Source organism: Bos indicus, chromosome 9 (assembly GCF_029378745.1).
Source record: "Bos indicus isolate NIAB-ARS_2022 breed Sahiwal x Tharparkar chromosome 9, NIAB-ARS_B.indTharparkar_mat_pri_1.0, whole genome shotgun sequence".
NCBI lineage: Eukaryota > Metazoa > Chordata > Mammalia > Artiodactyla > Bovidae > Bos > Bos indicus.
In genome coordinates, this window is record NC_091768.1 from 93,861,018 (window position 1) to 94,391,186 (window position 530,169).

Sequence of the window (530,169 nt, forward strand, 5' to 3'; positions counted from 1 at the left end):
CAGATGAAGTTAATGTTTACATTTTTAGTATTGCTGTAGTTGGATTTATTTATACCATCTTATTTTGTGTTTTCTATTTACCATATTTTTTTACTATTTGATTTTTTCCCTCATTTCCTATTGAATTGATTGAGTTCGTTCCCTTTTCCCCCCTCCAGTGTTTTGGAAGATATATATTCTATTTCTTTCAGAGGTTACCCTTGAATTTTGAATATGCTGCACTTGACTTAAAGGGCAAAGTTAATCAATAGCTCTGATCTCTCTTCTCCTATATTATTGCTGTTTAGCTTATTAGTTTCACCTGTTTTTAAAAATCTCTCCAAATTAGCCATTATTATTAAGGTTGTAGGGTATACCATACATGTGCTGTACTCAGCTATGGCCGACTCTTTGTGACCCTGTCGACTGTAAACCCCCGGCTCCTTCTGTCCATAGGATTTTTCAGCAGGAATACTGGAGCAGGTTGCCACTTCCTTCTCTAGGGAATCTTCCCAACCCAGGAATGGAACCTGCCTTTTCCTGCATCTCCTGCACTGCAGGTGGATTCTTTACTGCTGAGCCATCAGGGAAGGCCCATCCCATACGTTGTACTTCTCTGGAATTCAGAATCAATTTGGAGAAAGAAGGGAGGGGAGAGGTAGGAGTAACAGATAGAAAATCAAGATACAATATTGGCTTTATTTCAGATAAAGCTGATGGGAGAAAGTGGTTTTAGATCAGTGGCCAGATGGGCTTGCTGATACTTTACTCCTGAAATAGATGGACTGAGCCCCTTATGGCGCAGTGCAACACCAGAAGGTTTCCCTAATAAGGCTGGTCGCTCACCACCTGGACACAGGCGGACTAGAGCTTTCTTTCAGTCGGGCAGGCAGTTCTGAAGGAGAGAGAACAGCAGGGGGGTGAGGCAAGCATCTTACTTGGATCTTCCTCCTCAAGCATCCAATCCCCCTGCCTTCCAAGAGACATGGTTAAGGCAGAAGAGAGAAGTTGAGAGTGTTCTTATATTATTCCTTATGGAGACTGGGGTGGAACTGTTCTCTTGTCTATGGGTGTGTAAGTGGGAAGTAATTGTTCTTGTCAGTAGTGTTTGCTGTAGTCCCCATTAAGGCCGATTTACCCTGAAGCTAGGGGTTGTGCTTCAGGGCCCTTAATGTGATAGCCCCTCTGGAGGCCCTGGTACCAGAAAGAAGCAGCAACTCCAAGAAATTTGGCGGAATGTAGTCCTGACAGCCTGGAGGTCATTCTTTCCTGGGGGGTGGTCTTGGAACTGCAGGAGATGGGGCAGGCGATGGGCACGTTTCCAGTGACAATCTACACTCGATGGGCCCTGTGAAGCGTCAGCATCTCCCCAAGGAGAAGAATCCAACTGAGACACTGCTCCACTCTCAGCTTGAGGGCCATGTGACTTGGCTTTGTGGTCACCTTGGCACACCCCACTGCTGAGAACTGCCCTGCCAAGGTAGCGGGTAGGAGAGATACTGGGCGTGGTGAAACCCAGCCAACTTTGGTCAGCCTGCTGTGACCTAGGATGAAAGGACTGGACTTAACTGATACTCCCCGACCACCAATAATGAGGCTAAAGTAAACTTTCCTAAACTATGACTGATGAAAAAAAAAAAAAAGAACACATTTTGACTATGTTAGAAGACTGGTTTATCTTTCTACTTTATATAAGTGATATTTAAAAGTAATTATCACAGTAAGAGGTGGGCAAAGAGTATGCAAGGCTTGGAGGCTCAGTGGTAAAGAATTCACCTGCCAATTCAGAAGACTTGGGTTTGATCCCTGGGTTGGGAAGATCCCCTGGAGAAGGAAATGGCACTCCACTCCAGTATTCTTGGCTGGAAAATCCGATGGACTGAGGAACCTGGGGGTCTCCAGTCCATAGGGTCACAAAGAGTTGAACACAACTGAGCAACTAAACAATAGAAGAGTATGTAGCCAAGAAACAGAAACCAATTTTCACTTCCATAAAGGAAATAAAATTATGATGAAAATAACTAAAGATTATATTACATTCCTGGATATTGTGAGGTTTTGTGGCATTTAGCGACAGTTTAGATTTTTATCTGTTGTGATTTATATTTTCATTCTAAGGTAATATAAACGTTTGCACCAAATTTTCTATTCATACTTTGAAATTCTTTTCTTAAAAAGCCCAGAAAATGTGGATTCACCCCTGTTTTTTCCAGTTTTCACTTTTTGTTTTCCTTTGGACTAAGCAACTTTTCAAGAGCCTGTTCTTAATTCAACCTCTTAATTCCAGATATTCACCTTGGGTAGACCCAAAGTCATGTCTCTTGTTTCTGTGTAAGGTTTATTATACTCTATTTCTGTGTAAGGTTTATACCCTATTTCTCCATGGGCTTCCCAGGTGGCGCTAGTGGAAAATGTAGGAGACATAAGAGATGCAGGTTTGATCCCTGGGTTGGGAAGATCCAGGACATGGAGGAAGGCATGGAAACCCACTCCAATATTCTTGCCTGGAGAATGCCATGGACAGAGAAGCCCGGCAGGCTACAGTCTATGGGTCACACAGACTCGGACACGACTGAAGGGAGTCAGCATGCATGCATGACCATGACCCCATTCTCTAAGTGCTGGTTTTATCAGGCTAGCCTTACAGCTCGAGCTACCAGAGGATTTCTATTTCTTCCTTCCTAGCTCAATTGTCTGCTTACTTAGAAACACAATTATCAGTAATTTATTTTATTGATTATAGTGGTGGTGCTTTAGTCACCAAGTCGTGTCTGACTCTTGAGACTCCGTCCATGGTATTTTCCAGGCAAGAATACTGGAGTGGGTTGCCATTTCCTTCTCCAGGGGATTTTCCCCACCCAGGGATCAAACCCACAGACCCATGTCTCCTGCCTTGCAGGCAGATTCTTTACTGCTGAGACATGAGGGAAGCCCTTTATTGATTATATTTTACTCCCCAAAGCTATGTGTTTATTTTGAGTGTGTCTGTATCTGTCCCTCATGTTGCTGAACCAGTAGTAACAAAAAAAAGTCTTGATTTACACCCAAATTTACATCATATTTAAATAAATAGTCCCCATTGAGTGGGATTACAGGTGCTTTGGATTTTCTATTAAAACTTTATTTTATTGTTCACACTTTATACAGTGACTATGAAACACATTAGTTGAAAATATTATTAAATTTTTTTTCAATTTTGAAAAGAAAGTTTAATGAAAACTAGATTAGGATATCATATTACCATATAGTTCAGAAATTATTTTACCCAACTGTCTGTGTGAATCAGGGAGAGAAATCAAACAAAGTTTTAAAATTGTTTTACACTTGACTTTAAAATGCATTACAATTGGTTACAAACGTCACCAGTTCAGACTAAATGAGGAAGATGAATCTAAGTTAGTCTAAAGTCTGAATATTTTTAATGTTTTTAAAATTTCTTCAAGTAAATGCAATAAATGGAACAAGAAATGGAGTCCATTAAGCAAGGTTCTATGTTCTACAATAAAAAATATTGTTTTATGTTTCTAAATAGATAAATATTCTGCACTCCCATTTCTACTCCTCAGTCCTTGTATTTACTAGTCGTTACCATTAAGTTCAAGCAAGCCTCCTTGAGACGGTTGGACAGATAACCTTAAAAACTATGCATTTATTTGTCTGGCTGTGTCAGGTCTTAGTTGCAGCGTGTGGGATCTTCAATCTTCATGGCAGCATTTGGGATTTTTAGTCGTGCTAATGCAGGACCTTCACTTGCAGTATGCAAACTCTTAGTTGTGGTGGGTGGGATCTAGTTCCCTGTTGTTCAATTACTCAGTTGTGTCCAACTCTTTGCAACCCCATGGACTGCAGCACACCAGGTTCCCTGTCCTTCACCATCTCCCAGAGCTTGCTCAAACTCATGTCCATTGAGTCAGTGATGCTGTCCAACCATCTCATCCTCTGTCGCCCCCTTCTCCTCCCACCTTCAATCTTTCTCAGCATTAGGGTCTTTTCAAATGAGTCAGTTCTTCCCATCCAGAGGCCAAAGTATTGGAGTTTCAGCTTCAGCATCAGTCCTTCCAATGAATATTCAGGACTGATTTCCTTTATGATGGACTGGTTTGATCTCCTTGCAGTCCAAGGGACTCTCAAGAGTCTTCTCCAACACCACAGTTCAAAAGCATCAATTCTTTGGTGCTCAGCTTTCTTTATGGTCCAACTCTCACATCCATACATGACTACTGGAAAAACCATAGCTTTGACCAGATGGACCTTTGTCAGCAAAGTAATGTCTCTGCTTTTTAATATGCTGTCTAGAACTGTGGTGTTAGATAAGACTCTTGAGAGTCCCTTGGACTGCAAGGAGATCCAACCAGTCCATTCTAAAGGAGATAAATCCTGGGTGTTCCTTGGAAGGAATGATGCTAAAGCTGAAACTCCAGTACTTTGGCCACCTCATGCAAAGAGTTGACTCATTGGAAAAGACTCTGATGCTGGGAGGGATTGGGGGCAGGAGGAGAAGGGGACAACAGAGGATGAGATGGCTGGATGGCATCACCGACTCGATGGATGTGAGTTTGAGTGAACTCCGGGAGCTGGTGATGAACAGGGAGGCCTGGCGTGCTGCGATTCATGGGGTCGCAAAGAATCGGACACGACTGAGCGACTGAACTGAACTGAACTGAGGTTTGTCATAGGTTTTCTTCCAAGGAGCAAGCGTCTTTTAATGTCATGGCTACAGTCACCATCTGCAGTAATTTTGGAGCTGAAGAAAATAAAATCTCTCACTGTTTCCACATCTATTTGCCATGAAGTGATGAGACCGGATGCCATGATCTTCATTTTTTTAATGTTGAGTTTTAAGCCAGATTTTTCACTCTCCTCTTTCACTTTCATTGAGGCTCTTTAGTTCCTCTTAGCTTTCTACCATAAGGGCGGTGTCATCTGCATATCTGAGGTTATTGATATTTCTCCCAGCAATCTTTATTCTGGCTTGTGCTTCATCCAACCCAGCATTTCACATGATGTACTCTGCATATAATTTAAATAAGCAGGGTGACAATATACAGCCTTGATATACTCCTTTCCCAGTTTTGAACCAGTCCATTGTTCTGTGTCCGGTTCTAACTGTTGCTTCTTGATCTGCATATAGGTTTCTCAGGAGGCAGGTAAGGTGGTCTGGTATTCCCATTTCTTGAAGCATTTTCCACACTTTGTTGTGATCCACACAGTCAAAGGCTTTAGCATAGTCAATGAAGCAGAAGTAGATGTTTTTCTGGAATTCTCTTGCTTTTTCTATGATCCAACAGATGTTGACAATTTGAGCTCTGGTTCCTCTGCCTTTTGTAAATTCACCTTGAACCTCTGGAACTTCTCCATTCGTGTATGTTTGAACCCTATTTTGGAGAATTTTGCTAGCATTATTTTGCTAGCATGTGAAATGAGTGCAATTGTGTGGTAGTTTGAACATTCTTTGGCATTGCCTTTCTTTAGGGTTGGAACAAAAACTGACCTTTTCCAGTCCTGTGGCCACTGCTGAGTTTTCCAAGTTTGCTGGCATTTGAGTTGCAGCACATTCACAGCATCATCTTTTAGGATTTGAAATAGCTCTTCTGGAGTTCCATCACCTCCACAAGCTTTGTTTGTAGTGATGCGTCCTAAGGCCCACTTGACTTCACACTCCAGGATGTCTGGCTCTAGGTGAGTGACCACACCATACTGCCCATTCCAAATTATTGGTGGTCCCAAGTTAGAAGAAGTAAGGAAAATGGTGCCTGTGTTACGGGTTAGGTGTGCATGAACTAGCCACAGGAGGCCAGAACAGCTTGGCAGGGTCCAACCCTGGAATATGACTCATATATTAAGTTGAACGGAAATGACAGAACCAAATTCAGCCCAGGAAACTGGGAGAGGTGCAGCAGTTCAGGCTTCTCCTAATTTCAGAGAGCATAGCCACTGGCCACAGGACTTCCCTAACTAGCTAAAACCAGCTGAAGATGCCTCCCGTTTAGAGTCACACTTATTTTGTGTCCATTCCCAGATTCTTCATTTACTGGTTTCATGAGGTTAAGTTATTTCAGTTCACCTTTTTTCATGATTCTTATCCCTATACCTGCGTTTCCCTGGTGGCTCAACTGGTAAAGAACCTGCCCTCTAATGCAGAAGATGCAAGAAACGTGGGTTTGATCCCTGGGTCAGGAAGATCACCTGGAGAAGGAAATGGCAACCCACTCCGGTAATTCTTGCCTGGAAAATTCCATGGACAGAGGAACCTAGTGGGCTACAGTCCATGGAGTTGCAAAAAGTCAGACATGACTGAGCACTCACTCAGGCACACACATCCCTATACCTGCCTCCTAGGATCTTCATGAAGATCAAATGAGACGATGCATGTGGAGACCTTGGCCCCACGCCCTGTCCCCATCCCACAGCAAACACTCATCATCATTGTACAGTTACTCTAGTAAGTAACTGTAAGCAGTAGGTAAGCAGTAGGCATCAGGGAGTGTTCAGTAAGGAGGGAGGTGATGTTTGGCAATCCAGGCAGTCAGGCAGCATCAGATACAGCTGTCAACAGATACCAAGGCCACAGCCATGAGCCAAGAGTGGACAGACCAGACTCCAGTGCCAAGGGAGGATGGGAAGTTAAACTGCAGTAGTGTAAGAGCAAGGCAGTACTCCCAGCTCAGGATAGAATAACAAGCAGGATTCAATGACTGGGACCCAAGCCCAGGAAACAAGACAAGGATGTGTAACCAGCAAACCTCGTGGAGAAAATGAAGACTGACCTCGGCTACAAGCCACAGCATAGCCCTGGGCCACCAGCAGTAAAGCAGAGTGGATGTCCAGTGTAAAACTTCTGGCCATAGCTTTTGAAATCTGCCATATGCCTCACCCCACTCCAGTTAATTCATGACTGGTCCTTGAGCCAGAAAGGGCTCTACCTGCTGGAGAAGATTAATGGATTTTTTTTCAGCTTTAGTTTGATTTATTTTTGAACATGTATGATTCAGAAGTGAAAGCTATACAGAAAGGTACACAAGGGAAGTCTCGCTTACAGTGTCCTCTCCACTCTCCTCTCCTCCACTTCCTACAGATAACCACCCACTACAGAGAGTTATCCTTTCTGTGTTTCTTTTTATAAATACAAACATATATGTGTACATATTCTTACCCCCCTTACCTCTTATACAAAAGGTAGCACGCTATATATACCTTCAGTTTTTTACTTAGCAAAACACCTTGTAGACTTCTCCACACTGGAAGATGGAAATCTTTGTTCTGTTTCATGGCTGCATAGAACTCCACCATATGGATACATCACAGTTTTAAATTATTTATTCATTTATTTGGCTGCCCCTGGTCTTAGTTGCTCCATGTGGGATCTTTGGTCTTCACTGTGACGTGTGAGATTGTTAGCGGCATGCCAATTCTTAGTTGCAGCCTGTGGGATCTAGTTCCCTGATCAGGGATTGAACCTGGTCCCCCCCACATTGAGAGCATGGAGTCTTTAGCCATTGGATCACCAGGGAAGTCCCACACCACAGTCATTTTGAACAAATTTCCTATTATTGCTGAGCACTTGGGTTGTTTCTCATCTTTTGCTATTAGAAACAACGGCACAAAGCATGATCCTGGCTACATAGTATTTTGTACTTCTAGAAGGTATCAGTAGGAGAGATGCTTAGAAGGGCAGTGGCTGGTCAGAGGTAAGCTCATTGAAAATTCTGCTCATTATTACCAAACATTTCAAAAGGAACTGTTCCATTTATATTAGCAGTATATGAGAGTTCCTGTTCCTCCACAGCCTCACCAACAATCAGGTCAAACTTTTCAATTATCACCAAGCTGGTGGGAAGGTTATAATTCTGGAGTCTAACGAAAGGTGTCGGAGAAGGCAATGGCACCCCACTCCAGTACCTTTGCCTGGAAAATCCCATGGATGGAGGAGCCTGGAGGGCTGCAGTCCATGGGGTTGCTAGAGTCGGACACGACTGAGCGACTTGACTTTCACTTTTCACTTTCATGCATTGGAGAAGGAAATGGCAACCCACTCCAGTGTTCTTGCCTGGAGAATCCCAGGGACGGGGAAGCCTAGTGGGCTGCCGTCTATGGGGTCGCACAGAGTCAGACACGACTGAAGCGACTTAGCAGCAGCAGCAGCAGCAGCAGCAGCAACGAAAGGTGAACTATACTTTCATAAAAGCCACAGTAAGTAATGTTTTATTATTTAGAGTGGTCCTTCTTTCCTTCTTTTCTTTCTTCCTTTAAATGCCATCAATCCAACTATTTTGTGGTTAGTTATGTGGGTTTAGTTATATATCCAAAAACCTAAGGCGTTCTGGCTATGGTGAATTAGACTGGCTTGTGTAGGTAAGAAAGATGAAGAATTGAAAGTTCTGACTGATGGCTGGGTTCTGGACTTCTCCTCCCCTGGGGCCATCTTGGCTCCTAGCCACCCTCTAGCCTCTGCACCAATACGTGCTGGGTCTCCTCCACACTGGGCTGACCTCCAGTGTCTGAGCAACATCTCCATGTTCATTCTGTAACCGCCGGTAGCCCTCTGGCTGCCGCCTTCCCTGTGGCACGTGGGATGCGGTGGGAAGAGTTTTGGAAGACATGCATGTTAGTACAATAATTAGCAGACTAAGAACAAAATCACCTTGAGAGTTGTCACACAGAGGCCCCAGCCAGGGTGACAAGTTTGTGGAAGAGCACATGTTATTTCCATTAAGTTTGATTTTCAATGAATGGGGTCTAGAAGGATACATCTTCTTCTACCTTATATTTTTCTCATTTGGACTCTAATCATCGAACATGGTTTTGAGTAAACTCCAGGAGCAGGTCTAAGGGTTTTTATGGACAAAGGGGAGGCTCTTGGTGCTCAGGACTGGAAGAACAGATGCCAGCAGGGAGTCCTGGGTGTGCTGGCATATCCACCTCTCCATCCTGGAGACGATGCTCCCACTTGTGCGAGGCCCCTGCTGCCGATCATGTGGCCACCTTCACTGGGGAATTTTCATATGGAGGCTGCCACAAGCCAGACTAACACTTTTTGAGACTGTGAAATAAATATATTTCCCCCAACTTTGAAATGTAAAAATTTTCAAAACAAAGAAATAAAATCAGATCCTGACAGATTAAAACAAGGCCGAGATGGCTCACATATCACACTAGCATCTTAAACTGGGATGAAAAAAAATTAGAAGTTAAACTAAAGTATCTGGAAAGTTTAGTCGCTCAGTCATGTCCAACTCTTTGTGACCCTAAGGACTGTAGCCTACCAGGCTCCTGTGTCCATGGGATTTTCCAGGCAAGAGTACTGGAGTGGGTTACATCAACTCAGCTATGACTAGCCTAGTTTTAGATCAATCACACTAATAATTTTATTCTTTGTAGTACAAAGAATATTTAGTATATGTACCTATTTATTTTAATTATCTTGGGACAATGGGCTTCCCTGGTGGCTCAGATAGTAAAGAATCTGCCTGCAGGAGACACAGGTTCAATCCCTGGGTCAGGAAGATCTCCTGGAGAAGGGAAAGGCAACCTACTCTAGAGCTCTCTGAAATTATAGTGAGAAAGATTTTGCAACAGAATATTTTAGTTATAGCACCTTAAAAAAAATCCTAATTCTATAAAGTGGCCAAAAAGTCATTTTTGCTAGTTAGAGGCTATACGTATTTGTTCCTCTTCACAGAAATCTTCTTTTCATGTTGTTCTAGGCATCTCTGATACTACCAGCTGAAAATTACTGAAACATCCATGATAGCTATTCTTCTGTCTTTGACTCTTGTTACATGGAGCGGAGAACTTTTTTTCATATTGTGCCAAGGCAAAATTCCCCATTTGTGAATTCCCCATTAGGGACCCCAAGGAGGTCGTGCTCTGGGACATTCTCCAGCTCCAGGAGAGAATGCTGATGCTCCGTCTTGCTGCAGGAGGGAGGCTGGCTCACTTTCCTGTGCCCGCACCAACCACCACGAAGTGCATTCAGATGAGCAATGATATGGTTCCACTGAGTGATCTTCTCAAATCACCACCTATATCCTGCCATGTGGAGGACTCTGCTTAATTTCCTTAGAATAACGTATTGATTACTAAGAATGCAGTCTCATGAGCAGGGACTCTTTGCCACCTCAGAAACTGTCAGAGGAGCTCAAGTATATCAGTCACACTGGTACCATGCTGGAGGTAGGGAGGGGATGTTGATGTTGACCTATGGCCACTTTGACAGGTTCAGAGGTCATTCATTCACTCAACAAACACTAATGGAGGACCAGGTCCTACATCAGGCCCTGGATATTGTAAAAATGTGGGGTGCCCTCCTGGAGCACTCAGTCTAGGGGTGGAGACATAAAAATTCACAATATAATAAAATAAGGGCCCAAACAGTGACGTCCACAGTTGGTCTCATAGCTCACAGGGTCTGTTCCTCTTGTTCTTCAGTCACTAAGTCATGTCTGACTCTTTTCGATGCCAGGGACTACAGCACTCCAGGCTTCTCTGTCCTTCACTATCTCCCGGAGTGTGCTCAAACTCATGTCCATTGATGATGCCATCCAACCATCTCATCCTCTGTCGCCCCCTTCTCCTCCTGCCCTCAGTCTTTCCCAGCATCAGGGTCTTTTCCAATAAGTCGGCTCTTCACATCAGGTGGCCAAAGTATTGGAGCTTCACCTTCAGCATCAGTCCTTCCAATGAACATTTAGGGCCGATTTCCTTTAGAATTGACTGGCTTGATCTCCTTGCTGTCCAAGGGACTCTCCCCCTAGGTATGCAGGAATTGTGATCAGAAGACTTCACAAAGGGAAGTCTTTTGAGCTGAACTTCAAAAGACCAAAGCTCTTGACCAAACAGTGGTAAAGAAAATAGAAAGCAGCAAATGTAGAGGCAGGGAGGTATGAGGGAGTCTGGCGGGGCAAGTAATCAAAAATGTAATTCACAAGGGACGACATCTCAGAGCAGGTGAGCAGTGAGCCAGACCCTGGAGGAAGTGGCTGGACATGCAGCAGAATGAAGTGCATGGAAGGAGGAACCAGCCAGCCTGTATCAGGGCAGAGAGGGCGCCATCTCGGCCAGGTTAAGGCTGTCCCCAGGGTCACCAGGGTGAGCTGCCTGGCTTCAGGGAAGCGGCCCTGAGAGAACAGGAGCAGGTATATCCTCGGGGTCGGGGGCTGGTGGCTCAGAGGAAAAGGTGGTGAAGGGAGAAGAGAAAGCACAGAAGCTTTGGGCTAGATGGCCTCAGGAAGTCAGAGGATGAGAAAAACAATTCAGAGACTTGAGAGTAGGCACCAGCTGGCTCATTTGTCTCCTTTTGCACATCAGGAAGTTGGAATCTCTACCAGTCTCTGTTTTATGCCCTTGAAACTGTCATTCCATCCATGCCCTCCAGGTGTTTCATCCCTACTTGTCACTTAGAAGAGCTTAGATAATCTGAATAGACCACCCCCAACTTTAACAAGCTTTTTAAAATGGACTTCCCTGGTGGCTCAGTGGTAAAGAACCCACCTGCCAATGCAGGAGATGCAGGTTTGATCCCTGGGTGGGGACGATGCCCTGGGGAAGGAAATGGCAACCCACTCCAGCTTTCTTGCTTGGGAAATGCCATGGACAGAGGAGCTTGGTGGGCTACAGTCCATGGGGTTGCAAAGAGTTGGAAATGACTGAGCAACTAAACAACAACAAACTTTAATAAAACAGGAGTAGAATGAAAATCACAGAACACTGTGCTTCAGGTTTCAATATATGTATTTCCAGAAGATTGAAACCAAGGAAAGCCAAGAAAAGGCAAGTGGATTTTCCTGGGAGAAATTAGAAATTGGAGATGAAACTTTCCCAGTGGCCAGGTAAGATTACAAATAATCTTACATAATCCCTGGAAGGGATTATGAAATAAAACAGAGGCCGGTGGACAACTGTCCAGGGGAATGTATCCATGGAAGGTCAGCACGAAAAGTTACTCTAAAGCGCAAACTTGAAACTAAAATTTTTATGACTTCCACGCATTATCTCACATTAGTAAGAGGGTCTAGCCCAGTGAAGGACAAATGTATCACAGGATACATTGCAACTTGCAACACTATCTTTTCAGATCCTGTGAGATTTCTAGTAACAGTGTGTCTAGCTATCTCTGGAAGTCTCTGTCTGTGGTTTTTCTCCCTCCCTCTCTGTTTTTTCTTCTCTCTTTGTGTGTTCTTCCAGTTTCTTTTTTTCTGTCTTCTTTTCCACAGGACCCACCGAGGAGGAGGCAGATTCTCAAGGCCATGCCCCTACCCATCCTTGCACTGCAGCCAGACCCAGTGACCCTGGACTGCAGGGCAGGGGTTCCCTGTGTCCTTCCCTCTGGCTTTAATGCCAGCATCCTTGTAGAGTGGAGCCGGGCCACTGTGCTTCATTATTGCCTCCAAAGCAAAGGTGTTCCACATCATCCACTCTCCTCTGTAGCCACAGAATCACGGAATGATCTTCGGCCTGGAAACACACCCCCATGCTGTCTCCCCCCGGCCTCCCTCTCCCCATCAGTGCCTACCTTGACCTTCCAAGGGTCAACGTAACACAGCCATGACAAATCCTGGGATTCCAGCCTTTAGGAAATGCTTGAGGCTCTGCAAGCCTGAGCTTTTCAGATGGAAAGCAAAACTTCTTCAATATTTAGATATGCTTTCCGCCCATTCACATGTTACGCTGTTTCTGAGGGTAACAGGATTTTCCAGGAAACAGAATTTGTCCCAGAATTCGGACACGACTGAAGCAACTTAGATGCTGACGAACAGGAGAAATGTTTGGCATTGAGTGGAGTGTAGCTGATTCATCTGAAATCACATGCCAGACACCCATTCTATTTAGAAATTAAAATACACATGCACACATACACACCCTACTGACCTATTTTGTGTGTGTGTATTCAGTCATCTCTGACTCTTTGCAACCCCATGGACTGTAGCCCGCCAGGCCCCTCTGTCCATGGGATTTGCCAGGCCAGAATACTGGAGTGGGTTGCCATTTCCTCCTCCAGGGGATCTTCCTGACCCACTTAACCTGTTTGCTTCCAGGCAATATGTTAAATGCTTTACATATAGTCTTTCATTTAATTCTTACCCCCCAAAGAATTGTAGTGTCTCACAAACATTCTGCTGCACAATAAGGTTAAGTAAATGGCAAAACAGGCACAGCCCATAACTGTGGAACTGGGACACGAATCCAGCTTCTCTCTGCGTTCAGGAACCCCTCGAGGTAACACTTTTCATGTGGTGGGAAGCAGTTTTCCTGCTTGCCTCCTAGGTTGCTGAGTTAATGAACATATAGAGCCTTAAAAATCTTTTTCAATAAGTCATCTTAAAAAGTGCCCCTAATCATCTTTGTTTTTTCTCGGAACTCCCCAGTTTGTCTATGTCATCCTCGTAATGATGTGCCCTGAAAAACCATAGTGGCCTGGTCTATTTTCATTTCTCAGCCTGTGCAGGATATAAAAAATAAACAGCATATGGTGAAAAGTTAATGAGATTAAAAAAAATAAGTTCACTTAAAATAATCCATGGGCTTTTCTACATGTGTTCTTGGTCTGGTTTCAAAAACCACAGGAGTTTTACTATGCTTTAGAAAAGGATGGATATTTGCATTGTTTCTTTTGGGGTCAGTGGGAAACCAGTCTTCTAGAATCAGCACTAATAATCATGTTGTTTGTAAATAAGTGCTAAACTAGTACAAACCAAGACTACTGTGATGTGCCACAGCGTTAAACACGCTCAAAGCAGCACTCCACACTGTCTCCAGTTACAGCATCACACGATGCTCCTTTAGTCAACAAGACCAGTGAAGTCTTACCTTCCCTCTGGCTTTACTACCAGTGTTCTTTCGTAGTGGAGAAGATGGGAAATCAGACAGATAGGTAGACCTGACCTTTTAAGAAAAACTTCCCACACCTTGAAGCAAATAAAAAAACAAAAAGGAAGTTAGGAATCCTGTCTTTATTTTAAAAGTATAACCATATGAAAATTTATGGCTGCCTGAGCTACCTCAGTTCTCAGTACTGAAAAACAAGTAATTTGAGAATGCATGTAAATAATTTTATGTGCACATTTGTCAGCCACAAGGTTCTCTCAACAATTAAGTGTAGAGCCCACTGTGGGTCCAGGATTGTTCTGTGGAGGATGGAAGAGATTGAAGACAGGGACTTAATGGAATTGGTGATCCCACTAGAGAGATGTAAGGCCCTTAAACACTTCCCTTGTGCCAGGCACTGTGCTCAGAGCTTTGCAGGAATTATTTAGTCTAATCCTCAGAAGCCCAGAGAAGCAGGTACTATTATTTTCCACAGGAGGAAATCAAGGCTTGAGAGGTTAACTAAACTCTCAAAGGGTTGTTTGAGAATTATATAAGACACCATAACGCACTATATCAGTCAAGTGTAGATTTTGTTTTCTACTAAAAAGAAAAAATCCAAACAAAACAAAGCAAAAAAAAAAAAAAAAAATTAGTAGCTTAAACAGAAGTTTACTTCTCTCTCTCATAAACCAAGTTTGGAGGTAGAAAGGAACCAAGCCAGCACCACAGCTGTCCTTAAAGACATGGGCATACCTACCTCCAAGCGGTCTGGGAAATGTGTAGATGGTTTTTTACAGAAACGTGGGTTTCTCGGACCAAAGGTGAGAACAGATGTTAAATTAGGCAACCTGCATGTCTGTCACATGTATGCAAAGTGCTGGGCACCGGATAAACACAATAAATGCTAAGCAATAATCATTATGAAACTCAAAGCAGCCCAGAAGTGGCGTGGTTTATTAAGTACATCTATTTCTGCCTGAAGTTTTCCCTTTACTAGACTCACACCCTATCCTTAAATAGGGATGAGTGAGAAGAAGGGAGTATGTGCTGGGTGCTCCAAAGGCTGCCTTCTGGGAGCACTAACTCCCAGGGCTGGCCTCTCCTTTTTCTCCTCCAGACATGGGAGGTGGTTTGCCCCACGGTTTGCACCTGTGGAAAGGTAGCAGAAAGCCAGGTCATGACACAAAGCAAGGATGCTGCCCAGGCCTGGGTATGTTCCAGCCTGGGCTCCTCCTTTCTTCCCGTGCCCCCTTTCAGGGACTGCAGATGATAGCTCTGGCCTCTCGCAAATGCAGAAGGAGCAGGGCAGTCATACTGCATAACTCCAGGGGATAAGCAGCCACACTGGACACAGGTGTCCTTTATGTCAGTGATGATAAGCACAACAGTCCTTGGCGCTGTGCAAACAGGAGGCTCTGGGAAGGGGGCAAACTGTAACTTATGGGTTGAGTGTCAACTCATTTGGTTTATTTGTTTCAAAGAGTTTCCCATGGATCATCTCAACTTTACAAATTCCTAAGTAAGAGCGACAGCTCTGACAGCATAAAACATCTACAGTGTATGGATCTGATGAGTTTTTCACAGCTTCTTAAAACTTCTAAGCTGTTTTTAGGCCTAAGATTCTATTATGGACAGAGTTGGCTTATCAGAGCAGTTGGATGGTTAGGATAGATGGATAGGGTGAAGTGGACAGGATGGTAGGGATAAAAGCTGGAGTTTCCAGCTACTTCATCATTGGTATGGACCAGGAAGCGGGGGGTGGTGGGGAGATGATAAAAGGACGGAGACGTGGGAACTTTACCTTTCCATTTCCTTACCCCTGTACCTAATTGATTACCAAAGTCTATCAATATGTTATCTCCTTGCCCTCTCTGCCATGGAGGGCCGCTGCAAGCATGCAGGAGACTGTGCAAATTAGACACCCCATCCTCAAGCAGGACTCAATGGGTGGCAAGTAAGGCTCTGGCTGAAGACCCCACTCACATCCTCGGTTGGAAGCCCTTGGTCGGTGAAAAATCCACACATTCCTAAATTGTGGACTCTTCGGAATCACTTCACTTACCTCCATCCCCACGGTCCCTCCTGCCTCCTTCCACCTCCACCATCTCTTATCTCTCACATGGAGGATGCTCCCTCAAGACAGAGAACTGGGAGAGAAGCACAAAGGCTCTCAAATTTAGGCTTCGGCGTGGTCCCCAATTACGGTTATCCCTTTAGTCCTAGAGATACAATGACTAGACGGAAAGAAAAGATGCTGATCCTGCTATTTGTTTTTAGACTTGTGATCCATCAACAGACCACACAGCCTGTGGGGCTCTGTGAATTAATGAAAACTACGTCAATTTCAGAGGTAATTCTGTGGAAAGCACATTTGTATCGCCTCCTATTTTCTAGGCTGAGTATGTTTTTTAAAGTGTAACCATTAAAACAGACTCACTTTAGGATGCTCTTTTATTATTCCTGAGTGTCCTTGTGCACGGGGAGGCTCCGCACTTGAAGGAGGCGGGCTGGACGCCCAGGGCCCGCCCCCGGCCCACGCCCACTCTCTCCGGCCCCGCCTCTCTTCCCAGCAGCCCGAGGGCCGCGTGACCACCCGGACCCCGGGGTCAGCCCCCGGGGCGCGGAGGCCTGGCCCGAGTCCCATCGCGCGGCGCTCGGGGGACAAACGCGGGTGTAGCTGGGCTGCGGGTGGGTGCGGGGGCTGGCTCCGCGCCTCCTGCCGTCCGGGACGCCCTTTGCCTTCCTGCCTGGGTTATTTCTCCTCGCTCTTCGGGTTTCAGCCACGTTTCCTTCGGGAAGCCTTCCCTGGGGCCCCGGCTTGCGTCAGCGCCTTCGTTCACTTCCCTCGTAGAGCCCTGCGCCTTTTCCTTCCCAGCGCGTTGTCTCTGCGCAACTAGACACTTTTGCGTGGGGTCACTTGATTAGTGGCGAGCTAGTGGACAGTGCTGGAAGTTCCTTTTTTTAAAAAAAAATTCTCAGTGTGGTGGCCGCAGAGTCGAGCACAGGGCTGGTGTGGAGTAGGCAGGCCTCGGCAATTATCTGCTGAATGAATGGGCTTGAATCAAGAAGCCGCCTGCCCAGCTGTTCCTGTAGTTTATCCTTTGGGAGGGAAAACTTTACCCCACATCGTCCCTGAGAAAAGCAGGTCACCAGCACCACAGACAGAAGGACAGCCTGGGAGGAGACGTCTGAGGGTCAGACAGACGCCAGGGAGGCCACTGACTTAAGTCCTATAGTAACATGCTACAATGTGGAAATATCCTTTAAGTTAGGGAGAGAAAAAAAAATATTTATGCTTAACCACTTGGGCATTTCTAGAGGAATGCCCTGATAAACAAATTCCCCAGTGAAATTATGTCATTTGGTGTAAGAACAGCATATAACCAAATCCTTTGGCCCTTAGGAGAACAATCAAATGACTGTCAGTAATTTACCCTTCAGAGTGCCAAATGATTCTCTTAATGAATTAGGGACAAAATGAAGATAAGGAGAGTGAAATAAATGTCACAAATGTGTTACGTTAATGCACGAGTTATTTATTATTTGGAGTTTATTGTGCTTGATAGTTTTATTGTAGAAATTTATATGTTCTAAGAAGCAATAACAAAGATAACCAATAACAAAGATTCAGGCCTTCAGATAAGTTGCTAAAATCTTTCCAGAAAATTGAGATTAGCTCTCTAAATGATTTCCTTTATATTCTTGACTAATACAAAATGACCTTAAATATGTTTACTTTTTGACTATTTACTTATGGGAACTAGAGTGATGTTATCAATAAAGTGCTTTTATTTAAGCAGTAGGTTATCAGTGACAGAAGCCATACAGATGAATGTATGACATAATGTAATCATTGGAGAGAATATTAAAATACACTAGTAGGTGCTCAATAAGTGATTGTGACGATGGCAAAACGAGGACAATCCTGGGAATAAACTGAAGAAATGCCATTGAACACACATTTGTCTAAAAGTTATAGAACATTTCTAAACTAGGCTGTAATAAAAAAATTATTACACATTCAAAATGTGGACACTCCAGTATAAGATACATAGTACAGCGTTCCAAAATGTATTAAAGAAATAAATGTAATTTATTTCATTGCTGTTACTACGTTTCCAGGGACTTTGGAGAGGAACTGGAGTGGTCACTGGTGAACCCTGGAGAAGGAAATGGCAATTCTCCAGTATTCTTGCCTGGAGAATTCCATGGACAGAGGAGCTTGGCGGGCTGCAGTCTATGGGGTCACAGAGTTGGACACGACTGAGTGACTACAACACACACACACTCACACACTCACTCACTCTCTGGTGAACCTGACTTAGGGTTCTGGAAGTCTAGTTCCAGCATTGGTGGATTCCAGCATCACTTCAAACTAGACTGAGGATTAGGGCGAGGTGCCCAGCCGATGGCAGCCAACAAGGCAGAGCCGCAGGGAATGCTGTTAGGTGGGAAAGTCTGAACTCACGTCTTTTCTGGCCAGATCCTCCATGACGTTTCATGGCAGCTCTATGTATGTCTAATGAGTGTGTGTGTGTGTGTGTGTATGCTCTGTCATGTTCGACTCTTTGCGATCCCAGGGACTGTAGCTAGCTAGGTTCCTCTGTCCACGGAATTCTCCAGGTAAGCATACTGGAGTGGGTTGCCATTTTCTTCTCCAGGGGATCTTCCTGAGCCAGGGATTGAACCCATGTCTCCTGCACTGGCAGGTGGATTCTTTACCACTGCACCACCTGGGAGATGATTGGATAGCCTCGTGGACTCAATGAACATGAATTTGACCAAACCCTGTGAGAAAGTGGACAGAGGAGCCTGGCATGCTGCAGTCCATGAGGTCTCAGAGGCACACGACTTAGCGAATGAACAACAATAAGTATGTTTTAGGTAACAGTTTATCTCCCCTGTTGAGGACAGAAGGAAGCTAGTATTTTTCTTTTTATTCTCAGGGAATGTCACAAGCTAGATTCTAGACAAGTTTGTTGAAAAAAAAAAAGTGTAGTTTGTCCCTCTCCCCATCCAGTTTATTATCCCCTCTATAATATTCTTAGTAAACATAGTAGTGCTCTTGTTAGTCAAGAGTCCCCACATGTCTTTAAATTATTTCTTGCCTAGATTTTTGTTTTCAGATCCTAGTTGTTTTGCATCCTAAATTTAACAACTATTACATTTGCATAGTTGTTTCAAGTCAAATGCTGTATCCCGTATCTTGCATTTACTCCGTTATTCACTGCTAACATCTAAATCAGAGATGTGAAAAGGACAATTGTTTAGTGCTTTTTAAAGTCCCTCACCAAGATAAGTAGGGAAATCCCATTAGCTCCATTCATAGCATTTCTCATAAATCTAAAAGGAAAGCAAGTATCCAAAGCCTTATTCTTTAATAGTTCTTATTTGTAAAACTTTTGACAGGGCTTTAGTCTAAATTGGTTGCAAATTATGTAAAGAACACTGAGAAATATGATGGATAGTGAATCGTGATAGTTTCAGTTATTGAATAAATAACCAGAACAGTAAAAGGGGACTAATCTTAAAGCAAACAGTGTGATGAGGCAGAGAGAACAGAACTGTGGCATTCTTAAACTACCATCTGGCTCAATCCTTTTTAAGTGGGCAGGTTTGAAGAGCCTTTTATTCAGTGCCCTAAAACTTATTCAGAGGGAATCGTATTGGAGTATCAGGTTTTCATAACGTTAACCCCCACCCCCCCCAAACCCAACCCCATTTTTGTAACCAAAAAGTAATGTTTAACAAAGTGCTGGGTAATCCTCTGGCTAACCGTGAGGGTGTGGGGCATTTGGTGGGGGTCAGGTCAGCCGCAGGTAGGGGAATCCCACTCGGCAGCTTTTGGGCCTTCACCTCCTCAGCTCCTTCGTGGCTAGAGTAACTTATTAATGTCAATATGGTTTGAAATTTAGGCAAGAGGTGTAAAAATAAAGAATTCATTAGGAAAAATGAATGTGGTCATTTCCAGTACTTTATTTTCCATTTGAAAACTACTGTAGAGTCTCCATATAGGATAATCGAGGCAACTAACACAACAGAAACTATAATCTACAGCTCGAATCGTGCTTTTTGAAACTATTACATGACTTTGCTTTTGAGAAATGTGAACCTATTACATGACTTTCTAACAGACCTAACAATTGCAATTTTGTTTATTAAGTCCTGGATTTTTAAATGAAACTGTTAAGAGGCTTTTCTTTTGTTTTCTCAAGAAGGTGTGTTTGAGAAGCCTAGGTTGAATAAAGAGGAGCCCACTACTACTGTCAGGGACGCTTTTGAAAAGGTATTTTAGCATTCTCTGTGGTTTAAGAGACAAAACCAAGTCCTGCCGGCTTTGTGTCGTGCTTCTCCCACAGACTGCAGTGCCTTCTGTCTGCTTTAGGGTGTGGCATCTGCCATTGGGGAGGAGAAGCTGGCATGTGTCGCCTTTTATAGCAGACTGACTTCATTGTGCTGGGGGCCTCGATTTCATAGCCTCTTGGTTCCAATCTTCTAGTTCACTTGCTGAAGCAAAAGGAATTAAAAGAGATTTCGACCTATATACCTAGTTTTTTTTTCAAGTTTCACGATTTTTCTATATAGAAAAAAAGTGTTAAGAAAAGGGCCAGAGGTGAACTTGGTGACTCATTTTCCCTTTTTAGGATTAGTTGTGAAAATAAGCCACAAAATATGGCTACACTTGTAAAACTGATGTTGATATATTTTATCAGTTGGAAAAAATGTATTTTTATGACTATATGTGTACATTTAGTTGGACTATAAATGTCTAAAAGCATAAATATGTAATTGAGTTTAGAATATACGTATAAACACATACGCAAAACAGACATATATTTGTATTTGCATATGAAAACTTAAAAAATTCAACTTGTGTGGTATCATCATGTAATTAGTATGTATTTGACTATATAAAGGGAGAAAATCCAGGAGAAAATGAAAAGAGGCACACTGACAAAGATGTAGTATTCTCTTGGCAAAAACTGATGAATGATTTGGCATGAATTCACCTTACATTCCTCTTACTCACTTACACTTGATGATATAACTCCTGTTTTCCAGTTGTTTGCATAGATTTGCAATTTGTTGTTTCTACATTCTATATAGAATGACTCTTGGGTATGCACCTGATTCCCCTCCTCCACCATCAGTCTCCAGTTTTTCACATCTATCCTTTTCTAGTTAGTCAAGTAACATATTTACACTTGGTCAAGCAAACAAAAATAACCACTGCAGTTGAAATAAACTAAAATAGCCTTTATGGAAAGCTGAAGAATTAGATGATTTTAGAAAGCTACATTCTACCAAAATCATACATATCATTTCAGCTAGCAGGACTTCTTGAAAGCTCTGGTTTCAGATGCTTTCTCTCTGTGAAAACTGAGTCCACACTAGTACAACTGAGCTATTGTTTAGGTTAAGAAGTCCTGCTTTGGAAGATATTCAAGATGTTACTAGGTGACAGATTCACAATAATAAAAACATTTAAAACATCAAAAAGTGATAAAACAATGGATAGTATTTGAAGAAAAAGTGTGAAACGTTTTTGCTGCAGGATTAGATTTGATGGATTTACATCATCACTGATCTTATGTTTATGAAATATAACATATTTTAGTTTTGTTTCACGTTACTTAGAAATGAACTCATATCAAGAGGGTTAACTGTGCACATAACCTCTAAAATAGGATGAAAGGCGTCATACAGATTTATGAAGACATGAGATAAACCTTAGCTCTTGCTATTATGGCACCAATAGTTAAATTTCCACATGCAAGTTGTTGGGAGCATAACACATCACTCTACACATTTGAAGGCTTTCCTTCAGAGAGAAGACAGGCAAGTGCATTGTGAGAAAATGCTCCTTTGGGAATACTTTTGTGTTTTCATTAATAAAGCCTACGTGGGCTTCCCTGGTGGCTCAGATCGTAAAGAATGCAATGCAGGAGACCCCAGTTCGATCCCCGAGTTGGGAAGATCCCCTGGAGAAGGGAATGGCTACCTACTCCAGTGTCCTTGCCTGGAGAATCCCATAGACAGAGGAGCCTGGTGGGCTATAGTCCATGGGGTCGCAGAGTCTCAGACAGAACTGAGGGACGAAGCGTGCAGGCACACACACACTGTCTTAAAAAAAAGTTATATCGGCATTTCTTTGGGGCAGGTGCAGTCAGTAATAAGCATGTATTGAGTACCTGCTGTGTACAGGGCACAGAGCTCCTGGAATGAGGCTAACCTTCAGTTAAAACTCTTTGCTAATTTTGCAGTTTGAAGAAGTTGTGGGAATCACACTAATGGCCCGAAATCAAGGGAGAGAGGCTAACATGCTGAAAAATTACATAACTGTTGGGAGAGGCAGTGCTTTTGCACAGATTGCCCAAATATTTTCTTTATCCGTCCGCTCCTCGTAACCTTTGAGGCCAACAGACAACTTTGTTCCCCGGCCCTTCTCTCCCTCTTTTGTCTGCTCGTCAGACTCGTTTTCCACCTTTGTATCGTGTCTTTTAGACGTGAAAACAAACACGCGAACGCCCGGTTGGCAAGGCGACGGAGGCACGAGGGGACAGTGCAGCCTCCGGTCGCCCCACGCCCGCCGCGCTCCGGACGCCAGCGGCGCGGACCAACCCGAGCTCCCCAGCCCGGGGCCGCCGGTGCCCGCGAGGCTGCACCCGGGCCGGGTGGGCAGGAGGGCGCAGGGCCCGCGGGCCGCGGCGGCCCAGGGCTGAGTCCAGTCCGCGTTTTGCGAGTGCGCCCGAGCAGAGAGAAGTGGATAATAGTTGCTCGGGCTCGCCCGGCTCCCTCTCAAGCCATGCTGGGCCCGAGCGGCTCAAGTCAGTCGTGTATTTTTACCCATATCCGGGGTAGAGAGGAAAAAGAGAAAAAGTTTCATTTAAACCTGCACTAAAAACTTTCACCCTGAAATCACACAGCGGGAACAGGCCCAGACCGTAAGGCGTAGACTCCCGGTTCGGCTCCGGCGGGGCCCTTGGAGTGAGGGGAGTGGGGAGGGGGCTCGCTCGATTCCCGTCGGGGCGTGTGGATGCGCACAGGAGGGGCCGCGGACTAAAAAGTGGGTTTTATTGTCTCCCCCCGCGCGCCGCCCCCCCCCCCCCCCCCCGGCCTCGCCACGCCGCGGCGATCATGGCCGCGCGGGCAGCAGCAGCAGCGCGGGCGGGCAGCGGCGAGCGGCGGGCGCCCCCGGGGCCGCGGCCGGCGCCCGGGGCCCGGGACCTGGAGGCGGGGGCGCGCGGCGCGGCGGCACCGGGACCCATGCTGGGGGGCGGCGACGGCAGCGGCCTGAGTAATGTGCACCACCACCCCCTGCACCCCCGTCACGAACTGAACATGGCCCATAACGCGAGCGCCGCGGCCGCGGTCGCCGCCAGCACTAACAGCGCCAAGAGCGGCGGCTCCGAGGCGGAGGGTGGAAGCGCCACCGCGCTGTCCTCCTCCTCCTCCTCCTCCTCCGCCGCCGCGGCGGCTGCGGCGTCCTCCTCTTCCTCCTCGTCGGGCCCGGGCTCGGCCATGGAGACGGGGCTGCTCCCCAACCACAAACTGAAAACCGTTGGCGAAGCCCCCGCCGCAGCGCCCCACCAGCAGCAGCACCACCACCACCATCACCACCACCATGCCCACCACCTCCAACACCACCACCACCACCATGCCCACCACCTCCACCACCTCCACCACCACGCACTACAGCAGCAGCTAAACCAGTTCCAGCAGCAGCAGCAGCAGCAACCACAGCAGCAGCAGCAGCACCAACATCCCATTTCCAACAACAACAGCCTCGGCGGCGCGGGCGGCGGCACGCCTCAGCCCGGTGCCGACATGGAGCAGCCGCAACATGGAGGCGCCAAGGACGGTGCCGCTGCGGGCAGCCAGGCCGAGCCCCCGGGCCAGCCGCTGCTGAGCAAGCCGGGCGACGAGGACGACGCGCCGCCCAAAATGGGGGAGCCGGCAGGCGGCCGGTTCGAGCAGCCGGGCCTGGGCGCCCTGGGCGCGCAGCAGCAGCAGCAGCCGCCGCCGCCAGTCGCCGTGCCCGGGGGCGGCGGAGGCGGCGGCGGCGGCCCGGCGGCCGTCTCGGAGTTTAATAATTACTATGGCAGCGCTGCCCCAGCTAGCGGCGGCCCCGGCGGCCGCGCTGGGCCTTGCTTTGATCAACATGGCGGACAACAAAGCCCCGGGATGGGGCTGATGCACTCCGCCTCAGCTGCCGCCGGAGCCCCCAACAGCATGGACCCCCTGCAGAACTCCCACGAAGGGTACCCCAACAGCCAGTACAACCATTATCCGGGCTACAGCCGGCCCAGCGCGGGCGGCGGCGGCGGCGGCGGCGGTGGAGGAGGAGGAGGAGGAGGAGGAGGCAGCGGAGGAGGAGGAGGAGGAGGAGGAGGAGCAGGAGGAGCGGGAGCTGTGGCGGCGGCGGCCGCGGCGGCGGCGGCAGCAGCAGCAGCAGGAGGCGGCGGCGGCGGCTATGGGGGCTCGTCCTCGGGGTACGGGGTGCTGAGCTCCCCCCGGCAGCAGGGCGGCGGCATGATGATGGGCCCCGGGGGCGGCGGGGCCGCGAGCCTCAGCAAGGCGGCCGCCGGCGCGGCGGCGGCGGCAGCGGCGGCGGCGGCGACGGGGGGCTTCCAGCGCTTCGCCGGGCAGAACCAGCACCCGTCGGGGGCCACCCCGACCCTCAACCAGCTGCTCACCTCGCCCAGCCCCATGATGAGGAGCTACGGCGGCAGCTACCCGGACTACAGCAGCCCCAGCGCGCCGCCGCCGCCGCCGCCGCCGTCGCAGCCCCAGTCCCAGGCGGCAGCGGCGGCGGCGGGGGCGGCGGCGGGCGGCCAGCAGGCGGCCGCGGGCATGGGCTTGGGCAAGGACATGGGCGCCCAGTACGCCGCTGCCAGCCCGGCCTGGGCGGCCGCGCAACAAAGGAGCCACCCGGCGATGAGCCCCGGCACCCCCGGCCCGACCATGGGCAGATCCCAGGTAACCCCCGCGCCGGCCGGGCCTGCTTCCGCCGCGGCGGCCTCGCCGCGCGCCGCGAGCCCTGTAGTTTCTTTTCTTTCCGCGTTACTTTTTCTGCGTCTTCGGCCCTGGTGGGGGTTGGTGGTGGTGTGTGTGTGTGAGGCGGCGGTGGGGAGGTGGGGGAGCGAGGCGCCCAAAGCCATTTTAACTCGCGGCTGCCTCGCTCCGAGGCCCGGCGGCGCGCAGGGTCGGAGTGCGCGGCCCGGGGCCCCGGGGGGCGGAAAGGGGGTCCCCTCGCCGAGGCCCGGGACGGGCGCCGCGGTGGCCGGTCGCCGAGCGCCCGCCTCGACACCCCCGCCCTGGGCGCCGAGCCGCGCGGCCGGGACCGCGCCACCGGGAAGCCGTGTGGGCGCTGGGGACCGTTCGGGCAGCTTTATTTTATTTATTTATTTATTTTTACCACAGAAATAGGCGCTCCGGGCCGGTAGGGTCTGAGGAGGAATAACTGCCCCCCGCTTCTCGGGTAGCGCCCACCATGAGCTCGAACTGAGGAAAGAATGAGGAACTTTGTCCTACCTCAGGCCACACCGCGTTTTTCCCTCTTATAGCTCACAAGGTGAAGGCAGGAGAAGAAAAAAAAAAAAAAGGTTAGCTTTGTGGCAGCCGATCGTGTGTTTCGTAGTTGTGCCCAGGCATTCGGCGATATTCGACGCGGGCTTCGAGTTTTGAGCGTTTAGTAGCCAAAAAGAGTACCCACGTTTTACAACGATGGGGAGGAAAACGACCCTAAAATATATCGATTCATTCCCAAGAATAAGCCGGGGAAATCCATTATTTGGCTTGCAGGCTGCTTGAAAGGAGTCACCTTCAACGGACAGGCTGCGTTAAAGGAACACATTCCGGTTAAACTGAACTTATTTGGATCGTGGGTTAGGCGTACGTTTTTAGTCAGCGAACCCAGGGAGGGAGCAGACCAGAGAAAATGGATCTTTTTGGATCAGATTTATTTGGATTTTTAATTTCCGCCCCCCCCGCCCCCCCAAGTCCTTCAGCGTTATTAGGAAGAGTCCTGCACTCTTGCTGTTTCTCGCTCGGAGGCTGAGCCTAAAGACTGGCTTGATCTCCTTTGCAAGGTTTGGAATTTGAATTGTGGAGGTAAACTGGCTGTAATAGTCTCCAGACAGCTGCCTCTGAGTTGACATCTAATCTGCCATCTGATTGGCTCCCCTCTCACCATTGGGCATTTAGCACTGCTGATGTAAATAGAAGTGCTGAGCAGTACAGTCACAAAAATTCTTGCCACAAATAATAACTGAGCTCTATTACATGCAGATGTAAGGTGGAATATTATTTAAAGCTTAAATTATTATGAATCACAGTTACTAATAAGAGGATTAAATACCTAAAAACATTACACTGGTGTCCAGTATTGGGCACTTAGAAAATTCAGCTGTTTGACAGTCTCAGCATGGCCATTGCATATCTCATTCACTATAATTGTAGGGTGAGGATATGGCAATTGAAAAAGAATTAAACCAAAAATTTTACCAGTTTCTGGATTTGGAAAGCTTTTATAAAATTACCCTTTATGGATTAAACCATGAAAAAATTTGGAATTATGTCATCACAAGTAGTTTAATATAAAATTAAAACTTGTAACATTAAAAATGTCATGATTCTGATAGCCAGTGGTATATTTTAGTAATATTAGCTTTATAACAAGATTAAAACTATATTTCTGGTAAGTTGTGCTTTAACAATCCTGATCGTTTTTAGATGTTAGTGTATGAGGGGTTTCAGTTAGAATGGACATGATGTTTAAGAAAACATGAAATGGGGAAACTATAATAATTTTTGGAGACAGCAATTAGTTAAAAGGGAAGAAATGGACGTTGTGAAATTTAAAAAATTATTTTGTATTTGCTTCTGATTTGGAAGCAAATGCCTCAGGAATCTTTTTCCCCCCCTTGATTATTTTGCTAGGTTAGGTTATATGAGCCTTATTTGAACTGCTTACACAGTGTTTTAGGGAAACTGTATTACATGCAAATTGTGCTGGGTTTCTTCCAAATAGTTTTTCTTTCAGGGACATTAGAATTTTTTAAACTTTTTTAACGTTAAAATATGTTAAAAAGGAATAATGGTGGCTGTAATATCTGTTTTTATTTAGCTCATTTACTTTAGGAAGGTGCATTTTAATAATAACCGTATTTTAGATGAGAGACTTGTCAGAATGTGTGCATTACTGAATTTAACAGATAATCATGTGAATCCCAGGCTGAGGACGTTGGGAGTCCACTCCTTTCTAATCTTCAGTTAGTAGAGTTTTACTGTTAATGATAATACATTTTCCTATTCTTCATAGAAAACTTGGGATTCTGATTTTTTTGATTCGGATAGGTGAAAACATAGGAAAACTTTGTGTAAATAAACCCATGTAATTAATTTTGAAAAGATTTGCTTTGTCAGCTTCCTTTTAAAGGGACAGTTTAGAATTCACATCTCTGTAAACCAGTAACGAGGATGATAGAGGCAGATGCAGGTCGGTGTTACTTTCCGGTATTTTTTCGTAGTGGTACCAGTCATTTTAAGTGTTTTGTTTTCTTGGAATGAGAGTGAATCCTTTATGTCCTCAGTATGACCCTTAGGAATAGCTTTTTTGTTTTTAAGGGGGAAGAAAAATGCTGGGCGTGTGACCTAGATTCACTGATTTCTTGTAGGTACTATACCGTATAACATGTGGAATGTGTCTTTTTTTGGTATTTTTTCTTTTTGGAAGGCTGCTATTCTTTAGTATTTGTTATGATAGTTATACTAAGGACCAGTTGTTTGTCCAAAACATTAGATTACTATATAACTATAGGTCATGAAATACTATTAAATTTTCTCATGGCTTTTAACACGTTTAGTTTCATTTTTGATTTAGGAATGGTTTACATTGGGTGGCAATGTTTTTGTAATTGAGAACAAAACGTGTGTATATTGTAATGGGAGGGTCTTTTTTAAAAGTGAAATAAGGCATTTTACAATATACTTAGTGGGTTTTTGTGAGATAAAGTATTCAGATAAAGCAATCTCAAAAGGAATACTGAGGACTGCTCACATAACTAAGATTTTGTGATGTCCATATTTGTGCTGAATTTCATTAATCCTATTTTAACTTTAATTTTATAGAATATAATACAACATAATTTTTAAAAAGCCTTATTTACCATTAAAAGAAAACTGATTAGCTGATTTCAAAGCAGTAAGTTTTGTAAGTAACCAGACTTACAGGCTGGTTCCTGATTACCTTAAAATTTGAATAAGATACATTATAACACTCTCCCACTTTCCCCGCTCAGTGCAGTTATCCTATATGATATGTTAAATCTTGTAAAGAAATATTTGTGGACTAAATTGATACATTTGCTGAGCTATGACTGGCCAGCTGCCCCATCTTTAAGAGGAGGTGGAATTGGCAACTGTGGTTCATTTAAAAAACAAAGAAAATACAATGAAAAATGTCAACTGTTTTCTGTTTTTCTGGGTTATCTGAAATGAAATTGTGCATGGCTTAAAATTGTTTTCATTGGGGATCCTGATTTCTGTGTACTTTTGCAGTTTTTTTTTTTTTAAGGCAACTACTCTGTATGACAGCTGTCACTTAAATTTATGTTTATATTAACACAAAATCAATACATATATTCCAGGGAACAACATATTCTTACCTTGCATCTGTAATAAGAAACCCTAATCCCTCGTTTTTCTTTGGTTTTGTTTTTTTATCTATATTCAGGAGTGAATTTTTGGCAAAACTTTTTATACTCGTTCCATTTTTCCCATGTCATGTTGTATCAGAAGCATCTGAATTGTGTTGTGGATATGGAAATATTCCAAATCACACCTAGACACTTGTACTAATGAACTACCCTCTAACTACCATTTTCTTTCATTAAAACTGTAAGAATAACATCTTCACTCTGGCATAAAAGTATATATTAATTCTGGCTTGAGAACCGATTTAAAAAATGTAAGACAGTGTAGAGGAAGTCTCTTAATATACAACCCATTTGGTAGTTTTATTAGAAATAGACACATTTTAAAGAAAACAGATGTAACAGAGGGTGGTTGAATTTTCAGGTCTATATGAATGGACTTTATTACTTTATAATTTGGAGCTGGGTGTATTTGAAAAAAAAAAAAAAGAATTCTGATGTAATAGGAACTTACTTATTTCCCTAAGATAAATACCAGTGTGACAGGCAAACCAAAAAGATGATCATTTATTTAACCCTCTTCTCTTCTAGCAAGAAAGTAGTTTACATTAAAAAAAAATTTTTTTTGAGGGGGGGGCGGTGGTTTCTATAAAATTTTGCAACTTATTTTGAAGACTGACTTGGAGATGTAAATTTGGGGCAGGTTGGCATAGGAAACTATTAGCTTTTTGCCTCTCCCGGGTGGAGAGGTTTTTCTTCCTTCTCTGCAGGAGCTTGACACTGCTCACTTAATGGAGCTGTGTGCTTTGATCCATATTTGAGGAAAGGGAACTAGTATTTCACTTGTGTCACTTTCCTTTTGGGCTGTGTGTAGATATATAAATTGGAGTCTTAAATATTTGTGTTTGAAAGAACTGTTGTGTGTTTCTTAAAACAGCAGATTCATGGAGGCTCAGAATGAGTATTAATAAAACTCAAGTCCCATTAATTTTGGGGATAATATATAGATTTTCAAAATGGATATTACAAAAACTTAGGACATTTTACAATCCTCTTTTTACTTGAGGGCCATATTCCTGTCCATGGCCTTTTGGGAATTGGGTAGTTTTCATCACGTGCCTTTTTAGAGGGGTCTCCTTCATCAGGAGATCACTGTGGGTGTGTAAAGGAGAGCTGCGTTCTTGCTTTGTGTGCATGCTTGAGACCGAGGAGTCCCAAGTCCTGGTTTCCCGGGGTGTGGAGTGGGGGCAACCAGGCAAAACTGCTCATCCACCAGGGGCGTGTTTATGTAGGTGTAGATCTGTTACACAGTACTGCTTTTTCCAGTTTGAAGGCTGTTTATAAAAGACTTGAGCGGCCTTTTTTGGTTTAATTGAGTGGTTGAGTGAATTAATTTTGACCTAAAATGTTTTTTATATGGTGGTGACTTTTTCTCTTAGAAATTTGCCTAGAATGACTTAGGTATAATTACCTAAATATTATTAAGCATCCACTTATTTTGCCGTATGCCACTGGAATGAATGAAATTGTTGATGTAAGTATACTGTAGTTGTAACGATTCATGTTAATTGAGTGACGTGAAGTGAAAGTTGCTCAGTCTTATCAGACTCTTTGAGACCCCATGGACTATCCAGTCCATGTAATTCTCCTGGCCAGAATACTGGAGTGGGTAGCTTTTCCCTTCTCCAGGAGATCTTCCCAACCCAGGGATCGAACCCTGGTCTCCTGCATTGTAGGCAGATTCTTTACCAGCTGAGCCACCAGGGAAACCCCTAATTAAACTCACTAACTGAGTGAGTGAGTTTATCAAAGTAAAATATGTGTTTTCACAGGAGGTTTTCAACACATATGTTCTATTTTCAAAGTCTTTAACTCCAAGTAATTCTAAGAAAACTGTTTCCTTATATTTACTTAGTTGAATAGGATCCAGTAACCAGTTTTTTAAACCTACTTCTGGATAGATCAACGCCAAGGTAAAAAGGTCCATCCGTGTAGTCAAGGCCATGGCGTTCCCAGTGGTCACGTCCTGTTGTGAGCGCTGGATGGTGTGAAAGGTGGAGCGCCAAAGGATTGATGCCTTCAAACTGTGGTGTTGGAGAGGACTCCTGAGAGTCCCTTGGACAGCAAGGAGGTCAAATTAGTCAGTCTTAAGGGAAATCAACCCTGAATACTCGTTGAAAGGACTGATGCTGAAGCTAAAACTCCAGTGTTTTGGTCATCTGATATGAACAGCTGGTTCACTGGAAGAGTCCCTGATGCTAGGAAAGATTGAGGGCAGAAGGAGAAGGGGGCGTCAGAGGATGGGATGGCTGGATGGCATTACTGATGCAATGGACATGAACTTGGGCAAACTTCAGGAGATGTTGAGGGACAGGGAGGCATGTTGTGCTGCAGTCCATGGGGTTACAAAGAGTAGGACATGACTGGGCGACTGAACAACAACAACAAGGATATTAGAAGGCTGTGGAGTTCAGTAGGTGAACTAATGATGAAATTGATCTGTTTCTTGATTGATATTCATTGCTAGGAAAGAGACTAAAGCCGTAAAATCTTAAGCATGTCTCATCTATCCATAGAATCTCTTATTTTTGGTAGGATGGCAGCAAAATCTGGAGTAGATCTATCACAGCAAGGCAGTCCTTTTGAACTGAAGTATGGAGTAGGTTTGGCCTCTGTTACCTCCATTCTGTTAAGATGCACTTCCCTGTCTCCTTGGGCCTTGATAAAAGATGAAATTTGAGAATCAGAGTAGAAGTTATTCCTTATTAAGTGACTCTAGAAGGGAAGCTATATTTGATGAAATCCAGGAGAAAATTCTAGACCACTTTATTTTTCTAAATATGGGATGCTAAAAAAGCTATATATGTGTATTTTTTGGTTGTGGCAGAACGTACATTACATAAAATTTACCACTTTAGGGTACAGTTCAGTGGCATTAAGTACATTCACGTTGCTGTGCAACCATTGTTCCATCTATTTCCAGGATATTTTCATCCTCCCAAATAAAAATGAATAAATATTTTTCTTCCCTTTTTTGTCAAAATTTAAAATTGTTAGCTATTAACATGTAAATAAAATAAGCTTATTTTTATAACCATTAATCTTGCTACTTCATAGTTTATGAGTAAATCCTCCCTCCAAGGAACAGTAATGGTGTTTTTGGTTTGTTTTTAGTCCATTGCTTCTAATTCTAACTTTAGCGTAATTGTCCCTGTTTTTGTCAGTTTGGAGATGTGCATTGTGTAGGTTAGTTGTTTCATTGTCAGTTATGGTATTAAAAGCTGAAAAGCAACTTTTCGAAGCCTTTCTGTTTAAAGGTTTGAGGTACTTTGTTGGGAGAAATCTGGGACTTTGTTAGATAATAGGATATGGAAATGAACTGTTAGCATGATCATTTATTTCTCTTATCCCCTTATTTCTCTTCATTTTTTGCATTTTTAGCCTCTTTTTAAAATTACTGGTTTTACCTTTCTGTTATTAGTGGAGATCACTTATAATGATAATTTTTTAAAAAGTGTATTTTATGTTTTAAGGCATCTCACCCCCTAACCCAGAGCAAGCAAACCAAACCACGTGCGTGTTTTCAGTGTTCTGTGCCCCAGGTTTGTGCATCCCTCCTCATGGTTTTATCATCCTCTGCAAAACTGCAGAAAGTCTTTGTAGGTGGAAAAATTCCTAAATTAAGACGATTGGCCTTTTGATGAAATGTTCGAGGCAGCTGCAAAGGGATATTTCTTGGGCCCTGGTTAGTCTTTCTCATGAACAGGCTCTGTGTGTGTAAAATATTGGCATTGTGTTTCGGTTACTGTTGATGCTGATATGTGGTCACATCTTTATACGATCAGTGATGTACTTTAACCCCAGATTCTCCAGAGGGCACAGAGAAAATGAGCTGTGGTTTAAGAGCTCATACTGGCAGCAACAATTACTTCTCAAGGTGTAAACATTTAGCATTTGTGTATGCTGTGAGGTGTACAGCAGGTAAATACCTACTGTATACTATCAACTGGGAAATATTTATTTCACCCACTTTCTTAATCAGCCGTGTGCCAGCCGCAGGGGGTAGCCAGGCCGTGGGGCTCACTCCTGCTCCTGTGTGCAGCTTAGGCCAGAGACATCCTGCCAGAGCCTGCTTCCGCTGTGCCTGGCCTTGGTAGTTTTGGCATCTCGTTGACTTAGAACCGGCTCATTTAAACAGTGTGCAAAGAGCAACCATGTGGGTCAGCAGTCTGTTGGCCTGCCTTTTTTGGGCGTGGGAGTGGATTTTGGCAAAACAAATAATTGTAGATTGTTGTGATAGAGACGATGTGGGCTAGTGACTCTTCATGTCTACCAAATAGTTGTTGGCTTGGTGCCAGAGCAAAATAGCGATCCACTACAGAGAATAATAACTAGAAGAAGAAGAGGATCACTTTGAAATTTACATAGAGAGGTTCTTCTTTTTCTCAGTTTTCTACATTATATGGGCTCTTGGGGAAAAAGTTAAAACAGTCTGCTCAGATTTAGGAAGATACTTAGATGGCTAGAGTATTTTTGGTAACTGTTTAGATAATGTATGCTGGCTGAGGAGTAAATTCAGCTACTGCTTCTGGGTCCTGAAATAAACCTCAGAAAGCAAAGCATTGATGGTTAGTGGAGGATGTTTCAGAATTCTTAGTATCTCCTGTTTCTTTTTGTGATGAGCATCTCAGAAGTGAAACCGCTCATAATACTTCAGAGTCTAATTTTTGGAAATTGTTGGTAATTCTGAAATTTGTCTAGAATTTGTCTATAAAATTTCTGAAATTTTAAGAGCAGATTTTAAGATTCAGGGACCATATATTTATGCATGCGAGTAACTTACTGATCGTATTTTTTTTTTAAATAATAAATTCGCTTCACCCAGTGAATTATTAGTGACTTTGGAAACAGAAAGGGAAAACATGGCCACTGCTGAGCAAGTATCTTTCTTACGGGCCAATTTCTGAGGGAACTGATATGTTTGAATATTAGTTTGTTTCTTGTGATGATGAGGGTTTATGAGAATATAAATGTATCACAATCTGTCCCGACGTAAGGGAAGGGTCACGGGCTTGGAGTTGGTCAGACCTTGAATTCTTCTGGAGGCTTCAGTGCTCGTTTTCTCGGAGATCTGACAGGACTCAGTTTTCCTTCTCGCACTGTGGCCTGCTAGGCGGGGTGACCACCGAGAGCATAGCCATCGGTCCTGTAGCATCTTTAAGTGGCACCACTGGTCTACCGCGGCTGTAGAAAAGGGGGCCCGGGATCTTGTTCTCTGCCTAGCCCTGCTGCACTCAGGGTGCGGTTGAGGACAAGCCTCTGCCTCCATCAGTTAATGACCCCTAGTCCCTTCCAGCTATAAAACCCTGTGATGCTTTGAAATGTTTTTAAAAGAATATACTGCCTAATCAGTTATGCACCACTGAATATCTTATTAAACTACACTAGATCCCAGACATGTTCAGAGAATATCAACTGAGCCCAGTGCAAATATACAGATTTTGTGAATTCCAGAGTAATTCCCCTCACAAAATGTAGTTATGTGCTGATTGGACTCTTGTAAACGGTTACATGAAACTGCTTTTGGTTTGCTGGTAGAGCCCAGGGGAGACCGACGCCTTTAGACCACGCCACTGACCCCTTCGATATTCTTCCTATGTATTAGGAAATTCTGTTCTCTGGCCAAGAGTCACTTCTTTTTCTTCTGCCTCTTAGGCCTTTCCACTTTAATGGTCTGCAGAAAAGACTGTCTCTCTAGCGGAAGTACTTTTTTGCAAGGAACAAAGTTTCAAAAATTTAAAATTAGCTTCTCTGACGTTCTGAGTGCTAAGCCTTGGTCTCTCATTAGTTAAGTAACTTGCTTCTGTATCTGCTTCAGCTTCACTTCTGTATGGTTCAGATTTGGTCCTTAGCCAGATTATAATTTACATATCATGGAAGTTTAGGACTGCCCTCAAAGAGTCAAAACCGGAAACGTAAAATCTGAGAATGCCAAGGGACTGCCTCAAATATGCAGAGAAGAGCAATTTTTCTTTTTTATGCTGAGATTTTTAAAAGTGCCAGGGACAAAATTTAATTCTATTATGAACAAATACTTAACAAGCACCACTTAGTGCTTAAGATACAAAGAATAAATATAACATATGATCTGTAATTTTCCCTGGTGAATTATCAGAAACCCCTGGTGTCTTACAAAGTGGAAATTAAAATGAATGGCTACATTATTCTTCTGCAGTTCTCTGCAGAAAGACTATATCTGTCAGAGTGCATCATCTTATTTGAAGAGTAGATGATAATGTATCCAAACGGAAAATTTCCTGTTGAGTGTGTTATTATACATTTTGCTATTTGATGTGGAAGGTCAGAACACTTGGAGGTGGTTCTTAGGTGCTGTGACACTGATGAGAAAGTGATCTTAGTTTGGATGTTATTTTGGGTATCATGCAGTGATTTTTTTTCTGCTAAAGAAATGACTTTATAATATCAATACCGTGAAGGATTTAAAATTCAGTTCATTGACCTTCCCTGAACAGCCTTCAAAATGTTGGGGCTTTGGGACTATCGATTTATGTCAGCGTAGTGAGACCTGGAGCGCCAGGCTGCTGTTTTTGCAGGGCCTACTGGGTACTTGGCTGCGGGTTGGATCCTTTGAGAAGTCTTGGCCTTTAGCTAGTCCTGGTCTTTAGCAGAGACCAAAGGCAGGTAGGCATGCTACACAGTACAGTGTGCAGGTTTAGGTGGGGCGGGCTGAGCTGTTAGAGGGGTACCTCGCAGACCAGGTTGGCGTGGGTCTGAGCAGGAAAGCTCTGTTGTACAGCAGGTCTCGTAAGCTAAGATCCATTTGAGGATCAGAAGTTGACCACGTGAAGAGGTGTGGGGATGAAAGCAAGGGGCAGAACCAAAGGAGTGCAGGTTGGAGAACCTGAAGGCTGGGCATTTACTACCTGTGTGACCCTGAGCAAGTCACTTCACCTCTCTAAGGTTTGTAGCTTCTTCATTTCAAAGAGATGGGAAAGAATTCTTAGTCATGGAATTCTTGGGAGAAGTTGATTTGACGATATACTGGTATACTGCCTGGCAAGGGTAGGGATGCATGGTAAGGAACTGAAATGAGCTAAGTGTGATTCTGTATTAGTCAGTTTAACAGCCTATTGGTCTTTCCTCTCGGAACAAATAGGTTAATATTTGAAGCTTATTTCTAACCCAGGCAGTGTCAGTTTCTTATTGCCCTGTATGTCATTACCTTGCCAGGAGTTTAGGAAAGGTTATGAGGCAGTTGATCACATTTCTAAAATGTCTCCTGTAGTTTCCCCTGTATTTTGCAGTCATATGTTTCCTGGTAAGGAAAAAGAAATTCGGAAGGTTAGTAATTAGAACATTTAATTTGACCACCATCAACAAACCTTTAATGATGTTGGTGTAGGGACACTGTATTAGTTAAAAAGATATCCAGAGAATATGGGAAAATAGTTACACATCATGGTGTTCATTGTTTAGCATAGAGGAGTATTCTTAGATTGCTAAATGAACATCAGCAAGTAAAGTAAATAAAGATAGCTTGTGGGATATTTTTATTTTACTTACTATTCAGTTTGACTAGAAATATGGATTGAATTATACTGTTTATAGACTGGCCTCATAAGCAGTCTAAATTTTGAGTTGAAGGTAATTTGGTGGTAGGCAGACAATTTGCAAGTTGGTGAAATGGATCTTTTGCTTCCGATTAATTTTCTCTGGTTTTTAAACAAGTAGTTTAACTGTTGAAAAGTTAAAAAAAAAATCTTCGTCATGTTTGTAACAAGATTGTGGGGTGTGAAACCCTTCCCTTCCCCTACTCTGGGTGCCAACTCCCTTCCACTTCCTGAGGCTGGATAGACATAGCTCCGGGAGGCCATGCCAACCAGCCTGCCTGCTGGTGGGCAGAGGTGCACTTCGTGGACCGCTTGGCTGTTCCCCTTGGTTTCTTACCTGGTACCCAGTGTGTGTGGCAGGACTTTGTCCTTCTTCCTCGCCTGAGATATCTGTCAGACATGTGAGCATTTTAAAAGTGTTTCACTTGTATTCAACGATTCATTAGTGAAAATAGAACATAAAAAGCAATTTTGTGTTTTGTCTTTTACTGGGTATGAAAATCCTATAATTTTCCATGCTGCTCTATTATTAGTGAAGAGAGAGAGAAGAATGGAGGGAGAAGATGGATTTTATTTAAGACAGTTATATTCTGATAACTTGAAGGAATGTGCTTTCTCAGTGTAAATACCTTTTCTTGATGTTTAATGGTTCTTTGAAAAACTAATGCAAAAAAAAATTTTGTAATCAGCTATTTGAGCCAACTGGTCATCCAATGGGGTGAGTTTTACTGTCCATGTGTCTAGAAATTTCACATAAATGCATCTTGTGAAGCGGGAGATGTACTAGCCTGGCTTACCCGGTAAAGCTGAAATCTGGGTTTGATTTGCATGTGTGGTATTTTTTAGGGACTTCAAAGTTTCACACATGCAGTAAACGAAGTAGTGTGTACCACATCACATGATCAAAATATTTTTCCCCTTGCTGCTGCCAGAAGCTATCTATTGCTTTTCAACATTCTTACTTGTTGGGCATCATGCCAAGATGTTTAAGACAACCCCTTACGTGAGCTGTTCCATTCTTAACCTCTTTGACTGAAGTGCCATGACCTTCACATATGTAGATTAGCCATGTGCTCTGTGAATTGAAACTTGCTGCCTCAGGAAGAAAGGGTTTTTCTTTTTATTCCACTGGGAATGTGACAGCCATTCATCCCTGACCTGGGCAGAGGTAATGCAAGGAAATTGGATTCAAATGGAACGTGGACAGATAACACAGGGAGGCAGGCAGGCTTACCTCCTTGTCTAGCGTGAAACTGTCTGTGGTGTGGGTAATGTGCTGATGTGAAGGATCCAAAAAGCAATACATACACAGAGAGAGGGAAATAAACGTGGGAGTTTTGGAACAACGTCCTTTTAAAAAAGGAAATGGTCATTATGGGCATTTCTAATTAGTTTTAACTTGACTCTTTCTCTTCCAACCTAAATTTTTGAAACCTTTTTTTGAATTTTTGTGTATTCCTTAATACTAGTCGAGAATTAAATAATTTTAATTTTGTAGGCAAGCATGGGCTTAAATATATTTAATTTAGCTGAGTCTTTAAAGTAGAAGTCACTGGAATGTATCGCGCGTGTCTGGAGGAATCAGCATGTTGCTTTGCATTACAGAAGTTTGAAATGAATCAATAGTCGTAGATATAGCTTTAGAATCAATAGTCGTAGATATAGCTTTACTCACGTGAGAGTCCTTCCTCAGTTTTATGATGAATGCAAGTAACGAACAGTGAATTTGGGGATTTTTATTAGATAAACCTAGATTTAAAGAATGTTTACCTTTGCTCTGTTAGTAAGCATACTTGACATTAAAGTCAGATTCAGTGTCAATAATAGTCACGGCACTTGATTGGGTTGATGTGATAGGGTATTGAGAAGGAAAGCTCTTAGAAGAATCCTGCATCTGAAGTGATACTCCAGCAAGTTTCTTAGGAGAAGGAGGGGATGATGAGGGCACTGTGAAATGTATGAGTGCTTTTGTGTGACTTTTAGAGCCCAGCCTTTCCTGTGTACATTAGAGCCTGTGAAATGTTATGGGTCAGAGCATCTGTTATGGGCTCCGTGGGAGGCGTTGTTGATACCCAGCTCTCTGTGGGGTGCAGAATAGGACATCTGTGTGGGGAATACGCTTAATGGACACAGTAGACTAAGATGGAAGGAAAATTATCCTGTAACTTGAGGAAGTCTTGCTTCTTTTCCAAACGAGGACTAAACAAAAAAATTGGCAAAAGTGCCTGGTCGTGATCACGCAGGATATGGGGCCTTTCATGGATTTTTGTTAACATGGCAGACATCGGGAGGGATGGTCTGTGGATGATGGCAGGACTTGTGTCTGACCCACATCTTGATGTGCAGTTGGGAAGATGGAGCAGCACATGCGCCCACAGGATCAGGTTGATGCAAGGGTGGAGGTGAGGAGCAGCAGGGCAGCCACGTGACTGAGGTGTGGACCAGTGCAAGTGGCCTTCCTGGGGAGCGGCCTGCTGGGCTCCTGCGAAGCAGGAAAGATGGCGAGGTGCCAGTGAGTCCGCAGCCAAATCTTAAGTGATTTCTCCTTTTTTTTTTTTAAAAAAAAAAAAGGGTGGCCTGTGTAAGACTGTATCGTGGGGACATATGAAATCAGCCTCTCATTCCTGTCAGGCATGATTGGCAAAGCTCTTACAAACACTCTGCTTTCCACTCTTGGCCTCCCAAATAGAGACATGCAGATTCAGAGAAGGATTTTTAAAAGAGTTAAGTAATAGTGAGCTAATAAGGTCACTGCTGTGTTTGAACACCTCCTCTGTGTGCCAGGCAGGTTGCATAGAGTAATTGCAATCCTCCCAGTCTTCCTGTTTCATAGACAAGTAAACTAATAGAATTAAGAAGTTTCTTCATGGAGATGGAAATGGAAACCCTCTCTAGTATTCTTGCCTGGACAGGGGAGCCTGGCAGGCTACAGTCCATGGGATCGCAAGAGTCGGACGTGACTTAGCGACTGAAACACCATAGAAAGTCTACCCTCAATTTGGCAGCTAGTGACAACTGTCCTTAAGATTTCTTTTTTTCCCCCCCAATAGAAAAAGAAAACACTTGGAAAATGAAAATAATAAATTTTCTATTCAAACGTAAAAAAAAAAAAGTTTCTTCAATACCCCAGTTTTGTCTGATGCTAGAGCCTACATTCTCTCAAGTGAAGGAGAGGTTCTCAAACCTGGTTTTCGGTCATATTTTGCCCAGGGAGGTAGACAAGGTCCCCAGGCCCCTCTCCCAGGATTCACCGGCTCTTAGTCTGTGGAACGGCCTGTACACCCATGTTTTTGCCACCCACAGGTCATCAACAAGCTAGAGGTAAAGTTTAAACAGACGGCATCATCATTAAGATGTGTAGAATTTCCTTCTTAGAATTGAGGAGCTTTTAGTGATTTTTGGCCCCAGGGTCATACCAGACAAAGGAGAGGAAGGAGTCCGGTCCAAGGGCATGTGATGGCTATTGGATTTTTCTGATGGTGTCACTGAACATTAATTTACATCCGCCTGTTGGGGGAATCTCTGTCCCATGATCTGGGTCACTGCTTTAAGTTGAGTTTTCGAGGGAGGCTGTGAAATGGTCTGTTGACATTTAAAGCGGAGCACAGATTCTCTTCTGTCTGGGGTTGTTCACATGTGACTGTAACTGAAGGATGGGGCAGGGAGGCGATGGACCCGAGTAGAGAACAGTGTCTACTAATATGTGCTTAATAAATAGTTTTGGATAAGAGAATAGAGGAATGTACTGGACAGCATCTCAGGGTCCCTTGGTGTTAGGAGTCTAGAAATCTGTAAGTCTAAGAATGTTGAGGAGAGGACACGTGACAAACAGGGCCCAGGAGACTGGAGAAAAGGGACAGCAGAGGCAGCTGGAGGAGAGGATTCGAGAGGGAGAAAGTCATTAAAACGGAATGGCATTATGTGCCCAGAGTGAGCTCCTGTGGTGGGGGCAGTTATAAGACAAACTCCCAGATGAGCATATCTTAAATTCATTGGGGTGTTGATGTATAGTTAATAAATATAAGGCAGAAAAATCCTCTAATTCTTTGGTGAGGTTGTATCATGACACAGAGTCATGATTATTTCTGTTCTTGTTCTTGCCACGTAGCCATTGGAGCTGGAGTCATTGATGCTGGGAAGCTGTAAAGAGCACCCCATCACTGGACCCAGGCAGGTTCCTCGTTTCGGTTATGTACTCGGTCGAGGAACTTCTAGACTGGCCAGGATGTTGCGATGGGTCCTGAGGCCTTTTCAGCCTTTCTCTTGCTAGCTACATCTGATGGTAAGGTGCAGTACTGGGGAACTTCCCTTTCATGTCACCACGTGTTTCTCTCTTTTAAAATCTGTCAATAAAGCCAAATCTCACAGCTTTGGAAAAAAATCAGTTTGGCTCAGACCTTCTTTTAGACAACTGATGTACATTGAGTTTCACTTAACCAGTGGCTGCAGAGTGTTAACCCACTCCAGTGTTCTTGCCTGGAGAATCCCAGGGACGGGGGAGCCTGGTGGGCTGCCGTCTGTGGAGTCGCACAGAGTCGGACACGACTGAAGCAACTTAGCAGCAGCAGCAGAGTGTTTGAGAATTAGGAAAGATCACAGTCCTGGCTGTGCATGTCTGTTTCCTGGGTTTTCAGCTTGTGTTTTCCTCACCTCTCACTTGCTCCTAAACCTGAGGCTGAGAATATTTCCAAATGACGTACCTCCATAATGCTGTTTTTAGCTTAGAATTAACTGAAGGGCTTCTTGTCTCTTGTTTCCTATTTTCTAATGATATTTTATTTTGTTTTATCATTTATGGTAATATATCACTACTACAATATTCATGGATTTATAGTTTTTGAAGTTAACGCTGACTGTACCTAACCCATCTCAAGCAAATGAATTAACAGCCTATTTGTAGGCACGCACAGAAAGGGAAAACTAAAACAGAAAGAAAAGACCAAAACAAAACCCGTAACGTGCTTTTTTAACCATATGTCACAGGCGCATCCTTTTCTCTAAGACTGGACCTTTAATTTTGTTCGGTTCTTCACGCTTCTCAAGGGGTGGGCGCATCTGCATTTTCATCTTGCTCATTATGATGTGAGGTATCTTTTGCCCAGAAAGCGGACACCTGTCTGTCTGTCCTTATCCTTTCAGAGAATTTCTGTAGGAATGTATCATTCGTCTAGTTCTGGAGTTTTCAACATGCAGTCTTAACATTCTATAACAGCTGAGAAAGCCCTAAGAAAATAACTGTCAGAATGCTAGTGAACTTGACTCTGCCAGAGAAGAGTAAGGCCATTACCGCCTTGTTTTCAGGCACAGGCGATAGTTACTGGGTTCCCTGAGGTAACTTTCCTTTGGCCATGGTAAAAGGACAAAGCAGAGAAGCTAGTCATGCAGCGTGGGGAGCCGTGTGAAGCGAGCACCTGTGGAGGCTGACAGGTGAGCGGCCACGCGTCCTGCCAGGACACAGAGAGGAGACTGGCGGTGCTAGCTGGTCCCTTGGACCTTTTGAGGGACTCAGGGAGAAGCGGGTCAAACCTTACAGGCCTTGGTGTCTCTGAGAGTCTCAGACCCTAATCTGTAGGAGAGGCGGTGAGTCTGTGGGGTGGGGACATTGTGAGGGATACTCTCCAAACCCCGAAGACCCCGCGGAAAGAGTGGGCATCCAGGGCTGGAGCAGGCGGAAGCTTTGACACGAGTGGCAGCTACTGTGCTGCTTTAGGCGCTCGCTTGACTCATCAATAGATTGTTGTCATGGTTCAGTCGCTCAGTCGTGTGCTACTCTTTGTGACCCCATGGACTGCAGCACACCAGGCCTCCCTGTCCATCGCCAACTCCCAGAGCTTGCTCAAACTCATGTCCATCGAGTTGGTGATGCCATCCAGCCATCTCATCCTCTGTCATCTCTTTCTCCTCCTGCCCTCGCTCTTTCCCAGGCATCAGGATCTCTCTCTAGATACTGATACCCGTTGCACACCTGCATCCGCTGTGTGACAGATATGTTAGGTGCTAGCAATAAGCAGTGAATAAAACCGAAGCCCTGCTTCCATAGGGTCTGTCTTCCAGTGAAATGTAATCCCAGAGATAGCAGAACCACTCATCTACAGCAGGGTGGTAACTCTTTAGAGTAGGATGAAGAGCAGCCCAGGGGAGGGCAAAAGAATTGAGCATTTTCGTGGTAATGAGGCTATGTAAGAATATCTGTACATCAGTTTGTAAAGGAGCCATCGTGGTTGCCTCTATAGTCTCTTAAAAATGGCTCGGTACGCACCCCTGTGTCCCAGGACAGTGATCGCACAGCGTTTTTACCATCAGTGGATGAAGTGGCCTGGGCAGACCCAGTGCTGTCTTCAAGCTGGGAGGAAGAGGCGGTGCAAACCCAGCGTCTGGATCTGACTCCACAGGGAGAAATCACATGGTCTGGTAACTTTTTGAAGGTGTTCAGTTGCTTTTGAATCATCCTGTATATTTAGTAACAGGCTGTGGTTTTGGACATGTTGGGTTTGAGATGTGTTCCAAACAGCTAAATGGAGATGGTCGTAGGCAGAGAGAAAACAGGGATCTGGAGTAGAGGAGGGTGATAGGGCCTGGAATATAAATGCAGGTTCTCAGCGAGGGGTGTCAGCTGAGAGTGGGGTTCGTGAGTGCTGTCGGGAGCACAAGTGTAAGGAGAGGGTGGCTGAGGGACTTTGGGGGAGCACTAATGTTGAGTGAGAGGGAGGCAACCCCAGAGCTGTGCAGGGAGATGGAAGCGGTGGAGCAGGCTCCACAGGGGCCACGGAGGACAGAGGCTTCCCGGAGAGAGGCAGGCACAGCTGTGGCGAGCATCGCGGGATGGGTGGGGAAGAAAAGGAGCTGGCATCCAGGTCATTTTTTTTGTTGGTGACCTGTGGGAGAGCAGGCGGGAGGCCGAGGAGCAAATAGGAAAGGAGAAGGAGGCTTTGGGATGGCTGGAGGAGCAGTGGGGTTATTGTGTTTGTTTAAAAACAACAACAACCCGCCAAAACCTAACTTGAAAGCAGGTTGGAAATGTCACGTTGCTGTGCTGCCGTCTTTGTGCCCAGGCCAGTGCTGGGTGCTCCTCCCTAATGTCCCTTGCTCTTCTCCTCCTCCCGGGACACTGGGCACAGCTCCGCTGGGCATAGGAGGACTCACCCGCTTCCTGCGTCCCCAGTGCCCGCTGCAGCCCCGTTGGCAGGACTCGGTGTTTGCCTTTTGAGGGCTGCACGTTGTTGGGTGAGATCTTAATCCTTGAGAGCTCCTGAGACCCTTGGTAAGCTGGCTTGTGAACACGAGATGTAAGTCAGTTGGTCTGATGGAGCTGTCTTTAATGAGTGGAGAGACTTAAGACGCAGATGGTTTCATCGGGGAAGCTAGCTCTGGCTTCAGCGATAATCTTAGGCAAAGGCAGTGGTCAGTAGTGGTGTCTGTTGTTAAACGTTTTCTCATTATTCCCTCTGAAATCTTGGCATTTGAGATCTGGCGTTTCAGGATTGGCCACTAAAAATTCTGGAACAGTTTGCTCTGTGTGTATAAGTTTGTCTCTGATACTGAAATTGTTAATGAAAGACAGGTATGTGTCCTCTGCCGTATACTTACAGTGACACCATTCTTTAAATTATAGCTCACATACCCATCCCCTCTTCACTATTACAGACTATAGGTCAGAGTCCCTCCTGAGATAAAAACCTCAAAGGGAACCTCATTTGCTTTTCTGTATTACTGAAATATTAGGTATTGAGTAATTTGTAATATATACTTTGTTGAACAGTTACAAGATGTCAAGCACTGTGCTAAGAACCATATGTGAATTATCTATGAATTCAGTGCTATTGTGTCATACCCATTTTACAGATGAGTAAACAAAGGCACAGTCTAGAAATGGCACAGTCACAGCATGAACCCAGGCATCTGTCTGCTCTGCCTTCTCAGATCCTGTGCTGTCTGTATTTACACTCAGCAGTTATTAGCATGAGTAGATTTGGGTGAGTGGCCTGAATTTATATTGTGGAAGCCATCATTATAGTTGGCATTTTTCTTTCTTGCTTGTTGTAATCACATCATTTGATATTCTATGAGGATATTGAAAAGTTGATGAAGAAAGATAGCTCCTTTCCACAGATGGGTATCATTTGGTTAGAGAGAGAGAGAAAATAGAATCTTCCAAGAAGTCACACAGTGAGTAGGTGAAATGGGAGGTCTCGTGTTCTTCTTGGTGTCCTCGACCGAGACTTCCCCCTTGGCCTGTGGCACACATGTCTCCCCGTTAGGAAGCAGATTTGAACTAAAGTGTATTTCTTTTTTGATGAGAACATGAAGGGGATCTTTGTTGTTGTTCAGTCGCTCAGTCACATCTGACTCTTTGTGACCCCATGGACTGCAGCACACCAGGCTTCCCTGTCCATTACCAACTCCCGGAGCTCGCTCAAACTTACGTCCATTGAGTCGGTGATGCCATCTAGCCATCTCATCCTCTGTTGTCCCTTCTCCTTCTGCATTCAGTCTTTCCCAGCATCAGGGTCTTTTCTAATGAATCATCTCTTTGCATCAGGTGGCCAAAGTATTGAGTTTCAGCTTCAGCATCGGTCCTTCCTATGAACACTCAGGACTGATCTCCTTTAGAATGGACTGGTTGGATCTCCTTGCAGTCCAAGGGACTCTCAAGAGTCTTCTCCAGCACCACAGTGCAAAAACATCAATTCTTTTGGTGCTCAACCTTCTTTATGGTCTAACTCTCACATCCATACATGACCACTGGAAAAACCATAGCCTTGACTAGACGGACCTTTATACTTGTTTGAGTTTTCTTTACCATTCCCCTTTCCAAAAGAGAAAACTCAGCATCAGGGCACATAGCATGACTGAAGCATCTTTTTTCCAGCAGACAGCCTTTTTATCATTAAAAATACTCTCTAGAGCTGCTCTGTCCAGTTTGGTAGCCAGTAGCCGTATGTGGCTATTCAAATTCAAATTAAATAAAATAAAAAATTCAGTTCTGCAGTTGGACTAGTGACAGTTTAAATGCTTAAAAACACAAATATAGCATAGACTAGAACTTCGCCATTGTTGCAGAAAGTTTTATTGGACAGTGCTGCTCCAGAAACTGGTTGCCTCTCGTAGTTTTTTAAACACTTTAAACACATGATCGTGTGCACTGCTGTTAGTAAGTACAAAATGTAAGCCTCTTGAATTTTTGGATGGTTATAAATAGGATCCTGAATAATCATTTTTGAAACTGTCTTTGTTATCAGCAGTACAAATGTATTCTGATGATCCACAATTTAAGAAATAATGAAAAAAATCCAATGGAACAGTATAAGAAAGAATTTCTAAAAAAAAAAAAAAAAAAGAATTTCTTTGTCTGTTTTGGAGTGGTCTGCCCAGGTTTCTGCCAGGTTGCCTGAGGAAGAGAGGACGGGGAGGGCTTCTGTGTCGTCTACCGTGTTTAACAGGAAAGGTGTTGTTGCTGTTTGGACCCGAGCATGTGGGGGGCTTTTTAAAAAAACTTTTAATTTTATGTTGGAGTATAGCTGATTAACAATGGGATAGTTTCAGAAAGACAGCATTAGGGACTCAGCCATACATATACATGTCTCCATTCTCTCTGTGAGGGGCATTTTGATTTGATTTTGTTCTATATCCTCTGCAAATAAATGTAAGACTGGTTAGTATTTTTTTTGTCTTCTGCAGTGTTTGAAGGGAAGTACTTGATTTCTGTCTATGTCACAGTTTTGAACTTTAACCAGTGGCCGGGTAGTTGAAATAGGTTGTGCGTTTTGCTGCGGAAAAAAATCGAATTGCTTTCTCAAGGTTGACTGAAATGTTTTAACTCTTCATAGCAAATGAGGCGTGAAGCAAATTGTCAAAAGGATGGAGACAGAATTATCACAGTACCGAATGTTTAACTGGCTGTTGATGCTCCACCGAAGGTGTGAGCCGGGCAGATAAATGTGTAAATGGCACCTTTCTCCTTTTCTCCTATCTGATTTCTTGCAGCTTGTCTTCACTAGAGGACCTCAATCTGTGTCAGAAAAGTCATGGCCCTTCTCAGAGGGTTAGATTATAGTGTTGCTAGGAGGAATCGTTAAGAAGTCCTATAGGCTATGGATTAGAAGGAATAAACTTCCTGTTTGCAAACATTTTGCTTCACATCATCATGAGATGAAGCAAAAATAAATTTTTTGTGTCTCTGAAAGCTTGATGATGAGTGAAGTCTGTTGGTGGTTCTCGATGCCTGTGTACTCAATTCATTTGCTGTGCATTTAGTTTGAATAATAATACTTGTACTGAAAGATAGTGAACTGTTTAAATCATGGACCTCTTACTTTTAGAATATCAAAGGTTAATTTAGGGAATGGCTGGAAGTTTCCTTTAATAGGGGGCATTTCATATTTTTGGCTACTCCTCCTTCACTTTTCATTTTGAAGCTCCTCTTTAAGTTCTTAGAATTCATTAAGAGAGAGCAAATAGAAAGTTACAGCTCTCCTAGCCTCCTGGGGCTTTTAATTTCAAACATGGAACATGGAGCTTAGAATGGCTAAAGTAGATATTTCACACTGTGAAAGGAGAAGTATTAATAAAGAGAAAGAGTATGCATTGGTTTTGTTTTTCTGTGGCTAAGTATAAGTTATTTTTATATTTTAAGTATTTTTAGCATCTTATATGCAAGGGGATGTATGAGTATATGTGTACATATACATTTATGAGTATGTTGTCTTATGTGTATGTGTGTGTGTGTATACGTATTTACTATAACTTCAAGTACAAACAGTAGTGCAGACTATAACCTTGTCTCACTGATACAGCTGTTAGTGCTTTGCATCTTTCCCTCTGCTTGTTACTTTTTTGGGTGTATGTGAATGACCACTTTTTTCATCCTCTTTTCTACTTACTGCTGTCGTGATACATGTATGTAAGGGGTGTTATAAATTGGTTATACAGCATCCAAGCACCCATGTTTCCTTTTTATCAGACCGACTTCGGTATGTGGAGATGATGGAGTTATTTTGGCATGTGATTTTGTATATTTATTAAAAAGTCTTTCAATGAAGATAGATGCAAGAGCCAGCACTTTTATTTACGGAATGCAATCCACATTTAGAAGTTTATGTAATAGAAATGCATGTATAGTTCCTGTGAGTTTTCACATATAAAGAAGTAACAGGTCTTCAAAGATGGTAGCGGATGCTGCTTGCCTTTTTAAGAGGAAACGCAAATATTTTCCTTTCCCTTCCCTTTGATGACTTTCATCTTTGAGCTAACTAGCTGTCTGTCTGTCTGTGTGTCTGTCTGCTGTCATCTTCATCCCTCTGTGTGCATATCTGTCTCGTATAGACTTACGTTTGCTTTTGTTTTTGCATTTATTTACGACCTGCCTGCCTCCCACATCAAGTGCATTTTTCAGTTGCTTTCACAGCCTGCTCTTTCGTGTTTTCATTTTGTCTTTTTCTTTTTTTCCCCTTTTCCTTTTCTTAATCCAGTTCTTCCTGTCCCTCCTAAGCTGCTCACATTATAAGCTTCAAATTCCATATCCTGTCCTGAGTGGACATTCATGTAGTTTTTCCTATGTCTGTTGTTACTTTTTGCTGATGTGTATTAAAGACCTGAAGGCAAGTGTAGCATGAATGCTTGCCTTTCTCCTGCTTCTTGCTGGGCAGTAGGTTTAGCAGGGCAGGGAATGCATAGAATAGTCCAGCATATAAGGCATTCAGCTTGAGCTCTGCCACTTACTATGTGTAAAGAGGTGATCAAGTGCTGGGTTGTTTTGAAGATTAAATGAGGTAGTCCACATAAAGCATACAGAAAGTGTTTTTAAGTGCTGACTGCTACCTATTACCATTGCCATTATGGAGGAGGCAGCTCTACACTTGATGCAGGACTGGGTGTTGTTTTGACTGAATACTCTATGCTCTCAGGGCTCTTACCAGAAAACTTTTTTTTTTTTTTCCTATTCAGTGGCTACCTTTGCATAGAAAAAAAATTTTTTTTTCTATCCAAAGGCCACCTTTGGTTTTAATTTTTTTTTCTTTTCCCTACCTGGATGGAAGAAAAAAGTAGCAAAGAGTCCCATACATTTGCCATTTTGAAACCTTGTGATGTGATTGTTTTCCAGTTAGAAAGCTCATTCCTAATTGATATAATGGCTCTTTTGCCTCTATTGCAATCACTGAATTAGGTTCAATGCTGCACCTTAGAATCTTAATGTAAATCTCTGTGCCCTTATTAATAAAATGGAGCTTATGTGAAGTGCCATGAGGTCTTCCATAAAGGATAAACTCATGTACTACAACATATCTAAATAAACATGTAAAGCGTTAAAGAAATAGATTATGGCCTTCAGAAAGTGCTTTTAGTTCCTGAAGTTGCTGTGCCTTGGTATGCGCTCAGCTGAAGAACAGGTTCTGTCTGAGGCGTTCCTAATTTCACTAGAGCTGGCTTAGAGATGTTCTTCCCTCCATGCGTCCTTTCCTCTAGAAACACATTTCACAGAAAAATAGATTTCCCGAAGCTTTTTTGCATCACATTTTCAACCAAAGTTTAAGTGTGCGTTGCTTGATTTTGCTTGGTAATAATAACTTTGCAGATCACTTAATTTCCAGAGTGTTTCCATGACCTCGTTCTCACAGTCATCTTGTGAGGGCTGGTTAATGTCCCCGTTTTGTGTATGCGGAAGCTGGGGCACAGTGACTGGGTTAAGGACGCAACTTGGATCTCTACGAGATTTTGTGCCCCAGATCTGAGCTTTGGCACCGCACGCCATCTCTGTGGTGCGGATGCTATCTGTTCAAGTGACTGTCACACTTAGCATTTAGATCCGGTTGGGACAGACTTTTCCTATTAAGGGCCAGGTAGTAACCGTTTCCGGTTTTCTGGGTGTAGTCTTTGACTTCCTGCTGATGGTCCTCTAAAATTGTCACAGTCTGTGAATGAAGGCTGAGATTGTACGGACACAGCCATTTGAATTTCATGTAATTTTACATGTTGTAAAATATACTTCTTTTGATTCCCACCCCCCCCCCCCCCAACTGTTAAAAATGTAAAAAGCATTCTTAGCACATTGGTCGTGCAGAAACAGGTGGTGGACCAGACTTGGCCTGTGGGCTGTAGCTTGCCAACCTCCAGTGTAGATCATGATGTAGACAGGACACAGTTTTCCATTTCAGGTTCAAACCAGATCTTTCACCACCCCTCCCCACCCTGTTAGCCGCCTTTATTTACACAACTCTCTATTCTCTGGGATTTGGGCTCCAGTAGCAATGCTGAGCTGGCATGGAGCTGCAAGATTTTAAGTCCTTCAGATGAACCTGAGGTCCAGAGGGAGTGAAGGGATCACCCAAGCTTAGAAATCCCATTAGTGATAGAGCCTGTACTTATTAAACCAGGGTTCTTGATTCTCCGTACAATGAGTTGTTTGTTTTTTACTATGATTTAACTGTGTTTCTTCATGTTCTAAGTGCTCTGTCAATTCCTTAGTTTCTCCCGCAGTGTTTTGAGTTTTATTCTGAAGATTTTTTTTTAAATTATTCAAGTGTAGTACATGAAGACACTCTTCTATAAAAGATTCGGACACTGGCAACATGCACATTGGATGTTTAAATTTCTCTGTGCTGCTTCCACTTCTCAAAAGTATGCAGTCTTAAGTTAAATGTGTTTTTTAAATCTAGTTTTTTCTTTTAAAATACTGCATATGTACATACGCAGTTATATGAACATAAACATCTAGGTATCCGTCCGTCATACTGTACATATTTTGGGACTGGCCTTTTGCCCCATTGAAGCCTCTTTCAGACACATCACAGTGGTTTTATTTTTTTCCTCCGGGTAATTTTGTGTGTGTGGTGTGTGTAGAGGTTCTCTTTTTATTGTTTAAACAGTCACCAGGAAAAACAAAACACTGTCATTTCTACCGTGGGCCACTGAGCCATTTTGGAATGTCATTGTCTGCTGAGGCAGTTGGCCGAGAGGATTTGCCTGGAAGGACCACGAAGGGTCTTCAGGCACCAGCTCCGCTTTGCTTTCTTTCCTGACACCCTCCCTGCGCTCACTGTATGCTGCGTGACAGGCTCTTACAAGGAGCGTCTTACACAAACGCAGCCTTTTCATCGCTGTGCTGCCCCCGATGCTTTAACCCTACTGTAGTCCAAAGCTGAAGTGAGGGGAGACCTTTCAAAATAATTGAATTCAGTAATTGAAATTTCAAAAGTAATTGAGAGGAGATGAGAACATTTCCTATTTGGAAGGCATCTGCTCAGGTTTTTTTTTTTTCCGTAAGTTATTTTCCTTGTATCTAGTTAACTTCAGAAACAAGAGCAAGAAGAACATGGTGGAGCGGGTACCACGATTGGGATACTTCTAAGTTCTCATTCCTTTTCAGGTACATGCTAAATAGATAGTCCGGTCAGATGTAGACCATAACTTTGTAATTAAAATCTCTAGGAAGAAATAAGGAGCCGCCTTTGTGTTCTTGGCACGCTGTCCCGTGGTGCTCCTGTGAGTGTGGGCTCTGGCCAGAACTGATGTGACCCGGAGCAGCCCTGGTTGCTGAAGGATTTGTAATTCTCTGTCGCCCTGTACTGCAGATTGCCATGAAGTCATACGTTTTCCCCTTTCAGTCTTTCATACTTGATTTTTTTCAGTTTAGCTGAAATTTAAGATTTCAAGTACACTCAATCTCCACAGTTAATGAAAATTGAAAATAAAAAACAGCTGTGTTGTTTGTTAATAAGGATTTTATTCATTAGTTGCACAGATTATTTGTTGATCTGGTTTTAAAATATAACTGAATATCCTCTTGTTTTTACTTGATGAAAGAAAAGAAAAAATAAACATTTAGGCTTAACTGTTTAAATGTTTAACTGTTTTTAATAAACAGTTAAAATCTCTGTTTTAAAAAAACAGTGTGAAGGAGTTTTATTTCATTGGACTGTGGGGAGAATAAAGTTTGTACATAGAAGTTTGTTTTGTGTGACTCTCATTAAAGTTAATCAAAGTCACATGGCTGAGCAGATCTCTGAACGATTACTTGTTGGAGATTTTTATTCATTGTCTATCATTTACTCAGTTGATTTGCTGTTATTCTTTTAAAACAGCAGTAACCGAATGTAGGAAAGCATTGGCCGTCTTATTTTTGGGCTCCTGTGTGTTATCTGTTCTGTGCACCAGGCCGGTGCATAAAGGCTCATGTGTTTTGGCTCTGACTGCTGAATAGCGTCGTGTCGTGAAGGCCCTCCTGACTGTGGAGAAAATGGCACAGGACCCACGATGAGTCTTCCGGTCTTTGCTTCATAGGCTTCATGAAAGATGCGGTCGTTCTGTACACAGGAAATTATAATGGGGTATTAACATTTTATTAACCCAGAAACCTGTGTATAAATTCAGCTGCCTTTCTTTTTAAAAAGGAGTTTTACAGTTGTAAAATTTTAGCCCTATTTTAATTTTGAAATCTAGATTAAACATAATCCCTGGAGTGCTCTTTCACTGTTGCAGTATAATCTTTTCATATGATACCTGATTTAGTTGGAAACAAATTAGTAACTATGCATGCTTAAAGGAAGCAATTTAATAAACAGGATTTCAGAGAAACCTAATCAGAATTGTAAAATGATACTAGCAAATCAATTGCGTTATATGGAACGACTAGGTTAGATGTAGCTTTTAGATAAGTGTGGGCAAATCTGCGGCTTCTGTACCACCACTGTCAAGAGCATTTAAAAATTTGCCTTTTTTACTTAAAAAAGGAGAAAGAATAACTCCCCTTTCCCCTAAATTTATTGGTTCATTCAGAAATGGTTCAGAAATAACCATGTCAAGTCACTTGGTCTGAGGCCAACCAGACAATAAATCTGGCTACAGCTGTGACATGGTCTCTCAGATTAGCTTCCACATGCTGGACAAGGCTTGTTCTTGGGAGATGGGCAGGATGTGTTACGTGGTAAGGTAACAGGAAAAAGGTAAAGAGATACAGCCCTAAGTGTGAGGATTTAAGCAACCAACTGGGAAACCTCTGTGGCTGAAAGCCATGGAACAGGATTTAGAAATGAGGCAAAGACTGGCAGGTGACACAGGTTCTAACCTTTGGGTACCCTTCATATGAGGTACAGGCAGTGAGAAGTAGGCAGCTCCCATTTTAAAATCATTTACAAAAAAAAAAGTAAAATCACTTACATCCATTATCAGCACATATGTATATACTCTTAATGGTTTCCATTAGTTTTAACTACTTATTTTTAATTCACAGTTTTGTTCACATTTTCTTACACTAGTATCACTGCTTAGTACTTCTATTTTTTGAGTTAGACTTTACATTGACCTTTCAAGCATATTATAATTGACTTATTCAGTTTACAGGTATACATTGTGCTGGGGTCTGGGGTATAAAAATTTAATACCTGCTTGGCAAACTATTCTGTTTTGTAGAGGAGGAAATTGAAGCCTAGAGAAATTGAGTGACTTGTCTCATCTCAGGTCCCTTAGATGGTGAACGAGAATTTGATTCCTGCTCCAGTTGTATCTCGATTACAGTGTGGGGGTGTTTCCTTTTATCTTTGTAAACTGTCTGGCTGTTTAACCTGGCCTCTGCTGTTGAAGACACAAGTAAACAGAAAATTGCAACAAAAACGTCTAAATACTATAATAGAGGTTTCCTCAGAGTTCTCTTAGGTCATAGAAGACATGGTTTTTATTCTGTCTGATGCTTTCAAGATGAACTTGATGCGGAACGTGATCCTTGAGTCCAGGTTTGAAGGATGAGGAGGAGTTTGCCCAGAAATGGGAAGTGTAAAGAGCCCCCAGTAACTTCTGGGACTGTATGCTTTAGGGCTTCCTGCCAGTGAAAATGCTGAGGACTGACGCCAGAGCAGCAGCCATTTCTGCCTGGGAGGAGGTTAGGGGCAGTGGTCTGCTTGCACGTGGAAGTGATGGCGAGCCGTGTGGAGAGCATTCTTGTCACCAAGTTGTGGATTAGCTTTCATAACAACTTGCTACATAACAAATTGAATGTCTTAAAATAGCGCACATTTATCATCTGAGTTTCTGTGGTAGGGAGTCCAGGCACGTCTCCATGGTCCTCTGTTCAGGGTGTCAGAGGCTGTAGTCGAGGAAGCAGCTGGGCTGCATTCTCATCTGGAGGCTTGATTGGGGAAGGTGCCCTTGGACTGCTGGCAGAGCTCCTGTCCTCGTGGCTGTGGAATTCGTAGCAGCTTTCTTCTCAGAGAGGGTCTGTGCTGCTGGGGGTCTCTCACTTCTGGAGAGGCCTGGACCTTTTAAAGGACCCATCTGATCGTGTCAGGCCCATGAGGATATTCTCAGTTTTGATTAACTGAAAGTCAGCTATATTGGGAATTTTAGCTACCTCTGCAAAATCCCTTCACCTTTGTGGTAATCTCTGGGTTAGATGCAGGTCACAGGTGTTGCCTGTACTGCAGAGGAGGGCATAGCACAGGACTGTGGACCCTGGGGGTAGGGGGCAAGAATCCCATGGAGCCCTCTCAGAATTCAGGTTCTGTGCTGAAAGTAAAAGTAGCAGTGGTGTGTCTTAGTCTTCTGTAATAGACTAGTGTAGAGTGGCTTAAGCAACAGAAATTTATTTCTCATGGTTCTGGAGTTCTGACGTCTGAGATCCTGGCGCCAGCGAGACAGGTCCCATTCTGAGGCCTGGACTCTTGGCTTGCACACCTTGCCGTGTGCTCGCACGGCCTCTTGTGTGTGCCTGGGGAGAGAGAAAGAATGCCCTGGCCTTTCATCTTGTTACAAGGATGCCAGGTCTATCAGATTGGGACCTTCCCTTGTGTGTTCATTTTCACTGTTGTTCCCTGTTTACGGACCCCGTCTCCAAACACAGTTACACTTGAGATTAGAGCTTTAACATGGGACACAATTCAGGTTAGAAGAGTTTTCTTTTCACAGTTTTTTTTTGTATCAAGGAGCATTAATTGGAGTAGCTTGGAGGGGAAATCAGATGCCTGGTAGAGACTCCTTCCCTGGAGGACTCCAGTCAGACCCGGGAGATCCTGACTCCATTGTTCATATTGCAGGATAATCTTGGGCGAGCTGCCTAATCTGGGAGATGGCTTCCTTTACCCAAACACTGGTTTGTAGTATTGACTGCTTCACAGGGTTTTTTGTTAGGATTGGTCCTGTTGATTGTAAAGCACATTGCACAGTGCTCAGCTCACAGTAGGCTCTCATTAAGTAGTAGCTGTTATTATCATATTTGTGCCTTGATCTTTCTGTATATCTTTTTCATCTTTTATTATCCATGTTAAATGATAAATTTCCCATGAATCTTTCCATTTCTTGCAGCTGGAATTACTACTTCACCTGAACTCTCATAGGCCTTTATTTTCCTCTGTCCTGTGGTATTTACAAGTGTATTTCTACCTTGCATTGTTTATATATATCTCATTGCCTCTGTTATGATGTATGTTTTGTAAAGTCAAGGACCATCTTACACATCTACTTATCTTTTATGGCAACTTACACGTTAATGTCTGTTCAGTTTAAATAAACTTGAATGAATGGATATGGTCTCTAGCTTGTTGCCTCTTTTATCTAAATCCTTGTTAACCTTTTATAATTCACGCCTCTTTTGATAAACATAAATTTTGTCAAACCTCTTCCAGCGTTCAGATACATCCTATCAAAAGACCAAAGATAGCTAAATTTTTCCTGCACATCCTCACTAATTAAGATTCTTTTTTAAAATCAAACTCTACTTTTACATAGTATGGTACATATATAATACTTCCCTCTTTCCAAATGGAAAATTATAATCCTGAATATGTGTTTTCAACTGCATCCTCCTGCCAGTTTAATTCCTGTTTATGTAACATTTGTCCATTTTATCTTCTGAGTTCCCGCTCTAAGCCATTTCTGACGTACTGTAGAGCCCTGTCCTAGGTAGTAGTGGTGCCGGCATGAAACGTTTAGGTGAAGTCTCCACCCTCTGCACAGGCTTGAGAGAATTCGGTCCCGGTCTTCGTCCCGCCCCTTTTCAGTTCTTTTGTAATGAAAGGTATTGAAACGATAAAGGCTTCAATATGGGAACCCTGTTTTCCAAAACAGTTACATTGTGTGCAGCTTAAGGAGTGATCCTGCTGCTGCTGCTGCTAAGTCGCTTCAGTCGTGTCCGACCTCTGTGCGACCCCATAGACGGCAGCGCACCAGGCTCCCGCGTCCCTGGGATTCTCCAGGCAAGAACACTGGAGTGGGTTGCCATTTCTTTCTTCAATGCAAGAAAGTGAAAAGTGAAAGTGAAGTCGCTCAGTCGTGTCCGACTCTTAGCGACCCCATGGACTGCAGCCTACCAGGCTCCTCCATCCATGGGATTTTCCAGGCAAGAGTACTGGAGTGGGGTGCCGTTGCCTTCTCCGTTAACGAGTGATCCTAGGCATCCCTTCTGCTCTCATGATGCCTTTCCAAAGTTGAAGCACTTTTTGTAGATGTCGCCTAATCAAAACGGAGGGCACCCTTGTGAGCCAAGTAAAAACTGAAAACTCTTGCTCTTACTCTGGGAGTGAGTGTGACCCGGAGGTCAAGAAGGGGCCTGCCCTTCCCAGGCCCCGCCCCCTCCCCGTGCTGCGCTGGAAAGACTTTGCCTCACGTTCTCCAGCGGTGAACTTGTGCTCTTAGCAGGCTGTAGTGGGTACAGCGTGCCAATTAGCTCTCTTTACCAAGCTAGCAAACAAAACACGTTCGGTCACAAGATAATAGAGCAAATTTATGAGGTGATCTTCCTTTTAAAAGGAAATCTGTGGCTGTACAGAGGAATCAAAATTCACTGTATTGAAAGGAAAGTAAATTACCTCTGGTCTCCCGAGGAGGCCTCTTTTAAATTCAGAGTGACCCATTTAAAAGAGGCCTTCATTGTAATTGGATTGCATTGAATGGGGATTGTTTTAAATGAGTCCCCTTGTAAACTAGAGAAATAATTTTCAGCCTTTGAAAATGGCTGGGTGTTGTGGTCCATCGTGCTCTTACGGAATGTGGAGAATGTGGGCGATGCACCTGTGAGCTGGGAGGGTGCAGGATGTAGGGTACGTTCTTTCTGCAAAGGAAAATTAATGGTAAAGAAAAACAGAATCTTTGGCGGGTCTCATGCTCACAGGGGTCCATTTGAAAATATGGTGACAAAGGTAACTTGGTCTCACTTTTAATAATAGCTTAAAAATTCCCTCTTTTCTATCTTGTTCTATAGTCTTCCTATCCTTTTACAGAGAAAGTACTTTTTAGCCTAATTTTTGTTAATTTTTTGGACAGATTTATAGGTGAAGATCCATCAATTACTAGTAGACTACTAGATATTAAATAGTGAGCAATAAAGGAAATCTAAAAAGTGTGTATCTAACAATACTAGATTCTGTTCTCAAAAGACCGAATGAACATATGCTAATGTGTGTTTTTGCATATGTTTAAAATAGATATATTTTGGTATTAGTCATAAACTCCTAAAATTTCTGGTCATGCCTTTTTTATTAGAAAAGTGAGAAAGGCAGAGTCTGTGAAATTGAGATGGTTAGCAGTGGACAAGTAGTCTACCAGACTAATTTAGGGCTGCTCTTTATCAAGATATAAATATTTTATGACATAGATTAAGATTTAACTCTAGAGGGGAATCTGTGCTTTTTACATTCTAGTTACTATTTTAATATAGGAAAAAACCTTCATGCCCTGAACCCTAGATTTGTATGTTAATTTAGCAGAAGGGTATTGATATACAGTGTAATTAGCATAAAACACTTTCAACTTTTTCTAAGGCTGAACTGGGTAATGTAACTTCTTTGGTTTTCCTCTTTCCTCCCTTTCACCCCTCACCCATTTTTAAAATAGCAGTGCTCTTCATACTGTCAGAATTTCATGTTGTGACACCCTACTCAGAAGTATGACAGCAGGGTAATGACAGCAACTGCCTCCTGAGAATCAATCAGGCAATTAATTTTGTAAATGAAATGCTGATTATACAAAGCTTCACATGAGAGGCCCAGTGATTAAAATCAATTTAACAAATTGTTTCAGGTGGGACTTGATTAATAATTTTCCATAAATGCCAAAGATATATGACCAGCATACCTTGTTGTTACTCTTACTATAACAGCTGCATGTAAAAATATCTTGTTGCTCCGACTGCCCAACTGTGTATAAGTACCTGCAGGTAAGCCAAGCACTGTGTTGTCCTCACACTCTGCTGTGGAATGCGTGTGCGTGCACACACGCGTTCTCGCGCACACCCTTTTGTTGCTTGTCCACCTACACAGAGCTAGCTCACAATGAAAATGAAATGCATCATTGCATTTTTGTATCAGTTTATATTTTCCAAGTGTTTTACTTAAAAAAAAACAAAAAACAAAGCAAAACTGAAAACTTGCCCAGACAGCTTTGGGTCTGACCAAGTTAAATAGGTCTTTTTCTCTGTTGTAGAATGTTTTAGACTTTTCTCGTGCTGACATATATTATGTATCTCAAAGAGTGCTTTATAGACCTCTTCCCATCTTAATTACAGTAGCAGCTATAAACATAGTTTGGAAAGTGATGTCTTAAGAATGTTAGGAATGGTGACACTGTAGCCTGGAAATGAAAAATACCTCTGTTCGAAGCATTATAATTCGAGTCCAGGAGAAGTCTCACGTGGAATTGGAGCCGCAGTTGGATGTCTTTCTCACATTCATATATCAAACGTTTATTATGTGCCTATTAAAGCCAGACTCGGGCTCAGGTTTCATAGCTTTTATTACTTGTAATTCACACATCTAGGAAGGCAGTATAATATTATTTAGGAGAGGGTGGCTTGCAGAGGTAAGGGTCAAGGTGCACTTGAATTCTTTTATTTTAGTTTTTTATTAATGCAATAATAGCAATGATAATTTGCTCATTGTGTATGAGAAGTTGGGTCTATAAGGGGAATTAGGAGGAGGGAGATGCTGTTTAGAGAGTTGCAGTTGGTTAGCGTCTCTTCAATAAGAGAGTCTCCGTAGATGACGGAATCCTTTATAGTGTTACTTTTGAAAAAGAAACCTTTCTCTAGTTTACAGGTGGCCAGAAGTATGTGGGGTGCATGGGCCTTCTAGAAGGGGATGTTCCCAAGTGCATGGGCCCTGCAGTGTGCACCGGTACAGCTGGGCAGGTGTAGTGTGGGTGAAGACCTACTGGGCGGCAGGCATGTCACCCGTAGGCAACCCTGATTGTTTGCATGTTGAACTTTGAATTCTGTAGACCCCTGTAGAGCCTTTCTCTCTCCCTGTTGACCTTCAGGGCAGATAATTGGCAAGATTTCTGGAACAGAAAGGAGAAATAACCTCTAATGTCCACGTTCCTTCTGATCCTTTACCTTGACAGCCGAAAGTTCCGTCAAGGAGGCGGATGATGACTCTAGAGTTCCAGAATGCTAGTGCAGTAAGAGACCTGTTGTAAGAGTTCATTTCTCAGTCTCTCCCTTGCCACATGGGGCGCAGAGGAGTGAGATGGCCCAGGAGTAATCTAACGTTGTATCGGTAACCAGGCACGCCCTATGTGCCAGGCCGTGTTCTGAGTGTTCTGTGTCTGCCGTGTTGTGGAAGACTTACAACCATGCTGTGAAGTGGGTACTGTTACCATCCTTACGTTTTCAGAGGAGGAAGCTGGTGGTCAGAGAATTGAAGAGCAGGGTGTAGGCCAGGTGGCCTTAACTCCAGTCTGTCCTGGGCCTTGCTCCACTGTCTGGAAGCTTCTTCCGGGCCTCAGGCTGAATCCCTAGAGAGTTAGGCTCCTTCGGCATAGTGAGCATTTGAACTGATAATTAGTTGGTGGTCTTGAAACCCTTGGCTTCCTGCAGCTGAAGCCTTTGTCGGGGACAGTTTTGATATAGTCCTCTTTTTTGTTTATTCTAAGATTTAAAAATCCCAGACGTGTTTTCATTTGGGTCGTTGCTTTCCTTCTTTACACCTGAGAACTTGATGGTGGCGTGACTAGGCGAGCTGGTCTGCTTGGACCCTTTGTAGGGAAGAGGTGGGAGCAGGGTAACATGTGCAAGTGGTTATAAAACTACTTTCTGAAACTTACAAAAATGACACGGAAGAGCTCTGGGTTAAAAGATGGCGTGTGTCACGTCTTTCAGGGCTGGGCCGAGATCTTTTGAAAGCATCCTTAAGAAAGCCAAGGGGGCAGAGCCTCATTAAGTCTTGACTGGGGGCGATAACCTGCAGCCATGATTTGTAAGAAAGTGTCTCTGCCAGGGAAGGGGGATCCCCCACGTTTTTTGAGAGTGATTTGTGTGTGTGTGTATGTGTGGAATGGAAGCTTCCTAAGAATTTGTAGAAAGATATCCCTAAAAGTTTGTGTTCATCATGTGTTTTGCCAACTTGAGTACTTTAAATCAAAGCACAGCAACCTCCACCCCTTCCCAGTTAGTCCCACTTTATCACGCTCACTTCTCTTTTCTGTCTGTCCTGTGCTGTCTCCTCGTGTTTTGAAGGTTCCTTTGCCCTGTGGTCCTCCCACGCCGCAGTGCCCCCCAACCTGCCAGAGGCCCCTGATGTTGCACCCTCTTAGTTCTGAGCACCTGCAGACTTGCTTGAAGACCCCTTATGAGGGTTAGTGATTCTTTTGGTTTTCAGTTACTCCTGTCTTTACTTTTTGCCCCCCTTCCCTTTTTTAGCTTTTATTTTGAAGTAAGTCACATTTGTAGCAAAGTTACAAGACTAATACAGAGAAATCCCATATACCTTTTATTCATCAATTTTTAACATTTTACTATTGAGTTTATGTATGAGTCTACCCACCTATCTGTCTGTCTACAGCATATTTTCCCTGAATCATTTGCGAGTAGGCTGCATACATCTTGCCCCTTTAGTCCTTAGTATCTCCACGTCCTTAGTAGCATGTGTATTTCCTGGGAACAAGGTTTTTCTTTTATATACCTCAGTGCAGTCATCACTGTCAGGATGCTTAACCTGGAAGCAGTACTTTTACCTACAGTCCATGTTTTAATTTTGTCGTCCTAATAGCATCTGTATAGTAATCTTTCCTTTGTTGCAGTATCCCGTCTGGAACTTTTATGTTGCTTGTAGCTGCCTTGAAACTCTTTTTTCAGTCTATAAGATTTGGCTGTATATGAGTCATGTTAAGTTTTTTCTTTGAGTAGTCACATTACAATAAGAGTCAGTGTATGCTTTCACTGCACTGTGGCTCTGAGAAAGTAGATCTTAAATAAGGCCCTGTCTCTGAAGAGAGCATTTTACACGGAGTGAGGGGGGGGGGGGGGTGGGGGCTAGGTGGAGCTGTAGCTTGTGTATCAGCACAGCAGGCATTCTTTGTGCAGAGACAGGTAAGTCAGTTGCTAACATTCATCATATTTTAGTGGCATTTTCTTTAATGGCAGTTTAAAGTTGTTAATTTTAAAAAAGTAGATAAAATGCTTTGAAAGAGGCACGATGTCATCCATGGAGCTTGCTGGAGAAATCAGTAACTTTTCTGATTTGTCCTTAGGTACAGCTCTGATAGGTCTGGAATTGTTTATCCATGTAAACCACACAACAAGTATCTTTAGACTAATTGTCTTCTTGAGGGTGGTATTATGTTCCCTTGAAAGATGGGAAAACTAAGGCTTTGAGCACTGGAATAATTTACCCATCGTGTTTCACAGCTAGTCAAAAGCAGGAGAGGGATATGAGCTTAGCTCTACCTGAACAGTGCCAAACTTTATGTAGTTCCACTTTACTGGAAAGAGTAAATTGGATCCTGTTTTTCTTTTTTTTTTTCCTGTTTATTTTCAAACAGGATCCTGTTTGCCATTAAAATATGATGAATGTTAGCAAACTGATAATTTGTAGTGGCTGGCCGGCTCTTCCACAGGGTGAAAGATTCTGAGGCTTACTGGACGTTGGGGAAGTGAATGCTGGAGTTGATAAGCAGTGCCTGTCTTACGTATATCAGTAGAAGAGTGAAGGGTATCCATGCCTCCGATTGATAATCTAGAGTTATACCTCCATATAATAACGATGTTAATCTATCACTATTAAAAACCTGTCATATGCTGAAACCTGACTGTCTTATCTCTAATTCTCAAACAACTCTATAGTAAAGAGGTAATGTTCTTGGTGTAGCTGGGATAACTGAGATGAAGTTTAGTTAAGAGGTGAACTTTCTTTTTTTTTAGCATCACACAGCTTTAAAAATGGTAGGGTTTAGATTTGAGTTATTCTCACAAAAGCTTGCTTTCTTGATTTAAATCTGTGTTTATATGGGAAATATACCATATTATTTCCCTTTCTTAAATAAGAGCCTGCTACTCGGTTGTCAGTAGTAGTACAAGGATATGAACAATATTGTGTACTTTGAGATATAAATTTTAGAAGTTGTTAGCACCATGGTAATAGTTCTACAGTTGTTTTGGATGGTGAGAATAAGAAATCTGAGGAGAAATGGAATATATTTCCATTACTGTTTTGACATTCCTTTTAGATCTAATTTACTCTTGAAATAAAATATATACACACTTTGATTTGTTCATAAAATCATTGTTTGCTAAATGAAATTCAGAAGTGTAGTTGAGTCAGACAGTGATTTACTCACTGAATTGACTTACAAGTTGCTGAACTTGAGGGTATTAGGCAAATGATAGGTTTTGCCAATTTATAAAAATCAGGTAAAAACCAGGGAACCAAAACAGCCTTATTTTGTGGACATATATGCTGTTGTGCCAAGACGATAGCTACCAATGGGTTTAATATTTGTTGTCCTCACTTCCCTATTCCTTTTCCTGTGGGGCAGTCCAGTTGGGGACTTTTATTAGGGCTTCCCTGATAGCTCAGTTGGTAAAGAAACCGCCTGCAATGCAGGAGACCCCAGTTTGATTTCTGGGTCAGGAGGATTGGTTAGAGAAGGGATAGGCTACCCATTCCAGTATTCTTGGGCTTCCCTTGTGGCTCAGCTGGTAAAGAATCTGCCCACAATGTGGGAGATCTGGGTTCGATCCCTGGGTTGGGAAGATTCCCTTGTGAAGGGAACAGCTATCCACTCCAGTATTCTGGCTGGGAGAATTCCACGGACTGTATAGACCATGGGGTCTCAAAGAGTTGGATATGCATGATTGAGTGACTTTCACACATGAAGTCATCATAAAAATACTCTTGCAGACTTCGACGAGTTCCGTGAAGGAGAAGCACAGTGGTTTTGGAGAGGGCCATGTCCCAGTCTGGCGCTCAGGGAGGGTTCTCTGAGGGCAGGGCTATAGCACTGAGTCCTGCAGGAGAGCGGGGTTCCTTCTTCATGCAGGGAACTGCTCGGCTGAAGGCCCGGTGGTGGGCAAATTTGTGGTTTCGCTAGAGGCCCACAGAAGCCGGTGTGGTCGGAAGGGGCGATTTCCTGTTGGCCGCAGTGATGTGTCCAGATGACCAGACTCGGTGAGGGGGGTTGGCTGTGTTGGAAGGGAGGCGGGGAGTCGAGAGCATCCTGGATTCAACTGTGCATCTGGATGGGGATGTGTTTCACTGAGAGCAGAACAGAAGGCATCCTAGCTATCCAGGCAGGCATGTTGGATGGCAGTTGGATATAGAACTCTGAAGCTGAGAGAAATCAGCGAAGGGTGACACATTTGAGGGGCACAGACGTGGGGCGGCAGTGGAAGCTGTAGCTTATGTGCACTTGGGAAGAGTTTGCGATGGTGTGTCACTCTTGGCCTCTTGTCCCTGTTGACCGTCCGAGGCCTCAGGCTGCTAGAGCCCTTGGTGTTTAACTGGTGATGCGTGTTGAGGAGGTTGCTGCTTTCTCTGGTCAGCAGAAGTTCCTCATGCCAGGCATTGTACTGAGTGCTAGGTATGCAAAGATGAATAAGGCAGAATGTCCACCTTTGATTAACAATATGCTGCAGAGACAAGAAAATAAATAGACTGAATTACTGAGTGGTTTTTGCTCTGACTTCAATTTGTTAAGAGGAAAAGCAAAAAGATTTAGGAAATTCTCACTATGTGATAAATCATGTGGTACTTCATTTAATCAGTCCCCCAGCAACACCAGAGGTGAACACAACTGTACGGTATTAAGTGTGAGCTTGATTCTACGGAGCTAATAAGTGTATCTGTAGATTCACACCCAGGTTTGTCTGACTTAAGCCACCTCCCTTTCCCTTATACCTTTTTGTCTCATTCTAAGCGTTTTTCTAAACTTTGGACTGTATGGTACATTAAGAAAGATGGAGGAATTTGAAGTGGGCAAGAGGTTGTCACCCAAGGGCAGACAGGGACTTGTGCTTGCGTAACAAGTGTAGTGAATGAGTTGGTAGAGAGCTGTGGATGAATGGGAAGGATTTTCCTAAGGTTTCTGAAGAAGACCTTCTTCCAAGCATTGTGGTGCCTGGATTTATGTCAGTCTTTATGAATGGCACTAGCAGTTAGCCAGGCCTCTGTCCTCTCCTTTGAGAGTATACTCCTCTTCAGTATTTTTATCAGTGCCCTGGAGGAAGGCATGAATGAAATGGTGTGCTGATTTAATTGGTGGTTGACATCAAGATAGGAAATGCAGTTAATATGTTAGATGTCAGGCTAGAATAGTGACCAGATACATACCAAATGAAAATAGGCAGAGATAAAAACTTCTGCCACGAGGGTTAGCTAACCAACCGTGTAAGAGAAGAGGGGGAAGGGAGGGTTTAATCTCAACTGGATCAGGGGTGCGATGGGCCTGTCGACTGACAGGTCTGAGGCCAGGTTTGTACTCCTGTAGGATCTGGAAGGGAAGCAAGTTCCTTTCCATAATATGTTTCATGTTAAGGGGGTTCAGAATTGGCATATTTTGCTCAGAAAAGGGAAATAGATATAGCTATCTTCAAATATTCTTCAAAAGGATCAAAGTTAAAAAAAAAAAAGCAGTGGGTGTAAATTGTAAGGAATGGATTTTTATTATATAGAAGGAAGAAATTAATAACATTCATGGTTGCAGACACTTTTAGGGGATTCATACATTCATCATGTATGGATCAGTGGGGCTATTTTCAATTCTACGATTCTGTGTTTCACTGACAAATCTTTTATCAGGGTGCCTTAAGAGCTGTGATCAAATGATAATGTATGAAGTGCTTTGGAAATGCAGGGTAGATGTTGGTCATCATATGATGATGCCAGTCAGGACGGGCTTTCAATGGGTTTCTAGAGGATGTTATATGATCCTTTGACACCATATGCTAAATATGGGATGTATATACATCCTGGATGTATTTTTTTTTAAGTATTCTAAGAGTTAAGAACTGTTGCTGATAATTGTCACTTGTTATTGGTAGTTTATGGAAGTTGCTTTATGCATAGGTAACAACATATTACTATTTCGTTTCTAATCTTAATGATTCTGAAAAGTAAGAACCCAGTGATATTTTAGATTTGGGATACGTGCGTATGTGTACAGAATTGTTGCAGATACTGGTTAGTCCATCTTACTTTTTATTTTCGAGAACACTTATGTGGCCAGTCCTCATCCCCGGGAGTCATGAGGCACTGTGACCATCGTGAGTCACCTGTGCTGTTTGCTGAGTGTGTGTGCTCGGTCAGCTCAGACAGTGAAGAGTTTGCCTACAGTGCCAGTGACCCAGGTTGGATCCCTGGGTCGGGAAGATCCCCTGAAGAAGGGAATGGCTACCCACTCCAGTATTCTTGCCTGGAGAACTCCATGGACAGAGGAGCCTTGGTGGGCTACAGTCAACAGGGTTGCAGAGTCGGACACTACTAAGCACGTATGCTATATGCTGAGTGAGACGCAAAAGGGGCAGAGCACGGACATGGCCCTTTTAGTCTCCTTGGGGGTTAACTAACATAAGAAAAATGGGAAAAAAACCTCAAAACACAGTACATGAGTTAAATATCAATATAAGGCAGCCCAGAAGTCGGTTACAACCTGCATAGGAAAGATTCCAGCAGGCCCCAAAGATAGTGTTCCTGGGCGTGGTGCCGGGGCAGCTCTCTGGTCCTTGAACCCGGGCTTGTGTGAACTTGGGGTTAGACAGGCGAAGGGGAGAGTGGGAGCATCCTCCTGCTGCTTTGTGCTGAAAGTGAGCGTGGGGGTGCAGGGGTGGAGGAGGCCCAGTGTGGGACAGCTGTGTGCGCGTGGGGGTGCGGGGTGGAGGAGGCCCAGTGTGGGAGGCCCAGCTGTGTGCGCCTGGGGGTGCGGGGTGGAGGAGGCCCAGTGTGGGAGGCCCAGCTGTGTGAGCGTGGGGGTGTGGGGTGGAGGAGGCCCAGTGTGGGAGGCCCAGCTGTGTGCGTGTGGGGGTGCGGGGGTGGAGGAGGCCCAGTGTGGGACAGCTGTGTGCACGTGGGGGTGCGGGGTGGAGGAGGCCCAGTGTGGGAGGCCCAGCTGTGTGAGCATGGGGGTGCGGGGGTGGAGGAGGCCCAGTGTGGGACAGCTGTGTCCCTTCCACCCCACCCCACCCCCACAGCAGGCCACAGTAGTGTTTGCAGGATGCCTGGGAAAAAACAGAGGCATTTTATAGTTATATTTAGACATCATCACAGAAAAGTCAACATAGATTGCTTCATGATGTGACAGCCTCTACTTACAGGTCACGCTGGCCGGCCCTGATCGTTATCAGCTGAGTTTTCGCACAGCTGTAATTCATGCACATCACTCTTAAAACAGTTGACATTGTTTTATATGTACTTTTCCACGTCCCTGTCCATTCCACTATGCCAATATATTATGGCCTGTTCCTTTAGATACTTTTAGTCCCAATTCCATTTTCATTATAATCATGAGACAGGTATTCTTTCTTGCATTTGGTGAGTGAGAAAACTTAAGGACTGAGCACCAGATTTAGAGTTACACAGTGGTAAGTGGTGGATAAGGGTGTGGACCCTCTCTGTGCCCACAGCCCGTGCTTTCCCCCTTCAATATTGAGAGTCATGTAGCTGCAGACAAATGCAGATAAATAGCACCACTTCCCCATTTGAGAGCGTCATGGTTGGAACAAGATATATTTTCTAGAGCTTTGCTTTCAAGCTTCCTATCGCATTACCCTTCAGAAAGAGTTTACCACTGCTTTATACATAATAGTTCAAATAATCATTTACTCACGTTGGGTTTTATTATTTTCACCATTTCATATGTAATGGACTATTCACAATTTTTCTTTAGTTGATGGTAAGAACATTTTTCCAAATAATGATTCTAAAGGGGGACAGTTTTTCTTTCGCTGAGCTCTTGTTTAATCCTGATATATAGATGTGATTATAGATGAAGAATGGCACCCCACTCCAGTACTCTTGCCTGGAAAATCCTATGGATGGAGGAGCCTGGTAGGCTGCAGTCCATGGGGTCGCTAAGAGTTGGACACGACTGAGCGACTTCCCTTTCACTTTTCGCTTTCATGCATTGGAGAAGGAAATGGTAACCCACTCTAGTGTTCTTGCCTGGAGAATCCCAGGGACGGGGCAGCCTGGTGGGCCTCCGTCTATGGGATTGCACAGAGTCGGACACGACTGAAGCGACTTAGGACGATAGATGAAGAAGATACAGTTTTCTTTCTCTGGGTTTTTTGATGTCTTTCTTTAATTTGTAGTTTAAGGAATTTGGCTGAAAAAATTGTGAAATGTTATATTCATAAAGAATCTACTAATAAACTATCCCCTTAACTTGGTATTTAGGAGTGAACACTGTTCCCTGGTGGCTCAGACAGTAAAGCATCTGCCTACAATGCGGGAGACCCAGGTTCAATCCCTGGTTCGGGAAGATCCCCTGGAGAAGGAAATGGCAACCCACTCTGGTATTTTTGCTTCAGACATCCCATGGATGGAGGATCCTGTTAGGCTACAGTCCTTGGGGTTGCAAAGAGTTGGACACGACTGAGCGACTTAGCTTTCACTGTTAACATAGATATCTTTATTATAAATACTTGGGTGGGTAGGCATACTCTGAAAGAGTGATAATGAGGGAGTATCTAAGTATAAAAACTTCTCTAAAGGCTGCTGCTGCTGCTAAGTCGCTTCAGTTGTGTCTGACTCTGTGCGACCCCATAGACGGCAGCCCACCAGGCTCCCCCATCCCTGGGATTCTCCAGGCAAGAACACAGGAGTGGGTTGCCATTTCCTTCTCCAATGCATGAAAGTGAAAAGTGAAAGTGAAGTCACTCAGTAGTGTCTGACTCTTAGCGACCCCATGGACTACAGCCTACCAGGCTCCTCCGTCCATGGGATTTTCCAGGCAAGAGTACTGGAGTGGGGTGCCATTGCCTTCTCTGCTTTAAAGGCACTAAAATGTATATAGTGACTTGTTCTTTAACTTGTATAATCTTTAAAGGGTAGTTGGATTTCCAGACCAGCCTCTGAAAACCTATTTAACCTATAGTACAACCTACCTATGCTACCCAATATGTCCAAAATTGATATTTAAATATATATATTTAAAAGATATATATTTTACTCTTTCTTATTTAGTATTTCTGGGGATAGGAAACTTTCTGAGGCATTGGAGGATATAGGCAAGAGTGGCAGCTTCCCAGAAGATCTAGGAAAGGGTGTGTGTGTGTGAGAGAGAGAGAGAGAGAGAGAACTCATAGATACATAGCTACATATCTAAATACATACATATCTGAAAACTTGTTTGAATAAGGAGGAGTTAGTCAGGTAATAAAATTCATCAGAAGCTGAGTAACTAAACCAAGTAACTAAACTAGTTATTTTAAGACCTCTCTGAAAATGGGCTGTATACACTGTTACTTTAAAAGCACTTATTTCACAGAATTGAAGTCCACACTGCAGCAGTTGTGGAATGGTACCTAGAACAGAAAAATGTGCTTGGAATAACATATTTAGAGAAATAGTTGAGGACTGTTCTTTATGTGGGTGTCTCTGCTGCTGCTGCTAAGTTGCTTCAGTAGTGTCCGACTCTGTGCGGCCCCATAGATATCAGCCCACTAGGCTCCTCTGTCCCTGCGATTCTCTAGGCAAGAACACTGGAGTGGGCTGCCATTTCCTTCTCCAATGCAAGAAAGTGAAAAGTGAAAGTGAAATCACTCAGTTGTGCCCGACCCTTAGCAACCCCATGGACTGCAGCCTGCCAGGCTTCTCTGTCCATGGGATTTTCCAGGCAAGAGTACTGGAGCGAGTTGCCATTGCCTTCTCCAGTGGGTGTCTCTGCTGCTGCTGCTAAGTCACTTCAATCGTGTCGGACTCTGTGTGACCCCATAGACGGCAGCCCACTAGGCTCCTCTGTCCCTGGGATTCTCCAGGCAAGAATACTGGAGTGGGTTGCCATTTCCTTCTCCAATGCATGAAAGTGAAAAGTGAAAGTGAAGTCACTCAGTCATGCCCTTAGCGACCCCATGGACTGCAGCATACCAGGCTCCTCCGTCCATGGGATTTTCCAGGCAAGAGTACTGGAGTGGGTTGCCGTTGCCTTCTCCAGTGGGTGTCTCTAGTATAACATAAATTATATGTGAGAATTGAAAATGGTGATACTTTGAAATACTTCCATCAATAGAAGGATAGATAATGAGAATACAATGGTTTTGCATTAGATATGACTATGAGCAGTGAATTGTTTTTTTGGAAAAGCCTTCGATTTGATTTGGGTTTTGATTTCTTTAAGGAGAGAGTAGTACAAAGCAGAGGTTAAGATCCTGCAGTGGTACATACTCAGTGTTAAAAATAGCGAAAGTACTCAGCAGGATGAATTTAAATTGTGGATGAATATTTAATAATAGGCCATAAGGAGAGAAGGTTAAAATTAAATAATTTGCACTGTGTAAGTATCTGTTTTCATATCTGAAGTCTCACTGAAAGGCATCTGATGCATTTTGAGAGGTAGAGATAATCTGTGTATTTCATGCTTTCGATTTTCAGAAATCTCAGGGTTAAGCTAACATTTTGACATGGGTGCAAATTAACTGAATTTTAAGTAGGGCTGTGAGAGTTTATGGCACTGATGAGAAAGATATTACAAAACAATTTCAGTCGCTGATAAGATGAATTTGCTGCACTGTTATCTATAGCATTAAAATATACACATTCCAATCATTTTCCCATGTTAAATTTCTGCTTTAATTAAGCCTGTTTGGGTCGTGCACTGTTTAAAGTCAAGTGAGCAGACCTTTCCTATGCCCTGTCTAATTCAGATTGAATGTGAAGATAGGGCTGCCTTGGGCCCCATATTGGAAATTTAGCCTGAAATCTGATTTACTCAGCCTCTCTATGGGCCATTCATTCACTCTGCAGATTCTAGCATCCCCAGCTCAGCCTCGATTTTCACACTTCCACAGAAAGTTTTATTTTACCTTTTGAAAGTAAATGTGGAAAATCTTTACATTTTGTTGTTCTTAGGCATAAATTCTAACTTGAAGCATTCTGAGAAAACTTAATTCTTTCTTTTCAATTTTAGTTTCATTACATGAGGTCATCATATGTATATGTGTGTTGAATTGTGAAGTCAGCACCATTTGTGACATCAGTATATTGTTTGAGCAATTTCTATCGTTCTAAGTAAACATTTTTCTTGACTGGTGAAAGTAACACAGTTAAAATTCCATGAAATTGTGAGTTTTGAGCAAAATCATTTGGCCTACACATATTTTCATTCCGGTGAGATCAATTCCTGGCAAATTTCTATGAAGCTCTCAGGACGGAATCAGCTGTTTCTGTAGGAAGGCTTTGTTAAAACTGAGACCTACCTGGATGCTCCCCCTCACAATGCCTCTAGGATGTCCGCTGGGTTGCACTGTAATCTTTGTCCAGTGCGTTCTCCTTCAGTGACCTGGTCACCTCTCTCGGACAGCCGCCGACACATGTCCACTCTGCCTCCAGTGCCTTGCACCATGCACACGGTAGACCCTTAGTAAATGTGTAATGAGTGGATTACTCAAGGCACTGCAGTGAGCACCAGGGTACCTACCGCTAAGAAGGTAGGATGGCAGAGATCGTGGGCAGCCTTGTATGTGGGGTAGGAGCATAGGAGGAAGGAGTCTTGGTGGTTCGTGTAGCCTTGCATGCTTGGGGTGTAGGGTCTGCACTCCTGGCTCCCCCTCACCTGCTGTTTGCGCTCAGCTCCTGGTCTCTTGGCATTGCCCTCGTCTCTGCCATGAGCCTGCCCTTGCCCAGGGCAGCAGTTAACCGCCCGGTCATCAGTGGAGCGTCAGGTGCAGCCCACGCGTTAGGACTCATCTGTTGGCCACCTGGGCTGCAGTTGGCGTATGTCTCCACCTGCTCCCTTCTCCAAAGCACCACACTCTCCAATTCCATTTTCTGACCATTCCTCTGGCCTTGCTGTGGCCTCCTTTTCCCTTCTTCCTTAAGTGATGTCAGTCTCTCGAATTTTGTCTTCTACCCGTTGTTCTCTTTTTACATATTCTCTCGGGGTAGTTCCTTGGGTTTTACGTGCTTCATATTGCTGAAGACATCCAGGATTTATTGAGGTGTGCTGTGTGCCAGGTGTGACTTGTGTCCTGCAGGTGCAGTATGAGTGAGCAGAATGGAAATTGCTGCCCTCCAGGAGCACCTGTCCTCGTTCTCCCACTTCCCTACTTATGACTCGAGGGCAGACCTGACTCCCCAGGCTGGAACGCATCGTGGCACTTCTGATATTGTCACCTGGACTTCCTTTTGGAATTGCAGTTTTAACATGCGGAAGAGTGAAGGCTCCCACCCCCCAGGGAGGGTGGATCTGCTTCTACTCCGGCACGCTGCTGGCTCAACCGGTGTCTTACCACCTGTTAAGCCACCCTTGCCACCTGTCTTCTATCATTCCCAGGTCGAGTTGCTTCCATCCTGTTCCTTGAGTCTGAGCGTGCTTTCTCCCACCACTGCTAACGGCCCAGGACCTCGGCTCAGTGGCCTGCTGGGGCAGTCCAGCCTGGCTCCAGGCTGCTGCTGGGGCGCCGCCCTTCCGAAAGCAGATGTGACCGTGACTCGATGTTAAACGCACCCAGTGGTTCCCCCCAATGTGCAATCGGAAGCCTTTCAAGTGACGCGTGAGGCTCACCCACTTACTGGTGTCGGCCCGCTCCAGCTGCTGCTTTGCTTCGCTGGGGTCTAAGCTGCTTCTGTTTCCTTGCACGTGCCAGGCAGTTCATCACTTCATGGAGCCTGTGCTTGATGCCCGATGTTTCTCCTGCTTGGGGGTCCTCTGTGCCGTGGCCCTCCCCACCTTGAACATGGCTTCTTCCGTCAACCCTGCTAATCTTCGAACCTTCCTGAGAGACCCCGTGTCCTCCGTGTGGCCCACAGTTGGGCCTCAGAGTCTGGCCCACAGTTGGCATCAGCATGTGGTTCTGGAAGGAAGAAAATATCTGTGGGTCTTTGTAGCACCGCGGTGAGGGACTTCCCCCGCCACCACTTCACTCCTTTGAAGCACCCCAGGCATGAAAGCCCGGGCTGAGGCTCCAGTTCGGCCCTCCTGAATGGCCCTTGCTCTGAGGCCCATGGGCTGACTCACCAAGCCAAAAATAAAACTCAAAAGTCCAGTTTTGAACTGGTTATGTTTGGTAAGAGCCTTACTTGCATTGAGAAGGTGGCTTATGACTCACAGTCTGGGTGCTTATTCATGTCACTAGTGATCTTTGAAAAGTTTTGCCCCAGACATTCTGTGTTATCTGAAATCTATCCTTTCACTTTCTAATGAGCACTCAGACACATTAATGTTTGATCAGGACTTGCAGACTCAGGTCTAAAATAAGGTAATTGTTCTAAGAATACTTTGAAGTCAGGAAGGGTTCCTAACCACTCACTATACTTTGCTTTTGTTACTGGGAAGCTGAAAGAGCTGGGTGAGGTTAACTATCATGCCCGTTTCCTGTGTGCATGGTAGAATTTTAGATGAATGCAAAATCTTTCCATACATTGTTTGTTCCAGATCCCTTTTAATTATTAAAGCCTTGCTAAAAGTTAAAAAATTAAATGTCTTGTATCCACATAGTTTTTTTTTCTTAAATGCTTTTCTGGGTTTTGTCAGGTCATTGTTTTTCATATTTTCACAAGTAAGGAGAGTTGCATTTTTAATGTGTATGTTAGCATAATAGACATTTCTGTCTCTGCAATAATGAGGTAATAAGCCTATGTCTTCTTTTACTTCTTCACAGGGCAGCCCAATGGATCCCATGGTGATGAAGAGACCCCAGCTGTATGGCATGGGCAGTAACCCTCATTCTCAGCCACAGCAGAGCAGCCCTTACCCTGGAGGTTCCTATGGCCCCCCAGGCCCACAGCGGTATCCAATCGGCATTCAAGGTCGGCCCCCGGGGGCCATGGGAGGCATGCAGTACCCCCAGCAGCAGGTTTGTGCTAGTTTTTACTCCACTTCCTCCTGCACTTGCTCCTAGTGTTGTCTTTGTCTTTTCCTGTCTACTGAAGGTTAGTTTTGAGACAGTTGGGAAGCATTTCATGGATTTTCTGCTTTTTAAAAACTTTCATAGTTTCTTGAAATGATCACAGGTACAACTGTTTCCCATCTCTTTTAAAAGCAGGAAAAGTGAGCTTAGAACAAAGTGGACACAGTTCCTGTTCTATTTGAAAGATTGACCGTGTCGCCATTGTGCAGCAGATTATATAGATCGGAGCCCCGAAGTGAACTTGGCTTTCTAATATTTCTGATGGCAGACAGTGTCAGATTTTGAGCTGTGAATAAACTTCTTAAGGTGAAGTTTTAAGTCATTTAAAGGTTTTTTTTAATAAAGATGGCATCAGCTTAAGTTTTCTTCAGTCTGCCCAAAAGTTATTTTGCTTTTATTTCTTCTGTATCTTTGGAAACAGCTTTCTGTGTTTCTTGTAAGAGAATTTCATGTGTATCACTTCTCCTAGGTTTGATGAGTTTTGTGTTTTTACATAAAACAAGCAAAAAAGACTTTCTGCTCTTAAAAAAAATATTCTCCTTTTTCTGTAGGATCAAATAGTTGGAGTTACCTTAAATGACCATCTGCCTTCTGGCAGTAGTAAGCCCTCAGTCTCTTGGACCCTGGAGAATGTATTTTTGTAATGTTGGCCTGAGGAGATTCAGACTTGTTTCAGGTTTAGTTACTAGAAACACCAGAAAGGCTGATTTGTAAATTCCCACACCAGGCCTTTAATCCAACAGTATACCAGCCTGGTGCCCACCTGGGTGTTTTCCTGTTCCCAGATAGGTTATCCCAGAGTGCTACCAGCAGCCTGCTCCAGAGTCTCACAGTTGCTTTCTCTCAGGAAGTTTTTCTCTATGTTTGACGAAAAATCACTGGAAAAAACATAGAACTTTGGTTCTCTACAGTGGATGTATGCTGTATCATACTTTATATACTCCGTAGCTGTGTCTAAAGGTTCACGAATAAGTTTCAGAGACTGAAAATTGTCTTCCCTCTTTATCTTAGTTTGTCCTTCAGTGATACTTTTATTTTAAGGCGGTTGTAGGGGAAGATAGAAGCAGTTCAGCCTTTGAATCCCAGCTGTTGGTTCTTTAAGTGCTCTTCATTCTTGTTAGAAGTTCTCACCCCTTGTTTATTAAATATGGTGTGTGAGTCACTCAGTCGTGTCCGACTCTTTGCAACCTCATGGACTGTAGCCCACCAGGCTCCTCTGTCCATGGAGTTCTCCAGGCAAGAACACTGGAGTGGGTAGCCATTCCCTTCTCCAGGGGATCTTCCCGAACTAGGGATTGAACCCGGGTCTCCTGCACTGCAGGCAGATTCTTTACCGTCTGAGCCACCAGAGATTGGCCACTCAGAATTCTAGCAGTCGCATACTTAATTGTACTTGTGATTTTTTTTTTGAACATTACTCTTTTCTTCTAGTAATATTTTGCCACCTAGAGTAAAACTCTTTAGTTGAGACTGCTAATTATGAGGAGATAATTTGTAAATGATTGAAAAGTTAGGTGAGAGCTGTAATCCCCCCCCCCTTTTTTTTTAAGTTTTAAAGCTAATTTCCCCATAGATGAGGGGAAGAAGGCCCAGGCAGGCAACTGCTCAGGTCCTGATCATCAGTTGGTTTGGGGCTGACAGTTCTGTGTGGGACTCTGGCCACAGGGAGCGAGCAGGGGCAGTGGGGCAGTGGAGGCCGCCGCTCCCTCTCCCTGTACCTTCCTTTCTGCCACATTTCCCTGAAGGGAAATTTGGAGAATCATTTCCAAAGGAGCTCTTCACGGCAAGCTACTGGATGAACCTTTTCCTCTGAATGAGTTAGTCTTTTTTTTTTTTTTTTTTAGATTAATTAATTTATTTTAATTGGAGGATAATTACAGTATTACAATGGTTTTTGCTGTATATCAACATGAATCCGCCACAGGTATACATGTGTCCCCTCCATCCTGAACCCCCCTCCCTCCCCACCTTTCCCTCCAGGTTGTCACAGAGCACCAGCTTTGGGTGCACTGTGTCATACATCAAGCTCGCCCTGCTTCTTCTACACATGGTGATGGATATGTCTCAGCGGCACTCTCTCGAATCATCCCACCCTCTCCTCTCCCACTCAGTCCAAAAGTCTGTTCTTCATGTCTGTGTGTCCTTTGCTGCCCTGCATGTAGGCTCGTTGGTACCATCTTTCTAGATTCCATATATATGTATTAATATACGGTATTTGTCTTTCTCTTTCTTGAATGAGTTAAAGTCTTGTTAGAGGTTTAAGACATTGGCTTATTTTGCAATCCCAGAGTGGGAGTCTTAACATTCTTCACAAATGTGAAGAATGATTACCTGGGAATATTTTTTTTCATTGTTTCCTTCCCACATACATAAGGCTAAAAGTGGAGGATGTACACTTTTAAAAGTGGAGTTATGTAGAATAACCGCAGTTTTCTTCGCCTTTTTTTTTTTATTTACTCCCCATGGTTCGTATATGCTTTTGAAATCCAATAACTCTTGGATTTATTTGAAGGGACAAATTGCTAAAGATTACTCACCAATGTTTTAGCAAATTTTTAATTAAGATTTTAGATTAGATATTTTACTGCTAACCAAAAAAAAAAAAAAGCCTAATTCTGTTCAAGCACAACTCTTTCTGATAATGAAAGGAAAATAGGGTATCTGCTAAGAAACTGAATGCCCTGGCTATCAAACTTCCATATTTGGGAGTTTAATCATAATTGAAACTTGTAAATAATCTGTACTGCTCTTTTACTTTTTCATTTAATTATAGCCTTGAAATGACATATCTTGTTTTGAAATCTAAAAAGCTAAAAAGAACTGCTAATGCATGTTTGAGTGTGTGTAACATTTTAAAGGGGAATCATACAGCGTACTCCCAAGTTCATGTGATCATAGGTGTAGGCTAATTAATAGCTTTGGAAAGGAAAAAAAATGGTGCAGGTTTTGGTGAAGGTTATTAGAGCACATTTATTTTGTTAGCTTTAGTCTGTGTTTGGTAAGGAATATTCAGTGAGTTGCTTTATTTGCAAATTTTGGATAATTATAAATTTGGTCTGCAAACAAGGTCCTGGCACAGTGATTGGCTACTGGTCCTATCCTTCTTCTCTTAGGCTAAGGCAATTGGCCAAGGATTGTTGTGGTCATGACTGCTGGTGTTCTTCTGGGAAAAAGTTGGAAGATAATGATGACATTGAGTTTTTATTGAGTGGACATCACCACCTAGGCATGGCTTTACTTTGGACGACCTCCAAAGCTTTCTGTGCTTGGTTTGTGAACCTCTAATGAGCTGAATCCAGTTCATTTAATATTGCTCATATATTTCTGCAAAGGATTAAAATGCAGGAATTCAAGTTTGTAAATTGAGTTGCCCACTTACCAGCTGAGTGGTAAGTTGTCTTTGGCTCAGGGGTCACAGTTTTGATTCCTGGCTGGCATTCTATTCCTGTGATAGGAATTTTAAATGAGTATGTGTTTGAAAGAACCACAGTGCGTATATGAAATTTAACATGCTGAGTATCACTGCTTACTTTATCTCTGAGGGTCAGGGGGAACTGGCCACTGACTGTTGGATTTTAGTGACCTAGTGATTCTTGATTTGTATGGTGATAATTTTATTTTTGAAATATACTCATGACTGGGTCTTTGAAGCATGACCTGATAATAGTACATCATTTTGGTATTTATTAACTGGAACTAGACTTGTGGTCTTTCACTTGCTGATTCTCTCACATCATCAGGCAAATACATAGCTAAACAGATTAGTTTTGCACGGTGCCCTGGAAACTAGTCTACTTGGGTTTTTATTGAGCTGAGAGGGGAAATGAATTTTCTATGCCTCTGTGAAGAATGTTCTGCCTCTAGGCTCCTGGAATTCAAACCTGGGATGGTTAACAGAAGTACACTGGTTGATTTCATCTAATACAGAGCTACATAGAGGATATATAATCTGTGGGGCTGCTAGAATCTGCTTCTGTTTTTTTAACTTAGACACCAGTGTGTCTTTTGCGGGATCAGGGATGTGGGTAAGCAAATGTTGTATTTCCTTTTTCTTGTCCTTTGTGATTGTAAATGTGTACATAGGCCTATGCTGACTTGCTCTAAAAAAGATTTTTCATAGAAATGGCACCAAGAAGAAATAGCTTACAGAAGCAAAGTTATATTTATTTGTGTCAAGCAGAGTTCAATCATGTTGTCTGAGATTTTTCCTGAGTTATCAAGGGTTAATTGAATTGATATTTTAACTCTTTGTATCTTGTTGCAGATGTTTGTATAACCTGATACCTGTTGGATTATAAAACCAACCCTGGAATTATAAAACAGGGAAAGAGAAAGAGGGCAGAGTGGGGATTTTAAGTTCATGAGTGCTTTTGTAATGGGAAAACATGACTTTTTAGTTTTGAAACGCACATGTGTATTGTAAAGACCTTTACAACAGCAAGAATATGGACCATGGCAAAATTAAATAGAATTTGTTATTTTTGTTAAGGTGACCCATTTGCCCTTACCACTTTCAATCTAAATAACAACTGAATTTAAAACTGAGGTTGTTTTGAAAAAGACTTTAAAAATGAATAGATGTTTTAATTTGTGTCTTTATCTTCTACACCCTCTGGATATGTATTTTGCTATGTGTTTTTGGAGTGAAATATTTGTTTCAGAACATAAGCATTTTATTTGGTACCATCCTAACAGCCAAAACACTTCTTCCAGGGCAAATGTTTATTTTGGCAGCAGATGTTTCTAAAAGGAGACAAACATTACAATTGTTTGGCTAAAATAAATGTTTTCTTTGGGGTTATTAAGGAGCCAAGTGAGTTCTAGGATTCCCACCTATGTTACTTTGTATTGTCAGTTTATTCTGGGGAAAAAATTGCTTTTTAAAATATAGTTAAAATCAAAACATACCTTTAGCTGTATTTTTTAAAAATACAGTTTGATATAGTTTAAACAATGTTTTTGAAAAGTTAGGAAGAATGGAGTGATGAGGACTGGTAAAATTCTTAAAAATTCCAGTTTTTTGACATGAAATGTTCATTTATACTTAGGCTCTGAATCCTAAGCATGAATTCAGTGTGCTCATTCACTTCAGTCATGTCCGACTCTTTGCGACCCTGTGGACTCTAGTCAGGGCTTCATTTTGCTTTTCTCTCTAAACAGCGTAGACCTCCTATATAAGGAGCATAACAGGGTGTGATAGGGTGAGAAAGAAAGGCTTGACAGTGAAGTAAATGAAGGCTTAACACAATGGAGAGGAATGGGTGCCTGGTGTCTGTTTTACATTCAGAGTCTTAATTTTTTTTGATAGTTCATATTCACTCAGAGACACCTACCTGGACAAAATATACTGTAGTTTAGTCGCTGAGTCCTGTCCGACTCTTTGCGACCCCATGGACCATAGCCCGCCAGGCTCCTCTGTCCATGAGATTTCCCAGGCAAGAATACTAGAGTGTGTTGCCATTTCCTTCTCCAGGGGATCTTCTCTACCCAGAGATAGAACCTGTGTCTCCTGCACTGGCAGGTGGATTCTTTACTGCTGAGCCATCAGAGAATCCCCAAGTGATCCACAGATTAATGTAATTTCTATAAAAATCCCACAAGATGTTTTTAAAATATAGATAAGCACATGATAAAATGTATACAGAAAACCAAAGGAAAAATGGCCATGGGAAGCTAAATCATTTTTAGAACGTATAAAGAAGATAGAATTACATATATTAAACATGTATTTTATATGTGTAGCTATATACACATATAAACACACATTAATAAAAAAGGGTAAACTTTTGGGCTAGTAACATAGTGAATGCTTTGAGATTTCTTTTGCTCTCTTACAGCATTTTTATCTAAGAGACTTGGAGCAAAACTGTTTTGCTTGTACACCTGAAATGTTTGGAACTCTTTCAGTGGATTGCAGATTTATATAAATAATCGCCTTTTGTTGGCCACATTTTGTCTTGATTTCCTCAGTTGTTCTTCATCAGTGAATATGAAGGTATTTAAAGTTTACTAGCAAATACATTTACACCTCACATTTCTGCTTCCAAGGAGATAGCAGATGCTACTGTCTTTGATGCCAAAGTTCCCTGTAGATGGAGTTTTGTACCAAGAAAATATTTTTGAAAAGATCTGTAGGTATGGTAATTTTTATTTGTGCTTTAAAATTTAAATTTCTGGACTATATGGTTTTAGTTACTTCTTACATTGTAGTTAAATTTCAACATCTTCTAAAGCATTCAGTGTGACATTTTTAACAGAGGTGTGTAAAAGAGATCACATTTTGTTGTTTATTTGCTAAGTCGTGTCTGACTCTTTGCAACCCCATGAACTGCAGCATGCTTTGGTTAAATATAAAGTTTTAAATCTTTAGCTTTTTTCCTTAAAAATGAGGAAAGACACGGTTTTATGCTTGAAAGTTTAATGAGAAAATATGAAATGATTTCTTTTGTAGTTTGGAAAGCTACTTTTATAGTAGGAAGTTTATACTGATATATGTGTGTGTGTGTGTATTTTAAGCAGACGTTTACATTGTTCTAGAGATGCTAAAGGTTCTATAGGTGTATAGAGCCTATTCTCTGCTAGTAGCTTATACCATTTTGTCAGTTACATATGAATCTATTGTTTACATATATAGACTTTAAACCTAAAATATCTGCTAAGCTTCTCTATTATACTTCTAGTTTTAGTTGTAAATCTCAAGTATATGTTTTAGGTAGCATTATACTTACTTGAATATACTCTACATAAATTTGGTTTATTTGCTTTCATCAAAGAAACAAGTATGATATTTATGTGAAAATTTAAGCAGTTCAGTTAGCACTGACAGTTGATAGCAGTAAAATCAGCCAACCACATTTCTTCAGTGCTCCCTGAAAAACAAACAGCAGCAACAGAAACACCAGAAGATAAACTGAAAGTTAAACTGGGTGGCATAGCTTAGGCCATTGGTTCTCAGCCACTGTCCTACAGTGCAAGAATTATACACAACTGAGTGAGTGCACGTGTGCACATAGACACACACCCAACCCGCCCACCCCACCCCCCCAGTTTAAAACCTCTCAGGATGTATGCCCATATCAATTGCATCTGAATATAAGCGCTTCCTGCTTTCCTGGTTTTCTGAGCTCCACAGGTGACTCCCCCTGTGCAGCTGAGGTGAACAACCAGGTATCAGAGAGCAGCCCCAAAGCAGCTTCCTGGTGTGCAGCTGTACTCAATGGGTGCTCCTTCTCTAGTCCTCCTCCAGTGAGTCAGAGACTCACCACTGCTGAAAGGGTTAAAGAACCAGGAGTTGGGACAGTTGAGTCCTTGTCAATTAAATGCTCCATCTGTGTGCAATATTGGAAAAATCTGTATCTCACTCTGCTCATCTGCTAAGTGGTTCTGACTATAAGATCTCCCAGCTTGGATTTTCCTTTTAAAATAATCATAAGTTAATGTCTTTTTGTTTTGGATTTTGGAGTCTTGTCATTTCAAATAGTCTTCTGAAATTTATGGGTTGATGCTTGACAGGTTGTACTAATACAACTACTAAAGCAAATTCTTTAAAATTCTTTCTAAAGAAAGCTGTATCTTCTTCAAAGATTAACAAATTGTTGTAATCAGTACAATAAATTATTTTCTAACTATTTTTAAAATGAAAATTTTCTCAGTGAATGTCTTTCTTCTGAATACCTAATGTGTGTTAGATATGTAAATTTTTTTAATATGTAGAAAATCTTAAGATTGAGATACTTGCTTTACTTGGAACCACAAAAAGAAGCAAAGAGAGCCAGTAATTACTTACACATTTTACACATTATAACTTTCTAAGTAGTTCTGAAAATAGTATATGCTGAACAACGTTGGGATAAGATGTAGCAGTGAATTCTAAATAGAAATAATACGTGTTAAAAGGTTTGTTCTCTGCCATTCCTTTAACTCCTCTTTAACCTCCACGAAGAAGAGTTGGATGGCTTTGTTTTTTTTAAAGCAGGTTTTTTTCATAAGGGTAAAAGAAGTCTTTTATGCTCCGGGAAGAAAGTGAAATTCTTCCTGGTAAAAGAGTTGTTTATGGCAGTGTGATTATTTTTATATGCAGCACATTTATTAAGGCCATTTGCCCTTAGAGTTTTGAAACATCTGTAAAAGTTAAAACTGTAGTTGTGAATGGAACTAGAAAAAGACGTTAGTAGAGGGAGAGAAGAGAAGAAGGATTGGTGGGGCCATGGAGGGAAGAGGGGACTCAGAAAGAGCAGGAAGCTGCAGGAGTCTTGTTTCTCCCGGGGAGGCCGTGGACGCCTCACTAGCGCAGGGGACCTTGCTCGGTCCAGGTTTCTCTGACCTCAAGAGGAACTCTGCGTGAGCCAGGTGTTAGAAAGTTCCTGGACACTCTGGAGCTGGGATTTGAGTGTGGTTAGTGTGTACATATAACATGAACATCCTTTGCCTACTAATAAAGCCCCAAACTCAAACTCTATAACAGTAGCAGGTGTTAGCCAGCTTCCCATTTCCCAGATACTTTTTTTGTAGGGAAAAAAACAAAATCTAGAAAACAGATTGCTCCAAAGATTTAGCCAAATTGGTCTCCCTTTATTGGTATTAAATCATTAAAAGAATACTTAAAAAAAAAAAAAACAACAAAACTACCAAACACATCAGTAGAATTGGCTCTTCACGGTTAGTCAAAGGCACTGTCTTTGTTCTAAGAAACATCAAACATTCAGAACCTCAAAGTAAGATGAGTAGCAATAGCAAAAAAAAATTATTGGAATTAAAATGCAAAAAATCTATCATTGCTGAGGTAATTAAGATTTACTTAATGGCCCTGAGACTGAAAAAAACTCTAGTTCTGCCTGGATGGTTGTAGGAGCTAGTCCCAAGGAGGGCTGGGGAGATGTCTGCTGGGAAGGAAACGTCAATTTGAGATGCACCACAGAAGAGACAGCCAAGCAGAGAGAGTTCCCAGCACTAAAAGCAAAAAGTCCCTTTCTCCTGTATTTCATCACCATCATTGCTGCCAGAGAGAACTGAAGGAGAGGTAGGGGTCAGAACAACTTTTCGTCTGTGGGCTTCGGAATACTTTCATAAAACAGTCAGCCAGAAGGGAAACTTCCCTTTCCTGTCATTGCTCTGCTGCTTTGAAATTTCCAATAAGATTTGAGATATCCCAATAACCTGGGTATTTGCATCTTTGGGGGTTCTTCCCAGCATTCTGGGCTTCATAAAGAAACATGACTTCCCTTTTCTGCTTCCCACCTTATGTCCCTTGCCACTGGTCAGCATCTTGGAAATGAGAAGATCTCATTCCCTGGTAGGTGGCCAGATTTTGGTGGTTGGGGAGGGGAGGAAAGACAGAATTCCCTTCCACGGGCACTGGGCTGCCAGAGAGCTCCCTTGCTTGTGCGCTGTTGGCTCTGACTGAGCTCTCCCCCATTCCTCTTCCTTGCTGGCTTCAGAAATAAAGGGAGGAAGGAGGGGTAACTGGCCCCGTCTTCACAACATCAGGTGCATCTCAGCACAAAAGTCTGAGAATGGCAGGTAGAGGACGTTTTACTCACGCGTGCAGCAGGTCACAGAGTGATAAAGTGCCAAATGAGCAATGAAGCAGAGGGATCCAGGAGGCGTTCAGTTCTGACCACTGCTGCCCAGGGCTGCAGAAGTGGGGCAGCCGGCAGCATCTAAGTCACACCAGCTGTGGTCAGTCCATCTGGACGAGTTTAAGTCCTCTGGGGGCATCCTAGCTGCAAGGGAGGCTGTGGGTTTGAGTTCTGAATTCAAAACTTGAGGGCAGAGCTTTTGGTGGTGAAATCTTTGTAGAGAACACTTGACAGTTCCAAAGGTTCTCCTGTGTAAAAAAAATCCGCTCCCCCTCCTCCTACAGTCTTCCTGACTCAATAAATGGCAGCTTCGTGCTTCTGCTTTGCTTGCCCAGACCAAAACTTCACAGTCATCCTCTCTTCCTCAGCCTTTCAATCTGTTAAATAATCCCATTGCCCCTTCTTTTAAAATAGATCCAGGAACTGACTATTTCTCTCAGTCAAAACCTTAGGGCTACCATCCTGGCCAAGCCCCCATCTCCCATTGGGATTATCATAGTGGACTCCAGAATGTTCCATTTAGAGGGTACACTTGGCCTTGCCTTTGGACTCCCCTCTTCCTTCAGGGTGCCCGAGGCTGCACTCCTACCTGCCACCCCTCAAAACTGCAAACCCTGTCCTTCCACCATGTCTTTGTGTTGGTTCTTTCTTTGGCCAGGTCTTTTTTGTAAATCATGCTATTTCTAGCTTTCTGTTCAAAGCCATGTTAATTTGAGATGCCCTCTCCGACTTATTCCAGTGAAGTCACACATTTCTCCCATCAGGCTGCTCCTCTTCCTCTGTGGTGCTCATCATGCCCTCGGTGGTGGCTCACTGCACCAGGGTGCTCCTCCCCCTTGATGGTGCTCACTGCACCAGGTCGCTGCTCCCCCTCAGTGCTCCTCCCCCTCCGTGGTGCTCCTCCCTGTCTGTGGTCTCGCGGCAATGGGCCCTCCTCCCCCTCCATGGTGCTCACTGAGCCCGGGGTGCACCTACTCCTCTATGGTGCTCACCACGCCAGGGTGCTTCTCCCCCTCCGTGGTGCTCATCACGCCAGGGCACACCTCCCCCTCGGTGCTGCTCACCATGCTGGGGCACTCCTCCCATTCCATGGTGCTCCTCCCCCTTTGTGGCACTGTGGTGCTCACCATGCGGGGCTCTCCTCCCCCTCTACGGTGCTCACTGAGCTGGAGTGTGCCTTCTCCTCTGTGGTGCTCACCACGCCGGGGTGCTCCTCCACCTGCGTGGTACTCCTCACACTAGGGTGCTCCTGCTCCGCCATGGTGTTTCTCCGTTGCTGTGGTGCTCCTCCTCCTCGGTGGTGCTCACCACCCGAGCATGGCTGCTCTCGTTAGGACAGAATCTCCGGATCGCAGGAGCTGGTTTTTGCCTGGCTGTAGCCCTTGTCTTCCTCAGTGACTCAGTGATAAGAAAAGCCCTGCCTGCCAATGCAAGAGACATGGGTTCGATCCTGGGTCAGGACGAAGAAGGAAATGGCAACCCACTCCAGTATTCTTGCCTGGGGAATCCCACAGACAGAATTGATGCTTTTGAACTGTGGTGTTGGAGAAGACTCTTGAGAGTCCCTTGGACAGCAAGGAGATCCAACCAGTCCATCCGAAAGGAAATCAGTCCTGAGTGTTCATTGGAAGAACTGATGCTGAAGCTGAAACTCCAGTACTTTAGCCACCTGATGCGAAGAACTGACTCATTTGAAAAGACCCTGATGCTGGGAAAGATTGAGGGCAGGAGGAGAAGGGGACGACAGAGGATGAGGTGGTTGTATGGTATCACCGATTCAATGGACATGAGTTTGGGTAAACTCCAGGAGTTGGTGATGGACAGGGAGGCCTGGTGTGCTGCAGTCCACGGGGTCACAAAGAGCCAGACACGACTGAGCGACTATACAACAGCCAGCCCATCGTCTAGAGCAGTTCATGGCACTTCACAGACATTTTCAAACCCCTGGAGGGAAGAATTTGCAGAATTGTAGTAGCCTCTGGCCAGTGAAGTCCGTCGACCCCAGTGCCGAGAGGTGCAAGCAAGGTTAGCAGCTCATCTGCCACCTGAGCTCGGCCCGGGGCGGAGGGGGGCTGGGGCCCGGGGTGGCGCGCGCTCAGCGCCACCTCCCTGTTGTCTGCCTGAGCTCAGGGCTCAGGTCCTCTGCTGACCGGGTCGGAAGCCTGCTGCCAGCCTTGGAGCTGTCCTTTTAAACCCCGTTTTTAGACTTCAGAGGAGGTTCCAGAGGCTGGTTTCCTGCTCTTGCTTACTGCACTGTATGTAGTGCGGGGTTTGCCCTCCGCTGGCTGGTGCGCACCCCGTGGACTGGGGTGTAGGCAGCTGCTCTCTAACTGCGGGCGGGTGCCTCCCTTCTGGATTCCGGGGTGCTGAGTGTGCTGCTCCAACAAGGACAGGCGAGCAGAGATGGCAGCTCAGAGCCAGACTGCTGCAGGTGTGATGCGAGCTCAGCTCTTCCCCCTAGCCCTGCTCATCTGACAGGGTTTATTGAAGGATATACCGTCCCGTCCCCGCCCCATTTCCGCCCCCCCCCTGCCCCCCCTCCCCCCACCCAAATAGTTAGGATGCCGTTTATAGAAAACAGACGTTTTCCGGTAGGGATTTACTGCCCCGCCGGAGGGAAGAGAATTCCTTCCCAGTGGAGGCAGATCTCTGCCCTGGGTGGTGGAAGTACGGGGGTTGCGAAGTGGTGGGGGGAACATTTTACATCCACGCTTAGACGGGATTTGTGTAAAAGTCAGTGTTTATTCATGGAAAAAAAGCCTTAACTGTGACATTTTAGTTTTCCCTAAGTGGAACTGATAAAAGTTGAACTCACTATTCTTAGTAGACGTGCTTTAAAGGGCCAGAGCAGTTTTCTCAGAACCTCAGCCTTCAGAAAGGCTGTCTTGCCCACAGAGATTTGGAACTGCAGCCTGTACACCCACCCTGTACTGTGGCTTGTTCCGGGAAGCAGGAGGTGGGGGCTGCACATAGAATGCAAGTACACCTCGGAGTAAAGAAAGGTGATTTAGATGGAATTTAAAAAAAGTCATTGCCATGCGGTTTATTCTGGTTGAGGATGTATACCAGGTAAGAACATTTTCACTTTTAAGGAAGGTCAGGGTTCACTGGTCTCCCCCTGCCCCCAGTTAGCATCGTCATCTTCCTGGGCCCATTTTGCTATGGTCATCACGGGAGATGGTCACGGGGTGACAAATAACAATCGTGGTGCAGTTGTTATACTAAATACCTTTGCATTGTTGCTCATTCGCTCAGTCGTGTCTGACTCTCTGTGACCCCATGGACTGCAGCATGCCAGGCCAGGCTTCCCTGTCCTTCACCGTCTCCTGGAGCTTGCTCAAACTCATGTCCATTAACTTGGCTTAGTTCTTGGCCATGCTTCTATTTATCTCCATTTAAAAATTGCTATTAATAACAGTAGCTTGGGTTTCTCAGGTGGCACTAGTGGTAAAGAACCTGCCTGCTAATGCAGGTGAGGTAAGAGACGTGGGTTTGATCCCTGGGTTGGGAAGATCGCCTGGAGGAGGGCATGGCACCCCACTCTAGTATTGCTGCCTGGAGAATCCCACGGACAGAGGAGCCTGACAGGCTACAGTCCATAGGGTCACAAAAAGTCAGACACGATTGAAGCAACTTAGCATGCAACATTTGTTAGGGCTGGTTCTCTGTCAGGCACTAGTTTTCTTGCTTCACATACATTAACTCAGTCCTCATGATGGCCTTTCAAGGTAGGTGTTAGGATCTTTAGTTTATAGATGAGGAAACGGAGGTGAGAAAGAGGTTCATTCATCAGGTTCAAATTGAGGTGCCTATTGAGTGGCACAGCACGGACTTCAGATTCTTGGCTCTTGAACTCTGGGCCCATGCTGGCGCTACATTTTATGATACTGGTGAAACTGGAATGGTTCTCATCACTGAGACTAGGGTTCATTGGAGTACTTGAATAATAAGACATTATAGTTAAGGCAGCTTCATTCTGACATTGCATATTAGTTTCATGGAATGTCCTTTGTGAGTTTTATCAAGTTGGAAACTGAATGTTACCTCCCATGTCTATCACACTTAGAATTTTTTTTTTAATTGAGGTCAAATTCACATAACATAAAACTAACAGTTTTAAAGTATACCATTCAGTGACACTCAGTACATTCACACCATCACCTTTCTCTAGTTTCAAAACATCTTTGTCATTGCCATGAGACCCCCTGTACCCATTAAGTGTCACTTCCTAGTTTCTTCTCTTCCTCGGTCTCATCCATGTGACAACCACTAACTTGCTTTCTGTCTCTGTGGATTTACCTGTTCTGAATATTTCATATAAATGGAAGCATACAATATGGGTCCTTTTGTGTCTGAGTACTTTCAGGGACTGTCCCAGTGGTAGCATGTATTGGTGCTTCATTCCGTTTTTTGTCTGAATGTTACTCCACTATGTGGATAATACCACATTTTATTTATCCATTCATCTGTTGATGGACATTGGGTCATTTCTACTTTTTAGCTATCGTGTATAGTGCTATTATCAGCATTTGTATACAAGTATTTATTTGAATGCCTCTTTTCAGTTCTTTTGGGTATATACCCAGGAGAAGAATTTCTAAGCCATATGGTAATTGTGTGTTAAACTCTTTTAAGGAGCTGCCAGACTGTTTTCACAGCAGTTGTACCATTTTACATTAGAATCGCAGGATTTTAGCCCTGATCTGCTATTTACTGAGGCCAGAGCGTCTTACCAAACCCCCTCCATATATCACACAGTTCTTATCAAATCTATGAGGGATGTACTACTACTTACTTTGGCTGTGGGGAGACACGAGTGGTTAGGCAGCTTGCCTGAGGTCATACAAGCATTAATTGAGAATTCTGCTTTTCCTTTAGATAGATGACCTTAAAGACCACCTAGCCCAAGGTGTCTTTGTGTTCCACTAGTGTTAGGCAAGATCATTTTGGGTAGCATGTATATACAACATTCAGTAACACTGGATTGTATAGTAAGAATTCACCTGTCCGTTTTGTCTTTCTTTTGAACTGAGATGTGTTGAACACCGTTCCCAAACTTCATGGCCCCCCCCTTCCCTTTCTTCATTTTCTAAAGAATAGGCCTCAGTCTAAAAGCCTTGGGCAGGCATCAGCATCCAGTTAGAAAGTAATCAAAGTGTATTGTCTTTATAATACTTAGTTTTGTGATCTCCTGTTTATGATAAGTAATACTGGTTTTCTATTTATGGTAGTAAACACAAAGTTTTCTTTTAAAATAACTTAAATTAAAGTGGTGACTGAAAAAGCTCATGCTATACGTTGAGTGCACACACTCGAAGGTTAGCTCAGCGTACACACGTTGAATGTCTGCCTTGTGTCCTGTGCTGCACTAGGCACTGAGGAATGTATAGCTGACCATATTCAGGTCTTTGTTCCCGAGACGCTCTGCAGAGAGCTAAGTTGAGTTGCTTACTCACTGAGTAGTGCGTAGTGAGCGCAGGTACTGATGTTTAACCGCGGCACTATGGCAACAAGCAGAACACATTGGGGTATCACTGGGTGGGGACAGGAAGAGGGAAGTGGGCATAGTGTTGGACTATAGGTGTGAATACAGACTGATTCTAACAGGTCCCTGCATGTGTGCTCAGTCATGCCCGACCCTTTGCGACCCCATGGACTGCAGCCCACCAGGCTCCTCTGTCCATGGAATTGTCCAGGCGAGAATACTGGAGTGGGTTGCTATTTCCTTCTCCAGGGGATCCGACTCACGGATCGAACCCTAGTCTCCCATGTCTCCTGCATTGGCAGGCGATTCTTTACCACTGTGCCACCTGGGAAGCCCATAAGAGGTCCCCACTGGATTTTAAAAATTGGTCTTTTGGATTCAGATAAATACCATTATCTCATATACATGCCCATTAGTTTTTTTTTTTTTTTCTTTTTTTGAATTATTGAATTAAGGGACTATTATCAGGATCCTTAATGGTTTGTTCACTTATTGTCACCAGACATTTATTGGTAACTGTAGGGAAACTCAAGATGCTCAAGGAAAGCCATGTGTAGGTACTTAGACAAATGTGCGCTGAGTATGTGGAGTAGATTTGGGTAACATGCTCCAGGAATGCTAGAGCTGCGTGGGGGAGGGGAGGCAGCTTCCTGGAGTAGGTGCGTTGGACCTGAACATTGGAGTAGAAGTTCGCTGGGTCTGGAAGAGGAAAGCAGGGGTGCTTCTCAGTTCAGTTAGGCTTTAAATGATCTTTTCATGAAATTTACAGATTTTTTCCACATTTTAAGTTTAAGTACAAGCATAGATTCTAACTTTTATATTTTTTTCTCGTGCTCCCAAATTTTCCTTTCATCTTTGCACATCTTGGTGCCTTGATGGATCGGTTCAGAAAGTACCAGGGCTCCTGCATGCAGGCTGGCTGGATCTTGTTTGATTTTTAAGGGGAGAAGCTGTCTCTCCATTGTTAGGCTTCCAAAATGGAGAAGATTATTAAAATAAATGTCTCAAGAGGGGATGGAAACATAGAATTGTTTTAATAAGTAGACCTTTTAAAAATGGCCTTTGATTTCTATTGACCTTATTTTCTTATGCCTCAGATTATTATGCAAAACTGTGTCTGCATCATACAGTTACGCCTCTGTAGCAGTTTATACTCAAATAGTGAATATTCACCTGTGCAGTCTACATTGCTGATGAATTTTGCTTTTAGAATAGGAACCTGCCAAAAATCTCAAGTAATATTCAGATAACATAATCAGGACTCTGAACTTTAATTCTGGTGTGTTTAACTAGGTAAATGATGATATGGAAATATATAAAGAAGCTAAGTTTTGAATAAAAACTTAAATATTGTTTATTTTCCTCCTTAAATGAATTTACTAGTTGTTCGCCTCTGACCTCTGCTTTATAAATAGGAGTGTAAAAAACTGCATCTTTCATCAATTTTTCTGATTATTGTCAATTTTATCTGTTATTATTGGATACGACTGAGTGACTAACACATTGTCCTGATAACATATTAATAGATAGCATATCTTTTCGTGTTTTTTATTACCGTTTTTATTAGTATCCATTGCATTGTTTTTATATTAAATGGCCTTAAATGATATTAAAAATTAGTTACATGGAAATCCAGGGCAACATATGAATTAAATCAGATGATTTCTTTTCAAGGTAAAGATGGAAGGGATGACTTACCTTGTTTTAAGTTGATTACCTTATCCTTATAATTCTAATATGATTATGGAAGGTTGAAAATCCTAGTGAACCCTAGTGGCTCATCTGCCATTTGGAAACCCGAATGTGAACTTAGGTTTTGGCTGCTTTGCCAGATATGCATACTTCAAACGCTCCTACAGATAACATATGCTTGTTATATCCAGCAAATTATTTATAAAGATTATATTAAGAAGGAAATCAGTGTCAGTGTCAGTTTTTGTAAATTTTCCCTTGTTCCCATTGCAGTTTTACTTTAGTTTGGTCTGGTGCACGGACCATGGGGTCAGTCTGATTGGCTGGGCAATGAATGCAGCTGAGCTCAACAATCTCTTCTTAATGGATTATCATATTCATTCTGAAGGATCTTTCTTCTTTGTACTTAAAAAAATGCAGTGTGCTTTAAAAATTAGTCTCACAGATATTTAACATTGGTTGAACATCTGGCTACAAATGAGGAGTATTAAAGCGGGTCTGCAGTGTGCTTCCCCCTCAATAGGAAGGACTTGCCATCCAGGGGCTCACAGTCTAGTAGAGGAGACATCTAAATGAAAAGTTGCCTCAATATGTGTACACAGTTTAAAAAATAGTATTATAAGGCTTCTTGAGAAAAATACCAATCTCTCCTTGCCCATGAGTTTCATAACCTGGAGGCATCCATTTTTAACTCATAATGATTTATTCTGGTCCTTAAATCCATTTCTAAATGACATGATTATATTGGTATTTTTTCTTTTTTTCAAATTTAGACTGTATGTGTTAATTTTACTATGTAAAAGTTAACTCTTTTACACTGTCTTGCCTTAAAATTCCATTTCTGATACCATTAAGGCTAAATCAGCATTCATTGTTTACATTAATAAGACTCTATAAAATGACTATCTTTAGTTGGGACATGAACTATGAATATAATTCCTCACTATACAGTTGTTTGTTATCCTGGAGTTGATAATTGCCTCACTGTTTTATTTTTGAAAAGTATATTTATATATATCACCAAATGATCTTCATCCTCTGATAGAACTGAACAGGTCCTCTCAGTAAGGTAGACCCCATGAATTAATCAACTCTGTTCAATGTTTTTCATGTTCTTGGATGCCCACCCTCTTTTAAATAGCTGTTTTATATTTGGAGAAATGCCTTACATTGAAAAACTCAGCTTCTGCACTTCAGAACCCAAATTCATAGCCTCCCGTGCAGCTAGGATGCATTCACATGACTTAAAGTCTTTCAGTTAGACTGACCATGGCAGATTTTGATCTGGAATGAAGCATGTTGCATATTTCCAAATTTCTGTGGCTTTGGGAAGCAGTGGTTGTGTCCCCAGGCAGAATGGGAATCTGTGTGCCTCATTCTCCATTCTAAACTCCAGTACTCTCACATCTTGCTGCATATGTGTAGTAAAATTTCCCTTAACCATCATTCTTAGAATGTCTTTGGCCTGAATCTATGTCTTCGTGTATTTCCTCATTTTAGCGGCTTATATTCTCCAGTACCTGGAGGAGGGCAGGGCAGCCTGCTCCAGTATTCTTGCCTGGAGAATCCCCGTGGATTCTTCGGAGGAGCTTGGTGTGCTACAGTCCATGGGGTCACAAAGAATCGGACACAGCTGAGCGACCAAGTGCAAAGCACAGCATGTTCTCCAGTAACTCCTTAAGAAGGGTGCAGGAGAGGAAAGTTTCCCTGCATGTCAGAAAGATGTGTTTTCTGTCACTATACGTGACTGGTGGTTTGGTTGAGAATAGAACTCTAGGTTGGAAATAATTTTTCTTTGTAAATTATTGTTTGATCTCTAATTTTCTGTTGAGATATCTGTGCCTTATCCTTTTTATGTCACCTAATTTTTCCTCTCTGGTGACTTTAAAAGCTTTTTCTCTCTCTGATTCTAAAATCTTGATAAACCCTGGAGTTGAGATTTTTCTGTTCATTTTGCTGAACCAATCCAGTGTGAAACTCAATTCTGGGGAGTTTTGGGAGAAATTTGGGAAATTTCTTTGACAATTTCCTCATTTTGGTTTTCTATGCTCTGTCCTGGAACTGCTCTTAGTTGAATGTTAGAAATCCTGGATTTGTTTATTTATTATTTAATTCTTTATGTTTTAAACCTCCCCTTCTATCCTTTTTCATCTCTGTTTTTTTTGTTGTTGTTGTTGCTCTATTTCCTGGTAGATAGTTTGTTTTCTAGCCCTTCTGGTGTGTGTTTTTTTATTTCTGTTTTCATAGTTTCACTTTCCACAAACTTATTTTTGTCTTAACTGCCTTTTTAAAAATCCTGTCTTACTCTGTTTTTCCTGGATGCAGTAGTTTATCTCAGTGGAAATCATTTTAGGATCTCTGTTTCTGAAGATTTGCTCCGTAGTGTTCTTTGTCTGTTTCTTTGAGTCCTTACTGTCCTTACACTTTCCTGTCTTGCCTGTTGGAGGTTTTCTTGAGTCATCTGTTAACAGTTTGGTGCCATGGACAGAAAACTGAGAACTGATGGAGAGCTCTGTGTGCTCACACAGGCTTGTCCACTGTGAGGCCTTGTTGATGGGGAGGGGATCATCCCCTCAGATGTTGTCATCTGTATTCACCCCTCCCTGCAGTAACTCATCCATAGAGGAAGTCAAGGCATGTGGAGGCTGAATGTGTGTTTGTATGCGTGTTTTCCATTTAATCCTCTCTTTTCCAATGACTCCTCTCTACTGCCAACCCCTCCAGATGGTAATCCTCTTGACTTCTGACAGGACTGGGGTGGGGATTAGCAAAGGGGGCTCTGAAGACTCCTTGCAGATACTTCACCCAGCCCCCTGCCACCCTCTGATTCTGAGTCTTTGGGGTTCTGAGCTTTAATTAGTTTGCTTCTTATCCTCTCACCTAGAACAAATTAAAACTTTAATTATCACTTGTCTGTCTGCTTTACTCCTTTCCAGAAATTTTTTGACCTCTCTTATCTGCTGTCATCTCATCTTAGGTTTTCTTTGTCCTTGTGGGTTTATAGTTTAAAACAATTCCTTTGCTCTTATTTTAGTGGGGTTCTATGAAGGGAGTAGAGATAAGCAAGATTATTTAATCTGATGTGTTTACTGCAAATCTCTAGGAAGACATCTTTAATAAAGCAGTTTTCTTTCTTACAATCTGTTGTGAACTTAAGAGGTTTTCACAGTGTGCTGCCTGGTAATACAGTAGACTTCAGTGGCTCAGAGAGTCTGCAGACTGAGAGGAGACCTATGAATAAATGAATTGAACAGCACAACTGGGGTGTCCTCTGGTTGGCATGGCGCCTGGCCTGGGGAGACTGTGTGAGGCGGGGGTAGCCTTTGTTTAGATGAGCCAGGAAAAGCCTCCTGGAATTCAGGAAGTGCTGCTGGGGGGAAAAATGATCTCCCCAGCTGTGTTTAGGATGGAGTGAAGGGGAGGTCGGAAGTAGGAAGGCCAGTAAGTCTCTCCTACCAGCCAGCGTAGTGACCATACCCTGTCTGGATACAAGCTCCGAATGAAGAGGAACCAAGAGGAAGAGTCTACAAAAGGGGGGAAAAAAAGTTGGAGATCAATTGCATGTGAGAGCAGACATTTTAATGACACTTAGGTCAAAGATGATCTTAGTGTTTTCAGTTTTAAGGATATATTGAACGTGGATACATTCAGTAATAAAATTATTAATACCAGTCTGCAAGTAGGTAACATTCTTTGGTTGCCCTGTGCTTTTAAGATGGGGAAAAAAAGGGCAACTTAAGTATAATTTTGTAAAGCTTATATTTAGAAATAAACTCTTGACTGTAGTTCTGGGCCCATCCACATTCTGGGGGCTGTGAGCAGCACCCTCATCCCCACACGCACCCTGGGACCCTCCAGAGAAGCCCATCAGTGCAGCAGTTAAAGAGAAGTGGCGGCGCTTTCGGCTCCATCACCGCACCACTCTGTTTTCAAAATGGAGAGTAAGAATCATGACCAACTTCTGACAGCCTTCAGTTCTCAAAGAAAGGTGAGACGATTGAAAATCTTACTATTGCCGATGTTTCACATTTAATTGTTAACAATAAAGGATGAAACGAAGAGCACTTTCTGATTAATACATACTTATCCAGAAAATGACACTGACTGTAGTGGCGAGATCCCTGAGCCCTTGGGCATCCCGCTGTGATCTTGCTGCTCGGGAGTTCCGTCTGAGGGAACAACTTCATGGTATCTGTATGTGTGGCCCAGTGCCAAGACCAGTGTGGAACTGAGAGCAACAGCAGCAAACCGTTGGGGGAATTATAACAAAAGTCCAGTTGGTGGCCTTACGTGTCAGGAATAAAAAATAAAAAGAGTCCCGTTTATTTGGCCAGTGCCTGATGTTCACGTTGCCATTTATTTAACTGTACATAGTCTTTCAAGTGATTGTGCTTTTTCACAATGAAGTCTCTGCCCACTTTTATCAGCTTTCACAAATGTAATCTTTTTATGTCTCCATCACTATTAAAACACTGATTGGTAATAAGGATACTTGCGGGAAGTCTTCCATATCGACCAGCATCCGGGCTGGAGGTGGTTGTTATTCTTCTCTGAACGTTTTGGTGCCCTAGTGTTGGCCTCATCTTCAGGCCCCCTTGAGTTAAAAATACCTGGTGTGTGGTCCTGCCAGCTGGCCAGAGGCCAGGCTTTTTATAGCTTCGTCTGGCCTGGGAATGGAGCTTAGCTCCAAGGGGAGATGTTGAAGTGGCCCTGTGGGTAGGGTCTTCTGTGGCTTGGGGGGCCCTGCTGCCATCTTGTCTTAGATTTGTCATCCTAAATAAAAAAATACAAGAGTAATCCCCTCCCCCATATCTTCTGGTAAGATGTTTGTTAAACTAACCAAGGAGACAACTTGAAGTAAATTTTCCCATTATTTTTCAAGCCTGTTATACCATCTGCTAGAGAGAAACTTTGCTGTCTAAGTACATATACTTTTACTAATTAATTGAGCACCAGGTTCGTAGTGAAACATGTTTATTAAATGTCAACAACTTGGGGACATTTAGTCTTCATTTTTGGTCTTCTGTGTCCAGTGGCATTTTCCCTAAATTAAGTCCAGAATTTCCTTTCGACTATGCATGTTGCCTTTTATTCTGATTTGTTGCTTGGTTTCTTCTGAAGTTTTCATTTGTTTCTGTAATTCTTCCCCTTCCTCCCAGCAATACCTGGAAAGTCATTTTTATCTTCTTTTCTCCCTGCCATCTTTCCTGGGTCTATTTCACACACCAAAACCATGGGATTAAAATTAAAAAATGCCAGTCACGCTTTATTTAGTTTTGTTATTAAATTTGGTGGAGTGAGGTCTGATGATACAGAATTTTCATTAGAAATAATTTTCAAGCCATATACTTCAGTTAGTCATGACCTGTGACCCAGTGCTAAGATTTAAGTAACATTCTACTATTTAATATTTTAATTCGTAGAAGCTTCTGCATTTATATAGTTTAGAAGAGCCAAATTTAAACACCTCTTTGTGTAAACTCTTTGGGTCTTTGTATGTTCTTCTGTCCTGAAGAGCAGACAATCCATTAATTTTCTCCCTCCTCTCTTACCACTTGATGGAAAGGGAAAAAGAAGAAGAAAGACCAATATTTGTCTGGGTTTTAGGGAGGGGAGAAGCTTTTGTCTTGTTTTGTCTTTTTAAAGCTCTTAAGGAGCGTGATTGGTAAGCCGATTGTAACAGTTTATGTGGACCCGGAGGAAGGGAAACCGTGTCATTGGCCCTGACACTGACGATTGAAGGACAATTGTTCACTTTCTCCTACGGATTAAAAATGCATGAGAATACCTTTCTGACACTGAGTTTGCTGAAACATCACTGCTGTCTTTTTTTGTAATTCTCCTGTGGATGTTTTTGCACGAAGTGATGTCTGTCAGAGCTTGAAGTATCCTTGCAGAGCTGTCTTTGAACAGGTAGCTCTGGACAAGTTTTAGCACCTACATAGTTACTCGACACAGGGCTGCCTGTCACTGGGAGAGAATGTCTTGCTTACATGTCTCTGAGTTGACGGGCAAAGAACTGTGCCAGTTTATATACTACGTGTATATAATTGCCACCTTCTCATTTGAACCTTCACTTCTTTTTCTGAAAACAGAAAAGATGGGACACACTGGTGGAAAATCTTCAGAGTGTAGGAGTGATTATGATTAGATTGGAGAGCCCCCTTTTTTTCTGGTCAATATGAATTTAGGTGTTTTGATTATGACAGTTCTGGTGATTTTGAACTCCAGTGTTCTCATTCAGAACTGATTCTTCACAAGAAGCTGAATACATATTTTTCTTTTGGAAGAATTGTTTCTAAAGTACAGTGGCTTTTGTAAATTAATATTGTGAATTCTTAATTTTGTAGGATGGGAAATCCATAAAAGCAATCTTATTTTTCATGTCCTTTATATTCATAATTTCAGGAGGGTTAGTAGGTTTAATGAATTAAGACCATTTCCAAGTCTTGTTGCTGCACATGGTATTAGTTTTCAGTAAACGAGGTACATATAACTCCAAGTGGATATGCTTAATTTCCAGGGAAATGACGAACTTCAAGTTTGGGGTGAATGGGACACTAGTCCTATTTTCCTTTAATTTTCCTGATTATAAAGTACTACTTTTGTAAAATATTAAAACATTTTTTGAAATGCCTACTGCAGAAAATAAAAGACTAAAAATCCTCTGAAATTTCACTTCTTGGAGATAAGTCTGATATATGTAAAAGTTTTAAAATAGTAGAATATACATATTCTTCTACACCACTTGCTTGCCTTGCTTAATAGATCTTAGACATTTTCTACCTGTTTCCATTATCCATATGTAGATAATATTGCTCAGTATTCCTTAGAATAGGTATATGTTCATGTATTTAACCAAATTTATGAATGAGGAATTTGAGTTGATTTCAGTATTCAACTATGACGAATGATTTTGCAAAGAATGCTCTTACAGTTGTGTCCTTACGAGATTACTTTTTAAAGATAAATTCCTAGACAGTAAAATTGGAGGGTCAGAGAATTGAGGCTACTCTTCCTGTAATCGGAGGAAAACTATCAAAACCCAGGAATTCAACTTTGGCCTGTCATCTGCTTTTTAAAGAAGTACTCTTTGACTACATCATTAAGATTATGGGACTCTAGGTAAACTGCATTTTGAAGGGGGAAATCTCCCAGGATTAAGTTCTGTTTGGAAATGGGAATTTTTGTCACTTAACTTTCTCAGATTATCTTTGATCTGCAGTTGAACAGCCTTTCTTAATAGGAACTGAGTTCTAGAATATTTAAATTTTATAATAGATGATTAGTAAAATGATGGGCTTCCCTGATAGCTCAGTTAGTAAAGAATCCGCCTGCAATGTAAAAGACCCTGGTTCAGTTCCTGGGTTGGGAAGAAATAAAATGATAAATACCGTCTATTTGGTGTGAGCATTATTTCTTCCTGTTTTATGATCCACTCCGAATTCTGTAATACTAGGAAAACTTTTTTGAACTTATTCACTGCCTTTGAGTTCTTTTTGATTTTGTAGTCAAGTAATAGTGGAAATCTGTAAAGTGGATAATGTTTATTGGTCAGAAATTTATTGAACACTCTTCTCTGCGCAGTGCTCAATAAAGTGGGAGAAAGTTTCTGTCCTCATCCAGGTGGGGATTTGATTGGAGTTGCAAGATGTAAATGCCTTCAAGGATGGAAAATAACGTGAGGTAGAATGGGATAGATGGAAACACTATAGTATGCCGTTAGACTAAACGTATAGTCATTTTTAGTAATCACCACGTGGCTCCTCATTGTAATTATCAGAATTCCAGAGATAAATATTTAATGTACCAGAAGTTTAAGTGATTTTTTTTCTCTCTGAAAATTGAAGTTAGACCTAGTATTTCAGAATTCGTTCTGTGTGGAAAGAATTGTGTAAATTATCCCTTTAGGCACATGACAGATAAGTAGTTTTGCTTCAGTTGTTGCAACTGTTCTTTTTTTTTTTTGGCCCAAATGATGTGGGACTCTAGAGACATGTTTGAAAGGTACTGACTGACCGGGTTGAAGATGTTAAACTTGCTTATTATCCTTTCTTTGAAGCCATATTGAATTAAAAATCAAAAAGGACAATGGCTTTTTTTTTTCTGACAAGAGAGATGTTAGGTGTTTTCTGTAAAATGTCCAGATAATGTAAAAAATATAAAGATGTAAAAATTCCACTGTAGTCCTTCCACTCAGATATTCCTAACAAGGTGCTGTATGAATCTCTAGAACCTTGCATATATAATAAATATTTATTAACAGTATTGAGCACTATTTTATACACATTCTGTGCGGTCATATAGTTTATTACTGTGTTAGAATGGACAGGTTCTGGTATTTGAATTCTCGGAGAAGGCAATGGCACCCCACTCTAGTACTCTTGCTTGGAAAAGCCCATGGTTGGAGGAACCTGGTAGGCTGCAGTCCATGGGGTCGCTAAGAGTTGGACACAACTGAGCGACTTCACTTTCATTTTTCACTTTCATGCATTGGAGAAGGAAATGGCAACCCACTCCAGTGTTCTTGCCTGGAGAATCCCAGGGACAGGGGAGCCTGGTGGGCTGCTGTCTATGGGTTCGCACAGAGTTGGACACGACTGAAGTGACTTAGCATAGCATAGCATAGCATTACACATGGAAAGAATCGGTTACCTTGGGCTCTGTTTTTGCTAGAGTCTCCCACCTCCCACCCCCCCAGCAGTAGGGACTGTTCCCAAGTCTTTAGACCCCAGAAAGGGGGCACAGAACTTTTGAGTCTGAGGAGGAGACATCCCATACACCATGTAATTATTAAGGGTTCAGCTTATTGCTTCTTATTTTGCAGCTTCTGTTTTCTGATTTGATTTTAGTGCTCCCACATTTTAATATTATATGTAAGAAATAACAGTAAAGAGTCTATATTTTAAGGAGGAATATATTTTGGAAGGGATTTTTCTTCTTCCAACAGTAAATTAGACTCCTTCTGAGGCTCTGGATCTAGGTTATTGCAGGGTTTGCCTTCTCTAAGCTGGAACTGTCCAACTGTTAAGCTATTTCAGACCTGGCCTATCTTTCACTTTCAAGCTCCAGAGATAATTTATAGCTGCAGGGTGTCAGGAGTGGGTTTGAATTGGGCCTGCACAATGTAACATGGAATTTTGCAAAGATTGCTAAAATTACTACTTCAGCACTCAGATGACTAAGTACAGTAAACTTCTTACACAGTTAATTTATTTGAATATTTACTGATGGAGTGCTTCATATAGAATACTAAAATAATGAAAAACCACCAGCACGCATTCAGAGCTGATTTGGCTTAAAAAAAAAGTCTGGTTTGGAATATAGCTATTTAAATGCTCTTTAGAAAAATTGGCAATAAAGGGATTCCTCTGGTCTGGGATTAGCCTCTTATTGTTTAAGGGTATTAGAGATGTATTGTTATCTCTTAGTGTTAAGTTTGTCTAGAAAAGGGACATTTTCAGTTGTACATGTTATTTATTTATGTGTTTTTATTTATATATACTTGTTATTTATGTATTTCCTAATTGGAGAAAGTTATATTTCTGTTCTTTATCTCTGGAATAAGCATATAGCATCTTTGAATCAGAATATTTTGTTTGTTCAGTTTGTAGTAGCTTTCATAAATTTGTGTCTGTGTTTAACGCCTCTTTTAACGTAAAAAAATTGAGAGTGAGTTATTGGACTTCATTAATACAATGTTTTCATAAGAATTAGTCTCCTTAGACTATGACTGTTTTCCATCCAGAAGGATGTAATTTTTCCCTCTCAGAACCAAAAATTTTACCATTAGCAGATGTTTTCCCAAAACTGACCACAAGAAAACTTGTCAAGACTAACTCAGAGGATTATACAGAAGATTAAACTATGATTTAATTACAACAATTGACTCTCTGGCTCTATTAATAGCTAATGACTTATATTTTCCTGTGCCTGTGAGCTATGCTTTATTGTGTTATAGAGCTCTCAGATATAGTCATAGTGTTCCCAGAGACAAGATTCTTTCTTTTCACTTATGGTTTAGTTTTATACTTGATGTCTTTCCTTCCCATTTAATTGGGGGAGCAGAGGAAGTTTACGAAACAAATTTAGGTTTGAAAACCCAAACCTGCTTAGGCCTTCGTGAGCTTGTTGTAAAATGCAGGGGATCCTGTTACAATGCTGATAGGAGGGAGAGTGCCCAGAAAGTTTTAGTGTTACCTTGAGGAATGTACCATACACATCATTTGCACAGTAGGTAATCTATTTGACGGGTGGAATTACCAGGACCATGGTATAGAGTGGTAGTTTATAATCTTAGAGAGTTTAAGGACTGGATTAAGAATTAGAACTTCAGGATTCCAGGCTTAGCTCTATGCGTTAAGTCCTAATTAGCCCACTGGAATTATAGTCCTTAAATCAGGCTGTATTGTTCCGTGTTGTGAGACTATAGATAAAAGTCTGTGTGAAAGTGACTTGAAATACTTAGATATATTCTCTGAGACAGTTTTGTCATTTTAGAATTCAGAGTGTCTGAGAATGAGCTTTATTTCTGCCCTGGGCATGATAATGGACCCTAATGGTAGATCATTAAGATGGTCAGTTTGGGGCCCAAGCTTCCTTTCCAGGGAGGCTTTGCCTCCAGATCACCCTGTGGGTTGAGGCCGAGGTCGGGTATGGCTGGAGCCTGTTAGAAGTCTGCTTCTTTGTCTTTCCGTTTGGGCATTCTGTGGTGGAAAATGCCCAAGTTTCTTAACTCCTGTTTCTTCTGAGTTGCCAACACAGTTGTTCTTGTTTTATATCATGTCACTTTTGTGACACACATACTCACTGCTGTTTGCTTTTGAACTCTCAAGCTCACCCTTAACTTCCGGGAGATGTTTTTTGCATCTGTAAGTTAGGTGTGATAGTATAAATCTGCCTCCATAGTGTGATTTTATTAGGGTTAAATGAGATGATACTTGTAAAGAATTTACTGGTAGAACTCACTGGAAAACATGTGTTTGTGTGTATGTGAAAAACGTTATATTTTCAAAATCATGGTTCTTGAGTGACCTTTGAATTGTGACATTAACAAGTTTCTTTTATGAACCAAAGCTACCTTATGAGTAGTACCCTATCCTCCCTGTTTTCTTTCTTTTCCTTTTCTGTTTATTTGGCTAAGGATCAAACATAGTTGCCAAAGGGAGCTGAAATGAACTTGAAACAGCTGTTTTCTTTGGGTTTGAGTGATTATTGATTTTTATTTGGAGATTTTTCCATGGAATTCAGAAAATTAAGGATCCTCCCACCCATACCCAAGGCAGTTTAAGGATCTTTGAGTGGATGGAAGGCAGGGGTTAGGTGATGATGGAGTATCAGAGCGTGCTGAAGATTTGAGTGTCTGGTTCATTTGTCCAGGCTTATTAAACAGCCTCTTCAGACCCAGTGCATCTCAAAAGTGATCAAACTGTCTCAGGATTCGGAGCATCTAGACTGTTCTATTCCCTATACTGCTTTAGATCTTTCTGATCAAATGACTGAGGATGCACGCCCCCTCCTCCCCTGGATCTGGTAAATGGCTAATAGTTTCAGACTCTGGAAATGAGCTAATGCATTGCAGTCTGGTTATCGTGTTTGAGTGTGTTGGGCGTGGATGAAATATTGAAAGATTTGGGAAGGTTTTATTATGTTGAGTTCATTTCTTTTGTGAAAATGTTACAGCATATTAACTGCTATAATTACCATAAATAATTAAAGCAAAAACATGAGCATCAGACTAAATGAACAAAATGTGTTGGCTGGTAACATGGGCTTCTGTTTGTTTCATTACTTTGTCCTGTTAACTTCCAGTTAACCGCTAGGCAGTTTTTGTCCACTTGGGCCACTTTAATAAGGCTTTTGTGATAAACGGCTAGCTCAGGGCAGGAGTAAGTGGGGTGGATGCTTCTCATATGGGATGGAAGTGTGTGTTAAAGTTAAAATCCACTCTGTACTAACACTACTGGTGTCAGTTTAACACGAAGGGATGGCTGAATACAGGTCAGAAAGACTTGGAATACTGTCCAATTTTGGAAGAACAAGTTTGTAACAGTATCTAAGCTATTATTAAGAATTAGCAATGATTTTCAAAGGGTATGCATGATAATTTAAAAGCAAGTTAGTGAGCAAATTGCTCTTTGATTTTCCAAAGCTGGGGATTTAACCAGAATTGACACTGAGAGTGAACTTGAGCTATAAAAGCATTACTGTATACAAGTGGGTACAAGTTTACGTTCTGTAAAATATAGAGTATTTCTTTTGTGGAAGGTGTATGTTAAACTAGAGCATTTTGATTGCAACACACGAAGTATAGCAGACCTGTATGTTCACTCGGTGTGTTTCATATGCCCTGGTTTAACTGGTGTTTATTTCATAAATAAATAACCATTTGATCAAACTACAAGTTTACTTTTATGTTTAGCTTCTCTGTTTTGACAGAGTATCACATATTTTAAAGCAGTGTTTCTGATAAAACTTGTAAAATAATCTTTTATAATTATATTAAGATGAAATATTAATAATCAAGCCAAACAATAAGTTAGCCGTATGAAAACTGATTAAAGCAATGAAGCTTTAAGTTTACCAAAACAGTTCATTATTTTGAATGGAGTCCTAAATCTGGGGGTGTGTGTGTGTGTGTGTGTTGTGTTTGTATATTTATTGTTTAAAATACCACGGTTAGAGATGGGAATATAGAATCCTCTGATTTGTATTAGAGAAACTGAAATTAGCTCTAGAATATAGGAACTAGCTGATTGCTCTCTTATTCTTGGGATCTTTAGAGATGCTGCAGTACTCTTGTGAAAAAGAATTGTTGAAAATACCACTATGACAGTATAGACTATAGTGATTTTTCTGTTAACAAATTCATAAGGAAAGATTTTGATTATATAATCTACTGTTTTCATATACTGAAATTATAACTGTGTTCATGTAAACTGGAGGCCAATAGATTAACAATGGTTTGTGGAGTCATTCTGCACCTCAGTTTCTTTGTAGGGCTGTTATGAGGTTTAAACATGTTCCAGTTTAAACATATCGAGTTTTTAGAACAGTGTTCAGCATAGGATAAACATTCAGTATGCATTAATCTAATGTTAACTGAAATGAACTTATTGCAGATACCATATGGAAAGATGTGTGTGTGCTTAAATAAGTACATTCAATATAGTTGACCCTTGAATAGCATGGATATGAAATCCCAGGTCCATTTATATGCAGATTTTTTTTTACTAAACATGCATTAGAGTGCTACATGCTTCATAGTTGCTTGCATCCTTGGATGCAGAACTGTAGGGTCAGAGGCTGACTGTAAAGTTACACATGGATTTTTAGTGCCCTAACCTCGTGTTGTTTAAAGGTCACCTGAATGCACAGAACCATATGTACATGTGTATATGATGATCATGTAACTAACTTTTTAGAACACATTGAATAATGTTAATATAAACACTTAAAATCCCCCAGTGTGTGCCATATGCTGTATTTAGCACTTAACGTAACTCCTTCAACTTCATAGCAATCCTGTGAGGTATATACTGTCTCGTTTTATAGATGATGAAACTGAGGCCTGGAGAGATTAATAAGTAACTTTTCATAGTACCCATAGGAAAGAAGCTGGAATTCATTCCAGTCAGTGCTGCTCTAGACTCTTGCCCACTAAGCCATGCAGCTTCCTCAGCATCACACACCAGCTTTTGTTTGTAGACTAGATAATCATATGTGGCTCAGAAGGCAATGGCACCCCACTCCAGTACCCTTGCCTGGCAAATCCCATGGACGGAGGAGCCTGGTGGGCTGCAGTCCATGGGGTCGCTGAGAGTCCGACATGACTGAGCGACTTCACTTTCACTTTTCACTTTCATGCATTGGAGAAGGAAATGGCAACCCACTCCAGTGTTCTTGCCTGGAGAATCCCAGGGACGGGGGAGCCTGATGGGCTGCCGTCTATGGGGTCGCACAGAGTCGGACACGACTGAAGGGACTTAGCAGCAGCAGCCTCTAATAGCCATACATGTATGTGTGTTATATGAACACACATATATCATACCCCATGTGTGTGCACACACAAACACACGTGTACACATATATACACACATGTATACACACACTCAAACATGTATGGGTATAAGAGACTCTGGTATGCACACACATGTGTGTATTTGTACATTCATGTACATGCATGTACAGACAACACATGTACATATATGTATGCACACACATCATAGCCTGCTTGTTATATTGTATGTATATGTGTGTTTCTCTTTGTACGTGTATTGTCACACGTGTGAAAATAAATGTCAGCTTTAAAATGCTTTGGTCTAGTAAACCACATTGTTTAAAAATACATTGCTTTGCTTAAATGTAAAACGTATCAATCATTTTGTTGAAACTGTGGTATCAAATGAAAAGGGAAGACACTGCAGGGAAAAAACGAGAAAAATGATTGATGTGATATCTAAACTGAGCATTTGAGAAATTGACGGTGAGGCGCTCATGATACAAGTTTAGGGTGGGGCCTCTGACTTCACTAGTTTATTCTAAGGTTGTAATGGCTCAGAAAGGCCTGTGTTAAATTTATGGGTATCCTGCAGTGACAGCTGTGATTGAGGAAAACTTCTCTTTCCCGCCAAGGAAAAGAATCACAACAACTAAACATCAACTTAGTAAGATTTGTACAGTTTGTTAAGTGCTTTTAAACCAGGAATCTCACTTGAACTTCATTGTGGCTCTGTTAAATAGTATCTGGAGTATTACCATTCTCAGATGAGGAAATTGAAGTTTAGGATAAGTAACGTTCCCAGGATTATACAATTTTGAAGTGTCAAAAGGTGAACCTAGGTTTTCTGATAACAAAAGTGTGTTCTTTTCCTGCTACTTACATTGAGGAGACTGTCCGAACCCTATCCTCCCCACATAGAGGCAGTTTGTGGCCCCTTTGAAGCTGAAATGCCAGGCATAAGCCACTTGAAATTAAAGGACAGGTGGCCCAGTGGATGGAAGGAGAGGCCCTGGTGCGGCTGTGGCCTGGGTCCAGACTTCTGGCGTGGGGGTTCCGCCAAGCTCTCCTGCGCGCCAGCTCTGTGACTTGTTTGCATCCCTGGGCTCAGTGTGAGGGACGGCTTTTTTTTCCTGAAATTTCTAGTTGAAATGGAAATTGGAGGTGGACGTGGAAGTGAGAGAGGGGCTGAGGAGCCATGACCAAGGCGCTGGTCACCTGTTCCAAAAGTGCTTTCATTTTCATTTTTTACTTGGGTTTGAAGAGAAAACGAGGCAAATAGCTTTCTGTTCCTTTCTGTTCTTTATCAATACAGTAGTCAGTTTTCCATTTGAAATATAAATGAATCAGCAATGTCTAATTTATTCCTTCTCTGTTATCCTTTTAAACCTTTGGCCTTCAACCTGATGAGAGGATGTGCTGGAGAGCAGCACCTGTGTTGATGCCATTGGCATTGCCACCCACTGGCCACAAAGGGATCAGAGGTAGTATTCTTTGGTGACTTCAATAATATTTAGATTTTAGTTTTTCGGCTGTTTTTTCTTAAACATTCCAGTGTTTAACTGGCATTTTGTAGTGCAAATATGAAAAAGAAACTGCTGGAACTTTTATTTTTTATAATTTCTACACCATTGTTTTATATGGAACCATGTGTATGGCGGCTTTTCTATTTGTGTTAACCGGGACTAAAGTTTTTCTAGATTAAAAAACTGTAGGTTGCAAAACATGTGGTTTTTTTGCATGTGCAGTTATTTCTTTATCACAGAGTCGTCCTTCCAAGCCTGGTCTAAATGTGCTTGAAAAGTACCATCTGCTCCCTGCAGTTTGGAGAGGGCACAGAAAGACTAAGGTGGAAAGCTGTCACTTCTAATATTTTCATTCAAACTTTCTCACCCTTCCTCTAGCTATATAATCGCATGCAGCAGGAGTTGTTAGCCATGTGGTCTTATTCTAGTTTTTAAAGGGTAGGGGGCACCGGGAAAGACTGTTTTTTAACATGGTACTGACGCAAATTTGAGAATCTGGTAAACCATAAAAAGATTCAGAATTTAACCTCTCTGCTCAGTAAGTTAGTGACTAAGTCCATTGTATAAGTGAGATGAATATGAGTAAAAACATTTCTATTTATGAATACATTTTCTTAGGCAGATTTCGCTTTCTTAACAATTTTTAATGTTGTATTCTCAAATTTCATTTTATAAAGTTAGTATAGAATAAATTTAATGATTTAATAGTTCTTTATAATCTTGTTTAATGTTCAAAATTTATTATAGATAATATTGGAAGGATTTTAGATTGCTTGCATAATTTATTTTTTTTAATGTACCTCTTTTTAATCTTAAAAATTGATTGATTTTGGTTTTGATTGGAATGAACAGCCACAATAGCATTTGGAAGTGAAATAAGACGGAAGCCTGTTAGCGTAAACTGCCAATAATTTCTAATAGTCAGGAACAAGAAGACCATTAAAAAAAAAAGTGGGATTTATGCCAATAAAAAGATAGTAAGAGAAAATGATAGGATTACTGAAGTCCAGAGCTGTAAATTTTGTTCTTCCTGTAAGTTAATTATCTAACATCTATACCAAGATGAAGAAGATAGTTTTATCCTTTCATTTTCTTGGGAATTATTGTATGGGAAAAAAAGAATTTCAGTCTTCAGTTGGCTAAATGATAGTCTTAACTTCCATTTAATGGAGCCTTCAGTAACTCCCATAAAAGATATTTAGTTAAGATGTCAATAATTGATTTTTGAGGGACAGCATTCTATATTTCTCATAATGAGAACAGAGAACTTAAAACAGAAATCCTCTTTTCCCTGCTATTTTGTTTCTAGACTATGATAACTTGAGTGTCTTTAGGGAAAAAGCCTTTGGTTTATTTAAGCACCCCTTTTGTGCCACGGTATTTGCCTTTTGTGCAACCAGCATTGGGTAATTTCTCTAATATAACAAAAACTTGGTTTTATAAAAGAGATACATTCTAGGCCCTTAGAGAACAATTGAAGAGCCTTAGAGCAGGTCTGTCAACAACTTCATGTAGTGTGATAATTAGTATAATAGAGGTTTATAAAAAGAGCTGTGGGGATCACAGATGAGGGAGATATTGATTCTATGAAAGCTAGAGTATGAAGGCTTTACAGGAAAGGAAGGTAGTATTTGAACTAGACTTAGTGAGAACAGCAGGTGTGTGTGTGTGTGTGTGTTTCATATTTTTGACAGTGGAAATATTTTAAATCCTAAACTTGACTGGTATGTTGATGAAGAGTAATCTGATTCTTACAGGGCTAAAGTTGCTGGAGAATGTGTCAGGAAGTCTGGATTGGGAAAGTAGATTACAGAAAGGCTATGAATGTGAGTGGTCTTATATACTGCTCCAAGGCATTTGAGCGTTACCATATCTAAATAGGAGAGTTTTCTTTTTTTGGAGGAAGTTTTACCTGGGGAGTAAGTGTGAAGTCTGTGTCTAGAAAGATGATTGCTGGTGGTGTGGAGGGTAGACTGGACTGGGAACCTGGAAGAAGGGTCAATAACAAGGAAGTTACCCTACTTAGGCCTTGAGGGGTAGTGGCTGCCTGAGGTGTATTTAGTAGTTGAACTCATGGATCTTAGTAACTGAGTATCAGGTGAGGCAAGGGAAAGGTTTTAAGATAGTTCTGAAGTGTGTAACTTGGGCACCTGTGTAGATGTCAGTATAGAAATAAAGGAATCTAGGAGAAGGAGCGATCTGAGGGGAGGTATCGACTTTAGTTTTATACAAGGAGTCTGCAGGAAACTGGAGTTTTCTGTGGGCAGTTGGAAATACGGGTCTGGGGATTGTGAATGTTGAGGAAATCTGAGGTTCTATTTTTAAGTCAGTGTGTGGCTCAGTGCTTCTGAGCCCTGGCATCCTTTTAGAATCAAGTGGGGAATTTTAACAAGGGTCCACAGTGAATCCTTCCCCAGGGAGTTTGTTTTAATTGATCTAGAGTGGGTCCTAGACCCTGTGTAATTGATTTAGAGTGGGTCCCACCCACCTAGAGTGGGTCCTAGAATCTTGAGAATCTGTATTGTAGGTCCACTGTAGAAGCCATAGGAAAGGAGCTGCATTGCTGAAGGAAAAAAAGGAAAGGGGACTGGGGACAAACCAGGGGAACCGTAGCACTTAAGGGGTGAGTGGCTAAGAGGAGACAAAGTATAGCAAAGAAGACAGGGCGGCGAGAGGAGTATTAGGGTCGTGAAAGAGATGAGTGTCCCTTACAAAGGAGAACTGAGTGGCCAGCAATGCCCCATGCTGAGACGGAGTGGCTAGAGATTTTCTTCCCTGTGATTTTTAGGAAAACTAAATTGCAGTGGTTTGAGGAGTGAATGAAGAAGGGGGCAGTGAATGTAGACTGTTCTTTGAGTTGGCATGTGATTGCTGGCCTCCTGTGTGTCCACCTGGGTGCTGGACCCTGGCAGTGGGAAGTGGTGACTAAATTACTTTCCAACCTCGATGAGCCTGTAGTCTTGGAAGGTGGTGATTCTGATCAGATGATGAGGCAAGTTTTGTAAGATGAATAAGAGGCATTATAAAAAAAATGTAGGACTTGTGTCTCTGACAGAAAGAATAGCATACAGGTCGGGTGGGGAGTGCTGTGTGGCGCCAGCCAGTCTCGTTGTTACCGGGACCTCTGCTTAGCTGCTTGCCGGCCCTTGCTTTGGATGATACTGGAGGGGGTGCTAGTCATGGAGAACTCGTAATGTCAAGTTGGGGAGCTTTACTTGATCCTGTAAAGCAGTGTGGAGCCTTTCTAGTTTTAAGGAGTAGGGGGCGGGTGGCTCTTTGAAATTAGCATTTTAGGCAGGTCATTTTCTGTCTGCTGCTTGGTGGGGAAGAAAGATTTAAAGGGAAGAAACCTGGAGATAGAGAATGATCTGTTCTGAGTTTAGCCACACGAAAGACCACAATAAACGAAGGCCCCAGTTCGTGAGTATAGTGATGGTGAGGATAAAAAGGAAGAGGGTGGGACTGAGTATTTTTGTCTCCCCATAATTCATATCTTGAAATCACTGTGATGATTTTAAGAGGTGGCAGCTTTGGGAGGTAATTAGGTCACGAGGATAGAGCCCTCATGAATTGGGGTTAGTGCCCTTATAAAAAAGATCCCAGAATGAGGACACAGTGAGAAGACAACCATCTATGAATCAGGAAGTGGGCTCTCACCAGATATCAAATCTGCTGATGCCTTGTATTTCCCCGTCTCCAGAACTAAGAAATAACTTTCTGTTGTTTATAAGCTCCCTGGTTTATGGTATTGCTGTTATGGCTTGAAGAGACTAAGACAAAATCTATATGGAAGGTAAGCTAGAGATTGATTATGTTGTGGTATGAAGGTACAGGATGGGAGAGGAGGGTGTTAGATAATTCCAGGTTCCCTGGTTTGAGTGGAAGAGAAGATTTGGGGACCATTAACTCAGAGCCCGAATTCAGAAGGAGAGACAGGTTTTGAGGCGGAGGAGGAGTTTGATTTTGGATATGATGAGTTTGGGGTGATTGTGTTAGTTGTGTATAGTGATGGTAGTAGAGTGTTTTGTGTCTCTTTTTTCCTTTTAGAATCTTAAACATATTCACTCTGTTTTCATAAAGTTTCCTGTGAAATACAGAATGTGAAATACAGTATGTTTATTTTACAGATGGGAAAGTTGAAGCAATTAAAATATTAAGTGACTTACCAAAAATATAAAACAGGAAGTGGAACCTGGGTTTGTGAATATCCCCGTTCTGTGATTGAATTACATATTGTAATTACCAAAAATGCATTTTAAATTGTTGAATGAATAAGTGACTCATTTTGATCTCACGATTCTGCATTTTCCAAGCATGTTGGTTGGGCACTGAACTTCGACAATCCCTGAACTCTTCCACTGCACAACTGGATACATGGAGCTTGAAGAGGGGAGAAGAGATTCTGCGACCTCTTACTTCCTTTCTGCTCGAACATTCTGTGTTTCTAGACTTTCAGTGCCATCATCTTGAATTTTTCTTTGAAGTAACTAAAAAAATAATGTTCAACTCTAACAGATGATTTATTTTCTATCCTTTTTTTCTTCAAGTAGAGAATGGAAAAATTATGTCTGTAGAACACAGTCGGCTAGAAATTGCCTATGAGAACTAGTTCTATATTTTCTTAAAATTAATCTTCTCCCTCATAGCAAAACCTCATGTACTTAAAGTAATTGAATGGGCTGCAGGGTATACTGGGAATTGTAGTTTTCCACTGCTTTGTGTTCTGAAGATTAATAATCTTGGAGCCCTCTGAGGGAGATAAGGAGAGGACGCTCTCTGACAAATTGTTATCTTGTCTTTCAGAAGTGTGCTTTGAGCACTGAGTATACCCTCAACGCCTCCCCTGGGCTTTTTGCTTGATTCTAAGTGATGGTAATATAGAAAGGATGGCTTTTAAATTTGTTTGGTGTATGATACTGTACATCTTTTCCGCTTATGTCTTTATTCTTTTAGCCTAGTTTTTAAAAAGTTTTTATTCGTATCAAGGTTATAGATGTAAATGGTTTACAAAGTCAGTGGTTCTACAAGAGTGGCCATCAAAAACAGTAGTCACTTCTTCCCATCCCCCACTTGCCTTCCCCAGAGGCAGCCACTTTGAACTAGCTGATTTTTCCAGGATGCCTCCATGTTTTTGAATAATGTACTTGAATCGCTACTTTCAGTTTTAAGATTTATCTGTTGATTTCTTCTGGAAGATGACAATTTCATTCTCTTTTTCTTACCCTGTCCTCGCCACAAGCATGAATCCTTCATATCAGCTCATCCTCCCAATATAGCTGCGTTATGATTTTGATTTGATCACTGTTCTGTTTACGTTACTGAGACTGGGAAACTGTGCAGCAAACAGCCATGTAGTAGACTACTGTTACCCTTTTCTATACAGTTCTTTTTCTTGGAGTTAATAATTGATTTTTCTTGAATTATCTGCATATACTTATAACTCCATTTAAAATTTTTTATCAGTTATAACTGTCCATCTTTTGTTGTAAGATATTCAGGTCCAACAGGTACATTATCCATTTTATCTTCTAGAGATATCTCTGCTAGAGCCTCTACCTTACTCCAGTCTCTCAGGTCCCATCTGTATCTCATGTACACCTGTTATCCACGGTGTCCCTTTACTTTCATCTTGGAGTTTCCCTTCACCTCTCTGGATCTTTGGCTTCCTAGACCCTTCATGTTTCTTGTTCTGATGAAGCCCATCCTGTAGTAGCTTTCTCAAGAATGGTGCAGGGAAGTAAAATGTTAAGATCTTGAATTCTGAAAAATGTCTGTATTTTACCCTCATACATGACTTAAAGACAGCATATTAAAAACATATTAGACAACATGTTAAAAACATATTAAACACATTAAAAAGCAGAGACATAACTTTGCCAACAAAGGTCCGTCTAGTCAAAGCTAAGGTTTTTCCAATAGTCATGTGTGGATGTGAGAGTTGGACTATAAAGAAAGCTGAGTGCCGAAGAATTGATGCTTTTGAACTGTGGTGTTGGAGAAGACTCTTGAGAGTCCCTTGGACTGCAAGAAGATCCAACCAGTCCATCCTAAAGGAAATCAGTCCTGAATATTCATTGGAAGGACTGATGTTGATGCTGGAACTCCCAATACTTTGGCCACCTGATGAGAAGAACTGACTCATTTGAAAAGACCCTGATGCTGGGAAAGACTGATGGTAGGAGGAGAAGGGGACAACAGAGGATGAGATGGTTGGATGGCATCACCGACTTGATGGACAAGAGTTTGAGTAAGCTCTGGGAGTTGGTGATGGACAGGGAAGCCTGGCATGCTGCAGTCCATGGGGTTGCAAAGACTTGGACACGACTGAGCGACTGAACTGAACTGAACTGATGACTTAAAGATTGACTGGGAATAGAATTCTGGAACTCATTTTCCTTCAGAATTTGGAAACAGTTACTCACCTGTCACTTAGCTCCCTGTGCTGCTGTTCTGAAGTCTCAGGCCATTCTTCCTGCTTCCTGACCCTCGAGGTAACTCTCTCCTGCCTAGTGTCTGTGAGGCCTTTTCCCTTCCAGTGCCCTTCAGTTTCATCTGGGTCCCTTTTTATCCACGGCCCTTTGCACTCCTTCAGTCGTGGAAAATCGAATTAATTTCTTTGATCTCCATTGCCCTCATTTTTACTCTTCTCCCTTTCTATAACATTTTTCATCTGATATTGGACTTATTGGATTTGTTACTTTCTTATCTTTTCTACTATTTTCTGTGTCATTCTGTTTCCATTTCTGGAAGGGTTCTTCATTCCTTTAAGTTTGTAATTTCCAAGGCTCTGTCTAGTCTTCTCAAAATCCCTCCCTTCCTTTCTCCCCTTTTCCTCCACTTTCCTATTTTTTCCTGTCATTTAAAAAAATTCTTTGTTGTTTTAATAGAATCCTGTTCTTGTTTCAGGGTAAATTATTTTATTTCTTTGAAATATTAATGATTGTATTTTGTTTTATATCATTTCATTGTCTTCTGGCTTGTCTTTTTTTTTTCTTTGTTTTGGTCTCTATTTCATGTTGAAGACTTTCCTCAGCTGTCAGTTATCGTTGGTTGTCTGAGTGCCTTGGCTGACCATAGGTTCTACTGTGGGGTACCTGGGTGGGCTGTTGAAGAGAATTTGGGATACCCCTACTCCTGCCCCAGAACATAGTTAGATCTTTCCTATTGGGCTGGTCTGACTTACCAAGGGGAGAGTATCGTTTGGCAAGGTTGTATGAGGGTATCTCAACATTCAGTAGATATTCTTATAGTACTGCTCTCGCAATGGTCTGAAACTGCTCTTTCTCCTGTTCTGGGAGTTCTCTGGACTTCTAGGTTGAGAGGGGTGCTGTGCTTACTGGGAGAGGTCTTAGTCAACTTTTAACTCTTGGTCCTTGTTTTAGGCACAGGCTCACTAACCTTCTCCACCCCCATCCCCCAGCATACCGCCTCTTTGCTCTCAGAGATACCTGGTACCACCAATTTCTAAGTCTTGTGAAGATTCTACATTGTCAAACTGTGTTGGCTAAGTTAGTCACTATGTAGTTGTCCGTCTGTTTTTGCATTCACAATTTTGTTGCTGTTTTTGTTCCTATTATGAGTTTGTTTTATAAAAACAAATGAAAAGCAAACTACTGTCGGTTTTGTTTTTAGGAGAGGATGATAGTAGATGTGTGTTGAATCTGCCATGTGTACCCAGAATCTCTCTTTAGGTTATAAATATGTACATTTAATTTGTAGGTCTGACCCAAGTGTGCTACCTTATAAATATCTTGTAATTTATGTACATAACTGTGGGTTACAGGCTGTCCAATATATAAACAGAATTGTCACAGACATTAAAATGTAATTAACAGCTACAAGAACTGTCTACACTCTGTGATCTCTTTTGAGTGGTTTATACTATTTGCAAGTTAAATGCAGTCGATTTTGCAAGCATCATGGAAGTCATTTCATTTAAATGTGATTTCGTGCATTTTATTTTCTATGCAGACATCCAAAAATGACTTGTGACCATGGTCTTCTGTGTTGACGAATTCCCCCTTCAACATGGCTTGGCACAGCGTTCATTTGCTGTCGTGGTACTTGTTTCAGAAATATTTTCCTTTAAAAGCATATATGGACAGACTAAGCAGGGATGTGCGCACGTACAGATAATCCATCCTTGCACCGTTGGCGTGTCTTCCTTGCTTCGAGGTACAGTGGGCTCGCAGCCCGAGAAGGGGCGTGGCCCCGCCGGCTCGGCGTCTTGCACGTGCTCCCTGGCGCCTGACCGCAGCGCTGCCTGTAGCTCCCGGCGTAGATGGGGCTGGAGCCTCTCTTTCTGCGCCCTCCCGTGGCCAGCGTCCATCCTTGATGACCAGCAGAAGGTGTGCAGGTGATCCTTGAGGACCTACCATAGGGTGGCAGAGGAGGTTTCCTCGCTGGCTATTAAAATGCAGGTGTTCAGGCTGTCCGAGGTGCTGTCCTGCGAGGTCTTGGAGTGCGCGGTGCGCTGTCAGGGGCTGGGAGGCCGGTGCTGACCAGCCGGCCCGGCCTGGGGACCGCCTCACCCGGCTGCGTGTGGACCCGGCGTTGGGGCGTGGCCGCCGGGACCCTGGTGTCTCCCTCTCCTGCCCGCGTGGAGCGAGAGGCGGGAACTCGGCTCCCCGACGAAGGCCCGTCAGCCTTTGCAGTGGAAAATTGGATTCTGTGACCGAGTGTGCAGAAGAGTTACCAGACTCTGTCAGTATCAGAAATAACGTTTTCAGTCAGTTTGGTTCTGTGTGGAAAACGACTGAATATATGGTTGTGAAGGTTGAGAACACTGCTCTGGGGTACTGTTTAATTTTCCCATGGGCAGTCTCGGGCGTCTCAGGCCCGGCCTTGGAGTGAGAGCCAGAGGCTCCACTTGGAGGGGGACATTTCCTCTCAGAAGCCTCGTGGCTTCAAGCCCGGGGCCCCTACCTTCCCGACCTTGCTCTGGGCATTTCAGGCCGAGTACAAGCTCCTCTGTAGCGCACATGACCTTTGGGAAGAGGACAAAGGGGAAAACCCCAAATGTTTGTTTCAGAAATTACCGTCCGGCCTGCGTGCTCGCTTCCTCTGGGAGTGTGGCCGCCGAGGCTCCCGTGAGGCTCCGCTGCGGTGCCCTCGGTCCGGTCACGTCCCCGCGGCGGCGTGGGCATGACGGGCCTGTCAGTGCGCTGTCCCCGCGCGGGAGAAGCGGCTGTGTCCCAAGTCCCGGCCGTGAGTGAATACCTGATTTATCACTTTGGGTCCATTTTCCTCATGGACTTTATTTAATTTGTTGGGCTATTTGGGTAAATTGTAACGTTAAAAAAAAAAAGCATACTCAACCACTATCCTCCTCCTGTGGAGGAAATTGAGTTTCTTTAGTGTTTATCACTGATATAGCTGGGTGCTACTCTTGTATTCTTATAATGTTAGGATAAATATTAAGGTGCTAAACCTAATATGATGAAGAAATGACTTTAGAAAATGGAAATGCTGAAAAGCTTCAAGACAAAACAACATAATAAATATTCTCACACCAAACCTATTCGGAGCAGTAAATTGATGTCTCTTTTAGAAATAGAATTTAGAGACAACTTTTAATTTCGGTTATTAAATATGGTATTTTCTGTTTTATTGATGTGAAATTGAAAGATTCAGCAGAATAATAAAAGATGAGAGACTAGTGAAGACTAGCGATTTTTGAGATAGCAAATTTTACTTGAGGTATCTAATTTTAACTGGTTGAGGGAGAGACATGATAGTTTATAAAACTTCTGATTTAAACAGTAAATTTAGTCTTTTCTCTTTGAACGTATTAAATTATCCATTTACCAACTGAGATTTTCAATTTCATTTTAATCGATGTAGTATATATACCGTGTATATATATTTTTCAAGAAGGATTTAAAGACTTGGAAATTAATATTCAAATTGGTTTCAGAGTGACCACATTCTCAGGTATAATAATTTTAGCTTTTTTCCTGGAAGATAATTACCAAGACAAGACCAAAAGAATACCTTTTGTGTTTTATAGTCACCTTCTTTCTTTGGTACAGTTCACTCATCTTCCATTGCCTCAGCATCTGGCTATAAAAAGTGAATAATAATATTTATTTGAAATTTGTATATCCATTTTTGGGTGAAAAAAATCTCTATTATTAGAAGGTAAACATTGAGGAACACAACTGTCCTATAAATATTAATGAAATTTTATACTCAAAGTAATTTTAAGCTGTTACTCTGTACGAATTTGATTTATCTGAAAATAGGGAATTAAAGAAGGAAAGTGATGTATATTAACTAGTCTATCTAAGGGGTTGGGGCATATAAAGATCTAATTTTATGCTATTTTTCTTCACACTGATTTAGTAGACTTTCAGGCATGCAAGAGGAAGCCAGCCACCAAGAGTCAGATAATATGTAAAGAGACAGATTTGTCTAGAGTGAACTATAAAGTGGATTGCTTTATATCAATTTTTATGCGCCCACTGAGATTCTTTAAAAAAATTATACAAAAAAAAAAAAATAAATAAATAAAAAAATTATACAAAAGGTACATTCCTATGGGGGAAAATTGGTTCTGAGAACCACTAGTAAAATCATACTTAACTTTAGACATCTGTTGAAAATGCATATTTAAATATCTTTTCCAATATTCATTGCAACAAAATAGTGCAGTCGACAATTATAGATATTACTGATTTCCCTACACACCAGGGAGTGGGACTGCAGGAGGGCAGCCAGTCAGGTTGTTGTCTTTTTTTTCCAGTCATCCAGCCGGTCTGGTTGGGTCTGGACTCTGCTTCTCCTGTCACTCCTGCTTACCTTCTTCATTCCAGACAGTCCTAGCTCTGTAACGCCCTGGATTACAGTGTCTGAAGAAGCTGAAAAACTAGTGACTGAAATGCCTCCTCCTGGTCCTGGCTTGTAAGTGGAGATGGGCATCCTGCATTCTGATGGGTGATAATAGGAGAGGCTGGACAGAGCTCCCTGTTTCACTGGCAATTTCAGTCAGCCTCCTTTCTTTCTCCCAGCTACATGCATTTATTATGTGATAGCAAGTCCCTGTTCTGAGCCCCACTCCTGGCTTGTGTTAAGAGACAGGGCTCTGGCAGGGACTTCCCAGCTGGCATTCTGATGGCTGTTTATAGCTAGACCCTGCCTGACCCTGGATGCAGTGCATCCAGCTGGCGCCAGAGGCCAAGGACATCTGGAAATGTCCTAACTTCAGGGCTTAGGATATAACATGGACCATATATATTTGCTGTCCAACCAATTATCTAGGTTAAATTTTATTCATTGTCTTTTTATCTATGTGTTGTTTAAAGGGTTTATTGTGGTTTAGTGGCTCCGTGTTGAAGAGCTTGCTTTGAACCAAATCTTGTCAAAGACTGTGTGTGGTAACTTAGATGTTATGATGGCAAACTGGATTCTAGGTTTTGCTAGGAAAAGCAAATACGTTTTAAGCAGTACTGAAAATGGTAATGTATATCCTCATAAACTCGGAGAGGAGATACTAAGTATGTTACATTTGTACATTTTACATATGTTGAAATAGTTTAGAAAATTGTGTCACTTTGGACTCTAGACCCAAACAAAGTTAGAATATTTTACTAAACATTGCTTTCTTTCAACAATATTTAGGGATGATTCTGTTCAAAAATTCCCTAATAACATCTCACAAACAACCAGAATAATTCTGAACCTGTTTTATGTTTGTGTTCTTCATTCTTGTTTGTGATACCTAGGACCTTTGGATATCCTATCATGTTTGAAAGGATTTTAGTACTTAGTAAGTTAAAAAAATTTATTTATTTATTTATTTATTTTTGGTTCTTGTTCTTCATTGCTGCACTGGGCTTTCTCTAGTGGCAGCGAGCGGGGGCTACTCTTCGTTGCAGTGCATGGGCGTCTTATTGTGATGGCTGCGCTTATTGTGGAGCACAGATTCTTGGCCCAAGAACTTCAGTCATTGCAGCATGCAGACTCAGTAGTTGTGGCACACGGGCTTACTTGTTCTGTGCTGTGTGGAATCTTTTCAGACTAGGGATTGAACCCCTGTACCCTGCATTGGCAGGTGGATTCTTATCCATTGTACCTTCAGGGATTGGTGATGTTGAGCACTTTTTCATCTACATATTGGCCATTTGTATGTCTTCTTTGGAAAAACGTCAATTAGGTACTTTGCATTTTTAAAAAATTGGATTATTTGCTATTTTGCTTTTGAGTTGAATGAGACCTTTGCATCTTTTGTATAAACCCCTTATCAAATACATGGTTTGCAAATATTTTCTCTCATTCTGTCTTTCCAGTCTGTTTTCTTTGCTCTGCAGAAGTCCTTTAGTTTGATGTGACCCACTTATTTTCCATTTTGTTGGCTTTGCTTTTGGTGTCTTATCCAAGAAATCATTGTCAAAACCAGTGTTAGGGAGCTTCCCCCCTTTGTTTTCTTGTAGTTTTCGTGTGTTTGATGTAAGATACAGATCCACTTTGATTTTTTACACATGGATATCCAGTTTTCCCAATACCATTGCTGAAAAAGCTATCTTTTCTCCATTGAGTGTTCATGACATTATTGTCAGAAATTAATTGACTATGAACATGGTATTATTTCTGGGTTTTATATTCTGTTCCCCTGTTGTGTGCCTGTTTTTATGCCAATATCATGCTATCTTATTTACGATAACTTTGTATTATAGCTTGAAATCAGGAAGTATGATGCTACCAGCTTTGTTCTTCTTTCTCAAGTTTGGTTTGGCTGTTTGGGGGTGTTTTGTTGTTGCATATAAAGTTGAGGGTAGTTTTTTTCTATTTCTGTGGAAAATGCTATTGAAATTTTCTTTCTCTCTAACTCTGTCAGAAACCAGGGAGCATGACTTTTCTTGTTTTTTGTTCCTGTCACCTCATATAGTGCCTTACGAATAGGAGGTCTTTGGGGAAAGTGTGTTGAATAAATGGGACTGGGGCACAGATTTTGGTATTCATGTAAAACTAACTTGTAGGTTAATGATTAGTTAATTCTGGGTTAGGCCACTGGTATAATAGGTCAACTCATGATACTGATATATAAGTTCAAGGTACGTAGTTTCTTTTCTCTTAGGAAACATCCTTCTTGTGGAGAAGGCAACTAATGTGGGTCTATTTTTATTGCTTTAAACTTAAATTTAGACATGCATATTGTAGTGAACTTTGCTGTAAAGTTTAGACACTGGTTTTTGAAAGGGAGAAACAGTATCTCTCAGATTAGGTGAAAATATGAATTCATGTCATTGAAGATCTAGAATCATATACTTGAAATCTATAAACCATGTAATTTCGTAGAGTCTGTTTCTTCACAATTAGTTTGTAGATTACGGCTGTGATACACAATGCAAATTATTTAGTAGATGCAGTGGAGTCTTGGACACTGTTTCGATATCTTAAGCACTTTGAGAATTTTTCCTAATGTACATGTGTTTGCCTGATTGTATCCTGAAGGATAAGCCTGGTCATCCATCCTGTCATCTCTTTTTAGTCCCTCTCTTGATAGTCTCAGGCCCCACTTAGCTTCATCTATCTTCTTCTTGAGGCCATGACTTCTATCCCTAACCTGCACCCAGCTCCAGGCTTGCCTTTTCAGCTGCCTGCTAATGAGTTTATCAAGCCGTCTCAGAAATTGCTATTTCTCCATTGGTTTATTTATTTCTCTTAACAAAACCATGGTATCCTCAGTCCCCGGGGCAATGCCAGAGACATATTTGATTTTGCCCTGATTTCCTGTATTGGTTAACTATGTGATAAAAGAGGAGCCTTGGCCCTAGGTATGCTAGATTCCTAGTCTGGCTTGTTCACTTTTTTAGGTGTGTGATGTGGAAATCACTCATCTGGGTAGCCTTGATCTCCTCATCTGTAAAGTGAGGATGATGGTCTCTAGCTCATCAGGTTATTGAGAGAGTGAAGCAACATGGCCTAAGGTCTAGCATATAGGTCCAGCATATAGTATATAGTAGCCTCTTGAGAAACCTATGTACAGGTCAGGAAGCAACAGTTAGAACTGGACATGGAACAACAGACTGGTTCCAAATAGGAAAAGGAGTACGTCAAGGCTGTATATTGTCACCTTGCTTATTTAACTTATATGCAGAGTACATCATGAGATGTGCTGGGCTGGAAGAAGCACAAGCTGGAATCAAGATTGCCAGGAGAAATATCAATCACCTCAGGTATGCAGAAGACACCACCCTTATGGCAGAAAGTGAAGAGGAACTAAAAAGCCTCTTGATGAAAGTGAAAGAGGAGAGTGAAAAAGTTGGCTTAAAGCTCAACATTCAGAAAACGAAGATCATGTCATCTGGTCCCATCACTTCATGGGAAATAGATGGGGAAACAGTGGAAACAGTGTCAGACTTTATTTTTGGGGGCTCCAAAATCACTGTAGATGGTGATTGCAGCTTTGAAATTAAAAGACACTTACTCCTTGAAAGTTATGACCAACCTAGATAGCATATTGGAAAGCAGAGATATTACTTTGCCAACAAAGGTCCATCTAGTCAAGGCTGTGGTTTTTCCTGTTGTCATGTGTGGATGTGAGAGTTGGACTGTGAAGAAAGCTGAGTGCCGAAGAATTGATGCTTTTAAAGTGTGGTGTTGGAGAAGACTCTTGAGAGTCCCTTGGACTACAAGGAGATCCAACCAGTCCATTCTGAAGGAGATCAGCCCTGGGATTTCTTTGGAAGGAATGATGCTAAAGCTGAAACTCCAGTACTTTGGCCACCTCATGTGAAGAGTTGACTCATTGGAAAAGACTCTGATGCTGGGAGGGATTGGGGGCAGGAGGAGAAGGGGATGACAGAGGATGAGATGGCTGGATGGCATCACGGACTCAATGGACATGAGTTTGGGTGAACTCCTGGAGTTGGTGATGGACAGGGAGGCCTGGCGTGCTGTGATTCATGGGGTCGCAAAGAGTCAGACACGACTGAGCAACTGAACTGAACTGAACTGAGACCTTCAGATTGGAATTCCATCTAACACTCCTGTCAGTTGTTAGATTATCCTTTGAGAATTATTCTGTGGACATGAACTCTGTACTAGCCCATCCCCTCATGTCCTTCTGTCTTTGTCTTTCATTCTTCTTCTCACACAGACTCTGCCTTCTTAAATATGCCTCACGCTTTTTATTTTGCCACTAGTTTTTATATGGAAGTTTTGTTATCTTTACCTCTTTATCTCTGTCTACTGAGATGTGGCTGCTGCTGCTAAGTTGCTTCAGTAGTATCCAACTCTGTGCAACCCCATAGACGGCAGCCCACCGGGCTCCCCCGTCCCTGGGATTCTCCAGGCAAGAACACTGGAGTGGGTTGCCATTTCCTCCTCCAATGCATGAAAATGAAAAGTGAAAGTGAAGTCGCTCAGTCGTGTCTGCCTCTTAGCGACCCCATGGACTGCAGCCTACCAGGCTCCTCCGTCCATGGGATTTTCCAGGCAAGAGTACAGGAGTGGGTTGCCATTGCCTTTTCTGCTGAGATGTGGACCATACCTGTCAGTCAGTTCCTTTCTCCTTTGTGGAGCATGTCTTCGTTTCCAGAATGTGTCATAAGTGTGTTTCATCATGGTAGATGCATCTTGACATAGGATACTTTGAGTACTGGTCCTTTCTCCTTGGAATCTTTAAGAGCAGAAAGGAGCCATATCTTGACTTAATCGCTGTGGCATAAAGTAGAATAGCCTGCAAGTAGTTACCAATCAATTGAATAGTTGACATATGATATCTTATTAATAGCTGCTAAAATTTACCAAATAGTTTAAAAGACCGTCTTTAAATTGCCTCTTTGAATATATGGGTCTAGTGGTATCTAGATTAATATTTGAGACTGATAAGCATTTATTCATTGTTCTCCTTTTCCTTCTTTGCATTGACTTAAGTACCATTGCACTTCAGTATGTTATGTAGCAGAAAATCCATTATGTAGAAGGAAAAAATTCTTTAGTTTTTTAGGAAATGATTGTACTGCATGATCAGATTTCAGAACTTTAGAAATTATTAATTAAGTGCTATAAACTTTCTTCATATGTGTGGCCATCTTTCAGTCCTGTTGGTGACTTTATTCCCTAGGAAAGTATAGAACCATTTGCTATTTATTCAAAATTAATAACGTTTATAATTCTCAGTGATAAAAGCTGAGTCAAGTAATAGAGATACATGACCATTCAGACCTATATTCTGGATTAATGTTTTTGTTATTTCTATTTCATACTCTGCATTTTAGTGTGAGAATAATGAAAACCCTAAAATTACTATAGTTTTTCTACTGCCAAATTCTTCTCACAAAGTAGAGATGCCAGACTTTGTCCAAATTTAAATGATATCATGCTTTTGCCAGTAAGCTATTGTTTAGAATGAGTTCCTTAGGGAAAAAAGTCACAAAGAAAGCTGTACTTATTGAAAATGTTTTCTTTGTTTTCTTTTTCTTAATAGAAGGATGGCTTACTGCCACATTCTGTTGTTGTTTAATGTTATAGAGGTTTTACTGCAGCTCTGTTGGTGATTACAAGCATGCTACATTTTGGCTAACAAATATAGTAAATGTGATGAAAATCCCCTATGTTGTACGTTTCTCTGAATAACATGTTTATATAACATGCTAAATACTTCTGTTGAAAGAATTGCTTTCCTGAAAAGAGGTTGCAAATTCCTTTCTAGATTTTCAGTGTTTCTGAAGTGTATTATTGAATATTCCAAATTTTATGGATATTTAAAAATCATCCTTAAAAGTTTTTGTTTGCACACACTATCCTTTTTGAAGTCAGGGCTCTGCAGAGATTGAGAATTGTATCTCTGGATAATGTTATTTTCTTATTATATCTACAAGCCTCTGCTGCTGCTGCTACTGCTGCTAAGTCACTTCAGTCGTGTCCGACTCTGTACGACCCCATAGATGGCAGCCCACCAGGCCATGCCGTCCCTGGGATTCTCCAGGCAAGAACACTGAAGTGGGTTGCCATTTCCTTCTCCAATGCATGAAAGTGAAAAGTGAAAGTGAAGTCGCTCAGTTGTGTCCAACTCTTAGCGACCCCATGGACTGCAGTCTATTAGGCTCCTCCGTCCATGGGATTTTCCAGGCAAGAGTACTGGAGTGGGGTGTCATTGCCTTCTCCCACAGCCTCTACATGGAGTTATTTAAAGGTTTTTATATATATTTTTTGGAGTCAGTAGCACTGATGTGACCATGTAGACAGAGTACTTGCACAAACTAATATGTTTCTGTTTATGAAGTGGCACAATGGTGGTGGGCTGACCCTGCTAGCGTCAGCCCTTCTGTGGACCTCATGCTGAGTTCTGGCTTCCCTTGTGGTGTCTGGCCTGCCTCGTGTCCTCCAGACCCTGCCGCATCTAGATGTCTCCTGTAGCTTCTGCTGTTCCATGTTGGTCCAGTGACACTACCCTGGACTGTGGCCTGCTCAGTTTGAGACACTGGTTTCTGATTGCCAGCTGGCCATCTCCACCTGGATGTATTTCTCAAAACTCAGTTCTGAGTATCCCATTGAATTGTCTTTCCCCCATCCCATCATTTGTGCCGTAAAATCGTGGTGCAGCTCACTCATGTAAGTCATCCATCTGGAAGTCATGCTTGGTATTCCTCCCTTACAACCCACATCCAGCTGATCACTAATTCCTGCAAATTACTCAGACCTTTTCTTTTCTTTCTCTTCATGAGTTGAGTTCTTTGCCGTCACTGTGTGGGCAGTTGCTGTTGCCTCTCAGCAGTGTCCAATTGTCTTTCTCCTGCTTTCAAGTCATCCTCACTTTGAGGTCCATGGACCCCTGAATGTTCACAGATGGACTTCAGAAGCCTGTGGATTGTTTGGAGTAAAATATTAAGACTTTTATGTATGTGTGTAGTTGTATTTTTCTGGTCATTATAGCAAACTCCAAGAGATAGTGGACAGAGAATCCTGAAGTACTTGCAGATCATGGGGTCGAAAAGAGTCGGTCACGAGTTAGTGACTGAATAACAACAATATTCTCGATGTATCTATGAACCCAGATGGTTAAGAACCAATTTTTGTGTACTTCACACGTAATCTTCACAAGTCTTCACAGTTATCTTGCTATAATGTAAATCTGATCTATTGCTCTCCTACTTATAGTTCTTTAGTGAAGTCCTGTCTTATATAAAATATAAACTTGGTAGCCTGATGGCATAGGAGAAGGAAATGGCAACCCACTCCAGTAGTCTTGCCTGGAAACTCCCATGGACGGAGGAGCCTGGTAGGCTACAGTCCATGGGGTCTCGAACAGTCGGAAATGACTGAATGACTTCACTTTCACTTTTTACTTTCTTGCGTTGGAGAAGGAAATGGCAACCCACTCCAGTGTCCTTGCCTGGAGAATCCCAGGGATGGGGGAGCCTGGTGGGCTGCCGTCTATGGGGTCACAGAGAGTTGGACATGACCGAAGTGACTTAGCAGCAGCAGCAGCCTGATGGCATGGCCCTTATGAACTTTCCTACCTTATCTTCTCCCAGCCCTCTCCCTCCTTGTGTCTACACATCAGTCCACTAGAGTTTTGTAGTTTGACTATATACCATGCTTGTTTCCCACTATTCTTTCTGTTTGAAATTACCCGTTCTGTGTCCCCCTTCCCTGTTTGCTTACTTTCTCAGCAAGTGAAGTCTTCCTGGCTCACTGGCCCCCAACTACATTTAGGCAATTTCTATTTTAATTAAACTTCTTTCCCTATGTTAAAATTATTGATTTATATTGAATCATGTCTACTTCTTAACCTGTGATCTTCACATACATTAGAACCGCCTGCTTCTGAAATCTCATTACATGTTGAACTTCTCACATCACTGCATTTATTCTTGACTTTTGATTAGTTGCTTAAAATCTTATGAAAGACTTGGTTCTTTTCCTGCTTTTGACTTGATCAAGAGACTACCCATCATCATGTGTATCACGATGGCTGTGTATCATGTTAACATCTTCTCTTTTTCCTTTGCTGTGCTACACATTTTGAAGTTCTCCTTTAGTTTTGCTACTTATCTTTTCTCCCGTTTCAGAAATTGCTTCTGTCAGCCAGAATTCTTGGTTGTAAGCAATGAAACTCAGTTTGGCCTATTCCAACCAGAAAAGGAAATATTGGCAGGCTAGTGGGAATCCACAGAATAGCCAGGAAAGTGGAAAACTGGGCTCACAAGAAGGGAAGGCATATGGGTCCCTACCACACTGTGAGGATGATGACAAGCCTGGGTCATGAGGACAGACGGCATTCACAGTCACTCAGTAAGTGGCACCACAGCTTGTCCTCCACCATCACCCCTGTTGGTCGCTTGGTAACATGCATGTGTGATGTGCATGCACAGTCAGTTGCTCAGTTGTGTCCGACTCTTTGCAGTCCCATGGACTGTAGCCCACCAGGCTCCTCTGCCCATGGAATTTCCCAGGCAAGAATACTGGAGTGGGTTGCTATTTCCTCCTTTAGGAGATCTTTGTGACCCAGGGTTTGAACCCACATCTCCTGCAGGCCCTGCATTGGCAGGCAGATTCTTTACCACTACCTGGGAACAGTACAGCCCCCATCCCCTACTTCGGATGACAATCACAGATCCAAATTACAGATCCAGAAGTTTCAGCAGCCCTTTTCTTGGGTTCCGTTAATTTGTTAGAGTGGCTCACAGAAATCAGAGAAGCATTTCAGTTACTAGATTACTGGTTTGTTATAAAAGATGTAATTCAGCAACAGCCAGATGGAAGAGGTGAGTAGGTGAGCAGGAAGGGGTGGGGCACCCGCTGTCTTGAGTGCTCCATTCTCCCAGCACCTCTGCGTGTTCAGCCACCTGGGAGCTCTCTGAATCTGTCCTTTGCAGTATTATGGAGGCTTCATTACATAAGCATGATTGATTAAATCATTGGTCTTTGGTGACTGATGCAACTTCCTGCCACTGTCCCCCTCCTTAGGAATCAAGGGGTAGGACTGAAAGGCCTACCCTATAATCGCTTGGTTGGTTCTCTTGGCAGCCATTCCCCAGCCTTAGGTGATTTTTCAAAACCCTAACAAAAGACACCTCCTAGGCTCTCAATTAGCTTCCCAGATGGTGCAGTGGTAAAGAATCCATATGCCAGTGCGGGAGACATAGGAGACATAGGTTCCATCCCTGGGTCGGGAAGATCCCCTGGAGGAGGAAATGGCAACCCACTCTGGTATTCTTGCTTGGAAAACTCCATGGACAGAAGAACCTGCTGGACTATAACCCATAGGGTTGCAAAAGAATTGGGCATGACTTAACAACTGAGTACCCATGCAGGCTCTCAACACTTAAGAGGTTTCAAGGGTTTTTGGAGCTCAGTGCCACAAATGGGGACAAAGACCAAATATATACATATATACATTCTTACTTGAAATCATCACATCCTATCACAGTCAATGAGGAATTATTCAGATACTAGAAGTGTTCATAACCTGGGTAGCCAAATGGGTGGACAAGTGTCTGCCACACTGCTGTTCTGCCACTTGGACTAGACGCACTTCCGGAAGTTTTTACTGGTGGGATATGTGTTATTATCATGTGGTTGTTTACATAGTGGTTTAGGAAGCTTTCGTTTAGAAAGTTTTCATGTCAGCATGCCATTCAGTGAGGTGGAGGGAGTATTGTAATAATACTGTTTTATGAGGAACCTGGTGGGCAAAGAAGTAATGCAGTCTGACAAAGAACTTGTAGCTGTTCATGCAGAACTGAAGCTTGACCTTGTGCCTGCCACTCCAGAGTCCATGCAGCCTGTTTCCACTGCACCAGCCTACAAGTCCCAGAGCCCTGGTGCAGTGCTTGTCGGGGCTCAGGAAAGTGTCTTCACAGCATGTACATTCAACACGCAACCTCTTCCTAGGACAGTGATGTGCACGCACAAATCTGGTTCTGCCAAGGCCAATTTGGCACTAGTGTTCTTGTTCTGTCTACTTGTATTGTTCATTGTTGTAACATCTCTCTGGTTGACTGAAGCCATATGTCATTCAAATGGAACCTGGACTTTGGCATTGGCCTGGCAATCACTAGGCTGTGGAGTACAGCAATAACAATTAGGAAAACTATCTGTTCATTAAACCAGTGGAATTTACAAGCCCTTTTGTGACTGAGCTCCACACCTCTACCCTCTGGAAAATGAGAGTACAGTCGGTTAAGCCCGCGTACTTTTTTCCTTTCTGTGAATTGTTTCTTGTTTCACATTTGTTATTTGTTTCACATTTGTAGATTACTGTAGAAGCCAGGTAGATTAGCACTTTAAAGGATTATAACATTGGAAAATATGTTTTGGAAATAAATTACCTCAAAACAAGTAGTATGAGAAGTGTTTATGTTGATTTTTTTCCCCATATCATATTAAACACTTCTGCTTTTATTGAAGAACATTTCTTAAATTCTTAATTTGAAGAATATTAGATAATTTTTATGTAATAGGGACAGTGGGTTTGTATCTTACTATTTTTTATAAAGTATAGTGTCGCTTCTTGCTGTGAGTTAAGGTATAATCTTGATACATGCATATATACACAAGCTGGGGCAGAGGTATATGTGCTAAGCTTAGTATTCCTGTGTTTTAGACTAGGGATCTCTCACATCTTGTAGGGAAAACTGAGAGTAGACTCTTTCATAATGATGGAAGGAAAACAAAGCAAAGACAAACAGCAAAAATCTCAAACCCCCTCTGCATTGGTAGATGGCTGAGTGTTGCCACAGTGGAAGAACTCTTCCAAACGTGGGAAGGTTTTAGAAGTCTGTTCTTCTAGGAGCCCACATTCTCCCCTTGCCCTCCCTGGTGTATTTGAGGTGTGAGGTGGGGGCCAGGTGATGAGAGAGTGCCAGGTTACTGGTGCCAAAGGGCGAGGAGGGTGAGAGCATGAGTCTAGGAGTTAGAAGAAATATATTTTCAGGGGAGCAGGGCATCATAAAGTGAAGAATCACTCTGTCATTAGTTGGGAGAGTCAGAGGGGAAGACGGATATGACAAGAGGGAGAAAGGAGCGGGTAGAAATTGGACTCCTGATCATGAAGAAGAAGGAGGAACCTGTTATGTGATTGTGTGTCGTGTGACTGTGTTAGAGACAGAAGCCCACTCCAAAGCCTTAACAGGAAAGTTGATAAGTTGGTGTAGTGTTTAAGTTGTCAAACATAATGCTTCATATTGAATAATAAAATTTTATAAGTATTTAATAAATACGTTGTATAAAATTTGCATAAGAAAAATGCTTTTGGTGAGGTGAAGTTGCTCAGTCGTGTCCGACTCTTTGCGACCCCACGGACTGTAGCCTACTAGGCTCTTCCATCCATGGGATTTTCCAGGCAAGAGTACTGGAGTGGGTTGCCATTTCCTTCTCCAGAGGATCTTCCCGACCCAGGTCTCCCACATGGTAGGCAGACGCTTTACTGTCTGAGCTACCAGGGAAGTCTAATCCTTTTGCAGTAGAAATCAAATTTTTCTGGCACGACTCCATTGCCAGCAATGGGATTTATCAAAACTACAAACGCCAGCACGTTGAATATTTCAATACTGTACTCAATTGTTCATATTTTAGCTATGAAACAAATCAAATGTAAATGCTTAATATGTATACAAATCCACAGATTCTTCACAGAAGAAAACAATGGAAGACTGATTTTCTACATGTCACCTGTTCATTAGTTCTTCACTAATGTGTCTTGAGTTATTTCAAATATAATGTATACACCACTACTTATGTTTTTCAACATTTTCTATCTAGGTCCTAAAGGGTATAAACAAGGATGCATACAGTCAGGTTGTTTTTATAAACTTTTGAGGTTTCTTCTGTTATGCATCTTACAATAATGAATATAAGAATAATGAATATAAAAAGACAAAAGATGGCTTTTGGTAGGTGGTGTTAATTTTGTATAGGAAACATATTACTTTGACAGCAGTTTGTCTAGTTGTTTTCTCTAATGTAGAGAAAAAGGCCAAAGAGAAGAATTTGGAACCTTGGTAGAGAAAATGCTGTAGGCTTGATGGAAGTTAGAAGGGCTTTGAAATACAGGAGGTTGTGTATCTGTGCAGCTGCACTGTTGCCATGTGCTGCCCTGGGCCTGCTGGAATTTCTGCAGCTCTGCCAGTCTTGTCACTGGGCCCAAGCGAGCCACCTCGAACCCCTAGCTGCTCTGGTTCCTCCTCCCCTGCAACCCTCACCTTGGCCGAGAGGTCTGGAACAGCCTGTCTGTGGGCCCTCCTAACCTTAGCAAGCTGATTTTAGTCACTGAGTGCCAGGGTAATCCTCCAGTTGCTTATCTGGACCCAGATGAAGGTTTGATATGTGGTACTTGAAATTTTGGATATCAGATTTGAAATTCATGATATGCCAAAACAAACTGGAAGAAATTAGGTAATTTTTAGTAGTCTTATTTTTCAAATAAACAAATACATATGTATGTAGTATCACCTATACCATATTCATGGTCTTTCTCTCAGTGTGTTCACGGGTGATGTATTGTCTTCAATTTTGTATCAGTCACTTTTCAGGGCATCTGAGGAGTGCATGGGTTCCTGTATCTCAGTATTGACTCCTTTCATCACCCATTATTGAAATTTTAGTCTAAGTGGTACCAATTGGGGCATGCTTAGTGTTTGTTCATGTTGATTAAAGGGGAGCAGTTACAGAAATAATTTCTAAATGGTAGGTATTCTTTAAAAATTACTGCATGGTTTTGGAATGTAGTATTTGATTTCAGAGAGCAGAAAGTTTACCTCCTTACCAGTGGCTTATTTGGGTTACCATGAAAAAGATGTGTTCTTGGCCAGTATGTGAGGAAACATCCTGAAGGTGTGTGTGGTGAGGGGGAAAGCCTTAATGCACTGAAAATGTTCCCAAGGGCAAGTTGCAGTTGATACTTAAGAGTTAACTATAACTCATTATCTTGGGTGGTAACTTATGTTTATGTTTTAAAATGGAATGTACTCATTTATTACAGAGTCAACCATTCATACAGCCAGTGCTTTTTTTTGGGGGGGGGGGGTTGGTTGTTTGTTTAAGCATCTGCTGTGTACATAGTGTGGCCTGGGAATTAATCAGAATTCCTCTCTATCATTACCTCACACTGCACTGAACTGTTTATGCCTCATTCCCTTAATGTTTCCCTTCTTTGCCAACTGGGTTTCTGTTACTCAACAGAGAATCCTCTTTTTTCTCTTCTCTTGCCAATTGAGAGTCAAGTCCTCTGTCCAGGCCTGGGACCAATACTTCTGATCTGAACAGCATTTCCTAATGCTCTGGAACTTGTCTCCCCACCTCTTCCAATGAAAACTACCTGCTTCCTTTTCTGCTGTCCTTTTGTTATTGCTCAAAATCTTTTTTATTCTGAATTGTAAACATATGTTATTTTTCCCTTTTGTTTGTAAGCTGCTACATGCAGGGATTTTGTAATATTCGTATTTCTATCTTCTATAGCACCTCAGGTGATTCTTTGACACTTTATTATTGCTCAATAAAATGTTGAATCAATACATGTGATATAATGGAATGTATAGAAAAGTTGGAGATCCATTTGGGAAAACAAAGCAGAGGTACATGTACCAACTCTAAGGGTGCCTTGCTGTAGCTTTCTCTTTCGGTACTGCAGCCTGAATCAGGAGACCAGACAGCTATCACTGATTCTGTCACCAATTGACCATCTGCTCTTAGACCCTTCATGGAGAAGGCTCTCTGTGAAAGAAGAGTGACTGCCCTTTCACAGAGTTGAATGAATCAGCAGTGTGAAAGAAGTTCGGAAGCACTGTGTGTGTACATACGAAGTATTGATCCTGTCATGAATTTGGGGAGTGGTTAGCTGATAACCAACTAACTCTGACTCGATGGACATGAGTTTGCATAAGCTCTGGGAGTTGGTGATGGACAGGGAAGCCTGGCGTGCTGCTGTCCATGGGGTTGCAAAGAGTCGGACACGACTGAGTGACTGAGCTAAACTAGCTGATAACAGTGAACAGTTTTTACAATGACATCTTTCTGGTAGTTACTGTAGTAAATTGTTTTGGAGAAAAGAAGCTGATAAGCCTCATGCTATAATTTGTGGTATAGGGAATTTCACATGGAGGCCTCAGGGTAGAGAACAAAGTAAGGTTATGTATGATAAAAGAGCACAAGGAAAGTTCGAAGAGAGGGAGAGTTCCATAGCTTAATTTCTGTATTTTCTAAAGTTACAAACTCAGTGAATACAACTGTCTTCAGGTTCTTTTGCTTCCCAGTGTCAGTTGGTCAGGGTACATTTGTGAGACACTGTCAGGTTCCCTGTTCTTAGAACATTCTTGCCCACTGCCTTTCTACCTATAATGAGATAGTCTTTCTTGTGAGCATTTGCTTTTTTAATTACATGTTAATTGTCCTTATTCTTCTTGGAAATTTTAGGCAGTCATAGTTATAATTTTTTTCCCAAGTGTTTGCTCCAGAGAGATTATTTGTGCAAATATTCATACGAATCTGATGAAGAACTCACTGCTAGGGAGCGTCAGAACTGTCCCAGGGACACGGTGGTCAGGATTTCCACAGTGAAGGTCTTCTCTGCTTCCCCACCCCCAAATAGATATATTGCCTTGTCCTTATGAGGTTTTACTTTTCTTCTTTTGGGATCTGTGTGGAAATCAAAAGAAGTCATAGCTCGGACTTCTGTGGTGGTCCAGTGACTAAGCCTCTGTGCTCCCAGTGCAGGGGGCTCAGGTTCAACCCTTGATCAGGGAACTAGATCCCACATGCCGCAACTAAAAGATCCCGTGTGATGTACCTAAGACCCAGAGCAGCCAAGTAAAGTAAAGAAATAAATATTTTAAAAAAGAAGTCATAGCTCTTCTCTATACTCTTTATATTTAAAATTTTACTCCTGTCTCATTTTCCTTGCTTTGCCTCCTCTGGAATTCAGTTCATCCTGTACTTTTAATCTCATTTCTTCCTTCCAGCTGTAAGAGAGCTGTGTACCATCTCTGGCACTTGCCTCTTGCTCACCATTGCATGCTCTACTTCTCCCGAGTCTGCTCAGGACACTTACCTGCTCAGGCTTCCTGTCTCTTCTTCACCCATTCTTGCTGTGACTCCTAATTCCTTCTAGGAGTTGCTGTCTCCTTCTCTCTGAGCAGTAGACACTGCTGGTGGGTTGTTACCTTGCTCTGTTGCAGTTTGCCTTCTCTCTGCTGGTTATCTCCTGTTGAACTGTTCAGCCTGCTCAAATCAGCAGTAGTTGTGTTTCTCTGGCAGTGCATTGTGTATCAATGGCCCTGCAGGTCAGGGAAGAGGAACTTGAGGAACCAATATCCATGGACACTGATTTATTCTGATACACTATCGCTTGGAACAGCTTGCTCTGAGAGGCTCTGAAAAAATCATCCTTGAATGCAGTGTTTTTAAAAATTATTCATTGTGATCTATTAGTGTGGCAATGAATGTATATTAAGCAAGGTATATTAAGCTGCAGCCAGAAATTTTTTTAAGAGATTTGAATATGAAAAAAAATGAATGCATCACAGTGTAGTAAGGATGTCATGTGTGTTCAAGGTTGTGATCTAAAACATAATTCTTCTTTTGATTTGGAATCAAAACATTTGAAAGCCATTGGTCTGATAACCTTTAGTTATTTTTAGCTCCTTTGATTCCTCACCTCCTTTTCTAATGGAAATTTTTAAGTTTTTTTTTTTGTGTGTTTTTGTAGATGAGACAAAGTAGAATTAGAATATGGCCTATTCACAGGGCAGCTTGATGGAAAATCAAAAGCACAGTTAACTGATTTACCAGTTGCAGGGCAGGTCGCTTGCCTGCCACATGGATCCACGACAGGGTGTGGTTAGGGCAGCAGCCCATGTCCCGACAAAGCCCCCAAGGAGCCTGCAGTGAAGGCACCACCTGGAGGCTCTTCTGCAGGTTTCATTCAGGAGGATTAGGACTTTTTCAGCACCCACACCCTCACAGTGGGTTTGTCCTGGACATATGGGGTGATCAGAGTCCCACCAGAGTGGGGAGTGGAGGACAGTGGAAAGAGGTTTTAGGAGACATCAAATGACCAGATACTAGTGTTGTTACTTCTTTTCTCTGGCAGTAAGAAATAGCTATAGGTTTTAAGTGATTGTTAGTTATCGAATGTGATTAACATCTCTGGTTAGAAAATGACCGTTTTTCACTAATGCCTCATTCCTGGTCTTGATACTGGGGAGACTTCCTGACCTCAGTGTTTTCTTGCTACTCTGATGGCATTGCACTGGTCTTGTAAACAACATTCTTGAAAGCAAACTTAAATATGTCACATGTGAAGCCGTCTGGACCGGGGCTTTTGTTTGCTGGAAGATTTTTGATTACAGTTTCAATTTCCATGCTTGTGATGGGTCTGTTAAGATTTTCTATTTCTTCCTGGTCCAATTTTGGAAAGTTGTACTTTTCTAAGAATTTGTCCATTTCTTCCACGTTGTCCATTTTATTGGCATATAATTGTTGATAGTAGTCTCTTATGATCCTTTGTATTTCTGTGTTGTGTGTTGTGATCTCTCCATTTTCGTTTCTAATTTTGTTGATTTGATTTTTCTCCCTTTGTTTCTTGATGAGTCTGGCTAATGATTTGTCAATTTTATTTATCCTTTCAAAGAACCAGCTTTTGGTTTTGTTGATTTTTGCTATGGTCTCTTTTGTTTCTTTTGCATTTATTTCTGCTCTAATTTTTAAGATTTCTTTCCTTCTACTAACCCTGGGGTTCTTCATTTCTTCCTTTTCTAGTTGCTTTAGGTGTAGAGTTAGGTTATTTATTTGACTTTTTTCTTGTTTCTTGAGGTATGCCTGTATTGCTATGAACTTTCCCCTTAGGACTGCTTTTACCGTGTCCCACAGGTTTTGGGTTGTTGTGTTTTCATTTTCATTCGTTTCTATGCAAATTTTGATTTCTTTTTTGATTTCTTCTGTGATTTGTTGGTTATTCAGCAGTGTGTTGTTCAGCCTCCATATGTTGGAATTTTTAATAGTTTTTCTCCTGTAATTGAGATCTAATCTTACTGCATTGTGGTCAGAAAAAATGCTTGGAATGATTTCTATTTTTTTGAATTTACCAAGGCTAGCTTATGGCCCAGGATGTGATCTATCCTGGAGAAGGTTCTATGTGCGCTTGAGAAAAAGGTGAAATTCATTGTTTTGGGATGAAATGTCCTATAGATATCAATTAGGTCTAACTGGTCTATTGTATCGTTTAAAGTTTGTGTTTCCTTGTTAATTTTCTGTTTAGTTGATCTATCCATAGGTGTAAGTGGGGTATTAAAGTCTCCCACTATTATTGTGTTATTATTAATTTCTCCTTTCATACTTGTTAGCATTTGTCTTACGTACTGTGGTGCTCCCGTGTTGGGTGCATATATATTTATAATTGTTATATCTTCTTCTTGGATTGATCCTTTGATCATTATGTAGTGACCTTCTTTGTCTCTTTTCACAGCCTTTGTTTTAAAGTCTATTTTATCTGATATAAGTATTGCTACTCCTGCTTTCTTTTGGTCCCTATTTGCATGGAAAATCTTTTTCCAGCCCTTCACTTTCAGTCTGTATGTGTCCCCTGTTTTGAGGTGCTCAAACTCTTCCAGAAAATTGCAGAGGAAGGTAAACTTCCAAACTCATTCTATGAGGCCACCATCACCCTAATACCAAAACCTGACAAAGATGCCACAAAAAAAGAAAACTACAGGCCAATATCACTGATGAACATAGATGCAAAAATCCTTAACAAAATTCTAGCAATCAGAATCCAGCAACACATTAAAAAGATCATACACCATGATCAAGTGGGCTTTACCCCAGGGATGCAAGGATTCTTCAATATCCGCAAATCAATCAATGTAATACACCACATTAACAAATTGAAAAATAAAAACCATATGATTATCTCAATAGATGCAGAGAAAGCCTTTGACAAAATTCAACATCCATTTATGATAAAAACTCTCCAGAAAGCAGGAATAGAAGGAACATACCTCAACATAATAAAAGCTATATATGACAAACCCACAGCAAACATTATCCTCAATGGTGAAAAATTGAAAGCATTTCCTCTAAAGTCAGGAACAAGACAAGGGTGCCCACTTTCACCATTACTATTCAACATAGTTTTGGAAGTTTTGGCCACAGCAATCAGAGCAGAAAAAGAAATAAAAGGAATCCAAATTGGAAAAGAAGAAGTAAAACTCTCACTATTTGCAGATGACATGATCCTCTACATAGAAAACCCTAAAGATTCCACCAGAAAATTACTAGAAATAATCAATGACTATAGTAAAGTTGCAGGATATAAAATCAACACACAGAAATCCCTTGCATTCCTATACACTAATAATGAGAAAACAGAAAGAGAAATTAAGGAAACAATTCCATTCACCATTGCAACGGAAAGAATAAAATACTTAGGGATATATCTACCTAAAGAAACTAAAGACCTATATATAGAAAACTATAAAACACTGGTGAAAGAAATCAAAGAGGACACTAATAGATGGAGAAATATACCATGTTCATGGATTGGAAGAATCAATATAGTGAAAATGAGTATACTACCCAAAGCAATTTATAGATTCAATGCAATCCCTATCAAGCTACCAACAGTATTCTTCACAGAGCTAGAACAAATAATTTCACAATTTGTATGGAAAAACAAAAAACCTCGAATAGCCAAAGCGATCTTGAGAAAGAAGAATGGAACTGGAGGAATCAACCTACCTGACTTCAGGCTCTACTACAAAGCCACAGTCATCAAGACAGTATGGTACTGGCACAAAGACAGAAATATTGATCAATGGAATAAAATAGAAAGCCCAGAGATAAATCCACGCACATATGGACACCTTATCTTTGACAAAGGAGGCAAGAATATACAATGGATTAAAGACAATCTCTTTAACAAGTGGTGCTGGGAAATCTGGTCAACCACTTGTAAAAGAATGAAACTGGACCACTTTCTAACACCATACACAAAAATAAACTCAAAATGGATTAAAGATCTAAACGTAAGACCAGAAACTATAAAACTCGTAGAGGAGAACATAGGCAAAACACTCTCTGACATACATCACAGCAGGATCCTCTATGACCCACCTCCCAGAATATTAGAAATAAAAGCAAAAATAAACAAATGGGACCTAATTAACCTTAAAAGCTTCTGCACATCAAAGGAAACTATTAGCAAGGTGAAAAGACAGCCTTCAGAATGGGAGAAAATAATAGCAAATGAAGCAACCGACAAACAACTAATCTCAAAAATATACAAGCAACTCCTACAGCTCAACTCCAGAAAAATAAACAACCCAATCAAAAAATGGGCCAAAGAACTAAATAGACATTTCTCCAAAGAAGACATACAGATGGCTAACAAACACATGAAAAGATGCTCAACATCACTCATTATCAGAGAAATGCAAATCAAAACCACTATGAGGTACCATTTCACACCAGTCAGAATGGCTGCGATCCAAAAGTCTACAAATAATAAATGCTGGAGAGGGTGTGAAGAAAAGGGAACCCTCTTACACTGTTGGTGGGAATGCAACCTAGTACAGCCACTATGGAGAACAGTGTGGAGATTCCTTAAAAAACTGGAAATAGAACTGCCTTATGATCCAGCAATCCCACTGCTAGGCATACACACTGAGGAAACCAGAAGGGAAAGAGACACGTGTACCCCAATGTTCATCGCAGCACTGTTTATAATAGCCAGGACATGGAAGCAACCTAGATGTCCATCAGCAGATGAATGGATAAGAAAGCTGTGGTACATATACACAATGGAGTATTACTCAGCCATTAAAAAGAGTACATTTGAATCAGTTCTAATGAGGTGGATGAAACTGGAGCCTATTATACAGAGTGAAGTAAGCCAGAAGGAAAAACATAAATACAGTATACTAACGCATATATATGGAATTTAGAAAGATGGTAACAATAACTCTGTATACGAGACAGCAAAAGAGACACTGATGTATAGAACAGTCTTATGGACTCTGTGGGAGAGGGAGAGGGTGGGAAGATTTGGGAGAATGGCATTGAAACATGTAAAATATCATGTAGGAAATGAGTTGCCAGTCCAGGTTCGATGCACGATGCTGGATGCTTGGGGCTGGTGCACTGGACGGCCCAGAGGGATGGTATGGGGAGGGAGGAGGGAGGAGGGTTCGGGATGGGGAACACATGTATACCTGTGGCAGATTCATTTTGATATTTGGCAAAACTAATACAATTATGTAAAGTTTAAAAATAAAATTAGAAAAAAAAAAAAAACAGGAAAAAAAAATTAAATGCAAATAAATAAATAAATAAATAAATAAATAAATAAATAAATAAATATGTCACATGAATGGCTGGAAATTGTCCCCCACCCCATAATATGTATATTGTATCCTTTAAAGTTAAAGGATTTATTAAAGTGAAAATTATTGTGATATACTGTTTGAATTCTGGCTTTTTCCTTTTAAAGGTAATATAATAAATTGATTTTTTAATAGTTAAAGTAGAATTAGCCTACTGTCAAATGAGAAATGTTTTAGCCCACTTATCTTTATTTGCCATTGAACTGAAGGGCTGTATTTTGGTATGATTATTTTGTACCCCTTCATGTTTTAGCAAAATAATTAAACAACTTTTGTGTTACCCCAGAGTCCCCCGCAAAGGTGCTTGGAATGGATAGTCTGAGAACACATCCGTGTTCAAGTATAGTTTTGTTGGGGGATAATTATAATTTTGATTATTTATTGTGTTTCAGAACTGAATAGGTTAGAATGTCTACTTTAATGATTTAAAATAAATCATTAAATATAAATAGAGGAGACGATAGAGAAAGAAGTCAAACATTTAATTTGTTGAAAATTCTACATTAAGTAAATCTTCCTCTATCCACCCCCAAGTGTCTTTCTGTTAATGATTTTTAAATGTCAACGTCTTATATTTTTTCCTGACCAATCTTTTGGGAATATTTGGCACATGTGTTCCATCTGATGAAATAAAAAAATTGCAGACCTCAAGGGAAATAATTAAATGATTTTTCTCTTATATAAACATTTGCTTTGAAATATATTTATATTTGAAGGGCTTTGATATTTTTATCTAAAGCATCATTTCCTCATGCTGTCTCAGCCTCATAATGAAACTTCTCTTTAAATTATTAATATTATCCAGTATCACAAGTTTATCGTATGGGTTAAATTTATGTGCCAAATGACTCAGCACAAAGAGCCTCCCCCTTCCTCCCTTTTGCCTTGAGTATATATCTGTGTTGGTAGAAGTTTTATGTCTCAATACTTTTTGATTTCAGCAGTTAAAACTTAAAAAACATTTTGTGTACATTTCTCATTTGTAACCATTGTGTTTTTGCTCACCTGTCTTCCTTTTTTCAACCCCTTCCCACTCCAGCTGCTTCTCCGATGTTTGGGCTCCCCAGTATCCTTGTCTGTTCTTACACTTCTCTTTGCTGGAACAGAGAAGATCTTTGGAGTGTCCTTTGCTCTTCCTGTCCCAGCCTGAGCATCCTCCATGCTTCCCCTACATACTGCTCCCCACTCTTTCCATTCAATGACTGGGCATCCTGGGAGAGTGGAATGAGCCCTGGTTGGGGAGGGGTGTGCGTGGAGAGCATAGTTTTTATTTGTGACTGTAGCTGGGTGAAATTGTGCAGGTTTCCTAACCCTTGACCCTAGCTTCTTGATCTTAATAAGGAGAGGGTTGAACCAGTCATCTCTGAAATCCCTACTGGTTCTAATAGTGCATAATAAAGTAATTTACAATCAAGTGTAATTAGGCTTAGTCTTCTGAGGATGGGGAGATGGATGTATATTTTCAGCTTAAAACAATAGCTTAATGATCCAAATATGTGACTGTGTGTGTTGTCTGTATTTTTCAGCATTTCTACCGGCCCTCTTCACCCAACCCATCTCAGACTATGATCCAGGGAATAAAATGCAAGGAGTCCGTTTTTCAACCACTAATGTACATATACATGTTCTCTAGTCTTACCTTTGCGTGTGAGGTTCAGGAAAGATATCACTGATTTTTTAGAGAGGATGAATAAGTAGTAGAAACATCTCCCAATAGGACTCCTTTATTTGCAGTCCTCATTATTTGTTATGAGTTCATTCTGAAAGTTAGGGCAAAAAGTGGCCAGCTAGTTATGGTTGTTTGAAGCCTGTTCTGTCTCTGGGTAGCACAGGACAAAGTCTGCAGCTGTCTCCTCTCTGAGTCAGTGTCAGTGCCTCTACTCGGGGAGAATGCCGGTCAAGGTCCCCATACTGGCTCGTCCCCTGGGACTGTCTATTCTTAGATCCTTCAGTCTACTGAAGTCTCAGAGTCTCAGAGGAAGCCAGGTTTGGGTTTTGGCCGTGTTATGTATAGAAGTCTGTCTTACCCTTTTGAATTACCATTACTATTATTTTTCTCCATTCATACATTTTTTGCCATATACATAATTTACATTTGAGGGTGGATAGATTAATGAGTACAAGTTTCTCCTTTAAAAGATATAGAACACTGTATGTTTTTAAAGGATCACATTTTAACATAATATTGTTTTTTAGATGTCCATTCTTGAGGGGCTGGGTGGTTTTGTACTCACATTTTTATGAACTCAGTTACTAAAATCATTCCTTTCCTCCCTCCTTCCCTCTCTTTTTTGCAGGGGAGCAGGAGAGGAAAAAATATAGAAAGGATATACAAAACAACTAACCCCCTCACCCCCAAAAGATGAACCTTAGACTCTTGGAAAAATACAGTCACATTGACTCTTGAAAAATAATCACACACACACGGAATTTAAATACGTGCACTCACACACATAGAATTTAAATGGGTGGTATAAAATCCTCAAGGCAGAAAGGGCCTGCTGTGAATCATCTCTCTCCTCATGTTCCCCCACATCATGTTCCCGTCCACAGAAGATACCAGTTGTGTGTCTCTCCATTTGCTGTTTTAAAATTCTAGTCTGATTCTGGTAAATCCCTGTTTTCTCTGTTTCTCCTGCTCCATGGTTATCTCCAGTAGAACAGTCCTTTGAATCTAGCATTCACTGCACATGTTCCAGTCATGCGGTTACAGAGTTGACATTGCAGCTTCAGCAGAGGTTATCTCTCTAAAATTCTCTGAAATTCCCCTTTGGCACATCCATTTTGGCAGCTGGGTTTATATGGGAAAGTGGCAAAGCTCTTGGCTCCTCTTTTCTGCTTTATGAAAATAGAAATCTCTGGCCAGAAGGGCAGCTAGGCAAGAAGCTATAGATAGTTCCCATCAGTTGCACTGCCGAGTTTTTCCATTTTTACCTGTAGTAAGTAGTATTCTCACCGTGTGCGTGTGGACCAAGTGGTGGTTTTTAAAAACATGAACATACTGTAGCCTCACACTTAAAGTCTTGTTAGAAAACCCTGCTGTTGGAACGTGTGTGTGAGGTCCTGCTGCACTGTTTTGGCTTTTGATTTTGTAATCTCTTTATATATTTTTTAAAGAATTGAAACCACTCAAAGACTGTGTTCACCAATTCAGATACTGAAAAATACTGCAGTTTGGGCAGTAAGATGACAAGAAAGATGGAAACTCCAGATTGCTTTTCAGTGAGGTATATTCACTACTAAATAAACAATATCATGTGTCTGTTTTCTAGGTTAAGTGCTTTCCTGAATGGAGGCACCTGAGGTCCTGTGAGACAGCTCAGGCCTCTTCTTTTGCCCTTCCTCTTTCCTTCCTTCTTTTCTTTAAAATTATTTTTAAGTAGCGTTTTCTAGGAAAATGTTGCTTCTGTTAGCAGAGTTGACCTATTTATTACTACAGATGGCTTTCAGGGCCCTTCTTTTCTTTCTGTACATACTGTGAACTCTGGGGAAGTTGGCCTTCATGCAAGCCATGTTGATGAATTTCCATAGTTCTGATTCTGTGATTTAAAAATGACTACATGTGTTTGGTATGAAAAATACTTAGTTTTTGTTTTGTTTTAAATGTAAATAAATACTGATAAGCTAGATGTCAAAGCTTTTGCATTAGAAATGAGCAAGGCTCCTTTTACTATTAAATTTTCTTCCTGCCAGTATTACTATTTATATTAGTAAGACATATAGACTCATGGGTGAATTTTTCTCCCCATGATGATTTATGAAAGATGAGACCACTTGTTTTGGTATGCAGATTCTGTTTGTTTCAAGAATAAGGACTCTGAATTAATCTTTTACTCTTAGGTTGACCCCTCACCCATTCATAGTAGTTGGAAATATGATCTTTTTTAAGCTAAAATGTTTAGAATGAGATTTATCATCTTGTACTTTGCATACTATTTTCTCTCTGAGGCCACAAATTTTTTTGTTATGCTTCTGTTTTGTCAAAGAAGCGCACAGTAGACCTCATAAATCTGTGATATCAAATGCCCTCGATGAATCCTTGGGAAGAAAGTGTTTTAAAGTGCATAATTAAGGCACTTGAGCATAAAACTACAATTATACACTTGTGTGTTAATTTTGTGTACAGTAAGACTTTATTTCAACACTGGTTGTAAATGAGAGGAAGCATTTTACTGCCCGTGAATGCCTGCATTTTATGAATGCTTAAACAAAATGTCCTCAAATTGGCTGACCTGGAAAGAAAGGTGAAAACATCTGTAGTTAGGAGGTAGAAGAGAATACAAAATTTGTAGTAGAGGTTTCTTTTTAAAAGTAAATACAAGAGTGATTTTACTTTTGTGTACAGCCCTGCTTGCTGTGCCTTTGGAATCATTTATGCTATTTTAGCTGCTATTCCACAGTGAAGGCTAACAGTGAAAGCAATTTAGATGAGGCAATGAAAATAATCAAGGGACTTGAGGGCAGAAAGCAGTTGACAAGGAATCTCTGATCGAGGAGATTTGAAGGCATTGGTTGGCATTGACTGACCATACATTTTTTAATCAAGTTCCAGGTAGTAGCATTAGCGGACAGCGGACACTCTGAAGCTTGGAGTTCATTTTATGAAAACTGAAGGATGTAGCACTTTACAAAATGGATAATAATGTTCCAGAGCTTGTTACCCTCAAGAGGTATCCTGGACTAGAAATATAAATTAATTTAAGAAGAGTATAAATAAATTTGTGGATAATAGAATAGTGATTATGCAGAGGAAATAAAGGCTGTTGAGGACATATCTCTGACTTCTGGAAATTGAGGTCATGAAAGGCACTGCCACTAGTTCCCACAGCCACGTAGAGTATTCACTCTGCAAAACGTTGGTCTGACCTAGTATTCATTAAGCTGTGATTGGCTAAATATAGAACAGTTGGACTTAGAATAAGCAGTGAAATTTTGTAGGTAATTAATAATTACAAAGACAATCCAAGAGAGATTACATGTATATTATTCTCACTGTTTATAATCTTATATTGTGTGTACCTGATAAGGAAGCTTTAGAAAACAGAATTTATCATGAGAAGAGCTATTGCTGATAACAAATGAGAACTTTTCAATTTAGTTTCACAAACCAAAAAGTAAATTTATTTTCTGATACAAAGTAGAAAAAATTTTTTTACACTACGGGAGTGGGCTAAAGCAGCCCAGATATGTTGGTTATTTTTCAGCCTGTTAAACAACAGCAGTGTTTATGGTCCAGAAGTTATCTGTTAGGAACAAGGGCATGGACAGAAATGGAAGTGGGCTCCATAGCAACGGGAGCTGTGTAACCAGCTCCTTTGTGTGATTGGTCATTAAGCCTGTTCTGCTGGAGTTCAGACACTGTTTGACCCTGGACTGTTCTGCCCACTCTTCCAACCCCACGTTGTCTTTTTTCTGTTACTCAAGGGAAACTGGACGAAATCTGAAGGAAAAGTGCATAACAGTCAATATTCTGTGTACATTTGATTGTCAGTTTTCAAGCATGAAGGAGTAATTTCAGGAATTGTGGAGTTTCCCCCACCCCCACCAAGCAAGCTTAAGGACAAGATTTAGTTTTCTTTTTATAATAAGAAAGTGAATTTTAAAAGCACCTAAATTGTTTAAAAGTCCCAGTTGGGAACTTAGTTTAAAGGACTGTAGGTAGATTGCGGAGCATTTGTAGGATTTTGACCTTGTAAACTTTATTACCTTCTAACACATTATTTTTGACTGGACATGTTGACATAATAAAATTTTCTCTTGCAATTTGTTCAGACACACATAGACTCAGCATCTAAATTCCTTGCTGTGGGGACTTTTCAGTCTGTCTCTTTTGTATGAAAAATAGCATTTACTCTTCCTGTGAAATTGGAAGCCAGTAGAATTTGCCACAGTAATGACTAAAATGTAGCTGCTATGAGCTCATGATTTTTCCTGTGCTTTTTGCTTTCCTTTTTTGTAGAATGTGCCTGGAAGAATTCAAATTTATGGTCAAAAACAAAAAGTAAGAGGCTATCTGCTATTAAGTATAAATTATTATAATAATATACTTTTCTGATAATTCTTAGAAAGGGAGCAATAATTAATCCAAAAGAAATTGCATTTAGTTCTAGAATCATGAAAAACTCAGAGTTGGCTTAGGAAATGATACATAAGATTTGATGTATATACTTCTGGGCTATTTATGCTATACCCACCACTCATATACAGATTTTCATATTAAAAAAAATGTATGTATGGAGTAGGAAATGGCAGCTCATTCCAGTATTCTTCCTTGAAAAACCCATGGACAGAGGAGCCTGGAGAGCTACAGTCCATAGGATCCCAGAATGAGACAGGAGTGAATCACACATTCATGCACGTATATGGTTTTGTAACCTGCTACCCCTTACGTCCCTCCCCAGTAATCCACGGACATGCTTTCTTCCTATTCAATACATATTATGTACAATTAAGATTCATTCATTTTAATGGTTCTGTGATACTTCATTGAATAAAATATCATTACCCTCCTCCTTTAAACCAGTCTCTCTTGATGTACTTTAACCATTTAGGCTGTTTCACTCTTGAGTGGGGGTGCTGTCGTGGGGCTGTCGTGACCTTTTTGCTGCACATATCTTTGCATACTTGTTTTATATTTTTCCCTTAAGGTAAAATTCTCAAAAGCAGAATTCTGAGTTAAAGAGGTACTGTTTCTATATATTGTGCATTGTGCACGCAGTACATGCTCAGTCATATCCAAGTCTTTGTGACCCCATGGGCTGTAGCCCACCAGGCTCCTCTGTCCATGGGATTATCCTGGCAACAATACTGGAGCAGATTGCCATTTCCTCCTCAAGGGGATCTTCCTGACCCAGGGATTGTATTCCCATCTCCTTCGTCTCCTGCATTAACAGGAGGATTCTTATCACTGAGCCACCAGGGAAGCCCATATATATTGCGACTTTTATTAAATATTTGAATTTACATACTCGTTGCAATTATTTCAGTATTAATTGCTATGTAATATTTTCAGTTTAGTTGCTCAGTTGTGTTTGACTCATTGTGACCCCATGGGACTGCAGCACGCCAGGCTTCCCTGTCCATCACCAACTCCCAGTGTGCTCAAACTCATGTTCATCGAGTTGGTTAGAATTATGTAAACTGAAAATATGAAAACTCCCTGTTAAGCGTCTCGAAATAGTTACTCTTTTATTATCAAATAGGAAACTTATATCTAGGCCTAAGTAAAGCAGAAGTGGTTTGACATAAATACATTATAAAAAATGTGAAGTCAAAAGTTTGACAAAGTGTGGATACCTTCTTTGTTAGTAAGTGTATGTACATATTTTAAAGATATACATACAGTGAAATGCTCAGATCTTAATATATGACTTGATGGGTTTTGACAAATAATGTACAACTTTGAACCTACCAGACCAGTTCAGATACAGAATATTTTTGTTCCTCCCAGGAGTTTGCTCATCCCTCTTTCTATCTAGTCCTCTTATCCCATAACCACTGTTGTGACTACTAACACTATAAATAAGTTTTCCCTGATTTTGAATTTCATATAAATATACAGTGTGTTGATTGTGTACATGTAATATAGTTCTAGAGGAAAGTATAGATACCAAGCCAAACTGTTCTTCTTAAGACACATACTGGAGTAAGAACAAGAAGTCTTTCAAAAGAATGAAGTTGGACCCTTACCTTACACTATGCATAGAAATTAACTCAAAATGGGTCAAACCTAAAAACATAAGAGCTAAAGCTGTAAAATTCTTAGAAGAAAACATAGGGGAAAGCGTTATGACTTTAAATTTGGCAGTGATTTATTGGACATGAAACCAAATGCACAGGAAACAAAAGAAAAGATAAACTGGAGTACATCAAAATTAAAAACTTCTGTGCATGAAAGGACACTATCATGAGAACAAAAAGGCAGCACTCAAAAGAGGCGAGACTATCTGGAAATCATGTATCATTTATGGGATTAATATCCAGAATATATAAAGTACTCCTACCACACAACAACAACGAAAAACTAACAACCCAATTTAAAAAATGGGTGAAAGACTTGAATATCGTTTCCAGGAGAATAAACAAATAACTGATAAGCTTGACAAGAATGCTTAGCATCACTAATCATTAGAGAAATGAAAAGCAAACCTGTAATGAGTGTGATACCACTTCACACCCATTAGGATGGCTAGTACAAAAACAAACAAAAAGCAGATGTTATCATGGATGTGGAGAAATTAGAACCCTTGTGCACTGCTGGCAGGAATTTAAAAATGGTATTCTGCTATGCAAAACAGTATGGCAATTTCTCAAAAAATTAAACATAGAACTACTATTGTTGTTACTGTTTAGTTGCTAAGTTGGGATCCCATGGACTGCAGCATGCCAGGCTTCCCTGTCCTTTACCATCTCCTGAAGTTTGTTCACATTCATGCCCGTTGAGTTGGTGATCCTGTCCAACCATTTTGTTCTATGTTGCCCCCTTTTCTTCTGCTCTCAATATTTCCCAGCCTCAGGGTCTTTGCAGTGAGTTGGCTCTTCACATCAGGTGGCCAAAGTATTGAGCTTTAGCTTCAGCAGCATTCCTTCCAGTGAATATTTGAGGGTTGATTTCCTTTAGGATTGACTAGTTTGATCTCCTTGAAGTCCACAAGACTCTCAAGAGTGTTTTCCAGTACAATACCAATCTAGCAATTCTACTTCTGGGCTGGGTAAAAGAAGTGAAAGTAAAAGCTTGAACAGATAATTGTATGCCTATTTTCATAGCAGTACTATTTCACAATACTATTAATACTATAAGCAGTACTTACAATGCTTATACTTATCAGCAATACTATTCACAACCTAGACAGCATATTAAAAAGCAGAGACATTACTTTGCCAACAAAGATCCGTCTAGTCAAAGCTGTGTTTTTTCCAGTAGTCATGTATGGATGTGAGAGTTGGACTTTAAAGAAAGCTGAGCAGTGAAGAATTGATGCTTTTGAACTGTGGTGTTGGAGAAGACTCTTGAGAATCTCTTGGACTGCACGGAGATCCAACCAGTCTATCCTAAGGGAAATCAGTCCTGAATATTCATTGGAAGGGCTGATGCTAAAGCTGAAACTCCAACACTTTGGCCACCTGATGTGAAGAACTGACTCACTAGAAAAGACCCTGATGCTGGCAAAGATTGAAGGTGGGCAGAGAAGGGGACAACAGAGGATGAGATGGTTGGATGGTACCACTGACTTGATGGACACAAGTTTGAATAAGCTCTGGGAGTTGGTGATGAACAGAGAAGCCTGGTGTGCTGCAGTCCATGGGGTTGCAAAGAGTCAGACACTACTAAACGACTGAACTGAACTATTCACAGTAATCAAAAGATAGAACAACCCTTTTAGTATTGAACCCTTTTATTTTATCCTTGAGGCTTCCCTGGTGGCTCAGATGGTAAAGAATCTACCTGCAATGCAGGAGACCTAGGTTCGATCCCTGCATCTGAAGATCCCCTGGAGAAGGGAATGGCAGCCTACTCCAGTATTCTTGCCTGGAGAATCCCATGGGCAGAGGTGCCTGGCGGGCTGTAGTCCATGGGGCCGCAAAGAGTCAGACATGACTGAGTGACTAACAGTGTCCATGATGGATGACTTGATAAACAAAATACTGTTTGCATTAAAAATGGAATATTTTTTAACCTTAGAAAGGAATGAAATTCTGATACATGCTATAACATGAGTGAACCTTGAAAGTGAAAGTGTTAGTCACTCAGTAGTGTCCAACTCTGTGACCCCAATGGACTGTAGCCTGCCAGGCCTCTCTGTTTATGGGATTTTCCAAGTAAGACTATTGGAGTGGGTAGCATTATCTCCTCTGGGGCATTTCCTGACCCTGGGATCAAACCCAGGTCTTCTGCATTGCAGGCAGATTCTTTACTGTTTGAACCTCTAGAGAAGCCCAAGTGGAGTTATTGTTTAATGGCAATAGAATTTTATTTTGGGATGGTGAAGTTTTGGAGATAAATAGTTGTGATGGTTGCACAATGGTGTAAATCTACCTGATGCCTCTAAACTGTGCACTTTATGATTAGAATTCCATGTATGACTATAGCAAAATCTATTTTTCTCATTTACCTACTGTGCTGGAATTAGATTGTGTCTTCTTTCTGTCTCTTGTAAATAGTCCAATGTAATATCCTTATTGGGACACATGGGAGTGTTTCATGGGGATGCATTTACAAGGTGAATTGCTAGGTCTTAGGGAAGTGCACCTTGAAACTTAGTGGGGAGACCCTTTTTATCAAACTTCTTTAGGAAGGAAGAGGATGAGAATATAAACCTTATTTCTTCAGTTTTGAAGGATGAACAGAGTTCAGGGTAAAAAGTAAAATGAAAAATGAAGCCTGGAATTCTGCACATTTAACATGATACAGAGATTTGAAAGTTATTGAGCATATCCTTTATCAGAGTAGTTTCCTAAAGCAAATACTTATAGTAAATGAATGATTTTTAGCTATACTTTGCCTCTCTAATACTATTTGGAAGCATTCACATTTCTTTGAAAATTAAGATAACTTTTTTTGTTACTGTGTATGCACATGTTGCTGGAAAAGGAAATGACAACCCGCTCCAATATTCTTGACTGGAAAATCCCATAGACAGAGGAGCCTGGCAGGCTGCAGTCCACAGGATTGCAAAGAATCAGGCATGACTGAGCATAGATGATCGCGTACTCATGTTCCACTTCAAAATCCTCTTTATTTAGAAATGAGAGAAATTTTTGTTTTTCTTATCTTTAAATAACAAATAGGCATCGTAGGCATTTTCTGGAGATTTCCTTTTGGCTTAGTTTAGTGATAAATATCCAGTACATTTCCTGGGTGGTAATGCCCTAGAGAGTTAGCTGGTAATGGTCAAGGCTTCTCCGCTGCTGTAAGTATGAGGTTTGGGGTGTTTGTTTGTTAGATTAGGTTGAGCATATGTGTATCAAAGACTTGGATGGTACAAGTGATTTCAGTTTTATAATGTTTTCCATCCTTAGTTTAAAATTTTATATAATATTAACTTTATTTAATAATCCATTGAACAACATTCATTTATTCATCCAACAACCATTTATTGAGTGGCAGGCCCTCTTCAGGAGGCATACCACAGATATAGGAGTGTGTAGTCAAGTGATGAAGACAAACAGTGGAAACAGGAACACATCAAAGGTCAACTGACTAAATCTAATAATCTCCCCTGTGGTAAAATAGAATCAGAAATGGCATGAGAATGATGGTGGTTTAGGCCGGTCAGGGAAGGAATGGCATCTGAGACAGAAGTGCTTTGTATCCTCAATTTTCAGCACCCAGTTCCTGAAACTCAGTAACTCTTGGTTAAATTTCACTTGAATCCAACAGTTTGGTAATCTTCATTGTTGTTAAGTTGCTAAGTCATATCCAGCTCGTTTCAACCCCATGGACTGCAGCACGCCAGGCTTCCCTGTCCTTCACTATCTCCCAGAATTTGTTCAGACTCATGCCATTGAGTCGGTGATGCCATCCATCCATCTCATCCTCTGTTGTCTCCTTCTCCGCCTGTTGTCAATCTTTCCCAGCATCAACGTCTTTTCCAGTGAGTTGGCTCTTTGCATCAGGTGGCCAAACTATTGGATCTTTACCTTCAGTATCAGTCATTTCAATGAATGTTCAGGGTTGATTTCCTTTAGGATTGATTGGTTTGATCTCCTTACAGTCCAGGGGACTCTCAAGAGTCTTCTCCAGCACCACAGTTTGAAAGCATCAGTTCTTTGGCACTCGGACTTCTTTATGGTTCAGCTCTCACATCCATACATCACTACTGGAAAAACCATCACTTTGACTAGACAGACCTTTGTTGCCAAAGTGGTGTCTTGCTTTTTAATACACTGTCCAGGTTTGTCAGAGCTTTTCCTTCCAAGGAGCAAGCATATTTTAATTTCATGGCTGCAGTCACTGTCCACAGTGATTTTGGAGCCCAAGACAATAAAATCTGTCACTGCTTTTGCTTTTTCCCACCTATTTGTGATGAAGTGATGTGACTGGACACCATGATCTTAGGTTTTTGAATGTTGAGCTTTAAGCCAGCTTTTTCATGAAGTAAGAGATAAATAAAGACTCCCAGTAGCCAAAATAGATATCACAAAACTTGAGACAGTAAAATGTACTTCACTCATGGACTGGCCCTTCAGGCCTTCGTGACAGTGTAGTATAGTAGGTTTCTCTGTCCTCAGCAGAGTCTGTTAAAGATGGAGGTCAGAGTGACAAGAAGTGGCTGAATGCCTTGATGGCATGTGAGGAGCCAGCAGTGTGGGGCCAGAGTTATTCTGAGCTTTGGTTAGACAACTTTTGGAGTTGGCTCTGGGGCATTCCTTGTCTTATGGCTCCGTTCTTCAGTTTATGTTTCTTAATAATGATTGTTTGGTTTAAAATGTCAGAAAAGCATCTAATAGATTTTTGAAAGCCCTACATCTAAATTGATTTAAAGCAAAACATTATTGATCATTAAAAAATTAAGACATTAGTTCCTGACAATTGAGGTATTATATTTAGAAATTGGTTTTTAAAGGTAACAGTTAATAATTAGTATTTAGAGATAGTGCTACAACTTGTAGTTTAATAAATAATAATAGAATATGTGTAGAATTCCAGGTAGAATTATAATATTGCTGGTTATTATATTAATAGGAATCAATAGAAGAGGTAGCCCCATTTTGCAAATGGAGATGTAAGAGATATCATTATGTGATTGATTATATTCACACAACTAAGGTATAGGAGGACTTGGATTTAGGTTTCGTAAATTGCTAATACAGAAATTCTGTAGGTAGATGAGCATTTTAGTCACCTCTATTCAGTTGTGTCTCCCATGTAAGGACAGTGGACCACATGCAGTTGCTTGGCTCTAGGCCCCAGGTCTTATAGCCCACCTGTACCATGTTATAAGTTATCCCAGGCTCTCAGAGGGTTAGATGCCAGTTAGTTAGTACCACATAATGAGACCATGTATCTAAAAGGATAACAAGTGGATTTTTAATTGAGGAAAACAGCAACAAAATCTCCCAAGCAGGTGCTTTTGATGGTTTTCCCCATGACGTTTATTGGGGTCAGCAGATTGTTGCTACGGATCCATTGTGGAATTGCTTACGTCCCCACCCATTCTACCTGCCTCACCTGCACCTGCCTTGCTTCCATGCTTTTCAGAGTTGGGATAGGTGGTTAAAGGATGTAGTAAGCTCATGGCTGCTCTAGTGTTAGGAGACTAATGCAATATGTCCTCTTGTTGTCTTGCTTAGAAAATAGAGGACCCCCACCCCCTGCCCTGAAACAACACTTCCATATTGTGTTTAAGGGTTTCTGTAAACCAGAAAGTCAACATATTAAAGTGCAATTCATAGGGGAGTTGCTGGCTGTGTTGACTGAGCTTTACAGTCATTTTAACACTGGCAAAGTGTTACCCTAACTGCTTCAAATCAAACTGCAAAGATGCTCGTGTGAAATATAGTATTAGATATCAAATCAAACATATGGGTGTTGAACGAAAGGATATGTGTTGTGGTAGTATATGGTATTCTAGCATGTGGAGTTGTATTTTATGGAAATTCTTTGGCTTGGCTCATGGCAGGGACATACATTCATTATGAGACATCAAGCTGTAAAATAAATAAAAGCAAAGAATTCAACTGTGCTGTTGAATGGTTTTCAGTACAAACTTGTCTGTTCTAGTAACTTAGGATCTGTGTGATGAGAAGCATTTGTAAGTCATTGTGGCCAAATGTTTTGTCACCATTGCTAGAAGTTTGAACATAATCTAGATTAGGTCAAAAGGAGTATGAACTTTAGCATTTTGCAGTTTTTTCTTTTTACTTCACAGTACATATTACAAATTACTGTGCTAATTGGTCTTAGAGGCAAAATGTTTAATATATTCCTTACTCTTTTTCCCTCTCATTCAATATTCTGTAGTCAATTTGTTTTTTAAGTGTATATCTGGAACTGATACTTAATTCTTAGAAGTATATAGGCTTATGGAGATGAAGTTCTTGGATTTCTCAAATGAACTATATTGTGGTATTAACAGTGACTTCACCATTCTTGTCCCAGGAGTGCTTTTTGCCATTCTGATACCTTGTTTTTCTTTTCCTCTCCTGTTCTTTCTCTCAGTTAGGGAAAAAAAAATGTGTCAATAGATTTCTGATTTGATAGAACATCAAAAAATATCATCAATGGTATATTTATTGCATGAGGAAGAACTTCTCTTTGAACAATTTCAATATTTTTTTAGGTTCATGTAACTAGAAATGGAGAAGACCCATTTTAGGTCATTCTGTCTATATCTTGGGTATTTCCAGCTAAGTGCTTCCCTGGTAGCTCAGATGGTAAAGAATCGTTCCATCCCTGGGTAGGGAAGATCCCCTGGAGAAGGGAATTGCAACCCACTCCAGTGTTCTTGCCTGGAAAACTCCATGGACAGAGGAAGTTTATAGACCTGGAGGTCTATAGTCCATGGTGTCACAAAGAGTCGGATACAACTGAGTGACTAACACTTGGACACTTTACATCATTGACTGTTTATCAACTAGGAAAATACTATTCTTGTATAGCTATGAATATCTTGCTCATATTGATAGTTACGTTGTTTGGTATACATAGTATTGTTTTCTAAATGTGTTTCATTTTATTGTAAAGCAGTGTTGCTTCTTTTTAGCAAAAATAGTAAATGGAATTGCTAATGTAACTGGTATTTGCTAAAATGTAATTGAGGCATTCTGACCTTCGTTGAAACAAACGTGTACCCAAATCACAAGCATCCTACAAAATTTTAGTAAGGGATCTTGAACTGGAGTTCATTTTCATTTGTGTATTGCATAAGAATGGATTAGTATAATCTTTCTCTGACTTCCTTGGCAGAAGCAATTTTTTTGATGTCAGTATTCGGAGCTTTTTACCCCCTCTGGATTTTTGTGAAATTATCACTATTTGATATCTGATAAAGTATTTTTTAAAGCAAAGTTAAATTATCTTTTGTCTTCATTGATAGTATGTGAGGAGAAGGCAGTAGGCCGATTTATTTAATGGAGAGAATGTTAAAAATTTGAATTCAGTTGCTTAGCAAAGAACCTACTTCACGTTGCTGAATCAAAACCATATTTGATTTTATTGAATTGCATGTTTAGACTTTCTCTCACTTGCCCGTCTTGACTCTTGACAGATGCCAGCTCAGTACGGACAGCAGGGTGTGAGTGGTTACTGCCAGCAGGGCCAGCAGCCTTACTACAACCAGCAGCCGCAGCCTCCGCACCTTCCCCCGCAGGCGCCATATCTGCCCTCCCAGTCCCAGCAGAGGTACCAGCCGCAGCAGGTGAGCACATTCCTGGTCACCAGGCCTCTTTCCTGTGTTCAAAGGCCACCCCGGGTTCTGAGACATTTTCCTGTCCCACTTAGAGAATTTCTGTTTTCAGTGGGAAAAAATGAAGTTTTGAGAAAATGTAGAACTATATCCTAAATGTTTGTTTAAGAATGGATGTTTGAGATTGAAGGGTGGGAAGAATGAGTAGCTTAATAGCTTCTTACATTACTGGTTAGTGACAGCAGAAAACGTCAGTCATTACATGTTCTTTGTCATGTGTATTCTGAATCTTTGAAGAAAGTGCTCTGTCACTATGTTGAGGCTTATTGAGGAAAATGGTTTTATTGATCATTTAATCTTGCTAGTTGGCACATACATGGTGTTTTTATCTTGAGCTTTCTTTTGATTTGTTTTAATGGTAAGTGCTACTGTATCAAAAACATTGTTGCCTTTGGCAGTATTATTCTTCCTAAACTAGTTTATAAACAGATAATCACTTCAATTACAATATATTAAAATACTGAAGGGAATCATGTACTTTGAGTATGTTAAACAGTTTCTAGTTTAAATTAGCCTCATTAAATACTCTTTGAGGTTATTGGGCTACATATTTCAGCTTACATGATTTGTTGAAAAATAGTACATATGCGTTGGGTACAGTGATTCAGTTTCATCTTGTTTTAGAGATTGTCACCGAAGATATTAAAAGGCATCATGAACTCAGGACCTGTACTCTGAATTCAAATAGAACTTTCATAGCACTTTCAGTCATAAGCATAAAATTGTAACTTTGCATTTTGTATTTTCCTCTCTTCTTTCTTTTTTGTGGGTGGCAGTGATGAAGATAGGGGAAGACAGTGGCACTGACTGTTCAGTCTTCAAAATGATTCCTAGACAGCTTGGAGTGATTGCTGATGCTAGGCAAAGTATATAAATATATGAAGCTTAATTTTAACAAATTCAGCTGATTTCTTAAGGATTTTATTGGATTCTTTGTAGGCTTTTTCCATGTGATTTTTATTTAAGAGTTCCAAAAAGAGTTTACAGCTTTAAACAAAACAGTGTAACAGCTGAGATTGAAGAGGCTATAGAATCTTGTGTTTTGCATATGTGTTGACTTCCTTGGTGGCTCAGACGGTGAGAGCTTCTACCTACAATGCAGGAGACCTGGGTTCGATCCCTGGGTTGGGAAGATCCCCCGAGAAGGAAATGGCAACCCACTCCAGTACTCTTGCCTTGAAAATCCCATGGATGGAGGAGCCATGGACGGATGCTACAGTCCATGGGGTGGCAAAGAGTCGGACACGACTGAGCCACTTAACTTTCACTTTCACTTTGCAAAATTTAAAGCAATTTATAGATGTAGGAATGTACATTATTTCAAAGTTATTTAGTCTGTTCTTTTATTAAAATCAGGAAAATTAAATAACTTATAATACCATTTCTTTTTAAGTGAGAGACTGGTATCTGGGTTTATAATATATAAAGTTAAAGATTTTTTCATGGGCTTTCAGAGCCTTATTGAACTTCTCTGTAGACAAAATGTTTTGTCATGTTAACAAAGTTTAAGAAGGACTCAACAGAGATATTGCATTAGTCATTTTACTTCAGTGTGCTAAAATGAATCTGATTGTAAAACCAATTTGGTTAAGGATTCTGAGTGCCTGTCATTTCCTTCAAGACCAAGTTCAAAATTTACTTCCTTTATGAAGCATTCACTGATGTCTTCTTCCACATGGCAATTAGTTATTTAATATCCTTTATATTTAAATATTTAAAGCATACTACAGGTAAAATCTTATTTTAATGAGTACAATTCAAATGTGCTTAGTTTAGGTCTATTTTATGCTGTCAGCGATACTACCATTGTTTTATTAACTTGAATACAATAAAGTATATGTCAGGAAGTGAAGTTAAGTCGCTTAGTCGTGTCCAACTCTTTGTGACCCCTTGAACTGTAGCCTACCAGGCTCCTCCGTCCATGGGATTCTCCAGACAAGAATACTGGAGTGGGTTGCCATTTCCTTTTCCATATGTCAGGAAGTACTGTATAAAAATGACTCGATGTAAATACTTTTTTTTTTGATATATTCTGAGGAAAGTCAATTATTTCCCAAAGTATATTGGAATTTTTTTCTTGTTTCACTATAGAATGCTAAATATTTTTTAAGTTTCTATAAACTCTTTTGGGACAAAGAAGTGGAAATCAGAGATATTTAGGGACCCCAGTCAGAGGGTCTGGTTTTACAGGAACAGTTTTGATTTTTAGGGAGTTAGATATTTATATAGATTGGGGAAGTTTATCTTGGAAATGACATCTAGCATTTTCCATATAGTTAGTACCTCCAAAACTAGAATAACAACCTCCCCCCAATCTATCCCAAGACAAAGTAAAAATAACCACTAGAATATCTTCAAAATCAATCTAACTTTTAATAAGAATTTTTTTTTATAAGAATTTTTAATACTGAGTTCACATTTAAAAAACGAAGAAACTCAACTATTTTTACTTAAGAAGCCAATGTTTCATGACAGACAGAGCATTCCTTCCTGTAGACTTTGCTTTTCTTTCTAGACATTGCATGCATAATCTGTTGATTTTTGAACTAGGAGATCATCAGAAAGTATTACTTTGTATCTTTTGTTAATGTGAATGAAGCAAAAGTTAATTTTAGAGTTCCATTAAGATACCTACCTTTGTTTCTTTAACACTTTTTAATGTGTAATGTTCTGAATAATCAATACATTCCCATGTGTCAAAAATTTAAAAGTACAAGGAAATGATACAGATCCGAGTCCCCCAACACAGTTCCTCTTGCCTAGCTCACCAGCAAGCTCACCTTTTGCTAGATAACCACTTTATTATGTTTATTTAGTTTCCTTACAAAGAAGCAAAATACCATATTTTAATTGTTAGCTCTGCTGCTGCTGCTGCTGCTGCTAAGTCACTTCAGTCGTGTCCAACCTCTGTGCGACCCCAGAGACGGCAGCCCACCAGGCTCCCCTGTCCCTGGGATTCTCCAGGCAAGAACACTGGAGTGGTTTGCCATTTCCTTCTCCAATGCATGAAAGTGAAACGTGAAAGTGAAGTCGTTCAGTCGTGTCCGACTCTTAGCGACCCCATGGACTGCAGCCTACCAGGCTCGTCCATCCATGGGATTTGCCAGGCAAGAGTACTGGAGTTGGGTGCCATTGCCTTCTCTGATTGTTAGCTCTATTTTCACACAAATGTTGGTACACCATAATATACTATAAACATTCTTCTCTTCTTTATCACCCCCCTTCCCCACCCACTTAAGTATATTTTCTATGATCTTTGCAAAGTAGCAGTAAAGCCATCCTCCATTCCTTTTTATAACTTCATTCCATTTTATGGACATATCGTAATATATTTAACCAGTTCTCTTTCAATGGGCGTTTAGGTTATTTTTAGTTACTTGCAGTTCAAACAACTCTGCCATGATGCTTTGTATTTGTGTCAGTTCGTAAATGTTCAAGTGTATCTGTCAGATAAATTCCTGGCTGTGTCAATGGGTACATGTGGTTGTAATTTTGCTAGATTGTTCCTCTCAAGGGTTGTACCAATTTATACTCCAACCACTGATGTATGAGAGTACCTACACATGTTCCAGTAGCATGATTTTAAGAATTTTCTGGATTTTTACATGGTCTCTTTTTTATAAGTTTAATTAAATCTGTGCTTTACTTTGACTATGTCTTACTTTTTGTCTGATGAAGCCAAACAGAAGATTAAAAAATTTCCTCTTAAGTATTCCTTTGGCTAAGTCTCTCAAATTTTGTTATGCATTATTTTTATTCTCTTTTAGTTCTAAGAATGTTCTTACTTCCTTCGTTCATTTTTTAAAGACTGTTTTATTGAGACCTGGGTTTCTGTTTTATTCCCTCAGAAGGATTGGTGTATGCTTTTGCCAGTTGCTTGTGGACACTAGTCATTAGGAATCATATTTCGTATTTTATTTTCTAAAGTTTTATTATATAAAGAGATCTCAGTAGAGTGATAAACAGAATAATGGAATGAACACTCACATGCCAGCATAAGTTCCTTCATGTACTAGCCTAGCCATATTCAGATATCCCCAATTGTCATCAGAATGCCTTTAAAGTTCATTCGTTTCAAGCCAGATTCAAATGACTGTTAATACATTGATTTGATCCTTACATCATTTTTCTGGATCAGTTCTGTCTTACCCCACTCCCATTCATCCCCTTGGCATGTTGAAAAAAACTTGAGTTGGTTTTCCTATGAAATGGCTTTGTCTGGATGTTTTCCCTTGATGTGGCTTAATTTGTTCATCCGGCCCTTCTGTTTCCTGTAAATTGGCAGTTAGATCCACAGGCTTGAAGTTAAACATTTTTATTTGTGATTATTGTAAATCATGTCCTCAGCATTTAGGTTGTGTCCTCAGCATTTAAATCATGTCCTTAGCATTTCTGTTCAGTGGAGGGGTCCATGACCCTCCTTTTGAGAGAAAGAGCCTCCAGTGGTTCCAGCCCCAGGCTGTCTGGTGACCATCAGCTGTCTTCCAGCTGAGGCGTAGAGCCATTATGATGAAGATAGACCTTCCCTTTTGGACTCTGTCCAGATTACTCACCCACAGAATCTGTGAGACTAATACATGCTGCTGTCTTTAGGCCACTAAGTTCGGGGTGGCATGTTACACATCGTTACTGACCGATATGATTGAATACTTCACAGCTGATGCTGTTGAGAGTATTACATCAGGAGATATACACCCTAATATTTTGTTGTCCTACAACAAATAGTGTTAAGATTGATTGGTGGGTTCAGGTGGTATGGCCTTTGGGACCATTTTAAATGGAATTCTTTTCTTGAGGTTTTATAGAGTGCACCATTAAGTGTTAATTTTGACCAGAAACTCTGGTCATGGTTAGCCTGTGGTTGCTAATTCTCAAAGGAGTCATTTAAAAATTCTTCCTACCTCTCAGTATCAAGTTCAAGACAGGTATTTTTCTTTTCTCTTTAGTGAATGCTCATACATGATGGATATAGCCCTTCTTAATCCCTTGTTTATTTGAGAGGTATCGTCTCATATTTTGCTCCTTTTTGGCGGCCCTAGATTCCTCCTTTCTTCTGTTCCCTGTATAGTCATCAGCTGGAAAGTTAAAATCTATAACAGAATTCAGCTTCTATTGCTCTCTTACTTTCCATGTTCTTGGTTTATTTTATGTGTTCTTGGTTTCACTTACATTCATTCCGGGTTTGTGATCCATTTAAAAAGGCACGTTTCCCAGTGTTTTCAATATTTCAGTTATAGACATTTACAGTATCCAGTCTGCCACACTGCTGGAACTGGTAGTCTTTTCTGTTTTCTAGTTGTTTATTTGATGTCTTTTATACAATTTAGAACTATATAAATTGCAATTTAATAAGTAATTTAGAACATATTAATTTGTTGTTGTTGTTCAGTTGCTCAGTTGTATCTGACTCTTTGTGACCCCTTGGACTGCAGCATGCCAGGCTTCCCTGTCCTTCACCAAAATGAAACTTTCCTACTGCCTCCTTTTTCTTTTGAAATATAAAGAATATGTTATAAAAAATATGTTACCTACACAAAATCCATGGAAACTCTGTTACTATGCAAAATTTTAAACAAGTCAGAAAAATGCACTAACTGGTATGGAAAAGTGAAAGTAGTATGTAATAAAATATTATATATTTAACTAGATTCTTGTGTATGACTGCACTGAAGGCTTGTGAAATTAATGTTTGCATGTATGCGTGGTGTCAATGTGGACCTGGCAGCCATATCATGAGGCTGATAGAGGAGTGTGGCATCAGCTTCCTGGATGTCAGGCTAGGGTTGTCAATGGGGAGATACCGTCTTCTAAGACGGAGAACCGCTCTTGGTCAAAGTCCAACTGAAATAAAATATAATCTTCCCTCGACGTACATGACGGTAGTTTTATTCCTGGAAAATTCAGTATAAAGTTGTTTTAACAATACTTTGTTCTTATATGCAGAATGGAGTTGGGTTCTAGGCTTAGACAAATAGCTGTGGGCGGCTGCGACCGGCACATTTAGCGCGGGCGGCTACCCCATGGCCGAGGTCAGGGGCAGAAGCCGGGAGGACCCCATGCCCAAGAGGAAGAGGCCAAGAGGAGTTACCCCACGTCTGAGGTCAGGGGCGGTGGCTGAGAGTGCCAGGTTGCGATGATGCAGGCACGGCCTAGAGGAGCTACCCCACGTCCGAGGTCAGAGGCAGCAGCCGGGAGGAGCTACCCCGCATCCGAAGTTAGGGGCAGTGGCCGAGAGGAGCCACCCAACGTCCGAGGCCAGGGGCGGCAGCTGGGAGGACCTACCCCACGCCCGAGGCCAGGGGCGGCGGCCAGGAGGAACAACCCCACCTCCAAGGAGCAGTGGCTGCGCGGGCACAGAAGGGCTTAGAGGAGCTACTCCACGTTCAAGGTCAGAAGGGGTGGGGGTGAGGAGATACCCCTCGTCCAAGGTAAGAAGCAGTGGCTGCAGGTTGCTGGAGCAGCTGTGAAGAGATACCCCACATCCAAAGTAAGAGAAACCCAAGTAAGACGGTAGGTGTTGCAAGAGGGCATCAGAGGGCAGACATACTGAAACCATAATCACAGAAAACTAGTCAATTTAATCACACTAGGACCACAGCCTTGTCTAACTCAATAAAACTGAGCCATGCCTGTGGGGCCACCTAAGTCGGGTGGGTCATGGTGGAGAGGTCTGACAGAATGTGGTCCACTGGAGAAGGGAATGGCAAACCACTTCAGAATTCTTGCCTTGAGAACCCCATGAACAGTATGAAAAGGTAACGTGATAGGATCCTGAAAGAGGAACTCCGCAAGTCGGTAGGTTTCCAGTATGCTACTAGAGATCAGTGGAGAAATAACTCCAGAAAGAATGAAGGGATGGAGCCAAAGCAAAAACAGTACCCAGCTGTGGATGTGACTGGTGATAGAAGCAAGGTCCAATGCTGTAAAGAGCAATATTGCTTAGGAACCTGGAACGTCAGGTCCATGAATCAAGGCAAATTGGAAGTGGTCAAACAAGAGATGGCAAGAGTGAACGTCAACATTCTAGGAATCAGCGAACTAAAATGGATTGGAATGGGTGAATTTAACTCAGATGACCATTATATCTACTACTACTGCGGGCAGGAATCCCTCAGAAGAAATGGAATAGCCATCATGGTCAACAAAAGAGTCCGAAATGCAGTACTTGGATGCAGTGTCAAAAACGACAGAATGATCTCTGTTCATTTCCAAGGCAAACCATTCAATATCACAGTAATCCAAGTCTATGCCCCAACCAGTAATGCTGAAGAAGCTGAATGGTTTTATGAAGACCTACAAGACTTTTTAGAACTAACACCCAAAAAAGATGTCCTTTTCATTATAGGGGACTGGAATGCAAAAGTAGGAAGTCAAGAAACCCCTGGAGTAACAGGCAAATTTGGCCTTGGAATATGGAATGAAGCAGGGCAAAGACTAATAGAGTTTTGCCAAGAGAACGCACTGGTCATAGCAAACACCCTCTTCCAACAACACAAGAGAAGACTCTACACATGGACATCACCAGATGGTCAACACTGAAATCAGATTGATTATATTCTTTGCAGCCAAAGATGGAGAAGCTCTATACAGTCAACAAAAACAAGACCAGGAGCTGACTGTGGCTCAGATCATGAATTCCTTATTGCCAAATTCAGACTGAAATTGAAGAAAGTAGGGAAAACCACAGTGGAAGTGAGAAATAGGTTTAAGGGCCTAGATCTGATAGATAGAGTGCCTGATGAACTATGAACGGAGGTTCATGACATTGTCCAGGAGACAGAGATCAAGACCATCCCCATGGAAAAGAAATGCAAAAAAGCAAAATGGCTGTCTGGGGAGGCCTTACAAATAGCTGTGAAACGAAGAGAAGCAAAAAGCAAAGGAGAAAAGGAAAGATATAAGCACCTGAATACAGAGTTCCAAAGAATAGCAAGAAGAGATAAGAAAGCCTTCCTCAGTGATCAATGCAAAGAAATAGAGGAAAACAACAGAATGGGAAAGACTAGAGATCTCTTCAAGAAAATTAGAGATACCAAGGGAACATTTCATGCAAAGATGGGCTCGATAAAGGACAGAAATGGTATGGACCTAACAGAATCAGAAGATATTAAGAAGAGGTGGCAAGAATACACAGAACTGTACAAAAAAGATCTTCACAACCCAGATAATCACAATGGTGTGATCACTGGCCTAGAGCCAGACATCCTGGAATGTGAAGTCAAGTGGGCCTTAGAGAGCATCACTACGAACAAAGCTAGTGGAGGTGATGGAATTCCAGTTGAGCTATTTCAAATCCTGAAAGATGATGCTGTCAAAGTGCTGCACTCAATATGCCAGCAAATTTGGAAAACTCAGCAGTGGCCACAGGACTGGAAAAGGTCAGTTTTCATTCCCATCCCAAAGAAAGGCAGTGCCAAAGAATGCTCAAACTACCACACAATTGCACTCATCTCACATGCTAGTAAAGTAATGCTCAAAATTCTCCAAGCCAGGCTTCAGCAATATGTGAACTGGGAACTTCCAGTTGTTCAAGCTGGTTTTAGAAAAGGCAAAGGAACCAGAGACCAAATTGTCAACACCCGCTGAATCATCGAAAAAGCGAGAGAGTTCCAGAAAAACATCCATTTCTGCTTTATTCACTGTGCCAAAGCCTTTGAGTTTGTGGATCACAATAAACTGTGGAAAATTCTGAAAGAGATGGGAATACCAGACCTCTTGATAAACCTCTATGCAGGTCAGGAAGCAACAGTTAGAACTGGACATGGAACAACAGACTGGTTCCAAATAGGAAAAGGAGTACGTCAAGGCTGTATATTGTCCCCCTGCTTATTTAACTTATATGCAGAGTACATCATGAGATGTGCTGGGCTGGAAGAAGCACAAGCTGGAATCAGGATTGCCAGGAGAAATATCAGTAACCTCAGATATGCAGATGACACCACCCTTATGGCAGAAGGTGAAGAGGAACTAAAAAGCCTCTTGATGAAGATTCAGAAAACGAAGATCATGGCATCCGGTCCCTTCACTTCATGGGAAATAGATGGGGAAACAGTGGAAACAGTGTCAGACTTTATTTTTGGGGGCTCCAAAATCACTGCAGATGGTGACTGCAGCCATGAAATTAAAAGACGCTTACTCCTTGGAAGAAAAATTATGACCAACCTAGATAGCATATTGAAAAGCAGAGACATCACTTTGCCAACAAAGATCCGTCCAGTCAAGGCTATGGTTTTTCCAGTGGTCATGTATGGATGTGAAAGTTGGACTGTGAAGAAAGCTGAGCACCGAAGAATTGATGCTTTTGAACTGTGGTGTTGGAGAAGACTCTTGAGAGTCCCCTGGACTGCAAGGAGATCCAGCCAGTCCATTCTGAAGGAGATCAGCCCTGGGATTTCTTTGGAAGGAATGATGCTAAAGCTGAAACTCCAGTACTTTGGCCACCTCATTTGAAGAGTTGACTCATTGGAAAAGACTTTGATGCTGGGAGGGATTGGGGGCAGGAGGAGAAGGGGACGACAGAGGATGAGATGGCTGGATGGCATCACTGACTCGATGTACGTGAGTCTGAGTGAACTCCTGGAGTTGGTGATGGACAGGGAGGCCTGGCGTGCTGCGATTCATGGGGTCGCAAAGAGTCAACATGACTGAGCAACTGAACTGAACTGAAATCTAAATGAATGCTGGGACTTTGGAAATGAAAATGGGATGTGGTGCAATAATCTGTTGGATCAGTCTCTCTTATACATCATGGGACAATCTAGCATTCTTACCTTACACTCTTAAATTTCATTACATTTCCTTATCCTTGTGACAACTAGCTGCCCCCCTTGAAATCTTATCACTACAGATAACTTGGGCTCCTTCATTTTTTTTCTGAAATAAAATGTATACATAATATGAGTTTCCTACATACAAGATTTCAGTAGACATCAGTATAATGTAATTCATGTATTACATGTACATTCATGTAATAGAAAGGACAGAAAGTTTATAATAAAATATTGTTTTTCCTAAGTAAATGCTCAGATGTGTCTACATTAGAAGACTTGTAAAATAGTCAGCGGCTTGCATCTATATAATAACCATGAAGAGATACAAGTGACAGTGATATAGTTATATTGCACAAACAACTCAAAATTGTGAACAAAGTTTCCCTTTGATGGGATTTATTACCATACAACAGAGATTATGTGAAATTAAAATATTGAACATTTAAAATAACATGCTCAGCAGAGTTGTTGAATAGAAAAAATGTGTTACCCCAAAGTGTGGAGGCCTCTAAGTTTGTATATAAAATACACACCACAGTAAAAATCAGTAAGTAAGAATATTAAGTTGTTGAACAGAAAAAATGTGTTACCCCGAAGTGTGGAGGCCTCTAAGTTTGTAGATATACACCACAGTAAAAATCAGTAAGAATAGGCCTTATTCTTTCTGTTGTCGACCAAGAGATTAACTAATAAATGCACTGTACGTTCACCATCAAACATTTTATTTACTCAACATGATATTTCCTTCTTTCAGAAGGCTTTAATTTTTGAGTCTTTAGAAAAAGAATAGCTATTTGAAGAAGTTTCATGCATTTGGAAGCATTTTTTTATCCTAGCTTAGTTTCTCAAACTGCTTTACCCAAGATTTAATAATTTGGTATAGTAGAGAAAATTATGGTGCCATAAATTTTAACTTTTGTTGTTGTTTTAAAGTTTCCATTTTATCATTTTGGGTTCATAATAAAATCCCCAAACACAGGAGCCAGGCAGGCTACAGTTCATGGGGTTGCAAAGAGTTGGACACAAGTTGGACTAAACAACAACTACAAAGTTGATGTGTAGGTTTGTTTCCTGGTTCTCTGTCCCCTCCTGGCAAACTTTCATTACCTTCCTGTCTCCTCCTTGTACCTATAGACTCATCATCTTTCCCCTTCTACTTCTAACTGAAGTTCTACTTTAGATCTACTCTTGTGAGATGCTGAAGAAGAGGTCATGTTTTTATCGTGGCACAAGTTTTTCCCAGATCTTCTACCCACTGCTCTTACTGGAAGCAGCTGCTAGGTGTTGAAGGCAGTGTTCCAGGATCTGTAATGTGAAAGGAGTCGCCTGGAATGGAAACTAGACTGTCTGTCAATACCCTTTCCTCTGACAGTGATCTTGTGCCGACTCAGTTCAGCTTCCAGGACCGTGACAGTTGGCAGTCTCGCAGAACACCATTTCCATGGCTTTAAACTACACTGTTGTTTTCATAGCCAGAAGAAAGTCTTTCTTTCCTTAGAGAAGGTTTGTAGGAGGTAACTCCATTCAGATTAAGTTTCAGTTTACTTAAAGAGGATGTGTCAGGATCTTTAAAAAAAAAAAAAAAGACTAAGTTAAAGCAGTGAGAGAATTTCAAACTTTACCTTTTTAGGTATAGTTTTTTTTCCAACTGATAGAATTATCTCAGATTCTTGAGAGAAATACTGGGTATACTATGAATGTGTACTTCTCAAGGTACAGCTTTTATTTTTTTAATATTTTTTTAAACCTCAGGCTTATTGGAAAAGTTGTAGAAGACAGAAAAAGGAAAACATAAACTATATATTGAATCCCTTTTTGCTTGGGAATGTTCCGTATGCTGGGAATCCAGAGATTAATAAGACATTGTGTTTGAAGTGAAGGAATGAACTCCCAGTTGAATGAAAGGTCAACACAGGCAGATGATAGCACAGTGGGAGAAGTGTGTTTTCAAGGCATGGTGTGATACTACGTGTCTCAGAGGAGGTCTGGGAGAATGAGTAAGAGTTTGCTGGTGAGAGAAGAAATGATTTTAGGGTAGGACTAATTCTTTGTTAGTGAGAACAGAGATAATGCCCAACCCTGAAGTGATACTCAACAAGACTCTGAGATTGGTTTCAGTATCAAGGTCAGTTAGAAGGAACATATTAATTATGCTTGGGACTGATGCCTTTCATTGTTTTTTCCTCAGTGATTAAGAATGAAATAAAAAGTTAACCGTTCAATAACTTTTTAAAACAAAATAGTTCTAGCTCAGCAATTCACTTGTAATAGTGGATCGCTCAATAAATAGTTAAGTGGAAGTCTGAAGTCTGTATGTGCATAGGTAGAAATAAGTGTTTATATTTTCTAAAATACTGCTTTGTTTGGACATTTTTGTGGACAGAATTTTTCAAAAGGTGATGCAGTAAACAAAGAGTTTGGCAAATGGGCATTGTTTTGGGAAAAGGTGATAGTATTGGACATGAGGGTAGCATAACTTCAGAATTAATAACTTGCCTTTGAAGTCTCTGAAGGAGCTCAGATGTTAATTAGCATGTTGACATTGATTCATTGTGGAATAAACATTTCTTTATTATTATTGCTTATTACTTATCCTAATCTTTGGTTCTTATTATTTATAAAACAGATTGTTCATTTATAAGCCCCTTCTGTTCAGCAGCTTTTGGAGAAAAGCATAGAAGGCCTGTATAAAGTTACAGAAGTGCTTGCATCATTTGCTTTATAAGATTTTGTTGTCAGAGCAAAGATGAGGACATTTAGTTTGCTGCCACTAATTGCCTAGATTTGGATATTAACACAGGAGTCTTTTAATTAACTTGATAATAAAAACTTTCGGAATGTTGATTGATGACGACACTCTTTGCTTTAAAGGAGATTGCTAGTGAAGCCTGGAGTTTCCTTTGCATCTGACTCTCCCTCTTGGTGACCTTGCTTGTAGTTAGTTGTCAGGCTTTGAACCAGGGCTGGGTATTTCCTTTTATGTTTGAAGAGCTTGTGAGCATCTGAGGAGAAAACTTTTAAGTTACTTTCAGGTCTGAACAACGCCCGCTCCTAGACTTGATTTCTACTTGTTGGCTTGTGTAACCAACCATGTAAGTGCTTCTCTACTCAGGTTGGAGCCACTCTGAGGGCTCAGGTGGTGCTCAGGTTGTTGGAATCAGCAGCCTGCTTCGCTCTCTCTTGGCTGGGGTGGTCAGAGCTTAGGAAGATGGGAATGAGAACATGACTTTTCCTCTCTATCTTACTTTTTTCTCCCTTGGGAGACAGGACAGTATATTAAAAATTCAGCACTGATTTTGAATATACTATAGATATAATTTGCTGCCATCGAAGTTTCGATTCATGTAGAATGGCCAGTTCCATGTGTATATTTGTGTTTGTGTTTTGGTTTGGTTCTTGTTATTCCTGAAAGCTTCTTAAATAAACAAATAGAAAAAACTACTGGAGAATGAAGAAAAGCATTTTGATAATATTAGAATTTGATATGAATGTTTTGCTGTAAAAATCAGGGTTAGCCTGTGCAGCTGTACCTGCCTGGGTCTTTGCTTTTATTTTATTAGAAGTGGGGAAAAGGAAGAGAAAAATTCTTTTAATACTGATTATTTCCAGTAATAAAGCATTTTTGGCTCTTTGATGGAGAACTTTGAATAGTTATTTTTTTTTATGCTTTGGATTATAACTGTGACTCTGTGTTGGATTACAATTTGATAATGCTATTCATGGTCATGTTTAAAATATTTAAGAAAAAAGTTTTTTTTTTTTCCTTTCAAATACCAGAATTAAAGGAAAATAAAGCCAATGAAGAATTATATGGTAATAGCAATATTTTCAATACTTAATTTACTTTTAGAAAGGTAATTAGAGGCTTCCTCCTGAAAAGAGTAACCTGAAAGCCACAGGCAGACCTGGAGCCTGTGTGTGTACAGCCTGGTTCTGATTTAGGCTCTGCTCCATGCTGTCCAGCAGCTGCTCATCAAAATATCAGGCTTACCTAGAAATGGGCAGAAGATCAGATCCGCTGTCTGTGAATGTCTGCTGTGGTGATAAAAGAGGAAAATCTTACATTGTTCAAGATATGTTTTATTAAAATCTGAGGAAAAATATCAATCCCAAGAGCAGGATTTGGTCTAAAAATCATTTAAGCTCCACACCATTCCCTGTTTCTAATGTAGCTGTAATAGGGGGTGAGCTTTCTGGGTTCTTCCCCTCACTTTTTTCTCCCTCCCTCTTCCCCTGTCTCTGTCTCCGTCCCCAGTAGAGATGGTGCTGTGGGGTTGGACTGGATGCGCTAACCTTAGGTACACCGGGGACCTGTTGTCTAACTCTTTATCCTGGTTGCCCAGACTTGGCCAGCGCAGGGAGGAGGAAGCCTCTCTTAGGTAGGTGGGGATACTCGGTGGAGCCAACACTCAAACCTGATGTGAGTCTCTAGGTGCCCCTTCAACCTCTTCTCTCTGAGGACTCCACCCCCACCCCCGCTTTCCCCCACCAGTACTGAGGGATGCAGTTGAGGATTAGGTCATGCAGTTAAAAGCAGCATTGAGGCCCATTATGTTTATCCATACATTTCTTTTTGCTTGATATTTAAATTCTGACACTAGAGAGAGGAAAGGATTTTTGTTTTTCCTGGATTGCTTTTTGCTGCTCTTAGCTGTCTTCATTTGTCTTTTAATGCTCATTTCAATTTATTGAAGTACATAAAATAAAGTAAAACATAACTTACATGTATAGCATTAAAATTCTTCCTTCATTAATTTCTTTGATTTTAAAAATTCTTAGAGTAACAAGCTCCACGTATTTGTATCCTGAAAGATGGTTATCTGTAGATGTTTGAAACATCAGATTACTTTCAGAATTGTATTGCTAGTGTGGGCAATGACCACCTTTTTCTCCGTAAGGATAGCAGAACCAGGTTCGTCTCGCTGACTGATTTTCCTCAAGAGTGCTAGACTTTAGGGGAGAGGAATGTATTCATGTCTCTTTGCATTAGCCTTGGGGAGGTGAAGAAAGGATGGAGGTTGAAGTAAAGAGGATCCGTTGGATAACTATACAGCTGTGGTTTTCTAAAAGGTTGGAAAAAAAAAAATGGATTGTCTGCGTCAGAATCACCCGGAGTGTCTGCTCAAGTAAGCTCTCCCATCCAGGTACTAACTGGGCCTGGCCCTGCTGAGCTTCCGAGATCAGACACTATCAGGTGCGTTCAGGGTGGTATGGCCCTAGACTAGACTCAAGTAAGTTCTCTTACACCAGAACGGTTCTGGGGTGTGGAGGGTGATGAGGAGGGAACCTGGGAGTCTGCATTTACCTCTGACAGGCAATTCTGATGCATTCCCACCTTTGAGAGCCATTGGAGAGCAGAAGCTCTAACCAGTACTTTCCAGTGTCTTTTACTCTAGCATGGTGGTTGGATATTACCTCATATATCATATTAATAATAACCCTCAGGTCATATAGCAAGTGATACCTGAATGTGGTGAGGCTTGGTTTTGATCCTGATTCTGTTTTAATCTGAAGGGTTTACTGCCATCATTATTGCTGTTTACAGTAGAAATACATTTTGTTCCAGAAATAGGCTGGTATTCAAGCATTTAAAATCACTGATATGGGCTTTTGCATTTGTTAACCCAGGGTTTTTCAGATTTTAGTGAGCATTAGAATCTCCCAGAAGGCTTGTTAAAACACAAATGTTGAACTCTATATATACTCAGAGTTTCTGACTCTATAGTTTGGACCTTGCATGAGTCACTCAACCTCTGTGCCTCAGTTTCTTCATCTGAGAAAAGTACTTCGTGGAGTTGATGTCAAGACCATAAGCGTTTACTGAGTGAGTAAAGCACTCTGAAGAGTGCCTGGTGAATAGTAAATGTTACATAATCACTAGCTGCTGCTATCAGTGGACCATGGTCACCACCGGATAAACTCCCAGTGGGTTCAGTGAAAATTTTTATTCTTATTCTTAAATGTGGTATTAGATAATGTAAATAACAATAGCTGACATTTATTGAACATTTAAATGTGACAAGCACAGTGCTGATGCTTAAAGTTAGTCTCTCCTTTAATCCTAAGTATGACTTTTGGAGACAGTTCCTATATCTTGGTTTTATGGATAAGGGGATTCTTCACATGGTAAGTTATAAAACTGGGTTTTCTTTTTGCTGTGTGTATTATTATTATTATTATTATTACATATACTGTTATTCTCTATAAAAAGCACACCCAAATATTTACTGTGGCTCATTTGCTTTGTGAGTTTAAGAAAGTAAATCAATCTAATAAAAATCTTAGTTACTTTAGTCCTTAGCTTTTGAGTATCTTCATATTTCTCTTCAGTATTTTAGGAGAGGTGAAATTTAGGCAACCATGTGGCTTCCCTTTTCCCTCTTGACCCCTTGTTAGTTTAGGAAGAAGTTCTTGCAAAAAATAGAATACAAGAAAGGATTTTCTTAAGTTGAATGCCAGAGTAGTGGCCTCCAGGGTCCTAACTTGATTAACATAGAGGAGGCAGCTGCTCTCACTGGCAGGCCTCTCTCTAATCTCCAGTCCTCTCAGGGTCCTCTTCACTGCAGGCGTAGGGGCAGCTGCCGCCTCAGGAGCACTGGTAGGTCCTGTGTTGTAGTAACGTTCTTGTTGATGGCAGGGCTCAATTGTAATGAGGATCTATTATCTATAAATCAAATCCCTTACAATTATATAGTGGAAGTGAGAAATAGATTCAGGGGATTAGATCTGATAGACAGAGTGCCTGAAGAACTATGGACGGAGGTTTGTGACATTGTACAGGAGACAGACATAAAGACCATCCCCAAGAAAAAGAAATGCAAAAAAGCAAAATGGTTGTCTGAGGAGGCCTTACAAATAGCTGAGAAAAGAAGCGAAGCGAAAAGCAAAGAAGAAAAGGAAAGATACACCCATTTGAATGCAGATTTCCAGAGAATAGCAAGGAGAGGTAAGAAAGTGATCAGTGCAAAGAAATAGAGGAAAACAATTGAATGGAAAAGACTAGAGATCTCTTCAAGAAAATTAGAGATACCAAGGGAACATTTCATGCAAAGAATATAGGACAATAAAGGACAGAAAAGGTATGGACCTAACAGAAGCAGAAGATACTAAGAAGAGGTGGCAACAATACACAGAAGAACTGTACAAAAAAGATCTTCATGATGCAGATAATCACGATGGGGTGATCCCTCACCTAGAGCCAGATATCCTGGAATGTGAACTCAAGTGGGCCTTAGAAAGCATCACTATGAACTTAGTGGAGGTGATAGAATCCCAGTTGAGCTATTTCAAATCCTGAAAGATGATGCTGTGAAAGTGCTGCACTCAATATGCCAGCAAATTTGGAAAACTCAGCAGTGGCCACAGCACTGGAAAGGTCAATTTTCATTCCAATCCCAAAGAAAGGCAGTGCCAAAGAATGCTCAAACTACCGCACAATTGCACTAATCTCACACGCTAGTAAAGTAATGCTCAAAATTCTCCAAGCCAGGCTTCAACATTATGTGAACTGTGAACTTCCAGATGTTCAAGCTGGATTTAGAAAAGGCAGAGGAACCAGAGATCAAATTGCCAACATCCGCTGGATCATGGGAAAAGCAAGAGAGTTCCAGAAAAAACATCTATTTCTGCTTTATTGAATATGCCAAAGCCTTTGATGGTGTGGATCACGACAAACTATGGAAAATTCTTAAAGACATGGGAATACCAGACCACCTGAACCTGCCTCTTGAGAAATCTGTATGCAGGTCATGAATCAACAGTTAGAACTGGACATGGAACAATGGCCTGGTTCCAAATAGGGAAAGGAGTACATCAAGGCTGTATATTGTCAACCTGCTTATTTAACTTCTGTGTAGAGTACATCATGAGAAACACTGGGCTGGATGAAGCACAAACCGGAATCAAGGTAACCTCAGATATGCAGATGACACCACCCTTAGGACAGAAAGCGAAGAAGAACTAAAGAGCCTCTTGATGAAAGTGAAAGAGGAGAGTTAAAAAGTTGGCTTAAAGCTTAACATTCAGAAAATGAAGATCATGGCATTTGGTCCCATCACTTCATGGCAAATAGATGGGGAAACAGTGGAAACAGTGACAGACTTTATTTTCTCGGGTTTCAAGATCCCTGCAGATGGTGACTGCAGCCATGAAATTAAAAGATGTGTACTCCTTGGGAGAAAAGTTATGACCAACCTAGAGAGCATGTTTGATTTAGCATGATTCCAGCATGTTAAAAAGCAGAGATATTGCTTTGCCAACAAAGGTCTGTCTCGTCAAGGCTATGGTTTTTCTAGTAGTCACGTTTGGATGTGAGAGTTGGACTATAAAGAAAGCTGAGTGCTGAAAAATTGATGCTTTTGAACTGTGGTGTTGGAGGAGACTCTTGAGATTCCCTTGGACTGCAAAGAGATCAAACCAGTCAATCCTAAGGAAATCAGTCCTGAATATTCACTGGAAGGACTGGTGCTGAGGCTGAAACTCCAATAATTTGGCCACGTGATGCGAAGAACTGACTTATTTTAAAAGATCCTGATGCTGGGAAAGATTGAAGGTAGGAGGAGAAGGGGACAACAGAGGAGGAGATGGTTAGATGGCATCACTAACTCGATGGAAATTTTGAGTAAACTCTGGGCATTGGTGATGGACAGGGAGGCCTGGTGTGCTGCAGTCCAGGAGGTCGCAAAGAGTCAGACACGACTGAGCGACTGAACTGAACTGAATGAGACTCATCAGAAAATATTATAAAGCAGTTTGGACAAGCCTGTTCCTTTTAAAAAAGTTTTTAAAATGAAATAATTATTCATTTAAATTAATAGAAAATAAATGATATTCTGAATCTAGCCTTCGGAGTCATCAGTAAATATAGTATATTACAGATAATAAGGTTTTAATATAAGCTTAGAGTCTTATAAGCCTATGAAATCAGTAGCAGTGAAAAACCCTTTGAACTTTGGACCTATGATTTTTTAAATCTAATATAAAAGATTTTTGGAGCAAGGATAAAGGAAGATGCAGGGGAAAATATTGATATGGACTTAGAATTAAAGTCACTTATCATTATTCTAAAACATAACCAGTCATGGTATGTTAAAAAAAACACAAAACCATTCAGTTCCTATTCCTGAAGTATTGTGTGCCTAAACTATTCAAGCTGTATCCTGTATACTCTTGCCTGAGCCTCCTCAGCTTCACTCAGTCCAGTCCAGTTTCCAGAGTAGGAAACTGAACTCAGGAGTTTTTTCAGGTTGCACAGCTAGTGAGGAGTCTAGATTGAAATTTGAGCTTGGGTGGGTTTAACTCAAGTGCTCATGGTCTTTGGCGAGATTTGTGGCTGGAAAAGGCATCTTGGAGTCAGTGAAATTGGAAACTGGGCCTTTAAGAGGGTGGGCCAGAGTTAGTGGAGAGCATTATTAGACTTAGGCAAGGAGGACAGCTTGATCAGTAGGTGAGGTCCAGAAAGGGTCACTAAGTCAGAAGTAAGGAGGGTTTTACCTGGGGAAGGTAAAACTGGGGGAAGATGAAACTGGCAAGGTTAACTTGGTTAAGATTATAGAGAGTTTTTTTTTTTTTTTTAAGACAGTTAAGTGTTAGGATTAAATAGTGCAGCAAATATATTACAGATAAAATGGGTTAAGAAACAAGGATATCAGAGAAGGAGAAATATCCAGTGACATCACTTATATTGTGTAGTCTAAAAAGAAATGATACAAATGAACTTAACTTAAAATACAGAAACAGACTCTCAGAGAACAAACTGTGGTTGTCTTGGGGAAGGACAGAGGTGTGGAAGGGATGGAAGGGATAGTTAGGGAGTTTGGGATGGACATGTACACAGTGCTATATTTAAAATGGATTACCAGCAAGGACCTACTGTATAGCACGTGGAACTCTGCTCAATATTATATGGCAGCTTGGATGGGAAGGAAGTTTGGAAGAGAATGGATACACATATATGTATGGCTGAGCCCCTTCCTTGTTCACTGAAACTATTACAATATTGTTTAATAATAAAAACCTAAAAAATAAAGAAACTTAAAGATTAAATGCTCAGTGCATAATGGGCTTTTTTGGAGGCTGAGGGCTGAAGGCAAGGGACCAATTCAGAAGTTATAGTCAGAAAGACTGTAAGTTTTTCAGGTGAAATCCAGTATCAGCACCACAGTCTCACCCCAATGCTGGACTCCTGAATTTGTCTTTCGTACCATTATCTCCATTTTTCTTTCAATGGACATTTTCAAACAGTGAACAGAAGTAGATGAAAGTATAATGGGCCCCATGAACCCGTCACTCACATTTCAATAATTATATGGCTAGTTTCCGAGAAGGCAATGGGACCCCACTCCAGTACTCTTGCCTGGAGAATTCCATGGACGGAGGAGCCTGGTAGGCTGCAGTCCATGAAGTTGCTAGGAGTCGGACACGATTGAGCGACTTCACTTTCACTTTTCACTTTCATGCATTGGAGAAGGAAATGGCAACCCACTCCAGTGTTCTTGCCTAGAGAATCCCAGGGACGGGGAGCCTGGTGGGCTGCCGTCTCTGGGATCGCACAGAGTCGGACACGACTGAATCGACTTAGCAGTAGCAGCAGCATGGCTAGTTTTGTTGTATGTAAACTTTTTCTTCCTTTACCCCCAAACCCCTGCCCTCAATATTATTTTGAAGTAAATCCCAGATATTGTATCAGTTAATCTGTCAATATTTCAGCATATAGTTTTATCTAAAAAAAGAGAAACATAATATAGTTATTACATTTAAAAAATATTTTTTCATACCAATTATCCAATACTCAAATTTCCAGTAGTTTCATAAATAGTCCAATCTATGGTTTTTCCAGTAGTCACTTGTGGATGTGAGAGTTGGACCATAAGGAAAGCTGAGCGCCGAAGAATTGATGCTTTTGAACTGTGGTGCTGGAGAAGACTCTTGAGAGTCCCTTGGACTGCAAGGAGGTCAAACCAGTCCATTCTGAAAGACATCAGCCCTGTGATTTCTTTGGAAGGAATGATGCTAAAGCTGAAACTCCAGTACTTTGGCAACCGGATTCGAAGAACTGACTTGTTGAAAAAGACCCTGATGCTGGGAAAGATTGAAGGCAGGAGGAGAAGGGGACGACAGAGGATGAGATGGCTGGATGGCATCACTGACTCAATGGACATGAGTTTGAGCAAGCTCTGGGAGTTAGTGATGGACAGGGAGGCCTGGTGTGCTGCAGTCCATGAGGTCGCAAAGAGTCAAACACGACTGAGCAACTGAACTGAACATAAATATATTAAATGTTTTTGTTTTATTTACATTATGAGGTAGTTTGAATCAAGATTGAAATAAAATCTTTATTTTAATACCTTTTCATATCTGTTGTTTTCCTCTTAATCTCTCCTTTTCTCTTTCCCTCTCTCCTTTCCTTTTTACTGTTATAATTTATTCGTTGAAGAAACTAGGTCTTTTTTCTAGTAGAAGTTCCTACAGTTTGAGACTTGCTGATTGATTAGCTATGGTTTAATATATCTTTTGGTCCTTTTTAATTTCCTTAAATCGATAGAAATACAGGGCTTTATCAAGCACCTGTGTGCACACTCAGACACTCAGTGTGCCCAACCGTTTGTGACCCCATGGACTGTAAGCCTACCAGGCTCCTCTGTCCATGGAATTTTCAAAGCAAGAATACTGGAGCTGGTTGCTGTTTCCTTCTCTAAGGGATCTTCCCAACCCAGGGATCGAACCCATGTCTTTTGTGCCTCCTGCATTGGCAAGCAGTTTCTTTACCACTGTGCCACCTGGAAACCCCTTAGTGAGTTCATTATCAAGTTTTTTTAATTTCCTGCAAAAATATTTCATTGCAGTTTTGTTCATTAGGAGGTAAAGGATGTCTTGATTTTTTCCCATTTTTGGTGGCACCACTGATACTCATGATAGTCTTTTCCCTCCATGCCTCTTAATTTCCAGTATTTTTACTACATTTTTTTGTAGTCATCTTTTTGCCTTAAGACTGCCAGTAACAAATAGCAAAATGTGTTTTATATAGCACATGCTACCAGGCAGTGTAGCTGTTAACATGATAGATATTCTTGGATATGAGCCCAAGTTTTGTTCAGTTTTATGTTTGTCCTCATACATTCATTTTTGTATTGCTGTGTCTGATTCTAAATGTAAGCTCTTAGAAGGCATTCAGTCAGTAATTCACCAGGCTTTTGAGTGCCTGTCAGTGGTCAGTGCTGGGAACCCAAGAGAAAGTAAGAGTCCAGGTCAGGAGATATACAAACAGATAACTCATTTAAAATGCTTTATTTTAAGAGTACATAAGAAGTTGTTGTGAGGTAGTTGTTTGGGGGAATGGAAGAATTAAGTTCTGGCAGGATCTTGAAGACAACGATGCTTTGCAGACACAGCTGGAAGAGCGTCCACCGGGACCAAGAGTGTTGCATGTGTAGACAGGTGGCCCCATGGGAGCCTCTGAGCAAGCCAGTGGGTGAAGCTGAGGACTTGCTGTGGGCCCCAAGGAAGGCGGAGATGACACTGTGGGGGCAGCTGGAGGCTGACGGGCTTTTCTCTACCAGACTAAGGACTGTAGGCCTCATTCTTTAGGCATCATAGAGGAGGCCTCTCCACACATCAGCACACTGTGGTCGTTTGCATTTTTGCAAGCTGGCTCTCCTGGTGTAGTGAATGTCGCGCAAAGGGGCTGGCAGCTGGAGGGAGGATGAAGGGGATGGAGCTGACAGTGACTTTAGGGTTGCTCATGTGGCACAGGTGCTTCAGTCATGAAGGCGGTAAGGAATGTGGGATGGCTCTGAGAAGTCCCATGTGGATGGGAACACCCTTGACCAGGTGATAACCTGAAGGAAGGGTGTCAGAGTTGAGGAGGACAGTTAGGAGAGTGATGATGTCCCTTGATGTGAGCACAAGAGACTCCTTCAAAATACAGTAAAAATACAGGGGACTTGAAGTAGAGATTCAAGAATCATGGAGTCTTTGGGTGAAAGAGAGGAACCAGCAGAAGACCATTAAACATAACCTGAGGAGGCAAATGGGTCTTTTACCTTGCTTTCCATCAGCCTGTGGACCTTAAACAACTACTTGATGATAATGAGTCATACATTGAGTGGCTTTGTATTCAGATTTGTGGGGAGTTTGAAATGTTAACATTTCTTTTCATAGTATTATAATTTAATATTTTGGAAGTGTTCCACATATAAAATGCTTAAGATTAATACTTTTTGAAAAGGTAATGTAGGAGAATAAGTGGAAGCCTAGGATAATATTTTTAAAAAGTTAAGATTACATCCAATCCTTAGGATAGTACTTGAAGCTTCCAGTTGTTTGTAGAGTGCAATTAGGGGAGAAAGGAAGATTAGTCCATCATATTGAGATACTAGCAGTGTGCTCAGACACTAGCTGTGCAAATTGCTTAAGGTTTTTTTTCCTCGTGGTGAAAAACAATATGATTGTTAATAGGGCCTCTCTCCTGGGTTATTGTAAAGGTGGACTGGACACAGTACCTATCATAGAGCTCTGCCTGAAATGTCATCTGTCCTAGTTATTAATCTTTCCGTTAGGGTGTTCCTGAGGAGGCAAGGGGGTGGTTGATTGCACCATTCTTGAAGTGGATACTTTATAGGTTTACATTGCTTTCTTTTTGGAAAGGATATTTTAAATTTATCTACCTGCAAGGGAGAAAGGGAAAGATATATCCAACTGAATGCAAAATTCCAGAGAATAGCAAGGAGATATAAGAAGGCCCTCTTAAGTGAACAATGCAGAGAAATAGAGGAAAAGATAGAATTGGAAAGACTAGAGATATCTGCAACAAAATTGGAGATACCAAGGGAACATTTTGTACAAAGATGGGCATGATAAAGGACAGAAACTGTAAGGACCTAACAGAAGCAAAAGAAATTAAGAAGAGATGGCAAGAATACACAGAAGGACTATATTAAAGACCCAGATTACCATCATGGTGTGGTCACTTATCTGGAGCCAGACATCCTGGAGGGTGAAGTCAAGTGGGCCTTTGGAAGCAACACTACAAACAAAGCTAGTAGAGGTGATGGAGTTCCAGCTGAGTTATTTAAAATCCTAATAGATGATGCTGTGAAAGTGCTGCACTCAATATGTCAGCAAATTTGGAAAACTCATTAGTGGCCATAGGACTAGAAAAGGTCGATTCTCATTCCAGTCCCAAAGAAGGGCAGTGCCAAAGAATGTTCTAACTAGCGTGTGACTGTGTTCATTTCACATGCTAGCATTGTAATGCTAAAAATCTTCAAACTAAGCTTCAGCAGGACATGAACCAAGAACTTCCAGATGTTCAAGCTGAATTTAGAAAAGGCAGAGGAACCAGAGATCAAATTGCCAACATTTGTTGGATCATAGAGAAAGCAAGAGAATTCAAGAAAAATATCTACTTATACTTCATTGACTACTCTAAAGCCTTTGACTATGTTTATCACAACAAACTAGAAAATTCTTAAAGAGTTGGGAATACCAGATCACCTTACCTGTCTCCTGAGAAACCTGTATGCAGGTCAAGAAGCAGTTGTTAGAACTGGCCATCGAACAATGGATGGTTCATAACTGGGAAAGGAGTACTACAAGGCTGTGTATTGTCATCCTGCTTATTTAACTTCCATGCAGAGTGTATCATGGAAATGCTGGGCTGGATCAATCACAAGGTGGGATCAAGATTGCCAGGAGAAATGTCAACAACCTCAGATTTGCAGGTGATACCACTCTGATGGCAGAAGGTGAAGAGAAGCTAAAGGGTCTCTTGATGAGGGAGACAGTGAAGAGTGAAAAAGCTGGCTTAAAACTCAACATTCAGAAAACTTAAGAGATCATGGCATCAAGTCCCATAACTTTCTGGAAAATAGAGGGAGAAAAAGTGGAAGCAGTAATAGGTTTTATCTTCCTCAGCTCTAAAATTACTCTGGACAGTGACTGCGTGCGTGTGTGCCGAGTCACTTCAGTGTTCAGCCACAGTCCGACTCTTTGTGGCCCTCTTAACTGTCACCCACCAAGGTCTTTTGTCTATGGGATTCTCCAGGCAAGAATATTGGAGTGGGTTGCCATGCCCCTCCTCCAGGGAATCTTCTATACCCGGGGATCAAACCCGTGTTTCTTAGGTCTCCTGCATTGGCAGGCAGGTTCCTTAAACACTAGTGCCACCTGGAAAGCCCATGATGACTGCAGCCATGAAATTAAAAGACACTTGCTCCTTGGAAGAAAAACTATGACAAACCTAAACAGCATATTAAAAAGCAGACACATCACCTTGCCAATGATGGTCTGTATAGTCAAAGCTATAGTTTTTGTAGTAGTAGTGTACGGATGTGAGATTTGGACCATAAAGAAGGCTGAGGGCTGAAGAACTGATGTTTCGAACTATGGTGTTGGAGAAAACTCTTGAGAGTCCCTTGGATTGCAAGGAAATCACACCAGTCACTCCTAAAGGAAATCGACCCTGAATATTCATTGGAAGGACTGATGTTGAAACAAGCTCCAGTACTTTTGGCCACCTGATGCAATGAGCTGACTCCCTAGAAAAGACCCTGATGCTGGGAAAGATTCAGGGCAGGAGGAAAAGGGGATGCCAGAGGATGAGATGGTTGGATGGCATCACCAACTCAATGGACATGGTTTGAGCAAGCTTTGGGAGATGGTTAAGGACAGAAAAGCCTGGAGTGCTACAGTTCATTGGTTCACAAAGAATGGAACACAACCGAGCAAATGAATGCCGATGACCAGTCCTCCCACCTCTCTCCTGGTGTGTTTGCTGCTTTCTGTACTGAGGTTAGGCATATTGTGATGCACTTTGCTAGCCTCCATCACAATTTTAAATGTGCCAGCCTTTTGACAGATATCCCCCTTGTGGAGACTTACGTTGTTGTTGTTTAGTGGCTAAGTCGTGTCCATCTCTCTTGTGACCCCGTAGACTGCAGTCTCCCAGGCTCCTTTGTCCATGGGGTTTCCCAAGCAGGAATACTGGAGTGGCTTGTCATATCCGCCTGCAGGGAATCTTCCTGACTCAGGGATTAAATCAGCATCTCCTGAATTTTCTGCATTGGCAGGTGGATTCTTTACCACTGAGCCTCCAGGGAAACTGATGGAGATTGATGCCGCAGAAGTATTTCACCTGAAGTTGTATGCACAAGGATGTTTATTATAATGCTGTAATAAGTAGAGAAAGACTGGGGACAGCCTAAATGTCCATCAATAAGGGGACTGGTTAAATAAATCACAGAATTAATACGATACTGTGTAGCAAAAGAAAAAGAATAGATATTTAGGTGCAGATATAGAAGGAGATATATTACATCTATTGTTACGGGACCACAGCGCAGACTTTACAGAACAAATCCGCTCAGTTGTTTTGAAAGATAAAGGGTTTTAAATTCACTTCATACTTGGTTGTGCCTTGAACAATTTGGAACAATAAATAACAGCCTGTTAACAGGAACTTTTTCGAGGGACTCCTGGAAAGTAGGAGGACAACTTTCTTTTCTTTGTATCTTTGTATCTTTTGAGGTCATACATGCCATGGGATTATTTTTCTGTTTTGAATTTTTTAAAGTGTCCTTGACATTTTATTCCACATTCTCTTCATAGTCTCGTATTGCCATCGGTACTTAATGAATTTCATTATAGAAGGAAACAGAAGTACTCCTGCTCTTGGCCGTTATACCAGAGCTAGGTGACAGTTTTGGTCTCATCCCTCCTCACAATAACACAGTATAACTGCTGTTTCCTTCCTGGTCACGCTTCACACTGTGAGATGTTAGGCACCCGGCAAGGGGAGTAGTCCCTACAAGATGTTTACTAAATGTTTTGTTGTCGTCGTTCAGTCGCTCAGTCATTTCCGACTTTTTGCCACACCAGGAAGCATGCGCTTCCCTGTCTTTCACCATCTTCCAGAGCTTGCTGAAACTCATGTCCATTGAGTCTGTGATGCCATCCAACCATCTCATCCTCTGTTGTCCCCTTCTCCTCCTCCCTTCAATCTTTCCCAGCATCAGGGTCTTTTCAATCAGTCAGCTCTTCCTATCAGGTGGCCAAAGTACTGGAGCTTCAGCTTCAGCATCAGTCCTTTCAGTGAATATTCAGGACTGATTTCCTTTAGGATTGATTGGTTTGCACTCCTTGCAGTCCAAGGGACCATCCAAGAGTCTTCTTCAACACCACAGTTCAAAAGCATTAGTTCTTGGTGCTCAGCTTTTTTTACTGTCTAACTCTTACATTCATACATGACTAGTGGAAAAATCATGGCTTTGACTAGATGGACCTTTGTCAGCAGATTAATGTCTGCTTTTTAATATGCTGTCTAGGTTGGTCATAGCTTTTCTTCCAAGGAGCACGCATCTTTCCTGGCTGCAGTCATCATCTGCAGTCATTTTGGAGCATTGTTTCTCCATCTATTTGCCGTGAAGTGATGGGACTGGATGCCAAGATTTTAGTTTTCTGAATGTTGAATTTTAACCCAACTTTTTCACTCTCTTCTTTCACTTTCATCAAGAGGCTCCCTAGTTCCTCTTCGCTTTCTGCTGTAAGAGTGGTGTCATCTGCATATCTGAGGTTATTGATATTTCTCCTGGCAATCTTGATTCCAGCTTGTTGTTCATCCAGCGCTGCATTTTGCATGATGTATTTTGCATATAAGTTAAATAAACACGGTGACAATAAACAGCCTTGACACACTCCTTTCCCAATTTGGAACCTGTCTGTTGTTCCATGTCTAGTTCTAACTGTTGCTCCTTGACCTACATATAGGTTTCACAGGAGGCAGATCGAGTGCTTTGGTATCCCCATCTCTTTTAAGAATTTTCCACCATTTGTTGTGATACAAGATAATTAATGTTTAGACATGGCAACCCACTCCAGTATTCTTGCCTGGAGAATCCCATGGATGGAGGAGCCTGGTGGACTACAGTCCACGGGGTCGCAAAGAGTTGGACACGACTGAGCGCTTTCACTTTCACGTGGTAAAAGTAACACCTAACGTGAAAACTTTTGAAACACATGTGTACATGCCCCTGTCCCAAGCTCCTTTCACATCTTTGCTGGTTTGTGAGTCTCTGTTTTACCTTTGATCTATAACATGAAGAAGGTTAAAGCCAGAATCTGTCAATAGTGAAAAGCTTGTGGGTGAGATGAAGAAAAATAATACTGATAAAGGACTCTGGAAGGGTAGTCCACACTTCCTTGTGTGGCTCCTTTGTGCTCTAGTATTATAGTGTGGTATTCTCTTAAAGAGTCACAGTTGTGTATTGTCACAGTCACAGTCTATGTGTGAACTTATGGGTAAGCTTGTGTGCAGTGGTTTAAATGTGTGAATAACCGAGATTGCAGTGATATGTTAAGCATAAAGGCTGTTCTCTGTTGTTATTAGTTTATAAAATACAGTGCTGGATGTATTTATTTTCTGATACTGACATTGCCTTCGTGTTGTCTGTTAAATTACTTATTCCTACTTACTCTTCCTGAGATGAAAATAAGTACCTACCAGAAAATAAATATAGCTCTGAAGAGGAAAAAGCTCAGGTTTGTTAAGAGATGTAACTTTTTTGTCTTTATTAAAGCTGCCAAACGTAGACTTTATAGTCCCAGTGTAAGTTATATATGGATGATTGTTTTAGGGTAAAACGTGGTACCTTTTCTGGATGTTCTCTCAATTAAATTAATCCTTATGTTCAAACATAAATTGAAGCAGAACATGTTCCATTTTCAGTGATTCTCACTAAATTTTGTTTTTGTTGTATTTCCATCTATATTTAATAATTGAGAGCTTCTTGTGGTTAGGAATAGTGTTTGAGACTTTTGTGAAATCTAATTATTTTAAACTTTTAAGCCTTAAAAAGTGAAATGTAAAGTCATAGTGAAATTTTCTGATGTCTTTCATAGTCTATTCAGCGTTGCTTATTTTAGAGGGGCTAGTACCCAATTTAAAATGTGTGTTTACTGTAGTTGCAGTAATCTTTTCCAAGTTGTTTAGAAATCAGTTCATTTAGCTACAAAGAGAAAATAAAAAGAAATTTAAAAGACTTATTAGCACAGGGCATGTGAGCCTGCCCATTTCTCTTTATTAACAGTTTACTAAAATGAGTGTCTAACCACTACCCATAAATCGTGTGCACACGTGTGTGTTTGAGCCACAGGTGGGGATCTGCTCATTTGTTTGCCCATTGTGAGGCTGTCTTGTGCCGCCTTGGGGTTTTTGTAAAGGGTGAAGGTCCCTGAATGGAGGCCTTGTGCCCTGCCTGGTTTTGAAATCTTTGCTCTTAATATAAAGGAACCTGCAGGACATGCAGTTGGAAGTCTGTGTAACAAATCAAAGTCTGGGGTCCAGAAGCAAGTGGAGTGCGTGTGTGTGAGTGGGAATCGTCTTTCAGCCTTGGCCTTTGTCCCCCACAGCCCAGTTGTTACCGTCTACCAGCAGCCTGATTGAAGAGCTACTGTTTTAAATATTCTCCGATTGCATGTGCTGGAGACTTCACCTGAATGTTACCAGATAAAAGCCTGGACAACTGGGTGTAATTTCTTCCAAAAGTGTAGGGCATTCTGCACTACTAGATGTCTTGACTTGTTGTGTATATAGGGAAAAGGAGTTGGTTGGGAAATGCTATATTGTTGGCATGCTCTTTACCTCAGAGCCTCTTTAAAGGCAGTCTGCACCAAAACTTTGCTAGGTAAGTCTGGTTTGTACAGCTTGTGTACTTTTAGTACCAGCTGTTGGTCCAAAGTTTCTTGGCTTCAGAAGCTGTGTAAGTTCAAGTGTATACTGTATGAGAAAGGGGTGGGGCAACAGAAGCTTTTTATAGGGTTTCAACTCATTACCATTAATTTCTAAAGTGGTATTTTGAAAATTTAACAGGGGAAGTAAAACTTATATATAAAATGTTTCTTTAATTCTAATATGTATTTAAACTGACAGGGAAAAGAAGAGAATTTTATTTTCAAGTGATATTTTCCGTTCTTTTTTTTCTTCCCTATCAGAAACTGGTTCTTCAACTTACAGTGCCAATTAAGAAATGCTATAATAAGCATTTTACTTTCTGTCCTGCTATTTGACTTCAGGTGTAAATGGGCCTAGAATGTTTAGTAACTAAGTGTACATAGTTAAACAACTAGAGAGCTGACATCCAGTAAGTTTGGTGTGATATTTGGTTTGTATAATATTATTTCAGCATACTATTAAATCATGCAGAATTCTTTCTGGAAAAGTATTCAAGAGGATGCCAGAAAGGCCATGTTAGTAAGTTGTTTCTGTACTTCAGTAGATTTTGAGTGTGTTTTCTTCCCCACTACTGTTTCATGCTTTATTATGGTTCTTTGATAACCATGCTATGTGAATGTATGGAATTCTATATATGAGTGTTTATTGGTCTTGTAGAAACCTCAGGATACTGTCAGCTTAACTGTTGTTCTATGGGTTATTGAGAGGACATCTTAAAAGTCAGGTGATAATAAAGTTTTCATTGATTATTTTAACAGTTTCAAGGTAATATTAAAGGCAATTCAACCAAAATAAAAATTAATAATATGAACTTTTGGTTTGCTCTAAGAGTTTAGTTATTGCTAGCTTTCTTTCCCATCTTTTACTGACTATCACCTTCCTGCAAAACTCAAATACAGTCTTTAGTTTGTATGGTCACATAATATATTTAATTGTTAATTATACATGTTTTTGCTCTTGATGATATGCTGCCTTCTTGGGTATTTTATTTTTGCTTCTGAGAAAGTGTTACAGAAGTGATAATTACATGTATATGTCTGCTTAAAGTAACATAAGTTGATACTTTGTGATAAGCCTTTGCTTCATCTTAATTACCAAAGAAGCTTATAATTCATTGAGATATTTCTTTATATTTGTGTTTGTTTAGGATATGTCTCAGGAAGGCTATGGAACTAGGTCTCAACCTCCTCTGGCTTCTGGAAAACCTAACCATGAAGACTTGAACTTAATACAACAAGAAAGACCATCAAGTTTACCAGTAAGACAGTTAATTGATTTGGAAATGCAATGAGTTACGGATTTCTAAAATTAGCATTTGCTTTTGTTTATTGTACTTTGTATTAAGACTTGGGGGACAAGTTTCTAGATTTCAGATGTATTTGTGATTTATTAATTTTTGAGCATTTCCTTCTTAAAGGAGCTGTGTAGTTCTGAAAAAGTCTATTTCATTAGTAGGTCTCTCCATGTCCAATGTTGTAGGTATCTCTGAATCCAGTTGGAAGCCTTTATTTGGCTGATAGGTTTTGTGGCAGAAAGATGTTACTGTTGTACAGTTGTGCTTTGCATAACATGGTGCTTCCTGGTAGTGATTCAGAACAGAGGTATCTATATAAGAGTTAAATGGAAAGGAAATTCCCATTTGGCAAATAATATAAATGATGAGATAAAGTGTCTAGTGGTAGTTTGAATTTCTTCAGAGACTTTATGTCATGAGAAATGACTTAATCTTTTTTTACTCAAAAGAAAGTATTTTAATTTAGAATTGCAAAATATAGCTTCTAAGTGTTTCCATTAGCAAATCACTGTATTGGGCCTGTTGACTATGGTAGTAGCTGAGTTACAGGTTACATGTTAATTTCCTTTAATAGTTCATCTGTGCTTAATTTTCCTTTTTCCTCCCATAGGCAACCTCATTTAAATTAAAATGAATTCCTTATAAATTAAAAGAATATATGTGTGCAAACAAATTTTTATATTTATTTTCTTGTTAAAATATGTTGACTTAAAGAACTATTGTTATTGCTTAATCTCTATTAAGAGATAGTGTTCAAACTAGCCATGATTGTAATTTGAATTTCAAATATGTTTACATTAAATAAGATTTATCATATTGTTGCTAAACATTTGAGAACCAGCATTTGTGAAGAATGTTATATGTGACATACCCATTTCTAAGTTACATATGGCCTTAGAGTAGAAGGTAAGTAGAGGCTACATGATATATAATATCTTTGCATCTGATGCACATGTCCTTGAAACTATAATTTTTACAGGTTTTATTTCTATGGTGGGAGGTGCGTAAAATTTACTGTGGTCATTTTTTTAGTTACACTGAAATATTTATTGTCTAGTTATTTGGTTTTTAAAGGAATGAAAAAGGTAATGGACTCTGTTTTATGCTGTAAACTTTTCTCTTCAGCAGATAATCCAAAGTTTTTGGTGAAGCGTGTGTGTTTGTCTGTGTGCATGCATGCAAATGCACGTGGATGCTGACGATAAATGCAACATTTGCTGAATATTTGGAAGTTGGCTTGTGGTTTTAGGAAATTTAAATTGACTCATGGAAAGGTGGACAGTGAATTCTGCTTTTTTCCACTCAGATTTTTAGTGTTTTAGATAAGCTCATCCTTATAGGTTTCTCATTGGCTGGTGATGGGTACCGTTTACCGGTTGGAAAGTTTGTTATAAACTGATGCTGGTTTTCTGCATAGGTCTAAGAGTAGTTTGCAGTGTACTGCTTTCTTAATATCCATTTGATCTTTTGGGTCACTTACTAGGCTATGCTTCTTTTCATTGCTCTGCTTTGGAATGAATGGTTGATGTTCAGCTAACTCTATAGCATAATTAGGGGAGGGTTGGGGTGGCAAGAAGTGTGGTAGTCCCAGAAAATTGAAGAGTTCTGCTTTGGGATGCTGCTTTTTAAGTCAATTATTAGAGAAGAGACTCAAAGTATTTTAGGAAATGAACTAGTATATTCTTCAAGAAGTTAAGTCTTCTGGATTATTCTATTTGTATATGTATAATGGCTTACCTTCTTCCTTAATGTTTATCTTGCCTCCTCCCCTAGAGGATTTAAGGTTGCTCATAATGTAAATCTTCTTATGAAGCTGTTGAAAAAAGAAATGCCCTGATTGGTATTTTCTTTTTGTTTTTTTTGGTAACTCACAGATAAATAGGATGCTGATTGACTCAATAACATTCCAGTAATCTTTTTTTAGAGATGAAAGTTTCCAGGTTTTATGGTGACTACATAAAAACATCAGTTACTGAATAAAGGAAAAATCGTAGAGCAGTTGGTTGTACCCCCTGCCCTCAGTCTGTTAAGATAAAAATTGGCTTTATTTAAATGAATTTTAGTGCTCTACTTTTCTTTCAACAGGCTTTGTTTGTGTAGAAACGTTTTCTATGTAGGGTTTACAAATATATTTTTATTTATGTAAATGCTGCATCAATATGTTATATAAAACTAAGGTAATATCAATTTGAGGGAGAGATTTGTTGTTATTCTGTACGGCTCTAATATCATGTATTTTTACTCTTACTAAATATTTTAGTTCCCTAACTTGGGTAAATTGATTGAATAAGTACCATGAAACTATATATATTTGTTATCTTATCTGAATTGGTTATTAAATCTTTTGTGGATTTAGGCTGTGTTTTTTCCTTTTCAAGTGTCAGTGATAAAATTTTGTCTTTTTACTGAAGATTAAAGGCAATCCATCATATTTTTAATCTTTCGTTTTGTAATTTTGAGTCAAATTCAGGCTCTTACCTGTTCATTTAAGAATATGTGGTAAAAATTATTCTAATGTATAATCAAGTCTATAACCATTGTATATGTGACTATAAGAAGGAAGCTTCTGAAGTAATTGTTTCTTAATTTTTTGCTTAAATTGAGTTAGACTGATAAGAGTTTGTAGTGTTTTCCTATAGCTCTGCATGTTTGATATTTTCTTTAGTGTATTTTTGTTATACAGTTAACTCTCCATTATAAGAAATCAAGGTATTTCCTTATGCTTGATCTAGAATTTGATTCTCTCAGCAAGCTGTCCTTTCACCATGGTTTAAATTGGTATTTGTCTATATTTGCATGTCATTAAATTCTTGATGATCTTCAGTAGCTAATGCAGTTTTGTTTTCTGGCTGACAAGGCTCTTTAGATCATCCACGTAAAGCCAGTGACACGTAAATTAATATTTGTTGTCTTGCTGTCTTGGGGCCATCACCAGTAACGTTTACTTTTCACTTAATGCACTCAGACCTAAGCTCGAAACAAATCTTCCGAAATAAGATTTCTATACTAATTTCTTTCTTTCTTAATCATATAACCTTTTTCCTGTTGAAGTTCATTAGCTTACATATCCTTGATGTTACCATTATTAAGAAATCTTAGTATATAACATAATATAAGAATTAGCTTGAAGAATTCTGTCTCCTTGGGATATTACCACTTAAAATTTTAGCACATTCTATAGTTCTTTTCTGCCTCTAATATTGATATGAAATGAAGCCATCATTAAGCAAAATATACAGTGGAATGCTAAAAAAAACTGTTACAGCTTATCAACACTTTTATTTTGTAAACATTGAGTGTATCTTAATTTACACTTTAAGATAACTCCCCAAATGCAATTTTAATACATTTCTGTTGAGTCTTTTTAACTTTTTCATCACTTATGGCATTTGCTAGTAATCCTCTTATTGCTTTCATAGTTGTCTTGCCTGACCCTCTTATCCCTAAGAGACGAGGATCTTTTTTTTATAGTATTTGTTATGTTTTTAGGTCAGTTCAGTCACTCAGTCATTTCTGATTCTTTGTGACCCCGTGGACTGCAGCATGCCAGGGTTCCTTCTCCATCACCAACTCCCAGAGCTTGCTCAAACTCATGTCCATCGAGTTGGTGATACCATCCAACCATCAAATCCTCTGTCATCCCCCTCTCCTCCTGCCTTCAATCTTTCCCAGGATCAGGGTCTTTTCCAGTGAGTCAGTTCATTGTATCAGGTGGCCAAAGTATTAGGGCTTCAGCTTCAGCATCATTCCTAAAAGAAATCATTCAGGACTGATTTCTTTTAGGATTGACTGGTTGGATCGTATTGCAGTCCAAGGGACTCTACAAGAGTCTTCTCCAACACCACAGTTCAAAAGCATCAATTCTTTGGCGCTCAGCTTCCTTTACAGTCCACCTCTCACATCCACATGTGACTACTGGAAGGACTGATGTTGAAGCTGAAACTCCAATACTTTGGCCCCCTGATGCGAAGAACTGATTATTTGAAAAGACCCTGATACTGGGAAAGATCGAAGGCAGGAGGAGAAGAGGATGAGATGGTTGGATGGCATCACCGACTCAATGGACATGCTGCTGTTGCTAAGTTGCTTCAGTTGTATCCAACTCTGTGCGACCCCATAGTCCAACTCTGTGCAACCCCATAGACGGCAGCCCACGAGGCTCCCCACGTCCCTGGGATTCTCCAGGCGAGAACACTGGAGTGGGTTGCCATTTCCTTCTCCACAATGGACATGAGTTTGAGTAAACTCCGGGAGTTGGTGATGGACGGGGAGGCCTGGTATGCTGCAGTCCATGGGGTTGCAAAGAGTCTGACACGGCTGAGCAACTGAACTGAACTGGAAAAACCATGGCTTTGACTAGGTGGGCCTTTGTCAGCAAAGTAATGTCTGCTTTTTAATATGCTGTCTAGGTTGATCATAGCTTTTCTTCCAAGGAGCAAGCGTCTTTTAGTTTCATGGCTGCAGTTCACCATCTGCAATCATTGTGGAGCCCCAAAAAACAAAGGCTCCAACTGTTGCCACTGTTTCCCCATCTATTTGCTATAAAGTGATGGCACTGGATGCCGTGATCTTAGTTTTCTGAATGTTGAGTTTTAACCCAACTTTTTCACTTTTCTCTTTCACTTTCATCAAGAGGCTATTAGTTCCTCTTCACTTTCTGCCACAAGAGTGGTATCATCTGCCTATCTGAGGTTATTAATATTTCTCCTGGCAATCTTGATTCCAGCTGTGTTTCATCTAGCCCTGCATTTTGCATGATATACTCAGCATATAAGTTAAATAAGCAAGGAGACAGTATACAGCCTTGACACACTCCTTTCCCAGTTTGGAACCAGGCCATTGTTCCATGTCCAGTTCTAACTGTTGCTTCTTGACCTGCGTACAAGTTTCTCAGGAGGCAGATCAAGTGGTCTGCTCATTCCCTTCTCTTGAAGAATTTTCCACAGTTTGTTGTGATCTACACAAAGGCTTCATAGTCAATGAAGCAGAAATGTATGTTTTTCTAGAATTCTCTTGCATTTTCTGTGATCCAGTGGATGTTGGTAACTTGATCTCTGGTTCATCTGCCTTTTCTAAATCCAGCTTGAACATCTGGAATTTGTCAGTTCACGTACTGTTGAAGCCTGGCTTGAAGAATTTTGAGCATTACTTTGCTAGTGTGTGAAATGAGTGCAGTTGTACGGTAGTTTGAACATTCTTTGGTTGCCTTTCTTTGGGATTGGAATGAAAACTGACCTTTTCCAGTCTTGTGGCCACTGCTGAGTTTTCCAAATTTGCTGGCATGTTTGCAGCACTTTCACAGCATCATCTTTTAGGATTTGAAATAGCTGGAATTCCATCACTTCCAATAGCTTTGTTTGTAGTGATGCTTCCTAAGGCCCACTTGAGTTCACACTCCAGGATGTCTGGCTCTAGGTGAGTGATCACACCATCGTGGTTATCTGGGTCATGAAGATCTTTTTTGTATAGTTCTTCTGTGTGTTCTTGCCACCTCTTTTGAATATCTTCTGCTCTGTTAGGTTCATACCTAATTATTATGTTTGACTCAGTAAGTGTTTTCTAATAGAATTTATGTAAGAATTGTTAAATACATTCTTCCCCCAGCTTCAGAATTTTCCTTTTAATTGCTTATAGAATCTTTCCCAAGGTATCAAACTGACATCCAAAGAGCATATATTCTCCATATGCTACTTATTCTAAAAGAGTATATGAATGTGGTATCTGTATTGGCAGGATGGTTTTATTTTTAAAACTATTTTCTTTTATTGTAGAATGACATTTGAGTTTACTTCGATAACCTTAAGCTCCAAGAAAAAGTGGGCACTTTTGTAGTATTAATCTAAAAACAGTTTGAAAACATTATTTTCTTAGTAATATATATTTTTAATCGTGAAAATAAATAAATTTACAAACAGTAATCATAATTTCAGTAATACAGTACAAAAATATGTTGCTAATGAATTATTTATAAATATATATAAAAATTTTTAAAAACAGGTTTTGAATTTTTATCTTCCATGTTTTAAGCAAATAGTGCTCTCTCCTCTAGGGAGTCTTGAAGAGTTGTGGATACTCCTCAGTTTAGAAATAACTTAATTTGTTTTTTCTTTAGCGTGACCTGCCACCGGTTTGTATTTCTGATAGTAGGTCCATTATTCTGTTTACCTAAGATACGGACTAATGTCAGTCATATTCAAAAGGCCTTTGAAGGCCCATCAGGTCATTAAAAACCTCGTTCTGACCTTTTCTTCCTTAAATAGGAAACATTTAAAGAGGTTGACATGAAGAGGGTTTGAGCTTTCCAAGTTTAGTAAAAACTCTAAATGTCCTGTGGAAAATAGGGCTTATGACACTTCTATTGAGTTTGCAATTAGAAGGAAGTATTGAGGATTACATAAAACATTTTTTTCCACTTTGTGAAAGGAAGGAGGTAGTAAATGCTGGTTGTTCTTTGAAATAGTGTTAAACAGGATGTTGGAAGCCTGAAAGAGAATGGTTGGAAAGCTGTTATTACCAGGAATATTCTTTGGGGTTAGGCATTAGCAACAGAGCATGTAATCATTTGCCTTTACCGAAAAAGAGTACTCTATGTATGTGTTTATTTTATTAGTCTTTAATGACATATGTGGGGTTAGGGGTGGATTATCATGCACTTTGGAAGCATGTAAGAAAAGTTATATGCTAATAAGAACATTTTAAGTGTGTGGATTTGATAATATAGTTCCTGTGAATGATTGGAAACTATTGGAAAAAGCTTTAGTAAATGGAGCATTTTTTAAAAACTGGGTTTTGCATTTTATCAAGTTCTCAACCCATCTAAGAACACAGATTATTAAGATGATCTTAACCTGTTAGTTGGCAGGTTTTTGTAAAACTTAAAATCTGTCAAGTAAGAATTAGATGTATGGCTGCTGAATGAACTTTAAAAAAAAATTTTTTTTTATTTGTATCTTGAGCTTGATTTAAAGGTTATCATTAAAAGGTTAAGAGCATAACTGTCATTTGTTGATTGTTCTCAAATCATCCTGAACATTTAAAAAATTCCAAGTTAATAAAAGAGAAGTTTAATCTGTTGTTCCCTTAGCCCATTGTTCAGCATTGATTATCCCCATGTGCAGCTGAAGACATCATGTGTTGGTTATCACTGTTTCCTAGGTGTCATTAGACTGTGTTGAGTCTTGGTGTCATGGAAGAGTTGTAGAAAGTGGGCACCTGGTGAAGGGAGCAGGAGGTTCTCTTAGGATGTGTCTTGTCCACACGAGTGTCCGTAGACACGGTTAACCATTTGGCACAGTTTTGAAACTGGAGGTACAGACACATTTTAATACCTTGGAGAAGTGTTAAGTGGAGCACAGCACACTCTGTTTCTTAACTAGGATTTACCATATTTACAAATGTAATTTTAGCCTCTGATCTATGCTATATGGAGATGTCAATATTTTTCAGATTAAATTTGAGAGAAATATGAAAAGACCTTGCTTTGAAATCCTAATTTAGAAAAAATGATAGTGACTTTGACAGATGTTTATTTTCTAACATGGATTATTTCTTTAAGATGTGATAATTTGTAAGTTTATCCCCCAGAGTATTTTTGTGATACTTTGAAAATAGAGGAAACAGTTGAACTTCAGCAAGGTAAGAAGTCATAGGAAGTGAAAAGGTATGTTTCTCCCTCTTTCAAAACAATCTTCCACTTAAATGTTTGTTCTGTAAATGAATGTTCAATAAAACCTCACCAGTTTGGATTTCTTCCAGGTTACAGCAGGCTAAATATATGGAAAGTCTGAATAAATAAGTATTTTAAAAGAACTATAGTTTGTTTTTAAATAACTCAAATGGTTGTGTGCAAAGTGTTTCTAAATTGAGATCTTTTAGTCCTTTTGAAATACATGGGTAATTCTAAATTCCTTATAGCTGAGATATTTGCTTAGTGGCAAAATGTTATTTTAAAAAAATCATCTAATTTTTAGAAGCATGTTTTAACTAAGCATATCCCCCTGCAGACCTTTTCACATAATATTCTGAGGCTTTCCATTTAAAAATTTGGGGGAAATGAATTTTAACCCATTTTATGGAACTGTCAATTCACAAAAAAAAAAAAATGGATTCCCATAAAAAATACACAGTAGCTAAAATTGGAGATGAAGAGAGGCTGAAACATAACTGATTTTCAGGATATTGGTTTTGATAATAGAAGGATAACTATGATCTATAGTTGATAAATGAGGCTCATTAAGTAAGGGATGATAAATGCAGATATTCCTGGCTAATAGAAAAGTCGGCATACATATTTTGCTGTAACAAAGGGGAGACTGGGAGGTTCTGACCAGCTTTTGGCTCTTCAGGGGCCCTGTGTGAGACCGTGGAGCCTTCTCTGTGGCCTCACAGGCTGGAATGCATGTAACTCTCAAGTCTGTCAGCAAACAGCCACAGAATCATACCTGGACGTAAGCCTGTCTTACCAGAGCTACGGTCTCTGAACAGAAGGGGGCAGGCAGCAGTGTTGGACTTTTGTACAAACCACAAAAAGCATTGTGTGTGAGGGATCCTCATATGTGGGCATGGGACCTCAAAATACGCTTTAATCCATTTTTGTTGAATCTTTTGAACTTTTTTATCCCTTATGGCATTTACTAGTCATCCTCTTATTATTTTATAATTGTCTTGCCTCTCCCTCTCACCCCAACAGACTAGAATCTTTTCATAGTATTTATTATGTTTTCAGTAAGTATTTCATAATAGAATTTATATAAGAAGTTTTAAATAAGTAGATCGTTGTCAGTGTAGCTCCTTTGAGTTTTAATTTTGATTTTTTTATGTGAGAACAAAAAAATGAGTGATGTTCAGAAGTACCCTTTCTTATTTTAACCTACCGTTTCTGTCTCTATAAATGGTAGTTCTTGGCATGTTGAGCTAGAAAGCCTCCCCTTTTTCTTCCTAGTGCTTCTCCTGTTCTACCCTGCTAGAGGGGTAGCAGGCTTCCTCCAGATTATACAGGCTTAGCCATTGTTAAGACTTTGAATGCATTGAACTTTATATTAGCCAAGTTAGCTGGGAAGTAAATTTTAATTTGCAGAGATCTACTTTGTAACTGGAGGCACAGGTCTGTTTTATGTAACAAGAGATATATAACCAGCAGGAACTCATGGTAGCATTTGTGAACTGGTTAATTGCTCTTATTTTTCTTTTGAAGTGGAGGTAACTATTTTTAATAATAACTGTCGGTTTAGGAAAGGAAATAAATATATAGAGAGAAGGTTCTTACCTGAGAGCAAAAATTTCTATTCTTCCTTCATAATGTAAGATTTTAGAGTTGTCTCTCTCTCATCTTTTTTCTCTGCCTTCGCAAAATTGTTGTAAAATAACTGAATGGTCTTGTTTTCCTTTTTTGGGTCAAGAAATTTTAGCTGAAAATTGTTACTGTGTGAAAGAAGATTATTGACTCAACAAGCCTTCAATTTTCCGTGAATAACACCCCCACCCCCTAGCTTCAAGAACATGCCGTGCATGCATTCTATTTTAAAATATAGACTATAATTTAAAACAGGCAGTTTGATGCCCCACTGAACTTTGTTTAAGCCTTGAATAAAAGAGGGGAGAAAAAAGCTTTAAGCCACAAAAAAGTGACTAAGCTTTCACAACCACTTTTCTTCATAATACATTTTATGGAAAAAAAAAAAGCTTCCAGGTACTGATGTTTTCTCTTTCCTTATGACCTGCATTTTATCCAGTGTTAGACTGTGGTGTTTGCATTTTTTTCTCTTTATTTCATTATCGGCCTGTCATTCACTGTTGAAAGTATTCAGAGTAGTGTTCATTTGCACTGGAATGTGTGTGCTGTGTGTATCTGTGCATGTTGTCCACATACAGTGTGTATGAGAAGACTGATTCTAAAACTGAACACATAGTCTTTAGTATTCACTTATTGATAGCTAATTTTCTAGAGTTCTCTTGTTTTAAGTAGTACCTGATTATTAGACCAAAAGTGAAAGTGTTAGTCGCTCAGTCGTGTCTGACTTTTTGCGGCCCTGTGGACTGTGTCCATGTAATTCTCCAGGCAAGAATATTGGAGTGGGTTGCCATTCCCTTCTCCAGATTAGTAGACTAGACTGATATAAATGTTTAACTGTAATTATTTTTTTACTATCAGATCATTATAAAAATGATTCACTTAGAAAGAAGCAGTTTATATTACTTGCCTCCCTTCTCACAGAAATGAAAGTGAACAGCTTATAATGACTTGTATGGAAGGAATGATGACTTCGTTTTAATAAAATAGTATATTTTGAACTGAAAACCTGTTGTAATGATAATGGCTGAATGGGAAACAGAACTGAGTCTCAGCCAAGGTTCTGATCTTGAGTAGTTTGTGTCACTGCTCAGGATGTGTGTGTCTGAAAAGTGAATGTTAGAGCATATTCCAACTTCTAGATTTTACATTAAAGGCTTTCTTTGTTAGTATATAAGAAAAGCACTGATAAAAACGAACTCTCTTCTTTCAGGAAGAAATTAAATGAGAGAAGGGCAGCCGTCTAATAATAATCGTCAGTAATGGTCTGTGTATGCCCTTGGTGGTTTCTCTCCCATTCTTAGGAGCCATTTGCTTTTGAACATATTTAGGGATTTGAAAGTGAAAATCACTTAGTCATGTCCGACTCTCTGTAACCCCATGGACTGTATACTCCATGGAATTGTCCAGGCTAGAATACTGGAGTGGGTAGCCATTCTCTTCTCCAGGGGATCTTTCAAACCCGGGTCTCCCACATTGCAGGCAGATTCTTTACCAACTGAGCCATCAGGGAAGCCCAAGTATACTTGAGTGGGTAGCCTATCCCTTCTCTAACGTATTTTCCTGACCCAGGAATTGAACCAGAGTCTCCCGCATTGCAGGCGGATTCTTTACCAGCTGAGCTACTAGGGAAACCCTTAGGGATTTAGGGATTTGGGGTTGCCTGATTGAGAGCCTAGCCTTACTCTTTAGGTCATTGGGGAGCCATGGGCCTTTTTGTGGACTCTGTCTCTAACTTCTCAGGAATTGCAGAGGTACCCCTCTCTCCCCATGTGATCAGTCTGAGAGTCTGAGGTATTTGAGTCAGGGACATATAGGGAGGAGAAAAGTTCACAGAGAAATTGAGAAGTACATATTCCAGATTCTTTATGAACTCCTGCTAAAGCAGGGGTTTGGGGGTAGTGGGGGGTGGGTAAAAATGACAGAGCTGCTGCAGAACAATGAAATCTTGTCACTGTGTAATGCAGAGTCTAATGCCTTTTTCTCCTGGACCAGTGGGAACTCAGTAGAGACAGTTTTCTGAACTAAGATGATAAGGCATGAATGGATTTTAATTTCATGCTGGTGAAAGAAAGGCCCTGCTAGTCTATATCTGAGGACTCTATTTACTTCTGACACTCCAGGTTTACATTTATATATCATAAAGTAGTTTAATAATAACTCTGCTTTCTCAACTGAGATTTACCACCAGTGGAAATATAGTGACCCAGGAATATAAAAGCCACCATTTCTTTTTAATGAACCCAAACCAGTTTTAATGCCCCCCTGCATTTCTACATTATGTTTCTATGTGTTTTCTAAGGCTTTGGAGCTTGCTGGCTTGATCTGGGTAGAATGCTATGCTATTAATACAAGTCTTAACTTTACCTGTTACTTTACTTCTCTTTCTATCAAAGAACATAATGGTGTACCTTGAGGTGGTTAGCACAGACGCCACCTGATCCACAGGTAAATGCCTTCTCTCAAAGTAGGCTAGAGTTACTGAACCTGGAGACCACCGAGTGACAGGCCTGTACAGCAGTATCTTCCTGCTCCCATCTGAAACCTGCCCTGATACTGATACTCTTCTCCTTTTTCAAAATTTTCTAATATAAGTAGGGATTTTCACTGGTCTCTATTTTTTCCATGGATTTGGGTGGTTGAGTGCAGTGAACCACTTAATAACCTTCTGCCACTACAAATATGTGGTTGGTCTTTTGTAAGTATCTGTATCTAGAGAAAATTTGGCTTCAAAATAATAATACATGAATTATATGTAATAATTTATTATTTTAAAATATCTTGTTTTATATAAGTAAAATTTTCAATTAATTGACCCTGGAAACTGCTAGTAACAGAAAAGTAAATATGCCCAGAGTAGATTTTTAGTGAATATCCTAGGTAAAGTACATAAACGTTAAAGACAGGACTTCCTGACATCTGTTTTGCCTCCTCGAAGCCACATCCCACCCCATTCTTCTATTTTTGAATGTCTGCGACTTTCAGGTTACCAAGACAAGTGAATTATACCAGGCTTTTTAGTTATGAAAAGCCTTCATTTTCAAAGTGCGCTTATTACTGCCGGAGACAGACAACTTTAGAGCTCTTGTATTATCTCAATATTGAGGTGAGTCAAATTATTATATTACCAAAGGTAAAGTAGATGACCAGTGCAAGTTTGATACATGAAGCAGGGCACTCAAAGCTGGTGCTCTGGGACAACCCAGAGGGATGGGGTGAGGAGGGGGCGTTCAGGATGGGGAGACACATGTACACTAGTGGCTGATTCATGTCGATGTATGGCAAAACCCACCACAATATTGTAAAGTAATTAGCCTCCAATTAAAATAAATAAATTTTTAAAAGTGATAGCAGTGAGAATGCAAATGGAGACTGTTGTGGAAATAAAAGGAGGGGTGAATGGTGGATGCTTTTAAGGTTTTTGAGCTTAGTGACCAGGAGGTATGATAGTGTTGGTGACAAACACAGAATGGTGGTGGGGAGTTGGTTTGGGGAGAAATGAATACCTAGAGATTTTTGAGATTAAAAAGCGTAATAACTGAATAACTGTGCTGGAATTCTAAAGCTCCTATAAGAAAGTAAGTCAGCTTTGCTCTCACAGCCTTATTTTTTGTATAGTTCTTTATATGAGTTAAAAATGGTTGCATAGGCTTTAACTTTACATTTCATTTAAATTCTTGGAGATGATTTGAAGACTGTCATATCAGAGTTTGTATAAATAACTCAGCAGATCATTCCAGAGAGTTTCTAACTCTAAGTGGAATAAGACAAAAGAGTACAATCTCAAGAAATAGATGAAACTTTAGTATTTTTTTTTTCTTCAGTTGACATTCATGTCTTGTCTCATTTTCTTTGCTTTTAGGATAGTGTAGTAAGTTATACCCTAATATGTTACTTTCCTTAGATAGGTCCAGGTTGTTTTATATTGCTGTGTTTGGTTTACTTTTGAGTGATTTAGACTTTTTTTCTTGCTGTACCAATTCATTTTGGAGGAACATTCATTAGTTACCTCATTATAATTTCTTCTTTCCATAACTTGTTTTGAGTATGTGTGTTTGTGAGCCTAGTATACAAATTTATGTCTTGTGGCGGCGGGTGGGGGGCAGTGTGTGTTTTCTTCTTTAATGGTGACAGTGCGAGGGGGCAGGGAACCTAGTTTTAACATGCTGTTTTTGAAAGATGTTCTCTTTTACTTTAGAAATCGTTGACCCTTTGAGCACCGAGAGTTTCTGTGATACACTGGAATCCCAGCTGAGGAAGTGAGATCTCAGGGATATGACCTTGAACTCTAAGGGATACTCTCTTGTTTTTTGTCAAGCTTCCCTCTCCCCTACATTTTCTTTACTTTTAAAAGTGCTGTAATTTTCACTTCCTACATACAGAGCAAAGGTTTAATATAAATGAGTTCTTAAAATGTGTGTATTTTTACATATTTAATTTGATTCAGGTTTTTAAAATTCTGTTTCCCAAATGTGAAAATGGCAGGAAACTTACCTCGCAGTTTGACAGCAGCAGAGCTACTTTGAGTCTGTAGCTTATTCCATTATAGCAGCTGCCTATATGCCCACTCCTCATGTCCTTATGAACTTTGATTGTTAAACCTAAAAGTCCTTCTTTTTTAAAAAAATAAACGGTTTTATCAATTTGATTAAATTATGAGCATCCTTGAATGAATATGAATCGCTTCAAATTTCCCCAAGTTTTTACTTTTCATGGTTACTGCATTTATGCTTCTCCTGAACTATCATGCCTAAATGTTGACACCCTCAATTAAGGCACAAGATGTCACTTTACATGGAAAAACTCAACTACATTTAACAATCATTTATTGATAGCCTCCTTTGTTTAAAATTTTGTATTAGATGTAATAAAATAAAAATTTTAATTATTTTACCAACTTATTAGTGTTTGTTCTTTCCTGTAAAAATTTAGGGGCTTCCCAGGTGGCAGAATGGTAAAGAATCCGCCTGCCATGCAGGAGACGCAGGTTTGATCCCTGGGTCAGGAAGATCCCCTGGAGAAGGAATTGGCAACCAATTCTAGTCTAGTATTCTTGCCTGGAGAATCCCATGGACAGAGGAGCCTGGCAGGCTATAAGTCTATGGGGTCTCAAAGAGTTGGACATGACTTAGCGAATAAGCATGCCATGCACACATGTGAAATAACAAGATATCCTTTTAAGTCAAATATATAACATACTATGTCTGTCTGCGTCTCTGTCTATCTAGTGACATGCCTAATTGATGTAGAAAATAATTCCTTTTGAATTCTTCTTTTTTAATCTCAACTGATTTCAGTGAGGTTAAATAAATATGTTGTGAATCAGGTTATATTTTGCACAGGAGAAACACCTGGTTTTTCAGTATTGCTCTTTCAGAGAGTTGTATTTATTGATGTTTAAAGTATGCATCCTAAATAAGGCACTTTTGCAAATGGTTAATTCATGTCAACTCTGTTAAGCCAGCAGTGGAAGCTAGTGATAGGACAGATGATAGTGGGAATGAAGATGACTTTACAAATATAAATAGATTTAGATACTGTATTTTTTTTCAACATTACTATCTTGTGATGTGTACATGCTAAGTCACTTAAGTTGTGTCCGACTCTTTGCGACCCTATGGATCATAGCCTGCCAGTCTCCTCCGTCCATGGGATTCTCCAGGCAAGAGTACTGGAGTGGGTTGCCATGCCGTCCACCTGGGGATCTTCCCAACTCAGGTATCAAACCCGTGTCTCTTATGTCTCGAGACTGCATTGGCAAGCAGATTCTTTTTTTTTTTTTTTTTAATTTTATTTTATTTTTAAACTTTACATAATTGTATTAGTTTTGCCAAATATCAAAATGAATCCGCCACAGGCATACATGTGTTCCCCATCCTGAACCCTCCTCCCTCCTCCCTCCCCACACCATCCCTCTGGGTCGTCCCAGTGCACCAGCCCCAAGCATCCAGTATCGCGCATCGAACCTGGACTGGCAACTCGTTTCTTACATGATATTCTACATGTTTCAATGTCATTCTCCCAAATCTTCCCACCCTCTCCCTCTCCCACAGAGTCCATAAGACTGTTCTATACATCAGTGTCTCTTTTGCTGTCTCGTACACCAGGTTATTGTTACCATCTTTCTAAATTCCATATATATGCGTTAGTATACTGTATTTATGTTTTTCCTTCTGGCTTACTTCACTCTGTATAATAGGCTCCAGTTTCATCCACCTCATTAGAACTGATTCAAATGTATTCTTTCTAATGGCTGAGTAATACTCCATTGTGTATATGTACCACAGCTTTCTTATCCATTCATCTGCTGATGGACATCTAGGTTGCTTCCATGTCCTGGCTATTATAAACAGTGCTGCGATGAACATTGGGGTACACGTGTCTCTTTCTCTTCTGGTTTCCTCAGTGTGTATGCCCAGCAGTGGGATTGCTGGATCATAAGGCAGTTCTATTTCCAGTTTTTTAAGGAATCTCCACACTGTTCTCCATAGTGGCTGTACTAGTTTGCATTCCCACCAACAGTGTAAGAGGGTTCCCTTTTCTCCACACCCTCTCCAGCATTTATTATTTGTAGACTTTTGGATCGCAGCCATTCTGACTGGTGTGAAATGGTACCTCATAGTGGTTTTGATTTGCATTTCTCTGATAATGAGTGATGTTGAGCATCTTTTCATGTGTTTGTTAGCCATCTGTATGTCTTCTTTGGAGAAATGTCTATTTAGTTCTTTGGCCCATTTTTTGATTGGGTCATTTATTTTTCTGGAGTTGAGCTGTAAGAGTTGCTTGTATATTTTTGAGATTAGTTGTTTGTCAGTTGCTTCATTTGCTATTTTTTCTCCCATTCTGAAGGCTGTCTTTTCACCTTGCTAATAGTTTCCTTTGATGTGCAGAAGCTTTTAAGGTTAATTAGGTCCCATTTGTTTATTTTTACTTTTATTTCCAATATTCTGGGAGGTGGGTCATAGAGGATCCTGCTGTGATGTATGTCAGAGAGTGTTTTGCCTATGTTCTCCTCTAGGAGTTTTATAGTTTCTGGTCTTACATTTAGATCTTTAATCCATTTTGAGTTTATTTTTGTGTATGGTGTTAGAAATTGGTCTAGTTTCATTCTTTTACACGTGGTTGACCAGATTTCCCAGCACCACTTGTTAAAGAGATTGTCTTTAATCCATTGTATATTCTTGCCTCCTTTGTCAAAGATAAGGTGTCCATATGTGCGTGGATTTATCTCTGGGCTTTCTATTTTATTCCATTGATCAATATTTCTGTCTTTGTGCCAGTACCATACTGTCTTGATAACTGTGGCTTTGTAGTAGAGCCTGAAGTCAGGTAGGTTGATTCCTCCAGTTCCATTCTTCTTTCTCAAGATCGCTTTGGCTATTCGAGGTTTTTTGTATTTCCATACAAATTGTGAAATGATTTGTTCTAGCTCTGTGAAGAATACTGTTGGTAGCTTGATAGGGATTGCGTTGAATCTATAAATTGCTTTGGGTAGTATACTCATTTTCACTATATTGATTCTTCCAATCCATGAACATGGTATATTTCTCCATCTATTAGTGTCCTCTTTGATTTCTTTCACCAGTGTTTTATAGTTTTCTATATATAGGTCTTTAGTTTCTTTAGGTAGATATATTCCTAAGTATTTTATTCTTTCCGTTGCAATGGTGAATGGAATTGTTTCCTTAATTTCTCTCTCTGTTTTCTCATTATTAGTGTATAGGAATGCAAGGGATTTCTGTGTGTTGATTTTATATCCTGCAACTTTACTATAGTCATTGATTATTTCTAGTAATTTTCTGGTGGAATCTTTAGGGTTTTCTATGTAGAGGATCATGTCATCTGCAAATAGTGAGAGTTTTACTTCTTCTTTTCCAATTTGGATTCCTTTTATTTCTTTTTCTGCTCTGATTGCTGTGGCCAAAACTTCCAAAACTATGTTGAATAGTGCTTTTTCATTATACTGACCATTAAACTGACCAGTTTTACTTCTGAATTTACCTATAACTATTACAAACCTAGTTTCTTACTAAAATATATAAAGTTTAATGTAATTAATACATTTTGGGGCCTCAGTGACTGAATTTTTTTGTATTGTGGCATTCCAATATAAAGTGTGACCGAGATATTGTATAAGTTAGTGACCACATTAAAGAGTATAGATTTTTTTTTTCATGTACAAAAGTGTTTAAAAAACAGCTTGGATGTCTTTCAGCATGTGTTCCTATGAATTATAAATAAATTTGTTTATTTTTAAATATACCAATGGCCCCTTTTAACTCAAAAGAGTCCTGTTGAGAGAGAGGTTTTCATTTCCTAGGATGTTTTTATATAGAATTTACAACCTGGGTGCTTCTAAAAAAGGTTTGAGTTGACCTAAAGTATTTGTTTAAACTACTGAAAGTGGAATACAAACTTTTAAAAAATGTTTTAAAAAGGTAGACACAAACAAACCATGACAATGCAATACCAGAAATAACTTAAACTTAAGACTACATTCCTTACTACCAAGGTAGAAGGGGGAAATGAGGTTATGTAATTTATAAACAATGAAAAAACATTTTTAAAAGAAGGATTATCACTTTCCCCCTATTATTTTTTAAAAGGAATATGCTATAAAGGAACATATAAAATTCTCCTGTTAAAATAATGAATAATGCCAAAATATGGGTTTTCTGGGTTTTTATAATATAAAAGAAGTGTTTTCTTCTTTACTTGGGATGATTATCCAGGGCCTGCATTAGGCATCCTGCCACATGAATGAATGATTGGCTCTTTTTTTCTGTAACTTGCTCAAGTCTCAAAATTATAAATTCAGCAGTTTTGTCCAAATTAGTAGCTTCTTGAACCATTTTCATTTCACATTTTTAAAAATAATTATTTTGTAAGCATATTATATATTATAGAATGAAAGCCGAATGAGAAAATAGTTCAGTTGTAAAGAGAGTATATTTTATCAATTTTTTGAAGGACAAATAGTATTTTGTTTTGTACTTTGGCATTTTCCTGTTGTTTGTTTTTATGGGAGAAGATTGATAATCTTTGTGTTATAAGAGACATTTGGACTTAAGGTTAATTGATGAGGCTGGTGATGTCCTAAATTTTACAATACAACATTACACTAAATGGTTTAATTATCATTACTCCCATTTATATCTTATGGCAAAATTTATGCAGTTTATTTTTCTTGACCATCTTGGCTTGAGTTCACTGTAAAGTTGGAGATCTGTTTTTCCAGAGAAAAAGAATAAATCCATAATGTGTCTAGTTCCTTCAGAGTTATAGTGGGGAGGAATGTTAAAACAGGTGTGATGTATCTATATCTACACACCCTCTTCCCCCCTGCCGCCCAGCTCTCAGGACTGGCCATGAGAGAACAGCTCTATTTTGGTGGTTGTGTCTTGTGCTTTACAGAGAGTGGGTATGGGTAGCAGGCCAGTGACCCAGTAGAAGAAAAGGATCTTGACAGCAGCCTGGTTTTTAGTCCACAACTTTTCTTTTTGGCCATTCAGCAGCCTTAGCAGGGCTGGGGAACAGAGTGGGCCCTTTAGATCTGTTGAAAAGGGACAGCTGTATTATGCTTCTCTTGCTGTAAAGAAACGGAACTTTTAGTAAATGGCTACCCATACCAGTATTCTTGCCTGGAAAAAGAGGACCCTGGAGGGCTCCAGTCCTTGGGGTTGCAAAGAGTCATATACAACTGAGCACACACATACAAACCAATAAACTGAATTTGAGAAGAAGAAAACTTAGCATAACAGCAGTAGCATTATAATACAGTGACCTCTGTTCATTTGCCGGCCTGTCAAGTCATTTTTAACCTCCTTCAAGTAAAAAAAAGTCCTAGTATTTTGTTAGTTCCTCCTTACAGAGAATGAATCTTCAAAAAGACTTTAACTTCAAGTTTTGTACTTCATTTGTTGTTGTTGTTCAGTCGCTAAGTCATGTCCTACTCTTTGCAACCCCATGGACTGCAGCAGGCCAGGCTTCCTTGTTTTTCACTGTCTCCCAGAGTTTGCTTGAACTTATCTCCATTGAGTTGGTGATGCCATCCAACCATCTCATCCCCCATTGCCCGCTTCTCCTCCTGCCCTCAATCTTTCCCAGCATCAGGCTCTTTTCCACTGAGTCAGCTCTTCACATCAGTGGCCAAAGTATTGGAGCTTCAACTTTAGCATCAGTCCTCCCAATGAATATTCAGGGTTTATTTCCTGTAAGAGTGACTGGTTGGATCTCTTGCAGTCCAAGGGACTCTCCAGAGTCTTCTCCAGCACCACAGTTCAAAAGCATCTATTCTTTTAGCGCTTAGCCTTTTTTATAGTCCAACTGTCACATCTGTACATCACTACTGGAAAAACCATAGCTTTGACTAGATGGACCTTTGTTGGCAAAGTGATGTCTCTGCTTTTTAATACGCTATCTGGGTTTGTCGTAGCTTTGTCAGGATTTCATTGCCTGTAGGAAAATTACTTGCTCAGGATTTTGTGGCTTTCTCAGCTTATAAAGGTTTGCGCTTTTAAAAATTTTTCAGCTGCAAAATCATGAAATAACATTGTGTCAGCTTTATGGTTTTTTTTTTCCTTTTAAGACACAAAAATCTATAAATTGGCAAAAATTTTTCTAAGGACTTTTCCCTTCAGTGGGCTTAGAAAAATATCTTGAGTATGTTGGGAATAGATTGGGTGGTTGGAAAACAGCTCCAAGAGTTGGGTAGCTGTTCTCCAGAAGCTGAAGTGCACAAAGCGATTTTGCTCCCTTAGCTGGCTGCTTGAGCTTAAAACAATGTTTGACAAATGCTGGAGTTCACAAACGTAGGAGTAGCAGTTACGGAGGTGGTTTTGCAAGTCCTTTGGAACATCCATGCACATCTTCAGTCGCTCTTAATTTGAATGAGAAACAGGATGGTGGAAGCTATTTTTATTTTCTCCTGGGAGCAAGAGAAAAGGAAGGCAGAAGTCTGTACCATGTAATTTTAAAAAAAGAAAAAAAAATTAAATTCCATTGAGATTCTTTCTTGTTTACTTTTTGTTTTACTCTCGCCATCTCCTAGTGTGTTTGACTAATGTAAGTCTTCCCCCAGGAATATGAGAATATATGGTACAGTCCGCCTCATAACCTTCCTGGATATTTTTATAATTTATCATCAGCTGACACTGCCTGGGTAGAATATTCTTACCACTCCCTCTGGCTGCTGGAAGTCTGAAATTACATCTTTGTCTTTGAAGTCAGGCATACTGTTAGCGTTGCTATGGCGACAGGGTGGGTAATGGAGTCCACAGACAGGAGATTGGTATTTAGCGTTTAAATGCTGCTGTACACAAGGCCTTGATTTTTAGAGTGGTTACTGAACTATACCCTTTTAGTAAATGTTTAAAAATTACATTTTTACATGGTCTTACTAGATTAATAGTCATGGTTTATTTCATTTTAACTGCAAGGATAAAAGCATTATTCCATTAAATGGGTAGGTTTTTTTTTCCTCTTTTGGTTTATGCATTATTAACACAGGCTTTCCTGTTTTGCTTGTAACATTTTATAGGCTTTTTCAAACATGCAGTCAGATTTGCTCTCTTGCTCCTTTATTTTTGGACTTAACTCATTGTGGGCCTGATCTTGCAAGATTTCAGAGGAGACAAAGTTCTGAGGAGGAACTAAGCTTTTAAAATATTAAAAATGAATGGTGTATATTTTTTAAAGCTCTGAATAAAACAGTGATAAGTGATCAGTCTTTTCCTGTGAATTGCAACAGTAACTTTATTTTTCAGTGTTTCTTTTGTTTCAGGTTTCTGTTTAATCCTTCTCTTATGCTCTACCCTCACATGGGATATTGAAGGAGAGACTCTTTACAGTTGTGGGGAACTGTGGGACACCTTATAAAGGTTTAGTGCATATAACTTTTCAGGTTTTAATAAGTTATATTCTCTCACTTATTAAATATGATCTGAAGACAGCTGCATATATTTGCATGTGATTTGTTGATTCTTGATTGTTTTGTCATTACAATCATGGTGAATCTTAAAATTTCATAAAATATATACATGTCCCTCCCTACCTGATATGTAAATTGCTTCTAAAACATAATTTTGAATGCCTTTTGCAGTGGAAATTACTACTTCATAAAGTATTTTATTTCTGATAATTTAAATTGTTAGGGAATTCTTCCTCATAGTAACTTGAAATGTTCCCTTGGATTTGTATTCTACTTCTGTGTCTTTAAACCACACAAAATAAATCTATATCTGTCTTGTATATCATGGTTATTCATGTATTTGAAGATAGTTTTTAACCAAGTTTTTACTAGGCTAACTAACTTGTTCCTTTAAGTATTTTACCAATTATGGGGGTTCAGGTCCCTCTACTACCATGTTCGTAACTCTTTGATAAACTTCATTTTTGTGTAAGCACCTTGAAATATGAATCCAAAACTAAACTAAATACTCCAAAGTTATGGCCAGTATAGCCATATATATATATATATGGCTATATACATCATATATATATGATGTGTAACAGCTGCATCCCACACTGGCACTCTAGTGGGAACTATTCATACTACTAAGGCATAGGTCTCATCCATCCTGCACCCGAACCCAAGTGTAGTTTTCACATTTACACTTCTTGAATGTGGTCTTGTCTGAAGCCATAGTTCAAGCCTGCTCATGTGTAGTTGGATCCTGTATCATCCATTGTCAGTCAGTTCAGTCACTCAGTCGTGTCCAATTCTTTATGACCCCATGGACTGCAGCATGCCAGGCTTCCCTGTCCATCACCAACTCTCGGAGCTTGTTCAAACTCATGTCCATTGAGTTGGTGATGCCATCTAACCATCTCATCCTCTGTCATCCCCTTCTCCTCCTGCCTTCAATCTTTCCCAGCATCAGGGTCTTTTCCAGTGAATCAGTTCTTTGCATCCAGTGATTAAAGTATTGGAGTTTCAGCTTCATCATCAGTCCTTCCAATGAATATTCAGGACTGATTTCCTTTGGGATTGACTGGTTTGATCTCCTTGCAGTCCAAGGAACTCTCAAGAGTCTTCTCTGCCACAGTTCAAAAGCATCAATTCTTTGGTGCTCAGCTCTCTTTATAGTCCAACTCTCACATTCATATGTGACTACTGGAAAAACCATAGCTTGGACCTTTGTCAGCAAAGTAGTGTCTCTGCTTTTTAATATGCTGTCTAGATTGGTCATAGCTTTTCTTCCAAGGAACAAGCGTCTTTTAATTTCATGGCTACAGTCACCATCTGCAGTGATTTTGGAGCCCAACAAAATCAGTTCTCTCACTGTTTCCATTGTTTCCCCATCTATTTGCCATGAAGTGATGGGACTGGATGCCATGATCTTAGTTTTCTGAATGTTGAGCTTTATGCCAACTTTTTCACTCTCCTCTTCACTTTCATCAAGAGGCTCTTTAGTTCTTCTTTGCTTTCTGCCATAAGGCTTGTGTCATCTGCGTATGTGAGGTTATTGATATTTTTTTCAGCAATCTTGATCCCAGCTTGTGCTTCATCCAGCCCAGCATTTCTCATGATGTACTCTGCATATAAGTTAAATAAGCAGGGTGACAATATACAGCTATTTAGTATAATTCCTACTTTTGTGTCATCTGTCAATTTTATCTCATAATAACTCTTGATATAAAAAATTAAATGGACCAAATGCAGAACTTTTTAACATTCTGGTTTTGCCATTCATCCAAGTATAATAATCTATAATAATCTAGGTCATACCCAACGTGTTAGCCACAACACTACCCTAAGACACTTGGTCAGTGGCTAGGGTGAGTATCCAGAACAAGTAGAACCATATTCCTGTTGTGTATGCTATAGTACTACTTTTCAGAATTATTCCTTGTGGGTTATATAGGATTTTTGCAATGAAATAATACATGTAAAAGCTTTATAATATTGAAACTTAAACATAATTTGCTATGGAGATAATTTTAGTTTTATTAAACCTAACTTTTCTCTGTGAGAGAAGAGAATCTACTTTGTAAGCCAGTTAACATTGCTGCATCCAATTATATGTATTGGCTTTTTCTCTATATCCACGAGGAATATTCAAGATAAACATGAAGAAAAGGTAGAACAACTTGTGTTCATTCCCAGAAGGGCCGTAGCAACAGAACCCTGACTGTCATAGGTCCAAGGCAGAAGAGAGTGCCCCTGGTGGTTGGGAGTCTTAGAAATGAAGCTATCCCATTTGAGCGGCCTAAGATTTCAGGTAATGAGACCCAGAAGCCATGGCCTATTCTGTCAGGATGGTCACTGGAGATAGCAGGTAGTGGATGCACGGGCCTCCTCTACTACTTCCACATTTCTTTGTATTTATCTGTGTATCTGAGACATGCCTCAGGCTTCACTTTCCATCAGCAGCTGTTCGGAACTGTGGAGGTTCTAGGTACCGGGGAAGTTAAAATGGGTGTAGTGTCTTCTGAGCATCCAAACCTTGGAGAAGATGTGTGCCAGAGGCCTGGTACTGGGACAGAGACCAGAGTACCTGCTTCTTAGGATAGGGGGCTTTGCCTCCTTGCTCAGCACTGCCTGTGCCAGGGAAGGGTACGGGTGAGCCTAGTAGGTCATTAACAAAAAAGACATTCTTTTGTGAATGGGTCCCAGGCCCTTTCATGTATTCGTGGAGGATAGGTACACAATTTCTGCTTCAGTTCAGTTCAGTTCAGTCACTCAGTCGTGTCCAACTCTTTGTGACCCCGTGAATCGCAGCATGCCAGGCCTCCCTGTCCATCACCAACTCCCGGAGTTCACTCAGACTCATGTCCATCGAGTCAGTGATGCCATCCAGCCATCTCATCCTCTGCTGTCCCCTTCTCCTCCTGCCCCCAATCCCTCCCAGCATCAGGATCTTTTCCAATGAGTCAGCTCTTCACGTGAGGTGGCCAAAGTATTGGAGTTTCAGCTTTAGCATCAGTCTTTGCAGTGAGCACCCAGGGCTGATCTCCTTCAGAATGGACTAGTTGGATTTTCTTGCAGTCCCCTTAAGGGACTCTCAAGAATCTTCTCCAACACCACAGTTCAAAAGCATCAATTCTTTGGCACTCAGCTTTCTTCACAGTCCAACTTTCACATCCATACATGACCACTGGAAAAACCATAGCTTTGATTAGATGGACCTTTGTTGGCAAAGTGTCTCTGCTTTGAATATGCTATATAGGTGACCCTTAAGCTTCTCTAATTGACCAGAAGCTTTGGCTTGAATTTGAGGTGAGGGAAGGGCAGATTCTAACTCCACTGAAAGTCTAAATGAGAGCTTCATCAAAGGAATCTCCCCCAAAGGAAAAGTATGGGTGAGTTTTAGTTCTGGATATTTCCCTGTTTATAGCATTTGTAGCAAAAATTTATGTTATAGGAACTTTTGGATAGTCTAGATCATCACTCTCCAATAGAACATTCTGCAGTGTTGGAAATACTCCGTATCTGTGTTCTCTGACAGCCATGTATTACTATATAGCACTTGAATACAGCTAGTGTGAGCAATTGAATTTTAAATTTTAATTAAATTTAAATAACCACATGTGGCTAATAGCCACCATTATTAGGCAGTGCAGTTCTAGATTATGGATCCTGTGTAGTCATGTTTTTACTCCAACGTGGATTTGGTGAAAATAATAACGTGCTTATTTACATTAAGGCATTCAAGTTCTTGGCATATAAATCATTGATTTGCAGTGCATTCTAAACTAGCATTTAAATGTAACTCATTCGTACACGTGTACAGGAGAGCATAGGTACCAAGATATTTTAGATGTAGAACTTTTCTGTTGTACAGCTTTGGCATACAAGTTGAAAATCAAGATTGCAGCAGTAAGGATAACTGTACACCCCGTGAATGAATGCTGTGCATTTGAGTGCTATTTTAGAAGTTAGAAATCTGACATGCCTATATGTCTTTCTACTTGCCTGTTTCTCTGGATTTCAATTATCAATATTTACTGGAAATAACTGTCACAGAAGTGGATACAGTAAGGGCATCCCCCAGTACGGTAAGGTTTTCTGCCCCCACCTCCCTCCCACATACACAGTGTGTCATGGTGAGTTTAGACTACGAGGAGTGTGGGCCCCTGGGCACAGAGACTCGAGGTCAGGCAGGGTGGTGTGACCCGCGGGGAGCATAGCATGTCACGTGAGGTCCCAGGATTCTGGTTGCCCACAGGCCCCACAGTGCAGGGTTAAGCTGGGGTGTGGAATGAAAAGTGTCTTAAGCCTATCACTTGACATCTTTCTCGTAACTTGGGTGTCATGTTTGAGAAATAGGTTAGGGTTGAGCTTGTGGTGCTGTCAATAATTGCCCTTGAATGTGGACAGAGTTTACTGATACTTAGGATTGTTTTCCTTCTATTTAATTGTAAAGTGCCATAAGGAGTTTTCTTCCATGAGTCTCAGATAATTTTATATGTAGAGCATGAGAGTAGGTGACAGTTTCAAGGCAAGATATTGGACTCTTGACTTTTTCAAGCTGATTTCCTCATTTGCCAGGTGGTGATAAAGAGGATAATGCCAGTGAAACCTGGATGTTTCACTCAGTCCATATCACAGCCACTTCCTGGTCACCCAGACAACTGGAATATTGTACCTGTTAGAGAATTTGTATGTAAATAGTGCCTTCTTCTTAGATTTAAAAGCAGCTGCTTCATTCACTTTTTAAGTGCTCTACATGTTTAGAATTTTTATAAGAACTATATTTTACATTCAGAATAATGTAGTTAGAATAATATGTTCCAGGATTTCCGATTCACTCGTCACTGCTTTCAGAATTGAACTTTTGCTTGTTGTCTACATTCATTTCACTAAATACTATATTCTAACAGGCATGGCACAGTCAGTGTGATGTATCTGTTTTCTGATATCAAAGGGTTAGATATTTACTGTTTGGGTTTTTTTCCTCCTGCCTTTGTTGTTATCCCATACCTGGGAACATCTTTTTATTTTTAAACTGTTTACCTCTCCCCACCTTCCACCAGGAAGAAAACACTAGGAATAAGTAATAATAATTTCTCAATATTTGTTTGATTTGGTGGCATACTGTACACTTCAGCATCAAAAGTAGATGGATGGTTTATTATTACTAGTTGTTCTTACTCATTCCGTCTATAAACCTAATTTGCTTTATTTATGATGGGAGAATGGGAATTTATGAATTCATTTTACTAAGCAATTCTTGAGTCTTTGTAGTATGCCATTATGATGGATACATTCCTGTTTTGAAGAAAGATGAAGAAATCCAGAGTCCCCAAGATTATGAAGCGCTTTTCGGCAAGTGTGTTCTGTTCTGATATGTATGCATTTACCCATCGGTCTTCAGTATTTCTTTTGAATAGTCATTATTTTAATTATAGTTCAGATTTCTCTCTCCTCTTTTGAGAAATAGTAGTTCTCTCTCCCCTCACCCCTTGCCTTTTGGAAAAGTTAGTAATCTGGGTAATTTCTATTAAGAAACCTCTATTAAAACCAAGGAGTGATTGTAGTCCAGCTAACGAAGCAAAGCACAAAAGAAGATGAGGACAGGAGCGATAGGGAGTTAGTTCACTAATGAAGCAAAGTACTTTGAAACGTAAGGAAAAATAAAGAAGCCCCCTTCTCTTTCTTCCAGCCTGGTCTTTATCTGGAATTTTTAGTTATATAGAATCATTAATTACTTATATATGCCTCAAACTAAACACAAAACCTCAAAGACAGTTTAATTATCATACTTATTTGTTAATAAGATTATGGGAAGGTTATTAAATGAGTTGGTGAGACTTGCACAAGAAAGATGATCTGCAAAAATGGAATTCTTTTAATAAGAATACTTGGCTTGTGTTCTTTTTTAATGGTTGAGTATAATATTCTGTTACTTTGTTTAGTCTGTGAAGGAGGAAAAAGCAAGAAAATGACCATGTCTTCACTTTGTGGACATAGGTCTTGCCTAATTTGAGTTGTTCATTACCCTGTGTAGGGTTTCATTCTTAAAACCTCTTCAAAGGGTGGATGTATTGTCTTATTTATTACTTTAAATAAAATTTTAGTAGTTTACTGATATTTTATAAGAAGTCTCTCAAAAGAGTGTAACAGTGGTAAAGTTGAGTTGTTGACTACATTATCTTCAGTCAGCCCTTTTAAATATAGTGTCAGTTTTTAAAATATGGATCCTTCCTCACATTCCCTCAATAAAGAAATAATATTTAAAGTTTTAGGTTTCTCCCACTGTAGTTTTCTTTGTTTGTAGTTGAGTTGGATGAAATCTGTAACAGCACTGCTCAGAGTGAGAAGTGACTGAGCAGATACAGATGAGGCATTTGGCTATTAAAACTTTGTTTCTGCTGAGAAAGCACCAAGGTATGAACTTAAAATGGGGGTGGAGGAAGCGTAAATAATGATTTCTTCTTGTGGTCGCTCTTTGTTGATCTAAAGGGCATTTAAAGAGCACTCAGTCAGTCTGGTTGTTGGAAGAGCATTTCGTTTTCTCAAATCAGGGATAGTCTACTTTTTGAATGAGTTGAGTTTTATTGACTTTCTTGCCCCCACCCCGGCCCTTCTTTAATTGTGACTGATGCATGAGAAGTCTGCACACCACGCCTCTTTCTCTGGTTTGCTCTGTGGCTGCCCATGTTTCCTGGTTAAATTTTCATTCAGAATTGTCTTTGAAGATCATGCACTTCTTGATTACCCAAGAACATTATGTTCACCCTAAACTACTGTTGTGATTTTTTGAAAAGCTGTATTTCACTTAACTTTACAGTTCCTAAATTTCTTTGATTAAGAATAAAACAGTAATTTTTGTTTTCTCATGAGGAATTAGACCTTCTACATGTGTGATGTGGCATCTGTTTGTATGACAGATGTCCTTTATTGACTCATTGTAAATAAGTTCCCTTGTGCATTGATATAATGGAATTATTGTTTTAAAAATAATTTATCCAAATTTATAGTAAGCAAAAGTTATATTTTCATTTGGTAATTATATTCAATCAGCAAGAAATAATATGCATACACTTTGTTTTATTGACAAAATGTTGCCCTTAAAAGCACTATTTTTGTTTATGAGCAGTTGTATTTAGTTTGTGTGGGTTTGGCGTACATTCCTTTGAGTCGGTTTCCATAGGGCAGCTATTGGCTAAAGCCTTAAAAATTAAAGCAACAATTTCACTTCTAGTCTTTGCATTTATTTTTATGTACTGCTGCTGCTGCTAGGTCACTTCAGTCATGTCTGACTCTGTGCGACCCCAGAGACAGCAGCCCACGAGGCTCCCCCATCCCTGGGATTCTCCAGGCAAGAACACTGGAGTGGGTTGCCATTTCCTTCTCCAGTGCATCAAAGTGAAAAGTGAAAGTAAAGTCGCTCAGTCATGTCCGACTCTTAGCGACCCCATGGACTACAGCCCACCAGGCCCTCCGTCCATGGGATTTTCCAGGCAAGAGTACTGGAGTGGGGTGCCATTGCCTTCTAGGCCAGCTGTTAAATGGGAGAGAACCCCAAATTACTCTCGAGGTAGAGGGGGAAAGAGCCTGGTAAACTAGGAGAAGGTTTGGATTTAGCCAAGTTACAGGATTTTAGAATTATAGGCATACAACACTTTCCTGTGTTTTTTAAGGCTTGAACTTAGGTGATTTTGTTCAGTGAAAAAGCAGAATTATTTCCTGAGCATCTTATGAAAAAGAGCACTGGGGAGTCTAGAGGGCTTACTGTGTTTTCTTATATACAGTTTGGGGTGCCACTCTGCAAAATCGTTGCAAAATGGGCCACCTTTTTACTAGTTAAAGAGTAACAGGTAGTTGTAAAATGGAACATTGATTTCTAAATCTGAAGTTGCTGAGTTCTCACAGGAAAGGTAAGAAATCACCCTCCTAGAAATCAGAGAAAGAAGCCCCAGGGCTCTCTGCTCTTGTGGAGATGTGTTGCTAACTTAGAGCATCGCCCAGCATGGGAGGCCTGGGGTCAGTGCTCCCTCTGGGGCTGAGCTTCCCAGCTTGGGGAACTTCATCAAAACCTAGAACTAAGCTAGTTTTTAGCCTTATTCAACTGTCTTTCACTGTCAGATTTCAAGCCAAACCACATTTTAAAAATGTGATTCTGTTCCATACAACTGAGGTGTGTATTTTGGAGAGTGAAATGAAGTGACCAGTAAGGACCTTTGGGAGGCGATGAATGCTGACTTAGAAAATTGTGACTTTGGCTTTTCCACGTGAAGCCGAGGTCACTTCCTTTGCACAGCATCAGGTCCAGCCCTTCAGCTGCTTGCTGGCTGTTGCCCTTTGGCAAGTATCACCCCTCCAAGCCTGTGTCCTCATCTGGGGTGACAGACTTGGAGCTCCTCCAGGAGCATGTGTGCCAGGCCCTTTGCCGGCTCCTGCTCCCTCTCTCAGGGTCACCCCTTGAATCCTCCTGATAAAAACTTGAAATTAGGCGTGAAGGGCAAGATCACTGTATGCATAGCTTTTATCTCCTGTTGAATGTGAAATCCATACTCAGCTAGTATTTGCTAGTTGTTTCTTGAACTAGAAATAAATGGCCACACCAGGCTAAAGGATAGCTCTCGGTCTGATCTTGTATGGTTGAGTTTTTGTTTACTGAGGAATACATTTTTTAAAAAGAAAATTTATTTCTGTGTATTCTAAAATAAGAAACATGTGGGGGTGGGGAGAAGTAGCCTGCCAGTATTTTTTCTTACAAAAATAAATCAACTATTTTTACTAGAAAGAATGAATATACTGATTTATTTCCTTCCTAGAGTAATTCTATGTATATATATTCATATATATTCTTTTAAAAATACTACGGAAGGGTAAATGGCAATTCAGCAGTAAATTCAAATTTCCTTTTCCCCTCCTTAATTATCTTTAAACAATTCTTTCTAAAATTTCAAAATAAAACCAGGGCAAAATGCTGCTCAGTGTTTCTTAATTTTGTTTCTAGTTTTAGAAGGTAGTGTTTCAGAAATTTGTACCTATGTCAATTTCTTTAGCTTATAGTTGACATAACTTAATTTGATAGGTTCAGTTTATTTTAGTATGTTTAAAAATCACTCTTTGTTTTACTTATACTTTAACTGTTACATTCTTGCATCAGATAAGGAATGTAGAGTTAGATCAGGAAATAAAGAAGCCTACAGTTCAGTGATGAAAGTTTTCTTTGTTTAAAAATAGCTTTACTGGTTATGTTAGTGATGTTAGTAATAATATATTTATTATAAAGTCGAGATTACCATTTTTTGTACCTTAGATTTTTTTATCTGTGTACATTCATTGATAATTAATTTTTTTTAGAAAAACAGTGTTCCTATCATCTGTGTGCTATCTTATAACCTGCTTAGAAAACTGAACATAATTTGTTATCAAATATAGTTGTATGCCATCATTTTAAATAATTGCATAGTATCCGTATGGAATGATGAAAGAGCACATTTAAGAAAATATGCAACCTAAATATACTGTATAATTAAGCATTGCAGTTTTGAGCTGTCTTCTTTTTGTATATTGATCTTTAGTGCTCAAAATGATATTTATATTTTATAAAAACTCTGAATGGTATTTATTAAGAATGATCAGATACTACTTTAAACCAAGACCATGGAACAGTTTGTTATATAAACAATTCCTGAAAACAAACTTTTTCTCTGGATGTGTTTATTTGAGATTCCTCTTGTTTATAGAAACTGTATCATGTTTATTTTGAAAAGAAAAAATTTTGATGTGCTTATAAGGGTAGCAATCTGAGGGGGATGACAGATAATCTGGAGCATGAACTAGGCATGGTGTAAGTCTGGGTTCTGAGACAGTTTTCTCTTCTCTCTGTCTTCAGAATAAACACGTGCTTGTCAAGTGTGGGAAGACACTCTCATGGATAACACTTGAATGAGAAATTGCTGCATACCATGCTTTTGTTTCTATTTCAGAATCTTTTCTGTGTTGGAGAGAATCATAGAGATTCTGCTTTCGGGCTTGCTGTGTCCCGTTCTCTCCTTTCCAGGCCTGGCCTTGTCTTGGACTCAGCTGCATGCCTTATTAACTCATCTTGCAACCTCTGGCTCCTCAGAAGTAGGAGCTGTCAAGACTCCCTGTAACATCAGTAGTATGAGACTTGTACAGATGTACTATATATGCTGAATCAGCTTTTTTACGTCCCTTCCCAATGAGAAAAGCAGGCACTAACTCTCATTTTGAAAATTTATTGCAATTTGTTGGGGATACTTCAGAGACCACTCTGCTTGTTTGACTAATGGCCAAATGGAAGCTAATAGTCTGTTTGGGCCAGTGAAGCCTAAAATCCTACTAATTTCTTCCCCTGACCAAAAAAAAAAAAATCTCTTCATGTTTATATTCCAAGACCATTGACTGACTAATTTGATACTTTGTGTAGGGAAAATTGGGATAGGATTATTTGTGAGCTTGATGGTTTTAAAGTTGTTTTCAATAGCATAATCATATGTGTGTACTCAGGTCATAGAAGGTTGCCTGTATGTGTTTATGTGCTTCTGTGCTTGTGAAGATTGTAAATTTGGAGTTACGGGTTTTGCAAGAAAGAGGATATGTTTTTAAACCATCTCTTTGAACAGCTTAACCTCAGTTGAAGTGTAGATTCTCTTATTTGGAAAGGCTTATTTTTCATATTTTAGGAAAACTCACTAAAGTTCATGTGGTCTATAAAGGTTTTGTTTCAGATATTTGGCGAGAGTTATTCTTAGGTTCTTTTTTATTTTAGCTTGTAGGAACTGAAAAATATATGGACAGTCAAAATATTAACATGGATGAGGTGCTAAATAAAGTATAATAAGCACCAGAGGACATAAGGATGTGTTAATCTCAAAGCTGCATGATGATTTTTGTGTTTTGAAAGGTTCACTTTTAAATTGCTGTACTTAATTACTTTCCAAATGAATATTTCATAATAGTTATTTTTTCATTGGATATACATCTACATATGTATTCTGTTCCCCATGTATTAGACACTGGTTAGCAGCAGTTTGAAATTCAGTTATCCACTGCCGCCCCCACCTGTTTTTTTGCATAGAGCAACTATGATTGAGTTTTTTATTTAAAAAAAAATATGGTTCAAAGTAATAAAATTTAGCACTGCTTTCATAGGTTTAATGTGGCAGCACAGTTTATTTTCTAAATTTTATCTAGGCTTGTCCCTGTTAAGAATATGACACTGGTGTTTTCCACCTTCGCACAAATGCTTCTGTTCATCTGGATGAGGCCTGTTTCTCTGAAGTAGCTATCTTTCTTAGCCAGTCTCCCTTCTACTTTATCCTCAGTTCAGTTCAGTTCAGTCGCTCAGTCGTGTCCGACTCTTTGCGACCCCATGAATCGCAGCACGCCAGGCCTCCCTGTCCATCACCAGCTCCTGGAGTTCACTCAAACTCGCATCCATCGAGTCGGTGATGCCATCCAGCCATCTCATCCTCTGTCGTCCCCTTCTCTTCCTGCCCCCAATCCCTCCCAGCATCAGAGTCTTTTCCAGTGAGTCAACTCTTCGCATGAGGTGGCCAAAGTATTGGAGTTTCAGCTTCAGCATCATTCCTTCCAAAGAACACCCAGGGCTGATCTCCTTCAGAATGGACTGGTTGGATCTCCTTGCAGTCCAAGGGACTCTCAAGAGTCTTCTCCAACACCACAGTGAAAAAGCATCAATTCTTTGGCGCTCAGCTTTCTTCACAGTCCAAGTCTCACATCCATACATGACCACAGGAAAAACCATAGCCTTGACTAGACAGACCTTTGTTGGCAAAGTAATGTCTCTGCTTTTGAATATGCTATCTAGGTTGGTCATAACTTTCCTTCCAAGGAGGAAGCGTCTTTTAATTTCATGGCTGCAGTCACCATCTGCAGTGATTTTGGAGCCCCAAAAAATAAAGTCTGACACTGTTTCCACTGTTTCCCCATCTATTTCCCATGAGGTGATGATACCAGATGCCATGATCTTCGTTTTCTGAGTGTTGAGCTTTAAGCCAACTTTTTCCACTCTCCTCTTTCACTTTCATCAAGAAGCATTTTAGTTCCTCTTCACTTTCTGCCATAAGGGTGGTGTCATCTGCATATCTGAGGTTATTGATATTTCTCCCAGCAATCTTGATTCCAGCTTGTGTTTCTTCCAGTCCAGCGTTTCTCATGATGTACTCTGCATATAAGTTAAATAAGCAGGGTGACAATATACAGCCTTGACGTACTCCTTTTCCTATTTGGAACCAGTCTGTTCCATGTCCAGTTCTAACTGTTGCTTCCTGACCTGCATACAGATTTCTCAAGAGGCAGGTCAGGTAGTCTGGTATTCTCATCTCTTTGAGAATTTTCCACAGTTTATTTTGATCCAGTTTTTCTTAACAGCATGCAGAGTGTCATTTAAGAAAAATTACTGTTGATTATTCCCTGTTTTTCTAGGAATAAACAAAATTTGCACTTCTGTTCAGGAGTATATATTTATAGTAGTAGAAAACTTAGAATACCTATATTAAGTTTAAAACCTTAGTAATTTCAGTATAGGGGAAAAGCTTTGTTATACAAATAGAAATAACTTTGTAGCTTGCTAATTATCTTTGGGGGGAATTTGTGAACAATAAAACTTTTTTTGTTGTTAGCTTGAGTATCCAGAAGTCATATTTAAATGCACTTTGGAGTTTATTGCTGGTTATGTGAAAATTTAACAATCTTTTCTATGATCTGAGACTTTTCAGATTAAACTTAATTAATTTTGTCTTTAAGATGTAGGTAGTATATACTTTTTGTGTACTAATTACTGAGCTATATTCTCTGTGTATTTACATGCTTTGCTTTTATTTACTGCTTGCTGATACAGTACTAGCAGAACTGGATGGTATCTCTGGCCTCAGCAGAGAGACTACCGCTTCTCATACTATCTGAGATATTTAGGATATGCTACCCATTTTCTTTCCCAGTGAATGGGATGAGTCTCCATTTGTATATACTTTTAACATACCATTCAACCAGGTAGACCTACAGCCAAACAAATTGTAGTTAACAATTTCTTGCTTAACTGGAAATTCATATTAAGACTTTAGAGTGGGCAAATATCTTATTATTTATTGGTATACATTTTATTGGGCTTCCCAGGTGGCTCAGTGGTAAAGAATCCACCTGCAAATGCAGGAAATGCAGAAGTCGCTGGTTCTATCCCTGGTTTCAGAAGATCCCCTGGAGGAGGAAACGGCAACCCACTGCAGCATTTTTGCCTGGAAAGTCCCATGGACAGAGGAGCCTGGTGGGCTATAGTCACAAAGAATCGGACACAACTTAGTGACAGAGCACAACGAACGTGGTGTATTTTATTACTTTTTGGTATACTGCTGTCCACAATACACTAAAGCTTTAAAATCTTGTTAGTCTTTTTATTTTGAGAGTGCGAATGCTTTGAAGGAGCGGTTTCAATTTGTGGAATAAGTAAAGTACAAACAAACACAGGTATCTTTTAATAGCCTCTTTTTCTAGCTCTTTTGATAAGTTAGTCCATTTCCTTTTTCACTGTATTTGCTCTTTGTTAATGATAATAATGTTGTTCTACTTTTAAGTTGCCTTGATTAAAGATTTTATCTTAGCCATCATTACAGATACATAAGCCTATTCTTTTTTGGACTTTAAAAGAGTCAAAATATTCTTGCTGTTTTTCGAAATATACCTTTCATTTGAACATTTGAAGATAAGCATTACTGGATACAAATTAGTTTCATACATGCATATGTACATGTATACACACACACACTTTTTAGATAAGAATAGTCATAGAATTAAGACAAGAATCACTATAGGAAATATCATTAAATAGGTATGAAAAAGTCATAAAGATTTATCAGCTGTCATCAATGACATTAATGATTAATTTGGAAATGGAATTTTTTTCCCTCCTAATGCTTCCCTTTTTTGACTGATTTTCACTGCTCTCTGAATGATGAATAAAAGAATGAGAGAGAAAGAGGGAAACAGTGGGTGTATATTTGTACAGTTGGTGCATAAAGTTTACTTGTTTTAAAATACAGTACCTTATATATTTCATTTGAGATAAAAATTTCTAATCTGCTGTTACAGGTTAAAGCATATGTTGTGTTTTTATTGTTATTATCAGAGTGAAAATTGAAGCTTTAGACTTTTCTGAATGTATTTAATATTGTTTAAATTGAGCAGTGAGTTGAAATTATCTTTTCTTAGAAGATCAACTTACAGTTGTATTTGAAACATCAATATTGTGTGAACCTCCTTTGGGGGACTTGCAGTTATTTTGACAGTGGTGGAAATAAGATTCACAAACAACTCTGATTCATTCAATAGGGAACTCAGGTACAAAATTTATTTTTTATTTCAGTTAGGTAAATCTTTGTAGTGCTATGCTATGCTGTGCTATATCTGACTCTTTGGGACTGCATGAATGTAGCCAGCCAGGCTCCTCTGTTCATGGAGATTGTCCAGGCAAGAATACTGGAGTGGGATGCCATGCTGCCCACTCAGGGGATCTTCCCAACGCAGGGACTGGACCAAGGTCTCCCAAATTGCAGGTGGATTCAAGAATCCTGGAGTGGGTAGCCTATCCCTTCTCTAGGGGATCTTCCCAACCCAGAAATTGAACTGGGATCTTTTGCATTGCAGGTGGATTCTTTACCAGGTGAGCTACCAGGGAAGCCCAAATCTTTGTAGCAGATATACGCAAAATTTACATGTGTGTAGGTTTTTGGGCACTGAATTTGTTTCCTGTTCATTATGTCCTAGGAGCAAGGATTGTCCTTTCTTTCACGTTAGGTTACTAGTGACCTTTCCCAGTCCCTGTGTTCCTTCCTGTGCCCGCTGGGTTGGCATGCAGCACTGCCAGTGTGCACAGAGCCCTTCTCTCCTGTGTTGTTAACTAGACACCCTTGAACACCACACCTGGGTGTTGTCCATCACCTGGAAATGACTCTGTTAAACCATTGTTATAGGTAATGCTACTTGGTATCCAGTATTTTAATTTTAGTTACTGAGTATTGTGAATTGAAACAAATATTTGAATGTTTTTGTTCATTTTGCCCTTACATTACAAATGTTTTACAAAAATGAGGGTAAAATGGGAAATTGAGGATGATAATATTAGTGATGAGAAATCTGAAAAATATAATACCAAGATGTGAAACATTTGCAGAAGATTCATTGCCCCTTAGCAAGAAAGTTACTCTTCCTTGGAGATAATGTTTTAGAAGGCAAAGTGTAAATTTAAGCATTTCTTCTCTTCTTCCTGCATCATTTTCATGCTCATCTTCTTCATCGTCACCATCACTTTGTCTGGTATAGAAGCCCCATTGGGATTACCTTTGCTCTTGGGTTTTGTATGTGTTTTTAGAAATTTCCAGTGTGAGTGTGGGATGACGTCTAATTTCAAAAGTGGTTATACGAATGGAGTCGCTGAGTGGTTATAAGAATAACCAGTGGTTATAAGAATGGAGTCTGCTGAGGTTAGTTAGATCTGCATTTGAACCTCAGTACCACCAGTTCTAGCCCTGTGATCTGAGCAATTTATTTGACTTTTCACCTGTTTGTTTTGCTGAAAATGGGAATAAAATTCTTTTTTCACAAGATTATTGTCTGGATTACTTAAGATCATGTATGTACAGCACCTCAGTTAATGGTAGCTAATTTTTTTTGTTAATGGTTATTTTGGCTTAAAGTTCTGTGCTGGCTGCTTTGTGTGAAGAAATAGGAACAGATCTCTGACAACTTGTGAATGGAAGAACCCAGACACATGAAGGCTGGGCCCTCAGCCTGCAGTTGGATGACTTTTGCTCCAGAGGAGAGCACTGTTGTGAAGGATGGTTAGCTTCTGGTGACATTGCTACTGTTTATATGAGTTAAAATTGTTCTTGAGCTGAGAAATTTAACTTCAATTTAGTGTATATCTAGAAAATGCATTGTAGGTTCCAAAGAACTTGACTTAGAGATGAAGTTGAAAAATGTAACTTTTTTATAAATTATTTCAAGAACACCAAGTAAAAACATGCCCTGCTATTAATATCTCAGTTGATTTTATTTGTGCTTGTGTGGAACAAAATTTTCCAGAAAATATTCAATATGAATGCAAATCTCTATTCAGAATAAGTTTCTTGGTCTAGGCTAGAATTACATCTCATTCTAGCCCAAGGGTGGATAGTGGTTCGAGTTGTACTGTTGGACTGGTTGGAATTGTGCTGTACTTTCCCTCTGAGTGCTGGTATATGTTTTAAGACTACCAGCTAGAGAAAGGAGTGTAGTTTGAATTAATTTTGTTTAAGCCACTGAACTTCATGGTAGTCAGTGAGCCAGAATTTTCTGCATTTATTGCAAAGGAGTGTCAGGAAGAAAATTTAAAGACCCTTAATAGTACAACAATTATTTTATGTATAATAGTTACCCAAAAGCCAAGTTAATTAACTTTGTGCCCTGCCGTACTAAGTCGCTTCAGTCATGTCTGACTCTTTGTGACCCTATGAACTATAGCCTGCCAGTCTCCTCTATGGGATTCTCCAGTTGAGGGAACTGAATTATTCAACCTTATTCCAGTGGTACTAGTTTTATAGCTGTTAATCTCTTAAGTACAGAAATATGAATTAATATATGTGAGCTTTATGTGGCTAGAGCAACTTGAACACTAGAACATTTATTGAAATAGCTAAAAACATACATCATTATTATATCCTGATTTTCTAAGGAAGAAAACAATGTCTAATAACTTAGAAGGCTCAAAAACTTCAATTTAGTTTTTTTTCTATCCTGCTTACTTTTTATTCTATAATGCTTTTTTGAGTTGGCTGGTACAAGACAAACCAATTCTACGTTAAAGCAATTCAGATTTTGTAAGGAAAATTAATGTTTACCTTTTCAGTGTCAATTAGTGAACTATAGAATGTAGATGTTATGCAGAATTTTGTATTTAATTACTATGAATAAAGGCTCTGAATTTTTGGAACATTACTTTTGGTTTTACATTTTAAAAAATGTGTGACATTTCATTCTTTAACACTCAAAATGTACTTTACAATTTTAATCAAGATTGCTTAGTAAGTCTGCTATGATGTTTTAAATTTTAAAATATTAGCAATTTGTTCTAAACTATTTTAATCCCATTTCATTAATACTGCCAAAGTTTCGTGATTAGTAAACAACATTGAAAAGAGAGATCCTTAGTTACAGAACAACTGCTTATAGGTAGTGGTGAAACATTATTTAATGTCCTGTAGTCCTCCTGTCAGAGAAGGCAGTGGCACCCCACTCCAGTACTCTTGCCTGGAAAATCCCATGGACAGAGGAGCCTGGTAGGCTACAGTCCATGGGGTCACTAAGAGTTGGGCACAACTGAGCAACGTCCCTTTCACTTTTCACTTTCATGCACTGGAGAAGGAAATGGCAACCCACTCTAGTGTTCTTGCCTGGAGAATCCCAGGGACAGAGGAGCCTAGTGGGCTGCCGTCTATGGGGTCGCACAGAGTCGGACACGACTGAAGCGACTTAGCAGCAGCAGCAGCAGTCCTCCTGTATTGTTGTACTTCTCTCTCATTTTCTCTCTGTTCTCACTGACATGATAGAACAATTTGGGTACCTTTTGCCTTCAGCTGCCTCAGATTTTGCTTTGGTTCCCTGAGTGTCATGAAGTGTGTTTGTGTCTTGCTCAATACTGCCTGCCTGTCAGTTGCTGGGCAGTTGCTGGGTTCTCTCTCGGCCTTGTATTGACCATCCTGCCTATTCCTGAATCTCTAGTGGAGAAACATAATTTTACCCTAGTTTGTGTCTTGTGTCAAAGTGTGGATGGCTGATTTTCTCTGGGGTGCTGATTTTCCTCTCTTGCTACTGATTTCCTTAGCCAGGGAAGCTTTGATGCTAGGCATACATATAAACAACAGCCTACTGTGTTCTTATTCATCCTCGTGTGTCCTAAAATTCACTGTAGATGACATTCCTGGAAATTTATTTCTAATTATTAATAAGAATAATTATCATAGAGTGAAAACAAATTTGGGGTGGCCTTGGGCTTAGGATTCAAATAGATTGAATTCAGACATTCTTGATTGCTTTTACTTGCTTGTGATCTTAAAATAATTATAACTTCTTTGAAACTGCCATGTCTTCAGTAAAATGAATCTCCTATACTTATTGATAGAAGATTATATGAGCTACCTAATGCAAAGAGCTAAGAGTCCTTCTTACTTTAGGACTTTATTCCCATGTCATTTAGCCTCAAGCTCCTTATCTTTAAAATGGGGATAGTAACATGTAGCATCATGTAACAGAGTTACTGAGCAAAGTATGTGTGTGTGTCCAGAGACAACCTCTGAGTCTTCTGCTCAGGACATCAGTTAGGGCCGGGGTATCATCTAAGGCATGGGGTTCTCCTTTAAGCTCCTGTGGTTGTTGGCAGAATTGATCTTCCTTACAGCTGTAAAACTTAATGGCAGCTAGCTTTTTCAAGGACAGCTGGAGGAAGTCTATCTGACCCTGTTAAAAGGGCTCCCCTGATTAGATCAGGCCCACCCAAGATAACCTCCCTTTTAATTAACTCAAAGTCAATTGAATAGTAACCTCAATTTCATCTGCAAAGTCTGACCTTGCTATATAATGGGACTTAATCATGGGTTTAATATCCCAACATATTCACAGGCCTCTTCTGTGCTCTTGGGGAGAGGATTATTGAAGGTACATACATCAGGGTCTGGGCATCTTGGGGACCTACCTCAGCAAGGGAGTGGATTGGGAATGATTTACAGTCCTTAGTTTATAGAGTCCTGAACTTTTAACAGTTTTTGAAGAGTAACAGTTCAAAAGCTCAAGATAATTTTTTAAAAAATTTTACCTGTCAGGTAAGTAAGAACTCCTAAGTAAAAATTACAAGATTGGAAATTCTAGAAGGAATTTTAGTTCGTATCTACGTAGTCAACAGTAGCAGTTCAAATTTTCTTGAGCACTTAGCACCTCTGAGGGATTGACAACCAAAAGTAAGAAGTAAATGGCCTAGGCTGGTAACTTTATTTCCGAGATGGGGGTCACAGGGCGGGGGTTGGGGGGGTCAACTGAAGGCCCCTGGGAGCCGGGTGGTTTGCTCAGTGTCAGCCCAGTGAGTGAGGGGTGGCAGTGAGCTGTCTGTTTCACCTACTGCCCTCCCCTTTGTCTCTCTGAGTACAGATCTACATTATTCAGAATTTTTCCTTAGTAATCTTAGTAACTTAGTTTCCTTAGTAACAGTGAAGGATGAACATTTAGTAAGCAGGTAAGACTAAACTTGAGTACTGTAGTTTGAAATCAGTCCCCTAGGCTGAGAAACTTACCGATGAAGCTTGTTAACATAGGAGGCTGTCTGTCACATCTTTTCAGGGAGACCCTTGTTCTCTCCTTAGCAATCATTTAGGACTCAGGTGAGCAGTTGAATTACAGCAGTCTCTTCATGTTCATAATGGGATTGAATCTTTCCAAAGGAACCTATGGAACTCAGACATGGAATTGACTGTGGTTCAGAGATACTTCGGAGAAGGCAATGGCACCCCACTCCAGTACTCTTGCCTGGAAAATCCCATGGACGGAGGAGCCTGGAAGGCTGCAGTCACTGAGGGTCAGACACGACTGAGTGACTTCACTTTCACTTTTCACTTTCACGCATCGGAGAAGGAAATGGCAACCCACTCCAGTGTTCTTGCCTGGAGAATCCCAGGGACAGGGAAGCCTGGTGGGCTGCCGTCTATGGGGTCGTACAGAATCGGACACGATTGAAGTGACTTAGCAGCAGTAGAAGCAGCAGAGATACTTCTCTTTGAAGTAAACAGTCTTCTAACAGAACCACCAAAAAAGGTTATCCTAGGAATTCTAGTTTAAAAAAATTCTGTTAAGAGGACACTTTAAATTCAGGATTTTTTTTGTATTTTGATTCTTTTGAAGGAAATAAATGGAAGAATCTTAGAAATAAGTCATTGTTTATTGGTTCTCACCTATTCAAACTGTGTTATTGTAGTCTCACATTATATATTGGATAAGTGAGAAGTGTTAGTCTAAGGTGTGCTGTGCTGCAAGTAGCCTTTGGGCATGAGTGGCTATTGAGCAGTTGAAGTGTGACTAGCACAACTGAGGAGCTGAATTTGAAACTTTATTTAATGAATTTAAAGTTAAGTGAGTACATGTGGTTAGTGGCTGTCATATTGGACAGCACAGAGTATAGAATGTTTCTCTTGTCACAGCAAGTTCTTTTGAGCAGTGCTGGTGAAAGTGAATGTGGTTTATAAGTTCATTTAATAAAGAGCCAACTAAATGAGTTTTAATATCCGTTCTGGTTCTCAAATTCTGTGCTTTAATTGTTTCCTTTAAATTACTTTAAATGCATTTTAATAGGATATGTAGGCTTATTTTATTAGTGAGTGTCTTAAGTTGCTCATCTTCCTGAATATATATTTTTACTTTTATGCACTGAAACCAGTTTTTATTATTGATTTAAAAGGAACTTAAGGTTTTTTAAGCATCACAGAATTCCCACTATTAAAAAAGTTAGAGGCACATGAAATTAATAAAAGAATATTCCATTTATATTTTTAGCTCTCCAAGACCATTCCATGAATGAATGTGCCTGCTGTCCCCATGAACATACTTATTTTTGTTTTGGCTTGATTTACTAATTTATCTCAATAGTTAACATCAAATTTATTTAAAAATTCTTTCATGACCATTTAGTGACAATTCTTTACTGTGATTATGAATAGAAAAGAAAATATTGAGAAATTTATTTGTGGTTATTATGAAAACGTGCTGTGGTCTATGTGCTTTTGTTTTATTTCCAACTCCAAAACTTCCTGGCTGTTCTGGTTAGTTTTTATATGGCTTAAACAGATTTTTGTTTTAAGTTTTCTTTATGGAACATCTTTCTACAACATCTTGTTTGACCAAGTTAGATGTGATTTCCCAAAGGGCACCTGACTTGAAAAAATTATTCATTCAGGGACTGACAGTGTCCAGATTTTAGGACCAAAAAACCCCAGAGAGGATGGGGAGGAGTGAAGTAAAAACTGTAATGTAGTTTTGAATTTTTAATTTTCACTGTGGGTATATTTCAAAGGTGTCTATGTACGTTTTACTTTTAATACTCTGAATTAAGATGTGCAGTCTAAACAAGTTCATATTGACTACAGTTCAGGGATTTAAAGCATGTAAAATTTCTAGGAGCTTTGGCTTTATAAACCTTGTAATAACAAAGCCATAAGAGTGCTACAGTCATTACTCATACTTTCTTATTTCCTCACAAGGAAAGCTTTATTGACTCTTCTTTCTGCAGCATACCTTATTTTAAATCTTGTTGAATTATGGTTATCAAATAGTGTTATAGCAAATAATCTTGTTCGGTTAATGTGCATGGAAGGCTAATTATGTGGCAGTAGAGTGCAAAGTGTTGCAATTTTGTCTAAGATTGGAGAGGGCAAAGGTTAAATTGTTCCTTGAAAACATAAAGAGACAGAATAGAAAATGACCTCCAATACTATTCTCTGCCATCTTCACACAAGACATTATGTCAGTGAGATTCAGATAACTAAAAAGCCAAATGAAAGCATGTATAAAAATCTCCTCTATCTTTCAGTTTATAACTCAGTGGGTAGCTTCACCTGGAACATAGAATTTATTGGCTGTGATTTGTTATGTTGTTTTAGTAGCAACCTCAGGGTTTCAAATATACATTTTTACTTATCACAGCCTATCTTCAACTTTTATTATACCACTTCACAGGTACTGTAAGAACCTTAGAGTAGTATACTGTTTTCTTGCCTTGGGCTTTTTTGCTATTATTGTCGTAGGTTTAATTACCTACTTAAACATTTTATTTACCCTCCATTTGATGGATATTTGGGCTTCCCTCGTGGCTTAGATGGTAAAGAATTCACCTGCAATTCAGGAGACCTGGGTTCAGTCCCTGGATTGGGAAGATCCCCTGGAGGGAGGGCATGGCAACCCACTCCAGTATTCTTGCCTGGAGAATCCCCATGGACAGGGGAGCACTTTTTGGTTATTATGGATACTTCTGCAAGAAACAGTCATGTGTGAGTCTTTCTGTAGACATAATGTTTTCATTTCTCTTGGGTAGTTACCTACTAGTGGAATTTTGCTAGGTTGTGTGGTAAATTTCTGTTTTAACAATGTAAGAAAGTGCTAAGCTGGTTTCCAAAGTAGCTGTATACCATTTTACATTTCTGCCAGCAGCATTCTTCTTCACATCCTCACCAACAAGTATTTGCTTTCTCTTCTTTGTAGCTCTTCTTGTGACTGGGGTTTTAATTTGTGTTTCCCTAATTGCTAAGGATATTGGACCTCTTTTCATGTGGCATTGACCATTTGTATACCTTCTTTAGGGGAAATGTCTATTCAAATCTTTTGTCATTTTTAAATTGAATTTATTTTGTCTTATTGAGTTTTTGAATTCTTTATATATCCTGGCTATCAGATATATATCATGTCTATCAGATATAACTGGCAGATATTTTCTGACAGTCTGTGGTTTATCTTTTCACTTTCTTAAAAGTATCTTTTGAAGACTCCCTCCCTTAAGGCCTTTAATTTTACTGAAGTTCAGTTTATCATTTTTAAAATCACTTGTAGTAGTTTATGTGTGAAGTGTATGATTGATTCATTTTTGATAGATATTTTCACTGAATATAGAATTCTGGTTTGACAGTATTTTTCTTTCAGTACTCTGAAGATATTCCTTGTTGTCTTCTGGCTTCCATTCTGTCTTGTTCTTTACATAACATGTGGATGTGGGGGGTGTGTGTGTGTCCCCTGTTGTTCCCCACCTGCCAACCCCCTTAAGATTATCAACTGGGTTTAGGCAGTTTGATCATGGTATGACTGTAGTCATATGTATAACTCTGTGGCTGTAGTTTTATTTGTCTTTTGCTTGGAGTTCATTGACTATTTTGAATCTGTGTGTTTACAGTTCATCAAATTTGGAAACTTTTCAGCCATTTTCTCCCTCAAAACTAATACTGAGAAAATATTATTTCTTCCATAAATTTTGCTATTGTCTTTGAGTTTTACTAAGTAAACTTGTGCTAGACATCATTTTAGTGTTGTTTTTAAAGAAACACCAACATCCCAGTATATAGTATAGAACCCAGTTCTTCACCATGAAAAATCTTCATTCTTCTGCAATACAAATATTAAAGACTGTTGTGTGTCATTATGTAAAGTTATTTTCACTGTGCTACTTTATTAGGTGGATCTTTACTTAAAATCCTATTTAGTTCCTTGGTAGGAGTATCTTCATTAATATAATTAAAAAAAGAATTTGAGAGTTTTGTTAATTTAGAAAAGAACCATTTCTTTTGGAGAATCATAAGTTCTACCCTCCAGTAGGATATATTTAAATGCGATATATTGTTTTTTCCAGCTACACATTTTCACATTTTTTTCAGACTTTCTTATAATAGCAGAATCAAACTGTTATTCTATTTTCTCCAAATCTCTTTCCATTTTTTATGCAGATGGCAGCTGACTCAAATGTACATGATAGTACATTTACATTTTTAAGTTAAAAGTAAACCTTTTTTTTTTTTTTTTTGCTGTTGAATTGCTTAATGAATGAAAGATTTAAATGCCTTCAGTGCTTATGTCTTAGTTTGTAAAATGAATAATCCTGAAAGCTAGTAGTGTTAATGATATTACCTGATTGTGATTTTAAAATTTTACTTTTGTAGTTCTGTCAATACTGTTTCCATATTATCTGCTTAGAGTATCATTTGAAAATTCTTGATTAAGAGATCCCAACTTTTCAGAGACAATTATATATTGTATTATGTTATGATAAAACGCACATCTAAAGTAACTGCTGAAATGCCTATTAGTGAAAGTCACTCAGTTGTGTCTGACTCTTTGTGACCCCATGGACTATGCAGCCCGTGAAATTTTCCAGGCCAGAATACTGGAGTGGATAGCCTTTCTCTTCTCCAGGGGATCTTCCCAACCCAGGGATCAAACCCAGGTCTCCCACATTGCAGGCAGATTCTTTACCCAGCTGAGCCACAAGGGAAGCCCTCTGAAATGCCTAGTGGAAAACTTTCATCCTTTCTAGGTCAAGTTCCCATGAATCCTGTTTCCCTTATACAGAATATGCTGTTGGACAAACTGACTCAGATGTATACTCTCCATGTCCTGCCACGGGGAGAAACTACCCAGCCCACTGGCAGGTGTGGGAGGCCAGGACGGTGCTACTCATTTGCTTTGCTGCTGAGGGTATTAGAAATTGCTCCTTGTTCTACCTGAATTTGAGTTTGGTAATGGTCCAGGAACTTTAGAGATTTGCATGAAGTACACACATGGATTATTTTTAGTCAGTTGGTTCTTCCTTTTACATGCTGAATGCAATGTAGCTTCTCTTTCTTCTTCTTCTTCTTTTTTTTAACCACCCAAGTTAAAGGACTCTAAAGAAACTATCTGTAAAAGTTTAGTATTTCTCGTTAAACATTCATCATAATGTATAATGCTTAGATCCATAATTATAGTGTTGTAATTTGACTAGTATATCTGGGAAAGAATGGAGCTCCTTTTTATGTGCCAGGCACAGTACTGATTATTGGGGTGAAATTCATGGTGCCTTCCCTTGAGGGGGTGTCCAGTTGACTGGCAGAGACACTCCCTGCAGTGGTGCTGTGGAATGAACTCTGTGCTGTTGTCTGAGGTTCTGGAGGAGTCCCCGTGAAGGTCACTCTGCAGCTGAGGGAAGGCCTTTCAGACGGTGGAGAGGGCCTGCCCTACACAGCAGTGTGGAACCTGCACATGGCAGAGGGGCAGTAGTTTTCCATATGCCGGTAGCTGAGATTTTAGCTTGAAGCACTGAAGAGACTTCAACTTGTAAAGTAGTGCATAGATCTTGGTTGATGGTTTTGGAGAAAATTCCTTTCATTTTTTAAGGCAGGATCTCAGAATTTAAATCCTATTCATTCATTGGAAGAAACAATTTCATGGTAAATCTACTCAGTATTTATCTTGATATTAGCATTTTGGTATAGAACTCTGTCATCCCGGCAGTTGAGTGAAGCCACTGTGCTTGTTTTTAATTCATGACTCAGCAGAAAAATCAAAAGGTGTCTAATATCTCGAGACTTCTAGCGAGCCTCCTCTCCTGTGTAACCCTGTGTATGATGCCTGTGCTGTCCTGACTGTGAGAACCCATACGGCTCTTTCTTTAAGATCGCCCTCACACCCAGTTTACCTATGGATGTGCAGGGCGGGCGAATTTTGTCTTGGTTGAGTTTGGTATTATTGAGGGGTGGTAAAAGCAGGGACTCCATGGACGTGAACTTAAGCAAACTTCAGGAGATGGTGAGGGACAGGGAGGCCCTGCATGTTGCAGTCCATGGGATCACAGAGTCAGACACAACTGGGGAACTGAACAAAAACAGAAGTGGGGAAGGGGAGGTCGTTAATGGCCTAGTTAACTGAAATTAGGAAATGGACAATGTCTGCCTTTCTTCATGTCTGGTGCATAGAATAAAACATGAGAAAACTGAGTTAAAGGCACATATCTGTCCCTTTTTCAGTTTTCAAAAATAGACAAAATTTAGAAAACTGTAACTCATGGGTGACATTAAAAAGTCAAACAAAACTCTTTTTATAGAAAATTTATATATGTCTATATATCCTTAAATTCATATTCATACAATCGTTAATATATGTTATTTTTCAAATTCTTCAATTTGGTATCTTTTAATGATCTTTGAGTAGATGACGATTATAGATTGCTTTATACCCTCTCTTTCCCACTCTTCATCACCCTCCCAATGTAATTATATCTTGACTTTTGGTTAAGCTAATGTTACTGTTTTCATTATTGTTTCTTTTAAAATACTGCCCATATTAAGATAAACAGTATTCTATACTATAATTACACTTTCTTGGATGACTTTTAGTGTTGCCTGGAGTTAAAATTTGCCTCATTTTTTCCTCATGGTTTGTTTTCTTTGAACACTCAACTAGATCTTTCCTCATATTCCAACAGCTCAGCCCTAAGACAGTTTTCCGTACTGTCGTACCTGTCAGATAATTTTTAAAACAACATATTTACTTATTTATTTATTTTTAAATTTCCGATTGCACTGGGTCTTAGTTGCTTTTGCACAGGCTTTCCCTAGTTGCAGTGAGCAGGGGCTACTGTTTGGTGGTGTGCGGGCTGCTCACTGTGGTGGCTCCTCTTGCTCTGGAGCACAGGCTCTAGGGTGAGCAGGCTTCAATAGTTGTGGCCCACAAGCTAGTTGCTCTGAGGCATATGGAATCTTCCTGGACTGGGGATCGAACCTGTGTCCCCTGCCTTGGCAAACGGGTTCTCATCCACTGTGCCACCAAGATAGTCCCAGATACTTTTTTTGCAATGCCGTTTGTTTTCCTCCCAAGAGACTTAGAATTTTCAGTCTCCTATCCCATTTGGAAGTGGGTGTTACTTTTAGATGTACACAGCTGTCTCCTGGGATTTCCCTTCTTTATTTTTCTGACTCTTCTCTTAGCCTCTTATATATGGATTTTCTGTTTCATGAATCACTTACTTGATTGTTCAGTCTTCAGTAGCTTCATGAGAAACTGTGCTTGGGAGGTAGAACTTTCAGACTTCATTTTTTAAAGTTACCTTCGGTATACCCTCACATTTAAATTGTTTGGTTAGGCTAGACAAAAATAATCTAGGAATGGTATATAATATTCTCTAAATTAAAAAAATAAAACCTAACTTTTGATATATTGCCTTCACACATTTTGTGTTGCTATTGAAAAATTTGATGCTGTTTTGATGAGTGGTCCTTTCTTCATGTGTTCCTACTCCCCCTTACCTTCCAGGCGCTATAGGATTTTCACCCATGTTCTAAAATAACAAAGTATGTTTCTTTGGATTTTTATTGTTCTTCACTGTGCTGGACACTGAGTTTCTACTAGCCTTCGTTTCTGGGCAATTATGAGATTTATTTGATGATTTCTTTCTCTCCCTTTAGCTGTTTCTGAAACACCTGTTTGTTGGATTTGGAAACTAGATTGATCTTTTCTTTCTTCTGATTTTTCCATTTCTTGATTGTTTTCTAAGAGGTAACTAACATTGACTTTACTTACAACCTGATTATTATTTTTTTATATTTTTATTTCAAGGTGTTTATACTTTGTATCTTTTTATAGCATTCTTTATTTCATGGATGCAATGTCTTTTTATTCCTCTTTGAAACAGAATGCTATTTTTTTTAAAAAAGTTTCTTCTATTCCTTGTATTGTCTCTGTTTCTTCTTCTTCTTTTTTTTTTATAATGTCTCTTAGGCCAGAGGCTTCACTCAATAGTGTTCATGTTTGAACTGCTAATGGGAAGCTCTCATGTGAGCTGGGCTTGTGGACTGACAAGTGTTGCTTTGGGCCACCTTGTTGTCAGCCAGCTTTCTCCCTGGGGACTTCTCAGGTTCACGTGTGAAAGTTTTTTTTCCCTGGAGTTCATAGTTGATTTTTTCTGGGGAGGTACCTATAGTCTTCTGCTTGGAGAGATGGTGAGTGATGTTTACACTTGGATGCTGACGTTCTGGAGCTGGATTAGGGAAGGGGTTCAGGTCTCAGCGTTCAGTACTTATTTCATTCCAGCATGTTGCCATCTCCTAGTCTGTCTCCTTCCTGGGAGCCCTGAACATTTCTTATTCCATGTCTACAGACACTCTCCCTTATCTAATGGGGATGCTATGTAATGGTTCGATGCTTTGGTTTTACGGACTTTAAATTAATTACCTTGGTTTTAGCTTGGTGATCCCAGTTCTCGACTTTTCCAGGTTGTGCAGGCTATCCTGGCTTGTTCTTTATTAATAGCCTACTTCTTGTGCCCCTCAGATGTTTAGGATTGGCCTTCCTTCTCTCTAAATTGTTTCTCATTCATCCTTTTGCTTTTATATCAGCATGTATTGTTGGTAATATAATATTCTTTAGACTAACAGATCCCCCCAAAACCTCATTTTATTAAAGCAGCCGTTTTATTATCTCTCACTGTTTCTTTGGGTCAGGAATTCAGGAAGGGTGAGGTTTTGGCTAGGCATCTCTCATGTGGTTGCAGACGAGGTATTGGCTGGATTTGGGAGGAGGGCAGAGAGCAGCTGGCGGTTGGCTGGCTGTCTCTTTGTGATATGTCAGAGCAAAAGCTTAGAGACAGGAAAACGTGTAGCGTGTAGCCTGGCTACGGGAGTAGTATGGCCTCGCTCCAGAACTAGGAGGAAGCCATGGGAGATGGGCCCATTAGCTTAACCATCCCGAAACTCAGGCTTTTTTGTGTCTCAACCTTCTTTTGTGTCTTTTCAAATCTCCACTTGAATCTTCTCTCAAAATACAATTTTAAGATTCTTATTTTTGTCCCACAGGGCTCTGACTCTGCACTTTTAAAGGTACCTGAACAGGACTGTGGAAGAAAGGGAGTTCTGGATAAATGAAAAATGCTCAAAACAGTTATTTTCCAAATTGGAATTTGGATCTCTTTGGACCTGTTTGGTGTCTACTGGCATTTTAGGAATTCTCTAGGGTGTGATAATGATTTGATGTTACTGGAAAGTAAAGTGAGGAAAAGCAGCTCTCCCTGAATTCTTTGGAGAAAGTTCCAGGGAGTGAAGCAGCAGGTGGTGCAGGTGCTCCATAGAAGCTCTTGTGCGTGAAGCTTCAACACAGATCTGGAAAGAAGTCAGAAAATTTAGCTCATAAAGAAACAGAGTGTGTTTCAGAGACTGACTCCTTTTGCAAGGAAAGACTTTCGTTTCCAAATAAACACAGTAGATTATTATCAAACACTGCTTTATTTCTTAAAAAAAGTTCTTAGGAAAGAAAGCATCAATGTATTTTAAACATTTTGAGAGTCAGGCTGTTGCTGTTAAGAGCACCCCATAACATATTTTATTGATAGCAGTCTTTGAAGGAAAGAAGAGCAAAGAGAAGTGAGAATATTGTGGTGTGTTTCTGTAAAAATTGCTAAAATTATTAAAAATTTATAGTTTTTGGATTTTTCCTTTATAAAATCAATGTAATATCTCCTGCCCTTGATAAAGCTTAACTGGCAAAATCTTATTTAGTGTTTGTATATAGAGTGTAAGATCAGATCAGTCGCTCAGTTGTGTCCGACGCTTTGCAACCCGATCAGTTGCAGCATGCCAGGCCTCCCTGTCCATCACAAACTCCAGGAGTTCACTGAGACTCACGTCCATCGAGTCAGTGATGCCATCCAGCCATCTCATCCTCTGTCATCCCCTTCTCCTCCTGCCCCCAATCGCTCCCAGCATCAGTCTTTTCCAATAAGTCAACTCTTCGCATGAGGTGGCCAAAGTACTGGAGTTTCAGCTTCAGCATCATCCTTCCAAAGAACACCCAGGGCTGATCTCCTTCAGAATGGACTGGTTGGATCTCCTTGCAGTCCAAGGGATTTCTCCAACACCACAGTTCAAAAGCATCAATTCTTCGGCACTCAGCTTTCTTCACAGTCCAACTCTCACATCCATACATGACCACAGGAAAAACCATAGCCTTGACTAGACGGACCTTTGTTGGCAAAGTAATGTCTCTGCTTTTGAATATGCTATCTAGGTTGGTCATAACTTTCCTTCCAAGGAGTAAGTGTCTTTTAATTTCACGGCTAAAGTCACCATTTGTAGTGATTTTGGAGCCCAGAAAAATAAAGTCTGACACTGTTTCCACTGTTTCCCCATCTATTTTCCATGAAGTGGTAGGACCTGATGCCATGATCTTCGTTTTCTGAATGTTGAGCTTTAAGCCAACTTTTTCACTCTCCACTTTCACTTTCATCAAGAGGCTTTTGAGTTCCTCTTCACTTTCTGCCATAAGGGTGGTTTCATCTGCATATCTGAGGTTATTGATAGTTCTCCCGGCAATCTTGATTCCAGCTTGTGTTTCTCCCAGTCCAGCGTTTCTCATGATGTACTCTGCATATAACTTAAATAAGCAGGGTGACAATATACAGCCTTGACGAACTCCTTTTCCTGTTTGGAACCAGTCTGTTGTTCCATGTCCAGTTCTAACTGTTGCTTCCTGACCTGCATACAGATTTCTCAAGAGGCAGATCAGGTGGTTTGGTATTCCCATCTCTTTCAGAACTTTCCACAGTTTATTGTGATCCACACAGTCAAAGGCTTTGGCATAGTCAATAAAGAGAAATAGATGTTTTTCTGGAACTCTCTTGCTTTTTCCATGATCCAGCAGATGTTGGCAATTTGGTCTCTGGTTCCTCTGCCTTTTCTAAAACCAGCTTGAACATCAGGAAGTTCACGGTTCACATATTGCTGAAGCCTGGCTTGGAGAATTTTGAGCATTATTTTACTAGCGTGTGAGATGAGTGCAATTGTGTGATAGTTTTGAAAACTGACCTTTTCCAGTCCTGTGGCCACTGCTGAGTTTTCCAAATTTGCTGGCATATTGAGTGCAGCACTTTCACAGCATCATCTTTCAGGATTTGGAATAGCTCAACTGGAATTCCATCACCTCCACTAGCTTTGTTCGTAGTGATGCTTTCTAAGGCCCACTTGACTTCACATTCCAGGATGTCTTGCTCTAGGCCAGTGATCACACCATCGTGTTTATCTGGGTCGTGAAGAGCTTTTTTGTACAGTTCTTCTGTGTATTCTTACCATCTCTTCTTAATATCTTCTGCTTCTGTTAGGTCCATACCATTTCTGTCCTTTATTGAGCTCATCTTTGCATGAAATGTTCCTTTGGTATCTCTGATTTTCTTGAAGAGATCCCTAGTCTTTCCCATTCTGTTGTTTTCCTCTATTTCTTTGCATTGATCGCTGAAGAAGGCTTTCTTATATCTGCTTGCTGTTATTTGGAACTCTGCATTCAGGTGCTTATATTTTCCTTTTCTCCTTTGCTTTTCGCTTCTCTTTTTTTCACAGCTATTTGTAAGGCCTCCCCAGACAGCCATTTTGCTTTTTTGCATTTCTTTTCCATGGGAATGGTCTTGATCTCTGTCTCCTATACAATGTCACGAACCTCATTCCATAGTTCATCAGGCACTCTATCTATCAGATCTAGGCCCTTAAATCTATTTCTCACTTCCACGGTATAAGCAGGGCAAAGACTAATAGAGTTTTGCCAAGAAAATGCACTGGTCATAACAAACACCCTCTTCCAGCAACACAAGAGAAGACTCTATACATGGACATCACCAGATGGTCAACACCGAAATCAGATTGATTATATTCTTTGCAGCCAAAGATGGAGAAGCTCTATACAGTCAGCAAAAACAAGACCAGGAGCTGACTGTGGCTCAAACCATGAACTCCTTATTGCCAAATTCAGACTTAAATTGAAGAAAGTAGGGAAAACCACTAGACCATTCAGGTATGATCTAAATCAAATCCCTTATGATATAGAGTGTAAAGAAAGGTTTTTAATTCAGAGTGAGTGTTCCTGTTCAAAAGACAATACATGAATCTGAAAGAAGTAAATCTTTAAATCTGAATTGCAAGGCTGTCTGCTCATATTTAATTGACACATGTTTAAACATGGTTTGTAATGGATCATTTGCCATTTAACTGGCATTAACGACCTCAGTTAACTCCTGTTTTTATATTACATTGCATGTTTATTTTGTGTTAATTTACTTTAGTATTCAGCTTCCTATAGACATAAAAGTTTTTATAGATATAAACTACTGTGTATTGAATCTTGCTCTTTTTATTATCAAAACTTTTGCATATGCTTTTTATATAGTCTGAGAACATGAACCATATTGATAATAAAACTTAAACATCTGCACACTGTTGCAGAACTTAATTCTGTAAGAGAACTCCCACCAAAGTGTCCTGATACTGTTCCAATCATCCTGAGAAATTTGTGTCCTGCCTTTCACCTTGAATCAGCCCCCAGAAACTGATTTGCTCACTAAAGGGAAGCCAGAACAGAACCTTTACAGCTTTCATTTTGAGAGGAGATATCCCATTGTACCAGGTAATTTCAGTACTAGTATTCTTACCTCCTGCTATTTTTCTTTCAATTTTTATCAGCTTCTACCAAATTTCCTTTGCTTGCCAGGCTTTTGTCTCTGATGTGTCAAGATTCAAACTGGTTGGGGAGGAGAGCGCTGAAGGCTGTCTAGCCCTTCTTTTCAGAGTTAACTTGAATTACTCCTCTACCCTCAGGTGTCATGGTTTCAGGGCTGGATTTTGTTAGCCACCCTCACCTTTCTCTCATCTTCTTAAACTAGTCAAGTGAGCAAACCTGTGTGGGATGGCATTGCATTTCTACTCATTAGGAGACACTCTTTTTCTCTCTCAAACAAGTTCATGACTGAATTTTATCAAACACAAACTTTTGTCTCAGTTCTAATTTGTGTTTAATGAAAATTTTATATTTCCAAGTTTGCTTGACTATTTCTAAGCATTATTCAAAGTGTAGCCTTCTGCTAACTAACATTATCTACAGACGAGTGAGCCAGGACTGGATGTTTAGACTCTTAGGTTTGAATTTGACTCTGCTACTCACTTGTGCAAATTGTCCGATTTCTTTGTGCTTCAGTTTCCTTGCCTGTCAAATGGTACAATAATACCTTTATGTTAGCTTAAGATTAACATGTAAGGCACTGCTCAACACAGCAGTTACTTAGTAATTAACTAGCTGTTGCTGTTCCTATTATTATTATTATTATTAAAGACTCTTTTACACTGACTGCAGTCAACTTTATTTCTTTAAAGCTAGAGCTACCATTTTTGAAGGGTTTCTGTTAGCATAACAGTAGTAAAAATGATTTAAAAGATTAAAGCACAAACTGCTGGTAATTCCCTTGTAATTCTGTAGTTAAGACTGTACTTTCACTGCTGAGGATCCAGGTTCGATCCCTGGTTAGGGAAACTTAAGATTCCACAAGCCTTAAAAACCCAAAAAACAAAACCAAACATCCCTCCCCTCCCCCCGCACAAACTGTTTACTCACTGGAAGTAATTTTTAAAACACTAGAAAATATAAAAGGGATGGTGGATACTTGGCTTTCTTCCATTCCAGAGAGATAGTTGAATACAGATAAGAAATTTATCTATTTCCTGAAATAGAGGAAAACAACAGAATGGGAAAGACTAGAGATCTCTTCAAGAAAATTAGAGATACCTAGGGAACATTTCATGCAAAGATGGGCTCAATAAAGGACAGAAATGGTATGGACCTAACAGAAGCAGAAGATATTAAGAAGAGATGGCAAGAATACACAGAAGAACTGTACAAAAAAGCTCTTCACGACCCAGATAAACACGATGGTGTGATCACTGGCCTAGAGCAAGACATCCTGGAATGTGAAGTCAAGTGGGCCTTAGAAAGCATCACTACGAACAAAGCTAGTGGAGGTGATGGAATTCCAGTTGAGCTATTTCAAATCCTGAAAGATGATGCTGTGAAAGTGCTGCACTCAATATGCCAGCAAATTTGGAAAACTCAGCAGTGGCCACAGGACTGGAAAAGGTCAGTTTTCATTCCCATCCCAAAGAAAGGCAATGCCAAAGAATGCTCAAACTACCATATAATTGCACTTATCTCACACACTAGTAAAGTTATGCTCAAAATTCTCCAAGCCAGGCTTCAGCAATACGTGAACCATGAACTTCCTGATGTTCAAGCTGGTTTTAGAAAAGGCAGAGGAACCAGAGACCAAATTGCCAACATCTGCTGGATCATGGAAAAAGCAAGAGAGTTCCAGAAAAACATCTATTTCTCTTTATTGACTATGCCAAAGCCTTTGACTGTGTGGATCACAATAAACTGTGGAAAGTTCTGAAAGAGATGGGAATACCAAACCACCTGATCGGCCTCTTGAGAAATTTGTATGCAGGTCAGGAAGCAACAGTTAGAACTGGACATGGAACAACAGACTGGTTCCAAACAGGAAAAGGAGTACGTCAAGGCTGTATATTGTCACCCTGCTTATTTAAGTTATATGCAGAGTACATCATGAGAAACGCTGGACTGGAAGAAGCACAAGCTGGAATCAAGATTGCCGGGAGAAACATCACTAACCTCAGATATGCAGATGAAACCACCCTGCAGAAAGTGAAGAGGAACTCAAAAGCCTCTTGATGAAAGTGAAAGTGGAGAGTGTAAAAGTTGGCTTCAACCTCAACATTCAGAAAACTAAGATCATGGCATCTAGTCCCATCACTTCATGGGAAATAGATGAGGAAACAGTGTCAGACTTTACTTTTTTGGGCTCCAAAATCACTACAGGTGGTGATTGCAGCCATGAAATTAAAAGATACTTACTCCTTGGAGGGAAGGTAATGACCAACCTAGATAGCATATTCAAAAGCAAAGACATTACTTTGCCAACAAAGGTCCGTCTAGTCAAGGCTATGGTTTTTCCAGTGGTCATGTGTGGATGTGAGAGTTGGACTGTGAAGAAGGCTGAGCACTGAAAAATTGATGCTTTTGAACTGTGGTGTTGGAGAAGACTCTTGAGAGTCCCTTGGATTGCAAGGAGATCCAACCAGTCCATTCTAAAGGAGATCAGTCCTGTGTGTTCTTTGGAAGGAATGATGCTAAAGCTCAAACTCCAGTTACTTTGGCCACCTCATGCAAAGAGTTGACTTGTTGGAAGATACTCTGATGCTGGGAGGGATTGGGGGCAGGAGGAGAAGGGGATGACAGAGGATGAGATGGTTGGATGGCATCACCAACTCGATGGACGTGAGTTTGAGTAAACTCCCGGAGTTGGTGATGGATAGGGAGGCCTGGCATGCTGCAATTCATGGGGTCGCAAAGAGTCGGACACGACTGAGCGACTGAAGTGAACTGAATTGAATCTTCAGGGACTACAAGTTTTTGGAAGTTTTCATAGCTGAACTACACACAGCCAGTGCATAAACTGAAGAAATTCTGAAGTTTTACTCTTGGTGGATTGTCATTTAGTAAGGATTCTTGAGTCACAGACATTTGGGTTTTAATCCCAGGTTGCCCACTTAGCAGCTGTATGACTATGGCCAATGTACTTAGTATCTCTAAACATCTCTAAACCTACGTTTCCTCATTTCCTCGGCTGTAAAATGCAGATGATAGCTCATGTCATGGCTGGTCTGAGCAGGTGGTGAGATAACGTCTGCCATTTTCTTACTAGTATGCACACAGAAAAGATGCTTGGTCAAGAGAGGTGGTTGTCACAGCTGTAGACATAATCGTATTTCTTGTCATTTCGCATTATATCAAGAACCTTCTCTATTGCTGCCATGTGGGGCATAGTACTAAGAAACAGTGATCTAGTATGTAATCAGAGACACCTAAGCTTGTAGTTTATCCCATCGGTATGATTCTTGCCAGTTAATTTGGGGTTTTTTTTTTTAAACTTTACAGTGAGTAGTGTAGCATTTCTTACACTAAAAGTATTTCTTTAACTTTGAATCATTGAGCACTTAAAGAGCATGTGCTGTCTTGCCAGGCCCTGGGCTTACCGTTCTGGAGTGCAAACACAAACAGGATGTGGCTTTGGTCCTTCAAGAACTTAGTCTAGTGAATTGTAGAATCAGTGAACTGGATAGAGAGCCAAGACAGATTTTCTTAACTTTTTAATTTATTTTATGTTTTTGCTCTTTTGCCCTTATTGACCATAATTAGGTATCATGGCTAATCATATTTTACAGCCAAGATGATTAATAATCACACCAATAGTGATAACAACAGCTAACAGTGATTGAAGGTTTCCTTATGAGCCAGGCACTTTTGCAAGCATTTTACATATATTGACTCATTCTCATTTTCACAACATTCCTGTGAGGACTGTTATTAGATAGATAGATAGATAGATAGATAGATAGTGAAGTCGCTCAGTCGTGTCCGACTCTTTGTGACCCCATGGACAGTGGCCAACCAGGCTTCTTCGTCCATGGGATTTTCCAGACAAGAATACTGGAGTGGGTTGCCATTAGCGCTGTTTTATTTTCAGGCTCTGAGGAGCAGTAAGGAGGAGGAGGGATAGGCTAACCCACTCCAGTTTTCTTGGGCCCCTGTGGTGACTCAGACGGTAAAGAATCCACCTGCAATGCGGGAGACCTGGGTTTGATCCCTGGGTAGGCAGGATCCCCTGGCGAAAGGAACAGTTAGCCACTCCATTGTTCTTGCCTGGAGAATTCCGTGGACAGAGAAGCCTGGCAGGCTGCAACCTTTGGGGTCACAGAGTCAGACACAACTGAGAGACTTTCACTTTCACATCACATCAAGACATAAATGTCAGGGTCAGCATTTGAACCCTCGAAGTGTACTTTTGCTTGGAAAATCCCATGGATGGAGGAGCCTGGAAGGCTGCAGTCCATGGGGTCGCTAAGAGTTGGACACAACTGAGTGACTTCACTTTCACTTTTCACTTTCATGCATTGGAGAAGGAAATGGCAACCCGCTCCAGTGTTCTTTCCTTGAGAATCCCAGGGATAGGGGAGCCTGGTGGGCTGCTGTCTATGGGGTCGCACAGAGTCGGACACGACTGAAGTGACTTAGCAGCAGCCGCCGCAGCAGCAGTGTAGCCCCACAGAACCTACTATGCTGGCCTGTAGTGATATTCATGAGGAAATGAGGGTTCACCTATATCTTAATCTAGGATTGTTGACAATATTGCAGCAATTTAGAATTAGAGAAATCTACATTTCTTATATCTATCTTGAGTTTCAAAAATTTAAAGGATACTTTCATGAATACAGTATCAGAATATTGGCTCTCAACTTAATCAAGAATAATTGAAACTTAATGTTTTCATAAACATAAACAGTAATTTTTATAAATGTCCTGATTCCCCCTCCCACAAACATTGTTGATACTTCAAAACTTCTGTTGAAATTGGGTGCAGTAATTGTAAACTGCTCTTTATTTTTTCCTTAATTTGCTCCTTATGGATATGTTTAAGTATAGATGTTTAAATTCTTAATGCTAAAAATTGTCCAAAAATGTGTAACAAAGTTGTTATCCTAATTTAGTAACAAAGCAATATTTTAAGACTCATCAACAAAGTTACAAAGATACATCCCTTTGGTTATGAACAACAATTGAAACATAGTTTCTTAATTTTTCTGGGAAAAAAAAAAAAACAAAAAAAAGAAATATTTCATATGTGTTAGGTAGTATAATATGTAATATTTTAACATATAATAACTGTACAGATAATATATAAATGTTAGATGTTCTAACCTTACCTTTTTGCTTTGGGTTTATGATTTTTCAGCTGTAAACAGTTAGTTACACATGTAGACACAAGCATACTTGTGTTTGTGTAGCCCTCCATTTAGGAAAGCCATTTGGTCCCATGGCAGTTTCTGTTTCTCCTTTTTAAGTTTGCATGTTCGAGGGGAAAAAAAAATCTGACTGAACAAAAAATGTTATATATTAATATCATGTTTTAAATGTTCCTTCCTACTTGTTCAAAATCATTTAAAAATTAAGATCATAATTTAAAAATGAAAAGCCAGTTACTTTTGTTTTCCTTTCACAGCCATAGAATGTAGAGTATGGTTAGTTTATTTTCAGCAATTCTCCAGCTTTGTTCTAAATACGTTTTCCACTTTGGTGTGCCTCTTTGTGCATCCTCTGTTTGTTTTCCTTATCAGAAAATGAGCCGAGTGAACAGAAGAACAGAAGGCCAGCACCAGGGCCTTGCCTTCTGGAGCGGGAGGTTTTCAGCATGGGCTCCCATCTGTTGGGCTTGTTCACTGATAAAAACTTGGAGTAGCTGTCTTGGCTCCCCACACATGGCCTGTTTCTGCTGAGAGGCCACTGGACTTTGGAGAGTTGTTGGCTTAGCTGTAGACAAGTCCCGTTAGGCTTCTAGGCACCACAGTGATGCGGTGGTACAAAGGTTAAGACCAGGTATTCGTCTTGAATGAGCCACCAACTACAGAAAGGATGGTGGGGAACATTCTTCTGGTAGTCAAGTTTATGTATTAGATTAGGAAAAACAAAAACTAACCACGATTGAGAAAACAGGACTCAGTGAACTAAAAAGACACACCTTATTAATAGGTCTAAAATTCAAATGCCTCCTGTAGAGAATTGAGATTTATTCAATGGTGGGTGTTCTGATTGTAACAAAAGGTAGGGGAGATTTCTTTCTATCCTCAGACTTTTATCAGAATTATTCTTTTAGACACACAGTGTGGTGATCTGGAACACAAACATTTCCTGTTTTGTGAAACATTTGTGTTACTTCATTTTATATTAGTTTGTAGACAGATATGTTACTTGGATATAAAAATATTTTAGACCTTTAAGGTCTTACTATTATATCTTTTTAATTTCTCAAAAATATTGATTCTTCCAGGTGGCTGTAGTGAAGTTATGTATACCTAATGACAGTACCAAGGCTGCTTTTGTATCAGTACAACTCTTCCAACATTCAAAAATTTTCTGAGTGCAATAGAAATAATATTTATTCTGACAAGCTTTGATTGGAACCATTGCTGTTTCATAAAGAGTAGAAACAAAAAGTGTGTGTTTTTTTAAAAACAGTCTATTGACTTGTGATGATTAGCTTTTGAATTTGTGTTGATAAACATGTAGACAATACATTCTAAAATTTGTAAAAATCAGATTCAAATTTCAAAAATTATCTCTCTATATTTCTTGTTCCAATTATTTACTGAATAGCTAATGTTGTCATCGAATGACACTTATTCAAATTATAAAATCAATATTTATTAAATGTCCTAGGTTGACAAAAGGCTGTTGATTACAAAGGAATGAAATTTGGTGTGTAGAAATAGAGTTCTGTGTTTCCACTGTTGGGAAACTTCCGTTCATGGATTTCTGTTTTTGCTTTTTCTAAAAGTATTATTTGAGAATATTTGACACAATGACAGTGGAAGAAGAGACTTATTTTAATTATTTCTTTTCCCTTTATGACTCATTTGACTTAAGGAATTGAATGACTCACTCCTTTACTTTTGTTCAAAGTATTGTAAAGACAGGAACTCTGCTCATTATGTATGTTGGTCCACTTTCCCTTTTAATAACATGTTGACTTACATGTAGGTGATAGGTGGTCTTAATGCAAAATGCACCAGTGGGCTTTCAACGTATAATAATAGCAGTTTGACTCCAAAGAATGCCTGTGGTTGCTTATATATGTGCAGAAGAGTTTATGGGGTACATTTATTGATTTACTCCCTACAAAGGAGGGAACAGTATTTAAACATACAAACAAAAATATATTAATAAAATGCTTTTCCCTAGTAACAGCTCACTTGTTAAACTGGGATAGTCAGAAGCAGCTTTTGTTGTTGTTGTCCTTTTAAATTTTTCAGTCATTAAGAAGGATGAATGTGTGTGTGTGTGCGTGCACATGCTCAGTCAGTTGTGTCCAACTCTTTGTTACCCCATGGACTGCAGGCTCCTCTGTCCATGGAATATTTCAGGCAAGAGTACTGGAGTGGGTTGTCATTTCCTCAGGGATTTTCCCAACCCAGGGATCGAACCTGCGTCTCCTGCGCTGGTAGGCGCACCCTCTACCACTGCCCCCCCACCCCCCTGGAAGCCCTGTTACTTCCAAGAACTATTATCATTGCTAGCTATTTCGTGGCACCTTACTTGCTCTCTCTCTAGTCCCTGCACTACTTCAGTGAAGTTAGTGACCTACCCAAGACCCATCACATAGCTGTTGACATACAGAAGACAGCTTCCAGGATTTGTCCTCTACCACTTCCTCTTGTTGGAAGACATGCTGCCCTCTCCTCTTTTATGATCTGGGTTTCTCTCTCCCTAGCTCTGTGTCTCTTTGAAGAGGTTCTTTACCCTGAGTTCCAAGCCCCCACCTGCCCAGCCATGCATGGGTGAAACAAGGGGCAGAGAAGTCAGGGCACGTGGACTCTTCAGTGAGTTCTCCCTGGGGCTCCCCTCTTTTGTGCAGGCTTGTGAACAGGAAGTCGCTGAACTTCTCAATTGAGTCCCTTTGCAGAGAGAAGCCGAGCAGTGCCAAGGACGTGGCTGTGCCCTGTGCTCCTGGGCTTCTAGGTGCCCCAGTTGTCCGCTGAGGGCATAGAAAGCCAGTGTCTCCCGGGATAGGCTGAGATGTTTTGCACACAAATTCCTGAAAAATTAATTTTATTCTCTTTTCTCCCTTGATTTTTTTCTTACCACAAAGAACTCTTGTCGCATCAAAGGTACAAAAAGGGCCAAGAGGAGAGTGTTGGTAGCTCATCTGAACCCTATCTTACAGCTGGATTGAGCAACCCACTGATGAGGTGCTTTATGGACCAGAGAGGGTCTTCAATGAGTAGCAGAGGTTTGGAAACTCTTCACAGTGATGGCATTACAAAGATAAAGTATTTGTTGGCAAGTCATATATGATACTGTACTATGCCGTGTCTGCTCTGTGCTGAGCCGGCGATGCTGGGCACTGTTCTAAGACAGACAGCTTGGAACTAGGTCCTCAAACCTGCACTCTATAACCTTTTGGAGCCTCAGTTTTCACATATGTGGCTAGTGCATAGTTCTTGTGAAGATGTGTTCAGTGACAGTGTGCTGGAGGATTAAATTGTAGTTAATGCTGTACTAGCTGCTGTTAAGCTGTCACCAGGTTGGCTGGACAACCTGCTTGCAGCCTAGTAATGTGTTATTGTGTCATTGCCATGGAAGTGGAGTTGCCAGATGAAACCTAGGACAAAGTTGATTTCAGACAAGTGATGAATGAATAATTTGTTGAGTGTAAGTAAGTAGGTCCCATATATTGCATGGGACATGTTGCACAGAATATACTGTTAAGTCTGACAATCCCATATAGAAGAAGAATTCACTTTGACAATGAGAAGAGACCTCTCTCCCGTGAGATAAGCTGCTGAAAACCTCAGGACCCTACATCTTTGGAATTCTTCATTTTTAGCTCCTGTGCATATTTAAGCTCTTCAAAACTCAGTTAAATCCTTTAACCCTGTGTCAAACTCAAGTATCATGTAAATAATAGAAATATCTTTTATTGACAAAAATCTTAATTTTCATTAATTTTGTCCTTAATGAAGGTTGGATGATGATGAAGTAGTCTGACCAGAATGTAGACGCCCTTACCGTTCCTACTAGTGGTACAAAACCCATGAGGAACGTGTGCATGGCCGAGCTCTTACCCAGATGCAGATTTCTTTTTCTGCAGTGAGGAGTGTCTTGATGAGATTCTGGGACAACCAAATGGGGCTGAGTGTTCTAAGATTTTCCCAAAGCCTCCGAAAGGGGATCCTATAAACCCATCACCAACACTTTCTTGGTACTTGGTTAGAGACAGGATGGCAGAATGAAAGAGGAATGAACTTCTGGAGCCAATGCTCAAGGCTTCACTGTGAGAGCTGGACTTAATTTCTTATTTCTCTGGTCCTCAGTTTATTCACTATAAAATGGGGATAGTATCTGCCCTCAAAGGATTGTTTGGGGAATCAAAGTAAATGATAAATCAAAGTATTGAAAGTGTTTTATAAATTGTACTATATTTTACAGATAAAGAGTATAATGGTTTTTAGTATTACTGTTGCGCTTCATTTTGTTTCTCAGAAAGTTTTATCAAGTGTTTTAGCTTTTGTGAAAGTGAAAGTCACTCAGTCATGTCTGACTCTTTGTGACCCTATGGACTGTACAGTCCATGGAATTCTCCAGGCCAGAATACTGGAGTGGATAGCTGTTCCCTTCTCCAGGGCATCTTCCCAACCCAGGAATTGAACCCTGGTCTCCCACATTGCAGGTAGATTCTTTACCAGCTGAGCTTTAAGCCTCAGCAGTGCTTTGTATTGAATTAGATTTTTTCCTGCATAACTGTTAATAAATTTTGTGGATTGGAATTATGGTTTCATAATGGCTTCCTGATTTCTGTGTGTGTGTTTTTAAAAAGTCTACATTTTTGCTTGAAGTGGCCATGTTAATATTTAATCCTGATTATTTATTATAAGGACTTAAGTTTCACAGTGAAAATATGATGACATATGATGTTGATGTCAGAAAAAATTGTGTCATTAACAGAGAGCATGCAGTATGATGAAGTTGAACCAGGAGACCTGGTCGTTAGCATTATGTATGACAGATAGATTTTCAGTAGTCTCAGTCTCCAGGGAATTATCTTTTTAAAAATTTCTCTAATATCTTTTGTTTTTATATAATATTTGGTTAAAGCTAATAGATTTTATAGAGTTGGCTTTTTTTAAAAATAAGAACAGTTTGTTTTTTTTATATATTTTAAATTTTTAAATTATGAAAGTGTGACAACACAATTACGGAAGACTTGGAAAATACAGCACAGGGTTACATATAGTTCCACTATATATTGCAATTATTTTTTAAGTAGATAAACTAATATTTTTAGTTGGAATTTCAATATCAAACTCTCAAAAAGTAATAGAAAAAATAGAAAAGTAGAAAGATATAGTAGACCTGAAAAGCACTATGAACCAATTCAACATAATTAAGATTTATGCAGTTTTCACACAACAATAGGATACAAATTCTAATCAAGTTCCCATAGACTGTAAACTAGAAGACACTAGAATATATCCAGGGACATAAAACAAAGTGAAAAAATTTCATGGTCTAAAGTTATTGAAGTCATACAGAGTTTGTTCTGTTATCACTGTAGAATTATGTTAGAAATCAGCATCAAAAGATTCTTGAAAACGACCCACATACATTCAGGTGCAGTGTGACATTTACCAAGAGAGATTTTCGACTTAGCCTTTAAAAGCCTCAGTAAAATTAGACTGAAAAAAACACAGAAGGTGATTGCAGAGAAGAAAGCATTTAAATGAGAAATTAGTATTAAAATGATAAATTAATATTAAAGATGCTTTAAACAAAAACTTCCAGGAATCATTTTTTAATCTGCTGTTTTCACAAGCATGTTATGAATCGATGTGTGCTTTAGAAAACACCAAAATGTTCTTAAAAGTTGTGATTGACTATGTATATTATGCCATTCATTTAGATAAACATTTTTTTCTCTTTTTGAAAAAATTTAGGGGTTGAATTTAACACACATCTCAAAATTATAGAGGTTTATGTCTGTATGACAATTTCCTCTGGTGTTCTGTCTTAAGAGCCCTACAATCTGTTACAACACTGTAGTCTTATTTCCTATTCTGTATATGGCTGGGGATTGTTATTATACATTTGGCATGGCTTTTACCTTATTATGAAGATAGAACTTTTTTCTTTACTTTCATAGTATATTTTTATTTTTTAATTTATTTCTAATTGGAGCTTACTTGCTTTACAGTACTGTATTGGTTTCTGCCATACATCATGCCATGCATGATACAATTCTTTGTTGTCATTGTCACTAACTCTTACCTTTGGATAGCATTTATAGGTTTTGCCTTGTTATCTTACTAAATATTTACAGTTACCAAGAGGTAAATATGGCAAGCATTTTTTATCTTTATTCCAGATAAGAGGTAATAGGTGTAGAAAATGTTTTATTACAAAGTTTGAATGGTAAGTGGAAGAGCTGAGATTTAAACACATGTATTTTAACTTCTTTTTTATTGTTATTTCCAAGGTAACAACTGTTCCCACAAGAACCTTCCTCCCGTCATTTCTAGAACTGTACATTTAAGTTTACTTCAACATAAAGAAATGAATTTTAATATTTAAAGATTCTCACTGAAAATTGATTTGAAGTTATTTGATTTTAAACATATTATTTCTAAAAGTTAAAAAAAACACAAGTATATAAAATAAACTATAAGCCTAGAACATCATTATCCCAGGAAATCATTTGTCTGAAAATGAATTCTCAAAGTTGTAATTTTAGTATGATGGTATGAATAAATTCGCATATGGGAAAACATTTGGGGGTATGTTCCTACTTTTTTCTAATGCTTAAAGCAGCCATATCATCTTTTAGGTTGTCACTTTGGTAGTCTGCTGTTCTCAGAATACAGAGTATGGATTATGGGTACTGGGGAGTGTGGTGTGATTCTTAGCACACTGCTTCTGGGTGTGGGCAGAAAGCAGCCTGAAATGTGCTTGTGATGTGAGCGAGTCATTTACCTGGACCTGGCTTTTCTCTTTTGACTCCCAATTTTTTTCTCTTTTGAAAGAATGTGGGAAAAGTTCAAAGAGGTTGTACGAGTATGGAATGATAGGGGTGTGGAGCTGACCAACCCCACAGTCAATATTTAGTACCCAATTATCCCTCATCCTGAGGACAGGGGTTGCTTTCTAGTTCTGTAACTGAGTCAGGAAGCGTAGTAGAAACAACAGTGCACCTCAAAGTTTGGTCTGTGTACCAGTAAGGTAAAAATTAACCACTGCGTTTTCTCTGGTTCTGTGATAAAATGGTTAAGTCCAAGCCAATCTGCTTGAAAAAGAGGAAAAGAAGATGTTCTCTTCCTCCAGCTGTGATTGTATGTGGCTCTTCAGGAAAGATTTCTTTGTACTCTCAGCAGGTTTGAGTGGTGTGAGAATATGTTCCATGTTTTTCAACAGAGTAGTTGGAAGGAATTTGGGGTGGGAAAAGGAAGAATGTTTGTATGTCCTGTCTTCAGTGATGCTCTCAACCTTGTGTGGGCTATTCACAATGTTCCTGGCCAATGACTTCTAACCCAGGATGCCATGGACATAGTGCAGGGGACCCAAAATGTATGTAGTTGTGTGGAGACCGAATGCATGATGAACTCCGTGTTTACGTGTACTGTGTGCTCTTTGAATGCAGGAAGCTGCTGCCATGGTCAGTACATTTGGGTTGCCATCAAAGGCTTCATTTTATCCATGTATCCTTGGGACATTTAATCAGTAAAGCCAAACCATGCAGCTGATGAGCTGTGTGACATTGGAGAGGTCTCTGAATTTCTCTAAGTTATGATTTCCTCATCTGTAGAATAAAGGTAATCATACCATAGTTTTTGTGTCAGGGCAGCCTGTATCTGAGCCTGGCAGCTGAGAACTGCAGTCAGGCTCTGTTGCGCTGTCATTCTTATCATTGTCATCATCTTCCCCGTGGGCTCAATCACAGTTACTACAGAGAGTTGCTCCCTTGTGAGGATTCAGAATGCTGTTGCTCTGTCTTCGGTTTCTGCTGTTGGTTTCACACACTGATGCTGGCAGCAAAAAGCTGAAGGAACAAACAGGCAGCACGACATTTGGTGGCGATGTTCACGTGTTGGGTGCTGTGATGTCCAAGGTCGTGCACATACAGGTGCCTCTGAGCCACATCAGAGGCCAGTCTTCAGCAGACGTTTAGGACCTGCTTTTCAGTGCGATACTAGGAACAGTCATGCAGTGACTGGCATGCTTGCTTTCAAGGAGCCTGTTTTAGTGGAAGAAGGTGATTGGTAAACAAATAGATGTACAGAAAATGGCAGAGAATGATGACTGCTGTGCATAGAATTAGATGTGACTATGTGAGCAGGTGGCTATGTTGTATGGTCAGGGAAGACCTCTCAGAGGAGATAAACTTTTAAGCTAGAAATCCGAAGGACAAGGAGCCAGTTCTGCAAAGATCCTAAGTGACAGCATTCCAGGAAAAGGGAGTAAGCAGTTAAAGAAAAGGCTGTGGCACTGGAACGGGAGGGACATAACTGGACTCAGGTCACAGGGGGAAGAGAGGGCAGAGTCAGGTGCTTTAACTGGTTTTTACAGAGTGAGTCCACATTTGAGGTTTTCTGTGTTATGTTGCTAAATAATTGAACTCCAGGAAAATCACTGTGAACCAGAATATTGGGCAGCTTTGCCTCTGAAAATTTTTCTTAGTTATCAAATGGAGATGTTTTCTGTTGGTGAGGGATGTATGAGTATTACTGTGGACCAGATACACATTGAAAATATAGAATAGTAAAATAATTTTAGAATATTTTTCTAATTTTGCCTTTGTATGTGGTTATTTGCTTGGTATTTAGTGCTCTATATAGGTGTGGAATGATGGCCTTAAATTTCTCACCACTGTAAACATACTAGGGGAAGGGTGATTTCTCCAGTAATTATGATGGATTTACACTCTTTCCAGATACCTACTTTAATAAGGCATGGCCAGGTTAGGAATGAATGTTACAGCACCATTCCAGGGCATTTTAAATTGGCTATTTTTATAATCCTCTTTATGGTCCCTCAGAACTTTGTACACATTTAATTTCTAAGGGTATTCTCTTAATGCCATCTAATAAGGAAGCAGAGGGTAGGGGTTAAAAACTTGGCTGAGCATACTATATTCCAGATTATTTTTTAAAAGATCTCATTGCAGCAGCCCAGCAAAGCAGGTTGAAATTGTCTCCCCCTTTTAGGTAAAGAAACCAGTGCTTGCTTAGAGGCCTAGGACCCTGTTCATACATTTCATGATAGCAGAGCCAGGACTTGAAATCAGAGTTCAGGGTCCCTCCCAGTTGTCATGGATAACTGAGAAGTACTGCAGGTTTTGTGTGAATTATTTTTTAACCAGCTACAGATGGCTATACTGTTCTGAAAAGGCAAAATGATAGGATACTGAAAGAGAAACTCCCCAGGTCAGTAGGTACCCAATATGCTACTGGAGATCAGTGGAGAAATAACTCCAGAAAGAATGAAGGGATGGAGCCAAAGCAAAAAGAATACCCAGCTGTGGATGTGACTGGTGATAGAAGCAAGGTCTGATGCTATAAAGAGCAGTATTGCATAGGAACCTGGAATGTCAGGTCCATGAATCAAGGCAAACTGGAAGTGGTCAAACAAGAGATGGCAAGAGTGAATGTCGACATTCTAGGAATCAGCGAACTGAAATGGACTGGAATGGGTGAATTTAACTCAGATGACCGTTATATCTACTACTGCAGGCAGGAATCCCTCAGAAGAAATGGAATAGCCATCATGGTCAACAAGAGAGTCTGAAATGCAATACTTGGATGCAATCTCAAAAATGACAGAATGATCTCTGTTTGTTTCTAAGGCAAACCATTCAGTATCACAGTAATCCCAAGTCTGTGCCCCAACCAATAACGCTGAAGAAGCTGAAGTTGAAAGGTTCTATGAAGACCTACAAGACCTTTTAGAACTAACACCCAAAAAAGATGTCCTTTTCATCATAGGGGACTGGAATGCAAAAGTAGGAAGTCAAGAAACACCTGGAGTAACAGGGAAATTTGGCCTTGGAATACGGAATGAAGCAGGGCAAAGACTAAGAGAGTTTTGCCAAGATAATGCACTGGTCATAACAAACACCCTCTTCCAACAACACAAGAGAAGACTATACATGGACATCACCAGATGGTCAACACCGAAATCAGACTGATTATATTCTTTGCAGAGAAAGATAGAGAAGCTCTATACAGTCAGCAAAAACAAGACCAGGAGCTGACTGTGGCTCAGACCATGAACTCCTTATTGCCAAATTCAGACTGAAATTGAAGAAAGTAGGGAAAACCACTAGACCATTCAGGTATGACCTAAATCAAATCCCTTATGATTATACAGTGGAAGTGAGAAATAGATTTAAGGGCCTAGATCTGATAGATAGAGTGCCTGATAAACTATGGAATGAGGTTCGTGACATTGTACAGGAGACAGGGATCAAGACCATTCCCATGGAAAAGAAATGCAAAAAAGCAAAATGGCTGTCTGGGGAGGCTTTACAAATAGCTGTGAGAAGAAAAGGAACGAAAAGCAAAGGAGAAAAGGAAAGATATAAGCACCTGAATGCAGAGTTCCAAAGAATAGCAAGAAGAGATAAGAAAGCCTTCTTCAGTGATCAATGCAAAGAAATAGAGGAAAACAACAGAATGGGAAAGACTAGAGATCTCGTCAAGAAAATCAGAGATAACAAAGGAACATTTCATGCAAAGATGAGCTCAATAAAGGACAGAAATGGTATGGACCTAACAGATTCAGAAGATATTAAGAAGAGGCGGCAAGAATACACAGAAGAACTGTACAAAAAAGATCTTCACGACCCAGATAAACACAATGGTGTGATCACTAGCCTAGAGCCAGACATCCTGGAATGTGAAGTCAAGTGGGCCTTAGAGAGCATCACTACAAACAAATCTTAACTAAGATTTTTATTTAGATTAACCAAACCGCCCCCCAAACAAACAGAGAATGTAGAAGTAATTATATATTTAGGTTTATGAGCACCTAAATGCCAACTGTGAACAGGGCATTCTACTGTCCTTCATCAGCTGACTCACAGTTACTTTTGCACCTCTATTCTAAGACTGCCAAGTCAAAAAGATTTCATAATTGTAGCTCACTTAATACCTTGAGGCAAATGTTTAACTTTGAGAAGTTAAACGTGTAACTTTTTATGAAATTTTAGTATTTTATGTTTCCTTTTTAAGGTCTCTATATGTCTAATTTTGAAGGAAACTTCAGCCAAAGGCATCTTTACCTTCTTTCTTCCTACTACTTAAAAAGAAGTTTTTTAGAATCTTCTCCATTAATCTTAGATTCTAAAACCTCCTACTCTCTAGGAAGGCTAAAAAATATTCATATGCTAAATTTATTATGCAAAGTTGACTCTTGTAACAAACAAATTTTTGCATTTATAGGAAGGATACGGACGTAGTCTATTAATCTACCATACTGCTATCTCACCAGAAGCATTTGCTGGTTCCTGAGGTCTCCTCATTCTTGAAACTTTTTATGGTTGTGTTAAATTTGTCTTTCGGAAATACTTTTAAGTTATAATAAACTAATTTGATAGAACTGTGAAATAGTGTTTGAAGTGTTTCAATTTGGTCTTCATGAAAACATTCATTTGATCATCTAGTCCATTTTTGTTGCACCTGCTTTAAGTAGAGAAATAGAGTAACAGACAAGAAGCAGATCCTCTTACATGTTACTTTACTGGGACAGAACAGTTTGCAGGTAAAATGCAAACTGATAAAATGTTGCATCAAGAAGAAACATAGAATTACACACAAGCAAGGTGTTAATCTGTTATTAAATCAGGGAGGCATGTATGTAATCTCAGAACTGAAGGAAAAGTAGTGAGCCACCAGAATGAGAAGAGAACTCTAGGAAGAGGGAACAGCTAAGATCAGGTAAGTGGAAGCACGGAATAATTTAGGAATTTCAAGTAATACAGTGTCCACTGGTGAAGGAAGCTAGAAAGTAGACGACTAGTGCAACTCCACAAGAGCCTTTTAAATTCACGTTAGTTTAGCCTTGATCCAGAGAGCATGGGAAACTTTGGAGAGGAGATTCTATCTTAATCTAGAACATAACCTGAGTACACTTGAATTTCAGAAAGATCCTTCTGACCGCAGTGTAGAGCATGAATTAGAGGGACTGTCTGTGTACGGCCATCATGACCTCACAGGTTACACAGCATTGACTTGTAGGAAGCATAATGTTACGGTCCAACCTCTGTTTTTAGTGCAGGACTCGGCGATGTTAACACAACAGCTCTGGAGAAGCTGTCGACACTGGGAGTTGAGACTATGGTGATCTGGGTTTAGGCAGCAACCTTAGAGTTGAAGAAAAGCAGAATGAGTTTTTGACGGAGAACAGCCACAGGTCTTAGAACGGATTCCTTATGAAGGTGAAGGAGGGACAAATTAGGAAGACACCCAGTTTTCAGACTTGGCTTATCTGAGTGGATAAGGCAACACAGGAAAAGGAGTGCTTTTACAGTTTATAAAGGTCCATTTATAGTTTCTACCCCCTTTTCACAAAGAAATTGCCCATCCTGTGCAGAGGGACAAGGGCAGCTTTGTTAAGTAACCTTGCAACTTCTTCCACTCTGCCTTTTCTAGTACACATTCAACTAAGGGCATGACCATGGTGGTTTTTACTGAAATGTCTCAAAGTTGGAAAACTAAATATATACCTCCTCTCCACAAAGAGCTTCAACTTTATATTGTTTTGTAAATTATATGTTTGCTAAATGTTTAGTAAGTGTAATCATTTTATGACTCCTAAAATGTTAAGTGAAGCCATTTTGTTTCTCTTGTGAATAAATATTAGAAACAGATCTAAGTAATAAAATACCGTAATTTTACTTGACTTTATGAAGTGTAATTTATTGAAATAAAGGCTCAATGGAATACTGAGACCAAATAAGGATTTTTAAATTTTTAAACATAAGTTGTAATTTAAAAGTTAAAAATGGTCTCTTTTATAAACCCACAGGAAAATGATTTTTGTAGTATATTGCTTACTAATTTTGTTAATCTTCATTAATGAATGTAAAAAGAATGTAATTGTTTCTCAAAATAGGAGAGAAATTATCTATAGAAGAGTAATACCTGTCCTTACCTATTTTCTGTATATTTTAAAAATTCAGGGGCATTTTTGACACAAGATTCATTTTCACCAAAACAGCATTTGAAAAATCTTGATTCTAAGAAAGTCCACTTCACCAGTTTCCAGGAAGAATCAATAATTAGTTAAACTAAAGATGAAACCCCAACAACCCACACTTTGTGAGCAGGTACATTTAACATAGTATGTTTTGTGTTCATGTGAAAGTATTAGTCGCTGAGTTGTGTGCAACTCTTTGTGGCCCCCCCTGTAGCCCACCAGGCTCCTCTATCCGTAGGATTCTCCAGACAAGAATACTGGAGTGGGTTGCCATTCCATTCTCCAGGGGATCTTCCCAACCCAGGGATCAAGCCCAGATCTCCCACACCGGCAGATTCTTTACTGTTTGACCTGCCATAATTTCAATCTTTTTAATTGCTTTTCAAAGTGTGGCCAGCATTTTAACCTTTTCCCAAATTGTCTCTATGCTACCTCCTAATTCCCAGAATTGAGCTCTGAGCTTGTTTTATTTAGGTCACTAGCCTTGTTTCTCGGAGAAGGCAATGGCACCCCACTCCAGTACTCTTGCCTGGAAAATCCCATGGATGGAAGAGCCTGGTAGGCTGCAGTCCATTGGGTCGCTAAGAGTCGGCCACGACTGAGCGACTTCACTTTCAGTTTTCACTTTCATGCATTGGAGAAGGAAATGGCAACCACTCCAGTATTCTTGCCTGGAGAATCCCAGGGACAGAGGAGCCTAGTGGATTGCTCAGTGGGGTCTCACAGAGTCGGACATGACTGAAGCTACTTAGCAGCAGCAGCAGCAGCAGCCTTGTTTCTCAGGCCATGGAATTAAGTACTGTAGCTACACTGTTGCTTTAAGAGGCTTACTTACAGCTTCTCTTCTTTTGTCCTTTCTCTTACTGGCCCTCTTCCTTTCCCTTCCATTCTTCCTTCCCCTTGTGCCCCACCAACACCCCACCCCCAATCCAAACAAAAGAGAGCCATCTGCCTTCCAGCTTAAAAAGTTCACAGATGCCTTGTGTTGCTGCTGCTGCTAAGTCGCTTCAGTCGTGTCAGACTCTGAACCCCACAGACGGCAGCCCACCAGGCTCCCCGTCCCTGGGATTCTCCAGGCAAGAACACTGGAGTGGGTTGCCATTTCCTTCTCCAATACATGAAAGTGAAAGTGAAGTTGCTCAGTCGTGTCCGACTCTTAGCGACCCCATGGACTACAGCCTACCAGGCTCCTCCATCCATGGGATTTTCCAGGCAAGAGTACTGGAGTGGGGTGCCATTGCCTTCTCCATACCTTGTGTTACCATTATAGAAATCCATAGCACATATTACCTCATGAAAGTTTCTTACCTCGGAGACCTGATTTAAAGACCGTTTGGAACCATCTCTACGCTGTACCATTGATGTGCAGTTTTATATCATCATTTCATTAATGTTATGTCAGAATCTCGGTGTATTGCAGGCCCTTTTATTAAAACAAGTGCTGGTGGGGAAAGTAGCTCGATGTAATGTGCCTGATATGGATTACTGTCTCATATTCTCTTCTCCACCCATCCCCCATACCCACTCCCAGCATTAAGGTTACCATTCTGAACAGAAAAAAATATGTTTAAGGAATTGTAGCATACAGTCAAATTTATATTATTTTATAAAAATACTGCTGTTGTGCAGAGGTAGTGTGTCATTGGAAACAAGTATCAATTTCAGTTCTGATTAAGCTGTCCTTTGGATATGCCTCAGCGTTCTTAGAAAATAAGCTACCAGCAAATACAGGTTTTATTTATTTCAGTTATTAATTGTAAAGAAACATCTTCAAGTTTTTTAACATTGAAAGGTATCGATAAGAAATGTGTAATCAAAATTAAAATATTTTAATTTGTTCAAAATTCTCAGAACAGCATAATATTTGTAATAGATTAAAGAGGAGCCTGTGCTGTTATCTCTTTCATAAAGAAGATTTTAGCACACAGCTGCAGTTTCTACACAGTGGTTTTATTTCAGAATGGAAAATGATGTTAATGTGGATCTTATCAAAGAATTTGTCTTTTATTACAAATGAATTTAAATACATCAGTACCGAAAAATTTATTGTCTTTATCACTGTGTCTCAGTTGATACCTATGTTGCATATTTCAAAAGGCATAGTTATTTCTCAGAATTTATGAAAATGAGGAATTTATAGATCCATAAAACAGTTTATTTCCAGGTTTAAATAAGAACTGTATGCCTCTCTGAACAGTAGAGCATCAAAGACAAAGAGAATGTCTTGAAAGTAACTGGATAAAAAAGAACAGGTCACCTATAAAGAAACTGAATGGTAACAAATTTCTATAGTGCTGTGGAATCCAGAAGAAGTAGGAAAATGTCTACAAAGTTTGAATTTAGAAAAATTATTTTAACTGACATTGAAGAATTGTAATAAAAATGAAAATATTTAGAGATAGACAACAACTGAGGGAGTTTATCACTGAAAGACCTCTACAGTCCTCTAAGAAACTTCTGTAGGATATAATTCAAAAGAAAGAAAGATTATCCTAGGAGGAATGCCTGAAATGTAAGATGGAATAACAAACTGATAGAAGGCACAATTATAAAGCAAACAAACATGATATAAAACAATAGTGGTCTAATTTGTGGAATTATAAGTAAAAGCATTGGTATGTTTTTCAACAAGAGCATGTAAGCTGGGATGAGGGAGATTGCAATTAAAGTCCTTTTACTGTTCGGAAAGTAAAGAGATTTTGTTTAGTTAAATATGTTTTAAAATATCAAGGGAAACCACTGAAAGATTAAAAAGAGTGAAAAATACTACAAAACAGTGAACTGGGGGGTGAGGAGACAATAAGATGGGGTTCTACTAGTCTGGTAGTAGTCTTACAAAAACAAAATAAACTGTTCTCAACTAGAGCATCTCAGGGCTTTTAAGATCATTAGCAAATCTGAACAGTGAAGTGATGTTTTTACTCTTAAATAGCTTAAATTTGTTTACAGTAATTGATACTGAAGTTACTGAGGATTTACTATTGTATGTGAGATTACGAGTCCTAAAAAGATTGTTGACATTCATGGGATTGCTAGGTGCTTAGCTTATGAAATAAGTATCGTAGATGAAAATAGGAGTGCAGGTAGCTTATATATTATGTTAGTGTTGAGTAATTGTCATATGTTTTTCTGTGTTCTCTCTCCTGCTTTCTGAATCTAATAATTGCTCTCATTTATTGAGTACCACTTTGGTCTGGGCACTTTGCTACTTGTTCTACTTATTTATTGTCTGTAGTTCTTGCAACAGCTCTGCGAACACGGGTATTATTTTGTCCATTTCACACAGTAGAAATTAGTTGTTGCAAGAGGTTACCCTGATTAGGGCTCCATAGCTGACCAGTAACAAGGGAGAGTCCAAACCCAAGTTGGCTTCACTTTAAAGCCTTGATACTCTTGATACTCTTTCTGTAGCAGATTCCCCTAACTCTTCAAGTGTTTTTAAAGAAATAAATGCCAGTAGTGCTTTCTTTTTGTTATTTTTGTTAGCCTGTGAATTGTCTCTCTCTCTGAGAGGCAGTTGTTTTGTTAAAAAGAGCAATAGGGGAGACTGTATGGAGACATGTTTAGAACACCTTCACGTATGCTCCAGGAGAGCCAGTTCTTCAATCCTGTATTTATGGCAGAATAACCAGAGAGCTCTGCTCCAGAGACTTGAAAGCCCTGAACAGTAGAACTGGTAGCAATTATATTTCCTGGCCATAGAGAAATGTGACCCAGGGTGTCTTTGAGTCACCACCACTTGTGTTCAGACTGGAAGCATTTGTGATATGCACTCTTCTGCATCCTTTAAGCTGTACTATCAGTGCCCACATGAGATGTCCCTGATTGGTTTCCCATCTAGGGGACAAAACTATCGGGTCTGTATAGCTACTCTGTTGCTTTGTTTGAAGGAGGTGACTGTTCATCAGAATCCTGATTCTCAGAGCTGGAATCTGGGGTGAAGGGGAGGCAGTGACATCTGAAACATCAAAACTTCCTATAATCCCAATCTGCTAACTCTGAGGACACCACAGTGTACGATCCCCACAGCCTTTGGAGACGTGTAGTTGCCCTGGGAACCAGACTCCCTGCTCAGAATGATCTACTTTCTGTGCCCACTTGTTTCTCTTCACTGCTTTGCATGCACATGCAAAGGTTTAATTTTGTAAAAGCTCCCGGTCTGGTGATAACACATTGGTATGAAAAAAAGAATATAAAATGTCTAGTTAATATTTTGTTATATTGATTACAACTTAAAAAAAAAACTTCTTAATATGGTGACTAGAAAATTTAAAATTATGTATGTAGATCATATTTGTTACTATTCATATTTCTGTTAGATAGTGCAGGTCTATAACATTTTCAAACTCAATATCTTTATCTTTGGCCCTGATTCTCACACCTTAGTTGAAAATTAGAATGACCTGGAAGCTTTAAAAACTCATCAAACTCGAGTCACACTGCAGTCATTTAACAGTGGAATCTCTGAAAATATGATATCTGAAAAACTCAGATATCATAAGTAAAGCTTAACATCTGATTTTTATAGGCTCCTATAAATCCATGAACCCTTCTCCCCATTTTCTTTCTTTTTTCCCAATAATTTTTATCAATTTTTAACTCTTCTGGTTATATTCATTAATTGAACAATCTTTACTGTTCTTCTCATATTTAACTTATGTTCCTTGTGTTACATTTATTTAACTTTATTTCTTCTTGCTTGTCTATTCTATAGAGTATGGATTAATATATTTGAAAGAGAGAATATTTAATTCTAAGAAGTAAAAGCTGTGAGAGATGTAGAGTTTCAGATTACTCTGTATAAAGTAGATTCTAGAGGAAAGGGCTGGGAAGAGGCTAGTTAAGTTACTTTAGAGTTGGCCTCTAAAAAAGTGTCAGGAAGTAATTTTTTAAGGATGTGAGGGATTCCATGGTAGGTAGTGTTGTGTATCAGGACCATTAACAGAGGTTTTCCTTGTCAGAAGCTTGTGGTCATATCTTGATTCCCAGAGGGAGCTGATCCAGGTTGAAGAACCCTAAACAGGCAGTTGTGGGAATACTAGGGTGGCACCTCCTAGTAGACTAGGAGGGCTCCATTCTCAGCAGACAGGTGAAGTAGAAACCACAAACAAAGTCATTTAGATGAAGAATACGTGATAGGTATACACTCTACATTTTGGTAGATAGAAAGGTATTTTGGGGGCTAAGGGCAACCTGCATGGTCAAGCTGCTGACGCACAACTGGCCTTGTCTTTGGTTGCCTCTAACCTAAAGATTCCTCAGTTTGTAGCTGAGTCACACCAAATATAGATATTGTACAAGACATTATTGGAATGGTACAGTTTAGTCTTGATTTTCTCAAACAACTATGTTTGTGGCCTTAGACAAGTCATTTAACCTGTTGGGCTTTCGCTTTCTCTGCCCCATCTATGAGGTAAGAAGTGTACTCAGTATCTAGTATTTCTTTCATATCTATGAATACCCCTGCAGTTACCAAGGAAAGCAATGAATGTGCTCAAATAATATGTATGATAGAAATATTGTGTTTTCAGATAGGATGAAGTTTGTGAGCTAGTCATCTCATGGGTCTGACATTGCCTGCGGCACCTTGTAGAGGTAGTCAGTGCCTACCAAGCTTGATCTCAGCTTAAGGTACTTGTCTTCTGAGATGATCCAGGAACTAGCAACTCTAGTCCCTACTATTTAGATACCATACTTTCTGAAGTATATTAACTCAGCGTTATTCATTTTGTGTGGCAGCCAAAAAAGAATTCAGTATCAAAACTTTTGCAGCCTGAATATAGGTCGCAGTTGAACCTAATGATAAAAAAATAAATTCTAGGAGTAGTAGTATTGCTTTACATCTACTTCATTTGGTTGGACAAAAGTTATTTACCAGATTATGTAATGATCACTGAAGACAGGATCTGTCATGAGGCAAGAATTTCCATGTGTTTTTTTGCCCAAAGTGAGCCTGGTATCCAACACTCACATTAAATACCATGTGAAGTTTTTGGGTGAGTATGAATTGGAGATTGAGTGGTACTTGCATACAGTCTCATGAACTTAATTTTTTTCTGTGTTTACTAGAAACTGATTGCACCGTAGAAAAATTAGATGTCAGCACAAAAGCAACTCAGAATCATACCTGGATAGAATAGAAGTGACAAGCAAAAATCAATTAAAGAGTCAGCCACATGGGTATATTCAGTAACTCTGCCAGCACTGTAGGAATCTTATACCCAAAACCTTGCTTGAGATCAGTGCTTTGACTAATGTCAAATTAGTGCATTGCTAATACACATACAAAAAGCCTTTGGGCATCATGATACGTTTGCTGCTGTTACTGAATATTTGCTGTATGTTTTAGTGTGTATTTGAAGGCTACTTTTTGGGGGGCTAGTCCTCCAAGGATGAGACTTGGTAAAAAGCAACATTGTATTTTTCACTACTGAATCCAGAGGAGACCAGAGCTTAGAAACTGTTGAGAGAGCATATGACTAAGGCTGGGCCAATCGTAAGCCCTTGCTTGGTTAAACTATACAGAAGTTGAGAGTCTAGCAATATTGGAAGGATTGTGTGTCCGTTATTATAAATGCTGGTGGTGATGTTCTGGGCAACTAATTTCTGTTGACCCATCTCCCTGGTTTCTTACCTTTTTTTCTAATCCTGGTCCTCTACAACCAATTCTGTGAACTAACCTAATATTATTTTGTGAAATTCCCTCCTACGATAAATTAGATAAACTCAGTTTCATTTCTTTTTAAGAACTCTGATTAGTATAGTTTGTATACTAGTTACCATAGAAGTTTTTAATTAAGGGAAAGTATGCTATGAATCACTAGTAACTTGAGTTCTGCTAGGTAAGTGATGAGGTGGTCTTTCTATACTTACATGAATTAAAACTTAATTTGTAATTACATTGTTATGGAATATTAGCATCTTTTTGTCTTACCAGTTACTGCTACTAGACTTTATAGATGTAAAACTTCATATGAGAGCTTCTAGATTTCTGACAAGCGTTACTTTATACAATGCAGTGTGGAGTGTTATCAGCTCCATTAAACAACTTTTTGACAGAAGGGTGATCATCTAGCATTTAGTTCAGTATGAACCTATAGATGGTATGACAAATGGAACCGTTAAGTCTCCTTTGTAAACTAAAGGGCGATAAACCAAATATGTATTTCAGTTATTCAGCAGAATATATTGATTGACTTTTGTCAATACAGACTTTGCTGTCTCTATATTATGCCAAGAATAAAAAGATGAAGAGTAAAATTTGTTGTTCTGTATCTTCTAGGAACTTTTGCAGGCTGAAGTAGAAAACAAATAATCAGATCATTATAATTCAGTATTTTGAGAGAGAGTTGGCTAACCTGACTGCGATATAAAATTGGGAAAGAAGAGATGATATTTGATGTCATGTGCATCTTTTATATAAAAATATTTCACACAATATTTGCTATGTATGTGGCAGACAGTGTTTGTGGAATTAAGTTTGAAATGTGCCCTGAAGAGGAAAGAGTTGATGAGAGCCTGAATTAAAGAGAAAGAGGGCAGTATGATTTCTGATTGGAGCCATATCAGGAGATATGGATAAATTACAAAGTTTTGAGCTCAGGCAAACTGGTAGTTAGGCATTAACTGAACAAAGATAATACAGAAGTTGGTTTGAGATCAGTGGAATAAGAGAAAGTTAGTTTAGCTTCTGACTTGCTAAATTCAAGGATTTTGAGAGACATTCTCATGAGACTTTTCAGTGTGCAGTTGGAGAGGTCTGGTCAGTCCTGGACCTGAACTAGAGGAAATACAGATAAAGATTAAGGATTAATCAAAATGTTTGATGTCAGAAGCCATGGTGGTGAACAAGTGATAAGAATGTCCATGATAGATCTGTAAGGAAGAGAGAGGATTTTCAAATTGACATTTTTGGAGCTGGTTAGATTTATTTAAAAGGCATCCACCCTTGATAGAACCTGGCACTCATTTGGTCCTCTTGATTTAGAATTTAGCGAGTGCTGCCTATCTAACATTGCATTTGCTGTCGTATTGTCTTCCCTTCACTACTTTCATCCCCAGCATAATAGTAAAATTGTAGGAAATGCTCTACTGTCTTTACTGTGCCAGCCACAGCATTACTCCATCCTACCACTACATTCTTCCCACCCTTCAGAATGAAAGGCAGATTATGACCAGATTCCTGCATCTTCATTGTCCTTAAGTCAGCAAAAATGCTCTCAGACTGATCAGAGCCTCTTGATATAGCTGTAAGAGACTTTCTCTAGGGACAGCATCTCACAGATGGAAACATGTTTCTAGTTTGGTTTAGGGAAGGGTCAGGAGAAATGGTTTCTTCATTTCTATCTCTCAGAAGATATTTGACTAATTTATATACTTGAGCACTTGGCTGTTGTTTTTACATTATTACAAACATTTTGATGTTAATCTTTATAGATCCTCCTTTAATGTTTTGTATTTTATTTCCATATCAGTAAAGGAATCGCTGATACACTTCATGCAGTGATGTCTTTAGTTTTTTAAAAAAGACATCCACCTCAGTATAAATTTAAACTATGTCATCCAGTTCCACATAGTTTTGTTATTTTTCCAAGATATCTATTCCTATCGAGTATGGCTGTTGACTGTTTGGATTGTGGCTAGTCTAAAATATATGCTGCAACTGTATATTATACATCAGGTTTTGAAGACAGCATACAAAAGGTCAACTATCTCATTTATTGTTATACTGAGTACACATTGAAATGGCAATATTTCAGGTTTATCGAGTGAGATAACATAGTATTAAATTACTTTCACCTTTTTTCTTAATGTGTCGCCATGAAAATTTTAAATTACATACGTGGTTGCAACATTTCTATTGGACAGTGTGACTCTAATCGACACCAAATACACTTCACTCCCCTGCACTCACCCAAATGAATTGCTCCTGCCTGTGGACTTGTTAGTGATTGATTGCTCTTGTTTCTGATGTCACTGCCCAATGTGGAAGCCTTTGGTAATCTAGCAACAATTCTGATGGTTTTTAAAACTACCTTTGTTGATTACAGAGAATTTTGCAAAGGGCAAATTGGGGAAATAATTTAAAGGTATTGAGCTACTGAAAAGTAATACTTGGAACCAGTAAAACCATCTATTGAGGACCACAGGAAGTTGTTTTTGTTTGTATGGCTGTAATTTCTATGAGAATAACTATTGGATTTTCTAAAACACGTTTTTTTACTTTTTTGTTCCAAAAGGGATTTAAAGTAGTCAATTTTATAATGTAAGTAATTGATTGACACTGTATTAGGAATCCAAGAGTAGTATTAGTTACTTTAGGAATTTCTCATGCTAGCCAAAATTCCAGTGAGATAAAAATTCATGGGACTTCACTGGCTGCCCAGTGCTTAAGACTTTGCCTTCCAGTGTATGGAGTGCAGGTCTGATCCCTGGTCAGGGAGTTGAGATCTGACATGCCTTGCAACCAAAAAACCAAAACATAAAACAGAAACAATATTGTAACAAATTCAATAAAGACTTTAAAAATGATCCCCATTAAAAAAAAAAAAAATGTGTTCCTCTAGGTGATTACTGCTTATCCCTCTTATGGTCTGTCTCCTGAGACCAGACCTCATTCACCTAGAAACAAAACCTGTTACAGAGGACAATCCGTAGGTGAAGAGGACACACGTTTAGGGATGTCTCACCTTCTCAGATTACGCTTTAAAACTGAAAGTAAACATAGCTCCAGCTCTGTCTGTTTGGTGCTGATGTCTGCAGGGTGAACATCTAAAGTGGAAACTGAGTTTATTACTAGGGAACAGAGTGTTCAAAATTAAGTTGTAAATTTTAAAAATGACCTCTTTTATGATGATACAGAAAACTGCCTACTTCCTGGACATACTTACCCTGCTACAGTTATTTAATGATTACCTGTCTGCGTATGAGAGAGAGAACCCTCAGGTCTCAACCTTACTCCTGTTTTACTAATCAGGATTTGTATCGTGAGCGGTATGAGAATGTCTGATTCCTAGCATTTATCTCTTTTTAAAAATTTTTTGCTTAATTTAGTACCTACTGTGTGTAGCACACCTTCTAGGGGTTTTATGGGTAGGAGGACATACATAAATACACCTTGCCTTCAGAGATCTAAGAGAAAAATATACATGTATGATTACATATAAAATCATATCAGTCCAACCCAGTACTGTACAAAGTGCAGTAATTTATTAGAATAGAAGGGGATTAAGAAGGTCATCTTGGAAGAAAACATGGAGATTTCAAAAGGGCAAAATTATAGGAAAAGTAAAGGGCTCTGTAGGAATACAGCCACCACCACCCGCCCCCCACCACCCAATACAGTAGGTTCAGCAAACAAGTCACTAAAGGAGTGAGTACAGGGAGATGAAACTGAATGGCAGATTAGAAACAGATTCCCAATGAGATTCCCCAGGGCTCTTACCCCAGGGTAAGAAGTTTGAACCTAATTCTCTTGATATTAGGAAAGATTTTTAGCAGAGTGACATGTTCAAATCTGTGTTTGCTGAAGACAATATAATGGGGTGCTGTGAAAGATGATGGGTGGGAAAAAGCCGTAAGTCAAGGAAGCCTGTTTCAGTATTTTAGGTTTTAAAGGGGAGATGCAGCACTCAGTTAAGACACAGGTAACAGGAATAGCAGCTAGGATGGATCTGAAAAATTCAGATGTGGGGAGTGATTGGATGATGAGCAAAGTTAACTTTTAGGCAGGTGCTATTTAATTCTCCTAACAACCATCCCGTCACTGTACTTTATACATGAGGAAGCTGAGGCAGAGATGCTGAGAAACATGCAAGCCAGTGCTTGGAGGAATTACAATCAGTCCCTGGTAGTCTTGCCTGAGCCCAAGCTCTCAATTTCTGTTTCTCCCTCCTATGTGGAGAAAAACAGTTCTGAGGTTCTAACATTCCTAGCCTCGTGGCTGTTGCTTCCATGAGCAGTGGGAGGACCTTGTCTTTTTCAGATGGATGCCCATAAAGGTTCTGTTTCAGGCTGCTCCGTTCTCTGATTCTGTATGCTTTTTTATATATAATAAGCTCAGTCATCCATTCCCATGAACTCAACTACCATCTAATTGCCCATGACTTCACATTCTTTAGTAAAGGTGCCCTGACCTGTACTTCTGCTGCCAGCTGGCTGGTTGTCTCCTCCTTGGGGTGTACCACAAGCATGTGAAAGTAAACAGCCCCAAACCAAACTCATTAGTTGCTCGTTAATGACATAACCTTACTATCATTTAGCCCAGCAAGTTGAAAACTGGGACGTCATCTTGACTACTGTCACACAGTAGTCATTATCTCATTAGAACTATCTGAAAATCTCATTAGGTCCCTTTAAGCACTTTTCCCCCCCTTCCTTTGTCTTCTAATGTGTGTGCATGGAAACAGAAATACATATATACATAAGTACCTACCTACCAACCAACAGACATAATTTGGATAACTGAAAAGAAACCGTAGACCAAAAAGTAGCTATGAGAGGGACAGAAGGAGGGAGAGACTAATTTCAGAAAGGAGGGAATAGTGCATGTGTAACTAAGGAAATGCCAGTGACTTATGGTTTCAAAAAACTTTAAGATTGAAAACTATTTCGTGCAAAGTATGTTTTAGGAAAATTATTGACATTCAGAAATAAATAGAATGAGTATAATTGTTTTGAACATTTCTTCTCTGATGAAGAATTTACTTAAAATGGATTTCATTACTTCTCTGAATTCTTGTATTTCATCTTTGTAGATAGCAGCATTTATGCTATTTATATGTTACTCTTTTACACTCTTATAAAAGTTCAATACTTCATAAGGGATATAACTTGAAGTTAAAAAATAAAAAGTTTGTGGGCAAATCTTTTGTGTTGGTAAAATGTTGTTATAATCATGTAATTGTAAATTGAGACCTAAAAAATAGATATGAAATCCAAAATAAATTTAATGAGCATCATCTTTTTTTATTACCCTAAACTTTAAAATTTGAATAAGGGCTTGTGTTTAATCTTACCTATATGCAACCATGAATGTTTTTCTGTTATTGTTCCTAGGTAGGGTTAAATGAGAAATGGTTTCATATAAACAACAATGAAACCTAATTTTAGCCATTTTTCTCACTCAAATTGAAATTCATAATCTTACACATTAATGATTTAAAATTCTAAAGTTTCCTCAAAACTAATCTTGTCTAATTTTTATTGTTTCCTCAAGCCATTGTTACCTCCCTCCACATAACTCTTGTTTGTAGCTCAGTAATTTTTTCCCATTAATGATATGTGAGTTTATGCTGTATATATTTTGTTTTAGTAATCTACTTGATTCCTTTGTTTTCTTCCAAAAAGAAATAATATGGCATTCTATGTTATAAATTATGTATAACCTTAATGAGTGACAGAATGCTGCTAATTTGTAGACTTTGGTAGTTAAATATACATTTGGAAAACTAAAACTTTAAACATTTGCTCTAAAAAACGTGTTACTGGTGATTTTTCAGATGCAGCGATGCTAGCAAGTGCTGAGCTGGACTCGCTTCCTGTGCGGCCCTCCCTAGTCCTTCTCGCTAGCGCTGGTCCTTCTCCGTGGCTCTCCCGGGCTCTGGCTCCAGGGTGCCTCCTGCTTCTCCTCTTTCCTTGCCTGTCAGCTTTGGCGTTAATCATTCATCACTCTAACAGTTTATCTATTTTTATTCATTGCCAAAGTCTGGCTTTGGAGAGTATGGAATATTTGAAGGAGAGAGAACCTCTTTATAGCCATTAGCCCTGATAGGACTATTTTCGTTTTTCTATACATTAAAAACAACTCTGCGTTTGTTTTTTTTCGTTTTCATAACCAAGATATGTTGAGCAATTAATACACCCAGTGGTTCGATTTGGCACTCAGGACAATGTTTAGGAAGAAGGTACAAGGAAACCTGAAAGGGGTGGGGGCGGGGGACAGGAAAGATTTAAGCAAGTTCAGAAATCCCCTTCGTTCCGCGCGGAGCCCCAGGAATCCTGAGTGTATGCTCAGAGGTGCGGCGGCAGAGCCTCCACGGAGGAGCCTGGGGGAGCGGGCAGGGCAGCTGGGGCAAGGTTGTGCAACAAAGCTCCGGGAGGGAGCTCCCAGCAGGCCCCGCGCCCCGCCCACCGCTCCAGGTTTCCCGGCAGGCAGCCTCCGCCCCGCCCTCCCCGCCCACCCTCTCCTCCCCTCCCCTCCCCTCCCCTCCCCTCCCCTCCCCTCCCCTCCCCGCGCCTCCTGGGAGCTCTGTGCTGGGGGGGCGGGGGCGGAGTGGGGAAGGGGGTGTCTTCCCGCTTGACTAGGCTGAGCCCCAGCCTCCGTGGCCATTTTCCCCGAGACTGGCAGGACCCTGGGTTCCTCCTCGGGAGCTTTCTGCGATCCGGAAAATTGGCAGTCTAGGCAGTAGGTGGCAAGTGCCTTGTCGAACGTGGTTCTGTAAAGTTTTGCTGACACAGCTTAACGTTTAAACGAAACACACCAGCTGGATTGGTGAAGGCAGAGAGCGTTTTTCCTGTGCCACTTCGGGCCCCAGTTCCACTCAGAATTGCTTCATTTGCCCCCTAACCTTCTCCTCCTCCACCAGTTTGGCTTGCCAAAAGCTGGGTGCTTTATAATTTTTTCCGTTTCCTTTGGTGCGTCTCTCTTTTCACCCCTCTTCCTCCTCCGCTCCATCACCACCCAACTTCTTGGGCTGGATAAGTTGCAACTCGTTTTGCATGATTAAAACTGAGTGCCTGATGGTGGAAAAGCACTGAAGGAGCTGAGGAAGGTCAGAGCCACTGCCCAGGCCTCTAAACACAGGGCGGGGCCGACACTCAACCCTCTTGACAAAAACAGGGCGGGGCGGCAGGCGAGGGGCGGTGTCAGAGCCCACAGCTGCCAAACATTGGGCGGGGCCGTGCCTGTGGACAGGGCGGGTGGAGCCTGAAGCCCAGGCCTATGAGAACTCAGCTGGACCGGCGGGTGAGGGGCGGGGTGGCCACCACCATTGGCTGCTTCAGGGCTGCCAGGAGTCAGGCTGACCTAGGCTAGGGCTGCTTAGACAGGCACTTGGTTTCCATTTGTGTCATAACTGCTGTTTGGAGCCAAGTACATGCTCATCCACCTTCCTTGGCAGGAAAACCAACTCCCAGCATTTTTTAAAAGCTGGGAGAAGGGTGAAGGAGGGATTGACTGGGGATTTGGGGTTAGTAGATGCAAACTGTTACATACAGAATGGGTAAACAATAGAATCGTACTGTAGAGCACAGGGAACTAGATTCAATATCCTGAGATGAACCATGATGGAAAAGAATATAAAAAATAATTATATATGTGTGTAACTGAGTCACTTTGCTGTACAGTAAAAATCAACAACATTGTAAATCATCTGTGCTTCAATTAAAATTTAAAAGCTGTGGAAGGTCTAAGCTTGTGAAGTTTTAGCTACTGCATGTTTTCCTGCTCATAATTAAGTGCTAGAGGCTTTTTGAAATACTCTTTCTGCTGTTTAGCCTTTCTCTTTCGTGAAGACTTAGATTAAATGTTCTCGTTGATCACCTTCTCTAGGAGTTTTAAGTAGAATGTTGCAATTTCGAGATCTTGGACATTTTCAAGTAAGCTAAATGTCATTATAGTTAAGACTATAGTAGGTTAATTAAAATATGCTTTTAATTCAACCAATAACAATCAACTATGGCCAGTTGGTTTTTTAATTTTTTTATTCTACACTATGGATATGTAATTTGTAAAGCTTGTTTACTCATTGATGCTGTTTACAATAAATAGTTTACTATTTGGTATGTTTGCTTTCTGTCATATGCAAGTCAGCTTAATCTTGGAATTCTGGAAATTTAATTTGATGATATAATGGGAATGTAGTTTTGAGTTAATTTATCACTATTGATGTAGAGGTGAAATCAAGGAAATGTGTCTTGAAGAATTTAAGAGAAATGGCCTTGAATAGTTCTGAATATTAACCTTCCATTTGCTTTTATGCCTTATACTGTTATGTTTATTGTGGCAGATGAATATGTATAATATTTTCCCTTGCATTGTGTATACAAATGAGATTTTGTAAAAACTACTAGAATCCTAGCAGGGATGTTTCTAACTTTGATCATAGTTGCCTCCATATGACATTTGCCAGTTCCCTTTTAAATTAAGATCAAATATTTTTCAAGTATTTTGTTAAAAGGAATGAGTAATATACTAGAGTATGCTATTGAACACCTCCTCACAGTATAGTGTTAAGCCTTTATTGGTGATCATCAGTAGGTCATGATAACAGCTCTTTTTAGATTTTGAGCTACAGTCTTGTGTAATAGTGGTTCTGGTAAATTAATTTTGAGTTGACAAGCTTTTTAACTCTCTGACTTTGTGGATATTGAATTAATGGACAGGCTTAATTTCTATATATCTCAAAAATGATATCCATAATTGCAAAAGACAACAAAATGAACCCTTTCATATAAGTTGATGGAATTTAAAAATGATATAACATGAATTGAATAAAAAACAATCTCGCTGCTTTCACATCCTCCCAGCAGCATATTCCATGGTTACATGAAAGTGAAAGTGTTGGGTTGCTCAGTCCTGTCTGATTCTTTGCAACCCCATGGACTGTATCTTCTGTCAATGGGATACTCCAGGAAAGAATACCAGAGTGGGTTGCTATTCCCTTCTCCAGGGGCTCTTCCTGCCCAGAGATCCAACCTGGGTCTACCATCTGAGCCATCAAGGAAGCCCCAAAAGAAAGGCAACCCTGGATGGATTACTCCCTAATCCCATCGGTAAAAATACATCTGAAATTGTAGGTACATCAAACTTTATTTAGAAGTCACCATTCTGTTGTTAATCATAAAGTCTTGGTTTCAAAAATCCTAACACAATTAAGTTGGAGAAGGCGATGGCACCTCACTCCAAAACTCTTGCCTGAAAATCCCATGGATGGAGGAGCCTGGAAGGCTGCAGTCCATGGGGTCGCTGAGGGTCGGACACGACTGAGTGACTTCACTTTCACTTTTCACTTTCATGCATTGAAGAAGGAACTGGCAGCCCACTCCAGTGTTCCTGTCTGGAGAATCCCAGGGACGGGGGAGCCTGGTGGGCTGCCATCTGTGGGGTTTCACAGAGTCGGACATGACTGAAGCGACTTAGCAGCAGCAGCAGCAACAACACAGTTAAGTATCAGCGCAAAAGACATACCTATTTGGATAATCATTTATGCCCACTCTCTCCAAGTTTGTTTCTGTTTGCTCTGAGCATTTGCCTGGTTTGTAGCAAACTATGAAATTATACTTTGCCTCTCTAGTATCCTAGTGTGAGTATTACTCCTCCAGGTTTTTCAAAGGGAGTCTTAAAGCAAATAATAGATTTAAGTGAGAATTCAAGCAAATGTCTGATTTGACTAATCTTGCATTTAGATTTTAGATCTAAGATATATATACACGCATGTGAACGTACACACACCTGCATGTACATATGTTTACAGGCCTTAGCTATCTCAGTTTATTTTTACTTTTGACTTTTACCCATTTCCCCATTTTACAGAATAAGTGAATTTGTATTAATTGGTAACAGCTCTCCATTTTTTTTTTTTTTGTAATAAAACATGGCATTGAGCTCACATATTGTATGAGTAAGTTTATCCACCTGTGCAGAGTTGTCACTGAGCTTGTGATCTTCTTTCTGGAAGAAATTTGTTTTATAGCATTTTACTTCAGCAGTACTAAAACCACTGCTCTGTGGAAACCTTGGCTCCATAGCCCTCTGTCATGAATATGATGATAATGCAGTTTAACTGTTTCAGCAATTGAAGTGGCTTTCGTCCCAAACACTGTTTGTATTCCTGTTAATAAAATCAAGATTTGAATCATGGTTTTTCCTCCTGTGCTCATGCTCCTTAATATCAGTTACTGGAATTTCCCATCTAGACCAGGGATTCTAACCTCGGTACCACTGGCATTTTCGGCCAGATAATTCACCGGTGTAAAAGGACAATCTTGTTCATTGCAGAACCATGAACTACCAGGAGCAGACCCCATCCTAACCCCCATTGTAATGACCAAAAATGCTGCTGCTGCTGCTGCTACTGCTAAGTCACTTCAGTCGTTTCCGACTCTGTGTGATCCCATAGACGGCAGCCCACCAGGCTCCACTGTCTCTGGAATTTCTCAAGGCAAGAACACTGGAGTGGGTTGCCATTTCCTTCTCCAATGCATGAAAGTGAAAAGTGAAAGTGAAGTCGCTCAGTCGTGTCCAACCGTCAGCGACCCCATGGACTGCAGCCTTCCAGGCTCCTCCGTCCATGGGATTTTCTAGGCAAGAGTACTGGAGTGGGGTGCCATTGCCTTCTCCGAAAAATGTTGCTAGACATTGTCAAATATCCCCAGACTTACTAAGAGGGAGCGGGGCAAATTTTTTCCTGGTTGCCAAGTAGCTATTTGTTTGTTTGACTGGTTAATTTTAAGTTTGGTTGTACATTTTTAATTTCAGAGACTTCGTTTTTGTTTAAAAAGCTGAAGACTTTGTATGAATAAAACTGAGCCTGGTTAATTTAACAGTGTTGAAAGGGCCTACCAAGAGTAATATTTCATACATTAAAAATCAAGCTTTTCACCCTTGAGACTGTATTTCAAACTTTTGAGTACTTTATAAGTAGAAAGTAGTTTCATGGTGTAATCTCAGTAACTCTGAATTTTCTCAACATATCTCCTAGAGTTACTGGAGCTGGATTACAATTTAAGCATTAACATGTGGCCCTTTAAGAGGTGTTTGGTTTTTTTTAAGATTTTAATTTTAGAAACTGAATTTAGAATTTCTGAGCTATAGGTACTGTTACGAAGAGGTTAAGTGTTATACTTCACATCTGAAGATTGTATACCATTCTTATCTGAACTTGTACATAATACTTTAACTTCAGTGTTGGCTGTACTTTTGATTTTAAGTTGATTTGCTGGTTGTCATGTTGAGATTCAAACTTATATGCAGTTGTATTAAATATCAAAAATTTTCATTAGAAACACAATCCCGTTTTTGTTTTAAAAAACTAACCTAAAGTTATTTCTGCCTGACCAGAACATTTCAAAAACCTCAAATTTCCCCTACCACAAGAAGAATCTAGCTAACTCCAAATCATGCAAAAATCTGTAGAAATTATCACCTGAAAATTTCAGTCCTATGATCTGGAACACTTTATCAAAAAAAAAAAAAAAAAAGATACACTCTACAATGAAAATCACAGGTGTTTTGAGGATGGCTTTCTGGAATATTATTTTAGTTCTTATCTGCATATTTGGAAATGGTAACATTTTCTGAGTACCATTAACTACTATGATGATATGTGATGAATAGTACTCTAGTAAAACCTTAGAACATTTTTAATGGAAGTTTTCCATCACCCCAGAGTTCCACTGTGCTCCTCCGGGGTCACCTGGCTCCTGGCAATCACTGATCTGTTTGCTTTCTTGAAAGTTTTGCCTTCTCCAGAATGTCGTAGAAATGGAAGCTTATAGTAGGCAGCCTTTTGAGTCTGGCTTTAGCTTCTTTTACGTATTAGTACAATACATTTGTGATGCATCCGTCTTGTTGCTTATATCAGTAATCAGTTCCTTTTTTATTGGTGAGTAGTTTTCCATTGTATGGATATAGTCTGAAATTTCGTTTATCCATGCACTAGTTGATAGACATTTGGATTGTTTGCAGCTTTTGACAGTTTTGAGTAAAGCTTCTCTAAATATTCTCATACAGGTCTTCAGGGGAACATGTTTTCACCTCTCTTAAGTAAATGCATAGAAGTGGGATTTCTGAATCATGTTGTAAGACTACCTTATTATTTTGCTGCAGTAGATTACTTTTCAAAAATCAGTTCTCATGGTTGAATCCCATGATTTTAAAGAAATTGCTCATGTTTTCTTTTGCCATATGATACTACTGTTTATGGTAGAACCAGAGGATTCCTCCTTGATAATTTATTCTTTCCTGGTGTGGCAGTGGTAAAGAATCCACCTGCCAATGCAGGATACATGAGTTCAATCCCTGGGTCAGGAAGATCCCCTGGAGAAGGAAATGGCCAATCCACTCCTGTATTGTGCTTGGAAAATCCCGTAGACAGAGAAGCCTGACAGGCTGTAGTCCATGGGATCTTGGGAGAGTCGGACACAACTTAGTGACTAAAACAAGAAACAACAAATTTATTCTTCCAGAGAGTAGTCTAATCATATGCCACCAGTATTTTAGAAAGTGACTTTATTATTTATATCAAGATGTGTCCCGACATGAAGTAGCGATGAGTGTCACTAACAAGTGTGGTATCTTCCTTCTCCTCTGGGTCAGTCTGTTTCTAAGCTGTGTCTTTTCATGTTTCTGTTGGTTGTTTCCAGTCTAACCTGAGCCTGTGTCCTCAGGCATTCAGCTCTTCAATAAGCAGATGAGGGTTTGTAATTATCTTCTCCCTGACATTTTTCTGCACTGAAATGCCCATGTCTTGAATTACCAACATTTTTTTAAGATTAGAGATTCTTTAGAGACAAGGCCTCTATGGCCCTTTATTATAGAAGATTAATATTGAATAGTTTTGAACTCAAAAAGGCATGAAAGTAAACTTGGTAGCAAAGCTTTTTCACACAACTAATACCTGTCTTTGAAGACTTCCTCTTTTTCTTGTGCAGTGTTTTTCTAGACAATATTCTTGTTTCGGGGAGAGAAAGACTGGGCAGACAGGAATAGTGGTATGCTGTTAGTTGCTTGCCTTGAAAACTTCAACTCTTCCCCTCACCACCCCCTCAATTTGCCTCTGTCAGAACTTCCTGTACTAACCTCAGTTTCCTTCACATACTTCTACTCTTTGCTTAAATTTTTTTTTTTTTTTTTACTATTGTTACCCTTTGCACATTAGAATATCTTAAGCAGTTTATGTGAGAGAACAGTTGAGGTGACATGATTGGTGTGGACAAATTCGTCTTGGACTAATAGCACTTTAGATAATGATGAAAAGAATTAAAAAGTGATGTCTTTTCTAAAGATGTCTTAGTTGTGCAGTTACTAGTTTTACCGAATTAAGTAGGTAGATTCTTTAAAGTAAGTCCCATCTAAACAAGACTTAGTTTTAAGGTAAAAGTTAAGGCTTGTGTCTCAATTTAAGTATACTGAACCTTACATTCTCTTCTTTCTCTTTGGTTGAATTATCTTTCTGTTCCAATTTGATAATCAAGATAGTCTTAAACAGTTTATATTTTGAAAGACCTTGAAGATACACTTAAAGCTCAACATTCAGAAAATGAAGATCATGGCATCCGGTCCCATCACTTCATGGGAAATAGATGGGGAAACAGTGTCAGACTTTATTTTTCTGGGCTCCAAAATCACTGCACATGGTGACTGCAGCCATGAAATTAAAAGACGCTTACTCCTTGGAAGGAAAGTTATGACCAACCTAGATAGCATATTCAAAAGCAGAGACATTACTTTGCCAACAAAGGTCCGTCTAGTCAAGGCTATGGTTTTTCCTGTGGTCATGTATGGATGTGAGATTTGGACTGTGAAGAAGGCTGAGCACTGAAGAATTGATGCTTTTGAACTGTGGTGTTGGAGAAGACTCTTGAGAGTCCCTTGGTCTGCAAGGAGATCCAACCAGTCCATTCTGAAGGAGATCAGCCCTGGGATTTCTTTGGAAGGAATGATGCTAAAGCTGAAACTCCAGTACTTTGGCCACTTCATGCGAAGAGTTGACTCATTGGAAAAGACTCTGATGCTGGGAGGGATTGGGGGCAAGAGGAGAAGGGGACGACAGAGGATGAGATGGCTGGATGGCATCACTGACTCGATGGACGTGAGTCTGAGTGAACTCCGGGAGTTGGTGATGGACAGGGAGGCCTGGCGTGCTGCGATTCATGGGGTCGCAAAGAGTTGGACATGACTGAGCGACTGATCTGATCTGAAAGATACACTGTGATAGAAGTCTGATTGTAATCACTATTCCAATATTTTTTAGACCAGTCTACTTTTTAGAAGTATTTTAGGGTAAATAGATGTTTTTTCATATTTAATTTTTTGCACATGCAGATCCTGGTGACGGAGTGAGGGGGCTAGGAACATGCAGACAGGAAAGAGGGCAGCAGAAAAAGAAGCTGGTGGCTGGCAGTCAAATTAATAATGTACAAGCAGCCCTATGGAAGCAGTGATAAAAGTTTAATTTGTTGACCTTCAAATATTTTTGTTTTGAAAATACCTTTCCATTCTCATCTAATCAGTTAAAATCATCTTTGTTGCATCTGCTACCCCAGGCAGAGTGGTTAATTTTTACAAATGCTTTATTTGTGGGTCTCTGCAGCCTATGTGTCTATAGCACCTCTTTTGAATAATAATTGTATAACAGTTTTCAACTTTCTTTTCTGATTTTGATCTTAATGGTGGGCAGGACTGGAAGAGAGGGTTAAGTATGGTCAAACAGTACTTTTGCTAAATTTTTAACTTTTATTTTAGTAGATTTATTCAGTCATTTTTTAAAAATTAATTTTCCTCTTTATGAAATTAAAATGAAGAAAAGAGTTTATATTTGTGGCTTATGTTTTTAGTGCATTTAAATTTCTCAGACTGTAGTAAATTTGATAAACTTTTTATATCAGTTATGTATGAATGAGTAGATACTTATTTAAACAGGGAAGTATTGCTTAAAACTGCATTGAATTATAACAATTCAAAAAGAATATGACACAATGTAAGATAAGATAATAGTATTTAAATTGTTATAAAGTCTAGAAAAACTAACACCTGAACTGCCTGGATACCTGAACTGCTTTTGTATTTTTCTTCATCACATCTCCTAGAACTTAAGGACAATTGTGTAGAAAATCTTATTTAAAAAAGATAAGATGTGAACTTGAAGAATATAGGAAAAGCAATCAGAAAGAAGTGATAATGTGGTGAATAATTAGTGTTTTACTGTAGATAGATTTTCTACATTAATAAAATACACTTTGCAAAAAGATCTAAAGTAAATATTAAAGCATTGCTTTTATTGAAAGTATGACCTGTTTCAGAAGTTTTGTTTACAAATTTACATTATTTATGTACACTTATTGCATTAGAAAAAGCCAAAGGAAATCGTGAATATATATATATATATATATGTCTATTCTTTTATAATTCCATAGTCCATATTTCTTGATAAACACTGAGTGTAAAAATGATTAACTGTTATATCATGTGATTTCTACTGGGATAGCCCCAGATCTACAAATCTGTCTGTCCTGTAACTGGTAGAGTTACACTTGGGCACCTATTGTACTCTTTGATCTCAAGGAGACCCCCTATGGAGTAAGCACGGTCTTGGGACCATTTAAACCTTATTCTTCTATAGAATGCATCTCCATCAGTATCCTTCAAGTGATGACGTGCCACATGAGGTCGGGCATTCCTACCATATGCTGTGCTGTGGTCAACCCACTTAAGTACAGAGCTCAAATTTTACCAAAACTTATTTAAAAATTAAATTTGAAAAGATTATAAACTGTGTTCTTTATGAAATATTTACTATAGTCATTTCTCAGTATAATTCTAAAAGAATGATTACATTTTAATTCAAGAATAGGGATAAAATATCTCTTTGAGCAGTGTTCTTACTTTATTGCCATCAATTTTAAAATTTAATCCTTTTAAAGGAAATTAAAATTTACTCTTGACCAGAGAGACAAAGCTTCCCTGAGAGCTCAGTTGGCAGAAATCCGCTTGCAATGCAGGATTCCCCAGTTCAGTTGCTGGGCCAGGAAGATCATCTGGAAAAGGAATAGGCTACCCACTCCAGTATTCTTGGGCTTCCCTTATGGCTCAGCTGGTAAAGGATCCGCTTGCAGTGTGGAAGATGTGAGTTCGATCCCTGGGTTGGGAAGATTCCCTTGGAGAAGGGAAAGACTACCCACTCTAAGTATTCTGGCCTGAAGAATTCCATGAACTGTATAATCCATGGGGTCACAGAGAGTCAGACACGGCTAAGCGATTTTCACTGTCCCTTCACATTCAGAGAGATAAATACATCAAATGCTTACATACCATCATTATATTTAGTAAAACTGGATTTTGACTTTTTAATAACACTAGTGTGTCATGTAAGTATGTATATTGTCACCTAGATGGAACATAGACTTTAACTTCTGTATTTATATAAGGTGGAGGATGTTTTCAGTCTTGATAGATCTTACACTTGTGACATGGAGCTATATCAAATTGTGGTATATAAACATGTATTCATATTTTCATTGTGTTACAGTCCTCAATACATTCATTCATACCTACTTATTTGCTCAACAATTTCAGGGGCTTCTTCTCCATGTCATATGCTTTTTTCTGGATAAAAAACTTACAACAGTGAATGACATGTGCAAAGTCCTTACTCTTGTGAAGTTTACATTCAGCAAAGGGATAAACAAGGAAATTTCAGGTGGTGACACTAAAGAGGGAGAAGAGCTCTTTCAGAAGAGAACCTTTAAACTAAGGTGTGAGGATTTGAAGGAACCAGTGATAGATCTGATAGCACAGCGTTCCAGGAGGCGGGAACAGCAAACGCACAGGCTCTGAGGTAAGAGAGGGCGATTTTGAAGAACAGAAAGGAAGCCAGCTTAGGTGGAACAATGTGTGCGGAGGAGAGTGTCAGGACTGGGGATCAGAGAGGCAGGCAGGAGCCACTCTGTTGAGCTTCTTGTGGACTGAGCGTTTTATGGTCTTGAGAGGTTTCAAATAGAGAGTGGAGGTGGAGGAGGGACTTGCCTGTGTAGACACTGTAAGCACTTTCAGAACTGCCTGTTGTATTTAATGTTCTAGCCTGGAGCTCAACCCGTAGGTATATGACACCTGAGAGCCTTAGTTAATTGTGCTATGGAACAGACCAACCGGTAGCTTAGTGCTCAGAGCGACCAACTCTTCTTTAGCTCTTGATTCTTCAGTTTGCCAGTCTGGCCTGGGTAGTTCTTCTGGTTTCTGCTGGTCTCATTCTCCTCTCTTCTGTTAGCTATACTGATCTGCTAAATGGCTCTCTCTATACTGGTCTGCTAAATGGCTCTCTCTGCTTCTTGAAGTTGACTGGCTCATGGCTAGGGTGACGTGGTAACAGAACCATATGTCTCTTATCCGCCGACTAACTAGCATGCGCTGGTTGACTTCCAAGAGGCTGGCTAAAAGTAGGCATTGCCTCTTGAATGTTAGACTTGGAAGTGGTACACTTTGCTTTCTGTTGCTGTATTCTGTTGATCCAGGCAAATCACATATCCAGCCCAGACTAAAGGATTTGAGAAATTGACTCCACCTGCATAGTGATGGCTATTTTTGCATCCTCTTCTGTATTCAAGGTCTGTTTTCTCTGAGCCATATCATGAGTTTGTGACCGTTTTGAGAATCTCAAGTGAAGGTATCCTCACCCAGTCAGAGAACATAGCTAGAAAGGGGAGTGTGACCACATGTTCACAACCTTTGTTTTAAACTTAGCCTGGATATGAAGATACAGCTAACATTCTAGTATAGAAGACACTGTGAACATAACACTTGAAGTGAAAAGTATAATTATAACATATCTGTCATTTGCCTTCAAATTGTAGTGCACTGTATTAAGTAGAACAGAAATGATTTTTGGTTACAAATGAAATTTACCATTGTTATTAATACTTATTGGTTTCCTATATAGGTATAAGTTTTTAGCTAATTTTAAATGCATTCAGAGAATGGTTGTTCTACTAAGAGCACTTAACAGTAGAAGGCCTCATTGTGAGTTCTATTACCAGCTAACCAAACACCTAGCAGTTTCTGCAAGCTGTGTCCTTGGGCTGTCATGTGGCCTGTACATGCTAATAAGGAGAATGAAGAGAATAATAAGAGAAGAATGCTACCAGGGTTTTACATGTCTTAAGTGTTCATTTTTTAAATAGACTACAAAAAAGTAATTAATAATGATAATAGTGGTAGTAATAGTAACTGTATTTAAAAAGGCAAAATAAATTCTTTGCTTGCTAAAATTAAACCTTTGCCACCCAGTGTGAGCTGTCTGTGTGCTTATGTGAGAGGGAGAAGAAGAGACGTGGGGGACAGAGGGCTCTTCCTATAGTCTAAATTGTCATAAATCCTGCAGCAAATTTGGAGATGAATTTGTTTATTAATGTCTGCTTCTCCTTCTTTTGGGTAAAACTGTGTATAATTGTTCTAGTTGGTATATTGGTCTTTTTGGATAAACCAAAGGAGACATAGCACTCTTTAGTATTTTTACCCCTTAAACATCAATCGAGGCAAAAATTATTTTTTTAAAGCATCTGAATTCTTAGTAATTTACCTGTGGACAAATATTGTAATTGCAGATTGCATCAGATTCATCTCCTCCTCTCACTTCCACCTGCCTTTGGGTTGAATGAGCCATGGATAATTTTATTTTTCTCATCCCTACCTGGAATTATGTTAATGTAAATGGCAACCCATTCCAGTATTCTTGCCTGGAAAATTCCATGGACAGAGAAGCCTGGTAGGCTACAGTCCATGGGGTCGGAAAGAGTCGGACATGACTGAGCGACTTCACTTTCATTTTCATGGTAAAGCTATGGTATATATGATCACTGGAGAAAATAATGGATTATTCTGCATCACAGTTATTTAAAGGAAAATTAAAGCTGAGTCATCTCTTCCCCTTGTTATTTCAAAATAAATTACAGATAGATTAAATATTTAAATGTAAAAAATATAAAGTGGAATGTATTAAAAGAAAGCATGAAGAAATATTATAAAGTCTGGACTAAGCAGGATATTTCCCAGCATGGCACATATTCTAGAAGGCATGGAGGGAACAAATGAATAGATTTAAATATTTATAATGTCAAGTTTCTGTTTTTAATCCTACTTTTAAATTTTAATATGTTAAAAGCATTTATAAACTATTTCTTGAAAGCTGAGTTATTCATGATTATGTAACAAATATATCATATTATTTATGTTAATGTAAATGGCAACCCACTCCAGTATTCTTGCCTGGAAAATTCCATGGACAGAGAAGCCTGGTAGGCTACAGTCCATGGGGTTGAAAAGAGTCGGACATGACTGAGCAACTTCACTTTCACTTTCATGGTAAATTATGTAACATAGATCATATGAATATATTATACTTCATATATATTATTCGTTAACCGTTCCCTATGTTTGTGCTTTTTTCTAATTTGTCATTATTTTAAATAAAGATGTACTATACATACTTAATTCGAGAAGGAAATGGCAACCCACTCCAGTGTTCTTGCCTGGAGAATTCCAGGGACAGGGGAGCCTGGTGGGCTGCCGTCTATGGGGTCGCACAGAGTTGGACACGACTGAAGCGACGCAGCATACATACTTAATATATAAACACTTGATCATAAGTCAGATCACAAAGATTTCTCTAGCAAATGGATTGCTAGGTAAATGGGTGTGAATATGTTTGAGGCGTTTGATATATAATGGAAAACTGTATTCTGGGAAGGCTAGTCTTATTTACATACCCAATCACAGGTATTGGGGCTTCCCGCTGGCTCTCCGGTAAAGAATCTGGCTACAATGCAGAAGACGTTGGTTCAATCCCTGGGTTGGGAAGATCCCCTAGAGAAACCCACTCCAGTATTCCTGCCTGGAGAATCCCCATGGACAGAGGAGCCTGGCGAGCTACAGTCCGTAGAATCGCTAAGAGTTGGACACGACTGGAGCAGCTGAGCACGAAAACACACACACACACACACACAGATGTTGAGGGTTCTAGTTGTACACACAGGCATTGAATAAGACTTTTACTTACATTTCTATGGTTATTACTGACATTGAATAATTTATTGAATGCTTTTTAATGTTATCATTTGCATATTTTATTAACTAATTCCTTTAAATTGAATAAGAAAAACACATGTATTGGTGGAAAAAATTTCTTATTATATTGTGAGACAATATACAATGAAAAAAGGTCTCTTTCTTGAGGCAGTCACTAAAGTGTTTCTTGCATATCTTTTCAAAATAGTCTATCAGTCATATAGCTGAATCTCACTTTATTTTTAACACAGATATTAGAGTGTACACTGTTCTGATTCTTTTCACTTCATATGACATCATGGAAAATTTTCATTATCTACACAGATAGATTCATCTCCTTTTAACAGCAGTATAATATTCTAGGCTTAGCTGCATGCTGCAGCTGCTGCTGCCGCCGCCGCCGCCACCACCGCCGCCGCCTCCAAGTTGCTTTAGTCGTGTCTGACTCTGTGTAACCCCAGAGACAGCAGCCCACCAGGCTCCCCTGTCCCTGGGATTCTCCAGGCAAGAACACTGGAGTAGGTTGCCATTTCCTTCTCTGATGCATGAAAGTGAAAAGTGAAAGTGAAGTCCGCTCAGTCGTGTCCGACTCTTCGCGACCCCATGGACTGCAGCCTACCAGGCTCCTCCGTCCATGGGATTTTCCAGGCAAGAGTACTGGAGTGGGTTGCCATTGCCTTTTCTGAGGCTTAGCTGCATGAGAAGTTATTAAATCCCCTTATTGGTAAACATTTTGTGGATGGTTGTATTCAGCTTTTTCCTGTTACAGATAACTTTGGTAAGCAACTTTGTATATCTTTGTTTTTATGCTTGGATATCCTGGAATTGTTGGGCTAACACCTAATCACATGCATACACATTTTGGTGGATGTTGCTGCTGCTGCTGCTGCTGCTAAGTCGCTTCAGTTGTGTCCGACTCTGTGCGACTGAGCTTTATTTCAGTATATGTTCTTGTCAGTACAAGGCCATGATCTGAGTGATTTCTCACATCATTGTCAATATTATTAACATCTTAGTTTTTAATCTTTGGTAATCTGTGGTGAGAAAATAAAATAATGTAAGTTTTAATTTGCATTCCATTAATTGTGAGTAAGAATCTGTGTGTGACCATAAATCATCATCATTTGTTCCCTTTCTTTTTGTGATAGTGTGATCCTGATTTTAAAATATTTTCTTTTTCTTATAAAACAGAACATAGTTTTGGGCAGTTTTATTTTTTTACATATATATGTATCTATTCTTTTTCAAATTCTTTTCCCATTTAGGTTATTACAGAATACTGTGCAGACTTCCTTGTGCTGTATAGTAGGTCCTTGTTGGTTATCAGTCTTAAATATAGTGATGTATACGTGAAAATGCTGCTAGATATTTGTTTTTTTCTGCTTTAGAGGTGTAGAAAGGGCTTTGAAAGTGATTAAGAAGGGGTAAGGTACAACCACTGCTACTTCCAAATTCATGAATTCACATTTTCCCTATTTTCGTAATAGAATGATTGGAAATTAAAATGTTTTATTTTAATTTTGGCAGAGGGAGGGCTTGTTAGAGTAATTGGAAGAGAGAAAAGCCAATTGAAGGCTTTTTGCTTGATTAGAATGAAAGAACTATGAATGGTGTAGCTGCTTCTGAACTTTGCAGATTGAATTTCCACAGTGATTTTAGGAATTCTCTACAAATGGAATCCTTTTAGGCACTCATGTTATAAAGTGTTGATTATAGCATCATCTGAAAGAAGCACAATTTAATGGAAAGGGCCTCATCCTGTACTTAGGAAGTCTCTGCTTTGTTAGCCCACATGTGCGTGCTCAGTCACTTCAGTTGTGTCCAACTCTTTGTGATCCAATGGACTGTAGTCCGCCAGGCTCCTCCATCCATGAGATTCTCTAGGCAAGAATACTGGAGTAGGTTGCCATTTCCTTCTCCAGGGGATCTTCCAGACCCAGGGATGGAACCCGCCTCTTGTACGTCGCAGGTTCTTTACCATCTGAGCCACGTAGTATGCCCACACAGATCCCTTCATACCTTATACCTCAAGACCCCTTGAGAAGTTCTCTCTCCCAGTGTTGTCACGTATGCTTCTCATTACGGTATTGAGTTATCTTTGCACTTGTTATAGCATCTGTATGGAGAAGGAGAACATTGGGTATCACATCTTAATTTTAATTTAGATAAACCTGTGACCTTTTTCTTGATGATTTTATAATACTGCCAGTACTTTGGCCACCTCATGCGAAGAGTTGGCTCATTGGAAAAGACTGATGCTGGGAGGGACTGGGGGCAAGAGGAGAAGGGGACGACAGAGGATGAGATGGCTAGATGGCATCACTGACTCGATGGACGTGAGTCTCAGTGAACTCTGGGAGTTGGTGATGGACAGGGAGGCCTGGGGTGCTGCGGTTCATGGGGTCGCAAAGAGTTGGACACGACTGAGCGACTGATCTGATCTGATCTGAAGTGAAAGTCACTCAGTTGTGTCTGACTTTTTGCGACCCCATGGGAATTCCCCAGGTCAGAATACTGGAGTGGGTAACCTTTAACTTCTCCAGGGGAACCTTCCCAACCCAAGAATCGAACCCAGGTCTCGCGCATTGCAGGCGGATTCTGAACCAGCTGAGCCACAAGTCTCCCTAAACTGAAGATTAAAGAGAAAAATGACACCATGAGCGATCTCGTCTAGTCATTTCTGAATTTGAATTTATTTTTAAAGTGAATATTTAAATGGATTTCATCCAGGTAATAATATCTTAGTGAAACTCGCTTTTTATCTCATACAGTAGTGAGTACCTGCCTAACATCCAATAAATATCCAGAAAGTCTATGTTAATGAGTAAGGTAAATGCAGACAGTCAGCACTCTATCCTCCCACTACATTCTTAAGTCTTTACACTGAGAATGTACTGATTTTTTCAGTTTTACATTCTTATTTTAACTTAAAATTGAGACTACTTTATAGCCAATATAAATTTGCTGATGATGGTTGTATAATAACTTAACTCCCATCATACAAGCACAAATCTACTTCTGGCTTTGTATAGGAATTATAGGTGTTAGGCTTGTGCAATAGAAAATACTTACCTTATTTTTGTTTTTACAAGATTGAAATTTATTATAAAAGAACCAGAAAGCTTAGCTGATTTCTGTTGAGAGTGAAATTGAATTACTACCACCTGAAAATCATGTGTGAAGGCTGAAATACTCCCTTACTCCCACTAGAGGGGGATTCCTTCCAACTTAGGTAAAAAATACTCTTAGAAACAGCATGAAAACCTTTGGTTTATTATTATTAAATTAAATCTATTTAAATTTAATCTTTCTTTTTTATTAAATTAAAATTAATCTCGTGTTTTAAAAATCAGCTGTTTTTTATAGGTATTACAATTGAAATCTTATAGACACAGATAATATAAAGGATACTGAACTAAAGTGCATATGTATTTAAACCATAGTGCTTTTGAACAAACCATAAATTTTTAAAATTTGCTTTAATTAAACTAGTTCATACTTAGGAATTTCAGAACATCATGTTGAGGCCACCTGACTAGGGTAGAGGATGAGGCTGACTTTTGAGATCCACTTCCTTACACCAATCCCCAAGGTCTCTTATCTACTGACAAAGCTTCTTGGAGAGTTCCTAAATTTCTGCTTGAAAGCTTTGGTTTGCTGTCATCTCAGGTTGTCAAATATATTAAAGCCATATCTTTATACAAATTTCTATTTGCTATAGAATTTTCTCTCTTAAGCAAATGCAGAACTCACTCTGGATATGGTTTTTGCAGATTTAAACATATATGTTTTTTAAAAACAATTCTATTCATATTAAAATATCAAATCAAGAGTGAGTGTACCTAACACTGAGGTATTCACATATAAAGTATGTATATAATTCAAGAGTAAATGTCATATTATGTAGCTAAGTACCTAAGACTTGGTGAATTTGTTGCTTGTGCTTTCCTTTAACTAAAGTCTCCAAATGTTGATTAGAAGCTTTAATGTAAAAATGTTTGGGGTTAGTAACCTAGTGTTGTGAAAGGCCCAACTTAGGAAATTGAAACATATGTAAATTGCAAATAACTGAACCCCCCCCCCCTTTTTGTTTTCTTAAAGTCTAAAATAAGATCTAGTCTCTAAGTCTGACAGTTAGCTTTGGAAAGTTAAGTGTAAACAGACATGCTGTCAGTGACTCTCATAATGATTTCATGCTGTACGTATCCAATATTCAGTCTTTATCCTAAAATCACATTTGGTATCAGCAACATACTTTTTTCATCGAAACTAGGCTGCTTGTCTTCTCAGTGCCAGTCATGCATTTCTCCTGCTTTGCACCCCAGTCTCTGTCAGACACCAGGTTGTGGTGAGCCTCACATTCAGTGAACCAAGTGGAGGGAGCAGTTTGTTTCTTCATTTCTTTTTTTGACACTTTACTTTCATGCTGGATGACAGTCTTATTGAAATGATCTTATTTTTCCTCCCCCTAGCTAATTTTTTTTTTTTAATTGCAAGATACATTGGATGGCCTTTATGTCTTCTACTTAAGTGCCTACTACAAATGCCTAATTTTAAGATGTTTAAAACTAACCGTGGCTGATTCATGTTGATGTATGGCAGAAACCAGCACAATACTGTAAAACAATTATCCTCCAGTTAAAAATAAATAAAAGAAAATAATAAACAGTGAAGTCAGGCTAGTCTGATATTATTGCCCCACCCCCACTGTCTTCCCTGGACACTTAAGAAAATACTCTTCTTTGTTCTATTGCTTTCTTTTCTTGCCCTTTTCCACCATATACTGGCATTTTAATCATCAAATACTTTATAGACCAGACTGAATAATTATGTTTAAAAAACTGTAATTATCAATACACATCTTATTTTAGACGCAGCTCTTAAAATTCATGTTAATGAGCTCTGTCTTCTAGTGTGTGAGACTGATAAGCAGTTTTGAAGTTTTGCCATCATTTCACAACTTGTTGCTTAGACTCTGGCCTGCTTTTTCCTGAGTGTTGCTTTCAGGAACTCTCGCTCTGCAGCATTCCCGAGATTCAGGACTACCCACTCTGATGTGAGCGAGACAAGAAATGACTAGCAGCTTCAAAGCATAATGGAATTGCTTTACAGAGCATAACTTTCCCATCACTGTCTGTGAACGATCAAAAAGTATATGCAACATCTTGTGATTTAAGTAAGAAGGACGATTTCTCCTACCTCCGAGATCATTTTGAAGAACTTATACCACCACTTCAATATGGTGGCAAATATATTAATTTGATAGGTGCTCAGCCTATTGTAAAACTGGAACCCAGGGCAGTGACCTGGATTTATACCCTAGTCTTGAAGAGACTCACAGATCTCGCTCTCTTGACACCTGATGTAAATCAAATACCAGCTTTCTCAAAACTTAGTTCCAGGCCATGCCTGTGCTCTGGTGTCTGTGGCTAGACTCAAAGAAGGTGTTTGATAGTGCCTAAATTATTTTTTCCTTATGATTTCAGGTTGAAGTCTTGACCTCGGAGGATACTGCCTTTGGACTCAAGGTGTGTAGTCTGATATAGCTTATTGTATAGGTTTCATCAGCTCCCCTAAGGGATTGGAAGGCTCAACAGAGAGGACTTCTTTTTTTAATCAAATGGTGAGGTCCTAAAATCTTCCCGAAGTTTAAGATTTCTTTTTTATTGGGATTAAGATTAGATTATGGCAGTGTCTCCTTTTTCTTCTTTCTTTGTTGTAGAGAATATGAGAAGTAGTACAGGGAGCTTAAAGTTTTATTTAGTAACAATTGACTTTTAAATTTGAATTAGCCCTGGAATAGAATTTACTGAAATTCCCTCCAGTTTGGGGGCTGTGAAATTCAACCACTGAATGGTATCAGAATGCTGCGTTTGGTTCATAACTCTAGCTTCATTCATTCATTATCCCTACTATTTATTGAGCCCTTATGTTCCAATCATAACTAAATTAAATCTCAGCTCCTGCCCTTGAGTTGCTCATAGTTACTTTGTAGGTTTTGACCTGTAAACAGATAAATTATCCTGTGGGCGATTGTCCCCATGCTAGAATTACACCAAGGATTGTGGGAGTGCGGTGAGCTGAGCAGGAAGACATTTTGGGAGGTTTATCTCTGGGCAGAGCTTGAGGGCTTGGATTTTTAGGCAAGAGAGGACGGGAAAAAGGAGAGCTGTTTTCAGGTCAGAGGAGGACTGTGAAAAAAAATCAGAGGGAACTAAAAGTAGTTAAGTTCCGCCCCTGTGACAAGATCTAAGGTTGAACTTTTGAATTTTAGAAAATGCGAAGCTATTGAAAAATTTAAAGTCAAGAAGGGGTTAGATTTGCAACTTAGATGATTTTGGCCCCTTTGCGGAGGTTGGACTTGCCAGAGACCAGTGAAGGGCAGTTGACTGAGTCAAGTGAAAGATGATGTGGGCCTGACCTGCCATGGTGGAAGAGGAGAAAGATCCTGAAGCAGAAAGCCTGTGGGACCTGATGATCACAGATGTGAAGGATGAGGAAGGCAAAGGCGCTGAGGGTGAAATAAGGAATAGATTGGCTGCACTGAAATACAGAGCATGAAGGGAGAAGTTACAGAGTTTTATAATTACAGTCTTCCAGACCTGTAGCTTTTTATTAGATTTACTTACCTTTTGTACATATTTGCTAGTAATTCTTAAACCAGGTAACTAAACTAGTGAGGACTTTTTACTAAGGGAGCCAGACTTTACTTTCATATACAAGGACTGCATAGTTGCCATCAATTACTTTGAAAGTCAAAGTTTCAGAGGATAGTTGATGACAATTTGAGAGGACATGGTTTGAGAACTCTTACTTGACCCCTGCTTTCCCTCCTAGATGCTTGACATTTTGTTAGTGCAGTTGAGTAGTTGTACAGGTTGTACAAGTTAAGCTGCAAGTACAGGTGGATGACATTGTAATACTACCAAAATCACAACTGTTTACAGGGTTATAAGCTTAGCACAAGGTATTACATTATGAATAAATACAATCTAAAAGTAAAAAGATATTAATACTTTATAAATATTTAGTAAAGTAACAAGTTTTATATCCTTAAAATGCTTTTTATGTCTCTATATCTAAAACTACTAAAATAAAATTTTAACTATAAATAGAGCTTATTCAGTATGATTTGCAGTATTTGACATATGGCCATCTTCTGAATTTTTCATTGTTTTTGCTTAATACCCAGCATGCATGCAGAATATTCATTGCATGTTTAATAAGCATGTAGGGTCAGTTCCTGTGGACTCATCTCCATAATCCCTCGTACTTACTGAGTGTGCAGCAGGCTTGTGGAAGATGATTACACCAGCAACTCCCATGGCCTACCCTACTGCGTAATGACTTTGCATTTGTTCTGTAGCTAAACTAGCAGATTGCTTTTGTAGCCTTCAATCCATTTGTAGGAACACAATTGAAAGTTTTTCCCAGTAATTGAATGATTTTTAAAGAATTGGATTCTTTTCACTTTTGCGTATCTATTCCAAAGTGTTTAAACACAGAACTAAAAATGACAGATATGAATATTTTTATTGTTTCATTATCTGTAAGTCAGCAAATATATTTTTATCTTGTTTCTTAAAAGATCTAGGTATTCAGTATTGATCACTTATATGCAGTTGGCCTTTTCTCCTATCTTTACACTGGGAAAAAATAACTCAAGTATCTGATTTACTAGTAACATGTTAATGGCATCTTCTTGGTGGATGAGTAGATCTCAGGAGTGTCTGTCTGTCCCATATATGTCCCGGATTCATTTAGTGATCTTTAACATGGCCTTTGTCTCTTTATCTTTTTATGGCCCCTATCTAATTACTTGATTCTTGTTTACTTCTCTTTCTCTCAAGTCAAACTAAAATCTAAAACTTAATATCTACAAGCATGAATTTGTCAGTCTCACTAGAAAATGACTTAAGCGTCTTGGGACCCAAACAACCTATTTCTGCTTATGAATGTGGGGAGACTATAACCCAGGGAAACAGTTTTGCAGTCGTTCAAAACTATCTGCCTGTTGTGGCTCTTTTAAGATGAATTTTTTTAAAGTTAATCTAATGGGAAATGACTGTGCTCTTTCTTCTTCTTCACAATTCTTAAGTTCACACAAATCCTGACTCAGTGTTTTGTTAGGCTTATCTCAGTCACTGGTAACTTAGAATTTGAATTGGTTACTGTTGCATAGTATATTAAACACTTCAGCTGTTCTAGTGGTTCTGATTTTTTTTCTCTGAATTTGGTAACTGATTTCCTTGAGGTTGTTTCTAGGTCTAGTGAAATGCTTAGTTAATTTAAAATTATGTGTACTTAACAAACAAGAATTTCAGTAAACAGAAGAAATGTTTCAGAATTTAAAAGTGAGCAGAGATATGTGGAAAGGAAATTTCTACAAACTGTAAACTGCTGATTTTGACTTTAACTCTGGTTAAGACCTGAATATATTAAAAAGTTTTTAATTCTATAGAATAATAAATCAGGAATCTGAGGGACAGTTAACACTGGTTGCTTCTTTTTACAAGATAAGTATGCCTTCTGTGTCAATAATACACTAAGTAAAGGTGGTAGTGATAATGCGATGCCTAGTCTAGTGCCTAGTGAAGTCGCTCAGTCGTGTCCGACTCTTTGCGACCCCATGGACTGCAGCCTACCAGGCTCCTCAGTCCATAGAATTTTCCAGGCAACAGTACTGGAGTGGGTTGCCATTTCCTTCTCCAGGGGATCCTCCCAGCCCAAGGATTGAACCCAGGTCTCCCCCATTGCAGGCAGACACTCTACCGTCTGAGCCACCAGGGAGATGATAAATCAGCTAAGCAAATATATATAAAATTGTTAAACATAGAAAAAGGCTAAAAATTTCACTTTGTTGCTTATGGATTCTACAAAGAAATTTATAGTAGAGAAGTAAAAAAGAAGAATGAGTGAAATATCTCTGGGTCATTGAAAAAGATAAATATGATTTTTCCATAAATTTCTTAAGTGATCTCATAGAAATCTAAATAAATCTAAACTTAAACATTTCATGACCATAAATCTTTTACCTTCTCATTTGTTGTAGATAGCTATTAATCAGATCAGATCAGATCAGTCGCTCAGTCGTGTCTGACTCTTTGCGACCCCATGAATCACAGCACGCCAGGCCTCCCTGTCCATCACCAACTTTCGGAGTTCACTGAGACTCACATCGATCGAGTCAGTGATGCCATCCAGCCATCTCATCCTCTGTCGTCCCCTTCTCCTCTTGCCCCCAATCCCTCCCAGCATCAGTCTTTTCCAATGAGTCAACTCTTTGCATGAGGTGGCCAAAGTACTGGAGTTTCAGCTTCAGCATCATTCCTTCCAAAGAAATCCCAGGGCTGATCTCCTTCAGAATGGACTGGTTGGATCTCCTTGCAGTCCAAGGGACTCTCAAGAGTCTTCTCCAACACCACAGTTCAAAAGCATCAATTCTTCGGTGCTCAGCCTTCTTCACAGTCCAACTCTCACATCCATACATGACCACAGGAAAAACCATAGGCTTGACTAGATGAACCTTTGTTGGCAAAGTAATGTCTCTGCTTTTGAATATGCTATCTAGGTTGGTCATAACTTTCCTTCCAAGGAGTAAGTGTCTTTTAATTTCATGGCTGCAGTCACCATGTGCAGTGATTTTGGAGCCCAGAAAAATAAAGTCTGACACTGTTTCCACTGTTTCCCCATCTATTTCCCATGACGTGATGGGACCGGATGCCATGATCTTTGTTTTCTGAATGTTGAGCTTTAAGTCAACTTTTGCACTCTCCACTTTCACTTTCATCAAGAGGCTTTTGAGTTCCTCTTCACTTTCTGCCATAAGGGTGGTGTCATCTGCATATCTGAGGTTATTGATATTTCTCCCGGCAATCTTGATTCCAGCTTGTGTTTCTTCCAGTCCAGCGTTTCTCATGATGTAGTCTGCATATAGCTATTAATAAGTTAAGAATTATAAAGAAGCAAGATTTTAATATTTAATATTATTCACCTTTTTATTCTCTTGACTGGCAATAATTTTTAATTGTTTTCTTTGTAAAAAATATTTTCATTTATTTATTTTGCTGCACCAGATCTTAGTTGCAGCATGCAGGATCTTCTATATTCCTTGCATGCAGGATGTTTTAGGTGTTACATGCAAGCACTTGACAATATTTTTTAGTATTTATTTTAGGCAACTAAAATTTATTGTGTTAATACTAAATTTGTTACTCTTACATGTTACTTTTTATCCACATCTTGGTTGATTATGTATCTTAGGAAAACATGACATCAAAGTTGAAAGGAGTCTTCTTACCTCCAACTAACAAAGCCTCAGATGTACCGAGTCCTTAAACTCACTCTGAGCCTAACCTCATGCCTCACCTTCCCCTCAAACGCTTTTCCATCCTTGTTGTGTTTGACATTTATTCTCCCTTGTAGACTCAGGTTATATACATGCCCTACCTCTACCGTGACTTCCCTCGGTATCACAGACTTCTGAGCTCTCATCCTCTGAGCTTATACAATACTTACCGCCTTTGAAACGTATTTGGAATTTCTCTTCTGCCAACTCGGTTTTCTTTTTTTTTTTCTTTTGTGTATGGGAGACAGCATGGTCTGACCTGGCCCAGCTCTGTTACGTGGCCCTTTGCCCCAGCAAGATTGTAAGCTTGGAGACTCCATTTTGTTCATCCTTTTCTATCCATGTGACTTGCATTTGGTTTGCAGTGAATAAGTGTTGCTGACTAGGTATCATTGTATTGCTTGCTTAACAATCATGATTAAAAGCAAAAAAACCTGATATTATCATATTACTGTGCCTTTTCCCCCCTATTTTATAATTTTTTTCACTGATTTTTCCATTATTTGGCTTAATATACTTGCTTGGTGTTTTATATTGAAACTCTGTAGAGCTCAACTGAAGAAAAACCTACTCTTTGTTAATGCCTATTGAATGATTCTAGTTGACACTGATAACTTGTTGGTTCCAATTTGTTTCACTATTAACTTAAATTTAAGTTAATAAAGATATTAATGAATTCATTGAATTTATTCTGTCATTCTCATGCTTTTCATTTCAACAAATACCTGTGGAAGATACATGTTATGTGCTGGGAATGCAGTAGTAAGAATTATAAATCCTTGCTTCCATGGACCTTACATACTTGACACAACTTTTGGAATGATTTTATTCCAGGCAGAAATTCCAGGATAGATACAAATTTATATTCTCCTTTTGTATTTAATGTTCTGCTACTCTATGGTATAATTGCTTTAATTGAATCTGTTGTATTCTAGAAAATGGAATAGGATTCTAGTTTAAAGCTTACAAATGATGAAGGCAATAGTCATCTGTAAACAAAATTTCAAAATAAAAGTGAAACTTATTTTGTCTTTTTAAAAATAAGTTACTTTTAATTATGGAAAATTGTCTAGGTGGAGGGTTATATTTGGCAGTGACTTCAGTGACTTTTGGACTTACTCCTTTATTTTGACATCTGACCATTATGAAAATCTCTCTCTTTTCCTCCTTCATATAAAAGTAAAAGTTATGATGCAATTTGTATCTTATCTAACTGCTTGTTATAAGGTCTAAGAGGGAAGTAGAACACAACCTTGGTAGCTCATCTCTGAATGGACTCCCTTTACTAAAGAACCAAAAAAGTGACCTTGGAGAAAAGTGGGAGGAGGTTCACTTGCTATTTTTCTTTTCTGGACAATCCAACTTACAGGACTCAGCCTAATCAGTTCTCACTGCATATTCTGTCATCTAGAACTGTGCTGTCTAATACAGTACTTACTAGCCATGTGTGGCTATCTAAATTAATTAAAATTAAATTTAAAATTTATTTCTTTAGTTGCACTATGTAGATACATTTCAGTAGCTACATGTCATTATTAGCTACCATATTGATGGAGTACATACACAGAACATTTCCAACTTGAAAAAAAGTTCTGTTGGCCGGAACTGGTCTAGAAAAAAAGTTTCAAGAATTCACATGATGTAAGACATTGTAACATAACACATTTCACAATTAGAAATGTTTTAATTGATTAAAAAAGAAATGTCCTGAGGATTAGAGCAGATTAGTAGAGAGCAGAAGGAATTTGCTGTTCTAGTAAAGTAACATAAACCAGAGGGGATGTTCTATTTGGTAAAAAAAATATGTGTAAAAAATGCAGTAAGGTTGGCATTTCCCATTGGATTTTGAGAGCAGAAAGATTTTAAACTGGGTAATGAAATTAGGCATCCTTCTGGTTGTGACTCTTTTAAGTGGGTCATTAATTCATTTATTTACCTGGGGTTATGTCTGGCAGGCTATGAGTTAGTATTTCAGATTTAGAATATTTCACTTTACATGGTAAGAGATTTTACCTGTTCAAATATCTTTTCTTTGTTAATGTAGCCACATGAAAGCATACATAAATCTTCTGTTTAAAAACACATCTTTTTTAAAAATTGTGGAAAAAATAAAAAAAATAAAAAATTGTGAAACCATTTGACTTTGGTTCTTCTAATCTCTTTCCAGGATGTATTTTCTAGTGAATTTACTTGGTTAACTCTCTAAGATGGGTGTGAATAAAGCTTAGGTGAAAAAGTATATTTCAGTTAACAATGTCAGTGAAATGAAACCAGCAAACATTTTCTTTTTGAAGTTCATAATCTTATGAACTCATTATTTTTCATAATATGAATTTATTTTTGCATTTAAAATTTTTTATGAATGGAAATCCTTAGAGGAATAAAGGACAAAGCTTATTCTTTATTGTTTCAATTAATGAGTTTAAAATGAGAGATGTATTGGTAAAGCAAAAGAATTTCTGTTTCTCTGTAAAAGAAAGACTGGAGGAGGAGAAAAGAAAAACAACTCCATAGCAGTTCTCAAGTCCCGATTTGGGAATCCATGTTGAGTCCTTCCCTTCTTTTGTTAGAGAATTTCCCAGCCTCTCCTTCTGCCATCTGCTGGTGGTTTAAACACTTACAGCTTTGATTTTAAAATAAATGTCCTTTTTTTCTTATTTAGAAAAGATTTGAGGAAAATGTTCTATTTATAGTCATCTGTAATACTTTGGTGTAATTTTACTTGTTTAATTATCTTTTTAAAAGCTATTTTAGCTTCTTTTCCAACTCTATCTTTAGAGGTGTATGTGAATATAAAATTTAGAAAAAAAAAAAAAAAAAAAAGAACATTTTGAAGGCCAAAGCTTATACTATTAAGAGATAAAGACAGACTAACTGATGAAAGATCTCAAGGGCCACACAGAGGAGTTACTTGACATTTGTTGGTGGGCGATGTCTTCTCTAAATTCTGAATTTGGATTAACTATGAAACAGCAACTTTGCCCCACTCTTTTGTAATTAAGACTGCTTGATCTAAAGTGAGGAGACCTATGGTTTACTTTTATTTTAAGTCATAGCATAAAATTGGAAAATTGATTTCTTGATATCACCAAAGTTCTTTCAGCCCTAAAATGCTGCATGTCTTCCATATTCATTAGGTTGAATCTTCAATTCTATCCTATTTTTTTATTCTTCTGATTTCTCCCTGTGTTTACTAGTTGAAGCTATTGTCATTGTCTTGGGAAAATGAGACTTTTTGTTCAAGAACATATTTTACAAATGAAATAAAGCCAGGCCAAATTTTTAAAAGAGAAACAAAGTATAGGGATTTGATTTTCTGCCATCCTTAATCTTCTGTCTTAACTTCCTTTCAAGCCACCTTAACTAATTATAGAGCCTTAGATTCATGAGTCAGTTATTTGTTCTTTGTTTTGTCAAAGAGGAAAAGTAATCCAAAATATTACTCTGTTTCTTTTCAAAATGAATGAGGCTGAGGGAGGTAACATGACTGTTTTTAGGTCCTTAGTGGCAGAGAGGAAAAAATTCAAGCTTCTGCCTCCCAGGCCAGTGCCCTTTATACAAAATTACAGCAGTGCTTATTTTTAGTCTTCCCAGTACTGGAACTATAGATTAGATTGAATCTTACGGAATTGACATTTTTACAGCTCATAAATGGTCCAGTGTTGGCAGTTTCATGTGGCTCGGTCCAATGTATTAGGGTTCTCCTATACATTTTAGATCTACATTTTAGTAGTGAAAACACTATTTTTATTTAAAAGCTGATATCCCATTTGGAATGTTTCCATGCATTCTGTTTGAAATATCACATGATCACAAGATGTTTGTGGAGTTTAATTGTCATGAAAGAAATTGCTAAGCCCCATAGCCCAATGGAGAATACACTCTGATGTTATATACAAAATCAGAAATATTTATCATGGCCGAGTGGGTTCTTAGTGTGATAGGAGTTCCGTTTCTTCTAGACCAAATGCTCTGTCAGGTGATGGTAGCGGGCAGACTCTTTGGATGGACTTCCTGACTGTATGGCATGGGCCGCTAGATCTACTAAGTGTATTTGTATAAAAATGTTTGTCCTAAAGGTGGTGAATATGGGAAACTGAGTGTAGGCAAGCAGAATTCATCTCTGCTTTTGTCAGGCTTGCATTGGTTTTTAAGAAAAGATATTAGGAATTAAGCATGGCCTCAAGTGCTGTGGATCTCAAAACTGATCTTTTTAAGGGAGGGAGGAGTTAATGCTTGAAAGAAAGCTTATTTACTTGCATATTCTGACATTTGATTGACTGTTTTTCTACTGGGACATTACTTTGGCACTATTTCCTGAGGACTTAATTTTCTAGTAATAATAAAAATGTGCATATATTCTCCTTATCCCCACCTTCAAACACCTGTTCATTGGGATGTGCACAAATGATTAGAGACATGTTTCTGGGCTTGCCTAGAAAATTCCTTAGCATAGAGTTACTGTGACCATATTAATAACATCAAGCTGCTTAAGATTTTGTTGGGAAGAAGCAATTACTCCAGGGGAGATGGAGGGGTGATTTTGATTGCATGTGTTTTACGTTCTCTCCTATGCCAAATTTTAAAGCCAGTTTTGTTTCTTCAGATGGTGAAAGCCCTCCTCTTCCCTTAAATCTGGCTTTTACCCAAGTCATGTCAATTTTTGCAAGTCAGTTGAGAATGTCAAAGTGACTGGTGTTGAAAGAGCCAATATGTTGGAAGATGCTTAAAGCCAAGTAGAACATTTATATAAATTAAGGAATATATTAGATGATTTTTAAAAATCAGATTTAAAAAAAAACCTGTTGAATTAATAACTTGCATACCAGATGTATCACTGATAAATACTTGTAACAGATATTCCCCAATAAGCAATAAAATTACCATTTTACAACTGAAGTAATCTATCCTGTGGGTACATTTGCAAAGATACGCCAACAAAAATACATGCAGAGTTCTTGAAGTAATAATGCAAATAAAACATTTCGTATTATAATTTTAAAATAACAGGATTAGGAAACAAGAAAAAGTCTGGGAGACTATTTGTTGTGTCTACATTCTGCTTTTACTCTGGTTTTTTGGCAGTTGGGTTTTTGATATTGTATTACTGCCTTAGCGTCTTTGTGTGCGTTTAAGAGCCGAATTGTCTGGCAGAATTGTGGTTGAAAATCTCACAAATTCTAAATAATAAAAGTCAAAAATATATCTTATTTGCCTCGTTGCGATAATGGTCTATTTTAATATTTTCCTGAATTCTGCTGATGTCACGGCTACCACTGAATCAGTAAGCAGAGAGTTTTGCCGTGTATAGTTTATTCACTTGCACACAGCCACAGTGTCCTTGCAGTGTGCAGTGATTGTGTGGTCCCACATGCCAAGTCACAGGACTTGCTGCTGTGATTTGTTGCCCACTTTGCCCATGAGTGGGCACTGGCCTCCAGCTGAGCAGGGAAGCCTTCTTTCCAGGCCAGAACTACCTCTGGTGTGGCTTTCCTTTGATCTTAGGTGGAAATGTGAAAGGAATGATTCAGGGGAGGAAGTGAAAGATGTACAGGGAATTGTAGGTCTCATGCTCTATGTGATCAAGTCAATTAAATCCTACGGAGCTACACATTACAATTTAAGGCCCTTATTTGGCTGCCTCCTAAGATGCCATGTACATTTTTCTAAGAAATTCCTCTTAAACTCCCTCCACTCTTCCCAAATTAAATTTTCATTTCAGTATGACTTTCTTATCTCTCACTGAGGGGGAGAGGGGGTGAAGAATGGAATGAGAACTAAATATAGGCCTAGATGGGCTATTACACATTAAATATCATGGTAAAATCAATAAGCTTCTAGAAAGTATTCAAACGAATTTACTGAACATTTGTCAGAATTTAAAAATACGTATGTTTATTTATTGCATCTTAAATTTGTAATTTTCTTCTCAATTTCTCACATTCCTGTTTTTGACTTATTTAATTTTTAATTCCTTTATCGAGGTATATTTTCTTCATCATATTGTGTTCAGTTCAGTTCAGTTCAGTTCAGTTGCTCAGTCATGTCCAACCCTTTGCAACCCCATGAATCGCAGCACACCAGGCCTCCCTGTCCATCACCATCATACTGTGTTAACCTGTATTTAATGTCATAGTTTTAAAAAATATTATTTATTACTACAATATAAGAATAACAGATATTCGATTTAAAAGTATATCCTGTGACAAATGAGTAATTTGGAAAGAATTTGGGAAATCCTGATTTTTTTAGGGTACAGAAGATATCTTCACCATGTAGACATGGGAAGGGCTTCAATTTTGATGGTAAATAAGTATCTTTATAAAAAATTGAGTATTTTGTTTTACCTTATGTTAGTCACGAAGTCAAGTAGTGATATCATTCATAAAATGACTTTTTTGAATGACAGTGGAATTTTTCATTGTATGCTATTTAATAGTATGTGCAAACATGTAGAATCACAAGTATTAATAAAGACGTGTATGTGCGTTTTGTGAATAGTTCCTGCTTTTGCACATGTATTTGTACATTCTTTTTTATTTAAACACAGAATGTATGGAGAAGTTGACCTCCCTAAAGGATAAGTTTGAAAAGGAAGGAAATGGAGATCTGCCAGGCTTGTTGGCTAGAGTCATGGACAAGAGCAAGGCCTGTCTGAACTGCCACTCAGTTTTTATTCTGCGAGTTTGCAGGGCTGGTGATTAGAGTGGCTTTCGCCCAATTATGCTGTGATTATTCTGCTGCACTGTAATTGACTGGGGAGATATGCTAATACCTGTCATTTGGGATGATAAAAGATGAGCGGGGGACGCAATGCATTATTTAGCTGGCTGTGTGATAGATGAGGGATGCGCAGAGTGCTTTAATTGCTGAGAAGAGAGGTTAAGCTGAACGAACGGATGAATTAGAAATGAGTTTTTTTTATGGCTTGTGGAAAAGTGAAATAAAGGAAAATGTGCCTTAAACTAAAGCAGCAGATAGAAATGAGCACAACGAAACTAGATCCAGGCAGCTTGCTTTATCAGTTTAAATATTAACGAAAGGTGCCGTTTAGACTTCAGTAAATAATAATTGGAAGTAGATATTATAATAGATAGTCATATTAAGCAAAAACATTTGTTAAAGAAATTGTTTTTATTTGAGATGACAATATTTGTGATTTGTAACCTCGTAAATTCATACTGTATTTTAGGTTATATTGAAATGCAGTATGCAGCTATTCCGAGTTGCATGGTTTGTATCTTTTGAATGTTAGCTTAGAAGTATCTAGATTTTTTGTTTCTGCATATCTTTCAGTAAATGCAGGTGGAGGAAGGCAAGAACGGAAAACAAAAAAGAATGTTTGTAATACTAGCAAAATGTAGTAACAGAATTGATGAGCGAGAGTGTATGACTAATTCTTGAGTGACAGGATTGAAGACAGCCAGTGATACATTTTTTACATGCTGTACGCTTGGTATTTTTATGGAAAAAGAATTTATGAAAGAGTGGTGTTTTCCCTTTTGTATCATTTCCTTTTGTCACACCCATGTCTAATCTTAACAAAAGTATATAAAAATGATCCATTGTAATCTGCATAGTTATTTATATGATTTGTTGTTAGTGTTTTACTTCATTTTAGCTTTGTGCATTTAATAAGTAGGTAACTATTTTGAGAATGCAGGCAGACCAGCAGTTTATGAAAACTGTTGGAAGCTGAAGGCTGAGGCCTTTCCCACATTGTAGGTTTTCAGACACACTCTGCTTTACCAGATCATGATGTGGGAGAATGTTGTCCTCAACTGTGCTATTTTGTCTTGTAGATGAAGCACCGAGAATACAGGTTGAATAGCAGAAGTTGTACTTTTTGTAAAACAAAGAAAATGACTTTATATATTGTTGCATTATCTCCAGACTGTCCAGCTTCTCAGAGCCTGTGTGACTCAGCTAGTAGAGCAGAATTTATCAGGGAACAGCTTTCAGCCAGGTTATTGAATGGTAATGGATCTGTCTAGAACAAAGCAACCTTTTGGAATGGATGTCAACTGCAGACAGATGCTATACTCTGCTGCTCAAGTTTTGTTGGAGCTGATCACTTTTGCCCAGTGTAATTGATACCTATTTTGCACATTCATTCCCAAACAAAGTAAAGTTTCCTCATGGATGTTGTTATTCAGTCTCTTTCTTAGAATTCCCAAGTAGACTCATAACTATCTAACTCTTTGAGACAGATAAAATATTAAGGATTGCTTCTAAGATTAAGAAGATTAAGAACATCTTGTAAGGCTTAGTGAAAGTTACAAGGAAAAGATGCAATTAAATGGACAGAGGTAGGAACAAACGCAGCAACTTATGAACAAACAACAGCACTGAAGGGCAATGTTTACAAGCTTTAGGTACACTAATTTAAAATTTTATGTTTTACTTAATATCACCTTCATCTCAATAATGAATGATGGAAGCAGCACTTTGGAGATGTGGTATCTTGCCTTTTTTCTTGTCAGTAGTATAAAAAGAGTAGTATACAAACTGATTTAATTTTGTACTTCTTTTAAAAAATTACTAGCAGTTTATTGTTTTTCCTTCCTGGTAGGCAGTTATTCAATCCTGAGATACTGTGCTTAAATCTTGGCTATAATTATCATCCTTGAATGTAAAAGTGATTCTTAAAGTTCTCCATTTTGAAAGGTTTTGCTTTGTTTAATGTAGTCAGAAAAAAAATCATATTTGTGGCTTTTGTTGTTGTTGTTCATTTGATGTAATGTGTCTCACTATAAATTTGAAATTGTTCTTTTTTACACAGTTGTCATGTCACCATTTACCTTAGATTTAAGTTCTTCCCCATAGAAATGCTCTTTCTTAACTGAGAATTGTAACATGAGACAACATAAACTTTCTTAAATTCCCTTAGCATCCTTTAATATCCTTACCATCCAGTTGAAGGGCTTTTTTAAAATGATGGTGAATTATAATGTTTTTTAAATAATATGATTATATTATTTTATAAAATTTAGAATAATATAGAATTATTGCCACAGGAGACATTATTATACAGTTCATTTCTCTTGTGTTATAAAGGTAGCAAATGAGACTCATGTGAGGACATCAGACCCACTAGCCCTAGAATCTCCTTGCTCCTAATATGGGGCTTTTTCTTTTATGCCTGTGGAGATGATTTCTGCCTAATGAGCAAGATATATGGAAAATAGTTGTGTATGCTATCCATGAAGGGGTAAAGAACCATCGCATACACCTGCTTTCTGGAGGTTACTAGTACAAGTGTGGGTGCTCAAATTAGTTCAAACAAATCATTGAAAAATACATTTCATTTTAACACAAGATGTATTTATATGTACCTCTCTCTCCATCCATCTTACGTCTTACAGTTGTCTCAGTCGTACCTAATTCTACAATTATTTTTTAGCAATTCATTCAGCTTTAGTAGAGTTTTCTCCACCTCCCCTCTTTTCACTTGAATGCATTAATTGGTTCCATATTCCATTAAGTTTGACAACTGGAGAAGCATGTAGCATAAGCACATTTAGGGGAGACACAGCAACTGTTAGGAAGCAGGCACCTCGACAGGCATAGGTAGAAAGGCTGGAAGGCAGCCTCCCCCCTCTACAACTTTGCACGATGTCAGGAGGTAATGAAGGCTTTGTTAATATATCCAGTGAGCTCCTCAAGTTTCTACTCTGTGGACCTGGGAGACAGACACTGCTTTCCCTTTGAGGTCTCTTTTACAACTACTGGTTCATTTCCTTGAAAAGGAACATAGAATTACTTTTCCTTCTGCATCCAGCCAGGTCCTCAATAATGCACCACTAAAAAGATAAGAGGTCAGTTCGCATATTAAGATTTTTATGGTCTTGATTTTTTTTCTTGCCAGTAAGGTAATGTTTGTTTTTTTTCCTGTCTCTGTCATGTAAATTTTTGCTTTGAGACAAAAACGTTAATGTAAATAGTTACCTTAAGTTTCAAGGCTTTAGCGTCAGTGTAATATCTCCTTGTAATATTTTGTCTTTCTTAAACTTATTATAACACTCTTGATGAGGATAGGAAACAAAATTTTTAAAAAAGTAAAATTTAAAAATTCCTACAGGTGCCCTCTGGTTAGATTTGAAAGGAAAGAAAAATTGGTAATGTATTAGTTTTCTACAGCCAAATAACAACTTACCACAGATTTAGCAGCTTAAGATCACACATTAACTGTCTCATAGTTTCCATGGGCCAGCCATCCAGTTCTGGGGTGCTCTGCCCAGCATCTCACAGGGTTGAGACTGAGGTATTGCTGGGGCTGAGATCTCGTCTAAGCTGCAGGTCTTTCTCCAGGCTCACTGATTGTTGACAGAAGTCACTTCCTTGTAGCTCTAACTCTGAAGTCCCCATTGTCTTGCCAGTCATGAACCATTCCCCCATCACATGGCCCTCTGCACAACATTTTGCTGCCAGGAGAGTTTTTTTTTTTTTAACCAATCCATTTTTTAATTCTTAAATTCTCGACATTACAGAACTAAACTGAAATTTATTAACATTCCACTCTTACATTTCTTATCGACAAACAGAAATAAAATTCATGAGCCAAAAACCCAAAACAAAACTAAAAACAGGGAAAAGCTTATAAAACTAAATATGGATCCCAGCATTAACAGCTGAACAGAGAATGTGATTTTTAAATTCTTAGCAGATGATAAAGTTGTGGAGAAACTGAACACTTACAAATTATTTAAAACCTGGAATCACTGACCAGAAATTACACAGTTGGATCATGGGAAAACAGCAGAAAGGGTTATGAGAGAACCTACACTGTTCTAGCTGCACCCCATGCCCTTCTCAGAAGAAAGCCTGGCATTGATTAGATATTGGGCCAGACTAATACTGGCAGCAGAACCAGTGATAGTAACCTGCCTACCAGTAGAGCCTTCCACTGGGTTGGCAAACACTAAGCACTAAGAATAGGAGCCATCCAAAATTCTGCCTACTACGGGTACGGGTTCACATTTGCTGTCAGATTTTAGGGATGAGAAGGTTTTGTCTGCATGTACTCAAAGTATCATTACTGTGAATTTTTTTTTAAATGCAGTTCTGAGGAAATGAAAGTGGGGTATAATAGAACATGTTTGACTGACAATATTGAAAATAAACAATGAGCACCTTTAACAGGGTGATCCATCATAACAGCAGTTTTATTTCTCATATCGTTAGCTCCTGAGGCTTTGCTGTAGAGCAGGAGTAGTTTCTTCTTGTGGACTCCTACTGTGCAGTTGATGTACTTCTGAGACAGGTGGAGAATGCTCTGCATGGCTGTTTGCAGCGATTACTGCAATTTCTTCTTCCAGTGGATATGCTTGGTTATGATCCCAAGCATCTTCACAGGAGTGATGATATTAGAAAACCAAGTGTGGCGATTCTGGTTAGTTTTATAGACTTGCACTGCTAACTCTGCTAAATAAGGGGAAAAAATTCACTCACTATTAAATAAAAATGTTTTGACAGTCAAATTTGACTAGTCATTTTTAAAGTGAATAAGAAACTTCGGCTTACAAAGATCAAGTTTTAATTTTTAAATAATTATTGTATTTTCTCCTATGAATTCTATGGATCAGGCCCAGATATGATATATAAAAAATACAAACTACCTTTTTCCTTTTTTGTAAATCAGTCTTAACTTATCCTACTAACATTATGTACCCACATAAAGATATTTTTAATTTATCTTTGATACCTACTTCCTTTCAAAATTCCTTTAGAAGAAAATGATATATTTTAAGTAGGATTTCTATTCACTTGATTTGAGTCCTTTTGATAGAGGACTTCTCTTGAGCCAAAAATTTAAACTGGCATAAGTGAAGCGAATATAATGATGTTTTGAAGTTACTTTGGAAATGTGACAAAACTTTAGTTTTTTTAAAAAAAATTTATTTTATTTTAATATAAATTTATTTATTTTAATTGGAGGCTAATTACTTTACAATATTGTATTAGTTTTGCCATACATTGACATGAATCCGCCATGGGTGTACACATGTTCCCCGTCCTGAACCCCCCTCCCACCTCCCTCCCCATCCCATCCCTCTGGGTCATCCCAGTGCACCAGCCCCGAGCATCCTGTATCATGCATCGAGCCTGGACTAGAGATTTGTTTCACATATGATATTATACATGTTTCAATGCCATTCTCCCAAATCATCCCACCCTCGCCCTCTCCCACAGAGTCCAAACTTTAGTTTTTAAAAGTAGTAAATATTGGACTTCCCTGGTGATCCAGTGGTTAAGAATCCACCTACCAACCCTGGTAGCTCAGATGGTAAAGAATCTGCCTGCAATTCAGGAGACCCTGGTTTGATTCCTGGGTTGGGAAGATCCCCTGGAGAAGTGATAGACCACCCACTCCAGTATTCTTGGGCTTCCCTTGGTGGCTCAGTCGGTAAAGAATTTGCCTGCTATGCAGGAGACCTGGGTTTGATGCCTGGGTTGGAAAGATCCCCTGGAGAAGGGAAAGGCTACCCCCTCCAGTATTCTGGCCTGGAGAATTACATGGACTGTTCATGGGGTCACAAAGAGTTGGACACAACTGAGTGACTTTCAGTTTCACTTTTCACTTTTACTTTGCCAACGCAGGAAGGATCCCACATGCTCACAGGGCAGCTAAGCCTGTATGCCCTAGAGCTCTGCTCCACAGCATAAGCCACCACAGTGAGAAGCCCACACACTGCAACTGGAGAGTAGCCTCTGCTTGCCACAGCTAGAGAAAGCCCTCATGCACCAATGTGGACACAGCGCAGCCAACATAAATACGAAAAACTAATATTTACTGCACTTATTTCTAGAATCAAATAAAAATCAGAAGGATTATATTTAGATAGGGTTGATGATGGCAACAACATCCATCATAACTAGAATAGGATGACTTTCTAGCATTACAGAGGAATTACTAATGTTGGCATAAAAATTGCTAATTTTGCTTCTTTTGTAGAACTTTTTGAGTTTCAGTGGAGTATTTTACAGATTCATACCTTTTTGCAAGTGTGTGTAGCCACAAGATGAGCTGTATAGCACTTAAGAAAAGCAGTGGGCCTAGTATGACAAGACGAATACTACTTAAAGCTAAAGTGACAAAGATTGTTCAAGCTACTGCCAAGGCTCCCTGTGCACCAATCCCTCCAGTAGGGTTAGGGAGTTAAGACAGATTCAGATGCCTCCTTGGATGACACCAAGCTTTTCTCTGAAGTATTGTCAGCATCGGTTCCTTGCACTGCTTTCTCTGTGCTAGACTTGGCTTTCATTTCCCACCACTCTGAAGGCCACCTTTTTTGATGGCATATTTAATAAGAGCCAGCCTCGTTATCAGAGAGGAGGCAGCTGTTACACGTGGGTTCTTGTTTTGTTCACTCATTGTTGGGCATTAACGATGCTTGTTCTAGCCGTCATTGACTCTCCCTAGCAGTTGGAGCAGAGAAGGCGATGGCACCCCACTCCAGCACTCTTGCCTGGAAAATCCCATGGACGGAGGAGCCTCGTGGGCCTCAGTCCATGGGGTCACTAAGAGTCGGACACGACTGAGTGACTTCACTTTCACTTTTCACTTTCATGCATTGGAGAAGGAAATGGCAACCCACTCCAGTGTTCTTGCCTGGAGAATCCCAGGGACGGGGCAGCCTCATGGGCTGCCGTCTATGGGGTCACACAGAGTCGGACACGACTGAAGCGACTTAGTAGCAGCAGCAGTTGGAGAGATGGGGCGGTAAAGCCCATGTCAAGTGCCGACTGGTTACAGCACAACAGGGCACCATGGGCAGGGAAGTGCCATGTGGTGAGGATGCTATGGCCTTGAAGGACATTTGCGTTGCAGACGTTGGAGAAGCATCACGAACAGACAGGAATGAATAGACGGATTTGGCTGGGGTGAATGACTTTTGTGGGAGAGAGGTTGGAGGGCTTTGCTTGCCTAGATGTTTCATTGTGTTTTAGCATGATGAGATAGACATCACCAAAGGTGCTACAGCTTGGAAATGGGTTTAAAAAAAAAAAATTCATTTGCCAATAGGATCTCTTGACTTAAGAAAAACTGGATTTGGAAAAGATACTGATTAGTTGGATGTCTTCAGTTTTTTAGAATTAAATAAGAAAATATGAAAGTGCTTGGAAAATAGTAAATTAATATATAAATGAAAATTTTACATTATAGCAGCTTGTTATATAATAGATTTACATCAAGTCAGAAATAAAAGAAACTGGTGAAATGACTACATTAGCTAGTAAATAGTTTGACAAAATAATCAGCCCAATCAGTTCATTGCTTCTTAAAGAAATAGTTTGAGTTACGTATTTGTTCTTTGCTTTATTGCCATAAACTTTCATTGTGTAGTGAGTTTGTTTGCAAATGCTCAATAGTATACTATAAAATATGAGATTTGTTGCAGATAGAGTCTGAGTAATGGAAATTAGTCAGTTGGTAAGTTAAATCTTTATTCTTGATTTTTTACAAAAAGTTTGATGGGATTAGAGTGTTGGCGAGCTCCGAGACTCATTTCACCCAACATTTGTGAATTGCCTTCAGTGGGCCGGGCCCTGTACAAAGCCTGGGGTATAACTGAAGAGCGGAATGCAAGTGACTCCTGTCTCCCTGACTGCTGCCTGACTGCAAGTGGTAGCCTGGAAATCTGCTTCCTATCTTGGGAAGATTTTGTGACAGAACTTTTTTGAGAATCGGTGATTCTGATTTTTGACTACATATTTCCAAATTCACAAAATGCTTTGCAGGGGTTTAAATGAGATATAATGCATTTGGTTTGAAGGAGAGCAGTGAAAGGAGAAATTCATTTCAGTGCTTGTTGCTTAATCAACATCTACACTGCCACTTCATATCAGTGTCTGTCCTTTCCAAGTGAATTAGGTCTTGTGGACAGCACGTCAAGAGGACGTGTATTGTTCCTGGCAGGGCACTTGAATTTCTAATTACCAGATTCCTGACTTAATTGCAATTACCTGGACACCCAGGCAGGGTGAACTTTTGGAAAAGAATGTAATTAGAGAAACAGGAACTTTGCTGCCAACTCCTTGTCTAGATACTAACACTAAACAGAACACTGATAAGTTCACATCTGCAAAGACAGCCCATCAGATGATGAAAACAGTTCTTAAAGTATATTATGTATAGTACATCTCAGCTTTGGATTCATAAACAAATGTAACGTTAAAGCAGAGAAGATTCAATTTTTGCTTTATACTAGTGTATAGTATGCATATGTAAATCTTTTCAGAGTGGGTAAGTATCAAGAGTAAGTGAATTATTTATTGAATACGCCCTCTGTATGAACTCAGATATTACATACTTTGATTAATAAATGTAAAATCTTAAGATTAAGATCTATAGTCACTGAAAGGAAAAAAAGTCATTTTCCAATACTCAGTAACTTCAACAGTAATTTTTCTTAAATAACTCTTTTCATTAAAAACAAATTCACACAAATGAAAGTTTCAACTTAATTACAAATACAATTTTAAATTTATTTTTAAAGCATTTTATTATCTTTAAAACAAAATCTGAAATACTTTTCCATTTCTCTCATTTCCTCATCACTTTCAAGAGTCCTCACATACTGCCTTAGCAGAGTCACAATCTTGAGGTGGTAATAAATATCTACTTATGGCTTATTTTACACATTTTTGATTCAGTCCTTAACCCTCTGCTAATTTGCTCTTCTCGGCTTCTCTGAGCTATGTCCTTCCTTTCCATCTCAACAAATCCCTTGTCCACACCAAGGTTAATTTTGTCCATCTATGGTTAGTTAACTCATAAATGATCTTTTACAGCTTCTTCCCCATGGAGCTGCTGGTCTTTTTCATTTTTAGCCTTCTTCAAAAATGGTACAGAGGGGAGCAACCCCGCCTTCTGTGCCGTGGCAAGCCTATGGACAGCAGAGGGTGGTGGGCTGCATCTCTCCTCCCAGAGCTCTTTACTCAGGCTGTTCCCCAGCGTAGATCATCATATTTATGTCTACTGCAGCTTAATTCCTTCTAATTATTTAACAGTATTAAGAACATCTCCTGTTTTGTATATTTTTGCATACATTTTATCATTTTTATTTTTATAATGGTAAATAAAGAGCAAAGACTGGAGCCTGGCTGTGTTTGAATTTACATTGTTAGCTCTTGAGTAATAAGAATATATAGCAGTAAAATGTTAAATGGGAATTATAATAGTAAATACCTCAAAAGTTGTGAAAATTAAGTGAATTAGTTTTGAAAGGCACTTTGAGTAGTAGCTGGCAGAGAGAAGCACTGTTTGTTGCTGCTGCTGCTGCTCTGTTTGAGTCTCTCTTATGAGCCCTGCAAGGGAGCTGTGGTGGGTATGTCTGTTTCATAGTGAGTAACACAAAAGCGCCAAGTGGCTAAGTCACCTGCTCAACATCAGACAGCTGATAGTGGATCTGGACACTGGGCTTATGAATTATGACTTTTCCATCTTTCCGTTGAGGATTTCCAGATTAAAAAAATAAATTATAGATCACCAGTTAAATGGATAACCTTTTAGTATTTCATATAAATATGTCCCAACTATTCCATGGCATGTACTTAATACTAACAAATTATTTGTTTTTTATCTGAAATATGAATTTAACTCGGTTCCTGTATCTTATCTGGTGACCCTAATTCATCTATTCAGAGTGTCAACTCTGTGCCTGTCCTTAAATGATGGTCCAGAAATTTAAGGGATAGGTGACTAAACCCTTTCTGTACTTTTTCATAACACAGAAAATTGGTATTTGTTTTTCACACCACTCAATTAAGGAGAATTAAATTGAAGTGTCTATGCTATAGTCTTCCTAAGTCAGCAGTATGTTGTAGGTGGAAAAATATTTTTATGAGTAAGACATCATAGTAAATTTTTCCAGCAGCTAATAAACACTGAGTTTGCAGTGAGATAGGCCCTGTTCACTGCCACTCTCTGGAGATAGCCATAGGTTTGACAAAGCAGTCGTGATAAGCTGACTCTCCTTTTCCAAGTACAGCATTGGGTGATTGCTTTTGTTTTCTGTTGCTATTTTGCTTACCTCCATTTCTGTTTTTCCTTCTGTGAATTGTTGTAAATTACTGTTGGCATGAGTTTGGTTACAGAGTTTTTAAAACTTCTCATAGAAAGTATGTAAAGTCGGGGTACCAAGGGAAATTTGTAACAGTGGTCTAGTCAGGACTCTGTCTTCCTGTTCCTTCTGTATTTCTGATAATGTTTTAAAATATATTTTTAAAGAAGTCTTATTTCAGAACAAGAGTGATGGTTTAGTCACCAAGTCATGTCCAACTCTTGCGACCCCATGGACTGTAACCTGCCAGGCTCCTCTGTCCATGGATTCTCCAGGCAAGAATACTGGAGTGGATTGCCATTTCCTTCTCCACAGAATAAGAGTGGATGGGACCAAACAGATCATCCTTGCTCTAGGGTTTGAAGGATATAGAGAATATTCCGTATGGCAGCTCTTCCTGTTTTCCATCTGAACAGATTATACTCAAATGCTTCAGGACAGAGTATCTACCATTTACTGCTGCTGCTGCTTCTGCTGCTAAGTCGCTTCAGTCGTGTGTGACCCCATAGACAGCAGCCCATCAGGCTCCACCATCCCTGGGATTCTCCAGGCAAGAACACTGGAGTGGGTTGCCATTTCCTTCTCCAATGCAGGAAAGTGAAAAGTGAAAGTGAAGTCGCTCAGTTGTGTCCGACTCTTAGCGACTCCATAGACTGTGGCCTACCAGGCTCCTCCGTCCATGGGATTTTCCAGGCAAGAGTACTGGAGTGGGGTCTACCATTTACTAACGACAAGTAAATACAAGATACTTTGAAAAGTACTTTACAGCACATAAGAGGTAGGTGGTATAATGCCACTTTTACAAACGGAGAAATAAGCTCAGAGATTAGGTAGCTGATACCAGAGGAAATGTAGTTAGTAATAAAAAGCCAGTACTTTTCCCATGCCACCAAGATGCTTATTTTAAGGGCCATTTGGCTCTCTGTCAGAGATTTTTTTGTTGAGTATGCTGTTAGTGATTGGTCTAATGCAAACTGGATTGAATTCAGTATTAACTACTGTGAGAGGTGATTCTGTAGAAGAACAGTATATTAACTTACCAGGTGTTCATGAGTTAAACGTGAGTTATAATAAAATATGAAACTCTCATTATATATACTTCTAAGTCAAATTTCCTAATTATAATGGTTGTTTATGTATGGGCTTCCCAGGTGGCATTGGTGGTAAATGCAGGAGATAAAAGAGGGTTCGATCCCTGGGTCAGGAAGATCCCCTGGAGGAGGGCATGGCAACCCACTCCAGTATTCTTGCCTGGAGAATCCCATGGACAGAGGAGCCTGGCGAGCTAAGGTTGATAGGGTCACAAAGAGTCAGACCTGATTGAAGCAACTTCACCTGCACACATGTGTGGTGGGCAGACCTGACAGCCTCTTCCTTGTAGAACTTTCAGATGACTGGGGTGTTTCCAGAGAATTATAATTCTTCATGGTTCATCACAGAGTGACACTATTTTAGCAAATGTGCTTAAGTCCAGGGTCTGATTCTCTATTCTGTAAGGCTCAGAAAGCAACTTTATCAGAAGGATACCAAGAGATGATTGAACTGTCTCTCTGAAGAAGACTCACTGACCACACTAGTTGGCAAGGCAGTGGTCTTCCTGGTGACAGACCTACACAGGAAGAGGTCACTTTGTGAGTATGGCCTCAGAGTGTTGGATGGTTACATAATGTGAAGGTTCTGTAGTATCAGATGGTTCATAGTATCAGATAGCCAGACACATCCATTCCCACATAAACATTTCATGTTGTTCTCCATGCTCCGTTATTATGCAGTAATCTTCTGTATCTGTTGGGCTGGATTCTTCTCCCATTGTCAGCTTTTTTTTTTTTGTATATCCTCTGTGATTTTTCTTCTTCTGTGCTTCTACTGCTCGTCAGCCCCTCATTTGATCAGTTAAGTTTCTTTTAAGGTAGATCAGTTTAACTTGTATGATTAAAGGAAGGTGTCTAAGCCTGGGCATTTACTTTGCTCTTTAAGGTAACTTTACATAACATTCAACAGCATTAACTGTTTTTCTTGTATTTATGACATTGAGAATCTAAAGCCCATTTCTTAAGAAAGCTTGTTTAGCAGTGTCTACTTGTAATACTGAAGAGCAAAAGATAACATTTAGAGTCTGTATTGTTTTTCTAATTATGTGTAAACCTTCTTTGTAGCATTTCTTCTGTGTTTGGAATATATTGTTCACAGTGAAGACTTTTGTTTTAATTTACCCTTCCAGACCTCCTCATTCATGAGTCCTTGTAATCCAATTCAAAGTTAGTCAAGTGGCAAATGTTCAATGCTGGCTGGATTCATAGAAAAGTCTTCCAAATGCTTCCTTAGCAACTGTTAGCCTGAAGAGTATCATGCCCCGTTGTCCCCACATCATCACCTGACTCACCCGAATGAAACATACTTAAGGGATATTTCTCAAGTCTCTGCTTTTTCAGCGTAATCCCCAATCTTTCACTAGAACCTTGTCTTCCTCTTTTACCTTGAGGTCTCTCTCTTCTTTCTCACCCACTGCTTCTTTTTGGTGTCTTCTCCCTTTCTTTCCTTTTCTGTACAAATAAACATTAGAAGGAATTACATGTCTTTTGGGTTTTTTTTATTGAGAACTGAATTCAGTTCTGAATAATCACTCTGTCATCAAGTCCAACAATAGCTTTTGCACCAACTTTAACACATTCTCTACTGAAGTAGTTTGTTTAAGCTAACAAAGAAATTATTATTTGCAAGTAGTTCTATTTTCATATCTGAAATGTATAAAGTATTTAAGCAAAAAGATTATGGAGCAGCTTTTGTCATATTTGGGGAAATATATACTTCTAAGTTGCTGTCTAATCCATTGTAACCATGCTAAAGTCATGTGGTGTAGCAAGTTAAAAGAAATTCAGATTAATGAAAATTTAAAGGAAAATATGAGACAAATGGAAAATGCTCTCAAATATAATAATACTAAAGGTAATAAAGGGGGAAAAAAGTTCTTTTAAGCTAGAACTACTTTGATTACCAATTCTGTACCTTAATTGGGATGTATCATTCACTACTTATATACCATTTATACTTCTTTTTATTTAAATTCGAAAACCATCTTTAATTGATGAAATGTGCCTTTATGTTGTAGTTATTTCCAGATACATCAAGCACTGCTTATGTCAGTGTTTGACTTCGTGGCCATGTTGGTCTTTGACCCAGAACTGGTAAATGAACCCTGCAGGGAAATCATTAGAGAAGTGGAACAATTGTGGTGTTGGGGTCAGGGGTCAAACCATTACCTACCCATAGGAACTTCCATTTAAATTGGACTCTTGCTTTTCTGAAAGCAGGTCATATATTCAGGGAGAATGCTGAAAAAAGAGCTTGGCACATGTCGGTGCTAACCTATCAGGATGAGAGAGGATGGGCAGGAGTCCAGAGATGGGTGATGTGTTGTGGTGGTGGTGGGTGTTGTTGCCTTTATCCGCAGTGTCACGACAAATGACTGTGGTTGTTATCTCGAAGTCAGTTTTTTTAATATAAATATTGTGGAAGTATAGCAGAAGTACAAAAAAGTGCAAAAATTTTAAGTTTGCAGCTCAATGTGTTTCCTAAAGTGAACACACACGTAATCAATACGCAATCAGTCAGTACAAAAAACCCCACCAGAGCCCTGGAAATACTTTTTGTCCCTTTTGCATCATCATTCCATTTACTTCTCAGTCCCCACCCAGGATTACCATTATCCTGAATGATCATCAGTGATACTTCAGAGTCCATGGGCACCAAGGGTAATCCATTCTTTATTTAGTTTCACTACAGAAAACAGTCTTAAAAATGTCAAAAGTTTTGTGCAAAGAGAACACATACCTATTCAAGGAGTTTATATCAATATCAGTTTTTACTTTTTCATATACCTATTAAAAGAAATTTTAGAAGTGATGGGTGTCACGTAAGAGAGTATTTTTTCCTTTGCATTGAAAAGCAGTAGTTCACCAGTTACCTACTAAGAATATCAGAAAAAAGGGAAATTATAGTTGTCCTTTTCAATTTTGTTTTAACTGTTCCTCCGTATGTATTTTCTTATATATATATGTATATATGTTATATTTTCTTGTATATATACATTTTCTGAGGGCTATATATAATCTAAGAGTTTTAAATTGTCTCCTGACATTAAGTAATAGATACTGATTTTAAAATATGTAATATTAAATATCAAAATGAAGAAAATCTTGATTCTAATGACCAGAACAACTTCCTATGTGCGTGAAATACGAAGTGAACCAGGGTCAGCCCACAAAGCCCAAGCTTCTAACTGCTGGTTCTTTCCAGCAACTACTTTTAAAAGTAGAAAATAACTTTTTTAAATGATAAAAGTACTTTTAAAATAATTAGGTTGAATCAGGCTGATGCACTCTGCTTAGACAGAGTCCCCCCACCCCACCTCCCAAGACCTGAGAAAGAGGCTCAGTTTTCTTCCAACGGAGGCACCGTGGACTAGGGGCTGCATCTGTGCAGAAGGGTATTTTTTTTTTTTTTTTTTTCTTCTCACAAAGATGCTTCCTGTCCAAATGTATATGTCAGGTTTTCCCTGATGTTTAGCTTACCAACGTAAGGGTAAATCTTAAATAGTATTTATTATTTGCCAGGTCTGCCCCAAGTTTCTCTCCTTTGTTTGCTTTATTTTGCACATATAGTTATGAGTGTACTCATTTTGTTCACCCAGAAACTGCTTAAATACTTACTATTCATGTTACACTGTGTTTTCTATTTTCCTATCCTTTGTTACTTTCTCTCATTGTCTTTTGCTCTCTCTTTCCCCCTTTTCTTTCTTTCTGTTCTACTAGATGTAATTGTACATCTACTAGATGTAATACGTGGCCAGCTTTTCCATAAATTCAGTTAATTTCACTGTTCTCAGGAATTTAATTTTAGTTTGTACTGTATCCCATATGTTTAAGACCTAAAACAATTATAGATACTTCAGAACTCATAACTCTATAAAATAAACTGTTTACCGTATCAGATTGCACTGGGGATCCATTGCAGGTTGAGAACTGTGCTAGATCACAGATGGTATACTTCATGGATTATGATTTCATGAAACAGTCTGTCTTCACAATTTGCTCCTCTTCTATTTCACGCTCGTGAATCCTATGGGTAATCAGTAGCCAGAATGAAAAAAAATCAGTTGCTTTGTCAGTTTATGTGATAAAATGTTGTTGTTTATTCGCTCAGTCATTTCTGCCTCTTTGTGACCCCATGGACTGTAGCCTGCCAGGCACCTCTGACCATTAGATTTCCCAGGCAAAATGGAGTGGGTTGCCATTTCCTTCCAGGGGGTCTTCCCGATCCAGAGATCAAACCCGAGTCTTCCTGCATTGGCAGGCAGATTCTTTACCACTGAACCACCAGGGAAGCCCCAAACATTTATTTTATTACTGTCTGGATTCCCTCTGAACGCAGTCGTGCATTCCTTTGCCGTGTTAGAGGCAGACATCCTGCCCAGAGTAGGTCACAAGGTAAGAGGCCAGGTATATGCTTTCTGTCTGTGGCCGTGGGAAGTACTGCTCTCTGAGGTGCCACTTTATGATTCTTGGTTTATGGACTTGGGTGTATCAGCTATTGTGATTCACCCACAAGGAGATGGAGTGAACAAAAAATTGGAGAACTAGAGAAAACATTCTGTGAGGCTCAGGAAAAGATAGAAATTAGAAAATAAAAGATTTGTTTTAAATCACCAAAGAACCTATTAAACTGTCCTACTGTAGTGCATCTTGGGACATCTCTGCTACATGGTTTTGCATGTTGTTGTTCTTTTTATCACTTACAAAGTCGTATCTTTATTGCTCAGTGAAACAGGAGATTTTGAGATAGAGGCATGTACCTAGATACATAATGTGAAATAATAACTATTAGAAAATGTGCTCAAGTAGATATAGTGTGCTCTCATAAAGAGTAACGCACTCACGTGCACATACACACACACACTCTGTCCTTTGAAATCTTAAATGAGGTTATCAGTATCGTCATGCATGCATGCATGCTCAGTCCTGTCTGACTCTTTGCAACTCATGGACTGGAGCCCGCCTGACTCCTCTGCCCATGGGATTTTCCAGGCAAGAATACTGGAGTGGGTCACCATTTCTTACTCCAGGGAATCTTCTCCCCCCAGGGATCAAACCTGTGTCTCTTGTGTCTACCTGTATTGGCAGGCGAATTCTTTACCCTGAGCCACCTGGGAAGCCTCAGGTATTAATGTCAGCAGTTGTGTTTTAATGAATATACCTCGAAAACTGCATTATAATGTAGTCTGTGTCTATAGAAGCTGTGCATAATTTAATTTAGCCTCTCTGGACCTTGGTTTTACATTGTATAATAAAAATGCAGGATAGGAGTAAATGTTTACTGAAGTTTCATTTACTTCTGAAAATTCTGTACAGTTCATGACAGTCCATCTTAAGTGTTTCTCTTCCAAAGGAGTCAAACTTTGCTATCCCCACATTTTATTACTTATCTCCTAACACATTTGTACCTGAAATATTAAATAACGAGCCTCAACAACTCTTAAGACTTGATGAAGTCTAGTTTGGCTAATACTAGCATGTGTTCGGAGAAGGCAACGGCACCCCACTCCAGTACTCTTGCCTGGAAAATCCCATGGACGGAGGAGCCTGGTAGGCTGCAGTCCATGGGGTCATGAAGAGTCGGACACGACTGAGCGACTTCACTTTCACTTTTCACTTTCATGTATTGGAGAAGGAGATGGCAACCCACTCCAGTGTTCTTGCCTGGAGAATCCCAGGGACGGGGGAGCCTGGTGGGCTGCCGTCTATGGGGTCACACAGAGTCGGACGTGACTGAAGTGACTTAGCAGCAGCAGCAGCAGCAGCAGCATGTGTTAGCTGTTGAAGTCTAGAAATAGGTCCTTTTATTTTTTATATACTACTCGTGCCCTAAGGGTGTCAGATTTGGGAACCTTGTTATTACTGTTAACAGAATATTCAGTTGTACGTTCCTGAGAACATTTTATGGCCTAATACTGTCAACCATGGGTGACTTGGTTATAAAATTACTAATCAAAAAATGTAATTTGATGTTTGCAGCCCACTGCAAATTTAACTCCACAAATGTCTTATATAGGCTACAGTTAATGCAGTAACTTAGCTCCGTCAGAAACATTCTATAGAAAAGCCCAATTTTCCCCACCAGTGTAAAGTAAGGCCTATCTCAGTTTCTTACCACTCTTGAAACGTTTAAACTCTCCTCTTTTCAGCATTTATTCATGTTTCTTGGACCAGTAATGTTATGCTAGTCAAGGGCAATCCTCTGTGAATGCTGAGAACATAGACCAATTGCCAGTATCTAAAGCAAACATGGAGAATTTTCTCTGTGAAGAATTCAACATCAGCTTGACACTAATAATCATGAGTGGTAGGTAATGAGAGGCTGCAAGCCAGTGAAAAGGAATTCTGCAAACATACCTTTCTTTGTAACACACCAGCACCTAATAGCCCAGTTTCTATAACTAACTGACTGCACAAAATGGTTTTCCAGCATCCTAGCCTCCAAGAACAACTTGCTACTCTTAGAAACTTGAATTATTCTCTTAAAGGGGATGATGTAGGATGCTTAGAATTTTTTAAATTTAAAAATTCACAAATTATAAAAGGGAAAATCATCAGGGAAACAAAATGTTTATTTTCTTGATAGAGGCTGACAAGTAGGTCAGTTGGTGCATTTTTTAGTTTTGCTTAATTAAAGATACATATGCTTAAAGGTTCGCTGTTTTGCCATACTTTAGAATAAAGACTAGAAGGAAATATGGTAAAATGTTGTAATTTGGTTAACTTAAATAGCAGCACTGTTGAGGATTTTTGTTTTCTGATTTCTTATTTGTTTATATTATTTTAAGATATTTATCTTATTTTTCTTTTAAAAGAAAATAAATGACACCATGTAGTATGTTTGTATTGCTGTTACTGAAGTCTGTTTTTGTTTTGAGTCAATAGTAAATGAAATCAAGTTTATCAGATTTTTTTCTCGTTTGAATTAATATGTGTATTGAGATAATTGGAGATTTGATGTTCTCAGCTCTTTTTAGAATACAAGGACATAGAATTAAGGGAGAATTGAGATGTTCATCTCATATTTTAAATATTAAAAAACTAAATCTCCTGTTTTATTGAGAAGCATTGATTAGAGCTCTTAAGATGTAGATTTGTCTTATGTAAAAGGTAATGTTTAGCTTTAAAGACCCAATAATACATTCCTATTTTTTACTTGCTAAAAATTAACATCTCTATCATTAGTAGATTTGTACCCCCTTTTTTCTTACTAGTTAAAAGTCCTCAGTAAAATAAAGTTAACAGTAGATGTCACTTCATAATTGTAATAATGATCACACAGCTGTGCTTTCCTCAGTTTATAACACATGTCAGCATCAGTTTAGGAGCTCAGCTTCATTTCCTGCCCAGATAGAATTCTGCAGACTATTATTGTGGTGAGAAAGCAGAGTGTCCCGTTGGTCACTGCTCAGCTGCGAAGGCCAGGAGTGGAGGTGCTTCAGTTCTCAGAAACGCCCGGCTGAGCTCTGCCTCTGGCCATGCTTCTGTCCTTTTTATATTTTTTACTTGCTCACTTGTTTTCTTACTTACTTTTCAAGTATTTTTCTTTGCTAGATTAAGAACCATTTTATTTATGAGTATCTGAATTTTCGAGGAGGAACTTTTACACTTAAATGAACCTGTAAGAAGCCCATAGAAAAGCAAGTGCCTGCAGCGCTAATAATGAGAACTGACAAGGCAATCCTGCTGGGTTTATTTATGACCTTCTGCCTTTGTTAGCTCTTGTGAGAAATTCCTTTCTAACCATAACAATATTGTTGGAGTTTGGCACTGTATGGAGAAATCCTACCGAGCCCCAGGGCCCACAAACTGGCACTCATTCAGCTCATAACAGATTGCTATGCTTGTTGTAGTTTTACATTTTTCCTTCATTCCTCTTTTATTTAATTCATAAGTAGTTTTCACCAATCTTTATATGCATGCTTTAAAAAATATACTGCTTTTATTCTTGGAGCCAAAATCCATTTTTTCCTTAACATGATGTCTTATCTACTTAGCAGTGTTGAGGATAATTCAGAAGAGAATGAATACAGAAAGACAAGAGGCAGGTGTATTTAGCACAAGGACAGATCATAGAAAGTCATATCACATTCTGCAAACTGGTGGACCATAGTGTCAGCCCTCAACAGCCACGTATGGTTACTCATTCTCAAGTTAAAGTGAGCTCAGCAGAACAAATTTACCTCTGGTTATAATTTTATGACACTTAAGTTATTATTTAAACTCCATTTCGGTACTTTAAGATCCTGTTTAGCTTGCTTGCTTTCTTTTACAATTTCCAAATGAAGTGGGAGATTTAAAGACATCAATTCACAAAGAGAATTGTGTTTAAAATTGTAGTTTTCTTTGGAAGTAAAAGGAAATCAATAATTTTGAACACGTAACTCTTAACAACAAGACCCTTGACGGCAGTGTTCTGTATGGAGTTATTTAGACCATAGACAACAGAGAAACCTGAAGCAGGGTGGTATTCCGTGGTTTCCTATTAACCGGTCCTGTTTCTTCAGTGTTGCCAACAATGACAGATTTATAGTCGTATTAGATTCTCTCTGAAATACTGATAGGCATGTGACTTCTGTTTCTTCTGAGATTCCTTGAGTTCAGGGTACCAGCTTCTTGGGGAACCAGCTCTGCAAGACCCATGTAACTAAAAGCACCCATGTCTGTGTGTGTTGAGTGTTCAGTTTTAGGGGTTACAGTGTCAGTCTGGGACTTCTGTATCATAAGGCCATACTGTTAAAATCAGTATTTATACTTTTGCTTTGTTCTATTTGCATAAAGGCTGGGTTTTTTTTAAAGTTTTTTTGGCCATCTGACTATGTACAAGCAGACTTGCTAATGAAGACCATGAGGAAATTTTTGTTAAAATATCTTACCCTGATAAAATGTGAAAACTGTGCACAGGAGCATAATTTTTATTTGTCCAACTTTGTCTTGTTATTTTATTACCATATACTTTTGTATTAAGTGTTAACATCTATTCTGAAAATACTAATATTTTCGCTATTTATGAGATTTGGTTATACTCATCAAGCTTATAAGTGAAATATTTTTCTAGAAGTCATTTGTAAATTCTTTATTCTGTATTGAAAATGTATTTTTACATGATAAACAGGGTTTTTAAAAAAGTGTTAAGTATTTGAAATATGTATATGGTAATGTGTATGTATGCACTTATATACATAGTAGCTATTTATTGAGCATTTACTGTATGCTTAGTTTTTATAATTATATTTAATTTTCACCATGGCATAATTAAGTTTTCTCCCCTATTGTAGATGGTGAGCCTGAGGCTCAGTGAAGTTAAGTAACTTGCCCAAGATTAGGGGAAGTTGGTGGAGCCAGGACTTGATTTCAAAATGCCCTTACTCCAGAATGTATACCTACATTACAATAAATATTTAACGAGCACTTACCTGGCACCAGGCTTCATGCTTAGTGCTTTATATATACCGTTTACCTCTCTGAACTCTCCGTGAGACACTGTGAGGTCATTATTTCTGTTGTGCCTGTGCTGCATACAGATGAGAAGTTGTGGCTGATGGCGCTCAGTCGTTTGCCCAAGTCCTCTGAGTCAGTGAGAGAGGAGCTGGGATTGGGGTCCAGCCAGGGTGTGGTCCCAGAGCCCAGCTTCCCCATAACTTCCTACCCCCAATACAATAAAAATATTCCAAACAAAACTAACATCTAACAAATGCATTTTAAAAGCCAGTCATTAGAAGGGGGGAATAAGATGCAGAGATTCAGAAGGAGGTGTCATTGCACTTTCCAAAGATCTTTAGGTTGCTGAAGAGTCCAATTTTATATCAAAACTTATGATTTACTGGGATAAAGAGGAATTCAGCAATGTGATGGTCTTGCGAGTCAGGCTGTTAAGGTGTCTCCCTTGTTCAAAGGGTTTAGAAGGCAAAGGAAATGTGAATTTTACCATTCTGCCTTTCAGAATCCTATCTCTTAATTTGTTTACACCTTCTTTGAGACGATTTAAGGTAGACTAAAGTGGTCATCAGAGAAAACTCTTTATTCTTCTTGGTGACCTGAGAACATGGTCCAAGCAACAGGATAATTACCTGTAAGTGTGAGGTACAGTAATACCATTGCCTGGCATACAAATGGCTCTGTCGGGAGGTTCAGTTCAGTTCAGTTCAATTCAGTCGCTCAGTAGTGTCTGACTCTTTGCAGCCCCATGAATCACAGCACGCCAGGCCTCCCTGTCCGTCACCACCTCCCAGAGTTCACCCAGACTCACATCCATCGAGTCAGTGATGCCATCCAGCCATCTCATCCTCTGTCGTCCCCTTCTCCTCCTGCCCCCAATCCCTCCCAGCATCAGAGTCTTTTCCAATGAGTCAACTCTTCGAATGAGGTGGCCAAAGTACTAGAGTTTCAGCTTCAGCATAATTCCCTCCAAAGAAATCCCAGGACTGATCTCCTTCAGAATGGACTGGTTGGATCTCCTTGCAGTCCAAGGGACTCTCAAGAGTCTTCTCCAACACCACAGTTCAAAAGCATCAATTCTTCGGCGCTCAGCCTTCTTCACAGTCCAACTCTCACATCCATACATGACCACAGGAAAAACCATAGCCTTGACTAGACAGACCTTTGTTGGCAAAGTAATGTCTCTGCTTTTAAATATGCTATCTAGGTTGGTCATAACTTTTCTTCCAAGGAGTAAGCATCTTTTTATTTCATGGCTGCAGTCACCATCTGCGGTGATTTTGGAGCCCAAAATAATAAAGTCTGCCACTGTTTCCCCATCTATTTTCCATGAAGTGATGGGACCAGATGCCATGATCTTCGTTTTCTGAATGTTGAGCTTAAAGCCAACTTTTCACTCTCCACTTTCACTTTCATCAAGAGGCTTTTGAGTTCCTCTTCACTTTCTTCATAAGGGTGGTGTCATCTGCATATCTGAGGTTACTGATATTTCTCCCAGCAATCTTGATTCCAGCTTGTGCTTCTTCCAGCCCAGCGTTTCTCATGATGTACTCTGCATATAAGTTAAATAAGCAGGGTGACAATATACAGCCTTGACGTACTCCTTTTCCTATTTGGAACCAGTCTGTTCCATGTCCAGTTCTAACTGTTGCTTCCTGACCTGCATATAGGTTTCTTAGAAAGCATGTCAGGTGGTCTGGTATTCCCGTCTTTTTCAGAATTTTCCATAGTTTATTGTGATCCACACAGTCAAAGGCTTTGGCATAGTCAATAAAGCAGAAATAGATGTTTTTCTGGAACTCTCTTGCTTTTTCCATGATCCAGCGGATGTTGGCAATTTGATCTCTGGTTCCTCTGCCTTTTCTAAAACCAGCTTGAACATCAGGAAGTTCATGGTTCACATATTGCTAAAGCCTGGCTTGGAGAATTTTGAGCATTACTTTACTAGCGTGTGAGATGAGTGCAATTGTGCGGTAGTTTGAGCATTCTTTGGCATTGCCTTTCTTTGGGATTGGAATGAAAACTGACCTTTTTCAGTCCTGTGGCCACTGCTGAGTTTTCCAAATTTGCTGGCATATTGAGTGCAGCACTTTGGTATATTGAGTGCAGCACTTTGACAGCATCATCTTTCAGGATTTGAAATAGCTCAACTGGAATTCCATCACCTCCACTAGCTTTGTTCGTCGTGATGCTTTCTAAGGCCCACTTGACTTCACATTCCAGGATGTCTGGCTCTAGGTGAGTGATCACACCATCGTGATTATCTTGGTCATGAAGATCTTTTTTGTACAGTTCTTCTATGTATTCTTGCCACCTCTTCTTAATATCTTCTGCTTCTGTTAGGTCCATATCCTTTATCCATGTCCTTTATCGAGCTCATCTTTGCATGAAATGTTCCCTTGGTATCTCTAATTTTCTTGAGATCTCTAGTCTTAGATAGTGTGGGTAAATGTGAAATGTGCTAGAATTCAAGACCTAACTCAGGCCCTTATCTATTGATAATCATCATCACCGTCACCATCATTAGTATTATTGATATTAGAAGTTTCTGTCTGAAACTCTGAGTAGGTTTATAAGCACCTCTTTTGGAAAAGTAGTTTTGAAGTAATACATTATACAATGGTTATATGTTCTTAGGAAGATGTGTTATATAAAATGCCCCTTAGTGCTAGCACTTGAGGTATTAAGTGACCAGCTGCCCCTGTACAAAGTTGAAAACAACCTTTCATCTCATTGAGTCTGTAAATCATAACTGAAAATGAGGAAACATTCATGTTTTTAAGTTTGCCTTTGAGGGGAGTGTTGCATGTACTGAATTTCATTGTTGTTGTTCAGCCGCTCAGTCGTGTCCGTCTCTGCGACCCCATGGACTGCAGCACACCAGGCTTCCCTGTCCTTCACTAGTACCCGGAGTTTGGTCAAACTCATGTCCATTGAGTTGATGATGCCATCCAACCATCTTATCCTCTGTCTCCCATTTCTCCCACCCTCAGTCTTTCCCAGCATCAGAGTCTTTTCCAGTGAGTCAGCTCTTCGCATCAGGTGGTCAAGGTACAACAATAGCCTTTACACAACATTTCCATCTGTAATCTACTCAGGCTGACTATGTTAAAAGATTTTTTTTGAATTCTCTACTTTTTTCTAAAACCCTCAGAAGTCTTAAAAATGATTCCTATGGAAATGTAAAAACTTTACCTTAAGTAGTGAGTCATTATGGTTATTTTCCTTAACCACTTTCCAGTACTATAATTTTGTTATAACTTCATTGTTAGAATTATTGTTGAAAACCTGTGTTCATAAACACAGTGCAGGCAGTCTTTATCTTACTCAGAGCTCATGAATGTTCGATGCGGCTAGGTCAGTGCCGACCGGGACCAGGAAACTGGGGAAGGGTGCAATTCCCGGCCTCCTCTTCACTTTGCAGCCATGTCCTTCTGCTGACGCTGCGGTCTGGCTCTGTATCCCCAGTGACTCAGTGGTTTAGGCTCTCTAACCCACTGCCTCTCCTCTATGGTTACTAGTGATAACAGCTCACACTTACAGAGATGCTGCAGCACTAATTCTTTTACGTATAACTTCCCATTTAATTCTCACAACAACTCTTGTTGGCAGATACTAGCATTTCCCCCATTTTATAGATAAGGGGAGTATGAAGCACAGAAAGGTTAAGTATGTTGCCCATGGTCAGTGTCAAAGTGGTCAAAGCCAAAGTCTGGAAGTAAGTGGTCCTCCTTCAGAGTTTGCAATTGTAGCGAATGCTGACAGTTCATTAAAACTCGACCTGGGAAGTTCTGTAGTAGATACGTATGATGCAGGACCATGGAGGAAGGGGCTGGGCAGCTCATTCTGGTGGTGTAAATGTCCGGGGAGGCCTTACCAGGTGGTGATGGAAGACTCTCCGAGGGAAGCAGGGCTTCCTCGAATGAACCGCGCGCAGAGGTCCCTGGAGCAGCCTCTCCCTCTGATCCACAGATGGTGCTGCTGCCTCTCTTGTCGCCTCCTCTGATCCCGGCTCCTGCTGCTGCTCTGGCCTGAATTCCACCACCAGGTTTACAGTCCACTCCTTTCTTCCATGCCTTCTCTTCTGTGTCAGATACATACTGCCACATTCAGAGTTTTGGTTAGCTTTCTATCAGTATTGTTTGTGAGGTTTATATTAACATTTTTAGTTCTAGGTCATTCAGTTTCGTTGCTGTATAGTACCCCATATTCTGAATAGATCTCTTGATTTTATATCACTGGAAAATTAGATTGTCTCTCTCTCTCCCTTTTTTTTTTAAACAATACAATACTGAAACAGTGCTACTATGCTTACATATGTCTCCATATGTGTGTGTGCCAGTGTATAAACCTAGGAGTGGACATCCTGGATCATAAGGTAAATGTATCTTCAGCTTTACAAAATGCTTATAAATTTTTGTCTAAAGTGGTTATTCTAAGTTACATTCCTCTACATGTGTCTGGAAGAGCATAGAGTGTGTATTTTTCTCTCTCCAATGTTTTATGGTCATGAAATCTCAATTGGAAGAAGAATTGATGCTTTTGAATTGTGGTGCTGGAGAAGACTTGAGAGTCCTGAACTGCAGTAAGATCAAGCCAGTCAATCCTAAAGGAAATCAGTCCTGAATATTCATTGAAAGGACTGATACTGAAGTTGAAGCTCTAATACTTTGGCCACCTGATGTGAAGAACTGACTCATTAGAAAAGACCCTGATGCTGGGAAAGATTGAAGGCAAGAGGAGAAGGGGACAACAGAGGATGAGATGGTTGGATGGCACCACCAACTCAATGGACATGAATTTGAGCAAATTTTGGGAGATAATGAAAGACAGGGAAGCCTGGCATGCTGCAGTCCATGGGGTCACAGAGAGTCAACACAACTTAGCAACTGAACAACAACAACTACCATTTAGTGCTGACAGAAGTACTACCTGATCACTCCTGTGGTATTCTTCCCCTAAATCCGTAACCCCAGCCTAACCAGGAGAAAACACTAGACACAAATTGAAGAACATTCTACAAAATACCTCAGGAGCGCTCTTCAAATGTGTTGTGGTTGTGGAAAACAGGGAAGGATTTGAGAAATTGTCACCGATCAGAGGAGACTAAGGAGACAAGGTGAATAAATGTGATATGTGTCCTGGAACAGGAGGAAGACTTTACTGTAAAGGCTGCAAATTTGAATGAAGTCTGTAGTTTCATTGATAGTATTACACCAATTTCAAGTTCATAGTTTTAATAAATGTGCCCTGGTTACCATGTAAAATGTCAGCGTTAAGGCAACCTGAGTGAAGGAACATCAGTACTGTCTTTGCTGCTTCCAGGTGAGGCTAAAGTCATTTCAAAACAAAAGGTTTTAAAAATTCAGTGAAGTATGTAGAATAAGTATGTATGTTCATATGCCTCATGTGACTGGGTAAAATGTCAAAAAATGAAGTTTTAGTATTAATTCTACAGCAGAACTTCCAGTTACTCCATGTAGACCTGGTACAGTTTGAGAGCTATGTTTTTTTCTGTTTTTGTTTTTCAAGTTGCTAATTTATTTGCAGTTCCTATGTCTTATTGAAGTATTTCATTGCTGTATACTGAAGAAATAGAGGTCTCTTGAGGGTTCATGCTTTTTTGTTTTTAACTTTTATTTTCAGAATTTCTATGTGCTAAGCACTGTACTTTTAAGATATACAATAGTTGTTTTTTACCTTGAGAGATGCAAAAGATGGTGTCGATTGCTTTTCTGCTGTAAAGATTTATGATATACTTTCAGTAATAAAACCTCATATCAGTAGACAAACTCTAAATCTTACATATTTACAGATCTTGTTAGTTTGTCAGTTTGCTTTTAAAGCACATGGGTCATTCATACTTACAGTTTCATACCTGGTGTTGATATTTGTAAAGCACCAAACCATAAGCCCACATACCCACATCCCTGTGCCTGCGTGGCATGAGCTCATTTTCCTCCTGTGTAACTAAGATGTCTTTTCATACTGTTCGTGGAGTTCTCATAAAGAAAGCTGAGTGCCAAAGAATTGATGCTTTTGAACTGTGGTGTTGGAGAAGACTCTTGAGAGTCCCTTGGACTGCAAGGAGATCAAATAAGTTAGTCCTAAAGGAAATCAGTTCTGAATATTCATTGGAACGACTGATGCTGAAGCCGAAGCTCTAATACTTTGGCCATCTTATGCAAAGAACTGTCTCCTTAGAAAAGACCTTGATGCTGGGAAAGATTGAAGGCAGGAGGAGAAGGGGATGACAGAGGATGAGATGGTGGGTGGCATCACCGAGTCAATGGATATGAGTTTGAGCAGGCTCCGGGAGTTGGTAATGGACAGGGAAGCCTGGTGTGCTGCAGTCCATGGTGTCGCAAAGAATCAGACATGACTAAGTGACTGAACTGAACTGAGACTAGATGTCTTCAGAATTTTGGTTTTGAAATAGAATATGCAGTTAAAGAATATAATCTGTTAAATTGTTACTCATAAGTAGTCTTAGACATTGTTGTGCCATTTTAACGGTAAAATCTGTATCCTTAAAATTGTTTTAGCCATTGATTCTTAAGTATAAATGAAAGGAGTAAGATGACTGTAGGCTCATGAAATTTTCCAATTAGAAACCACACTAATATTTAACCCAGGCTATAGTTATTTAAGCACTTTTGCTTTTGTTCACCTATATATTAAGTTTTATATAGTACTAAAATGTATAGATTTTTAAAAAATATTTTACAAATTTATTTTTGAATGGTACCTGCAATTTTAATCATGTTTAAAGCAATCTGTGTTCATAAACATTTGAAAACATGAGGGTTTTGGGTTTTGTTTTGTTTTGCTTTACAATGTTTAACATTTCTCATTTGGCACTACACTGTATTTTTTTTTTCCTTGTTTGATAATATTGGAACTCACCTTTTAGACCTCTGTTGGCTCCCTAATTCCTAAAATTGTAAGTCCATATTCCTTGGCCTGAGCCTGTGAAGTCATTCACAACTGTCCCTGGGTGGCCTCTTCAGCTGCATCCTCACTCATTCTGCTTTTCCAGCCTCCCCCTTCTCACATGGCATAGTCTCCCATAGAGTTTGCCTGCACCCATGGTTCTCTCTGCTCTCTACTTATCACTCCTCACCTGGACCCGTGACAGACAGCAGCCCCTGGCCTGATGTGAGCTGGCTGAAGACCTACCATTCTGTATTCCACAACACTTGTTAAGTCACCCATCCATCACAGAATTTCTGCTTTGTCGTAGAACTTAAACCTGCTTAGCTGTTTCTCTGTCTCCATTGATACTCCATGAAAGAAGGACGCTGAAGTGTTCAAGACCACCTGTGCAGGCCAATTTAATTGTAAAATGTCATCCACATGAAAAAATGGTCTACCTTTTCCCCTACTTCCTCCCACCTACCCATCCCACACCCCCGTATGCAAACCTTAGAGAGGGCCTGCCTGCCTGAGGCTGTTCCTAAGACAGTACAAATATCCCTCCTCAAATTATTTAGTATTCTCACTTTATTATATAGCTTTAGTATCACCAGTAGTCTTCCATTTGTATTAAGTATATTCTTTAAGATTTCATTGTTCTTAAATAACAAAGGGCCGGCAGTTATTCACATGTGAATCTTTTTTAGTGTTTTCAGCACTGTTTGGGGCTTTGACTTGAGGTCAGGAAGGGTCCTGGCTATTTCAGACAGTGAAAAAGTTAAAAAACATTTTGAATGGTAGGAACAATGGGCTAGAGCTAACAAGATGTTGTAGGCTCCTCATGAAAGAAAATGCACATAGTATCTCTGCTATAGAGAATTGTGGTTATAGTTGTTACCCCTAAAAATCATCAGATCATGATCTTGAGCATCAAATCATCAGGATCATCACCTGAGAGGGTAGTCCCAGGATTATAACCACGAAGGGCAATGCTATTTACAGATGAAAATTATTCCCAAATTCTATACAACTAAAAGATAAATATAAATTTTCTTACCAAGTTATTTTTAACTTCAAGACTGTACTGTGTTTGCACAATATGATAAACACTATTTGTTGAGTCTATTTGTCGTTATTCCTACTCTACATAATGTCTGCTATTAATAGCAGAAGAGCAGAGACTCTCCCTGGGCAGACTTCAAAAACTGAGAATAATTTAGGGTCCGCTTGAGGCCTGTGAAGTGGAAAAAATTCCCTTACATGATGCATATTTCATACTTATATTGTTTACCACTTCTAAATTTACAGTGGCAATTTGATATCAGGGGTTTTAGCCGAAGGAACTTTGTGGATGGCTTTTATTTAGGTGGAAAGTTTTTAAAAATCAAAGGAAATAAAATCATTATAAAATTTTTTGCTTATGATAGCATGCTTAATTCCAAATCCTGTTTCTGTAAAGTATCAGTTCAGCTAATTATCTTGTAAATATCCCTTTAAAATGAAAGTTACCGGTCAAGGAATCTTTGCTTAAGAGAGGATGCACATGAATCAGGTGAAAGTCGTTTCCCCAAAAAGTGGTTATTGGCTACCTCTCTTAAAATGAATTCTGACTCATTAATTTTCCTTGTGTTATCCCTGGCTTTGGATATGAGTTTGTCATCTGTTGATCTTGTGACGATTTTTAAATTAGGATCAAACATTTTTTTCCAATTGACATCATACATACTAAGGCTAAGAATTGTATATAGCATGGACCAGAGGAGCCTGGCAGGCTACAGTCCATGGGATTGTAAGAGTCGGACATGACTTAGCAAGTAAACCACCATCACATATAATGAAAAGATAAATATTTGTTATTTGGATATGTTTAAGTAGAAAGTAAGATACATATTTATATAACTTTGTAAGAAGATGCTTTGCAGGCCTAAAACTTAGTGCTTGGTAGGATTTTATTCCTGGATTCTTTCTGTGCCTTTCCATTTTTAATTCCTTTACACCGGAAGTCTGAGCTTTTAACTCATTTGCTGTCTAGACAAATGAAAGCAGCAGGGACTTTGGTGGATGTCTTGAAGTACACTGTTATGTAGGTTTGTGCTGAAAAGAAGCCTACAAATATCATGGAAGTTAAACAGTCACTGTGAGGTTGTTCTTTTTGTGTATATATGTCAGTCAAATTATTGGCTCAATTCTAATATCAACCTCAAGGTGTATTTGTATCACATGTCCAAAATGATAGTTCTGAAATAAGGTTGGAGGGTATGAAACGATTTTACAGTGTGTTTCCAAGGAGCTAAGCATCTAATGAGCCTGGGTGCTTGGCCTCCGGGATGGTAATTGGAAACAGAGGGCCAAGAATTCATTGCTAAATTTTAATGGCAATCTCAGTCATTTTCATTAGAGCATTTTTGGTAAATATTTAGAAATGTTTGCATGTGCTGGCTTACTTTGTATGGTGTTTGCAGCTGTATTTTACTGTAAAGCTTATAAATTCAGTGACACTCATCAGTGACCGGTCAAATCCTCCTCTCTTCAGCATTGTCCTTAAGAAAGTTAGGGCCTAGTTGGAGAGAGAGAAAGAAAAACTACATGCCAGGATTTCATACTCAATATTCTAAAAAGGAGAATAGACACTATTTCTGCTTTTGAAGATAACTGACTTTTTTAAAGACCATTGAGCTGGCATTTTCACCTGTGCTTCAAACCCATGGGAAGTCACAGTGAGAAATCATTAACTGTATCCTATTAAAACCCTTAAACAAGAGACCTGAACTTGTCTCATTGATTGAAATATCTTCTCTGTTTCTAATTCAGTGTTTATCCTCATACTCTCTTGGGGCTCTTCTGAGCAAGAGATGCCCAGTTCATGTGAGGCTTAGCAGTTTTCTACCAGTGGCTGATATAATACTGTCAACTAATTGTATTAAGAACCATAGCTGAGAGTATTTTTGAGTTGATCTGCTTTAAAAAAAAACACAAACCCACTTATTTAATTAAACAAGGGAGTAAAATTTTCTGACTTATTCCCAGTTCAAGACAGTAAGACATCACCAGTATTGACTGAATTTATCCTTTAGCAAGCTGACTTATTAGATAAACTGAATACCATCAAAACCAAAGAGGTCTCTAGATGTAGTGAAGTCATGATATATGAATGTAAAATATTCTTAGGAAGGATCATGTACAATTTGTATTTATATTTATACTTAATGTTGTATGCCTATTTTATATTTTGTAGAAATTTAAAAATTCCTCTTGTGCTCCTTCCTGGCACTTGTTCTATACATTCTGTCATCACTGCCCTGGCCCATCATGTTGAATCAGAACATATCTTTGCTCTATGTTAATTCATCAGTGTTTCTCTTGTCGGAGTCTGATAGGATTGTTACTGCTCTCAGGTGGCATTTCATTCTAAGCACAGTGAAATCTCTTGTACTTGTCACTTAGGTTAGAATGAAAATTTTACATGGGCTGAAGGTGGAAGGATGATGGTTACAGAGGGGCAAGTCTTTGTGGGGAACTATGATTTAAATTACATTTTAAAGTAAAACAAGCTTTTCCCCAAAAAAAGCATTGATTTTCTAAATATAAACTAACCATTGATAGTAGGGACTGTATTATTTGGGGTGTGCTGGAAGTATTCAGTATTCTGAGTGATGTCAGATATTGAAAACCCAACTTGATAGCAAGACTTTATCAAATCAGATTGTCATGGCAAAATACTGAATTTACTATGCATGAGCATATGAAGCCACTGCCTTACCCTTCACTCCCTCAGTAAAGAGGGAGGATGCAAGGAATGCTGTGGGGCAGAGGGACTCCAGCCCCTTAAAGGAGTCCTCCCTGCAATTACCTTGTCTGCCAGTTCCCAGCAAGACAAATGGAAGCACTGTAGCTTGAAGGTGCCTCGCTTAGAATGAGATGCAGGAAGGTCTCTCTGTTCTTTACAGGCATCATAGATCTGATGGTACTTAGAAAAGAAGAATAGAGTTGGTGCCCTGCTGACTAAATTGTCCTCTAGAGGGGTATTCGTTACAGAGCTTCTTTGTTAACTAGGCTGAATGTTTAAACCACTGTTGAACTTCTTTTATTAACGTGTTTTAAGATAGCTATACATATGGATACCCTAAGTATCTGCAGGGCGGGAATATTTCCTGTAATTTACATATAAAAGTTACGTGTGTGTATAACAGTAATACAGAAATTATACCTTTTTATTACTCTTCTGTTACACTGAGGTGTAGTCAGCACTGAAATTCTGATGACTTGTGAACACTAAGAAAGCCACCGTTTTTATATTTTTCTCTTGATATTTCTTTGATCAGCTTGTTGAATAACAGAAATGTTTTTCATGCCTTTGCAGCTTGAATGAAGCTCTCTTAACACCCATCCGTGTCACTTTTTCAACCATAACAGAATTTTAAGGGAGAACAGGGAAGGAATTTATAGGTAGTGCAGAGAATTTTTAAATTTTCCAAGTAACAGTTTGTTTTTTATGAAAAAAGATTTGCATAAAATTATTTAATTTCAAATAATGATTTTTTTTAAAAAATTGAATCTGTGTCATCTTTTCTGTTGAATTCCATATTGTAGTATATTAGAAAATAATGATTTTATATCTAGTTACCTACCAGTTTTTTGTTTTTTTTTTTCTTTAAAGAAATCATGAAAGGCGTATTTCCTCCCAACTGATTCTTACGTGATGGACCCTTATTTATGAATAATGCACATTTGTTAGGTAATAGGTGTCTGTACACAGAGCCCACCACCCATTCTTAAGTAGGGGCTCCCTGAGTTAGTCTGATACCGCTAAAGAGGAGAATTCTATCTGGCGCCCAGTCAGTGTTTTCCAGACAGGTATGAATGTGGAGTCATTCCCTGTTCCTGGTGAAGCCTGTGTGCGCATAGGTCACCATGCATTTCGGCTGAGACCTGTCTGTCCTCCTCCTGTTTCCCCATGGAAGAGGCAAAGACATGAGAGGCCAGACTAGATACAGCAGGTCAGCACTGTTTTCTATAAGGGCCAGAAAGTAAATATTATAGGCTTTGAGGGCCATAGTCTCAATGCAGGTCTCCATTGTGGCCCCAAAGCAGCCATAGACAGCACTTCAGAGAAATTGCTGTGACTATAAGATGTCCTAGTAAGATGTTACAGGACCCTGAAATTTGAATTTCAAATATTTTTCATGTATCACAAAGTATTACTCTTCTGATTTTTTTTTTTCAGTCATTTAAAAATGTGTGGCTTATGTGTGGAGCCACAATAGGTAGGATTTAGTTTTAGTCCTCACATAGCTTGCCATGCCCTGCTTTGTGGAGCCCACAGGTGTGCCCCTTTGCACTTTTGTGAACTCCCTGGTGACTCAGACGGTAAAGCGTCTGTCTACAATGCAGGAGACCCAGGTTCGATCCCTGGGTTGGGAAGATCTCCTGGAGAAGGAAATGGCAGTCCACTCCAGGACTATTGCCTGGAAAATCCCATGAACAGAGGAGCCTGGTAGGCTACAATCCATGGGGTCGCAAAGAGTCAGACACTACTGAGCGACTTCACTTTCACTTTATATCAGGTTAGGAAGGGAATACGTTGGGGATAGGTACTTAAAGAATTATTCAGGACCCAGCTATCTTCTACACCTGGAGAGAGGCCAGCATTCACCCTGCAGCAAGAGGAATGGGTGGAATCCTGTCCTGTGGTCCCTGTCAGCCTGCACCTCACTCCTCTGCATGTGTGTACTTAAGTTTTATTTGGAGGAAGTCAGATAATTGTGTTAATTGCTAAAGTGTAAATACTTCACAATTGCCAGGAGAAATATCAATAACCTCAGATATGTACATGACACCACCCTTATGGCAGAAAGTGAAGAACTAAAGAGCCTCTTGTTGAAAGTAAAAGGGGAGAGTGAAAAAGTTGGCAAAAAGCTCAACATTCAGAAAACAAAGATGATGCCATCTGGTCCCATAACTTCATGGGAAATAGATGGAGAAACAGTGCAAACAGTGACAGACTTTATTTTGGGGGGCTCCAAAATCACTGCAGATGGTGACTGCAGCCATGAAATAAAAAGACGCTTACTCCTTGGAAGAAAAGCTATGACCAACCTAGACAGCATATTAAAAAGCAGAGACATTACTTTGTCAACAAAGGTCCATCTAGTCAAGGCTATGGTTTTTCCAGTAGCCTTAGAAAAGACCCTGTTGCTGGGAAAGATTGAGGGCAGGAAGAGAAGGCGATGACAGAGGATGAGATGGCTGGATGGCATCACCGACTCAACGGACATGAGTTTGGGTAAACTCCGGGAGTTGGTGATCGACAGGGAGGCCTGGCGTGCTGTAGTCCAAAGGGTCGCAAAGAGTTGGACACGACTGAGCGACTGAACTGAACTGAACTAAATACTTTCTACATTGTACGTAGTATTTTTCTTGCATAATATTCTTCCTCTGTTTCTACCTGGCTTCACAAAAAGTTCTGAAAGTCTGAACTGAACTGTTGTTGAACCCAGTCATCAAGTTGAATACAATGTTTTATCTGCTGAATATATGCAAAACCATCCATCTCATGTGCCTTAAGTAGAGATATTTATATTAATATATTTTTTTCTCTGAATTCTGAAAACATGATTCTGTTTGTCCCATTTTATTTTGGAGCTCTGATGATACTTTTTCTAGGGGTTATATTTTCAATCACTTGCTACTGTTAGGTTTCTCACTCATACGCTCAATTATATGACATTGAAGATTACTGTGTTTTACTTAGATGTTATTCTTCTTAGTATAAGAAATTTTTGCTTTTCTATAATCATCTTTTTGTGAGGTTCTCATCTCATCAGCTATTCTTTAGTATGTTTTTAATCATTGGCAATTTGGCTGTTAAAAAGAGAAAAGTTAATTGTATGATATATGGTTAATAGATAAACTTTCTAGGAGTCTTGGATCCTCATCCTGAGTTTATGTTGTGACATTTTGGGGTACCCTGAAGAGCTCTAACCAGCTCTGCTTTAGTGGCCCCCTTTGCACTGCCTGGTCTACATTCATTCTTCAGGTCCTAAGCATCTTCCTCCATCAGTTTCCAGAGCCCTAGTTTTAGCAGTCCCAGTGGTAAGCAGTGAGGTAAAATTAAACGATAAAATTGTGTGAGTGGAAGATGTCAATTAGGGTTGAATCTGCTTTACAGACAATACCATGACCTAGTATTTCTGATCCCATTCTGCAGTATTTAGTTCTAAGTTATCAAGACAAATATCTTTTATCCTGCTTCTCAGCCTTTAGGGCTCATTCAGCACCTAGTTCCAGGTCTCATCTCGGTTTGCAGAGTCAGTGATGTGGGAGCCTCGCCACTGCCACGGGCCTGCACTGTACAGAGCTCCTGTTGGTGGGAACCCCATTTGGGACCTCTATGCCCCGCCGTGAGGTTCTGTCTCCTCTCACTCTGATGAGGGCTCAGAGGACAGTTTTCTCATTTCTCTTCTCTCCTGTCATGATCTTTGGCAGGCGCTGTCTGTCCTCAGTGTTGTAACTGGTAACAGTAACCTTGACTCTCTGACATTTGTTTTCTATGTCTGTCAAATGGGAGTTTTAATATCTGCCTTAGAGGGTATTATGGTAAAGTTACAGGATCTTAAAGATTGTTTGTTTAGCTTAAAACTGTTACAAAAAGTAAGTTATTGGAGAAGGAAATGGCATCCCACTCTAGTATTCTTGCCTGGGAAATCCCACGGACAGAGTAGCATGACAGGCTACAGTCCATGGGGTCGCAAAAGAGTCGGACACAACTTAGCGACTAAACAACAACAAATACAAATATATACTATACCAGTACTCAGTGTTCACTGCTAGGCCAAATAATATACTTTGGTTGCACTTCCTTCTGTATGGTACCTCTTGTTTTTCTAGAGTTAATAAACAAATGACTGTTTCAAAAAAAGGTAGTAAGTTATAACATTAGGACTCATTTCTGCCAACATAACTTCAAAGGGATTTATTTTCATCATACCAGATAAAAATATACATCACTCTTCTATTTATAAGAGAATTTTTGCATTACCTAAAATATCAGAATTTCTTCCCACAAGGTTAGGTTACAGTTAGGTTACAGTTTGGATTGCTATTACATTAGAAGATCATATTTTGAAATTCAGATAGCCCTCCAATATTGATCTTTAAGTAGGAGGATCCAAAGCCTTTAGTTTTTAGTTTACTGAAGTGATCCTGTATGAATCGGGCATTCCATTCAGATGGTAGGTACATCACCACCTAGCATGCTTTTCCTGTGAGTCTTTGACGGGTTTGTTGGACTAGGTGCTGACAGCTTAAAGGAAAGCTGTAAGACAGTTTAATGAAAGGTACAAACTTTTTAGCCATAGAGTAGATCCTATGGATTTAACTTATAAGAGACCTCATTAAAGTCTTCTAATAACAAGTGGCCATGCTCTGAATTTGGGGTGTTCTCTAGAAAAACTCTGAAAGGTTAGGGTTAAGATTTTCAAATAGTGTTTTGAATAGGTATTTGTCCAAATATGTGTTACTCCATCAATGCATGCTATTTCTTTCCTCCTTAGGACCTGTCTGGCTCCATTGATGACCTCCCCACGGGAACAGAAGCAACTTTGAGCTCAGCAGTCAGTGCATCTGGGTCCACGAGCAGCCAAGGAGATCAGAGCAACCCAGCTCAGTCACCTTTCTCTCCGCATGCATCTCCCCATCTCTCCAGCATCCCTGGGGGCCCATCGCCTTCTCCTGTTGGCTCTCCTGTAGGAAGTAACCAGTCACGATCTGGCCCAATTTCTCCTGCCAGTATTCCAGGTATTCATTTCTTAATAATTACTATTTTACTCTGTAATAAATACAGACCTAGTTTTCATCAATAAAAACATACATACCATTATTATTATGTTTTTACTGTTTAAAAACCTAATGATGGGACCATGATTAGAAGTTAGGAGTATAACTGCATACAAGCATCCTAGTTCCTAAGTATACTCAACTAAAGCATACAAGCATCCTAGTTCCTAAGTATACTCAACTAATGAATATAAACACTGATTTAGTAAAATCACCTGTTACTTTCAGTTTGCATGTTTACCTTAACTTACACCAAAAAATTACTTATTCTCTTAGGATATGTTTCGTAGTGATTTTGTTAAATAAGATCCTCTGTTGATAAGGTGAGATTACTGTGGAAGTTATTTTCTACAGTATTTTTAATGTTCATGCTTATCACTGTTTTAATTTGCCAGCATACGTTCACGGCCTTGTTACTTATACAAACTCTTACCTTTTAGTTTTGATAGAAGAAGTTCATGTTCCATTAACCTCTTGCATTAGCTCTTTCCGTACTCATACTCTTGTAAATCTTTTGCTTCCTTTATCATATACTTGGGGTTATTTATTTGTTTATTTGTCAGTTGCCCCATCCTATTCCAGCTTTCTTTCTTATATCAACCAGCTTTCCTTTATCCATCAAATAGATGTAAATTTTTTTCTGTGTAACTTTTGCTAGCATGATGTAGGTGGCTGCCAGAAAATACTTTTTACTCATCTGTCAGAATTACTATTGAATTGCTGATAAATTTTCTGATAGTTTATTCTGTTATCTTAAAAACATGGATAGTAATTTTTACCCCATCTTATTATTTTGCTCTTTTTATTTTTAAATAAAAGTTTTATATATGTATATAAACATATAAGAACATATGAAAAATGCTAATTATGAAACAACTATCGAATGAGTACTCGTGGCTCACCATCCAATTTAAGAGCTGGAGTTGTTGTTTTTACCTGTGTGTTCCTTCCTGTCTTCAGCTCTGTACCTCTCCTCTGCCTCAGATATCCTCTGAATGTATTTTAAATCATTCTTTGTGGATTATTTTGGGTTCTAAAAGAGTATAAATGAAGTATATATTGTTATTTTCATTTAGTTTTGAGTTTTATAGAAATGTATTACATTAAAAATGACTATATAATTTATCAGCCACGTTGAGAGACTTGAGCCTATAAGGGTTGCTAATAATAATTGCAGTAGAACATATATAAACCAGGAAGATTCTGGGCAAATCATGAAGTATAGTTACATATGTAAAACTATATGTGGTCCTTTTCCACTTAGCTTTTTTGACTAAATGTTATGTTCCCAAGATGCATATTTTGAATTACATATAATTTTAATATATTTTTTGAAGGCATCTTAATTTTCTTTCAAAAATATTTGCTTGTCCTTATAATGGTTGTTTTAATAATAAAACCTGGATTTACCTGCTTTTAATTTTTTTAAAGCTATGAATACTCTATATTCCAGAATTCCTTAGACAATTTTTGGTATTGAGATGGTTTTTGAGGTCTTACCTACCTAAACATTGGAAAGTTATATGTAAAATACTATATTTGTCAGTGAACTGACCCCATTTTTCTGAATTGCATCAGAAAGACTTTTCTTAGTAAACTAAATGAAAACTTTTCTGAGATACAAAAATATTTTAGTTTTTCATTTAAAATCCCTAATACGGGTAGTTCACAATCTGGTGGTTTTCATACATATATTTAGCATTCTAGTTGGGGATTTTGAAAGTTTTATTTCACTGTTTGGATTTTGATGCTGTATGGAACACACACAACCCAACAAAAGAGCTTGATTTGGAGGGCGTGATAGCACATGTTATAGTGGAAAGTGAAGTCGCTCAGTCGTGTCCGACTCTTTGTGACCCCATGCACTGTAGCTTACCAAGCTCCTCTGTCCATGGAATTTTCCAAGCAATAGTACTGGAGTGGATTGCCATTTCCTTCTCCAGAGGATCTTCCCGACCCAGGGATCGAACCCGGGTCTCCCGCATTGTAGACAGATGCTTTACCATCTGAGCCCCCAGGGAAGTCCTGAGTCTGGTACTCAGTCGTGTTTTGCATAGGATAAAGTTGTTCAGCGAACTGTGATTCTGATGACCTATTATTTATTGTTCAGTTGCTAAGTCATGTCTGACTTTTTGGGACCCCATGGACTGCAGCACTCCAGGCTTCCCTGTCCTCCAATATCTCCAGGAGTTTGCTCAAATTCATATCCATTGAGTCGGTGATGCCATCCAACCACCTCATTCTCTGCCACCCTCTTCTCCTTTTGCCTTATGAGGCCTATCCTTCACAGGACCTTCAGGGCAGGAGCTGATTGTGATTTTTCTCTGTTAACTTCTTGGAAAGTGGGTTTTCAATAGAAAACTTTCAGCTTTCTTGGAAACTATGTTTAAGTCTATTTGTTTTGTAAACTTGTGCCAGAAATTCTAACTGCTCAGGGCCAGGGCCTTCACTTCATCTCATCGTAGTGCAGCCTGTATTACTCTGCATGATGCTCGGTAAAACCATTCAGTGAAATTTAGTACAGGGATGAAATTACACAGCAAAAGTTCCACTTGTTTTCAGAGGCATGATATCCAGGTAAATCCAGAATTATCTTTGCTGAGTGTGAAGCTGTATAGTAATAGAATCATGTAAAACATGGAAAATAGAACATTTCTTTAATATTAGTGTCATTCTAAGAGGAATAACCACTTGCAAAATCTGGCAAGCAGTTTTGGCATCTATTTTCCTTTCTCTCAGATGGAATTATAAGTAACATTTGAGCTAGAGAAACTTTCTTAATCATCTGATCCCACCTCCTCGTTTTATTGCCACTTGGCAAGCTGCTAAGCCTCCTTGTGCCTCAGTTTCTGTGTCTATAAAGATAATAACCACATCTCACAGGGTTACTATAAAGATGAAATGTGTTAATGTATATAAAGCAAGCTTGCAGTAACCATTCAGTGCATGTTAATTGTTGTTGTGATTACGGTTATTGTTGTTATTCAAAATGAGATGTAGAGACTTGTCCATGATCATTACTCTCCAGAGTAGCACAGGGGGTTTGGGCTACAAGTCTGAATCTTACACCAGTGGTTTTCTTGTACCATTCAGAGGACATGTATATAAAGCTCCCAGTGATGACTTGCTGAGTTTACTGAGATTATTCAGTAGGACCGCTAGAACTAGCCATGAAAGCATAATGTTTCACAAAGTTGAATCCATTTTTCTCCTAACTTGAAAAAAAACAACAGGTAGGTCAGTGGTTGCTCTTCTGAGAGGTTGAGTCTGAGAAAGTTAAGAGGAGACAGAAGACAAGCATTTTTTAAAAACCCTTGCTGCACTCAAGATTGTTGGCAAATCGATTTCTGTGTGATGTGATGGGCAGGCAGTCTAGCATAAAATTTATCAATAGATGAGCAGATCAGAATCCTGGGTTATTTCTTACACTTTCTGCATATATTTAGACAACATCAGTCCCACCCTCTCCCTGTTCCTAGCCAGGGCTGCCACACTCACTTGAGCAAGTTGCTTGTTGGACCAGGGATGTGGACCAGAGGAGTAAGTGGCAGTGAAATACGGCAGCTCTCTGGGGAGACAGGGCGCCCTTTTGTGATTCACACAGAGGGGCCCCAGAACTGTCAGCACTCTCGTCCTGGGCTCTTGGTAGTCATCCTTGAGGCCCGAGTCCACATGTCACCTGTTTCTCTACTCTGTTCCGTAGCCACACCCAGGGACATTCAAACATGCATTTTTAACAGATGCTCATCAGAAAACTTTATGTGGTGTTATTTTATGGGGATTTGTTAAAAATCATGCCATATTTTATTGGGGGAAAAAAAACGTGGTCTTCCCCTCCCTTTAGTCTATCTGCCCTTCTTTTAAAAATTTTTTTAAAATATACTTTTGTGAACTATGTCATAAATAATAAAACCACACTTTAGAGATAATATAAAGTTGATCATTTGGGGTTTATATTTAACTAAATCCAGGCATGCTTCCTTAGAGAATAAATGAGCCCTTCAGAGCTGATTTAGTAGTCTCACCTCCTTTCCCCATCTCTAGCCCTGATGTTAAGTTTTGTTGGTCTGTACATTAGTCTGGAGGGCTGCAGTCCTTGGGGTCACAAAGAGCTGGACACAACTGAGAGACAGCACACACACACACGTTAGATTCTAAGATAATTTCCAGTCTGTCTACATTTGCTTCTGAGTCTGAACCAATGAAAGAAAAATGTCCGACAGAGATTACATGGTTTCTCACCCTGGGCATGATCCTCAGATTGCTTTTTGAAAACATCTGTTTGGAATTTCCCTGTATTTTTCTGTCTGTAGCCGTTTGCTTTCTTTTCTCCCTCACCCTTCTTCCCATTCCCAGCACTGACTGGTTTTCCCTGAGCCTACTTCTCTCCCATTAACTCCTGCTGTATCTTGCTGCCTCCTCTCCATGTGTCACAGATTGGCTCTTTCAATCATTGTCTCTCCAGCAAGTCATTATTAAAATGCACAGCTGTTGTGTATCTGATTGCTGGGGTGAGGTAAAGCCAGCATGTTATGGGAAGAGTCTTCCTAGCATGGCTCTCCCTGGGTTTGTTGAAGAAGAGCAGTCATTTTTTTCCATCTCTGCTCTGGTAAATGAAATCGACAGCTAATGATAAGTATCACAGAGGTGGATAAACAAAAGCCCAGGAAAGCACCCCGAATGGCTGACTGTGTTTCTTGCCTGTTAAACCGTTTCTCCGCCCACTGCACGTTCGCCCTCCTGTCATGCTGCCTCGCGAACATTGTGAGTGTCATGGGAACAAGTACTGTGATGCGCTGGCACGACATCGGCCCTGGCACATCCCTAACTCAGTGGGGCTTTCCCTTCCTGCATTCTTTTGAAAAGCAGGATGGAGATTTTCTGTGCTGAGTAGCCACATGGATTCTCTCCCTTTGTCTGCACATTACTGGGCTCCAGCATCACAGCTGTCTATGGTTAGGGGGGAAAGGATTCAGCTTGGTGGTCTAATTTAAACAAGCGTTTGAAAATAGAAATGTATATGTTATATGTTCATTCAGTGCCATTAAACATTTTCTAGGTTTTTACTTAGTGTTTCATTTCTCATTCCTCTTCTGATTGATGTTTTTATATTTAGAAAAAGAAATTTCCCCATCTTTCTAATTGTTAGTATGTGTGTATGTACACATTTAAATAAAGTAAATCTAACCTAGGGTGCAGTTGATTCTGAAATGTATGATAGTAAACATTTTGTTTTCCTTCTAATAAATGATCCCATTGCATTGCTTCCTGGGTTACAGCCAGGAATCAAGTTATGTACCTCATTTAAGGAGAATAAACTGTTGGGTCTCGAATGTATTGTGTAGTTCTTACACTGGGCCTGATTCGTCCTAACACAGTGTATTGTGTAGGTCTTACACCAGGCCTAATTCGTCCTAACACATAGTGGAAGCTGACGCAGCACAACATCAGAATGCATTGCTGTTGCCAAAAGATTTAGTGAATGTTAATTTCACTTGTCTTGCCTCCAGAGCCAACCATTACAGTTTACTAACAAAGCAAAAATGTAAATAAGCCGAACTTTTTTATTTTATTGGACAAAGGCTTTTGTCAGCTTTTTTCTCCATGTGCTGTAAGCAGCAACAGTGTTTAAATATTAAGAACGGTGAACATCAGTGGGGGACGGTGATAGGCAGGCAGATATTAACTGTTCATAGCCTGATAGACATTTTTGTCTATAGAAACTTTAAATGTTCAGACTGTTGAGGAGAGTTCATTGGTTTTATTATTAAAGATCTAAGGATAAAAACTGTAAATTCCTGAACATATTTCCTGCCCCCTCCCCACTTTTTCTTTTTAAGGGTTTGTACCAAATCCAGTTTTAGGTAGAGTTAATCACTTTCTTCTGACAGCAGAGGGCTATTGGTGATAATAAACTAGGACCAAAGATAAAAAAGTAGGTATTCTCATTAATGTCATGATAAAGAGACATTTGTTTCAAACCATTCTTTTTCTGGCATAGTATTAGATGTTTGTTATGAGAAGACCAATCAAAGTCAACATTTTCCTAGCTGTCATAGACAGAAACAAAATAAAATTTCATCAAATATGAACGTAAAACCCCCTCCCTTTAAGTTGTATGTCCATTGCTCTTTGCCGTGTCTCACCTCCCACCTCGTCCTTCCTCAGATTGACTACTGGCCGGAAGAGAGCATGAGGCCATGGGTCAGAGTATCCTCAGTGCTGAGCGGCTGGAAAGGAGGAAGGAGGGCAAGGGGAGAGTCGTCTTTCATCAGTCTCTCAAGCTTGCTCTGATCTTTTTCCATTCGTGGCGCACCACCTCACCCCCCGCCCCTCTCCCGGTTTCCTCCCTTTGCAACCAGCTGGAGCCTTTCCCTCCTGAGCTTCTCTGCACAGGCACCTCCCCGGGCGGAGCTACTCTGTCCTTCTTTCCTTACAGAGACTCATACCTGCCAAATAAGTGGCTGTCCTTTGAAAAGGATCACGGGTTTTAAGAGCCTGCAGAAATGGCTTTGCCAGAGATCGCCCTTCCGCTCTCATAAAGCACCAGTTACTTTATGGTTAAGCCTGATTCTTTGAAGCTTTATCATGTCAGTTCCTGGATGGTGAGCGATGCATCTAGTGTACCAGCTACCAATAATGAATTTGTGCCCCTCAGGAAAATCTCAGACGCTGAAAGAATGAATTCCGAAGAAGGTGGCACATAGTAGATTAAATATGGAAGATAACTCTGGGCAGCGTTAAGGTATATTTAGAGTTCTTCTGTATAAGTGTTCACCCGCTTTACTCTCTGCCTCAAAAATGAGAGCTAAGTAGATTTCTGTAGGAGCTGATATAGTTGCAGATACAAACAAGAAGATACTCTGGTCAAAAAAAAAAAAAAACAACTAATTTTCTTGCTTAATTTGACATTCAGACAACCAGATTCTGGAAGGATGCTATAATGGGAAAGAGAAAAATGAATTGCAGTTAGGAGTTAGTCATAGGCTGGAGTGAACAGGAAGGATTTTAGTAAGAGGAAATGATAGTTCCTGGTCTAATTTATCAAGATTAGTACCTGTGAAATGAACACCGGAGGATGCAAATCAGTGTCTCTCTTTTTTAATCCATTCCCCTTGGATTTTAGAACTCTTAGGGCTCAAGCCCAACCCATTCTAAACAAGTAATTTTTATACTTTTTAATTTATCCTTGTTTAATAAAACTCAGGGTAAAGTTATGAGTTAATTTCTAAAAGTGCTTCTAAACTAGTTTCCTTTCAAGATAATATTAGAATCGCTAAAAATTTTTATTGAAAGTCTGCACAGTCACCCTACCTGGTAATATTATTTTGAAACATCCATCAAGTGTTCCTTTTTGGCTTCTCGTTAAGTGGAAATCCTGCAACAGCTTGTTGCGGGAAGATGCATGCTGCTTATTGGCAAGCTGTGCAGAGAAAAAAAAAATCTTAAGCACAAAATGCCATTGATATATCCATGTTTTTAATCTGTGGCAGCCCAGAAAACATCGATTCAGCAGTTCTACACACCAAAGAGAACTTCAGCCAGTATTTTTTTTCCCTTACAAAGTAAAATATTTGTGTTATACAAAACAGTAATTTCAGATCCTTTCCAAATTATGTTTAGTAACGCTTAAGAAAGCAACAATGTATTTTGTCTTTTAGAGAGCTGCAGTGGCAAGGTTACTGGTTATTAGAGCCTCCCCCTTTAAGATACTAATTTAGAATGCAGCCAGGATCCTGGCTGTACCTAGGTCTCCTGCTGTTTCTAAAGGGCAGGTTCCCCGTTGCTGACCAGCAGCCAGGTCCTTGCATTGGAAGCAGCTGCTCTAGCGTTCTTAGCTACTCTGCCCTTTAGAGGTCGCTCCTGACCCAAGTCAGGTATTCTGATCATTGGGTAATGAGTTTTTTCTCCTCCTTTCCAAAAGCAGAAATCGTTCCAGTTCTTCCATCTGAACAAATTTCAAAGTAAGCCTTTTATCCTCCTCTCACATTTAGAAATGAGAACAGTGGGATTTTCTCAAAATACACAGTCCCACTTGGTTTTGCTCCCCACTCTTAGTTAAAATTAAGTCATGCAGTTCAGTTTAAACTCTCCTCTCATTTTCCATTTCCTTTCTTTGATCTTCCGCGTATGAAAATACAGGAAAGCCTGTGTCACCAGGGTGCTGTTTTGTGCCTCATCCAGCTCTGTAAGCTCAGCGGTGACGAAAGTGCTGACGTACTAGATCCAGCAGTCCACTCCCACTTCTCCCCTATTTTTTGGTGTTTTTTTTTTTTTTTGCTTTATTCACTGAAGAAGCACTTCAAAGCCTTGTTTGCCATTTATTTTCATTTCTTGAGCTGAGTAGACTGATACTGCTCTCATCTTCTGCTTAACTGACTGACTGCTGTTGCTTCTTGAACCAGCAGTGCACTGCCAGTGTTAACGCTATTGGCATCGACCTGTTGTACTCTCTTCATCACTGGGAATGAGGAATCGGAAAGGAGGGGCACAAAAGTTTTTAGGAACTAATTTTAGCCTAAAAGTACAAGTTTCAAAAGTTAGTTTACTACATTTTGGAAAATGGTGATAAAGTGAATAGTTCTTCCAGTCAAGATGTTTCTGAAGTTGATTTCCACTAACTTTTTATGTGTTACTCTACTTTCTAAAGGGAAAAAAAAATGGTAGTTGTGAAAGGAACAAAACTGTTTTACATGGAGTGTCATGTTTATTTCCCTATCTTCTGATAACCCTGGAGCCAAGATTATTATGATGTGTTGATTGATTATAGCCGTTAAGTCTCTTACTAATCAGTTTCATCACTTACTCTCAATTCACACTTACACCTTTGATTTCTCTTCCATAACAGGGTGATATGGGTTGTCATTGACTAATGAAGAACAGAATTGGTTTCGGCAAGAGACAAACGGAATGCCGACACCAGTCCTAAAATGCATTAATCTTTAATAATCCACATCTGCGTGTTTATAAATGATATAACCAGAGATTGTTAATGTTGATACTCTCTTTTCCAAACAGAAAGTGACATAAGAGTTTGTACTTGCAAACTACGTTAAATGCGAATAGCTGAATGCCAAGAACGTGACCTTGCTGAGGATGCCAAATGTATTAATTCATTTAATTTTTTTTTTTTTTTGCTAGTAGCATGTTGCACTTTTGCTGTTGGGAGAATTAGATGATGTTCTGAGGAGAGCCCACTAGCCAACTGCTCATTTTCTTCTTTTAGTCATTAATTCATAAAGTGCTCGATGCAGCTTGCTGTGGGCATGTTTCTAGAATTGAAGGAATAAAGCCATTATAAATAGTGCTGCGATGAACATTGGGGTACACGTGTCTCTTTCAATTCTGGTTTCCTTGGTGTGTATGCCCAGCAGTGGGATTGCTGGGTCGTATGGCAGTTCTATTTCAGATTGCTTCTTTAGATGGCAATAATTAGGGACCGTGTCTCTAAGAAATTAATATTCGAACAAGAGGCTCAGTGAATGAAGGTCAAAAGCAAGTCTAGGAGTGAAGTATCCAGGCAGAGCAAAGAGCGAGTACGAAGGCCCTAAACAGGGGTGTGTTTGAGTGCCGGGCAGGGGACCCAGAAGGAAGTCTTTGGGGCTGAAGCATAGTGGGGAAGGAGAGATGGAACAGAATGATAGGTGGTTAGATTAGAGGGCAACCCAAGACCAGCTGGAGAAGGCAGTGGCACCCCACTCCAGTACTTTTGCCTAGAAGATCCCATGGACGGAGGAGCCTGGAAGGCTGCAGTCCATGGAGTCGCTGGAGTCGGACACGACTGAGCGACTTCACTTTTACTTTTCACTTTCATGCATTGGAGAAGGAAATGGCAACCCACTCCAGTGTTCTTGCCTGGAGAATCCCAGGGACGGGGAGGCCTGGTGGGTTGCCGTCTATGGGGTCGCACAGAGTCGGTCACGACTGAAGTGACTTAGCAGCAAGACCAGCTTCTATAGGGTTTTGTAGGTTATGATTGGAATTGAGGAATTTAAGAGTGATGGTGGAGAAGGCAGAGAATGGCAATGATCCAGGACAAACTGTAAAAGGGTCATTGTGGCTGCTGAGTGGACTACAGAGGGGCAGGGCAGAAACAGCGGGACCCATTAGGGGGTTGTTGCAGTAGCCAGGGGGAGGGTGGGGGCTTGATCATGGCTAGATGTGTGGGTAGCAGTAGTGGGGACAGGATGTTTTTGGCCTGAGAGATTGGTGGTAAACAGTGGTTCTGTCCAGTGGAAGACAAAAGAAGGAGTAAATTTTTGAAAGAGAAATCTGGAGTTTGGTTTTTATGATGTAACATTTGAGAAGCCTGTATGGCATCCAGAAGGTGACTTTTGAATAGGCAGCTGGTTATACGAAGACTCTGGATTCCGAGTAGAGATCTAGGCTGGAGAAGAAAGCCTATGAGTCATTAGGGATCTAGATGCTGTCACCCAGGACTCCTGTCCTGCACCACAGTCGCTTGGAGGGCCAGTGAGAGCACAGATGGCTAGACCCCACACCCAGTTTCTGACTCAGTAGGTTTGGGTGAAGCTGGAAAATTTGCGTTTCCGGCAAGTTCCTAGCTGAAGCTGAAGTTGCCATCTGAGAGCTCCTGATCTGGGGAATGAGTGAGGTCAGTGGTTCTCAACTCTGGGTACGTGAAACGTCCTGGGCCGGACCCCAGAGATGCCAGCTTAATGGGTCTGAATGGAATACTCTGTGGTAAGCTGTCCAGGTGATTATTATGTGTAGCCAGGGCTGGAAGTACTGAGAGAAGAATTCTGAGGACTGAACCCTAGGGCTCTCCAAAATGTAAGAGACCATGAAGAGGAAAAAGAACAGCCAGTGAATGAAAGGGAAAATAGGGAGAGTCTGGTGCTGTAAAAGTGGTGCAGAGAAAGATTTTGTGGAATGTGAAAGGGACCACTTGTATCCATTTCAGCTAACACTTCCCTTGACTTTTGAATAGGCAGGGCATGTTTTAAAAGGAAACTAGTACTCCCAGTTATGATCATGTATGTGTGGGTCATAGAAAAGCTTAGTGATAAATAGCTCATTTGTTATGGGGCAGCATATTACCTTTTTTAAAAAAACTTTCTATAGCTAGGTTCTAATTCAATTGAAACTGTAATGTCATGAGAAAAAATCTTTATGATAAAATAATTGTTATAGTCTCAGGCCTAATTCAGTTAGTAATAGAATCCCTTATTTTCACAGTTGTTTCTTTAAGTCTGTTTCACACAAAATCCAAGAATCACATTATTTAAATTCTACTTGCAAAAAAGGAAAAAACATGTATTTTTAAGAGAGTTGAACCCCAGTGCATAGTTTTTTGTTTGTTTAATGTTGCATGTTACTTTTTCTGGAAGTGGACAGAGTAAACTAGTTTAGTATTCCCTGTTTCTACTAAGAGGGGCTTTGGGTCAGATCTTTCCTCCTTCAGAACTGAATTCCTTTTGCCTGGATCCATCCTGCCCGTTACCAACTGTCAAACTCCTACTTAGCTTTCAAGACGCAACTCCATTGTCTTTTCTTTTGCAAGGTCATACCGATTCCTCCATACCAAAAGAGAGTCCTACTGTCTATCCTGTTGTTCAGGGTCCTCGAGCTAGCCCAGGAGCCTCTTGAAGGCAGTGATCATTGCTTCCTTTTTACCCTCAGTGCCAAGAACAGTGCTTGACAACTAAAAGGCACTCCAGAAATGTTGGCCCAATTAAAGAGTTCATAATTCTCTTAGAATAAACAAGTATTCAAGAAAAGAAAATACTGAAATTTATAACTTACATGGCCTTTCATCCTATGGCTGGAAGCCATCTTTCTGCATCTGTGTTTCACAGTTTATGTGCTAAGTTGTTTCAGTCGTATCTGACTCTTTGCAACTCTATGGACTGTAGCCTGCCAGTCTCCCCTGTCCATGGGATTTTCCAGGCAAGAATACTGGAGGGCAAAAATGCCCTCCTCCAGGGGATCTTTCCAACCCAGGGGTTGAACCCACATCCCTTATGTCTCCTGATTTGGCAGGGGAATTCTTTACCATAAGTGCCACCTGGGAAGCCCACAGTTCACAGTTCATGGGATCATTCTATTTGCCTTCCCTCTGGGAAGAGATTCCACTGTGATAAGATTATTCTGTTTTCTTCCTCTCCAAAACAGAACCTGAAATAGTGGTCCCAAAATCTGTCAGTTTAAACCAGACCTCTTCATATGTAGACCCTGCCTGATTCTAATCCATCATGTACAGAAATTGTGTCACATAAGTACATAGCAACATTCTGGGCTTGTGTATTGTCCAGTTTTTTTCATTATCTCATCTTTTTTTAATAAATATCTGTTGTTAGTAACTAACCATATCTTCAAAGAAAATGGCCAATTAGAAACATATTGGCTCTTGGGAGGGTTTTGTCATTACCCAGATAGTATTCTCGTTTCCAAGTATCCATGGTCAGCACTGGCTAGGTAAACATGAAATGTTAGCTAAGGGCTGGAATTTATGTTTCAGCAATACACAAATACTAGGCTCCAGATATGTGAAAGTGACAAGCCGAGGTAGGTAAGAAACACGTATTCATGAAAAAGAAGGATACTTGCTGAACGTTTATTTAAAATCTGAAATAAAAGAGTAGATAAAAAACACATGAGGATGTGATCCAGAACGTCCTCCTTCCTGTTTGTGCTGCAGCAGTTAATATCCTGCTCTCTCGGAGTGGCCCCTGTATCAGAGGCGCTGCTGACCTGGGCTCGCCCACCAGGCCCCTCTGCAGGTGCCTCTAGAGTGGTGCTTTGCCCATAGCCTCGTCATCCTTTGTTCCTAGGAGGCATACTCCTGAGCTCATCACCGCTGCCCACCCCGCCCCACCGGCTACCCCAGTACCTTTAAGTAAAAATAATAGAGGGTTGGTTGTGCTGCTTAGAACATAGAGATTTCAGTCAGAAGCCTTGGGTTTCTTTTTAAACTTTTTCAGCATATTACAGTGCTTTCACTTTTGCTGTTACAAGTTGTTTTATACCAAGGAAGTTTTATCATGACAGTAAGCTCTCATTATTAAGTGTAATTATAAACGCAGTGAATTTTTAAACACTTTGAGAAAATAGTGTTTTATTTTAGTACATGCATTATTATACACCTATATAGAAAATACGTAGAAACCATGTCACCTGCAATGCCAGTATTTTTACTGTCAGTCCCAAATTTATATATACTATGCCATTTTCCTAAAATCCCAGTAAACTCCCAGACTGTATATCTTTTCCTACTTTCTTTCATCCAGAAGTAGCACAGAAATGCCTGTGGACTGACCATGTGTCCCACCTTGCTGTCTGGAAAGCGTGGGCCCCCTCCCTGCAGGGTCTCTGTGTGTAGACTCCTCTTTGGGTCCCTATGGTAGATGCCAAACATCTTGACACAGGTGAGCATCAGCGTGTGGGTACTTTCCATAGCTACTTATGTTTACACTTGAGAGTTGTCCTGACATATTGGGATCCAGAATGAGAAATTTGTTGACAAGAGGGGATGGAAGCAAGTGAAACTATTATTAAAGGAAAGAAAGTGCCTTGGCTTTCAAAAGGCCTGTCTCTATCAGGCAGTATAGAGCAGCGATCAAGTGGAAAAAAGGGAGCAGGCAGGCACCTCATCTAATCTTTCTCCCGGGGGCCCAGGTGGACAAATTGGCAACCCTGTTCACAGCTTTTTTTCCCTCTCCCCTTTGTACCATAAGAACTGCTAATCGGATCCATGCTGCTGCAACTGTGGTTAGTTATTAACAGAATAAAAGCAGATTTCTTCAAAAGAACGGGTGGGGGAAACGACTATTCAAAATTGCAAGGTTGTTAGAATCTTAAATGCACAGCAGTCGGTTTTTTCCCTTATTCTGAATTATACGATGAATACAAGTCTTTCATCTGTCACTATACCCATTTCTTCAGAAGGCAGCCAGATATTACGCTTCTCAAAGAAAAAAGGAATCCTAGAAAGAGGAAAAATATTGAGGAGGAATAAGAATGGGTAAGAGTAGGGGGAAATTAAGTTTTATTTTTATTAATTTGTCCTCTCAAGAGAAATAGAAACTTGCCTGCTCTATGATTTCCCCTCCCCTGCCTCTTACCTTACATCAAAGCAAGGATTAGAACAGATTTAGCTGGTAGCTATTCTGCATTTTGTGTCTGGTGTTCTGTAGAAGTAAAGTTCAGAACCTACCTCTTTCTTACAGATGACAGAGTACTGTGGATCTAGATTTCCAGGTGGAGGACAGGCCAGCTATGTTATATCCAAACAAATCTTCTCTTTCCTCAAAGATTTTTCTGCACCTTAAAGATTTTTAAATTGTATACCTGAGCTTTAAAGCTGATGGAAAGGGTGTATGTTGATGATGATGCTGAGTACAGGCATTGAACATATTTTCAGCATGGTAGTTTGTATATTTCAGGGTGTCTCTGATGTTCATAAGGGATACCTCCTGAGATCCTCAAATATCACAAAGATGGAAGTGGCTCCTGCTTTCACCCAAATTAAATCTTTGGTTATAACATGTCTTCACACTTAAAGTTGATAAACTTTCAAGGTTTTGTCTTTTATTTAGTGGTATTGCTCACAAAGAAGCAGTTTTTAATCACTTGACCAGAATTGAAGGAGTAAAGGTCTGAACTGAATGGCACTGGGAACAAAGTGAGCACCCTGGTTAAGCCACATTGTTCAGGTCCCTCAACAACTGTAGCACAAGATTGAAAATCATACCTCAGTAAAATCAGACCCTGCCCCTCTCTCACACCTTGTAGGTCTTTTAGGAATAGTCCAGACTAAGAATGTTACATTTTAGTGCTGAGTATTTCCTGTATATGTTTAGGGCTCTGGTTTATCTTGAGTTAAAGATTTTAGAGATCGGAATAGTAAAGGCTAATAGTCTGCTTTGGAACCCGTCTATTGTTGCATGTCCAGTTCCAACTGTTGCTTCCTGACCTGCATACAGAGTCTTAAGAGGCTGGTTCCAAATAGGAAAAGGAGTACATCAAGGCTGTATATTGTCACCCTGCTTATTTAACTTATATGCAGAGTACATCATGAGAAATGCTGGGCTGGATGAAGCACAAGCTGGAATCAAGATTGCCGGGAAAAATATCAATAACCTCAGATATGCAGATGACATCACCCTTATGGCAGAAAGCGAAGAAGAACTAAACAGTCTCTTGATGAAAGTGAAAGAGGAGAGTGAAAAAGTTGGCTTAAAGCTCAACATTCAAAAATCTAAGATCATGGCATCTGGTCTCATCACTTCATGACAAATAGAAGGGGAAACAGTGGAAATAGTGACAGACGTTATTTTGGCGGGCTCCAAAATCACTGCCCATGGTGATAGCAGCCATGAAATTAAAAGACGCTTGCTCCTTGGAAGAAAAGTTATGACCAACCTAGACAGCATATTAAAAAGCAGAGACATTACTTTCCCAACTAAAGGTCCATCTAGTCAAGGCTATGGTTTTTCCAGTAGTCATGTATGGATGTGAGAGTTGGACTATAAAGAAAGCTGAGCGCTGAAGAATTGATGCTTTTGAACTGTGGTGTTGGAGAAGACTCTTGAGAGTCCCTTGGACTGCAAGGAGATCCAACCAGTCCGTCCTAAAGGAAATCAGTCCTTAATATTCATTGGAAGGACTGATGTTGAAGCTGAAACTCCAATCCTTTGGCCAACTGACGTGAAGAACTAACTGATTTGAAAAGACCCTGATGCTGGGAAAGATTGAAGGCAGGAGGAGAAGGGGATGACAGAGGATGAGATGGTTGGATGGTTGGATGGCATCATCGACTCAATAGACATGAGTTTGAGTAAACTCCGGGAGTTGGTAATGGACAGGGAGGCCTAGCATCCTGCAGTCCATGGGGTCGCAAAGAGTCGGACACGACTGAGCGACTGAAACTGAACTGAATAGTCTGTTTTACCTCGTATTCCCTGACTTGACTTACCACGCGCCTTGGAGAGAGCCTTTTAGTTTCTTACCTCCAGTTCTTTGTAGGAAAGTGTCTACCCCAAAGGACTTTAATGAGTGTCATGTAGTGAGGTTATCCAATGGGCTTCCTCATGAAAGACATTAGGTAGCTCTAGTACTTAATCAGATCAGATCAGATCAGTCACTCAGTCGTGTCCGACTCTTTGCAGCCCCATGAATCACAGCACGCCAGGCCTCCCTGTCCATCACCAACTCCCGGAGTTCACTGAGACTCACATCCATCGAGTCAGTGATGCCATCCAGCCATCTCATCCTCTGTCACCCCCTTCTCCTCTTGCCCCCAATCCCTCCCAGCATCAGAGTCTTTTCCAGTGAGTCAACTCTTCGCATGAGGTGGCCAAAATACTGGAGTTTCAGCTTTAGCATCATTCCTTCCAAAGAAATCCCAGGGCTGATCTCCTTCAGAATGGACTGGTTGGATCTCCTTGCAGTCCAAGGGACTCTCAAGAGTCTTCTCCAACACCACAGTGAAAAAGCATCAATTCTTCGGTGCTCAGCCTTCTTCACAGTCCAACTCTCACATCCATACATGACCACAGGAAAAACCATAGCCTTGACTAGACGAACCTTTGTTGGCAAAGTAATGTCTCTGCTTTTGAATATGCTATCTAGGTTGGTCGTAACTTTCCTTCCAAGGAGTAAGTGTCTTTTAATTCCATGGCTGCAGTCACCATCTGTAGTGATTTTGGAGCCCAGAAAAATAAAGTCTGACACTGTTTCCACTGTTTCCCCATCTATTTCCCATGAAGTGATGGGACTGGATGCCATGATCTTCATTTTCTGAATGTTGAGCTTTAAGCCAACTTTTTCACTCTCCACTTTCACTTTCATCAAGAGGCTTTTGAGTTCCTCTTCACTTTCTGCCATAAGGGTGGTGTCATCTGCATATCTGAGGTGATTGATATTTCTCCCGGCAATCTTGATTCCATCTTCTGTTTCTTCCAGTCCAGCATTTCTCATGATGTACTCATTGCATATAAGTTAAATAAACAGGGTGACAATATACAGCCTTGATGAACTCCTTTTCCTATTTGGAACCAGTACTTAATACCAGAGGGCAATTAGAAAACTTCTGGTTTGAATCCAGTGGGCCAAGTAAAATAATAATGTATAATAGCAAGCTTACAAAAAACAAAACCCAGAGAGTTTATAGTACAACCCTTTGAGGGCATAATTTTTATGTAAAATGGGTGATAGGCCTTTGCACCTACTCTGTGTTGGACTTCAGCGGTGAGGTTAATAGTGAGACTCATAACACTCATAACAGTGGAGGGAATAGTTGGAAACACAATACAGCAGGTATTTGCATGTTTGGAGTGAAGATATGTGGTTCTTGTAAGGGTTCTGTCATGTTCTTGGGGATTTCTTCATTACCTTCATGCCGTAGAAATACACATGTTATGCCTCTGCAGTACTGATTTTTATTTTCAGGAACCAGTGACACATCAACAGTTTGCAATTTCTTGGGTAAGGACTTGGGAAAATCTTACCCTATTTTGAATGAACTTTTGAACCATAAGACAGAGAAAGGTTTGTCATCCAAGGTTCATGTTTGCTGTTTAAAGTTGAGGGAGCAGGTTGCTATGGCTCTTTGTTCCCATTTGGAGGGTACAGGAAGAGGAAAGTGTTCCTTTCTATTTTATACTCTAGTTTGAGATAGAGTTGGTTCATAGTAAGGTATTGTGTTGACAGCCTGTTCACAGCTGGCTTTCCACCTTCCTTACCCTGATACAGCACCTCCTGGTAAGAGTGAGATCCTATTTAAAACACTCCAAACATTAGTAAATACTGGGAGTCCATAGTCAAGTCCTTTAGTAAATTGTTCACTGTAAGCACTAAGCTGCATCCTGAGCAGATTCCACATTTTAAATGTCGCTTTGGAGCACACTGGGGTAGCTGGCTTCATGAATCTGAATAAGAAAAAAAAGTTTTTCCCTTTATTGAAACAGATTAAACAGGAGACACCTACAGAGAGATGCTATACTCAAAATAATTTATGGATTTTCCAAAACATCTAAATAAATGCTTAAGACTAGGACATTCATTGAATTTATGGATTATTTAAAGCTCATTTTTCACTCACACCATTGCTCTTAGGTGTTATGCAGATATTTTGGTTTACTATAAAGATGACCGGGGAAGTCTTTGCTGCTTGCATTGCAGAACTGCACTATCTAATCACATTGATTTGGATATGATCGTAGATAAGATGTTCAGTGATTTCCGTAGATATAGGGCCCACCATGCTATCCACCATTGCCATCTATAAAGAAAATCATGTTTGTCCTTTATCACAGCAAAGAAAGGATCCTAACCAATACTTTGTGTTAGGATCAGCTATTTGTAAAGAGGCCTTACAAATAGCTGAGAAAAGAAGAGAAACAAAAGGCAAAGGAGAAAAGGAAAAATACACCCATTTGAATGCAGAGTTCCAAAAAATAGCAAGGAGAAATAAGAAAGCCTTTGTAAGTGAGCATTGCAAAGAAATAGAGGAAAACAATAGAGTGGGAAAGACTCTAGAGATCTCTTCAAGAAAGTTAGACATACCAAGGAAATATTTCATGCAAATACAGGCATAATAAAGGACAGAAATGATATGAACCTAAGAGAAGCAGAAGATATTAAGAGGAGGTAGCAAGAATACACAGAAGAACTCTACAAAAAAGATCTTAATGACCCAGATAACCACTATCATGTGATCACTCACCTAGAACCAGACATCCTGGAATGCGAAGTCAAGTGGGCCTTAAGAAGCGTCGCTATGAATGAGGTAGTAGGGGTGATAGAATTCTAGCTGAGCTATTTGAAACCCTAAAAGATGATGCTGTTAAAGTGCTGCCAGCAATTTTGGAAAACTCAGCAATGGCCATGGGACTAGAAGAGGTCAGTTTTCATTTCAATCCCAAAGAAGGGCAATGCCAAAGAGTGTTCAAACTACCACACAATTGCACTCACTTCACGTGCTAGCAAGTAATGCTCAAAATCCTCCAGGCTAGTCAACAGTACGTGAACTGAGAACTTCCACATATTCAAGCTGGATTTAGAAAAGTCACCAGAGATCAAATTGCCAACATCCATTGGATCATAGAAAAAGCAAGAGAGTTCCAGAAAAGCATCTACTTCTGCTTGATTGACTACACTAAAGCCTTTGGATATGTGGATCACAACGAACTGTGGAAAATTCTGAGAGATGGGAATATCAGACCACCTTACCTGCCTCCTAAGAAACCTGTATACAGGTCAAGAAGCAACAATTAGAAATGGACATGGAACAACGGACTGGTTCCAGATTGTAAAAGGAGTACATCAAGGTTGTACATTGTCACCTTGCTTACTTAGCTTGTGTGCAGAGTACATCATGCAAAATGCTGGGCTGGATAAAGCACAAGCTGGAATCAAGATTGCTGGGAGAAATATCAATAACCTCAGATATGCATATGACACCACCCTTATAGTAGAAAGCAAAGAGGAACTAAAGAACCTCTTGAAGGTGAGAAAGATGAATGAAAAAATCTGGCTTAAAACTCAGCATTCAGAAATCTAAGATCATAGCATCTGGTCCTATCACTTCATGGCAAATAGATGGGGGAACAATGAAAATAGTGACAGACTTTATTTTCTTGGGCTCTAAAACCACTGTGGACAGTGACCGCTGCCATGAAATTAAAAGACCCTTGCTCCTTGGAAGAAAACCTATGACAAACCTAGATAGCATATTAAAAAGCAGAGACATTACTTTGCCAACAAACGTCCATTTAGTCAAAGCTATGATTTTCTAGTAGTCATGTATGAATGTGAGAGTTGGACTTTAAAGAAGGCTGAGCACCAGTGAACTGATGCTCTTGAACTGTGGTGTTGGAGAAGACTCTTGAGAGTCCCTTGGACTACAAGGAGATCAAACCAGTCAATCCTAAAGGAAATCAACCCTGAATATTCATTGGAAGGACTGATGATGAAGCTGAAGCGCCAATGCTTTGGCCAACTGATGTGAAGAGCTGACTCATTGGAAAAGACCCTGATGTTGGGAAAGATTGAAGTCAGAAGGAAAAGGGGATGACAGAGTATGAGATGGTTGGATGGCATCACCGACTTGATGGACATGAGTTTTGGCAACTCTGGGAGATGATGAAGGACAGGGAAGCCTGGCGTGCTGCAGTCCACGGGGTCACAAAGAGTTAGACACAACTGAGTGACTGAACAACAACAACAACAAGGACTTTGTGTTTTAGAAATGAACCCCACTCCAGTACTCTTGCCTGGAAAATCCTATGGATGGAGGAGCCTGGTGGGCTGCAGTCCATGAGGTCGCTAAGAGTCGGACACGACTAAGCGACTTCACTTTCAGTTTTCACTTTAAATGCATTGGAGAAGGACATGGCAACCCACTCCAGTGTTCTTGCCTGGAGAATCCCAGGGACGGGGGAGCCTGGTGGGCTGCCGTCTATGGGGTCGCACAGAGTCGGACGCGACTGAAGCAGCAGCAGCAGCTGCAAAATATAAGAAATTATATCCTCCAGAAAATCTATAAAGTCAGACTGTGGCAAAGGAGTCTCATGTTCTGCTTGAGAGAGCTGATTTCCATAACGTGAAGTATGAGGATGTATTAGAAAAATGCAACCCAATGTCTTAGTTTGGGATGGACAGAATTGAATAATGAATGACAGTGCAAAATGAAAATTGATCATGACTGTGATGTATTCGTAATTGATAGCAGTAATTTTTACAACGTATACTTTAAAAAAAAAAAACAACAGCAACTCCTCACTAAAGTTAGTGACTACCAAGATTTCTTAAAAACTGGGAGAATAATTCAGTTGCTAATTGCTCAAAATTCTATATATAAAATATATATTGATTTTTGTAGCAGCATTCCAGGGAAAGAATGTGGTCATAGAATTATTCACAAAATGGAAATATTCCTCATTTCTTCTCAATATTCAACAACAGCCTCAGCTGGCAATTTAAATCACATAATTTGCAGGTCGTGTGTTTTCTAACAAGCCTGTGTTACCCTTATTAATTTAAAAAACTAAATTTAGATCCAAGTTTTTGTCACTAAACACCTCATGATCCCCACATACCCTAACGATCTTTATTGAGCAAGATGGGCTAACAAAATCGTTAAGGTCTCTGTGAGTCAATGTGTCATTTCATGTTAATTTTAAGAAGCCAATCCTCTTGAAATACTAATGGTGAAATATCATTTAGTACAGTGCCTTGTATATAGTAAGTACAGAGTGGTTTTTCTTTTTTTTTTTAATTCCTTAATTTTTTATTCCTGGTACCACTACCACAATTTACAGGGCAATATACCTGGTGTAAGGAAAAGAAAAAGAAAAAGACAAAGCTAAAACAGATAAAAGACCTCAGGAATGTACATCTAATTGACACTACATTGCATTAATCAATAGCTGCACTTTTTGCAAACTGTGGCTATGACAGTCCTGAACAAGAAGGGTTTCCTGTTTAAGCTGCAGTAACTTTTCTGACTATGGATCATCGTTCCTTCTGTGGCAGATTTTTACAGTTCCTCTAACGCATTTGGGACGACTGTCTCAAAGTAACCTGCAGCTTTCCTGACAACTCCTCGCTCTCCTGCTAAGAACTATAGCCCTTTTCTTCTGAGTTTTTAGAACCTTCTGCTACCATATCCACCACTTCCACCACCAGATCCATAACCACCACCATAGGGACTGCCCGAGCTTCTTCCACCAAAACTACCCCCTTTCATGGGTCCATAATTTGACTGCTGTTGTCCACTATAATTTCCAAAATCATTATAGTTTCCACCACCACCATAGTTAGCTCCAAAGTTTCCTCCTTCATTGTAACCATCATATCCTCCACCACCGCCACCATATCCACCACCTTGGTTTCCATATCCTCCTGGTCCACCACCACCGTAACCTCCTCTACTACTATAACCAGGACCACCGCCATAGTTGCCACCATCCCCTCCAAATCCATTATATCCACCATCGCCTCCTCCATAGCTCCCTCTGCTGCCACCACCTCCACCACCATAGCCTCCTCTTCCACCAAAGTTTCCACCACGGCCAAAGTTTTCTCCACCACCTCCAAAGTTTCCTCCACGACCCATAAAGTTGCCAGATCCACCTCCACGACCTCTTTGTGATCCAGCAGATTGCATCTCTTGTTTAGAAAGGGCCTTTTTCACTTCACAATTATGCCCATTAATGGTGTGGTATTTCTGAACAACAATTTTATCAACTGTATCATGATCATCAAAAGTTACAAAAGCAAATCCTCTCTTTTTCCCACTCTGCCTGTCTTCCATAACTTCTATGGTTTCAATCTTGCCATACTTTTCAAAGCAGTCTCTCAAATTATATTCTTCTGTATCTTCTTTAATACCACCAACAAAAATTTTCTTCACTGTTAGATGGGCACCAGGCTTTACAGAATCCTCTCTAGAAACAGCTCTCTTTGGTTCCACTACACGCTTGTGCGGTCGAGCATACATCGCTGCATCCACTTCTTCAACACAAGAATAAGTCACAAAACCAAAGCCCCTGGAACGTTTTGTTTTGGGGTCTCTCATCACGGAGTGGTTTTTCTTAATGTCATTTTTTACATTCAACTAAAACCATCTCCAATTTATGTAAGAAATTGTTAAGACAAATAAATATGCTTTCCAGATGTTGCTATGTCTTTATCCACTTTTTTCCAGTGTCAGTTAATGTAGTAAAATTGGAGAGGGAGAATGGATTCCAGGCAGGAAAGTTGAAATCAGGTAGTGTCTGTCATTAAAACTCCAGATTTACCCTGTTGATTAATTATATCATTATTCCATCTAGGTTGACTAAATCCATCTTGTGAAAGTGAATTCACTCAGTCGTGTCCAACTCTTTGTGACCCCATGGATTATACAATTCATGGAATTTTCTAGGCCAGAATACTGGAGTGGGTAGCCTTTCCCTTCTCCGGGGGATCTGCCCAACTCAGAGATCGAACCCAGGTCTCCCACATTGCAGGTGGATTCTTTACCAGCTGAGCCACAAGGGAAGCCCAAATCCATCTTAGGTTGATTTTTTTTTTTTTTAAGTGACAACAGCGTGAAGGGAAGCAATGCTTTTCTCCTGGCCACTACAACTTTTGAAAAATGAGATTTCTGGGTATTTCTTTGTCTATTAGTATTATTTAGAGATAGCATGGTATTACTTTTAAAAAGGTGAGTGATTTGCTTGCCAGAGGCTGTTGTAGTTCAGAGTTAGTGTGCTTGTTCTTACTGAGTTCCTGTTGTTATATGCTATAGTAATTTAGAAAGGAATTAACCCAGGGAAATTTTGGCCTCAATAAATGATTAATGTAGAAATCCTATTTATCTCATGTTTATTCTCTGCTGCCCCAACACAACAGTGATAGAATATAAGTTAAATATGATTGCATCTGATCAATAGTTCTGATTTATTTGTTTCAGTCTGGCCAAAGAAAGTTGGGAGCATAAAACTGCAAGGAATTGCTTCTCTAAAAATATATCTGCTAAATGCACTTGCCATTTAAATCTTACAATTGCACTCGAATTAAGTGCTGGGGAATCCAGGGCACCCTATACTAGATCTGATTTGGAAGAGGGCACAAACGAAATTCTTACTGGCATTTATTTATGTAGGCCTCTTTACTAAGTTTGGAGGATGTGCTGGCTTTCTAAGTCATCACTGTTGTTAATAAATGCCATTTGATGTTTACTGACTTTCTGAGCAAGTGTTCCTGAATGTTTCTTTAATGATATTGTAGTTTAGTATAGGGATCAGCAACTACCACCTTTGGGACAAATCCAGCTTGCCACCTGTTTTTGTAAATAAAGTTTTATTTATGCTGCTCTGTTTACATGTTGTCTGTGGCTTCTTTTGCACGACAGCAGCTGAGGTGAATGGTTGAGACAGAGAACATATGGCCTGCAAAACCTGAAATGTATCCTGTCTGGCAGTTTATAGGGAAGAGTTTGCCTGTTCCTACTCTGGAATAGTAAGATAAAGCTACATGATCACTGATAACTTATAAAGATCTAACTAACTATTAGTCTGCACTTGGTTTCTGGAGTAATCAATCAGCCACACATTTATTTAATCAACAAATATTTACTGAATGCTTACTTATATGTCTGGTTCAAAGGATATAGTAGGGAAAAAAACAGAGTTCTTAGTACTCACATAATTTATGTTCAGGTGAGAATAGGACAAATGACACAGAGAAGTAAGATAAGAACTATGGGGAGTGTTAAGACTGTGTTGCCTATAAGAAACAGAACTTAAACTTGTGAGTCCTGACTGCCCCACCATCTTGGTCTATGAAGTATACCAGGCTGTAATATATTCATGTCTTGGGACGTCCACTGTAAGTTATACAATTACTAGATGTGTGCTAATTAACCAAAAGTATACTTATTAGCCTGTCTCTCTCAGTTTTGTTATAAACTAAAATCCTAATGTTTTGTTCTTTCAAATGTTTCATTGATGATTATTTTGATTTAGTTCTTAAAAGCTATTTTTAATTAGAAAAATTCCCTCAAAACCTCTTCTAGTGTTAAAATTCTAAGGAAAATACTAAGCTAACCAAATACAATAGTGTGTGTGTGTGCAGTTGCTCAGTCATGTCCAACTCTTTGCAACCCCCTGGACTACAGCCCACCAACACTCCTCGGTCCATGGAATTTTCCAGGCAAGAACCCTGGATTGGGTTGCCATTTCCTTCTCCAGGGTATCTTCCCAACTCAGGGATTGAACCCAGGTCTCTTGGATCTCCTTCACTGGCAGGCAGTTTCTTTACCACTGAGCCACTAGGGAAGCCCCAAACTCATGATTTTATACACACACAAATACTGAGGTATAGAGTATATATGTACACATTGGTGTACATGATCTCTTCACTGAGAGAGGCTAGAAGCAGTAACTCCTCAGAAATAATGAGTAGGCCCAATGCCCAGATTTTAGTCTCTTAACACCATTCTCCACTAAAAAGAACCAGAGCTCTGAGGAGAGGTGACTGATTATAGAACTGGGGTGAGGAAAATAAAAGATGAGCCTGGAATTCCTTGTGACTTCTAAAAAATAAAGATTTGAAGGAGCTTCTAATGGTCAAAGCTGGAACAACTTGAGCAACAAAATAATGGCACAATTGGATTTTAATCCATGAGTGTGTGAGTTTTCTGTTCAGTATGACAAATCACAATTTAGCAGCATAAAGCAACACACATTTATTGATCTCGCATTTTCCCTGGTCATGAGTCCATTCACAGCCTCACTAGGTCCTCTTCTCAGGGTTGAAAGGCTCTAGTCCAAGCAAGTGTTGGGTTGTCTCATATTCATCTGGAGGCTCAACTCAGGGATACTTTGCTTCTAGTCTCATTCAGACTGTTTGGAAGAATTTGTTTCTAGTGTTTGTAGAAGTGAGGCCCTGAAGTTCCAGAGGCTGCCTTGTCCTTGCCGTGCAGCTCAGTTCCCATCATAGAAGCTTACTTCGTCAAGGCCATTGGGAGCATCCTTCAGCTCAAAGAAGGCCTAAGCCATTTCTTGGCATCATGCCTCACAGGGTTACTTCCCGTTTGATTATTTCAAAGTCAACCAATTATGGACTTTAATTATGTCTATAAAATCCCTTTAATTTTGCCATATAAAATAATTTTAGAAATGATATCCCATCACTTCTGTTATATTCTTTGATTAGAAACCAAGTCACAGGTTTTGCCCTCAGTGAAAAAGTGGAGATTACATAGGAATTTGACTCATTGGAAGTCATTCTCTGATGTGTCTGCCACATTGAGTCCATATGGATAGAAGCAGTCTAATAAATATCTAAACAAGTGGAGAAGAAGGGATCATTCTTCCTCATAGTAGATTCCCATTCACAAACGTGGAAGGAAAGAGGGAAATAAAGAATTACCATTAGCAAGCACCATTGTAGTAAATGCTGCAGACAGGATTCTCTAATGGATGCTAAAATTAGTGGGTACAAGATTGAGGAGACAGAGAATTTGCAGAGTCTCAATATCTCCCCTAAGATACTCATCAACTACAAAGAGCAAAATGCAGTAACTTTTTATTGGCGCTTGGTAGACAACAGCTTTGCCAAGTAATCAAGGCAAAAGTCACCACAAGTGAAACGTCAATGTCATTAACCTCTTGGTAGAATGAACTGAAAAGAGCACAACACTTTTGTCATACTCGTCCCAAAATGCATTACCTTGCTTCAATCCTGACACAGTAACAGACTAAACCAAATTGAGGAACATTCTACGAAACGACTTATCTGAACTCTTCAAAAGCATCAAGGTCATAAATATAAGGAAAGACAGATTAGACTGAAGGAGACCGAGGAGAAATAACAACTAGATGCAATCTGAGACCCTAGAAGGGAAAATGAAGCACTGACTGGAAAAAATGGTAAAATTCAAATATCTTTAATAATTTCTTACCATTTTAAGTTCCTCTTGATAATTATATAAAGGTTCTATAAGGTGTGATCACTAGGAGAGGTGGGCTAAGGGATATATGACAGCCCCTTATACAGGTGGTGCTAGTGGTAAAGAATCCACCTGCCAATGCAAAAAATGTAAAAGATGCAGGTTCTATCCCTAGGTTGCGAAGATCCCCTCAGGGAGGAACTGACAACCCACTCCAGTATTCTTGCCTGGAGAATCCCATGGACAGAGGAGTCTGACAAAGAGTTGAGCACAACTGAGCACAGCACTCTTATACTGGCTTTATAGCTTTACTCTGAGTCTTAAATTAATTGCACATAAGAGCTCTTCTGTAAAAAATTTTAATATAAGCTTGTGCTTAGAATTTTAAGTTGGCAAAAGCAGACATTAAGGTCATTTACTGATGTTTCATTTTTTAGTTGCACCAGAAATTTTGGACAGTATTATGTACATAGCCATTGAAGAGTGAATACCTCCATGTGAAGTGGTGAAATTTGTTCTACCTCACAGATAGTGCTTATGTCACCACGTTGTGCTTACGTCACCACGTTGTGCTTACGTCATCATAGACACAAACTAGGGGGAAAATGAGACTTTCTTTAAACACTTAGTTTTACTGTTAAAGCCTTCTCATGAATTTGGTTTATTTATTACATATGAAACATTCTCTTTTAAAATAGTTAACCACACTTTGTTTAAAAGGTTTTACTTAACATCATACATATGACATATAGAAATCTGTGGTTCGAGAGGTGTTTAGTCATTTCATTTGGTTCAAAAAGCTCTGAATTGTCTTCTTTATATGGACAGTGGACAGAAATGGATCATCTGTATTACATTTCTCAAACATGTTTTCTGATCATGTCACAGTCATCTGCTGTGACTATGCTTTATACCTATGCTAATGGGAGATGAAGTTATTTCTTAGTAACTATGAAACTACTGATGGAAAGACAGGGATTGAAACCAAATGGAGAATTTAAAACAGTTTGGGCAAGTCTATCGTTACCATGAAAAGGCTCTTTGTTTCTTTAAAGGACAGATTTAATAAATGAGTAGGTAACTCATAGCTTTAAAGCGAGATCTCTTAGAAATGCACCAGACAACCACTAGTGCTGCTTGAATATGGCAGTATTTTATAAATTCATGAGCTTTCTTACAGCCTTTTTTATGTTTACTTGAAATATGGTATATAAGAGCAGTGCCTGGGGCATGTATAGTGTAAGCAGTGGTGTCCTTAGAATCACTGTGTTTTGTTTTGTTTTGTTTTTACTGTCATGAGTCTATGAATTCAGTCTGTCATGTAGAAACAATCATTAAAATGTAAGCACTTACTATCTTACTGCAATTGATTCCCCAGTGACATTTTAAAAAGTCAGTATTTGGCTGCAGAGTGCTTTAAATTTCTAAATGGACTGGAGCTTAGGGGCCGTAGGGTATTTCATAGGAAGCACATGACCCTGAGTGGACACACAGCAACTTTTGTGTATCTGTAGCCAAGTTGATGGCAGTGTTTACCCTAGAAGTTGTTTTTACCCAAATGTAAGTATTTTTGCTTTATTTATTTGGTACTAATACTAATTTACTGCAGATGTCTAAGAGTAAATAAATGAATGAATTCATTCAAACAAACAAATTCATTCAAACAAAACACAAATGAATCCCTTTGAGGATTATGCTAAATTCAACTGCCTTTGTTACTTTATAGTACTTTTACTCTCAGAAATGTATCTATACTTCTGAGGCAGAAAGTGAGCTGATTGTTCTTAAGCTAAAAAATCATGTCTCTAGACCTCATATAATTCACTGTCTTTAGTTAATAAAATAAAGTTTTTTGTTTTAATAAAGTTAATTAAAGTGTTTTGCTTTAATTCCTATTCTCAGATTAAGGACCATGAAATAACAAAGATTTATTAATTATTTGTTATGCTGATGGAGGGACTAAAGAATTAAACAACTTGATTCCTGTCTCATGGCGCTTACCTTATAGTTTGAAAAGACAAAAAGCAAAAATTAAATGGAAATCAAATAGGTGGTAAATAGACACTATTGCTCTGTTAGCAATAAAGATTAAAAGGTACAGAATAGTGTTTCTTCTTTAGTGATAATGTACACTATATTTTATAGTTGTGTGTCTTTTAATTGAGCTTTCCTTCTAAGTTTTTGTGGAATCTATGATTGACTTAGAAGTTTTTAGAAGTCAGTTGTTATTGCTATATTAAGTAAATATTACTCATGAAAGATTGTTGGCCACTATGCTGCCTGCCCACTTGGGAGTCTGAGTTGACTTCATCAATCTGGGATTTTGTTAAACGTATGGTAGAAGTATGTCTCGAGATTTGAGCTTGTAGATTGATTTGTGAATTTGGGAACTCATACAGTAGAAAATTGAACTTTTCAGGAGGTGATTTGATAAATATGTTTATGCATGCTTCCTCTTTGTTTTACAAAAAAAAGTATAAAATATCACTCTCTTTGAGCTGTATGTTTTTCTTTGTGGAGCAATACCTTTTGTGATCATGAAGATTAAATACATTTAACTGTGTCTTGGGTTTTACACAATTGTGACATTAATGCAGAGGGTTCCCTATCCCCACTTCCTCTCCTGTGTTTTTACAGGAAGTCAGATGCCCCCTCAGCCACCTGGGAGCCAGTCAGAATCCAGTTCTCATCCTGCCTTGAGCCAGTCACCAATGCCACAGGAAAGAGGTTGGTCTTCAGTTCATATCTTACATACCTTCATGTTTTGAGTGTGTAAGGTTTAAGTGAGTTTGCTACCTATGTACCTGCTTATACACATTTTTTTAAAGGCTATTACATTTTCTCATCAGATGAAAGAAATACCTAAGAACCTACATATAACAATAAATACTGAAAAGAAGGATGGTTTCTGGTAGATTGGGTGGTTTTACCAAATCCCAGTTCAAGGTCCAGAGAATCTGCGTGTCCACATAGAACCAGGAAGTATAGTTTAAACATTACTGCAGTCTGATATTTGATCTAGCTGTGTAAAAATGACTGTTAATGATTCAATTTTGATATTGGTCCTAATGAAGTAAAGTGCATCTGTTTAGCTGTTTTGATCAATTACTTATCCCATGATATTTAACAGTAAATTTTTAAATGCATAGTAAAACCTTATCTTGTAGAATTATAGGATCTCAGAAATGGAGCTGACCTGGAAGACTGTAGAGTCCATTCATCTCAATTTATGAATAAAGAAATTGAGGACCGTAGAGGTTCTATATGACCTTCTCATTCTCAGAGACTAGTTCGTGTCAGAGCCAGAAAAAGCAATGTGAGCTTTTCCTGAGCATTCAGGTTGTCCCGCATCTGCAGACTCTGACCTTTCACTCAGTTCTGCAAGTTGACCCCCATATATTATTGCCTTGACTGAGGCCTTAGTCCTTCATCAGTTTGCTTCTGTCTTGTTTCCCCCTTTTGGAGGGAAAGTTACTCTTATTGAAGGTGGAGATGGTGATTTTAGTCCAATGAGTGTAGACAGGATTGACAGGCGTGCTGCACCATCTAGTGCTGTGCCTGGTCACCGCCTCCTACTGCCCACGAGTCAGGCCTTGCCCACCTGCCCCGCCCCCCACAATGGAGATGCCACTTTCCTTCACTCTACTTCCTCTCTCACTTGCCAGGAAGACAAAAGTTGCTGGCTTGGTAGCTAGTATTTAAAGGCTCCTGACCCCTAATGTTTATAATTATTTCTGTATGAGTTGTAAAGATGATAATTTGTTTCTAATTAGATGAACTTTCAGTTATTTTACATACTAAAAACTCAGCAACATGTTATTTAGAAAATAATACCAGTAAAAAGATGGATTACCCTTATCTCTACATCATTTGTGTTAAAATAAATGTTTAGTAGGAATAAAATGAAATTTTAATTTCAATACCTTTACATATTTAACTTTTTATTATCATTTAATGTGCAGTTAATACTTTAATTCCCTTATCAAAATACTATGATATGTTTTAATAATGGAGTAGTAGTGGTTTTTAAGCTTTAGAGTGCATGAGAACCATCTGGAGAACTTGTTAAGCTGGATTACTAGGCCACACTGCAGGTTTCTGATTCTGCATCAGAAAATCCACATCTCTGACCAGTTCCCCAGTGCTGCTGATGCTGCTGGTCCAAGGACCATACTCAAGAACCACTGCTTTATAATGATGCTATAGTGTGTTTTAATCATTGTATGATGTGTGTATTTGTTTCTCTGTCAACTTTCCACTGTGGCCTCCTGTAAATCGGTCTTGTATGTCACATCCTCGCTATGAATCGCTTGTTCTGTGTTAACTCCCCTATGGCTCTGTTGTCTGGGAAACATGACAGACGCTTCTGGAAGGAGCCCTGGAGCCAAGCCAGTGGGAGTTTCCCCAGACTCCCTTTTCGTGGCTATCGTTTGTACCTGCCTTGTGGTACTGGGTCAAGGAAGTGAAGTAAAAAAGAATAGAGAAAATTATCCTGTACTGAAAGCCCACTCAGGCCAGACCCAGAGCTAAAATGAAGATATTTGTTGTTTCATTTTCACCATAAACCTGTAACATCATTCCTACTGGGAGAATTCTGCTTATTTTGTAAGCATTGGAAAATAAGAGGTACTTTATTTGGAAATCCTACAATAAACCTTTATTGCTACAAACTGAAAAAGAACCCCTCTTCTACATTCTCCAGTGTCTTTTCAGCCCCTTCCACCTGATACACATTTGAGAAATTTTAAAGTGTAGAATGCTGAATGTGAAGGACAAGATGACAGGAAATGTAGTTAAATCAAACTTTTAGCCTTGCAAGACAAAATCCAAGGTATTCCTCTGGTGTCACTGTATGGAAACCACTTGTTGATATGTTTGAGTTTTTTTCCCCCTCTTATGTATAGTGTGATTTTGGTAACTAGTAGTGGATACATAACTGACAACCAGGCTAGTTTTAATGACCATTTCCTTCAAATAGTAAAAGATGACTTTTATAATGTGCTAAATCTGAATTGATTTTTATGAACATGTTCTTCTAACTTCCCTGAGACTGTGCTGGAGGCACCATGTGCATCCCTTGGATGGTGCTTTGCCGTGTATGAGTTAAATTTCCTCTAAAATTGGGTAGCAAGTACTTTTTTTTTAATGACTTTGTTTAAATCTAGGAAGATATGTTAGCTCCTGCCTGATAACATTTGATCATGTGTTTTAATGGCAGATGACATAATCATTTTAAGGATTTGATACAATAATGAAAAGCATTTTTTGTTTGTTTTACCATCATTTGGTATGTACCAACAATATATATAGTGCAAAGTAAATCTAAGAAAGCCTTTACTATAAAATTCCCCAGTATTGATTCCCATGTAATTTAACTTACTTTATACCTTTATCGGAGAAGGCAATGGCACCCCACTCCAGTATTCTTGCTTGGAAAATCCCATGGACGGAGGAGCCTGGTAGGCTGCAGTCCATGGGGTCGCTAAGAGTCGGACACAACTGAAGTGACTTAGCATATACCTTCATAAGTTATACCCTCTGCCCTTATTTAAGGAAGTAATGAAAGAAGAGGAAAAGAATACATTGAGTTAGCATCTTATTTTTAAAAATGTATTCTTTCTCAGAAACCATGGACCCTGATAAACAAGATAAGGCACAGCTTCTGTACTGCTGAGTGCTAAAATAACCAAGCTAAACACTTCCTTTTACACTTAATGTTTTAACAAGATTATAAGAGAGTAAAATTCCACAATTATACACATTTTCTTTAACATACCCATAGGAGATAGATTTACTTTAATGGCGAACAATCCAGAAACACACTTGCCCAGAGACACCAGCACAAAACAAGAGACTCAGGAAAGCCTGCTTTCCTGTGGAGTGCAATGTTCTGGGTCCTTCCCACACTCCTTGCGGGGGTCAGCCGGGCTGACCTACCACCCTGGTGCTCAGTCCCTTCAGGCTCAAGAAGTTGCTGTCTTGCTCTGCTGTCATTTTGGGGGTTTGATCTTTATATTCCCATTCAGGAAGAACATTTATTAATAAATTACATACCCTGTTGAGAATTTTGCAAATCTGAGGCTGTCCTAGGGTCTGAACCATGCTGGTAGCAGCAAGGCCATCTCCTTGTCCCGAGGTTGAGCACAGAGTCCGTGCTCCATCTAGACCTGGGACCCTGTGGTGCCCACCCCCTCTTTACTTGGTGGTCCTGGTGTCAAGTGTATCAAAAAGCAGCAGTCACAAATTCATTTTCCCACATTGTGTGTAGGCAAAAATAAGTGTATCTATAGTTTTCTGTTTTCCATCTACAAAGGTGTATGTGGGTATGGCCATCAGAATTTACAGGAAGGAGGGAGACACTCTGAAGATCTATTGACTTCTTTATCCTTATGTAGTATTGTCTCCTCTACGTTTCGTGTACTTCCCAGTATAAAACTTGATGTATACTCTCCTGTTTGCATACTATGTGGTGCTTCTTACTAAGTGAATAAAAAAAGTTCTTTGGTATTAACTTTTTTATTACTGATGTTTGTTCTTTTTAAACGTCAAAACTTCAGCTTAGTATTGCCATTGGTTTTTATTTAAACTAAATCTTTCCTCTCTAGACCTCATATAACAACATGCTCTCACCCAAAAAGTCAAATACTATGACTTATATGAACTAAGGCATTGGAAGAATAGTTAAGATAACCCTAAAATACTGAAATATATTTTACAAGAAAACTGTAGCCAACATGTTTAGATTCGCTATATCCTTATTTCTTAATCTTGAACATATCTTAAAATTTGAAAAGGGCAGTAAGAAATGGCTTACTAGTAGATTGTCCTGTTTTCTAGCAGGGAATATAGGATAGCCATCTGAGTAGATAAATAAGTATAATTATTATTAACATCAAAATGATCACATTTTTAACCTCTGTAAAATGTTAAGCTTAATGAAACTAGCAAATGCCCTTCTAGTTTATTGGATTAGCAATTATGTGAAAACGTTTCGAGAAGGCTTATTTATTTGGACAGATGTAGAGAGGTTCGGAATTAATTTTTTGAAAACCTTTTAATTGAATTCCCTTTTAATTTTCACAGTGGTGTCTAGTTAAATATTCATGTTAGTGCTAGTGGTTTTCTGAAAGTCTGAACTAGATCTGGATTCTCAAAATCAACATAGGTTATTTAACCCTTTTCATCTAGTATGCCAGCAGGGACTTCCTTAGTGTAATCCCATAGTATTTGAATAATTAGAAGGTAGTAATGAGGATTTAATTAGTCCTTGAGATATGCTGAAAGCAGAACCACTAAGAACCTTCCCTTTTGGATATGGCTTGCAAGCAGAATTGATGCTGCTCCCAGACTGTGATGTGCTAGGAAATATATTCTGTTGCTGGAGGCAGTACTTAGGCACCATTCCGTGACCATATGGAGGGCGTCCTGGGTGAGATTTTCCAGAATTATCGGGTTCCCCCACCCACAGCCTTCATTCTTGTCCAGCTACAGGACAACCTTTCTTCCTCTCTCAACTGTTTAAATAGGTTTATAGTTAAAGTCTACAGTATTACTGTACCTAATTGAGAATTGTCTTTTACTGTATCAGTGGTGCCAAAATTAGACAGCCTAGACAAGTTGTGTCGGAGAAGGCAACGGCACCCCACTCCAGTACTCTTGCCTGGAAAATCCCATGGACAGAGAGGCCCGGTAGGCTGCAGTCCATGGGGTCGCTAGGAGTCAGATACGACTGAGCGATTTCACTTTCACTTTTCACTTTCATGCATTGGAGAAGGAAATGGCAACCCACTCCAGTGTTCTTGCCTGGAGAATCTCAGGGACGGGGAGCCTGGTGGGCTGCCATCTGTGGGGTCGCACAGAGTCGGATACGACTGAAGCGACTTAGCAGCAGCAGCAGACAAGTTGTGTAGCTATTCTGTAGTTTCAGAACAAGGAAAAAAATAACAAAATATTGCAGTTTTACGTATCTTGAGTATTTAATCCAGCCAAACTTAGTTCTTGACAGCTGTATGTCAGATGAATCACAAAATTCTCATCTTTGGAATCTGATATTCACAGTGATATTTATCAGTAGCTCCATTTTTATAAACACAAATAGTGCCATTTTCCAGACAAAGTATGTAGCAAATGGGTGAGTTCAGGCATTTAGATGTCCTTTTTGTGTGCTACCATGAGAAGGTGAATCAGAATCTGTGTACTTTGAAGTATAAGGTTTCAAACTTAGGTATTTTATGCAGATTGAATAGAATATGTCTTTGTTCTGTTATTAATCCCAAATGTTAAATGCTTTGATAAGTTTTATTCCCACTCATTAATGGTGTATGTTAACTTCTTTTCAGCATATGAGTAGAATTCCTCATCAAATTTCTAAGCACATTCTATTTGGATGGGGTAAATCTTTCTCTTCCTTTTTAATGGGAAGGACAGGAAAGAGATCTCTTAAAATAAATCCAGTGTCTTTCTGTAGATTAGACTGAACTCTTGAGGGCCAGAACCAAATCTTATTTATGCGCTGCATCCTTATGCTACAGCAGCACCTTCTATATAATAGGTGCTCAACAAAGATTTAGTTGAACGACAGGAAATAATTCAGCCTTCACAACCATTCAGAAGTTTCAGATCTATTCAGAGCACAGAACAACCAAAGAACAAAATGTTTCTTGCTCTGAAATTAAGAAAGTGTACCATATTGACATGTCTTCTTTCAGTTTTACCATTATAAGTCATTTGCTGTAGCACAGTGTTTCTCTCTCTTGCACCAGATTAAAGCTACCACTTCCATCTTCCATTCTTCCAGAAATATTTCTACAATCATACAGACAAGTGTCAGTCTGAGATGGGGTGCTCACACCTGGAGCCTCACAGTAAAGTGCATTGTCCAGAGGCCAACCATGTTCTTTACAACCCCAGAATATTTAAAGGGAAATAAGTAAAACTTTGGAAAAGTTTTTAATGCTGCTGGCTTATTTCCTAGTGATATGCACACCAAAAATCAGTTTTGAAATTTTTAAAATTATTTTTGTACATCTTAATTGACCTAACTCAGTTGCAAGAACAGATTAACCAGTAAGTATAGAAATGGAAGAGACCACCGAGATGATGGTTAAGGAGTTGGAAATGGGATTGTGTGTGTGTGTGTGTGTGCAAACTACAGAAATTATTTTGTCGCTCTTTCTCTGAGGTTCTCAGAGAAGGATCTCCCAGTCGACCTGTCTGTTTGTTCTTGCATGTAAAGGTTCTTATCACTTACATTGTGAGCATACTAACTGTAAAATGATGCTGCCTTTCAGGACAAGGGTATTGTCAAAAAGAGAAAATAGATTCCTTTCCTCGAGCCTTGTTGTGTAAATATAATAGATCAGCGTGTTAAGGCATTCATGACAGTCTACCCTCACCCCCAGATGCAATTAATTTAGCCTCCACTCTTAATTGAGGATCCCTTTTTTATAATCGGTGGCAGATGAAAATAAACTCAAATGGGAGGTACCGTACAAGAGAGACCATCTAAGAAGTTGTTTCTAATTTCTTCAGCCCCAGAACTCTGCCTCTGGGCTGGATTGTGGACCAAACCAAAGCTAGTCAGTAATGAAGGGAATAGAAGTATAGGAATTGTTTGAGGGTTAGCATTGAATTCCTATTAAGTCTGCTATCTAGAGATCTGTTCACCAAAGAGCTCAGGGAAATAAATACCACTACAATAAAAAATCATTTTGTGTTCGTTGTAGAATCATCAGTCTGAATTTTAGAATATTTTAAAAGAAGCATAGTTTTGTTACTTTTGTATGTGCAGTAATTTATTTGAATTGCCAATTAAAGCTTATTTTTAATAGTTAACACTCATTTGTAATTGGCTCATTATTCTTCCATGAAAGTATTTGAGAACATCTGGATCTTAGGTAAATTCAGCATTGTGTATTGTGTGCACTTATTTATAACAACATGTTTTCTCCTGTGCTTTATGGGTCTGTACCTCAGTGAAAGACTGCTGTCTGCTTTGTTCCCCAAGCCAGAAAGCTTGAAGGCATCCTTGATGTCTTTTTCTCTCCCATCAGCTCTACACTCGTCACCTTGTTCTGCGGACTCCACCCCTCAGTGGTTTCTCACATCCTCCTTTTCTTGGCTTTCACCGGCATGATCCCAGCCCACGCCCCTGAGGCTCCATCAACACCTCCCAGCCAGTCTTCCTGTCAACTTTGCTCCCTCCACTCTGCTTTCCAGGCTGCATCCAAAATGGTCTCTCCAGAAGAATGGTGACACCGTGTCATTCCCTTCATAAAAGCCTTTAAGAGCTTGCCTCTGCCTATAGAGAAAGGCCTTCCTGTGCTTGGTCACGGGGGCCATCTCACCCACCCAGCCTCCCCTTTTGGGCTCGTTCTTATCACTCTCCTGCCTGGTGGTCTCCAGCCAGGGTCTTCTGGACCTTCACGTGCGCTGCTCCCCAACCCTTGTGCCACCCACTCCTCAACCCTCCTTCCTCCCCGACCTGTGGCCCCCAGCCCATCTTTACTCCTTTCATATCCTCCAAACAGCCTGACACCTCGTAGGTCCTTGAGTCCAGTCCAGGTTTCCTGCCAGAACAAAGAAGGAAGCATCGCCTGATCGGCCAGCACTGTCCCGCGCAGGCAGGCAGTGCTCAGGAGCCCTGGAGGGCTTACCGCTGGAGCTCTCTCCTCAGGGAGAGCTCTGTGAGGACCAGGACCATGGGGCCTTGGCCAGTGTCTTACTCCAGTGCTTCTTAGATACATTCTTTTCCTCATCTTAATCTTCAGGGAATCTGGGACCAAAAATCTGGGTTTAGGTGCGAACTTACTACTAACTGGTTTTGTGACTTTGGACAAGTAATTGAATTTCTTCTTCCTCATTTGTAATGGGCTTCCCTGGTGGCTCAGAGGTTAAAGCTTCTGCTTCCAATGTGGGAGACCTGGGTTCGATCCCTGGGTCAGGAAGATCCCCTGGAGAAGGAAATGGCAACCCACTCCAGTATTCTTGCCTGGAGAATCCCATGGACGGAGGAGCTTGGTGGGCTACAGTCCACGGGGTTGCAGAGTCGGACACGACTGAGCGACTTCACTTTCATTTGTAAAGTGGGGATCAGAGTGTCCCATGGATTTGTTGCATGGATCAAATGCAACCTTGTATCGAAAAGTTATCTACTGGATGCTTGGGGCTAGTGCACTGGGAAGACCCAGAGGGATGGTATGGGGAGGGAGGAGGGAGGAGGGTTCAGGATGGGGAACACATGTATACCTGTGGCGGATTCATTTTGATATTTGGCAAAACTAATACAATTATGTAAAGTTTAAAAATAAAATTAGAAAAAAAAAAAAGAAAAGTTATCTATTGCAAAGCACTGTGCAAATACTAGTAATCATAAGCATCAGGCACAGATGACTGTTGTGAGACTGGATTGAAAGCCTGAAAAAGTTATTTCTTTGCTTCTTCCAGCAGGTAGGGACACATAAAATTGGCTTCACCCTCAGCACTGAAGTTGACTTTTGCAGCTAAACTCCAAAGAATTATCTAAGGAAAGGCCAAATAGTTTGCTCCCGTCTGCCATCTGGGTAGTCAGTCCAGTTCCTCCCCTGACTCTGATTTTCCCGATGATTGATGATGTCAGTAGCTGAGAAGGCTTCATGGGGGCGGGTGGGGAGGACTTAGATGCTGTCGTTTGTGCCTCTGAGTAGAGGGTGTGGTGGTGACAGGAAAGGGAGAGGGAGCGATTGTGCCAGTTAACCTGAAAGCACAGCTGGGAGAACACTGGGCGGCCTGGGTTATAGCCTTGAACGGGTCATTAGTTTCTGTCTTCCTTGGAGCAGTTCGTGTTGTGAAGAGAAGCAAGCAGGCAACTAAACACTGAAGATGTTAAAATGTAACAAGAATATTCTTTAAAATCTATTTTTCTCTCCAAATGGGAATCTGACACCTATTTGCGATAAGAAATGGTTCTGTGTTTACAGTTGGAGCCTCTGCTAAGGTGGTGCAGCGTGTGACCGTGATTTCACACATGTGGGGAAACATCTTTTATTGAACTGCCCTGAAGAAACAAGGCAGTTCTTCTGTGAATGTTTAACAGATGCCAACATGAAAATAAACCATCCATGTGCCAAAGGAAAAACGTGCCTTGCCTTTTGGTGGCTTGTGGAGCCTTGGGTGTTTTGTGGGTGTCCTGACCATGCTCAAGAGGCCCCCCTGACAAGGCGCTATGCTCATGTGGACTTGGTGCTGGGCTCACATGCTCCTCTGAGGTAGCCGGAGCACTTGTGCTCTCTCTTTGCTGTTCTCTTTCATGGGTGGGGTGAACCATGATCTGGGTCTTGTGCTTAATGCTGTTTTTTCCATCAGGATTTAAGGTCTCCATTGCTTACATTGCAGAATTTGTTGTCTTGCATGAAGAATGAAAGGACATACAGTTGGAGGCTTAGGTCCACATTTAAATGCCTTCCAGTTTAATTTTCTGAAATTCCTTGTATTTGCTCCATTACTTATTCGACATTTTTTCTAAGTCAGTTTTCTAACACCCTTCAACTTAGAGATGCATTTTCCGTGGATGGCCCTTTAACCTATCAGTGATTGTTTTGGAGTTGTGACAGCCCGTCGTTGTCTGTTGGATTCATGGAGCTTTCTTCTCTGTTTTTCCATGGAGCATTTCCTCCAGATATGCTTTAAGGCCTAACTATAATTTCATCTATTCTTGAGAATATTTTAAATATTCTTAAAGATAAGCTGTATCTCTGTCTTGTCCAGTGAAGAATTTTTCCTCATTCATACCACATAAAAATATTCTATATTCATTTTATCTCTTAAGTGGAAAATGTGATTTGTTTATAATGACTACATAAATCAGTTCCTTAAAAAAATTTTTTTTGATCTGCCAAGGTTTAGACAGTCACTGTGGAATTTTCTCTTCTATAAGAATTTTCTTTTTTGCAGTTAAGAGCATCATATAGCATTTTTTTTCTAAACCAGGAAAAATATCCACTTAATAAGCCACAAAAATAGCATGTTGAAGAAAATATTTGAAAGGCCTTGAAAACTCATTTATCTAATAATGATGTGGATAGACATTTTGGAAATACTAATTCTTTGTTAGGCCTGTTTTCTAAGATTCCAAGATAGTAATATGTTTTCTTAAAAACACATTAAGGAAAACAGAAGCCTCTTCAGCTTAGTCTTTAATACTAGCCTCTGTATAGATTGAAGTATTAATAACATTTTCCTAGACTTAACATGACTTCTACTGCCATGTAATAGAATAGATTGTCTAGGAATTCTCCACTGATCCGAATATCCATAGGAGGATGACCCCTGTGAGAATCATTCTTAACCTGAGACTGAGTGACTCCAGATTGGGTCCTGCGGCCCCACCACCAACCCTACTTTCAGCTATTGGGTAAATGGGAAGTGGTGTTCAAAGAATCGTCAGATTATAATGAAATATCTAAATGAACCCCTGTGCCTTTGGAATGAACTTTAGAACAAGTTGTTAGCCCCTTACTAGGTGGTGGGAACAAGTCTGGCCAAAATTGGGCCTTTATCACACAAGTTCAAGGTTCCTCAACAACCCCTCAGCTGAAGACTGATATGCCCTTATCTGGGGCAAGGTCTAGGAGGTTCTCTTTATAACTGGAAATAGAATCTCCTTTCACAAAAACCTAATAGATTGATCTATCCATTGCATAAAGTGTTTATCCAGCTAGTGATTCATATAGGTCCATGTGACTCAGTAATAAACAAAATTCAAGATCCTTCCCCTTTACATTGAGAGTTTGTTCAGGCACTTGACAGGACTCTTGACATCTGTCTCACCATCTAGCTTTCTTCTCTTTCTCTTCCTCGCCCCCTTCTCTTTCCACTCCCCCGCTCACTGTCTTAATAGGCAAACTCCAGGGACCCTGCAAGATTAGGAAGGATGTACACTGAGTCTTAACACCGCTTAGAACTAATCACTACTGTAGCTATTGATTGAATGGCCTGAAACCGAAAGGCTTCTGTTTTCTGAGCCAAGTAACATGGCCAGCCAATTATTTCTGGAACTAGCTATCAGGAAAAGGGCACTGGCTTCTGGATAGTCTGCTGAGTGAGGAAGGCTGCCCATCAGCTATAACTGGCTCTGGTGGAGGATGGAGCCGGCCAGCCCAGCACAGTGACGCAGAGCTGGGTGCACTTGGGCAAGGGCATCGAACCATTTGCCAGGAGACCACAGGGTGTGGCCACTGGGAGAATTAACCACGGTCCAGGAATTTGAAGCACTTTCCAACGTTGCCATGGTGCATGGTTTGAAAGGAAGCCTGGCAAGGGAAGCTAGTTTGAAAACTTGGGGTCACTCAGATGGGTAATAAATGGTGGGTTGTATTTAAAAATAATATGAATAATAATACCTGTCACTTACTGAGCCTCTGCTGTGTTCAGGCACTAAGCTGTATGCTTTACAAAGCATGTTCACATTTACTCTTATGAGGTAGACTCAGTAGTCATCCACCTTTTTCAGAGAAGGAAATTAAGGCTTGACTATTAACTTGCTGAAGTGTCCTGACCATAAGTGGTGAGGCCAGAACTTGAATCTGCAGTGACAGTGGAGATGGACAGAGCAGATGTATTTGGCAGATATTTAGGTGATAGAAATAATGGTGCTTTCTGGCCCATTAGGCTATCAGCCGTCAATTGTTCCTGCCTTGAATAGCTGTCCTCTTTTTGCCACAAATGATTACTTGAACATACTCTGAACGAGGAGCCAAACCATCACATTTATTAGACTGTTTTCCCAAAGTAAAATAAATGGATTCTGAATGAAGATGTTTTCTTATTCATTAAAAAACCTGTACTATTTGGTTCCAGTTCTGTGCCAGTCACCTGGCTTGGTCCAGAGGAGACAGATGCAAAGAGAATGTGTTTGTTTAAAGCCTCAGTACTCACAGTCTGGGGGAAGACAGTCACCCCCACAAATAATGATAAAACTGTGACAGCTGCTCTCTGTCAGCTAACATACAGCATAGAAAAGTATCTTTTTTTCTGAAAGACCAGGGAATGCCATGGAAGCAGCAGGAGGAGAAGCCAGGAAGGACTGCATGTCAGTCTCATGGTGGTAAATGAGGCACTAGTATTTAACACTAGTATTTAGGCACTCAGTATTTAACAGAGGACACAGTCTAGCAGTCTGTTTTCAAACTGTCTCTCAAGCATGGGTTTTTTAGTTGAAAATATATATATAAAATATCAGAGATCATTGCACATAATCAGGGTAGAAACTTTTTTATGAGGCATACAGTGTATGTGTGAATACTGAATGTGAATATATAGACACATATGTATACTCATATATACACATTGAATCTTGGCAGGAGATATATTTCTTTACTATGGATTGTGGTAAAAAAAAAACACTTGAAAGTGGTTTCAGTGAATTAACCTCTGTGAGCTTCACTGTCTTCATAGCTGTTTTGAAGTTTAAAAGAATAATGAACAAAGCCATTAGCATATAATAGCTGCTCATTAAAAAGTCAACTGTTATTAGACTAGTGAATAGTCAATTGCCAGGAACATGAGAGATGGTCCATAAATATTTGTTACGTGGATGAATGTATGAAGAAGGCAAGTGAGGTAAAAACGTGAGTGATCGAATCAGAGTGGGCACTCCATGATGACCATGTAGAAATGATGGGTCTGGAGAAATAGTCAGGTCACATTTGAAGAGACTTGACTGCTGGACTGTTCAGCTTCATTCTGTTAAACAGTGGAGTCAGTGGCTAGTTTTTGAACAAACACTTGAATATCCCTGGAGAGATGAGAAAGGATGTAATCCATAGCATAAAGTGGAGGTCCTGTCTTGGGTACTAGGAAGAGATTTCCTTCTGAAAGGAGGAAAATCCATAAAGGTAGGACATGGATGTTGGGGTACATAGGTGAGAGCAGGCTGTCTTAAGGGTGGCTCTGCCTTTTCCTGTGGTCTCTTTACATTTAGCAGCAGGGCTAGCGGAAGGCTTCAAGAAAGGGATTCGAAATGTTAACCTAACCATAGGCAAAGTGAAAGTGAAGTCGCTCAGTTGTGTCCGAATCTTTGTGACCCCATGGACTGTAGCCTACCAGGCTCCTCCATCCATGGAATTTTCCAGGCAAGAGTACTGGAGTGGGTTGCCATTTTCTTCTCCAGGAGATCTTCCCAACCCAGGGATAGAACCCAGGTCTCCCACATTGCAGGCAGACGCTTAACCATCTGAGCCACCAGGGCAGCCCATAGACAAGACCAGAGCAAATAGAAGGGTGCCCAGTGACTACTGGGATTCAGCTGAATGCACAGACTTTGGCTTCCAGGAATGAACATTGCAGCATCCACTTCGCTAGTCAGACCTATTCTTAGTCTTATTCAGATCCAGTTAGATTTACCTGCATCCTACCTTCAGCTAAGGGCTCAACTTAAACAGGACTTCAGGGAGACCTCCCTTGTCCCCAGTCCAAATTGACTTCCCTGGTGGCTTAGAGGGTAAAGTGTCTGCCTGCAATGGTCAGGAAGATCCCCTGGAGAAGGAAATGGCAACCCACTCCAGTAGTCTTACCTGGAAAATCCCATGGATGGAGGAGCCTGGTAAGCTACCATCCATGGGGTGGCAAAGAGTCGGACACAACTGAGCAACTTCACTTCACTTCCAATACCTTCAGAGTACCTATACTTCTGTTTTCTTTTGCTTATACTTACTCCTAGTTGTTTGTTGGTGGCTGTCTCTGCCATTAGAATGTGAAGTCCACTAGGCAGAGCCTGAGTGCTCACTGTTTACATCTCCAGCACCTAGCATGCTGCCCAGAATCTGTCTCAGTTACTTTGTGATTTTATCATTTTTCCCTGTTGATAAGTTTTATTGTCTACTCAACTGAATTGTAATTCTTCAAAGACAAGGATCACATCTTTTACTTTAAAAAAAAAAAATGCTGTTTTTTCTTAACTGCATTTCCATGAATGCCAGAGTAAAATTGGGGCATGCTGGTAGAAGATTTCTATGTCATTATTGTGGGTTGAGTTACCAGTGTGATAGCTTAGATCAGAACACACGCAGTGAATGGCTTGTAGCATCACTAAAAAGGCAACAGTAATACCTTTGTATGGCATTCTCATGGTGTTTTTCAGTTTAGAAAAGTACAGCCACACATGTTTTTCTTGTTTGATTCTCTGAATGCTCTTATAAGCCAGAATAGGAAATGCACTCACTGTTTTATACAAGAGAACCTGTGGTCCACACAGTGGATAGTGGAGGCAGCCTCTATAATCCACATCTGGTTCCAAGCAGATGGCATGCATGCACGTGTGTGTGTGTGTGTGTTTCCTATTACTGCAGTACCTTTCCTTTCAGAATAGAGCTTCCACTTCGTCAAGTTTGATTGTACACGTGTTTGTGGTCACATATACATATAATGAAGGATTCAAAAATAGTAAATCCACTTATATAAACCTTCTGTGCATATACTTTATGGATGAAACGTGTAAACCATATTTTCATATAAAGTTTCTAAGATTTCCAAATAAGTTCTTTTATATAATGTGAATAATAATTATCTAAATTAGTACTTCTTTCCAAAGTTTAATTTTTCCATGTTATATTATTTGCCAGTTCCATAATACACCTAGTAGTTCAACAAGCTTTTATACTATATGGGAAATTAACTTTATACTTCCTAAATTTTCCTTACTAGTTAGTTTGGTTTTTTAATCTCAGATGGTTAATAACTAGAAAAATTACACAACTTTTTTATTTTAAAAAAAAGGCTTCATTCTTCTAACCGTCAGTTTTTCTATTCATAAACTGTGCTACAACCTGCCATTTTATAATAACTTTCTAAAGGAGGCAAAATACAATCAAACGTGTCACCATAAATAGAAAATTCTTGGTTGAAATTTATTTTTTGGAAACATTTTAACATTTATTTCATTCAAAATAAAGGTTAAAATAAAACAAAATGAAGACTGTCCCCCAAATAAATAGACATGCAAATTACAGACCTGAATTAGATACTTTTTAAAAGTTTAAGCCATAATCATGGAGAACTAGAAGTGTCTCTACAAATATTGTATGTCTTCCCTCTCTGCATTTAACACGTGAGGAAATGGAGACAGAAAGGCTAGGTTAATTGCTGTATTCTGCACAGCGAACATGGAACGCCCCCGACTGATGTCCTAGTCCTTGCTGTCATACCATGCCGCCTCTCTTGCTTTTCTTTTTTGAACATATTAATAATAGTAACAGGTAGTGATTATTGAAAGCTCGCTGTGTATGTGTGCCAGGCGCTGTTGTAAGTTTTTTGCATGTATCATCTCATTTAATCCTCACAGCAACCTTATGAGAGAGATAACAATTGTCCCTATTTTATAGATGAGGAAACAAGTAATGGACATGCAGATCTCTATATGCAGGATGAAAAGTAGAAATATTTCTTTTTTTGTTATCGTCTGCCTTCTAATTTTTTATTAATTTGTTTAGATTATGACTATATTCAATAACCTTTTAAAAATATGGTTATATACATAATGGAGGCTTCCCTGGTGGTTCACCAGTAAAGAATCCACCCGTCTGCCAATGCAGGAGATGAGGTTCAATCCCTGGGTTGGGAAAATCCCCTGGAGAAGGAAATGGCAACCCAATCCAGTATTCTTGCCTGGGAGATCCTGTGGGCTGAGGAGTATGGCAGACTACAGTCCATAGGGTCACAATGAGTTGGATCCCACTTAGCAACTAAACAACAACAATCCATAGTGGAAGTCGTTTTTAATAGGATTGGTGCTGGCCTTTAATCATGATGATATATTATGTATCACTGTTCCTACCTCCTAACTAGTCTTCTAACCTTTAGCCTTACTTTCCCTCAGTCCTTTCTTCATGCTGCATATTATGGTGGAATTAGCTTTTGAAAATGCAAGTCAGATCACATTGTTTTCCTGCCAAGACTGTGTACGGCCTTTGCCAGTGTTAATCAGACCAGATTTTCATAGGATTGCAAATGCAAAAGTTTTGGTGAACCACGCAGCTATTTGGTAATAACAGCTGAATCTGCAAGATGAAATGCTTCCTAGTCATGACATAGAGTGGCCAACAGAAAATGGACAAATGATATAAGTAGTTCTAGGAAAAGAGTTGAAACTGCTGTAAAATAAAATGTTCAACTTTACTCATGATAAAGGAAATGCACAGTCTAACACAAACAAATTATAAAATATCCCTGAAAGGATACATTAAAAAACCACTTGCCTTTGGCCAGGGAGACTAAATGGTAGGAGACAGGAGTATATATTTTTTTAATCTTTTGGAATTTGTAGACAGTTACACAAGTATTGGAGTAATGTGGATCCCACATACTTAAAAAATGAAGAAATAAAAACTAGCTTCTTCATGCTGGTTGGAAACTGCTCCTGAATATGTGGAGTGTTCAGAAGTTAAAATATACTCGTAGCAATTTATAAACCAGAAAATTATCATCATCATCTCTTACTTTTGTGTATCACATTTCAGATTACAGAGCATTTTCATGTGCCATTTCAGTTATCTTATAGCAACCTCATCCACATTTTAAGATGAGGAAGCTGAGCCTCAGGTAAATTATGATTCACCTAAGGTCACACTGCTAGTTTTGATCAGTTCACACACTGCAGCATATTTACATAAATATGTCTACCCTACTAGATTCTGAGCCATCGACACAAGCAAAACTATAATCTAGGCCTTCTGTTCCCAGTTAGCTGCCATTCGATGATTATAGCTCAGAAAAGAGTCAGGGAAATTATGTCACCTCCTTTCATTTTCTTGGGAATTACATGGAAAGGGATGAGTCTAACCAAAAAATAAAACAAGATTTCAGAAACCTCTTGTAAGTAGTGCCATTGTAAAAGCATACAGAGAAAAGAATGGAATTTTTTTTCTGTCTGTATTTTCATTTTAATCTCTATAAAAGGAGGTGGATTCCATACGCCATAGAACCTTGTCTCCAAGTTGTAGAATTTGATGTTGTTACATATTCCATTTGGATTAACTTTAACATTTCACCTCTTTAGGAGCCTTGTCACAAACTTATTTTCTGCAAAATTCCAGTGATGAGTGAGATGACTCAACTGGATCATGGCATCATATATGTACCTATTTTTAAGGACTGAATTAAGAGTCAGAAATGATGAAATAACTTGCCAGATAAGAATTCTTAGAAGTCATTTGAACAAACCTTAAGCTTATAGTAAGCATCTGAGAGGCAGCAATAACTTAAGGATGTGCTATATTACACGTGTTCTAAATCCTTCAGCGTGGACACTTCTTGGTTGAAGTGAAATTTAATGCTAAAAAAAGGACACATATTATTTTCCTTAACTAATGAAGAAGAAAACAGTCATTCTCCAAAGAGAGAAAGGAAGAAAAACTTACACAATCTGTATGGAATTCAGACACATTTTTTTATTAAACAGGACTCTGTATGAAACTCTTGAGAATTTTATAGTAAGGCTTAGATAAATATTTCATGTTACATCTGAAGATGCAATCATTTATAGTAATTTTAGCACTCTGATTTCTGTTTGTTTTCAGATTTGAAAAAGCAAACATTTTCTATGATGATTTATATCTGGGAGCTGCCAATTGAGCCCAATTTAACAAGCCTTATCTTTATAAATAAATGAAATAGGATAATAAGGAACAGCTCTACTTACTTGTATTTTATGTCTCTCTTTTCAGACAGAAGCAGTGTTAGAAGATTTTTTTTTTTCTTACTGAAATGTAAACCATGGCCTTTGTAAACGCCTTACTCTTTAACCCTCTAAATGTAAGCTGATCTTGGATGCAGGCACCATCTTTCCCTCCGGCTGCCTCAGGAGACTCTCTGGAAGCTACTGCTCTTGGTTCTCCAGAGCAGATGGAACCCACCCAACTCCATGCTTGCCACTGTTCTAGAGCCTTCAGCTGACAAGCGGGGACTCTCACCAGCTCTAACCCCTAGGTTCTGGGAATTGTTTTGCAAACTGCCCTTTGTTAGTTTGCTGGTTTGATAATTTATCTTTTTCTTAGATACATGTTTTAACATGGGATATTCTTTGTCTAAACGTGTATTCACAGTTCATCCTGTGTATAATACTTGCTAATGTTCGGCCAAACTACTGATGAATGGGGACATACCTTGACTATAGTCTTTCTCAATTGAAAGATGGATTTTCTTTATCCATTGGCCAGTTATCTGCTCAGCACCTACCATGTGGTGCTCAGCACTCTGTGTACAAGAGGAATTTAAAATTCGTTCATTCAGTACATAGTTGTTGCACCTATTATGTGCAAACATCCAACTGGGCCCTGAGGGTACAGCAGGGGTCACATAATATGATCCCTGCCTTCCTGGGGCTTATGTTCTCATGGGAAGAGAGAGGTTAAGTGAGTCAGAAATAGAGTAAGCTGATTACAGGTAAGGAAAATTGCCATGAGAAAAGGAGGCACCATGAGGGAGGGCAGACCTGGAGGATGGGAAGGAACCCGCAGTAGTAGAAGGTTCTTGGGAGAGGGGACCGGAGAGAGAGAGACTCTATCATGGGAAAGAGCTTGACGTTGTCTTCTGGGAAGCATGAGAAGGCCGTGGATTTCAGGGTAGTGAGGAGGAGAGAAAACTATAGGAAGTGGGGTTAGAGTGAGAAAAGCAAACCTCAGACCACACAAGGTCCCAGAGACTATAGTCAAATGCTGGCATTTTACTTCGGATCCAGTGATCCTGGGGACAGGGGTGTTAGGCAGAGAAGATAACGCTCTAATTTCTAATTTCCTTTTTTACTCCTGAAAACCTGGCAGCTTTGTGAAAGTGAACCAAAAGTCACAAAACATGGGGTAGGCTGAGAGGGGTGAGCCAGACCATGACAAGGTGTGGGGGGAAAGACAGGAGCTTTTATAGACATGGAAATGGAGAAGAGAGATGACCCGAGATGCATTTCAGAAGTAGAGGCAACAGACGTGCTGATGGCTCCATCGCACCATAGGACGGGGTGGGAGGAAGGATCACGGGGGTTGTGCTGGGGACACCATGGGCAGAACTTTGCAGGAGGAAGTCAGAGTGTATTTGGAGTAGCAGAGTACATTTCAGACCCTCCACCTGTGTGCAGTATCCCCTAGGGAACAGTGTGAATCAGGTGGTAAGTCTCAGCACTGCAGGAGTCAAGGTGAGCAGCTGTGACTCCAGGAGGTCAGAGGGAAAAAGAGAGTTCTATGCAGAGGAGAGCTGGGTGCTGTCCTGGGCTTGAGAGAGGGCTGGGGTGTTTGAATGGCAATATGCAGCCCTGAGATCCAGAATTGAGCCAAGACTCTGAGGGATGCACACACCATGTCCAGCCTGGCAAGAATGGATGTTAGGAGAGGTTAAGGTTACTTGCCTGTTATCCCTCTTCTCCTTTCCCTAGTTTAAGTGTTAAATCCATAGTGTTCCTAGGAACCCTAATGAGAGACTCGGGTAGCCCCCCGGGCCCTCTCGCATCATCCACACTGGGTTGAGATGTCTTTCCGTGTTGCGTAGGGGAATCCCACAACCCCGATCTTCTCCCGTCCACCTTGCACACAATTCCATGTCCACTTCTGTCACCTGCATTTATATATTTCCATTTATTTCTCACTTAGGTTTTATGGCAGGCACACAAAGAAACCCTCAGATGTCTCAATATGGACCTCAGCAGACAGGACCATCCATGTCGCCTCATCCTTCTCCTGGAGGCCAGATGCACCCTGGAATCAGTAGCTTTCAGCAGAGTAACTCAAGTGGAACTTACGGTCCACAGATGAGCCAGTATGGACCACAAGGTAAAGAAAAGTTTCTCCAGAATGCAGTCAGTAGGTTGTAGAAATTTTGTTACTATGCGAGTCCTTTCAAGACCTCAATGTTATAAACATCTCTTAAGATCCCATTGTTACCTGACAGATCTGTGAGGTTAATGCAAACCACAGCCCTTTGGTTTCCCATAGTGATGGGAAGAATAATTATAGCAACTATTCATTAAGCATTCATGCATCAGACACTCTGGTAAGTGCTCTTCATACATGTGTTATTAATAATGAAGGAGTGAACCCTTGTTTCTGTGATGTAGCTGTAAATGCTTATTGAGAAAGCAGCACAGGCCTTGACCTCAAGAAGTTTGATTCAAAACTTAGGTTATTCTGTTGAGTCCTGATTCTGCCCCTCCCTGTCTGTAATTACCTTTGTAACAATGTGCTCCCTACTCAGAAGGATTGCATCCTATTACTTTTCCTCCTAATCTGTCCCCAAAGTGCTCTCTCAGATAAATAATAGTTCTAATTTTCACAGTCATTGCCAGTTTTACTCTTAGAAGACAGGACAAAGCCTGAAATGGACATGTCTTTCAAAAAGGAAGATAAGGCATGAGTAGAAAAACAAGTGGAACCATGCCCAAAACGCCCCATTTACATTCTGCCTTCCTGGACATTGATGTCTGTTTTGTCTTACATGTGCAGAATCCTTTCAGCAAGGTTTTTAACCTGATACATATTTTTTTCTAAGTCACTTCTAGCAATAAGGAATTTGAATTTAGCACCTTTATATTTTGTTTATTTAAAGTAGACATTAATGGATAATTTAGAATGAGCTAATCTGGCACAATTCCCAGAGTTTCCTCACTTCTGAAAATACCAGGAATGTTCCAAGTGAAGGCAGTGCCCTCTAGGAAACTAGTACAATGTTCACCGCGCCTCCACAGCCAAACCAGGTCCCCTGACTTACTAAAGCTGTAATGTTTCTCCCATCCAAGTACTAGCCAGCCCGACCCTGCTTAGCTTCCTAGATCAGACGCGTTCAGGGTGGTATGGCCATAGACAAGCCTTAATATTTCTTAGACTGTCCATCTGGAAAACGTGCTGTGCTGATGCCCTTCGAGCCTCTCCAGCTACAGAAGTACCTGCAAGGCCAGACGATTCTTTAAGGAGGAGGCCAGGTGCCATCTCAGCTTTTTACCTGGTATTTCTCAGGAAAGCTGTCCTTACCTCATAGTTTGAAAATTCTCTTGTTTTCTGAAGATCTCTTTCTGAAGGATTTTAAACACCCTCAGTACTATCAGTGTAGCACCATCACCTCACCTTATGTTGCCCTGTTATTTTGTATTCTAACTATTTGTGTTGTTGGGAAACTGTATTAGAACACCCAAAACAAATGTTTTCCATGGCCCTTTCTGCCTCTGTCCATGAGCATGTAGTGAGAGTGATATAAACGTGGGTTTGACTTTATTCCCTACCTGCCATGTCATAAGTAGATTTCTGTGTTATTAATTCCTATAAAAGCTCTAGGAATTTAAGGTCCTGGTTGACAGCCAGGGTCTGCCTAGTTCCCCATCAGCCAAGGTAGTTGTGACATGTAGCAGTTTGTTGCTGAGCTAAGGCAGGACGTGCCACTCAGCTGTAAGAGTGCCTGCTTGCCCTCTGTGCCACTCAGTGGGCATCTTCAAAACTGGGGGAACTTTGACGATCTGGAAAGGACAAAAACTATAGTGAAAATTGGGAAAGCAGCTTATAAGTTGTGACACGCACAGAAAATGTGAACTTTTACTTAGAATATAACCGGAGACAAGGCCAGGGCCTTATTCTCAGAGTTAGGGGTGGCTAGGGCCTGGGACTTACCAATGCCATTCCAAGGGTTTCATGTATATAATCTTGAAAACTGGCCACTCTACTCTGAAGTACTCTTGCAATCTCACCCTCTGCTGCTCTCAAATAAGGGAAGGTGGGAAGGCAGAGCCTTGGACTATCTGATGAGGCTTGTGTGAATGGCTAATAAAGCACTCATACTTTAGGAGTTAGCTAATAACACAGAAGGTAATTTCCATAAAATGGGTTTATCCTCTGAATAAACCCTCAGTTTTCTGGAATCGTTGAATAGTAAGATTCTTGATTTAATAGCACTGCTCCTGTGAGAGTTCTCACCCAACCTTTGGAAAATTGCTTACTCTCCGGGGTTTACTTTTTCTATAGAAAATGAGAAAATTAGATTGTGTTACCTTGGAAATTGCTTCTAATTCTAATGTTCTGAGTCTAAATTTTGCTTCGACTCCAGCACCTTTTTACATTAATGTGGCCCACTGGATCCACTGCATAACAGTTTGGATATATAGTCAAGAAGGTTGTTGTTTGGGAATTTTTTGAGGTATGAATACTAAGTTTAGGTTGGACAATTTAAACTAAGGCTGACAGTTTCCACACGTGGCATGTTCTAACTTTGCGCCCTAGGCAGTGTTCTCCTTCCAGGTGGCATCTCCGGCATACTCTGTGCTCCCCCCACCCCCTGGGCTTCTTGACTGGCTCCCGAAGCGTGGACTGAAAATCCGTTTTCTGGTGCTCTCGGTTCAAATCTGAATTGTTTACTTTCCTCCTTGTATTCCCCCTGTCGTCACTGAACAAATGACAGGAAATGACAATCATAACTTGTATTACTCAATCCAAGAAATATTCTTACCTTTACCTTTCTCTCTTGATTGATCCTTTTAAACAGAGACCCAAATGAAGTATTTTTTTTTCTTTCTCTTGATTAACTACTCAAATTATTAGTAGAATATTCAGCTTCCATCTTTGTTACAGGTTTTGATGTCTGGAAAGAATCACTTGTGCAGAGATCCACAGAGTCGTCGTCATATCTTCTCTGTTTCTAGCTAGATGGCTTTCTTCTGTGTTAATGTTTTTAAGAGATCTCGGGGGAAGATACTTTACAGTCTCTTTTTGCTAAACCTTTTTGTTGTCAGGAATAGCTTCTTCAAAATTATTAGTAACAGCAGCCAACATTTATTAAACACTACTGAGTCCTGGACTTGGTGTTTTTCATATATTAATTCATTTAATCCTCACAACATGCCATGTTATAGGTACCACTATTATTCCACTTGATAGACAATGAAACTGAGGCATGCATCTCATAAACACCTTTGCCCAGGGTACACAGTGGTCATACTGGGATTCAAATTCAGGTATACTTTCCCATTTTTCTTCATTAACAGGAAACCTGTAATGTCATCCCATTTTTCAAATGAGCAGGTTAAGTAATTTACCCACAGTCCCACAGCTGGTCAGTGCAGAGCCAAGGTTCAAACCGAGAAAGACTTCAGAGGCCACTCAAGAGTGCCTGCTGTGTCATTTCCCATGACTTGGATACACTCCTTCCTGCTGGTTCCTTCAGTGAGCTGCTGGAGAGACAGAAGACAGACTATGAGCCTTCAAGGAGCTTTGGGGAATATAGGCTTGAGATACACCAAAAATACTAGAGATTAAGAAACAGATTCCTATTAAGAGGAAATTTTTTTAATGTATATTAATACTATAAATTATTAAATATACAGATGGGATGAAGCCAGTCTAAATGTGCAAAAATGTTTAATTGCAGTGTATTTTATGAAATAGTGCTTTTCTACCTTCAAGCAGACACATATAAAATAACTTCCCTTACAAAGTGTTTGCGAGTAGAGAGGGCCAGAGAGACTTGGCTCTAATAAATAAAAAGGAATTCTTTAATTGCTGTGTTAATTATTAATAAATGAATTTGTATGTGGAAAAGGGAGCCGAAATCCATTTCATCTTCATAGCCTTTCTATTTCCTAAGGACAGACACTTTCTTGTTCGTATGTTCTCTAGGAACAGTGTCTGTCACAGACTGTCCACAGATATTTTTTGCATATTTGTCACTAATTGCAAAAAGTGAGGGCCTAGCCTTAGTTGTGGAAGGAATTGGGAGTATTTTCTTGGGCAACCGATAGGAGTTCTGAGCCGTGATTCCCCTCTAGGTGTCACTCCTGTGTGAGTGTCTGGGGCCCCCATGTACAGCTGTAGACATTGCACACCGACTCAGCCTTGGTTTTATGCCTTAATTTGTATAGTTGTCTTAGGAAGCAGGGAGCTTATAAGAAGATGAATCTGACTAGCCTTTATTCCTAAAGTACTTTGTCAGAGGTGCTTTTCAGAAGGGTTTAGAGTGCTTCCCTCTAAAATAAATCAGATCCCAGTGGAACTCTTCCTTTTCCTTCATTCATTAAAAGTCAGCAATGGCAAACTTTAAATAATACCTAGTTGAAATGAATGCAGCTCCAAAATAGTGAATTGCACATTAATAATCTTATAAGTGTTTCAAGTCAAGAGGAACAACATATAAATGTCAACCAGTTGGCAGCCCACCAGCTACTGCAGAGAGCCTTCTAGGCCATGGCAGCCTTGGGGTCACCACAACCCATGATTTTAGTCCCCACTCTTGCTCTTAAATTAAGCTGAATTCAGCCTATCTTCTACAGAAGTGAGATGTGTCTGCCACATGGATTTATTCCCTCCCCCCACCCCCGTGGACAGTGCTGCTAATTGGAGATCTTGTTCTTTGGCTTTCCAGAGGCTGGTTTGTGTGCAGGTCAGTCCTGCATCAGTTTCACTCATTTCTCTCCTGAAACAGGTTGCAGTGCTCTTGATCGTTTACTTCATCCTGTTAGGTTAACTTGATTTTTTCGTTAAATGGACAGTGCTAGGGATAAGTATTAATTCCATAGTCTGTAAGGCTTTGTTCAAAAATTTCTAAATCTTTATCTTGCTCATAGTAGGAAAAAACAAATTGTAGCAGATCATATTATAACCAAAGGTGATTAATGGCCTCATCTTTTGATGCTCAAATTTAACCTTCAAGTTATAAGGTTTAAGCTTGAATTTTTCTTAGCAGACTGATAATCATTTTGACTTGACAAAAACCTGAGAATTAGGCAAGAAGTAAGGAAAATTTAAAGTACAAATCAACTTCACAGTAAGAAAGAACATACAGCAACATGAATTTTGACTAGTGTGAAGATAATTATTTCACTTTACTTATTAAAATCAACAGCACCTGGGGTGCCAGTGTCCCCTCCCCTCACGGTCATCCTGTGAACTTGGACCGCCGGCCTGGATCAGGACAGTTGGTGGCGGTGTAGAAACGCAGGATGTGGACAGGCTGCTTGACTTAGTCTTAGCAAGCTGCCTTTTCCTGAGGCTCACAGCTCTGCCATTTTTTTAATTGCTTGTTTTAAAAGAAATGACTAGTGTTCAATTCTGTAAGCATTGGCACCACCGGTCCTTTCTGAAGGCTTCCTGCACCTGCCGTCAGGTGAAGCAGATCAGAGCCCTCCCTGCAGGGGGCGCTATTCCCCCACCATCCGTGGGTGTGCACAGGGCGCAGCAGCTCTGAGCCCAGGGAGGGGACGCAGGTGCTCAGGCACCTGTGACAACAGTGACTCTGAGAATCCTTCCTTCCTTACCATGGGGCTTTTACTGTTTCATGCTGAATTTGGCTACTGAATTAAGATGATTTTACATTTTTTTAGGTCAGTAGTTACTTTTTCTTATGCTTTACTCTGAAATAGATTTGAATATCTGTGCATATTGAAAGTAAAAGGAGGCTCATGATACAATATATAGTAAAAAAGAATTTTGCTGGTGGAAAGTTATCTTACCAACATTGGAGCAGCTTCTGTCTGTTCCTTGACAGATTCTAATCATTGTTAGCGTCCAACAGTAGTTACTGTGAATATTTTTTCCCCATAGCAACCACAGGAGATAGAGAGTTTTATGTTATACCCTTTGTGCAGATGAGGAAACTGAACATTGTGGTGACCAGTGTCTTTGTGAAGGTCACACACAGGCAAACATTTATGCCCTGCTCCTTGAGAACCTGTGCTCCTCTCTTCTCTCGTTGCTCTGAAGTCAGAACCAGCATCCGACTTGCCCGTATGTTCCTGGGCCTGTGTGTATGTCAGCCTTGATGGTGGTGGAGAGGCGCCGACATGCCACACAGCTCCCTCTCCACGGCAGCTCTCCTCAGTCACCCTCTCAGGGGAGCCTGCCCTCTCCACACTGTCCAAGCTCTCCCTGCTCCGTTTTCCATCAGAGCACTTGGCACTGCATGGCATGGTCTAGATTTATCTATTGACCTATCTCCTGCCACCAGAGTGGAAGCTCTCTGCCTTTGCTCACTACTACATCATCAGCAATGAGCAGGGAGCGGGCACAAAAGAGGCTCTTAAAAACTATTTCCTGAATGGATGGAGACAGTATTCCAGAGATTCAGATCCAGTGCTCCCTCTTGATGCTGCTTTGATGCTTGATGCTTATTAGGTTGACTACTCAATGCTTAAGAATTATCTTTGGGAGATGGCACTAAGGATTGTTGTCTATTTCTCTCTGTGCTTCTATATTTTCTGTATTGAGCTTGCATCACTGTATAATTACATTTTAAAGGAGTTAATTTTTATAACATAATGGGAGAAAGCTACCAAAAGTGAAACATTAAAGTCATACTGTAAGGTAATGAATCTTTCCATTTCTTTTACAAGCTTTATACAATACCGTATTGCTTTTGCATTTCGAATACTTTTTAAAATGCATGTTGACCCGTGGCGGATTCATTTTGATATTTGGCAAAACTAATACAATTATGTAAAGCTTAAAAATAAAATAAAATTAAAAAAAAATAAAAAAATAAAAATTAAATTAAAAAAAATAAAAATAAAATGCATGTTGACCTAGGAAAAATGTGGTGCCTCATGTATCAGTTCAAAAGATAAATTATCTCAATTTTCACAAATAGTAGGGTTTACTACAACTTGGGGTAAGTGCGCTTTCATATTGAATCTGTGGTCTTAGCTATTCAGTCAGTTTCTGTCCTAAATCTGTGCCTGAAAGCATAGCACCATGTGATCATTCTGATTAGAAAAGTAGCATTGGAAGAAGGTTTTTGAAATACAACTTTTTTACACAGCAAGGATCTTATTTAGATGAAGAATGCTCTCAAAATCATTTGTCATTAGGAAAATGAAAATTAAAGCCATAACAGTATCCACAACACAGCTACTGGAATGGCTGATATTTTTTAAAATTTTGCAATATCAAGGATGTACAGTAGAGCACTTGGAACTCTCATATGTATCGTAGTAGAGTTTCTTACAAAGTTAAAAATGCACTTAATGTACAAAGGTAGCAGTCATCCCTAGAGTTTACCAAGAGAGATGAAACATATCCACTGGGAGACCTGTGTGCAAATGTCAGCAGCTTCAGTCACGATTGCCAGAAACAGGGACAGCCCACATGTCCCCAGAAAATGGAATACTGCTCAGCAGCAGAAGGGAGCAAACTCCTGATATGCACAGCATTATGGGTGAATTTCAGAAGCACAATACCGAGTGAAAGGAGCTAGACTCAGTACTATATGAGTCACTTTACATGACATCCTGGGGAAAGCAACACTGTAGGAACAGAAATCAGACCAGTGGCTGCCAGGGCTGGGGACAAGATTGACCACCAGATGGCAACTCTTTGTCCTGATAGAAATACCCTCGCCATGTCTTAGCTGTGCTGGTGGTCATAGGGCATGTATGCATGCTAATGCATAGAAATTCTGCCTCAATAAACATGACAGATGTAGTAGTAAATGTGTGTAGTAGATAACCATAAAAAGTGCTGATTTAAACCTAATTCACAAATGTGTTCATCATAATATATAGCTAATTATTCATTTTTTTCAAGTGTCTATTCTGTGATTTGTGCACCGTTTTACCCTCCACAGCAAAGGGAAATAATATAGGACCTTGCATGCAGTACTTGTTCCTAAGTCATTGTTGGATGGTTGAAACCAAGAAGCAAAATAAGCGGAAACATTTAATAATTCCATAGGAGCCGTAACCTTGGAATATTAATATTAACTAGCAAATTTTAAAATTGCGGAGTCAGGTATAGAGTTATTTGTGATCCTCCTAAAATAATGCTGAGGATGTGAATAGAGTGTAGCTCCTGCTTCCGTTATCTGGTGCTTGATTACAGCTCCCGGTAAGTTAAAATCTGAATTCATTTGGTGACCAATTTTCCAAAGCTGGTGTGCCAAGATGAACCCACTTGAAAACTGTGGGCTCTAGGACTTGGCTGCAAGGCCCGTCCAGCTGAGGTGGGCTGGCCTAGCATCTGCTGCCTTCATTGTGCTTAATGCTGGACCCATCTGTTTTCTGTCAGAGCCAGTGCCAACAAATTACTAATCTATTAGAGAAACATGGAAATAAGATTGCACTCCTCATTCCTGGCTTTTCCTCTCATATTTTGCTTGGCTTACATATTTGGTTTTTATTTATTTTGGGGAGAAAGATACATTATTGAGTAGGTAAAGTGAGGGGGGTGTGAATCATTTTTTACTCCTACACATTTTTAAAAGATTATGGAAAAAAGATTATATTAGTGATTATTGATAATGTTATTGTTGATGATCATGGTGATAGCTATAATTTATTAGGTAATTCTATGCTTGGCACTGTACTAGTCACTTTCTGCCTATTGCCCGTTAATATTGTTACTTTATCTGTCAAAACTCATGTTCCAAGAGGTTAAATAAGTTGTCCAAGGTGGTTCCCCTAGAAAGTGTCAGAACCCAGTATCAAATCCAGTTTCTACAGCCTGTGCTTTGTCTGTTGCTGCCTCTTAAGCCCTTTAAAGCCTTTAGAAACCATTTTTATCCAGGCATGTGAGTTTAATGAGGAAAGTCTTTTAAAGTTTCAAGGAGAAGAAAAGGGAACTTTGTATTTCTTCCACCAAATAGAGGCCTCTATAATTAGAACATACTCTCTTGACATGTGCTTTTGAGTGCCAGTTTGTGAAATCAGCCCAACTGATTGAGGGAAAATAAGACTGGGAGCCCAGCTTTCAATGGGCCTTTCTAAGCACGAGTGCACACATGCATGTGGGTGCGCGTGGTGGTTGTGCTCTGATGCATATTCTCCCGGATTGCAGAACGGTTCCTGCTGTGCAGTGAAGACCAGCTGTGGAACTGAGCAATGCTACTGAAACAGAGCTCTTCTCTTCTTATCACATAAAATGAATGAGAAAGATAGAAGACGGGGACAGGGGTACTGAACATCTCAGGTGTTTTCCTTTGTGGTTACTAAAATACAGCCCCTGATTGGCAGTTAAACCCAAGGTGCAGGAACCCAGAGGGACAATATTTCTCTGTTCCAAGTATGAGCAGCATTCTACTTCAACTGTAAGCAGGATTTAGCAAAACCAAGGACCTTCCTCTTATATCAAGTGCATTATGGGCTTAGTCTGCAATAACCATGTAAATGCTTGTTTTCTGAAACAAGATTAAAAGTCATTGCATTTCCTTGGAAAGCAAAGGGTACATATGTTTTCACTGAATAAAGTTTCTTACCAAATAAGTTACTTACCAAGTGTTGAGGGAGGGAGAGTGGAAACTAGCTACAGAGGAACAGGAAGAATATGTGGATTAATTTCGTTTGCGTTCAAGCTACAAATGAGTTTATTTTTAATAAAAGCAAGAGCCAGGGAAGAGCACTGTATCTCACTGATGTTATCAAACAGTCTGTAGGGAAGGGCTGAGAGAGGACGGGGTGGCGAGGGGTGAGCCTTCATCCTGCCACAGAGCAGAGTTCTGAGGACTGTGCTCTGGGAAAGCACAGGAAGAGGGGAACACAGCATCTTGTCCACTGCTCTGTGACCCCCCCATCCAGTGTGAGCATAAGGCGCCCTTTCCTCTGAGATGGTGCCATGGGAAAGTAGACGGGGATCTTCCATGTGGTCCCATGGGACACATGAGCAGCTTCAAAGCAGCCTCAGAACTTTTTATAAAGAACTTCAAAATTGATAAACAGTGAATGTTTGTTTACCTTTTGTGTTATGTAAGTGGCTCAGTCATGTCCGACTCTTTGCGACCCCGTGGACCCACCAGGCTCCTCTGTCCATGGAATTCTCCAGGCAAGAATACTGGAGTGGGTTGCCATTCTGTTCTCCAGGGGATTTTCCCAACCCGGGGATCTAACCCAGGTCTCCAAATAGATTCTTTACCATCTGAATCACCAGTGTTTACTTACAAACAATATCAGGTTGATTATTTCTGCAATGGCAGGGTATCTTCTTGAAAATACGGTTTATAGTTGAGGTGCTGCTGTAAAACACTGACTCGCATGCAACTCAGGGGCACCTGATGTGATTTGTATTGAACTTCTGCTGTCCCTTCTCCTCCCTTTGATTTTCCTGCCCATTCCAGCTCCTCAGATGGCCAGTGCCTTGCTCTCTTGTTCCTCTCCAGCCCTTGGACTTCCAGGAATACCCAGGGGAAAGTAGCTGCCACCTTTAACAGGTCACTTTCTGTGCTGATGGAGCACTTTCTTAAGGAGCTTGTCCCAAGACTGGTCTGTCACAGGGCTCAGCAGCTTGTGGCCACTCTGGCCAGCCACTGTGTTTGTAAATAAAGTTTTATTGGAACACAGATGCTCTGATTTATGTGTGTGTCACCTCTGGCCACATCAAGGCAGCAGTGGCGGTTTAGTTTTGACAGAGATCATCTAGCCCACAAAGCCTAAAATACTCACTCTTCATATACTTCATGGGCAGCCATGTGAGAGAGAGAGTTCACGGGCAGCACCTAACAAAGAGCTGACATCAGTCACTGTTGAAAACTCTGGGCTTCTTACAGATTTGTAGGTGCCCTTAAAGAAAACCTGCTTTCATGATTGGGACCATGCTGTTATGTCGGTGTGGTTTTCTGTTAAGTATTTGAGAGGCCATTTGGGTGCAGCTAGCGGAATAGGGTATTCAGACCACGGTTTTGAGGCCTGTTAGCCACATGACCTTGGGTCAGGTCACTCTGCATATCGCCTCAGGCTCCTCCTCCCTGAAGTGAGGACGCCAGTGACTGGGCTCTCTTAAGCTTGACATAAGGATGAAAGGAGGTAATGCTGAGAACTTGGAGCTGAGGTTAGCACACAGGAAACATGAATTGCTGGCTTTTATTGTTGTTGCTGATCTAACCCAGTTTCTGCTGGAAAAAGCTGAAGAAGCCCCTCCTCACCTTCAGAATACGCTCCAGGCTGGGAGGCCTGGTGAGCGGGGCCCCCCCTGCGCCCTTCTCACAGCCGCACTAGCTCAGCAGTGCCTTGCTCTCAAGTTCGCCCTCGCTGTCAGCGCTGTTGTTCACTGCCTCACCGACGGGGGCTCTCTGTCCTCTTCTGCGTTATTATCACCCCGCCAGTAACCTCCAACCATTTCTGTACCCGTATTTGAGACACTTTACACATATTACATCATTTAATCCTAACAGCAACTCTTCAAGTAGACCGAAATAAAGAGGATCCTCTTTTTTAAAAGAAAGAGAATGAAACCAAGAAAAATTAAAACAACTTACCTAAGATCCATGGTTGGTATATTCACAGAGTTTTCACTCAGCCCCAGTTCTCCCAGATCCCAGAGCCTGCCCGACACGGATTTCTGGGTCAAGACCCAACATGGTTTTTCAAAGACCTTCACTCAGTGCCTCCCCCCTCCGCAGATGACCCCCTGTATCCCTACCCTACAAGGACTTACTCTTCTTTCTCTTACACGTTTTACAGTGCATTATCTTTTCTGTTTTTGCTTTTGTATTTTTTCTTGTCTTTCCCCTGCTACTTCACCTTGTACACACACACACACTCACACACACACATACGCACACTCACACTCTTATGCTGTGAACTTGAGTATAGGAATTGCATTGTATTGAACCTTACATCCCTTGTGCCTAGAACAGTTACGTTGTGTAGATGAGATTCTTCCACGAAGTGGTAAGGACAGGTAGAGAAACACTAATCCATACTCTCCAAACACTTCTCCTTTTAATATATTTCATTTCCACAGTCACTTATTGGGAGGCAGCATATTTTATTGGTTAATTACATTTGTTCCATAATCATTTGGCTTGAGCTTGAATCCTAACCTACTAGCTCTTGATTTTCTTCTTTTGTCAATGCAGTCATGGTCGTATCCATATTTCATATAGTTATTGGAGGAATGAATGAAATCATAGGTGCAAAACACTTAACCTGATATCTCACACATAGTGTGCATGGTTCAGCAGTTGTTGTTACGAAGTGGCATTATACATGCCTTCAATTTACTTGACTGTAATTTATGTACCCTCAACCAAAATAAAAGATGTGGAAGGAGAGAGAAAACAAAACTATTGAACTAGTCCAGGCCATCTACTCCAGGAGCATGTGCCCCATGTGAGCAGGGATGGGAGGGTGACATTGCAGACGTTTATCTCAGTCTCAGACCCTGCCTGCTTCCTGTAGTGCCACCATCCTGCTTTGCTGAGTGCCATGCTTGTGCTTAAAATTTATTTATAAGACATGGTGCCGGGTACAACATAACCACTTTATCTGGTGCTCAAGCGAAAAAAAAAAAATGTCTCTAGACACCAGAGAAATGCCGACTGGGTTGGACTAATTGTAGGTTTCCACATGACCCCTCCTGTGGGGTTTTGAAGGGTAATTTTGATCATATGTGCATGTTTCCTTATACCTTCTGAACACTTTATTGTCATGTGGTAGTGGAGAAGGCAATGGCACCCCACTCGAGTACTCTTGCCTCGCAAATCCCATGGACAGAGGAGCCTGGTGGGCTGCAGTCCATGGGGTTGCGAAGAGTCTGACACGACTGAGCGACTTCACTTTCACTTTTCACTGTCATGCATTGGAGAAGGAAATGGCAACCCATTCCTGTGTTCTTGCCTGGAGAATCCCAGGGACAGGGGAGCCTGGTGGGCTGCTGTCTATGGGGTTGCATAGAGTCGGACACAACTGAAGCGACTTAGCAGCAGCAGGAGCAGCAGTGATGTACTGGTGCAATCTCAGATTGGAGTACACCTAGGGACTGGGGGCTAAAATAATTATTTTGCTTGAATTTTGATAATAGCATGAGATGTTGAATGAGCTGAAGCACCACTCAGCACTCCGTCTGTATCTGTGCAGAGATGGTTTCAGAGTTCAGCCTGGGTTTCTCTCCATGTTTCAGTGTCCTGTGTGGCTCTTTGCCTTTGGAATGTACAGAGATCATGTGTTTTGAGACATCCAACCTCATCAGCACCAAAGGGGAAGGGTTAATGAGGATAATGACTAATATTCTGTGTTGATCACATCGTTGGACCAAAAGTACTTCCAGTGAATATTTTCACAAGTTCAGATATTAAGAACAAGGCTCTAATTTGTGTTTGATTTTTGTTTAGGTAACTACTCCAGACCCCCAACATACAGTGGGGTGCCCAGTGCAAGCTACAGCGGCCCAGGGCCCAGCATGGGCGTCAATGCCAACAGCCAGATGCATGGACAAGGGCCAAGCCAGCCGTGTGGTGCCATGCCCCTGGGACGAGTGCCATCCGCAGGCATGCAGAACAGACCATTTCCTGGAAACATGAGCAGCATGACCCCCAGTTCTCCTGGCATGTCTCAGCAGGGGGGGCCAGGAATGGGGCCACCAATGCCAACCGTGAACCGTAAGGCACAGGAGGCAGCTGCTGCAGTGATGCAGGCCGCTGCGAACTCGGCGCAAAGCAGGTATGCCGTTGGGCGGGCAGTCTGCACAGACATGTGCACACGCACGGAGCCAGAATTGGTCATCCTGTCAGTGGGGGTGGAGAGCAGCAGAGGGCCACTGTGCTTGGCCTCCCCTTTTGTGTTACATGTTCTCTATCAGAGAGGCCAGAGAAGTAAATGATAGACTGTGTTCTACGAGACATGGAGGAAGGAATCCGTCAGTTATAGGAGGTTATTTGAAATGGCTGAGAAGAGTCACTGCACCTAGCCACCCAAAGCCAGTGGTGCAGGGTGCCTCTGTGGCTCCATTTAACACAGTGAAGCTTAGGCAGGAGGGTATAAAGCCTAGAAACTGGCCCAAATCTAAACATTCAAAAAGAACGCCTCCCTTTTTTGTTTTTAACCTCACTGTAGAAATCCTTATGAAATAGGAACTTTGTATGTGCACATATGTGTATTGTGTGTGTTTGTCTAAATGTATACGTGTGAGATTTATTGCTTCATGTTCTTATGTTGTACTTTTATTTTTCTGGGCATATCTCTCTCTCTGTCCAAGCCAAAAGGCAGTTAGCAAAATAATGATTGTATTTCTGAACGTTTAAGTTGATAGAGCAAGGCTTTAGCCTCAATTATTTACTTGTTTTTAATCCTGAAAAAAGTCTTGAAGTAAATACTTGACCTGTTTTAAAATAATTGAATTAAAAGTTCATGAGGCAAAGTGACTATGTTTTAAAAGACTCAAATGAAAAAAATGTTTCAATTTTGTTTAACATATGTTAAGATGTTTAAAACAAAGGACACTGAAAGATATGTAGTCCATGGGGTCGCAGATTCAGACATGACTGAGCGACTGAACAATATGGTATCTTCAGGAGGAAAAATAGAAGATTCTGATTTTGTCAAGGTGGAATAAGAGTTTGTGTGTGTGTGTGTGTGTGTGTGTGTGTGTGTGTAAATGTATCCTTTTGTTACTTTTCCTCTGAAGCTGCTGTTTGAGAATGTCAGGGACCCTTCCAGTCTCACTATTTGCTCTACAAAATATTTCCTTTGAGGAATCAAAATGAAAGTCAGGTTCTCTCTCTTACCCCCTCCCCCTACCTCTCTCACTCTTATCCATGTTACAGTGACTTAGAATCTTCTGAACCCCAGCACTATACCTCTGAACTGAACTTACACAGGCTGCAGAGAGAAGGTTTTAATATACCTGTCTGTGAGCACTGGTTGGGCCCATCCAGTTGAAGTTCTAATTTAGGTTTAAATGAATTGTCCATTGTCACAACTCAAAAAATACACAAGTTATTTCCTTTTTAAGGAGAAAATATTTGATTGCATATGACATGAAGCCTTGAGTAGTGAGCTGGGAAGACGAAAACTGTAGAAATTAAGACATAGTTGTTTGATGAAAAAGCTTTGCTGTGTTCCCTTTCTGAATCAGTTTATATATAATTTTATATAAATTAATATACAAGTATACATCCAAGCGTTTTCAGTTTCTTTTTCTAATCAATAGACCATTCCAAAGTCTTGCCTTCATGTTCCGCCCATCAGAGCTCTAATATGGAGTATCAGGCCACCCTCTATAAGCCACCACACCTTGGTGTGGAGATAACGTAATGGACAGGGGGATTCATACTTGTCTATAGAACAAATCCAAAGAAGCTGTTCTTCTGTTCTACTTTAGGCCACCATACATTAGGTCGCCTGCTTATCCCAGCCAGTCTGGGGCTGGCGGACGCCCCATGTTTTCTTCCCAGCACCCCAACTATGGCAACTCTCAGGCTCCCATGATGCACCAGCCTGACCAGTACGGGTAGGTAGCCACACACCCTGACTTGCTGCGGGACCTGGGCATTTGTTTAAACTGTTAATGAACATGCCATCTGGCTGCAAAAGGAACACCCAAAGCAGGAGGGTGAAAGACCTAAGAGAAGATCCATCTCAGAGGGGGTTGTCTTTTACTTTTGTTTGTTTTGGGTTTTTGTTTGTTCTGTTTCGTTTTTTCATTCTCCCCGGCAGTACTGTGGTAGTTTGGTAGACCTGCATGTTGTCCCACCCACCCCCCGATTCTGTCTCTGCATGGCTTCGGCATGGCTTCTTTCCTTCATGCCTGAGAGGGAAACAAAAACTTTTATCTGTGTAAAAGTAATGAAGTCACCCGCTCTGGCGTCATGTCCCCCACCGTTGTTGTCGTGTTGTCTAGGTGTGTTGTGCAGCACTGTTATCATGACCATGTTAGTGTCATTCCTGCCACAACAGCGACCTGCTCCCACACACCCCCTGAATTCAGAGAGCAGCAGGCTCATTGACGAGAGCCCCACGCAGGAGGCAGGGCTGAGGTTATTAATAGGACTTGGGAGGGTCTAGTGACATCACTGAGCAAACATCTGTATCAAAGATTTCTATTCTTTCCTTCTCCCAAGGAGGATTAGAATATCGAAGTCACCGGGAAAATAAAACCCAATAATCCAACACAGGATTTTTTTCCCCAAACACAGTGTTGCCATGTTATTATCAGTTTCAACACAGGAATTACATACAGCAACAAAAAGTATCTCTCTCCTTTCCTGCTACAAAACTGTAATATCAGGCTGTCACTGTCTTTATGTTAGTAAATAATCTTAAAGTATATTATTATTGTGTGTTTAAGCAAAAATATTGTTAGTGATCTTATTTAACATATAGTAATGATAAGATTATCTCGTGTAGATTGATTTGTGTTCAGGAGCTGCTTTCAGTAGAAAGATAAAACATTTTTGTAAAATAAAAAACAGGGAACAATCAACTAACTTTGTTTAAAGACTGAACTTACGTAATTGTGTTTCACTACTCATTATGAATGTATGACGCAGCTTTTTAGTAGCTTTATGTTCTATACATCTATTAGGCAACAAGTGCAAATGATAATTTTGCCACTGAAAGTTCTAGATCCTGTAAACACGGTCCTAATTGTCACAACAAATAAAGACTTCTGTAAACATAATCCTAAAATTGAAATAAGTATGGAATGAGGTAAACATACTTATTTTGGAGAAATTGCCTTTCGTCTTTTTTCCTTTCTTGTGCTACATTCAAGCTCACTTCCTGAGTTGGTAGGAAGATAAGAGGGGAGAAAAGCATTTATCATCAGCTGCTAATCCATAGGCTCTGTCCTTTACCAACTCAGGAGTCCTATTTAGACCCACAAAGCTAGTTTGGCTGGGCCTTGCCAAGCCACATTAAGCAGCTGTGTAAAATGAATTTAAATGGCATGCATCAGAGTAAAATCTCTTCCACTGGGGCAGAAAATCAATGTTCGCCAACCAGCACGAGAAGATCAGATCTGCATTTCAGCCAGCAGCATCCAGATAGCTTCCTCAGAATTCAGCACCTCCTCCTTAATTAAAAATAAGGAAAAGAAAGATGTTGGCGTGAGTCCGTAAATTGTATGAAACCCACTTGGCAAAGGCTCATCCTTGCAGCCCCATTCCTATTAGCTCTGAATTTTGCCGTTTGTGTTTACACTATTCTTTCTGAAAAAGAAAGTTTTATTTCTATTTTAAATCTTAGTTCCTTCGCAATAACCTGTAACCTGTTGTGCCCTCCCTTTTTTTTAAAGCAGAAGCTTGAATGTGAGAAAGCATATGTAGTACATGTTTCAGTGCTGGTGGTTAGGAAATTTGATTTTCAGCATTGTTTTTGCTTTACCTAACACCTCCTCACAGCAAATTGTGCTTTTGCTTTTGTTTTCTTTCCTCATGGATATAGCTCTGTGAGGTTAAAGTTAGGGTGGCAACTTGAAAAAGCAGTTCACTAAATGGCAGATTTTAGGGAAGAAATAGCTCAAATCTTTCAAAAACACAGTATTCAGAATTTGTTATAATGTCTTCTTTCTCAAGTCAGAATCCCAAAGGGCCTAGAGCCTATGAGGGAATCTGAGAAAGACAGATTAGTGATGAAGGGAGGGAGTGAGTGTGAGAGAGAGAGAGTGTGTTTGTGTGTGCATTTAGAGACAGAAAGCTAACTGCAAAAATGAAGGATTATGGCAATTATGCTTTAGAGTTTCTCAACTAGTTGGATATAAGATAGTTTAGAGGGAAAAAAACAGATTTAACTAGTTTTACTATTTCCTTTCTTAAGAGTGACACTGAGTAAGTTAAGGAACATATGGATGAATCAATTTTTGTCACCTTTTGAGTGAAGGACTCCCTCATTCTGATTTCCAGACAATTTACAATAGAATGTTATGAATCTTACTGTTCAGTTACTAGATTAGCTGCATAATACTAGCCAGTAAATTGAAATGAACAGTTTATATGTAATATCTGTCCAGGCTACCCCCCCATACACACTTGATATACTTTTTACTCAGAAGATGCCTTGCTGTATTCAGTTTTAAAACATTTCTAGATAATGTTCTGTTCTTTTGAAGCCATGAGAAGCAGAGAGTGGGAAATACGAGTTGTCATACTAAAAGCCTAGTCAGAGCTGGCAGATGACGTTCACATTCAGTCCAATTCTGGCGGCAGTGTGTAGCATCACTTTGGAAGAATTCTGAGACATTGTCAAAGTGCCGGCGAGCCAAAGTTGGCCAGCAGTTTAGGAAAGATGTTGACTTACTGCTTGTAAAGAAGCATGTCCATGAATCCCAAGCTGTAACATAGTCCTTCACATTTGTTGAATGATTGACCTCTGTGCTTAGCACGCATATACACACATGTGAAATCAATTTTCCTCAGTCATTTAGTGTGTTTTACTTTCATTCATTCCTTCTAGGTGCCACCCACCTGGTATTGTCCAGCAACTGACATTTTTGCTCAATACAGCTGATCTGTGGATTTGGATATTTCAGCATTATCCAGATTTTTTTTTTTCCTTAGAAATGAGCTCCAAGGAATATGCATGACTTCAGTGAATTTACAGAAGGCCTGGCAAGCCCTAGATCTTTAGGCCATGGTAGATTTTTATTCCTTGAAATCAGCCAGCCAGAGCACCTCCTGTAGCTCAACCTTAATCAAGTCTCTAGTATCTTGAGATGGTCTGTGTCAAAGTCCTGGCACAGAACTTTAGAGTAGTAATATTTTCATCAGAATTGATTCCAAGAGGATATAGAGATTCACTTGTACAGTAACAGAATTTTAGAGCTGGAAGGACTTTAGATGTCATCCAGTCTGTACCCCTCAGTTTTACGATGAAGGAAACCAAGACCTACAACATTACTGCCATGGTTATTTAGTTACAGGAGGGGCAAAGCAGACCCCAGGGCCAGTCTCCTGGGCCTACTGCTCTTCCTGCTACTTAGTACTGTCTCTTTAGATATTCTTTTTTTTTTTAAAAAAAAAAGCTCTCTTAATTTTAGTTCTCTGTTATATCCAAAGGCAGACCTACTATTAGAAAGCAGATATTCATCAGTGTCTTACTGGCGACCCAACTTTATGTGTCGAGGTGTGGACTACTTGTCTTCATCAGAGGCTCTGTTTTGTCTGAAAGGAAAGCAGTGCTCTGCTGCTCCCCACGTAGACTCCCTGCGTGTCACAGGGAGTTTGTTTCTGGAGCCACATAATTCATGAGATGGAGTGACAGTTTACTTGGTGGCACACAGTTGGGCTTGAATTTCTATCCTTTTCACCCTTTGATTGCTGCCAATTACACTTTAACATTTTGCATTTATTCTTGAGACTGGAGTGTAGCTGTTGAAGAATTCTGAGCCATGCAAGAATAGAAACAGAAGTTGGCATTTTTACGAATGCATACATTTTCATGATGCTGTTACAAGCCATATCTGTCATCCTTTTCTGTCCCTGAGAAACTCCCCAGTGGACTAACTGAATATCAGATGGAGGAAGACTCTTAGACTGCTTAGTTTTGTTTTGTTTTGTTTTAAAAAGGGAGCAAAAATGAGTCAGTTTGAAAAGTCTCATTTCTCCTGTCTAGAAGGAATTGTTATTCTGGATATCACAACCCTGAGTCTGGAGACCTGCATTTTAATTCTTTCTTAAGTCATACTGAAAGATCAGATAACTGAAATTTAAATGCTTTTGCTTTTAGTAAAGTAGGAGATTAGAGATTTTAATTAATACTGTTTTTCAGTCTTAGCCACTCTTTAACAAGGTGAATAAATTTCATTAAGTCTTGGTAGCTGGATCAGTAGCAACCTAACTATTGGTGTTGGCACAGCTGACTGTTCTGTGAGAGTCTCAGCAGTGGTTTCTCTGCTTGGAAACGGCACACACACACCTAGGCGGGTTGGTGTGTCCTCGTGGGCCTCCATAGGCACTTGTGTCTGTCTTCTGTGCATGTGCACACACACACATGCACACACCTTCCAGCAACTATTCTTTAGTGAGGTGTATTTATAATTCATTTTCCCTGTTGCTATTTGCCAGCAAGGCACTTTTTCTCTATTATTTCCTTGAAGCCAGTGTGACGCAGTTGTGCTGATGGGCAAGGAGCCACTGATGTGGAAACATAGTAATGGAGATAGTGCATTAATGTGTCAAAGAGAAGGGGAAGAAACGTATGTGTGTCAGGCCCCAGCTATATTGGGCTTGAAGGGCTCTGAGTGATTTGTGTTAACTAAGAATTTAGCCCTTTGGATTTTGGCCAATTAGGTTTTAAAGTAATAGCTATGATCTGAAAAGCCATGTTATTGAAAGACAAAGCAAAAAGATTTCAAAGACTTAAATAGAGTTTTAATTTCTGCAATTAAATATAAGCCTTTGCTTTAACACTTAAACATGCTTTCATTTTTAGCTCCTTTTTTCTTTCAAAATTCAGAATTTGAATGAATATTACTATGTTGGTATTTTAAGATTATGATTTCAAATCTTTCAGTTTCGGAATAACTATGGCAGCCATAAACTACATTTATTAGTCTTCAAATTTAAAAAAAAATTAGTAAAACACAGTTTTTAAAAGACCAAGATCTCATTAAAGTTTAATGAGACCCAGGGAATCAAAGTATGAAATGTACAGCAAACCTTTTAATAGATTAGAGTCTGTGAAGTTCCTTAAATGACTGGATATTACCTAGAGAGATTTTTAAATAAAAACACACACCCTCACCCCAGTCTCACATCAGTGAGGCTCGGGAGCCTGTTTATTGTTGTAAACTGGGAGGTTCTGGTGTGGGGACCAGCACACTTCTGGGGCCTCCGTTAGAAATTCCTGCAGCTGAAGAGCCCTAATGAAAAACACAGAGGGAGGAGACAGGACAAGCCCGAGCTCAGATGACCTGTGCTTTGTACCTTGTAGACACTGGCTGAAGACAAACGTGGACCAGAGCTGGGGACACTAGGTAGAATTTGGAGAGACTGATGTTTAAATAGACCTGATACCTTAACTCAGGCTTAGGCGATCTTTTGTCTCATTTTCTACCTCTGAGTATCCTCTCAGATAACAGTAGCTTCCTGATACTCTGATATTCCAAGCTCCCCTCCATACCTAGACCTGCTTTCTCAGAAGGTCTCCTGTCCGTGTCCCAGTCTGAACCTCTTACAGGGTGCCATCCTTGCTGCCTAAGCGAGCTCACAGTGGCATGTGTATTGGATTGGGCTCTCTAACCAGATGGCTCTCCCATCGGTGGAGCTCATGCCCCTCTTCACTTATCCAGGCAACTTGTCTTCGTGTCTGACCTCATGGGCTTCATGACATCTCTGCCTCCACGTACCACATACTTACACCAGACAAACAGATTATCATATCTAGAATCAGCACTGCAGTCCACCCATGAAAAATTCAGCAATAGAGCCCTGTCAGTCCCAGCTATTCAGAGCTGTTCAGGTGCGGCTGTTGAGTGATCACAAATATGTCAGGTAGTACTGCTGGCCTCAGCCCCAACCTGCAGGGCTCTCAGGCTGAAACCCAGAAGTGTCAAGTGGTTGCCAGCCTGAAATCTCATAACCTCAACAGAGTGTTGGACTGAAGGCAACAGGAAGAGTTTATAAGTGATGAAGAAGATGTGATCCAGTCTGGGGCAGGGGAGGTGTCGCGGGTGACCGTGTGAAGATCATAGGTGGAGAGGAGGCTGGATTCTCTGACAGCTCAGAGCACCTCTCAGCTGGTAGCAGCAAGGCTGTGGGAGCAACTCCCTGCGGCTGTCCCGATCTTGACCTTCATTCTTATTTTGAGCTCCATTTCCACTGTATAGATGAAAATACCCAACCGTAAGGTGGTGCCATTGGTAAAGAATCTGCCTCCCATTGCAGGAGATGCAAGAGACATGAATTCAGTCCCTGGATTGGGAAGATCTCCTGCAATATGAATGGCAGCCCACTCCAGTGGGAATTTTTCTTGCCTGAAAAATTCCATGGGCAAGAGGAGCCTGGCAGACTACAGTTCATGGAGTCACAAAGGGTCAGACATGACTGAGCACACATAAGATTTTGTCCCTTGTTAACTCTTATTGGAATGGTTTTGACTGTTAAAAACTTACCGGGAGGAACTTGCTGGATCCTGCCTCTCCTGCTTCTTTGAGCAGGTGAGACAGACATAAAGAACTATAGTTTTGCTCAGCTGCCCCTAATTTTGAATAGTGTTTCACCCAAACAAATTAAGTAACTTTGTAGTATTGATATGTTTCCTGACACTGCAGCCCTGGATAAGTGCATTCCTCCTTAGAGGCTTTTAGTGTTGCTGTAGTAAAGCATATGAAATGCAGATCTCAGGACTCAAATTCTGTTTGTTTTTCAGCCAACAGACTGATCCACTGGAGTCTAAGAAGTCTAAGAATGGTTCACTGGGGTGTAAGAAGTCTAAGAATGGTCCATTAGGGTCTAAGAAGTCTTAAGAATGGCCTGTTAGGGTCTAAAAAGTCTGAATATGCATGCGATTTGTGCCCTCTTGGTTGTTCCCTCCCAAAACGGTACACGGGTCAGCTCGTTTCCAGCTACTAATTGGCTCCTCAGTACCTGTCATGCTGGTTTGCTCCCTGTGTACGAGGTTCCCGTACCTCCAAGGAGACCCATTCCTGTGTCAGCTCTCCCTTATGGCTTGTACACATGCAGGGCGTGTCTTGGTATGAGGCTGGGAACTCTTGTCACTGACAAAGAATAGTCCCCTTTATAAGTCATTGGAGATCTTGAATGGTATTATGATCTCAAGATAAACTTTCTTAAAACAAAGACCTTGAATATCATGCAGTTAGAACGGGGCACTTTTTTCTTTCTATGGGGAACATCAGTGGTAACTCATTTTTTCTTTCACAAGGTTCAACAGATCCCATTTTTACCAGACAAGGGAACTGTGCACCAGTTATGGCTTATTAGAGGCTGGTTAGAAGCCACAGGTGCCAGCATCCACAAAGGTCCGGGGTCACCTCTTGCTCCAGGAAAAACAGGTTTGGGGCCCAGTGCTGCCCCCTGTGGCTTTCTTAACACCCTGCACTTCAGTTCAGTTCAGTCCAATCTCTTAGTCGTGTCCAACTCTTTGTGACCCCATGGACTGCAGCATGTCAGGCCACCCTGTCCATCACCAACTCCCGGAGCTTACTCAAACTCACGTCCATTGAGTTGGTGATGCCATCCAACCATCTTGTCCTCTGTCGTCCCCTTCTCCTCCCACCTTCAATCTTTGCCAGCATCAGGGTCTTTTCAGATGAGTCAGTTCTTCGCATCAGGTGGCAAAAGTATTGGAATTTCAGCTTCAGCATCGGTCCTTCCAATGAATATTCAGGACTGATTTCCTTTAGAATGGGCTCGTTGGATCTCCTTGCTGTCTAAGGGACTCTCGAGTCTTCTCCAACACCACAGTTCAAAAGCATCAGTTCTTCGGTGCTCAGCTTTCTTTATAGTCCAACTCACACTTGCACTTGAGAGAATCATTGATGTCAAAATCTCTGAATGTAGCATCTTCAAAAGGGAGACTTCTAGACATTTTTTTATGATTGCCAGTAAACATTTCGTAATAACAGTGGGCTGAACAAACCAAAATCAACTTTGAGATGAAGAGAACATTCTCCGTTATCAATTACCAAATTTCAGGCAGCCAGAGAATTTTTGCATTTTCTTCACACCCCAACAAGGAAGTCTCTCACTTCAGAAGCCTGGAGCTCTGTTTGTTCTCCTAGCTGCTTTGCAAAACAAGGTGAAGACCAGTCAGTGGCTTTAGGAACAACTGAAACTAGTTACCTACACTGAGACAAAAAGGAAGTACTAAATCTCCAAAATTGCACAGCTGGTGGCATTTTCTAGTGAGTGCCAGGAACAGGACTGAACAGATTGGAGCCCTCTGAGAAGTCTGCACAAAGTAGTTAACAAAAAAGGGAAACAAACTTTCTGATATGGGCTTTTAGAAAGTTCAGGATGGCATATGCAGGATCCTTCCGCACTTGGTCGTAACAATTTCACTGAGATGCGGGGTGAAGGAGACAAGTGGAGACAGGCAGGAGGAACACTTCAGGCACAGGCAGGCCCTGTGGGCACTGCCATGTTACACAAGCCCGCGGCAAAGACCTGCATAGGAAAAGTTCCGCTTGGAAGAGTTACCTGCAAACATGCACTCACCAAAGATGGTTCTGGAGAACAGGCTAACCGTCATCACCCCCTCTACTGGAAGGGCCTTCTTCATAGAGGTGTCGAATGTTATTACATTCCTCTTTGCCCACCCTTAAAAGAAAAGAACGTAAATGTGTCAATTACCAAAGGGTTTGGGGGGTTATTAATTCACATCTGGGAAATGACTGATGACTGTTGCTCTAACCAGTTTGTTGCTGGCATCATACCCATTTCAGTTCTCGCTAAGGGAACAGGCTGCCTTAGAAAGAGAATCATGTTCACAACAAGGGGAAGACCTTAGAAAACAGATCAAGAAGCCTTGTAAAGGGCATCCCTGCCTAGGGAGGAAGGACGAATGAACGAAGGGACTCACCCTCTGCTTTCCAGACTTGCGTCTCTAGCTGCCTCTTGGCCATTGCCTCGGGCAGCTCAGGGCCACGCAGACCCTTTATGTCCAGGGCCCAGCTCCTGTCCCCTGACATCTTCCCTCAACAGCAGCTGCCCTGCACCTGCCCCTCATGCAGCCAGGAGATGTCCCAGCCACCATTTCTTTCCCCACAGCATCTGACTCATCACCAGGTACTGCCAGATTACGTCTAAGGTAGCGCTCAGCCTCCTGTTGCTCCCCACTCAGCCCAGCTCCACGCACCGCCTTCTCTTACCTGGACTCTCATGAGAGCCTCACACTTGTTGCCCTGTGTTCACTCCTTCCGCCTCAGGTGTGCCCGCAGAGGACCATGCCTCTGAAATACACATCCTTTTCTGCCATTTCTCCCACTTAAAACCCCTAACCTCTGTCAGCTCCTCTGAGGGTACAGACAAAAGAACTGAAGCCTCGTGTGACCTGGCCCTTCCCTCCTTCTCATCTGTCTTCTCTCCTCTCCTCTCCTCCATCACCTGATTAAGTCCCATTCCATCCCTCAGATCTCACCTGAGGAGAGGCTCGGGCCCCGTATCCCTTCCTCAGGGAACGCGCCCTGACCCCCTCAGGTGGGCCTGTCCATGCCTAAGGCTCAGGCCCCGTATCCCTTCCTCAGAACGTGCTCTGACCTCCTCAGGTGGGCCTGTAGATGCCTAAGGCGCTCCTCCTGCCTTCCCTGCCTTTCTCCTTCACCTCTCAGTGAAACTGTTTGCATCTGTGCAGCCATGAAATTAAAAGACGCTTACTCCTTGGAAGAAAAGTTATGACCAACCTAGATAGCATATTGAAAAGCGGAGACATTACTTTGCCAACAAAGGTCCGTCTAGTCAAGGCTATGGTTTTTCCAGTCGTCATGTATGGATGTGAGAGTTGGACTGTGAAGAAAGCTGAGTGCTGAAGAATTGATGCTTTTGAACTGTGGTGTTGGAGAAAACTCTTGAGAGTCCCTTAGACTACAAGGAGATCCAACCAGTCCATTCTGAAGGAGATCAGCCTTGGGATTTCTTTGGAGGGAATGATGCTGAAGCTGAAACTCCAGTACTTTGGCCACCTCATGCGAAGAGTTGACTCATTGGAAAAGACTCTGATGCTGGAAGGGATTGGGGGCAGGAGGAGAAGGGGACGACAGAGGATGAGATGGCTGGATGGCATCACTGACTCGATGGACGTTAGTCTGAGTGAACTCCGGTAGTTGGTGATGAACAGGGAGGCCTGGCGTGCTGCAGTTCATGGGGTCGCAAAGAGTAGGACGCGACTGAACTGAACTGAACTGAAGCACCCCCAGTGTGCACACTTCCCCATGATCCACCCAGTGTGCTTGCTATTGGCCACTCCCGGCTCTGGTGGCCTGAGTTCTGTTTGCCTTTGTCCAGGCCCACTGGTGTGCTCCTTCCTCCCTTCCCCTCCCACACCCATCGTGAACACATGACTGTAACTGTCAACCAAGCAGAGGGCATTTCTGAGTAATTTTGTTATTGTATTAATAGCATGTCTTCCTGAGTGAAAAGGGTGCAGTAGTTTCATTAAGAGTAGCATGTGGCTGTGCATCTTCCCAGGAGCCTACAGTCGCTTAAGTCACTGGCACTCGCCTTTGCTCTTTGTCTCAGTGTCAGTGCCGCTTTACCTTCACAGGGTTGATTGCTAGCCAGAGCAACTGGCTTGTTGGGATTATAACATGATATCACCCCTAGAACTGTAGTTGTGTTTTTTATGACAGGTGTATTCATGGATTAGCCACACCAAAAGTGGGCTGAAGCTTAAACACCTTTTGCTTTCCTTCTGATTGTATTGTTTTGGGGGCAGAGCTAGTGATTTTCACTCTTCAGATATTAGATTTAGAATACAGTAAGTCCACTACATATGAACAAGTTCCGTTTCAAGAGGGTGTTCATAAGTCCAGTTCGTTCATAAATCCAACAAAGTAAGTTTGTAAGTCCAAGCTGCATTTTCACTCATGCCTTATGTTGATGACACACACGTTCACATCTTTGAAAGTTTGCAACTTGAAGGTTCGTATGCAGAGGACTTACTCTAATCTTGACTCTGTGTGTCCCTCTTGGTATTGCTTTGGAAGAGCTGCTGTGTAACTTAGGTTGCAAGTCTGTTTCACCAGTGATCTGGAGACATACGTGCAAAATGTTTCTTTATAAAACAATTGAAATAAGGCATCCTGTGTGATATTGTGTATGCAATAGGAGCTCTCCAAGGATAAACTGCTGAAATTGGGCTTTTCAGAGTTTCATGTTCTCAGTTCTGATAGCTTTGGGTTTTAAGTGAGAAAATGCCCTAAATTTCAGTGTTAGTCTCATTTATTTTTTCAGTAAGCAGTCTTTTCTGGCTTTAAACTTAAACTATGTTTCTGGCTTCATAACTTAAACTAAGTCCATGGTGACAGTTCATATAGAGAAAGATACGTGCGTTTGGTGGTCATGCCATTCTGCAGTAAAGCATGCTCTTTTTGAGCGTAACTCGGGAATGGTGTCTCCAGTGCTGGAACTCTTGAGAGTGGAGCTTCCCTCCATGTGTCTTTGCCACTGGGGCTTTATACTGACATCACTCACATGGTGTCTGTTTCCAGCATACTTCTGTCTGCCCCTGGTGGGTTGGTTGCTAAGCCATGTGCGACTCTTGCTACCCCATGGACTACAGCCCACCAGACTCCTTTGTCCATGGGATTCTCCAGGCAAGAATACTGGAGTGGGTTGCCATTTCCTTCTCCAGGGGAATCTTCCTGACCCAGGAATCAAACCCAGGTCTCCTGCATTACAGATTCTTTACCAACTGAGCTGCAAAGGAAGCCCTCTGTCTACCCAACACCAGAATCATCTACAGACTTTATTTTACTTTACATTTTATTGTAGTTGACTTTAAAAAGAGATATTTAGAAATGTGTGGTTACTCTTTATTGATTTCTTAGTTATATTTCACCTGCTAAATTCAGACTGTAGTGGGAAGCTGTGTTCTCCTTTCTGTTTTCACAGTGAACCATTGGAAATGGTCACTTTAAAAATCTGTGTTTGCTTCTGGAATTTTTCCCACAGAGCCAGCCCATTATTGGCAGATTTATGTGTCATGTCTGAGAAATCTCCCACGTGAATAAAAGGAGGATCTGTGAAAACCTGCTGGTGTGTGTGTAGACTGAGGAATAGGGAGGAACAGTGCTGGATGGAAGTGCAAACGGGCAGGCTCTGTGTCTGAATTATTCTCGTTGTGATGACCTCCTTCTTGTCAGGGAATGACAGATCTTAGACACCTAGGTCTAGTCCCAGCTGAAGACTGATTAAAGTTCCTTTGGTTCATTCTGCAAGTCCACGCTTCTAAATGACAGCCCCGCCCATCACATCTCGACACTTCCAGTGGGGGGTCATGCCAGGCTGTACCCTGGCCCCACCAGCACAGGGCCGTGTAGTAAGTGCCTTGCGGCTTGTGGAGCCACCAACAGTCATTTTCACAGCACGCAGACCAATAGCTGCCCCAGCAGCGTAACAGCAACAAAAAGTTATTTTCAGGTGTTTATCAGCCCACCCTTCTCAGACGTTACTGCCACAACCATTGTGGGTAACGAATCTATGGCATCAGGAGAGCACCATTCATGATAAAAACCATCTGAGCCCGTAGACCCACTAGAATCCACAGCCCAGCAGTTCACACACCCGAAGATCAAGGTTGGGGCCCTTTGCTGTTCCATTTGGGCAGCATTTTATGTTGAAAATGTTTCCCTTGTGTGAGTTTGTATTTTCGGCTGTTTTTGTTTTGTTGTTCTTGTTTCCTTTTGAAAAAAAGGAACTGTCTGGTGACTGCTTTGCACTCCTGATTCTGTTCAGAGCACTCCAGATGTTGCAGTGTCAGAAAGAGCTGGAAGTCCGTGAGCACCGCCTCCGGTCCTGAAAGTGGTCAGCGGCCCAGCCGCATTAGCTTTTTGTCGTGAGCCCTGGAAATGCTCTTGTCGGTGGCTCCACAGTAGTTGGAGCACTCAGCCTAATCAGAGAGGCCACCATCTTCTGTTTCCTTCCAAAAAACAAATTGTCTCCATTTCCAAAATTCAACAGAGACCATTGAAAGCTCTTTTTTAGTATAAAGCCCATTTTGCTTGTTCAAAATTACCAATAGTCTTGGCAGTAGTTTCCAGAGCAGTCATGAATAGGATTTCTTCTGTGATGATGACAGACTGGCTCTCTCCCCCACTTAGACAGGTGGCCAAGTGTGTACTCATGAGCACGAATGCCCTGCTCTCCTGGGAGGGCTCGTTTCCCTCTCAGCTCCTTCCTGGTTGGATACCACCCAGGAGGCCTGTAGCCCCCAGGATAAGTGCCTTCCTCGAGGTCAGTGTCCAGGGATTGATCTGTCCACTTCCACCACCTCTCACTGTGTCCACCTCACTGAGTTAGCCCTCCAGGAACCCAGAGAAAGTGCCGCTCTGGTTTGTCCCTTCCTACAACAAAAGAGGGCGGCAGAGGATGAGATGGTTAAATGACATCACCAACTTGATGGACATGAGTTTGAGCAAACTCCAGGAGATAGTGAAGGAAGGACAAGGAAGCCTGGCATCCTACAAGTCCATGGGGTCGCAAAGAGTTGGACACTACTGAGCGACTGAATAACAGCAAAAGCAATACAACAAAAGAGAAGTGTGATAGATGCAAGGAAGGTACACAGCAGGCTGCCTTGTCCCATGGAGAGTCTGCTGTGCTAGGGGGCCCTGAGAGAGGATATATAGTATAGTGGTCTGCGAGCAGGCTTGGGGGCATCTCCTTCTGCCACTTACTAGCTCTGTGTCTTCAGACAAGTTGTTTAATCTCTCTGATCCTTATTTTCTTGCTCTGTATGTGACCATAATGCTCCCTTCTTTCCTCCAGGAACTTAAAAAATTACATGTATAAAGTACCTAGAAATCATGTTGGGCATATTTGTCAGTACTTAATAAATTACTAATATTTATCATCATTATCAGTTCCTCCATGTTCATGTGGAAGAACTGGGCTGAGAGTTTTCCTCCTGGATCCCAGCGACAGTGGATGGTGTCACTAGTGACAGAGTCAAGAGCCCTGGCTTTTCAGTCTGACTTTTAAAGCAAGAGGCATAGTTTCATCGAGGACCGTTCTAACCAGCAACTGACAGCCACTGCACGGACCTTTAAATCTTGAACTTTTTGTTATTTTTAAAACCTGTTAATGTGCACTTTCATCATCTTATGGTGATTGAAGATGCAGACTTGGGGGAGAAATAATAGATTAGAATTGGGCCTTTGAGGTTACTTAATTTAACCATCTACCTGGTGGATTTTATACTCTGATTCTTTTTTTCCTCCTCAGTCATAAACAAGTGTGCCTAAGAAACTGTGAGTTTCATACACATGTTAGTTTCCCCAAATGTGAAACTGAATTTGGTGGAAGCTTGAAAAGGTATTCATCTATCCAAATGCCCATTCACAATGATAAAAACTTTTTCTGTCAATTCATTCATTTAACAAATACTTTTTAGTAGCTGTAATGTGCTTATTTGTACTTCTCAAGAGGCATACACTAGAAAAGCCAAGACGTGAACCTAAATTATGTTAATATACAAAGGAAAGTGCAGAAGCTATAAAGCTATAAAAGGCACAGAGTCTAGAGAAGGCAGAGCTTCCAGGTCAGGGAATAAGGAGGGCCTTCGTAGAGGAGGTGACCCCTCAACCTGGATTTTGAAGGACGGGGAAAGTTGACTGAAACTTGAAAGCAGTCGCTGACTTGGAAGTAGTCTCCAGAAAACACAGCCTGTTCATAAGTCAAGGATGCTCTTCATGTGGTTTATCAGCTAAGAGAGAATGATCCCAACAGGTGCTACTTGTTTTCTTGTGAAACAGACATAAATGTTAAATTGTCACGTTGAATGAAAACACCCTAGAAGAGAACCTAAGATACTAAAGTTAATGCCAATAATCTACATTGTTGATGTTTAAAACCCTAACTGTATAGGGATATGTTCATAGCTTCTGGGCAATGTGAAAGTGAAGTCGTTCAGCCGTGTCCGATTCTTTGTGACCCCGTGGACTATAGCCCACCAGGCTCCTCCATCCATGGGATTCTCCAGGCAAGAATACTGGAGTGGGTTGCCATTTCCTTCTCCAGGGGATCTTCCCGGCCCAGGGATCAAGCCCAGGTCTCCTGCATTGCAGGCAGACGCTTTAACCTCTGAGCTACCAGGAAGAAGCTATCTGGGCAGTGTATTTATAAGTATTTGACGACTTAGAGATGAATCGGAAACCATCGGGTGGTCTTAGACGTGTTCTAATGACCTGCAATCTAATCCCTACCACCTTCAGGGGGACTTAGGTGAGCTGAGAATTCAAGGCAGAAATAACACTCCTTCCTCCCAGAGCCACACTCAAATTAGCCTTTCAGCTCTCTAGAATATTCTTTCCAAGCCATCATAAGTGTTAGTTTGTGTAGAATTTCTCTGAATGGTTGGTAAAGAAAAAAACCACTCAAACCCTTGATACTTTGAATATTCAGCTAGGTGAAGTTTGAACTTCTACCAAGCAGAAAGTTGAATGCACTGAAAATAGCTGCACTTAAAGAATAGTATTTTTTAATGACCTGTGTTAATTTCTTAAGTAATCTCTTAAATTTTTTTTTTACTGTTATGCATTAAGAACCACAAAATGACAGTTTAATGGAGGTGGAGGGGGTTTTAATCATAATTAATTTGGAACAAATAAGCCAGATGTCTGTGCATTTTTCAGTTCAGTTCAGTCCCTCAGTCATGTTTGACTCTGCGACGCCATAGACTGCAGCACACCAGGCCTCCCTGTCCATCACCAACTCCCAGAGCTTGCTCAGACTCATGTCCATCGAGTCGGTGATGCCATCCAACCATCTCATCCTCTCGTCCCCTTCCCCTCCCGCCTTCTTTCCCAGCATCAGGGTCTTTTCCAATGAGTCAGTTCTTTGCATCAGGTAGCCAAAGTGTTGGAGCTTCAGCATCAGTCCTTGTAATGAATATTCAGGACTGATTTCCTTTAGGATGGACTGGTTGGATCTCCTTACAATCCAAGAGACTTTCAAGAGTCTTCTCCAGCACCATAGTTCAGAAGCACCAATTCTTTGGCACTCAGCTTTCTTTATGGTGCAACTCTCACATCCATGCATGACTACTGGAAAAACCATAACTTTGACTGTGTGGGCCTTTGTCGGCAAAGTAATGTCTCTGCTTTTTAATATGCTGTCTAGGATGGTCATAACTTTTCTTCCAGGGAGCAAGCGACTTTTAATTTCATGGCTATAGTCACCATCTGCAGTGATTTTGGAGCCCAAGAAAATAAAATCTGTCACTGTTTCCATTGTTTCCCCATCTTTTGCCATGAAGTGATGGGACCAGATGCCATGATCTTCGTTTTTTTGAATGTTGAGTTTTAAGCCAGCTTTTTCACTCTCAGCATTTTTAGCCCTCCTATCAGCTTTACTCCTTAGAGTAAATGTTAGTAGCCAAAACTCTGATAAGTTGTTTTTGTTTTTTTTTAAGTGTACTATTTACATAAGAAAAGCTTGACTTCCAACAGTGGAGTCTTTGCAAGATTTTGCAGTATTGCCATTATCTTTCTTTCTGTATCGTAATTTTCCTGGGAAAGTTAAACCACTGTGCTGTTCAAACCTCTTCCTCTCTCTTTCCCTGTCTCATTACCAGCAGTTAGAGGAATGACATTGTGTGACAGTTATCTCCTTCGGTTCAAAGAATACCCTTTTCCTCTTTGCAGGATTTAAGAGAAGTTTGTCTTTCTCAGAGCATAGGCACAAAACTGCTGCTAAGTCGCTTCAGTCATGTCCGACTCTGTGCAACCCCATAGACGGCAGCCCACCAGGCTCCCCCGTCCCTGGGATTCTCCAGGCAAGAACACTGGAGTGGGTTGCCATTGCCTTCTCCAATGCATGAAAGTGAAAAGTGAAAGTGAAGTCGCTCAGTCGTGTCCAACTCTTAGCAACCCCATGGACTGCAGCCTACCAGGCTCCTCCGTCCATGGGATTTTCCAGGCAAGAGTACTGGAGTGGGGTGCCATTGCCTTCTCCACACTATCTCCATAGGTTTGCTCAAACCCATGTCCATTGAGTGATTGATGCCATCCAACCATCTCATCCTTAGTCACTGCCTCCTCCTCCTGCCTTCAATCTTTCCCAGCATCAGGGTCTTTTCCAGTGAGTTGGCTCTTTGCCTCAGGTGCACAGAGCTTCAGCTTCAGTCCTTCCAATAAATATTCAGGACTGATTTCCTTTAGGATTGACTGGTTTGATCTTCCTGCAGTCCATGGGACTCGCAAAGGGTCTTCTCCAGCACCACAGTTCAATAGCATCAGTTCTTCAGCTCAGCCTTCTTTATGGTCCAGCTCTCACATCCGTACATGACTACTGGAAAAACTATAGCTTTGACTATACGGACAGACCTTTGTTGGCAAAGTGATGTCTCTGCTTTTTAATACTCTGTCTAGGTTAGTCATAACTTTCCTTGCAAGGAGCAAGGGTCTTTTAATATCAGGGCTGTAGTCACCATCTGCAGTGATTCTGAAATCCACGAAAATAAAATCTGTCACTGCTTCCACTTTTTCAAACCCATTATAGAACCAGATGCCATGATCTTAGTTTTTTGAATGTTGAGTTTTAAGCCAGCTTTTTGCCTGTCCTCTTTTACCCTCATCAAGAGGCTCTTTAGTTCCTCTTCACATTCTGCATTAGAATGGTGTCATCTGCATATCTGATGTTGTTGATATTTCTCCTGGCAATCTTGAAGTTCTACAAAAAGAAGTGGAAGTCTGATGTTTACTGTGTAATTTTAATATAGGGAAATTGATGTGTTTTTAATAGTACCTAATTGCCCATGTTAAAGGGAGTTTTGGAATTTCTTTCTCCAGTATTCATTATATCAGAAAATTTAGGTCAAAGTAAAAAATTTTTAAACATTTTCACACTGCCCATCTGCTTTTTATTTCTTGACTTTTGGTTTTTGATGCAAGGGTATTCAGTCATGTTAATGAAGAATCAAATCTTTTTAAATGTTAGAAATTAATTTTGCTTGCTTTTGTAATTCCTGTTCTTATTTCAAGTTCCCCCTTTCCTTTTCATATTCCTCTCTATAAATCATAACCTGGAACACCTGACATGATTATTTGTGGAACTTATATTATTTGGAATTTTTACATGGTGCATTAAATAATTACTGAGCAGTAGAGTTCAGTCTTTTGCTTCAGGAAATAAATTATTTTAAGGGAAGAAGAAAAATAACGGCCCAACCCCTTACATAATGACTGCCACGGTGAGAAATGACTGCCAGGTAAACTGCGGCTCCTGTGCGTGGTCAGTATACGTATGCATGTGCTTTCTCTTCATGTAGGCAAGGCGGCTTTCCTGGCATGAATCAGAGTGGACTCATGGCTTCCAGCTCACCCTACAGCCAGCCCATGAACAACAGCTCTGGGCTAATGAACACCCAGGCGCCCCCCTACAGCATGACGCCCAATATGGTGAACAGCTCAACAGGTAACCTTGGCAGCTCCCTGCTTCCAAGGGCTGCTCTCCCCCTCCCCTCTCCACCTCTCGTTTGCACCACTGAGAGTGTAGACGCAACCTGAGCGGTCAGATCATTTGGTGAAAAGGGGGGAATACTGCTTCTCTTGGTTACTTGCTCCATCTGTTAAGTCTTAGGGACATTACATTTTATGTAAATTATTTTATTCATTCTGTATTTGTGTGATATGTGGGTGTATTTCAAGTGTCGTTGTAGATTGCTTGCAGAGTATTTACATACACTAAGCTCTCTTTATCTTTGGACATTATTGGAAGATCCCATGACAAAGTCTGTAGTCTCTGTTTGTTGGTGGTGGAGATAAGCATTAAAATTCATACCTCAAAGGAAATGATTGAAGGATAGGACAAGGTGGTATTTGAAAGAGGGTTTGGTTTTTTTGCATTTAGGGAAACTCAACCTTTAACTGTATACATGAAAAAAGTTGTTTTTAAAGTGCTATTCGTAGACTCTGTTGAGAAATCATGCATTTTTTAACAATTTGTTTTAAATTTTTCATGATACTTAATTTTTTCTGAATACTCCATGATCTCAATAATTGCATTCTTAGCGAATCTAATCTGATTAGCAGACTAAGAGTGTTGTGGCAGTTTGTGGAAGTAACAAGAATGTCTAAAACTGTGCACATGTTCCACATTCTTAGACCCCTTAGGTCCTGAACCACCTCCTTAAAATCCACCTAAGTATCCAGGGATGATGAGCACTGCTCTTTAAATGAGAAAACGCTGATGTATTTCACCTGACCTGTTAACTTTTTCTGACACCTACATTTTCGGTAGGATGCCCTCTTGCAGTTAATCTGAAACTTTGCATAGCCAGCTGTGTGTCCTGCAGTGCTTTATGATGTGTTAGGAAAACCTCGTGAGTCAGAGGCTGGGCTCCCACTTATTAACCTTTTTTCATTTCCTCTGCCTTCCGCCATCTTTCTAACCTCTCCATCTGTGAAAGGCCGCCCCAGGAGCTGTTGTCTCTTGATCAGGAAGGACAGACAGCTAGAGACTGGGCTTGCATCCCACTGAGCATCCAGCGTTTGTTGCTTTCTAGGGCCTAATTTAATAGTGTCATTCCTGTTCACTTCTCCTTAAAAGTTTATGGAAGAGGAAAAAATGGAAACTATTGGTGAAAATCAGGCTTTTCAAATAAATAAATAGCCCTTCCTGATGTTAAGCAGTCATTCATCCTGGCAAGGTAGAGGTTTTTACATTTAAGATGAAAGATGAAAAGCTTGAACTGTTAGCTAGAAGCTTTCCCTTTCCTTCGCAGCACCGTCCCAGGTAATGGTGTATTTGGGTTATGACATTATGTGTTTTGTCTGGCTTGCTGAAATAAAATTACTTTAGAGCATTGAAACTGCACAATAAATTTTCCCCACTATTAGCAGCACTCATTTTTCCCTTTTTTCCTTTGGACCTAGAGCCACAAAAATAACCAACAACAAATAGATGCCCTGCCTAAGAAGATTTATGTATTCCTGAGTAGTAACCAATTTAATGGAGATTCACAGAGAGGGTTTCTTTTTATTATTATTATTATTATTCAGATAATTCAGCTATTTGTTATTTCGTACAGAGGAAATGTTCAATGAAAGGCCATTTATCCTCATGGTCTTTTGTATGGGCCAGTAGTAGTATATTTTTTATTGCATTGTGCATTTTGAAATACTGAATTTTTAATAATTTAAGCATTTATTAAATTTTCCTCTACCCATTTATATGATTTGATTTCAGCTTTATTAAGTCAAGTGTTACCTGATAGAAAGTAATCATCCAGCATATCCAAGGAAAATTGATGACTTAGCATTTACTGTGTGTCTGTTGATGGATACAGGTGAATCTGCTTAACTGCCTTACAGTCTCTGAGGGACATGGGAATGACAGAGGAGCCCACAATTACAGTGCAGCTCCTGACAAGAGTTGTGGTCTGAAGGTGTACACTTGATTTGTCTAGATTTGTGCTTGTCTAGACTTGTCCATGGGATTGCCAGGAGTCAGACACGACTGGGCGACTGAACTGAGAGGTGGGCCAGAAATGGCTTGGATCATCACTACCTCAGTCTTCCTGGTTTGGGCCCATGGAGATAAATTACCAGTAATAACAGCAAAACATTTTCTCCAACCATGGACACTTTTGGATAAAGTACAGATAATACAAATGATGGCCAGTGGTGTTTTAGGAACCTCAGTTAGCAGCTCATGCAACCAGCATTCCAGCATGTTCTTTGCTGAGTCCGGACAGTTGTCCTGTAGACAGTGTGCTAGGCCAAAAAACAAGTTCTCCTGTGTACTGTGACAGATTGTTACAAGCGTCAGTGAGCAAGTGATTATTTAAATGGAGTCAGTGTGACTGAATGTGGCAATTCTCTCCTCCCATCAGATGCAGGGAGAAGTGGGATGGTAAGCAGTGGGGCTTGTTTCCCTCTAAAGAAGTGGTTTTAAAATAGATATTTGGCCTAAAAGATTAGAATTATGTATTACCATGGGAAAAATTGCCAATCGAGTTTAACCTTATTAAATATATCCTTATATAATACTGGTGCTGTTAGTTACATTGTACTTATTCATGTTTCATTTTATAATATCATTAGTCGTATAATTATCTACATATAAACCATTACCTTAAAGAAGATACCTAAATTCTAGAAAATATATCTACCATCTGTGATTCTAAGTTCGCCTCAGCAGAAGTCACTGCACAAAGTCTTAGCACATTTCCATCCGAATAACCTAAGAGAGTAAGTGATCAGCCTTGTGGCACTGTAGCCAGGCACCACCCTCTTGGAGGCAGGTCAGCATAGGGAAGTTTCAGGGGATTATTTCAAAGCTCTGCTGACCCAGCCAGAGAGAAGTGTTTCTCCTGAGCTTTTCTCATACCCTTTGTATGTGTTAACTGTATTCTCTATATATTTGCTACACATAAAAACAGTGAATATCTGCAAGTGTATACACTTACATAGACCCTTTTGTGTTTTCAAAAACAAGGAGTTAAACATTTTACAGAGTATTTTATTTGCCATGAAAAAGAACTATTTGTGTGTTTCTGGTCCTGTTTTACCATCTTCTGGGAATAATTTTGTAGCTGTGATGGGAGACTAAGTCAAGGAAGCTGGAAGGGTAGGAATGAATGTTTAAGTTCACTTTTACTCTCACCATATGTTTTTTATGTTCTTGTTGAATATATTAAATCCAGGGTGGGAAAGCTGCCTTAGGACCTTGACCCACACTTACTTTAAGAGCTCATTCTTCTCTTAAATTCCGATAGTAAAGCCAGAGGCTAGTACTTGAGATGTATATACAGTACCCACACAGCTCTCTCTATAGTCACAGGTTCTTTACTGCCCCTTTTCATGTCTGAACTTTACATATGGGATTACTGATGTCAGTAGGAGGAACAGTGCTTTGATTTAACACATCCTTATAATACTGGGGGTCTTTCTCTTCTGGAAAAGGAGAAAAAAATAGTGCCCTGGGAGACATATGGCTGTTTGCAATGATTCTCTGAGAATTCTGGTAAGAAGTAAAAAATAAACTTTTTAACAAAAGGAACAGTAAAAGCCACAGTAAGGAAAGACCTTATGATCCATTTGGTAAAATAAAACACAGGAGACTCAGGTTTGATCCCTGGACAAGGGAAGATACCCTGGAGGAGGAAATGGCAACCCAGTCCAGTATTATTGCCTGGAAAATTCCATGGACAGAGGAGTCGTGAAGAGTCAGACACGACTGAGTATATGACACTCACACAAGGCAGGAGTACAAAGTAAAACTGTTCCTTTATATTTTGTACTTACGTTTCTCTCAAAATAATTTTTAAAAAATACTTAGGTTTGCATACCCTGATGCCCATTTTAAAATATATAATAGAAAATGAAGAAATTTGGGGGATTTCAAACCCCTATATATGCTTATATATTCATCTCAGTGTGATTTTTAAATCACTCTAAATTGTCACTAATTATCATAATTCAATAATTGGCCTAATGCTTTATGTTAAAAATAATTACTTTTGTGTACATTAACACATTTAATGCATGAAGAAGGAACTACTAAGAAATTACTAATTCCTATTTTTCAAAACTCATATTCAGGCATAATTTATTATAAATACTGACAAACTATTATAACCTTAGAAGGAGCAGGACTTAACAGAAACCCCATGCCCATGACTTGCCACTTTTTTCTGGAATTGTGTGATTATCGTTCCTTTGAGCCCACTCTGGGAATAGCTGGCCAAGGACATGTGGACTTTGGTAAACAAACCCTGCTTTCCACATTTGCCCTGCTTTTTTTTTCTCTTCTCTTCTTCTCAAAAGGGGGTTTCTTCATGTAAAGATGTTCCCAATTTCATATCCTGGTAGACCCAAGAGGTAAAGCTTCAGGAAAGCCATCCGCTACTTTGCACAAGGCTGTCTTCTTGGTGTAATATCTCTCAGCTGCTTTTTTGAGGTTTCACACATTCACAAAAATAACCACGTTTTTAGCTGATCCCAATAGATTTTTCTCTGCAGCTGCATCACTTGAAAAAGCTTTTTGTTTCAGTTCTTAAAGTCTAAGTATTGAAAGTAATTTGAAAAAAGAAAGAAAGAAAAACATCCCAATTATGATTTGTGTGTGTGGTGATGACTTCAAGGGCTGACTGGGCTGCATATGGGCTTTGAAAAACAAGCCAATGTGCCCATGGAAAATACAGGCATTTCAGAGTGCATCATTGAGTGTGCTGATGTAAACTCATGGGCACGTGGCCGGGTAGGCTTTTTTGGCAGGACCTCTGGTCTCAACCTGCAGTGATGCTAACGATATTAGCAAATTAACACCACCAAGCTTGCCAGCTAATTCGCCAGAGCCCTGCTCACTCTCTCACTGCTGTAATTAAAACTAATTATTTTCTAAAACATAGTAATACATGAATATGTGCAATAATCATTTTGTAGTGGGCAATCTGTGGAGCCTTTTTTTTTTTTTAAGCTTTTTTCTTTTTTTGGCACATTATGCTGCATGTGCATGGCAGTGGTTGAGCCAGCACTTTGATTCGCAGAATGTGAAATGGGTCCTGTTCATAAAACCTCGAGTTTTATTTTCTTTTGAAATGGGAATGTTTTCTGGTTTTCACTCATTTATAAGGCTCGTAATTCTCTCCCCTCTCACTTTCTCCTTCCACCTCTCCTCACTCTGGCTCTTCACACAGCTGGGTGGTGTGGCACTCACAGCCCAGTGCCGTGCAGATGGTTTGCACAGTGGGGTTCTATAGAAATTCAGCAGTTATGCCCTGGATAGCTACACTGATTCTCTACTCTAGCCTTGTTCTTCCTTTAAAAAGAAAGCTAAACCCATATTTTTAAGTTAAAAATGTCTATTAGTATTGCAGGTAAAATCAGTTGACCTTTGGGAACCTTTCATTCTATAGCCTAAATGAACCTAACTGAATTTCTGAGCTGGGAGCTAGAAGATGAGTCTTGCCTGGGATCGCAGGGTTGACTTGAGCTGGTGTGGGTGTCTGACCTGGGCTTTTGAACTGCAGCTGAGGACTGATCTGTGTACATCCTGCCCCAGAATGAAAGGAAACCAGCCCCATTGCAAAGTAATTAGAAATCCTCTCCTTCACAAATGACTTTCGATGATTGCTTTTAAAATCATGTTACAACCGTCTTCCGTCCTTGTAGCCTAGGCCATATGTAATAGATGTGACTTTTGAGTGCAATAGTATTAAGTGGTAAGTGATTTTACAAACTATGGATTGTGTGAATTTAGGAAGTTAAGAAAGCAGTAAATCCTCTACTCAGCCAGTGAAAATACACACACCCAGCCTTTGCTTCCAACACCTAATTAGCAATTTGGTCGTTGAGCATATTTCTATTTGCACCTCCATGATTAAAACCGTAATAATTTTGAAAACATAATATTGATAATAGTTGACTTTCGGTGGCCTAGGGCTTGAGTTAAATGATTGCTTTTCTCCCCTTAAAGATAAGAAAGAATTGCAAGAATCCGTTGCTACTTAGATTACAGAAATTAGCATTCTCTGAGTTACAGTTTCTTTCTCCTTTTTTTACTTTCCTTCCTTGGAGGGAAATTCGGGTGCCCCATCACTCGGTAGCTTGTGTTAGTGAGCACAGCCTGACGAGTCACTCGTATAATCCTAAACTTTCTCTCCTGTTTTCAATTAGCATCTATGGGTCTTGCAGATATGATGTCTCCTAGTGAATCCAAACTGCCCCTGCCCCTCAAAGCCGACGGTAAAGAAGAAGGCAGCACACAGCCGGAGGGCAAGTCGAAGGTACTCCTCTCTCCTCTGCACGTGGTGTGGGGCCTGCTCGCTGAAGCTGCCGTGTGCTCTCCTCTCTTTTCATTTGGTTTCTTCTCTTCTGCATGCCTCCATCTTGTGCGACACATTTGCAGTCTTCTTTCCCCACCCCCTTCATGGTGTGGATCTGAAAGTTACTAGTTCTTATGGCATTTAACTGGGTGTGGGAGGGGGCGGAGGGACATGACCCACCCAGAGAAGTGCCTCGGGGGTGGGGAGAAGGAAGGGGTCTTGCCTGGTTTTGATACTTGCAGCCATTTTCTCTGCCTTCAGTTTATAGCTTCCTGTTTTGGCCGCCTCAGCAACAACAGCATACTTAATATTTTGCTTTCCTGCCTTATTTGATAAATAAGGTGAACAGCTTTTTTTTTTTTTTTTTTCCTTTCTTTCTTTCATAAGGGGTAACCCATGCTTAGCATTCCATGTAAGCTTGAATAAGCATGGTGGCTTAGTGGTCTTATCCAGCATCCAGCAAACTTACCAAGTTTACTAATTAAGAATGTTGTTTTAATACCTTTATATGTGTGTGGTTTTGTGTGTTTGTTTGTACATGTCTTTATATATATATATTATATATAAAAATTAGTCTGTTAAACTGGATGTGCTTTTTGTTATTTTAAATAAAGTTTGCCCTACCTTTGTCATTTTTTTTTTTTTTTTATTCCTCTACCACAGGATAGCTACAGCTCTCAGGGTATTTCTCAGCCCCCAACCCCCGGCAACCTGCCAGTCCCTTCCCCAATGTCCCCCAGCTCTGCTAGCATCTCCTCATTTCATGGAGATGAAAGTGATAGCATTAGCAGCCCAGGCTGGCCAAAGACTCCATCAAGCCCTGTAAGTGGCTCTGGTTTTTTGTTTTTTTTGTCTTTTTTGTTTTGTTTTGTTTTTTTGGTTTTTGGGGGTTTTTTTGATAATTAATTCTACTTTAATGCTTGCTTATTAATTTGTTTTATAAGACTTTTTCTTCATAATTTATCCATGAAAGGATTTTCTTCGTAATTATACTAGTAACAAAATGAGTAAAGTTTGTATGCATCATAACATAAGTTGATTGCTGATAATGAAACCACTGATATAAAGAAGCGTCTGTAAGAAGCATGTGATTGTGCTACTGGGCCCAAACTCCTTCACACAGTGATTTTGTTTAAATGTCTAACCCATTGTGCGCTTCTGGAAGATCTTTAAAATGAGTTAACTGTCCATTTACGTGGTAACTAATAGCAGCCATGGAATAAATGATAAGTTTGGCCTTTGGACTAAATCTTTTATGGGCTATTGTGTCTAAAACATCTTATGTCACAACTACCTATATCTTGAAAACAAATACTACACTCTGGGCACAGTTCAGCATGTTATAGCCCTACTTTGTTTCAATCTAGTTGTCAGAAAATAACAGAAGATTTGTAGAAATGTTAGCATATGTGAATATTTGGAATGCTACTCATAGATTAATATGTGCCTACATTAGAATCATATGAGATAGAAAATTTATATCCTGTGCAAGCATGCTGAGAATCTTAAAATTGTTGATTTTATATGATATTTTTAAAAAGTGGGAATGTGTATATAAGGGAATTTTTTTTTTTTTTGCCTTAATATTCTTCTATCTATAGAACTAGGCTTTTATTTTCCTACTAAAGAAATTAATTCTGTGCCATTAAAGATGAAGAAGAATGGCACTGTAGTAACCTTTATTTTACATTCATATAGGGAATCAAAAGATCTTTAAAAAAAAAACTGAACATGTAATTACTTGCCAAGAAGCCTTAATTAATACGCTAATTTTTGTAAGACAATGTATTGAAGAGCACAGCTCAGGAAAAGCAAGTTGGAGGGAAGAAGACTCTAACTGCAGAATCTGGCAATCTAGTCAAAACCCCACAAGGAGGCTGCTATTAATTATCCATTCACTGGTTTAAACAGATAGAGCTGAAGGTTTGAAGATTTGGTAGTTCCAGTAAATGTTTGTAAAATTCATGTGGAGCTCTACTATAACCAGCATTTTCCTTTTCAGAGGAAGAAAGGGCAATATTCACTGTTACCTCTTCTCTAGACATGTGTTTCGCTTTTTCAACAACCAAGATGAAATGAAAAAATGCTTCTAGTATGGAAAGAGAGAGTGCAGCTTCTTAATTCTGATATCTGTGTTATTTGCTTTGAGTCTCAGAAGGCAGCTAACATGGGGAAGGGGGTTGTCCCATAATCTGTTCTGGTTTTTCTTTTCATTAAAGAAAAAACAGTTTTGAATCAGTAATATTCTCAAGTCAACAAATAGAACCCTATGTATAACTTTTCAAAAACATTTGTTTATTGGCTCAGAGGGGAAAATTTCAGAGGTTGAAAATATCTTTAAAACCTTAAGATAAAATGGACAGGAATTTAGCATTAAGTCTGCTAATGGAAAGAGGGGAGAAATTCAGAGAGAGAGGAAGGGATTTCAAGTAGGGTAGGGAACTGATGTTAGAAAATAAGAGATGACCAATAAAACATGAGTGGAGAAAAAAAAGATTTTTCTTAAAGACTTCTAATAGACCCATACTACATGTTTAAAATTTCCATCTTGCTGATTTCTGGATAATAATGACTGAGATATTTATTATATTTTAAGTTATTGTCACGTTATCTGTATCCAGTAAGTCCATAGGAAACTATTATCAAAACCCTTCCTTCTACTTAAATATGAGAAAGAAAAATAAACTGAATTATTGATTTAATTTTCTAACTGTAACATAATCATACTTAAAAATCACATATTACTGTCCTCTTTTTTCTATATAGTTCTACATACATTATCGCTCCCTGTAAATAACCACTTTTTACTTAAAAATTCACGATCATACTTCTGGCTCCAGTCATAGAAAAAAAAAACAAGGGAGGATGTGATTTGAGGTAGTGAAGGTGTTAGAGATTGCTTTGTATTGAGTAAACAACTCCACACTCAAATGAAATGCTCATTCAAGAAGGGAACGAAAGGAGATTGTTATGAAGGACCTCAGATTATCTCTACTGTCAAATCACTGCAGATACATGTTGAAGAGTATTTAACTTCTCTTTCTGAGATGCAACTTTAAATTGTACTTAAAATTGCTCCTCACAGTGTTCCTAATAAAGCTTGTCTAATAACAGACCTGAAATGAACTAAATAACAAAGATGTTCTATGCTTTGACAGTGTGCTGTGGACCAACAATTTTGTTACAAAACATTCTACAATAAAAATAAACATTTGCACATACACATGCATATACACATATTACCAGGCATATGGTAAAGACTGCTGAAATGTAAATCTGCCTCAAAGATTTGAGGAAACGTCTACTTATAGACTTAATTAAGTTATATGCAAGGAAAACTTTTGTGGCATCATAATAATGTCTTGCTGTAATTTTTCAGCAATCTCCATTTTTTTTTCTTGCCTCCAAGACAGTGTTTCATGCAGTAAGATACCATTTTTACAGTATCAAAGCAAAATGAGGTGTTCTAGTGGCCTGGAAAAGTTAACTATCTTCCTGCAGGGCTAGTTTTTTTTTTTTCTTTTGCCCATTGTTGATGAGTAGAATGTAAATGACATTTATCCAAAGGTCACATCAAAACTAATGTCTGAGAACAAAAAAAATGCATGTTGAGCCTAATCAGTGATAAAGTGTATAGTCTTTACTTCTAGGGCTTTTGTTTTTCTTAATATCATTTTTCTCTGTTTGGACACCCAGATACTAACTTTGGGAATGGGCTAGGGTGTCACCTGGAGACTGGGAATGGAGATGTTACTTGTCCGCCAATCCCTTCTCAGCTTTCAGTCTTATTAGACTGTGTCCACGTTCACTTAGCACCTTGCTCACTGAAAGCCTATTTATAGACTGTTTTAATCAGCTGTTAATTCTTACTTTGATGGTGCCAGACTTCTCAGACCTTTCTCATTCATAGGAGTATTCACTTATAGAATAAATACCTACTGAGTACCTTCAGTGTGCTGTCACTGTCGGTGATGCAAAGTCAACACAGGTCCTGCCCTGTGGAACGTAAGGTCTGGTCAGAAGAGTGGAAAGCAGACAGCTAATCCCACGCAGGACACACACCTTGATGCCCTGTGAGGCCAGGTGCCACTAAGGACAAATAAAACTAGTGATGATTCAGACCAGGGAGCTGACCTCAGAGGAGGCCTCTTCTAGGACCTGACACATAACTGAGGCTTGACCACTTTCTTTTCATAAAGATGCCTTTTCCTACATTACGGCACCATAAAGTGCATTTTTAAAGATCTAAAAACTATGAAAAATAAAACTATTAAAAGCAATTATCTTCATTAAGGTTTTCTCATTTTATGAGAACAAATTGAGATATATAGAAGTTAAACTTAAGTTCATTTAACAAAGAATGGTAAGAAAAGGTAAACTATGGATAGTCAAACTAAGTGAATCATTCCTTTAGACCCATTTCAGTTTATGAGAATGCAGTCCTTTCATAAATAAGAGCAAACACCATAGTCTCATTGCTTGGGTCATGATGAACTGTTCTCCTGGAGCCCTTCCACATTTGGGGTTTAGAGAGGACCAGGCCAGAAATAGCAGTTGGTTCTTATATTCAGGATGTTGGTGGAGCATTTAGAGTAATTGTAAATTGAAATGATTGACTTTATATCTCTTATTCTTAAATTGAATCTCAAATTTTTACCTCTCGATTTTTCACAGATGAAATAAAAGGGGGAGGTTCATGGTGGTGGTGGTTTGTTGTTATATTAATTGATTTTATGTGATAGTGCTTTTTTCCTCTGATTCTTATTTCAGATTTTTATTTTTTTAAAAGATTGGGTCCATTTTTTCAGTGTGCCTCCCAATAAAGACAAAAAGGTTTTCAGCACTAGGATTTAGAAACCTCTTGTTAATAACTACCTCATTAATGATGACAAAGCTGCTGAAATGTTCCCAGGATGAGAATGTGGTATAAGATGTGTTAGAACAGTTTCTTTCCCTAGTCAGAGACTCCTTGGATGTAAGAATATGATAAAATGTACAAACTTATTTGGATATGGAATGTGTTCTATATTTCTGGTATATACATGAATTTATAAGACATATATAAGAATATGTATATACATTTTAAGTTCCTATCTAAAGTAACTGTTAGGTGACTTGCTCTTTAGCTTCATCAATATAAATTGTAAAAGGTCACAGTTTTTTTTTTTAATCCTGACACTCTACAGTTTTTATTTACATCAGCTGTATCACCCATTTTTATATGTTTTATATAAAGATTTTATGTTTCAATAATTCTAAAGCTGAAGGCTTAAAATTTTAGCAAAAATAGCTTGGGAAATTACATGTTACTTGGAAGGACCTCTGCCACCCATCAGCTTGATTAGTTTCATTCTCAAGCATCCTTTCTCAGGCCCTAGTTTTATTGGGAATCACTTTGCTAAACAAGGTAGCATCAAACCTTAATGACAGTTATGTTATTTAACTCACCATCCCCATTTCAGGTCACATGTTTAAAATTATGTTGAGCTAAATATAACGAAAAAGAGTTAAAAAAAACTTCATCTAACATAATACTATACATTGCAAATGATAACCTAGTAAATAAACATGACTAAATGAAATATATTATTATTCCAAGGAAATATTTAATTGAGAATTTACAAGTGATTTTGCACAAGAATCCCACAGTTTCAGATATTACAAGTATACAAATATTGTTACAAATACAGAGACATAAAAGAAAGGGAGAATATACAGTTGGGCTGTTTAGAACAAAAAGTATTACCTTCCCAGATCACATAATCCAGAGGGTGAGCTTCAGGTGTGCAGAAACAGCCACTTCTGACATTTTAGTATCAAATATAAAATTAGAAAAATGAAAGACCAAGAATTAGAACATCAGTATAAACCAAATGGGCGCATAAAAGTAAACGTTCATAAATAAGCTGGGAGTATGAAATCTATTAAAATTACCTTGACAGAAAAGTTCAAGAAATCTTAAGTCAGGAAAGCAGATCATTCTGAGAGAATGCTAGTAACTGGCCATCAATTTAGAAGGCTCTCACATGTAAAGCGCACACCCCACTGGGTCCAATGACATGTGACCTACTTTGTATTTTTCAACACACATCACGTATGTGCTCTACCTCCATATGATTTAGTTTTAAAAAAGCTATACATTGGTCATTCATGTTTGACAAGGAAATGTAGGCGTCTATGTAATGAGGGGGGGGGCTCTATAATATTACAGTTGAAACTTTAAACTCATTGTGGCCATTCAATGAACTTGCACCTTTTTTAAAAAAAAGAAAAAATTACATGAGGGGTCATTGGAGTCTTGCCTTCTGGGATTCAACGCTTATATTGATAAAGTAAAAAAGATTTTTGTTCTGTTCTGTTTTTCAAGTATATAAAAGGGGGAGTTTGGGCCCTTTAGTTAAAGCCAAAGTTAATTCTTAATTGAGAAAATGTATACTTTGTGCCTGAACTAGTAGCCTTCATTCCTGATTGTTGTGTGATAGCAGTAGTTTTAAAATTTCTTCTCTTCTTGTATTTGGTAGCTCATTACTTTTTTTCTCACCTTCTTCCATTTCCCTCGGCCCGCTTATGCCCCATCTCCAAATGCTGCCCTGGGCTCTAGAAGTCCAGCTCATCCACCACCACTGGGGAAAAGATCACAAAGGTGTATGAGCTGGGGAATGAGCCAGAGAGGAAGCTGTGGGTGGACCGCTACCTCACCTTCATGGAGGAGAGGGGCTCCCCGGTCTCAAGTCTGCCTGCAGTGGGCAAGAAGCCCTTGGACCTGTTCCGACTCTATGTCTGCGTCAAAGAGATCGGAGGTTTGGCACAGGTGAGAACAGCTGAATGAGGAGATGTTATGGATGAGCTTTGAATATGCAAACGTGAATGTTTTTTTTTTTTCTCACAAAGAAAAAGCTGAGCCTCTAGGAAGGTCACTTTACTGGATCCATGTTCACGTGTGGCAGCTGGGGGGCGGGGGCTGTACTGGGGTCAGGGAACCCGATCTGCCACCCATTCGCAGAGTGACCTCAGTAGGTCATTTATATGGACTCAATCATCAACTGTAAAATGAGACATTTGAGCTAGGTTTTTGCTTCAAGGTCCCTAACAGCTCTCGAATTCTGTGGAATCTGTGTTAGAATTTCGTGGTAAACAGAAATGTTTTGCAAATGACTAAATGTCTAGATCAGATAGAAATCAAATTCGCTGTTTCCCTCTATCCAGAGCAAGATAACAAGAAAACTGGCATCCTTCTACGACCATGTCCGCTGTACCGGGTGACAGGAGGGGCAGTGCTGTCCTTTCCCACGGCTGGGGGCACCCAGGTGCAGAATGCCCAGAGGCACTCCTTTTGGGGTTGTGCAGATGCCTCCCATGCACTTGCCCCTTCATTCTGTACCCTAGGGGCCACATCCTCGTTTCCCTCTTCACAGCCCTGTTTTTACCACTGAGGCGGGTTTGTGTGTCCAATATCCCGAAGTAGGGAAAACCACTAGACCATTCAGGTATGACCTAAATCAGGTAGGTCATACCTGAATCATAATCCCTTATGATTATACAGTGGAAGTGAGAAATAGATTTAAGGGCCTAGATCTGATAGAATACCTGATAAACTATGGAATGAGGTTCGTGACATTGTACAGGAGACAGGGATCAAGACCATCCCCATGGAAAAGAAATGCAAAAAAGCAAAATGGCTGTCTGGGGAGGCCTTACAAATAGCTGTGAAAAGAAGAGAAGCGAAAAGCAAAAGAGAAAAGGAAAGATATAAACATCTAAATGCAGAGTTCCAAAGAATAGCAAGAAGAGATAAGAAAGCCTTCTTCATCAATCAATGCAAAGAAATAGAGGAAAACAACAGAATGGGAAAGACTAGAGATCTCTCTAAGAAAATCAGAGATACCAAAGGAACATTTCATGCAAAGATGGGCTCGATAAAGGACAGAAATGGTATGGACCTAACAGAAGCAGAAGATAATAAGAAGAGATGGCAAGAATACACAGAAGAACTGTACAAAAATCTTCACAACCCAGATAATCACGATGGTGTGATCATTGACCTAGAGCCAGACATCCTGGAATATGAAGTCAAGTGGGCCTTAAAAATCATCGCTATGAACTTAGTGGAGGTGATAGAATCCCAGTTGAGCTATTTCAAATCCTGAAAGATGATGCTGTGAAAGTGCTGCACTCAATATGCCAGCAAATTTGGGAAACTCAGCAGTGGCCACAGGACTGAAAAAGGTCAGTTTTCATTCCAATCCCAAAGAAAGGCAATGCCAAAGAATGCTCAAACTACTACACAATTGTACTCATCTCACACTCTAGTAAAGTAATGCTCAAAATTCTCCAAGCCAGGCTTCAGCAATATGTGAACCGTGAACTTCCTGATGTTCAAGCTGGTTTTAGAAAAGGCAGAGGAACCAGAGATCAAATTGCCAGCATCTGCTGGATCATGGAAAAAGCAAGAGAGTTCCAGAAAAACATGTATTTCTGCTTTATTGACTATGCCAAAGCCTTTGACTGTGTGGATCACAAGAAACTGTGGAAAATTCTGAAAGAGATGGGAATACCAAACCACCTGATCTGCCTCTTGAGAAATTTGTATGCAGGTCAAGAAGCAACAGTTACAACTGGACATGGAACAACAAACTGGTTCCAAATAGGAAAAGGAGTACGTCAAGGCTGTATGTTGTCACCCTGCTTATTTAACTTATATGCAGAGTACATCATGAGAAACGCTGGACTGGAAGAAACACAAGCTGGAATCAAGATTGCCGGGAGAAATATCAATAACCTCAGATATGCAGATGACACCACCCTTACGGCAGAAAGTAAAGAGGAACTGAAAAGCCTCTTGAAAGTGAAAGTGGAGAGTGAAAAAGTTGGCTTAAAGCTCAACATTCAGAAAATGAAGATCATGGCATCCGGTCCCATCACTTCATGGGAAATAGATGGGGAAACAGTGGAAACAGTGTCAGACTTTATTTTTCTGCGCTCCAAAATCACTACAGATGGTGACTGCAGCCATGAAATTAAAAGACGCTTCCTCCTTGGAAGGAAAGTTATGACCAACCTAGATAGCATATTCAAAAGCAGAGACATTTGCCAACAAAGGTTCGTCTAGTCAAGGCTATGGTTTTTCCTGTGGTCATGTATGGATGTGAGCGTTTGACTGTGAAGAAGGCTGAGTGCCAAAGAATTGATGCTTTTGAACTGTGGTGTTGGAGAAGACTTGAGAGTCCCTTGGGCTGCAAGGAGATCCAACCAGTCCATTCTGAAGGAGATCAGCCCTGGGATTTCTTTGGAAGGAATGATGCTAAAGCTGAAACTCCAGTACTTTGGCCACCTCATGTGAAAAGACTCATTGGAAAAGACTCTGATGCTGGGAGGAATTGGGGGCAAGAGGAGAAGGGGACGACAGAGGATGAGATGGCTGGATGGCATCACTGACTCGATGGACGTGAGTCTGAGTGAACTCCGGGAGTTGGTGATGGACAGGGAGGCCTGGCGTGCTGTGATTCATGGGGTCGCAAAGAGTCGGACGCGACTGATCTGATCTGATCTGATCTGATCCCGAAGTAGAATGGAGAAAAGGGTCCTCAGGGGTGACTGCCTGCTGCATCCTGGGCACCATCCTTTTTCTTGTCACTTCTCTCTCAACACCCATGGAATGCAGAGTCGTCAGCCCTGAAGAAGAGATGTAACAGATTGAAGTACAGTCGTCCCCTGGGGTCCACAGAGCACTGGTTCCAGGATCCCCACAAATACTGAAACCCTGTGAGCTCAAGCCTCTTTATTTCTGGAACCTACACACCACCTCCCATATACTAAAGATCATCTCTCAGTTACTTATACCCAATACAGTGTAATGCTATGTAAATAGTTGCTGGTACAAGTTCAAGTGTTGCTTCTTGGAACTTTCTTTGGGGCAGAGTGGGGGTTTTTGTTTTGTTTTGTTTTTTCAATACTTTCAGTTCACAATTGGTTGAATTCACAAATGCAGAACCAGGGAACAGGGAAGGCCGACTGTACAAGAATGTTGTGGCCCAGGGATTCTCAGGGTAGGTGGTGGGGCCAGGTTTGTTTGATTGCGAAGCACATGCCCTTTATCTACCCTTGGTTCTCCGACCTAGGTGTTCATAGCAGCACCTGGGAGCATTTAAAACCTGTCAGTTCCTGAGCTCCCTCCCAGACCAGTGAAAGGAGCTGCTCCGGGCCTCAGGTGTTCCGGGCCTCCCTATCCAAAGGTAGGTCAGCTGATGCGCAGGTATCACTGAGGACCCACCCTGGTCTCCGGGCTGCAGGGGCGTGCAGGAGAGGCTTTTGTTCTCAGCCCTCCCTGAGGAGCCTCTTCCCACCCAAGACTGAGGCCTCTAAATGAAGCAATTAGAGCTTGACTCCAGATGGCGTAATCAGATGGGATCACAGGATGCAGACCAGGTGTGACCAGGTGTGGGTGGTGGCCAGCGAAGGCTTTCACCCATCTCACAGAAGCAAGGAACCGTCAGGACACCTCACTCAGCCAAGTGGACTCCCAGGTTGGGTCTGTGAGCAAGATGCTGCTGGCTTAGCTGATGAAGTTGCTTGAATGTAGTAGTGATTCCCAGCAGTGAGGCCTTGGCTGCATTGTCACTCACACCCCATCAGATGTGGTTCGAACAGGTGCTGCAGCCCCAGAGGAATCAGCTAAAAGCCTTGCTTTTCAGAGTGTCCCAGGCAGCACTCTGCCTGCTGTTTTAGAAGCAGTCACAGGCCTGCCCGTTGCAGCCTGGCATTCAGTACCAAAAATGGCACTAAGCATTCCCAAGAGTATTCTCTGGTTTCTCATGCACCATTTAATACTAAGTAAATGGACATAAAGAGCTTTGTGAGGAAGTTTGAATCCAAAAATTGAACATTTCATTCAAATTCACTGTCCCTTTAACCCATGCTACTTAACACAGGACACATCTAAAGGCAAAATATTCCACAAGCATTTGCAGGCCTTCATGTTTCCTTCGTGTGTCAGCCTCGTGTGACATGTTCCCATTGGGAATCAATCAAAAAGTTAAATCAGTTCCTCAAATCTTATATAACATTTGAGGATTCCTTTCCTTTCTTCTCTTTTTGCAGTTGTATTCCCTCCAGCCTGAGTGTAAGTGGGAACACTGGATGGTCCTATGTGCCCCTTCCCAAGCCCACTGGTGCTGCCATGTCAGCTAGCTGGTGTCTCCACAGCTCAGACAGGGTTGATGACTTGCGCTGGACTGTTAGATTGGGCTCATTTGGTTGGGGCCTCCTTCACCCAACACTACAAGAAAGCCTCATGTCAAAGACTGGGCATGAACAGAAATTATAGGCTCATCTTTCTAGAAGCTTGTGGCTGTTGGAAGGAGACATTGTTTTTCTTATTAAGGCTCAAATACTTAAATTGCAAAATAATTCTGTTATTGCTTTTTAAATTAGTTTTTAGACACCCTTTTTTTTTTAAAAAAATATGAGTGAGATGGGGGTGAGCAAGAGCGCCTTTGCTCAGATAAATCACCGGCTCCGAGCAGCACCCACTCTGGCAGACTGAGGCATTAGAAGATGCACCGGGCAGAAGAATCTCCACGAGCAATGCTTTTTATGTAGCTATCAGCAGGTTCCTTAATGGTTTTATAACTGTAAATGCTGTCTATGCACTACTGAGTGGGAGTAATGAGCATTAGTTAAAAGAGGCAAATGAAAAAAAAAAGTAAACCAAGATATTAAGTGCTTTTTTTTGTTTCCTGGCTTTAAACAAACCACTCTGCTGCAAACCAGTGATCCTGCCTTTTTTTTTTTTTTTTTTTTTTTTTCCGGCTAGGTTAATAAAAACAAGAAGTGGCGTGAGTTGGCAACCAACCTAAATGTTGGCACTTCGAGCAGTGCAGCAAGCTCCCTGAAAAAGCAGTATATTCAGTACCTGTTTGCCTTTGAGTGCAAGATCGAGCGTGGGGAGGAGCCCCCGCCGGAAGTCTTCAGCACGGGCGACACCAAGAAGCAGCCCAAGCTCCAGCCGCCATCTCCTGGTAAGTGGGGGCGCTGCAGCCGGGAGCCCCTCCCGGGCTCTGAGATGGCCACTCAGCAGAGCAAACAGGACACACTGGGGTCTGAGAGAGGGGAAGGGACATCCTGTCTTCTCTTGTTCGTTTAACTGGACCCCATTAGCAGTGCCTAAGGGAAGGAAGAATGAACTGGGGATATTGTGTTTCTGCTCTGCACTTTGAAGGTGCCGATCTTTTGCTTTACCTTTTCTAGTCAAAGTAGACTTCAGGTTCTGAGTTATATACCTTAATTCCTTATACAGTTATTTTTAAATATCCCATCTAACTATCAAAATGTCTTCCCATTAACCTGTGCTCATACTGGAAATGCACCCTGCAGATTTAACAGCCAGCTTCCACCAGCTCTGCCTCTGTCGGAGATACTCAGATTTGTACACAGCAAAATGAAATTTGGACCTCATATTTAATGTTCCCTGCCAAGCAAGTTTTTGCTTGTAGCGAAGTCAGCAAACTTTCATGATAAAGATCTGTATAGCCCTGTTTCTGCGAAAGTGGAGTCCAAATTAGCTTTGAGCTAGAGGTCAGGAATCTAAGCAAATACTGCTTGGGAATAATGGTGATTCACTTGAATTCACAGAAGCAAAATCATAAAAATGGTACCTGCCTTCTCTGCTGTCTCTCCACTCAGCTGTTGGACACCCTGCCGTCCTTTCGGCTCTCCTGATGGCTTCTGTTCTACTGTTAGCATTTCAGATTTGAAATTACTGAATCACTGTATTCTGATAAATCCAATATTGAAGATGAGAAGAGATTTGAATCATCCTAAGTTCTGGGTGACCTCACTCAAGTTAAGTTTGATCATTCTGTGGTCTGTTTCTGGCTGTGTCCAAGCCCTGTGTTGGTCACACTTGCACACACTGTCCTGCATATGAAGTGGCTGATTGTACCTGCCACATCCCCCAACACTGTTATGCAGTCAAATGATCATAGCCAATATTTCTTGAGCACTTAGAGTGTGCCAGGGCTTTCCCGTTTAATCTTCATATGAGCCCTGTGATACAGATACTGTTCTAAAACCCCTGAGAAAACCAAGACACATACAATCTCAGCAGACTGGCCCATTGTTGCTAATGAGGGGGAGAACCAGGCTTTGATCCCAGACATCTGGCTCTAGAATTAGAGAGCCAGGTGTACCTACCACACTTTGTGCTTACAGCAGTGCTGTAATAGGTAAACTGTTCACACAGAAAGTGGTACCTGTGAGCCAAAGAAAGGCGTTGTTTCTCTTTTAATTACTTGCTCTAGCTGATATCTGGAGGGCAATGCTAATATCTAATCAAGAGATCTCAAATAAATACTTTTAAGGCCCAGGGTACATGTGTAATGAGCACACCTCAATATAGATCTGTTGGTTCTAAATCCAAGTAGAGAAGTTCCTCTCTCTCACCCCGTCCTTAAAGATCCACAGACTTTTCCAGTTATGGTGGACTTTAAAAACTGTGAAATCTAATTTCGAAAATCTCACAACATTACATTCAGTTCACAGAGTAAAACAAGCTGCCTCTGAACAGCTCTGAAACTATTTTTCCAAAATAAAAACCCAGTAGGGTGTAGGGACCAAAGTGGTGATGTCTGCAAAGATCTAAAGATATATTTTATTTGCCAGGAAAGAACTCATGTCACTGAATGGTCTGTACTTCTGTATGGAGAATAGCTCTCCCAGTGTGCATCAGCTTCAGTGCAAGAAATCCTGCTGAGGTATAGACACTTCAGAAAGTACAGGGCCTGTGCTCTGAACAGTCAGCTCTTTCCTCTCCCCCCACTTTATTTTAAACTATGATTTTTATGGCAACATTATCGCTTTAACTGCACAAAAGAGCTCGGATTGCAGGCGCACCTCTGATAATACATTCTTCTCAGTAGTCCAAATGGAGCCCGAGTCTGCGAAACAGGAAGCGGGAGGAAAGCTTCCTGAATTTAGCCGTTCAGCCAGTGCACAGCCTGGAGGGCATAGTGCAGGGTACACGGGGCCAGTCTGCCTGGCTCACGTGTTGTGCACACCGCTCAGCAAGAGGACAGAAACGTGGACCAGGCCGTGGGGCAGTGAGTAACGCCAGCCTCTCAACCAAAAGCCAGGCGTTGCCTCCAGCATTCCAGACCTATTATTAAGGAAAATGTTTCTGAAACATTTATTGTCAGAGAAGGGAAACAAATAATTTTATTCCCAAACCTTTGCCATGTTAGAGCCTTATATACTACAAAAAATTTTAATTGATTTTCAGCCAGAATTTGTGTTCTTTAAGTCAGGTTTTTTCTCATAAGAACCTAACTGTAGCTTATTCCTTACCGATACATCCAGGCAAACAACTAAAAGATTCCTCAGAAACATTCTAGATTCTTTTTTCGAATGTTCATTCTGAACCAACTTAAATCCTAGATGCTAATGACTTAAGGTCATCCCCCTGTGTTCCAGTTCGGATGTGATACGGCTGATAAGATTTGAAATTCAGTCCTGTCAGCCTCTGAAAGGTGTTGCCCCTTAGCCCTGGAGCCTTCACCCTGATCTTCACTGTCAAGTGGCTGTGTGGCTTCTCACCCCAGAGATCCAGGTTGTGTCTTTGGGTTCTAGAGCAATTCGACCAAAGGAAGGCTCCTAAATGAAACCTGAGCAGGGCCTGGGGGTGCGGGTGCATCTCTGAAGTCCTGGCGGGGCTCTTGTTATAACTGACTGTAAAAGTTAGTGAAGATCTAATGAACAGCCACAGGGGTCCAGGGCCTTAGCTGACTGTAAGCTAGAGTGGGGTAGGGGCAGGGTAGGGAGGGGACCTGGCTGGGAGGAATGGGTGGCGGGTGGTGGGAGGAAGCTCCACTTTCAATTAGTAAGTCTGTAACCAAAAACCCATCCATCTTTGCTGGCAGGTGGCTGACTGAATTTCTATTATTAGCTGACAGGTGATGTCACAGAGCCTGTCATGGATCCAACTAGGGAATCCTCAGTGGAAGATAAATGAAAAAGGGCTCAGGTTATAAACAGAGGTGCCCTCTGGGTGACCTCTGGTTGCCGTAGACCTGGGACTATCAGCTATGCCTCATCTCCCTACCCTCCTTCCTGCAACCCCAGCCAGAACTAGGGCACCGGGTCCATGCTGTGTAAATTATCTTCCCAGCTAGGAGTCTGGCCGTTCTGTCTGAAGTGTGTGAATGTACTTAACCTTCAGTAACCTTTCCATTGTTTACTTTCCAGTATACATTTGTAGCTTCTGGCAAAAGGTAGGGATATCCTAGAGAGCCAGCCTGCTCTGTTAGCAGCTTCCAGAGGTTGCATTCTTTTTTTTTTTTTTTCCCCTGAAAGGAAAGGAAAACACACTGGCAAGAGGGGAGAATATTTCCTTTTTTTTTTTTTAGCTGTAAATGTGAATACTTGTAAATAAGGGCCATTCTGAACTCACGGTCTTGTGAGCCGTGTTCCAAGGAAGCTGTTCTGGCTTCTGCACAGTCTGCTTCTTGAGTTTAAGAAATCAGTTATTTCCCCTGCCAGTTCTGTGGGGCAGTCATGTCTGTAGGGTTATCCTTATATATTTGTAAAAGACTCTTACTTCTTTCTTTCATTATATCTACTTTTTAAATATGCATTTTTTGGTGAAACTCTGGAAATGCATACTTGGTACACAAATATAATAAACTGAATTTGGTAAAACTCTGATCTGGTTTAGAAGCATGAGTTGGTAAGTTTTTATTTTAAGGTATCTACATCTAAGAAGGTATCTATAGTTGAAGCTAGTCTTCCCTGATTCACTCTAGTCCTGTGCACCCAGGGCAGGTGTTATGGAAAGCACCCTCTGTTGGCCAGTCCTCAGTATTCATTCCCAACCAGGCCCCGACCGCACAGACATGTAGGGTCGGCTGAGGCTCTCTGAGTAGAAGTGATAGACCCCATTTCTTACTCACTCATAGCGCACTCTGTCATCTCCAGGGTTTGTGTAACTCAGTTTCCCCTAAAGTAAAGTGTGGTAATTGTACAGTTCGTTAACTGTAGATAATAATATATGCAAATTGTTGTTTATAAGCAACCAGCAATCCTATTTGTTAGAATTCTGAAAGTATTGTGTGTATGTATGTGGGCAGAAATTCTTATCTTTTTCTGTCAATTTGATAAATTCCAATGGTAGGAAACAGCACACAATATTCATTCAATTAGTATTTGTTTAATTAATAAGTGAAACCAATACCTATCTAACACCTAACATGCTAAGGACTATGATCAGTGATAAAGCAAGAGCCCTTAAAATATTATGTTTTAAGGTGGGATTAATTTTTTACATGAATCCTACTTAAGTTTTAAAAAGATCTGTTCAATACTGGGCTCGGTTATTATAGTGTAATTATAGTTAAAGCCAAGTCTTATTACTCTGATAATGACATTCAGTTCAGTTCAGTTGCTCAATCATGTCCGACTCTTTGAGACCCCGTGAATGGTAGCACGCCAGGCCTCCTTGTCCATCACCAACTCCCGGAATTTACCCAAACTCATGTCCCTCAAGTCGGTGATGCCATCCAACCATTTCATCCTCTGTCATCCCCTTCTCCTCCTGCCCCCAGTCCCTCCCAGCATCAGGGTCTTTCCCAATGAGTCAACTCTTCGCATGAGGTGGCCAAAGTACTGGAGTTTCAGCTTCAGCTTCAGTCCTTCTGATGAACACTCAGGACTGATCTCCTTCAGAATGGACTGGTTGGATCTCCTTGCAGTCCAGGGGACTCTCAAGAGTCTTCTCCAACACCACAGTTCAAAAGCATCAATTCTTTGGCGCTCAGCTTTCTTCACAGTCTAACTCTCACATCCATACATGACCACTGGAAAAACCATAGCCTTGACTAGACGGACCTTTGTTGGCAAAGTAATGTCTCTGCTTTTGAATATGCTATCTAGGTTGGTCATAACTTTCCTTCCAAGGAGTAAGCGTCTTTTAATTTCATGGCTACAGTCACCATCTGCAGTGATTTTGGAGCCCAAAACAATAAAGTCTGACACTGTTTCCACTGTTTCCCCATCTGTTTGCCATGAAGTGATGGGACCGGATGCCATGATCTCAGTTTTCTGAATGTTGAGCTTTAAGCCATCTTTTTCACTCTCCTCTCACTTGCATCAAGTTTTTTAGTTCATCTTCAGTTTCTGCCATAACATTAAAGAATTCTAAACCAATACGACTTGTGTAAATAACAAATTATTTCATAGCTCCAAAAACTACTGTTACTGACAGCATAGACACATCCAGATGTGGGAAAATGATACAAAGCTCATTATTAATTTGTACCGTTTCTTTACAACTTAAACATTTCTCATTGCCTAAGACCTCGATAATTTTTATGTTTTTCTAAAACAGCACAATAGTCCATCAAATTGATAAAACAAACTTTATGTCCCATTTTTCCTTATTCTTAGACATTCAGATTATCTCCATTATAAACAACACTAAAGTAAATTTTCTGTCTAAAACCTTCTTTATATTAGATGATTTTCTTGGGATAAATACCCAGGAAAGCATTTACCCAGTATTTTACAGCTCATATCTGAAGTGCGTTTCCAAATAGTTTAGAAAAAAAAGCTTTTACTGATTTTCACCATAAACAATGTAAGACAGTTAATTTTGCTGCATCGTTACCAGCAATGGATATTGTTACTCTCTCTACATGAGATGGTGTCCTATTTTTCTTTCCCTTTTAAAAAAAAATAACTATCAAGGATGAGCTCACTTGATAACCTCTAGTTTTCTCCCCATTTTTTCTTGGTATCACTACTATCAGCTAACTCAGGATCCTTGCAAGGTCCACAGACCCCCCAGTCAACTGGCAGTAATTCGATGGCAGAGGTTCCAGGTGACCTGAAGCCGCCTACTCCAGCCTCCACCCCTCATGGACAGATGACCCCAATGCAAGGTGGAAGGTATGTTAAAAGATCTCTGTGAGCCATACAAAGTTAGATTTGTCTATCTTTTAGTTTTCTGGAGCAGACTTTAGAGAGAGAGAAAATGGTGTTCTGTAGTGAGTCTTTAAATATTGACTACCACTTGTTTCAGTCATATAATTTACTTTGGATGGTGTTCCCATGTACACAGATTTCAAGGTTGGCTTATTTTCTGGATCAGCGTTTGCAGGTGACTAATGCTCTGTGGTTAAGCTTTCATGTCTCTCATCTCATCAGAAGCAGCACTGTCAGTGTGCACGACCCATTCTCAGACGCAAGTGAGTCATCGTTCCCCAAACGCAACTCCATGACTCCAAGCACCCCGTACCAGCAGGGCATGAGCATGCCAGACGTGATGGGCAGGATGCCCTACGAGCCCAACAAGGACCCCTTTGGGGGGATGAGGAAAGGTAAATGCCAAGGGCCCTCTGCGCAGGGTTGGTCCAGAGGGCGTTCTCCATCCTGTGACTGACTCACTGACCCATTCGAGACGTACTGGAGCCCCACTCCACAGCCTACTAAATTTCCAGCCGTGAGGAAAGTACTTAGCATTTCTGTGCCTCGGTTTCTTCATCTGGAAATTAGGATAATAAGGGGTCATGAAGAGGAGCTGAGTTAATGCACATAAGTACAGGCCTTAGAAGAGTGACTGGTACATATTGTAAGCAGAGGTGCTCTTGATGCTGCCCCAAGTCAGCATCAGGCTTGTCTTAAGGCATGGGCTGGGTGCTAAGTTGGTAAACCAGACAGGCCCTTGTGGAGCTGACGGGCTACAAACGAGATAAAAAGTAAGGTAAACCACGTATATGTGACTAAAGATGGTTTTTGACAGAAGAAAGGAAACAACCAGGAAGAAAGGACACAAAGAACAAGGGCGTGGCGGCGGGGGGAGGGGGGTGGCAGTCATGGAGGAGGGGCCTTTCCTTGGGAGGGAGGGCGGACAGGGTCTCTGGGGACGCAAGCAAGGGGCAGGCGAGGGGCGCTGAGGCAGCAGTGAGGCTGGTGTGCGTCGGGGGTGGAGGCTCCTGGGCACAAAGAGCCGAGGGCTGTGCTGAGGACGTCCAGGCCCCCAGGTCCAGAGCCTTTCCACTTCCTGCATGTGCTGACGAGTTTGGGGTTTTTACGCAGGAAGTGAGGTGACTGGGTTTTTGTTGTTGTTGTTAAAAATAAATGAGTAACTATCTGGACATTTATGGAGAATGTATTGGAGAGAAGTGAGGGTCAAGTTGGGGAGACCACTGTCAGAGTCCTCAGAGAGGTGAGGAGTTGGGGTGAGACCAGCAGGGAGAGAGAATGGAACCACTCAGTATATGTGTGGGGAGGGGAGGGTAGAAACAGCAGGACGTGCCAATGGATTGAATGTTGAATGTGGGGTTAAAAGAACCAAGCGATGGTGACTGAGAGGTGGGCAGTCAGGCGACAGAGGGAGGTGAGGGTGGCTGTCACTGCCTGTGGTGTGGACACCTGGGAATGAACAAGACAGAGAGGAAACCAGAGTTCACTGTAGATGTCGAGGCAGTGAGGGGTAGGCTGTGTGTCTGGAGCTGGGCAGAGCACTGTTATTGGGTGTAATCTTGGAGAACCAAGCAGAGAAATGGCATCAACAACTGTAGGATGGACAAGATCCCCGAGAGCTCTCACTGACATGAGCAGACACCCAGGCTGGGCTTTTCTCTTGCGTGTGTCAATCCCCTGCGGTCACTCGGCCCGAGACCGCAGGTCTCTCAGCCTCTGCCCTCTCTAGCTTCTCCACTGGCACACAAGCTCTACGTGCTGTTGACATTCTTCCTAATGCAGCAGAGTCCTGTGAAATTGAGGCATGGTAGGACTATTTCTGAAATACATACAAAAAAAGTAGTGAATGACATTTTTATGGAAGTATTTATTCTGGGATCCCTTAAATAATAGTGCCTTTACATGACTTTTTGATAACATTGTTTTAAGTAGAGACAAGCATAAAGCCCTAAAGCCTTGGTTTTGACAAGTATTATGGAGGAATGAAATGGCAACCCACTCCAGTGTTCTTGCCTGGAGAATCCCAGGGATGGGGGAGCCTGGTGGGCTGGTGTCTCGGGTCGCACAGAGTCGGACACGACTGAAGCGACTTAGCAGCAGCAGCAGCATGGAGGAATGAAAAATAAAAAAAGAATCTCAAAAATTTAAATGTTGGGCACATTACCATTTAATTAAATGAAATTCTATTTTATATGTATTTCATATACCCGTTACACAAAACAAGATAATCTATAGTTTTTCCTTTCAAAAAGTTTGAGCTGCTTATTTCAGGTATAGATTTTTCAAAACATGCAATAAATCCATAAGCTCAGAAATTCAAGAGCTTTGTGAATGTTGGAGTTAACTGTTTTCCTTAGTGATATGAGATGCTAGAAAGAATGTGTTGTTGGTGCTGTTGGTGGTTGTATAATACCTTTAAACTCTGAAAATATGACAATAACATGGAAAAATAATTACGCTTTGGAATCCAGTTTCAAAGTTATGGAAAACTATTCCAATATCCTATTATGCTATATTTGACAGCATGAGTTCTATTTCTTTTGTCTCCTTATGCCTATATTTTTTTAATGAAAATAAGTGTGGTGGTGAAGAGGAGATGACTGTGGATTACCTTGCTCTAGGTACCAAGTAGCTCTATAGAGTGTTTTCATCCACTGTGTAAATGATACAGTGGCTCGGCGAGAGCCCTGTCTCACATTTCCCCCATGTATTTCAGCTTACCTGCTATCTTCCACTACTGACATTTTTAGTACCAAGTTAAAGCAGGTAAACAGAAAGCCCACAGGAAACAGATTTTCTTACAGCCCTACCCCTGTTACAGTAAAGTTTTCCATTCCTCAGTTCACCATATTCTGTCAGTGAACTTGGTGGGGCTCTAATTTTTTATTTAATGACCAACATCAGTGGATATCACACCTGTTGTTGCTGCTGCTGCTGCTCCTGTGGTTGACCTGGAATGTGGTGGGATGGTAGATAAAAGAGCCTCCTCTAAGACCCAGAAGCCCTGAGTAGCCTTGGCCCTGCCTGTCCTCCTGCCTGCCTTCCTCACCTACTCACTCATTCATCACTGATCGAGGAATTGATTGCTTGCTTTTAAGTAAACAGTAAGTGAATATTTATATACTGTTTAACTTAACAGTATATAGTTTGAATATTTATTAGTATCCACAGATACAATCCTACTTACTCTTTTTAATGCTCTAGTAATTCATGGTTATTTCCTAATACTTTGTTATTATAAATAATGATACAGTGATTATTGAAGTATAGCTAGCTGTTTTTCACACTTGTAGAGTGTTGCTGTGAAATAGATTCCTGGAAGTAGAATAACAGAATCAAAGAATAAGAATTCTTATTTTGTTTACTGAGTACTATTTGTAACAAACTTTTTCCCCTGTTTAATTTGTACTGTTGTAACAAACTACCCCAAGACTTAGTAGCCTTAACAACAGCACTCAGTCATATCTCACAGTCCAGTGGTAGGTGGGGCGGCTCTTGACTCCACATGTACTCAGCTGGGACTCTGAGGTGGTGACTGTCATCCGAAGCCTGGTGGAGAGCTCTGCTGAGCGCAGGTGCCACCTGAATGGCTGGTGTCATCCGGAGGCTGGCTGGGAGCTGAGCTAGAGCTGTTGACAGGGACCTCCTCCTGGGGCCTTTCCACGGAGCTTCTTGGGCGCCTGGTGCCATGGGAGACAGGCTCCAGGAAGGAGTACTCCAGGAGCCACAGCCTCACTTGCAGTTTCTTACAGCCCTCTGCCATATCACATTTGCCAGTGCCCCAGTGGTCAGAGCTGGTCATGACATGACCAAGCCCAGCCTCTCAATGTATGGGGATTCCACAGGCTATGAGCACCCAGAGATGTCCTTCTTTAGTGGGGGGGGGCGGGGGGGTGTCACCAAAATATAGCCTTACCATAGCCGGTATTGTCAAAAGTTACACCAATTTAAACACTCTTAACATGATCATGTGGACCCTCCAACTAAGAATGATTATTATCATTTTAATGTTTGTCAGTCAGAAGGGGAGAAGGGGAAAAAGCCTCATCTTGGATGTCCTTAATTATGATTGAGGTCATGCATCTTTTTATATCAGTTTAGTCACTTAGTCATGTCTGACTCTTTGCGACCCCATGGACTGCAGTGCGCCAGGCCTCCCTGTCCATCACCGACTCCTGGAGCTTGCTCAAACTCATGTCCATCAAGTCAGTGATGCCATCCAACCGTCTCCTCCTCTGTCATCCCCTTCTCCTCCTGCCTTCAGTCTTTGCCAGCATCAGGGTCTTTTCCAGTGAGTGAGTTTTTCACATCAGGTGGTCAAAGTATTTGAGTTTCAGCTTCAGCATCAGTCCTTCCAATAAATATTGAGGACTGATTTCCTTTAGGACTGACTGGTTTGATCTTCTTGCAGTCAACGGGACTCTCGAGTCTTCTCCAACACCACAGTTCAAAAGCATCAATTCTTTGGTCTTTCTTTATAGCCCAACTCTCACATTCATACATGACTACTGGAAAAACCGTAGCTTTGACTAGATGGACCTTAGTTGGCAAAGTAATGTCTCTGCTTTTTAATATGCTGTCTAGGTTGGTCATAACTTTTCTTCCAAGGAGCAAGTGTCTTTTAATTTCATGGCTGCAGTGACCATCTGCAGTGATTTTGGAGCCTAAGAAAATAAAGTCTCTCACTATTTCCATTGTTTCTCCATCTATTTGCCATGATGGGACCAGATGCCAAGATCTTAATTTTCTGAATGTTGAGTTTTAACCCAACACTCCTCTTTCACTTTCATCAAGAGGCTCTCTGTTCCTCTTCACTTTCTGCCGTAAGAGTGGTGTCATCTGCATATCTGAGATTATTGATATTTCTCCTGGCAATCTTGATTCCAGCTTGTGCTTCATCCAGCCCAGCGTTTCTCATGATGTACTCTGCATATAAGTTGAATAAGTAGGGTGACAATATACAGCCTTGATGTACTCCTTTCCCTATTTGGAACCAGTCTGTTGTTCCATGTCCAGTTCTAACTGTTGCTTCCTGACTTGCATACAGATTTCTCAAGAGGCAGGTTCAGTGGTCTGGAATCCCCATCTCTTTAAGAATTTTCCACAGTTTGTTGTGATCCACACAGTCAGAGGTTTTGGCATAGTCAATAAAGCAGAAGTAGATGTTTTTCTGGAACTCTCTTGCTTTTTTGATGATCCAACAGATGTTGGCAATTTGATCTCATTCCTCTGCCTTTTCTAAATCCAACTTGAACATCTGGAAGTTCACTGTTCATGTACTGTTGAAGCCTGGCTTGGAGAATTTTGAGCATTTACTAGCGTGTGAGATGAGTGCAATCGTACAGTAGTTTGAACATTCCTTGGCATTGCCTTTCTTTGGGATTGGAATGAAAACTGACCTTTTCCAGTCCTGTGGCCACTGCTGAGTTTCCCAAATTTGCTGGCATACTCAGTGCAGCACTGTTACAGCATCATCTTTCAGGATTTGAAATAGCTCAACTGGAATTCCGTCACCTCCACTAGCTTTGTTCGTAGTGATGCTTCCTAAGGCCCACTTGACTTCACATTCCAGGATGTATGGCTCTAGGTGAGTGATCACACCATTGTGGTTATCTGGGTCGTGAAGATCTTTTTTGTATAGTTCTTCTGTGTATTCTTGCCATCTCTTCTTAATATCTGCTGCTTCTGTTAGGTCCATACCATTTCTGTCCTTTATTATGCCCATCTTTGCATGAAGTGTTCCCTTGGAATCTCTGATTTTCTTAAAGATATGTCTAGTCTTTCCCATTCTTTTGTTTTCCTCTATTTCTTTGCATTGATTGCTGAGAAAGCCTGTCTTATCTCTCCTTGCTATTCTTTGGAACTCTGCATTCAAATGGGTATATCTTTCCTTTTCTCCTTTGCCTTTCACTTCTCTTCTTTTCACAGCTATTTGTAAGGCCTCCTCAGACAACCATTTTGCCTTTTTGCATTGCTTTTTCTTGGGGATGGTCTTGATCCCTGTCTCCTGTACAGTGTCACGAATCTCTGTCCATAGTTCTTTAGGCACTCTATCAGATCTGATCCCTTAAATCTATTTGTCACTTCCACTGTATAATTGTAAGGGATTTAATTTAGGTCATACCTGAATGTTCTAGTGGTTTTCCCTACTTTCGTCAATAAATGGAAAATAACTTCAAAATGGAAAGTAACTTCAAAACTGGTTCTACTGGAGGTTGATGTAAGAGCATGTAAGATATGAAGTATTTGGAATACCTTATAAAGCAAAATATATTCTACCAGTGTCAAGACTTCTTTATTTGCACCTCTCAACCAAAGACACATTTTTCAGCTCACAAAATTGTAATCAGCTTTTATCTCATGCAACATAAAAGTAACCTTCATAGGATAAAGGCAGGTGTTGGTAATAGTGTATATCAATTAAGATTTGCATTAAAATGTTTTTTTATTTGCCTACAGGCTAGTTTCTGGGCTTGACCCAATTTCCTTCAGGCTGTGAGCAAATGCTAATTTGCATATTTGACCTAATTGACACTCTACCCCTTGTTAGAAATATCTCATCCCTTCTTGAGCTGTCCTTACTCCTTCATGATTTTCTTCATCCTGATTTTAGAGTAAGTCAGTGCATGGGTGGTTGTTAAGGTTTTCACTTTTTTTTTATTTTTCCTAAAAGAGATAGGAACTAACTGTATACATATCTCTTCCTTACAAACTACTTCATGAGATGATATTACCAACCTTATTTTATAGATAAGGAATTAAACTTAGAGATTTATCAACTTAACCCAAAAAAGTATGGATCTGGGCCTGTATTTGTTTCTTATGTTACTGATAACAAATTACCACAAATGGCTTAAAACACACAACATACACATATGCTCTCCAATTTCTGTGGGTTCTCAGCTCAGGGTCACAGTACAAGTCAAGCTGGGAGCCTGGATTCCATTTCTCTGAGCTCGTAGTTGTTGGTAGAACTTAGTTCCTCACAGTTGCTGGACTGAGGTCCTGTTTTCTTGCTGACTGTCATCTGGGGCCTTCTCTGCTTCTAGCAGTTGCCTTCCTTCCTAACACGTGGGCCTCTGACCTGCGTGGCACTGCTTTTCAAGGCCAGCGGAGAGTGTCTCTGACCTGCTCTGTCTCTTAACTCTAGATGCCAACTTAAAGGACCCACATGGGTGCTCTCCCTTTTGGTTAGCTCAGCGAGTTGATTGGTGACTGTAATTACATCTCTGAAATCCCTTTTGCCCTGCAATGTAGATAATCCTGGGAGTGACATCCTGTCCCATTCATGGGTTCACCCCACACTCTGGGAGACTCATACAAGTTGTGTACGTGAAGGGGGCTCAACTTAGAATCCTGCCTCAACAGGGCCCATCTTAACTTTAGACCTTATGCTCTTTGATCGGTATTGTTATCTGTCATATTAAGGATAACAGCACTGACTAGAAAGGGATGTTTGGGCCCTTTGGCATTTGAAAGTGCTTAATTTTTTGTCTGTTACTGAAAATATTTCAGTGCCTGGAAGCAGCGAGCCTTTCATGACGCAAGGACAGATGCCCACCAGCAGCATGCAGGATATGTACAACCAGAGTCCATCTGGAGCCATGTCTAGTCTTGGCATGGGGCCACGGCAGCAGTTTCCCTACGGAACCAGTTATGACCGAAGGTGAGTGTTTCCTAAGATGAAGATGAGATGACTTATTCGAAACTGTGCTTTCCACACACACATCTCTGAGCCCTAGCAGCTGATGTCTGCTTCCTGCTGAAGTTCGGTAGGACTGTACGTGTCAGACGGCTGCCTTCAGTCGATGACTGTAACAGGAACTGGGGAGAAGGACGTTGTCCCCAGGCCACCAATACAGCCGTGTTTTTATTAGTGAATTTTAGAAATATGCCAGGGCTGGGCTGGCCAGGGCACAAGTCTTCTCCCTAAGGATGCAAGAGCCAAGGTTGTCCCAGCCACTGTCACCACACCGAGACTGCCGCTCCAGGGTCCGTGTGTGGCTCCTCCCTTGACCTCAGTGCCTGCCCTCCTCCCCACAGGCTGAGGTCTGGGCAGGTGCCACACTGGGCTGTCAGCAGGCTCGGGCAGCAGTGGGTTCTTGGTGACGTCTTCCAGGCGTTGTTTTTTCAGGTGTTCCCCCTGTCCCCTGCGAACATTTTAAACTGAGAGGGAATGCTTTGCTCCTTAATAAACATCTGATAAAAGCCAGGGTAGCTTTTCTTTTCTCAGGACATCCCCTTGATACTAAAATGGCAAGTAAGGATGCATTACTGGCCCAGATTATTTTAATAAGATAGAATGAAAGTCGTTGAAAGGTCTCAGAGAGGAAGCTGTTCCTCGAATAGTGGCTTAGGGTGGACTTCCTTTGTGAAGAAGGCCCCTGACCGTGGTCCTTACCATGGAAGACCTATCCCTTGCTTGTCATGTTCATTACCTCCCTAACGGAGACTTACTTAGAAACCAAGCCTTCAACTGAATATTTCATTTTTAAAGAAAACCAGTGGAGGTAAAGTAAAGCTCTTTCTCTGACTGTTGCTCTGAGGCAGGCCTCAGGACAGGTGTGGTTTTCATCATTTCCTTGGCGGGGCCTCGGTCCACACTGCTCCCTCTCAGTCCACATGCTGGGTTTTGTAGGTCCAGCTAAGCAGTCAGGTGTCCCTGGTTTAATACAAAGGAAAATTTTGGTTGGAAAAATCACTGTTTTACCAAATCAGGTTTCTTTCTAGCATTCTCTGTGAGCCTGGTTTTTGAGTTACACAATATCGAATGCTCAGAGCTACTTTGTACTTTTTAATAGTGACTGGGGAATCTCAAATTCTCATTCTGACCTTCTAATGAAGGTTTAGTTGTGAAATCCGCCTTAGTCACTTAACCGCTGTGTGAAGTCTGATGTACCAGATCAAGGATTTTTACTAAGATTTGGTTTGTTTTTGAGAGTCCAGGAAAAGCTTTTGGAGGGGGAAGAGGCAAGGGATAGGCTGATGAGATCAGAAGGAGAACAGTCGTCCTCGGACATATATTCTTAAAGGAACCTGAGCAAATATACTTTTCTGAAGTGAAGTGAAGTTGCTCAGTCGTGTCCGACTCTTTGCACCCCCATTCCAGGCAAGAATACTGGAATGGTTTGCCATTTCCTTCTCCAGGAGATCTTCCTGACCCAGGGATTGAACCCAGGTCTCCCGCATTGTAGGCAGATGCTTTACCATCTGAGCCACCAGGGAAGATATATAGTTTTCTATTTCTTCTCAGATGCTTTCTGGAATGCAGCATGGCCCAGGTGTAGAAGTTATTTTGGCCTTATCACATTAGGATTTGAGCTTCCCGGGTAGCTCAATGGTAAAGAATCTGCCTGCCAATGCCATGAGTTCGATCCCTGGGTCGGGAAGATTGCCTGAAGAATCTCTATGGACAGAGGAGCCTGGCGGGCTACAGTCCATGGGGTCGCACAAGAGTCGGACACGATTGAGCGACTAAACAACATTAGGATTTCCTTCATTAAGTTTTCTCTTCTGAAAAGTGTTACTTGTTCAGCTTAAATTTCATCCACATCAATTATACTTCTTTTCTCCTAACTATAAGCTTGCCTCCAGATTTCAATGTCATTAGCAGAAACTTCCCTTGTCTGTTTTACATGTGATGTTCTAAATTTTCATTTATTTTCTTTCTTATTCTCATTCCTTGACCAGTATTGTTTCTTACAAAATTCAGTATACTAACTACATCAGTTTAATTTCTGAAGTTTCAATTCTGTTGTTCTTTTAAACATGTATTTTTATGGTACTTATAATTTCTCAATATGAAATAAAAGTATGTTTATTCCCATTTTAAGATTTAACAGAAGTACATTTAAATCATCCCTATTATCCTTTTGTTGTTGTTGTTGACTTTTGGGGTCATAGAACTTTGAAATTTTGAGTAGTTATGTCTATACCAACTTAGTATCGTTTGGACTGATTTTGAAGGATTCCTTTAAAAAACTTGCACATTTTATACTCAGGATGAGGAAATTAGAAACAGAAACATTTTCCACGTTTATATGTCAATACTCTGGTGCTCCTAGAAATACTGCTTTGACTCTTAGGTTCTTCTGTTGTTTCTCACGCTCGTTAATGCCTCACTTCAGGGTGTGTCATGCGCTCCCTGGTCCCTCAGTAGATGGGCGGGGCCCCTCCTCAAAGACAGAGGGTGCCAGCCCATCCAGTGGGACTCCTTGCCCCACCGGCCAGGGCTTGGCAGCACTCCCAAAACGGGTGCTGTCCTCCTTCCACTGGGAGGGGAAGTGCTGCTGCTGCTCACAGTGCCTGTCAGGAGGAGGCCATGGAGGAAAGACAGCATGGAGTGTCCAGAAGTGGGCTCTTCCTCCCTCCCTTGGCCCGAGGTCCACGGTCAGTGAAGTTTTCTTTGAATGCTTCATTCTAGGCATGAACCTTATGGGCAGCAGTACCCGGGCCAAGGCCCTCCCTCAGGACAGCCGTCATATGGAGGACACCAGCCAGGCCTGTACCCACAGCAGACGGTGAGTTGGCAAGCAGCGTGCATCTCTGTGCTTTCTGTTTAAAATTCAGACTCACATACTTCTGAAGACTTTTAGGAAGTATAACCAAAATGACATGTAACAATCAGGTTATATTTGCTTATGCTAAAAAGTATTCTTAGGATTTTGAAATCAGTAGGTTAGAAGTAGCTCTTGAAAAGGACACTCATCCTTGTAAATAATAAGCCCAAATTCAAGTATATTTTAGACATATGTCTACTCTATATACTATTATATCAATTGACATTTTAGCACAGAAATTTGTCAATATATTTTAGTGAATATGTAGGGTGAACAGCTTAAAATATTATATGCTAATAGTGAAAGTTGATCTCTTTTAAGAATAAGATTATTTAAACTGTGTAGGCTAGGTGTGTAGGTGCGTGCTGTTGACAACGTGCTGCAGCTCAGCAGTTGCGAGGTGTGTGAACTAACCACGGCTAACACAGAGGAGCGCACGTCAGACACAGGAATTTGCTGTCGCTAAACAACTCTTCAGGTCTAAGACCTCTTGTAAAATAGAAGGGGTTTTAAACATTAATTTGACCAGAGCATGTTTGTATAGAGACTTGTATCATCAAATCAGCACCTTAAACAGTGTTCTGCCATATGCGTGCCTCCGTCCCGCGCTCTCATCAGGAGCTTCCCACCCCATCCAGTGGTGGAAGCCACGGCCTCCTGGGAGGAGAGCTCCGTGAGGCCGTACCAGCCCTGTCCTCAGAGGTTCTCCTGGAGGAGACCCACATCGGCTGGAGGCTGGGGTGGGGTTCATCCAATGTCAGGTGTCGGGCACAGGTCAGAGTGAGGAGCCAAGCTGTGTATGGAGGCATTTCTGTAAAGTTAGGCCCAAGGGGTCTGTTTAGTCCCGGAGCCCTTCAGGCTGGCCCTCAGAGCGCTCCGTCACTTGTGGTGAGGTCTCCAGCTACCTACACAAGCCATCCCCGTGATCTCCAAGCCCCAGTTCTGCGCGGCCTGTGTGGTAGTCACCCTCTCCTTGCTCTCCCAAATCCACCTGGAGAATACCAGGAGAGGAGGCTGGTTTTTTCACCCATGCCCTGCTCTCCCAAATCTGCCTGGAGAATACCAGGAGAGGAGGCTGGTTTTTTCCCACAGAAGTTTTGAAGTACACAAACAGTACGTGCAGTGGTTTGTGTAGTGCTGAGCATCACACATAAACTGTTAGTCTGTGGACATGGGCGCTGCCCATATTCATTTTGAAATGAACATTCCACCAGGTAATAACTATTTTGCCTGATTTAAGTGCGTGATTATACCTGTAAAAGCACATTAGTGTGATCTGTCTCTGTGAATTTTCAGAACTACAAGCGCCATATGGATGGCATGTATGGGCCTCCAGCCAAACGCCACGAGGGAGACATGTACAACATGCAGTATGGCAGCCAGCAGCAGGAGATGTACAACCAGTACGGGAGCTCCTACTCCGGCCCGGACCGGAGGCCCTTGCAGGGACAGTATCCTTACCCCTACAACCGAGAGAGGATGCAGGGCCCGGGGCAGATACAGCCACATGCCATCCCTCCGCAGATGATGGGCGGCCCGATGCAGTCGTCCTCCAACGAAGGGCCTCAGCAGAGCATGTGGGCGACCCGCAACGATATGCCTTATCCCTACCAGAACAGGCAAGGCCCTGGCGGCCCCACGCAGGCCCCGCCTTACCCCGGCATGAACCGCACCGATGACATGATGGTCCCTGATCAGAGGATAAACCACGAGAGCCAGTGGCCTTCCCACGTCAGCCAGCGTCAGCCTTACATGTCCTCGTCAGCCTCCATGCAGCCCATCACGCGCCCGCCTCAGTCGTCCTACCAGACGCCACCCTCACTGCCAAACCACATCTCCAGGGCGCCCAGCCCCGCCTCCTTCCAGCGCTCCCTGGAGAGCCGCATGTCTCCCAGCAAGTCCCCCTTCCTCCCCTCCATGAAGATGCAGAAGGTCATGCCCACCGTCCCCACGTCCCAGGTCACCGGGCCACCCCCCCAGCCGCCCCCCATCAGAAGGGAGATCACCTTCCCTCCTGGCTCCGTGGAAGCCTCACAGCCAGTCCTGAAACAAAGGCGGAAGATTACCTCAAAAGATATCGGTAAGCATTCCCAAAGCTCTGCTCCTGAAATGATTTCCTGTTGCCATCTAGAATTTTAATTTTGGGTTAGATGTAGTTGGATAACCTCAAAGGGATGAAATTCTGTGACTGCAGACTATCAGGACGTGCTTTTGTGCAGGAGCAATAGTTGGAAGGCACTACTCTGAACTGAGAAGGAGAATTAAAACGGATTTCTTGCATGTGAGTGTTACTCGTGTGAGAGGGCAGAGCCCCAGGTGAGAGATGGGGACTCCTCGGTAACTGTGGACTGTATTTTGGGCTTAAAGATTTTATCTTAACCAAACACATAATCTCTGCCGTGTGTGCTTAAGATGCTTAGTGTTCCACAGCTGCAAGGCTGATGGAACACTAGGGTGGCCTGAGAAAATTTGACAGCAAGCCACTCTGTAATTTTGGTAAGGACATAAAGACAGTGAGTTCCCCTTGGAGCAAAACCAGAAAACTGACTATGCTACATAGACAGACACATAATATGCTATATGGAACTTCACATGTGGATAGAATTTAGGTGATCCCTGCAGCACTGTTGACAGGACCAAGGAGCTCTTTCAGGTGAACACCAATGTCATACACGTTTATCCAGGTGGAATCTTGTAAATCCTAATTAGACATTTGGAAAATCTGGGAATACACACAGTTTTTCTGCATTATTTTTTAAGTACTTTTAACACAGCTAAGGAAATAATAGAGTTCAGTTTTATCCAAACTTTTTTTCCCAAAAGTCTCAAAATCACGTGATTCAAAGTTCTTTGCAGTGATGAGAAAATTAAATATTTTAAAGATATGACCATTGTTTATAATCATTGGACATTAAGGGCAGGGGGGCGGTACGGGGAAGTAAGGCATTCTACACAGAGGACGTGCTGAAGGCAAGAGAGAAACAGACCCTGGGCACCATATTACATATGGTAATATATATGTAAAAATATATGCATGTATTTAAGTAAACGTGTGTGTGTGTGTTAGTCACTCAGTCATGTCTGACTCTCTGTGACCCCGTGAACTATAGCCTACCAGGCTTCTCTGTCCATGGGATTTTTCAGGCAAGAATATTGGAGTGAGCTGCCATTTCCTTCTCCAATTTAAGTAAAAAAATACATTTAAATTTGAAAAAAAATTCTCAGTGCATGTTATACCAGCCTAGGGAAACTTATGTTCCTGATGTTAAAATGAAATTTGCCCTTCTATTATGCAAGTATTATGTGCCTCTCTTAGAAAATTTGAAAATTAGATGAAATTAAAATAAAAGTGGACACCCACGGCCCCTCCCACACAGGAGTTGGCATCTGGCCTGGCTGCTGCTGTGGGGAGTTCCAGCTGCTCACACCATGTGCTTCCACCAGTTTCCTGAGATAGCTTCCCTTAAAATTTCAGACACACGATGGACCTCCCCTCCAGCCCCATCTCGTGACAAATCTTATAAACCTTTGCTCTCATCGTTCCTCTTAGCCTCCATCTCAGGCCAGGCTCCTAAAAAACCAGAACCGTCAAAATGCTAGTACTTGTCAACAGCATGCTGTGTGGTCCAGAGCTCAGACAGAAGACGGCATGGAAGAATGAAAGCTTTCTATCAGTGAGCATGCTGTTTGGGAATTAAATTTTGCTTATATTCTGCATACTCACCAGCCTTCTGAAGATGCTACCTTGACACATTTGTGAATAGAGTCAAAGACGACAAATACAGAAAGAATCATTCCCACTTCTGTTTAACCTGCAAAGCAGAAAGCTGTTCACCTACAGAAGTTTCTGAGTCGGTTGTCAACCTCCACGTGAAATGACCATGTTTAATTGTCCCTTGGAACCTTGGTTTAAATCAATATTTTAACTTAACATTCTGCTTTTTCTTCTTCTTTTGTTATTTTCTATTCTTTCATGCGTAGAGTTAATATTAATCATGTCCTTATTCTTCCACCCATTTTTAGTTACTCCAGAGGCCTGGCGTGTGATGATGTCCCTTAAGTCAGGTCTCTTGGCTGAAAGTACTTGGGCTTTGGACACTATTAATATTCTTCTCTATGACGACAGCACTGTCGCTACTTTCAATCTCTCCCAGGTAAGCCAGCACCAGTCCAACTGAGAAGCAAATTAGAAGAAGAAAATAAAGTAGTGTATAATGCTTAAGCTAATGCCTAAAGCAGGTAGGACTCCCCAGCTAAAATTTTTTATCATTACAGTTAACTATAAACCAACATCAATCAGTGTATAGCTGTCTGAGAATTTTGTCTGGAACAATAATTTATTTCAGTCTTTAGTATAAACACACATGTATATTTCTCATAAGAAAACAGTGACCTTGTGTGCACATGCATGTGTGTGCATAGAATAGACAGTAGTGGCAAAATCAAACTGTTGTTTATAATGAGCATTAGCAGGCCAGTGAGAATTAATCCAAATGTAACATAAAGTTACGGCTGTAGTCAGTGTTGGAAGAGACATCACCATGCAATAAGTTGCAGTGAGACCATACCCTGTTTTTCAGGGGGACCTAACATCTTTCTATTAATTAAAAAAGTATAAAATTTAAAAAGACTGTTTATATTACAGAAAATATATAGAGAGAGAGTGAAGTAAACAGTTTAATGAACCCCTTGTACCATCGTTCATGCAGTAGTAATGAAGTCATGGTCAAACTTGTTTCTTGATGTGTTCCCTCCCATTTCTGCCCCCCTCTAGTTTATTTTGAAGCAGTCATTTAAAAGCCTCCTACCTTTAAAAACCCTCCTTTGATCTGTGCTAAGCTTGAAGTAGCTTCTAGCATAATAGCTGGAAGAGAGAAGGAGCTGAGGATTAGGAAAAAGGCCGAAGAGCCAGCTGGACTACAAATTTTTTTAAGAAATATTTAGAAACAAAAATCAGAAAAGGTCATTTTCCCTACTGTGTATGAACAACTCTGCTTTTGTTGAAAAAAGCCAAAACATCTAATTCCCTCCCTTCTGTTGAACTAGGACCAGAATCTTCCACTTCCTCTTCTCTCCTTTAACTCCTCATTTTAGCCCTGAAAGGCAGTTTTTCACTTGATACCAAGTATATTAATAAGATCATAAACATCGCATGAAGTCCATTTTAATAGAAAATAAGTATTAAGAACATATACTACCTTTGCTAGAGTAATAAATTTCCCTCCTTATGCTGGGTGAGCTGCTGTTGAGCACAATTTTTCATAACCAGCATTGCTTCAGCAATTTTCCCTCTTCCCTTGTCCTGGGAAAAAATTAAGCTTTATGTTGGGGGCGAGATGGGAAGGGGTGACATCCAGACCTCCACTTAAAAAATTGTGCCTTCGTACCCTAAAAGCAAGCTCTACCTGGCTGGTACTTGGGTGTCCCCTTACTTCTTTATAATTGTTTCAAACTACCTCGCGGGAAACTTACAGCCAGATAATGAAATTATAGTCAATTTCCATAACACCTATCATTAAGAAATCCTTGTTTACTTACTTATCCTTCATCATCCCTAAATGCAGCAGCATTAGTATTGAGGGAGGGGAGTATGTTGGTTCTCTTGATATAAACATCCGCTTAAAGGAAACAGAGCTGGTTCTCAGAGTTGCTTTTGTCTTTCGGCTGGAGTTGGGAATAGCTGAAATATAAAAGTGCATTCTGTGAAACATTCTCATTCATTTATCTCAGGGACTAAATTGATTTGTTTCTAATTTTCTGTGTTTATGAGCTACTACATTGCTGAAATTATCTTCTCCCCAAAATATATGGAGAATGTAAATTAGAATAACCTGTGGCACCTAAGACAAAAATAACCATAAAATCCTAAGAATAATAACCATAAAAATCTAGGCAAGCAGAGTTTCAGATAAATAAAAGAGGAGAACAGACTCACTTTGGGTGAATGAGTCTATAAAATCCACGTTCCCACTCTTCTAGTAAGAATGGTACTGTGTCTAAGCCAGAAACAAAGGTAAAGAACAGCAGAGCACTCCCTCGGGGATAGTATCAGAAATGGGAAAGTAACAAGTAAGTTTTCATGTTAATGGTGTAAGAAAGTAAACACCAAGTAAGAAAGATAGTAAGTGTTTATTAATGAAAAATTCAGGAAGATAGTTCTAACTTACACATGGTTTCTTTTTCTTGGCCTAGCCAAAAAAAAAACATTAAAATGTGAAAATAATCATAGAGATGCATGGCTAGCTAGCAGGATTTTCACCCGCTCAGTCACACTGGAGAGGTTATGACATTGTACCTCTTCTCTTTCTCACCCTCTCCAGTTGTCCGGATTTCTCGAACTTTTAGTAGAGTATTTCAGGAAATGCTTGATTGACATTTTTGGAATTCTTACGGAATATGAAGTGGGAGACCCCAGCCAAAAAGCACTTGATCACAATGCAGCAAAGAGAGATGACAGCCAGTCCTTAGCCGACGATTCTGGGAGAGAGGAAGAAGATGCTGAATGTATTGAGGAGGAGGAGGATGAGGAGGACGAGGAGGAGGAAGACAGTGGGAGGGCGGAGACGGAGGACAGGAGCAGTGCAGCTGTGGCCTCCCCCGATGCCACCACAGATCTAAAGGAGAAGCCCAGGCAAGCCAGTAAATTTGACAAGCTGCCAATCAAGATAGTCAAAAAGAACAACCTGTTTGTCGTCGACCGCTCTGACAAGCTGGGTCGCGTTCAGGAGTTCAGCAGTGGACTTCTGCACTGGCAGCTCGGCGGGGGAGATACCACTGAGCACATCCAGACTCACTTCGAGAGCAAGATGGAGATTCCTCCTCGCAGGCGGCCGCCTCCCACTTTGAGCTCCACAGGCAGAAAGAAAGACCAGGAAGGCAAAGGGGATTCTGACGAGCACCAAGAGAAAAGCATCATCGCAACCATTGATGATGTCCTATCTGCTCGGCCAGGGGCTCTGCCTGAAGACACAAACCCTGGTACCCAGACCGAAAGCAGCAAGTTTCCCTTTGGAATCCATCAAGCCAGAAGTCACCGCAACATCAAGCTGCTGGAGGACGAGCCAAGGAGCCGGGACGAGGCCCCGCTCTGCACCATCGCACACTGGCAGGACTCGCTGGCCAAGCGCTGCATCTGCGTGTCCAATATTGTCCGGAGCTTGTCTTTTGTGCCTGGGAATGACGCGGAAATGTCCAAACACCCGGGCCTGGTGCTGATCCTGGGGAAGCTGATTCTTCTTCACCACGAGCATCCCGAGAGAAAACGAGCGCCGCAGACCTACGAGAAGGAGGAAGACGAGGACAAAGGGGTGGCCTGCAGCAAAGATGAGTGGTGGTGGGACTGCCTCGAGGTCTTAAGGGACAACACGCTGGTCACCTTGGCCAACATTTCTGGGCAGCTAGACTTGTCCGCTTACACGGAAAGCATCTGCTTGCCAATTTTGGATGGCTTGCTGCACTGGATGGTGTGCCCATCAGCAGAGGCACAAGACCCCTTTCCCACGGTGGGACCCAACTCTGTCCTGTCGCCTCAGAGACTCGTGCTGGAGACGCTCTGTAAACTCAGCATCCAGGACAACAATGTGGACCTGATCTTGGCCACGCCTCCGTTTAGTCGTCAGGAGAAATTCTATGCCACGTTAGTTAGGTACGTTGGGGATCGCAAAAACCCAGTCTGTCGAGAAATGTCCATGGCGCTTTTATCGAACCTTGCCCAAGGGGACGCACTGGCTGCAAGGGCCATAGCTGTCCAGAAGGGAAGCATCGGAAACTTGATAAGCTTCCTAGAGGATGGGGTCACAATGGCCCAGTATCAGCAGAGCCAGCACAACCTCATGCACATGCAGCCCCCGCCCCTAGAGCCCCCTAGCGTGGACATGATGTGCAGGGCGGCCAAGGCTCTGCTGGCCATGGCCAGAGTGGACGAGAACCGCTCCGAGTTCCTTCTGCACGAGGGCCGATTGCTGGATATCTCAATATCAGCCGTTCTGAACTCTCTGGTGGCATCTGTCATCTGCGATGTACTGTTTCAGATCGGGCAGTTATGACATCAGTGAGAAGGCAGCCTGTGTGAGTGAAGACTATAGAGGCTCCCGTGTAACTGGCTGTGTTCTGTTCTTGTTTCTCCAGCGTAGGACGAAGGAAAGAAAATCTTTGCTCCTCTGCCCCATCCACTATTTACCAATTGGGAATTAAAGAGATAATTAATTCGAACAGTTATAAAATTAATATTTGCTGTCTGTGTGTACAAGTACATCCTTTCGGGGTTTTTTTATTTTGTTGTTTTTTTTTTTTTAACCAAAGTTGCTGTCTAGTGCATTCAAAGGTCACTTTTTGTTTTTCAGATTTTCTTTTTAATGTTCTTTTCCATGTCATATTGCATTTTTGGGGGAAGCAAATTGACTTTAAAGAAAAAAGTTAACGGCAAAAGATGCTATAAGATGGGAAAATTTCACCACACTGAGACAAAAAGGCGAAAACTTATCGATTTCCTAGCTATGTTATTCTTCAAATAATGAAAAAATTGCAACTGTATCCCATCGTCCAAAGCTCTGTGCAATAGAAATTTCTAGGTAGGATAGCGGGGGCTCACGAAGGTGTGTCAGGCAGCGGTTGAAGTAGGAAATGATACTGGTTTCTCCACAGGAAAATGGTTACATTAGGCTAGGAGCAAAATGGTTTTTTTAAGTTAAGATTGAAAACATACCTGACAACGATGAATGGAAATCGCTTCCTCACCACTAGCGTCATGTCTGCTGTCTGTCGTTTGACCTTCCACATGACAGTTCTTCACAATTCCTTTAATCATTTTTTAAATATTTTTTTTACTGCCTTTGGGCTGTGATGTATATAGAAGTTGTACATTAAACATACCCTCATTTTTTTTCTTTTTTCTTTTTTTTTTTTTAGTAAAAAGTTTTTAGTTTCTTTTTCATGATGTGGTAACTACGAAGTGATGGTAGATTTAAATAATTTTTTATTTTTATTTTATATATTTTTTCATTAGGGCCATATCTCCAAAAAAAAGAAAAAATACAAAAAACAAAAACAAGAAAAAAAAAACAAAAAAAAGAGGGTAATGTACAAGTTTCTGTATGTATAAAGTCATGCTCTATTTCGGGAGAGCAGCTGATCACAATTTGCTTCATGAATCAAGGTGTGGAAATGGTTGCATATGGATTGATTTACACAATGGTTACTAGTACAGACAAAAAAAATACAACTAAAAGGAAGAAACACAACTTCAAAAATTTTTCAGTGACGAGAATCCACATTTGTATTTCAAGATAATGTAGTTTAAAAAAAAAAACTTGATGTAAATTCCTCCTTTTCCTCTGGCTTAATGAATATCATTTATTCAGTATAAAATCTTTATATGTTCCACATGTTAAGAATAAATGTACATTAAATCTTGTTAAGCACTGTGATGGGTGTTCTTGAATACTGTTCTAGTTTCCTTAAAATGGTTTCATAGTAACCAAGTTAAAGGGGGGAAACAACCCTGTACTAACATAGCCCCTCATTATGAAACCCTGAGGTCAGGAGGGACCTTTAAGGGTTACCTACTTTAGAGTGGGGAGCAAGAGTTTGATTTTCTCAAAGGATTTCAATAACTGGCCTTTGTTTGAAGCAGTCAACTCTGACAATATGGCGGTCTGAGAATTTTCCGTGTCTGGGGGCGGTGGCTGCCAGCCCGTGAGGTGGGATCACTGGCCTGACAGTGTAACACCCTGCCTTTTTCTAACCCCATCCTAATTTCGATCAGAGTTCAATCTATTCTGTGTTTTTCCTGTGTGCCTCAAAGTTATTTTGCATTTAGTTTACTCCACCTTGTATAATATTTATATTGTGCAATGTTAAAAAGAATATGTTATATTGTATGTGGTGTACATAGTGCAAAGTGATTATTTCTATTTCAGGGCATATTAATATTCTCATATTCCTTCCTGTCCTGGTGCACAGTAGCTTTTGATTACTAGTCACTTCTAGTTTAAACTTAATTTCTTCCTGGGTCATTGACTGTTCTCGTGTAACAATCGATTTCTTTGAAACTGCTGCAGAGTTAAACCATTAGCGGACACCCTTCTGACTCTACCTCTTCACACCACCCTGCCAATCTCAGCAGACTCAAAACTTCCAAGTTTATTCGCCAGACCTGTTGTCTGGGTGCACATTACTCACAGTAATACATGGAAGAGTTAGATGAGAGCGCTCGGTTACAATGAGAGGGTGGAATGGGACTCTCGTGTCATAAAAGGTTTTTTTCCTGCAAGCATTCTCATCATCTGTCAACTCCCACATTACTCAGTCGTCTTATATAATAATGCAGCCAAATTTATGTTGAATTTAAAACCCATTTATAATTCTACTTTAAATTTATCTGCTTGCTAGGAACAGATTCTAGTGCTCCAAGCTTCAAATTTGGAGATTTGTAAGAGGGAATTCAATATTATTCTAATTCCTCTCTTACAGAGTATGAATAAAAGGTGTATACAAACTTTGAAGTTTGTCAATCAAAAGAGTGAAATATTACAAGAGACTGTTGTTGTCATGGTTTGAGTTGTAATCAATATCTAGAGTCTGACCACTGAGCAACAAGATTTTACATACTGATACGTGATGTAATCTCTAGAATAATCCAGGAAGATTTTAGCATCCTTTCTACATTCTTACCCCAGAATGAAGACTACAGAAGCCCGTGAAGAACTTACAGCCTGCCTGACATCATCTTGCCTACAAACTGAGTTATTGCTTTGTCCTAAAAATTAGTTGTTTTTTTTCCCTATGAGGCTTTTCAGAAATTTACAGGATGCCCATACTTTAAATGTGTACAAAAAAAAAAAAAAAAGATTAAAATAAAGGTGCAAAGAAAGTTTAGTATTTTGGAATGGTGCTATAAAGTTGAATGTGTTGGTATTTGAATTTTTTAATGTCACAGAGGATATTACTGGGTGGCATGTGTGCAGAAATAATTATTCAAATGTTTTATTTAAGATCAAGAATGATATAGAATCAGTTTTTGTTGGTGAATGTGGCCTATTCAAAAACTAGTTAGGTGGTTTTTTAAAAATTATAATAGAGAATGATTTTTTAAAGGGGTTATGAACAGTTTGATAATGCAGAATGTAAGCTATTAACTACCTCTTTTACGAAAAGAAGATGGCTTTCGCCCTGAAATCATTCATTTACCAACTGTTGGAAATACTTCATTTTTTATCAAACACCATGTACAAATTCCCATTATCTGTTCACCTGCAAGGAAGCAAAGAGTATTATAAAAGAGCCAAAGTGACCAATCAAATAGTCCATTTTCTTCTCGCTGAGTTTTGTTTCACTTTCTTACCTGGGACACCGAGCACAGCTGCCTGATCAGTCTGCGCTCCACCACCCCCATCACCTCCTTCAGAGACCCTCAGAGTCAAACGAGCTTTTAAAACTGCCAATACATATTTGGGGGGGATAGTAAATAACCTGCTAAGATGTCACACTATTCATTACTTTAGCAGAAATGCATTGAGCACGTGCTGTGTGCGAAGCTCTGTTCAGGTGCTGAAGGGTCATTCATGAGCAAAGACCCTGATTCAGTTACGTTCTGGTTGTTCTTGTCAGATAATTGTAGAAATAAACTCATCTTCCAAATCCAGTGTTTATGCATTAAGAACACTGAGTATGTATATTTTGTTGACTAAGAAATGAAGTGAGGCTCTAGCTATGGGAACCAGAGTCTGGTAAGAAGGGGTCTGGACTGAAAGAATTCAGCCACGTCACCATGTGGCCTGACCCACATGCTTTTGAGTCTAGAACATGCACTGGGCAGCTGGTCTGCAGCCCCTTCCAGCTCTGCAGTGTGACTCAGGCACCCGTTGCCCTTCCCACTCCTCTGCACACGAGGGTGCTTGTGCGTTCTCAAGTGCAGGGGAAAAACCCAGAGTCATAGCCTGGTACCCAGTGATCCCAGCTTACGCGATCAGCCCTTGGAAGTTCAGAAATTGACTGAAGCTATACAAGGAGACCTTGTTTAGGGCTTTTTGTTCTGAAGTCCCACAGACAGCCACATGTACCCATGCCCATCTCCAGTCACCACGTTTCATGCTTCTATCCGTGGATTTGTGGTCCTTCTTTTGTTTTATGATGATCCAAGTCATGCAATCCCCTCAAATGCCAAAGTTAAGTTAATCTACTTCGGGGTTTAAATATATGAAACCCCGAGCGGAAGTTGGGGGAAGACCATCTAATGTGTCCCAAAGTACAAGACTCCTCTTTCTTCCTGAATCTGATTTCAAGGACTTATTTTACCCCAGCTTTTTCTAAAGTATAATCTAAAGAACAGAAGTGATCTCAAAACAAAACCCACTCCTTACATATTCTCCTCTTGGGCATCTATAATCCACAGTATCACTTTAGAGAGTCTGAGAAATCCTACAGAAAAAGAAACCTTTTTATCCCAAGCATTTCCTGACTTAATCAACCTTGGAAGTTTTTTAAAATCCATATAAACATGCTGCCGAAGCTTGGGAAAATAATGGCATTAGCTGAGGAGCGTGCCTAGCTTCTAAAACGCCCATGTGCCTTGCTTATCCTCAGTGTATTCTTATTTCTTCCACTGAAATTGAGATATCCTTGAAGGAGATGTCAAGGAATCTTCTCTTGCTGTCTCTACAACCTTCAGTGAACGAGCTGCTTAAATTCTTTGAATCTCAATTCATCACCTGTAATTCAGTGTAACACCTACCCGAGGACTGGTGAGCATTAAATTGGATAACTGTATAGAAGTCTTATAACCTAAGTGATCACTGTGTATTGCATACGCTTTCCCTTTGGTGAGTGCCCTAAAGTGTACTTCACGTAATTTAAAAATCTGGCCTAAGAGAGCATCTTCCCATTTTCATAGTTACATAGTTTGTGTGGCTTTTATCATTTGGGGATTTCTTGTAAAAGCCATAAAGACTCAGTCTATTGATTGGCTGTTTAGTGCCAAGGGTGATGGCATAACTCTTGTACTGAGTGTTCGTTTTAGCTGTTGGACATCCAGAGGTGGTAGGAGTCCTCGCCTTTCATTCTGCAAGCCTAGGGGGAGACGTGTATATCTCTGGAGCACAGTGCAGTTGTGCAGTAAACTTGCCCTGTCCTGTCCTGGGGGGGAAAAAGTGGCTTATAACATTTTAGGGGTCAGATACCACAGGGGGGCTGATCACAGTGTTTTCTTTGCTATTCCTTTCATCTGATGCACACAGCAGAGAGCTTCCCTAAGAGAAAAGGGACTGCAGTCTTCACACTTAGCTGGAAATGGGCCATACTTCTGTGAGCTATAGAAGTGGAATTCAGGATGTTCTTCATTTCCATGTAAGCTTAAGGTCAGGTAAATAAATAAAGCCTGCGCTTTGATCTTCTGCGGAAATTTGGTATTTAGCTGGGCCTGGATCTGTACGTTGGACAAACTAGATTTTCCAAAAGACTCACGGAACCTAAACTTGGATTCAGTCCCTTGAAGATACCCTTGCTCAAACGAAAGCAATTCCTCTAGGCCTGAACCAGCAGCGGGTATAACACTGCTTCCTGGTAAGTAGTGATTACGTTTGGATGTTTTTTACACTTGAAAGAATTTCACAGCTATTAGTTGTTCTTTATAGAAGCCTTAGTATAGAACATTATAACATCCGTTCTCCAAAAACAGAATCACAGGCTGACACACAAAGTAGTTGGAAACAAACTGAGACCACCCCTTTCCAAGAATGTATATTTGTCTTAGGAATGTCTTCAGCTTTATGCAAAATCTAAAGAAGGGGACTTTTAAAACAGAAGCCATGAAGGATATTAGCCATAGACTGAAGGAGGGAGAGGGGGCAAGGTGGGAGTGTCTTGCAAAGTATCAGGACAAGACATAATGGCATATGCTCACTTAGCATCTTTGCCTCTGCTAAAGGGAACACAGTCCAAACTAAATCAAAATCAGGAACGTTGGGCAATGCTCTGTCCTTGTACAACAGGTCCTTCTGATAGTCTCACTTTACTGTTGTCATCTTCACAGTCCTCAAGAGCTTCATCTGCATGTTTTGTGTTGAGATACAAATAAAATTATCACCCACTCAGTGTTATAAGCAGCCCAAGTTACAGGTCTCAGCCCCCCACACCTGCCTGGGGTCTCCCTTCTACATCCAAGGGTTGTGTGAACGCCTGTGAGAAAATCATTATTATATCCCTTCTGGACACAAGATGCTCCAGATGCCCAAGTTAGGTTTTCAAATATACCCTAAGACTTGGAATAGAAAGTAAATTTTCTAAAAAAGTATTGTTGGACCCAAGGGCTTTCATAGATGATGAGAAATTAGGATTCTAAAGAAGACTCTTGAGAGTCCCTTGGACTGCAAGGAGATCCAACCAGTCCATTCTGAAGGAGATCAGATCAGCCCTGGGATTTCTTTGGAAGGAATGATGCTAAAGCTGAAACTCCCGTACTTTGGCCACCTTATGCGAAGAGTTGACTCATTGGAAAAGACTCTGATGCTGGGAGGGATTGGGGGCAGGAGGAGAAGGGGACAACAGAGGATGAGATGGCTGGATGGCATCACTGACTCGATGGACATGAGTCTGAGTGAACTCTGGGAGTTGGTGATGGACAGGGAGGCCTGGCGTGCTGCAATTCATGGGATCGCAAAGAGTCGGACACGACTGAGCAACTGAATTGAACTGAACTGAAATCCCAGGTAGCCTTTAAATTGAAATCATCTAGGGAATGGGCCTGTCCAGAACGAATTGGCAAGTCTTAGGTTGACTTGGGGGCTATTGGAGTTTACCACCAATTAATAACTTTTTTGGTGCCCCAGCCATATAATATTGAGGGTTTTAATTCTGTAATATTTTTTCTTTCCAGTTTCACTTTTCAGTCACCCAAAAGAGGGATAAAAAGGGACATGTGAGGAGGACACCGGTTGCTTATATTTAGATCATTGCTTTAAAAATGCTGGTTTAATACAAGCAGTTATTTGTTCCCATGGGGAAGAAAAATGACATGACATCTTCTGCACATTTAGGATGAATACACTTGAAGCTTGATAAAAAATTTCCCCATAAGTGCAATGCTTGTTTTGTTGGTTCAGTGTATTTTTCACCAAATGGTGTGAACATATGGCCCGTACTTCTCTTGGCCATAAGATCTGAAGGGAGAAAACTCCTGATGGCGAAGAGCCATGGTGATTTATTGAGATGAGTTTCAGTTCCAAAGGGGAGCCTGGAGTGATGGCCTCTCTCAGCCAACTCCTGACATGCAATCCCCTCTCCCCACATTTATGTCTAATGTCTGCTTCCATGGGTAATAGATTGGAATGCATCTGGAAAAAGAAGGGTTTTGCTAATTAGTGGAATTTCATCTTGGTGGACCTTGTTTTCAGAAATTAAATTCGTATTAGTTTGTGGGCTCGAGTGCTGGGCAATTACATCCCCATACAAACCGGCATCTCCCACCCAGAATCGTCTGTAAGGGCCAATGTTAAATGGTGCGATTCCTCAGCGCCTGGAAATCGTGTTTCAGTTCTCACACTCAGGGAACTGAAAGGTTTTTGGAGAACACTCTCCTCAAAGCCTCCCGCCTGCCTTCCTTTATGGAGGTAGAGGTGAGAACTGCTCTCCACACAGGAAAGGGTGCTTTTGTGGCATTTCCCATGGCTCTCACCATCCCCGGGAGAGGCCTGCCTTCCCAGCTCGCCTGCCAATGCGCCCCCGATGCCCTCTGGCCCTCCTCACCTCCAGGACAGAGGGCTTTTGACCCTTCCACCCTGCAAGGGCACAGAGGTGGGCATGACCCAGCACCAGTACCTGCCACAGGGAGCAGCCAGTCACGTAGGCCTCAGCCCAGCAGGGTCTTCTCAGGAGCAGCGTTCCTTGTGCGCTCCCACCACCCAGTCCGGATTCGCCCACTTCCGTGCCTCTGCCGATCCCTTCAGCGGAATGCAGGGGGGCCTGAACCTGCCATCTTGCATGCACTGCTGCTGTCGTTTAGTCGTTCACTCACATCCCACCCTGTGTGTCCCCGTGGACTGTAGCCCACCAGGCTCCTCTGTCCATGGGATTTCCCAGGCAAGAATACTGGAGTGGGAGGCCATTTCCTACTCCAGGGCATCTTCTCAACCTGTGGATCAAACCCACGTCCCCCGCATTGGCAAGTGGATTCTTAACCACGAGCCACCAGGGAAGCCCTTTGCATACAATAGGCACTTATTAATCATAGCACTTTTTCATCCCATCACATGCCTAAAGGGAGCCACAAGTCAGCAAGTAAGAACCATTCAGCGTGATGTGTGCTGCATTCATAAGCAGAGGATACAGGGGAGGAACCCAGCTCTCTTGGCAGGACCAACCTGAGAAGGCTTCCTGTAGGAGGCTGCCTGAGTTGGAATAAGGCTAAGAAAAGGAGAAAGTGTTCTTTCCCAAGTAAATGGCTCGACGTATCATAAAGTTAGGAAAGATGCCTGGGCATTCTGGGATCTAAAAGAAATCCAAAATGGTTCAGTGGCAAGTTTTGAAGAGATGTGAAGGAGGAGGGGGTGGGGGTGCCAAGGATGAGACTAGAGAGGTGAGTACAGGACCTCCAGAGCCCTGCATCCCCTGAGAAAGCTGGGTATGAAGGATTCAGTGAAATTAGAGCTCAAGCTGGGTATGAAGGACTTGGTGAAATTAGAGCTCAGCTTAGCAGTTTTTTGCAGTATTCCATCGAGCAATGCTGAGGGCTGGTGAGAGCAGCTACAGGAAACGAACGCACGGCCTTCTTGACCTTGTGGTGCTCACGGAATGTCCCAGGGTAGCTAGTTGTTAGTGGGCAGTTGCACACGGAATCCGGAGAAGGCAATGGCACCCCACTCCAGTACTCTTGCCTGGAAAATCCCATGGACGGAGGAGCCTGGTGGGCTGCAGACCCACGGGGTCGAGAAGAGTCGGACACGACTGAGCGACTTCACTTTCACTTTTCCCTTTCATGCATTGGAGAAGGAAATGGCAACCCACTCCAGTGTTCTTGCCTGGAGAATCCCAGGGATGGGGGAACCTGGTCCAGTGTTCTTGCCTGGAGAATCCCAGGGATGGGGGAACCTGGTGGGCCGCCGTCTATGGGGTTGCACAGAGTCGGACACGACTGAAGCGACTTAGCAGCACATGGAATCCAGCGCCCACACAGAGGCTGGGATGAAGATCTGGGTGTCATGTGCATCCAGGGGGTCAAGTGGATCCCGGGGCAGTGTGCTGACTGGGGACACGTGAGGGCCGGGCTTGGGACTCAGAAGGAGAGCACTGAACGGAGAAGCTGGGGAGGAAGAGCAGAAGCTGGGGCGGGGAGAGGTGAAGCTCGGGGGTGGGGGGAGGGGTAGCTGGGGGAGTGGGAGAGGGGAAGCTGGGGGAGTGGGAGAGGGGAAGCTGGGGGAGTGGGAGAGGGGAAGCTGGGGGGAGAGGAGAAGCTGGGGAGGGAGGAGAGGAGAAGCAGGGGGGGAGGAGAGGAGAAGCTGGTCGGGGGAGAGGAGAAGCTTATGGGAAGAGCGGAAGATGGGGGAGGAGAGGGGGAAGCTGAGGGGCAGCAGGGAAGCTGGGGGGGGAGAGGAGAAGCTGGTGGGGGAGAGGAGGAGCTGTGGGGGAGAGGAGAAACGGGGGGGAGAGGAGAAGTTGGGGGTGGGGGGAGGAGGAAAAGCTGTGGGGGAGAGGAGAAACTGGGGAGAAAGAGGAGAAGCTGGTGGGGGAGTGGAGGAGAAGCTGGTGGAGGAAAGGAGAAGCTGGCGGGGGAGAGGACAAGCTGCGGGGGAGAGAAGCTGGGGGGAAGAGGACAAGCTGGTGGGGAGAGGAGAAGTTGGGGGCGGGGAGGAGGAGAAGCTGTGGGGGAGAGGAGAAACGGGAAAAAGAGGAGAAGCTGGTGGGGGGGAGGAGGAGAAGCTGGCGGGGGAGAGGAGGAGGAGCTGGTGGAGGAAAGGAGAAGCTGGCAGGGGAGAGGACAAGCTGCGGGGGAGAGGACAAGCTGGGGTCGGGAGAGGACAAGCTGGTGGGGAACAGGACAAGCTGGTGGGGGAGAGGAGGAGCTGGGGGTGGGGAAGAGGAGAAACGGGAGAGGGAAGAGGAGAAGCTGGTGGGGGAGAGAAGGAGAAGCTTGGGAGGAAGAGGAGAAGCTGGTGGGGGAGAGGAGGAGAAGTTGGCGGGGAGAGGAGAAGCTGCAGGAGAGGAGAAGCTGGGGGGGGGGGCGGGGAGGAGGAGAAGCTGGGGGGAGCGGAGTAGGAGAACTCGGGAGGAGGACCCCGAGGCGGAGGACACGAGGAGGGGCGCCGTGCGAGGCAAGGGCGGTGCGGGCCGCGCATCAGGGGCAGATGCTGCGTCCAGGCTCCGGCGACGGGGCGGTCGTTTCCCCGCCGGCCAAGGTCGTGTCGGGCCTCACTCCAGACCCCCCCAGAGAGCACCCAGGGCCGGGTCGGGCCCCCCCTTTAAGAGCTCCTCGGAAGCTTCGAGAGGCGCAGCTTGCGGCCGTCGGCGAGGCGGGGAGTCCTGCTTGCCCCGCAGCCCTGACTCTTCCGAGCTGCTGCTGCTGCTAAGTCGCTTCAGTCGTGTCCGACTCTGTGCGACCCCATAGAGGGCCTCCCACCGTGCTCCCCAGTCCCTGGGATTCTCCAGGCAAGAACACTGGAGTGGGTTGCCATTTCCTTCTCCAATGCATGAAAGTGAAAAGTAAAAGTGAAATCTCTCAGTCGTGTCCGACTCTTCGCGACCGCATGGACTGCAGCCTACCAGGCTCCTCCGCCAATGGGATTTTCCAGGCAAGAGTACTGGAGTGGGGTGCCATCGCCTTCTCCGCCTCTTCCGAGCAGGCAACGGTAATTGTACTCGCTCCTCGAAAACGGTGGGACCAAGGAGACGAACTGGCCGATAAGCAGTGTCCTCCAGCCGCCCTGGCGTCCGCGTCCCGAGGCAGGGAGGCCCGCCTGCCCCGCAGGGTGGAGGCCAGCGGCCCGGCGGCGGAGAAACCCGACCCTGCCGGCCCGGCGTCGGTTTCGAGGCGGAGGACGGCCCTGGAAGCCGAGGCACCGGGGACCCTGCGCCGCTAGTCCCCGGCCGCGGGGTCCACAGGCACCTTGGGCGGCCCCGACCGCGGCCAGGATCCGAGGCGCGAGGGGAGGCGCCGCGCTCCCTGCCGGCCCGGCCCGGCGCTCTCCAGCCCCCGCCCCGGGCCGCGGCGCCTCCCGGCCGCCCTGCTAAGCCGCCCGGACGGCCCCAGGGGAGCGCCGAGGCCCGCGGCCCCGCTTCCCGTTCGCCACCGCGGGAGGGCGCTCGAGCGCGGCCGGGCGACCCTGGGGCCCCGGATGGCCGCCCTTCTCTCTCCCGCGGCCAGCGAGGGCCTCCCCCTTCCCCGGGCGACCTCCTCCCGGGTCTGACCTTCCCCCCGCCCACCCAACCCGGGCCTCCTCCCGGGTCTGACCTCCTCCCCCTGGGCCTCCTCCCCCTGGGCCTCCTCCCGGTTCCGACCTCCTCCCCCGCGTGGCCTCCTCCCCTGTCTGACCTCCTTCCCCCCACCCTCCCCCGCCCCGGGCCGCCTCTTTGGTCTGACCGCCTCCCCCTGGCCTCCTCTCGGGTCTGATCTCCTCCTCGGTCTGACCTCCTCCCCACCCCGGGCCTCCTCCCGGGTCTGACCTCCTCTCAGGTCTGGCCTCCTACCCCGGGGCCTCCTCCCATGTCTGACCTCCTCCCCCGTGTGACTTCCTCCCGGGTCTCACCTCCTCCCCCAGGGCCCTCCTAGGTCTGGCCTCCTCCCCCCACCCAGTTACCTCCTCCCCAACGTGGCCTCAGGACCCCACTGCCCCTGCCCTTCCCTGACCGCGTGGACACCGCCAGGCCCGGCGGTGCTCCCCTTGCTGCTCCGCCAGGCTCTGAGCCGCTCCTGTGCTGAATGCTCCGTCGTAAATCTCAGTCCCTCCTTCCCTCTGGGTTATTTTGTTCTTTATTTTCCTTATAATTTCTTTATAAGAAATTGTTCTTTATATTCCTCATTAGAATATGTGTCTTCATTTCTGTTTGTTTTGTAAAACATTCAGGTTATCCATTTTCTTAGAACAGGCCTTCAGCTCTGGTGGCTGTGTGATCGTGATCAGGATTCTTCCTTTTCGTTCCTCACCTGTGGGTGTTGGTTTCTGGGGAGGGGGGGCGCTGCTTTACCCAACCCTTCCCCCCTTCTTCCCTTTGCTAACGGTCTCTAATGATCTCTAATGATTTCTATATCTGAGCAATTTTCTTCTGTTATTTCTTCTTCTCTGCTCCTTTGTTTCCTTTTGGAAGCCCTGTTACGCAAATCTGCCCCAACAGATACTCTTGTCAGTTCAGTTCAGTTCAGTTCAGTCGCTCAGTCGTGTCCGACTCTTTGCGATCCCATGATTCGCAGCACGCCAGGCCTCCCTGTCCATCACCAACTCCGGGAGTTCACTCAGACTCACGTCCTCACGTCCATCGAGTCAGTGATGCCATCCAGCCATCTCATCCTCTGTCGCCCCTTCTCCTCCTGCCCCCAATCCCTCCCAGCATCAGGGTCTTTTCCAATGAGTCAACTCTTCGCATGAGGTGGCCAAAGTACTGGAGTTTCAGCTTTAGCATCATTCCCTCCAAAGAAATCCCAGGGCTGATCTCCTTCAGAATGGACTGGTTGGATCTCCTTGCAGTCCAAGGGACTCTCAAGAGTCTTCTCCAACACCACAGTTCAAAAGCATCAATTCTTTGGCGCTCAGCCTTCTTCACAGTCAAACGCTCACATCCATACATGACCACTGGAAAAACCATAGCCTTGACTAGGCGGACCTTTGTTGGCAATGTCTCTGCTTTTCAATATGCTATCTAGGTTGGTCATAACTTTCCTTCCAAGGAGTAAGTGTCTTAATTTCATGGCTGCAGTCACCATCTGCAGTGATTTTGGAGCCCAAAAAAATAAAGTCTGACACTGTTCCCACTCTGTGATCTTCCTCTTTTTATCTTTCTTGTTATTTCCTCTTTTCACACCTACATCTTCTTCTAAACAGTCAGAGAATTTCTCCAGGTAATTAGTTTGCAGTGCAGTGTTGGTCGCTCAGTCATGTCCAACTGTTTGCGATCCCATCAACTTGCTGGTCAGCCTCCTTTGTCCGTGGAATTCTCCGAGCAAGAATACAGAAGTGTGTTGCCATTCCCTTCTCCAGGGGATCTTCCTGACCCAGGGATCGAACCCAGGTCTCCTGCATTGCAGGCAGATTCTTTGCCATCTGAGTCACCAGAGAAGCTGGCTTTCTGCAACATCCAATACATAGCTCACTGCTTCCACGGACCTAAGAAACAATGAGTAATTAGTGTTTTACTTCTAGAAACAAGATTTTAAACATTTGAGATGGTTCTCTTTTCATCGATGCAATTTCCTCCCTGGTCTCTTTGAGACTGTAAAGTTTTCTTCTTTCTTGGAGAAAATCAATTTCACAGGAAAATACTTGTTCACATAAGCTCCCTTATTGTAGGTTTCGGAATCTTTTTGTATGTTCAACTATTTTTCTCCATAGTTTATTGGATTTGAGATGGGTTTTGTTGGAAACTGTATTAAAAGGCTTCAGTCCCACACAAAGGAGTAAAGAGGAAGCTTTATGTTTTCTGTTTCTGTATTTTAATTTTGTTTCTCTGGAGGCTCTCTGAGCCATAGACGAGAGAGTTGACGTTGCACTGGAACGAACTGAATGTCGTGCTTAGGTGGCTTCCGGAGGCCGTCCGTGGACATTTGCTCTTTTAAAAATTTTTGGTTATTTATTTTTGGCTGTGCTGGGTCTCCGTTGCTGCCTGGGCTTTTCTCTAGTTGCGGCGAGTGGGGGCTTCTCTGCAGTTGTGACGCACGGGCTACTGCTTGCGGCGGCTTCTCGTCGTGGAGTGCAAGCTCCGGGGCACGCTTGCTTTAGTAGTTGTGACGCTCGGGCTTAGCTGTCCCTTGTCATGTGGCATCTGCCCGGACCGGGGATTGAACTCATGTCCCCTGCATTGGCAGGCGGAGTCTTAACCACGAGCCCACCAAGGAAGTCCTGTAGTGGGCTTGTTCTGCCCACCCGACACTGGGATGGGTGGGTGGGGTGCAGGGGTCACAAGAAATAGGAAAGAGCTCCATGAAGGTGGCTGGGCAGTGTTGTGTGAGTGTGTGGGTGTGTGTCTGTAAGTGTGTCTCTGTGTGTTGCTTACAGGCCTTCTCTAACTGCTGCTGCCACCTCCATGAGAGGCCCTTACGGAAATACCCCGTTTTACTAATCACAGTGTCCTTTGCAGGTCAGGCCTGGGGGTGGAGGCCAAGTCGGGGCTCTCTGCCAACGTTTCCTAGGTCTTTCCCAGCCCTGCACAGGGCAAGGGAAACCAGAAGTTCAGTAGCCTGGGGTGGAAAATTATGTCCCAGCTCTTACGTTTCCCTTTTGGAATTTAGGGGAGCTTCCTTCTGTGATCTGACGTGGCCAGGTTTTCATTATGAAAACACTGTATCCCGTATCTTTTTAAATGACTTTTTATTTTTAAATAACTATAGACTTACAGGAAGTTACACAAATAATACACAGAGGTCCACAGGTGTCTCCTTCACTGGCTTCTCCAGTGGCAACGTCTTAGCTAACTATATTCAGTATCAAAACCAGGACCCTGACGTTGGTGCAGTGTGAGTGTCTACGCCGTACCTCTAAATATGCAAAGATAAAAGAAATGGCTGTTTCCCCCCCCAGGTCCCTCCCCCTCAGCCCCCAGGGCCCTCGGTCCCTGCTGGTGCCAAACTTCCACCCCTCTGGGGGCGCGAGGAGGCCTCCTGGATTTCTTGGTGACGAGCTGGTCAGCGGAGCCGGCTCCCTGTGCTCAGGACTCTTGGCCTCCATGTCACACACGCTCACCCTCCGGGACCAGGCTTGGGGTCCGGGGCCCCCAGGCCTCGGGTCAGCCCAGGGCTCCAGCTCCCTCATGATGCTCCCTCACGGTGCTCCCCCTGTAGTGCTCCCTCACAAATGACCTCTGCCCCGGGCTCCCCCCTCCAGCCAGCAGTGCTTCCAGCAGCCCTGGGAGGGAGCTGTGGCCCACCCTTGCTTGCCAATGGCATAAACCGTGGACTCATTCAAGCAGAAACAGGGACTACTAGAAGGGTATCAAGTGGCTCATAGAATCCACAGAAAGACAACCAGGCTCAGCAGAAGGGCAGGGACCACAGGAGGGTGGCATCTGAGAACGCGCCAGCCATGCGCGGGGACCGGGCCCCACTCTGAGACCTTCGTGCCAAGGCTTCGGCAGTCAGGGGACACTGGCAGGGGACAGGCGGCGGCATGGCAGTGGTCTGTGAACGGCGTGCGCCCCTCCATGTGGCCCTCCTTCGACACCCTGTGACATCCTGACAGCCTGCGGCTGTCCTGTCCACGGGGCTCACGTGGTCAGCGGGATGGTGGGTGGTGCGAGGAATTCTTCCTCTGTTGACGCTCTGGACAGCTCCTCGGGCTAGCAAGGCTCCTAAGGGTGTGGTGCTTCCCTGGGAGGGTGGCGCGGGTCGTAATGGGGGCTCAGGTGCTCCTGGATGGGGCTCAGGACTCAAGGTGGGTACAGAGTGCGTGAAAGTGAAAGTGTTAGTGGCTCAGTCCTATCTGACTCTTTGCCATCCCAGGGACTGTAGCCCGCCAGGCTCCTCTGTCCATGGGATTCTCCAGGCAAGGACACTGGAATGGGTTGCCATGTCCTTCTCCAGGGGATCTTTCTGACCCAGGGATTGAACCCGGGTCTCCTGCATTGTGGGGCCGATTCTTCATCATCTGAGCCACGAGGGAAGCACAGAGTGCATAGATGCCAGAAAAAAACGGGGTCCCCTAGTAAGGGGGGAAAAGCAAGTGATTTGGGAAAGGCCCAGGGTGGGAGTCCTAAAGAATAGAATTCTGACGGCAGGTGAGGACGTGGTCTGAAGAACACGTAGGCCAGACAGGTGTGGGAGCGTCCTGCTGCCGAGGAGGCTGACAGTGAAGCAAGCAGGCGGTCGGTCGTTAGAGCCGGGTGCTGGCCTGTCTCTCGAGTTCCCGGTCGTCGGCCCCTGCTGTTACCCCTCAGAGCAAGCTGGTCCTCCAGGGGGCCTCCCCGGCCTGCAGACTGAGGAAATGAGAGCTACGATGTTCAGCGGGCCTCTAAGACTCATCGAAGCAGTTAGAACTTTCCCGAACGGCCTGTCCAGAGAGGAGGAGGACAGAGGAGGTGCTGAGGGCGAGGGCTGCGGGGGTTGTGAGGGATGAGGAAGCCAGGACGGGCCGCCGCAGGGATGCGGGAGACCCGGAAAAGGGGCGGTGGGCCTCTCAGGAGCCGGTGCAGACCCCATTGCAGCCCTCCTCTGTCTCTCTGGCCACACTCCTCCCAGCGCTCGCCCCTGAGGCTTCCCCACTTGGTCCAGGTGTGCATTTGTGCCACTCACTGGCTCCAGAGCTGCACCAGGGTGGGCACGGCCTGCGGGGCGCCCGGCCTAGAGCCCCCGCGGCTCGTGCCGCCCGGTGTCTGGGTTGGGTCCCCACTGAACTACCCCGGAGAAGTGGGTTTGAGGGACATGCTTCTGATAGAGCAGAGGAGCTGGCCTCCTCCTGTTGTTAGCACCAGACAGTTTAGGAAGACTCTGGCCCCTGAAGGTTCCCTCTCTAGCCCTGCTCCGTGTGGTCTTCCCCCACCGCCCAGGTCGGCCGGCACCACGGGGAGTCTCATGGCCGAGCCAGCCCCTGTCACTTCCTTACCCCAAAGGCACTGCGTCTGCACCTGCCCTCAGCGGGTGCCGCCTGCCCCACTGCTCGGAGGAGGGTGGCCCCGGTTGGTCTGGGAGCGTGTGACACCATCGCGGGGCTCCAGGGTCCTCCGTCCTGGGTCCACCTTGCTGCCGTGGCCCCGAGTCCCGTCTACTGCCCTCCATGAGCCTGTCCTCCGCCCTTGCTCAGAGCTCCTGGTCAGTTTTTCCAAGCAGCCTGGTGGTGGCAGGTCAGTGTCAGGAAGGGAGGGCAAGTCTCACCCAGCAAGGGGAGGAGGAAAGCCCCGTGGGAAGTGCTTTCCATCCACTTCTCCCTGGTCTGAATGGGGGACAGGAATTGGGATGTCGGAAAAGCAAAGCGGTACACAGTCCCAGGAATAAGAGCGTGTGGAAGCGTGGAAGGGGTACTGAGTCCCAGGAACCACCCACATGTACCAGAATCCATCTAGGGTCTGATTATTAGCAAACCAGGTGCCAACTGAGGCCTGCAGGCTGCCCTTGGCCTTCAGCAGCAGCATCTTGTTTCACAGGGTCCGCCAGCAGGCTGAATCCCGGGTGCAGGGCCGGGAGCCACCACGTGGGTGCCAGGGGCCAAGAAGGACAGCCTTGACCTGGCCCTGACCCCGAAGCTACCGGCTAATGAGAAGCCATAGTTAGCAGGTAACCTCACAACACTTCCTCACTTCCTGCAGCCTCCCCGCCATACTCCAACCTTCCTCCGGTGCCCTTTCCTTAAGAGGTTAACAAACACATCCATTGTAGAAATTTGAAAAGCATGAGAGCATAGAAATAAAATTTTGAAACAAAAATTACCTGCAACTCTGGCACTCAGAAATATCCACTTGAAAAAAAAGTGTTCAATTTTATAAGCAAATTTTTAAATTTATTATATCATGAGCCTTTTCGTGTCATTAATTTTTCTAAAGTTTGAATCTTAGTGGCTGCCTTGGGCTCCATTTATTTCACCAGTCCCCTATTGTTGGACATTTATGTCTTTTCCAAATTTTCACCACCATAAAAAATGCTGCGGTAAATGTCCTAGAAGATAAATCTCTGTGACTATCTCTAATTAATTCATTAAGATAAATTCCTGGTATAAATTCCTGTAAAAACAATGTATCAAGTGGGATGACTATATTTAAAGCTATTTGGACACATTGTCACGGTACACGCAGAGGAAATCACATCTTTGAAAATCCCAAGCATACAAAGGGTCCAGCTCCCTGACCCAGCCCGCTCTATCTTTTTCCCCTAAATTTGATAGACAAAAAAGACCTTTTATTGTTTGGTTTTCATTTCTTTGTGAACACAATTGAATATTTTAAAATACATTCTTAACTCATGTTTTGTGTTTTGGAAAATTTCTCTCTGTATCTTTTGTTGATTTCTCTACCAGATTATTACTCTTTCATAAAAGTATTCCTGACCTCAGTCTCCTTCTCCGAAAAAAGAATCGCTTGGACCAAATGACCTCTTGACCCCAAGGTCATTTCAAAGAGCTCAGATCTTCCTCTCTGCTGTTACCCTCCCCTCATTAGCAGCCTGCCCAGGTCTCTAAACCTATCAGCGTAGCTCCAGGAAAACCTGAATTTCAAATGTCAGCCTGGGTTGAGTTTCACACTTAAGTCAGGTGGGTGATCAGACTCACAGCTCTGAGTGGGAGCCAGTCTGTCCCCGAGGAAAGGGTCCAGGCTGAAGTCTCTGCCAGGCTGAAGTCTCTGAGTTCCACTGGGTGTGGGCAGTCCTACCTGCTGCAGAAATGCCTGATGGGTGCCAGCCTCCGCCCCTTATCAGTTGAGGAAATGATGACACATCCATAAAAATGTAAATCTTGTGACATGGAAGAACTTATTTTTAAATAAGAAAAGCAGACTCCAGGAGAATGGAAGCCCTTGCACACGAGCTCCCGTGCACACTCAGAGAATGGCATCTGGAAGCACGTTCTGCAACGTAGTAACAATTTCCATCACTAGGAAGTGGGGTCACCAGTTTTCACTTAGTTCCTATAATTTGTGCTTTTCCACACAAATGTGAATATTGATCGGTGAGCAGGGCTGCTTTCCCTTTCCTTTAAGGTAATGCCCACATGTGAACCCCAGGGCAGCTGCCCGCTGAACTCAGGTCCCCGGGGCCACGTGTCAGTGGCTTCGGGCAGCTCTGGGTGGAACCTCGTTACGTTGTCTGCTGGGTTTTGTTGGCCCTCGTCAGCCCTCAGAGGCCTGGCTCCAGTGCGTAGAAGAGGGTTTCTTCAGAAAGAATGTTCTCCCACTGGGTCTTTTGGGGTCTCTGCGCCTGGTGCCACAGCCTCCTGAAATAGGGGTTCTCGGGGGACAGAATTCAGTGCTCTACCCTCCCAGGCCAACAGGAAAACATGGTCCAGGAATTCACCATTTACCTGCCTGGCACAATCGCCCCACCCTCACACACACACGCGTGTGCACATGCATGCTTCTCAAAGCAAGACGAAGGCGACCTCTTAGGCCCGGGGTCTCTGGCTGCCTCTCCACGGCTGGTTTTCTGAGGACCTAAAACAGCTGTATTGTTGTGACAACTGGAATCAAGGCTGCAGCCCTGTCAGGGAGGGGCGCTGGTGAAAGAGATGTTTAGGCACTCCTGCGATGCTGCCTGTTGTCCTGCACGCCCAGAAGTGGAGGAGTGGACTGGTGGGCTGTCTTTAGCTTCAGGTTGCCTTCAGCTGAAGACGCGGGGATCAAGCACCTTTTAAGTAAGCAAGTCCCTGGAGAAGGAAATGGCCACCCACTCCAGTATTCTTGCCTGGAGGATTCCATGGACCGAGGAGCCTGGCGAGCTCCAGTCCACAGGGTCGCAAAGAGTCAGACACAACTGAGCGTGCACACACGCAAGTAAGCAAGTCAGGGCTCACGAGTGAGGGTCCACTCAGGGCCAACCTCTGTAGGCTGGGAGGCCACTGCCCTGTGGCCTCGGTCCCCAGACAGGCCTCCTTCATGCAGGACCTGGGGGGGATGCCTTGGGTCATAGCAGCTCAGGGTCATAGCAGACAAAAATGCCCTTCCAGGCCCCAAGAGGCAGCCCCCCACATTCCAGAGTGTGGGAAGAGAGCTGCAGGCTGGGCTGGGGGAGCAGGGAGAGCCCGGGTCTCCAGGTCTGGAGTCGTTTCAGTGACAAGTTGTTTCACAAACGTGTCACTATCAAGGTTCAGAACTGTTGACACCTGGGACTCAAGTGACGGCTCAGAGAGGGGCCTTTTTGATGATTCTTTAAATTTAAGAATCCTAGTTTTCCAGTTTCACATGTCAATAGTTGGAGACGGGAGAGTCAGAAAGATCTCAAGCAAATTAAACTTTCACCACCGGCGTGCGCGTTTGTGAATGGGAACTCTGATATGAATCTCTGATTAAATGGGGTGATGTTGGCGGGGTCCTTTGCTCTTGTGGCTGGAACGGCAGGAGCTCAGTAGGCCGTCACTCTCTCCTTCTCCTGATGCCCGTGAATCAGAACCAGGGAAAACCCACGGGGACCCAGAGTCAAGGTCCGGTGAACAGGGCAGGACTGAGTGCCTGCTGGGGTGGCCCTGGCCGGTGACACGGGGCAGAGATGAGCCCCTGGTCTAGCAGGAGTGTGTTCTATGAGGAATAGAGCAGTTAGTCAAATAATGATAATCACGACAAAGTTAGAGACTAACAGGCAAAGTGATCTGGGAGTCCAAGGAAGGAGAGTCAGTCATTTGTTAGTAATAAACTTACGATGTAAGTATTGCTATTATGTATGTTACGTATTATACATACATGCCTGAAATGTGGTGGATGATGTGCTCCCCAGGTGGCACTAGTGGTAAAGAATCTGCCTGCCAGTGCAGGAGATGCACGAGATGCGAGTTCAACCCCTGGGTCAGGAAGATCCCCTGGAGTAAGGAACGGCAGCCCACTCCAGTATTCTTGCCTGAAAAATCCCATGGGCAGAGGAGCCTGGCGGGCTACAGTCCATGGGGTCACAAAGGGTCGCACACGGCTGAGCAACTGAGCACGCACGCACGATAGATGACAGACAGACGGACAGATGAAAGATGTCTGTTGTGAACCAGGAGCTGTGCTCATGGTGTGAACAAACCAACCTGGATGCTGCCCTCAGGGCCTCTCAGTGGAGCGGGGGAGACAGTGAGCAAGAAGACGAGGGAAAAAAACACAGTTACAGATGGGAACGCATACGACAAAGAGAAGACACTGAGGTGACACGGCGGAAGGTAAAGAGGAGGTTCCCATGTCGATGTATCAGAGAGGGCCTCTCTGAGGAGGTGACAAAGTCGAGCCCAGAGGATGCCACCATGGGACACGTGAGGGACAGGGGACCAAGAGGGCCCCTGGCTTGGGAGGACTCACAGTGTCCTGAGGAGAGAGCTGAAGAAGGTGGAGTGAGATAGGGCTGGGGGTGGGGGCGTCAAGGAGGAGTCTGGCTGGACCCAGAGAGCCTCTCCCAGGACGGGGCGTTGGGGACGGTGTCTCAGGACAAGACAGGAGGCAGCCCCGGGGGTGTGGGCCAGGGTTCAGCCGTCAGAGACCACAGGTAGGAGCTGGCCAGGGGCCCAGAACGAGGCTGGACAGGCTGTGGGCCTCTCAGAGAAGAGCATCATTGTTCTCTAGGTGCCTTCCAGCCGTGGGGGAGCCAGACCAAGGTCTCAGGGCAAAGGAGTCAGAGGTCTGCACCAGCAAACATTCACTTTGTCGACTCAGAAAATACTCGAACCTAAAAACTGAGAGTTATGTTTGATTTGGTGGAACGTTTTTAGGACTTAAGCCCAGAAGGCAGCATCTCAAGTAATATTGCGAGAACTGGTTTGAGGAGGTGAGGGGAAGAGCCAGGTTATATATCTTGCAACAGAGGGCAGGTAGTCCGAACGTCAGAAGTTTTCTTTAATGTCTCAGGTTAAGGAATTCAGCACTTATCTACGTATGGGGAGGTGTCTGGGCTCACGGAAATCGTTCCCTTGACAGGCACCGCAGCAATCCGGGGCCAGTGTCCTTTGTGCTCACGCCCTGAGTTTCCTCAGGGCTCACCCTCGGGAGTGCCTGTGGGCTGGTGGCCACTCGATGACAGGTGCTGTCCTTCTTGAGTTTCCTCCAGCTCACCAGCTCGCCATGTTTGGTGGCTGCAATCGCTGATGAGTGTGACATCCCTGTTTACTGATACGGCAGGAAATAATTCCATTTTGCAGCTTGTCTGCCGTTTTTATTTGGAGCTGTTCTTTCATCCAGGGCCACTACAAGACTGTCTGCAGGGCACCGTGTTTGCCCCATGCCACCACTGGGGGTGGGCAGTGAGGGGTAGGGGGGGATTGGTGCTGTGTCCCCACCCCCTCTGGAGCCAGAGTGTCCCGGGCTGCCAGGCGAGGGCCTGAGCCCAAGCCGTGTGGCCTGGAAGACCTCCTGTCACCCCCCTGCCGCCTTTCAGCTCCAAATCCACTTGCTCTGTCCAAGTCTGCAGAGAAAGCCCGAGTGAGGGCAAGATGAAGACCCCTCCCAGTGCCCGCCCACCTGCCTGAGCTCCACGCACCCTTATACCCGCTTCACTCTCGCCCCCAGTGCCCGCCCTACTCGAGCCCCTTTCCTGGGGGCTCCCTGCTGCCCTGGCTCCAAGGGCACTGGGGGCACGCAGAGCACAGGGGGTGTGCTGTGGGCACAGGTAGCCCAAGACGTTCCCACCAGGGCTCAGGCTGTCCCTTCACAGGCAGTGTCCCCTTGGAGACATGGCCCAGGGTGGGCTCTCAACTCAGGGGGGCCAGACCCCTCCATCCTCCCGCCCCCTCCTCTGCCCTCAGACTGCAAGATGGGCGCCTGGTGTAACCCAAAGCTGCAAAGAGCCGCAAGGGAGAGCACCCTGAGCACGCCTCTGCTCTGATCAGGGACGACGTGCTTTCCCAGGCGCCTTCAGCAGGCTTCCTTCGCACATGGGTCTCACCTCTGGGAAAGTGAGTGTCTGGCCCTTTCTGCCCCTGTTGGGGCTGCTGAGGGCACTGGGGGCTGTGTCACCTAACTGCCACATTTATCTTAACTTTCTCTAAAGAGGCCATTTCAGTGCGTATGGTACCATCCAGCCACGCATAACAACATATTTGCCTTACACTTAAAAGTTCTCTTTAAAAAAAAATTAAGCTGCAGAATACTGTCTGAAATTCCTTTCTCCATCATAAGATGTTAAAAAGTCAACCAGGAAAAAAGAGTCAACCATAACACTCCCCACCCTCTGCCTCGGTGACAGTAAGAAATTATAAAACACAGGTGTCAGTCATTAGAGACCTGGTGCTTCTGCTGGGCCCTTTGTACTCCCCCGACGCCCTGCATCTGCGGTGTGACGTGCGGCTTGTCACTTGACCTCTCTGAGAACCGGTTCACTCACCTGTAAAACAGGAGTGATGATGACAGCTTGACGCAGAGGGTCCTCGTGAGGGTCCTGGAGGTAACGTCTGTCGGTGTTTGTAAGGCCCTGAAGGCCACCAGAGGAAGCGTGGCCAGACCACTGGTTGTGCCCCAGTCATCCCAGCTGTTGCCTCCCTCACCTGAAAGGCAAGGAAAGGGAGTCAGAGTCAGATCACACGGCCAAGGATTCTGAGCAGTCCAGAATCCTTCAGACTGAATCCTGCATGAAGCAATCTTCCCCCTTCGTATTCCTGTGCGGGGTGCTCTCAGCCTGCTGACGTGGGAGATGTGATTGAACAACCCGTGTGGGCACTGAAGTAAGGCTCAGCGCACCGACACGTGTCTAGACTGGAGCTTACCCTCTGCCGGCTCAAAGTCAGTGCCCAGCGCTGACCCTCCGTGCACGGGACCATGCTGATCACCGTCTTCTTCAGCTACTAAGCCAGGTTTACCTCGCAACACCCCAACAACACAGGGGCTAGAAGCCTGTCTCCAGCAGAGCTTCTCTCAGTTGGACACGGTGGTCAGGGGCCCCGAGCCTGGCTTCAGATCTTAACTCCACAGTCCATTAGCCCTGCGTGTCGGCTTTCTCCTCCGCCATATGGGGTCGGGGTGGACCATCTACATCTCTGCGAGGTGGGGTGGGCTCCATCTGGTGGCATATGGCTGACCTGCCTGGTGCAGTGCTGGCACCTGGAAACGTTCAGCGACAGCCGAGGGCAAGGCCAGCGCCACCGTCAAGGCTGCCCATGTTGTCGGGAGCGGGGCCAGTCCCTGCACATTATGCTCTGGCCCCGTGCTGAGCTCTGTCTTCCGTGAACCTGGGTGTGAACGTCAGATCCCTGCCTGTAGGTTGGGCCTCCGGATGGGGCGACAGCTGTGGGTCATTTTCACAGGGAAGTGAGCGGCCCTGGCGAAGAGAGAGACCCTATATTTCTGCTGCGCCTCAAAAGAAAACTTTACATTTTAAATTAACAGCATGTCCATGGCCGGTATTTGTGGTTACTACCTGTAACGTAAATCTCCTTTAGAGATGTGTAAGAACAGCATACATAATGAAATATCAACAGGAAACTTGATTTAAAGTGGCTTTTCATTAATATAACAAATGAAGTGTACCAAAAATTGAAAGTACATTCCTTTGGGCCTAATTAAAACACTGAACAAAATACATGTATGTGTGTATTTTAAATGAAGACATTCAGCAGCCAGAATTAGCTCCCCAAATGAATGCAGATGGGAAAGTGCACTGAGTGTGTGGTCATCAGGAACACGGCCCCTCCTCCCCCGGAGGCGTCTCAGGTGGGCGCCTGATTTAGCAGCCTCAGGAGGGGTCAGGTGAGTTCTGTTTTAAAAATGTCTCCCTCTACACAAGTGCCTCCCAGGGCTACCTTCTGGTCAGAGGGTTTTCCGAGCACCTCAGAAGGTAGCCCGGAGCTGGGATGTCCCCTAAAGGAGAAGGTCCTTGGCCCAGTGTCTGTGGGGTCCACCTGGGAGGAATCGGTGACTGGTGCCAGGAATTGGTGGGCTGCTTCTAAACGGAGAGGAGCACGGACTGGCAGGGCGTGGACCACCCATGCTGGCATCTGGAACAGGAGCCCAAGGGCAGCGTGGCGAGGATGAGATGATGGGAGACGCGGGAGCCTGGGGTGAGCCACTGGCCGGTGTGGACAAGCGCTCCACTGGATGGAGGGCAAGGGGTGGACGTGCCATTTGCCACGATCCTCACTCCCACTCTTTGATGGCAGTAAACTCCGGGGCGCACTGGAAACCCAGGGGAGTCGGGGGCGGCTCTGGCCAGAGTGGGACCCCTAGAGTCTGCACTCCAAGGCCGGGGCTGGGGCGGGGAGGTGGGGAGGAGAGTGACTCCCTGGTGACGATTTGCATCAATGGCAAAAGGCCTGACACAGTGACCTGATGGAGAGATCCCGCATCCGTCCAGGGGTCCCCTCCGCCATCTGGGACGGGCCTTGCCTCCAGGTTGTGGAGCAGGACTTCCAAGCACGACCCTCTGGGAGAGGATGGGCCTCTATGCTTTGGGGAAGTACCTCCTGGCCCAGTGCGAGCCCCAGCGGGAAGTGAAGTTGTGTGTGTGTGTGTGTGTGTGTGTGTGCATGCACATGTGCTAGGTGTTAGTGTGAGCAGGCGGCCTTGGAAAGATGGACTCTGCAAACAGCGACCACGCCTGCGCTGGCTGACCGCTGACCTACGCTCCCACGAGGGCAAGGCTGACCCCTCCGTTCCTCACCTGTCCGTGGAGATGCTGCTCCTTGCAGGATGCGTGAGAGGCTTGAATTAAGCACTTCACATGAAGTGGTGTTCCTCAGAGCAGTAAGCGCTTCATGATGGTTCATTATTCCCGTTATTCTCGAAGTTACGGGCACCTATTCCAGTCTCTGGGGACCGCTGGGCAGTGAAGCACCACGATGATAATTGATACTTGAACAGCGCCCTATAACTTACCCATCACTTTCAGGGGCCTCATCTCCTGTGACGACGGCCTGGATGTCACTCCTCCCTTCAGGGAGGAACAGGCTCAGAGGGTGTGGACTCGCCCCGCATCACACAGCCACTGAAGGGTGGGAGCAAAGTTCCCGTCTGAGGGTCTGCCTCTGAGCCCTTTGGCCCCCCACCCCAGGGCTGGGGGAGGAGCTCGCGTAGGGAACCTCAGAAAGTGCTACAGAACTGACAGAAGCTTCCAGGCTGGGGAAGGAGAAAGTGAGCCAGGCAGCGCGGGCGCTGACGGCAGTGTGAGCCTGACCAGGACCGTCCCCTCCAAACACCCGGAAAACGACCATCTCTGCTTCTGCCCAGTGATGACTGGTCTCCATGGTGATGGGAGGACCCAAGCCCCAGGCCCAATCTCTCCCTTTCGGGGCCATTTGTTGGGAGGCTGGTGGCTGCTACCAGAACCTCTGCATTTAATTGGAAGCGTGCGAACGGGCATATAGTGACAAATTCTGGGCTGTGGGCGTCATTCGGTCTCAAGGTGACCACACGCAGCCTTTTGCGTTGGAAGATGCCGCCCTTTCCCATGAACACAAGCCAAGATGGAAACACCCCACCAGCCAGGACTTTCCCCCGGCCTGGCTCTAGGGAGAGGCTTAGTCACGCGTGGTGGGAGGCGTTCGTGTACTGGGTGGGGTGGATCCTGGTCATGACACTAACTCGAATGTTCTCCATGAACAGGCCGAGCAAGCTTTCCTGTCCACTGGTGATCGTCTCCATGTCCTGTCCAGCTACTGAGTCACACCCTGCTGCTCCAGGAGCACCATCTCCAAGGAGTCTGGTCCTGTGATGGGGTCACATGGGGGTGGTTGTGGAGGGGCGGGAAACCTGCCTGTTCGGGGAGAGGTCGAGGCCGAAGAGGTTGATTGGGTCTCTTGCGCCATGAGAGGCAGTGGCCTGATCCCAGCCTTCAAAGGCAAAGGGGACCCAGGCGTGTGTCAAATGAGGGGAACTAGAGTGTATTCTTGCACGCACGCAGGAAGTCCTGCTCACACCTTGGGGAGCACTTCTGAAGCTCGCTGCTCCCCAGGAAGTGATGGAGACAGGAGATGGAGCTGGACTCCAAGAACTCTTGGGCAGACCTGAGCACCAGTGAGAGACGAGGTGTTTGAAGGGCAGTGCTGGTTCCCACACCACTGAGGCAGAGGTCAGGCGGCCTGGTGAGCCGTCCAGCAGGGCCTCCAGACCGCTGGCCGCCTCCCACCCTGGGGTGCTCTCACTGTCCCAGACTTCGCATAGTCTATTCCCTGTCTGCAACACCCTTCCTCTCACTCTTCATTTTCAGGACTCAATGCTACTGAACATTATTGTGGATTTGAGTGACATTTCAAGGAGAGAATTGGCCAGACTGGGGCCAGATTGGATTTGGGTTGAAAAGAGCAAGGGAGAGAAAGATGTCAACCTTGGTCACATGTGTTTGATGTTGGAGTACTTGGGGGCTGAGGTTGTTGTGGGTTGTGGGGAAATTGGAAGTGGAGGGGTCGATGAAGGGGGAGATGATTGCCCTCCTTTCAGGATGAATTTCCCTGTGAGTGAAACATTCATGGGAAATCACCTGGGGCCACTCAGAGAGGCTCTGTGAGCACAGGCTTGGGTGGGTGACCTGGAAGTAACTCAGGTTGCTGGTGGCCAGACCTGGGAGAGAGGGTTCAATTCCTGGGTGGGGAAGATGCCCTGGAGGAAGGCATGGCAACCCACTCCAATATTCTTGCCTGGAGAATCCCACGCACAGAGGAGCCTGGCAGGCTATAGTCGGTGGGGTCGCAATGAGTCTGACACAACTGAGGGACTAAGCAGAATACAATACACGTCAACCCCTGCTTTCTTCACTGCTCTGGAAGGGAACCCAGAGCCCCAGGAAGCCCCAGGATTGAAAATGGTACCCATTGCTCCAATGTAACAGCTGAAACAATGAACCAAATCAGCCTTCTTCAGCGCTTGCAGTTCTAGCTGATGGTTTGAGGAAGAGACCCGGAGCTGAGCTGGGATGTCCAGAACCGTGCGCGCACCCCAGCCTCTGCCCCCTCCGCAGCTGGGGTGAGGCCGCCTTCTGTAATCAGAAGAAAACGGGTTCTGAGGTGGACGGAAGACGAGATGTGTGTCCATGGGCGGCTGCCCTCCACGTCTCAGGCCTAGTCCACACGGCGGACAGCACGGCTTCCTGGGTCATCCTTAACACGGCGTCCTGACCGCCTGCGAGGGGGTTACAGGCCAGTGCCGAGCGGGGCAGAAGGTGCGAGCGAGAGCAAAACGCCCCTTTCCAGGGCTATAGAAACAGATCGGGAAGCAGTGGGCGCTTCCCATGCCAGAGAGGAGGGGCGGAGGAGGGCCGAGAGTCAGGATGCGCTGAGGCCCCGCTGGCGGGGGTGACCTCAGCGGGGTCGGTCCGGAGGTAGCTGGGGAGGGGCAGGGAAGGGGGCGATGGAAGGGTCCCCGCGAGGCCTGGGGGCCTCCGGAGCGCGACCCCCGGACACGGCACAGCGTGGTGATCGCGGGGTGACTCCCGGACACGGCGCAGCGGGGTGATCACCCGCACTTCCCGTCAAGGTAGAAGTCTGGGCACCCCCGCGCCTGCCTCTCCTCCATCCTAGCGGTCAGCTGGGCACCCGGCCGCGCTGCAGTGGAAGGCGGGCGCGGAGGCTGGTGGGGTCCCTGGGCCGAGAAGGCCCAGCCAACACCTGTGCGAGGTCGCGGCGGGGACGCCGCTGCTCTCGCAGATTCGGTCCAGTCTTTCAGCGACTCCGGGCAAGCGCCCCGGACCCACGCTTTAAACCGGCCGTGTGGGGGTGCCCATTTGGCACACCCCGCCCCACCGCGGGAATGGTGCGGGGACCGCGCACCCCTTTGGTGTTTGACTGACTCTATCCCTGGAAGTATGTGGTTCCCATGTTTCAAAGAACTGGAAAGATTCATCAAGCTCCAAAGATTTCAAATAGCTCTTTTAAAAGCACTTTGATGGTTTCAGTGCAGACACATGAATTACATATCCCTTAAATTACACAGGGTTTTTAATCTAAGGGAAAATGCCTTCGGCAGGATGGATTGGCGTTTTTGTCTTGTGTGCGTGTTTTAAGTGTGTGTAACAACCGTGCGTATTCAGGTGGATGATGGAAAGAGGAGAGGAGGCATCAGGCGCAGGAGGCTGAGACTGCCTGCCACCTGGTCCCTGGCCCCCCCCATCACCCCCACCCCCCCAACCCCTAATCCCCCATCACCCCCACCCCCATCACCCCCACTCCTCATCACCCCCACCCCAACCCCTAATCCCCCATCACCCCCACTCCCAACACCTAATCCCCCATCACCCCCACCCCCAACACCTAATCCCCCATCACCCCCACCCCCAACACCTAATCCCCCATCACCCCCACCCCCACCCCCTAATCCCCCATCACCCCCACCCCCAACACCTAATCCCCCATCACCCCCACCCCCAACCCCTAATCCCCCATCACCCCCACCCCCATCACCCCCACCCCTCATCACCCCCACCCCCCATCACCCCCACCCCCAACACCTAATCCCCCATCACCCCCACTCCCAACACCTAATCCCCCATCACCCCCACCCCCAACCCCTAATCCCCCATCACCCCCACCCCCATCACCCCCACCCCTCATCACCCCCACCCCCCATCACCCCCACCCCCAACACCTAATCCCCCATCACCCCCACCCCCAACACCTAATCCCCCATCACCCCCACCCCCAACACCTAATCCCCCATCACCCCCACCCCCATCACCTTCCCCACCCCTAACCCCCCTGCCCGAGTGGCTCTCAGAGCAGAGGAGTGGCACACACTGGGCCCTTCCTGTTCCTTCTGGACAGGGGCAGTGCCATGGCCGCATGTGGCTCCCGAGGGCCCACAGGACAAGCCTTCACCTCTTTGTGCTGTCTCCACCCAGATCAGTGGCGAATGAATGAATGATGCACAAAACAAATGGAGCGAGCCCATCTCCACCCTGGCTACACCTGCAGCTTGCCCACAACCTAAAATGCTTCACCTTGTCAAGTCTCCCCAGGTCAGACCTTCAGGATATCAGCATCAACCGGGTGCCCTCGCCTGGGATGGGAGGCAGTTTGCTATGCGGTGGACTCAGGCTTTGGAGTCAGGCCACCTGGGCTTGAATTCCTGCTCTGCCACTTCTCTGGGTGACCTCTTTAAGTCTTCAGGGCCCTCATCTATGAAACAGGAGCATGGCGGTCCCTTAGTCACGGGTAGCTGTGAGGGTTAATCTAGATACGTGTGAAACACTTAGCAAAGGCCAGGCCCACAGGCTTCTTTAGGAATCATCAGATCAGATCAGTCGCTCAGTCCTGTCCAACTCTTTGCGACCCCATGAATCCCAGCACGCCAGGCCTCCCTGTCCATCACCAACTCCCAGAGTTCACTGAGACTCACGTCCATCAAGTCAGTGATGCCATCCAGCCATCTCATCCTCTGTCGTCCCCTTCTCCTGCCCCCAATCCCTCCCAGCATCAGACTCTTTTCCAATGAGTCAACACTTCACATGAGGTGGCCAAAGGACTGGAGTTTCAGCTTTAGCATCATTCCTTCCAAAGAAATCCCAGGGCTGATCTCCTTCAGAATGGACTGGTTGGATCTCCTTGCAGTCCAAGGGACTCTCAAGAGTCTTCTCCAACACCACAGTTCAAAAGCATCAATTCTTTGGCGCTCAGCCTTCTTCACAGTCCAACTCTCACATCCATACATGACCACAGGAAAAACCATAGCCTTGACTAGACGAACCTTTGTTGGCAAAGTAATGTCTCTGCTTTTGAATAAATGGTAGGAATTCTCTGGTGGCCCAGTGGTTAGGAGTCTGTGCCTTTACTGCCCAGAGCGCAGGTTCGATCCCTGGTCAGGGAGCTAAGATCCTGCAAGCTGGGCAACACGGCCCCAAGAAAGGAATAAATGGTAATTCTAGTGATAGTCAAGGCTATGGTTTTTCCAGTAGTCATGTATGGATGTGAGAGTTGGACTATAAAGAAAGCTGAGCACCAAAGAATTGATGCTTTTGAACTGTGGTGTTGGAGAAGACTTTTGAGAGTCCCTCGGACTGCAAGGAGATCCAACGGGTCCATCCTAAAGGAAATCAGTCCTGAGTGTTCCTTGGAAGGTCTGATGCTGAAGCTGGAACTCTCATACTTTGGCCACCTGATGGGAAGAGCTGACTCATTTGAAAAAACTCTGATACTGGGAAAGATTGAAGGTGGGAGGAGAAGGGGACGACAGAGGACGAGATGGTTAGATGGCATCACCGACTCAATGGACATGAGTTTGGGTAAACTCTGGGAGTTGGCGATGGACAGGGAGGCCTGGCATGCTGCAGCCCATGGGGTCTCAAAGAGTCAGACACGACTGAGCAACTGAACTGAACTGATAGTAGTGATGGAATATGCGGGGATAATGGTGGTGCTGATGGTGCTGATGGCAGACACCCCTCAAGCTCTTTTAGCTTCAGGTCTCAGTGTCCCAACCCAGCCCTTCTGGTGACTGTGCCCGTGACCTGTGCCGTGAGCATTGGTGCCCAGGCCGTCTCCTCCCATCATGCTGTACTGATGATGGTTCCCCAGAGCAGGTATCCTGTTCCTCTCTCAGGCCCAGCCCAGTGGGCAGGAATCAGCCCCCACCCACCCAGCTCTGCGGTCTTGCAGAGTGGTGGGATAGCCCCCACCCCCCCAACGCTGACAGCATCCTCTCCTGGGGCCTAAAGAGATTCATCTGCTGATGCAGTCGGTATGCAGACAGACAGGCGGGCTCTCCCGCCCTGCCTGGTCCCGAGGGACTTTGCAGGAGATAAAATGATAAACTGTTTGTTAGAACAATACATATGGGAATGAGATTTCCCTAGAAAAGGGGTTTGGGAAGACAGATTTAGGGGTCATGGTTCTTCCAGAGAGGCAGAAAACATTGGTGAGCAGGCCCTGGGGATGGGCCAAGTCCACCCAGACAACTTCTGGTTTCCAGGGCGTCCCTGGAGCCGCTACCAGAAAGGAAAGTCCCCTTGAGCACACTTCATCCTCCGCCCCGGGAGCCCTTGGTCCCTCCCACTCACCCCTGACTTGACAATGTGCTAGTTCTTAATCTGTTTCCTTTGGGAACTTGTCTGTGCATCTGCTCGTTCCTGTGGTTCCTGTTTGCTCAGCCCCAGTTCAGTTGGGATTGTAAGGATCTGGAGGGCAGACTTGCTTCATCAGAAGTCTCACAAAGCCCTTAGCAGACAACAGGGGGCCCCATATTTGGCATCTTGCAGGCATCTAGCACCGTGCCTTGCCCATCCTAGGCGCTGGCTCTCTGTGTACCGAGTAGACAGATGCTCATTGACCACGGTGAGGGTGCGTGCCATTTTCTCTGGGCAGGCTCCTTCCCAGCTCAGGTGGCATCAGATGCCATGTGCTCCAGGCCATAGTTATGTTCAGGTGGGACCGCTGGCAGCTACCCTGTGAGATGCCCCTGGGGGTGAGTCACCTGGCTGTTCCCATCATGCACCTCATGTTTTAAACCCAGCCTGAGAGCTCCTGGAGGACTCCTTGCCTCCCTCCTCTCACTCACAAGGAAGACCCTTGTGATGTTAAGCAATCAATATTATTAGTTTTTTTTTTTTAAAAAAACGAATTCCTCATGTAGTCAGTTTTCATTCCAAATTCAGAAACGCTTCAAATCTCGAAACCCTCCACATCAGAACATCCTGTTAAAAGCGCTAACTTTGCATTTTACCCTGTGATTCATCATGGACTGGGGGGCGGCCGAGGGTGGGGACAGAGCTGGCAATCCCAACAAAGCGCCACCGTCGCCCTAATCTCTATTACGAAAATGGATGGCAAGATGGGGATTACTGCACCTATAAATCAGCGTTGTGTTCTGGATAATCTAATACATTTTTCAAGTGTTGTTCTCGCCACTTGGCACACACGGAACTGCTCAGCTGGCACAAAGTTTGCAATCAATCTCCCCTGCCCACTCCCCACCCAGCCTCGCCACCTCCTCTGAACCTTCCTCATATTTTATACAGAAACCAGTTTGGATTCCCGGGGCATTCCAGCCAGTAAATGCTCTGAAGATTCATCTTTATGGACTAGCGGCCCAGCCTTGCAGCATCTCAGCTTCTCAAGATGAAAAGGAATTTTATTTGGTGTGTTAGGCTGTGAGAGGAGCGGATGCTGGCAGCTCACTCAGTTCTCCTATTACCGCATGTGCTCTTCCCCAGAGAGGAGAGACAAGGCCCCAGAGACGGCCTCAAGGCCGGGGCCCTCAGAAAAATGAGCCTCCTCCCTTCCCTCCCGTTCCAAGGCCCGCCTAGCAGTGCTAGCCCTGGGAGGCTCCCCGAGACCGAGAGGGGTGGGGATGGGAGTTGACCACATCCCAGCTCAAGTGTCTCAGATGGTCCATGTTAAGGACCCCAACCGGGGTCAGGGAAGAGGGACCAGGGATCCAGTAGATTAAGACAGCTGTTGGGGGAAGGGCACGGCCCCTCCAAAGGAAATGAAAACAGTTGCGGTTTTGTTTGCTTTAAAGCATGGCCCTCATAATAAACACACACAGCGAATGTGCTGAGCAAACACCTCGGCCGTCATCAATATGCGGGGGCTCTTTATGGCCTCATAAACTCTGGAAGCAAGTGATATTGTCTTTTAAATCAATGGCCTCGCGGACAGCCTTGGAGCTCCAGGAGGACAGGACACCCAGGCTGCTCCAGCACCGAAATGAACGGCTGCAGCGGTGGCTGAGTGGTGCTTGGTCACCGCCCCGGGGCGTCAGGAGCCCGTCTGGAGGACGGGAGGCATCCCGAGCGTGTGTCTGCGGCAGGATGCCCGGCCAGAACACCTGGGAGGCTGAGGGGTGTCCTCCCCTGGGAGCCCAGTGACCCAGGGCCGCCAGGGTGTGGAGGGAGCCAGTGGGGGTCTGTCTGTCCTTCTGCCACTACAGACTGTGGGTCCCGGAGGGTGGCCCGGGTCCCTCTGCTTTGGACCCCCAGCCCTCGTATCAGGCCCATTCAGGGTATACGAGCAGGAGGCAAGGAGACCAGGCAGCCAGGTGTCAAAGGTGGTCACGCAAGTGTTTCTAGGGGTGGATTCTGCATGGAGGGCCCCAGGAGATATGCCCATGCCCTGATGTCCTGTGAACCTAACTTCATTTGGAAAAATAATCTTTTTAAAAAAATGTTATTTATATTTTGGCTGTGCTGAGTCTTTGTTGCAATGATCGGGCTTCTCTTACTGCAGAGCACCGGCTCTAGGTTACAGGCTTGTTTGTCCCTCGGCGTGTGGGATCTTCCCAGACCAGGGATTGAACCTGTGTCTCCTGCATTTGGCAGGCGGATTTCCTAACCACTGGACCACCGGAGAAATCCCTGAGAAAGAAAATCTTGACATGAGATCATCTGGAATTATCTGGGTGGGCCCTGAATCCTGACAAGTGTCCTTAGAGGAGAGGGGCAGAGGGAGGTTTGAGACCGAAGGCAGAGGGTACAAAGGAGACGTGGAGGCCCTGTGGCCGCAGAGTCAGCGAGTGGAGCGTTGCGACTCCAAGCCAAGTGGCACCCAGGGCTGCAGGTGCCCCCAGAGAGGCGTGGGCCAGACGACCCCCACCCCAACGGCTGCCCCCGGCCTTGACTCCAGACTTCTGGCCTCCATACCACAAGAGAATACACTCCTGTTGTCTTAAGCCACCAGGGTTGTGGTAATTTGTAACAGCAACCACGGAGACTAAGGCACTTCTCTTCCCCAAACTTGGGCTCAGAAAGGCAACGTGCTTGCTATTGGGTCTTCCAGTAGCCGCCTCTACATTCTGGGTTCTGGCTGAAGTGCCCAAACTGGTGGGGACAGCCCCACATGGCAGAACACGGGAGAAATCCAGCCCCCCTGCCCTCTTTTCTTGGCCCCAGCGAGCGCCCTTATAATAGAACCGTTCAAAGCACAGGTGGCTTTGTACGCCTCAATTTGTTAACCTGCTCCACTGCTCCTGCCTGGGAAAGCATCAATTAAAGCAGCAATTGCCACTGGAATTTCACAGAAGGCACACGCAGGCCTGGGGACGGGTAACAGGAACCTGTGATACAGGCGTGGTTGGCACCTGGCAGCCGGCGTCGCCCTGCCGAGACCCCGCCACCTCAAGCTCTGCGCTGGCGCTCAGCTCCCGCCTAGAGTGTGTCCTGATGCTTCTCACTGGTTTCCTGCAAGCGCCCACCCCCTCCCTGAAGAGCGGGCAGCACCCAAGCCTTGTTGCTGTTCAGTCGCTCAGTCATGTGCGACTCTTGCAACCCCATGGACTGCAGCACGCCAGGCTTCCTGGTCCTTCGCTGTCTCCTGGAGTTTGCTTAAACTCATGTCCATTCAGTCAGTTATGCCATCCAGCCATCTCATCCTCTGTCGTCCCCTTCTCCTCCTGCCCTCAATCTTTCCCAGCGTCAGGGTCTTTTCCAATGAGTTGGCTGTTCGCATCAGGTGGCCAAAGTATTGGAGCTTCAGCTTCTGCATCAGTCCTTCCACATTTTGAGTGTGGTTTAAGATCAAGTTCTCTGCCTTAAAGGATCAGATTCCTCAAATCATTCATACCCAGAGACAGAGTCCTTCCTCTCACAATAGGCTCCCAGGAGAAAGGTAAGGGCTCCGGAATGACAGTTTATCAAACTACAATGAGAAAGAGTTAGGCTCAACAGTGTGAAGTTGTCAGTATTCAAATGCTTTCTACCTAGAAGAGTGGCAATATCATAAGGTTTAACAGTAACCTTAGCTCGGGGATCTGGAATGCTCAGATCCATGTGGCCACGGTTGTCCCCTGCAGCTCCCATACATGCAAAGCCCAATTATAATCAAAGAGGTACTTGGTGAACGATGAGCAGGAGTGAGGTTTCTGGGTGGGGCAGGGCGATGAGAAACAAAAAAGCAGCCATGACAGCTGTCAGCTGGGAGCTGGCATGGCCCTCGCAGCTCAGCCGTGATGTTCTTTTGTTGAACAAACACAATTTCAGTGAACACCAACAGCGAACAAGGTCACTCTGTGACCAGGATGGAGAGAAAACAAGGCCACTCCATAATCATGATTGAACACAGACAAAAAAAAATAAGCATACTGTTTAAACCACCAAGTGAGCGCATGTCCGTCCTTTCCACCTGGCATGACAGCCATTTCTCTACCAATTACAATCGCACATAAAACGCGGTGCCCAGTCATAGCCAGTTTCAATGTTCTGGGTTTCAATGTTCTGGGTTCCAATCCAGAACGATTGCCCAAAACAAGCCCAAATCCTAAAGGAAGCCCCCCACCACCTCCAGTCCCCTTACTCAGATTCTCCAAGGTTCCCCACAAGATGTCATCTCCCTGGTGGCCAATACCAAGAAACCCAGCTTTGTTCAACCGCCCATGTGTTCCAGGTCTGTTTGGCTACTGGGCGTTGCCAACAGCATCGGGCTCTGCCAGCCCAACCTGGCAACTCTGTGCTGAGGGTCGGCTTGCCGCTCTACAGTACCATCACCATGCCCAGCATAATCACGTCCACCATCACCCCAACAGTCCCCACCACCCCTCTGTTAAGTGATTGACGTGCATTTCATCTTTTCATCCCTCTTCAACTCACAGAGATAAGCCCAGTTATCTCCATTTCCCCAAGTAAAGCTATGGTGGCTCAGAGAGGTTAAGTAACTAGCCCAAGATCACACAGCTAGTAAATGGCCAAGAAGCAGCTTGAAACCCCAGTTGCCATGTACCCTCTACTGCTTCCCACCCAGCAACGTGCCCCAGGGCTAGACGGAGACGTGCCGTGCCCCCTCCCCGTTCCCCTCTGCCGTCTCCCCCCACTTCCCCTTCGCTCGGATATGAGCTGCCAGTAGCTGCTTCTGTGACCGCCTTGTGCAGTCCTGGCTGACCTGCATCTGACTTGTAAACTGCTGTGTTTCTTTAAGGTGGCTTTGCACATGTTTGCTCTGGCCTTGCGTGTAGGTTTCATAATTGAACTTTTACAAGAAGACTTTATTTCCTCCACATCCAAGTGCTCAAGTCTCTCTTCCTGTTGCCTCCACGTGCCAGATGCAGTGAACACATAAATTCTTTCTGGAGCCAAGAATAGAAACTAAGATTTATGACTTTCAATCTATTACTGTAACCCGCAGGATCTCTAACTCCACATATCCTTTATTTCACGACCGTATTTTTCTTTATAAATGGCCCCTTTTTAAGACACTCAGCTGTTGGGCTAAGAGGCCCAATGCAGAGTTTTAAATTCAGATGATTCAGGCTGAGAACATACTCAGCATCTGAACTATGGTTGAAAAATACCCTTTTTACATGCTTGAGTGAGTCCCGGACAGCTTAAAGGATTTTCTTCAATTTCCAAAAAAAAAAAATAATTCACTTCTGGAATGATGAAAAAATATGATAAATTTCTACACAAAAGTCATGCCTTGAGAAAGAATAGCTTATGTGGCTGGGAAAACCTGAGGTTTTGAAAAAAACGCAGCCCAGCCTGCCAGCAAGGCTTCCACAGACTCGTCACGTGTACATCATTGGTGTTTTCCAGAGAGTCAGGCTCAGGTGGGGCTAGGGCAGTCCCAAGGCTGAGCTTTCTTCTTCAGATGCGTGTGTGTGCGTGAAACACTCACTCAGGACAAAGAAACTGTAATTAGACTGGCCATAACGTATTTCAAATTATATTTGACATTATCAAATGTGAAAGGAGGACTTTTCTGGTTAGGAACGGTGGAATGGGCTCTTGGCGCCGTTCGCAGGCAGTGCGCAGCCCCCATGCTGCAGAGGCGTCTAGAAGCAGCCCTGGAAGTCCTCGGAAGGCGCGTCGCGGGCTGTGGCGGCCGCTCCTGCCTGGCCGCTGGGTGCCCACGCTCGGAGCTGGGAGCGCTTTTCTGGCTGTCGCGGTGGTTTCCTGCCGTCTGTCCCCAGCTCTGGGCCTGGCTCCTGATGGGGCCTCACCAGGCTCCCAGACCTGCTCTCCAGCCTGGGTCCCCTCCAGGCCCCCTGACCCAGGAGGGACACCAAGAGAGGCCGTGCCCCGTTCATGTGTTCCTGAGAAAAACCTCCAGACCGGGTCAAAGCTTCCCTCGTGGCCTGAGTACCCAGCGACTCTTCTCTCCCCCCAACGCCTCATTTGGAAGGAAACATAAACTTGACGGCTCCACAGAACCGTTGTCTCATCCGCTCTGCTCAGAGCCAACGCCCCCTCCCTGCGAAAAACAAAAACACAGAAACAAAGGAAGAGCAGCCAACATCGCCGTCTCCCAAAGCCCTTGGACAGCTGCCGGGGGAAGAGATGCGCTTCTAGACACATCCAGGAGGCTGTCTTGTTTTCCTGTTAATATCGCACGGTGGTGACTGCAGTAACAAAAGCACTGGAAGGCTCCCGTCTCACCACCCGCCTCTGCAGCCCCGTCGTGCACGGGATGCTCCCCACCCCCGATGTAGCGTGGCGGGCCCGCGGCAGGGTCTGTTCTGGCCTCGAGACGTCAGACCCTTGGAGCAGAGGCCGTGGGCTGGCCCCTCCACGCAGCCCCCGCGCCCCGCACCCACCCTCGCCCACCCCGACTCATCCTTACCCCCCCAGCTCATCTGATCCAATAAGGTGAGCCCCCCGCGGATCCCCCAGACCCCCACCGCCCCAGGGGGCGCCTCCAACACAGGCTCAGGCACCAGCCGCGAGGCCCAGATGCATCAACGCCTGCGCAGCCGCCCCAGCCATATATTGATTTTTGTTACAGCCGCGAGGCCCATCCAATTAAAAAGCATCACCCACCTGTTCCAAGCCTTCCTTCTTGCCAAGTGTTTGCGGCTGGCAGAAAACAGTGCTGTTGGTTCAACGTGGCCTCATTTCCTCTGCTGGTCAGAGTTTGGAAGCCCCTCCTGATGCTGAAAAGTCTTGAGATGGATTCTCCAAGGTGATATTAACAGACCCTTGAGCCTAGAGGCGGGTGGGGCCAGGGCCTGTTTCCTTGTCTGGAGCTGGAGTTGCCACTGTCTATTTTTTTTTTTTTTTTTAGTATTTATTTATTTTAATTTTGGCTGCACTGGGACCTTGCTACTGCACCGGGGCTTTCTGAAGTTACAGCAAGTGGGGGCTGCTCTCAAGTTGCAGCGCACGGGCTTCTCACTGCGGTGGCTTCTCTTGCTGTGGTGCAGGGGCTCCAGGGCACACAGTCGTCGGTGTTGCGGCTCCTGGGCTCTAGAACACGGGCTCAGTAGGTACGGCACAAGGACTCCGTTGCCCCACAGCACGTGGGATCTTCCCAGACCAGGGATGGAACCTGTGTCCCCACCCCCTGCATTGGCAGGAGGATTCTTAACCACTGGGCCACCAGGGAAGTCCCTCTGACTATGTTTGAATTTCTGTCTGGGGTTATTGACACTGGCCAAGCTGCTGAAGAGGGCAGGGGGAGAAAGGATGATTCTGCAGGGGTAATTCCTGCCCAGGAAGTAGTGATTATTAACTACCAGGTGGATGGGGAGTAGGGCGAGACAGGGTAGCCATTTGAATTTTCAGAGCAAACCGGAAACATGAGCTTCTTAGCATCACATAAACATGAACCGTGAAAGACAAATAGAAGCAGGACACATACGTGCCCCCAGGAGGCCTGTGTATGTGTCTCTCTGAGAGATGAGTCTCCTGGTGGAGGCAACAAATACATTGAAAAAGATAGGCACTGATAACTCAGACAAACCTGGGTTTCAACCCTTTTTCCAGCTGTGTGACTTCAGGCAAGTTACTTAATCTCTCCGAAGGCCATCATCTCTAAAAGCTGGTGAATAATACCTTCCTTTAGAGATAAAACAGCATTCTCACACAAAACTTCTGTAAGAGTACCTAGCAAGCAGTGATTGATGGACAAAAATTTAATTGTACTCTGTAGTTTTCTGCAACTTTCAACACTCTTCCTAATGTCTATTTGCACAAGTCTGGCGGTATCTCAAGGTCTATATTTAACTTTATTCCCTTCTGGTTCAGGGTAGCAAAGAAAGAAGTTAAATTATGCACAGAAAAAGATTCACTGCCAAACCCTACTTTTCTTCTTAGAGATACTCTTTATGTCTCCACACTTCTCAAGGTTTCCTTTTACACCCAAATTTCTGTGCAGGGACCCAGCGATACAGCAACACAGCTGTCCATGGCGGCGGGGGGTGTCTCCTCTCAGGGTTTGCTGTTGTGTCGTTTCCTTCGGTATGGTCTTCACGATGTTGCCACTAAGCGCGTGTGAGCAGGGTGTGATGCACGCGTTAAGCCACAGGCTGGGGAATTAACCCGCCTGCCTGGAACCTCTGACATTTTAAAATATATTTATTCATATTCTGTTTGGCTGCATTGGGTCTTAGGTGCAGCATCTTCGTTGCAGCGTGCTGGCTTCTCTCCAGTTGTGGCCCAGGGGCTCTGAGCGTGGGCCTCTGTGGTTGGGGCACTTGGGCTTGGTTTGCTCCAGGGTATGTGGGCTCTTAGTTCCCAAACCGGGGATTGAACCCCCATCCCCTGCATTGGAAGGCGGATTCTTAACCACTGGACTGCCAGGGAAGTCCCGATGGAACCTTTACCATTAACTCGTTTTGTGATCCAGGCTCTCCAGGTCTCAGTGTACTTGTCTATTAAATGGAGATGACAAGAAGGGCCCCCCTTTCCTGGGACTGTTGATTCAGGACGACTGAGCTTTAGGCTCCTGAAGACAAATTAACCATTATTTTGCCATATTGCACTCTCCTGAAATAACTTTTTATAGGAGGTAACCAAATTATTTCTGACTCAGATTTGAGATCCCATTGCCTGCCTCCTTGCCAGAATGTGGTCAGTCTTTTTAACTTAGCCATTCTAACAGGGATGTAACTGTCTCGCAGTGGTTTTGATTTGCTTTTCTCTAAGGAAGAAGGTTTTGAACATCTTCATGTGATTGTTTGCCAGATGTGTATCTTCTCTGGGCTTCCCAGGTGGCTCAGTAGTAAAGAATCTGCCTACTAATGCAGGAGATGCAGGTTCGATCCCTGGGCCGGGAAGACCCCCAGGAGTAGGAAATGGCAACCTACTCCAGGATTCTTGCCTGGGAAATCCCATGAACAGAGGAGCCTAGTGGGCTCCAGTCCATGGCTTCACAAAGACTCGGACACAACTTGGCAACCAAACAACAGCAGCAACACATCTTCTTTGGCATTATCTAACAATCTGGCAAATTGTTCAAATCTTCTATCTAGGTTTTAGTTGTGTTATTGTCTTTTTTATTGAGTTCTGAGAGTTTTCAAAACTTTCTTGGTACAAGTCCTTTATCTATAAGTATTTTGCAAATATTTTCCCCCAGTCTATTGCGTGTCTTTTCATTCTCTTAGCATCATCTTTTAAAGAGTTGAAATTTGTAATCTTGATAAAGTCTACATTATAAATCAACTATGTTCCAATAACAACTAAAATAATAATAAAAATCAACCACGAGCTAAAAATAATCTTGATAAAACCCAATTTATCACTTTTTTTTCTCTTATGAGTCATGCATATGGTGTGTTGTAGCTAAAAAAATCTTTGCCTAAACCTAGGTCACAAAAATTTTTCCTATGTTTTCTTTGGGAATTGTTATAACTTTAGGCTTTGCATTGAGGTTCAAGATCCATTTGGAGTTAATTTTTGTATATGGCGTGAGATTTGGATGGAGGTTCTTTTTTTAAATTATGAATGAATGTTTGTTCCAGCATCATCGGTTGGAAAGATTATCCTTTCCCCACCGAGTTGCCTTTGCATCTTTGTTGAAAATTAATTGACCCATCTTTGTGTGGGTCTCTTCTGGAGAGAGGCTTGATTTTCACTGCACAATCCGGTACTGAAATTCTGTGCTTCTGGCTTCAGCCCTTTGAAACTCCTCCCCATGGTTTCCAGACAGGCCCCCGTCTCCCCTCACACCTCAGCACTGCTTGCTGTTGAGTCCCCAGACAGCCCGCATGGGCTGCTCTTCTACATCCCTCAGGTCCTGGAGCCTTGCCCTTGTGGGGCTTGGCTGCCGATGAGCCCACAGATGTCCCAGAGCTGGATGGTCCCAAACCGTGTTTTCCAGGAGGTGTCATATACAAAAGCGCACTCCCCACTCTGGCCCATAGACCCAGATGCCCAAGGGACTCTGCAACCCTGACCAAGCTGGTGGGCCCAGAGCCCCCTCACTTCCACCCACCCCAGTACCCCACCTCCCATCCTTACCTCCCCTTATCTCCAGTCAGGCTGGAGAACCTTCAGGAGAAAGATCAGTTAAAAGATCCCACCTGTTGTTTGGAAACACGGAAAGCTAATCCCTCAGGCAGCCCCATCTCAGCCGCCTGGGGAGGGCTGCACAGAGAGGAGGGAATATCGGAAGAATCTCTTGCTCATTTCCCCAGCAGTTAGGAAGCAGATGAAGCCAGAACTGGCTCTACACTTGGCAAAGCACCTGGACACAATAATATGCTAATAAAACGATTAAATGTCTCCACAGCGAAGCCCCAGTGCATTTATTTACCTTTTACTGACCTCTGATGAATGTCTGCCAAAATACTAGCACGACCCGGAAAGGCACAAGCGAAGTGTCTGCCACCAGGCAAGGTTTAACCTGACCTTGTGGTTTCCTTCTTCCCCAAGCTGGAGAACCCAGGGCCATCATCCCCACTCTTTAAGCCATGTCCCAGTAGGTCATTGAATTGGTACTGAACTGCAAAACTAACAATAAAAACGCTTCCTTTTTTCAAGATGTTCGTTTGTAAAACTGGGCTTCGCTTGTGGCTCAGCTGGTAAAGAATCTGCTTGCCATGTGGGAGACCTGGGTTCAATCTGGGTTGGGAAGATCCCCTGGAGAAGGGAAAAGCTACCCACTCCAGTATTCTGGCCTGGAGAATTCCATGGGGTTGCAAAGAATTGGACACGACTGAGCGACTTTCACTTTTTAAAATTAATCAATTTATTTTTGGCTACTCTGGATCTTCCTTACTGCGAGAGGGCTTTCTCCAGTTGAGGCAAACAGGAGCTACTCTTGGTTGCGGTGCTCGGGCTTCTCACTGCGGCAGCTTCTCTTGCTGCGGTGCACAGGCTCCAGGGTGGGCGGGCTTCAGGAGCTGCAGCACACTGGTTCAGTAGTTGCAGTGTGCAGGCTTAGTTGCTTCTCGGCATGTGGGATCTTCCTGGACTAGGGATTAAACCCATTGAATCTGCACTGGCAGGCAGATTCCTATCCAATGTGCCACCAGGGAAGTCCAGATGTTCCCTTTATCAAACAAAACTGGTCTTCGCTCGGGAGCAACGCAGGGGGCTGTGTTCCTTCCTCAACATCCCCAGCTCTGGCTTAAGGATGGCGTGCCACCAGCATTAGGACATTCAACTAACTGGAAAGCACGTGGTCTGCAGCTAGCAGAAAACACATACCAAGAGAGTCCTACCATGGTGTTCTGCAAACAAATATTTTTAAGTCCGGGGGTGGGGGTTGATGGTAAAATTCATTTGAGAAACCTGTCTACTTTATTCCTCCTGTAAAATTCATAGCATACTTTATCATATTAAGACTCTGGAAAGTTCTGATGCAGCAAATTCACTTGTTGCACTAAATTCACCTGCAAATTTCCCAAACTTACTTAAGCTAAGAACACTTATGTGTTCTAAGGAAAGGAAAGTGAAGTCGCTCAGTCGTGTCCGATTCTTTGCGACCCCATGGACTGTAGCCTACCAGGCTCCTCCATCCATGGGACTTTCCAGGCAAGAGTACTGGAGTGGGCTGCCATTTCCTTTTCCAGGGGATCGTCCCAATCCAGGGATCGAACCCGGGTCTCCCACATTGCAGGCTGATGCTTTACGGTCTGAGCCACCAGGGAAGCCCTGGTGTTTTAAACTGTGTTTTAAGTTCCATGTTTTAAACCTAGTATTTATTAACACCAGGGAACTCAGTTGGGAAATGATGTTCCAAAGAAATTGCATAAGATATTTCCATGAAAGCAGTGTCTGTTGCTCTGTTCTGTTTAACCCACTTCTTAGAATCAGAAGGCGGCAGGCCCGGGCGCCGGGCGGTTCCCTGGTGGCGCAGCAGCTGTCTCCTTTTGGAGCTGCGCATCAATTCTCCCCTCCGAGGGGGTGGCCCGTGAATGGTGAGAGGATGAGGAGTTGGGGCGCTCTGGCATTCCCAGCTTGGGATGCAGAAGGAAATAAAGAGGTCTTCCAGCCACACGGGATGGGGGTGGGGGGAGAAGCTCCCCCCCCACCCCCCTGCAGAGCCTGGCAGTCAGCCAGGTCATTAACTAAGACTGCTCAGGAGCCCCTAGGTCAGATGCCCACCTCCCCGAGTTCGCACAGCAAGTTTCTAGCATATGCCTTTTTTTCTTTCCTCTCATGCCAGTTTTCCAAAGAAATTCATTTCCCTACCCCCGCCCCCAGTGTCATAACTGAATTAAAAACGTTTTTCCAGCTCACTTTCTCCAGCACTGCATCCCTATCCTTCTCCAAACTCGTGTTTGGGAAGGATGGGGTCAGCCATGGAGCACTTCCAGGCTTTTAGGAGGTGTCAGCCCCCCCAAAATGGCATCGCTACAGGAGCGTGGCTTCTGCCTTAGTTTAGCGCCTCCGCTGCCCCTAAATGCAATGCGATTCTGTGCTGCCGGGCCGGGGACCGAGCTGTCCCCAAACCCCCGCATCAGCAGCTCAGGCCACACTCCTCTCCCCTCCGCCAGTCTCTCTCTCGCACAGCTCTTTGCTGTCATCTGGAGCTCGGCGCGCTCATTCTAATTCTTCATGCCTTGTTATGCTGTCCATTTCTTAATCTATTTATGCTGACTTTATTTTTAGTGTGCCTATTGTGACGGCAGATCCTGAAATTGCCTGGGTTGTTTTCTGAAAATGGCCGTTACCAAACCATCACGCAGGCCCCGAATAGAATGATGTCAGCCCCGGGCGGTTCCCTGGCGGCGCAGCAGCTGTCTCCTTTTGGAGCTGCGCATCAATTCTCCCCTCCGAGGGGGTGGCCCGTGAGAGACGCGGAAGGCCGCCGTCTCGCCGAGAAGGCTCGCTGCTTCTCCTTTCGGAGGATTTCTTCAAACATTAATAAATTCCCTCCCCTCTCCCTATCTTTTGTTGGCAAACCATAAAAAATGCAAATGATCCAGAAACCCATTAATTTTTAGAAGGTTGCAGCTGTTCTTCTGTATTCACAAGACACGCTGGGTACATGTAGGGTGTCTGTGGCCACAAACACGTGGAAGACGCTGTCCGTCAGAGACGCGTCACAGCTCCAGATACGAGCCATTACTCGGCCGTGGACACGCAAGCCGATTGCTTTCAAAGTGCTTTCCACACCCAAAGTATCAGGAGCAGAGGCAATAGCCCTCTTGTATATCCAATAGCGGGGCTTCCCAGGTGGCGCTAGTGATTAAAAAAAAAAAACAAAAAACCATCAGCCTGCAATGCAGGAGACCTGGGTTCGATCCCTGGGTGGGGAAGATGCCCTGGTAGCACTGTGAAGTTCCTCTTGCTTGGGTCGAGGAAATGCCCCGTGGAGGGCAGGTGCCAGCACTGACAGGCTGTCCTTCTGGTTACCGTCCAGGTGAGGGCCTGTTTTCTTAAGCCCTAGGGATCTGTTGCGCTACTGCTGCAAGCCGACTGGTGGAACTTGGTTAGACTTTGAGCTCATAATCACACGCATCAAAGCCTTTCCTTCCGGTGGTTCTCGACATGTCACAATAGTTAGTATTCCTGCAAGAGAACACGGTGGGTCTTCCTTCCACCTTCCGTAATCCTCAACCCGTGCTCGTCATGGCCCACCCAAAAGCTCTTCTTTCTTTCCCTATTTTGCCTCCCAGGAGCATCTGGGTTTGGTGGAGGGAGGGATTGGGGATCCTGTGACATCAGCCTCCCAGGAGCATCTGGGTTTGTTGGAGGGAGGGATTGGGGATCCTGTGACATCAGCCTCCCAAGGGACACTGTGTGGATCGCAGCAGAGCACGCAGCCCAACGACTGCTCCGGGACCAGGCACGTGACCCCGTGGTGACCAGTGAGGCACAGGGCAAGCCTGCTGAGGGGCCTCCTGGCAAAGGCTTGCTCCATCCCAGTTAAAAAGACAAAGTCAATTAAGGAAAAAGTCTTTTGGTACCTTCTTTTTTCTGTCTCAAGAGAGCGATCTTGTGTGCTCTCGGACGCTCGTGGCTGTCCTGTGACCATGAGCAGCAGGACTAGGATAGACAGCCTGGTGCTGAGGCTGAGGGAGTGGGACCCAGGAAATCATCCAGCCCCTGCACCCACCCCGGACCTGCTGACCTCCAGACCTCCAGCCACGGGAGACAGTTGCCTCCCTTCATGCTTAGCTACTGGGTGTCAGGGGTTTTGTTACAGCATGTCAGAAGCATTTCTGACGGATGCGAGGCTATCTGGGTTGGAAAAGACCTTATAGTCATTGTCGTCTGGAAGCACAGATCTGGGCTGCCTGGAGCCGTCTCTGTCATTTCCACCAAGTGATCTTCTACGCTGTGCTTGAATGATCAGATGAGGAGAAGAAGGAATAGCTTCCTTGTAGATCTCCCAGGCTACTCCTGAGCACTTCTGCTGGGGAGTCTTCCTGACATGATGGGGGAATTCAGTTTGCCAGAGTTCAGAGTCAGACAGGCTGGAGAGGCCAGACGAGCACATGGGCCGCTCCCCCAACAAGACGCGGGGTGTAGGGGCTGAGCCCACCTGTGAAGGGCAGGGAACACAGAGCAAGGCTGCAGGGAGGAGGTGCCCAAGGGGCAGCCACGGAGGTGAGCCCTGCCCCCAGCTTCTCCCTCGTGAGTTACTCTGGAGGGTTATTCTTTAAACCCTCTTATTGAAATATGATTCATATATACCGTAACAATTCACCCACCTAAAGTGTACAAGCCTGTGTCTTTTTAGTGTTTTCACAGATACGTACAATCATCATCAGAACCAATTTTGGATAATTTTCATCAGCCAAATAGAAACCTTTAAGTTTTGCTCCTCTACTCGACACCTCCCCTGCCTCCCCCAGGCTCAAGTCTAATCTTTCCATCCGTATAGATTTCCCTGCTCTAGACATTTCATAAAATTGAATCATACAATAGACGGTCTTTTGTGACCGGCTCCTTTCATTTAGCATAATGTTTTCAAAGTTCATCCATGCTATTCCAGCACTCATTTCTTTTTACGGCCGAAAAAGCACTCCACTGTGTAGCTCTCCAGCCAGTTCTGGTTATTTTTGGTCGTTGCGTTCTGTAAAGTCCCCATGAACACTGAACTAGCAAATAACTGCATCGCTGCTGGTGGGCAAACACAGGGTTGGGTTTCTGTGAGCCTCTGGCCACCACAGACTCATCAAGTAGTCAGTACATCACCTTGTTTTATGGTATTTCTGTATAAAGACACCTTATTTGATATATATTGCTGACTCATTAACATCGAGCTCATGGCCAACAGCACAATAACTCAAATCTGAAAGAGCAGGGGGCTGGGGGAGAGAGGGTTGCCCAAGAGAAGTCATAGGACAGACACACCCGTGTCAGCCCGATGACAGGTTTCCGGGGCCGAGGGCTGGGGGGCCGGGGCTGGTGGGTGGGGTGGGCTGGCTTCCAGGACTGAAACCAGGTAGGCCCAGATGGCTGCTCACCCTTGCTGCCTCCCTGAGAGCTTCTGCTCACCCACAGCCCTGCTTCTACCCCCTGAGGTCAGAACAAAGCCTATCCTCCTCCCTCTCACACGACGACCTTTCCAGCGTCTAAAATCGCATCTTGGATCCTCACAGGTTCACAGCCCTTCCTCGTGTTGCACTGAATGACAGGGGCCACTGGCCAGTCAGAGTGAGTCTCTCCCGGCCCAACGACCAGACTTCACTTTCCCAGGCTCTCTGGCAGGGAGGCGTGGCCACGGAGGTTCTAGAATGTGAGCCGAAGGCCTGTGGCCACTTCCAGACCTGCCACTCCCAGTCCCTACACTCTCTCGGCTTCACTGCTGGAGGGGGGCTGACCCCCGCCTAGGAACACAGTGCCTACCTTTGTTTGTACCTGCGGTCATTTATTTGTGGGGGTCTGTCTTTCCCACTTGAATGTAACCTTCACGAGGACGGACACCCTCTCCCCTGGGGGCATGACGCTTGGTGAAGTGAGTGAGCGTATCCGGTTCTCACCTGTTCCTCTTGGTGGCCCACTCCCCCTTCTAGTGACAGCAGCAGCACCCCCAACCCAGGCCTAAAACCCCAGGCAACCCCATGGCCACAGAAGGGAGAGGCCTGAACCCACCCCCAGAACACCTGGGGGTCACAGGGGATGGCAGCTTTCTTTTTCCCTGGTGTCACCTCATTATTTGTCAGGTCCATCACTTCAGCTTCTGTCAGTCCTCATTTCTCTGTGATTTCTTAATTGATGATCATTTATTTTCTATAATCAGCTCATTAAAAATTTTTTTGGAAGAATTTTCTTCTGTGTTTATCAGCCAAAATGCCAGGAGCAGGTACATACTGTTAGAGAGGGCCACCCAGGTCTGGACCAGGTGCTGGGTGACGGGACTGAGATAAGGAGGTGCTGTGTGGGTTGAAAGCCTGAGGCTGTCTGTAGCACCATGCTCTTTCTGGAAAGAAGTTCGCCTTCTGCGGACAGGAGTACGGAGTTCAGGGGTGGCCCTGAGCAGCCAGGGTTCTACCTAGTGCCTCACATAACTGCCCGCCCCTAAAACCATCACCACGCCCACCACTGTCGTCATCTCTGCATTTACGGGCTGTGTATCAGGTCCTCTTTGATGTTGTTTAGTCGGTAAGTTGTGTCTGACCCTTTGTGACCCGATGGACTGTAGCCCACCAAACTCCTCTGTCCATGGGGATTCTCCAGGCAAGAAGACTGGAGTGGGTTGCCATTTTCCGCTCCTGCGGATCTTCCTGACCCAGGGATCGTACCCTCGTCTCCTGCATTGGCAGGCGGATTCTTTGCCAGTTGAGCCACCTGGGAAGCCCATGAGGTCCTCTAGTAGGTGCCTTACCCACAAGATAGTCCAGAAGTAGCACTCTGAGGCCAAAACACTTTGATCACAGATGCAGCAAACCAGCACAAGTTATGAAGGCATAGGTGAAAACATAACACGTATGACCCTCACCCCGGCGCACGTAGCCAACAACCAAGTACATCAGGGACGCGTGCCAAGATTTACAGGACAGCTGGGGGGCGTCCGCACCTGCTCTAGGCCTGACGAAGCTGGGAGCCGCATCTTCTCCCTGCAGATCTGGGGATCAGCTGGACGCTTCTGCTCTGGTGTGCACGCCTGGCCCAGGCTCAAGGGGTGCCAGCTACTCCAGTTAAGCGTTTTCTCACAGTGATGGCAAAAGCACAAGTAATCAAATGGGAACAGACAGGGTCTCCAAGGAACCATCATGCCACCCTCCCAGGTGCCAGTAACTGAAGCGAGTCACACGGGCCAGCCAGAGCCAGAGAGGCAGGCACACCTCGCTCACTGTGACGTCACTGAGGACACACGGTGGTTGTGACACGCTGAGTGTGTTAATGATGCTTGACATGCCCTCCCGTTCCTTCCCAGCTGGTGCTAGGGATAAACCCGCCTGCCAGTGCAGGAGATGGAAGAGACGCGGGTTCCATCCCTGGGTTCAGAAGATCCCCTGGAGAAGGACATGGCAACCCACTCCAGTATTCCTCCTGGAGAATCCTGTGGACAGACGCGCCTGGTGGGCTGCAGTCTGTGAGGTTGCAAAGAATTGGACAGGACTGAAGCCACCTGACAGGGCACACCCTCTCCCTCCACGTGGTGGGGGCCCCCAAGCCCCCCTCCTCTGCTAAGACACCAGGTCAGGGTGAGGGCTGAGGGTGGGCAGGGAGGCAGGCACGTGGAGAGGCCCTCGTCCAAGAACCCGTCTACTAAGGGCTCAATTTCTGTTTCCGTCAACTGCCAGCTCCGTGATCTCCGGCAAGCCACTTAACCTCTCCCAGCTTCAGTGCCAAGTACGTAAAATCAGGAATAATAACCGTTCTGGAGAAGAGGATGCCCTGGCCTTCTCGGATGCGTGGATGTGTGAGCCCTGGCCTAACACAGGGCAGGGGCTCAGGAAATGGCCGTCTCTTCACACTCCGGCTCTCCTGAGCGGTGGCAGGGACTGGGGTGGGCGAGTAAACAGCTCTGAGTCTTCCTAAGAGCTGGTCTCTATAGAAGGTCAAGCAAAAGGCTTGTCAGTGAGGAGGGGCGGGAAATGCCCAGGTGAGAAGAAGCAAAACCCAAACAGGACTTGACTCCTGGAAAAGGCACAGGTGTTTGGCATTCATGTGGGGAATCCGGCCCCTTCCAGAAGAGCCAAACAGAAACTGGAGGAGACGATGGGCTGGGGTGTTACTTCACACCGGCTGTTTGAAGGTGGTGGTGGGGGGCACCAGGTTTGTCCCGTCGGGGCTCTGCTCTCCTTAGTTGCAACGTCCAGTCACAGTCTCTGGAGATGGGGGGCTCTCTCCCAGGGTCCCTGCATTAGGAGCCAGGAAACCCGCCCAGGCTGGGTCACGTGCCCACTCCTAACCAATCACTGCCAGGGATGTTAACATGCCCTTGACCTTGGACCAATCAGGGTTCAGCCTGGGGTCTTTTAGGAAGGAAAAAGTGTGATTTGGGAATGCCCTGACGTGGTGAGTGTGTGGGCATGAAACCCGAAGGCTGTGCTGGAGGCCAACAGGATGTCCCGGGCAGGCTCAAAAGGATTCAAAACCGAAGATGCCTCCACGTGTAGGCTAGCACCAGGCTCTCAGGTGAGAGTAGGCGGTGGGCCGGGGGAGGGGAGTGGATAGGAGAAGCAGGGAGGAGGGTTCAGGCAGCCGACTCCCTGGTGGGGGCCGGCATCTGGGGAGGGTGGTCCTGGGACCAGCATTGCTGTAGCGGCGGGGGACGCCCAGCGCGCACCCCTGAGAAGGCAGGTGCCTTGCCCGTCTACCACTTCTTCCATCGTCTTTAGGAAGGAGGCCCCCCGGGGGAGCTGGGTTTCCTTGGCATCATCTTCCTGGAGCCAGAGGGTGGGGGGGTGGTGGATTCTGCATGGGCTGCTCCCTACCTATGGGTTCAAGTCCAAGGGGATTTCCAGCTCAAGGGGTGGGGTGGGGGTGGGGATAGCTTCCAGGATATGAAGTCAGAAATCTGGAGGGAGACCGAGGGCTTGAATACTCTGAACCCAAAGCTGCGGCCCTCTGTTCCCAGGGGGCGTTCTTTCTGGTGGGTGATGGGGGTGTGGTACTGGAGAGGCTGGGCGTCAGAGGTGGGCCCGAGAAAGGTGGACCTCAGACCCTGCAGCTCCAGCGTCTCAGCTGACCCCTAAATCCAGGTGCTTCTGTTCACGTGTAAACTGGTGAGGGCAACCCAGGGCTGTGCCACTGCCTGACCGCTGACCGTGGAAAGCATGTAAAGTCCCTGCAGTCATGTCCAACTCTTTGCAACTCTATAGACTGTAGCCCACCAGGATCCTCTGTCCATGGGCTTCTCCAGGCAAGAAGACTGAGATGGGTTGCAGTGTCCTCCTCCAGGGGATCTTCCTGACCCAGGGATCAAACCCATGTTTCTTACATCTCCTGCATTGCAGGCAGATTCTTTAGAGCCACCAGGGAAGCCCCCCTGGACACACATTCCCCCAGAAATTCTGGAGTCAGCAGGTGTACTCAGGCACTGGTGACTTTCCACAGCATTTCCAGTAGCCCTTGATGGGGGTGACCACTGGGGTCTTTTTAGCAGAAGGCAGGCCCTGAGGCTCAGGCTGGGGTTTTCAGGACACTATTAAAGACTTTCCAAGGCCCCCAGAGACCTCCAGCCCAAGTACTCCGGACTCCCTTTAAAATTTTTTTTAATTGAAATCTAATTCATATACCATACAATTCATCCATGGTATGTGTACAACTCATTTTAGGCCCTCTTTTGACTTCATTCCTTCTGATGGGGTGGTGTGGGCAGTCCTTGCCCTTCAAAGAATCCCCCTTTGGTGAAGCCCCTGACCACCAGGCCCCCAGGATCCCTGAACTCCAGTCACCAGGAAATAACAGGACAGAAAGACCTAAGCAAGTTGTCTCCCCCATCCTCTGCCGTGCACCCCTGGTTTATAAAAAGGACTTAGCAGGCAACCCAATGTAAAGCAGGGTAGAGGAGTTGTATAGGCATTTTTCAGAGGAAGACGTATAGATGGCCCCCGGCACATGAAAGGATGTTCAACATCACTGATCATTAGGGAAACGCAAGTTAAAACAGTGAGTGACCACTTCACCCTGGTTAGAATGGCCATCGTCAAAAGGGTACCAAATAATAAATGTTGGCAAGGGATGTGGAGAAGAGGGAGCCCTCATACACAATTGGTGGAAAGTAGATTGGTGTAGCCACTATGGAAAACAGTACAGAAGTCCTTCAAAAAATTAGGAATAGAGCTACTGTATGATCCTGTTATCCCATTTCTGGATGTTTTTCCAAAAAATATGAAAGCATACGTACCCAGTGTTCATAGCAGCATTACTTACAAGAGGCAAGACATAGAAGCAACCGACATGCCCACCAGTGACTGGATAAAGAAGATCTCTCTCTAATATGTATATGGAATATTATTCAGCCATAAAAAGATGAAATCTTGCTATGTATAACAACATGGAGGGAATCTTGAGAATACTATGCTAAGTGAAATAAGTCAGATGGAAAAGATAGACACCATGTGATTTCACTCATACATGGAGTATAAAAAACAAAACAAATGAACACACCAAACCAAACCACAATATGTTGATACAGAGAGCAGAGTGGTGGTCAACAGAGGGGAAGTATGCCAAGGGCACGTGGGTAAAGATTATGGTGATGGATGGAAGCTAAATCTTTGGTGGCCAGCCTGCTGCAGGGTGTAAGGAGTGCAAATATAATGTACATGTGAAACTTACTTAAAAAGTGAAGTTCTGTGAATTAAAAGGGACCCAGACATGTTATTTCTGAAAGCTCTTTGAAGCCCCAGAATAGAATAGCACGCGCACACACACAGGACACTAACAGGACATGGCAGAGACACTGACAACTGGAGCGAACTTGTGAAAAGGGAGAAGACCCCCATCCCGTTAGAGAGAACCTTGTAAAGGACTTGTTTTGAGGTAAATTGCTCGGACCTGTGGAATCCTGGGCTTCCAGGTGTCACAGTGGTAAAGGATCTGTCTGCCAGTGCAGGAGAGTTGGGCTCAGACCCTGGGTCGGGGAGATCCCCTGGAGAAGGACATGGCACCCCACTCCAGTATTCTTCCCTGGAGAATCCCAGGGACGGAGGAGCCTGGTGGGCTACAGTCCACGGGGCGCCCAAAGAGCCGAACACGCCTGAGCGCACAGCCCACACGTGGAGGCTCCTCCTCCATCCTGTGGCACTTGAGTCCCTTCTGGTTTTACTCCCGGTCCCCTGAGGCCCTGGCCCTTCTTTTACTCTGTCAAGCTCAGTGAATACTGAGAAGAACTTCTGGAATGAGAAGTAACAGGAAATGTTGTATTTAGGGTTTGGTGTTCCAGTCGGTCCTAAATTGAGCCCCCCATCACTCACCGGACTATATCCCAGAACTGGTTTAATGATGATAATATTCATTTGACAACAAGTAATTGAATGTTATTTTCTGCCTTGCCCCAGAAAGGGTCAAGTGCTATTTTACATTTGAAGCGATTATTGTTGTGATCACAGGACTGGCTGGCATTAGGAAGGTGATACTCTAGGAAGAGTGTCAGAGGCTCCTGGACACTTTGTCCCAGAACCCACAGTTTAAGCCAGATTGGAATTTTTAACACGTCCCCTCACCTTTATATTTGCTTTTTGGAAGTTAAAATCATACTGTCTTTGAGCATCTTTTCCTGGTTTGGTTAGGACGTTCAGAAAGCAGGTTTCTATAGTGTTGAAGGCGGACTCACTGATCGTTTTGATGATTTTGAATCTTTGGCTTAGAAAATGTAGTGGGAAAAATCGCAGTCACAAATCATAGGAACAAAAATTGTAACTCTATTTTTCTACAATTAAACTTAATTTTTATCCAGAATCCTATTTCCCTTACTCCAGTATTCTGGCCTGGAGAATTCCAGGGACTGTATAGTCAGTGGGGTCGCAAAGAGTCAAACATGACTGATCAACTTTCACCTTCACTGCTCTATTTCCCTCAAATGGCAGAAAACCTAAGTTAGGTAAATTACAGGTTAAATGTGGACAATTTCATCATCCAGCAGCCGTTTTGTGCTTGTTCCTGTTCAGTTGCCCAGTCGTGTCCGACTCTTTGTGACCCCGTGGACTGCAGCACGCCAAGCTTCCCTGTCCTCACCATCTCCTGGAGCTTGCTCAAACTCATGTCCATTGAGTCAGTGGTGCCATCCAACCATCTCATGCTCTGTTGCCCCCTTCTCCTCCTGCCCTCAGTCTTTCCCAGCATCAGGGTCTTTTCTAGTGAGTCAGCTTTTCACATCAAGTAGCCGGAGTGTTGGAGCTTCAGCTTTAGCACCAGTCCTTCCAATAGGATATTCAGGGTGGATTTCCTTTAGGATTGACTGGTTTGGTCTCCTTCCTGTCCAAGGGACTCTCAAGAATCTTCTCCAGCACCCCAATTTGAAAGCGTCAGTTTTTTAGGGTTCAGTCTTCTTTATGGCCCAGCTCTCACGTCCATACATGACTACTGGGAAAAATCATAGCTTTGACTGTACGGACCTTTGTTGGCAAAGTGGTGTCTCTGGTTTTTAATATGCTGTCTTGGTTTTTTAGAATCAGGGTTTTCCCCTTTCCCTTGATGGCATCTCATTTTGGGGGCTCCTGTGCCCATGGGGGCTTACAGAGTGTGGTGGGTGACAAGAGGGACCCAATTTTCACTCTCCCTGTATCAAGAGTGCCCTTGCACTCTGACTTCAACCTTGAATGTGTGACTTGCTTTGACCAATGAGATGTTGCAAATGAGAAGCAATTCGAGGCTCCAAAAGCACTTGTATGTTTACAGTCTCTAGATCTTTCTCTCTGCCGTTACCACTAGGAGCGCCAACCTCGTCTGCGGACCCCAGAGATGGATGAGAGGTGCGTGGAGCGGGCCTGGCTCACTCCGGAGTGGTCCAGGCTGTCCTAGATCCAGCAGCCCCAGCAATGAGAGCCAGCCCGGCCACAGCTACTGCAGCCCGGAGAGGCTTGTTTCAGGTGAGCCGTACACACCAGGCTTGTGGTGTTTGTTACATTGCATTTTGGAGGCTGTGAATGAATGGACACACATGAGATGGTATTTAGAGGAAGCATCCGCCCCACTTGCAGTAGCATTTGCAGAAGTATGACATCTTTCTGTTGTGTTCCAGAATTGATGTCCTTTCCTAATAAGATCCCTGGCCAGAACCATCCACCATTGGGGTCCACCAGGGTGGGCACAGTTCCATGTGGCCTCAGGCTTGCAGGGCTCCCTAGGATGCCCATGGCCTTGCCTTCTGGGGCACCAGGAGGGCGACCCCCCTCCACCACTTCCCTGGGGCTGGAAGAGACTCAGGATATCAACCAGCCTCTCTCCTGCGGCCCCAGAAAGCACCTCAACTCTCCTTGACCAGTCCTCAGTGGCCTGGATTCTGTCTGTGCGCTGGGATGGCCCGCAGGCCCGCGCCCTCTGTCCTCCGATTCCAAAATCCTGCCTTAGTGATCTGGTCCCCTCGAGAAGGATCTGCATCTCTCCTCAGTCCTGTCTGGTGTCCCTATGGTCCTCCCTGCTCCTTCTCCCTGGACACCAGTCCCCTTCTAGGGCGTCCCCACACCTAGACCCCCTCCCCCCAGGCTGGGCCATCTTCAAGGGGGCGGGGGCGTGGTCCTCTGACTCCCAGTGTGGTGCTTATTTTTTTATTTTTAGTTTTTTAAAAATTAACTTATGTTTGGCTGTGCTGGGTCTTCGCTGCTGCAGGTGGCTTTCCCTAGTTGTAGAGAGCAGGGGCTGCTCTCCAGTTGCGACACGCTGGCTTCTCTTGTGGCGGACCGCAGGCTCTAGGGCGTGCGGGCTTCGGTAGTTGCAGCTCCTGCGCCCTAGGGCACAGGCTCAGTAGTTGTGGTTTGCGGGCTTCGTTGCCCCACATCATGTGGGATCTTCCCGGACCAGGGATCAAACCTGTGTCTCCTGCATCGGCATGCAGATTCTTTACCACCAGACCACGAGGGAATCCGCAGCATGGTCTTTAGGGCAGTGCTTCTGACTGGATCTCTTCAAAGCTTAGTCTTTTGACTGCCGAACACCCAGCACTTGCTTTCAAGATGGTTGTCTCTGTGGGATTCGAGAATCGGGTTTAATCTGAAAAACCAAGAACTTGGCCTCTCTGCCCTCCAGTGTCTCCAGGTTCTTTCTATTTTCTGGGCAGGGTGTGCTGCCGAGCTTGTTGGAACAGGCTGGTGACTTGATCCAACAAAGAAAAACATGAAAGAAACCAGTTTATCCCCTCATGAGAATTTACTCTAAGGTGATGGGTCGATCAGAGTTTGGGACAAAGTCAGTGAAGAGTCTGGGCAGGAAGCAATGAGAGGTCGTGCGGGTAGGGCTCGTGGGGCACTGGTTTCCGTGTCTCAGGGCCTCAGTCCCTTAGCCTCTCACAGCCTCAGCTTCCTCCTCTGGAACACAGGGTGGGACTGGGTGGTTGTTTTGGTCTGTTCCAGCTTGGAAGTCCCATGATGCTAGGATCCACGCCAAGAACAGCCAAGGCCAGAAGCCAGATTTCTGCTCTCACTGAACTGATCCCCTCTCCTTCTTTAAGCTGGCTGCTTTCCTTACAGTTTCCGAGTCTTATCAGTTCTGTAATTGTAGTGCAGTAGGTTGACCCTTGACCTTGGGTGCAGCTGGACCCCATGTAAATATCAAGAGTGTAACAGGAAAAGGATCACGGGCTTTGAAGTTTGACCAATCCAGGGTTTACGTTAGATGTTCAACTGAAGATAACTAATAAATTCCCAGCTGACAGTGGTTTCCACCATCCGGACATTTGCTGCTCACTCAACAAGAAGTCTGGAGGCAGGAGATCCTCAGAGTGGTTGGACAGTCCAGCTGTATCATCCTGGCCCTGGGCACGTGCCAGCGTCCAGTGCATCTTCAGCTAGTTGGCTTTATCCTTATCCGCTCTTGCATCCAAAAGGCTGCCCCAGGCAGAAGCCTCACCCTCTCACAGCCTGTCCGCAGGCAGGCAGGAGAGGTGGAGGGTGCTAGTCTGCCCTCTTACTGTTCTCTCCTTTCTACTAGGGAGGAAAAGTCTTGGCCGAAAGTTTCTGCTCCTGCCACTTTCTTTCCCATCTCGTTGGCCACAGTAGATCCCACGCTCACCCTGTCCCGACAGCGGCAAAGGGGAACAGGATTCCTGTGACCGGCCAGGACCCATCAAGAGCGCATCTCCTGGACTGGCCAGTTGCCATAAAAATCAGGTACCATTGGCACAAAAAAGGGGGCTGGCCACTCACAGGGTCTGTTCCCCCTGCTTTTAAATTTGGGTATCATTTAATTGTGTGATCCTGAACAAATCACTTGGCTTCCCTGAGCCCCCTTGTCAGCACCTGAAAATCACAGATAACCCCACTGACTTTACAGCTGTGGGAAGCATGAGTCAGGCCACGCGGGAATGGCCCAGGACATTTGAACATCCCCTGCACGTGCCAGCACTCAGGCAGCGGTCACCTTGGCCTTCCTAGCAGCGCTCTGAACGACAGCCAGCGAGGGCAGTTTTGCTGAGCTGTCGGTTCCCAGGTTCCAATTTCCAGAAACTCCATTTCCAGGACAAGATGCACACGAGCGCTTGCCAAGGCCAACACGTTTGGCTGCGTGTTTACCGCTGTGACACCTGCTGCTCAGACGGGCCCTGTGCTGTTTTGTACATAATGGTTTTGGACAGCGGCTGCTGCACATTTCGTCTTCAGATTTCTTAGGGGGCAGATTTAGCATCTGGCAGCACGGCCTCTGACTGCGAGGCGTCTCGAGCAAGCGCTGTCGCTGGCCGCGAGCTGGGCTCGGACTTGCATGAGGGGAGAGAAGGGCATCTGCTCGGAGAGGCACAGCCGCCCTGCCGTCCACACTCCCGCAGGGTCACTAACAGCCTCTCCAAACACAAACATCAGGCAGAACTCCAGCACTTCTGTTCCCTCACTGCCCACAGCCCAGCCCATCAGCTCTCTAAGGCCCACCCCCTTCCCACATCTCCCCTTCTATATCCCCAGGCCAGGCCACCTCCTGGTCCGCCCTGCAGACCCCCCGGGACCCTGGTCCCTCTTGGAGCCTCCATCGCAGGTACAGGCGGTCCCCGACTTAGGGTGGTTGAACTGAGGATTTTTCAAGTTTATGATAGTGTGAAGGTGATGCACCCTCAGTAGAGACCGTACTTTGAATTTTGAGTTTGCATCTCTTCCCAGGGGTCTGGGGCGTGCGGGACCATCTCTTGTGATGCTGGGTGGCAGCTGCAAGTGCAGCCCCCGTGGGGCTGGCTTCACGGGCACCACGTCGGAGTTCCCCTGCGTCTTCCTCTGTGGTCGCTGTCTGGAAATCCTGAATACTTGGTGAACGAGACCCACATCTTCATTCTGCACTGGCCCCTGCGAATCATGTCCTGTCCTCACACCCTCCTGCCGCTCTCCAGCCCTCCTGGTCCCAGGAACACCCGAGCTGCCTCTTTCTTCCCTGGGGGCCGTGGCTGTTTCCCCAGCTCTTGGCTGGGCCCCTGCCTTCTCAGAGAGGACCCCCCTACACCCCACCTGCCTGCTCATTTTCCACCACCGCCTGTCCCCGCCCCCGATACACTCCAGGCTCACCCTGCCCCATCACACCAGGGTCCGCAGAGTTCAGACGGCGCCTGGGACAGAGCGAGCTCTCAGTGCACACGTGCTGAGCCAGTGAGTGAAGGGCGTAAAGCAGCTGTCAGTTCCAGAACTTAAGATTCTGTTTGTGGCCTGAGAGTGGTGGCTGTGGAAGTTAGAAAGTGCTGCTCACAGAAAGAGTTAACTTCTCTGTGGCTTTGATTTGGACCGGGGGTCATCTGAAGGAGAGCAGGCGGGCGCAGCCGTCCCCTTGGTGGGACCAGCTCTGGCTTCTGCGGAGATGCGATTAATTGAATATTCTGCAGTCAGTGAAGGGCTCTGATGATTTAATAAAATTAGGAACTGAAATAAGGGACTCTGCCTAGAAGAAGAGCACTTTAAACACACACACACACCCCCTACAAACACACACACCTACAAACTCACAAACCTACACACTCACACACCTACAAACTCAAAAACCTACACACTCACACACCCTTACACACACACACCTACACACACACCCCCTACACACACACACACCTACACATACACACATGTACAAACACACATACACACACCTACACACTCACACACCCCTACACACACACACCTACACGTACACACATATACCCCCACACACACACAGCCCTACACACTCACATCCCCCTACACACACCGCTACACACTCACACCCCCTACACACACACCCCTACACAGTAACACACCCCTACACACACATACACCCCTACACACATTCACACACCCCTACACACATACACAGTCACATACTTACACACACACACCCCCTACACGTACACACATATACAAACACACATACACCTACACACACACACCCCTACACACACACACACCCCTACACACATACGCAGTCACATACCTACACCCTCACACACCCCTACACACACACACCCCACACACACACACAGTCACATCAGATCAGATCAGATAAGTCACTCAGTCGTGTCCGACTCTTTGTGACCCCATGAATCGCAGCACACCAGGCCTCCCTGTCCATCACCAACTCCCGGAGTTCACCGAGACTCACATCCATCCAGTCAGTGATGCCATCCAGCCATCTCATCCTCTGTCGTCCCCTTCTCCTCCTGCCCCCAATCCCTCCCAGCATCAGACTCTTTTCCAATGAGTCAACTCTTCGCATGAGGTGGCCAAAGTACTGGAGTTTCAGCTTTAGCATCATTCCTTCCAAAGAAATCCCAGGGCTGATCTCCTTCAGAATGGACTGGTTGGATCTCCTTGCAGTCCAAAGGACTCTCAAGAGTCTTCTCCAACACCACAGTTCAAATGCATCAATTCTTCGGCGCTCAGCCTTCTTCACAGTCCAACTCTCACATCCATACGTGACCACAGGAAAAACCATCGCCTTGACTAGATGAACCTTTGTGGCAAAGTAATGTCTCTGCTTTTGAATATGCTATCTAGGTTGGTCATAACTTTCCTTCCAAGGAGTAAGCGTCTTTTAATTTCATGGCTGCAGTCACCATCTGTAATGATTTTGGAGCCCAGGAAAATAAAGTCAGCCACTGTTTCCACTGTTTCCCCATCTATTTCCCATGAAGTGGTGGGACCGGATGCCATGATCTTTGTTTTCTGAATGTTGAGCTTTAAGCCAACTTTTTCACTCTCCACTTTCACTTTCATCAAGAGGCTTTTTAGTTCCTCTTCACTTTCTGACATAAGGGTGGTGTCATCTGCATATCTGAGGTTATTGATATTTCTCCCGTCAATCTTGATTCCAGCTTGTGTTACACTCATATATATATAGAGATACACATATCTATACATACAGTCATACATATACACACATACCCACATATGCATGTACATACACACATCCATACATATACATACATACCCTATACACACACCCACAGCTACACATGTGTATACATACAGACACACACATAACCTGTATCCATATATATATACACACCTACACACATGTACACACATACATGCACACACATAACCTGTATCCATACATATACACACATATACATATGTATACAGAGACACACACATCTACACATGCAGACCTGCACACACACACACGTACCCACATATGCATATACATACACACACCCATACATATACACACATACCCTCATATGTACATGTACACACACACACACACAACCTGTATCCATACATATATACACACACCCATACATATACACACATACGCTCACACACACACACATGTACACACATACACACACACATAACCTGTATCCATACATATATATACACACACACGGAGTATAAGGCAGTGTTCATCTCTTCTGAGCAGCTGCGAGGTTCTGGCGGCAGCTGGGAGAGGGGCTTGGCCCCCGACTCCGAGGGGCTCCCAGGGCAGTGGTGGGTGCACCGTGGGTGCACCCTCCTCCCCAGACCCCCAGTCCCCAGGCTCAGGGAGGCGGTGATTGCAGCTGGCCCAGGCCTGCCTGCTCGGCCCAGGTGGCCTGAGAAACACCTTGAGGTCCTGGGTGAGCTGCAGCGCCCATCTCGGTGTTCCGTCTCTTCTAGAAAAGGTCTGAAACAGATTCTCTGTGTGAGACAATGCAAAATCACCGTCTCCTCTGAGGAGGCCTGTCCCTGGCCTGAGAGTGACCCAAGGCCGCGCGGTCCTCAGCCATCACCTGCCTAGCCGGGGTTCAGTGAGTGCTCAGCGGACAGGAAAGTGCAGTCTTGCACGAGGCAGTTGCTCCGTGGACGTTCAAGGTGGGCAGTGGCCGCCTGGCAGCCATGCTGGTTGTGAACACAGAACGCACACAACCAGTTCAGGCTGGGAGGGTGGACTGAGGTGTGAACACACAGAAACAGCGAGAGGCTGGAAAAACGGACGCAGGATCAAAGCCTCAAATCCCACCACGCCCTGCCATGGGGAGCCGGCTCCATGATGGCCCCTCTCCCCCGCCCCGCAGTCATCACCTCTCAGATGCCCACAAAATGGAAGCCCCTCACCCACCCTACTGAGCCAGCTTCCACATCGCTCAGCTCTGGGCCGAGGCCCTGCCCGGTCCTGGATGCAGCCTGCATCCAAGGCGCAAGGGGGAGCTGGGAACTCGTCTTGACTTCTGCATGGAGCAGTCAGGACTGCCAGCGTGGGGTTTCCTCAGGACAGAAGGTTGTTGGAAAGGTGAGGGGTGGCTTCAGCTGGGACATCTGTATGCTGCAGGGAACCTTGGCACAGGAATGAATGAATGAATGAGTAAATAATAAATGGAGGCTTTGAAAAGTTCCTAACGGCAACCAAGGCCTTGGTTTCTCTGTCCGAGGCCCATTTGGCATCAGTCCTTGTGACAGTGGTAGCGTGGTGCCCCCGGGGGGAGAGTGTGGCGGCCCTGGGGGACGGGTTATGGGTGTGTGTGCGCGCAAGCAGGCATGGCTGCAGGTGGAGAGCCGCTGGGGACCTGGAGGTCAGAGGTGGGGTCATTGAGGACAGACATCCTGAACCAGGCTTTGCCTCAGATATGCAGATGACACCACCCTAATGGCAGAAAGTGAAGAGGAACAAAAGAGCCTCTTGATGAAGGTGAAAGAGGAGATTGAAAATCTGGCTTAAAACTCAACATTCAAAAAACTAAGATCATGGCATCCAGTCCCATCACTTCATGGCAAATAGATGGGGAAACAGTGGAAACAGTGACAGATTTTATTTTCTTGAGCTCCAAAATCACTGCAGATGGTGACTGCAGCCATAAAATTAAAAGACGCTTGCTCCTTGGAAGAAAAGCTTTGACAAACCTAGACAGTATATTAAGCAGAGACGTCACTGCTGACAAAGGTCCATATAGTCAAAGCTATGGTTTTTCCAGTGGTCATGTATGGATGTGAGAGTTGGACCATAAGGAAAGCTGAGGGCTGAAAAACTGATGCTTTCAAACTGTGGTGTTGGAGAAGACTCTCAAGAGTACCTTGGACTGCAAGGAGATCCAACTAGTACTAGTCAATCCTAAAGGAACTCAATCCTGACTATTCATTGGAAGGACTGATGCTTGAAACTGAAGCTCCAGTACTTTGGCCACCTGATGCAAAGAGCCAGTTCATTGGAAAAGACCTTGATGCTGGGAAAGATTGAGGGCAGGAGGAGAAGGGGACGATAGAGGATGAGATGGTTGAATGGCATCATCGACTTAATGGACATGAGTTTGAGCAAGCTCTAGGAGACAGTGAAGGACAGGGAAGCCTGGCGTGCTGCAGTCCGTGGGGTCGCAAAGAGTCAGACACAACTTAGTGACTGAATGACAACCGCACCGCTTCGAATGTCACTCTAAATACCAACGGTGCGACTTCCCCAGTAGACTGTTAGGCAAGTGCCTGAGCGCTGCCCAGGGGAGATAATAATAAATGGTCATGTGGTAATCTGGGTTGTGCCTGGTGCTAAACCATACCCTGAAATCTCTGATCTCTAAATATACTAACCTGGTGAGGGAGGCTTATTACCATCCCCGCAGGTGACGACAGAGGCAGAGAGGCCAAGTCTGGCACACAGCCAGGGAGGAGGAGCCCGGATTCGCTCTCACTCCCCGCTGTCACTTTCCAGCTGTGGATGTGAGTTCCCACAGACTGACTCCCTACACAGCCACATGTGCTACCAAAGACCGCCGCAGCCAGTGACTGATTAAGTCCAGCGTGACGAGACTAGGTCTGTAGAGGACATAGTTGTCCTCCAGAGGGTAGGGTACCACTAGGGAGCCCAGGGGGCTTCCCTGATAGCTCAGTTGGTAAAGAATCCACCTGCAATGCAGGAGACCCCGGTTCGATTTCTGCATCAGGAAGATCCGCTGGAGAAGGGATGGGCTACCCACTCCAGCATTCTCGGGGCTTCCCTTGTGCCTCAGCTGGTAAAGAATCCACCTGCAGTGCAGGAGACCTGGATTCAATCCCTGGGTTGGGAAGATCCCCTGGAGAGGGGAAAGGCTACCGACTCCAGTATTCCGGCCTGGAGAATTCCATGGACTGTATGGTCCTTGGGATTGCAGAGTCAGATACAACTGAGCAACTTTCACTCACTCACTCAGGAAGCCCAGAAGGCCTCCCCCAGGCTTTGGAGGGAGGGGGCCTCCTACACCCCAGCTGTCTGAAGAACAGGGTGAACCCCTCACGTGCCTGCAGAACCTGTGTGGACAGGGAACTGCCTCCAAGCCGACCCAACAGCCGGAGGTCCGCAGGCTGAACACAGAAACTGCAAGTTCCCTTTGACCACAGGGCAGGTCTCCGGAGAGAGGGCGCAGCCACAACCGAAGGTTCTGAAAAAGAAAGCCTGTGCTTGAAGACTGCTCTGGCTCACAGCCGAACCCCCGCGTGCCTGGTGAACTTGGTCACCTCCCAACAGGAGCTCAGGGTGTAACGTGCGGCAGGCTTCTGTGCATCTGTGCGTGCACACTCCGACTAGTTTTTAGAAAAGAATTGCGGCAGGATATAAGAAAGCAAACAGCATTTCGTCTAGATATGGAAGAGACCCAGAAAAATGACTTTTTAAAAAATCAAGACTAGAATATGAAGTTGCAAGGGGTTGGGGGGGTGAGTGGGCTTCGGGACTGCAGGCGATCTGCAGATGGGGTGCTGAGATTCCTCGGGGCGGAGAGGGAAGGGGCCCCTCACCGCCTCCTGACCCGCACGTGCTGTACAGTCTCCCTGCTTCCTCCACTGCCATCTTTCTAGGTCAGGAGTCCTGCTTCCAGGCTGCTCTCCCGGGGAGCCTCCCTCCTGCTGTCTCCCTTCCTGCCCTCGATTCCTTGCCCTTCTCCACGTTTATTTACAGTCGCTTTCTCTTTCTGAGGCTGCCGGGGCTGCTCAAATAGGCCAGGCCCCAGCCCTCCCCGACCTCGACCCCAGCCGCCCCGAGTGGGCCCTGGGCAGGCAGCCGGGCGTGGAGGCCGGTGTGGAAGGAGGCCTGGGGCGAGCTGAGCGCTGGCCGCTCCTCCAGAGCTCGGGGACCGCTCTGACCTCCCTCGCTCCTCCTGGCTCGTTTATAATCAGCTTTTCCATTATCTTGCAGCGAAGCCCTCTCTGAGTCCCATTAATTGCCTGTAGCTGCAGCTGGGTGGTTCATTTACTCTTTCTAATTTGGAGGATGCAAGTGGTTTAACCCTTGTTTGTTATTTTAAAGCTTCAGGGGTTTTGTAAACTTTGGAGGCACTAAAGCCAGAGTGGCCAGACACGTGCTCACATGAGTCTAAGCACACACACCGTGGTGCACACCACGGCACACACAGGGCGGACTTTTGGGGTGAGGCATTAGGGAAGCAGGTAATTTGATTTGAGAGGCTGGAAGTAAGGGCAGCACCCATCCCTCCAACCCAAGGACACTGACATCACCTCCTCCATCACCATCACCACCATCACCTCCACCATCAAAACCTTCACCTCCATTGCCGCTGCTCTCACCACTATCCCCATCACCTCCACCATCAAAACCTTCACCTCACCCCGAGGCCTAAAATTCCACCATCGCAGCTTTATTCCCATGGCTTAATTATTGGCTTTCTTCAGCCATTCTCTCTGAATTATGTTAGTGTAAAATAACAAGGCCCAGACCTGCTTTTCTCAGTGACTGAATGTCCCCAGGAGTAAGAGCCAGTGGGGAGGGCTCTAAAAACTTCGGCTAGCCAAGAGGTTTGTTCGGGTTTTTCCAAACCATGAGAAACTGGAACAAACCTCTTGGTCAACATGATAAGGTTGGAAAAAATGTGCATGGGCGTGTGTGTGTGCATGCATGCACATGCAGAAACATGTCTTATCAGTTAAATTTGAAAAAAGCCTACTGACCCCTCTGCGACAGGATCAAAGCTTTTATTATTCATGTTTCCATCTTAACAGAGCAAATCATAAGTTTCTTAGGGAGCAGATTTTTAAAAACTGATTGATTGTGAAGATAAGTGGTTCTCAGACCTTATCAAACAAGAGACCCACCCAGAGGGCTTGTTCAGATGTAGACTCTTGAGTCTCCCAGCCAGTAGGCTGGAGTGCGGCTCCGTGATCTGCACTTCTCACCGGTTCCCAGTGATGCCACGGCTGCTGCGGTGTAGGAACCACACTTGAGACTCAGTCCAGTAGATGAAAACACACTTCTGCACACACACACCACATACATGCGCACACATGCACGCGCGCACACACACACACAGACACACACACGCACTTGCTGAATGCATCAGCCCTTTCTGTGTAGAAATTCCTGCCCTGTGTAGGGCTTGAAGAATGTGAATAAAACTAAAATACGACGGAGAGCTGAAGCCATACCAAGGTCATTTGACCAGCTGAGAAAAGTAGTGTTATGAGGCAATCGATTGGCCCAGAGATGTGGATGAGGGGCACTTACATGGAAAATATGAAATTTCAAAGTAAAAGAAACATAACCTTCCCTAGGTGCGGGGGTGAGGGTGCTGGCCCAGCAATTCAAGAACAGTGGAAACAGGGAGGTCAAAGGTGACTGAAATGACCTTGGAGCAGGGCAGAGAGGTCCAGGGACAGAGAGGCCCAGGACAGGGGACCGTGAGGGGGCCAAGGAGCTCCAGGGGCAGTGGGGGCATGGTGGTACAGCCCACACCTGTCTCCAGACACAACAAAGACCCCCGGGAAGGAGGCTGCCCGCTGAGGCCGTGAGAGGCGAGAAGCCGAGTCAGCAGCCTGCTTGCTAGCTCCAGCTGAGGCCCCCGAGGTCCTAGCAGCCTCGTCTACAAGATGCCGATCATCACACGTGCTTGGCGGGATTGCTGGGAGGATTTTGTGAGCATCTGCATGCCCACGTGCTCTGTAACAGAGGTGCAGGTCCTATGTCCAGCTCCAGGGAAGGAGGAGCCACTTACAGCTTCATGACATGTTTGTTCCTTGTCTCAGACCTGAGACTTGTTTTTTAAAAAGGAGTGAACAGATAAGTTTGGATGAAGTCTGGGGAGGACTGGGGTCAGGGGTGCAGCAGCAGCTACTGCTCTCACCGCTCACGTCCCCTCTGGCCTCTTGGTGTCCAGAATGCTGCCTTCTGACATGTTAGTCAAAAGGTTTTCTGTTTTCCAGTTCAGTTCAGTTGCTCAGTCGTATCCGACTCTGTAACCCCATGGACCGCAGCACACCAGGCCTCCCTGTCCATCACCAACTCCCGGAGTTTACCCAAACTCATGTCCATTGAGTCGGTGATGCTATCCAACCAGAGTCTCTGCTAAAAATGCAACTATCCCTGGGAGTGGCCCCCTTGAATTGAAGCCCCTAAACCCCGGGTGGCATCTCCCGGTGCCCTCGCAGATCTGGGCTGGCTGGTGAGCCTCACCCTGTGGACCGCAGGTACAGATTCAGCTGTTCTTTTGATTCTCTGAACATCCAGGGAGAAAGAAGCAGCCAGAAAATACAGGCCGAAAATTGACCTCAGCCTCAGCATTCAAGGGGCAAGTAAGCCCATTTGAAGCCAACCCTGAGGGTTCCAGACGCCAAATATGGGTTTTTCCCAAGAAGACATTCAGAGATCTCATGACTTCTTGAATCAGCTCCTTCTCTGCCCTACGCCATCACACCCCAACATTAACCTGGGTGGTTGGGTGTGGGTCCGAGCATGTGGCCCGAGGGCTCGCTAACTGCTGTGTGCGGGATGCTTGGGGAGCGTTTGAATGTCTCGGTACCCACATGGCCCCCAGACCAACTAAATCGGGGTCTGGAGGGTGACCTGGGCAACAGCACGTTCAGACCCCTCAGTGATTCCATGAGCAGTCGAGTCTAGGAGCCCACGGCCTGGTCTGCTCTAGGCCGAGAGGAACCTGGGTCGAAGTCCTCCTGCCCTCCTGCTGTGTGGCTTCAGGTGAGTCACCTGGAGTCAGAGCCTCCGTGTCCTCACCTGCGACGGGGTGTCCCTGGCTCGAGAGGGATGCAGTGAAAGAGCCCGAGACGGGTGAGGCCTGGCGGGGAGAAGCTGCCCTCTGTAAGTTCAGAAACCAAGGTACCAGGCTTTGGAGAGGGGGCCGCATCCCACCTGGAAAATGAGACGGTCAGATCAGACATCACTTTGACGACAAAGGTCCATCTAGTCAGAACGATGGTTCATCTAGCAGTCATGTACGGATGTGAGAGCTGGACCATAAAGAAGGCTGAGCACTGAAGACTTGATGCTTTTGAACTGTGGTGTTGGAGAAGACTCTCGAGAGTCCCTTGGACTGCAAGGAGTTCCAGCCAGTCCATCCTAAAGGAAATCAACCCTGACTATTCATTGGAAGGACTGATGCTGAAGCTGAAACTCCAATCCTTTGGCCACCTGATGCGAAGAGCCAACTCATTGGAAAAGACCCTGATGCTGGGAAAGATTGAGGGCAGGAGAAGGGAGCAACAGAGGATGAGATGGTTGTATGGCATCACCGATTCAATGGACATGAACTTGGGCAAACTCCAGGAGATGGTGAGGGACAGGGAGGCCTGGCGCGCTGCCATCCATAGGGTTGCAAAGAGTCGGACACGGCTTAGTAACTGAACAATAACAGGTTCCCTTGGGCTCTTAACACACTGGGAGTCTGCAGTCAAAAGGGGTGAATTGCAGGTGGTCCCGAATCACCTTGAAAGTGATTTCCCCCCAGCAGCTCAGGAAACATTTGAATCCCTGACTGAGAAAAACGGGGCCTGCCAGCTACCAAGTTAGCCCCCCCAGCCCACCCCACCCCCGCCTCTGCCCCATCACTCAGCAGACTTGCCGTTCAGCCTTTCTTTGTCACCAGCCCTTTCATGTCCTGGCTGAACAGACAGGCCGAGCAGTGACCAGTCACGGCCATGGCCTCTCAGGTGGGACTTCAGGCCAATCAAGGCTGCCAGGCTCTTGGGCCCCGAGGAGGGTGTTGAGGACCACCTGGAGCAGGAGTCCAGGGCTTAGTCCTGTTGGCCTTTGGGTGGCTAAGCCTCCACGCCTGGGTCTGTCCTGCGCATGCGGGCTGTTCAGTAGCATCTCTGGCCTCTGTCCACTAGGTGCCAGTAGCAGCCCCCGAGTCAGGATAGAGGTGTCTGCAGACATCGCAAAAGGTCCCTGGGGCCAGAATCGCCTCCGCCCACCCCTCCCCAAGTGGAGAACCACTGTTCTAGAGGCCCATCCTTCCAGACTGGATGCAGAAAGGAGAATGGTGTTTTTTTCGTGTGTGGATACCAATTCATTTTGTTTCTCAAACTTAGTCACAGGAGAGAGAAGGGCAGAAGTGTTTCTACCCAAAGATAGGCAGGGCCAAAGAAAAGGGGGCAGGCATGGGAGGTCCTTCAAAAGGTGGAATCAGACCCCAGGCAGCTGCAGCCTAGTAGAAACTTTACCCACCTAGGGCATGGGCTGTGCCAGCCTGGGGGACAGGTGCCCTGGGCCACTCCTGCTCCCCGGAGGTTTCTGGAAGGAGCCCTCACTGGCCTGGGGGCTCCCGGCTGCGTTTTCAGCTGCAGCCTTGGTGGTGAGATGCTCTGAAGGTCATCGAGTGGAAGAGCAGGTTACAGTGGTGCCAAGAGGGTGTGATCCGTTTGGGAAAAAGAATACGTGTACACACACAGGGCACAGTGGCGGCACCAAACCGAGATGTTAACACTGACGGAGGCTGGGATTTCAGGCGTTCACTTACTTGCTTCTCTCTTTTCTGCCTTGAACATTGTAGTTACTGGCAGCAAGGGGGAAAAAAGTCACTCAAAAAAGTAGAGAAAAGCCAAACACTTGGGCAAAGTTACATCAAACCCAAACTGCCAGACACACTGCTGGGATCTCAAAGAGGCAGTGGCTGGGCAGGTGTGCCCACCTCCAGCTGTGACTCCGACGATGGGGTGGGGAGGGCAGTTGTTGTCCAGTCACTCAGTTGTGTCTGACTCTTTGTGACCCCATGGACTGAAACACACCAAGCTTCCCTGTCCTTCACTATCTCCCGGAGTTTGCTCTAACTCACATTCATTGAGTCAGTGATGTCATTCAACCTTGTCCCCTTCTCCTGCCCTCAATCCTTCCAAGCATCAGGGTCTTTTCCAGTGAGTCAGTTCTTTGCATCAGGTGGCCAAAGTATTGGAGTTTCAGTTTCAGCATCAGTCCTTCCAATGAATATTCAGGAATAGTCCTTCCAATCCTTTAAAATTGACTGGTTTGATCTCCTTGCTGTCCAAGGGACTCAGAAGAGTCTTCTCAAGCACCACAGTTCTAAAGCATCAGTTCTTCAGTGCTCAGCCTTCTTTACGGTCCAACTCTCACAACCATACACAAATACGGGAAAAACCATAGCTTTGATTAGACGGACCTTTGTCAGCAAAGTGATGTCTCTGCTTTTTAATATGCCATCTAGGTTTGTCATAGCTTTTCTTTCAAGGAGCAGGTGTCTTAATTTCATGGCTGCAGTCACCACTCACAGTGATTTTGGAGCCCAAGAAAATAAAATCCATCACTGTTTCCATTTTTTTCCCCATCTATTTGCCATGAAGTGATGGGACCAGATGCCATGATCTTCATTTTTGAATGCTGAGTTTTAAACTGACTTTTTCACTCTCCTCTTTCATTTTCATCAAGAGGCTGTTTAGTTCCTCTTCACCTTCTGCCATAGCGGTGGTGTCATCTGCATATCTGAGGTTATTGATATTTCTCCCAGCAATCTTGATTTCAGCTTGTGCTTCATCCAGCCTGGCGTTTCTCATGATGTACTCTGCATATAAGTTAAATAAGCAGGGTGACAATATACAGCCTTGATGTATTCCTTTCCCAGTTTTGTTCCATGTCAGGTTCTAACTATTGCTTCTTGACCTGCATACATGTTTTGCAGGAGGCAGGTAAG

At 41.9% G+C, this 530,169-nt stretch overlaps 2 protein-coding genes across 10 annotated transcripts; one reads left to right on the forward strand and one right to left on the reverse strand.

Annotated features, from left to right (window-relative positions):
- The first annotated feature begins 22,911 nt into the window (after positions 1-22,911).
- On the forward strand, positions 22,912-462,937 carry ARID1B (AT-rich interaction domain 1B). Of its 9 annotated transcripts, none has more exons than XM_070795595.1 (22): positions 22,912-24,765; positions 72,078-72,272; positions 151,141-151,290; positions 181,982-182,092; positions 285,832-285,873; positions 333,756-333,999; positions 363,080-363,169; positions 383,050-383,229; positions 396,464-396,791; positions 398,452-398,580; positions 417,018-417,163; positions 423,370-423,479; positions 424,182-424,340; positions 430,120-430,329; positions 435,331-435,535; positions 441,314-441,452; positions 441,711-441,883; positions 449,004-449,154; positions 451,912-452,008; positions 453,344-454,127; positions 456,071-456,201; positions 458,368-462,937. In XM_070795595.1, exons 1-22 carry the CDS (start codon positions 22,924-22,926, stop codon positions 460,090-460,092), a joined length of 7,341 nt encoding a protein of 2,446 aa, XP_070651696.1. In that variant the 5' UTR covers positions 22,912-22,923; the 3' UTR covers positions 460,093-462,937. The 9 variants fall into 9 exon arrangements, with proteins under 9 accessions (XP_070651696.1, XP_070651697.1, XP_070651701.1 ...); XM_070795596.1 differs by having other exon boundaries at positions 423,388-423,479; XM_070795600.1 differs by lacking the exon at positions 424,182-424,340.
- LOC109563442 (heterogeneous nuclear ribonucleoprotein A3-like) lies at positions 355,377-356,581 on the reverse strand. The gene has a single exon (XM_070795604.1). The coding sequence runs from the start codon at positions 356,579-356,581 to the stop codon at positions 355,649-355,651; it is 933 nt and encodes a 310-aa protein (XP_070651705.1). The 3' UTR covers positions 355,377-355,648.
- Positions 462,938-530,169: the final 67,232 nt, after the last annotated feature.

Coding starts and splice junctions, on each gene's coding strand:
- ARID1B (XM_070795595.1), top strand. CDS start 22,924: ATGGCCGCGCGGGCAGCAGCAGCAGCGCGGGCGGGCAGCGGCGAGCGG. Junction 423,480..424,181: donor AGCCGGAGGGCAAGTCGAAG/GTACTCCTCTCT, acceptor CCTCTACCACAG/GATAGCTACAGCTCTCAGGG. Junction 454,128..456,070: donor GATTACCTCAAAAGATATCG/GTAAGCATTCCC, acceptor ACCCATTTTTAG/TTACTCCAGAGGCCTGGCGT.
- LOC109563442 (XM_070795604.1), bottom strand. CDS start 356,581: ATGAGAGACCCCAAAACAAAACGTTCCAGGGGCTTTGGTTTTGTGACT.